This window comes from Stegodyphus dumicola, chromosome X2 (assembly GCF_044657685.1).
Source record: "Stegodyphus dumicola isolate Sdum_Otavi_A_Nest chromosome X2, ASM4465768v1".
NCBI classification, from domain to species: domain Eukaryota; kingdom Metazoa; phylum Arthropoda; class Arachnida; order Araneae; family Eresidae; genus Stegodyphus; species Stegodyphus dumicola.
The window spans coordinates 102,522,288-103,099,003 of NC_140781.1; the positions used below are offsets into that span (position 1 = coordinate 102,522,288).

Consider the following 576,716-nt stretch of genomic DNA (forward strand, 5'->3'; position numbering starts at 1 on the left):
CTGCCCTGGCAGTGAAGTCAGCGAATGTCAACCACGCAATTAAACGACTACAAAGTGTCATTCCGATGATTTAGAACTGGGCAAAATGTGGAAAGTCTCCATAAATACCTCAAAATCGCAACTTCTCAACATACGACGCCATAAGAGAAACCGCCCCATAAAAAAAGACCTTATCCTATTTAATGAACGAGTCCCTATCGTGAAGGAAGCTAAATATCTTGGGATTGTCCTTAACTCCAAGCTAACCTGGACCAGTCATATCAACAGCGTCCGAAATAAGTCTCTAAAAGTCATGAAATGTCTCTTCCCAATTATCGGGAAGTACTCCAAACTCGATCTGACCAAAATGAAACTCATTTATACCCATCATGTGCTACGCATCACCAGCCTGGGCAGCTTCCAAAAACTCAGATGTCCAGAAATTGTAAATCATTCAAAACTAGTATTTACGCATTATCACGAATGCATATTGTTTTGTGCGAAACGATCTTTTACATCATGATTTAAAACTGGATACTATAAAGGACTTCCTGCCCAGGCTGAACAGGAACTTTTCCGCTGGTGCATTCGATTGTGAATATTTGCAACACTTCAATTTATTCCACTACAAAATCCTCAATGAGGATGAGTTTTTACGTCCTTATGCTGCCTATTTTATCACTCAGAATGTTGGAAATCACAATTTCCCAACTTAATACTGTGCGGATCATCAGTTACTTAAACTGAGTATGCTCTTTACGTTTTTCCAAGCAGCATCCTCCAGGGTCTGAAGTTAAGAGGGTGACCACCACACGTGACCCCCTCCGAACTGTATCTGCTAATCTTGGTGCGGAATTCTTGTACAATTATATATATATATCTGACTATTTTCGTACCATTTTATGTGTTACTGCAATGTATTAACTCTGTACCCGCATGAAGCTTTTGAGTTTTTTCTGATCACGAGACCTGTACATATTAAGTTACCTGTCTATATTATTTGTACATAATGCTTTTACTGATGAGACATCTGCACCATCTTCATGCTTCCACAATATTATTTTGATATTACATGCCATTTTGTTGGTAATTTTGCATGTAAAAGTTTATTTTAGATACTTCGTCTTGGACAGCCAACCCGATGCCTTGCCGAGTCACATATGACTATTGATCACGCCCCTTCCACCTCACTTTCCGCCCTAGTTTGTCCTCCGACCCACCCTGATCATTCAACTCCCTGCATCGCTCGTAGTAGCACCTTATGTGACAACAGACGGAACAAAGCGAGCAAATTTGCAAGCTACTCGCGGCTTAACATCAGAACTAGAACTGGAACTGGCAGTGGTTAGCTGAAACGGATTTCCTTCTGGAAAGCTGATAGGAGTCTAATTATTGGCATAGACTCCGAATATTGAGAAGACTGTGCTACATCATATGCAAGCTACTTCAAGTTCCAATCTCTCTGCAGCATCTGGAAGATTCTCGAATTACTTTTTCACAATGGTCTATGCAATAGTGTGCTACAATATTACACACTATTGCCCCTTTGCCTGCTGTGTTGTTCAGCCATGAGTCGCGCTTCATAAGGAAAGGAGCCTTTAAACCACGTAACCCCCTGAGATACAAAGTCGTGAAGCATACAGACATTTTTCGGTACACATTTGAGTTGGCAGTCTGCGGATCACTTTATAGAATCTTGTTGCTTTTTGTCTAACCGGTAGCAACTACTTGATATTTCTGGAGCATGTGTTGCCACAACTTATGGATGACGAAGACTTTTCTGCACTGATGCGACTTTCATTAGAGATTCAGCTTGATGTGTCTCTGTCCCTTTCAGACTAGAGTTCTTAATTACTTCCCCAACAGTAGATCGGGTGGGGTGCAATGGCCTAATCGATCACCAGGCCTAACATGCCTTGATTACTTGTACTAAACGCATATGAAAACATTGGTGTGCGACATCCTTAATGACCTCGCAGAGAAACTGGTTACAATAACTGATAGGGAAGTTTGACACATGCCCGGAATTTTCCGGAATATCCCATGTCATGTGTAACGTATGGCCAATTTTCCTTTTTAAAAGCAAGTTTTTACAATTTAAGAGCAAATTTCCCTTATAAAAAACTCCGAAGGCATCGAAGATCATATGCTTTGTTATAGCTTCAGAGCGCGAAACGCTCTTTTATTATGTTTCATATGTAGGCATATCAGGAACTAGAGTTCGTTGGTGAGCTGTTCGAGACTGGTGATTGAGTTTTGAATTGAGGTGGGCCGTTCTTCAATCGGCGAGGCGGTGGTGGCAGGGCCACACTAGTTTAGCAGCGAAGTGTGAGCTAATTTAGTATTTTTGTTGAGTGGTAGCAGTAGTGACGGTATCCGTATTAATGCCTGCGTTAAGCGGCAAGTATATGTGCTGGATACCTGTGTTTTTCAACAGGGATTGGAGTGTATCGAAGGCTTGAAATTTCTGGGTTATGACTGAACTGATTGAAAGAAGTTGGTGAAAAGCAGGCGTATATATTCTGAAATGGTATTGATTTTGAGATCAGTGTGAATGGTGTTATTTGGAATGAACCATGGTGCATTTATCATCTCACGAAGCATTTTATTTCGGAGAATTTGTAGTTTTTTAATGTGCATTTTTGCCGCTTGTCCCCAGATAGGGCAGGCATAGAGAAGAGCAGGTCTGAGTATCATTTTGTAAAGTATGATTTTGTTGTGTATTGAGAGTACACTGCATCTGCCTAAGAGTGGCCGCTGTCATTTAAAATTTTTCCGTGACGGCACCGAAGTGTTGCCTAAAGGTGAGTTTACTATCCAGAGTGATCCCAAGGTATTTCACCTCGGAGACCCATTCAATATCATCATCAAAAATTTGGGAAGGTGCTGGGGTGTAATTGGAGGTACCTTTGCGAAAGATAATTGCTTTTGATTTATTAGTATTTATGGCAATTCTCCAAAGCGTGAACCAGTGCTCGAGTGCTATTAGGTAATGCTGTAATTGAAGTCGAATGTGATTTGTATGTATTGTTCTCGTGAGAATGGCCGTATCGTCAGCGAAGAGTGCCAGTGTAATAGTGGCATCTTTGGGTATGTCATATGTAAAAATATTATAAAGTAGGGGGGAAAGAACTGCGCCCTGGGGGGCTTCAGCTGTGATGGGTCGCGTGGAGGAGTGCGTATTGCGAATTTTGATAGTAAATGTGCGATTCCTAAGATAGGAAGCTATTAGTCGAATAAGATGATCAGGAAAGTCCAATTTGATAAGTTTGTAAATGAGACCTTTGTGCCATACTCTGTCAAAGGCTTTTGACACGTCTAAGAAAATTGCACCAGTGGGAATTTGGCATTGAAACCATCTGTAATATAATTCATGACTCTTAGAAGTTGATGCTTAGTACTGTGTGAGTGACGAAAACCAAACTGTTCTGAGGGTGTATAATGGCTGACTGGAATGTTTTTGTGAATATAATACAAAATAATTTTTTCCGTGATTTTGGATAGACTGCTTAGCAGGCTTATTGGCCTGTAGTTTTGTGGAAATGTATTATTTTGCTTGGGTTTTGGGAAAACTATGATAGAAGCTTTTTTCCAAGCTGGTGGGAAATACGAGTATTTAATAATAGCATTGATAAGCTTAGTAAGGTAAGTAATCCCATTTATGGGGAGATTTTTTAATGCTTTGTTTGGTATGCTGTCTTGGCCAGAAGCCTTTTTATTTTTAAGTGCACTGATGAATTGAGCAACAAGTGTTGGTGTGGCAAGAAAGGTGAAATTAAGTGGAGCCGGAAATGCCAAGGTAGTTATCAACCACTGAGTTGACGTGTGCAATATGATCATTGTCATAAGGGGCTGGATTTGGAGTAAATGAGTCTTGAATGCCATCTGCAATTGTGTTGGCCTTGTCTAGGTCAGAGTAGGCCATTCCAAACGGTCCATGTAAGGGGGGGATTTGCTTATAGGAGTTTTTGATTTTGCGAGAGATGTCATACAGTGAGTTATCTTCAGTGGCTAATGTATTTAAAAATTTGTCCATTTGCTGATTCTATACTCCTTGATTGCTCTTTTGATGCTATTTTGAAGTGAGTTGAGTCTGCGTTTGGCCTGAGGGTCTCGGGTGTTTTGCCAATGTTTGCGTACTCTGTTTTTTATGATTATCTGCTCCCTTATGTTACGTGGAAGGGGTTGGAAATCCGAAGACATCACTTCTCTTAGATACCCTTATATGCTTTTCTGTAATCAAATAAACCAAACCAACCAGGTACCGGAGATTTGAGACCTACATTCCAAGCTCGTAGAGTACACTTCTACTACTTTCTTCAACTTATATTATTTGTGAATTTACATTCATTATTAAATCCCCTATTTACTAACATAATGTCTTTTTATTTCTGATATTTTCTTTCTACACTATCACATGCACGTGCCGAAGTTATATTGTATTTTTTTCCGATCGTAAATTGCTATTTTCACAAATTCGAGAATATTTGCGGTTATTGCAGTGTTCTGGTTGCGCAGTTACTGCACAACTCTGACTAGAAACGTTCTGTAGTTTTTGAACGCTTAATTTCAGCCGCAGACTGAATTTACTCGATGCTAACACACGCTGTGCGTGATGGAAAATCGAAACAACGATGAAGTGTGCATCTTAGTAGATATGTTGAGAGGTAATTTTAAGTAAATCTGAAAGATTCAAAGTAGAAACTTTCCTTCCTATTCTGGACACTTTAATTTTTAAACTGACAAAACGTGAAAAGGTTTATTGGCAGACTAGAAATCTGTTTTCTTTTTTCACTGAATTAAAAACAATTACTTCTGATCTACTAAAGAAGAAGTATAAAGATCTGGCTAATATGCATTAGGAAGATCTTTTAAATGAATGTGAGCATCTCAAGCACTATATTGCTCTTGATGAAGATTGTAAAACTCTCCCTGCATTCTATAGAAAATTAATTTCAGGCAATTTGAAATATATTTTCTCGAATGTGGAAATTGTACTCAGTGTTGATATGCATGATGGCGACCAACCGTACAGGAGATTGCTCATTTTCTAGATTGAAAAGTATAAAAAATGTGCTTCATAGCTCATTGGGGACAGACGTTTGAGCCGGCTTTCACTCACATGCACTGAAATGACATCTTGAAGACCATCCACTTTAAACCAATAATAAAGCAATTCTATGAGGAAAAAAAAAAAAAAAAAAAAAAAAAATGCCGCAAATGCTTGTTATAAGAAATCCGAGGAAATTTCATACTGTGCCATCTAAATCTGTGTTTATGTGCTAACATTTTTTCCTTAAAGTAAAAATAAAATACATATATATTCAATATTATCCGCCATTTAGAATTTCACTTCTCCAAAATGGTAGACCCACGGGCCTATACTAGTGTTAAGAAGGCACCGAGTCCAGGTTCTCTTTTTGATTTCGAGAAAGTATTAGAAAATTCTCGCGCATTTTAAAAGCTTATATAAGCGGCATGTAAACCTCTCAGTTGTTGTTATTGTTGCTATTTATTTGTTGTTACTTTAAGAGTTTGTTTAGAAAACTGCTCTTGTTGACTGTAGCGAATTCGCGGATTAGCTTTCTTTAGCTGTTTTGAATTGAGTTCTTTTGAACGTTTGAGTAGTTAAAAGATAACTACTGTGAGATATTGTAATACTGCACGAATATCCGAGGAAATTTAAGCATTTTTGTTGTGATAATAATAAATTTTGCTCATTTTTCATCGGACTTGTGCATTCATTTCATAACGAACCCGTACGCACGCAACAATATTTTCTGGATCGAAACATTTATGTTTTCTCAAACTATCATTAAATTCACTACACTTCCTGGAGAAAAAGGTTTTGATATGTGGATAGGATCATTTCTTTCCTCAAATGTTTCAACCTATCTGCAAAGGCATGCATCAGAAGTTAGAATCGATTTTTGAGGTTAATTCATTAAATTTTACGAGATCACAAGAATATTGTGTTGAAATTGTGGTTCAGATTTTTGAAAGAAGTGCCAGAGCCTTTCATATTTAGGGCTCCATTACGCTCTGGCTAGTATTGCGATTCATCTCAAAAACTGAAACATACTGAAGCCGGACTTCAGCGCAATTTAAATTGTCGCATAACTACTGTAAGTGGTCTGTCAGACAGCTTCTGCTAAAAACAAAATAAGATATTGTTTTACTTTTCTTATTTGAATAAATGTTATTTAATTTCATATATTTAACATTTTCATGAAGATATAAAGCAATTTTTATGCTTAAATCAGTTCATTAGAATAAAATATATGTAAACCTCTCAGTTGTTATTGTTGCTATTTATTTGTAAACCTCTCACCTGATAATAATTCCTTCGCTTACGTGTCTGGATGGAAGAAGTAAATTTTAAAATTCAACATTTTTATTTTACATTAAAATTTGCGATAAGAATGCTTTAATAAGAATATAGAAAATTAATTTTTACTTTAAAAATTGTAATTCGAGCTGCATTTTATACATACTTTTCTACTGCATTGTAGACACACTGAATCTTTGCATTCTATACATTTGTAAGCTGTTTTCCTTTTTTTTTTTTTTTTTTTTTTTTGGGGGGGGCTCGGTGAACAAATATAGCACGTTCTTCTTTTTTTTTTTTTTATCTAATTTATCGTCTTCGATCGCAATGTTTCCTTTATCATCACTAATTCCGAAAACTCTTCTTATTGTAAGTTTGAGTTCTTTAGGTAAAAATGATGAAGTTATCCTCCGTTTTACATGAGACTGCACCAACTGAATTGCTAGTGAAATCTTTTCACTTCATTTTCGGAGCCAATGGTATAAGATTCAATTAATACGAATGCATTCATTGCACATACACTGGTGTGCAAAAATTAAGGACGAGACGGTTTTTTTCAATATAACTTTGTACAAAAGCTTTCCAAATCAACACATTTAATATCGTAAGATCCCCAATACCGTAAGGACATTTAATACATTAATACCGTAAGGACATGAGTAATGTAAGCAACACTTACTAAAAGAGAAATCAGAGGGATAAAAAGAAGCTTTATTGAAAAAGTAGCATGGAGCTTTATTGAAAAAGTAGCATGCGACTGAAGGCCGAAACATCCCTGTGATGGGTGTCCAGCAAGAAACATCCGGTCTTTAATAGGGGATATGATCTCCCCTGACTGCTAGGCAAGTTTCACAGCGTCTGCCCATGCTGAGAATGAGGGTGTCAATGAGTTGTTGAGGCATTGCTGCCCATTCGTCTTGCAGCGCCAATCGAAGCTCCGGAATCGTTACTGGTGGTAAGGTACGAGCTGCCAAGCGTCTGCCTAGAAAATCCCATACATGCTCGATGGGATTGAGATCTGGAGATCATGCCGGCCAATCCATACGTTCAAGATCCTCACTCTCTAAGAGCTGTTCGGCAGCTACTGTGCGATGACATGGTGCATTGTCGTCCATGAAAAGGAACTGCGGACACATAGCGCCTCTAAAAAGACGCACATATGGAAGAAGAATCTCGTTACAATAACGGGTCCCGTTGAATGAACCTGCGTCGAAGATGTGAAGGTTTGTATAACTACCAAGCATGATGCCTCCCCAAACGAGAACACCGCCACCTCCATACCTTTCCCTTTCAATGATGTCCGAGGGATGATTGCGGCTTCCCCGCTCTCTCCAGATGAGTATGCGATGAGAATCGCTACTCAGACTGAATCTGCACTCATCTGTAAAGAGTACTCGTATCCATTCATTGTCTCTCCAATTCCGGTGTTCCCGTTACCACAGAGAACGCCTTCTCCGATGGGCAGGCGTTAGAGGTACACACCGTACAGGGCGTCGTGCAAACATACCACCACCGTGCAGTCTTCTGGCCACGGTAAAACGCGATATCGGTCGTCTAGTCGCCTGCGTCGTGTGTCTAGCGATTTCTCCCGCTGTCTGCCGTCTGTTTCTTCTGGCCTGTAAGGCAATATACTGGTCATCTGCGGGTGTGGTTCCTCGTGGACGACCACTACTAACCCCCCGGATAGCTGTTCCTGTAGTTTGAAATTGTCTCCAAAGTCGTGAAACGATGCTGTGAGCAATTCCGAACTCTGCAGCCACACTTGTCACACTGCGGCCTTCCTCCAACTTCCCAATGATTCGACCTCGGGTAAAAGCATCCAGATGTCGTCTAACAAATTGATTATTCGCCATTTCTCGCTGAGGCAGCAACTCGGTGTGATTTTAACTGCTATACGGCGTGCAATCTCTTTGCCAGAAATACTGATCTTACACCGACAACATGCTTTATACTACTCAGACACTCCCCCATTACGTCTACCTGCATATCTGCGCATGTGCTACCGTACATCACCTTACTTAATCTCCTAATTAGTCTTTCTGTCAGCTCTGCCTCTTCGTTCAGCTGATATGCTAATTTTTCGACTTCGTCCTTAACTTTTTGCACACCAGTATATATCCATGCTTGTGAAGAATACTGCCATAGGCCAACGTCGGGTTCTACGAGCAATTGTATAGATTGAACGAAGAATAATATTGTGACTACGAGTTCAAACACCCTTGTTGGGCACTTGAATAGACTATTTGAATTCATTTTTTACAATAAAAAAATCTCTTGCAGAAGAACATGGATTTTCATTTCCATCGGCATATATTTCTGAATTTGTGTCGTGGTCGCTCTCAATAATTTCATCATGGGAACTTTCATCAGAGAACTCTAAATTAGACCAATTTCGAACTATTTATTAAAATTGGTCTTGGGTAAGATATATAGAACGTTTCTTGCACGCATTTGAAGCAATTTCAAGAATATTTATAAAGAAGTGAAATATGTAACAACGAAAAATTAACTTTATCGGCCGAAATTTGAATCGTATCTGCTGTGATCGGTCCCACAGACCGCTGAGTGGGGGAAATTAAAAAAAAAAAATAAAAGAAATAGAGCTAGCCAAACGCAACATGGTATGTGACCTTGGACAACTGTTTTAGGAAGGTACTAAGAATGGCAGTACCCATTATTTATTCTAAGAGGTGGAAGCATTTAATAGAAAATGTCGCGCGGTCTGACAGACCGCTCACAGCAGTTAAAAGTTAAGTCACAGTAGTTAAAGGTTAAGCTCAGACTCTTAAACCGCTATCATTTTGATACCCCATGTCCTATTTTCAATTAACTATTCCGTATAAGATTTCCCCTCTCGAGGCTAGTTTATTGGTAAATCGCATTCTCTCTATTTTTATTCAATGTATTCAATTTGCATTTTTGTATTAGCACTTCACACATTTTATTTTCCCTTGCATTTATTATTTGAAACGTATTTGGAGCAGATTCTTTGTTAAGCTACCTCAAACAGGTGGCAAGTGTTCTCGCCCTCCAGAAGTTTTTCAAACAGGTGATTTCAGTTTATTTCTGTTATTGACATTCCAGCTCATTATACTTATATCTACTGCTGATGTGATTGATCATTTGAAATCCGGGTTTTTTGTTCGCCTACCTTCTCCTTCGTTCCTTCAGTGTCCCTTTTTGAAACCGCGGTCAAGACTCATTTTTGTGAGATGCCCCTGGGCCTTTACAAGGTAAGTGAGCCGGACTACTATGGATTCTTATTGGAATGTAGGTTTCTTTTGAAAAATAATATTGTAATACTTCCCCTAGCTTATCGATGATTACTTCTCATTTATATTCCTGTAACCATGTTCTTCGCAAATTAAATTACTCGCATAATTTTCTCCTCACGATTTTCGCAAGATAAAATTAGTTAAAAAAATAGGGCATAAAATGCGAGAAATTACGGTATTATGCCGTGCATAAGTACATTTTCTTCCGTCTCTTGTTTACCGTGCAGAGCCATTTGGAACATCTGGATTTCTCTCTTGGTCTACACAGATTGTATAGATCCAGTCTTGGGAAAATTTACTTCTGCTAAAGTATTGTTTAATTACAAAATCTCAGATTGCACATATTTAATTATGTTGAAAATTGATCGTAGTATTATGATAAAGTAATTTTAAAAACAACTATGCTTAAAAAAATTATGGATGTTTTGAAGTGCATCAACACGATGTTATAAATTAACTTATTTGAACAAATGCTTATTTAACAGATTAATATAGAAATACCAGAACACAGACGTCAGAGTTTCGAATTATTCTAGTTTGCAAAATTATAATGGAATCTCAGAAAAAAATTATTTATTTTATGAATCCCATCACACTGCTCCTAATACTAATAACATGTTATATTAGAGTTTCAGGAGGCAGCATACAAATATTACAATTTTCTTTGCAAATACAAAAATTAAATATTAGTTTCCCATCAAAAAATAATTTTATGATCAATGCGTATGAAATATGCTCAACTTACAGTTTTAATAGAGCTTCTCTTGTTTAAAAAGCTAGAGAAGTTAGGCTTCTCTTGTTTAAAAATATTCCATGTGATTTTAAGAAATTTTATTGGATTTAAGGTGGAATAATATATTACACGAAAGCAATAAAAATACCCATAACCAACATAAAGCTGCAAAAACATTTATTTATATATTAATATTTAATCTCGCAGACAATTTCATAAGAGAAAGAAGAAAGCAAATTCCCTTATTTCAAGCATTTATTTTTATTTATACGATAATATCAGCACCAATAGCTACATTATTTTACTTTATTTTACAAAACATTTGTACAGAAGCATACCAAAGACGAATGTCACAGTAATATTTATATCTCAAAAGAAAATCAATATGCTCTCCATTTTTATAATTACTTTTAAATTATATATTTTATAAAATATAAAATTTCATTAACAACATAAATTTTACATTTCCAATTCTGAATCACTGAGAACCGAAACGTTTTTCTTCTCATGGATATACTTCTCATATGGAAACTATAGCAATAAATTAGTGAAACTCATGAACAATAAATCTGAATTTACAACCAATAAATAAAATATCTACACCATCAAGTGTCCAGAGAATGATCAGGGATGCATTCACTTTCAACAATTAATTCCAATAAATAAAAATCCCACGAAATTCCGTCACAGATTTCACATTATCCTAATTTAAAGTTTCTAACTGTCTCAGTAATACTCATAAATACTATGCATTCTAACAAAAGATTAAATAACATGTTTATAATTTAAGTGAATCACCATAAACTTTCTCTAGAACACTAATGAATATCTTTCATTGTGTGCTGAATATCAGGAACTTAAAATATATATAACAATGTAGATAATATATGTTCCATATGAAATGAAAAAAAGATATTCTTTAATGACCAATGAGTATAGAATGAATTTAAAACACAGATATTTATCTATCTTTTTTATATTACATATATCATTTAAATATAACATGTCACAAAAAGGACAGTGACAATTTTTCAACATTTAAATATATTGCCCAAAAATAAAACTTTAGGAGATGGAACTAGTGTCAAAAATATTTTTTTCTCTCTCAGGATCCTCTGAAGTGTTGATCTTAGTATATATTAGATATAGTACCCGATTTTAAAAAATTATCGATTTAATTAAATATGATACAAGATACTTCAATATTAATAAGCCAAATAAATGCTTCAAATAGTATTTATTTCCTATAAAAAGGATATAGAGTATTATAATGCTATTAATGCAATCAACACTTCTTTTGAAGCCAGAGCTCAGAGAAAATGTTCATCAAAGTAAATGTGTATAGTTCTCTCATAATTACAAGAAGCTACATTAAGAAAAACATTGCACATAAATTACGACCTAGAAATATCGACCCAGTAAATAACACGTCAACCCTTACCATTAAGCTAACATATATATAAAAATTAGTGCATATAGACTAGTTGCTCAGTAAATATGGGCCATATTAAGGCACGGCCATTTTACAAACATAAGTACTTTTCTTCAAACGCAGTGAAATTGGTCATACAAATGGAAAATATGTTTATAGTATGATATGTACAATGCACAAAGACTGAATTCAAAAACACATTTCAAATTATATAATGATAAAGAAAAACATTTTGTAAACTAGCTTTTATCTTTATTATTAAAAGATAACCAATGTAAAAGTACAGCAATTACATAAAGCAAAAATGCATTAATCTTTTACTTTTAAGGGAGAGGCTGATATGTTACACTTCCAGACATTTTTACAATGGAGTTATACAAATTTTTGTACCTTGCTTAGGATTGTTTTTTCAATAACTTAATATCATGAAATTAACATGAATGCACTTATGTTCAAAAAATTAAAATTAGACATATTTTGAATTTTCCCATGTGGTATAAGAGAAATGCTAGTTAGTGGTTTTAAAAATTAATTTTATGTAGTATGAATACTGTTTAAAATTTTAATACTGTTAGAATATTCAATTTTGAAATCTGAACTGAAGGTCTGTTGGAAATTTTTCAAAAATGTGTAGATATGTTCTTTGAACTTTATATGAAGTTAGAAAGCTGTGTTAAAAATAAAATTTTGACAGTATGCAAATGATAAGAAGTCCATGAAGTTTTAGAAGTATCTGACAGGATGAGTTTGGCACTCCATCTAACTACTTCAATATCAGCAAAAAGATAGTTAATTTATGAAGATTACTTTATATCACAACCCCGATTGCAATAATTCAGTGCAAATAAAACACTTTATATAACATACTATATAATTTACTAGAAACTCTAAAACGACTAAAAATTAATATATCTCCCTTTGGTTATTAAAGTTTTTAGACATCATCAATTAATTCGTCATGCTTTAAAATATGTAATGTTTTAGATTCACATCACGTAAATATTAAAGCAAAAATACAGTTTTGTAGTGAATGTTGTGAAAACTACATAACTTTATTAAGAGATGCTGTAGTAGTTTAACATGCTGTTGAAATTACTATTATAAGTTAGTAATATTGTCACATTTAAACTTCTACCAATCTAATTTATTAAATATAAATTACAGCCTTTTCCTTTTCCACATTCAGTTTTATTCCTTTACTGAACTGGAATTTAAAGAAACTTGCTATTATGCTAAAATTCAATTAGTCTCTTTATCAGCTCATTTATTAAAACATTTATCTTGTTACCACTTGATTCACTTGTAAATATATGCACACAAAATTATTATTCTAGTTGAGTTTCTGTTATTAAAATATCTAAATATCCATCCATCTTTAAAAAGTTGTGTATAAGAATATTACTTTCTGTACAAACCTGGCTATTAAACTTAAAAATTTAGTGATTTTAACTAATGAAAATTATATTTAACTTTTGACAAATAATCAAATTCTAGCAGCTAGTATTCTAACTGAAAATTCAATATTCAAAAATTCTTAATGGTTTTTCACGTTTCACAAAATTTATTCATATGAAACTGAATTTTATCCAACAGTTCAACATTATGCTTTAAATAATTAAACTGAGTTAATCCTGAAATATTGATCATTTGTAAAATATTATTTCATACACTGTAAAAATTAATAATGAAGTTATTTAAATTTTTCTGCATTATAAAAACCGACTGCGTTAGTCTGAAATGTAACGAAATAAACCAACATGTTTACTATTTTTCAATAGAACAGAATTGGTTTTAAAACACAAATGCACTGATGAAGGCAAAAAAGCCACTTCAGTATGTTACTGAATGAATTTATCAAAAATACATTACATTACTTAACTAAGAAACAACACTCTTAAAAGAATTTGGCGACAAGTTAGAATAGTCAGCAGAGTTCTGTTTCTGAAGCCTTGTCCACACAAATGCATTAGGTACAATGAGACAAAATACATTTTTCTCATAAATTTAAAGATGGGAGAACAGGTGAAAGAAAAAGCAGGCTCTGGCTGTAGTGGATGATACAGGAGACAAAAATTATCAGAAAAGGACAGCAATCCACTTATTCATAAGCATGGAGGACTGGCTATGCTTCAGAACACTCCATTTTCCTAAAAAGCAATGCAAGAATGAGAATTAAGTATCAAGACCTTAGTTACAAAATTTACTCAGTTTGAAACTTTTATGTAAAAAGAAATACACAAAGTTTTTTTATTTATTTAAATATCTAATGTTGGCACCACAACATCATTGTACAACCTATTAAATTATACACACTTTTTGCTGCACTTCATTTACATTTTTCTTGAACTATTTTAACTTAATTAACGGATTGCTCACAGTAAGTTGAAAATGACATCAAAAATTGCAAAGTTTGAAATTAAATATCCAGGTTAATTTTTGTTGCACTGTAGTCAAACTTATAACTACTCATTTTTTTCATAACAAATATGAAACTTTTCGAGACATAAGTATAGGAACCAGGAGACAGCATTAAAAGGTAGATTTTGTTGTTTGTTGAAAATTTATTTTAAATTTGGTATTGCCCCAACATGAATATTTTCATCATAATAAAACACTTCTGAAAGTGGAATAATGTGATTATGACCAACGATTGCAAAAATAAAAGCTGGGGAAGGACTTTTTAAGACGAGTAAGCATGTGGGTGTGTGGGTGTGTGTGTGTAATAAATATACAAGGAGAAGAACTTGAAAAAAATCAATTTTGAATCCATTTTACAATCTGTTTTGGAAAAGTCCTTCATTCTGACTGTACATACTGATGTCATGCAAAAGAAATCGTTCCAGTGGATTAGGGAAAATGGGTATTTCGGTTGAAATATAACACCGGAAATTCTTCGCAATTATATTTCCTTTACTTCGGACAAGGAAGTAAAAATGAAACTCAAAATACTATTTCACTGAATCTGAAAACCTTAATAAGTTGTTAAAGGGCAAATAAATTTTGGGGAGGAAACAGTTGTAAGTTAATGTAATAATAATGTGAAGAATATGATTATGCAGGCGGTTAAGAGGAAGGTAGCTGCAGAATACATTTTCTTAACTATATATTTCACACAGGTACTAATATAATAATTCATGAAATTTTCAACAAATCCATGAAATTTCCGAAGTATCAACACATTGTTTAATAATGCTCTATAGAGTATTTAAACGGCTTATGCTTTATAGATATTTTTATATATATACTTTAATTACCTTATTTCTTGTTTAAATGCATTTTACACATTTTATTTTAATTACTCACCATTTTATGAATTTTAACATTATACATCTGAAAATTAAATATATTACTTAAAATTCTCTTTTCGTATGAAAAATTTGAAAACAGAGATCTACACACAGTCCTACGTTACATTCCTTGCACTCGTAATAACTCATTTGCCGTTTTGGAGGATTTTTCCGGGAATGTGAACAAACGAAGCATCGTCGTCTCATTTTCTTATCAGTCTCTTCTGAACAAAGTTTTGGAAAATGTCTTTCAGTTAATCTTTCAGAATCAATATCAGAATATCAGAATTTCAGAATCAATATCTGAAATATTTTGCATCATTTCTGCTATTTCATGCTCTGTTAAACATTTTCAATGCTTCGACATTGCAACGGTAAAAACAAAGAATTCACGTCTAACAAGATCTAATTATTTTCTTAAAACTGAACTGCAAACCGAAATACCCAACGCTTTAGAGCAAATAAAACTTCTCTACTTACAGTAAACAACTACCACGTGCAAATAAAGTGCGATTTAAAGAGACGTCATAAATCACGCCATTCGGAAACATTTATTTTCCCGTTTGTTTATATAATCAAAAACACGTGTATGTGAGTCATGCTTCTCTCATTTCGAGTAGAAGGTCTAATTTACATGTATCTGAAACCATATGGACATACAGTGCCATCTTGTGGCAGAAATTATAGTTTGAAAAACGTTTTAAAGTACTGGCACAAATACATGACAGTCGGTAGAGAACGGAACAATCCTCTGGCATGCCTGCGTGTCGGCCGGTAGAAAAGTGTGTTCGTTGCTGGCACGTATACATGACAGTCGGCGAGAAGGGGTTAAGAGGAAACACTTTAAAAATTTCAGTGCCCTCACTTGTATTTACACCTTTTTTTTTCCTTCATGCTTCTTCTCTTACTCTTTGTTTAGCACCATACATTTCATGTTTAAAGTAGCAGTAAGAAATTTTGTAGAGCCCCTTATCCTGAATACCTAAGACATTTCTGTGGTGCCCCCTTTCCTTGGTGCCCTAGTATATGCTTATTTTGCTTAAAGGTTAATCTACTTCTGCACAACATTATTTGTTCTGAACTTTATAAACATGATATTATGGGCAGCAGAATTAAGGAGCAGAAAAATTATTTGAATTTAGAAAAGTATTGAGAAAGAAAATTTAAGGTAGGCCAAATTTATAGAGTTTAGGGAGGCCCTGAGCAGTAGTGTTTAGGACTCGCAAAAATTGCGCTCAGCAGAAAAATGCCTAGCACCAGCCATATCAAATATTTTACAAACATTATTACTAATTCAAGAATTTCCACAACTGACAAGCATTTTATTCTACATAACCTTAACTTTAAAGAACTGGTACTTATCGGTTATCCGAGCTCACATTTTCTTGGCAATAATATTTTGCTGCCAACAATTCGGCAGCAAAGCATTAGTAACGAGATTTTGGTAACCCTTGACCGTTTATCACCAGCTAGCCGTCCACGGCGAATTTTTTAAGCTGTTGCTCATAATATTAATTTTTCAGCTGCTGAAATTTGAAAAAATTAGCAAGTGAAATTGTTATACTGATCAGTGGAAAAATGCAAATGACTGTCATGTGGGGATAGTCCTTTTTTTAGACAAAAATATTATTAATAAGAAGCAGATAAGTTTTACTCAAATGTTACTGATGATGTTTTGTCGCCAAAATATACGTTCGAGCCAAAAAATGATCTAGACAAAAATGTTAGACGGGATAACCAATAAGTATACCAATGAATTTTATACATGGCTGCATTTAAACATTAGTAATACTTCTCAAGTTTCTTTTTGAGCTTATGCTCCTCATTAAAAATAACTCATTGATTTTAAAAAGAAGATATTAAAATTAGTGATAGGGTTAATGACTTAATATCAATAAACTATATTTTGAATAATGTCAGAATACTATATTTTGAAAAAGACATGAATGCTGGGAAGTAATAAATTACAAAACTAATAGTTTGATTTACATTCAACCTTTGTTTAAATCATTTCTAAACACTTACCGGAATGTATGTGAACTTCCTCAGGGCAATGTTGCTACCTTCCTTTGGCTAAAAAAATAGGAAAAAAATCAAGACATTCCATCTAAATATATAGGCATGCAATTTACAATTTATATAAAACGTTTTTAAGGGTTCTGAACATACCCACATATTAATGAATTACATGAACTACCAGAAGAATTAGTTAAGTACTCAAAGCATGTAAAATATAGACACAGAATCTTTATTTTATTTTGATGCACAGACAATACTTGTAATGCATAAATTTGATTTTCTCTAAATATTTCTAAAAAATATATTGACTGGCAAGTAAAACGGAAATCATGGTATGAAAAATGTATTATATCTTATCAGTAATATCTGAATAAATTATATGACTAATGCATCTAAAACCTCCCTGAAGTAACAGTTATTTAAGCTGAGACTAGGAAATAGACATCTTCAAGCTGCAAAACAATCAACCATGCTTAAAATTATGAACAGTTTAGATATTTCAAACTGAAGAACTTATAAGAACAAGCTGAAATTAACAGCATCTCACTGACAAAACGTGAGCAGTGTGTGCAGGTTTGAGCTACAGAGCCTACAGATTATTTAAAAACTTTGAGAAAGGGAGGGTATGTTCAAACCATCTTGCAATGTTTTTAACTATTGATGCAGTTACAATGAGTCCACTAATATTTATAAATATGGGTTAGTTTCCCATAAAAAAAAGTATCTTTTTGAAATAGCATCTTCATGAAAGCATCTTTTTCCACTGGCAGATGCTACATTCTTTACCTCAAGTAATTAAGACTAGATTAACAGAACCATATTTACAGAAAGGTTTAACCTGGTTTAAACTCTTTCTAAAAAGATGCTGAGTTTTTTTTTTTTTTTTTTGTCATTTTTATTGTTTGTTTGTTCTTATCTTTAAAGAATGATGTACAGAATATGCAAATATGGATGGCGTGTGTAACTCAGTACTAATTTTCAAATGCTCGAGAAATACTTTTAGCAAGCATTTCTACAGGTAAAATATTTTTTTTTAGTTCCACAAAAGCTGTGCGGGATTGCATACAAGACTTCGTACCCGATTTTATTCATAGATGTATCTAATCCAGACAGGGTCATAATATTAAGATGTTCAGATGATAACAGCTGGAAGAAGAATTTGCTATATTTAGTGGTCAATAAGTTCACCTAGGTGAAATTATGTCGAATACTCTGGAGATAATATAATATTTATTCTTATTCAACATCCATTTCATAACATAAATTTTCTAATTTTGCTATTTCTTTTCGGTCACATGCTAAGATCCTGCTTATTACAGTGTACAAAGTTTGTTTAAAATTCATGCTAAAAGTTTCAGAACTTGCATTTTCACTGCATTATATTTTTAAAGCATTTTCATGTACCAGTGTTAGACAAAATTGTATTATAATTTTATGCCATTTTTTAAAAAATATCAGTAAAGATACTACATATTTAAAAAGAACATTTCTTGTGAAATTTCAGGAGCATTTGAAACACATGGCTCCAGATGATTAAAAAGTCTGTAATGCAAGTAAAATAACTTTTTGAATTATTTAACTAATATGGCCACAAACATTCTTTCTCCTAATAGTTTTTAATTTTATAGAAATGAAATAAGAAGATATTTCAGGTTCACATATAACTTCCTAACACGTTAAGCATCATGTCAGTCACTGACGGCTGACAGTATACTTTTCAGCTTGGCAGCATCAGTCAATATTAACTGATGATATACTATGTAAAAAATCACATTCTTCTATTAAATTTTATACAGATCTTGGGCTACCAGCATGTGGACAAAATTGGTTATTGTGGGTAAACGAAAAAAAAAAAAACACAAAACGGGCTTGGCACTTAACATGGTTAAAAACTAACAGCTGTAGTTACTTGCATTTTGATTTCTTTTTATACAAGTTTTACTTACCATCAATAACTTCTACAACTTCTGTTGACATCTCAGATGTACTGGAATCATTCTGCCTTGAAGACTATAAAGTTCAAAATATATTAATATAATTCTTTGATAGCTTTCTCATATAAATATTCATATGCATAATGCAAATGCACAGTGTTAATGTTTTCAAACATATACCTACACAGTTACGACATTTCATAAAATAAAGCCCATAATTGAAAAAAAAAAAAAAAAAAATCTGTGGTTATTTCAGTACTTAAGGAGGGCTTTAAAAATTTAATTTTCAAATGGCTCACAATAGAGCCAAGTAATATTTTCAAACATTCCATTTGGTAAAATTTTAACTTTCATATATTAATTAACCCTTTGCGGTCGGATTAAATTTGGAGATGGGTATCATACTGGTCGAAATTAATTTCCGTCGATAGAGCAGGGATAGTCTCCTCTATACTAGTTGTCTAGCTCCCCTATACGTGAAGGTTTAATTTTTGAATTAAAAAAGTGGTTTTCATGACGTCATAGAGCAGTACCAGACGTCTTCATTAGCTCAGATAAATCCTAGTGTTACGGTTACAGAAGCTCTATGCACTCAGCTTTCCCGAACACAGGAAATTCCGATTGCTTATTACCAAGCCACCCACACTAATTCAGGAGACCAGCAGATTGACACCAGTCAGGAGAACTACTAGATGCTTCCCCTTTAGCTGAAGCAGAGGCCAAAGCAGTGTGTTGGAGAGAGAGAGAGAGAGAGTATCTCGCCCTTCAACTACCAGAACCCTCCTTTCCAGCCTTACTGGTCTGCATGTACAGTTAACGAGTAGACAGTTTTCTCGACATTCCAGCCTAGAGACAAGAGATGGAACAACTTCTCATGACAAAGCCCAGCCTCTGAAGAGGAAAACCTTAAGGGAAAAAATAAAAGCTATGAGGAAGGGGAAAGGGAAAATGGAAAGATCACCAAGGCTCTGGGATTGTGAAGCTCGTCTTATCAAGTAAACTATCCCTTGAAGGGCTAGAGTACCTCCGGATTGCCATAGCCTTACTTAAAAAGAATTAACCTCGGAGGGCAGGAATAACCGACAGTCTTTAGGGAAGGTCTGTCCAAATTAATCAGGATCATTGATCTCACATGTAAGAAACTTAGAATAATGTGGCTTCAGTATAGACCTTCCTTACCGATTAATTTAAGGGCATTCTAAAGTATTTTTTAGTAATTTTATGTAGACAATAATTATTTTCTAAATATAAATTCTGCCAAAGTTTTTAATAAATAATAATTATGAATAATATGTACATACTGATGAACTAGGAAATGTTTGTGTGCCCACATTACGACTCCTTTTGCTGGGCATATCACTCAAAATGGCTTGCAAATGTTGTAATTGAGATAAAAGAGACCTGTAAGAAATTTAAATATGTTCTTTAATATTTCAAAAGTGATTAAAAACTAAAGAAACTTATACAGCAAAAATATTATATTAACCAAATTTACAAGCATTAAATTTAGCATATCTTACTTATTGCTCCCTTCCAATGAATCTAATTTCTTTTTATATTCGTTGTTTTCACTAGAGAGGATTTCGACTCTAGAAGAAATATTGAAAAATCCAAAATGTAAACAAAAAAGTAAATCGGGAAAATACTAGATTTACCAAAGCTGTATCTTAAAAATTAAGCTTCTGCTATAACCCTAGGCAGAAAACTATCTAAAAATGCCGTAAAAAATGTATATCTAGCAGAAACCTTGTGCTTACTTTTTTTCTAGGGCATCCATATATTCCTTTTTCTTTCTTCTACTTTCCTGAGCAGATATCTAGGTACAAAAATTCTAAATTCAAAATTTGCATGCTGATAAAAAACTGCTTATTGGTTCATATAAACTTTAATATTATTTGATGGCATTAAAGAATTTAAAAAGAAAGCATATCTTAATTCAAAGCAAATAGTAAATAATTCTTTGACTACAGCATTAGTTTCAATACTAAATGCTTAAATTACATACCAAGACTTTGTGTGTTAAATATTGAAGCTCAGAAATAAAAATTAATTATATTTTAGTTCTTTTGAGATTTTTTTTTTCAATGCATACATCCTCCAAAACAATAGTTTTACAGAAAATAAAGTACTATTTAAAATTTTACTTCCGCATTTTGATTTGTTTCCATAGTAAAAGAATACTCTGTTTTGAGTTTATTTAGAAAGGAAAATAAAAGTTACATGCGTTATAACCTTATTTTTAATTTTTCTCCTTATCTTCTTCAATGACCGCTCTTCAGCTTTTGTGAGTGGTAACCGTTGAGGAATGGGATAGCCTTCGGCGAGCAAAGTTCTTTTTTCTTCATCGGTAAGAAGCAAAACTCCAGTTGCTCCTTTCTAAAATTTAAAAAAGAAAAACTTGCATAAGTAAATAAATATGTATTTTAATTCGCTTTCTCAAGATCATCGAATTCGCTAAATATCCAATATAACAAGAACAGTAGTATATGTTTCTAAAATTTGCAAGCAAATTTGCTTCAAACTCACTGGCTGACTGCTGATGAGAGCTGCTTGGCTGTTGCTAGAATGCTTGGACGTTGTTGATGTTATGGGCAAAACAACCTTGGCATGGGACTTGCGTCCCACATGTCCGGTGGACTGGGTCGTTGATGTCGATGAAGTTGAAGGTGGTGAAGAGCAGAGAAGAGCTGGGGGTGATGAAGGGAGGTGAGAGGAGCCTCCATGAACAGGAGACAAACTCCCATCAGAATCGCTACCATTACAGGAAGGTGGTGTGGGTGGAAGTGGAAAACCGCTTGCTGCAAATAACAGTCATAGGAGAAATTAGAGATATTTTATACATATTTAAGAGAAACACTGATAAAAAGAGTACAAAAAGGGAGATACCCCCTCTTACTCTGCATACAAGATAGTAAAATGTTCAAACAAACCTAAATTAATTGTGGAAGATTACTTAAAATAAGTTAAAAAATTTAAGGATTTTTTTTTTCATCTTAATAGAGTTAAATGCGAATGTTAACTTTTTAACTTAAATCAAGTACCTTTTCAATGGCAATATGCTAGAAAGCTTAGATTAATTTTTCAGTACCTCTGAAGACTGATGTAAGATAAAACACACCAGGGTCTATGAGTCCACCAGGGTCACTATGAGCACGAGGATCGCACCACAGTCGGCGCAAGTGCTGCATCGAGCAACAAAATCTATATAATTTAGGAAGGCACTAGACAGCAAAAGGGTTAACGCTGACCATAATGACTTTTCTTGAAAGTTGATAATAGGATATGCAATACAAACAAATTATAGCAACACTTATCGTAAAGGCTGAAATTTAAGAAAACTGCTACGCCAAAACACAGAATCATTTTGAAGGCAATAGGTATCTGTTGCCGAAAGACATTTCTTCCATTTTTTTTAGCAGATGTTTTATCTACTTCAAAAAATTCGTATGTGACAACTATTTCCTTTCTGCCTAAGGAAAACTAAGTTAAACTGCAGTATATATATTGTAAATATGCATACACACAAACAGCAGAGCCCGTTTAAAAAAGTCTGAAAAGGCCCAAATAAAAAAAATTCAAATGGGAACATTTTTCCAAAACTGTAATCATTCACAAAACAGCTTACTACTGCAATATTAATCTTATAACCAATGCTCTGAAATTAAAATCCACTTATTTTCTTTTTTAATTGAATTTAAATAAATTAATATAACATTTCATTTTCTATTAAATTACCGTTTTAAATTTTAATTATTTAAATTACTTTCAACTAAACTATATTAAAATTTATTTCTTAAATGTTATTTAAATATGCAAAATGGAACTGCCTACCGGCAATTTTTATATATTTTTAGCAAGTTTTTCATCAAATTTTTCATTATTTAAAACTTTTATTCAATAACTCCTATTGTAAAAATTATGCATAGCTAACTGTTTCCTCCTCTTTTCAATAAATTGGTAATGATAGCATTCCAGATGTCTTAAAATTTTCTTTGATTTCTATGAAATGGCGAAATATTTTTATAGTGTTTATTTTCTCTACATAAGAAGGGATATTTCCTGGTTCTTTAATTTCGCTTTCACTTTCAAATTTTCGATATCTTGACGACATTCATCTTCCAGTAATAAAATTTCGCACGACATAACGCCATTGTCCACATTTATTAACTTGGTAGAACTGAACTGAAACTCATTCGATTTTGTAATGGTTTTCAGTCAGTTTCTTAAACGTCAAGGTCGTATTCCCCTTCAATCGGCAGCAGAAAATCCAGCTTTATAAATAAGTTTGAGATGACATTTGACGTAATCGATTCCCATGCATCCACCGCAAAATGCACAGCCTCTAACATATTAAGCTTGAATGTTTTTTCACGGGTTTTTATTTTGTTGCAAAAACATTTGGGAAAATACCACTTAAACTAGCTGATGATTTTTTAATCTATGACATGTAACCGGGAAACAGAATTAGTGGCAAGAAAATGATTTTCACGTTTTCAAAGGGAGGCTTTGAAAGTACTGCAAAACTATCCATAAAGAGCAAACTTTTTGCGTTCTTTTTAAAATTTTTTGTTCCGTTTAACTTAATATTCTTCATAAAATTTATTGTCATTACCGCTTTCTTTTTTAATTTATAATTACGCAGTAATGTTTCAACACTTGAAATATTAATAGATTTTTCTTTCTTTGGGGACTTTTCTACCATCAATAAAGGCAATTTTTCTGTGCCATTTATGTTGCTCTTTAACAAAAATTTTGAAAAATCTAGCTAGACTTTCCACCATGCATTTTTACCTTTTATATGCAGCATATTCTTAGACGTCCGTATACGTTTAGAGTCGCAGTGGTGGGTCGTAGATCAGTTTTATCAAAAAGTCAGAAAATCTAATTTTTTATACGTTCCTCCGGACTGTACACTTGTGTTTAGGAAAATTTCGCACTCTTTATAAAAAATAAAACACCAAACGTTTGACTCTTGTACAACAAAATCTGACCGTGATATTTGTTAATCGAGAATCATATTCAGGGATCGTACACAAGCTGACGAGCGAAACGTTTGCATCTGTGCATAACTAAAAATAAGATATTGCTTAGGAAAAGATTTCATCTTAAGAGGTTACGTGCCGAGCATTTGTATGCAGATTATTGTGAAAAATATTGATGAGCATAATTCCCCCCCCCCTCGAAAAGGATATCTTATAGAATTCGTATTCTAGAATATACTGGGAGGCTGAAGTTTTGGCACATAGCCAACTCGTAACATTATTTGCCTTAATTAAAAATTTGTATTTTAATTAATTTTTTACTTTTATCGGCTTTATGATCGTAAACTGATATTCATGAAAGTGAATTTTAATAAATAAAATTTCATTCAAAAAATTTCATGAAAAAGTATACAGAATTTTAAAATTTACAAATTACTTGTGTGAAAATTCTTTCGGCATTACGAATGCAACAACATTATAAATAAAGACACTAGTAAATCACAAAAGAATATCATGGAATGGCATTTAAGTGGGAAAAAAGTGAACCTCAAATTGTCTTAATTTATTTATTTACCGACCCTTTAATGCAAATTCAAAATGACGTCAAATATCACCTCATTATATACCTTGGTCAATTTTTGGTCATAGAAGATTTTCTTAAGTATATTGACAGAAGGAAGGTGTAAAATTTAGATTTCGCATTTTACATATAATTGATTTCTTTAAATTTCAAAATACTAAATGAATGTTTGCATCATTTAAATCATTTTTGTAACCGGAAGTATATGTCTACGAAAATAAATGCCCGATTAGAACTTTTGTGGAAGTGGTGCATATGTTTTATCACAGAGCGTACTGAAAAATAGTTCACATTCATCTATTTTAAACACTGAGAGTTTTTCATTTATTTGTTTCGTTGGCATCTTCACATTTGCGTTCGCTGTTTATGGGCACAGACTAAACCAACCCGTTTTTCAGCCAGCAACGTTCCATCCATTCGATGGGGTAAATTAAAATTCCGAATTTCTTTGAGATTTTATAAACTTGTCCATGCAAAATCTTTTAATCCGAATGTTCGAGAAAAATCGCTTGGACTACAAATAACGCCGCATTTAGCAACAATCCATTTAAAATAGCGACTGCTTAATCCAGGATAAATGGCAGTTTCCATTTGCTGCTTTTAAAATTTCGCGTTTTTACTGAATAATCAAATCTTTTTTTAACGCTTTTTGGAGCATTAAAAAACATTTTGAGGGTAAAATGTATACTGAAGTATTATATATTAGAAAATGTAGACCAGCGATGCCTCCCTCCCTTGATCTTGTTAAACATTATGATGATGACAAGTAGCTTTCCAAGGGGGGGTCACTGAGAAAAATAGAGAGACAAAAGAACACAACTACCTTAAAAAATAAGACAGACCTTTCATTTTTATCTGAAAGGGGGGGGACATATATTCGATAACTTCTTTTAAAAGAAAAGAGAATAAAAAATCTATTTTCAGAAGGAAACGTTTCTGAAGAGAATTGTTGTGAACTTCTTAAAGTCTAACAGAACGGGCGCGTTCGATTGACTACAGTGATAATAGTGCCCTCTAGCAATATATATCATACTTCTACTAAATTTATATTAGGAGATAATATAATCAATATTTCTTTAGTAAATATAATATATATATAAATCTCAATCTATAATGAAGTGAAATAGAAAAAAAAAAAAAAAAAAAAAAGAGTCAATTGCAAAGTTATACAACATTTCCTAATTATCACAAAGCAACATTTAAAAGTAAACTAACTCGCAATACTCTCTAGTTGCATGCTATCGGATCTAAATCGATTACAAGATTTGATTGATCAAAAAAAGATTTGATTATTCAGTAAAAACGCGAAATTTTAAAAGCAGCAAATGGAAACTGCCATTTATACAAGAACGATTATAGAGGGATTTCTGCCATATTTAATTGCATTTCTGTCAAATGCGATGAACAGAATGTTTGTTTAAAATTTTGCACACGTGTTAAGGTTTCATTAAACGTGTCTCGCTCATCGCCTACTTACTCAGTTTTGGAATGGCAGAGGTATATTCCCAAAAAGAGCATCTGAAGACACTTGGATAACTAAACGTCTCTAGGCCTGCCAGACAGATGTTGATAGTCAACTGTGCGATAAAGTGAAACAAATCAACTCAAAGCTTTTGATGGTGTGTTGCTTATCCAACACTACAGTGAGTGTTTGTAAATATACTGTTCAGGGTATGCTGTCCAGTTTGGTAAACATTCAACTGGCAAAGACATTCTCAGCATATTTCGCGGCAAAATATTATCCGTATAAATGACATCCCTGCAGTTAAGGAATCACGTTCCTACTCTACTGTAGCATAACCCCGTCAGTTTGGGAGGTCTAGATGTTACGATATTCGAGTGAATCCCAAGCAAGGCCAATTAAGTCAATCTGAGAGCCTATGGACAACGTCGTTGAGGAGCCCCAAATTCCCAGATTGGTTATAGGGGGGAAATAATTACGATTGATTATATATAAGGTGGTTTTCTGGCTCTCCTAATGATGTCCTTAGGTGCGTGTGCACTGTGGGCTAGGCGATAATGAGTCTGCTTCGGAGCCTCTGCCTTTATCGTCAAAGTCTGAAAGCTTTTCTACATGAACATTGAACATAACTTGAGCCGTTATACGGATAACATCACATCATTATAAGCATTTTGCTATATAGTAACTGATTATCTAATTAATCATAATCTAGTTCTAAATCATATCGATAAATTTATATATGATGTCAGTGAATCTTTGTAGGTAGAGGATGAGTACACTTACTCGATAGAGAGGGTTCCACTTTGACGTTGACTTTAGGGAACATCATTTGGTGGTCTCTAGACGATGAAGACGCAGAATGTAAAGGTGAAGGCCGAGCGGCAAGGACGATGGTCGGCTGCTTCAGAAGAGATTGAGGATGCAAAGAAGATATGGAAGATGCAGAGGAAAGTGGCGGAGATGGTGCATTTAAAAGAGAAGATATTGTTGATAAACTGTGAGCGCGAGGCGATGTAGCAGGGGGAGGAGAAGCCGGCTCCTGTTTGATAAGAACATTTTCTGGAAAATCTGGTTCTCCTGTTGCAGACGTCATGGACACTGCTGGAAAGCATTCAGTTTCCATATCTGTAATAAAAGAAACATTCGATTAAATTCAGGTGTCGTTGAAAACAAAAATAATAATGATTTTAACAAGATTAGAGCGACTTTAAATTTCAGCTATGATAAATAAAAAAGAAAGGATGATTAAACTAATGTTTCATGGCATTTATCTGCGATATTTTTATCACGCAACACGTGTCATAATTTTGACCACGTAATGACATAGCTGAGATTTTAGAATCTTACGAAAGTTTAAGCGAAAACCTACGTCACTAAAAACCGTACCATGTTTTATACGTTAAAAGAAATTAAATTTTACAAAGAAAAACAGGCTTGTACATTTTCGCATTTTTATTAGTTAAATTTTGAGCTATTTTTTCCTGAAAATAAGAAAAGTGATTATATGGATTAAATAAGTTTTCAAATCAAGAATTCTTTGACTTTGAATAATAATTTCCAAGGCCGAATTGATATTTTGGGGTGAAACTGTTGAGCCATATAATTAAAATTAATAACGTTGTTCAGTGTTACGCTCAGATTTACCACAGAGTAGCACCTAGCAAAGGTTTACGAAAATTATCATTTCCGATTTAAGATCAAATAAAAAGTGACAAAATGCATCTATGGCAAAACATACTAGAGCTATCAACTCATGGGAAGTAATATCTCAGTGAAGGATTTTCTAATCAGCCATTGGTAACACAGCCCCAAATGAACTCCCAGTGTTTTGCAGCTTAGACACTTAAAGGGGGAATCCAGCTTTTATAATTAAAATTCGAAAATGTATAAGAATATATATTTTATCAGTTGTTTTCGATGCGAGTTATAAGAATTATGTCGCATATTTCATTCGTATATTAGTATTTGTATACTGCAGCGTCATTTTTCGCTAACGCTACTTTCTTCTCTGTTATAATAAAATAATGCTGGTTGTCATTTATTTCACCGAGTCAAACATCTAAATAAATTTCAATTGAAACTGAATAAACTTAGCTCAAAAGCTGAAACATACAAATCTCCACCACCCCCTCGGAAGACGAACTAAGCAAATCATACGACTTCCTTTATTGAAAAGCCGCTTTGTAAACTACAGTGAGTGTAGAAATTATTCGTATAAGATTGGTTTCGCGAAAAAAACTATTGTTTTAGCTCGCTAATTCTATCGAAATTTCTTCAAAGAGCAATAACTAATAAAACATTTTACCAAATACGAGTGAAAAAAAAATTCGAAAAAGATATTGAATTAGCTTTTGAATATACAGGAAATTAAAATTAGGGATTTATTGGCGTGTTTGAACATTCAAACAAATGCAAAATTTTGGTAGCATTTTCTAATTTAGCCAGTTTTTCATTGATAACTGATGTCATTTATCTGGCGGATTATATAAAATGACCGGATGTAACATTAAATGTGATAAGAAACGTAAAATTTTAATTATGAGTCTTAAAGGTAAAGAAATGAGTGTTTCGAAAGAGAATTAATCTTAAAACTTCGTAAAGGTGGTAAACTAAAATTTCAGTTTTAGTTGACAGACCACGTTCAAATTTGCAGTCGGTTACTCAAAAGTTTATTGCGTGCAAAAGTTACAGTGCAAAATAGTGCTCGTTCAGGATGATTATATCTACTTGCATTAGTTGACAAACGATTTCTGGCACTTCGTTGAAGAGAGATCAGAAAGTAAGTGCTTCTAAGCTTATAACAGAACTGAGAAACATGGGAAGAGCAGTATAAGTAAGTACAATTCTAAATACATGCAAAAAAACACGGGTTCCATGGCCGTGTTGCGAGACGAAAATTCTTTGCGAGTGAGAAATTGGAGGTTACGAAACTGACGATTATTCTTCGCCAAAAAATACGTCAATAAAAGTCCAGAGTTCTGCAAGAAAACTATTTTTTCAGATGAAAGTAAATTCAATATTTTTGGATCGGACAGGAGGCGAAAGGTATGGAGGCGGATATTTGTGTATCGGACAAGAGGCGAAATACAGAAATGCATTCAAGGAATTCTCTTGGCAACAGTGAAACATGGAGGTGGAAGCTCGTTGGTTTGTGTGCTTCCGAGGTCTTTGATTTAGTCATCACTAATGGCATTATGAACCATATGAGTTATGGGCGTTTAAAATACGATATTACTTGGGATTTTTTAAGGTTCGTTTTTAGGTTCCAGAAATTTCGTAATGAATCAATCCTTCTTGAAGAAGGATCTTTTCTAAACATTCGTACTTCATATTTTCAAAGCATTTCCTTTCAAAGGATTTCCCGATTAACGACTCCAGATTAATTTAACGCTACATTAGTGTCACATAAAATTATATCAGTAATTTTTCTAACAGTTTACATAAAAGTGTTGCTTTATCTAGCAAATTTAAAGAAATATCGTACCTCGGAAAGAAAATACTTCACATTCAATATTTAGTTAGAAATAATTTCCTTACTAAAGCATAAAGTAAGACCCTTAAATACTTCTCCAAACTTTTGAATGGCAAGCTTATAAAGAATATCTCAATGTATTGACTCGAATTAGACTTATGGAGTAAATATTGCATATGCAATGAATTATTAGTTATGCTAGGTTACTCAGCAGTTAAGAGTTTATCTGTTTTAGATGTGTACCGCCCTGCACAAGACATTATGCGGTCTCATGCTGCGAAAAATTGTCTTTTTTTAAATAAATAGTGATTCGAGGAAAATGTAGCAATTGTTAATTTCAGATTCTTTGCTGAATCGTTTATCTGCAGTCTACTTTCGTAAAGTTTGCAATATCAGTATGGATATATGTCTTTGGTAAACGAAAGGGCAACATTCACAATCAGAGAGTGCAACACTTGATCGCTAAAAATCTAACTGAAATTTAAAACACCCGACTTCCTTAGTATAAAGTATGCGAAATTTCAGTTTGTCATATGAACAGTCTAGAGGAAATAAAGTGCAAGATAGTAGTGCTGTAAGACTATGAAAGGTATCTACAAATTTTCATTGCTTTCTACAATAAATTTTGGCTTTTACATAACGTCGAACGGATGATGCTATTGATGCATATAATTCATACCATGCAATGTATAAGAAAAACGTTACACGAACAATATATCTAGAGCTCCTTGTGTCATAATGATTTCCAAATTATACATAATTGTGTAATTCAGGTTATTTATTAATCAGTGAACTGCAAATAATTGAAAAATAAACTGTCTTCGTTCCATACTTCTCCCTCAAAATGATTGATAAAATAAATTCAAAGCACAGCAGACCATGTTTGGGGAAGAAGTTAAAGATTCCATTTAGAATGCATGATTGCATAAACAATAGAAAGGTGGCGAAACAGAAATATTGCATAGAAAAGTGGAGCAATATCTTATCAAAAACTTCGGAAATTTACTTTATTTTTTTAGAGATTTTTCAAAATACCTTTAGCTAAAAATTTAAAAATTAGATCTTGAATGAAGGTCCCATATTACAATACTTCGGCAATTGTATCAAGCCTCTTAAAATATGTTAATTGAACCGGGACGGGAATTAAAACTATTTGAACTCTTCATTCTTGTCTTCATTTTAGTGACAAAATATCTTTCCCTATTTCATTCTATTAAAACGGAAGCTGATATAACGTGATTAAGAATTACGCCTGAAAAGCTTACGACTTCCTCAAAAATATGCCATAAATTAAAGTTAAAAATAATTCTTACATAATAAATGAAGAAATTTTTTGTATTTAAAAAAAAAAAAAAATCAAGTAACAAATTTTAACTTCCTGTATAAAAAGTTTAGGTTTTCAACTTTGACTAAAATAAATAAATAAATTTTCACTTTTAATATTACATCATAAATATGACTAGCACCTTTTTCCTGATATAACATAAATCTATTACTTTTGAACTCAGTCTTTTATATATATAAAATTGGTAAATAGCGCAGCGCACCTCTACCAGTTTGCAACTTGCTCCGCTTGCCATATTTTATTTAATTAATAATTATAGAAATATCACATGACAACTATATGTCTAAGAGGAGGGATGCTTACGTGAAGGGTTTTAAAGGAAACTGGCTTGGTTTACCAGTGGCCGAGCGGTAAAGCCGCTGAACACTGGTAGTTCCGACCTGATTTCGATTCCAGGCAAACGGGCTGGCTGTATGGGCATTTTCGTCGTGTTTTCTCCAATGTGTAACGTGTATACAAGCCAGTTTCCCTTAGAAAGTCCTGCACGAAGGCATCCCTTCTCTTAAGCAGATAGCAACAACAAAATCTCTTTAGCATAGTTATATACCATTTCATCAGCAAAAGTGGTTTTATCTTAATTATATATGATTAATCAGTGTAACCTGACAAAAGGTAATTCAAGAATGATGCGTCATTAGGTGTTCTGTACGAGACATTCCCTTAAAAATTAATATATCTTGTTAAATAAAATCAATAAAATCTATGAAATTAATACACACTCAGGAAACTGTGCCTTTGGCTGCAGATAAAGTAACCGCTTTTATTTCATTTTTCTTTTCAGTTTACTTTGCATAACAGCTGCATATCCTGAAGGACACATTACTAAACAAAGTGCGGTCATCGCACTAAGTCTTCAGGCAAGACGCGCAGCAAGACCTTGCAGAGGCCACATCGCATACCATTGCCATTCCTAACGACAGGGTATCCTCTGCTTCTGCTATTTGTTTTATTTTTTCCAGGGTGGTCTTGATGAGGAATGCTTACAAAATATTAGAGGGAATGTAAGGTTCTTTCTCCTCTTCTAAATACTAGTTTTAAGATGTAGACGCTCATGTGCTATTTTTATTGCTCAAAGTTCTCAAGTTTGCGTCATTCTGTCCATTATAATAAACGATAATTTTAGCTCTTTTTATCAACACTGTTATGACGCTTTAAAACATTATGAGCTTTCAATTTTTTTCAAGCTAGTAAATTTAGACTTTGCTATATTAAAATGCGTAGCATATGCTAGTAACTTGAATGAACATCTTTTGTAAAAATACTACTTTGGTTAGACTATGCCATCACACTAATTTGAAGGGAGCAATGATCTCAGGCCTTTAGGATAAAACTACGGGATTATTATCATCAGGGAGGAAAAAAATGGATCTATATAGGGCACTTTCGATGAATTAATAACCGGTTAAAATTTACTATTATTTCCGTGTTTACGACAAAAATGGATTTTTCTGATGAACTGCACTAAGAGCTTACAAGTTTTAGTTTCTTGACCTAAAAGAATTTTTAGAATTATAAATTAGCCCACCAGCGGCCGAGCGGTAAAGTCGCTGAACAATGGTAGTTCGGTCCGAGGTTCGAATCCCGCGAACGGGCTGGCTGCATGGGCGTTTTCATGGTTTTCCTCATGTGTAACGTGTATACGAGCCAGTTTCCCTTAGAAAGTCCTCCACGAAGGAATCCCTCCCCTTAGGCAGATAGCCCTCGAGGCTTTGCCATAATCATACACACACACAGAATTATAAATTACGGTGAAACATGTGAAAACTCTTAGCGCAGAAAAACTGTAATTTTAAGCTACAGTGATGAGAATTCGATTTACCTCTCACTATTAATTTCAACATATCTGCCAAATACAGTTTACAGGGAAAAATATGTATACAAAAACAATATACAGAACTTATATTTTCAGCCATCAACAGACATTTATATGCAAGCAAGTCGATGACTGTTGACATTCAATTAATTTATCACATTATACTGAGCATTTTTTTCGACAGTCTAAGCTTATATATACTTTGAAGAATTTACAAACATATTGAAATCTAAACATTTTATTTTGTTCCAGAACTGGAAGAAAAAATATCGAATTTCCAAAACGCCCCGATTTATTTAGCAATAGATTAATAATTGCCCTCTTGTAGCTTATTTAGTTACACTAAAATTTCAACATACATGCAATAATAAAAAATGCAATCTTTTAAGGAAAAATTTTCGTGGGAAGGAAAAAAACATTATCCTTCCCTATTTGTATATGAGATGCTCGATTCTCTACGATGTGATTCAAATTCCTTGTTTCTAAAACATTTCGTACTCAATAAAACAGCTTACAGTGCATTTCACGATAATCACCCCTAGACATCTTTCAATCAAAAATATTTGATCAGCTTTCCCCATTTCCTTTAACATAGCTGAGTTTTCCCATTTCCTTTAACAAAGCCCTGACGGACAAAAACACAGAGTATTTTTTGATAGGTGTAAGGGAAACATTGTAATTTCTGATATACGCTCGCTCAGTAATTTCAAACTTTTGCTTGTGGAAGAAAACTTTCATGGATATGCATAACCTTTATTTACCAAGTCAAATAATAAGCCTGAATCTTTCAAAGAATCCTTGTTTTTTTGCTGTATTAATGAATCCTATCACTGCCTCTTCATAGTTAATCATAGTAGCCAATCAAGTACAGAAACCTCAAGTTCTTCCTTTTAACCTTCACTCTGATTTCTACAAATATGAGCATTCTCTGTTGTTCTATTTCCAAAATGGACTTCAGTACACTATTCAAGTTTCAAATATTTTTTTAAAATTCCGGTGAAGGATTTATGATTACATATGCCGTTACTGTTAAAACATGGTAACTAATGGTAAAGGAGTGGGCCGCAAAACAATCAATAGTTTTCTCTCGGTTCTTTTTAGTTTATTCTATTATTAAAAACTAACTTGCTTTATTTTGGCACAATAAATGTAATAAATGTATTTATCACGGACTTTCCTATTGTACGGTAAACGTTATTTACTCTTTTGATGTTTTCAGCTTTGTCGCGGAATGTTCTCGATAACTTGTCTCGATAAAATAAATCAGTTGGCTATTTTCTAAAACGCAGAATGGTGCATTTGTCTTTAACCTAAAAACGCACCGATACTCAAGTTTTTAAAGCATGCTTGCACTGTACTCTACTTCCAAAGCATGCCTGTATTGTACACTGCTTTCAAAATACTTTGATATTAAAGAAGTTTGGCGTTTGAAATAAAAATGCATTAGAACCCTCACGAAGCACTGACAGACAGCAAAGCTTAATGAAAGAACGCAACACTTCTACCCATAGAACCACAATTTTATGAATAAAGATTGGAATGGATTGGATTATTTAATTATGGCAAAGCACACGAAGGCTATCTGCCTAAAGGGAGGGATGCCTTCGTGGAGGACTTTCTAATGAAAACTGGCTCGTATGCACGTTACACATACGGAAAACCACGAAAACGCCCATGCAGCCAGCCCGTTCGCTGGATTCGAGCTTCGAACCGAACTTTCAGTGTTCAGCGTCTTTACCGCTCTGCCGCTGGTGGGCCTTTATGAATAAAGAATAGTACGGATAAAAAATTACATGTGTCCATAATAACGCATTTTGCAACAGTATATTGCTGTGAATATTTAACAGCTATATCAACAATAAAGCGAACTGAAATGACAACTCCACATAATGCGACTTTTGGGGTCTAGTTGTGGGACATTAGGACGAAATTGCCTAAAATAATCGAACAATTAGCTAGATTCGGGTTTATTCTTAAAACTTCTATCAGCTTAAAAGAATTTTGCTTCCAGTGAAGTCATTCTCATTAGATCTAATACGTGTTTAGTTCTTTGTGATCCAAAACTTGTATTCTAGTGTACTAATCTTAAAGAAGTACACTGTTCTCTCCATACAGCTGGAACACATTTTGCATCTCTTTAAATCTTCATCTTATCACCTCTGCAAGAGGGAAAAGAGATCCTGGTTGCCCTTGCGTAAACGCACTGTGAATAAAATACCCAGCGAAAAAGAGATTTAAGATTAGATTAAACTGACGCTTAAAAAATGCGGCGGGGTAAGAGAAAGAAGTCTCATAAATATCCAAACCTAAGATACTGTTTGCAGGGTTGCTGTAATCGTAGAGGCAGTCAAAAATCTTACAAAGCCTGCATGTAAAAATATTCCAGCATCAAGATCGACGTGACTTTAGTTGCGAAAAGTTACAACCATTTCAAGAATTGAAATTTATCCCTCGAAAAGTGGTACGAGAGATATTTCCCACCAAGCTCTTAAATGAAGCATATCGATGATGATAGCGGGAGAAAAAGGAAAATAAATGAACCGCAACATTATAACCCTATTTTAAACTCGACGTTTGTAAAATTTTGTCCGTTTCGCCATTTTCCACACAAAAGAGTAGCCTTGATTCACGGCATCAGTGCCAAAATTTTCATGGATGATGGCCTTTTCCGGGGATAGACGTCAAAGCAACAGTAAAATGGCATCTTCCAGAGCATAACATTCCCGTTCATTTTCTCTTTTATTATTGTCTCAAAACACGGATTATTCCAAGCTCCGCACATTCCGATTTACCTGTCTAGACGCAAACTGCTGCTTTTTACAAATGCCACACGTGGGTTTCACGCTGATTTTAAGCTAAATTAAGAGTGCTTCATTTTGAAGTAACTCTTATTAATTGATTTAGCGTATTTGAATTAGCTATTAACTAAAGACTTGAGAAGTTCTCAATTCCGGGTTTATATTCCTGCACGCCTTTAGCGGTACTCCAGTGCTACCCATATGGCTTCAACTACTTTCCGAGTTAAGATAATCAGTGTAGAGTAAAGTATATCTAAGAAACGACTCATAGTTTTAAGCAATTTTTATCGTGTGCAGTGCAAAAGAAATACTTTGTTGTTAAGAAGCCTAAATAATTTAGTCTGTTAATTGATTATGAGAAAATGCAAGAGTATCTGCAAACAATATAGTCTGATATCGAAATTTTTAAAAAGGCCATGGTGCTTGTAAAAGATCATCATTTCTATTAAATTCCTATCATCTGAATACATTAGGGTATTGAAATATGCCTAGCAGAAAAAATGACAACTTCGGAAATGATTTGCGCAGAAAACAAAGTTATGTAGGACACTTTTATATATAATTTACTGTTAAGACTGTTTTAAGTGAGTTAATAATTTACGCATTTGGAGAAAATCCAGTTACAAAAACAAACCCAAAAATAATTTGACAGTAGTAATCAAATGTTCACAAGTAACATAAATAACTGTTTCACCGTCTTACTTTTATACGTAACAAAAAATAAAGAATGAATTTCATTGTTTGAGAGAAAACGTGAAATCTGAAGAGTTTCTTATTAAATCACGTCCAAGTGGATCCTCCAACTATATCACGCCCAGTTTGTTTTTTATGCTTATGCAGATCAAGGCTCTTTTCCAAAGCTGCTTAGATTATAGTTCAGTTATACCCTCTGGTGATAGTAAAGTGTTTAAAAAAGACGGAAACAAAACAGTTTACTACGAACATAGAAACCAGGGGGGATGGAGTTGGTCTAATCATTGCGGCCGACTTGCATAAAGGTGTTGATACCTTTCGACAAGACACATGGGATAAAGACACTGGGATACTGGCCCACTTGTGAAATGCATTTCTGTGAGGGAAGTAACCTGCATCAAGGCTGCAAGGAGGCACATGTGAAGGTGATAATCCTGGCGAACAGTCGCCAACTTTCACAAAGGTGCCAGCACATTTTTCAAGTTGACTCTCGATTTCCAAGGCACAAGATTGCCCTAACAAAGGCACAAAGGACCGGCATCTTTATGAAGTTCCGCATTAAAACATTCAAAGTTTAATACAGTTACCATTAATGTACTTTTTTTTTTAGTGTCATTAATCTTTTTCTTCCTATGGGTTAAACGTTCCTTCCTGGGATGAATTCTACAACTATGATTGTTTCCTTCTTTTTTTAATTATCAGGAACACATCTTTTTCATCGATATCATGAAAAAACAAAGCAGCGTCACAAGTACCGGCGCCTTGGAAAATTTCCAATAGCTCCATCTGTCTGTAATGAAAACAATATAAATCTAAACACAGTATTTCTCAGATACAGGATTATTAGAAACCTGTTACAAATATTTGTTTAACGTTTATAATACTAATGCTTGGAGGCACGGGGGAAAAGCTTATTAAATTTTTAATGCCGAATTGCATTACTTAATTGTCTGTAACAATACTTCAGCTACAAAAAAGTTTCCCTGCGTCTACTCCGTTTAAATTCTATGTGCAAATTCGAATTTATGCTCCTGTTAAACGAGCCAGAAAACTCAACGAATTATTAATTGAAAATATTTTAGAAGAAATAACATTCAAAACTTTCCCAAATTAAAAATGCTATACTATGATACAGCGCGTCCACTTTTCCTTATTTTTAAAAGTTAATATTACTATAAGAATTGCTTATCCACTAAATATCTATACAATTTATCTTTGTACTTCCCAAAGGCGCACTTATCAAAGCAAATAGTAATCTATTATCATTGATTATACTTTGTTGTAATATAACTTTTACTTAGTCGCTTCCTTTCAAAATTGCCCTGAACTATTAGTCATTGGAGCGCTAATCATCCATATTTCGAAAGGCGCAAAAAAGAAATATGAGGACATCAGCTATTATAGCCAATAAAAAGCTGAAAAGAATCACATCCTTTTATTTCTAAATTTAAACTCATTGAACAGATTTGTCACTTGTATCTACATCTGTGAACAATTTCTGCGCCTATTTTCTATAAAAAAAAAAAAAAAAAAAAAAAAAAAAAAAATATATATATATATATATATATATATATATATATATATATATATAAGTGCCAGGGCACGTGAAGCCTTCTTGCAAATAGGTGTGGAAGAATAGGCCACACAGTTTACTTTTCCTGAACCCACAAATTAAACGCAACCCCATTACGGAATAAAAATAAGGGCACGAATTCATTAAGTGGACAATGGATTTTAATTCATTGGAAAGAAAATCAAAGACTAGAATCTGTTACTATTTAAAAAGGGTAGTATCTATTTGAACTGCCTTTTATAGAGTGCATTATGTAGCAGAAAGAATGGTCACTATAAAGCAGGTAAATTGTCAAGACTGACACACAACAGAAATTTTAGCATTCTTCTTCATAAAATCCCTCCCATTAAAAACACCATTCCTGTTTTATTCTATTTGCTGTATGAAGTAATCCCCCCCCCAAAGGCTAATAAGGCCTTTTTTAAAAAATTCAAGTGAGGTTAATGATTGCCAGTCAAGAAAACGAATTTTGAAACCCAGGAAGTATAATACTGTATCCATTGCAGTTTATTAATACAATTTAACATCAGTCGCATTTTACATTTACATTTAACAAAAACTCGATCCGTTTAAACCACTATAAAAGTTTAAAACCTACAAAGTAGAACCTAACAGAACACTGACACCAGCAGAAATGAAAAATCAACAAACTAATATACCTATAAGAGAGTAATTAAACTATTATGAAAACAAAATTTATTTAAATATAACAGGCCAACAATTAAAACATTTTTTGCTAAGTTTTTAATTTAAATAATTACAAGTAGTCTTTAATAACACAACGACCTGATTTTAATAATAATTTTAACACCCTTCATAGCCATATACACTTCTGTATGCAACAGCACACATTTTTAAAATCCATTCCAGCCATGTACACCAACGTTTCCAATTGCAACACCTTAGCAATTTCCTCATCAGGAAATCAGTTATACTCCAGCATAATAGCGATGTGTGATGACCACCATTGTTAGGAAATGAAATCTGATAATATAAAACACTGACATTTTCGAATGTACCTTTTACGATTTTAAATATGTGAGGCAGCTAATTTTTCCCCAAAGCAAAGGCAGATTTATGGGGTCACGCAAGTCACAGTCAGTCTCGTGTTCCAAGGTATTCCCAAATCCTTAATTAAAATGAGCAGCAAGTATACCTTCAGAAGAGGGCTTCAATAGTTTAGGTAATGTAGTTCCCCTGTTTCATAAGCCCGTCACAGTTTGCAAGATGCTCCGAATCAATGAAATGAAAACAGTTCAGTTGCATTTTAAGCAAACAGCAATAAAGAGACATCAGTTGAAGAACAGAGATTCAAATTTTTAAACAAAAATTGTCATCCGACTAGGTATCAAAGACATAGGAATACAATGCAAAGCGTTAAATAAAATCACTGTGTTGAAATATATTCAGTGACTTACATGTGAATTTATACCAACTTTGAAAACAATCAAAAAAATATTCAGGATTATTTCTATTTTGCAAGCTTAATATTAATGTGGAGGTGAACAACAAATATGATTTATAAAATTGATAAATATTGTTAATAAAATGTAAATTTACTTGAAAGAAATTACGTACAGGAATTTTGAACTCATTATAAATGCAAACTAACATAAAAAGAGTGTATTTGTTTCAGATTGTTAATTAAATACCCAAACCTTCTTAACTATACAACCATCCTTAAGGAAACGTAAAAACAACATTGAATAACTCAGACAACTCGTATAGCTTTCTCAATATAAGCGTAAAATTTGAATACTAACGGAGTTTACATTGAAGCATAACGTCGAAAACAATGGGCACGTTTTCTCGATTTCCAAATGCTTCCTTTCGCACAGCAATTTAACAATTACGTATTCATTTATTCAGAGTAAATGTAACGAGCTCGGTATATAATTTCCAAAGAGAACTTCGCATCAATTATACGCCGTCTCAACAACTTAATTCAAAACAAGCGATAAATATTTAATGCAAGATTAAATCAAAAGGGATTGATTATTGAAACCAATGTTTTCCAAACGAAGTGTCAATCGCCGACAAGTTCCTTACTGCCGTATTTGAAAAAAAGAATAGTAGCGTAATCGGTGTATTTTTAATATTTCACGAGGTCACACGGGTTAGGTTACTTGGATATGGCAAAGCACACCAGGGTTACCTGCCTAAAGAAAGGGATGCCTTCGTGAAGAACTTTTTAAGATAAACTTACACATGGGGAAACTGCGCGTGTGTTCGAACCCGGAAATGAGCTACCAGTATTCAATAGTTTTTATCACTCGGCCACTGGTGGGGAGGAGCCGACGTCAGACGAGACATTCGCGATCTATTAAATTTTTATTTTAACATCTTTACTTCTTACAATGTTCAGCGACTCTACCCGTCTCGGTCTCTAATGGGCCTATTTTAGACCTAAGAACAGTTTAGAATTTAAATAAACCAGCCAGATACTAATTTCCTTACACCCAACCATCTCGGACCCACCAGCGGCCGAGCGGTAAAGTCGCTAAACGCTGGTAGTTTGACCTGGGTTCGATTCCAGGGCGAACGAGTTGTCTGCATGGGCATTTTCTGGTTTCGATCATATGTAACGAGGATACCAGAAAGTTTCCGTAAGAAAGTTTTTCACAGAGGCATCCCTCCCCTCGGGCAGATAGCCATCGAGTGCTTTGCTCCAATCAGATAAACTGAACCATCTGAAACATCAGCGATATTCAATTAGGTTATAATTACAGCACACTGAACAAACCAGAATAAATCAAAGACTCGAACGCATTTTTGAATTGAAAGAAAGCAGCATAAGCTTCTAGATTAAAAAACCAACCTCTCCTCCTCTAAAAAAAAAAAAAAAAAAAAAGACATCTGTAAAGACGAGAAATCTTGGAAGGGAAACAAGGAAGCTCACAAAGACAATTCTTCCAGTTACAAGCGTCCGCTACTGGCGAAATGGATATGACCGCTAAAATGCTGGTAGTTCCACCCGGGTGCAAATTCCAGCGCACATGCTAGCTGCATGGGTTTTCCATCGTGTATAACGGCTCCACGAGCCAGTTTCCAACAGAAAATGTTTCGAAGACATTTCTTTCGTTTTTGAAAGACTTGCGCGTTTTGCTTAAAATACTTTGATTAACTAGTTATGCAGAATACTCAAATGCTTCTCGTTAAAAACAACAACAACAAAAAAAAAAAAAAAAAAAAAAAAAAAAAAAAAAAAAAATACTATTACATAAATCAGCATGACGAACTTGTTATATTAGCTTAAACAGGTATGGTGGAACGTATTTCGTGAAAGGAAAGATCAAAGAATGAGAAGCAAATCGGAAAAAATAGATACCGCATACGCAACTAAGATACTAAACCGGCTGTTTAAAGATCTATATAAAATAATGCGTGTATTTTGTCAATTTTAAGTACATGTTGAAATGTAAATCTCAGGTATGCATGCCTATGTGCTCAAGTTTTGCTGCTTGAGTTTCAAGAAAAACTGAAGTAGAACTCAAGTATAAAACTATTTGTGAAAGAGAAATCTGATGCACGAAACCTACTAGCCAAGATGCGAGATATATTGTGTGACAATAAATTTAATTCTGAAGAATTTAATTTTGTCTTCTTTCAAACAGATTTCTGATACGACTGAAGTGTATCTGTGAGTGTTACTTCACAGTCGGGCGAGTTTAAGGTATGGCAGTAACATTCATCGTTCAATCCATCTAAATCGCTCTAAATCTTACTTCAATAACGGAACGAAACGAAGGGGAAAAATAAACGAGTTGACACACAAAATCAACAAAAAACATATACATCGGATTTCTTTCAAATGATTATAACACACTGGATCATATCAAAGACAGAATCATAGAAAGGTCTTGGTATATAGTAAAACTAAGATATTTACTTCCAATTTTCATTTGCAACAGCAACTATTCGGAAAAATTCAGAGACCCTGACTTTTATATTAAGAGAATGTAGCTTCGTCTTGCAGCAATGACTGCAATTTGTGTTTGGTATTGGTTGCAGGTAATACTCATCTAACTTTCATGCAGTTAATCTACTGCAAAAGTTCTGAAATTCAAAGCCTGCCGCTCATCATTCCTCAATGACACCACAAGTATTATTTTCCACTATGACAAGCGATAATCACAATTACAATATCCAAAACTTACAACCTAAATTAACAATTCAAACGTTAATTATGGAAACCTCCAGAAAAATAAGAAGAATATCTTAGATTGCAGTATTGTTACTGCAACAAGCAGAAAATTGTTTATTAGGTTGTAAAGCCTATCTCGACAAGAAATCAATAAAATTTGTCACCGAAAGAACAGGATTTTCTCCACTGCTTAGCGGCAGAGAAGACCTAAAAGATCTGATCGGACCTTTATAAGGCCGCACTGCCTGAGTGTTATGCTACCGAATTAGATAGTTGACCACTTTTAAAACAATGGAAAAACATTTGACCTTTACATGATACCTACTGAACATTATGAATGAATAAATTTAGTGCTTCGTTAATGCTTCATATACGTAGTAACAGTAAAATAATAATACGAAATCTTTTTAATGTTCGGTTATGCTGAATATTAAAATGTGCAATATTTGAGAACATTTAATAGCTCATTAGCGAAAGTAAAACAGTCATTGCGATCTTAAAAAAAAAAAAAAAAAAATGGCAGGCATTTTAAAAGCTTTTAGAAAAATACACTTTAACGCAAAGGTAATTATTTATTCAACAAATCTTGTAGAGCGAACCAGGGGCATTGAACTGACTACAAAACTTTTGCTTCATTAAACGTACTTTTTTGAAAGAAAAAAAAATGTAGAATGAAGGAAAAATATGCAACACTTCCCTATATTTTTTCTTCGTGCGTTCTTTTCGCATGAGCCAAGCGAATAGAAAATTTGACCTATATTGATGCAGTTTTTACAATCCTTTTCCTTCTGCGTAATACGAAGATTAAAAAAACTAAAACTTCTCTAATTATTGGTTTACACAAAAGCTTTCGAGTAAGACCATGAGAAATTTAATTTGAATTCCCCCCCTCCCTTTCTCACCCGGTAACAAATTTATTCAGAAGAAATTCAGCTTTTCGCAATGCGAGTACTTAAACAAAAGAGTAGTTTAATAATTACTGACAAAACACAATGCAATTTTTTCCTCAAATACATACATTTTTTGATCAAATGCAGTCATTAATGTTTGGATTTATTAGGTTAGGGCAAACCACACTAGAGAGTTATCTACCGCAGCATCATATGAGGCTACATTCGGTTAGGTTAATTAAAGGAAAACATGCAACGGTCATCTACTCAGTGAGAGGAATGCCTTCGCGTACTTGTAGTATTGATGCTAGACATGTAGAAAACGACATATAGACAGCCTGTCTAGCCGCTGGGAACCAACCGAGAAGAAACTACCAGAGCTTAAAAACTGAAAAGGTTACCCTTCCAGAATATTACCAGCTTTGCTTTAAATATTAAACTAGACATTTCCTTAGATGCGTATTGTGGCTTTCAAATTTTTTATTTCACAGGGGGGATATTATAAGAGGATGCTGTAGAAGTACTTATACTATTGGTTTTGAAATGTATTTTTATTGTTAAGACCGTATTAAATCACTGTAATTGAAATCCGCCATTTGTCTGATTTAATCACTAAATAGATTAGGTACTATTCTTTTACGTTTGCCTTAATATACACATTTAAGGTAAATGTATTTTTTATCTTATGATAAAAAGATTTGTATAGATATATTAATAATCGAGGAATGATTTATATTAATTTCAACAAAATACTCAAAATGGTTCAGTTGCCTAGAATCAGTATCTGAAAGTACCTTTGCTGATTTTTCTTCCCAGTTATGATTTCAAATATGCAGTATGCAGACTTACCACATCACGAGATACGCCTTCAACGTAAATGATCAAACTCGGTATATTATTGCACAGCAAAGCATGGCGAAGTTAACTCTGGTTGTCAAGCTTTAAAGACATGCAGCAAACCACTATGTACGAGGAGTATAAAAGAGAATTACTGACTAATTAATTAATTTTTTTCCTCTAACTAAACCTTGCTAGTTAATTATTTGTTCAAAGATTTAACTATTACCGTTGATCAATCAATAATGTTAATCACCCCCGGAAGGCTAATAATATGCATGATGGCAATGCTAATGATGAGCGTACACATATACTGCTACAGCTTGAAGCTGATATAAAGAAGGGTTAGTTACGTTTAAATACAATTCAATGACTGACGAAAAGGCAGAGGTATAAGTCATAACGCATAAACGGAACAGATGTTACAGGCACGCTCATTAACTATTCAGTTTTTAGGCATTTAGTGCTTTAGTGGATTTCACTGTTGTAGTAACTTCGGAATATCATAGGGAAATTCAATTACTCGTGGTGTAGTGGCCGAAACAGCTACGCAAATCCTGGGTTACGACACAGGGTTGAAATGAACTTCAAACTCAAGTTTTAACAATAACATGAACTTTAATAAGATGAAAAGCTTAACAGTTGCATATCTTGACAATATGGGACTTGGGTATATTTAGTCCCGTAATTTCAGAATTTTGTTTTAGGAAAAATGCTCTAACGCATTATGCACGAGGAATGATCGTTCTTAGCAGGCAAACATGCCCATAGACCTAAACAGAAAAGTTTTTCTCTTCTCAGAAAACCACCTTATATATCTCCTTGTGTTTACTTGAGTCTCCTTGTGTCTCCTTGTGTTACTGAGCTCCCGGGGGGGGATTCTTTCACTTATACCTAACAAAATGTCCATCTCCTGATCCTGATGAAAAGACTTCTTTTACCTCCACTGAAGCGACCTTCGAGGCTGCAACCGGAATCGTTAACAAAGGCACAGGATTTCACCACTGATATCAAACTATTGCACTTTGAAATCACTCACCCTCGACAAAAAAACCTTTATGCCACTTTATCACATACTACATTATTCAGGTACTGTCTCGAATTGCAATGAATGATTATTGAGTAAAGAAGGAAATTTAAATCGTAAAACTGCCATCCTCTGATTGGAATTTTGCAGCCTGGTACCAAGTCTATCGTCGTTCCAGATAGAATATACATACTTCCTTTGGTTCTAAACAGACAGAGCTCCAGAATTTAGATACTAAACTTCTAATATTCAGTTTATTTAATAACTTATTTTTGAATTTTTTATTTTATTTACACAGCGTCTCACAGGTGCAGAGAAGTTCCTCTTCCTGAACATCACAGTGTTCAGTTAAAGAATACACTGCTGTAACTGTTTTGATGGCTACGAAAATTAATGTGTATTGAAATTAATTAAAATTTACTTGGCATGCTTATAAACTATACGCGTAAAATCATTACAGAAGTGTCCCCTTTTTTAAATCAATGAAATTAAATGGTAACCGAGTTCCAAAATGAAATACGAAATTATATTTCATTTTAGGCGAAACAAGCTGATATGGAAGAATGTTAAATTTTATGAATAAGGCCAACAGGATGCGCATAAATATTGGCTTTTATCATGTACTGATTGTAGCAAAATAATGTAGACTTGAAACATTTTTAGAAATACAACAATTTCCACAGCTTCAAAATGTATAAACAATATATCGAAATGTATAACAGCAGGCAAAATTTTATGAAATACATGTCGAAGGTGGCAATACAACTTCGCTATAGCTGTCGTTAAATTCACTACCTGTACTACTCATTCATTTCAAAATTATTGTCGAATCGGTAAATTCATATCAAATGAAAAGCTATTATCTAATTCCATAACAAGCACAAATGAAATAAACATTGCCGCAAAACAACACCACACTGCTTAATAACTAACCACTATAATAAATCACACACAAATTAGCAATTCAACTAATTTTCCAAACAAGAACAGAATCTTTACTGTTCATGACATCCAAGCTGGGTTTTAATGTTGGGCCATGATATCCAATTTAGTTGGGATACCCGGCAACAACACGCTGGCGATAATGGGTTTGACTGAATATAGCAAAGTACGTGAGGGCTATGTCCGTAGGGAAAAAGAAGCTTTCGTGGAGGACTTTTAAGGAAAGCTGGCTCATATTCAATGTTACAAAGAGGAGAAACTACGAAAACGTCCACACAGTTAATCCCTTCTACAAGAATAGAATCTAAGTCAAACTACCAGTGATTCACATCTTATCTACTTGGCCTCTAATGAGCCCATGTGCGTGATAAAAAGGAAAAGATGCCTTAGCGTGTGCAGTTGACATGCATGAGCAGTCAAGAGTTGAGAACGTCCAGAGGGAGGTATCTATTTAAGCTCCATTCCATTTGTGATTCAAAGCATATGGGGTCATAAAATCCAAGAGAATATTAATTCTTCTACCATCGCCTATCACAAGGTCCTTCAAATCAACACATACAAGGATCCTACAAGCAAAGGAGCTATAATATAAACGCTCAGCCTTACCTGGGATTTGAACTCGAGCCCATCGATCCATTGTATCCGGCATCGGATGGCGATAAACGGTTGGCACCATAAGCATTATTATTGTTTTCCCTATACATAACGTGAATACGAGGCTTTTTTTAAGAAAGTCATCCATAAAGGCATCTATACTCTTAGGCGGATAGCCTTAGCATGCTTTACCATAATTTAATAACCGAATCCAGTCTATGTAGGTGTTCCCAGCCTTCGCTAAACACCATAAGGATAAGGAAGGCAATATTCAATAATAACCGATATGAAAATCGGAATGCTTTAACTAGATGATAAAAATTCCTGTCTTATGACAGCATGCTTTTGCAAACTAACTCAGAAATTACTTCATGATTCATTTTTGTCAACTAAAATCGATCAGCTTTGTGGCACTAATCCTATTCATATTTTTTTTTTCAATATTCATATTTTTTAAGTATAAAAATTAAGGAAGATACAGAATTGGAGAACTCGAATTTCTGTTTTAAATTCCTTCAGATGATAACTATAAGCTTATGGTACAAAAAAAAATAAACATATTTTGGTTAGTTATAGTAATTTTAGCATATAAATGAAATGACTTTCTTTTTCCCGTCACGATAAAGTGTAAAACTCGAACGGCTGGGAACTGAACCACCAAATCTGTACTACGGTTCCATTTAAAAAAGGAAATAAAAAGGAAATAAATTTTAAAAAAAGTATGATGATAGAAGAGATTGCTACGAGAATGTAAGACGCACATCAGAAACCCGTATCAAACACACATGCAAGGCCAGGGCCTTGACCTTTCGTAAAATGGTAGAAAAGCAATTTTTCGCTTCATCAGAAACCTTACAATTCGCAATTTAAAATAACTTCAAGAACGGGATTCAGGAATGCTAAAATTGTATGTCAGGTAGAGTTCCATTAAATAATAAAACTCGTTTTCTTTTCATTCGTTTTATCGCACTTTCTTAAGTATTTACTCGGTTGACCCGAAAATCCTACATATGCAACCGGTCAAACAGAATAAGAATGAAAAAGCTATTTTTCGACAGCAGCTTCACACGATATTCCATCGCCTAGTTCAGGAACTACAGCTACAGAATCGTAGACAATAAAGCTGTTGAAGATGTATTACTCCTGTCGCCAAAGAGTTGTTTTTCCCGAATCCTCTTTGCACAACAGACGGAGAAAGCTTAACACTCTACACTATACAAATAGATTTATGCACTATAGATTCTAGTTTTGTCATCGGGATTTATATTTATAGATTGATGAAAATTGTTTAGAAGTTCAGATTTTAAGATTCTTTCGAATATTTTTTTTTTTTTTTTTTTTTTTTACAAACTGCTATTAGGAGATATTATTTAACATCTCAACATATACATTTCTTTATGTTGAATGCATACAATCAAATACACCTTTTTTATTATCTCCCCTTTATCATTACTCAAAAATTTCGCACTTGAGGTAAAGATTAAATTTTACATTTGAGAAAGGTTAAGATATTTGATTAACTGATGTTGTACTTGATTAACTGTTGCCTAATGACCTAATGGTCAACGGCCAGGCATAAATAAATTAACTGATGATTAGCAAAACGTGAGATGTCTATCTGTCTAGGAAAGGGTGTTTTAATGGAAGACTGTCTAAAAGAAACTGGCTCATATTCACATTAGAAAATGAAAAAACGCAGGAAAATGCTTATAGAATCAGGCCGTTTGCCTGGAACCGAACCCGAAATGAACTAATAGTCTTCTTCGGCGGTCATATCAACTCGACCTCTGTTAGATCTATATTTGAGATAGGATGCAAACGCCTGAATCAATACGAAATTTTGCAGCAAGCAGGGCTTATGCTGAAATAAAATGTGGACCCCCAGCAAGGTAAATACATAAAAATTTTAACCAACAGAGAATTTACAAATCTAAAAGCAAGCTACTCTATTAACCGAATTTCATACAAACATAAGAATGATTCGAACCAAACGCGAGAAAGTCCTGGCAGTTCGGCCTGACTTCAATTTCCGACGAATAACAAGCTGCAGACGCGTTTTAGTGGTTTTCTCGACATGTAAAGTGAGTACGTGCCAGTTTTACTTAAAAATTTCCGTATGAAGACATACATACCCTTAATTAGTAATAGTAACGCAGAGGCAAATAGCCCCCTGCGTTACCATTACTAATTAAGCATGAAAAAACTAGCTGTATGTTTTAATGAACAAATACAACCCATTTCCCTAAAACTGCCTATTCAAAAGTGACCCTTCACCGACGTAATTCGCCAGGTCTTATATTTACACCAAGCATAAAATGTCTAAGACGAGGATTATGCGTAATTTAAATTCAGCCGTAGGACACACTGGAAGATTTTTCAAATATATATTTATTATATTCTTTTAATATTCGGCATTATTTCCTAAATGCAAACTTTTGAAGTATAACAAATAAATCAAAGCAAATAGAAAAATGTAGAAACTGGAAAGTAACAGATATTTATCTGTTAACAAGTTTTGTCGACTAAAATCATCATATGCCAAAGACTTCATTTACAAAATTGAGGAAGTTAGGAAATCGGCTTCCGATACCAAGACTGAGACAAAGTTAATTCAAATAACAATGACTCCCCACTGCCATTACTAAGACAAGTAACTAACTGCTTTGAGATAGAGTACCACACCTGTTATATCACAAACGCCTTCTCAACCTACCACCTCGTCAAGGAAATTCAGAAAATTTACTTCCGTTCGTTTCTTGCGTTATCAGTTGAATATTATCAGCGTCGCATGCAGTAACTGTGGCGTGGATCAAGCCGCACTAATTAAAAAAAATAGTAGTCGGAAAAAAGCGGTGGCACGCTGTTATTCCTTCCGCGTCTTGCATTCATTGGGCCATTCAACTATCGTACTGTGATCCATTCACACACTCTGCGAGTGTTATTGTATGCGGCCACTGTTGTACAAGATGGAGCGGCAGTTTTGCAGTTTATAGAGTGGTCATACAGCATTCTTGGCTGTGCGTTCAACTCTTACTAGAGCTGCGCAAATCAACCTTCAGAACGCGGCACGGCTTCATTTAAACCGCGGCGTCTTTTCATCACGCACATCGTGAGAGCGCAGATGATGTAAGCCCGTTAGTGATGTTCGCTAATAAATAATTCCTGATTTTCCAAACCGCTTGAAGGACCCACATGGTGTTCGTTTGCCATTAGTGTATTTTGAATTCTCCATTACATTTTAAACACATCAGCATGAGGAAGGCAGAAAATGGACGCTTCAAGAAATACATATTATATTAAAATAGAAGTAGATTGCTTTTGATTTCATGCGAAGATTTATCTTCTAGAAGAATACATAAAAAGGTTAAAAATCTATTATCAGGGTGAAGTGACTATATACTGAGTGAAGAGAAAAGGTTACGTCCACTACAATTTTTCTTTTTTGTATTATAGGGTTTTCCTACTTTTGCACGCAAGTTGCAACAAATATAAAAGCATTCCTTAAAAACGTTACTGCGTGTAACAAGAATATAAATAGGAAATAACTAGAAATTAGGTTCAATGCAAATACCTATGGACAAAAATACCACATCCAGTACTTACTAAGTCAACAATGGGCAGGGCGATAGCGCTTATTATTGGAGGGATTAAAAGACAAGAATATATTAGATGACTAGCTGATAGATATTTCATGTATTCTGACAATGATAAAACGCACAATAATTATTTATATTAAAGTACATATGAGGTATGCCTTCAGCTCACTATTAAGACATTATTATGGTCTATTAAGACAGCTGGACATTGGCAGCTAGACCCGGGTTTGAGTCCCGCAGAAAGGCTGGTTGCATTGAATCTTTCCATGTATAAAGTAAAGGAAACACAAGCCAATTTTCCATTGAAAGTCCTGCACAAAGGTATCCTTTTTAAGCAGATAATCCTCCACGCTTTGCCACACTCTTTTAAAAAGCAGCAGAAGGTAGATTTTAAAGGGACATTTGATATTGTAAATGTATGCACAGTGTAATGTATTCGCAAATTAAAAATTATAAACAATTTTTTGGTTGTTTATGCATCACAAAAAAAGACGTTTAGAAGAATTAAGAATGGAATATTCAATTAAAAATTTTATCTGTATTAAGAATCGCATCTTCTCAATTTCTATAAATATACGGAAAGTCTACACAATACATCTCCAGTTATGTATCTTATGGTAACTGCATTAATACACTATAAAATATTTTTAGCATATGAATCGAAATTTTTATACAACTTTTATAACGTGGTGTAACAATTTTTATATTGCACGTTATTTTTTAGCTAAATCACTTTTGAGATATCTTTTGAGGAAATTATCATGTTTCAGCAGCTGCTGGTAACACTCGAGGTATTTCTTCAGCAGAAACTATCATGCTTCACCTTCACGCACGAAAAGACATAATTACAACACACTCTTGCAAAACACGAGATTGTAGAACGAAAACTTGCAACAGCGGGTGAATATTCCACAATGATTTTACGTCGATACTTCGTTCACAATATTGCAATAAGAACTTTGAAAATTTGTGGTGCTATGTATTACACCTTAAGTAATTCAGGAAACACCTTTTAATAACCTAATACAAATAGAATATACAATAATTTTACATTTTATTGAGTGATTTTTATATTAAGATTTCTTAGACAATGAACGCTAAAACTAAGCATCATACAGTACTCGTATGATTGCTAATGAAAGGTTTTTCGAATTTTTCAGTATTAATTGTGTAATGAAAATTTTAATTTAGTTTCTGTGAAAGTCTGATCATCAATGCTTATACTTTTTGGAAAATGCTAACAAAAGACCTGCAGTGAAAGATAAAACCGCAGTTCTGATCTTCTACTTCTGTCATCTTTGACTTAAATAGTACGGAGTATTCAATTTATGGCTTATACAGAATACTTACAACTACTCAGATTAGATTTTAAGACAGCATAACATTAAATAATCGCTGGGAGTTTTTGTTTAATTCAAAGTTTAATGAAATCTGATACAGTTACGTTGCATTTTGTCACTCTACATTTCGCTATATCGTAAGTATCAAAGAAAATACAGAAAAACTCTCATGGCGACTATTTCAGCAAATAACCAATATTTCTTGGTAGGTACGTAAACAGCAGTACCTAACAGCATATGTCTGACGCAACTATCTCCTCTGAAGATCAAATCGTATGGCATCAGGGGGTGATCGTCATGGAAAGTTTCCCGGGAAGTTTATTTGAGCTCTCCTTCCCCAGCAGTAGTCTTCAGTGGAGGCCAGTATAAAAGATCTTACTCTTAATACTATTCTTTTTAATGTTCCCCCCCCCATGGCAGATTGTGAACAATTGCAAATGTAACCCAGTCCATTAATCTATACAAGGCCAGATGTGGTGGTCTCTTTATTATAGAGGCAACTAATAGGTGGGCCACCATCGCTTTTCCTATGAAGGGAACGTACAGTTACAACCATGCCTTCTCCGAGATTCAAACCCAGGCCCTTCGGCATCCCAGCCAGCTTCCTTGACCACTATACCGACTAGGCGGCTTCTTTTTAATGCATTATTAGTTTTACTCACAATACGTGGATAGGTACATTTTCTACAAATGAAGCTTATGAGGACTGCTTGTGTCGACAGGAATGTCATAAAAGAATAAGGATAAACAACTGAGTATTATGATGCATATCAATAAAATCATGAAAACTGAGGAAGCCAATCCCATTCGCTATTAAAAATCAAACCGTAACGTAATTATCAGCGTTCACCGACTTCAGTTAGACACCGATTACCTCATAACTAACTGGCCTGCTACTGAATCAAGGCAAAACACTCAAAGTATCTGTAAGAAAGGCACGTTTTCTTAGGTAACTTGCTACTCATTTTCACGTTACATACGGAGAAAAGCGCGAAAACCTCAAAGCACCCACACATTCAGTTCAAAATTCATGAGAACAAAACACGGATCCATCTAGCAATTTTCTATGTGTTTTAGCTCTCGGAAAAGGGTAGGCCTAAATTCTGTAATTACAAGTCGCTACAGAACACTATAGATAAAGTCAGATCACTACAGACAAATCACTACAAATAAGTAATATATAAGAGCACCAGTAAAACAGTTACATGGAAATTGAATGACTGAGAAGGAGGACTTATATTTAAAGCCAATGAAATGGCAGGACGTATAACCAAAACATGCCATTTCTATCAGATCTTCAAAGATTTATACCGCTTTTAAGAGAAATTGCCTTTTCATTTGACGTTTCTACAAAGGTAAGAACACTGTTCGAAACTTTAAGAGGTTATGTATTTTACACATGGCATATCACAGTAAATTAAAAGATCTATTTGAATCACTTAAGTTTTGTAACTGAAGTCTTCTTCACCGTCAAGGATGTTGCTATTTTTCTAATATTTACTACACAACTGATCATTTCTCAAAACTTCATCAATACTAAAATTTTCTCAGATCTTGTTCACGAGCACATAACTCTTATCACGTTGCGTTTTGAGCTCATCGTGAAGGAAACAGAATTTTTATTGTAAGACGGATAACTAACTCTTCTGATTTTCATCTCTATTGCATTAATCCGTTGAAAATAGTTTTAGAAGAACTAGCAGCTAGCTTTGTGCAAGGGGGAAGACGATAAATTGTGATCCGGATTAAATTCGCATTATTTTTAAATTTAATATGTGCTTAATTTACGGCTAATGATCATTTTTATAAATTACAGAAATTTATTTAAAAGAAACTATTTCATTGACATATAATTTAACTCAAATCATTGCGCCAACTTACACGATTGTCGAAGATATCCGCGTACCAGAAGTTTACAAACAGGATTTTAGAAGACACTGCCAGGAAGAAATATCATCTTTCAAATCAAAGTATATGTAGAGAGTAAGATTCTTTCTTCAGTTACAACAAAAATCTTTTAAATTCTAATATTCCTTTGATAAAAGAAATTTATCTACAAATCGAAAATCCGACAATTTCGAAAATGGGCTGGTCAAAATACCGATTTCAGGCAATGAAAACTTTTTATCAGTTCATTACAGTTTATCAAGATTTTATGTTAGCTAATTTCTAATTTACCTCGCGGAAATTTAGTTTAATGAACAGAATATGTGAACCATCAGGAGAATTGTGTCAAATCGGAAATTACATACTCAATTTATTGTAGTATATCTGCTTCGGAAACGTGCTTTTAAAACTCCCGACCAACTAAGAATTAAAAATTACAGCTTGAAAAATGACTTAAAAATCCTCTATAACAGCAATCGTAACTCAAGGATATCATTTTGAAGTTCGCCCAGACGAGGTTCCTTTTTAAGTTGTTGGATTATAGGCTTACACATGCACACACCCAAAGTTACCAATACTGAGCGTCCAAAGATTTCAATTTGGTACATTGATATATAACCAAAGTTTGCATGAAACGGTTAAATCAGACTGAGATTTACTCTCTGAAGTATGCAACTATCATGGATACCCAGAGCTGCATTAACCAACGAACAAAATAAGCACGTACTTAGGGCATCAAGGAAAAGGGCACCACAAAAAGGTCATTAAAAAGGGATCACCACAAAAATTTCCCATTGCCGGTTTTACTGAAAATGTAGGATGCAGCTAAATGACGATCGAGGGAACGAATGAGGGAGAAACTGGCGTAAATCTATGCGAGGGCACCAAAAAAAAAAAAAAAAAAAAAAAAGTCTCAGAGCCTCTAAAAGGCCAATTCAGATTTCTGGACATCCATTAAACTATGCTGCTTGGGACTGCAAAGGCAGTTGACTAGGCTACTGTAGTTAGGGTTTTAAGAGTCCGCAAGGTCATCTAAAGAACTTTTAAGAAATCAAATTGGAACTATTAACTAGTTATATGATATGAAAAATTCTAGTTAATAGTTCCAATTTGATTCCTTAGCAAGCAGATTAGACAGAAGCAGCTGATTTAGAAGGAAGTGAATCACTGAATTTTGCTGGTCAGAATTCATTACTGACCATTCGATGCTCAACAACTAATTTAGGAACGAAATTGCAAGCTAAGGCTAGCCAAATTTGTAATTTACTTTGGAAAATATTACAGAAATCTGAAACAGCAATGTTCAACAGGATTTCTTTGCTTTTCGTAAATCTCTAACGTTACAAAATGCGGTTACAGTTGGATGACGAATATTCTGTGACCAAAAGCGTGCAAAACAAACGTCAAAACAATCCACACAGTGAATTATCTTTTTCCCGGTGGTGGGTCTGTCTCCCCTAGTTTTACTCTTCTTTTATTCTTTCCCTCCCCACAAAAGCGCACGGCAGAGGTCGTTCCCATCAAGTTGAAGGGTTGCCACATAATATGAGAAAACCCATTTATGGTCACAAGGCCACAGAAAATAGTCGCCAAATATGCATACAGAGAGCACTAAACTCGCAGATCCTTCAATAATGGCCTCCCCTTTCAAATTAGTTCTCCATTAATCACAGCACATTCCGTACTCAGGGCAATAGGTGTCAAACAACCATGTTTTTAAAAAACACAATCAATTATGGTTATTTGCTTCTCAACTGTTTTTGTTTATTTTTTAACGAGGATGCTCTCCAATCGATTACAACAAGGAAAATGACGCCCCCTAACGTTTAAATATGCGAATGCGATTTAATTTAGCGCATGGTAGAAACTGAAACGACAATAAACGTGTTGCGTCGTTTTTCAAGCTGGAATTTATAATTCTTAGTTGGTCGGGAATTCTAACACGAAACGACAATAAACGAGTAAAATAAGTTGTTTTAATTTAAACGCAAAATTTTTTTATGTTTGAAGGCAATGATAAGATAATTTTGGCGTTTGTAAAAAAAAAAAAAAAAAAAAAAAACCTCTGAAGCAATTTTAAAATTTCAAGCAATTAACACTCTTGTTTTCCTCCAGTTGCTCACATATTACAGCGGAAACACCAAAACAGCTTAGCTTAAGTTAATTAAAGCACAGCATACGAGGGTTATCTGTCTGAAAAGGAGGATGCCTTCGTAGAGGTCTTACGAAGGAAAACTAGCTCATATTCACGTTACAGATTGAGGAAATTTCAGAATTCTCATGCAGCCACCCCGCTCTGTGGGACTCTAACTAACAGTGAGGCAATACTGAAACACACCCCCAAGGTCGCGAACGACGTTTGCCTTTTCTAAAGGCGTTTGTAAACGTCTTTAGAAATAGTTTGTAAACAAAAAATATTGATGATATTCAATGTGAATGTTTGTTTTTGAGAAATAATCTCCATTTTTGAGGTGGTTTGTCATGAGAGGTTTCACTGCAATAATTAACGAAATGTACGTTGGGTTGCTGCTATTGTTCCAAGAAGAAGAGTTTTGTTAACGATACGAATTTGAAGTAATATGATTGTTCTGCTCACGGAAAAATCTTCCTGCTCTTCGCTCAGTTTGTTTCATATAGACAACTGTAATTATTCGATGATTTCGTACGGTCCCAAATACGTTTCATTGAATAATTTACCAAGCAACTACTTTACGTTAAAATATTTTCTTTCGGAGGTTAAGCTTTTCGTTGTGTGTTTTACACTCTACAAGCACTTTCAAAACGTGATCGTTTTAAAATTCTTCGAATAATTTAATTTCACTGTCCATTCCCCAAGCACGAAAGCATTTGGAATAGAAATCCAGAAAATTCTTTCCCAAATCAGTCCCCCCCCCGGAATTTCGTAAATTCTTCGAAACATATATCCAGAGACAATTGTTTATTAAATGTACTTCTGCTCCTACAAAAACATCTTCATGAACGGAGCGGCACTAACAAAATTCGTAAAAGCTGCATTTACAAAATCCGGGAAAAATTACAAAATGAGGGACATTTTCCGGGAAAGATCCTGAAAGCAGGATACTACTTTGGAGTGATGGTCTTTATTCTTTACAATTCAAGACATCTTAGAACCGGTTTCGATACTCGGAGAACGGGTTGGCTGCATGATGTTTTTCCACATGTTATGTAAACATATTACAAGCCTGTTTCCTTTAGACAGTTCTCCAAGTTTTGCTATAATCAGTTAACGAAACCACTACCCTAGACTTGAAATTACCCTGAATATAAAACTACCATGGCTGGCTAATTTATTGAGATTACGGCAAAGCATACTAGGGCTATCTGCCTAGAGGAAGGGATGCCTTCGTGGACGACTTTCCAAGGGAAACTGGCTCGTTTACACATTACACACGGGGAAAACCGCAAGAACGCCCATGCAGCCAGCCCGTTCGTAGGATTCGAACCTCGGACCGAACTACCAGTGTTCAGCGACTTTACCGCTTAGCCGCTGGTGGGTCGGTTGAATAACTGATAATAGTAAAATATTAAATATATCTATTTACCTTAGAAAGTACGCCTTCGTAGACGACATTCTAAGAGAAACTGGTTTATAGTCACGATTTCACATGAGAGAATCTTGAAAGCCCCATGAAACCAGCTGGTTGGATCACAGAGAACCAACATGAAGCCGTTCAGTGTCTTATCAATTCTACCGCCGGTGGGCAGTTTAAGGTAGGTTCTTACTTTAAACCTGATTTTAGAGAACAGAAAACATATTCCGCAGGTACTCAGTCTGGCGAGTAACTGTTAGGTTGGTTTATTTGATTATAGCAAAGCACTGTAGGGCTATGCGAGTAAGGGAAGGGATGTCTTCGTGGAGGACTTTCTTAGGAAAACTGGATCGTATTCACATTAAACATGGCAAACAAAACCCCGAAATCTACCATGCAGGTCAGCCTGTAAGCCTAGAATCTAACGCCGGCTGAGCTAGCAGTGTTCAGCGACTTCACCATTCGGCTGCTGGTGGGTGGAAGGTAACGGGAATGTCTGAGAAGTTATAATTTTTTTTTTTTTTTTTTTTTTTTTTTTTTATGACAGTAGCTCCATTGGAAGAAGAAAACTTGTTTCGTGTTTTTCAGTCTTCTAATTAGTAACAGCTGCATACAATAAAATGAAACAAATTCTTACAGTGTTTCTTTCCTAGAAGTGGAGCTCGATGCAGGCTTTACTCGTGGTTTTATCTATGCGAAAGGTAAATACAAGCTATTTCTTTTAGAAAGCCCTCCCGAAAGAGCTTCTTCGCATAGGCAGATAATCCTTGAATGCTTTGCTTTTTTAGCTGTATAGGAGTTTGAATGGAAATATTGAATCAAACACCTTATAAAACTGCTACTATAGTTTTCTAAATAGCATGAAAACAACAAACCTGCGGTCAAATTTATTTTGAATTAAAAATGCATTGCGTCGCTAAAGTTACTTATTTAAAACAATTGTTGCTTTCAAAATTAGAAATGCCCACTAAATATGCATGCCACGAGAAAGCAATTGTTTTGATATTTCCAATAGACCGGGAAATGAATATTTGGATGAGAAAACTTCCAGACTTGAAGTTATTCAAAAATCAATTCGTTTCTTTTTTTTAAACAAGCTTTCCATTGTCTTCGGAATAGGTGGCTTCATTGTGAAAGAAAGGATGTGAATTGTTTCACAATAGAAGGCCTTCATAGACTAATTTCATTCTACTTGCTGCATGCTGTTGAAATTTTCTCAATTTCAAGATGCGATCAACATACAATTGAAAAATCTTATGTGATGTAAAATAATAAATGAAGCACAAACTAAAATTCTTGGATCTTTGAATCGCTGGGTGCTTCAAGCTTTTCGACCTTTTCCAAGCTTCAGTTTACACTAGTTTATAAAGATTTAAAATAAAGTATGAAATAAAATACAGTAGAAATTTAAGTAATCTGCAATTCAAAGTGAAAGGTACGTCAAACCGAATGTTTTCCTCAGATGAAATGTGTTAAAGAACTAAATTAATTTTTATCAAGAAATCGAACTATTTCTTTCACTAAAAAAATTCTGTTAGTAACCTTCCCGGGAGTAATATTAAAAATTATTTTCGGTATCTTTCTTTCTTGATAAGCTGTACACGATTCACAAACCAGGGAGATCATTCCTAAAGCTTCTTTCGTAGAATCCTTAAATGCGAAGAAATTTGCAATCCTGTCTTTTTTTAAACCATTCATTCATTTTCAAGTCAAGCACTCTCACAATCAATAAACAGTAAAGATCTAAAAACGTATATAATCCGTTATGCAATCTACATTTTCATTAGAAATGAAGCAAAAACTAAAGTTTCAAAGTTGAAAGGGCAACGATTAGATACTATCATCTTTACTGGGATAAACATTGCTTAAATTTTTTTAAAGTGTTCCATTACGATATTCAATAACTTTATAGCTGATGGTAAAAATGTGTAGCGGCTAAAAATGATAAAATGGTTATTTTGTAGGAAATAGATTTAGAATGATTATTTTGTAGGAAATAGATTTAAAATAATTTACTGTTAACATTTTTTTGTCCAAAATAAATCCCAGGAACCGTCCTAAGTAACCTTGATGACTTTCGCTTTGATAGCTGATGGTAAAAATGTGTAGCGGCTAAAAATGATAAAATGGTTATTTTGTAGGAAATAGATTTAGAATGATTATTTTGTAGGAAATAGATTTAAAATAATTTACTGTTAACATTTTTTTGTCCAAAATAAATCCCAGGAACCGTCCTAAGTAACCTTGATGACTTTCGCTTTGATAGAATAAAAAAATTGTTTCCTATATTTAAATTTAAAAGTTCTAAATTCTGCGAATCATGTAATTCAAGGACATAAACTTTCGACTGAAAGATTTCACAGAATCGAATCAAGGTAATTCTGTGGTCTGGATTTACCTTGTTCGTATTCTAAAGCTGTTGAAATAAAGCTATGCAAGAAAAAACTACGAGCTGTTTTGAAGTAAACGAGTGACGAAAGTAACACAAATGATTGTGCACAAATGTTTTCTGTTTTGTTTTGCTTCTTTTTGGTGGAACGGGACTATGAAGTATTTAAGTCAGTATTCTATACTCGACTATATTTTGCCATCAGGTACAGCTTTGTAATCCATGCAGAAGCTTAAAAACCATTGAAATGTTGTGATGGAGATTTAGTAAGGTTCAACTGTCTGAAATAGATGTATTTTTTAAAACTAATTTTGCTTTGCATATTTTCTTCCGTATCACAAAATGGAAAAGATATTTTTGAATTACATTACATATGTACGTATATTGACGCCTGAAACAGTTTTAGTAAAGTAATTCCACTTTTTCCTACGAGCGTTACGATTTGTGGACAAAGTTGCTGCTGGGGTAGAAGACCTGTACCGTGTCTTCCAAATTATAATGAAACATCGCATATCAGTATAACTATGCGAACTATTTAAAAATAGTACTCTGACTGGTAGTAGTAAAATTAATAGAATAGCTATTTGAATCATGATTGAAATGCAGTGATTTTAGTGTTACTTAAAAAAATGTCAATATAATGTCATCGATAAATATTTTAAAATATGTGTATATAATATAGATATCAAATTAATCATTTTGTTATAAGCATTTAGACCATTACTGAAATTAGAAAAATACTTTTCTAGCAATTACATCGGCTAACTGCTAAACATCGGCTGATAAATTTCCTAAATTAACGTTTACATGTCGCCTGGTAATGATTCTTAGGCTAATACACGTTTAACAAAAATTTTATATTCAGGTATACATATCCATTAAGAACATCAGCTAATGTAGTATCTAAATCATTGCCACACATAATGAGGCTAAAGACGCGGATATGAAAATTGCTGTCCAGCTATACCCTCGTCCAATTTGAATAATTTCCATCAGTAGAAATCTTAAGACTGTACGGAATGGAAATGTAGGAATAATCATTGTAGACAAAGAAGTTCATTACAAGCATGAGTGTAACCTTTAACTACTTCACGCAATAACTTCTTAGCATTTTTTAATGCTTTAATTTTTTTGTGTGTGCATCTGAGCGCAGTGGAAATGCTTCCTCCTCTGTTAAAATCCTTACAATCAAAGTACCGATCATTCTAATCAATACTTTGATTCTAATCAAAGTACCGATCCTTCTAATCGGTTTCAAAACTCTTCGAATGGTAGGATTTTCTGTTCCACTGCTATGTTCCCACTCCTCTGCACGTTCTGCAAATTTTTCAGAAGACTCTAGATTCATTCTGTATTAGCAATAAGCATAATGTACATAATATTTCATACACTGTTTCACATTTTATACCACTTATAAAATTTTATAATCTTTCGTAACTCAGCTTCATTCAAAAGCTGCTACGAAGTTTAAAGAAATAAAAATTAAGAGTTGGTACCAATTTTACACATACTGCCATTCAATCATCAATAAAAGTCGCGCTTTCGAGCAATGAAAATAAAAAATTTCGTCAATCAGCGCAATAGAACTGTCTCTCCTTTTTTTTTTTTTTTTTTTTTTTTTTTTGTGCGCAAGATGTACATATGATTTCTGAATAAAAAAAAAAACTATAGCTAGTTAAAACGTTAATCGTACAAACTATACTTTTTACAGACGGTTCATAATTTACTACTTAAATCGCAGTAATCATGAATTTGAATATATTTATAGAGATTGCCTTTGTTTAGCTGGTTAATATCCCCGATACAGCCATACACTTCCTAGCGACTAATTTAAGTTTCTTTCAAACTCCAGAAATTCAACCGTTTCATCAACGTATTCACATGACTGCTCATCCAATGCATGACAACAAAGCAGCCTTCTTAGTGTATTACGTACCAGAGACATGTTTTCTCTTTTTCCTTACTTTGCTTTAAAATAGACTACTCCATGAGTTAGAAATAAGTACCAACTACCAGATATTTTTGCGAAGTTTAAACGGTTCACAAATTAAAATACAGGTGTCTCAGAAATTCCCGTTCTCATAAATTAACGTAATGAAAGACTTTAATTTTTGACATATATTTTTAAAACTCTCACTAAAAAATGCAAACACAGTACAACCTACGATCGAAAGTTTAATTTCCTGCGGTTAACACGTTAGATCTTTCACCTCGTGGGTTTTATACATACTGACCCTGTTCCACTAAATCTCTATTAGTGGACAAATAGCATTCTTCACAGGTACCAGGAATATCTGGATAATATTCCGTCAAACCTTTATACAACGATGGTGGATTTCCTGTGGGATTATGCTTCTGAGTTTCTGAAGACCTTCAGCCATTCTCCAGGTTAAGTTTGGTTTGGCTTATTTGATTACGAAAAAGCACTCGAGAGCTATCTGTATAAGGAAAAGGATGCCATCGCGGAGGACTTTCTAAGAGTCATCCTCTAGAAGGCCGTGAGTTAAAGTGTTGCTACCACAAATTCCACATAGCATCTACATGCATGCCAAAATAATGAAGGGTTAAAAAGCTCCCTTGAGTAGAAAAATAATCCATATAATGACAACTCAAACCTGATGTACGAGAACTTTTGAGGCACTTTCAGTTAATGTAAATTTTTCTAGACAGTTCAACTGAATGTGAAAAGAAAATAAATTTCCGATCCAATACCAGGTCGTATATTCTAATATTAAACTTGAGATATCAAAATAAAGTGGAACATATTTGTTTCCGGTAAGCAAACTTGTCACAGTAAAAAAACTAATGCTGGTAGATACTGATCCCAAATTTTAAGAGAAACTATGGCAGCATATCACGAATTCGTTCATTCATGGCTCAAGTGGATGTAGAGGTTTCCGTGTTTTCCTCTGGCACAATGCAAAATCTAGTGAATTTCCTTTAAAAAAAGTTTTCCATAAAAATATCCCTCTTCTTAAGCAGATGTCCGTTCAGTGTTTTGCTATCATTAATTGGCCTGCCAAGTCATATTTTGAGCCGGATATGGAAACCAAAAATCTATCAGACCCCGTTATTACCAACAATTGACTCTGGATATTGTTTGTAGTGCCAAAATGAGGAGGCTGAATGAGACTTTTCTCCAGTGTTAATATAAAACAGAGTTTTGCATGAAGGTATCCCGTCTCAAGCTGATTCCTTTGGAATATTTGTTTTTATAACCAAAAAATAAGACAAAATGTTTGGAAAGTGGAATATTTGTACGCTTTTTCAACGTGTAACGAATAGCGAACAGTAAAAATGCACTCAAATCCGCTTCAGATATTTCCTACGGATAAACGGGTTTGCTTAGGAGGGTAAACTTAAGTTTCAGTTTGTAAGAAGTAGAAAAAAGGCTACCAGCCTAAGAAAGAAGGATGTCTTTGTAGAAAATTTTAAGGGATGTTGACTAGTAAGGCTTGCGCCTCTTCCGGGAATCGAACACCAGTCGAAATACCAATATTCAGCGTTCTTCTCTACCATGTCACTAGTGGGTGTTCCAAGTTTCTGCGCGCGATAGATTATATTTTAGAAAAGGATACGAAAATATAAATGTTTTATAGGAGAATTTTCTTAATTTGGAATTAAATGGGCTTCAACAATAATTAAACAATATTTTTAAATGCATAATGAAAACAAGATTTAGGATGTATTATCTTGTTTAAATTACGCTTAAAACAACACTAGTAATGGCACATGTTGCTTTTAGTACAAATGTCACTTTTTCATTACCAACGTAAAAATTTGTCTTTTTAAAACCAGTTGAGAAATTAATAAACTTTTACCTCGTATTTAAATGTGAAATACTCATATGATGTACGAAGTATTTGCTCCAGTACGCATAGTTAATAGTTCGTGCTATTTTTATCATAAATAGCGCACTTTGCGTTTGGGACATCAATTAAAAATTTTTTGATTTCTCGGATTTTACAATTTTGCTTCACTGTTCAAAGTGGACTTTTGGAACTTAACAGAAGCAGAATAATTCAAAAACTTCTACACAGAAAATGTGATAGTAAAACGTAGCAAATGTTAAGCAATCAATACAATCTTCGCTGAATGATGTCGTATAATAGATATCGCAATATCTGCAGTAATCTTTTCGATAAAGCCGATAAAAGATGCATCTCGCCTAAGCGATAAAACTAATTCAAGCCATCATTCGTAATCACGCTTTTCTAACACTCGTATAGCTATTTATAAAACCTAAAACAGTAGAGAAACGGACATACAAGGCCAAATCTTTAGGCAGCATTTCCACAGATAAATGACGTAACAATTGATTCATAAGATAAATAATGAAAGAGATTCTCGAAAAAACATGTAACATACAGAAGCAGTTTAGCTATTTCAAGACGAAAATTCAATTTAATATATCGTCTTTATGTTGAGATAAAAATCTTCTCAACTGTTTTTACACGGAATTTTTTTAATGATTTTAATTCGTTTTAGGAAAAAGATGTCGAACTCTATTTTTGCATGATCTGTTTTGATCTCAAACGGCTTAACAGCGTACCTTCTTAAAACTTCAGTCTAATATAAATATCATTAAATACTCCATCCCAAGATGAAATTTCCGAATTTACGTTTCATAACAAAAGCTGTCATTTAAAATGAATTTTCAAAATAATTTTGAAGTTGAAAATACAATAATCTATTGCGTTTAACAAAACTTTGCTCAGCTATTCGCTTTAGTATATTATTTAGAAAAACAAATTGTTGACAAAAGAAGAAATTTAGGAAATTTGTGTCGTTAATATTAAAATACGGTCAGGAAAAAATGCAGGAAAATTCATTCTAAATAAAAAGCACATATACCAAATGTTTGTCTAAAGAGTATGCTACAAAAAACTTCGCTGAAAATTATTTCTATTGCGTTTTCACATCTGAAAGTGATCTTCCGTTTTTTCATGTGCAATGCTAAGTCTCCCTGTCTTGGAATTATTTTGTTTCGGACTGTTTTCCTTCTTGGAAATCTATCTACCGTGTATTGCGTGTGTAGGCTTTTACAGGCCATCAATAGATCAAGAGCAGATGCCATTGTGTACTCACTGAGTGAGTAAAATCCCGCTGTTACTTTGTAAGATTAGACTGAATTTGCGGCAATGTATAAAAAGATTTTCCTATAGCAGAAATATATACATTTCAATTGGGCACTTCACTAATTACCCCGAGTAAAAACATTGTTTAGATGGCAAAATACGCGAGAACTATATGCCTAAGGTAAGAAATGACTTCATAGAGGTCTTCCTTAGGAAAACTAACTAGTATTCAAGTAACATCTAGGAAGAAAACACAAAAATTATCTACAGCAGCTCGTTCAGTGGAACAGAATAAGAAGGTTTTATGGTTTACACTAATTTTTCACTGTGTAATAAAAACCTTCAGGCAGTTACAGAACTGAATTTATGAAAATTATTAGCACAGAAGAGTTTTAATTATAATTATCCTAACTCAGTGAAGCCACAATAAATTTGTCTAATTATTCTCTTTCTTGGAGAATCAATTTCCGTGCTTCAAAACTGAATATTTCAAGCAAAACCCATTTTGTTGTCGAACATTGCCTTATTTATCTCAAACAGAGACTTACTGTTAAGAATTGAATACTTTATTTTCATACCATATTCTTCAGTAAATAACGCACTCTGTCTTTTCTTAAACCGTCGATCACTGTCAATTTAAATCAAAATTATTTTGTTTTACCATAATGAGGAATAATATATTCACAAAATGGGTTTGTTTTTTCACGCCAAAGAAATGAAGCATATTCAGGAAAACAAACAGGTCTGGAAGAAGAAAGACGGGACCAGAGCAGATTAAGTGAATACAGAAATAGTAATTACAAGAAACATTAAAGATCCCCGAATAAAATTATCATACACAAGGGCAAGAAATAATATCAAAAAATTATTAGAAAATTTCGAAGAATTTCGCTTCAACACCTGTGTCTTATTTTAAGACTTTACGGGCAGTCTTCACCAACACCGATCCAAAAGAGTTTTAACATGTTCGAACAACCGAATTTTGGGATAATCAGGGCTACAGTGATATATGCTTCACTGTGACATTATATAACTATTTTAGAATAATAAAGACCACTTAAATATAAGAGGAACATGATAGAAATTTCAACACCATAACAAATTAGGTACTTTGATGTACAGTGACTCGGTTCACTAAACGTTTCGACAAACATACCAATATGTGACGAACGTACTAGAAACGCTGAAAGAAGGCGTAAAAATTTGTGCCCGATTTAAACCCTAAATGGTGGCGCATTTGAACTGCAAATTTATCAGATGCAACATGTTGTCAACTGAGGACTAGTTATACGTGAATGCATTTTTAATAAATTGGTGAGTAGGTAAATAAGAAATAATTAGATTAATAAACTACAATAAATTTTAAGTTTCTATAAATTAAATTTAATTAAACTTGTCTTTGATTTTCATGAAATGCACTACGAACGATCTGAGATATCTATCTACCGTGTATGTGCATTGAATATTCTGAATATTTTGAAGGTCCCAGATATTCTACCGATTACCCCTTATAAAGTACCACTTCGTGCTCGATTAGTAGTAATGAGCATTTATATCCTTCTACTTTTAAAATTATATTTAATCATATATTTGTAATAAACAGTTGCATAGAAGCAACCATTAAAAACTGTCGTCCTTGTTACATTTTCATTTAAATATGTATTAAATTAGTTAACGCTTATAATTTAAAAAAATATATTAATTTCTTAATAATCTATCCTCTTATCGTTATGTTCAGTCTGACCAATAAAAGAAAAACTATCGATCTTTAGGTAATATTTTAGATCCACCCACTCAGAAAAGTCAAGATTATTTTTCCCTTTTACTTTTTAGCTCAGTGACTGTTAAGACTTGTTAGTATTTTAATGATTACTTTTTGCCATCAATATATTCTAAAGATTATGATTATAATAAGAATCTTTAGAATATGTTGATGGCAAAAAATTATCATGCTTAGAGCGATGTTTCCATATATGTATACACAGCTAAAGCACAGTGGCGTAGCTAGGGTGGGGCAAGGGGGAACATTTGTCCCCGGGCGCAGCATTCAAGGGGCGCCAAATTGATGTTACGGTTACGAAATTTTAGAATGAAATGCTTTCCGTTCTTGGCACAGAGAAAGGGGCGCAAAATCTTCAGTTGTCCCCGGGCGCTGAAAACCCTAGCTACGCCTCTGCTAAAGCAAGTCACAGAAGTGCGCTTTAATCGTTTGCTATTCAAGACTCCAAAATAAAATACCATTTAATATTTAAAAAAAGTGTTAAAAAAAGGTCCAAGCATTGAGGAAAGCTTTTGAACTGAAAACTTTGCATCCAATATGCACGTAGCCTCACGAGAAAGCCTTACCTCATCTTTCATTTAAATTGATGATCCAGGAAATGAAATTTAGAAATAATCAGATCATCGGTGTCATTTATAAAATATTAACATATGCGAATTCATAATTGCATGCAGGTACGCATACATTTTCTCTGGTGTATCGAAAACGACAAGTGAACGCTAAGATAGTCTCATTAAGGCTCATTCGAAGTCACGAAATTTCGGTCTAAACTATATTTTCTTTATGATAAATAGAAATAATCATTCTGCACATTTCGAGGAAGTAATAACTAACCCATTTCGTTAAACAACGCCAACAAAATCAGAAAGAGTGAACTCGAGTGTACACTAAAAAACAAAATTGACCTATTGAGTCAGCTGAAATATGCGTTTTTCGCACCGATGAAATGTAACAAGTTAACAATCGGAGATAAAAAGGATGCATAATAAGAGGATTAGGCAAATTCAGGTTGTGTAGCGGGGAGGTAGATTGGAGCAACTATAGGCGCTAAACAGATGGTGCAACCAGTTTCAGCAACCTTCGCTATTTTTATATTAGACCACTTCCAAATGGAGGTAGCGTGAAATATGTTGAATAGCCATTACCTCTAGCAGGGCATTTTACCGCTGAAGACCCTAGTCATTGGTTCAGTCCGCTCTTGTCAAATGGATAAAACATAGGGGGTTTTCTCCTCATTAAAACATCAAACATAGAATCAGATGCTTAATTTACATATACGGAGAAAGATTTATTATCAACAGTGATAATGATTTTGGTAACAAATAAATTAGTTCATTCGTGTAATGCAGTAGATGTTAAAAATTCAACAACATGAATCAAAATATTAAATAACGGGGCCATTCATACAGTGCTACTCAGTGAAATGTTGGAAGGCGGATGATAAATAAAACTGCTTTAAAAAGCCACCCGCGCTATACTGAAAAGTAATTGCTTTAGTTTATGTGATTATGGCAAAGCCTCAATCTGTCTAAGAGGAGGGATGTCTTCGTGGAGGGCTCGTATTCACATTACACATAGGAAAAACCACGAAAACTCCCATGCAACCAGTTCGCTAGCGGGATTCAAACTTTAGACTGAACTACCAGTGTTTAGCGACTTTACCGCTCGGCCGCTGGTGGGCCCCATGGACACCAGTGTAGCATTTTTTACAGGAAAGTTATGTATCAGAGACGAATATCTCACAAATGATTGTTTAAATGATTATAGTAAAGCACGTGAGGATATTTGCATTGGAAAGGATACCTTCCTAAAACTTTCTAAAAGCACATGGCTCGCATTCGCGTAATGCATGGCGAACATTACGAAAATTTATGCAGTTAAGCCCATCCCACCGAGGTTTGATAGTTTCTTGAGATTCAAAGCACACTAGGGCTAGCTACCTACCGGAAGGAATTCCTTCGTGGAGGACTTTCAAAGGAAAACTGCCTCTTGTACCTGTTACACATGGGGAAAACTAAGAAAACGTCCATGCAGCCAGCCCGTTCGGCTGGAATCGAACCCAGGTAAAAACTACCAATACTAAGTGACATAACCGCTCCCGCCGGGGTTTGAACCCAAGATGAACAACTAGTTGTCAACGGTTTTATGCATTCAGTCACGGTGGACCACTCAGGGGAAGAAAATATGATTTGAGGTCTGAAACCACGAAAAGTTAACTTATGGACTTAGATAAGTATTTTCAGCAGCCATGGAATCTGAAATCATTAGCGATTTTATTTTCAATCAGATTTTAATAAAAAAATCCAAAAAGCAAAAGAAAATATTTGAATACGAGAAATTCACTTTAAAACATAGTTCTATAAGATGCATTAAAAATTTACTGCTTTTTACTTACTTAGTTTTACAGAATTTAAGGCAACAATGTTTCTACTGGGGTAGCTATTAACTCAGTATAGGGCATCACTTTATAAAGCGTTGCACATAAGGCAACCCGCAGATGTGAAATTTTGTTTTTTTTGGAAATTATAGAAAATTTTAGGGAGCTCTTAATCAAGTTTTCATGATGCTATGAAGATTTATGTACAAATAGGAACTGAGGTAGCCTTAGTTTTCGCTAATTATCGCTATTTCTATGATTCTAAGATGCAGTTTTTATCGCCATATTAGTCTCGCTAAAAACGAATGCATTTTTGAATCAATGGCGTCTTAGAATTTTTTTTTTTTTTTTTTCTATTACTCATTCGAAAAAAAAGTTATCCAAATTACTGATTTAATTTTAAATTATATTCTTAAATTGGCTCTTTAAAATTATTTGCTGCGTATATTTTAGAGCTATATCTCCTCAATTTTATTTTTCTAAAATCAAAAAAAAAAATTTCTATCGATGGTACAGAAATTAATAACAACGGCTTGAAACCGAAGAAATACGACGCATAAATATATGTACAGTCAAAATAAAAAATTAAAAATATTAAAATATATGTAATCAATGCTTAAATATTATATACTGGGATACAAATAATTATGAACTCTAGAATATAGCTACTTTTAATGTTATCAAAAAAAAAAGCACGAATCTATCAAGAATGCTTCGTGGTTAACCTAAAGCTGAAAAAAGGACTAGAAAGAAAAGAGATGTTTGTAAAGAAACTGTCCCCAGAAAAGAAAACATATGACCCGGACATTCGGATTTGGTCGGGTTTTTTTTTTTTTTTTTTTTTTTTTTGTGAGGAAAGTAGGTCAGAAATCTCGAGACATACTTTAACTGCAAATGGGGTTCTGATGCGCAAGATAGAGTCATCTGAATTTCAGTCAACAGCGTGGTCCCGCAACATAAACACTGTCTCGCCATATTATGCCTATGGCCTGAGGACAACATATTTTCAACACTTACAAGTTTACCGCGAAAAGATATTTTAATAAAAGTGAACACTTAAACAGTTTTTCTTTCTAAGCATTTCACATGAAGAATTTGATCTCTCGTCTATGAAATTTAAAGTGACATTTTATTTTTACTAGGGCACAATGGAAGGAAACTGAAATTTGTTACAAGTTGACCGCGAAAAGATATTTTAATAAAAGTGAACACTTAAACAGTTTTTCTTTCTAAGCATTTCACATGAAGAAATTGATCTCTCGTCTATGAAATTTAAAGTGACATTTTATTTTTACTAAAGCACAATGGAAGGAAACTGAAATTTTGCCAGCTTGCACTTCCAGTAAATATGCTGCATTTCTTGAGTTCATTGCAAGTTCGATAAATATGATATATAATAATAAATATTAGTAATATTTTAATGCAAGTAATATTTTAATGACGTAAAATTAGGCAAAACAACAAACTTGTATTTGACGTAGATTTAATTGAAATTATCGATTTCGAGGGGTTCATTTGGCTAATTATAAGTTTTACTTTGGTGTGTTTCTCTTCTTGAACATTTTAATGAATAAAACTATCTTTTTACCCTTTCTATGAAACGGATGGAAACAAAATTTATAAAAGTTACTACCACTGAACACTTAATTGCATTGGTACAACCAGTTACAAAATCTGTATAATAAGTAACACTTTTCAAATGGAACATTCTTGTAATTTGGAGGTTATTCAAATATAATTGTACTATTAAAATATTACAGGAAGGTATGCTGAAAAGTTTTAACACAGAAAATTAACTTTTCGCGTTCTACAGACTGAAAAGCGAAAAACAAATTACAAAAATTAGACCCGTCGTACAAGTTACTCGTTAAAATATAAGATCGCGATAATTTTTTTATTAAAAATGGAATACGAGAATTTACGTATTAAAATAAAATAATGAGAATTTGCGGTAGGCATTAACTAGAATTAAGGTTTAGAATTTATGAAAGACGAAAGCTATTATTTACCTTTTTTAGCTGCGCAAAAAGTTTATTATTAGAACAGCAAAAAACACAAGACCTCATCTTAAAATTATATCACATTTTGAGCTGAACTTCGAGAATACATTAGTTTTATTTATGACCTAAAATTTAAGTGATATTTCAGATGGTGTGCTAAGACTCGAAAATGAGTTTTTCACTTTACAAAGAAAACGTATGTTAAATTTTAAAATTTTGACTTTTTTAGCTGTAAGAGTTGTTAAGAAATTGTTTTTATAACCGTAATTAAACACTGTGCTCAAATAGTAATTTACAAGCTGTTTTACTAAACTAACAGTTACCAAATTTCTTCGAATCTCAGACACGTATGTTAATTTCAGTATCATCACAAAGAGGAAGGTTAGGTTACGTAATTTGAATGTGGCAAAACTCGCAAGGGCTATCTAACTAATCGGATATGCTTTTGTGGAGTATTTTCTATGGGAAATTGGTTCGTATTCTCGTTAAACATGGGAAAACCACGAAACCTAACCACACAGCCAACATATTCGCCTGCCATCGAATTCAGGTCGAACTATCAGCATTCAGCGGTTTTAATCTCTCAGCTACTGGTAGGGCTGGGGTGGGGTGGGGTGGTGTTTCAAATAACATCCGCAGAAATTCAATCATTCAAACAAGAAGACTTTAAAAAAAGAAACTGAATTGTAAATGAGTGAATAGTATAGCCAACAGCGATGCGCTGTTTGTAGTTTTATTTCAAGAAATGAGTAATTGCGTCAAGAAACAGAGAAGAATGAAGAAAGTTATATAAATTCTGAGAAGGATTTACCTATTTTTTTAAATTTTGAATCGGATAGTGAGTATGAAAAAAATAATTATTCATAAAATACTAAGAAGAAATCTTTAGAATATGAAAGAGTTTATATTTCTTCTATGATTAGAATAATATACAAGGACTGTGAAACACTATTTCCTTTGAAGGGGAAAAATCGATTTCTAATTACAGATGCAATCAAAATAGAACGCAAAAAGCTCTTAGAGCAAAAATAATACAATTTTTACATTAATAAATAAAATTTGTTAATGTAAAACAAATAACCGCTTCTTTTCCTACACAAAATTTTGCATTTAGCGAGGAAATATCAAATTTAAATCTTTTTTTCTAATTTCTCTTTCAAATTCCTTGAACTTAATCATGCTTTGAGCAATCCTAAGAATGACGTCATACCGATGTTCGAGAGCTGTGGTATTGTATATCGGTAAAGTTCACAGATGATCCGCTCACTTGGTTTCGTACTATGCGTATATGAGTAATTATTTACATCAATAAATCTTGAAACAAACAGGGAGTATTTTTCTTTCGTTGGCTACTTTTTACAAAGGAGTTAAAAAACATTCCTTTTTGAAAAGTAATCAATCGGAGGATTCATTCACTTATTCCAACCTTCTTGTCAATTTGCTAGCCTAAGAGAGGGAAAAGAATTGGAGCGTTGCTGACATAATGGTTAAATCGATACGGTAAGAAAGCAGTCTAGATTTGAAATCCATACCGAAACAAATAGCAAAAAAGTCGAAAAGGAAATATTCAACATCAAACATAGTTATAGAATCAAAGCTAAAAATGGTGCACGCAATCTGTGATGGCAATCCATTGCTCGCCCTCATTTCGAAAGGAATCTCAGCTCTGTCAACTTACATGCACGTAGGTCTACTAAGATTATAATGCGAGATAACATCAATCAAAATTCAGCTCACACAGATTATTCAGCAACTTCACTATTTCCTTGTATCTGATATATCTTGTTACCACGCGGCGTTACAACAAACTACGCATCATTTGGTAGATCTATGCACAGCTTCATTCCACTGCATGAAGCACAGTTCAAGTCGCACGCACTGCAATTGGATTCAACAAGTGAAGAACACTGAACTCTGTGAACAAAGCAGATGAACACGACTGCATACATTTTTCATATGAAGCCAGGTATTAAGAATTTTGTAAAAAATGTTAACTAAACCAGTATTGACTAAAATGGAATAGTAAAAAAAAAGCAGCAAGAAATTAAAAATGTTTTATTGCAAATATTTAGAAAGTCACGAAAAGTTTACTTGCAGTTTCTTCTTCGATGCGTTCCGTAACCACTTGCTTGCAAAGAAGAAATGATTTCGTTGGCTGAAACTTGGATTTGGATCAAATATTACAAAATAAACTTTGAAAACAAACGCTTAAGTCTGCAATTTGAATAACACACAATGATCTTCCTTCAATGAATTAGATTATTTAATTTTGGTAAACTACAGGAAACCTCTCAGTTTTGATTCCATTCCAGTTTTAATCGAAACCAACCGAGAGATCTTATTTCAATGATATCCATCTTCTGTATTTCGGATATGATGATCCAATGCACTCTTCAGTACTACAGTGATATAAATTAAAATTATATATTAAAGCCATTATTTCTATAAATTATAAGATGATTTAATTTCTTTAGTAGTTTATCTTTCAAAATCTCGCTTTTCATTCTGATTTTAGTGCGGCTGCTTTAGAAGCGTTTTTCCTTAATGACAAAAATATGCCATTATATAGACAGATGTTTCATATAAAGGAAATAACTACGCCATTCTTTTCATAAACAGTAAAAAAACATTGAATTCTTTCTTTGCAGTTTACTTAATGTACTTAGCAAGTTACAACATTTATGTGTTTGATAAAAACCAACATCTTGAGTCCTCAGAACTTGGTACATTTCACTACATAAAATGCTTGGTCTATAATAATTCTCCAATCCTTTCTGCTGACAGCAAACTCAAGAGGACGTAGACTAGTTCCAGTTCAAAGAAAGGTTTACAAGGAAATATTTCACAATAGAAAAAGATATAGCAATGCTTAATTTTCAGGTTTTCCAACTCGCTTTCAAGTTCTTCCACTACTGATTTTTCTTCCTTAAGAATGTGCGTATTCCATTTCTATATATGTATAGTAAGTATAAAAGTACTTCATTTCCTTCAGACGTTGAAAAGCTAGTCTTCATTTCTCAAAAATCCTTTAAGAAGTCTCGGGCCTCTTATGCAGCAATGCACTTTCTTATTGCTGGTTTATTCTAAGAAGTGTGCATAAATCCCCACTCCATCTCCTTCAGAAGTCAAAATCTTGTCATACACTCAAAATTTCTTTCCGCAGCTTTGTGCACACTAAACCTGTAAAAGAGGATAATTTATGATTTTTTAAAGATGCAAGAAATAACTGATAAATATTACATACATGATTACAATAATTAAAAATTCACAAAATACTCAGGTTTCCTACCTTTGGCAATTTGTTTTAGCTAATGTTAAACATTTTAAATAAAATATAATTTAAACAATAAATTTCAGTGTCTTCTACGCAGGAAAAGATTTTAAATCATCATAAATAAAATTTTTAATAATCATTTTTTAATCATGACTCGCATGATTCAGTCGCATGATTTTCCTCTATAAAGGCACAGTAACATAAAATTAAATATTGCCAAAGGCATTTCTGCACAAAAGATGAATTTAGATGGATGTTGCGCTTAATGTATGACTAGGAGGAAAAAAATAAGGATTCCAGGATAGGAGGAAAGCGCCGTAGCACAAATAATCCACTTACTGTTCAAAGTCAAGATCATAATAAAGTGCAGAATTCTGAGAAATATGTAATCAAACACCTTTTACATAAGTTTAATCAAGAAATAATGCAGGATTTGCGTATTTAGCTATGTAAAAGGAGTTTATTAAACACACTGCTCATTAATATCGAAAACCAATTTCAATGAAAAATAATTACCTTTCGCTGGCAGTTGCGACGAGCCTCATATGTCTCCTTGAAGAGTGATGATGGTGACAGAAAGATTATTCCCTTCACGGTGATCTGCAATTTACTAGGAATACGCTGATATTCATAAATTAGATATAAAGGGACAATTTGAAACAAGTTTTAGGCGGAAATATGAATTTGACACGTCATAAGGAGCAATGAGTGCTAAATGGAAATAATTTCAAATAAATACACTACAGATAGTTAATTAAAAGAAAATTTTGTAGCTGCTACTGACATTTTGAGTTTGTTAGATTCGTTCGGAATTTTTGCAGTAAAGTTTGAAATTGTAAACATAGGAGGTAAACTTGATGAACGTAGTTTTCAAAGGTATCTTAAAATGGTATGACATATTGGTTAATGAGATAGTAAACGTTTGGATAGCCTATTCAGATCAAAAAAGAAATAATTTATTTCCAGAAGAGTCTTGCCCGAACTGAAGCGAGTTTTGAAATTTGTTGAACTTTTTAACAAATGCTTAATACGCTCCCAGTAATAAATATTAGCGGTCAGTTATCGAGGTGTGGTAAAGAATTTTATGAAAATGTAATTTTCAAACACTATATTTTAAATCAAAACATTCTAGCCGCCACCTGTCATTCACTACAACAGAATAAGCCCATCAATACATTAAAAGTATACATTTAAGAAGCAATCCTGAAACCTGATCGAAGAGTTCAACAGAGATAGATTAATTGGAATGATTATTAATGAATTATGGTAAGACCGACGAGGGCTGTAACTCTTCTATTAAGAAAAATTTAAGGTATGATCAGAAAATTTAAAAAAAAAAAAAAAAAAAAAAAAAAAGGTGCTCTTTTTTTCTAAACCCAGAATTAGCACAACTTTTGCAGTAATGCTTTTATTGGGTGCTAAAGTTATTTGTAATGATGCATTGGAAGAAATGAAATGACCCTTAAAGGAAAACCAGAAATTCGCTAGCATAAATTTGGAGACGGCCAAACAAACTAAACCTTTTCCAGTGTTCGAGCAAAACACAAGCAGCTTTTCGAAGAGCTCTAAAGGAAGTTTTGTGTTTGCTATTGTCCTTTTCGGGCCAACGACACGCTTTGCTAAGCCAGGAAGTTGCGGTTCACTTAATTTGACCCTGGAGCTTGTGCTACCTCAACTACTGGAAACATATCCAATCCACTATATAGAAGATTTCTTCACTGATAAAGCACTTGGAGGTATTTCTATTATTGACCGATGCAACAGAACTAAAGCGCATGTCTTATTGCTGACGAAAAGTTCTGAAACCGATATGGAAAGAATCATACGTGCTGTGCGGTTTTGAAGTTGGCATAGTTATTTTTGCTACATACACTTATTAAATATTGAGTAGTCTTATTTTACATAGTATAAGCATCTCTTTAAAATAATTATGGTTTAATTTCTTGTAAAAACAGAAATTTTAAAATACAGAATTTAAAAGCACTTATTTGATTTATCGAATTATTAGAGTTTAGCCATTAATCTTGCGAAATTTGAAGTTTAAGAAACTTATTATAGGGTACCCATAATAAAACAAATACGTGGATAATAACTGTACATAAAGGTGAAAACAATTATACCTAGATTACAACTGAAGTTAAAAATCTTGCCTCCAGAACTTAGTTCTCATTGTTGTTACAGATTTATGCACGCGTCTCACTTCCCAATGATACTGCTTTAACAAAACTTATTCACTTTGTTATCATGCAGCTAAACCAGTTAGATTTTTAATAAATTTTAAGAAATGCGATGAGCCAAGGTTTTCGATTAGTTCATTGTAGTCATTAGAGCTCTAACTCCTAGCGGGAAAATGCTTCGTGAAAAAAATTAAGTAAAATGTTACATGCTAGGGAAGGCTTCTGTAGTTCTTTCCGTTAGGAAATGGATTCAGAAATGAATTATCGATGATCCGTTGCTTTATTAATTTGATTAACTGTATGTTAACACAGAATAAAACGTTATGAGGAAATTTTGGAAATCTGTGCAACATCTGAATAACTGGTAAAACTGGTAGAAAAAGTGTACGAAATAATGCTAATCAATCGCATGCTTCTTAGCCTCGTATAATTAAAACGTATGGTATTTTTGCTTTCTCAAGCGACTTACTGCAGGATGTGAATATTATAGAGTCGAGGATGTATGACATGGATTAGGTTTAAATCATTTCCGTAAATAAGTCGTTTCGAACATGAGATACCAACGAAATAAGTTAAGAATGAAATTTTGATTTTACTCTTTCTTTATTTAAAACTTATTTTAATTCGAATTTTACATGAAAAAGAGGAACGTAAATGCATATCCTGAAGAACTTTCTACTTAAAGTTTTCTACGAAAAACATTTTTCCCTCTAAGGCTTAGAGCTCTAATGAGCCTTACTACAACTAACTAATCGAAGACCTTAGCTATAGGAATTAAAACAACTATTTCATCTTCTAGACATAAAAAAAAAAATTGCGATACGTATAACATTTGAACCGAGATTATTTAACTGAATCTTTAAACTAGAGAAAGGGAATATAGACAAATATGCGAGATTTTAGAGAAGAATAAAATTTGAAAGAAATATTCATAGAAAAACAGACGAAAATGCGATTAATAAAACGATAACGTTGTGTGCTGTGCTGAGGTTCACAAAAGCGACAAAACAATCTCGGTTTTAAGCACTGATATGGGTATATGATTGTTTTATTAAAATATTCCCTTTGAAATGATAAAAATATAAAGACCAAACAAAATCATAAATCAATTTTTTCTATACTGAGTAATTATATAAATTAAACATTTATTAAAACAATTACTTCTTTGAAATTATTTACGAATAACGAATTTGCAACATGAAATAAATTTCACAGCAACAAGAATGATGAGAATGAATGATGTTTGAAGAAAGATTCGAGTCACTTACCGATATTAATTGCCATGAAAGGAACAATAAAAAATATAACGTAGCATCATTATAGCTTTAAAAATGGCAATAGAGCAAATTGCTTTGTGTATAATTAAAATAGTAACCCAAACTCCCATGAAATTTTGAAAACTTGTTGGGTCTTGTTATGCACTTATAAAAATATTTACAAACGCGATCTTAAAGTTGTATTTGGAATTTATGTTCACCGAATCAGATTACTGGATTCATCAGTTCAAAATGGGGAAAAAAAAAAAAAAAAAAAAAAAAAAAAAAAAAAAAAAATATGCTTGCTGTTTCACGTAATTCAGCACAAAAGAATTTTCTATTCGTTGTGAAAGGAAATATTTAAACAAATAAGCTGCATAACAAAGCCCAGACATCTTACCTTTTCCTTGGTCCCAAGACTTAACAAAGACTCAGAATATACTTTAGCTACACAGCTGCTAAACACCCGTTTGTTGGGAATTCAAATTGAATACATTTTTATTTTCTTTCTATTTGACTGCAAAAAAAGCTGTCGGAAATAAATTACATTCAACTGAAATAAAATGTCAGTTAATCCTAACTAATACGAACAAAAGTAATAAATTTTGTGAAATTATTACTTAGAGTTAACATTCAATTGCGAAGTGGACACCGTCAAACCAAAATTCAAAACAGAATTCAGAAATTTAAGTATATGTATATTAAATGTTTAGTATGAAATAGGCTTCATATTAAACCATTTCAGTTTTAAGTTTAAAAAAATAAATATCTTCTACATAATTTTTTGATTTTTCTACGCGAATATATTCTAACCGGCTTACTTAATACTTCAGATGCATAGTTTGGGTAAGGATAAGTTTTCAGTAAAAGTATTTGCAAGCCAAAAGCTTAGTAAAAGATTATAATTATGAACAAAGCTCAGACATCAAATACATTTAAAGAGCTAAATCTCCGTACTGGAGAATATTTAAGGAAAAGTAGATTTTAAAAAAAAAAAACTCGTTAAAAATCAAACATTTCCAACTCTGAAAAAAGTTAAGTACATTTTGTCATAATTTCGTTCAATCACTGAATCTTTGATTTAAACATTCAAGATGATTCATTTATGTATGGCAGCCCACCAGCGGCTGAGCGGTAAAGACGCTGAACACTGGTAGTTCGGTCCGAGGTTCGAATCCCACGAACGGGCTGGCTGCATGGGCGTTTTCGTGGTTTTCCCCATGTGTAACGTGTATACGAGCCAGTTTTCCTTAGAAAGTCCTCCACGAAGGCATCCCTCCCTTTAGGCAGATAGCCCTCGTGTGCTTTGCCGTAATTAAATAATCCAATCATTTATGTATGGCAATTTAACTAGACATTATGCGAGTTCTACGTAGAATGAATGTTTTATTTAGAGTAATTTTGGGAAGAACTTGAATGAAAGGTTGACGTATGGTGTTATGTTGTAATAGATATCTTTTGGATACACAAATATATTTTGTTCTTTCATAACTATGGTATCGAAGAGTATGCATTAATGAAAATAAATGATTCAGATATTCCCTTTGCAAGTATTATACACAACAGTATGAGATTATGAGGAGAAAAAGCTAACTATTCATTTAAAAAATAATTATATAGGTATTAGAATGTCTACCTCAACTATCGAATTATTCGACTAATTAAATGTATAGAACAGAAATAATATGGATATTTGGGGGGATATGACAGCGGCATTGCTAATATATATATTGTGAAAAGTGTGTTATAATATATCTTAGCAATTAAAGCATAAGTTCGCGTTAATAATCCGAATAAGTTTGTTAGACCTAAATTGTTAATGAATACATTCGCTTTGAAAGAAATTATTCAGTTCAATTGCAGAATTTAGTCAAGGGTAATGCACATTAATATAACTGGGAGTACACATCTAAATTTATCGAAGATGGAGACAAATAGCGATCTTATCAGATAAAATCAAAGCCAGCCTCATTCCTTCGATCTTATTCTTTAATAAAGAGCGATGACCTAAAGGTGAACTACAACACCAGCGAATTAAATTCATAGCAAATAAGCAAATTCCATTCTCAGATCTAATTGCACATAACAGCGCGGTAGACATAATTTAACATCTATTGACCACATTTTCAAAATTGACCGAAGAATCCGGTTTTGAAGAACCAGGAAACGCGAAAAGGATGCGGTTGATCAAGGTCAGGGAATCCTTTTAAGTGGTGGAATTCTAGAGCTCAAAAGAAAATGGCATCCTAGCATACCATTAGATTTTGAGACTAAAATGACCGTTAAGTAGGTGATGGCCCGAAAGTGAAGGAAAAGACTGAATCCTTTGCTTCGCATGCAAAACGGACCGGCACTCGAAAGAGCTCATGCGATCCAGATTCCATTTTATTCAATTTTTTCCCCATTGTGCAACAGGTACCACTTGGCGTGCATCGTGGTTACTCGTGATCTTATTCAGTGATTTGATTTGCTTGTTTTTTGGCTTCGCGGAGAATATAATGGCCTATATAGGGTCTCCAACAGGCGGGATTGTGCCTGAAGACCTGTCTCGGTCTGTGAAAGCAGGTGTCGGCTTGACCCGAGGGTCAGGCGGGAAGGACTATGGTGCGACAAGGCACGGAATGGCACGGCTTCGTTTTCATTTGAATTAGCCGACAACTAACGTGACAAATTAGTAGTAATTGGAGTATACAGTTTAGAGGACAACAACAACAAAAAAAGTAAACGAAAACTGAATTAATGACGTCAAATGAGAGCACTAGTCCATATTTTCCATGGCTTTGTAGTTGATATATGTGTGGGAATGCTTTAAATCATTTAAGCATCTTTACATAACTTTAACATGTTTATTTGTGGAACTTTTAACGACTGAAATAAACTAATGACAGCACCATCCCTCTTTTTTTTCTGCCAGTTTCTTAATGGAATCATGGGCAATAATTCATTTATAAAATATTCAGACTTGAATGATTCATTTGAAATTAAACAATTTCGGGAAGTAGTTAGCTTAAAGCATGGGCAACTTTTGTAAAGGACTACTTTATCTTCAGAGATAAAGAAAAAAAAAAAAAAAAAAAAAAAAAACCAAGAATACTACATAACTTCTCTGTCTTTTAACATGAAAAAAAAAAAAAAAAAAAAAAAAAAAAAAAAAAATTAACAGAGGTTTAGAAAAACGCCAGTTACAACAATATGATAGATTAGATAGGGTTGGCTTATTCTGTTATTGTATGTTTATGCTTTTTAAGTTATCGCTAACAAGACTGAATGTATTTGAAAAACATCCGAGGCAGTGTGCTGAATGTCAAGTAATTTATATGAAAGGCAAAACGCGTACATTAAAGTTATCGCTGCTTTGATATGAATGCTTTTTTCTGGCACTCAGTTTTGGCTTTTTTATATAGCACAGATTTTTTTTTTTTTTTTTTTTGTGTGCTACATAAATAAGAATGCGTGTATCACAGGTTAATAATAATATGAGCGTAATTACGTAAATTAGGATTGTCGGGATAAGAACTTAGGACGTAACCAATGCGTCCGTAACCAATACACTAGACAACAGCATTTTTGTCTAGTGTACAATAATTTTTCTTAAGTTTTGGGAACCTAAAAATTAATTTGGTAGCACAATGATTAAATTCTGGTCATTCAGTCCAAAAAGGAGCTATTAAGTGAATGTGGATTCCCTAAAATATACAACTTATGCAAAGTACTATGAAAAACACTTTTCAGATTAGAATGAAACATTTTCAAATATAAAATCTTCGCGAATTTTAAACTTCTGATTTGTAAAGTCAGACCGTACTTAACAATAATATATAGACCTTCAAACTGTTCTAACGTATTTCTAATTAGAGAAAATGTGTTACTAAAATGAGGTCTAAGCAACAAGGTAAAAACTTATTTCAAGGTTTGAAATTCTAGAGAAATGTAAATCTATCTCTTTTTATCAGTTCGTAATAAAACATTTATTCTTAAACAAAGGTTAACTAAGATTCAGCAGAGTTGCAACCTATTGCTACTTCAAACAGTCACTTAGTTCTGTCTAGAACCTCTGAGTTTAACATACATGAATTCTTTAGCCATCTTAAATATTACATCAAACAATTTCTCCCGAAAGGAATTTTCTTTCTCAACTTATCAGTTTATTGTACTTCCTGTTATTAACATCGCGGACTGTTCTCATTGCCTAATAATATACGATCCGTAATGCAACAAACATGAAGTCCTAACCCAAAAAGCATAATTCAAAGAAACTTCCTAAAATACGTCATGATCTCTGAATATTTATTTCTAAAAGTTTTGCTAATGAAGCACAATCTGTCTGCGGTATTAATGTGTTTTCTCATAATATATTTCCTGTTTATGCGTTATTCACATTATTATCAGTTTCAGAAAATGCCAAAATTTAACCCTTTCATTTTGTCTAATTATATTTCTACAAGCAAATGCGAAATATTTTACTACAAGCATATCGCAGATTAAAAGAGTGGCAGATATGTAAGAAAATCGAATTTAATACTCTGCCACCAACTCACTCTAAAGTATATAGCTGATGAAATGAAAGAAAGAAAGAAACAGAAATTAGAAAGACTAAGCATTGAAGAATTTAATCAGATAAATTTTGGACACTTAAAATATATACCATGTCCACAAAAGTCTTTATCCAGATTCTTGCAAAACACCTTCTTACAAAAATGTTTCAAATGAAGTAAAGATTAATGTATTCGCATTTTCAAAATAAAAAATTAATTTAAACTTTTTAGACATTCAAGTGGTGCCTATAGTTATATTTAGGAAAATTTTGTATTCTCTTATAAAAGAACAAAACACGAAAGATTTGACGCCCGTACGACAAAAATTGAGCGAGTGGGGGTATTGTGTGGGTATTAAATTCTGCTGCACCCAAACTGAACAGCGAAATGTTTGCATCTGTACCTGACTAAAAGTAAAATATAAGTTTTTTTTAAAAAAAAAAAAGGTTTCCGAAGTTCAGACAGTAAGTGAGGGGCATTTCTATGCAGATTATTGTGAAAAGTATTGACCATCCTTCCCCCTCCAAATGGCGATCTTATTCACGTAATCTTTTAGAGTTCGTGTTCTACAGCAGGCTCCAGTATTAGTACGCAACCAACTAGTAATACCTTTTGCAGTAATTAAAGATTAAAAATATTTGGAGTTTGCTGAAATTTTTATGCGATTACCAGATTACGATTCTGAAGTAATAAAACTTCCAGGGACTATTAATAACCTATTTTTACACTTTGAAAACTTACAAATTACTCATGTGAAAATTCTTTCAGCTTACTAAATGTAATAAAATTATAAATTAAATACAACAAAGTCGCTGAATGTCATTTAAGAGGAAATATCAACCTCGAATGATTCCAATTTACTTCATAAAGCATTTCTCCCGCCTTAGCATACCTTCGTGGTGTAGCGGTCAGCACACTCGCCGTGTATTCGAGAGGTCCGTGGTTCCAGTCCTGGCAAGGACATTGCTCATTTTTTCACGTCTCCTGCTTCAAAATATCCTAATGTATCTACAGTGGCGCCCGAACTGAATAAGGTGGATGATGCTTCTCCACCATCAGAATTTGGCGATTGGTACTTTAATTCTAAGTCATCCTTTAAAAGAAGGGTATGTAAGGTTTTTCTCCCGCCTTATTAGCATGTCTTCGTACTCAGCACACTCGGCGAGTATTCAAGAGGTCCGAGGTTCGAGTCACGGCGAGGGCATTGCTTCTTTATTCAACTTCCTGACATCCCAAATAACCTAATGACTCGACCTTTTTTTTACCGAACACTCATTGCAAATTCAGTATGACGCAGAAACTCGCAAATTTTGAATTTAATTCTCTCAGTCAATTTTTCCTGTATGAGCATCAAGCTTTTTGTTTTTTTATTTTATATAACGAGTACAATATATATATATATATATATATATTAATATAAAATATAAAAGGATGAATCATCATTTTAAACAGTTTTGTAACTGGAAGTGTGTGTCTACTATCAACGGTTGCGAAAATAAAGGCCGGGTAAGAACTATTGTAGACTGTGTATACAGCTTCCTAAAACGTTTTATCAGCCTGCAGCTAAAATCCAATTCAGGCTTAGTCTACTGCTTGCCGAAAAATATTCATTATGCAATCAACTTCCTTTTAAACAGTTTGAAAGAGCAGCATTAAATGAAAACGCAGAAATATCAGTTTCTAAGTCTTTCAATAATGTATATCAAATCGTAAGTAAAGGTATAAAAAGACAGAGCATAATTAAATTACAAAAGGTAATAATGTATTATTCTCATGCTGCATAAAGCAAGTAAAAATACAGATGGAGTAATTAAACAGCATTCATCATGCCGTAAGTGAAAAAATATATCAAATTTTCAAAAGCCTAATTATGATATTATATTACCATTGTTATGGAGATGGAGGTAAGTTACGGAATTTTGTGTTTCATTTAAACATTTACGTATGTCTTACTAGGCCGTCACCAATTAAGACAAAATAGCAAGGAAGGAAATTTGCATGAAATTTTAAATACAATGCGGTTTATGCAGTGACATGAAGACTCTCTCAAGGCAATTTTGATTCTGTCATGCCTATCTCATTTCAGTTTTAAATAATTCTAAGCAATGACTCACAGAATAGCTCTTAAACATACATATTCCTTACAGTATTATTTTCTCTCGTGAGACTTGGAAAATTCATTTCACCACAACGTTTTCCAAAACCAACAAAATGGAGAAAGACTATCAAATTACCAGAAATAAGAATTGTTAATAAAGTAAACGGAGCGCTGTTCTGTTAGAGTGCTAAATTCGGAGATGTCTATTTCTTGCAGTTTCTAAAAATCGAATCAGTAATATTTCATGACATATTCTTCAATAATCTAAAAACAACAACAACAAAAAAATCATTTTTATGTTTTAGTTATTCCATCTGTTTTTCTTTATGAAACAAGAAACCGTGTTATGAAATTCAAGATTCGAAGCTCATGTTTCGCAAATTTTAGTCATTAAATGAAGGGCAAACTATTCCTAAATGAACGTAAGGACAGTTAAAAGTAGAAATCCTTTCGTCACTCAGACATCTTACAGCAATATAAACTAATTTAAGACTAATAAAATAAAGTTTGGTATTTAGGCATTATGCTGTCGATCGTGCAACTGTCGCCAAGCAGAGCGATTTAGCGCAATTATGGATAAGCGTGAACCGACAGCACCCTTACATAACATCTGTGTTTTAGTATTATTCAATCTCGATAAGCCACCTTTTGTTTTTATAGATATTGTTGCGTTTTTTGCTTTTGACACCAGTTTCTTCCTTCACGTTCGTACGGGGTTAGTGTGGATTTGGATGGAATATCGTAACACACTTTATTGGCCAGTATTGTCAGGACAGCTCCAAAACACGTTTTTACAGTCGTCGATGAACTACTATAAACACGCTGACATGATCAGCGACACAGCCTCCAGGTTATCAGGCTATCACTGTGGAGACAGCTTCACGGCAAAGCACTAGAGTACAGCCCCCGATTCTGCTTGGTCGTTCTCGGAACTCCACGTACGCTCGAGACTCTCCATGCTACAACTCGCGATGCACTTGACGGCACACAGAGCACAGCTCCCGACTTTTCGGTTCAGTCGTTCCCGGAGCTCAGCATGCTCTCTCGACGATGCACTAACCGCGATACATTACGAGACTCTTTCGAGCACTCGACGACCCACTCGGCACTCGCTGCCCGGCTGTCAACTCGATCGACTCTGCAGGGATTGACTCGCTAGACGAGACACCAACTCGATACTAACTAGATGAGACACACTAACTCGCACTCTACGAGGCACTCTGACTCGCACTCTCGACGAAACACACACTAACTGACTGCGAACCAGCAGGGTTTATATAGCTTTCGGCTTGTGTTCGAGAACATTTTGGGCTAAACCGGTAAGAATTCGTTCATGAAGATTCTCCATCCGTCCATGGCATGTCGCCAAATATCGACAAATGTGCGATTTCTCCCCAAATGTGGCAATACTGCCTCCCCTTGCCATTTTATGGCAACCCTAAAACTCCTTTGCGAGGAAGCTATCTCACTGCGCCTGTACTTTTCGTAACAATATTAAATTAACAGTTATTGCTGAAAAAATAGAATCACATTTGTTATTGCACACGGGTTCATTTACAGCTTCATGCAAAGTTAACACATGTTGGATGACGAAGGAAACAGCTGCATATGTTTCACAAAACAGTCATTGATCGAAGAATTACTTGTTGGAAGATTTTACTCATAGTGTTGTTCTAAACAGGTAACATTCGAGGTCCTAACAAAACAACAGAAATCGACAAAAGCCTTTTTACAAAGCTCAGAAATGAAGTGGGTGGAATATTTCAGCAGCAGTGGCTGTTTGGCAGATTGCGCAGAAAGACTAACGAATATTTTTTTTTTAAGAATTACAAGACAGAAGCGCGGCTCAGAATTCCGCAGCGAGATCTCCGCCGATTTCATAGTTCTACTGTAGCGAAAGTTTGCAGTCGACGGGATAATACATAAGTACTTAAAATTTTAATTCGTTTCAATTCATGTGAGAGGTAAAATATGAAAGTTTGCCTACAAGCGTCAGAAGAAATTTAACTAGCTTGGTGTTGACCGAGCTTTTAAGAGAAGTAGAAATGCCTACCTTTACCATAATCTTCCAGTTTGATGTTATTTCCGAAAGGTGATTGTGGCATTTCATCATTGAGGGTGAGGGAGTAACTGTGCTCTGATTGGATGTGAGGTGACTGGACGGCATCTGTCATCATTCGGTCGTTTAAAACTATGGGTTGATTATCAAGAATCTGGGTCCAGTCCGCGTCTGTGTCTAGATTCATATCTTCGGCGAGATGCTGCAAGAAAAAATATGATTAGAATAATCTTCTACATAACTTAGGCATTATGAATGAGAATGCATCAGAACTTATTGAGAAAACTATCAAGTTTAATCAGGGTACTAAAGTTCGCTCAGGCATAAGACTTTGCAGTGAGCACAATAAAACATAAAAAACTCTTCAGAGATACTGACACAAATAGATATGCTTATTTTTTTTCTAATAAAATGATACTTCATTACTTATAAGAGGCCTCGCATATACTTTGGCGATTGACGAATATTAAAAAACGCTATGGCAACCTCCAAAAAATAATACGTGAAAATAAATAACTTTTATTTACCAATTAGTAACATTTATTTACATTTAATCTGAAATACTATTTACTTACCTTTAGTAAAATAACATTTATTCATATTTATGGTCATATAATTTTGCAACTGCTGCTATATAAAAAACAAATATTTTGTCTGATTTTACATAACTACCGCCAGATATGTTATTATAAATATGAATCCAAACGTTGGCAAACCGTTAGTCTTTGCTTGTTTTGTTACTGCATTTGGCAGTATTTCCCTACAAATAATTTCATTTGGCGGCCATTTCTAGACTTTTGCTATATACAAAATTAGGCGTTTTTGTATGAAAATTAATGCTTGGTCTATTGATAGCAAATTACATATAGTAAACATTTTAGAGGTAAAAATTAATAATGAAGAATTCGATACAATAAACGATATCTAATTCTTATTTTCAACTTTACGGAAAGTCAAAAATTGCCAGCATTTAAAAAGAAAATATTACTGTAGAAGTCATGTGGTCAAAACTGAGTGCTAATTAAAAAGTAAGGCACATTACAAATATCACAAAAATTATAGCTTCTTTTGCAATTCATTATAAGTTAAAATGCTAAACATTATAGAGAAAAATAAAAAAAAAAAAAAAAAAAAAAAAAAAGCATTAATGAAACGATGGTATCACAATCGAAACAGTCTGAAAATCAAATCCTCAGGTTAAAAACCTAGAAATTATGTTTACCAAGCTATGGCGACTAATCTTCCGATTTTAGCGATTGATCGAGGTGGTAGCTTTAATCCTGAAGTATCAATAAAATTATTATAAGTGAAAAAAAATCAAAATCTTTTAGAGAATATTCACTTCAGAATCTCAATAACGATAATAAAACTCTCGTCCTATAGTAGCACGGATAATATTTTACCTAATAATCACTGCTTTATTCTTGGAATCGGACTAGACAGTCCGTCCATGTTACTATCTTAAAAAAAAAAAGGGAAACTTTGAAAACCCTCCAAGATGATATGACAAAAAATGCGTTAAGACAAGGTTTCTACATTTTCAAGAAATGTAAAGAATCAATATGCTTTGAATGAAAGAAATATTTTCGTAACTGGCCATTAACGTTGAGCGACTACAAATGTGTATACCGTTTCTTTCTGACTTATTTTATTTAGTTTTTTCTCATTTCTGTTTCTGGCTGAATGAATTGTTGCCAATATGAAATCAACGAAACGTAATCAAACAAAAACATTTTTGGCACTTTAAAAATTTCATCCTTGAAGACAAAGTTTAATTAAAAATTAAATTAAACATTTTGGCACTTTAAAAAATTCATTCCTGAAGACAAAGTTAAATTAAAACAAAGAAAGATTACATTTTAATTTACATTTTAACATTCCGTACTTAATGCAACAAAAATAAATTCTTTACCTAAAACATCTAAAATAATATAAAAAGAAAGAAATTCCAGTTATGTTTACAAGACATTAAACACAAATTTACATAACAAGAAAAATGTCTAAAATAAAAATTCAGCTAAACTGGAAGGGCAATTGAGCAATAAAATTTTGAAAAGATTAATTTGTAGCAATTTCACAAGTAGCAAATAAAGTTGAAAAAAATTTTGGGAGGAAAATAAAAAGCAATAAATCTCTTAACAGAATTATTTAGAGTTCATTATTTTATATTGTTTTCACAATTATTTTTAAAATAAACTTTGAAAACACACGTCGCCGAATTTCAAGTATTAGGGGATGCTTAGAAAGCTTCCATTCCAGCAGAGCCGATTTTATATCAAATTCACGCGCTTGCGTCATAGTACCTTTCAATAGGCAATACTGTTAATCAGATTAAGAAACAAAACTGCATTTCCGAAAAGAATTTATACCCTGGATTATTCCCAAAATTAAATTTAACCAACCCCTCACACTACACGATCAATAAATAGTCTAGTTTTAATCCATGGGAACAAAGAACGTCTGAATTTCAAAGACAAGAAGTTAAGAATTATTTTCCAAGGAAGATATTTTCTTTGACAAAAGCCGCCGCTTGTGAGAGAAGAAAAAAGGGTTGATTTTTCATTTCTTTCTTTCCGAGGCAAACTACAGGAGTTCAGAGGTTATAACGCTACGCTTGGTTTAATGTGAAGTCAGGACTTGTGCATAGCAGCCTTAGGCAAGTTCATCAATGTGTTCCAAGGTAAAGAATGTAGTGTCATTCAACTTGATTCTTAAGGACGTTAGGCAGGCGGAAATTATGGAGTAAAACGTTAATAACTTGCATTGCATGAACGCGTTAAGAAGAGCAGGAATTAATGCGCTGCGTTAATGCTTACGCTTTCCAGCCGTAAGCTTTAACAAAATACTACATAAGTATTTTGGAAGTTTACAGGAATTTTTTTTTTTCTTTTTCTCCTAGCTGATGTTTTAGAAAACTATCCTTACTTGCACGCCCAGAAATCAGGTAAATTTCAGTTTTACCTTGCTTAGCACTAGAGGTACTATTAGTCTTGATTCTCACTTTTTTTTGTTCGTAATGTTTTAGTGTCTATCACTTTTTGCCCGTGTCCGTTTTTAAGTAAAAGGATGTTGCCCTGTGCGAAGAAAATGATGTATAATAAATAAAGTTAAAAAGACAGAAGTTAATAATTAAAAGACCAAAAAATTCCGTAAGCTATCTTTCTAAGAAAACTGAACATTTATATAATCAACTGGGTAAACAATATAAAAAAGTTAATAGCAACTTTTAACACTACAGTACCGTGAACTCAAAATATATTCCGCTTTAAAAAATTTTGCGATTTTGCTGTTGAATTTTATGCGGCGCAAGTAGGGAAAAGTAATAATAAAGAATAATAAAGTATAGCGGGAGTGACTCCAAGAGCAGATTTGTAATCTGCGAGCTTAACGAACGCATTAAAAACCGTAACAAACTCTCTGGTGCTATCAAAGTGAATCATTTTGATATAATTTCATATAAGATTTTTTTTTATTCTTTTAGTATCAATAATTAATAGCTTACCGAAGTTTTGATGCGATTTCATCTTTTAGGGCATTCTATGACAAGCACATAGGGTAAACCTATGTATGATTAGACTGATAGCTTGTGTTAGATACAAAGCAGTTCCCGGATACGCAGTCATATACCAATGTTCATAGGCTACTAGCCGAAAGACACAGTAATTTAATTTAGATCCATAAGTAGGACTATAAGTATTTCTCTCACTTACAGTCCTCGAAATCAGTAAGAAATACTCAAAAATGAAATTTTAAATCCACCGTTTTATGTCTGCTGCGCACAAAACTTTGGAAATAACTACGAAACTCAATTTTATTATCATTCTAAGACCGCACCAAGATGTTGTTGTTGGACAGGCCGCGTAAATGAGACCACATGCTTCACAGAATCAGCATATTCAATATATATATAATGAAACTACAATCATGTCTGTATTTGACACATTCAAAACTCTGAAAAACAGCTGTTTAATCGTAAAAAACATTTTGCATTATTTAAATGTAATTTCTTTCTCAACCCATCACCCATAAAAGTGCATTTAGGTGTTTAATGCTATTAGAAATGATTAGATACCGCAACTACAGTTCGCGAATATTAAGGAATACTGATTTTTATTTATGAAAAATAAGTTTTTAAAACGCTTATGCCAAACAAATATAGGCTATGATGTTTTAAAATGATGGATTGCGGCTTAACTCATTTATCAAATATTCTCGCGCGTTCAAGGAACCTGAAAGACTGCTGTGATGACCTGTTAGTCAAGGCCTCAATAATCCGAGTTAGTGATGTCAAAAACAAGTACTTAACGTAGTATTTAAAGTTATCCGATTTTAAAGCTGGAAAAGTAACAGTACTTGACGGTATAATGTAAATTATAAAGTTCCGCAAAATTATATAACTATATATGGTACAGTATACCATCAACATAGAGAAGCATTAAATAATGACATATCGATCAATGCTTTAAATATTTGAAATAAGGGAATTAAGCAAGCTCGGGCATATTTGGTTTTTTTCCCCCCTTTCTTTTCGGGCAGTCCAGAAGCCAAAATAGTCAAATCGGACTTGCCTTTGCTTTCTCACGCTCAAGACAAAAAATGCCCTAAAAAAGTCGGAGTATTGAATTAGGGCGTTTTGTTACTCTATTATTACACTCGATAGATCGCATGCGGAGGCTGGCAGTTTTACTGATAAACTCAACAAGAGCCTTTTCGCAGTTTTCTTAGCCGATTTTTGTACATCATGTCATGAAATAAATAAGTACAATTTTTTTTTCTATAAAATACAAATAGCCTCGGTATAAATCTTATTTGGACAGAAAATATGAGGTTAACTTTTCAGAAAAATTTTTGTTCCGATTTGAAAAAGTGCAATGAAGTTTCATTTTCCTACTCAAAAATTTGAATCATACCCAAGATTGTTCACAGCAGCCGCTCTCTGCTAGTTAACTCACCATTCAACAGACGAAATATACACAGCAGAATGGATTTGGACTTTCTGGCTTGTGGTAAAACATACTAGGGTTATCTATCTAAACGGAGTGAAGCTTTAATGGAGGATTTTCTAAGGGAAAATAACTCCTATTCATGCTATACATGTGATACCGCACAAAGAAAAAAATAATATCTTAGAATTTCAAATTCATATCCTCTATACTACGTGCTGTAAAACTACAATAAAAAATGTCTTTTCTGCTTTGTATCGTGCTGTTTATTCAAGCAAAAAGGATGGTGAAGGGGCTTAGCTTTCATTCCATACTTTGCTAGGAAACTAATTTTAAACATCAGAAAAGCGAATATATGATGACGAAACGGTCTAAATCTAGGAAACGACTATTGAATTTATTTTCTAATAACTTAAGTGTGAGAAATTACATATTGAAAAGTCCTTTTTTTTCCTTCTCTAAAGGCACACGTATGCTAATACGGGAATTCTTAATATTGGATGATTGAATGATAGCATTCAAAAATTCAACCATCTTTACACTCCCATAACCAGAATCGGACGAACATTTTTTCAACTTACTGGCAAAGTGCAAGCCTTCACATTAAATAAATGAGTTGCTGTTCAATACAAGTAACTTTTCTCTCAACTGTATGTATACACATATATAATAAAAGAATGCCGAAATTCTACATCTGTTTTTCCCAAGAGCCGAATTAAAGGCTTTTCTGAAAAACGAGGTTTATATGGTTTAGTAAGTTTTATAAAGTTCATAACTCAAAATAATTCATGAAATAAGTTAATTGCATAAGCACAAATATTCGTAAATTTGGTCTTTGTTTTTTCTAAATAATCCCGAAAACATTATATGGAGCGAAAGCAATTTACCTAAATTCCTACATTACAATCTTCGTTGGCTTTTTAATACACTTATTCTAAACCACAGCTTCACTATAATTATTAAATGCGTTCTGAAATTCCCTATTTATGTTAAAGTGCCACATATCGACTGGTTCTCTTTCACGTTTTCAAACAAATCTTTCCTCTAGTATATCATTAAAACTATCTACAATGTAGATTCTACATACTAAATCTGAAAGCTGGGTAATTTATTTATAAGGGCAGAACACTTGAAGATTATCTGCAAGGATGCCTTCTGGATGATTTCTTAAGTCTGGTTAGTTGATTATTACAAAGCAAGGTGAAGATTGTAAACTCAGAGCAGATACTTTCCTCGAGGTCTTTTTAAAAGACTATAGTTCATAGACCTTACACTTGGGTGAAACAAAGAAACCCAATTAAGAACCCGCCCAGAAACTGAAACTGAGAACTACTAAATTATTTAACTGTTTTGTCCACTCGGTGACAGGTGTACTGTCGGATTTCTAAGGGAAACTAAACTGCCATGAGTTCCCGTTCCAAAGGGAAGGGATGCCTTCGTGGAGGACTTTCTAAGGAAAACTGGCTCTTATACACATTGGGAAAACCACGAAAACGCCCAGGTACCCAGTCCGTTCGCTGGGATTCAAACACCGAACCGAAATACCAGTGTGCAGCGACTTGGCCGCTTGTAAGCCCCGAATTCAGAATGAAATGCTGATGTTAAAAGTGCATAAATTTACAACACTAGGTAGAATGCAGATTAAAACTAATGCACTAAGTTTTATTATCTGAACCACATTTCAATCCTTTTTTTTTTAATATACACTAGGTGAAAAACTATTATTAGCTTAGCATCATAGTGTCAATTAAAATGATTTAATAAACTGACATTATTTAAGCGCTTAAGAAAAAATTAGCTGAATTAATTTCAAGCTGCTTTTCGACTTATTAACAATGACAGTGATAGTTGTAAGCAATGGATAAGTTAAATAGCAAACTAACATAAACATACTTCATAACTCTATAACAGTTATTTCTAAAAATAACTTTCAGCGGGCATGCTACTCTGAAAATTAATTTACCAGACAATTACTTCTAAATCATAATTAACTTTCAGCTGCTATGGTACGAATCCCAAGGACATGAGGGCCACGTTTTACCTAAAGCGCGGTTTAGCTTACCTAGAAAGTAACATACGTACCGTGGCACCTTTATCTTTTTTTAAATGAAGACATTGAGCTTATTTTATCTTAAAATTAAATTGTTAATAATTCTATTGTGTAATTGTACGCGAAATGTGTCTTATTACGTATCCTTAGAACCTACAATACAGGTTCGCAAAAAAATGTCCCGGTATCAATTGAAAGTTAAGCCTTTTTTTTTCTTTTAATTTTTTTCACAGCTTATTTAAGAAAGATATATTAAAAGTTAATATTAACTGGAAATGTAATACAACACACTTAGATTCGTTGATAATTTTTTTACGGGAGGGAAATATCCCTCACACAAAAAGCTGATTATGCTAATATATACTGGCGGATGTATGTACGATAGATGGCATACTTTAGATTAAATAAATACTTGCAAGCACAACTCAAATCATATGCGAAACTAATCCTAATTTTTCAATTCCAAATATGAGGGAGGGGGAATTTATTTTAACTACACTGTGTCATTGTAGCGATGTAACTTTCTGCAACCAAACTCGTGCCGACTTTTATAAAAGATAACCAACCATTGTGGCAAATGAGGAATAAAAATACATTAAGAAATTCCAATGTTTGTTTGCTGTACTACGAGAGTTTTGTGAGATATCTTTGCCCGGGTTACTTTCCCAGGTAAACAGCAAAAGCCGAGAAAGCAAAGTCGCCCCAGGTCTCGCCCAAATCTCTGTACACTGAACTTTCAAGACCGCCTCGAGGAAGTTGAATTCCATCGCGTTCAAGTTCGTGCCTCCTCTACTGGAGGTATCATGCTCGTTTCAAAACTTCCACCAGGTCAATCGGGTATTTAATCTTTTTTTCTTCCCCCAACTCTTAAATGATTTAAAGCAAAGATAATGTTTTTATTAGTCTTTCAGTCTTAAAAATAATAATTCGAGGAAAAATAATGGGTGCAGCTTTATTTAAAACACATCGAAATAAGGGAAAAGTTTCAGAGCTGCGGAGAATTCTCTTCGAGGAAGGAAACCAAGCGAGGAGTGAACTCCAACGGCTACATAGAAATATCTCGCGGAGGTCAAGGGCAGTTGATGTCCTGGTGTTTGTTCACTCATCTTTTTATCCTTCAGGGGTTTCACGTGCTTCATGTAATTTATTGTGGTTGAAAGATGTCCTATATTTCATAAAATATTTCCCCCAAAACATCACAGAAAGAACACTCATATCCTTAAAGCAGCTAACTTTATCATTAGCTTTTTCTATGACCAGCCACAAGTGCGGTTAGCAAACACTTGGTAAAAGCAGCCATAGACGATTAATTACCTACTAAGCCAGAGGCAGCTCTTTCCAACGTAAATGCACGATTGAAATCCATTAAAATAAAACATATAGAACTTTTTATCCAGTAACTAAAATATTACGTTGATTAAAAATTTCCGGTTTGGTTTATTTTATTTAACGATGGCAAAGGACTCGAGGGCTATCTGTCTAAGGGGATGGATGCCTTCGTGGAGGACTTTCTAAGTGAAACTGGCTCGTATACATGTTACATACGGGGAAGACAATGCAAACGCCCATGCAGTCAGCCCGTTTGACGGGATTCGAACCCGGCACCGAATTACGAGTGTTCAGTTACTTTACCCACTCGACCGCTGGTAAGGGCTAAAAATTTTCTATAAAATTTTGTGGCAAAAATTGTCCACAGTTGTTCAAATGATAGTTAACACTTAAATTAAGAAATGAGAAAATAATAGTCAGTAACGCTTCATGATCAGCTTATCGGTTCTTTAATCGCTAAATTAGCAGCATTAAACAAATGTCACTGACATCAAATGCTATTCATCCAATAATTTTTAAATTGAAAATGTTCATAATCTAAAAGTGCTAGGACAAAATTTTGCTCTTTCATTTAGCTTAAAAAAAGTGAAACAATAATTTGAAAAATACGTTTTTGATGAAGCATATGCTTCACCTCACAACTACATCGAAACGAGAAAATGTTTACAACAGAAACATTGTTTCGAAACCATTTTTTTCAGTTCAGAAGCAAAAACACTGCGCCCAAAAATAACTATTTGCACAGTTTATAATAGAAAGAAACTTTATTTACGTCTCTACGTGTCGTCAAATATTGTAGGCATTCAGAATTACAGTGAATAAAATAAATCTGTTTGTAAAAGCTTTCCATAGCAGTTAAAAAGCACATAAAATTCAGGATACTTCGCATTGAAATGTGAAAGCTTTCCTCTTAAGGGAGACGGGAGAATAAACTGCATTCGGAAACCAGAGTTAGCATGAAAGAACGGACACTGGTTTCAAAATGATTGCTAACTCAGTTTTACCTTAAACAAAATTTAAAAAGAAATTGGAGTCTCAATTATCATCCACGACATATTTAATTTTTTCCTCTCTAATCTTCGTGTACTAATAAATAAAGCTTACTAGCAATATAAAACGCATATTTGGGTTCAAGAAGTCAGTGTTAAAGCGAATTCATGAAAATATATTGATAGCGCGGCAGGCTCCTTTTATATATCGTAATTATGTAATTACTATTTCTCACATAAAAGACGTCAGAGACGAGTGTGGATTATGGCTTAACTTTCGAGTTCATTGTTTCAGAAACGAAATGAACCATACCTTACTTACGATGAATTCATGCAGTTTATGTAACTTAACCCTTTGACTGCTAACTGTTCTAAGTTGAAGCCCTTCGCGTGAGCGGCGTGGGGCCGCAGAATGACTAATCAAATAGATGAGATTTCAGTTTTTCTCGTTGCTAGGCGACGAATGAGGTACGAGGTTTTTGCGAGTGTTGGACATATATGATGGAAATAATTTCCAAACATACACATGAGACAGCAGTTAAACAGCCAAAGCCTTCGCCGAGCCCTCATTTGCGTCCATAGTCTACATTGATAGCTTGCGTCGGACGCACATATGTGGCCATACCAATGTTTTTTGCTTGACGCATATATGCGTCCATAGCAGTCAAAGGTTTAAATACCGTCGCGAGAACGTGATTAAACGGTTTGTATTCCAATTATCGCAAACTTCTCTTTTACATCATAAAACTAATATCTTTTCCACGGGTTATGTGGTTTATATTTACGTGTTGGTTAGTTAACAATTCAACATTGATGAAAATATGGCAAGGCCAGCTTGCGAATATTAATTACATACTTTTGAACCAATTTCAGTCTATGTAAAGACATCGAAACAAATTTTAAATGCTTGGCTTTAGGCAATCTGAAATGAAAATTTAGTAAACATTATGCAGAAAACTTCGTGGTTTCTTAGTTTAAAATTTTGAATTACTGTTTGTGTGTCTGGTATATCACAAATATGTTTAAATACAAGCTGTGATACTCCAAACAGGAGCACTTTCATCTCTTAAATTCAAGTGTTTTATAATGACTAAATTTTGAGCATTTCTACACAAAGTAGACGTCTGTCCATTTCTTTTTAAACAAGCTGCGGATAATTAACGTTATAACACAATACGCGATAAAGAATTTTGTTTGGAAACATATACGAACCAAACGTTTTCCACTAGTTTTTTCATTTCTTATAACAGTATTATGAATAAAAGGTTTTAAGTGTGGTTTTATGTGCAAATAGTACAGTTGGACTAACACTACCTATGGTCAACCACTGGGGGCCTCTTCAAACTGACCTATCTTTATGTATTCTTTGTTTATTAAAATAATTAAGTTAACACGTTGATTGCCAAATAGGCGATAACTCGTAGCAGCATTCCTGGCCCTGGGAGCCCAATACGAATATATTCGTATTTGTCCGCTCGATTTATATTGCTAACTACCGATGTTGTAGAAGAAAATGCCTGTTAATTATACTTACTAGATGCTTGGCGTAAGAACAGTAAATATATTTTGGAAGAGAAAAATAATGAATAAAAAAATCTTTTATTTATAAAATAATAGAAATCAATAATTTTCACGAAAACTAATCTTATTCCATAGAAATAAACTAAAAATGCATTACAATTTCCGTCAATATCCGAATTTCCTGGTAGGAAAGCATCCCACTCTGAATCAGTCACTTATATTTGCGTATTCTTCTGACTCTTTCACGTGACATAATCATCGGGGTAATAAACATGTAGATTATTTGATACTAAGTCATTTTCTGTCACATTCGACAATATTTCAGTCTAAGCACACAAGAACAATGTGCGCCCGTATTAGCGGTACGTGGAAAAGAGTGGTATGAGATAATTCGTATAAGGCGTCTGGGGTTAAAACGCACGTACGTCTAATGGCAGTCAAAGCATTAAGAGAGATACTTTTTACGTTTAATAAAACTTTTACCCCAGTCGAAATGATCGGATGATACAAAAATTTGTTTTGAAGGAAATATCAGGTTGGTGCGTTTCTACCGAAAACTGTTTGTGGCACGTGTTTCTCCTACGAAAATATTCCAGCTTTGTACTTTCAAGCAAAGTGTTGTTACATAATTGGAGAGAAACTAAACAACCGTTTAAACATGGTATAAACTGTTGTTAACATTTACTTTTTAAACTAAAATAAACAGAAATATTGGTAAATAAAAGTAACATATTCGCAAAATTATGCTTACCATTTAAACAGAAACAAAAATGAAGAAAATTAGCAATATTTAAATCTTTCAGAAAAACGATGGCATGGTAAACTGTTAAACTTCCATGCAGAGCTTAATAAGGATTTATTTGGGCGAACCGGCTTAAAGAATATTAGAAAGTTTATAATTCAACTTAAAGGAAGCCTAATGTAAAAATCAGAGATACTTAAAATAGTCACTTAATTTTTTTTTTAAACTCATAAAACTATCTTCTACAACGCACCTACTAGTTTAGTAGTAGTAATTACTAGTTTTCACCATTTCCTACTGCTGTTTATTAGTTATTACAAACACATCAGATTAAAGTTTTCCAACCGATTTTTAGCTGCATTTAATTGTTACATTTTTCAATGCACACTACAACTGACTTAAAAAGCTCTGCATCCTTTAGAGATAAGGATATAGCTTCAATATTTTAATGCCAGTAGATACAGCCAAATTAGTAAATATTTATATGCAAATCACAAAGAAAAAATATATCTCCAGAAGAAAACTTCTGGCTGCCTCTCAGTGAGGAAGAGATAAATAAGAACTTAGGTGTTCCTAAGAGCTCTTGCAGTAATAGCATATAGCGGGTGGCCCAAGATAAACAAAACCTGAAAAGCAAGTAAAATCTCCCATGTTCAGTTTATCTTGAACCACCTGATATCTAGAGATTCAAATATTTAGACGCATATTATTTACTTTGTAAAGGATGCAAAAGCAGACACGCTGTTGGACAACAGACTATGTCACCTTGCAACAATTTTAATGTCATTTAGCGGAATTCGAACCGCTACATGCAATTTACCAACATTATGGGCATTAACCGGAATCGAAAACCTGCGCTTTAATGACCTATATGGGGAAATACTTCAACCGCTTAACTGACGAGATCATTCTGCGATAAATTCAGGGTCGTAATGGATACAGATAGCTTTAATGTAAATGAAACCGGCTTCAAAAGATCCCATCGAAATGACAAGAATTATAATTAGAAGTTTTAATACTGTTCTTTCGGAAAAAAAGAATCAGCTCTTCTTGGTTTAGTCGATTTTACAAAAGTATCACATTTCCTAAGTACTTCAGATACCTTCCCAAAACTATGAAGACAATAAAGATTATTAATTATTAAAACAAAGAAAATGCCATAAGGTTCTGCTTCCAAAGGACAAAGAAAAATATAAAAATCTGTGAAGAAAATTATTTACTTTCAGTTTAACTATAAAAATGTTTTAAGGCTTCTTCTTACTAGATGTTACGCTTCATAGAACAATGCTCTAAGAAGAACTTAATTATCATTAGTGCAGAATCTCAGTCCAAGATGGCGCTAGTTTCTGACAAGTTTATTTCAGCTTTAATTACTAAACAGAGTTTTGAGGTAAATTAATAGAAAGTGAGCAGCATATTTAGCTTTTAGATAACTAACCCTTGCGTGCTTTGTCATATTAAAGAACAAATTACCAGTGTCTTATCAATTCCTAAAATCAAAATGGCATCTGTGCAATTTTGGGAAATACTTATTTTGGTGAAAATATTTTTCCGCTATTTAAAGAGAACTACTCAACTTGTTCAAGACAGATGAAATTTACTTCTTATGTCAAAAATGATGACGCTGAACTTAATCCGAAGGTAAATTTTAGAAAAACATCGCTTTTTCTTTCTTCTTTTAGAGTTTTACTTTCTGTGAAAATTAATCATTTTTTCTAACAAGAAAAGTACCGACTTCATTACTCTTTATTTGAGAACGGGAAGCTACAGAGGATTATCCAAGACATTTTTCTTGCACTGTAAATAAATGAAAAAGCAGTAAACTAAGTTTGGGTCCATTCGACCCACTTTTGCTGACAAATGAATAAATTTAGGCTTAATTATTGCTGATACGTTCTGACCGATGCGCAGTTCAAAAAGTATGCTAAGATAAAATATTCAATTGCTTTTATTACTAATTTGAAATTTGAGATCTGTTGAAGCAAACTGACTTTATTTAAACACAATCCACGCAAAAACTAAAACAAAATAAATAAAATAAAGGTACAGGTATTAATACCCCAACTTTTGCACACAAAACACGGGACGCTCACCTTCCGTATAATAGTAAGCTCAATCGAACATGGGAAAATAACTCTCTGTTGCTGATGGAACAAATCCAAGAGTTCTGTTTACAAAAGCTTACATTTTCAGCCGTCTAGAAAACAGATGCTGTCACAAACAGAAAGAAGGTTAGATATTTTACCCTCCCTGCTATCGTTTCAAAAGAGAAGGCATTTGGAGTTCTTCTCAAGAAGAGTTTATCTTATCTTTTGTGTAATATATATTAAGCACGAAGTACATCCACAATACTTCAGAATTACCTCCTCTCACACATACCTAAAAGGTCATTCTTATATTACTGTTGAGAATACCATTGAATTAAGATATAAATTTATTTTATTTCAGGCTGTTATTTAACATCTCAGCAAGGGTCATTATCTAAAAGTAGCTACTTTAACAAAGGAGAAAAAGAGAACTTTTTTTTTCCTAGGCTTAGAACATGCAATCCTTCGTTAAATTTCAAGCTCCGTTCTATCAAGGATATTACAAAAGTCGCAAGTAACGCGGATTAAATCCTTAGATTCGTGTAAGGTTTAAAAAAAGTTTATAATTTCATTTCTTCGTTAACTTAAAACATATTAGGTAATACTGTCTTTATAAGGAGTGCATTTAAGGCGTAAATCTGATGTATTGATGTCTTAAGCACGCCAGTTACATTTAATCCTCTTAACTACATCCAAATAGCAATCCACTAGTGCTATTTGCCACCAGTTTTTTCCTCCTATTAAATATTCACCATCAAAGATGTCAAGTTTCAGAGTGCTAATGATGATCAAGAACTGGTTAAAGGCTTACACAAGGTTCTTTTTTTTCTTTTATTTAAACACCGCTTCACAGGATATTGATGAGAAACAGGCAATGGGTGGTTAAACTTAACTTCACGCTAGCATCCTCATAATTTCCCTATCGGCAAAAAATTATTTGTTTTCAAAAGTTAACAATTGATAGACTTTCTTTTGAAATAAATATACAGAATTCCATATATCAAAAGACACGGCAAAATTATTAATGGACACTGATCATTGTGGATCGACTCAAATGTCTTCTTTTGTTTAATAGAGCACGAGAGGGTTATGCTCATCGGAGGAGAGACATGTTCGTGGAAGATTTAACATGAATATAAGAAACTGGCTCATATTCACCTTACACATAACATGTCGTCAGCCCGTTCACCAAGAACCAAACTAGAGGCAAATTATCAATTATAAAGGAGTCGCGTACATTTTCAGCCACTGTTGGGCTCAAATAAGGCCGAGTCTGAATTCCGTTATCTGGGTGTAAAGTGTAACTTCTAAACTGACTTAGTTTGATGTTGACTTTTGCTAACGTGTTCTGTAAGGGGGTAAAAAGCAGATTAGTTCATGATTTTATTACTAAAAGTGGACCGCTTCCATCAGTGCCCACAGCCAGAATTAAAATTTTTGGGGCGAGAAGGATAGATCTTTTACGGCTTGAAAACTGAACTTCATTTTAAATTGCTTTATAGAATTTGAAGGGATATGCTTAAATCACTATCGCCATCAGCGATTAAGTTCTTCTGATACATAAAGGACAAATTTCAGTTGTTAGTAAGGATTTCAAATAATCAGTTGCTGAATAATATATAAATATGTATTACCATTGCATCTTTTGAGTTTTTGCTAACGCAATCATGAGTTTTTGCTGACGCAATCATCGCTCAGATGCAAGTCTTTTAAATATCAGTCTGGGATTAGTCATCTGATACTAAGTTTTAATTGCAAAGAATACAATGATGCCCAGTCAAAGCAAAAGTAATGCTATCTTACGAAACAAAACGCAAAACATTCCTATAATACACTTAAAAATGTACCTTAAATTATGGAGCGTCTACGTATTCTTTTTTTGGAAAATAATTTGCAACTTTCATAAAGGAACCACAGAAAGGAATTAAAAGTTATCTATCAAATAGTCCGAATCAAAGAAAGTTGCATAACAAAATATTCACAAAGTCAAGATAAAAGTTAAAGAAGACGAGATCTGAAGCCACAAACTAAATGTGTCTGGCACAGCTGAGCATCATTTTGAATTTCAGTTCAATATTCAATCAAAGAAACTTCTAGTCTTAGTTCTAAAAAAAATTTATTGCTTTACCAGAGAAGCGAAATAAGATATTGGCTTATGCAGAGTTTCAAGATCGTATCTGAGAATAAAAAAGTGTAGTTCTTCAATGTCTAAAAGTGAAACCAAACTAAAAGCTGAATTTTTACTTTTCCGCAAACCAAGAATGAAAAATCTAACCAGGACTATTCTTCAAACAATCTTTCTAAAGAGAAAATTTGTATGAAGAAGGAAGACAAGATCGTTGACCGGTCAAGAAATTTCAATTTTTAAAGTTATGATTAGGGCAATACCAAAGAAATTTCAGAGATATAGAGACTAGTACATACAAGAGTTTCGATTTGGAATTTTAGTTTAATATGTGTTATTCATCAACTTTATAGCCGCACATCAGAAAATGGCGCTTTTTAAGAGAATTTGCCTTGTTTGAAAATTATTTGATAGTAATTAAAAAGAGGCTGTAAAGGTCGTACTAAGAAAGTGGTGTGAAAACTAGTGTTTAAAGATTGTTTTAACTTCTGCTCTGGACACAAAAAATTGTACGATTTATGTACAACATTAATAATTATTCTTTTTTGCGCTTAGGACAAAGGATAGACTTATTCCTATGACATATTTATAAAACAAACAATAAACAAACAAAATTTAAAAATTTAACAAAATAAACAAAATTTAAAAAAAAGGAGCAAGGAGGAATTACTGCTTACTTAAGAGTTTTGTTGCAATAAAAATTAAAGTCCTATGCATGTAAAAGAATATCATGCATCACAGTTACACGGAAAAGTTAAACAGATAAATTTTTTATTCTTGTTTGAAGTACATATCGTAGATGATTGTTACAATAATTAGCTGAATAAATTTCAAAAGTGATTATAGCTTTGCCATCAAATATTACGATGATTTAATAAAGTGTTTACGATTTTGATGAAATTTACTCGATAAAATATATTTCAATATCATTCGCAAGATTTCAGGAAGGCCTTCCAAAAAAGAGAGACTTTGATAAAGGTGGTCTAAATTATCTAGAATTGCTCATTCTCTGTATTTATTTGGCATTCTAAAGTTATCAGATCATGAGTGTTCCAAAACTGCGACTTCATAAATCAATGAGGATACCTTTTTTTCATTCTTTTGTTTTAACGTTTGTTTTAACTTCAAATTTCCAGTAACAAACGTTAATAATTACAAATACAGGAAAATACATATAATGATTTTACCTGGCATTCTTCCATCTCCGTATCGTGGTTTATGGAATCGTCAGACGAAAACATTGTATCTTCTGGATCACAACTTTTAATGAATTCAATATCGGTGTACACGCATAGCAGCTCGCTGCGATACTCCTCAGAGGAGCGTACCATGAGAAATAAAAAAATATATACTTAACACCACAACAACGTATTTTACCCGGCCGGTTACCACTGGTACGGAGAAAAAGAAAATTGAGAATAGTTTTCAACCACCGACAGTGCGCCTGGAAACTACCTCATCAGCGGTTGGCGGTTTCGCCACTGAAAAGTTTCTCGTTGGATTGACCTAAGCTGAGCTATTTACTGCGTGACGTCAGAATGACGTATAACACGTTCCAAACTTGATTCGCTTGACAAACTCGCATTCAGGGAACATCCCTAAAGCGGGGGGAATAAAAAAAATACCTGCGACAGGTGTAGTATATTTTATCAAGCAATTAAGAGTGCATGACTCGCTTAAATCCGTCTAATAGGTTGCTGAAAGAATTGCTGAACAAAATATGAAGGGTATCACTGGAGATTTCACAGACGGAATTTCAGCATCTATTTATTCGTCACAGCTCTCGTAAACTGGATAATTTATGTAACAACTACATTTTCCCCCCTTCATAAGCCAAAAAAAAAAAAATGAAGTTGCATTAAATATGGATTGTAATGTTAAGACAAAAATAAGACCCAGGTAAATTTGAAATCTCTAAGATTAAATTATTATAGGATCATGTTTCTGGCAGTCGAGTTAATGATACGCTTAACATTTAACCTGTGTGATGCATAAAAAGTAGATAAGAAATAAGAAAGAATAAAAGGAAATACATAAAATTCATAACACGAAATTGCTTTTTGGGAACTGAATCAGTTTTATTCTAAGATTTTGTTGAATAAAGCAAGCATTAGAGAGCAGTTTCTTCTTTCTTTCTTTTAAAAACATAGCCATTAAATACGCTATGTCTGTTTTAATGGAAACATTCCAAATAGAGGTAACAAACTTATTTAACCTTCTTCTACTGCACCATTTCAGCAATAGTCAACATTAGAAGAACATGTCCAACAACAAAAAGTTATAGCAATAGACAAAGGGAAATATATTTAATGATCTAACCAGAGAGGACCTCAAAGAACTTACAATCTCTACGGTCTGAGCCTTAGTTATATTAGAACCTAGTCCAACAGGCATGATGACTATCTGTCATATGATTTGGACGGCTAATCGCCATACGAACCTGGGGAACTAAGATTATGAGATATATATGACGATGATATGAACCACATGGAAAGGTACAATGAGACTTTTTGACATGGAATTCGGTGCAGTCGCGCTGCGTGTTAGTCAAAAGATTAAAGGAGAGATCATATAAAAGAATTCTCTTCTTAAGACAGAAATTGTAGAAATAATTAGATTGATATTAAATTTACAATCCTTTTATACATATATCTGTAAGTTTTTAGTTTTTATAATCAAGTCAAATACATAAAACATGTTTTTGTCGTTTAAATTGGTTTCATACTTCCGCATCATTTGAAAAACGAAAAAATAGTTAATTTACCAGCCTTTTTACTTATATCTATATTCGGGTGTCGATATACATTACTATTTATGCGAACATATATTTTATAGTATTGTCAATTTGATTCTCTTAGCCCAACAGCAGCCGAAAGGACAAGACCGCTCACCATTCGTAGCGAATTTAACTCAGGTTCGAATCCCAATGAAGATTAGGTTAGGTTACTAGAATATGGCAAAGCACATGAGATCTATCTGCCAGCCCAGTGAAGGTGATGCCTTCTTAGGCGTATGCGTTATCCTCAATGAAGACTTCCCTCCCTTTAGTTAGACAACTTTTGTGATTTGCAGAACTCACTTCGACAAACAAAAATAATTCAGTTACGCACGAGCTTTGTTCTGCACAGCTATGTTATTTACAATTATTATTGTTAATTATATGTATAGCTTCAGATCAGTTTGATCTAAAGTCTTCGAGAGCTTTAGAAATATTTTTGTCACTAAGCCGTAATAATTGTGCTGTTCTTCTACATTAATGCATTAAAACGACTGTCAAGCGAAAAACATGTCATTATCACAGTCAGGTGGAGTATGTTTTGAATTAACAAAATAAATAAATAAAGGACATTGCAGATATTATCCGACGTGTAAGAAAACAACAAAAAAAAAAAAAAAAATAGTTTTGAATGAGTGGCAACCATACGAAATCCAGAAAATATTTTTTTCGATAGCCCTGAGGCAAGTGAAAGTGTATATTTCGATTGCCTCTAGGTTGGAATGAGATAATATCACTCAAAGATTCTATGTATTTTTACGATTCGTTTTATTCTCTGTAACTGGAGTTTCATATTTTTTCTTGCTTTCCCTCCCAAGAAATAATTTTCTGATTTACTCTATACTTATCGGATAAAGATTATGGTCATCGTGAGATTTATTTTCTACATTGGAACTGACTATAGGGAAACGAAATAATTAATATAAGTTTAATAACCGCCACACTCTCACTTGGATACTTGAAATAAAATTGCCCCTTCAGTGTATAACATTAAAACATTCTCAAGATCTCTCATGTTTAATGAAATCGAGGCAAAGGTAAACACAAAATCGGCAAATTTAATTGCATCTCTCACCGATCACTATACATACTCATGCATAAATCAAAATCCCCGTAACGACGAAGCAGGAGGAACGGTCACAAATAAAATACCAAAACGATGAATTTCTATCGAGTTCAGAACAATGGGAGATACTACAAACGTGCTGGAATCACGGTTATTTTAGATCTCAAAGGGATGCGGAGTAATAATGGTTCCACTGGCCTAAATATTCTAAAACCGACTCCCATTATCTTTCCCCTTTCCCTTTAAAACTGATGCCGGCCTTTTCCCAGTGAGTTCTGAATGTGGACTGCGCTGATAATGCGACAGACAGCATTATGATTTGAATCACGTTGTGAGATTTACGACTAAACGCCTCGTAATTTTTTGACGTCGAATGCGTTGCCCGAAAAGCCGGCTGTGAAAGGTGAATCTAGCATTCCAAGAAGAAAATTTTAATAGAAAAGTTGGGCTATAAAAGAAGGGATCGAATCTCTTTGAATATAAGGGGGGAAAGAGATGAACAATGGATGTCTCATCCTGGTCGAAAATGAGTCTAAAAAGTAGATCGATTCCCAGACAAAGTGTTTATTTTTTTCCTCATCCCCAAAAGAATGTCACACTCTGAGTAGTTTACTCAAAGAAATTCTTCTAAACTTACGTACTGTATGATACTGAATGAGTTACTAAAAAAATAGTGAAAGCGTTTGTTTGTTGTTTAATAGAAGAGGATAACGAAACTAAAAGAGGACGAACTTAGCAAACCAAGCACTGACATTTTCCCAACTAGTTTAGTAATTTGTTCCGCAACGCAGTGTAGTTTCACTTGCTTTCCCAAATAATTTCTCATCATTTGAGACCTTATATGCTACTTTTATTTATTTATTTTTCCCAAATAAAAATTTCAGTTTACAGCAACAAAGTAGCACCACAACAAGAGAGAATCCGATTATTTCATTGATGTAGAGTACGTGACAGAGAATTCAACTGCATTTGTCAACATTCTAAGACCACCACCTTCTCGCTAAACAAGAATTTAAGAAATACAGTCTTCAAGAGTTAATTTCAATGGGACATATTTCTCAAAATAAGCAAATATGTTCATCATTAAAGAAATAGGTTCAAAGACCTATTTCCCTAATGATTTCTTTGCCGTTTTCTGACTACATTATTCTTTTCAACTAAGGAAAGTTTTTACTTAAGATTCCACTGCAAAAGCCAAATTTTAAAAATGTCACCAAATCCAAGTGTCCTAAAATGCAAGAAGTTTTAGCCAGGCATCATATATAGATGCAGTTATTATCAATGCTAATTTTACATAAACTGCGCAAGAACAGCAATAATAAATTGAAGAATATAAGAAAATTATTTTATATACATACTGAGAGGAATATTATCGAATGAAATAAAACTTAAAAAAAATACTTGTGAACAAGTAATACACAAGAGTCCACAACTAGTACCTCAAAAGGTTCCCGTCTTTATTATCAGTTAATAAATGTTCCAAGTCCTAACATTTTATAGCAATTTGTTTCGATATTAAATCCCAATTAAAAAACTATTATATTACAGAAAATTAATTGAGGGAAAGTTTAAATAAATATGACTTCAGCCTAAACATATCAAAGAATTTAAAAGGAAATAAAAGTGGAAATAGAAAAGTTCTTGAAGAGTAGGACCAAATTAAAATTTCGCATAGTGTCTTGGGTTCTCAAGTTTCGTAAGGAAACTTTGCGCAGTGACCTCGCCACTTTTCCATAGTAATACGTTTCAGGATTCTAATCATACCGTAATGATAATTTTACATACGATACCAAATAATCTGCACAGTTTACCGAAAAATCTTCATGCAATATCGCCATACAGTGCCCCATGAATGGTTTTGATAAGTCATAATATGAGCATATTTTAGATCGTTTCTAAACTTTTTGAACCAATTTTTTACCAAAGAAACATTAACGTTTTCGGCATTCCTCAATTAGAATATGATATAGCTTCCCTGAACGTTCTCCAAGAAGACACATCCCTTCAAGAAGACAGAGCGTGTTAAACGCATTCAACCAAAAAGCAAAGTGGCTAAACATTCTTGATTAAAACTAAACAAAACGGAAAGTTGTGAAATACTATTAGGAATACAAGTATCAAGTGTTAAAAACGTATCCTTCTATATATAATTTAACAATATTTGAAGCACGCAGTTTTTAAAAAATTGCATTTTAGAAGTAAAAGTTTTCAGAAAAAAAGTTAAATAATTATTATTAAATGACTAAAAAAATGCAATAAATATTTAAGGGAAGGAAACTAGTTATTTTTAGAAAATGGCTTTCTCAGAGACATATTTGTTATTAGATAACAAGTTTCTACCATGCCAAATAAGAAAGAGTCTTATGCTTAATGTAATGTATACTTGGGATCCAATATAACTGATTATATTACATAGAACTCGTACTAACCATTAAACAATTCCTGATAATAAATAACAAAGCAAGGAGAAAAGGAGGCTTTTATGAAGGTTTTTCCAGAGGATACAGGTTCATATTTAAGTTTCGCTTCGGGGAAAACACTCGGACAGTCAGCCTGACATCGTCAAAAATCGAACGCAGGTCGTTATCTACCAATCTTAAAGAGACTGTCTGCCAAAAGGACAGGACTGTTTAAAGGAAAACAGATATCAACCCTAAAAGAAAAAGGTAAAACAGGCAGATTTTTGGCACTGTCAAGTGAAAGACCACAATGAAACTATTACAGCTAAGAACTCCGCTCTGTTAGTAATTTTGTTGAAGGTAAAGCAAAACATTTAGTTAACCGAAAAAAATGCCTAAAAACCTTTATCTATATAATAAACACATGTCGTGTAAACACTGAAAGAAACATTTCCAGCAAATAGTATGATTCTCTATGAGAAAAACCACATATAATATTTTATGTGGCATATACGTAATATATGCGTCACATCCTAATGAATATATATGTTATGAGGTTTTTCTCCAAGTATGCTCAGCTATGCCTGAATGAATTGTTTTTGTGTCCTTATAGTATCATTGTCAGCCTACACTGTTGATAAAACCTACCCAAGCCAACGCTTCTGAAGGGTCAGTTCAAAACAGGAGTCGAGCTCAGAAGACGAGTCATACTATCCAAAAGGTGTCGAGTCCTTAGCTGGGTTAGATCCGCCTAAACTGAAAGTCGTGGGAAGCGCGTAAGAAATGAAAACGAGTTGAACGGACTCTCTTTTAAGCATAAGAGCGAATGAATCTCGGCGTTCAATGTCAAGGGCAGGTAGCCAAAGTGAAGGTAGCGGAGAGGGTAGGAGAGACACCATGAAAAGAGATCTTGAGGAGGGGGACAAGCAGAGACAACGGCCGGCGTTCTGTTCCCAAGGTCACAGATATTGAGAAAAAAGAGCTTTGCCGCTCCGTGCTGCTTCGAAGCTGTTACGCAATTTCGTTAGTGGCTTTATATTTTATTTTATCAAAGTATTGTTTGTGACACTTTTTCTGTTGCTTTTCCTGGCTGTCAGGCGGAGGTGCTACGTTTTCTTAAATGTTCTTTGCACGCAGTTCGGCTCCGAAGCAATTCAGCGTTTGAAAGACGACTAGACGAAATTTGTATGCAAAACACCATAAAAAAAGATTTCTTTAAAAAAATTATTAAGAACTCTGCTTTGTATATTACTATGGAAAAAATATTAGAAATAAAAAAAATCTTTAATGAGAAAAGTTGGTCAAAAGATTAGTTTCTCAGCAAAACTTCAGTTACATGCAGTGAAACGCACGAGAAATAATTTTTAAACATTCTTACTTTTCTTCATAATTATCTCAATTTGTCCTTTAATAATATACAAGTATAGTCAGATTTTTTTTCTATTTTACCTAATGTTTTGTAGTGCTCTAATGTCAACTGGTATGGTATAAGAATTTTTTTTTTTTTTTAAATATGGATGCTTTTTATAAATCAAATTTGGTAATAGTTTAACAGGAAGTTCTAGACTATTTGCATACTTTGTTTTCTAGAATTAGTTTCTGTATCCATAGTCTTTAAGATTTTAGGCTTAGCCAGTTATTTGGAAACTCAAGAGACTACAGCATTCGCCATTATGACTTTCCGAAAACTGATAATTATTATCTTTATATGACTACTAGCCACAGCATGTTATTTTACGCAGCGCACAATTATTATTAGTTGCTAATGATAAATATATGATATACACGTTTTCTTTCATCTTCTGAAATAAAAACTTACAAAAGTAATATTGCCCATACTCAGATGGTCCATCATTTCGAATTATTGATTTAAAAAAATAGCGATTAATGCGGTATTTTCGGGTTTGATTACTGGGTTTTACAGCTAGGCACTTTAAGGCTATCTGCATAAGGGAAGGAATGCTTCCGTGGTGGAATCTCCAAGGAAGTTCAATTCGGATTTGCATTACAAATGAAGAAAAATATCAATGCAGCCAGCTCCTTGCGCCTCCTGACATGTAAATTTAAATCCTTGCCGTCAAGTTCTATGTAAATGTTTGGGTAAATCCCGAAAAACTAACAGTATTTCCAAAGACTGAGCTGCTTTCTGTCCAAAATATTCAGCTTAATTTTCTGAATAACAAACATTTCGAATTACAGTTATTTTAATTATAATTTTCACAAATAAATTTTACCTAGGATGTTGACAGACGCACTGAAGCAGGTGCAGATTTTTACTAGTGTAAAACAAATAACAGTTTCAACTACTGGATTTCGTAAGGGCATCTTCAGCTATAGGATAGTAAGATTCTAGGATAATTTTGAATTTTGAATTCATTTTGCAACATCAAACATCATTTAAACTTTTCAAAAGCAATACCGCAAAATCTTAAATATTGCACCTTACCAGACCTTATCATGACATTCGCTATTAATATTATCTGCGCTGCGATGTGTAGTTCAAATTCACGTTACTAGTCTCTTAACCACGAGGTTGTCTGCCATTCATAAACAATTTTGCTCAGCTAACTTGTCTGTCATTCATAAACAACGTCGTATTATGAAATGCATTTTTCGTCTGACAAAATTTATGCGGCTGTGTTCTCTTATCTTCAGATAAGGATTCAAGAGAGAAGGTTGAAGATTAAGATTTGGAGTCTGATTCTCCTGCCATCCCCATTTTCTTGTAGCAAGTAAAATGATAAACAATCTGCATTAAGTTTCTTAAGACCTCACTGGAGTCAGTGACATCATAGTTCCATACCCATTCGTGCACGTTGTAACTCTTTACTACTTAGTGTTTGTGTATTTAATGGTATTCATAAAATACAGTACAAGTCGGTCCTCCTGATTTTCTTCGCAAATAAAATGTAACAAACAGTTTCTTAATCTCTCACTGAAGTAAAATAGCTAAGACACCACAACTCCATAATCATTTGTACACGCTGTAATTATTTATTATTTAGTATTGTGCTGTATTCATAAAATACAACACAGTCCAGTTTATCTGACATAAACTAACCTGGATGATGGCCGGCTATCGAAGATCTGTAATTAAAGTAGAGCGTTGAATAAACAATATTTTATTACCAGTTTAGAGCAATATAAGACAAACATAATTACTTCGCATTGAAATCTGTTTTTCATCTCCTTGTAACTACAATAGTAATATTATTTTATTAGGAGATAAAGATCGGTGCATTACGATATACAGTGTGGTATATATAATTTGTACGATAGGAAAATAATGTAAGAGAACATGTCCTGAAAGACGTGACAATATGCAGCTCTGCAAAGTTCAACAAGTTGCTTTGAGAAGATGTTAGATAGCGTTATGGCGTGGGTAATAGTCAAGGATAATTACTATCAAAGCTGTGATTCACATAGAAACAATCATGAACAATATATCTTGACTGAAGCACACATTATTGTAATGATAATAGTGTTTTTATCATTACAGTAATATTATTACAATGTTAATAATAATAAAAAAATCATCAATAAAATTTGGAACTCTTCTATAATCGGGGTTCAACTGTAATAAGACTTTTAGTGGAATTAGCAGAAACGTAGATGACTTACGGTTTTGTAATTGGAACACTGACGGTGATACCTTGCAATTTTTGCCTTTTATACAATTGAATTTCAGAAACTAATTAAAACATGGTCATTTGAAAGGCAAAACACTCGGGAGCTATTCGCCTAAGGGGAGGGATGTCTTCTAAGAGAAACAGCCTCGTATTCGCATTACGCTTGGGGAAAACCAGAAAAATCAAATATGCAGCCAGCCTGTTTGTCTGAGTTCGATGAAACTACCAGCATTCAACAGTCTTTAACCGCTCGGCCATAGGAAGGAGCAAAATATCAAATTTTTAGGTAAATTTTAATCTGTTTTATTAATAAGGCAAATAGTTTGCTTTATGTGGCCTAAACTACTTGAGTTAAATACTAAAAATAAAGTAAAAACGAAGATGAGAAAGTGAAAAAGATTTCCTTTATTAATCTGAAGGTCTGGACAATGTATGGGTGGGTACTTCTTAATGGCTATCACGTTGAGGGATATTTCGACTGGAGTTAATTTCAACGCTTCTAGTGATTTTTATTATGCTTAATTTTTATCTAATTAACCTCAGTCATTAAATTAATTTTATTCCACCTTTTATTGTTAAGTTACTCATCTTAATAATTTCCTTTCTGCTAAGAGGACAATTTGAAAAAATAATGCTTAAAACGGGAATCATAAAAGATATTAATCATTGATATATATATGAGGAAAAATAAGGATAACTTGTTTTATTTATTCAGTTCCTTATACTGACTACAGGACAAGATGGCTCAGTATTATTAACGTTAAACACATTACACATAATTTTAAAAGTACAGACTGGTTTCCAGTTTGCCCAAACACAGTTTAGAAATAATTGTTTCTTAATATATTACTATAAATCTTAAATAAAATTTAAAATAGTTTATTAAGTACACAGTTTGATGTTGAATAAATTTCTTTTATCAATAGGCCATTTCTGGCTAATTAACCAGAAAATTCCAGACAGAGATAAGGAAGAAATTATTACTGAAAGCAGTGCTGTAAGCCAAATTTTAATGATCGGAAAAAGAGAAAGTGCCAATTTTTTTAACGAGATTAATTTATTAAAAATCCGCTTTTATTTCGGGAATCAGAATTACTCAGCTTAATGGTTTTATTCAATGAATTATTCCCTTGTCATATTTCTTTCACATTATAACTTATTCTTAATAATTCACTCCATGTAAACAACTGCAACTTTAACATTCCTCCAAAAAAATATACCCCCATAACCTCATATAAGACAGGACTGTCTCAGAAGCAAGCCAGCGAAAGCAATAAATTTTAAATGATAGTTAACCTAATATGTTTGTTATTTTTCTCCAGCGATATCATTAAGGTTTCATTTGTATGTATCGGGGGTCGCCCAGTCTAATTCTTCACCCAGAAGTGAAATGTGTTTGTTCTGGCAGAAACAGGATTTTTACCTTGACCTACTTGTTGCTGCTCAACTCCAGTGGACTTCCAGTAGGGGGAGCCAATTTGGCTTGCAGTTTTCTATAACTATTCAGGGAATTATGCTTTCTGAAGAGTTATTATTCATGAAGTTCTTGGAGTTATTATTCATGAATTCCAATGTGCCGCAAAATTTTTGATAAATACTTTCCACAATAACGAAAGAAATCTGACACTTTGTTTTATTTAAATTTTTGTTAATTCTCATTAAAAGCATCAGTTGCTGTAACAGGGGCTTCAGCTATGAAGCTGCCCTTTTACAGGCTAAGTTGCTGTAAAAGGGCAGCTTCATATTACGTGAGACAGGAAATACGAAAAATTTGCCGAATGAACTTGAAAAGGACACAGGCATCTTTTACTGTCTTATTCACACGCCCACAAAAATTTAATATAGTCTGAAATGTGAATATTGTGTATTAAGTAAACCACATTTTATGACCGATCAGAGCAAAACAGTATTTAGATATATCGGGAGATCTTAGCATAAAATGATATAAAAGACTAGTCTATGACAAATATGCAATACGTAAATTTTGCATTCCCTTAAATCTTGAACAGGCTTACGTGTTCGTAAGCTATAGTCTTAATTTTATAGCATAGTATACTAGAATAGCGTACAAGTTACAGCACACAAGAACAGTATAATAGCATTCAGATGATGATCAAGGAAACAATATTTCAGTTTGATTTTTATAACTAGGTCAAATTTAACCTTTGAATGACAATGGCTTTAGAAAAAGGTCATGTAATATTTTTCGGAGAAATCTAACACAGGCCTTTCCTTGAAGAGCATAGACGAAACAGAGTACTTAAAATCAGCATCAGTCTAAGACTGAATTTTGCTTTAAATATTATTAAGGTCGTTTAAAATGCATATGGCTTATTTTTATAAAAATCGTCGTCAACTTAAGAATGAATTTTGCGTTATTTTAAAATATTGTCAGAGACCATCGAAATGCACAGAATGTTTTTTTTTTAATTCTTAATTTATATAAAGCCGGCGTTAAAGTAAGACTGAATTTTGCCCCATTTTAAAGTGTTATCAGATGCCCTCAAAATGTATAAAGTGTATTTTTGAAAAAAATGGGGGGCCAAGATAAGACTGAATTTTGCTTCATTTTAAAACACTGTCAGAGTTCCCCTTGAAATGTACAGTTTTCCAGAGACTGGACGAAATCTTAATTTTTTCTCGAATCTTTCAAATCTCAAATCTTTCGAATTCTCCGTATAAAAATGAAGAGAATATTCTTAATATTAAATGCTTTTAGTTTTAAAAAAGTGCGAAAACTAAGGTTAAAATAAATAAATAAATAAACATAATAAACGGTTTTTAAAAATACATCTATAGTTATAGAAAAGATACATAAGAAATTTAGTAAGTGAAATAATTAAATAAAACGCTTGAATACCTAGGTTTACTTCTTCAGTATAATATAATATAATACATATCTACTAACTTTACATTAGGAGATAATATAATCAATACTACTTTAGTAAATAAATTATATATATATTATATTAATGAGGAAAGAACCGAGGTTTAATTAATCTGTATAAGGTATTTCTCCCGCCTTCTTAGCATGCCTTCGCGGTGTAGTGGTCAGCCCACTCGACGCGTATTCGAGAGGTCCGTGGTTCGATTCTCGGTGAGGGCATTGCTCATTTCTCATTTTCTACTTCCAAAATACCTAATAAATCTACAGTGGCACCCGAACTAAAAAAAAAAAAAAATCATGGATCATGGTTCTCCACCACCAGGATTTGGCGACTAGGTCCCCTAATCCCCAATCGCCCTTTAAAAGTGGAAGTATCTAAGGTAGTATTTCTCCCACCTTCTTAGCCTGCCTTCGTGCTGTTGTGGTCAGCACGCTCGACGCGTATTAGAGAGGTCCCTAGTTCGAGTCCTGGCGAGGTCATTGCTGACTTTTCCCCCAGCTTCGAAATAACCTAATGTCTCTACACAAAGTATTTCATTTATACACGCACATATATGTATGTATATAAGATTGAAATGAAAAGGATAGTTAAAATTAGCTAACGCTTTAAAGTACATTTGATGCAGCTAATTCCAAAGTTTACAAGTAATACCAAGTAAAAACAATTACACTAGACGAAAGCAGTAAAATTTTACGCGAAAAAAACCTAATGAAATTACTACAAAATTTTAAAAAAAACCTATACAACAAAATTAATTGAACAGCAGTTCAGATTTTATTCAATTTTCCTGCTCATATTTGGATGAAAGCAAGTATAGGGAAGTTTCCTTCATGAGTTACAATGAAATGAAAAAAAAAAAAAAAAATAAATAAATAAATAAAAAAAAATAAAAATATGTCTATTTTAAGAATTCAGAAAAGCACTCTTTTTAATGTGGTTGCACTAAAGTTTCAAAAATCGAGTTCTTTTTCAGTGAATGCTTTCACTGAACTAAATTTCAGCTAGTCTTTCTGAAGTTTTAAGGGTCCCACTAGTGGTCGAGGGGTTAAGACCACTGAATACTGGTAGTTTAACCTGCTTTGCGTTCGATCTCAGGCGAACGGGCTAGCTGCATGTCGGTTTACGTGGCTGATCCCTTGTGTAATGAGCTAGTTCATCTCAGAGTCCTCCACGAAAGCATTCCTCCTCTTAAACAGATAGCCCTCGTGGTTTTCCCATATTCAAAAACCCTAAACCAACCTAACCTGAAGTTTTAAGATAAAACGTTTAAAGGCTTTCGGATCTCGAAATCTTTTTCAAGAATTGCTCAATTCCAAGATTTGAAAGTAAGTCATAACCTTAGGGGTCTCCTTTTTTAAACGTTTTGAAGATTATGTATATTTATGATTCAATATCTGAAATTTTGTCCTCTCAAAATATCAGAACATAAGGTTATGCCTGGGAAACTGAGACAAGAATAATAAGAATCTGGAAGCAGCCTTTGACACTGCGCTGAACATATGAATTTTAATTTACTTTCCACGCGCTTAGCGGATTATCAAACAGCATTGCCATTCAATACAGTATAAGATCTTTATTTTTGAAAATTAATCGGTTTGTTACTGATTAACAACCGATTTGTTGAAAAACAACAAATGTGCTTCTTAATAGTTTAAATATCTAGTCTACTTTTTAAATAATGTTCTAAACTGAAATCAATTAAAATACATTTAATTTACAAGATAAATTCATAATTTCTATGAACTTTCATGCCTTTAGAAATTAATAAATGATGTTTCTAATATCCTATTGTACAAAATAATTAGTCTTTTTAATTTTTTCATATTCAGTTTTAAAATTTTTAATGGTAGACCGTTTTTTCGGGATATTAAAATGTAATCTAAAATCTTCTGATTCTAATTCTCTTATCCCCTTCCTCTTTTACCAAAACCAATGACTTTTGCTTTTCATTTAATTCTTATTTATTTATTTATTTACTTTTTTTTTTTTTTCCTTCAAATGACTCTACCTAACTTTTGTGCTGTCTGAAGTTCTCACGTTGCAACTGAGGCTGAAAATTACGATGGTAGGAAAATAATCAAAACCTACGCTAATTACAATTATAAAAAGAAAACGCAGCATCCCTATAAAAGTAAATAAGCAATGAATAGTGTAATTTTCAAAATGGAAGTCGGAAGACAACTAAGTTGCCAAACTAGTCAAACGAATACGATTAATTATTTAGCATATCAAGGAAGTGGAAAATAACCATGATAAAAAAATGTGCAGTTGCTTATCATTAAAGGTTTGCCATCGAAGATCTTACAGGCATTAAGTGAGTAAGTGACGCAAATTAATTCCATTTGAGGAACTCTATGATAAAAAGAAATTTCCCCGTTAAAAAACAGTTCCCTTCACAATGCAAATGCCCATTATTCCTTAACTGCATCAATTAAAAAATTGACTTGTCAAATGAGACGAAAATAAAAGGCAAGACGCTATATCTGGTATAGAGTCTTGTATCAAATATATCAAGACTTATACCTGATTTTATACATATGTAAGCAGCCTATACAAATTTTACATAAACAATAATATTTGCTTAGAAAAACAACGAATTTTATGGAAAACTTTGCGAGTAGGTTGTTGATTGTGAAATGTGCTCTAATATCTAACACATAATTATACAGAAGTATAAGAAACAGTTCTATTCTTAATCTTCGGGTTGGTTTTAATAAGATACTTCCAACTGTATTCAGTTTGGCTAATTAATTTGGCTTTCTTTTTTTCCCTTTCTCTGCCTTCCCTTTTTTTTTTCTTTCTGTACATACATTAGAAAGAACTGTAAACAAGCACAAAAGCATTATGTTACAGAAAATATTTTAGTTCAGTCATAAAATTTTTTATAAAACAAAACGTAAAGTTAGACCCCCCTTTTGCTCACCTAATACACAAAGTTTTGTAGAAAAATTACGAAAGCACACCTCTCACCAAATGTACAGAATTCCATTTCCTATCTTGCGAGGATTTTTAAATCCACCAGCGTGAAATTTCAAAGCGAATTTAGAAGAATCAGCATTCAGGCCAGCTAATTTAAAGAAAAGAAAAAGGAAAAAAAAAAAAAAAAACCGCAAGCCATTATTTAAAGAAGAGTAAAATAGTTCCGACAAAATGATTAGATAACAGCCCTTCATCAAGGAAATGTCGTGCTAAGAGAACATTGTTCTGATAAACGGAAATACTAAGAAGGATGAACATTAAAAAAGTTTCTTCTAAACCAGACAACAGATTAATGCGCGATTAATGCCTAAACTATGGGGACTCTGAACACGAAATATGTAACGTGACCATGGAGCGTAACAGGTTATTTCTAAAATTGTAAGAGGTCGTTCTACACCAAGATAGAGACTTTTTCCCGCTAAGATATGAACTAAAGAAGCTGAAAATATTTAAGAAAAATTCCGATGCAATATTCAGATGAGATCAGAGGCTAGCATTTTGTAATTCAAGGTGGGAGCAGGCGTTCCTTGCAGATATGTTACTGAGTTTTAAACTAACCACGAAAATAACAGTATATCATAAACATTTCCCGTTTAACACAATGTTTGTAACATAATGTATGCAAACATAATGTTTGTAATAAGAAATCATTAGTTTTTGTTTCAAATTAATCTGCACGAATTTCACAACCCTATGATACTGTACCGGACAGGAAAAAAACAGGAAAAAAAAAAGGGAGCATAAAATTACGAATCCTGTTTCATGGGGTAGACAGGCAGAAAAAAGCAATAAAACTTGTAAATAAAATTGTTGATATAATTTACTTTTTCAAGGTGGGAGCAGGCGTTCCTTGCAGGTATGACACTGAGTTTTAAAACTAACCACGAAAATAACAGTATATCATAAACATTTCCCGTTTAACATAATGTTTGTAACATAATGTATGCAAACATAATGTTTGTAATAAGAAATCATTAGTTTTTGTTTCAAATTAATCTGCACAAACGTCATGAAAATATAAGCGAGTATCTTCAGTTACGAGCTGGAACTCTTCGTTACCAGCAAACAACATTCGGTGGGAGGTTTTCAGAGTATACGGCATACAGTCCAGATCTCAATCCTAGTGATTATCATACTTCCATAAAATTAAGGAAATTGCCGAGTAGAAAACGCTTTCCCGAAAACGAAGAGCTTCAGCAAAGTAAATGCATTTCTCAATGGTCTGGCGGCAAATATGTAAGCGGAGTATATAAAAATTTGTCTCGCAGTATGACGAATACATCAGTACCTAAGCAAAATGGCTCAAAATATAATGTAACAGCCCAAGGAATGTATTTTCAAAACAAAATGTTTTTTTTTTTTGAGCTAATTCTTTCCTTATTTCATTACCCAAACAATTTTTATTTTCTAAACGTGTTACGAAACAAAATAGGTTTTTAATCATATTCGGCGGAAAATAATCTAATAATTAATTTTATTTATTATTTGTGAGGCCAAATATTATTTACTGTAAGGCACTCGGATGAATTTTCGACAACCCAACAATTTTATTGGATTTTATTCCAAAATACAATAGCTATATATTTATAAATATGTTCATTTCCATGAAATAAAATGCACTGTCTTCGATCAAATAAAACAATGAAATTAGTTTTTGTTTCTCTAAATGAAAAGGCTGGGCAGCTTAAGCCGCAAATTCCTTGCGTGAAGAGGGAATTGACATAACGTAATCACATTTGCTCAGACTACTTTTACAACAGGGAAAACTTTCTGTGGCTAAACAGTAATTCGTGAAGTAGAGGAGGAAAGACTGGGGTGGCAGCAGATTATATGCAATACATAAATGCTTACACTCTAAATATTTGCCGAACACACTGCGTCCCCTGCTAGTCGTACATGAGTAGCATGAAAATGACAGTTCTGCATCAGGAGGAGCTGAGGAGCTGAGGGCGTGGTCAAAGACATCACAGAGGGCGGGGCCAAAGGCAACGTCATCACACTAGTAGGCGTGGTCACGAGTGGAGTTGAGTTGTTCGTAGACTACTGATTGAGTTGTAGACCTCCTGCTTTTCATTTAAAGTTAGTTTTTTTATATTGGCAACGGGAAATATTTTCTGCATCTTAATTTTGATGATATAGCGATGCTGCCCTCTATTAATGAAAAAGTGAATTATGTGTTTTAGAAATATATTTTTTAAGTCTGGTGTTAAAATTATTCAATGCGCGACTCTGAAAACAATGTAAAAGAAACAAATATAAAAAAAGACTTTCCTTTAATGAAACTACAAGATAATTTTTTTTATTACTCAATTTTATTCTGATACTTTTATTCTTTCTAGTTTTCCATGAAACTTTAACTTATTTCTCAGGTTTTCTGTTCATAATAACATATTCATTTACTGTCATATTTTTTAATACTTAACGTTTCTAATTTGTAATATTTTATTTAATTTCAACATACTATTTTTTTTTCATACCTTTCATACCATTTCACCATACCCTGATTTTTAACTTGTATGTTATATTTCACAAACGTTCCCGCACATGCTGTTTATTTGTTACATTACTTAATTTTAGATGCAATTTAACACTTTTTTAACGTTATAATGTTCGATATATTCTGAATTTTAACTTCATTAACTTTTTTTAAACCATTCTAGTATTCTATACACACTTTAACTTAGTGGTATGAAATTGTATTTAAAAAGAAACGTTTATTTTTCGTGATCTTAGTTCTTTTACTAAATTTTCTACAGAATTTCTAATTTCTTTCACGTGTTTAACAATATCTTCCTTACATTACCGAATATTTTTTAAAAAAAACTTAAGTCTATAACTGTTAATTGCTTTTCTTACGTTCATGATTTCCCTTCTGTGTTTATATTTCTTAATTCTAGCTTAACTTATTTATTATAATGTTTTTATTTCTGTCTCATCACTCGTAATTCCAACATTTTATCCCTTTTTATTCATTTTAACGATATGGATTGTTTTCATTTACTCCATATTCAAATATTTCCTTACAATTTTTATAATACTTGTTTTATTCCTAGATCATAATAGATCATCTACAGGTTTTACTCAGAAATTCCATTCACAACTTTACAGTTTAACACCATTTATATCTAAATGTATTTCTTTCTCATATAGTTTTATGGTCTTCAAAGTTTCTAACATCATGTTTAGTTTTAAATCCCGATTACCTTTAAGTGTGTTGATAATTTTCATTTCTAATTTTACAACCACGTTCAGTGTTTCATCCACACATACCAAAATATTTCTTACATTTTCTGATATTTAGTCCATGTCATATTTCAGTACTTCAAATGAATTTAAACTGCTCACACTATTATTTTTTCATGTTTTAGAGACACTAATTATACTAATTTTACAATTTTTCCTGCACTAATTACATCTATGTCAGCACTCATGATAAACTAGCAATTGTTTTGCATCACATGCATAAAGAAATTCTTAAAACCAACTTTTTCAATATCGTACTCAAATTACTGTTTTCCAGATGGGAATTACCAGTATTCTTTGGTTTTACTCTGTTACATCTTTTTAAATTTTAACATCTTACTTTTAATTCTAACATACATCTTTTAAACAGTTTTTTCTTTTAATGATAGCCTTACCTTATTTGTTCAAATTAATTCTTTCATTCACCTTCTTTACTACCTTTCAGTACCTTCATAATTCACTATGCAAACGCAATGTCTTTCACTGACATTCTGTTTAATAATACCACAAGTTTCCTTAATTGACAAAAAGCGAATTATTTCTCATTTCAAAATAGAACTACTATATTTTTGCACAAACATTACCTTTATCCATTCAAGCCACCCCTTAACCTGTAACTGACGTAGCGATAGGAAAGGAGATTCTTATCATATGCTCTTTCGACATTTGAGGTTTCTAGAACTTCTTTGACAAGTATATCAATACCATCAGAAAATATACTTAACACTTTTACCCAGTTTAAAGGCAACATACTGTTATAAGAATGGTTTTAGTTAAATTTATAGCACAAATAAACGCATTTTGTGCTAAATAGGCATAAACATTTAGATTCAGAATATTTCTTTTTAATCCGATGTAAGACTTGAATTTCATTCATGATACGGATTGTCTCTTGATTTTTTTTTTTTTGTTTACCTTACACTAATAGAAAATTTTTATTTTACAAGTTCAGCTTTTAATGAAATAGAAATAAAAACTACGATACACCTGCTGTTTTTAAGAAAAGGAACTTTGATATATTTCTGGAAATGTAAATGCTTTTAGAGTTTTCTTTCAATAACGTTGATTTTCATTACTTTACTAACTTCAATAATTCTCTTATTAGCTAATATGAATGAAAGATTGTCAAAAATGTGACACAGTATAATTCTTACGAACATACGTACCTTTACCAGCATACAGATATTACCGATTGAAATGAAGAAAGATACAGATATTTTACTCCAATCTACATTAAATTAAATTTAAACTTTCATACATTCCAAAGAATAAACGAAAACTCAATAGATATTGTCATGTTTGTATATATGAGATAAAAGTTTTATGAATGGTATTTAAAGTAATGCTTAGAACTTCATAAAAGCGAACATTCACTATGTTAATACACATATCATCAGTTATTTACATTAATCAATGTAATATTAATCATTACATGTACTATATGCATATATATTTAAAGTTTAATTGTCTTACAATTGAATAATTAACTATTGAGAGAAAGAGGTTCATATCTTACACTATTTAATTCACATGGAACAAATTTTTCCATCAACCACATTGAACCACGTTTATTAAATTCGCCAAAGCTCTTTTATTTCTGCATTTTCACACTCACGACACATTTTAAATGTAACTATTGATTACCATTTCAAACACCGATATCATAACTCAGTGTAAAACTACATCATAACTCATTTTTTCCCTACTAACTACAATTTTATATATTCAAGAAGTACATCTAAGACATGATCATTTTCTATGTTCTAGCAAATCGATTCAATTGCGAACATACTATTAAGACTTGCGATTTTAGAAGACTTGCATGTATTAACGATGTCAACGTTTCTTCGTTTTTGTAAGATTCGTATCAAACCATGTCGCATTCGAATGTGGTGTAAGAGATCACTTTTTCTTTTAAACACTTGTAAACAATGGATGCAATTTATAAGAAGAGAAGTATCATGCTGTTTCAAAACATCAAAATGTCCGAACATTTAATACGATGTAAAGATTCATATTGTTTTAAATTCTTATGCTCACTAAATATTTTTTTATCACGATTTACTCTTAAAAGTAACTTTATAAGTTTTCATATCCTTTTTACATGAAAAGAACTTGTGATTATTCACTACAAAATTCTAAGACGAGAAGCTTCGCGACTTTTCAAACTACAAACAGATGTAGTGTATGTCCTAAGAAATTTTTCTTAGGACATACACTACATCTGATGTTTCTTTCATGAGATTTCAAATATCTCTTCAGATTACTCGTATTCAAGAAACCTTACAAATATATCACATGAGTTCAGCGAATAATCGCTTCATAAACTCTTAAATTTTCAACACGAGTGAATCACTTGAAGCATATACTGCACTGTAAACATACAATACTTAAAAAAATTGTTATAAAAAATAAAAATACATTCATTTCACCAAGAAGCTTTTCTATTTAAATACATTTATTTATTTCCAAAGAACAAGTTTCTGCATTATACATAAAATATACTTAGAATTTTCTTTCATTAGTTAATATCAAATTAACAACAATATCCATTTATTGATACTATTTGATATACATGTTTGCTTTAAAATTAAAACTAAAATTTCAATATATTTCTATTAAAAACAAAACATAAGGAAAAAAAATACTCATAACATCAACCAAAGACAGAAATTTAAATAGAATAGCTGTACTTATATTAGTGCATTTTTATAATCTTCATAACATTTCGATTCAAAAAACCTATTACAAAATAAATGAAACATTTTTTTCTGCCTTAAAGAATCTCTTATATTTTTAAAATTAATACATAAAAATATATCTTCCCCAATATATTTAATTCTATCCTCAACACTTATTATAATGCAATCATGTCTTGTTTGTGAAGTATGATTTACAATACAACCTTCGCATTTAAATAGTTTTTTAATCACTGAATTTAATTCAGTTTTGATAGAGTTTATGAATTCTTTAAAAAATTCATCATCATCACTTACCATATCCGAACAATTGTTTTTACATTTGATTTGCAACGGTAAAATAATTTCAAAAATACTTTTATATAAAGTATTAGATACATCAGGAATAATTTCTTTCAATTTTTTTAAAATATCACAGTTTACTTTTAGGTATGTAGGTTTTAGTTTAAAAGAATTTTCATCTTGTTTAAAAACTTGTTGAAAAATACACTCACCTTCTTTGTTGAAAACTACCAACTCATTATTGCAAATGATGCTGGCAGTCGTATAGACAAGATTAAATTCATATATTTTTGAGGAAAATTCTTGCCATGTTGCAGGAGTTATAACAACACCGCGTGTAGTAGGGTATAATATTTTATTTTGTTCCACACATTCACGTAGATGAATGTTCATTCTGTTTTCAAACTGATTTATGGACACAAAATATCCCCAACCAAGAGTCCACTGTGCAATCAACTTCGAACTTTCTTTTTTCTGTTCTCGATTATTCGGCATGAAGATATTTTCAGGAACAGACTTCATATAGTGGGCAAACCAGTCATCCTCTGGAAGTTCATCCTCATTATCTTCCAAGCGTCGTTTTTTAATTTTCGAAATTTTTATGTTTCGGAATGTGATACTAATTCTAGGATCTTTAACGTCAGGTTGAGAGGGTATTCCGTGCATCCAAAATTGATTCGTTGGGGGTTTCATTACAAGGAGAGTTCCATGAGTTAAGTCCACGCTTCGAGATGTGAAATTTCGCCTGGTAAATACCATTTGACGTTTTGCACCTAAACTGATGATAGGTATATCACTTTCAGGTTCGAGACAAGTTTCATTGTCTTTATGCGTTGAAATTTTCGCCACTCCGTCAGGATAATAGTTCAATAAAGCAAAATTATATTTTTTGCCAGTTATCGTTTCAACATAATCTTTTACATTTAGAAGAGTTTGAGTCCATGGTTCTGCACAAATGCTTGTTCCAGAGAATTCGTAACTAAGTCCTTCATCACCAAAACCGAGTACTTTTCTTCGTGGAACATACTGAGTCCCATTAATTTCAAAACTAATATTTTTAAAATCATAATTTGATAGTTCATCTAGCAAAATATCAGCTTCATTTCGTGAATAAAATTCTTCGTATAATTCCACATTTAACTCTGTATCACATATATTCCTCATATTCGCTTCTGAATCTAACGACAATTCTGAATGATATAGAAATACGTAGCATTCTTAAATAGCAAAAATTATCTAAAACATACATTAACGAAATGATTTCATCAACACTTATCGTAATACATTCTTGTCATGTCTTGTTTGTGAAGCCAGTCTTTCCGGCGTCATATGTATAAAAATAATCATGATAGGATAGTGGGAAAGAGTTATAGTGTCCTAATGTTGTTATTCTGAACCTCGATATTACATATATGCATAAGGAGAATCTTAAAAGCATCATCCACTTATCATGATAGAGTAACGGAAAATTTCTAAAACTCTGATAATCGTACGCGAAAGAATGTATTATCTTAAGGTTATTGTTGCTATTCCAAATTTGACAGTACATACAGAAGTGAAGGAAGACCCTTGATAAGCGCTGTAGACTTCACGTTATCTAGATGAACTATCAAATTATGATTTTAAAAATATTAGTTTTGAAATTAATGGGACTCAGTATGTTCCACGAAGAAAAGTACTCGGTTTTGGTGATGAAGGACTTAGTTACGAATTCTCTGGAACAAGCATTTGTGCAGAACCATGGACTCAAACTCTTCTAAATGTAAAAGATTATGTTGAAACGATAACTGGCAAAAAATATAATTTTGCTTTATTGAACTATTATCCTGACGAAGTGGCGAAAATTTCAACGCATAAAGACAATGAAACTTGTCTCGAACCTGAAAGTGATATACCTATCATCAGTTTAGGTGCAAAACGTCAAATGGTATTTACCAGGCGAAATTTCACATCTCGAAGCGTGGACTTAACTCATGGAACTCTCCTTGTAATGAAACCCCCAACGAATCAATTTTGGATGCACGGAATACCCTCTCAACCTGACGTTAAAGATCCTAGAATTAGTATCACATTCCGAAACATAAAAATTTCGAAAATTAAAAAACGACGCTTGGAAGATAATGAGGATGAACTTCCAGAGGATGACTGGTTTGCCCACTATATGAAGTCTGTTCCTGAAAATATCTTCATGCCGAATAATCGAGAACAGAAAAAAGAAAGTTCGAAGTTGATTGCACAGTGGACTCTTGGTTGGGGATATTTTGTGTCCATAAATCAGTTTGAAAACAGAATGAACATTCATCTACGTGAATGTGTGGAACAAAATAAAATATTATACCCTACTACACGCGGTGTTGTTATAACTCCTGCAACATGGCAAGAATTTTCCTCAAAAATATATGAATTTAATCTTGTCTATACGACTGCCAGCATCATTTGCAATAATGAGTTGGTAGTTTTCAACAAAGAAGGTGAGTGTATTTTTCAACAAGTTTTTAAACAAGATGAAAATTCTTTTAAACTAAAACCTACATACCTAAAAGTAAACTGTGATATTTTAAAAAAATTGAAAGAAATTATTCCTGATGTATCTAATACTTTATATAAAAGTATTTTTGAAATTATTTTACCGTTGCAAATCAAATGTAAAAACAATTGTTCGGATATGGTAAGTGATGATGATGAATTTTTTAAAGAATTCATAAACTCTATCAAAACTGAATTAAATTCAGTGATTAAAAAACTATTTAAATGCGAAGGTTGTATTGTAAATCATACTTCACAAACAAGACATGATTGCATTATAATAAGTGTTGAGGATAGAATTAAATATATTGGGGAAGATATATTTTTATGTATTAATTTTAAAAATATAAGAGATTCTTTAAGGCAGAAAAAAATGTTTCATTTATTTTGTAATAGGTTTTTTGAATCGAAATGTTATGAAGATTATAAAAATGCACTAATATAAGTACAGCTATTCTATTTAAATTTCTGTCTTTGGTTGATGTTATGAGTATTTTTTTTCCTTATGTTTTGTTTTTAATAGAAATATATTGAAATTTTAGTTTTAATTTTAAAGCAAACATGTATATCAAATAGTATCAATAAATGGATATTGTTGTTAATTTGATATTAACTAATGAAAGAAAATTCTAAGTATATTTTATGTATAATGCAGAAACTTGTTCTTTGGAAATAAATAAATGTATTTAAATAGAAAAGCTTCTTGGTGAAATGAATGTATTTTTATTTTTTATAACAATTTTTTTAAGTATTGTATGTTTACAGTGCAGTATATGCTTCAAGTGATTCACTCGTGTTGAAAATTTAAGAGTTTATGAAGCGATTATTCGCTGAACTCATGTGATATATTTGTAAGGTTTCTTGAATACGAGTAATCTGAAGAGATATTTGAAATCTCATGAAAGAAACATCAGATGTAGTGTATGTCCTAAGAAAAATTTCTTAGGACATACACTACATCTGTTTGTAGTTTGAAAAGTCGCGAAGCTTCTCGTCTTAGAATTTTGTAGTGAATAATCACAAGTTCTTTTCATGTAAAAAGGATATGAAAACTTATAAAGTTACTTTTAAGAGTAAATCGTGATAAAAAAATATTTAGTGAGCATAAGAATTTAAAACAATATGAATCTTTACATCGTATTAAATGTTCGGACATTTTGATGTTTTGAAACAGCATGATACTTCTCTTCTTATAAATTGCATCCATTGTTTACAAGTGTTTAAAAGAAAAAGTGATCTCTTACACCACATTCGAATGCGACATGGTTTGATACGAATCTTACAAAAACGAAGAAACGTTGACATCGTTAATACATGCAAGTCTTCTAAAATCGCAAGTCTTAATAGTATGTTCGCAATTGAATCGATTTGCTAGAACATAGAAAATGATCATGTCTTAGATGTACTTCTTGAATATATAAAATTGTAGTTAGTAGGGAAAAAATGAGTTATGATGTAGTTTTACACTGAGTTATGATATCGGTGTTTGAAATGGTAATCAATAGTTACATTTAAAATGTGTCGTGAGTGTGAAAATGCAGAAATAAAAGAGCTTTGGCGAATTTAATAAACGTGGTTCAATGTGGTTGATGGAAAAATTTGTTCCATGTGAATTAAATAGTGTAAGATATGAACCTCTTTCTCTCAATAGTTAATTATTCAATTGTAAGACAATTAAACTTTAAATATATATGCATATAGTACATGTAATGATTAATATTACATTGATTAATGTAAATAACTGATGATATGTGTATTAACATAGTGAATGTTCGCTTTTATGAAGTTCTAAGCATTACTTTAAATACCATTCATAAAACTTTTATCTCATATATACAAACATGACAATATCTATTGAGTTTTCGTTTATTCTTTGGAATGTATGAAAGTTTAAATTTAATTTAATGTAGATTGGAGTAAAATATCTGTATCTTTCTTCATTTCAATCGGTAATATCTGTATGCTGGTAAAGGTACGTATGTTCGTAAGAATTATACTGTGTCACATTTTTGACAATCTTTCATTCATATTAGCTAATAAGAGAATTATTGAAGTTAGTAAAGTAATGAAAATCAACGTTATTGAAAGAAAACTCTAAAAGCATTTACATTTCCAGAAATATATCAAAGTTCCTTTTCTTAAAAACAGCAGGTGTATCGTAGTTTTTATTTCTATTTCATTAAAAGCTGAACTTGTAAAATAAAAATTTTCTATTAGTGTAAGGTAAACAAAAAAAAAAAAAATCAAGAGACAATCCGTATCATGAATGAAATTCAAGTCTTACATCGGATTAAAAAGAAATATTCTGAATCTAAATGTTTATGCCTATTTAGCACAAAATGCGTTTATTTGTGCTATAAATTTAACTAAAACCATTCTTATAACAGTATGTTGCCTTTAAACTGGGTAAAAGTGTTAAGTATATTTTCTGATGGTATTGATATACTTGTCAAAGAAGTTCTAGAAACCTCAAATGTCGAAAGAGCATATGATAAGAATCTCCTTTCCTATCGCTACGTCAGTTACAGGTTAAGGGGTGGCTTGAATGGATAAAGGTAATGTTTGTGCAAAAATATAGTAGTTCTATTTTGAAATGAGAAATAATTCGCTTTTTGTCAATTAAGGAAACTTGTGGTATTATTAAACAGAATGTCAGTGAAAGACATTGCGTTTGCATAGTGAATTATGAAGGTACTGAAAGGTAGTAAAGAAGGTGAATGAAAGAATTAATTTGAACAAATAAGGTAAGGCTATCATTAAAAGAAAAAACTGTTTAAAAGATGTATGTTAGAATTAAAAGTAAGATGTTAAAATTTAAAAAGATGTAACAGAGTAAAACCAAAGAATACTGGTAATTCCCATCTGGAAAACAGTAATTTGAGTACGATATTGAAAAAGTTGGTTTTAAGAATTTCTTTATGCATGTGATGCAAAACAATTGCTAGTTTATCATGAGTGCTGACATAGATGTAATTAGTGCAGGAAAAATTGTAAAATTAGTATAATTAGTGTCTCTAAAACATGAAAAAATAATAGTGTGAGCAGTTTAAATTCATTTGAAGTACTGAAATATGACATGGACTAAATATCAGAAAATGTAAGAAATATTTTGGTATGTGTGGATGAAACACTGAACGTGGTTGTAAAATTAGAAATGAAAATTATCAACACACTTAAAGGTAATCGGGATTTAAAACTAAACATGATGTTAGAAACTTTGAAGACCATAAAACTATATGAGAAAGAAATACATTTAGATATAAATGGTGTTAAACTGTAAAGTTGTGAATGGAATTTCTGAGTAAAACCTGTAGATGATCTATTATGATCTAGGAATAAAACAAGTATTATAAAAATTGTAAGGAAATATTTGAATATGGAGTAAATGAAAACAATCCATATCGTTAAAATGAATAAAAAGGGATAAAATGTTGGAATTACGAGTGATGAGACAGAAATAAAAACATTATAATAAATAAGTTAAGCTAGAATTAAGAAATATAAACACAGAAGGGAAATCATGAACGTAAGAAAAGCAATTAACAGTTATAGACTTAAGTTTTTTTTAAAAAATATTCGGTAATGTAAGGAAGATATTGTTAAACACGTGAAAGAAATTAGAAATTCTGTAGAAAATTTAGTAAAAGAACTAAGATCACGAAAAATAAACGTTTCTTTTTAAATACAATTTCATACCACTAAGTTAAAGTGTGTATAGAATACTAGAATGGTTTAAAAAAAGTTAATGAAGTTAAAATTCAGAATATATCGAACATTATAACGTTAAAAAAGTGTTAAATTGCATCTAAAATTAAGTAATGTAACAAATAAACAGCATGTGCGGGAACGTTTGTGAAATATAACATACAAGTTAAAAATCAGGGTATGGTGAAATGGTATGAAAGGTATGAAAAAAAAATAGTATGTTGAAATTAAATAAAATATTACAAATTAGAAACGTTAAGTATTAAAAAATATGACAGTAAATGAATATGTTATTATGAACAGAAAACCTGAGAAATAAGTTAAAGTTTCATGGAAAACTAGAAAGAATAAAAGTATCAGAATAAAATTGAGTAATAAAAAAAATTATCTTGTAGTTTCATTAAAGGAAAGTCTTTTTTTATATTTGTTTCTTTTACATTGTTTTCAGAGTCGCGCATTGAATAATTTTAACACCAGACTTAAAAAATATATTTCTAAAACACATAATTCACTTTTTCATTAATAGAGGGCAGCATCGCTATATCATCAAAATTAAGATGCAGAAAATATTTCCCGTTGCCAATATAAAAAAACTAACTTTAAATGAAAAGCAGGAGGTCTACAACTCAATCAGTAGTCTACGAACAACTCAACTCCACTCGAAACCACGCCTCCTAGTGTGATGACGTTGCCTTTGGCCCCGCCCTCTGTGATGTCATTGACCACGCCCTCAGCTCCTCAGCTCCTCCTGATGCAGAACTGTCATTTTCATGCTACTTACATGCAACTAAATTAATCTAACTTCTTAAAAATACGTTTCATACTAAGCAAAATTTTGAGGTTATCTGTAATAAAGAAAAAAAAAGCATTTAAATAAACTGATATAAGGGTACACCTAAATAAACTGGTAATGCATGATAACTGTTTTGGTAAAAACATAGAAATTAAAAATTTTTATGGGACTACATAAAAAGTTCTTTTTTATTCTACTGAACGTATTACACGGGGAAATAAAACGGTCCGTAATATGAAAAATTAGCCTTGGAATTGTCAAATTTCTGTACTTAAAACGTCCCACATACGCATACTACATCAAGCCTTTTATTGACTATGGAAAACTGTCTTCCTTTTGTACCTCAATAACATCAGTGACTACAGTGAATCATTCAAAGCCATCTGTGCAATAGAATCATTATTTACACTGTGTGTGTGTGTGATTATGGCAAAGCCTCGAGCGCTATCTGCCTAAGAGGAGGGATGCCTTCGTGGAGGGCTTTCTAAGGGAAACTGGCTCGTATACACGTTACACATGGGGAAAACCACGAAAACGCCCATGCAGCCAGCCCGTTCGCGGGATTCGAACCTCGGACCGAACTACCAGTGTTCAGCGACTTTACCGATCGGCCGCTGGTGGGCTTATTTACAGTGACTGAATCACCAAATTCAAAACTGCTAGCTGACTATCCTTCCTGAAACTGCTTTTCCAGAACCGGATCTATCCGCGCAGGCTATTAATAAATAAATCCTAAATTTTCTACTCGAAAGGTCTTCCAAATATTTCCCAAAATCCGATTCCATTTATATTTTTAACCTTTGCAAGCTGTAACAAATAAAAACATTATTCCTTTCGACATGAACAGGTTCACATTTAGGTAATCTAAAATACATTCCATTTTCCAGGATTACTTGAAGATTTTCGCTAGACACTATTTCTCTTTTTTCAGCATCATCATAACTTTAATGTGTCTATCCCTCTATGTAAAAGATCTCTTTGAATGCTATTTTATATACAAAACAGTATAAACTATAAATACGAAACAGTACAGACAGCCTTTATGGCCCGATTTGTGATTTTCCAATTTCATCATGATAAGAAAGCGCTATGCATTCAATGGAAAAGCAATTTTGAGTTTGGATAAGTTCCTGTGCTGGCAATACGTGGAATTTCGCTAACAATATGTTTAGTGAACACGAGTAAGGACATTCGCGAGCAGATAATTAGATGTTTCTGCTTGATGATTGAAAAATGCATAACGAAAAGAAAGAACAATGTGTATAGTCCATAAGTTGATATCTTTTTAAAAAGGGTTATGCCTAATGAATCACGAACCAGGTGTCGATATCCTAATATTTTCTACTAATTACTGAAAGCTTTACCATAAAACAATGAAATTAATGATCATATTTTATGTGAAACTCTTGCCATTCAAAGAAATTTAAATTAACATTTGAATCCCACCAACGTTCTTCTGGAAGTGCATTTTAACGCCGTATGTACCCTGCATATACGGAAGAGACATACGCCACTACAAAACATAAATTTAGCAAAAACAAAAACAAATTTTTTATAAGAACTACGCCAATTTAACTTTTTTGATATAGTTTTGCTTCCAGTATCTAAAAAATAATTACTATTTTGCTTTCAGTAACATACTCACCAAATATTATACGAGTGAAACACTCAAAACGTCATTGTAAAAAAAAAAAATTACGCTTAAATTATTTTTCTCAGCCGTTCACCTAAAAGTAATTTTATGAGCACATTTTAAGATATGGTAAGCTAAGTTATTCTATTTTGTGGGTTATAGACGCATTTCCACATTTAGGATGTATAGGTATCAGATCTCCAGCGTAAGTCAAGGAACACAGGTAAGTCTCCTGAGAGATGTTTTGAGAACTCATTTTGTAATAAAAACAAGCGCAATCTACACATAACTTGGATGCCATACCTTACATTTTTAATCAACAAGAAATATGCTTTTCGTATAAAGCCCTAATACTTTCATAAGACTAGCTTGAAGCTATGATAAATTCCATAGCGTGCTTGTAACAGTTTCACCACCAGTTTAATTATTTCATCTGCGTCACAAACTGGTCTTAACCGCAACAACAGTTTTTTCTTCATTCCTCCGCAGAGAAACTAGAAGGGAACACCTTCAACGAGCCGATCTGTGACTTCCGACATGAAATACAGCTCAAGAAAGGTGGGGAAAAAAAAGTGAAATTTGCATCGGCTTAACAGCTTAAAAACTAGATACCATTGTTCCGCTGAGAGCAGATAGGACGTGTATGCGACAAGTCAGCAATAAATTCTCTTTTTTTCAAAAGAAATGCTATACACACTGAATAGTTGAAGACTCAAGATGTCGTTACGGAACGTGCACATGATTATTCAGACGGTGCGTTTGGCTGCTTTTTGGAAAATGGAATGACAATGTTATCTATATGACAGTGTACTAAAACTATTTGTATTCGTGAAGCATCGATTAAGCAAACCGAAGAAAAAGTAGGCAGTAAAAAAATATTAGACAAAAAGTGGCAACCAAATTACACACAAAACGCTAGGATAAAATAAACAGAAACACACAGAAGGAAACTGCTAAACACGTATTAAAACTTCGTAACAGAATGCGGTGAAGTATGAAGGGCTTTATTTTTTTACATTAAAGAATAGTTTCTGCAATGGAATCTAATTCATGAACTAGCCTTTTATATTCTAACAGAAGTCAACCTAATTCTAGAAATGTAACTGAGAAGCTTTATGGCTATTATTTATTGTTTAGATTAGATCTAAAACGGGAAAAAAATTACACAATTTAGAAAAAAAAAAAAAAAAAAAATGATGAGGAAAATTAAATTCATATCATCTTTTCCATAGCTAAGTGCTTTTAAACGTAGTGATTTGACCTAGTTGTACTAAAAAATATATTGAGTAGATTGCAAAACGAATTATAATGGTATGGGTTGACCTGCTTAAGAGAAGAGAAAATGTTTCTGAGGAGGAATCCCTGATAAATGTAGGCTCTTATTCAAGCTATTCAGAGTTACACAAACATTCCGTAACCAGCAAACCGTGGATTGAACCATGGCCAACTAAATTCCCGAAGGTCACCATTGAACCTGGGACCAGCATCCTTATGCGGTGGCACTAGTTCGGTGACTGGTGGCTCAGAAGATCAACGATTTTCTAGAATCATTAAACCATAGAAGGAACTACTATTGAGCAACGCTGAATTAGAAATATTAAATGATATATATATAGCGATTAAAGGCTAATTTTATAACTCAAATACCTCAAGCAAACTATTACAAAAGGAAGAAGTCTTTAGTTTAGTTAGAAAAGGTTTCGTCTATTGACAAAGTGGAATATTAATGCATATTATGATATATTTATGAGCTACAAATTAATATTCTATTCAATCAGTTTAAATCAATTTCTTAAAAATTCAGGAATTTTTGGAGAAATATCTTGTTTAGGATATTTAAAATGAAGATAGTTATTATTATCTGCATTAAAATCTATGACATTAGTTCCAGGTTCTTTCGAAACCCACCAGCGGCCGAGAGGCAAAGTCACTTAACCTTAGTAGTTCGAGTTGGGTTAGATTCCAGGTCAACGTGCTGGCAGCATGGGGAATTTTCGTGCTTTTCCCTATATGTAACATGGATACGAGCCAAATTCCTTTAAAAAGTCCTTCATAAAGGCAAACCTCAGCTTTGGCAGACAGCCGCAACTGGCTTGGCCACAATCAAATAAACCAAACCAACCTTTCGAAATGAAGAAATTCAACACATCTTCCATTCAAACTATTTGGAAATGATATGTTACATGACTAAACGAGTATTCTAACAAGACGAGTATTTAAATATGATTATGTGAATAATTTGCATAAAAATTGCGTGTAAGTCTCAATTTTCTTCTCCTGATTTCAGAGACTTTGGGTATTGAAATATATTTTTAATTTTCAAACACTAATTCATGAAGCGAATTATTATAAAGTTATAAAAGAATATACTTACAGAAAATCGTTGATGCGGAACTGAGTACCATGATACTCATTATGCGCACATAAATGACAAGAGAGGGGAAAAGCAGTATTCCGAATTCAAAACTATTACTAGTGTTTCCGATGAAACAAAAATGATAAGCAATGAATGCATTAAAAGTTTCGAAATGTGAAGAGAAAAAAACAAATTTCCAGAATGTGAAAGCACAGACAAAATGGCTAAAGAAAAAAGTAACACTGGAAAAACGTCTAAAACTGAGCTTTCTGGAATTTAAGGATTCGACTAATTTAGTTTAAACTAATTGTATGTGTATAGCATTAGCTCAAAATCTTTGGCAAAGACGAATAAAATCGTGTATCTCACTTTTCATGTCAAAAATCAGCGTTCCAGTTGACCACACTTGATGCAGAACAGACAGAGGGAAAAAAAGTAACAGAACTAATATGAATACCCGCATGGCTGCTAGTAACTGCGGTATGTCTTAAAGGTGAATGAATTCTCTTGCTTATCAGAGTGAACAGTTTGATCAAAACGCATGCAACTATTGCTCGGTGTATGTTTCACAGAATTCAACGCAACAAATTACATATTAAAGATTTTTAAATGTGCCTCGAAAAATGTTTTTCTTTGTTAAGTCATACGAATGCGATTTTAATGTAAACGAAACACTTATAAGATTCTGGTGCTGCCTTCTCAAAACATCAGTCTGTCTAAATAAGAGATATCATGAATATAAACTATTGAGTAATTTATTATAACAAAACAAGTGCAATATCTGAATTATGAAGACTTGCATTATTAGACCATGGCAAAACACTCAGATGCCGTATACCTAAGGGAAGGTATGCCTATGTGAAGACCTTTCTAATGGAAACTGGCTCGTATTCATGTTACACATGGGGAAACCACGAAAAGGCTTAGCTAGCCTGTTCACCTGAAATAGAACTACCAGTGTTTAACGACTTTACCGCTCACTCGCTGGTAGGCATGCCTAAGAAAGGAATGCCTCTCTTCCGAGGGGATTTAATTGTCTCGTATTCATGTTGTAAATGGGATAGAAATGGATTATGGCAAAGGATAGATGGGTAATCTGCCTAAGAGAAGAGAAGCCTTCATGAACGTCTTTTATAGGAAAACTGGCTCGTATTCCCGTTATAATAAGGAAAACAATGAAAACTCCCGTGCAGCCAGCTCATTCGCCGGGATTTGAAAATTCAGATCGAATTACCAATGCTCAGCGATCTTACCGCTCGGTTTTCGGTGGGCTGCACGTTAAACTTGATAAGAAGCATAAAAATACCTTAGAAAACGACACGTTTGCCGATATTCGCAAAGGTGTCTGGATATGAATCATTAATCCGACCAAAATTCTCATTAAATTTTCAACACAGTATCATTTTTAAAATACTTTTGCATAAGCAGTTTTGTGGTAGCTATTAAATTCGGATAACAAGCAATATTTATATATTTGATCTCTCAAAATCTATGCGCAGCGAAAGTACAGAAAATCCATCAGTTTGGGTGCTATCTAGTACGATTAGCGGGGGGAGGGAGAAAAGAATGGACGATTCTCGGATGTCCTCCGTAGGATGTTCTGGATGAAAATTGGGATGGCGTTTAGGGCAAAGACGTTTGCTGCTATAAAAGCTAGCATGTGATTTAGTATGATATGCCCAAAGATGGCTTATAGACCCAACCCAAGATGATGGCTTATAGACTTGAAATTCGCGAAAGATAAATTAGTTTGACGAATCTTGGATAACGGTACAATCGAACGATGCAGCACGACACGTATTTTGAATATTATAGTTTTTTTAAAGCTTCTGAATCTTTTTCAAGTAGATTCAATAAATCTCAGCAAAACCAGTAGCAGTAACATGCAAAAGACATATCTTGCGTTTTTAACTAACTAGGAAGCAAAACAAACCAATTCATGCATTTTAACATCTGTGGCAATGCACTGGTAGCTTCGTAAACAAACTTGACGTAAATACATCATTCTTTTTTTAGTGTAAGAAAAAGAAAATTTACCAAAAACTAAACGCATAAACAATGGATAACTACCGCGAAGTCTGACATTAAGCTGGTGAGATTGAAATGGTTAAAATGTAAACACTAAAATGACACCGTTTCAACAAACAATGAAATACCAGAAGTTACAGCCCGGTTCGTGAGCATAAATTAGAAGATGGAAGAAACCAAGAATAAACACGTTTCGAACGATTAACGCAATAGTAGTTTCACCGTAAGAGGAAGCAAGCAATTGCCAGTAGACGTAAAATAATTTCTAAACGGATTTTCATTTCCTCAGTGTTAGAAGAATGATCAAAACGGAAGTGCATCACATGACAGATCAACTTTGTATTACAAAACTGGAAAAGCTGTATATACGAGGGCTATCCAGAAAGTAGATTACGTTTTGGAATAAAAAAATAAACAAAGTATAGGAAACAAATTTTATTATATACAGATGAAAGCCACACTCAAATACTACTTTTCTACATAGTCACCATACAAATTAAGGCATTTATCGTAGCGATGTACGAGCTTGGAAATTCCTTCGTCGAAAAATTCGGCCGCCTGCGCCTTCAACCACTTCGTTACCTCTTCTTGCAGCTGTGCGTCGTCATCAAAACGCTGCATAGCCAGCCACTTCTTCATTGCTGGGAATAGGTGGAAGTCGCTCGGTGCCAGGTCGGGACTGTACGGCGGATGAGGAAACAACTCCCACTTAAAAGATTCAAGAACTTTACGAGTGACATTTGCCGTGTGGGGCCGGGCGTTGTCGTGAATCAACAAGATCTTAGAGCTCAACATTCCTCTGCGCTTGTTTTGAATTGCTCTTCTGAGTTTTTGGAGAGTTTGGCAATACCTTTGAGAGTTTATTGTAGTGCCTGTTTCCAGGAAGTCCACCAAAATTACACCTTTTCTGTCCCAAAAAACAGTCGCCATCATCTTCCTTGCCGACATTGTTTGCATGCATTTCTTGGGTTTTTGGGGAGAACTTGTGTGCCCCCACTGCATTGATTGCAATTTCGTTTCACAGTTCACATGTTTCACCCATGTTTCGTCACCAGTAACGATGCGATCGAGTAAAGAGTCACCATCCTTATGGTAAGCGTCCAAAAAGTTCAACGCTGCAGCCATTCGCTGATTTTTGTGGTCCTCTGTCAAGATTTTTGGAATCCATCTTGCACAAAACTTGTGGTAACCAAGCTTTTCGCTGATGATTTCGTGCAACAAACTTCGCGAAATCTGTGGAAAACTCAAAGAAAGTTCCGTTATTGTGAAATTTCGATTTTCACGGACTTTAGCATCGACTTTTTCGAGAAGTTCGGCGGTCACTATGCTGGGTCTCCCACTTCGATCTTCGTCGTGAACATTGGTTCGGCCATTTTGAAATCTTATGACCCACTGACGCACTCCACCTTCAGTGATAATGTTGTCCCCATACACTTCACGAAGCTGCCGATAGATTTCTATCGGTTTACAGTTTTTTGCAGTCAGAAACCTTATTACTGAGCGCACCTCGCAGCTCGCGGGATTTTCAATTAACGCAGACATTTCAAACCGTCACAGTATCTGAACGGAGCACAGCACGAACCTCTCACTAGCACGGCTAGATGCAGACTGAGCTGCGCAACGCTCTGACCCCAAGATGGCCGCGCTAGCCCCGCCCCTAGCGGACACAGACGGAAACGTAATCTACTTCCTGGATGGCCCTCGTATAACTAATGTTGCAATACATTTACCATTACGCAATTTTATGGAAACCTCAGTATACAGTGCTACATAGGTTGTGTATAGCATAGTGGTTTTCACCATTTTTTACCCCATGGAAACCTTTGACTATTATTACAAGACGATCATTCCTCCTTCCCTTTTCCAAAATTCGAAAAATGCATATACATTTATTTAATTTAGATTATTTTTAATGTACCTTATAAATTCAACAAGAAAAAACATAAAAAACGTTGATAAATACAAAAGCTTGAATAAAAGTAGCATTTTGTATTCATAATCTAAAACTAAATACTTCCGGTGTAAATAAAAGGCTAACCGCATTTCCCCCCAAAACTGTGAAATTCCTCCCCCCGGGAAGGAATTCCATTGTTAAGAACCCTTGGTATAATACTAAGCTAGTTTTTTACAGTTTTGATAATTAACCATGTGGAGCTCAAATGGTATGCGCACTAATTTACATATTGTTTCGTTTACATCAATTTGGCATACACAGAAATACTATTTAAATGACATTTGTTACGTTACCTATTGTACAATTGCAATCAAATACTAAAGGGAAAAGTATTGATTACTGTGGCATCTGGAAAACTTTAGTTAATATGTAAATTTGCTATATGTAAGGCCTTAAAGTGGCCGAGTGGTTAACGCAGCTGAATGCTGGGAGTTAGACTTGGGTTCGATACGTGCTGGCTGCGTGTTCATTTCTCACCATATGTAATGAGAATGCGAGAAAGTTCCCTTTAGCAACCCCTCCATGAACGCATCCTTTCCCTTAAGCAGACAGCCACTGCGAACGTTTTCCTATTTCAATAAACTAACATTTAAAAAAAAAATATTCTGTGGGTGTGCCCAAAGTGTCACACTGATTGAGTAGAGCTTCGAAAAGAGTGCTGAAACGAGCATTGTTGTTAATGAACAGACGGAGGAGATGCGGAGAAACAAAGAATACAGACTCTCAGTTGTCCTAGATTATCGGTGAGCCCGGTCTGGGCACACCTAGGGTTCGCCGTTTGATTTTAGGCAAGATTTCAAGGTAAAAATTTAAAACTAATATAGAATAAGGAGATTAACATACAGCCAAAAAAATAACATAGAAATTTCTTTTCAAACGATTCCTTTTATACCCTAAAAAAAAATCTGGAAGATTTCTTTGAAAAATGAGGGTCTTAAAAAACTAAACATGGCTAAAATATATGGACTGGTTTGTGTTGAGCTGCCATCGACTATAAATAAAGAAGGTTCAGAGTAACCTATAAATCCTTTTTCATTCAGTTTTTCTGTGCGTACAAAAGGAAATTTTAGGTGTGACCAGACCGGACACACTGTGCCGCAAAGGGTTAATACTACTCATGCGAAGTCCTACTGCATTAGAAAATCCTGAATAAATAGCGGGTAATCCAAAATCGCCAACATATATTTGACAAATTTATTTAAAAACTGTGCAAATCAAGTTGTCGAATACCAGAATAAATCAAAATAATGAAGCTAAACATTTCTTACGTTACATGTTCACACCCACGCGTGTGAGCAAATATATGTGTGGCAAGTTTTTATACAGTATGTGTCTCTCATGCTTTCAAGAAGCATACAGTTTAATGTACTCCTCGTTCTGTTTCCGGTGACCCACAAACTAATCCCTTGTCAGTATGTTCAACGGCAGAACGCATCTAATTAGATTGATATCTGGCAGATGATGAATGATGCTGTTTCTTTGCGCAATTAAGTTATCAGGATGATCCCAATAAGCTTTGTCTTTCAGAAATTTCCAGAAGCAGAAATCACAGGGGGGGGTGAGACCAGGTGAACAAGAGGCCCCTCATACCGATGGGAAACGCACGGTTGATTACTCTGGCTTCCGTGAAATGTTCTCGAAGAAATTCTAGTGCGGACAGACTGATTTACTCAGGTTTAAGTGGATAGGGAGAAGCGCTTCTTCCTGCTTGAAAATGACTGAATTCATTCATTGACACAGCTCGCCCCTCTACCCAAAAAAGATGTTTATCATACAGCTATATCTTCGGATAATAACCGAGCAGGTCGCAAGCTCCGACTGATTGTGTTCTCCAAGAAGATTGGTTCAACAAACGCGAAGTTGTGAAACCGCACCAGACAGTAAATTTAGATGAATGCAACAGAGCGCAGTTCGACTGTATTTGATTTTTGTTGCTCATTACCTGCGACTGAGGAATTCAAAGTGTAGTTCACATGAAACTCATCTCGGGACGAGATGTTCCAGGTCCGTTAGAGGAAAAAATGTTAAAGCCACTGTTGCAGGATTGGCTTCAACACTCTTGCCCGAATTAAGTTAAATAGGTAGAAATGCAATTTCTTTCCAAAGAACTAATTTTCCAGACAGTTGTTACAGCTCATGTGTTTGCCTTGACAAAATACGCCTGCAAAAATGAATGCTGTTTATCAAACCTTACTCCACAATGTGGTGATTCGCTTAGTTTTCTATCACTGCCAGGTCTAATTCCAAACGACTCTGTTTCTTCAAAATATGTAATCCTTCAGCTCATAGTATACAAAGTTCGTGGACTCGTCGACAGAACTTTCAACAGGCAAATTAGGTCGAGTGCAGCTGCTTAGTACCGTGTCTTTAAGGCATTTGCTATTTATACAGATGGCTCATAGACGGAAAAAAGCACAGGCTGCGCCTACTGTGTACTCCAAGAAGGAGAAGTGGTTAAAACTTGGGAAAGACGACTGGCAGACAAAAATACCGTCTTTCAGGCAGAGCTTCTTGCATTAAAAGCAGCCATCAATTTGGCAAAATATCAATTAGGATTAAAGGTCAGCATATATAGCGACTCTGCCTCAAGTTTGGAGTCCATCCGCACAAGACAAGGAGTCCTTTGGTGCAAGATATTCAGAAAATTCTTCTAAGTATCCCACCAGATGACAGACTTATCCTGATCTGGGTTCCAGCTCATGTGGGTATTACTGGCAATGAAGCGGCGGACCTGCTTGCGAAATCTGCTGCCAATGACTCCAGTAGATTGGAAAACGCAGTAAGAGTTCCGCAGTCCTATTTAAAAAAAATCACGCTCAATAGCCTTTTTCAAGAATGGCAGAAAAGATGGGAAAGGGAAAGCACAAGGAGGAGAACCTACAAGTTCTTTCCAAAAGTCACGTGTTCAGTTAATACATACAGCGGAGCACAAACTCAATTCTACACTGGCCATGGTCCCTTCCCACATTACCTTAAGAGATTCGGCATACGAGCATCAGATTTGTGTGAATGTGGTGCGGTAGGTGATGCAGATCACTTCCTCTTCAACTGCCCACAAACCGATAAACTGCATTTAAAAATGCCAAGCAGTGAATACTGGCCGCAATGGGCGGAGAATACCCGCGGCAACAAGCAGACGAAAACTAAAATAGAGGAGGTAATCAGGCTTTGCTCAGCAAGATACTAAGAAATTCTCCCCCTCTCTTGAGAATTGTATCTTCGCAGCATAATTTTAATAGCAATTCAAAATACTATAACTGAATATCAACACTAGGAAAATAGCTCACCCCGTAGAATAATAACAGGACTGTAAGAGCAAAACTATTGTAATGTAAGCATATTACTATCCAGTTTATATGTACTTGATAAAAATAATATTGTAAAGCAGTTTAAATGATATTGAAAATCCAGTCAATGTGTAAATGAATTACAAGTTTAATTTTGATTATCTCAGTAAAAGTATTGTAAATATGAATTCATATAATGTCTAAATGTACACATAGCTGTCATGATTTTATGTATCTATCATATGTAACTTGTACAAGACAATGATTGTAATCAACATATCTATGCTTATACACAGGCCTTGTATGCCCATGTAATATTTATATGTATATTTTTACACGGAGGAAATTTTCCCTTCTGCCAGGATGACTACTAACACTGTAAGACTTTTACAACAAAGTCAGGTCAGTGGTTATCTCAGGCGGCGCTCAGTACCGTGTCTTTAAATTCAGAGTTTCGAAAGGAAAACACAACGGAAAGAAGTTATAGCATAGACAACAGGGGAAGAAATAATATGTTTTCAAATCCTCTTAGCTTCATGTTTTCAAATCCTCTTAGCAATTCTCAATTTGCACAATGTCCATAACTTTGCTGTATATAACTTTATGGCGGTGAGTTTAAAACTATTCTTAATAGACAGCACTAGTATATGACGTACCAAATGTTTTTGAAATGTTTCTTCAAATTTCTATCGCTGAAGGCGCTCTGCAAATTCTTAAACAGAAACACTTACTTATGGCAATTATCTTTATGTGTGTGAATACGTCGGAAGGGTATATGCATCGAAAACGAACAAAAAAAAAAAAAAAAAAAAAAAAAAAAAAAACATAAATAAATAAATAAATATAAGAAAAGTTACAACCACAGTGCAGCTTTTCAATTTGAAGATTCTAGAGAAAAACTGCAAGATATTACCACGTGAGGTAATGCTGAAACAAAACATTTTCAAACTTTCTTTTGAAACGGAATCTGTCGTATTGCGTTTTTTTCTCTCTTTACTTTTCCCTCTCTCTCATGATCACTCTATCTCACGCCTCCGCAGAAAAAGAGTTTTAACTCCCAAACCCAGTCAGCATTGAGTAATGAAGTATACCACCTTAAATGTGGGAACAGGCATCATCAATCTTTTAAAAGCTGCACCCGTTTCACTTAGCCCCGAAACAATCTTATAACACGATTTCAGAACAGGAGAATTTTTACGGGGTATTTAAATGTCAGTATGCATTTCAAATCCACGCGCACGCAAAAGAGATGCACAAGTCTTACAAATACGCATATTTTATTTCGCTCATGCCTTTATCATTGACTAGGACATGAAAAAAATTGTCAATGCTTTATTTATTATTTGCTTATTATTATTGCTCCTGACTGGTTTTGAAAGTCAAAAAACATTTAATAACCTTAAAGAAAATGAGTCTATCTGAGTAAAATATCTAATGCTTCGAAAAGATTTTACTTCTTTCTTTACTAAGGAGAAAGAGAGAGAAAAAATACTCGCTACCTCTGTACCAGGAAGTTAGTTCTTATCTGCATGAAATAAATTTTTTCCTGAGTAAATTGTTAAAAGAGAATTCCCTTTCTTTAATCTCATTGTTTTAAATCTTGATAACTGTGGTGTTTATGCTATGAAATTATCACATAATGCGGCAAATAATATGCTTAAAAATAGTGCGTAAAAGAATATAAAAAATTAAAATCGCATATATGTATAACAAAACGGTACTGGATGTCTAAAGAAATTTGGTTTTAATAGCATTAAGCTGACCGCAAAAAAAGTAATTATATAAATTCATGCATTTATCAGAAAAACAATTTAAAAGGCTTTCTGACGTAATAATTAAGAAATGAATGCAAATGTTTCCAAAATATGAGTTGCAACTTTCTGTATAACAAGTGATTAGTAAAAATTCTATACCAACTTTCGAAATTGGTCGTCTTCTTAAATGCAATTATGAGTAATGAAAGATATTTCCAGCAGTACTTTTACTATACAATGTTATCACTGAAGACAGCAAAATTTATTTATTATTGAAAATATTATATACATATAAAATCATAAGAATGAAAAAGGAATACTATTAAAATTTCAATAAATTAAAAATTAAGAAAGCCAAAAAAGTAACTAAAAATGTCAATTCGAAGTCTACAAAAATTCCAGCTTACAAAGTCGTAATAGGTAAGGGTAGATCGAAAGATTAAAATCGAAGTTAAATTAATAGGAATGCGTTTATATAAATTACAATATTCTAATCTCTCAAACATATGAAGAACAATGCATTGAGAGATAAGATTTGTTACATGAAAGAATATACTTTCGTTAGAATTATGATTTGCATTAATTATAATAGCAAGTCTGCGGTTCTTCATAAATATATTTCATCTGAACTTGGTGTACAACAGCTACAAAAGCCACTGGTAATTGAATGGATAAAATCATTACAAGAATTCTGTTACGGGTATGATTTTTGGTGGTAAAACAGGATTAGTTGATTTCAGGATTTTCACTATTTCTTTCACATATATTAACCCATTTCATTCAGAAATTCCTTTAATAAAGCACAGAACTCTTAAGTGCTTTCCCATAAATAATTACTTATGCACCTATCGTGTACTCTTGGTGATTAACCATTCGACTTAAAGATGTGAACAGAAAAATGAAAATTTTCCAGCCATAGTATATATCCATATTTTTTCACATTGAAAACGCTTTCATACGTCTGAAGTGATATCTCCCATATCACAAATAACAGTTTCTCATCTGACAAATTTTACGCGTTCGCATATTGGAGAGTATTTTGTCGATCGAATTTTCCCCCTCCTCTATACTGGACTTGAACTCTTATCTTAAATTCAGCATACGTTGCTTTCATGTAAAACATCAAATTGTGCAGATATAAATGATTAATTGGAAACATTAGATCACGCTGCCAACTCTAATCAAACGTTTTCCCTGGCTCACGGCGAAAAAAAAAAAAAAAAAAAAAAAAAAAAAAAAACTCGCAGAACTTTAGAAATTAATCTTAACTCATAGGAGTAGAAGGATAATACAAAACCATTAGTCAAAAAAATTCTAAGGTCAGCAAACCGTATACATTACATTTCGATGGCGTGCGGGCTATGCAATGAAGAGTTAGCTTGCAGTGATAATTTCCTGAGTGTGATCACACGCCTCTCAAAAGATGCGATGCCTAGGTTGCGCGACGGTATTCGTAGCACGGGGAAAATGTGGTCTTGCGAGTTTTTTCGTTTCTGTTCTGGATGAAACTAAATTTCTAGAGATTAACCCGTTCACAGAAAGTATAATGTTGAAACTCGATGAGATAACATGAAATTACATAATCAAACCACTTGCTCACAGCCGAGATAACACATGATAGGCAATTACTGTAAGAAAGAGTCGGGCCAATTTAAAACAGCTAAATAAATTTAAGTAGTCATCTGTAATATCTATGTACCACGGAAAATGTGAGACCAATTTATAAAAAATAACAGAGATAGCAAAACGTTCAAAAGTGACTTCTTGCGAGCAGAATTTCGCCGTTGTTGAACGCAAGAAGCTTGGAAGGCCGAAACTAAATGCATTAATCTTAGATGAACTGCTATCGGAATTCGGAACACGTAACGAATTCCACTGATGAAATCAGTAATGCTCAAGCGAAGCGAACTCTTTAATGATAACTCACTGTTTACGATGAACACATGAAAAAAAAATGTGTGAAAAATTGTTAGATAATTCTGACGAGAGTTATTACTCTTTCTTGAACTAGATTTAATTTTTTTTCGATTACTAGAAACTCACAATGAATCTAATTTTAACTTAGATTGCTGTTAGTGTATCAATGTAACACCAGCATCCGACAATGCTCGAGTAAGAATTCGGGGAATTCTCCAGTTACTTAAAATGCGTGACTACTGTTAATGTAAAATGTGAAAAAGATATTCAGATTAATAGCTGGAATTGTATCTTGTGCATTTACTAGAAATAATGAAGCTATCTAACAAAGTTAAAATAATCATTCATTAAATAAGCTCATTTATAGAAAGAAATAAACACGTTGAGATTTATTCAGTTGTTTGATACGACTTTTGTTTATTTCCATTTATTAAATTTTATGCTTTGGCAGTGTTTTACCTAAGGTTTCAATAGAATATTTTATGTCAAAAAAAGAATCGTGTTTTTCCTCGTATAAGGGCAGCGTATTAAAAGCATATACGATATTCTTTATGAAAGCGATTCAGTGCTGAAAATCTTTAATACGGCATCAGAAATGCTTACAAATTTCCCATTGAATTTAATTATTAAATGTCCAAGAATGTTGAAATATTTGTATTGGGATAATCATTTAACTGGGTACGATGAGTATATCACCGTAGGTCAGATGTTATTCAATATGGGCCGTCTGGATTAAAAACAGCTTCATTAAGCTTGCAATGCAGGAAAAATAAAGTGACTTGAATTATCGCTTTAGGTTCAATTTTGACTCACAAAGACTAATTTTATCAAGATGAACAGATTAAAAAAGATACCAAAACATTTTGACTGCAAGGAATCAAATCTATCATCTCTTAACTAGTTAACTAATTACCCGAATATCAAGTTAATTTAAAATACAAGAAAACCTCTTACAGTTTTTGCTTTTATTTATAATATTTACGGTTACCCTCAACTATATGAACGAAAGAAATATTTTTTTATGTAAATGCAGTTAGAATGTACGTGACGTGTTTTAAATACAATTCTTTCATAAGGATTTTGTTTAGTTTAAAAATTATTATATACAAAATTTGACGCAGTTCTATCAAATTTATCTTGGATTTATTGTTCTCGAACATAATTTTCTAAATGTGTATAGATTGCTTTTTTTTTTTTTTTTTTTTTTGTTGTTGTTGCTGTTGTTTTTTTATCATAATAATGATCACAAGAAACTCAATGACCGTTTTCTCTTTCTAAGAAAAGCTCTGTCGGTGGTTGAGGGATTAAGATTGCTGAATAGTGGTAGTTCGACCCGAGTTCCATCACAGGCAAACGTAATGGCTGCATCGTTGATTTTCCTCCATGTATAACGTGAATACCAACCAGTTTTCCGTTCGAATTTCCTTCACGAAGGCCTATCTCACCTCTGGCATATAGCCCTTAGGTAAATTCCTTCGGTCGAATCTTCATTGTTTTTTTTTTTTTTTTTTTTTTTTAATAGTAATTTCAGAATGAACCAATTCTCTCAGAAATTTCTTCAAACAAACACAAACAAACATGCTAAATGTAGATATAGGGGGTTTAAATTTATATCTACTATTTGAAATTGCATTGTTTTAAAATTTTTGTAAGGACTATACACAAAAAAATGTAACTTTTATTTGGGGTGATGTTCATGCAGATGGATTACTAATTCATCAAAAATTTAATTACTTAAAAATATTTCAACTCCGATGAATTGCAAATCCGGCAGTATTATTGTCCTAAATTTAAAAATAAATAAATAAATAAAATCTACATATGCCTGTTAGTGTCCAATATCTTAAGTTACTTTTCCAGACAATTTTTTACCAAAGTTTTTGCAGTCAAGGTCTGAAATTTTTGACGTCAGTTGAGTGACCAAATAGTGCAAGGCTCACTACCGAAAATCTGTGCAGTAAAGAATAAAGAAACCCGGCGCTGATCCTGTGGCTTACCGGTTAGGATGTCCTACCTTGAGCACGGAAATTCCTAAGTTTTCGACCTCGGGCAGCGGGACACTTGACATAAAACTACGAATTCAAATATAGTCCTCGCTACTGAAATACCGCAGAAAAGGAAAGGATAGACACCGCTTATCTGAGAAGGAGTCGAATGGTATTTAATTATATGCGGCCTTGTAAGAATTAATATGCATGGAAGGATAGTTTCAAGGCAGACAAATCGCTGTGGCGAGAATGAAAATCAAAAAGATCTGTTCTCTGCTCTCAATACGGCATACTTTAGTTTGAAAGACGAAGATAGCTATCAACTGCTACTGACGAAGGAGACATGACATTTCAATTAAAAATGAGCCTTAAAATAAAACAATAGTTTTGTCTGACCATCCAATTATCGTCAGGCGTAGACAAAACTCCTTGTTTTGCAACAAAGGTTGGCTTCCTTGACGGACTTTGGAATACCTTGAGTTTCTGATTGTCTTTAGCTGGGTACGATGAAGAACAATCTTTCGGCAGGAATTTTCATAGCACAAAGATAGGTAACAGACGAGAGAAAACAAAGTACTCTTGATACTCAGATGATTCTCAGTTTCCGTTGAAGTTTTCCCATCGTCTTTAGTCTGCTTTTTTGTTCACCAGGTTGCTTGGTTCAGTGGCCTCAGATTGATTTGCTTATTATAGATAGCTAGAGCAAGAGGAAGTGCAGGAGGCTCGATGGCAACAGATTCGCTACATCGGAGTTGGAAATGAACAAAAACTCGGCAGAAAAGTTTTTTTTTTCTTTGTTTTTTCTTTTTTCGCCACTTTATGGGTGGAATTACTCGAGAATTGATACAATCTCGGCATCAAAATTGCGATACGCGTAGTCATATCAGATAGATTTCTGTATTTATGTGATTGATAAGATATTCGTGTTATTGAAATTCAGACAGCACTTGCAATATCTGATTTCTTAAAAAAAAAAAAAAAAAAAAAAAAAAAAAAAGACAATGACATTGTTCTTGAATTTGTGTTTTTCTGACTATTTTGTTAAGCTTGAAAATGCTTCTCACGACAGATGACACGTTTTTATTGATTATTGCTATAAAGTGGTTCTAAAAATCTCTGAAGCTTAAATATTTGCTACCGCAATTTATACTTATCATTAGAAATATTAAACGTACGCCATGCCAAATAAAATAAGCGATAGAATAATCACTGGTAAAATGACAATACCTTAAAAATCGATAATATATTTCCTTTTTAAAGCATTTACGAAATTTTGTTTAAAATGACTTTAATAAGCTTAGACTGACAGATTAAAAAAGAGACATGTAAAGTAAAATGTGTCATTCAGAATGAATTTAACATATGTAATTTTGTTAAATATACATTACTCGTATTATCACTGAACACATAAGTTCACTGATAACAAATAGTAAAAGTAGAAAACAAAACTCTCTATCTTCTAATCGCTTTGTTCCTAATGTGAATGTAGAACACATTTACCCTCACCCTATTAGAAGTGAAGTAATACTGAAGATCGCTGTCAATCCTGTTATCTCAACATTCCTTTTTAAGGAATCTCTCGCCTAAATCACATATATAATTTATAAAGAAAAACAAGGAAAAAACTTTAAAATTAATGAATTTTCAAATTTATTCAAAAAGAGCTTAAAAAGTAAAATCCTGCGCTATTACTGAAAAGAATAAAACTATTCAATGCAGAATAAATAAACGAAAAATTATTTCCTATGAAATGTAAAGGGAAATTAGCTAATAAATGTGTACAACTGTGGAATGCGCTAATCCAGGATGGCTTTGCTATTTCATTGAACCATTTTATGTTATGCACATATTGTTCTTACATTTTTGCGGTTCTGTTTCAGTTTTTATATTATTTGCTTAAATTATATCTGTTTACATACTAATTACATCTGTTTGTATTATTATTCGTTTACAAAATTTCCTTGCTTGATGTCTCAAAATTATTTGTAAATGAAACCAAATGTGCATGCTAAAACAAGACAGGGAAACTACCTTCACAGCAAAATATTATGAATTAAATAAACAATTAAGAAAGACTTAATATGAGCAGGGACTCTCTGGACTTTACATATTTAATATAGTCCTTCTAACCACGAGGCTACAGATAAAAGATATATATATATACCTCAAATCAGAACCATCTAGCTACTGATAAAAGACAGATGCCTCTATCCAGTAGTTTAGTAAAATTAAAATACAGAAGAGGATGCATCTTAATTTTTCTGAGTTCGCGAGGAAGTAGTATTTTTTATACCTTGCACCTGATATCTTCAGATTACTAAAGTAAGGTTAATCGTGAAGTAAGGTTTCACTGTACTTATACCTTCGTAGAATTCTTGCAATAAAACATTCAGCTTAGCTTTGAGAGGTAAATATATATTAGGTTATTTGTACAATGTATCAATTCTTTGTAGAAATTTAAGCGGTTAAAGGAACCAGAAACATAATTATATGCATTAAAAAACGCTTTCATAGGGAAGAAACACACAAGAAACAGTAATTTCAACACATTGAAATCTTGTTTCAAATCTGTTTAGCTTTAACACAGTTCAGTGCCCTTGTTAGGCGACTAAACGCCCCGAAAACTGCGTTCGGCAGGTCAAAGCGAAGAAGCGAAGGAAAACACGTTTAAGGTGGGGAGTGGCCCTCACAAAACAGAGCTCGAAAAAATAGTTTGAAACCTAGCAACACCTCCTCCTCGAAGTTATGTGGAAGTTCTATTTCTTTTATTAATTTTTCGTCCTATTCTTTTTTTACTACCTCGAACTCTCGAGATTATGTATAAGAGCATTTTCCTCTTTCTTACTTACCATTAGAATATGATTTTTAGGCGATCTGACTCTTTCGTTAAAGCAGGTTGGAGTGAGGGTGGTTATTGAAAAATGTGAGTGGAATGTATAGTTTAAATACTGCATTTCGTCAATAGATGGTTCATAGAAGATTTGATTCCCATATAGTTAGCACTGTGGGATGGTACAGGTAGGTTACATTCACGTATTTTCGACTATGTGGGAAGCCATAATTTTGATTCAAAGGTTAAGTCCATGCGTAGGCTCAAACCGCCCATTTTAACATAACGTAATCCAGATTTGAGGAAGTTACAGCAATAATTTTATTTTATCTTTCTGAGTTTTTGAAAAGGGCGGGGGCTTCACACCCCATCTTCTGAGTAAGTACAAGCTTTAGTCATGAACCAACGGTATTTCCAACACCCTCTAAGAGTTTCAAAATGCTAGTTTTGACTTCGGAATTCTGTTAAAATATTCCTGCAAATACTAAGTTTTAAAAACTTCAAAGAGACTGAATTTGAAACTTTGAATCTTAAAAAATTCATTTGTCAAGGTGTTTTTCTATCCTCAGTTTAGGACCAAATGCATTAGCTGTAACATAAAAACACATAAGAGGATAATTGAACAAACGCTTCTCAAATGAAGAAAAACTTGAAGGACTCATTATTAAAGAGGAATACCAGAGTAAAAGGGGGTAAGTTTAACGGCAGAGTACTTGTACTGAATTGAATCGGTCAGAAAAGTAAAAATAAAGCTAAGTCATGCATCCTCTTTGTAAAAAAAACTTTCAAAATTATGAGAATTACTTCAGAATTCCATATAACAGTGCTTTTGTTGTGCACCGATGCTTCGTTTTTCAGAAATTAAGGCTCTTTTCAACTTGAGAAAATGAATGAACGTTGAATCGTCAGGCTGTTCACCTATGAATGACTAGTCGTCAGACTGTTCAACAAGACATGGTAAACAACGATGTGATTTAATAAACCACTGGAACAGAAGCAAAACTTCTTAGATTGAAGAGAAAAATTCTTATATTATACTTTGTGTCTTTTGAAACTAAATTACATTTATTGGAAATGCGAAAAAATTAATGTGTTCTTCCAATGAACTTCAAAGGGGAAATCGATTAAAATTTATAATTTCAAACTCATTTAATCGTTTTTATTAATAGTCAGTATGATTTCAAACCATTTCACATTAAATGAGTGTAGGAAAACAATCCAATTAAAACAATATATTAGAGCGTAATATGAATTAAGAAGTTAAATTTTATTTTAATACCTAAAAAGTGCTATTATTCGAAAAAATGAAATAAATTAGCATTCTTATGCTTACGTAAAGGCAGTATCAGAAGTAATGATAAAAATGAAATAGCCATAATGGTTCGATTTCTCATTTATCAGAGTAAAATACGAACGAAAATAAGAACTTTATTTCGTTTTTTTTTTTTTTTTTTTTTTTTTTTTTTTTTGCAATTTACAATGCAGTTTTGCAATAATGCAATTTACAATACATCTAACTGATAATTTTACACATTTAAATCATTTTTGTAATTAATAAAAGATACTTCTGACGGCATATAATATATACATCGGTACAGAATAATCATTTGCGCAACGACTAACAACGAGCCTTTTTATATAAATACCTCCCCCCTTTCCCTTGTATGAGCATATGTATAAAATTTTAAAATGACTAAACTTCCATGAAGAACGTACTGCAAAAATGAAGGTGATTGGAATTGCATTTGATAACAGTAATAGTTATCAAGCGTTTTTCGTTAAATTATTTGTTCTGTACACTCTGAATTTCTTCCGAAAATTATTTGACCGATTCCAAATGCCTAATGGATTTGTTATCAGCCAAATGAAGTATATATTCATTCCTATAAACTTTAAACCAGTAACTCACATAATATCACTGGCATTGTAAAATTAAATGAATAAACTCTGCTTTGGTTTATTAAATTACGCAAAGCATAGGAGGGCTTATCTGCCTAAGGGGTAGGGTGCATTTGTTGAGGGCTTTCTTAGTGAAACTGGCTCGTATCCACGTGACACGCGGGGAAAACCACGAAAACGCCCACGCAGCCAGCCCATTTGCCGGGATTCAAACCCTGGATCGAACTGCCAGTGTTTAGCGACTTTACCGCTTGGTCGCTGGTGGGCTAAATGAATAAAGAAAGGAGCCTGAAATTTCCTCACAATTTATATATAAAGTTGAGATGAATATAAACTCTACGCCAAGCTACTATTTTTTAAGCCTAATATTACATTGGCCAATTCTCTTCCACTGGCAATGCTATAACCAAAATATACATTGTGAAGTACGGAATTCATATATTATTTATAAATCTTGTAATTAATGTACATGGTGTTTTAAAAAATATCTAAAATAATAACGTTCTCAATGTCATTGGAGTATCTGGGAACCAAATCTTAGCATGATTTTATACATGTATTTTTCACAGAATTTTTACAAAATCAGTACAATTATAACAAAAAATTCCCGTAAATCAAACATAATTAAAATTTACTCCGTGTTCACTGGAAAAAATAAATAAATAAAATTACAAAATTAATTCTCCTATTTATGTGTTAACTTTGATAATTAATCCACATGCCTTTTTAAAAAGTATGTAAAATCATAACGCGTTCAACAAATTTAACGATTTTGTGCTTAAATTTTTAGTTTTATAACATTATTTTTTTTTTACTAAAATTCTTAAAATCAAAGTCTACACAATAGAAATGCGTCATATGCGAAACCTAACATCATACAAAAGTGTATATTAATTCTCAGAAAGCACAGGAAACCATATTGCATAAATATTTCATTCCAACCAAACACTAACCTATTTTCTGAATCCTATCCTGAGCATCTATAGCAGAGGTGGCCAAACTTCATGTTAGTAGAAATAGCTTGCTGGAATTCAGAAATGTTTGAGAGCTACAACTAGATTTACTAAAAGCCACAAGTTCATATTTATATCATTTTCAAGTGGTGAAACAAGTTTCAAACAAAAGGAAACGTCTAATTCTAAACAATCATTCGATGAAAGTTTGCCTTACTTTCTACTGAACATTGAAAAGTTTTAGTTTACCATATTTCATACATATATTTTATTCGCATAAGAGCCAAACTACTCGCCGCGCTATGACGCCCCCCCCCCTCTGATTAATAGCTATAATACTGCTTTTTTTGCAGTCAACAACGTATAGTTTCATAAATTTTCTACTTAGTTTGTCAAAGCAAAATTAAACTTTCCTGAGCTGAAGTCGCAAATCTTTCCTAATTTCGAGGTCCAGGTTTTACGAAGCTTGAATAGCATATTTTCAAATGTAATATGCATACTTAAATGGAACTACACGAATATTTTTTAAAAATGCTTTTGAGTCGGGGAAAGAAGCGGGTGGATGATGAGAATTCCCCGTCTGATAGATAGTGCGGCAGACCAAGGTCGGTCAGGTGTATGCGGTCACAAGGCAACATCTTAGCAAATAAAAATCAGTTGCTTTCTTGTGCTATCTTTCCCCTTTTCCCTCATACTCTCGTCACGAAATAATAGAGTCAAGAATGTGTGACGTCACACACAGAGGACTCACAATAGAAGACGGAAGTGTAGAACTTCCGAACAAAAAAGTACAAAATGATTTCCGAAACCTGTTTCGAACACAGGGCGGAGTACCTCTTCGTTCGAAAGAGAGCTGCGTCTTTTATAAATGCAGTTTTTAGTTTTGTTTAAAATGCGCGCAGGTATTTCAAGCAGTCAAAAATTAAAAACTAGATATATTAATTAACCTACTACTAACGTATTTGGGACATGTTCAATAACTCGGCTTCTTTAATTTCTTTAAGAGAGAAACCATTACCATAGGGGACAGACAATAATTTCTATATTTTTCAACGCGATAAATAATTTTGATTCGCATTATTTCAATTAATCAGGGTAATTAATACAATTTTAATAACTATTAATTTTAATAATACATCAAAACAACTTAATAATACACTTCATGACTATTAAGTCCCTTACTTAAAATATTCAATTTACTTATCAATAATAAATAGACCAGGAGTGGTCGAATGGATGAGACTGCTGAACACAACACTCTCAATTCGATCCTGGTTCGAAACCCGGGTCTGGCTGCATAAATGTTAACGAAATTTTCCTAATGTGCAGAACAAATAATATGATCCTAATTTCCATTAAAAATTCAACCGCTTTTAGATAGCTCTCGCGTGCATTAAATCATTCAACAAATTAAGCATGCTCATTGTAAAATTCAGATGTAACTAAGCCATTGCTAAAGCCTTCAAGATAAAATAGGAATAAGAAATTATTTTAATCTTCCTAATTTGTACGTGATCTACATAGAAAAGAACTTTTTTAAAGTAGCTGTGTGTTTTACGGCTTCAATAGAAGCAGGAAAAAAAACTCCGCAAAATGAGTTTTTGCATATAAAAGTGCTTCATTTACAACGGGTTGCTACCGATTAGAACTTGGATTATTCCTTTAGCTATTAACGTCTGAGGTTTTCTGACAGTTTATCATCTTGAATATTGATAAAATTCCATTCAGAATTACCGATTTTCAGATTATTTCAGTGATACAAAATAGCCGCTGGAGCTTAAAATATTAAAAACCAATGCACACATTAACAACCTTACAGCAACGTCCCTAAACAATACAAGAACATGAACGACATCAGAGTAGCTTGCCGTTTAAAAGCAGTAATAATTTTCAGAGTAGTATCAAGTATAATTTATAGAACAGTAAGATAAAAAATTGAAAGAAACAAGCGTAATTTTTCATTACCTTCTGTTTGAAGAAGTTTCACTTTCAATTTCTAACTTTTGACGTTATTTTTTAGGGCAACTTGTTTTAACTATTTACATTGCAAGATAAACATGCTTTAATCTTTTATCCAAGAGTGCATCTCCGTCCGTCTTAAATTTGGAATGAACTATTTGGATTTAATGGGTTATGGCATAGAACAACTCTGCCTACGGAATAGAAGAAAATTAAGGCACGGTACCAATGATTGATTTCTGAACGGAAATTCCGAACCAGAAATCTGCACTAGTGAATTATTACGGTATATATCCAGACGGTTTCCGGGACATCCCCCATGAAAACCCTATCTGAAAAAAAATAATGTGAAGCTTCTTTAAATGCCACGCATATCATCCATTTAAAACAAACCCTGTTAAAAAGGTAACCTAAATAAAGACCTTTACGTTCAATTCTATTAGCGTTTCGTGCAACTAAAATGAGAAGCAACAATTCAGATCCTGGTTCTACTACAATTTCGTGATCATAATGATGTGAACCATGCTTTATGAAATCTCTAAGAATCTTCATCTTTATGCGAGAGTCTTTTCTTCTGATACATTTGCGCAAGGAATTTGAAAAGCTGTTTCCTTTAATTCATCCCAATTTTAAATCCATCCGACACTAACACCCAGGTTACTAAATTTCAAGAAGTGTTAGCTTTAGCTGGTTAATATTACAAATGCTCTATATGTCCCTCATATGGACAAATCTCTTATAAAGAATAGAAAAACTCATAATAAAATTGCTTGGAATATTTACAGTAGATATATCATATCGAAAGGAAAGTGAACGGAACTTATTTTAATTAGCATTGTTGGGCAAATGCCTTAAACGATAATAAGCAGTAGTCATCCGGCTCTTCTGAAATTTATTTTAAAATACTAATTTAACTTTCATAAATATACTACAATGCGCTTATATATAGTTCGTTCCAGAGTTGGCTTGGGCGCACCAGCGGCCTAGCAGTAAAGCCGCTGAAGACTGATAGTTAGACCTGGGATAGAAACTACGCGAACAAAAAATCCTCCTCGAAGGCATCCCTTTCCATACGCAGATAATGTTCGAGTTGGCTTTGTCTTAACCCTTTCCGGCACGCTTCCTTTTAAAGGCGGAATTTTGATTAAAAAAAAAAAAAGGTAGGCAGTCTAATTAGGCCTAGAGGAGTACACAAGTAAAATTTTGTGAACTTATCATTTTAATCTGTGGGTGTGCCCAAAGTGGCACACTGATTGAATAGAGCTTCGAAAAGAATGCTGAAACGAGCATTGTTGTTAATGAACAGACGGAGGAGATGCGGAGAAACAAAGAATACAGACTCTCAGTTGTCCTAGATTATCGGTGAGCCCGCTCTGGGCACACCTAGGGTTAGCCGTTTGATTTTAGGCAAGATTTCAAGGTAAAAATTTAAAACAAATATAAAATAAGAAGATTAGCATACAGCGAAAAATATAACATAGAAATTTCTCTTCAAACAATTCTTTTTATACCCTAAAAAAAAAAAAAAAAAAAAAAAAAAAAAAAAATCTGGAAGATTTCTTTCAAAAATGAGGGTTTTATGAAACTGAACATTGCTAAAATATATGGACTGGTTTATGTTGATCTGCCATCTACTATAAATAATGAAGGTTCAGAGTAACCTATAGTAACCTATAAATCCTTTTTTCATTCAATTTTTCTGTACGTACAGAAGGAAATTTTTAGGTCTGTCCAGACCGGACACACTGTGCCGAAAATTGTTAAAACAATTAACTTAACCTAGCTCTGGTTTCCAAAGAATTATGGGTTTTTCTTGCTTGAAATGTGAATACTAGCCAATTTCCTTAGAAAGTCCTCCGCGAAGGCATCCCTCACCTTAGGCAGATAGCCCTCGAGGCTTTGCCACAATCACATAAAGGGCGGCATTCAGAGGGCGGCATTGCAAAATTTTATGTCTCCTGCTTCGAGAAATCTAAAGGGCAGTTCAGACTGGGGTTTATCTGAGCTAACGGGGTCAGTTCCATGTGTCGACTAGCTCCGCTATGCGGTGCAGTGCAGATTTTTCATCTTGCTGCGCTATGGGGGAAAAACTGGTTTTGGAGATGGGTCGGCTAAGTCAGTTGTCTCCGTTACTCATATAAACTAAAGTCTGAACGGCTCTTAAGGGCTCTACATCATGTAAATACAATCCATTCTCTTTCAAAAACACCTTTATAAAGGGCATCCTTTTTTAGCAGTATTTACGGCCAAACAGGCAGCTTAACGTAAATACTCAACTATTTGAACTTCCACACAAGAATTTCAACCAAGGAGTATAGGATGCAATTTTTTTCCAAGCTAATTATTTATTAACAGAAATAATAATTCTTCTAGAATTATTTCTAGTAACAAATAATTTAATTACTAAAATTTAAAATAAAATTTTATTACCAGAAATAATTTTTCGGTCAAATTATTTATAATCAGAAGTAATTCTAGAAAAAGCTTCGAATTATTTGATTGTAATGGGCGAAATCAATTCTTGTAATGTCTTTCCGTTTCATAGCAGAAAACAGTTCGCTTAGGGTATGAAATACAGATGCACATATGTTTGCGCAGTTCTGAAAGTTTTTTTTTTTTTTTAACTTTTTCCCATCCATGAAACGCAAAGCCACCTCGTTAACATTCAAAGTTTGCTTCTGCTGTTCCTCAGTCAGAAAACTTGGTTGCGTTTCAAAGATAAAGATATGAATCTCAAACTCCAGTGTCAAAGAAGGAGGATAAGAAAGAAATTTTATCATTCTAACATGCAATTCCTTAAGAATCTTTGGAGATGACTGGCGCCTAGTATAAGGTAATGTCCATGCGTTACTTCCTTAACATTCTACTTTCATAAGCATATCTCAAAATAATTAGCATTCCTAAAGCAAAATCTTTGCCGAATTGGGAAATCTTATGCATCTGTGTGCTACATATTTTCTGTCACATTAGGAAACAATGTATGCTACAAGCTTTAAAATGCACACTGTTAACTTTAATTGCAATCCATCTTTAAGGAGCAGGCAAGATTAGTACAATAGGAATTGTCTCTGCAGGATTTTATGAGATTTTAGAGAAAACGTAAAAGACCACACACACATACACAGTATTTTCTCATTTGTTTTATGTTTAACATTCGACAATGAGATCATATAAGCCTGAACTTACGAAACTTTCTCTTAATTTAGAATCTTTTTGTGAGATAATATGGGTATTTTCAAATGAAGATAAATTCTAACTTTAAAATGTTTATTCTAGTGTTTATACTCGTCGTCGCTTTTTCAAAACTGCCTATTAAGCTCATTCTTTCAAAACTGTATTAAAACTTATAAGTCTCTTCATTAACTTTACATTAAAACACTCCTTTGAAAATGTACATTCAATTATTACATTAAGAACTGCAAAATATGGCAAGGCATTCAGCAGAAATTTGATTCTGGTAGTCAGCTTGAATGAAAATTAGATTATGGTAGAAGATACTACTATTGTACATATGAACTAAATTAATGTATTTAGTCGACTGAACATTTATCATTTAAATGATACTCAAATATTCTTCCAGATGAGCTTTTCGAAAAACGTAATGCGAATATGAAACAGTTTACCTCAGAAAGTTCTCCGTGAAGGTCTTTCTCCCATCCTTTAAGCAGATTGTTGCTATATTTAACTAATCAGCCAATCTTTGCCCAAAGTATATTTATGTGTTGCAGACTCATCATTTTAGATGTTCCTTTCTGTTTTGTCTACTAGAGGCCGAGCGGCAAAGTCGCTGAACACTGGTAGTTCGGTCCGAGGTTCGAATCCCGCGAACGAGCTGGCTGCATGGGCGTTTTCGTGGTTTTCCTCATGTATAACGTGTATACGAGTCAGTTTCCCTTAGAAAGTCCTCCACGAAGACATCTCTTCCTTCAGGCCGATAGCCCTCGAGGCTTTGCTGTAATCGCATAAACCAAACCAAAACCTTTGTTTTATTTAAGCAATTTCCTATCTTAATTCAGAAATTTTTTTCAGAAACACAAACTGTCTTCAAAAATTTTGTGATCGGATTTCGTGCTTTTAATCCGGCGCTGATTAACAAAAAATTCCAGGAATTCTTAAAATTAGAGTTAGCTTGTTTTGAAACCAGTTAATACTTATTCGCACCTACGTATCATATAACACTTAGGTAAAGACTGTAGGTTTTAAGGTGTTTAATTTTAGATGCGGATTCCATGCCATTTCATTGATAAGAACTGTACTAAATTAATTAAGATTAATTGAGCAAGACAAAACACAGCGCTATAGTACTTAGTTTGTTTTCTCTTGTTTTGTTTTACATCCATCTCCATATATGCTCAAGGAGATGGATGTCTTTTTAAAGGAAAATGGCTCGTATCCACGTTACATGTGGAGGAACAACGAAAACTTCTATACAGCCTTCTTTTCGCCAGAATTTAAGTCCGGATCGAATTACCAGGGTTCAGCGACTCTACCGCTCGACTGCTAATGCGCCCCTAAATTCATTAAATTAAACTTATTTAGGTTAGTTTTAATTGACTATAGCAAAGCAAACTAGGGCTGTCTGCCTAAGGGAAAGATGCCTGCGTGGATGACTTTCTTAGGGAAACTCATATGTATGTTACGCATGGGGAAATCCACGAAAATGCCAGCTCGTTCACTTAGAATTGATCCGAGGTCGGAACTACCACTGTTCAGCGATCGTATCGCTCGGTGGTTGGTGGGACTTTAACTCATTCCAGTATTAAAGAGACAAATATGGTACTTGTTAATGAGAATTCGTTGAATGATAAAGATCATGCTAATAATGCTTGAGTTAATGCTTCTTCATGCGATTTCTGACATCTTTCTAGGACTTCCAACTGGTAGTAAATAATAAAAAAGATTATCCCGAGAAAAAACTACAGAGAAAGGGGGCTAGAACTGGAGCTTTTTATGGCTTTTATGCAACTTGGTATTCGCTCGAATCGAATCTTGAAAGGCCGGAAGGGCGTCATCGAACTGAGAGTGCGTAGGGGTGGGACAATAGAAACCCGGCTAGACAGTTCATCACACGGCAAGTGTCAACCCGTTACGCTCGCATCGGACGCGACAATACTGCGCGCCAAGCGGTGCGCGTCATACGACTAATATAGCATTCAAAGAATTCAGTTTTCATTCAAATGTTCATTCCCTTATCTTTTTTCTTTTCTGCGCTTTTATCTTGGCTCTGAAGGGTACCGTTGGACCAATGGATGCCATGTGACAAATATATAGTATAATCACGAGTTATTGTGACTCGAGTTTCAAAATCAGCTATAGTTAGGTTACGAGTCACATCCTAAAGAGGACACTTATTTGCATGGAGGAGCTTTGACATTTCGAAATCTTTTCCAGTTTCTTACACAAGAAAGTTGGGATTTCTGGGGAAAAGTAGTGAGTTAGTCAAAATGGAGGATCCTATTTCAGGAAGGTGAAAAAGAGGAGTCTCAAATTTGCCAAAACAGGAAAACAGGGAAATAATTCGCATCTAATGGGCTGTTGCGAAAGGTGTTTCTAAAGCGGATGCTCGTGGATTTGACGCAGTTTAACATTTCGAATTTATGCCGCTCAAAGAAGCATCAATGTCAGCTTTTCCGAGTTGCCTGTAATTTGATATCGGTAGGTGTTTCTCTTTAGTTGTTAGTACTTTGGAAAATACTACATGGAATATTAATTAGATGTTCAAAAACATAAATTGCATTCTTCTAACACCAGGAAAGAATAATGCAGATAAAATAATTTTTTCTTCAAAGACAAAAACTTAGATTTTTAATGCCGCAGAAGAAAACAAAGCCATCCTCTATTTGAACTTAGAAATATTTTTCCTATGGACAGAATCACTTAATTAAAGCAAAGCTAAATATGACTATTTAAGATCAATTTAAGTTTTGAGAGATATCACACCAGGGATGGAGTTCGAAGCTCTCTTCCCTTCCCCCCCCATATCTGCAACTTTTAGAGACTTTCCAATTAACAAATTTTAAGTGGCCCCATTTCTCAAAGATACACTCGGAAAAGTTCTGTTTTTTCTGATATTCGAAAACAAGCCTAACAGTGTAGAATCAGCCTTCTCTAACTACCCCACCGTATGAAAAGACCTCTTTATTCTAAATTTAAGCTTAAAAATGCGTTATTGTATAAAGTTTAAAGCACTATTTTATTTCTAAATGATTATTACCATATCAAAGTAAGAATAAAGAATACCTTAACAGTAAGTTTCAAATATATATAAACGCATACGTAAATATCTCTTGCACACGTAAAATGAAGTCTGATATCATAAACAAGGCCAGCGTTTAAGATTTCACGAAAGAGAAACGTTATGAAGAATTTTTTTTTTTTTTAACAAAATGGTATAACTCTTGGTAACTCTTTCATGATGCTCTCTTTATCTGCTAAATACATACTTATTAAAAGCTCATTTTAGAATCGTTTATTGAAAACTAATTATTTCTACAGCTACTCTTTCTACGATAATAATTAATATTCCTTTTGAAAGAAAAATATGCATTATTTCGATTTCCAAATTTTAATAAGCAGGATTAATAAGTTTTTTCTTTAAAGGAATTTTTCTGCGAAGTCGTTATTCCTATCTGGTATTATAATACGATCTTTCAGGTGATAACATATATTAAAAATCACAGACTCGGCGAATTTCGTTCAACTCCCTAGATAAAGTTTAAATTCTGAACAGAAATTAGAGACGTGATCCTTATCATAGCAGACAGACACTGAATAAGCGATCATTTCATAAAATCGGGTTAAATTCCCCGATATAAAATCATTACCACTTCATATTTATCAATTTATAGTCAAATATTGCTTTAGGCAGGGTAAAATGAAACGACTGTCGGGAAAGATGGCGAATCTAGCAGCAGACTGAGCCGAGGCCAAGGCAGGAGCCGAGATTGCTGTAATCAATGATAATCTTTCATTTAGATGACGGTAAATTTAACATATAATAAACATATTACTAACATTTCTTTTGATGAACAAACATAACATGAACTTACTAAATGCAACATGAAATCTGTGGTGTACTGGATTTGGTTTACTCATACTTACGAATGTAGAAATTCACAGGTTTCAAGACAAAAGCAAAATTATAAAAAAAAGAGGAGCTTGTATTTCTAAACCAGCAATTAGACATCCGACTTAAATGCGAAATCCCGAACTTTGAAAAAGCATCAGAACACTGAATGACTACAGAAAATAATAAGATTATCAATTTAGAAATATCATATTTGAAAGATAAAACAGAATTTTGATAACAAAAAAGCATGGCAACGGGTTTATCTAGTAGATTGTGTCAGATACTGTAATTGCCGTTCAAACAAAATAAATTAGATTCCTAGAAGGAAAGAGTGCCATAGATTTCAGATTTCTGCGATGGAAATCATTGCTAGAGAAATAACTTAAGCATCCCATGTCCCAATTATTTATCCCAGAAAAGCACACGAGGCCGAATTACCTTGGAAGACATGTGATCATGGAAGACTTTCTAAAGCAAACTACCTCGCATTCTTGTAACACATGGAGAAATGCTATACAACCAGAGAGTTCAGCAGCTGGGTTCAGGACTCTGGAAAACTGTTTACTGGAGAACTGTCTACCTTAAAATGGATTCCTCCATGAAGAACTTCTTAAAGAAAAATGGCTCACATTCACCTTACATCTGCTAAAAATTCCATATAGTGATCCTTTTTGCTCAGGAACTGTTTTCTAGACAAATTGCCACTGTTCAATGGTCTTAATTAACTGGACTAATACTGAGCAAACTCAAGCTAAATTTTCACTAAGCGCTAATAGTCACTAATGGTCTTATCTACTATGCCACTAGTGGGCCAAATAAGGCATCTTAGATGAATTACAGATCTACGCACTAATTGCGGTAATATAGCCAAGAAAAGCTTGTTGCTTGGTATTTTTTAATGTTATGAATTGCAAGGCAAAAATACCTTGATTCGATTTATGCAAGACAAGAACGCCAATTTGAAATTTAAAGTTAAGCAGCATTCAGCCGTATTTTGACTTCACGGGAAATTGTACATTTCTAAGACCTGGTATCATACTCTTTCGAGTTGCATAAAAGTCTCCGATTTCCAGTTCCAGTCTAATTTTTGAGGCTGAATTTTATCAAAATACTTACGTATTGTGAAGGATAAAGTCTGCAGTAATGATAACACTTGACTTTAGATTTCGTTTTTTTTTTCTTCTTAATTTTGATATTAATCTTCCCTCTCTCTAACGGCAGATACTTGTTCATAGCATAAATAATTAAAATGCAATTTTATAGCCTGGAGTTTAATAACATTTTTATCAGAATTAAGCGCCCATGTCCACAGATTGTTTTTAGTGTGATGATGCTACTGTATGCTGATTTTCAAAACTGGAATTATTTGTTTAATATTATGGATTACAAACTGCTGTCTAATATACTTCCAGTCTACGGCATAGAAACACATGCGTGAGTTATATTGGAAAAAGGAACACGAGAATTGCATAGCTTTAAATTTTGAACATTTTTAATAGAAAATATGGAATAACTTTTTTTTTAAAGTCTGTAGCGAGATACACAGTAACATATGGTGTTAGAAATATCTTTATTGATGTTATGAAGGTTCATAATAGTTATCAATTGGATACATTATAAATTAAATATTTGTTAAATTACATCATTTTGGGATGTTGATAGAAAATAAAATAGAAATTTCAATTATTCATATAAGAATTCATTGCTCTTAAATCACCTACCTTAAGTAATAAAGTTTTGATTTGAGAAAAAAATGTTAAATCTCATCTTGTTGCAAGAAAATTTGGAAAACCGACTATTACTCAGGCCGCGTGGAAGACCTCATGTCAGAAACAAAACTTGCCAGGTCACACGGCTGTTAAAAGGCATACAAACCTAATGTAAAATAATGTAAAAGACCCAAAATTTCTAAAGACTCCAATAAAAACGCTTCCAGTGGTTATTTTTTTTTTTTTTTATTTATTTATTTTTTTTTTTTTTTTAAACGCAGATTCACTTCCCAGCTACCTTTCACCACCGGCACAAAGCGTTCTTCCTATTGTGCCAGATATTCTCTACAGTGCCCATTTAAAACAAGTCTGCTTATGTTTCTCTCCCAGATGGCATATGTTGCTTTTTCTTTGCTTTTTCTTTGGTCTTTCTTTTTTTTAATTTTCAAATCATTCCAAAATTTTGAATCCTTATACAGCATTCAAGAACACAAAACCATTTTGTCCTTTTCCTACACAAACATTACAAGCACACACTTATGCATCAATCTCTTCAGTGAACAAACAATAAATAAATATACACGCAAGAAAATTAATTCCCTTAGCAAATACCCAGAAGCAAACGCATACAAACATTATCTTCCAGCCACAGATTCCCATTTACGAAGCAAGAGAATACAAGGAGCACACATAAGGATTTCTTTTTTCCGTATACATCCGGTACACAGAAATATAAAGACTTTTTTTTTTTCTTGTTCAGCAACAAACTCTCAGCTACACTTACGAATTCGTTTCATAGCATAGTGAGAAAAATACGCAAGATCGTTTTCTTTTAATCATTGAAATATTTACCGCATTTTATAAAGAATTTTCTATACAACCAGCTTTGCCATTCCCTCCCGTTACCCAATATAAAATCTTTTTCAGAAGCTTTAAACTTTTCTTTGGATATTTATATGATGGAAACTATTTTGTCATCCAAAACTCCTGCCACTCTTTGGTAAATGTGTTTGCGTGTGTGTGGGGGGAGGGGGGGCAAGTATCTGCTATTTCATTAATAACCTCTCGGCCCACTAGAGCAGTGGTCTTCAAACTTTGTTGATACACGGAAACCGAAACCCTTAGAGCTGTGAGGTATTTTCGGGGAGCTCCATCCTACCTTTATAAATGTATCTTTAAATAATATTTAAGGTAGATCAGTACTTTATGTAAAAACAATTAAAAAAAGTAATGTAGCTTTATTAAAATATTTTAATATAAAATTAATGTAATTTACTTATTAACCTTGCGCTCACCTACCCTGGCATTTAATGACTGGGATGTATTTGCATTTTTTTATATAAATTGTCGAGGTTTAGCTCTATCGATGTTATCTGCAGTCGCATTTCATATTCTGCCTTTGATTTGTTTCGATATTTTGTTTTTACTACCACATACTTTCAAAAAGACTTTTTTTTTTTTTTTACTTAAATACGTTGTTCCGAATGCCATTAAAATGTTGACAGCTGTGCACGTAAATTCTGGATATTTTAATTAAATATAGGAATTGCTCTTACGCAACTTAAGAGTTAACGTCGAATTTGTGAATATGCTCATAAGTTATTACCTTTCCTTCCTTGGCAAGCCTTCCGATTTTATTTTAGTGCTCGAACGGATTTTTTTAGTTTTAAACACTAGTCAACTTAGTGTGAGTGCTTTATAATTTTCTTCTCGTATTTTTGTTTTGAATCTCGGAACCACGAGGCTCCGGGAACCACAATTTGAAGACCACTGCACAAGACTGAACCTCTTTCTTCCCTCGAAAACACATCCCCATCCCAGAAAATAACCTGAAGAAAATCCCTCTCTAGTCGCCCGATGAGGGAAAGATGCCGCAAAAAACCCTGTGAGTACGGCTTTTCCAGAGCCAAATAAACAAACAGAAATGAAAATATTCCGAGTTTTGGAAAGTTTTTCACGCGAAACAGGATAGTCATGACTAACTGTGCGTGACATTTCTGGCAGCTACTCCTCTCCTGTCATCCGGTGTTGAGTGTGGTGTCCCCCTTTCAACCGAGTGTGTATAGAGGTAAGTTAGTACGCTTCTTTTACACCCCCCCCTCGCCTTACCATCTTACTTCACGAAACTTACCTTCATGCTTCGGCCACTTACGAGCAAATTACTTCAGTTTAGTAAATGGTAGAATCTGCCGTCTCGGTGTTTTTCCCAGCTGATTAAAATTAAGTAAATGTGAATAACCCTAGAAATGTTTTCTGTAGGGTATTGCTCTATATTTCATGTACAGGTAAAATACGATTAAAGATGAATTCTTTTTTTTTATGTGCGTGTGGGGTATTCCCTTTCTTTTCTTCGGTAAATTACCTTTAAAAGTAATATACATGTGTACATTTATTTATGTATGGTAAGTATTATTTGATAATCTTTACTTAAACAATGGTAAATTTTATATGATAATCTTTATTTATGCATGGCAAACCGAAAACAATACGCACATGCGAATTTTTATGCATGGTAGTTTTCTAAATTTACAGTTAAACGCACGTGGCATGCGCTTAAACCGTTAATACGCCAAAAAATTAACATTTTTATCACCCACAAAGCATGGATGTATACGTTAAAAATCAAAAATAAATAAATAAATAAATAATTTTCAGGCTTTTCCTTCAGCTTATAGTCCAATACCTGAAAGTAATTTAATTCCTGTTAGATAATAGTATAGTGAGGCGGTATCTTTAAGAACTCGCCAAGTAAATGTATAAACTAAGCGATGAATATAAAATCAATGTATTCTGCGGATTCCCAGCAGAAATTTTTATAAATCCTTACACTGTTACTATGAAATATAAAAAGAACGTTAATACGAACCAATTCCCTCCAGAAAGCTTTTACGAAGGCGTTCTCTTCTGAGGTAGGTAGCTCTGGCTGACTTTGTCATATTCAGTTAAAGAAACGCAACTGCAGAAAATTCTAACATCTTACAACTGCGAATCTAGACTACAAAGAGTTTAACTTTTCTATCTTCATATATTCTTATTTGTTAACTTCATCTATTCTAAGCTCCACTTTTCCACTGTATGTATCACTTCTGTGGAGACTAGAAGAGGCCAGGAGCAAGGAACCGTTGAAAAAGGAAACGACCATGCTCTGCCCACGAGTTGAAGTCGGGATGTTCGAACATTGATTGTTAACACCAGAACACGAGAAGAATGCTTTAATTAGTTACACAATGTCATATAGTTGTCTGATAATCTATTATAATAAAACATGTACGGGGCAATTGCCTACGGGAAGAGATGTCTTCGTGGAGGGTTCTCCAGCGGAAACTGTCTGGTATTTATTTTGCACATAAGAAAACCATGAGAACGAATACACAGCCAACCCATTCGCCAGGACTTGGGTCGAACTACAAATAAACATATTCGCTCGGCATCTAGTGGTCTGTCTTTATACTGTGTTCCAAAATAAAACGCTTATAATGCTTTTGAAATTCTTAAATGGCTTTTAAAAATTGAAATGACAAGTGTCATTTCAGTTTTTTAAGGTAATTTTAGATTTATATCACTTAAAGCTATTTTCTGATAACTGTATTGAAAAGAAATATCCGTCGAAAAACAAAGAAAAAGACCAATAAAATGTAAAATGCCAGACAACTGTCACAGGATTCTAATTTATCTGAGGAATGCCTTTCAGAAGCAGTCTCATCTATCATCGTGTATCTCGGTTAAACAGGAAGTTCTATGTTATTTGCCAATAAATTTGACTATTTTCCCTCTTACTTCTTTGAAAATGTGAAAATAATCGTGGAAAAACTCGAATACATGTCATTTTAAGTCAGAGAAACATTATTTCGAAAATAATTGATTTCATGCGTGCACTTTTTTTTATCGAGTCTTATGGCAACTGCAAACCTCAATATGAAATTTTACATTTCAAAGGGAATTTTTTTTTCGTTTGCGATACATTAATTTTCTCAGGAAAATTAGGCAATTAACAGGAGCAGCTATACCGCGTACGAGAGTTTTACTTCTCTGTAAAGAATCACAATAATATCTAATTTAAGTCCACAAATTTCAATCAAGTAACATTTAATTTTACTTTATTTATAGTTTTTGTTATAGTATTTGATTATTGCACTGTAGCAAATGTACACTTAGGCTTTCTGCGTGTGGAAAGGGATGCCTTAGTGGAGGGCATTCTGCCCAAGTTTATATCCAAATAAATAGAAGACAAACGTATGCAATCAATATACCATTGTGGTTTAAAATTCTTAACGTTTTACTTCAGTTCAGAAGGAATTAAAAAAAATAAACAATTGTTAACAACAGAATTTGTGGTTAAAAAGTTCTAAGGATTGAGATACGAATCTACGCAGAAGTATAAAGGAGTCCCTTCCCTTTACCACTTAGGCTTGTAGTAAAAAACAAATCTCTGAATTGAGACAGTTTTTTATACAGGGTGTTTCAGAAAATCGGTTACAAACTTTCAGAAGAGATATAGTACACCCAGACTATGGAAAAACACATAGCAATGCATAGTCGGAAATGCTTTCCTTGCGCGGTAGTGACGACATAAAACACAAGAAAGTAAGGACACAAACAAGGTGAGAATATACATTTATTAAGCTTAGTGCAGTGGAAACCAAGAAATAATAACAAAAACAGACGATCGTCAACCAAGGTGTTCGGAAATTACGTTCGAAACATATCCTCAACATGGGATCGGCAGGGGTGGTCCAGTGCATTGGCCAGCAACGTCCCCAGACATCATTTGCATTGACTACTTCATCTGGGAGGTACGTCAAGACATTAGTGTTCGGAACCCCCGTTAGAAATGCTGAGGAACTTGTTGCACGCATCGTGGCAGCTGTTGGGAGTTCGGGACATGCCTAGTACTTTCCAGAACATCAGATCTTTCATATGTAGGAGATGTGAGGCCTGCATCAGGGTCCGGAGTCGTAATTTCGAACACCTTCTTTGATGACGATCGTTGTCTATTTTTGTCCTCATTTCTTGATTTCTGCTACACCAAGTATAATAAACATGTTTCCTCACCCTGTTCATGCTCTTCTTTTTTTGTGTTTTTTATCGTCTACGTGTACTCTATCTCTCCTGAAAGTCTGTAACCGCTGTATAGCGCAAGTTCATTTTCAACAGCCTATACAGCTCTAACATCAAAATACCAGTTAATAAAGAAATTATAAAACGAACAAATACAGAAGTATGTTTGTTCATTGCTCTTATCTAAGTATTTTTTGATTGACTACATTTGACTAGAGCTTTTCTTTTAAATTAAATAATTACGCAATACATTACACTTTACGAATCACAGTTTTTACACTTTTCCCAGAAATTACAAGTTAACTTTGCTCAAAGCAGCCTGTTTTACCATTTGCTGTCATAAAAGACAGAGCAACGTTTATTTTTTAATAAGTATAAAATATCTACTTATTTTTTTATCATAGATGATAATATACTCAGACACAAATAAATGGATAATTCAGTTTGAAAATTTAGGGTACAAGCTTAAGAATCGGTAAATACAGTTACAGCAACCTAAGCTAATTTTTGTAATATATAATTTTCTTTTAACATCATCATCTTCTCTCGAGCTTGCTTTATTGTAAGAGTATAGCATGTAAGAACATGGCATACAAAATATATGCAAGTGTTTATTTTATTGTAATGTTTCCGATCAACAGCAGATTATTTACACCCTCTCTAGGGGGTCAATACAAGGATTTTCAGCACTGCGGGGGTCTGGTGCCCTTAGTACCCGCATTGTTCTTTTAAGTTAAAAACACAGACGCGGAGGAAATATGATAAACAGGTCAGAGCTGTTTCTTAGCAGTCAATTGCCTTGCATTTTTATCAACTGCTTTCAGTAATTCATTGCTAATGCCGTTATAAAATCTTTAACGTCTGTAATCTGAAGCCTTTAATTATTGAGAACAAATGTATGATATTTGACAAATAAAACACATTTAAGAAATTTTTTTACAGATTCTAGAAAGAAATTTGCTATGGCATTGCTAAAACTAAGTTATCTCCTTCAAACTAAACTAAAAGAAATTTTTTTAGTACAACTGTATATTCATTTGCCAGAAGAGACTGTGTCAGATTACAAAATTATATTCTCAATTTTAAGAAGTCTTCTATCTATAAAGTATCCGGCTTTAGAACTGAAAAATCACTAATTTTTCAGCTCTATGCGCAAAGACGAGGAATAAGAATCACGGGTATATTCTAGTTTAATGTTTATGATAGGGATTATGTAGAATTTCCGTGAGTAAATTTTTTTAGAAGATGCTTTTCATACTTGCCTTTGTAAGTCATATTATAAAAGTGGTTAGCTACTCTTACGTTTCAGAGTGGTAACCGTGCTTAAAAAGTAAATGAATATTACCACAAAAATGAAACTTTTGTTTTCATATAAATGCAAAACAGAAACACTCAGTTCAGTATCTATAAGCACTGATAAAAATTAATTTATTAACTAAATGGATAAATTAGGATAAAAATTAACATTCTCTCCCCTGCTCCAATTTTTTTTAAAAATTCAGTTAATGCTTCTGTAAACGAAATATTAATATTCTCCTTCTTTATACTATTTTCTTTCAGACTTATTGGGATTTCAGATATCATATATTTTGACAAAACAATCATAATTTTCAGCAAACATCTATCAGGAAGAAATGAGGCACTGTCTTTTCTAATTTTAAACGGGAAGAGCTCGGTTACTTTGAAGTAACTCACAAAATACTGATAAGTTATTAACACATTGTGTACTTAAATATAAAAAAAGATCAGTTATGCGAATCAGGAAAGAAAAAAGCCCTTATAGTTAGTTACTTTATTTCTTAACGTACGAAAATTTAAGAGCTTGGAAAAAAGTGCCTTCACAAATTTTCGTAATTTATAATCAAAATATGGAGTATGTTGGTGTAATTGTTACTACTCCTCTTGAGCGGAACCTGCTGTCACATTAGGTCCATGAATTTTATAGTGGCCAAGAGGCAGAGGTTGCTCCTGTTATTGCCTTCGGCACCTTAGGCTTAGCTAAGACAAAGACTTTGTGGTCATAAGAGGCATAAGCCAAGCTTCGTAACTGTAAACTTCTCAATTTACTTTTAAACTGGCTTTTTTACGTCACAAAATCTGGTACACAGATTTTGCCTAAATGTTCTAACTTTTCGACTTTATGTCAACTTGGTATAACAAATGAGCAGTCACAACTAAGCAAACGCGAATTGAAGTTCGGTCGATGGTTTCGCTGAGTCATTTACACTTTTACTCGTGTGAAACTTCTCTGACTTAAATCCTGTTCTGTAGATGTGAACGGACTTTATGGCTTTTAAGACTTAAGCCTATGACAATACTGAAAACTAAACCATCGTGTGAACGGTCCTCTATAGATGACAACACGAGTTTGCACAGCTCCATCCCAGTTTTGGAGGAAAAAATTCCCCGAGGAAGGGATCCAAGGGACTACCTTTCTTTCCCCCACCAACATCTTCAGAAGACTTTCGGCATTCTCCCGTGCCGCACATGGTTACATTGATAGGATCGACACAATAAAATAGAATATTTAATAATAATGAGCAAGAAAATTAACATATATCTACCACTTTTCACAAAGTTGTCACCAAGCATATTATCGACACTGCGGGTGACCATCGGCATATCAAGTATAAGGCCTAAGAACGACATCAACATGCAAGAGAGTCAACGAAACGGCTATAATGTAGCCAAAGAACTATTATTAACAACAGCACATAATCAAGAGCGAAAGATTTGATTAAATTATTATTTTTAAGGGTATTCCCCCATAGGATCGACACTGGCATAGAGTCGCAACCGGTTTCTGAGCTACCATGTTTAATTCCTGTGCCGGCAGTGAGGTTGTCGGTTCTATGCAACGAAGGTCCAGTGTCGTATTTGCGCCGCGAAGACAATACCCACTTACAAAGACCTTACAAAAACACTCCGAACCAAACCCCATACTTAGAGCACTGGCTCCCCTACCATCATGACAACAAGGCAGTGAATGTTGAATATTACCATGATTACCCCAAAAACTGCCCTGAAAATCAAGCAATTGGCCAATCTACCACTCCGGAATTTAAAATAGCGCACAGATTGATAAAAATCGCATAATCTGTAAAATAAAATAAAATAATAATAAAAAAAAACTTTCGAAATACTTATAATAGGGAATTAAAAAAAACTGCTACAGTTAATGAAAAAAATTACCCTTCAATCTGATCGACATTTGCTCGACCTTCAGAAAGCAATCCAAAGATCACTAGATAAATGAAATATGAAATTCGACCTATAAATAGCAGATTAGAGTAGTACTGCTAAATAAGTAAATAAAAAGAGATGAAGTTAGCACGCTCCACTAATCTGAACGATTGGGTCTTCTCTTAAATATGAGGGGAATTAATCGAACCTGTCGAGATGGCCGAGTTGGACAAATTCCAAATAAGAGCGCGGAGAGCGCGAAGAAACAGTTAATTTTTTCTGCTCGCGCTCGTACCTGACCGCATCCTCGCGCATGAGCAAAACAATAATAGTCGAGAATTGGAAAAAGAAGAGTAATTACTAGTTTCGTATAGCACCCTCATTACATGACGGAAACGATAGATATGCTTAGCAATTAAATTGGAAAAAGAACAGGTTTCTCTCGCTCTCTCAATACTGAGTATCAAAAGTGTCGACAAACTGGAGCAATTCTTCAGTTCTTTCACCGTCGTCCGTTCGTTTCCAGGAAGTTATGGAGGCCCACTTGTTTTTTTAGGCACGAAGATAATTTTAAACAGTAAATAATAAGGTAAAGAAACTATTGAGTGGATGTCTAGAAGCGTATTTTTGGCTCACTAACGCGTCCGTAACGTACGTCTGCTGGACTTCGGAATCATTAAATGTTACTCGCTTGCACAGCATTCGGAAAAACACGCAAAGCAATATAAAAAGAAGTTCGAAAGTTTGACACAGTTCTACTTGTTCAACAACTCTCTGAAACAACACATTTAGTATCAGAACACTTTTAAGGTCACTGGCACTTGACGAATGTAAGCGAAGCGAAAGATGAGTGACGTATAATAGCTGAAGGCACGACTGCCAGACTTGAACCATTTCGTTTCCAGACTGCGATAAACTGCCGATGGTGACTGAAAATAGGAAGAAACCTTAAATTTTAAAAGGGACCTATAATGACGTTCCGCGTTAAGTTTGCGCGAAGTCCTAAAACCGATATAATTTTTATTTAAAAATAAATTATGTGATGACTACTAAATCAAGTTAGATTATCCGAATATAGAAAAACACACAAGGGCCATCTGCCTAAGAGGAATGCCTTCGTGAAGGACATTCCAAGGGAAAATGGCTCGTATTCACGTTACACATAGGGAAAAATCAACCATGCAGCGAGCCCGTTCGATTGGGTTTGAATCCGGGTAATACTATATAAATATTCAACGTTCTTATAACCTTGGTCACTGGTGCGGCCCACTTTAAACCTTATAAAGTCCTAAACAAAGCATCTATCCTCCTAGGCAGATAACTCTCGAGGCGTTGCCGTAATCACATAAACCAAACCATACCTTTTCTCATTTACGTAGGAAGATAAGAAAGATATGATTTTTAACTAAATATTCTTTACTCGGCTCAAATATTAAGGAGGAAAACTTTGAATGTCAATATTTTTCTTTCATACAAAAGGTACCTAATGAGAAAACTAATTTAATATCCTCACTCAACCCTCAAAAAGAATATCGAGCAATACACACACGTCAATGTCTCCTTAAAATAAAATTTTTATAAAGAGGGAAAAAAGGCTGAGCTATAATGAGCAAAAACAAAGTAATTAGACAACTCAGAATGATTGACAAGTGAAAGGGAAGTAGGAAAATAAATTTTTAAAAAATACACTTCGTTCAAACTTGCGGATACTCTTTCATTGACAATTTTTTTAGTAGAGGTGATTACGGTTTGGTTTATTTGATTATGGCAAAGCACTCATGGGCTATCTGCCTAAAGGGAAGGATGCCGTCGTGGAGGACTTTCTAAGGGAATCTGACTTGGACATCCCTTACACATGGGAAGAAACACAAAACCCCCAATGCAACCAGCCCGTTCGAGGGAGGTTAAAATATCATTTAATAGATTAAGAAAATCTGACAATTATTCTTTTCATCTACATGATTTCTTTGCATAATACACTGAAAATAAAATATGAACTATCATACGATATGCTCTCAATCGTTTTCGTTCATATTTCAGTTACTCCTCCGCCCAATGAAGAAAGAAAAGGCCAAAAGGCTATTTAAATTCTCTATTCAAATAATTTCTTTGTCACATGTTGAAAATAATAAGATAATTTTATCTGTATTTAAGCGCTGATTTAAAATAACAGTGATACTAATTTTAAGAAAAAGCATATATTTTATTGAGCCGGACATAAAAAAAAATATCGCTTTATTAATATTAGAACACTTTTGTTCCACTATCCTTTGAAATGAAGTAATCCATAATGGAAAAAAATGAAAGTTTCCAGATTTTATATTACGCCCAAAGGAGCCTTTTTTAACATTTTGTGTGTTACCTTTATTTATTAAATATTTGGTACTATTAAAGAATTATACTCATGTTTAAAAAATAAACTGGCAGTGAAAAGTTTAACCCTCCGAAAGCAACGTGTTTACGTTTTATTCTGGGTACAAGCGAGGAACGTTCTTATAGTGTCGGCAGAAACTGGGATTTCAGTTACTATCGGATTCGCCGGAAGAAGAAAGGTATTTTTTAACGCTTTTATTAACTTTGTATCCGTGGTCAGAGGGTTAATAATTGCTCGACGGAAGTTTTACCATCGAAGAGGAGTGTATTTAAAAAACATACTGTGGTGGCGAAAAACTTTCAAAAAATGTTTAACTGATCTACGGGAAAATAAATAATTTTTAAGTATTTGCCAACATATGAAAGTAGAGGCTTTAGTCGATAATTTCAACTTCTTTCTAATAACGTTTTTGCATTTTCTGTGTTATGATTAAAATGGTATCTTTATCTGGCTGGTAGAACACTTAAAAAATAAACTATCTAGCAACAGAGTTCAAGATTTACAAACGGAACTAGAAATACCTATTTACTTAAAATTCTTCCTTGAAATTATATTTCCTTTCCAAGTATTCCGCGCTGGCATGATACCTAAGTCTGATTTAAAAATTTTTAAGGTATATTTTTATGTTGCCAGTGGTATCAGTTGCACTGTCAATAACTATCTTCACTAAACCTCGAAGTTAACAAATTTGATTTGCTTGAGAAACATGTGCTCGGTGTAAAGTTTAATTCTGCAAATACTCTTTACCCACGTGTGGCCGGGAGGTCAAAATTGCTGAACATAGGTAATTCGACTCTGGATTGAATCTCGACGAAAAAGTTGGGTCATGGCTGTTTTCATGGTTTTCCCATATGTAACTTAAATACCAGCCAGCTTTATTTACGGAAGTCCTCCAAGACGGTTACGGTTCCTCCAAAAAGGCCTCCCTTCATTTAGGTAGGACTCTTTTTGCATTTTGCAGTATTAACATAATTAATCGTAAAAATTTGTATTTTATTAAATAAGCTTCAGAAACAGCAATAATTACAGAGTCTTAAGAAACAGAAATTGTCTCTTCAGGAACAGCAATAATTACAGAGATAAGAAGTTTAAGCATACACAGGATTGATAATAAAATGTTATGAAATTAGAAAATTATGGACAATAGTTTTACTTTTCGTACGAAAACTTTTGTATAATTTAGTTAGGCTATTTTTATCCTTCATGCGAGTCTCTAAAGAAGCTTCAAATCAGAAAACTACTTGAGTCCCCCCCTAACTTGAAAGAAAAATTTAAACATTGGATGCCACTTAATAAAAGATTTCAAGCAGTCATTTAGCTTTTGTAGAAATTACAGAACTCAGACGGCTTTGAAACGTAAAAAAAAGTTAAATGAAATTGAAAATTTTAATTTTTGTAGTAAATGATAAAAACTGTAAGCAAATACATAAATAAAATGTTTGAAAATTTTTTCACTAAAGCAGTTTATTTTTTGCCCTGTAAAATTCATTATTTTTTCTGTTTACATATTCTTCTTTGCATCATATTTGTTATTCTAATAAGAAGTTAAGTAACCATTACCTATTAAAATATACTACATATTTACGCTGCTTTTCTTTTAAACACTTTATATCTTGATACCTTTTGTACAACAAATTTTACTTTTAAAGTCTAGCACTACAACGTTAGGAAAGAGAAAAAGCGATGTTCATTAATGCTTTTGATGCAAGAAAATTCCAACATAAACTTTTTGCCGAAAAAATGAAAGACAACTATAAAATGCACCAATTAAAATTAAAAATATTCAAATCTGAATTCTCTTAAATAAATATACACGTTACAAACACATCAGAAATCTAAACAACCCGATATAATCTCAACAATAATTAACATTCTCAACATAATCATGAGAATCTGAATTACACAATTTGCAACTGTTGTCTAGAAAAGGAAGGATGTACGTAAGTGCACAAAAACCATTCGCACGGAAATGTGGAAACCTGATGTGTGAATTAACTTGCAAAAAAGCGTTCGCTCTAATTCCAAGCGGATCTGAATGCTGCGGAAACCAGACCAACTTACATCTCAAGGCAACAATGGGCATAATGATCCATTATCATTTTCTCATTAACAAAATAAAGTTCACTTGCAATAAAATAAATGACATTTGGATGCGACATAACAACGCAGAAGCAGAAATCTATACGTAGTTTGCGTTTAGGTGGTCATTTACATATTATTGGACAAAGCGATAATGCTTGCTGAACAAACACATTAAAAAATAAAATGCGGAAAATCCAACAATGAAATGCACATACACGAACACTCACACAAACAAGTGCATAACATAATCACCGAAACTGCTGATGTATTTTCAGAAGGATAACGTTGCGTTTTTGCCTCAAAAACAGCGGCACATTGGTATGTTTATAAATATATTATTGCATAAAACTAAGACATAAATTCTCTGTAAAATATTTTTGTGCTACGTGCTAATGTAAAAGATGTAAGCATTTATTTGAAAAGTAGTTGCATCTATATTGAGTTGCATTAAAAAATTTCTCCAAATTACAGAAGTCTAATAATTACATTTAAAATATACGATAATATTCTCCAACTATGTTCATAGTCGTTTAATCTCCAGACTACAAAATTTCATTTTTATTACTCAAACTTATTAAATTTACATACTAAAAATTAAACTAATGTTTTCCAATCAACTTATGGTTTATAAGTTTAAATATTAAACAGCTATTAAAAAACCCTTAAGAATATATATATTTGTATATATTCTGTTTATTCATTAGATAAATAATACACGTATTATTTATCTAATGAATAAAATTACTTAGGAACTTATTTAGGAAAAATAAATAAAAGCAATTTATTTAAAATATTAATGATCTATAATCAGAAATGTCGTCATCCCCTCCTTCAAGTCATCGAGCGAATAATAGCGCCGAGTACTGGTATTTTTTTAAAGGGATTTGATTCCAGGCAGATGCGTTGGCTGCGTGTTGGGAGTTGTATAGTGATTTCAGTAGTGTGCCATGGATGCGAGTCAGTTTTCCTTAGAAAGTGCTTCCCGAAAGCGCCCCATCCTTAGAGTGCTAAAGTTAGAATATCACTTTGCCATGCCCGATTAAACAATAATAACTTTAATATACAAACAACTTTAATATATAAACAGTAGTACTGTTTTATATATTAAAGTTATTTACATTTTTCTAGGACCAAATAACAATATAACAAATTTCTAGGACCTTATGTAATCAACTTTCATAAGAGCAAAATTTAATAAACCATTAGAGTCAGCGCCAAGCAACAATTTCAACAGAAGTTTTAGTGATATTCAGCAAGTGCCATAAAAATGATCCTGCGGTGGTTTCAATATAAAAGTGCAGTGCGTGTCACGAAATCTTCAGTCACTAATAATAATAACAATAAATTTTATTAAAACGCCGGGTCACTAGTAGACCGCATTTACTTTTCATAATAAACAAAGCGAAGAGTAAACAACATGTTTAGCATTCAGATTCCGATACAATTTATTCACACATGAATGCTAATTATTGCAGTAACTTTATTGCGAGGGGGAAAAGGACAAAATAGGCGAAGTTGTTGCAAATTAAGCTTAAAAACTCGCGCAAATTTCACGGCATTGGATTTATACTAAAAATTTCGAGATCGTGGTTTCACACTGGCATTAGGGAAGGGGCTTAGGAGAAACGAATCAACGAGCTAAAGGTTATACTTTTTTTTTAACTAAAAGTTATACTTTTTTAACTAAAATTTATAAACCAATCAAATTCTCAAAAATATATTCATCAGCGATATTATAAATCCTGATTACCATTTAATTGAATAGTTTTATGTATTATACTGCATATACGCAACTTTTCTTCACTAATTAGCGATTTTTTAACAATAATTAAGCATCAAATCTGTTTGGAAGCTAGGTTTGTTGATTAAGGCACATCAACTCGAGGGCTATCTGCGTATGGAAAGGGATGCCTTTGTGAAGTACTTTCTAAATGAAACTGGCTCGTATCTGCATTCCAAATGGCGAAAGTCACGAAAATGACAATGTAGCCAGCCCGTTCGCCCGGTAGAACTACCTGTTTTTGCCTACTTCACCGCTCATCCGCTGGTGAGCTGTTATCTGTTTCTCGCCACTTAAGGACAGTGGAAGGCGACATTAATGGAACTTCGAGAAACTACTTTCTCCTATATAGCAGGAGTGCAGTGGGCGCATCGTTAAGTGACTAAAACTGCAGTTTTTTGTTTAAGTTTCTGCTTCGAAAATGTGACAAAAATCTAACACAAGGAATAGGTTTGAAGTCTAGGAGAGAAAGCAGAACATCAGCATCACTTATCGTTATATGTTCAGCTTCCGTGTATGAAAGGAAGTTCTCGATTCCTGGGGATGTTAAACTTAATAATACGCTGTTCGGAAAAGAAATTAATTCTAATTTAAATAAGAAACATATAAAATAAAAATAATAAACAGTGCAGTACCTTCTAAATCTAGGAACCTAAGGTAAGAAAGTATGTGACTCATTGAGTTATAACCGTGATGGCGGGCCATTAGAAAGAGCTCTAAGTTTGTGTAATGTAAAACAATTTTGATATGCTTAGCTTGATATCAGAGCATTCGTAAAATTTTGATTGAAACTTCCTTTAAAAAAACACCAAATAAGAGAAAACAATTTTATTATCAAGCAAAAATTCCTTTCCCTAATATCAACACTAAAATTTTTATTCGGGTTCACCCTTTACATACTGATCCTTTTGAAATTCATAACATTATGTTCGCTTATAAACCAAAAAAGAAATCTTCACACACACACACACACACACACACACACAAAAAAAAAAAAAAAAATGCAAGCTGCTCTATTTCTGCAGGCTGTTCAAGCTCTGGAAGAACTTGTTGCGAAGACTGCGCACAGCTCTGTTGTAGAGGAACCATAATGACTGATTTACACAGCCACACTTCCCAATAATTTTCGAATCTAAATAAATATTGAAAACAGGTATAAATAACTGCGGCTTCAGGATGGAATAGTAATGTGAAAAACAAGTTATACTGCTCTAAATTCGATATGAAAATGGCATAATTCAGTTGCAATGAATTTTGATATTAAAGTTCATCAATGACTACTTTAAGGTTATAAGGTTATACCGAATTATCATATTCCTTTGAGCGTATTATTGTTGTTTGAGTTGTTAGCACACTTAGCTAATAAATTAGAATATCCGTGGTTGGAGTTTCAAGGATGGCATGGCTGATGTTTCACGTTTCTTGCGCTGGATAACAAAAGTATTTGAACAGAAATGCGATCCAAGCATTATTAAAGTATATCAGGCTAATTGATGTATTAGGTAGTCGATGCCCACTACCGGCCGAGCGGTAAAGTCGTTCAACACTGGTAGGTCTAACCTGGGTTCGATTCCAGTCGCCCGGACAGGCTGCATGAGCGTTTTCGCGTCTTTTCCCATATGTAAAAAACGTGTATACGAGCCAGTCTTCTACGAAGGCATCCCTCTCCTTAGGCAGATAGCGCTAGTGTGTTTTGCCGTAATCTCAATAAACCAAACTAAAACTAAGTGGTCGATGAATTAAGTACGGAAAAGCTTTTGAAGGCTATCTGCCTAAGGGAAGGGATGACCTCAAGAAGGATTTTCTAAGGAACGTCTCTATTATTTGCTTTTACGCATGGGTTAAAACATTTTACAAACGGAATAAGAATCACAGACTTGGGTTGGTAGAACTATTTTTCGAATACTTAAGGAAAAAAAGTCAGTATATCATGCGTTCACTAAGTTCTTCACTTATCGGTTAAATTTAGATTTTATTTGAAGGAAAGCACACAGAACTCATTTACGAGTCGACAAGGTTTCGTAGAAAATTTCATAAGATTAGATTATTTGGGCTACGGTAAAGCACACCCTGCTATTTGCTTAAGGAAAGGAAAGTTCGTGGAGGATTTTCTAAAGCAAACTGGTTCGTATCGACGTGTTACATATGTGGAAAACCCCAGAATTTCCATACAGCCAGCACGTTTGTAGGAATCTGAAACAATTTTACCCCTTTATCGCTTGTTGGGGCAAAGATTTTGTGAAAGCAGTAAAAAGTGTTGCTTAAGCAAGGACAAAAATAAAAAAATTATAATTAGCTGAGTAAGAACGGTAATGAAACTATCAATATTCAAAAATCTTATCCTCTCGACTGGTGTCTGTCCGTTTAGTCAATTACGGGAACGTACTATGAGAGGACTACATTCCTAAAAGAAGGGATTCTTTCATGGAGAATTTTTTAAGGGAAATTGAGTCGTATTGATGTTAGGCTGGGGAAAAACCACGAAACGCCAAGTATTAAATTCCATACAACAAAAGTACATCAGGCTTGTTACTATAAGAAGCTCTCATCGTATTCTTTCTTAAGGAGAATAAACTGTATAAAAAGTTTTATGATATTTAATTTTATTAAATAATACGCTACTTCTTCAAGCCCCATGACATTCTTTTTTCGCTCTTAGACGCGAGTCTCAATCTTAATCTTATCGAACTGTACGTTTCCCTCTTTTAATGTAACAATTCCATTTTTTCTAATCCGAGTTCATTAAAAAAAAATCACAGATAATTGAATACATAGATAAGCGAATTCAAGACTTAAGGCTGATTGGTTGTTTAATTAATTATGGCAAAAAAACATCTATCTGAAGGATTAGATGCCTTCAAGGCCTTTTCTAAGGAGGAATGGAATTTATTCTACTACATACGGGGAAAGCAAAGTAAAAGACAGCAACCAGGAACCGAGCTCTAAACTAACTGCCAGTGTCCCAGCGTCAGTCTCATAATTGTAACACTACAACTTGGGGATTACTTCCCCTGTATTTTAGATTTACCTTTACGAAACAACTTTTTAAATTTTCAGTCATAAAGATTTTAAGAATCACGGGAAAATGTCATGGTAGAATAAAGCTTGGTTACAGATAGTGTCGTTGTTCGTATGATTCTGTTAAACGTGTTGAGTTCCAATTCAGAATCTCCGGATTGAAAATATTTAATTTTCGGTGAGATTTCTATGTACGATTCATAAAAATTATAACCACCAACAAATATTTTATTCTAGATTCTTAATGTTTTCATCGAAAGTGAATCATAACTAGAATACTCCCAAAACCAGGGCAGCCGTACCTGACACAGCAAAAGACCAAGGACTGGAAACGGCGTGAGGTGACGAAACGTCTCGAAACAAAAATTTAAATAAGGCGTGGCAATGCCACATTTTAACCTTCATCTTTGGATAATTTTTATATTTGCATGAAGCTCGTGTGTTAATAAAATAGCTACTGAATAATCTAAACGCCAGTGGGTCCTCTGGCATAGATAGTATCAGGCATCAAAATTATAAACCAAGACTCGAACTATCAAGATCGGTGGATGTTAATTAAGACTAACGAGAAAATTCTCGTGTTTCTCTCAAATAACACATATTGTGTTCAGAATTTAAATTTTTAAAATCAAAACTTAGAAAAGAATGTAAGTAAGGATTTTGGGAAATGCTGATGTCAAAATTTCTTCAGTTTCAACATGATAAGCAACATCAATTTGAAACTTGCAGTTAAGGGTTTTTACTTTTATTTTTAATTAATTAATTATTTTTTGTGCTATAAGAACTATTAAAATCTTAGTTTTAAAACTTTAACACATAAAATAGTTATGTTAAATATTCATAAAACAGAAATGCCAATGATTATAAATTACGAAGTGCCTATAGTTCAAAAAGAAAATAGAAAGTAAACCCACTATGATGTTTCGCTTCATCTTTAAAATTCTTTCCTATTTGGTGACAATTCCTACGTTTAACTTAGCGTAAAAGCAATCCTAATGATTGGACATCTCAGTGGCCAAGAGGGTAAATACATAAAACATTATGGCATTAGCTTCTCACGACTGAACAGAATGACTTCTGTGATTTCTGAATGTATAACCCAGAAACTTTACCTCACCAACGGCCGAATAGATAAGACATCGACTAGTGGTTGTTCGATTCATGCTCGATATTAAGTGAAGATAGGAGCTAGTTACGTGCTCTAGTTTCGTGCTCTCCCGATGGGTAACGGAAATAAAGTTGCCAACCAGCGGCCGCACGGGTAAGACAGCTGAATTCTGTTCGTTCGATCTGGGAACTGCGGCTGCATGGGCGTTTCGCATGTGTAATATTTTCAATAATTTGAGTTTTAATATTTTATTAAAATTGATTTAATTAGAGTTATTCATAATAATTCGAGTCAATTTATCGCAGGAAGTCTGGCACGAAGGTATCCCCTCTCATATGTCTGGCATCATCAAACGAACAAACCTAAACGTGATAACTGTACAGTAATTTTCCATTATGATTAATAAATCTAAGAACTGAAATATTAAGTAGTAGTTATTACGTCATCTTACCCTTTTTACAGTTTTATGTTTCTAACATACACCAAACATATTTAAAAACTATAAAGCTGTCGAAAATGTATAAAATTTCAGAGAAAAATCGTCAGTTAAAACTCTTTAATGAAAGAAGTTTCCGTGAAGCTTAGATGGTTTTCCAGAAACAAAAAAATAAGTGAAATTTAATACGATAATAATTAAGCAAGCAATCAAATTTAGAATGCTTTCAAATACAAAAATCCAAAAATGCATCGATTTCGTCACGGCTATATAAGATCTACATTGAGAGCTTGTTTTCTGAATCCAAACAGAAATCTTTTGCTATTGCTCTTAAAGTAAAGAACGAAGAATCCGAGTTTGATTTCTGCGTATTACGATCCAATGTTTACTCTGAGCTGCCCATGATTGTGCATGGTAATAATAAAACTACGCGCTGATCGTAAAGGAGAGAAAATAATAGCTATAAAAAAGAAGAAAAAGAAAATAAAAAGAATAAAATACAAGGAATGCCGGACGAGCGTCCCATTGGCCCAGAGAGTAGTTGAATGGCCTTCAGTGTAACCTGGGGCGCCGCCAAATATGAAGTCTTGGCAACTATTTTTTTCCCTTAACATTTCAGGGTCGATTGCTGCGTTTGCCTAATTGAAACTATTTTTTGTGGGGGATGTGATGATATGAAAATTGTATAGACTTCGTTAAATATTAAATACAACTACCTGAAATACACTTTGCTTTGTAAAATTACTCTTTACTCTTTGTAAATTATTCTTTGCGAAAGCGCACCTACTAGCTGTGTTTCAAAATGAAATCCATTATTAGATTTTAAAATATAATAGAGAGAAATTTTTGTTCAAATTAGCATTCGAAATGCAGTTTATTTTTTGTTAATTTGACAAAGTGGTTAACGAGCAGTTAGCTAATATTTCGAGAAATGTTTTACTCATAGATATTTTTAAAACTAGATATATTTATAAAAACTAGATATTTTTAAATTACTTTACAGCGGATATTAACTCATGTATTACCTAATATGTAGCCTTTTGAAGAAATGTGAAATAAATACTAGCATACTAATGGATAAATATAATAAAAATGAAGACCACAAAAAAGTTTATTGCAAGATCGTATTATTATTGAAAAGATTCTTCTCGACTAATTATGGAACTAGGGCTTTCTTAGTTGCACCAGCAAGGGCATCACCACTGCCCCTCTGAAGGTCTCTGGCCACTCTTTCTTAATTTCTAGCACACCAGCGGCGGAGCGGTAAAGTCGCTGAGCACTAGTAGTTCGGTCCGTGGTTCGAATCCCGCAGACGGGCTGGCTGCATGGGAGCTTTCTTGGTTTTCCCCATGTGTAACGTGTATACGAGCTAGTTTCACTTAGAAAGCCCTCCACGAAGGCAGCCCGCCCCTAGGCAGATAGCCCTCGAGTGCTTTGTCGTAATCAAATAAACCAATAAACCTTTCTTAATTTCTGTGTGAAATTCGTCGATCTTACACTTGTCAGGACTGCTGTTCCTTCTAAATTGCCTTTGGAATCCTGAATGGGAGAAGGGAGCTTACTCAAAGTATGCTCGTATGTATAGAAGATGCAACACGACTGAGAAGGGTTAACTTTACCCTTTATTTTTCAAAGCGTACAGCAACTCCCACACTTCGGGATACAGAGACCAGCTCTTATGGTCTAAAACATAAAAAATAAGAAATATACTAAGTTAAGGGGACTCATACACCTTAAACCCCTTATGATCTTCGAATATGTGACTGTTGCAAGAATTGGGATATTTTATTTATTTTAAAAGCAATTACTTTCAACTTTTTACAGCTGACTACATAATATAGCTGCTTTGGAAAATAGTAACCAGAAAGTTTGTGTTGCCACAAATATTTTTGTAATTTAATCCTCTTTGTGACAAAATATTTCGCCATGTTTCCATCTTGCGCGCATAATATTTTAAAAATGGCTAATGGTACATACTTGAAATTTGATGGAATTCTTTATATGGGCACTATTTTGTAACTGAACCAACAATCTGATGAATATTTTAATATTGAAAAATTTTATGGACGAAAAAATTAAAAATTTTGTTAATAAAATACATTTTATAAACTGAACTCAAAATAAAATAAAAATTTAACATGAAATTGATAGAATTTTAGGTTCACAGTAGTTTCCAAATGTTATAAAAGCTATATATTAAATATGGAATTAAATTATGAAACAGAATGTTTTAAACTGTGCGCGCAAGTTGGAAATAACGACGAAAAATGTTGTCACAAAGCGGATTAAATTATAAAAATATTTGTGGCAACACAAACTTTCTGATTACTATTTCAGAAAGCAGCTATATTATGTAGTCAGCTGTAAAATGTTGGTAGTAATTGCTTTTAAAATAAATAAGTTATCCCAATTCTTGCAACAGTCACCTATTCGAACATCTTATGGGTTTTAAGGTGTACGAGTCCCCTTAACTAAACAAGAACTAACCTTAGATATTTTACAGCGATTAGTAACGCGAAGGTTGGCCTTTTGACACTACGTATGTAGTGAGCGAAATGCAAAATTACAGTTACGTCTTCAAATATTAGCGAGAACCAAGTTCTGGTTTTAAAGGAAACCATGAACAGACTGAAAAGCACGCGCGTGGTAAGGTAGCAAGAAGTCTCTTTTTTGGCTAAAAGCCACTTCCTAAATACCTATACAATTTGCAACCTCATTAACATAAGCAATTCTACTCGCGCTTATTCTGGCCGGAAATGCTTTCGGTTTATTAGATTACGGCAAAGCACAAGAGGGCTATCTGCCTTAAGGGAGGGATGCCTTCGTGAGGAAGGGAAACTGGCTCGTATACACGTTACACATGGGGAAAACCACGAAAACGCCCATGCAGCCAGCCCGTTCGCGGGATTCGAACCTCGGACCGAACTACCAGTGTTCAGCGACTTTACCGCTCGGCCGCTGGTGGGCCTGGCCGGAAATGGAAAATAAGAGAGGATAGCAAAGTTTCAAAATAAAATAAACGTTAGTAAAACTTAAAATCCTTACACGCTGTTAGTTTGTCAGCTGCATATATGCAGAGGCTTCAGAAAGGAAGTTCGTGATTTTTCCCTTAAACTTACCTCCACAGACGCATTTCCCTTTAGACAAATACCGTCGTGAACTTTATCATATTCAAATAGGCAAATACATCTGCCTTCGTCACCAGTAGAACTGCCCAAGATGAGTAGCTTTTTGATACTTTGGGTGGTATAGTGGTGTTCAGAAGGGATGATTTTTCCTGCTTTTACCTGTTCACCGAAGGAGTCTTATAAACGGCCTGAATTTTGAAGAAAACCCGAAGGAAATTATCTATGTGAGAAGAAACATAGTCGAAAAAAGAAGAGAAAGCATTTTGCTTTCGGAGGGTATGAGTAGCTCATGCATAGAATAAGGTTCATATACGAAGAATTTACTCTTTTTGCACGCGCCCGGAAAAAAATCTCTCTTCACATCAAATCGACAACTGGTAAAGCCATTAACATCTTTACCGGACTGAAGCCTCTCCTGCTCAAGAAACTTAAAATTTGCCTGAGTAAAATTCATCGTAACCTCACTCGTGCTCCGTAGTCCTTTTTGCGCAAGGACTGAATGTTGAACGCATGCATTTGTTCCTTCAGAGCCTGAATAACAAGTTCTTTGAAAATTCCAGGAAGTTTTTATAATGTGAACTATGTTGTGGTTCTTCCCTGAAGATTATGCTTTTCATTCTTATCCAACTCACATTCTCAAGGACCAATTCTTAGTATAATTCCGGTTACAAGAAAAAATGCCATTTCGCGGCGTTAGTTCTTATTTAAAACATCATTACAGCAGCATCGCGGAATAAATAGGCGAATCGAAGCTTATGTTTTTGTCTGGATACTGCAAAGCAATATCTGACAAAGTATAAATAGCATAAGTACGGAATATATCATTAACTGAAAACTTATTCAAGATTGAAAAGCGAGGAGACAGCGCAAATTTAACGGAAAACTTCATCTAAATTAATTATCACGATTAGTTGAGAAATCACAGGAAGTGCATGAGGGAAAGGCAATGTGACATCCAAATGGTGCCAACAGTTTCGAGTAAGGTCGCACAGACTTAACTGATGCGGATGAGTGAGAAATGCCGTCAACGTCGATCACAAAAGGCATTGTGCTGCAAGCTGAAATGCTGTACAGCAGAGGAGTGATCTCAGAAATTGCTCAGATGATGTTATCTGGGTGGACATGAATTTGCCAGTGATGATCAGGTACAACTTTGCTTCTACGAAGGCTCTTAAACAAGACACGGTTTTCTGTCGTCAGAAAATCGAATTTTTTTGTCAAATGCTAGACAAGCATTTACACAAACTAGGTGACAAGTTGAAAAATATAACCTACAAATACTAGGCGATTATACTAGAGCAACCGATATTTATCAATTCTAAACACAGATTTAAATTATTAAACATAGATTTATAAAGCTCAACCGATATTTTCGTGTAAAGAATTCTAACGTTTCCTGTGAATATAAATCTGCGAAAAAAGTAATGGTTTCATAGGAAAACTAATAACCCGCAAGCATTAAACTGAAGAAAACTCATATGTTTAGCCCAGTAAATCTGTAAGAATGATAAATTTCAAGTTATATGAAGCAAACGCTTTTAGCCGATTATTACACATCGGAGCTTCAAAAGTAAGTAACACTTCAAATTCAGTTGTTCTATCCAAGAAGAATAGTTACGTAAATTCGCGTATTGGTATACCAAAGAATTTCATTACTTAAAAACTACACGCTCTGAAATTGTACTTCACAGTGGAATTCGATACGTAGTAGACTAGAGAAGATCATTCCGTTTCAGAACACTCTTCACTTTATTTGTAAAACATTTGATACCGAAGATACGGTTGGTTTGGTTTGGTTTATTAGATTACGGCAAAGCACTTGAGGGCTATCTGCCTTAAGGGAGGGATGCCTTCGTGGAGGACGTTTTAAGGGAAACTTGCTCGTATACACGTTACACATGGGGAAAACCACGAAAACACTCATGCAGCCAGCCCGTTCGCGGGATTCGAACCTCGGACCGAACTACCAATGTTGAGCGACGTTGACGTTACCGCCCGAAGATACGGAAAAGAGCATCTTTGAAGGAAGACTTTCGTGTATGAATTTCTAAAGAAATCTGTCTCATATTTACGCTCCACCGAAGCTTAAATATATTTGCTTAAGCATATTTGCTTAAAATATGAGTCCCTAGAGAAATTATGTAGAGTTTAGCATTTTCTTTTCGCAAATCCTTGAAACCTTTAGTAAAATATCAGCATAAAATTATATATTTGCACCTATCTAATAAAGCAAAATATAGGCATGAGAAAACAACAGGCATTCATTTAACAGTTTTGTGAGGAAATACGAAATTTTTACAATTACGGATTGCTAAGGACGAAGAAATACATTAAATAATTTATTTACAGTTTCTTGAAATGACGCTGAGATTCTAATAGGCTTCAGGGAACTAGCTTACCCATGTTTTACTATGCTTAGTCGTTGGATTACTATGTTATATAACACACCTGTTTTGTTATTACGAACGTAAATCATAACATGAGGTGGAAATTCATTACACATATTCAGTTAACGGATTGTCATTATAAAATGAATTGCGCCAACAAACAAGGAGAAGATAGCCAATGGAAAGAGATTTTGATGAATAAATATGTTAACATGATCCAATAGACGTAGGTAGATCTGAGGTCTTCTGGTAAAAGACAAAATAATAATATCAGGTATACTACGTCAAGGGAATGAATTACTTCCCGAAGCAGTTTGCAGATTTTATTTCCTATGCACTGACGTTATTAACATTTTAAAGTGCGCAATGGACCATATAACGACTAATGTATCTTCCAACAAGTTTTAGTCAGTATATTGGAAGAATTATAAACATCGTTTCCCGAAGCCCTTCAATTGTTAATTAAACAAATGTTCCGGCAACTTTGACTTGTTTATTAACAATTGCACCGCTAAAGGAAACGATACTTTCTTGAAATAAGAATAATCAAACAATAAAGCGTTGTGCAATAAAAAAAAAAGTATCTAACTTGCTAATTGATGCCTAATATCCCAGCAAGTAAAGCATTATAAATAGTTTTACGTAACATCCGAACCACCAATACGAATTTCTGTGGATTATTTCGTAAATTTTTGGATGGCCCCTCAAACAATGTCTCACGAGCTTCAACTTAACGAGTGAATGAATTGTTTGCGAAGTCAATGACTTTTCGTTGGAATGAAAGATGGGCTTGAAGAGCCTCTTTTCTTTCGTTCTCTCGTCATTTTGTTCGTTCATTCATCAGACTGGATAAAATACATTCGTCCCTACACTAAGCGTACTAGTATTATGCGATGCACGAAAAGACCTTTTATGCACATTCTTTCATTGGTCGCAATTAATCTTTAACATAATTTTTTCCCGGGAGGAATAACTCAGCATTCCTCCGCTATATCCCTCCCTTTAATTACTTAAATTTTATATTCCTCCGAATTCTGCAGGTGTGCTTACCGGGTTTCAAATGTAAAGATACTCTAGAAGGTCACTGCTTAGCATTACTGCTGGAAGTGCTGTATTTGCTTCGAGGAATGTATGCAGTCATTGACGGATGCATGAATGGAAAAACTAGCTTCTAGAGCAGCGGTTCTCAACCTGTTTTGCACCATGCACGCTTTCCAGCATTGCTGGAAGATCATTTCCTCCTCCTTTCCAAAACTCGAAATACAGATATGCATATATTTAGATTTAGTTTGTTCTGTAATGTATTCTTATAAATTAAATAAATAACGCAAAAATATCGAAAATGTTGATAAATACAAAAACTTGAATAAAAGTAGTTTTTTACATTCGTAAACCAAAATTAACAGCTAAATAAAAGGCTGACCACATCCCCCTAAACATAAATCCCCCTTAGGGGGAATTCCTGTTCGAGAGGTTTATGACCTAGAAGTGAATATGTTCGTGAGTCCTTATTTCAAGACTACAGTTTATGCGAGAGGAAATATCATTGAGCCGAATAAATACTACTGTCTAATTTTATTGAAAATCAACTTTTTCTTTCTTTCTTCCATCCATTCTTTAAGGTGAACTATTTTGTATTTAATTAGTGTGGTATGTGTAGCAAACATCTGAGAAGTACATTTTACCTAATCACATGATTAATGAACATAAAGATTATTAATTTTTATGCTTAAAAACACAAGTTTTTCCAATTAGGTTTATTCTCAGACGTTTCATTCATTATTTATTTTAAATAAATAGATGTTTTTTCATGCATGAAGAATTTAGTTTCAATATTAATTACAACAAATTATGTAATGTAGTTTACATAACTAAATTTGTATTTGTTCAGCAATATAAACAGATAAAAAATAAAACTAGACACAAATATCCATTGTTTCTGATACTTTTAAATTACGAACGACACTTCTCTTTCTGTTTGGCTCCGCTTTTTTAAAAATTAGAATTTTAAAATCTTATACCATCATAGAAACAATACTTTTGCTTTCACATTCTGTAATTAGCAACAGGACTCCCCGAAACCCCATTTCAGTATGAGAGCTAGGTTATATGAGTATAAAGCCCACAGGAGCTATCTGCCAAAGGAAAAGGATGCCTTCTTGGACAACCTTCTAAGGGAAACTAAGCCCGTAGTCCCATTACACATGGAGAAATTAACCTATTCAGCCAGCCCCATTCGTCTGGATTCAAACTTGTGTCAAACTACCAGTATTCATAGGTTTTTAATCAGTTGCCACTGCAGGACAAAGACTATAAGAAAAATGAAAAAAAAAAAAAAAAAAAAAAAGATGAAACCGTTCTGGAATAAGACAGATGGAAGAAAAACATGCAAGTGAATACAGAAATCGTAATTACAAGACACATTAGGGAATTAAGGACTAAATATTAACGAGTACTAGGCTAAATCTGAACAGAAGATTTTGAAAAACGCCGCTCTTTACAGCCGTAGCTTTTTCCCAGAAATTCTCCAGAATTTTCGCCAATATCTGTTCAAACAAATTAAACCGAGTTCGCGTAGCCGTTCATTCGCATAATCGAGACTGGGTATCAATCAAAACTCTACTGTATACAACATGCATACCTCGTGCTTTTTTTCATTTTGAGTTAAAACATTCAGCGTGTTTTATCGTAACATTAATGAACATTTTCATGAATAACTGACCAAAGCATATTTGACAGATGTCCGTAAAAGTATTTCACCATACTCATAAGATTTGTAAAAGAAATTAAATGTTATTTCCGTGTATTGTATGTAGAAAAAGTAAATTGTGTAATTTCATATATTTTTTAATATTTATGAATTTAGAATGCAATACTGTTAATTTTTCTCACATATTATTTTCAACTTTGCCAATTTAATAGTTTTAATCACAACTAAAAATTTTATTTATTAAATTTTTCACAACTAAAAAATTAACCCTTTGTTGACCTATATAAACCAAGGGAAGTCCCTAATGTCTGGTTTAGTTATCTTGAGCCACTTGATATTTTCCTTATGTAAGTTAAGAAATTTAAAATAAAAATCTAAAATTTCGCAAAAAATGCACCGGAAGTTTTAAGTTATCTTTATTTTGTGTAAAGATGTGTCATCTTCAAATTGGGAGGGGATCTGGAAAATCAATTTGAAACTCAATTTCAGTGCCAATTTCAGATATGGTTGATGATGCCTAGCGAAATAGCAGTTTTTAAAATCAAATCTTCTCAATACTAAAGAAATCACCCTTTTTTTTCCTCTTGTCGCTTATAGAACTAATATTCCAAATACAAAAACTAATTAATGTAACAAAGTAATTTCAGTTAATCGAGATGAAATAATTCCGAATTCAGCGAATTCAAAGTCATGGGCGTTTGCATTTAACTTTGTTACTTCCGAACATTTGAGGTCACAGTGTCAAAAGAATTACGAAAACCTATTAGAGAAAAGTGCCAATGAGAATACTGAATTGAACGTGCTATGATGATTGCTCGCATCCATGACTCGAGTGATACGGCCCAATTTATATAGCGTAGTCCTGATTTTGAAGTTCACGTTCTTCTTTAACCTGGTAAAATAGGTGGGGCACCAAAGCTTTGATATTTAACTTTCACGGAAAACTGTTCCAACTAACAACACGCCTTTATTATAACAAGCTTTCAGCCAGACAAAAAGTACTTAAGCAGAATCTGTCACATAATGTTTCAGTTATGGTAGATAAAAAATAAGCAACTCCATTATTTTATCCTATGGGAGGGAAGTTAAACGATACTGTGTGAACTTTTAACAAATATTTTAAAAATTACAAAAGGAAAACGCAAAGTTAATTAACATTACTGAAAAAAAGGGATACATGGTGAATAAACCACGTGTTTCTTGGATAAGGTGCGAGTAAAGATATACCAACTCTCATAACTCTCTTTTGTAGGTTAACTGACAGAGTTCAACGGTCTAATCCATTCGGCAATGACGGCCTTTGACATTATATTTTAATAGCAAATAAGATCTAATTTTGCCGCCCAGCTGGTATAGTGGCCCGGGTTCGAATATCGGAGGAGGCATAGTTGTAACTGTCCGTCCTTTCATAGGAGACAACAGCCACCTATTAGGTGCTTCCATAATGAAATGGCCTTGTAGTGGCTCTTATAGTAGCCTCATTCCGGCCCTTGTAGTGGCGAAAGGCCATTGGCTATTAAATAAAGCGCCAGGGCATTAAAAAAAAGACCTAATTTAACGAAAAGACTAATTCCTTTTATCAATTTAAATTTGTGTCACATATTTAGTACCAAAATGTAAAATAAATTATAAAATTTACAATTTTAAAATTAAAATATGAATTTAAATCCAATATTTTAAGATGAAAAGTAGAAAGCGAATCATTAAGCGTTCTTTTGATTTTAGTACTTATAATTCGGATGCTTAGCCAACTGTTCCAAAGCTTTAATAACAGACAGGAAGTACAATCGGGATCTAATTGTCTGGATTTCAAATACCTGAAAGTTTGATTATCTGGATTGTTTGTTGCGAAAAAAAATTCAGCTTTATGCTAATTTACATACTTGTTTCAAATTCTTCTTTAACTTAAATAATAAAAAAAGGTAATGCAATACAATGCATACTTTTTAAGAAGCAAAAGAAATACTTATACTATTATCTAATTAAATTTAGGCAAATGTATGCACTATATGATATACAAGTTACACAGGTCTATAATTCTCGGCAAGTACCTAACTTGTACACTTTAGCGGATATAAATAATTTAACTTTTAAAAAGAATTTACCTGAAAGGTACTGTTATTTAAACAATAAAAAATTTCATTGCTCAGCTTTTTTCGATTTTTTTCTTTAGTTGGACAATTTCTGTTGAAGTAAAATAAGGCAAAAAGATGGAATTACCTTACTTGCTTTGCGAAAAACTCTCATTTGGCTCGCAGTACAAAAGACAGCCCAACTATCCGACTTGTTCGAATAACTGGATAAGCCGTAGCACAGTTAATCCCAAGATATACCATATAACTTCACAGAATAATAAGAAAAAAAAAAAAAGAAATTTCGAACTTAGTCTTAATAATATTAAACAACTATCATTCTAATTTTCGCTAATAGAAATTTCCCCAAATTACTGTTGATGTCATTTGAAGTATTATTGATTACGTCCACAAAAAAATCCCTTAAATATAACTCAAAAGATGAATAAGAGAGAGAACAGGGAGATAAAATGATTTTATCCCCAGAATTCTTTCGTAAGAGGGAGGCAAACATTAAACCTTAGTTTATGTAGGTGAAAAGAAATAATGACAAATGTAAACTGGATAAAATGCAGTAAAGGAAACTTTAATGAAGGGACAGATCAAACACCTCACGAGAAACTAATCAATAGACTGCCTGAAGTTCCAGAACCGAAACTCAAAATAGCGTGCAGAATTATTTGCCATTTCTTATCTCGTTATATTCTGTAGCCAAACACAAATTTCTGCTTATTTGTGTTAGTGACATTAATTTAGCAATGCTTTTTCTATTTAAATAATTTATTACTGTTACAAAACATCGTCTCCCATGTTTTCTTGTAATATGTTGCTTACATTGATTTTTTAGAATAGTGAGCAGACACAATCACTCACATTAGCTTATAATAAATTAGAAATTTAAATGTTAATCGGCATTCATGGCTCTTTGGGAAAAATAATTTTAGAAAATTCAACATATGATTGATTCTGCTGTCGGCCAGATGAAAAAGGCCCGCTCTACTTTAAGTAAAGTAATATTTTAACCCTTGAAGATAATAAAAAAAAACTTAATTATATTATAAAGAAGCTATAAACTAAATTATGTGTGTAAGCAACTAGTTTTCTTCAAAATTTACAAAAACTAAATAAAGGGTTTACTAAAAAACTAAAAAAGGGACAAAGAGTTAAACATATTTTTCTCAGATAAGACGCAAATAACTGCATTAGAAAGCAAGAAATGCGATTTGGTAAATATACAGGCTTGTTTAATCGAATATGAGGACCATACGTTTAAGAGAAAGGATGCCTTCGTGAAGTCCTTTTCTAAGGAAAATTGGTTAAACTCGTATTCATGTTTCGCATGTCAAAAGCGAAAGTTTCTATACTAAGAATATTTCCTTAAAAGGCACTTGGTTTACTGTTGTGTGACGTCACTAACTCATTAAGTCTGCTCAAAAGCAACCACTCCTTCAACGGCTTCTTTCTCCCAATACTGTAAGTCACCACAACACCGGGAGAAGCCTAACCTTGTTCACTAATTTTGGGAAAAACCACGAAACTACCCGTACGGCCAGTCCGTTTGTCGGGATCTGACCGAGCGACTAGTGTTTAGCGATTTCATCCGCTCGGTCACTTGTCGGCATAGTTATTTGAAATCTCAAAGAAAAGTCTTCACGGAAATATTTTTTAACTTTATGCCAAAAAAAACTTTAAAACCCTCGATAATTTGATATTTATATGATGAACAAGATTAAATTATCGCCCTTTTCAATTTATTCATGGGATTCTGTATCAAAAAACCCGGACTCAACTATAAGTTAAATTCAGTAATGACAACTATAGTTCTTTTCAACTCATGTGTTTCTGATGGTTCATCAAGAGATTATTTTTATGGATGTGGTAAACAGCTATTTTTATCGTTATTTATTATTTTTACAGTATTAAAAATACAATAAGCAGTTATTACTGTAGTTTGGGGTAATGAAAATTCACGAAGGGAGAAAAATTGTCAGTAGGAGTAGAAAGCATTCAAGAAAAGAATTCTGTAACAATACTTTAAAGGAACGCAGTATCGCGTAATAATTTTTAAGCGAATTCGAAACAAAATTTCCCTAGTATCGGTCTAATTGAATGCAGTACAAGAGTGCTATCTCCCTAAGAAGAGGGAGATAACTTAAGAGGGTTTGGTTTATTTAATTACGGCAAAGCACTTTGACTCGGGCTATCTGCGTAAAGGGAAAGATGCCTCCGTGGAAGACTTTCTAAAGGAAACTGGCTCGTATACACGTTACAGCAGCCAGCCCGTTCGCCTGAATTCCAACCCCGGACCAAAAGCTACCAATGTAGAGCGACTTTTTTCGCTCGGCCGCTGGTGGGGCCGCCTTCTTTAGAGGGCTTTCTGAGGGAAACCGTTTCATGTTCACGATAGTCATGGAGAAAATTGCGTAATGTCCTTGCAGCCAGACCATTCTAGTCAACTCGTATAGCTACAGGAACGTGCTCTACATCGCAACCAGTGGATAAAAATAAATAGTTACCCAGATCTGCTTTTTTGCCTGGAAAGTTTTATGTTTCCGGATTAATTAAGGAGTATTATTACTAACTGCTTGTGTTAGCTATCATATTATCGCTGGAAATTATGCACTCTCAGATGGAGCAAAGAATGTAAATGTCAAACTGAATCCATGCTCATTAAACATTATTTAAACTCGACCTTAGCAATGGGAAGCAAAGAAGCTCGGATTTCTTTTCTTATTGAGAAACGCAAGCCCCTTTTACTTCACGATACTTTATTCGGAAAGTAGCTGCGGCTTCTCTTGCAAAACATTCATTAGTAACTGATACAGACATTGTTAGGAAACTAATATATAGTTACATTGTTAATTTAATAAGGACCATTTTCCCCAAAATATCGCAATATTATAACTGTCTTGCTAAGGAGAGACCTAACTCGAGTTACAAATTAAAGTAAAATCTCAGATAACAATTATTCCTCTCCAGATATCGCACTGCTAAAAAGCCATAAATTATTTTATGTCACACCCACGTGCCCCTAATATGCAGCAGAAAAATAAAAGAACAAGTTATAGGCTATTTGCATATATGAATTTGACGAACATTTTGTTTTACAATGCAGCAAATTTTTAAGGGGGGGATGAGAAAACTAGGCTATTTTTATACGATTAGATTCTTCCTGGTCTCTTGTTTGGCTAAATGATAAACAGAAAGTACGCATGCAAGGATTATCTGCTTAAAGAAAGAGTCTCCATGGAAACTTTTTTTTTTAATGAAAAACTAACTCATATTCACTTTCCATACAGAAAAAACAGCGATAAACTTCTACAGCGAGCCCTTTTGCTCAACACCGAATTTAAGTCAAATTAGTAGTCTTACGTACCAGGGTACATGGGTAGACTGTCTAAATCCAGTATAAAATAATTTTAAAACAATTACCTGAGTAGGAAGGATTTACTGAGTATACTCAACTACCCTCTCGATTTTTGTGCACTAGAAATTATCCTTAAAAGTGCATGCAAAATGTCGAAGTTTTCATGGCAAAAGATTTCGGTCAAAATATGAAGAAATACTAATTAAAAATAAGATTATGCTTTAGAATGTAATGTAACAAATGTTAATCCACTGGAAAAAAATACTAACTAACAATAGCACAATGTATTCTCAATACGGATTAGTTAACTACAAATCGAAATATCAGTTAAAATTCAGATATTCTCTTAGCGTAAGCAATGTTTAAATTTATAGCCAATCAACAGCCAAGTGGAGGGACTGATACACACTGAAAATTTAACGCGTGTTCGGTCCCTAACGCATGGGCTGGCTGTGTGAACGATTTTGGTGTTTTCGATCGTGTAACATGAATACCAATCTGTTTCTGTAGGAATTTCTTTTACAAAAGCTTGACTTGGCTTGTATTAGATTATTTCATTGTGGCGAAACATACAAGCGGCTGAGGAAATGAGCGTTTTCGTTGAGAACATTTTAATGAAAAATGCCCCGTATTCATGTTACAAATGGGGAAATTACAAATACTCTCATGTAGTGAGTCACTTAGCAGATTAGGTTATTCGGATACGGCAAAGAAAGCAAAGGTTGTCTGCCGAAGGGGAGGAATGCCTTCGTGGAGGACTGTTTAAGTGAACTTCGTTTGTATTCACGTTACACATGAAGAAAACGAACCATGTAGCCAGGCCTGGGATTACGTGGTATCAAACTCAGATCGAATGCCCATGATTCAGCAATCTTAACCATTTAGCCACAAGTGGAGGACACCCTTTTGTAGAATTTGAAGCCATATACAACTACTGATGTTCAGTAGGCTTACCATTCAACCAATGGTATGCCCCACTCTACGAGAAATTTCCACGTTTTAGGCAAATAGCCCTCCAGTTCGTAGCTGAAAAATAAAAGAGCTGTATGTAGCAACTGTTCGTAGCTCAAAAACAAAGAGCTGTATTGATGACACAATTGATCAAACAACGTTTAAAGTCATTGGCTAACTGACGTATAATCATACGCTGAGTCTTTACCACGGAGAAATAAGATTTTCACGAAGAACTTTCGAACAGTCATATTTATACTGAACGTCAGAAACATTAAGTAATCATGCGGAATCAGTTTGACAGTAATTGCAAGAAAATTCAATATTAATATTTAATCTATTTGAATGTTTAAATAAATAATTAGTCATTACTGTAATTAATACCTTATATTTTAACGAAACTCTCGCTGATTTACAGATCATACGTGTTTTATGGCATTTGAAAATGCTATTAAAATGAAATGTGAAAAGGATATATATTTTATACATGTCCAAAAAAATTATGTTCTACTACCACCTTTGACGAAGAACTGGATACTTTAATGCATGAACACGTTTGATAACCAAGCAATTGCGCAATATAGAACAACGGAAATGCAATTTAGAAAGCCCCTTCACGAGACTTGTAGCCTTACAGTACATTTTATGCATGGATCCGGTCTTGCTTCTAGCGCCGACTATGGGCTAAAACCCTGACCCTACACCGAATCTCAAAAAGAATTTTCCGGCCATCAAATTCGTTTAATACTTATTTTACGCTTGGTAAGATCTGAATAGAAACGTGTCAATTTTCGAAGCAAACTAACTCTACTAGTTTGCTCCAAAACGCCTTTTGCTTGAAAATTAAACTAAACTTCAATGCAATAACCAGTTTTTAGATAGCGAAATCAAATTCTTCATTCTTCCGACTTTTTATTTTATTCCCACGCCACTGACATTAATTTGACCCATAAACGGACTTGTTTGGTAGCTACAAAAATGAATTTGAAATCATGAAGACTATACCCCTCCCACGCCACAGGTTATAAGGCGTGGTATTTCCCCCCCCTTTTTTTTTCCTTTAATTATTCTCCGCTATGATTCTAGGTGTTTCTTCTTTTACATGTTATTGGATACAATAAGATAGTCGGTAGTTCTTTTTCAACCATGGTAGTTAACATCTTCTCGAAATTCGAATTTAGAAAGTTTTTTTATTGCACTTTAAACAAAGAAAATCAGCATTCATCATACACCACAGTTTGTAAATATACCACAGATATTCTACTAATCTATAAAAAAATAATGTAGTTTACTATATAAAAAAAATAATGTAGTTTACTATATTTTCTTTCTGATTATAGCATACGAAACGGTATTCGATTCATTCCATTGTTGCTTAGCTATAAAATGTCAAGACTATTTATTTTATTGTTAAATAGCACTTGACATAGGTATAGCAGGTTAGGTTAAGCTATTTGAAAATGACAATACTAGGGATGCCTTAACGGGGGACTTTCTAAGGGAAACTGCCTCATATTCACCTTACAGAGTAAAACGAACATGTAATGAGCCTGTTCGTCCAGGATCGAACCAGGGTCGAAATCCTAGTACTCAGCGGTCTTCACCGCTCAGATACTAATGGAGCTCACATTGGTATAGGAAAGTTCATACTCAATTACATAGATTAGACTTCAGATATGTCGTAAAATCGCCTAAGTTCAGATGATTTTAAAATAGCACTTTTAAGTAAATGAAATAAATAAATAAATAACAGTTGTTTTCAATTAAATTTATATGGACAATATTCTGCATTTCGTTTTAATGTTGTCTCAGCAATGGAAAACAGTTAAAAATAATGCAATTATATATAAAGAGAGATGCAGGACCGAATTAAGACCTTCAGAGGCCCTTAAGCACTTAAGAGATTTATCGCTGCCCCAACATATGTTTTTTTCTTCATTCCTTCTTTCTCAGTTTTGGTTCAGCTGCGCCATGCATTTCCATGATAAAACTGAAAACGGGAAATTTTGTGGCATCCCCGAAAGAGATTTCGCCTCAAAGTCCACTATTTTCCCTCTCGGATAACATTCCATTGACTAAAAGGACACCAAACCTCCTAAATACGTAAGGAACGTTTTGCACTGCTCACTTTCCTCGATGCCCCTAAGTACGTGTTTAAATTGCTTAATGTTTAATTCAGTCTTGTACAAACGGTTTAATTCATTAGAATAACATGCTACTAGTTTCTTTCTATACATATCTAATTTTCCAAATGAATGTTCATTAAAAACCACTGGCCTTTTCTAACGATCCAACAGAAATATTAAAAGCGCTAAGTCCGGTAAGATCCATAAGCTGGTCTCAGATTCCAAGCTAGGCCCACCAGCGGCCGAGCGGTAAAGTCGCTGAACACTGGTAGTTCGGTTCGAGGTTCGAATCCCGCGAACGGGCTGGCTGCATGGGCTATTTCGTGGTTTTCCCCATGTGTAACGTGTATACGAGCCAGTTTCCCTTAGAAAGTCCTCCACGAAGGCATCCCTTCCCTTAGGCAGATAACCCTAGTGTGCTTTGCCATAATTAAATACACCACCACACCACCACCAGATTCCAAGCTAAAAAGAAAAGGCTTCTGAATGCATGTTATATTTTGTTTCATGTATCATATCGTAGTGATCGGAATGACTTCATTTAACCTACTTAAAAAAGATTAAGGCATTAAATTCGGTTTGTTTAAACTTAAATCAGATTTCCGCGCTTTCATTTGTAACTGTGGTCAAAGAGGTTAAAGGGATTCAAACGATATCTTCGAGGGTAATATTATCCTCTTTGGAATACTTGTTCAAGTCAACAACAATTGCTCACTTTCCTTCAGTTTCAGTTCCCGCGCTTGTGACCTCTCGATGACCTTTAAATAAACCACCCACTACTGCCCCTACTCCGTTTCCTGATGGGTTCCATCTAACCTCTAAACAAAAAAATTTTAGACAACAGGTCAGAGTTTCCAAACAAACTAGGGCATCGTATTCACATACAACAAGCATAATATTCGAATGCAGTTTTTACTTCGATTAAATGATAAAGTCAGTTACAATTAATGAAGGTTTATTAATGGCTATGAGGCATCGCAATAAAAGATGAGTTTCAAAAGAAGATGTATTATCTTTTCAAGGAGTTTTAAGAAGGTTAACGGGAAAAAGAAGGCTTTTACATTTGAAATTTCATTCTTATCGACGAGAAGATCTCTGCTTTCAATGTTACGTCTTACCTGTTGATATTAGGTTTATTGCATTATGGCAAAGCATTTTAGAGTTATTTGACGAAGAGCTGGGAATGCCTTCCTCGAGAACTTTGAGGGAAACAGGTTCATAGTCTCGTTACGCATGTGGAAAACCATGAAAAGACACACGGAGTCGACCCATTTGGAGGATTTAAACTCTGGTCAAATTATCAGAGTTTAGCGGTCCTCGGTCGCTGGTGAACGAATTATCAATACTTGAATGATACTAATAATGAATTTAGTGCCATTAAGAAAACATTTAAAAAAAAGGTTCTCCGATATGTAACGAGGATTGAAGTACAATAAAAATGAAAATATGAGCTACTAGATTAATAAGTACAAAAGATTTGGTGTGCAATATCTTATTTACAATAACATAACTCCGATCTTTTGAATTTCAGACATTTGACAGTCTTTGCCAAATGTATGGTTTCATATATTGCACAACGTTTCTTCTTCGTCCATCTGTAAAGAAACAAATTTTCTCCTTCAAAACAGAAAACGTAAAAATGCTTCTTTGTCACAAGAAAATACAATATAATTCTTCCTGAAAAATCTCTCATTTAGACATCCGTATCTCTACCAGTTAAGTAACATATTATATTTCACAACAGTATTTTCTATTTATTCATCGATAGTTCTATTTATTATAACCCTCAAATGGACTGCGATTTTAGAGCTTTCCATTGTGTTTGACTCGTATATGTATGATTTTATTTAGTAAACTTCCAAAAAGAATGCATAAACTGACGTAACGGTAACTAATGCAACGGTATTAAGTAACTAATATAACGGTATTAATAAAACAAACGGTGGCGTAATGTGCAGTCATGTCCAATCTACTTACACTGCAAACTCACATTTGCTTTCACAGATTTTTCCAAAGAAAAAATTCTATGACTTTTTTGGGGGGGAAGGGTTGTTGTTGATGTAATACAGAGTTGAATGTTAAATTCAGTTAAACGAAAATATGAAAATATAATAAAACTACTCGATTATTTTATTTCACAAAAAAAAAAAAAAAAAAAAAAAAAAAAATGAAAATTATAATATTGCCATTTCGTAAAATCAACCCTTGATCTGAAGCTTTCCTCCCCTATATAAATATGTCAAAAGAATAATATATAATTAATTTTAAGGCTAGAATGATACCATGCTTTCTTCTAGTATTCAAGTATTGCGACTGAGAGAATTATTTATTGTGTTCATATCTAAATTCCCCGGAGCGGATGATTTCTCTTTAAGCGGATGATTTTTCTTTTAAAGCGGTGGTTACAATGTTGATATTTCTAGCCTTTGCCATTACAATATTTTTATTAACTTTCAAATGCAAATTCAGAAACTGAGATAAAACATAGCATTCCTGGCAGATTGTTAGGTGTAATAATAACATGTGAAATATATGGAAATTATAACTGATAACACAACAGTTCAAGAAAAATTGCATTAACTGCGAAAAGCTTTTTCCACCTAAATCACCATGTTTATTACATCTACCGATGTCAAACTGAATGCATCTGGAGGAACGGAGGAGGACTGGTAAAAGTGGAGTTTGATTACCTTACTATCAAAAAAAAACAATTATCTTGATAGAGGTGACTTAATAGATCCACTCACCTGCTAAATAAAGCGGGTGTGCAATTGTTAATCTGAAATGCAATTACCCGCATGGATTTCTATGTTTTCCCAGTACTCAACTAAGTCAACTCCGAGATTAGCATCTGTATCGTACAAGTTTGAGTGGGAAAGCTTTAAAAATACGAGTAAATTATTTATAAATATATGCACACATTTCTCAGTCTTTAAAAACGTTTGCAATGAAACTTATATTTATATCTTGATAATAAAGAACAAAAAAAGGAGATTTTAATACTGTTCGCAAAAAATTGGTTAATTAGATAATGAAAAATATAAATTTTTGACTCAAATTCAATATACCTGTTACTATTACATTGAACATGAAAAACTGAAGTACGAATTCTGTACGCATTGGAAATACAGTACGCCAGCAATTTCAAAATAAGCTGTCGATAAAAAGTAGAAAATGAAACAAATTATCGGCTCGGAAATACGATATTAATTAGTTGATTTTAGAAATCTTCAATAGATAAAAGGATAGAGGTAGTCGATAAAACGGTGGCTACATAAAAAAATTATTTAAAAGTAAATGACACTTTTTAAAAAATTCTAACTTCATTATGACGTTAATTTGATCTCAGGAACTTGCATTTTAAACAGACGGTCTGGAAGCATTCTAAAACTGTCTGATGCAATAGAATTTTAACGAATCAAACACACATTCTCATTCTCCACTCTCCCTATATATCACTTACTATGTTCAATTTTTCAAATTCCTTTCACATACAGTACGAGCTGATGAACTTGATAAAAGCTTAAATGGATTTAATCTGAGGCCTTTATTATGATGCCATATCTGAAGAAAACATTAGCAACAAATGAATGTAACGATGAATAAGTAAAATAAATACAGCCCTGCATTAAGGATGAAACCTAGATCATTTAAATACTCATGAAACGTGTATTATATCTGTACGCATTTTGACAGGAATATAACTAAAATTGAAAGCAACAAAAAAGCAAATATAAAGTTTATAGGACAAGGGAAAATCACTGTAGTGAAATTTGCTATGTATTTTAAAATGTATAACGTAAATTTCTTAAACGGCGTAAGTTTTCAAAACAGATTTTTAATTACACATAAGCCAACGAATTCGAATTTTCGAAAGCTGTTTTATTTTCTTTTAGAACAACTACTACTACATGAAAAGCGTTTTATTTTACCTCCACAATCGGAAGATATAGCAAAGATTGCCACATTGCTGTATACAATGCATGCGAAGATTCTTGTCGTCCGAGCAAAGCAAAATGTCTTTTGGACTTAAAAAAAAAAATGCTACGACACAGTTCCTTAGCCAGCAAAATTTCAAATTATTAACAGTTCACAGTGGAATTCGTTCACAGATTTAAAATAAATAACCGTAATAAAAATAAATAATTATAATAAAGTAAAGTAATGGCTTTGCCCCAGACGTATGCTATCAAACTGACCCTTATTAAAAGCATTCAGGAATGTGCTCTTTTCTCGATTTTAGGCAAAGCCCTATGTTCACTTTTATCTTTCTTTGAGGACTATTAATCAGGCACAAGGAGTCCTCCCAAGTGTATCGCATTTCTATTGTGGATTAGTTTTCCCATTATTATTATCATTGCTCCATCCTTTTATCGATCAAAATCAGCGGTCCAAATAAAAGTTCCGGTCAGGGCCGAGGGATGAAGCAGGTATCCCAGTGTGCGAATGAACAAAACTGGCTGGCCTATTTGAGTGGATGAGACGTTTATCAGTTTGCGAAACCCTTTGCTCAGTTTACTACGGAGCTACGCGGGAGTTGACCTTCTAAGTAGAGAATACGTAGGTTAAGCTCTCTCACAGACTTGGCGAGATAATTCGAATCGGTCAGGTGCAAGCGGAAATTCAATTAATTCAAAATTTTTTATGATTCATATAAAACACTTAAGTTTTGAGACGGATTCTATTTTCCCTGTGGCGTCTTGCGCATTATGCTTAGTCAGTAATATTAGATTGGGTTATTTGGATTATGGATTTTTAGTTTATGTGATTACGGTAAAGCATCGAAGGTACTCGAGTTTCTGCTAGTTTTCAGTTTTCAAATATTTCATTTCCCTAAATGAAAATTTACGCAGCTGTTAAAAAAGATTGCGTGTTAAAAGAACTTCTCCAAGACGTGCAGAATACACCAAGGAAGCAAATTAGAAATTATACAGGAGGAAATGTTCGGTAGTAAACTTCGAAGTTGAAAACACTCGAAGAACTCTGATGTAACTATGGTTCTGCATCAAACTCGATCAGCAATGCTAACTCTCATATTTTAACAACATGCATGCATTTGCGTAATTTTACCCTTCAAGTACCACGAATAACAAGCCTAAATAAGACCGTCATGGTACATAAGGTAATAAGCAGAAAAGACATAATTAAAAATATTTTGACTTTTCAGAGTGTAACTGGATTAACAATATTTATAAATGATTTTGCGAACGTAAATGAAGTAAAAAAAAATCCATTTTAAGGGAAAAAATATATAATTTACTTCTCGAATGCAGCGAGATGAGTATGCATAGGAGATTTTGATTACGTCTGCTCTAAGAATATGTATTAGTTTACTCTATAAATTGTCAGCTTTAGTTTAAGATTATTTACCAGTAGAGGTATGATTCAACTTGAAGCTTCTTAGTGTTAATTAAAAGCCAAATGGAAAACCTAATTGTACATTTGCACGCTTTGTTTGGCAAGAAGCTGCGCAAGACTTAATCGCGATGAGCAAAACCTATTTTAGATCAACAAAAGTTTCGTAAAGGCGGGACATCGTTTCGTTTAATGCACTGATGAAACTACTTAAATAACCTGTTAAATGAACAATCAGATTATGGCAACGTAATGGTTGAATACACTGCAAACGGAAATGCTCGATTGGAGACTGCGTATAGAGGCTTCCTAAGTATCACCTGAAGGCTTTATTAAATATTCAAATGCTTGTAGATACATAGATACTCATTCAACAGCTTGGCTTACATACATAATCACATAGAATTCGTCAGATTTATATGAATGATTATCAGTTTTTTTAAATCTATATGAATTTCGATGGAGAGTCCACCTAGAACCTTCGATACATATTTACGCGCACTAGAATATTACGGTTGGGCTCTTTTGATTATGGCAGAGCACAAGATTGTCTGTGTAAGGGAATGTATGCCTCCGTGGAGAGCGTTTTAAGGGAAATCGTCTTGTATTAACGCTATACATGAAGAATAATACGAAAACGTCAATGCGTTTAGACTGTTTGTCAATATTTGAATGCAAGATATGATCTGATAAGTGTCCAGCTATCTTACTGTTCGACCGCTGGTGGCTCACCATCCGAACAAATATTTGACAGTTTTTTTTCCCCTTTTACGAACCCGTTTTCTTTCGCTTGCATAAAAGGGAACAGTCAAATCATATTCAGCCTAATACTATTCTTCTTTCACACTTCAAAATTCACTTCTATTATCCATCAAAATCAAATAAGATATCAAATTCCAGTTTCTAACTAAAATAGAAAATCCGAAATTTTTTTAAACCCCTTTATTGCACGTGGCATGTAAAGCTTGCAGAATTACTTATGCAACTCTACACATTTTCTACGTGAAATTTTAAAATCTAGAAAGCTAAATAGGTGGTATTAAATTCGGATAGGGATGGCCAGCTGTTTGCTGTTAACTATTTACATAAAAAAAAATAATCGCGAGCTACCTCCTACTACCTATAAACTACTCTCCAGCAACCTATAACTTTTACATAAAATATTATTACGATTATTACCGTAAGCTATCTTTGCGCATAAAGAACACAACACATTCAAGTTCAATCCTTGAGTCTGACGATGATGTAGAATGGGAGATATGAAGCATAAAACAAAAAAAATTATGTACACAAAATTTCTTGCATTTCTGTAATAAGTATATGATACCTTTTTTAAAAGCATAAAAATATTTGAATGGATAAAATTCAATGTTTTAAAACAGCACAAAAACGAACACTCTCACGCACATATAACTACGGTTATCCCATATCGACCGTCACCAGATTATTGAGTTTAAAAAACCATATTTATATAGTACCTCAGACCTGAGCAGGCAGACAAATTGTTTGTGCAGTATAATCTACAAAATACATTACGTGGCAACCTCGATCAATTTAAAATTGATTAATCTATGAAATCTATGTATTATTAGAGTATTCTTGAGATCATACAATTGAAATTTCGCTCTCATTCAAGCTCAAAAGCAGAACCTTGAAAAATGAGACCGCGCCTGAGCATGAGAACTTTTCAAGCATAAAGCTGATTCTGCCAAGCTGAAATCGTAAAATAAATAAAATACGCTCACTACCGTCTTCAGTATGTCTTTCGCACACGTTTCTAAAACCAGATATTTGTATACAGAGCTATTTCCATATCTTTAAGATAACTCGCGCGTTTCCTTCGTACGAATTCCCTTTTCGCTCAGTTCGTGAAGTGCATTTTTATTTCATTTCCTGCGCTTTCCTACCACTTTGTTTTCATAAACCATGCAACGAGTAGTACCGAACTTTTGGAACAAATCTATGAATAACAATCAAGCTAAGTCAAGTAATTGCTTAAAAGATATGCTTCAGTGAGAGCAAATACGGCTGAGGAATTATGTAAGATGGCACATGGAAAAGCTAACATGCGAGTTCTTAGAAGGCAAGATCCAAATTCGCCTCTTAATTTAGGCCCCTAAACCATATAATGTGTTCTGTTTTAGAGGAAAATTGCAGGCCTACTATAACTCACCAATGGAGAGATGTTTGACACACAGCAGAGAAGATACGATCTTTTATGCGTTTCATTTTTCCCATCAGCAAACACAAGAATGCAATTACACCGGAAATCCATTTTAGGATTTCGAAATATTTACACGTTTCGATGCGTCGAAGGTAGGCACATCAATTCAAAATCTGTCAAACCTGTCTTTAAAGTAGTAGTTTGCTAAATCTTCCTTCGCTTAATACCTAGCAGCTTGTACAGAGCGATCGATTACTACAAAATTCAAGTAAATAGAGATAATGAATTTAAAAACAAACCTAAAGCTATAAAGCTCTAAACCGGAAATGAGGGCATCATTGCTTAAATATAATTTAAATAGTTTTGCTAAAATTAAGACAAACAACTCATTTTTATTTGATTTTGCACTTTATTAGAAGTTCCACTAAATAAACATGAATATTGTTGTTTCAGTATTATACAACCGTTAATAAAATACGTTGAATTTAAAATCTGCGCCAGTAGAATACGTATTTTTAAATTGAAAAACTAAGTAAATAAATAAAATACAGCCAATAAAAGAACTGAATGTACTTTTCACACCTTAAAGAGCTGTAGGATAAAGAAGTACAGAAAACACTATAAATCCCGTAAAAATGAATGAAATTGGGGGAAATCTACAATTGTAGAAGTAATCAAAAAGAAATTATCATCATTTTATAATGTACATTCTAGCCATTGACGGCCAGTCATTAAAATGGGAAACACCCACTTGATTTGCAATATCCGAAAATAAACTTCAAACGGATAACAAAATGCAAGATGACAATAAATGCATAAAATCACACGGACGCTGTAGAAACCTAAAACTAACTTCAGCAGCTCAGTATAATGAGAAAAAGTAAGCGAAGACAAGCGTGAAGACAATTGCATTAGTAGTGCAACAAATTTTCAGGACTAATACTAAAATCAATTGCAAACAAACTAAATCCCAATAAGATGTGGAAATCAAAAGAAGTAATCACATGAAGATGTAATTAGAAGTTTAATCAAATGAAAGTAGTTCATATTCCCATCATAGATGAGAAAAACCACGAAAACTGTCTTACGGCTAGTCCATTTGCAGAACTGAACCTAAGTCGAAGTAACAGTTCTTAATTGTCGTTTACTCTCGGCAGTGTTGCGATGGTAAATAAAGAAGTATGCAGGTAATGCTATAACTAGGTTTTTAAATAGCAGCCAAATGAATCATTAATGAAGAGTGCAGAATTAAAAACATTTTCCGTAATGATATAAAATTTGCAGAAACCGTTCGGAGTAAAAGAAATGAAAAGTGTGCAACGCCTTTGTAAGCCCTGCGCATTCGAACTCTGGACTTCCCAACTGCTAGCCGGACACCACGAAATAGACAACGAAGGCACCTTGCATGTTAAACATATGCAGATTCCAAATATACCACGAAGGCACCTTACAAGCATATGAAGGTTGTTAAACCCAGTGAATGTTTGAAACAGAACTGAAAATGCATGAATTGCAAATAGGTACTGCTGAACCTTACTCGTAATACATGTTAAATTTTAAATTCATGTTTAATTTTACAAAGCGTACTAATGAAATAAAAGCTTTTTTTATGCTGTTGTTTGAATTGTTCTAGTATTATATAAAACTGAATCTGAATTCAGTTTTTTTTTCAACCCACTAATCATACTTCTAAGAAGGATTAGATAAAAAACATGCCTAAGCAATGCTTTGTAGTGACTGGCAAGAATATTATCCAGATTTTAAATAAATGATCCAGACCACCTTTAAAGTGCTCTATTTGAGTTCTAAAGTGGTTTACAAATTAGATTACATAGGGTTTTCGAACATACTGAGAGCAACTTTTATCTTTTGAGCTATTTAAACTTGCTCACAATTCCTACAAATAAGGCATGGATATTTGGTTTAAGACAAAATACCCGGTTTACGAAAAAATTGGTCCCTACAAAATACCCGAGCAGGAAGACTGTCCCACAATCGAGAATTAATTTCAGGACGAAATTATCAGAGTTGTACACCTGCTTTAAAATAAATCACATCTTACAAAATGGCTTACTTTGACTGGAAGAAAATTCCTTCTGTTGTGATAATGAATTACTTACCATTATTAGGCCACACAAACAGCGAAATGAGCAAGTTGAAGCACTCTGTTTCATGGCAAATGATGCGTTACTTTGACAATGATATATTTCCGTTGTCGTAATTAGTTATAAGGGAATAAACAGGAAAGTTGAAATTAAAGGTATGTTGTTCTGACACTTAGAAATATGTTAAACATAAACAAATACAAGAATCGTGATTGAATAGAAAAACACAATAAAATATTAAGCTACTTAAACTGGCTATAATTTTGATTACATGAGAATCTTTCTGCTGGGAAAGAAAGATCATGACGCGTTTCTCAAAAGGCTAAAGTGATAAACATATGATGATGAACAGTGGCCTAAACAAGCATTGAATTTTGTTTTTAACTAATTTTAGCTGATCACAAGCTATGATTTATCAAATTTGGGAAAAATAAAAAAACTCATATTGCATCAGTGTACTGTAGTACGTTATGTAACCTATTCAGAATAATTTAGATTGATCATATTGTTCAATGATCACAGCTAAACACACGAAGGCAATCTTCTTAAGAGAAGGGTTACCTTCGTGGAAGACGTTTTAAGGCAAACTGGCTCATATTCACGTCACCCACGAAGAAGCCTATATAGAGCTTCCCCGAAGTTAGTCCAAGCCCTTAACCATTTGCGCTAAAATGACGTGCCACGCACGTCGAGATGCTTTTGCCTCAAACCGCAAGCGACGTGAACACCACGTCGATAGGAATTTATCGCAAAAATGAAAATAACGTGGTACACACGTCGCCTAACAACAGAGATTGTTTATTTCTCGAGTTACAGCTCTGGATTGCACTCGCAGACGTGGAGCGGCGTAAATGAGACACTTTACCGCTTGTTATATTGTAGCGCACGGCAGCGCAACTGTGAAGTTTAGTCGTATCGCAAGTGGTTAACTAAGTCTCACATCCACTCGATTTCAGTTTCATTAAAGATTTGTAACAAATCCCGATTACAGAAGTGAGAAAAGGCAAGCTATGCGGAAAACTGCAGATGAATACTGTTGGACAAAAAGCGTCGGACAACATACCAGTAAATTTTTCGAGCTTATGTAAAGTCAGTGTCAAAGATGCTTAAATGTACAGCGCTGAAACCGATGTCGGTAGAAAAGGCTCTTCCCAGCGCTGACGTCACTTACTTACACAAAGGGAATAGTAGCTTCTGAGCAGACTAGGATTTGGTGGCATCACACATCAGCAAAATTTGGCTGTATCAAGGGTAGGGCAATCGTCTGGATATCGTATGGATTCATAGAGAACTTTTTGAGGAAAATAAATTTTCTTATATTCATGCCACGCATAGGATAGACTAAAAAAGAATCCAAGCAAGAGGGGGGGGGGGAGGCCTGCTAGAATTTGAACTCTACCCGAATTATCAGTTTTTCAGCCGTCTTGTCCACTATGTCGCTGATGCATTTGATTTCAAATAAGATACGAGTTTATTTTCTTTTTAAGTAACTGCACAATTTTTAGGCGTCTGGTTAGATTATTTTAACAAGGCAAAGCTAACTTCAACGATTTTATCGCTCGGCTACTATTAGGCTTTTAGTAGACTGAATTTCAGTGTTAAATGTACGAAATTTATAAAAGTAAATGTAGTATTCTGGGAAAGAAAGGTGTGAATTCATGGGATTAGCAATTTTAATAACTATAAAATTAAAAATAGCACTTTTTAAAAGAATTAAAAATAATAAATATAGTATTAGCCGCAGAATATTTAGTGGCATGATTTCAGTGCAATAGTAAAGGAAAAATTTAGAAATATTGAGAGAATGCGATACCGAGGCGCGAAGTGGGCAAATTCCGTTACAAAATGGTGGAGGCCGATTGCATTTTTCTGAGAGCTTTCTATCTTAAAAAAATAATAATAATATCAGCTAAACGCAATAAGGCGAAGTATGCATGCAGACATTAAATTAACATTTATATAGGCTACTTAACAGCGCTGATGTGCCTCTTCACTGTAGCTTTACAAATAAAACGGTTTCTTCAAACCTGATGATTAAAATAAGAGCAATTTTGCGGTACTACCGTTGACAGGATTTAAGCATTATCATCGCTGAGTACATTCTTGAACGCTTATCAAAACAATCGTATAAGGACGTAATTAATTTCTTCCTGTTTAAAAAAATGCAAACCACCACACGCTCGCTTAATCTAACGACTTCCGCTGTGCTCTACTTTTCGTATCAGATGGCAATGCCGGACACTTAGAGCACAAACGCAAAAAGAAATATGAATGAAGGCTCATTCAAAGAAAGATGATGATTTAGACGCAGTATTTCAACAAGAAAAACTTTCAAACACTAAACGCTGAAAAGGGATTTAAAGAAATGCGATTGCTGAAACTAACTAATTAAACTATCGTGTTGGAAGTTAATGAAAAAAAAAAAGCAGGATATTCATAGAAATTCAGTTTGCAAAGTATCATATAAAGAAATAATGGGTATCTAATAAAGGCGGAGAAATAATAATAAAAAACTTAAGTTTCTTTTTAACTAGATGCACAGAATTTTAATTGCTAAGCTTACGGAAGAAATGGGTTGACCAATAGTGCAGTGGATAAACCCGCTGTACAGTGGTAGTTTTACTAGATTTCTAAACAGGCTGGCTGCATAAAATTTTCAAGGTTTTAAGCAGTCAGTCAGTTAGTAGACAACCTGGTCAAGGAAAGCCAAGAGCAGCAATACAATACGAAGACCGTTTCTTGTCATTGTAGGCTCGAAGAAAACGCGAATCAGTGACAAGGCTTGTTTTGGTTTATTTGATTATGGCAAAGCGATCGAGGGCTATCTGCCTAAGAGGAGGGCATTCTAACGCAATGTGGCTCGTATGCACGTTATACAAGGGGAAAATCACGAAACGCTCATGCAGACAGCCGGTTCGCCGGGATTCGAACCTCGAATCAGTCACAAGACAGATGATTTCAACATTCGGTCTTTCTTCAGCCCGAAGGCTTCTCGAGGTTGGATTTTATGCAAAGAAACCAGTGGTTTATGTCTCACTTACTTCATCTGCCATAAGGGTTTCGGTTTCAGGCGCTACGTAGTCATGGTCAAAACAGGCACAAAGAGCTGAGACCGTCATTTATCGCTTACTGATGAGTCTAGATATAGCCAGAACTAGACAAATTTTGACCCGGAGGGGAGAGAAACACGCAACTTGCTCGCACATCTTCAAGAAATATCCGGTTTCCACAGAATCGATTTCATAATTTTGAGTGCAATCACCAAGCTATATATCTTTGTTGAAGGTTCGTAACTCATTGCAGAGCTTTAAGAATTGCTGTTGGCCCATATATCGATGAATGACAATGTTCATCCGCTTGACAGTCACTGCTGTCAAAATTCTCGGAAATAGAAGATATCACTCGAAATGCATTCGCCAGCGTACTCACAGATTTAAAACCTGACAAAGCATATATGATTGAGTAGCCGAAATGAGAAACGTAAATACCTCCGCGGAACTCTCCAGGATGCGGAAAGTCGCATGCACTTGCATAAGATTCAATCAAAACTTTGGTAAATGCTGTGAAATCAAGATGTGCTTTTCGCATTTTTTGTCAGAAGTGACAACACACAGTATCAAACAGGTATTTGTTCAGTTCAGAAAACGATGAATGGCGACACATAGTCTTTAAGAAAGAATAGTTTCAAAACAGGGAAGATCACTTTTAAATTTCCCTAAATTGGACTTTAAATTCAATATTTTGAGATTAATCAATTGTCGAAATTATTAATTTAAGTGAAATAACGCTTTTGTATATCTTTCAGTCAATTCCCAATAACTTAGAATTGAGTTTTATTTCTGTCGATATTTTAATTTTGGGGCCCACCAGCGGCCGAGCGGTAAAGTCGCTGAACACTGGTAGTTCGACTCCCGCGAACGGGCTGACTCCATGGGCGTTTTGGTGATTTTCCCCATGTGTAACGTGTATACGAGCCAGTTTCCCTTAGAAAGTCCTCTACGAAGGCATTCCTCTCCTTAGGCAGATAGCCCCCGAGGCTTTGCCATAATCACACACCCTATCTTAATTTTGACAAGCAATGTAAACACAAAGCCAGTTTTGCTTACAGAACTGGCATATCAGTGGCCGAGAAGTAAGAGTGCTAAACACCCTGAGTTCAAATGTAGGCGCCTGGGCTGCCTGTACAGGATGTTTCGTTATTCTTTTCTTGTGTAAGGTAAATACAAGCTAGTTTTACTTTACTTAGGCAAAGAGCTCTCACGTGCTTTGCCGCAAATCAACTCTTTTGTATGAATGCCTTCTTTCCTATACGCAGATATCCCCTAATGCTTTTGACATTAATCAAATAGTCCAGCTTTTATCGACAAAAGAGATTACATTTAAATCAAAAATTAAGATTTTTATTATATTAAAATTTCATATACGACGCAAATTTACAGAAAAGCTCTTTTGGTTTCGTTATATATTTATGTCTGTTATTATCTTATTTATAAATAAACCATGAATTAAAAGAACGTAAAGTTTGTGTGATAAAAATAGATAATAGTCTCCTCCTATAACCTACCACAGAATATTGAAAAGAAGTTTAAATCTTTTGTCACCGAAGATATAAACAAAATAACCTTTATGTTTAGTCAATTACAGGAAAGCACATGACCCTTGCATCTGAGTCAAAAAGATTTAAGAAACACTTTTTGTGCAATTAGTAAAAACGGTGATCACAGAGAATACTTTTTATAAAGACAGCATATGAAATGCGCACATAGACGTGAATATATCATGTGCAGTATAATAGTAAGGCGTTTTCCCATTAAAATAAATCACTTTTACTTAGATGTTAAATACATGCAAATTTTATTACTTTAGCAGACTAAAGTAATAAAAATAATTCTGTTTACTAAGAATTTTTTTTTATAAAGTAAATATAGCGGGTAATCCAAAAGCAAGTGAAGTCTATCATGTCCAGTTTGGTTTATCTTCGGCCACATAGTCTTGAAGTTCATTTTTGTGTTCATTTGCTCTGAGTTCGATTTTCTTGGGCCATTCTGTCATACCTTAACTGAGGAAAAAATAAGCAGAATTTTTATTTTAATACATTTCCTACAAATTTACTTAAGTTACACTTTTTTCAATATCGATTAAAATTTTCATACATTTTACAAAGAATACCTATTGATCTTATTTCACTCATAAATATTTGATATATCACCATACAGATCATAGTGATTTATTTGCACAAGATTTTTCCCATGGGTAAAATACAATCCTGTGAAATTTGTTAACCTGTCATCTAGTAAGTAATCTTACGTAATTTATCTATGGAAACAAAAACTATCAACGAAGACTCATACTAAATGTATCGCTCTAGATTTCCTACGTGATACGTTTTTTTCCTGTTGAAAATTTGCACATTCCATTGTGCAGTTTTTCCCCAAGAAAATGCACGATTCCAATCTTTAAAACGGAAATTTAACAGCCACGGAAAAACTGGGAAAACAACGGCTAACATATTACAACACCGAAAACGGGTTTAGGCATAAATAAAACGAAATAAATTCAAGCTGACCCAGATTTTACCCTCTCGTGATCTCAGCTTGTCTTCGATGGCTGGATAAACCCGCAGATTTTTGTGAATATTTTCAGCTTGTGAGGGTTTTTAAAGACTTCGTCCGACCTTCGTCGGCCGACACTCTGCATAACCGATTGACTGGTTAATCTGGCTTTCTTCGAGCAAAAAATAATAATCATGGTTCACCGAGTATAATAAGTTTATTAACAGTTCAAAGGACTTGGTCTTTATGGAAGGTATTTAGTAATTGTTTTAAGAAAAGTGTCAATGACAACAAAGAATCAAGTTTTCTAAACACAATAGTAATAATTGTTATATGTTGGAGAATTTTTTTATTTATTCTTGCACCTTAGAACAAAAGATGCAAATAACAATCACACCAACAAAATAATTGACTTAGAACACAAGTAATTAAAATTACATTGCTTAATAATAACCTAGTTGTGAAATAAATTTTCATGTGAAGCCAAATCTCCCATGCAGAAATGTTACTATACACTAACAAACACTCAAGCTTTCTACGGGATTCCAGTCCGTTCGTATTCTACAAAAAATCACTGTTTTCAAGATATTAATGTAATGATTTTTCCAATTTAACTTTCTTCTGGGGCTCAAATAATGCAAAAAGGACACAGTCACAAATACTCCAAATGATGAGATAATAGGGGATTAAAACAGTTGTCTAGCTGCTTATTACACATTTTGATTAATTAAAAAAAATTTTCAATAGAACTGCGTAGATCCTCAACACTGCATATATTTTCAGAGTTAATATTATTTTTGATTTCCGTATCGAGCAAACTCATACTTAAATAAGAGTTACTGGAATTTTAAGTTGTAATTCTTAGACTATAAATTTCGCAATAAAATTATAAGATATTTCCGTGGCAGTTTACCGCAGAGAAGATTTTACCTCTATTTTTTTAATCCTACAAAGATTATCCTTTGTATGTGTATGTGTGTGTGTGTGATTATGGCAAAGCCTCGAGGGCTATCTGCCTAAGAGGAGGGATGCCTTCGTGGAGGACTTTCTAAGGGAAACTGGCTCGTATACACGTTACACATGGGGAAAACCACGAAAACGCCCATGCAGCCAGCCCGTTCGCGGGACTCGAACCTCGGACCGAACTACTAGTGTTCAGCGACTTTACCGCTCGGCCGCTGGTGAGCCCTATCCTTTTTTATGATTTGTTAAACACCAACAGCAAAAAAGATTTTCCTTAAAAATACGTGAGTTATCATTTTACATGAATTCTCCCCTCCCCCAACTCGCTTTAACAACAGCAATAAAAATATTGTAAATAGCTTTCGATTAATGACATCATTTTAAGTTTAATATTTTGCTTTATTTTTTAATACGCGCGAAATTATACTCAAATATTATTCGAAAACAACACCTCCTCAAATCAAAGAGCCCCTTTACATTTTAGAATAAATTTTTAAAAATAAAAATGTAGATGAATATTTGAAGAGAACAAACACCTTTTTTTTGATTAGAATCCATTCGTTTCTGATTAGAATGAAAGATAAATAAAATAATGTATGCCTTTATGATTAGAATTTATTTGTTCCTGATTAGAATGAATTTATTTGTTTATTATAATTAAGGGTACTTATGCAGTTTATACAATCCATACTTGTAATACCATGCTACGTTGGCAGTAGTTACATCAACGCCTAATCCTTTAGCGACAGTTATGCAGTTGATACATAATTACCCGAATGGTTTATTTAGCATTCAAACAGTGCAAATGTTCTATACGATAATTACACTGTTAATAGGAAAATTGAGCTCCTTTCTCTTAGTCTGAAGTTTCATTTATTAAAAGTACTCAGTTGTAAAACCTTATCAAATTTTAAAATAAAATTTTAGCAAGGCAGGGGATCTTATTTTCGAGTAAATACAAAATGCTCGAATTTCATATTAAAGTATAGCTTTCAGTTTAATATGAAGAAATGCATTTTGAAGTTATCTGCATATTTCAAAAATCTTCAGAGCCGATTTTCACTCTTAAAAAATATAATGTCCAAAGGCTTCGCACAAAGATATCAATACGGCACTGTGTCTTTTATCAACTTGGTTCAGAGAAAAAGATTACATTTCGATATTTCATTCGCGAAACATGCACCTAGAGGCTTAGGAATTCCATATGCTGTTTCAAAAAGAACCGAAATTTTAAAATCCAGAACGATTTGGGTTTACTAGATTATAAAAAATCACCCTAGGGTTATTTCAATGAAGAGATGATTTCACTGAGGAGCTTTTAAGTGCAATTATCTCATATTTATTTTGCATACTGGGAAAACAAATGAAAATGCACATGGAGCAAACTCGTTAGTGGATTAAAATTAAGAACTACTCTATTTTATATATATATATATATATGTATATATATATGTTATGAAACGGATAATTCAATGATCATACTGAAACCAAAATTAGCAATTACATTATTGACACGAAATCCAACAGTGCAATAAAATATTAAACGTAAAGGAAAGAAAGGACGGGGGGTAGGAAATATCCTTGTTGACCTTTCAATCCAAAAAATTCTACTTTTGGTTCAGCTGTATTTAGTTCCAATGACTTTCAAATCCGGAAGATTTTTTTTTTAATGAAAACAAGCCAGTAATTGTATTACTAATCAGAGGAAGCTTGTTACTATTTTTGCAAGAATAATTCGTTAGAATGCATAATTAGCTATAGATTAATTTCGGTCGAGATGAAGGAAAACGAAAAAAAAAAAATCACCAAAACAGCGACAAGGAAAAAAAAATCGACAATTAGATTAGAAACATTCGCGTTTAGCGCATAACGGCCACTACGGCAAATAAGTCAAGCTTTCGATTTTTTTTTTTTTTAAGTCGTAGAGAGCATAACCGGACAAAACCGCGTGAAAAGTGGTGGTTGGTCATGCATTAACTTTAAGCGGCTTAGCCAGCCATAAAATAAACTGAGAGCCACTGGTAAACTATCTAGTTACATACACTCATCGAGAGGATCGCAACAAATGAATTTCGGGAACTAAATATAATGCTTGATATAAGAAGATAAAAGAAGCGTGCTTTGTTGTAGTTATTTTTTCGATATTTCCCTTTCAGCTATAAAAAGCCATTACTAAAAATCAGCTTCAAAGTGCTTCTGATATCGACGACTGATAAAAGATGTACAGTTCTTAAGTTCAAAATTACGCATGTCCAGTTCCAGCAAACAGTGCTAACCATTCAAGCATCCATAATATCAGCTTCAGAGTATAAGGTCTTGATAAATTTTACAAGATTTCAGTTGGAAGCAAAAATTAAAAAACTTTTCCAAGAACGAAAAAATAATTTATCAATAATTAATTCATTTGCTTTACCCCCCCAGAGGAATCAGTAATAATCACACACATTCATATATTTATATATTGAAAATGTAATTTACATATATGCATGTAATGTGTTAGTTTGTGTGTAATCTCATTTTCAAATGAAAAACTATGGTTTTTATAGAAAAAAATTGGAAGTCTTAAATCACCGCACAAAAATTTAACTTAAAGCTGTTCGTTGTACAAGTGGTTTGGCTCATTTGATTACGGCAAAGCAAATGAGGGCTATCTACCTAAAGGGAGGACAGCTTCACGTAGGATTTCCTAAGGAAACCTAGCTCGTATACACGTTACACATGGGGAAAACCACGAAAACGCCCATGCAGCCAGCCCGTTCGCCGGGGTTCGAGCCCTGGACCAAACTACCAGTTTTCAACAACTTTACCGCTCAGCCGCTGGTGAGCCCGTTATACAAATGGAAGAATTAGCATTTTGCTGTACACATTAAGCTTTTATGCCGTTTTTAATTGTAATGGCATAAAATCAAGTTTTATTTTTAAATCCACAAACACAAGCAGAATTTCCCACTTTCTTTTTTGTTTGTTTTTTTGAATTTCACACTTCCTTTTTTATTTGTTTTTTTTTTTTAATTTCACACTTCCTTTTTTTTTGTTTTTTTGAATTTCACACTTCCTTTTTTATTTGTTTTTTTGAATTTCACACTTCCTTTTTTATTTGTTTTTTTTTTTAATTTCACACTTCCTTTTTTTTTTTGTTTTTTTGAATTTCACACTTCCTTTTTTATTTGTTTTTTTGAATTTCACACTTCCTTTTTTATTTGTTTTTTTGAATTTCACACTTCCTTTTTTATTTGTTTTTTTGAATTTCACACTTCCTTTTTTATTTGTTTTTTTGAATTTCACACTTCCTTTTTCTAACAAATTTTTGTCAAATTCCACTTTTCTCAATGTTCGACAAGCTTTAAATTGGGAGATTATTGGGTAAATGCAGTAGTTTGGAGCAGCGTTTCTTAAACTGCGGGTCGCAAAAATTTAATTCAGATACAACTGTTTAAAGAAATTACATCAATGAGAATTTAAAAGAGGTTAAATTAATTTACATTAACGAGATTAATAATCTATCATATAAAGCCAAAAAAAGGATTTTATTGAGCCATCGAGTGACTCAAAACTCCAAAGTTCTTGAGTTCCCCAAAGTTCTTGACTGAATTCTGGGTAGGAACCGAACCTGCATTTCTCACAGTTTCTTGAAATCGCATTAAATATTCTTTCTCCATTCAATACTTAGTACTTATTTTTAGCTTTATCGCTTCTTAAATCCAAATATCGTCCAATGTTAAAAAACGTTGAAGATGCTTTACGTCTGGCATAGTCAAGTATTGCAGCAATATTTAATTTACTCTGCAGCAAAAGAGCAGCCTTTTCATTAAAACACCATTTTCGTTTATTATTTTTTGTATATTTGTAACAAATCCTAAAACTACATCTTTTCATATATACATTGCTTACCAATAAATAAATAAAAATGAGTAACATGTTTAATATTTTTTCTATATTTAATATAAAAAAATTGGGTGGTTGGGAAAACTTACAGTGATAAAAAAGGGTCATGAACGAAATAATTTTTTAAGAAGCGCTTGATTTGGAGCAAACATTCTCTCCAGGTGTGGAACTGCACCCTTGTTAGGTAGGTTGTTCGAATATGGCAAAGCATATGACTAATATCTGCCTCAGAGAAGTGAAGGACCTTTTTAAAGGACACTGACTCGTATTCACGGTACATATGGAGAAAACCACGAATACTAGCCGTGCAGCCAGACCGAACTACCAGTATCCAGCGGTCTTAACCACTGGTGGAATTTACTTCCCTCCTTGAACGACCTCAGATTGGCAGAGTTGAACTGTAGTGAAAAGCATGCGAAAAAGAACGTTTACTGTGCATGGAAAGTGAAGTCTGAGAAAAATCTGATAACTGTTACTTATTTAAATGAGAAGTTTGAGAAAATGAGAGTTTTGTTTAATCTGTACCAAACTATGGTTACTTCTTGCCTAATTTAAAAGTAAAGATATAGATAAACTCTCATTACCTAAATGAGCTGAACGAAGCAAAACATGCATCAAGTAAGTGAAGTTGTTCAATAAATGATGGTGATTTTCATGGCATATAATAATTACATTAAATCTAAGATTTTTATGTACCTTTGTAGCATACCGAAATAAAAATTTTCAGATTTACGTAGTGCATCAGTTGGTATTAAACTGGTCTTAAGGGCAGTGGTCTGAAACTCGCGACGCAATGTTCGCATGCTCCCCCTCAGAAGCAATTTTAATTTCCCCTCAAGAAAGCTCTCCATGCTCCCCCTCAGAAGCCCGGGAACACATTTCAATTATGTATTTGCTGCAAAGGTTTTAAGAGTTCAGCTATTTTAAATCCAAGTTTACATTATTTTCATTATTATTAAAAACAAACCCGATTAAACAACCCAAAAATCTACAAATTAAGCTAATTAATTGACAATGCGATATAAATCTTATTAAAAAATTTGAAGATATATTTAATTAACTTTTATTTGTACTTGTCAAAAAATAAATGCGCTCAGTTACAAATCTTTGCATTAAGAATAATAGCTTTGTTTCGGAATACATTTGTGAATGTGCAACTATTTTTCACTGTTGAAAATTAATAAGAAAAGAACCCGTTTGACAGATGAACGTCACACAGCCCGTGATGAAGATATTTTGCAGTAATTTGTTTTCCAGTGCATGAACATTACGCAAACAAGTTAATAAAAATTTCTAATTGTTTAAAAAACTTGCGTCTTTTAATTGATGTGGCGAAAAATTTAATAAGTAAGAAAAAGAGACTATGTTCCATTATTTATTCTCAATTTTGTCCCTCTTGGAAAGTTTATACAATTTATTCATCTTTAGTTTAAAATAAATCATTTAATGATTAATTAAACACATTAGAATTTTTCGAAATAAATGTTTAAATGAGCTATCAATATGCTTGAATTGCAAAGTATAGCCAATAAAAATTTCTTGCAGATACCAAACATTAGATTTCGGATAGAAAATAAACATAAATTTAAAGTTTTTCCATCTGCGTTATGATTATTATTAACATTGTTTATGTGTGTTTTAATAAACATTTAAACCGCGAAGTTTAAAATTTAGCTAATTTTTTTTGTTTATAAATATATTTCATTTTTTTATTAAAAAAATTCTTATAATATCATTTGTTTCCAGGTCATGTATTCGTTTCGTATGCAGTTTAAATTTTAGGTTTGGTTTATTTAATTCTGGTTAAGCACTCGAGAGCTATCTGCTTAAGGAGAAGGACACTTTCCTGTAGGATTTTCTAAGAATTTGCGTTTCAGACCGCTGATTTGAAGGAATTAATAACAATAAAACTCGGGATGAAATTCTAACATGAGGTGAGAAGAGGGGAGAAAACATGGACGAGAACCAGTAGTTTAAAGGCGTTGAAAACGAATCACTCTTTCAGAAACTGTGAGCTGTTATATCTGGAATCACTGCCATACTGAAAGACTCTGACTGAATTCCCTCATCCCTTTGCTTAAATTTGATTTTAGTACTTTTAAATAACCCAAACGACCCATTTTAATGCACAAAGATGCATTTCTACTTGTATCAAATAAAACGTTGAGAGTGATAGTAATAAGAAACTTTACGCTTATCATGATTATTCATATAATAACTCTCATTAACGGCAAATTCAAACGACATCTCTTAATAATACTGTTAATAAAACTAGCATTTAACGAGACCTAAATGAACATAAAAATTCAGCTTCGTTTGAAAACTACAGATAAGCAAGAGAATTGGCTCCAGAACTAACTTCTGGAATGTGAGAGAATCTTATATAGTTACTTCTAACCCGAAGTGCCCTGCTAAAATAAATGCAGCCAAGTTCCAGAAGACAATTTTAGGTGCCTCACAAGAGAAGCGATTTCCGATCAAACATTTCTATGGATTCCACACCCAACAGGAAATGCAAACGGTCTGAAAAGAAGCCATGTGTAAAAAAGATATCGCCTTCTTGGAATATACACGCTCGCTGACTAGGTTTGCGTGTATAACTGGCACATCCAAAATACTGTGTTCGGGACGATCTTTCTGTGTTATAGAATAGCTATTAATTTTGCGCACCGTAAATTAAAGTGAAGCTGAGTGAAAAGATCTGTTCAAAAAGGTATATATGCTTATTAAATTAAATTACGTGTATAGCAGAGTAATGTTTTCCAAATGAATTTTATTGCGAAAATCTGTCATGTTTAATAGGGAAGGTGTAGAACTTAATTAAAAATTTTTAAAAGATATAAATATAGACTTATTTCGAAAACCAAAAATTGTACAAAATTACTAAGAAGCTATTTCAACATTCAAAAAACCCATTTTATAAACTAAATTAACTGCTTAGAGTTAGTAGAAAAACCCCTCCCTGCCCCACCAAAGATTTTTCAAAATGTAGTATGCCGAGGCATCTAATAATAAATAAAAGGAATCAGCGTAAAATGACCCGCTTTGTAGGACTATTGCTCCAAAAGTAATATAGAACTTTCTTTTTACGCTGCGAAAGTGAAACTGACGGAAAAGAAATGTATGCTTACTTGGGATCATCGTTCTTACTTTCACAGTTGAGGAATGATTATCTGTTTAGCCTTCGAAGCTATACTCTGGTAAATTAATGTTTACTACGCCAAATTTTGTTAATTATTATTTGCATTAGTATTTAGCCCTTCTTTTTTGTTACACATAGTTAATAGTTTGAAAATTAATTCGCGTATTAGAAAACTTTATTCTGTCAGTTATAACATTTAATTGTCTTTATATACGCAGTAAATTTACTTTCGCAAAGCTCTACAAAAGCAATACTGCCTTAGCAAATGCGCGTATCTTCGTTTCAGACATACGAGCAAATTCGTCTTTAAAAGGTAGCCTAAAACTTGAAAAAATTTACCTAAGCCTGCCAATTTAATGAGTAATCAGAATGTCAGACTCTTTGTTAGTATTCACGATTTTTCTTTCATGTTGAATGGAATGGAAACCCGGAACTACCTGCATAATTTATTGAAGGGTAATGCTAACTCTTAAAATATTGTCTCAAATTTACTGTGAAGTAAAGATCGCACTTAAATCTTCCATAAACTAATTTAGAGTTAGGAAAAGTGCCAATTACATTACAATCCTGTTGATACTACATTACCATACATTATAATCCTATTAATTATAATCCATTATAATCCTGTTAATACTGAATCTTGATAGCAGTGTAATAGTTATCTTACTATCGAGGGCCAACCACTGTTGAACAAGGGTAGTTTGATCCTATTCAATACCCTGGCGAACGGGCTGGCTGGGCATTTTATCCATGTGCCACGTGGGCCCGAGCCAGTTTCTTTAGAAGGTTCCTGCACAAAAGCATCCTTCCCTTTAGGCAAATAGCCGTCGTATATTTCACCATAATGAAATAAACTTTACAACAAGTTTACTGCTTAGAATTAAGATCAGTAAAATCATGCACTTAAATTGAGGATACTAGTAAGTACATTCAAAACGACGCAAAAAAGTTAAAAAAAAAAAAAAAAAAAAAAAGTAGTTATACGACATGCCAATGTAGTAACAACATTAATAACACTAAACTAAGTCGAAATTCCTTATTAATTATTGAACTAATTCCAAATATCAAATGTAATAACGATAACGCTTAATGATTGTGCTACGTAACGATTAATAAAAGTCTGATGAGGACGCCACATGATTTTCTCGTATAACCTATTAAATTATACACATTTTTTCACTGCAATTCATTTGAACTTACTTCCTCGAATTTTTCTAACTCAATTATCCGATCCCTCAAGACAGGTTGATAACGGCACCAAAATTGCAAATTTTGAAATTAGATATCCCGGTCAATATTTGTCGCACTGGAGTCAAACTTCTTATGATTTATTTTTTTCATAACGAGTATAAAACTTTCCCAATTCTAAATTTGACATTGCCCAAACATGAATATTTTCGTCATTTAAAATAGTTCTCTAAATAGAAGTATAGGACTATGGCCAATGATTGCGAAAGTAAAGGCCGGGTACGGATTTCTAAGTGGGGTAAAGGATGTGTTTATATATACACGTTTGGTACTGCAGCTTGCAATAAAAAAAGAAAGGTGCACAAATAGATGTTATAGCAGTATTTTGTATCTAATCATTTTTGAGTTATGGGAGACACATGCATGCATACGTACGTACAGACGTCACAAAAAAATCTACTTTTAATCCATTTTACTAACCGTTTTTGGGGGAAAAAAAGGAGTCCTTTATTCTGTCCACAAGTGCAGACATCAAGCAAAACAATCGTCCAAATAGATTCGGGAATGGTCAAAACGCATATTTCCGTTGGAATATGATACCCGAAATTTTCGCCATTACACTTCCTTTATTTCGTACAAAGAGGTAAATTTAAGGCTTCCCTCCACTAGTACTGCCGCATCCTAGCCAAATCTAAGATTTTCATTCCCTGCGTTGTACTAACTGCTTAGATTTTTTTTGGTATGGCCCCTAAGGGACACCCTCTCTGCGGAGGGGACATGTAATAATTAAAATGCCACATTCTCGCAAACTGACCAAAGGGTTTTTAAGATTTTAATTACTATACGTTCCCTCTGTAGAAGTAACAGGCTGAGACAGGCACTTTTATTTTTGCATTTTGTTACATTTTTTTCTTTTTTCCTCTTTATTACGCGTCTGAGAGGGGAAAATACAAAAGGAAAGAAATGTTTGAATCGCTCTAATAGCGGCGATCAATGCAATGTATTATAAGGAAAAGGAATATCACAGTGAATCGCAAACGTGCAGTTAATGCCTCAGATTTATCTTTAGACAGCTTAGAGATCCTATATCCGTAACTTACTGGACGAGCGCTTCTTTCTTTCTTTCTTCTTCGGCCTTTTTCTTTCTTCTCATCCTACAACAGCAGATGTCATTAACACACATTGAGATTTAGTCTCTACGAAGTCTAATACAAACTGCAACTTTCTACAAGATCCCTTAATTTGTTAAAATAATTCCATTTACGCCTACTTATTTATCTTAGACTCGACTTGTCAGATATAACGAAGACATTTATTACTCTTTTATAGACTCACTTTGTTTCTTGACTTTTTACAAAATAACAAATAATAGCTAAATTTAAATTGCATTTTGCACTAGCTTAAATCTGGCACACAATATAGGTATTTTTCCAAGTTATATACTTAACGTATTTCTTATTTGTATTTCAGAAGTATATGCTCATTTGTTTTGCTCTGCGTCGCATTTAATTTTATATGGGATGTTAAATATTAATATTCGCATACCTAAGATAAACTGATTTTACTTTCTTATAGTCATTTAATTTTATACAGCCTTTATTAATAATCCCAAGGTGTTATATGCTATCGGTAAAGACCTCAGTAATTCTACTTCATTTTTGATATTTTATGTAATACTCGTCAAGTATTAACTGCTTAGTAATGCTCGACTCCTTCATTGATAATTTAATAGTTTATATGAGTGTACAATTCACACATTGAAATATTAAAGATGAGGGTAAATGCGCTTGTTAATTCTTTCAAGATGATCATATTAATATTAGATCAAGCAGACATAATCAACCTTTAAGATTTTTTAATTTTTATTTATTTAACATTCAATCACCATTACATAAGCAAGACAGTTTCACGTAAAAATATTCTTCACATTTTAGATTACAGAATTGTGTTATTGTTTACTTAAATTGCAATTGAATACTTCTGCTTACAAAAATTATTTGTACACGGCATTAAACTTTGGTTTATGTAATTACGGCAAAGCCTCGAGGGCTATCTGCATAAGGGAAGGGATGCCTTCGTGGAGAACTTTCTAAGGGAAATTGGCTCGTATACATGTTAAATATCGGAAAAACCACGAAAACGCTTTGCAGCCGGATCGTTTACGATATTCGAACCTCGGACCGAATTACCAGTGTTAAGCGAATTTACCACTCGGCTACTGGTGGGCTACACGGAATTAAGATCACGAAAATAAAAGACTATAACCAAGTGCTTTATTGATAGTTGATATCTAATGGTTTCATAGAGATTAAATGTTGTTGTTGTTGTCTTGTCCATATCACATGGAACAATGGTTGCCAGAGCCAACTCCAAAGAGAAGTTGGACTTCTATTTTCCACCCCAATTTTGAGAAAGAGCAGCGCGGGGGTAGATCCGGGGGTCTCCCACCCTTTCCCCTTCCACCAATCCACAAGACAGGACTTTCGGCTCACCGCACATTTAGAGTGCCGCCATGCCGCACCGACACTATAGATTTACAAACATCCACGTCTTCTCCAGGATTCGAACTCGGGCCCTTCGGTACGTAATAGGCTCCAAAAACCACTATGCAGTCTAGGCATCTGGAGATTAATTTACAAATTAATTGAAATATTGGCAATGAATTGTATAAAGACTTCCTTCTACGCAACCGCAGAATAAATTTCTAAATGATTCGGAGCGCTAATTACGACAATGCATTTCATAATTATCTGCCTGAAATGAGAAAGCCTTAAAAGGAAGGACTTAAAGGAAATCTGGCTAATGTTCCAATAAACACTACCGGGTTATTTTCTTTCAGCATAGTCCATCACTATTAATTTTGCTTTAAGCGATTTGGAAATCATATGAATCATTGCCATAGAAATGTAAGTCTCACTTTTACTACAAGAAAAAATTTCGAGTCCTTTCACATTAGAAATAAATCCTTTTCTAAAATTAGATCTTATGTACTCCTTTAAAAGCAAAAAATCAGGATTTTTTTTTTCTTTCATTTTGGATAAATTTTCAAGCATTTTTTTTTTTTTTTTTTTTTTTTTTTTTTTTTTTTTTTTTGTGGGCAAAAGGCTTAGTAGCATATAAAAGTGTTTTTACCGTGTATGTTTAAATCTGTCCAAAATGTCATCGTGGTAATTGAGGATTCACTCCCTACCAAGTTGGATAAAAAAATTGAAGTAATTTCCATGCTGCATTCCATGAGAATGCACATAGGTTAAGTTTGGTTTATGTGGTTACGGCAAAGCTATCGAGGGCTATCTGCTTAAGGGGAGGGATGCCTTCGTGGAGAACTTTCTAAAGGAACCGACTCGTATGCGCGTTTTACATAAGGAAACGACGGAAACGCCCATGCAGCCAGCGCGGGATTTCGAACCTCGGACCGAACTAACAGTGTTCAGCTATTTTACCGCTCGGCCGCTGATGGGCCCTTGAATTCACATAGGAAACTACGATAAAGTCCGTTAAAAATTAAAATAAGTTCTAAGGCAGAAATACTTTTTCTTTTTTAAAATTTAGATCAGCATTGTTAGGCACATGTAATTTTTGTAGGAAAACAAATGTAAAAAAATTAATGCCATTGAATTAGGTACATCAATGATTAGGAAATCTGAGTGTGGCTGAATTGGAAATGACTGTAACACCAGCCGTAGTTACATCAGTCTTTTTGTTTGAACAGTTATCTCACAAATAATAATTAATTAACGACCATTACCCAAATTATGATTTTCGGTGTCATTGAACTCAAAACTGCTACTCCCTTGCAAGTTTGTCAAAAATATGTCATGACCACACCCTTAAAAAAAGTCCATCCTGGAAAAATGATCGAAATAAAAATAAATATCTTACACAACTAGCCCTTGTAAGACAAAAGATCAATTAGGCCACGAAGATCGGATAAGAAACCGGATTAACCATTGCTTACTACAGCAAGATACTGACCACAGAGAATCGAAATAACTTGTGAGGTCCATTATCTACACTTAATGAGCAAGATGGATTGATTAATAAACAATCATTCAGCTTTGGAAGAAGAATTTAATAGGAAAATCATGATTAGGCCAATAATATTTTTAGAATTCGGTGATATAATATGATTATGAACTCTGAGATAATCGGTGATTTTTGGTATTATACACAATAATATCTGCAAAATGTGAAATATATGTAAAGTTTCCAAAATTCAGACTTCTGAGATCTGAAAACATAGGGCCTAAGTTTCAAATCAGTCCTTTGAGAAATTACATACAACTAAGTTTTTTAACTTGAATTCATATTTCATTTACTTGAATTCGTGTTTACTTGTTTACATTCAATGCTTGTTAATTTACTCGAGTTCATGTTTCTCTTTAATCCCCTAAACTCGCAGAAAATAGTACTACTAAAATCTCTGGATAAAAAAACCATCTCGGCTGCTTTAGTGCTACAGTAATATGCATGTGTTAGCAAACTGTGTCTCTTGTGTAGTTTAAATTCCCCATATTTTTTTTTCTTTGAACAAAATTTTATCCTCATTAATGTTTAAATTTTTAGCATCTTTTACACACTAATTTAGCTGCATTTATACTCTTTATGAGCGTACTCAAAAGTTAAAAACAAAAATTGTCTGTTTCAATTCTCGTCTCACAATTACTTATAATTATCTTAAATAATTTTACTTCTTAAATAAATTTTTCCATCACCCACGTATTTTACACTAATTCACAACTCTGAAAAATCACGTTTTTAATACTAAATGGGAGAATAAAGAAAACGCTTAAAAGGCATTAAAAAAAAAAAAAAAGAAAAGAAAAGAAAAGAAAAGAAAAAGGGTAGACAGATGACAATCAAATAAACCTTAACAGCACAATCATAAGCAGTGGATTTGATATGCTCGCCATACACATAAAAGAGAGCAAAAAAATCTTGGTAAAGGAATATTAGAATTCTGAGAAAGATCCAGTAATCTTGAAACTTACAGGAACGTAACAAGGTTAATGCTGATTTAACCATTTTAATTTTTGATTGTTAAACTCTAACATCATCTGCTGTGGATATAAAAATTCATAAATCAGTTCCAAGTCAGATAGATCAGCGTAAAGATAACAGACATTTTACGTTTGTTGTATAACAGTTATATTAGTTCAGCAGTGATGCTGAATGTTATGGCTGGTTTATTTAATTAGGGCAAAGCAATCTAGTGCTGTCTGCCTAAGGAGAGGGATGTCTTCGTGGAGGCACTTTCAAAGGGAAACCGGATAGCATACATGTTACACATGGGGAAAACCACAAAAAACGCCCATGCAGCCAGTCCGTTCGCCGGGATTCGAACCCGGATCGAAATACCAGTGTTCAGCGACTTTGCCGCTCAGTCGCTGATGGGCTTCGCTGAATGTTATGAAATTAACCTTTCTTTCATTTTTCTTACTATCTTCAGGGGGACCAGTGACCAAGTGGAAAAGCCATACAACACTAGTAATTCAATGAAACTTCTATGGCTTCTCGAAAATTAATGAAAATACAACCCACATTTTTCCTTAAAAAGTCTTTTATAAAGGTATTTCCTTTAAAGGTATATACCTTATATGTACTTAGCGAAAATTAATGAACCAACCGTTCAGCTTATTATCTTTATATACACACCCACATCCGTTATGTGCACATAATAAATGTATGAGAAAATTTATGATGATATGTTAATATAAATTTTTGGGCTGAAAAAAAGATTTTAAATTACTCGCATTCACACACGCAGATTTAATTTACCATGGCCATAATATGTACGTATTTCTCTCCCCGGCGTTCAATATAACCAAATTCTATTGTGTATAAATCATATAATGAAAATTAAATAAAAGAAGAGAAATTTAATTTCATATTCTTATGCTGTAAACCTGAATACTAATTTCAGAGTAAGTTAAATGGGCAACATCAGAATTGTAACTCCTTTGTCTCACTGAAATAGCTATCTGATCAAAAATGCAAAATGTATACTTTTGATTGACACCAAATGGATTTAGACACGCCTTCACCTAAATCGTGCAAGGAAGGTGGAGTTTTTTCTGGAGATTCTACGAATATATCAATGCACATCTAGAGTATTAGTGATAAAAAGCGAAGCAAATGGATGCCAAAGATTCCAGACCTTTTCAAAAAATTTCCTCCAGGTACTAGACGTTCACCTCCACGATAATTGGACCGTGAAGATAATAACTGCTAATTCGGGAGCTGCGACTTCATGATAGAACTGAAACGTTGCCGCATTCAAATCTTCCTTCCCATCCACGCGCATGAACTATTCAGCGTTTGACGCCCGAAGCTCTTTAAGAAATCGTAACAGTTAGGTAGTAAAAGAAACAATGGAAACTTTACGGCAAGGGCAATTAAACTTTTTGTTTCTGATTCTGATCTATCTCGTCTCGTCTTAAGTGAAACTCGGAAACTATTAAGTACTGGATGCCAAGTTTGCCTAATGCCGGATATTGAACCCAGGTCTTCGACACTCCAGCGCGGATGTTCTACTGTTAACAATTTCTAAAGCATTGTTTCCTTAAATTCTTCGCTTTATTTCCCTCTATTCAAACATTACTACAGTGTTTTAAATAAAAATTTTTACTTTGCATGTTTGGATAGTTAGGAATTTCCTTTGAGAAATTAACAACAGGTTTTTTTTTTTGCCTGCACAGCTAATAGAACTAAAACAGAAAACTGTAGGTCTTCGGACTTGAGTTAAACTTGAGAAATCCGGGAATGAAAATTTTAGACTGCACGTTCTTTCGATCCGTTTTAAAATGTTCTGATATGATTGGTCTGTTAGTTAACTAGTAAGAAAAGTGAGAGCTGTCTCCCTTAGAGGGAATGTCTCCATGGAGGACTTTCTGACAGAAAAATGGGCCACATTTAAGTTACACGCGTAAAATATTACGAAAATTCTATACAGCAAATTTTATGAGTTGACGGTTTTATATCCGACTCTCGGTTTATGCTCTTGTTTTAGCTAAGTAAAAAATATGTTTCAGATTGATTATGGAAAAACTAAATCTGTTTTAGGAGCTACATTCGTGGAAGAGTTTCTAATAAAATCGACTCGGATTTATTTGCCTACTGTGAAACCACAATACCTTATGCTGCAAGCTAGCCTTGCTAGAAGGGGAACCTCAAATGAAACTACTAGGATTCAATTTATTTAATCCTCTTGATTACAGCTTAGCGTTGTAGATTAGGATATAAAGAAAAAGTACGCGTAATTGTAAAGGAAATAAAAGAATCTACCAATCGTTAATTGTGTCTCTTACTTATCCATGAAATCTAATGAAATTAAATTGAAATTTTGAGAAATTCTGCTCATTAAGTATTAGTTTCATTACATTAGAAACATAGTACCTCTTAAGAATTTAACAGCTATGCTTAATTTTGACACTATGTTTTGACACTATGTACTTAAAAATTTTTTAACAAGACAACAACAAAATTTGTTTTAACTCTTTCCACATAAAAGTACTGCCATGCGAGTTTATAGAAAAATCTCCATCAGGCCATGGGAGCTGCTGTATTCCAACTGTTACCTAATTGTATCGTAGGAGTTTAGAACCCCTAGAAACAAAACGTTTTGAGATTATGTTTCGATCTTTCCACAAGATCGAAATATATAAGAAAGCGTGCGAGATTCGAAAATTATTTTTTTCCCTCTAATGACGAATGGTTAAAACTTTTTTTCTGGTAAAATTGTTGCCCTAATTTTTTGGAATGTCAGAAATAAAAATGGATGACTTATTTTAGAGTGACTCGTATAGTACTGAAGGAGAAACATGTTACATGGCTTACAAAAATTCCGACAGTTGCGATGAGGAACAGCCGAGATTTAGAATTACATCGTCAGATTCCCATTCAGATACTGATAAAAACAGTGATAGGTTTGGCTTATTTAATTATGGCAAAGTACGCAAGGGCTTAAGGGGAAGGATGTCTTCGTAGAGGACTTTCTAAGGAAAACTGGCTCATGCTCATACACACGTTAAACATGAGGAAAACCACCAAAATGTTCTTGCAGCTAGCCCGTTCGCCTGGAATAGATCACAGGTCGGGGGAACTACCAGTGTTCAGCGACTTTGCCGCTCGGCTCTAAAGGAAGTGATAGTGAATGTGGTGTAGCCATTTTGCAGAAAATGGTTGATAATGAAGAAAATAAAAATGTATGCCAAAGAAAGTGCAATTCAGTTTAGTGAATGGCATGAATTTAGCTGTTGGCAACAATTTTCTTTTCTTATATCATTCAGCCGCCATGTTACTAAATTACTGTTTGAAAACTTAAGTTTTGTAACGGGAATAAAATATACGTTTGTTAAGTGGTAATGATGAATCTTTATTAACTTTAAGAAGAAACTTATATTTAATTACTGTTATAAAACTTAAGTTTTCAAACAGTAATTAAAAATAAGTGTCTCCTTAAAGTTAATAACGATTAGTCATCACCAGTTACCCAATTTCAGTAAAGCAACTACAACTCAAATCAAAACTTTCATTTAAACCACTTTAAATAAAAATGGTACTATTCCGTTTTGAGGATCGCAAAAAATCGCCAAACTAGTGTTGATGCCAGTGCTGCCAAAAATAATTGGGGTAACCCTAACGTAAGAAAGGAAGTATAATAGTAAATAACTATCTGAAGATTATTGTTTTAATTTATATGAAAGGTTAATTTCATATAATGCTTTTTTATTATTACAATTTATATAAAAAAAGGCTAAACATAACTGAATGGATTCCTGCATCGCTATTTCGTTACCGAGTTATCGCTAAAGCATAATTTCATCGTGTTGGTTGTTCAAACATAATTTTCTATAATAAATTATGCCTTTTCTTTAAAAAAATTCTATTGCCGACTTTTCGTCATGGACAATTCCCAAATTGTTAAAACCATACGATATCAAAAAAGGATTTAAAAATTAAACTAGTATTTCAATGGCGTCTTAAAAAATATAGAACTATCTAAACTTTACGCAATTTGAAATCAGCGCGCACGCTAGATTTGGCGCGCTGTTAAACAGGCTTGTTTGCTAGATTTGGCGCTTTTGCACATACATTTTCGTTGCAACATTTTACGATCCTCAAAACGGAATAGTACCATAAAAACTAATATAAATTAAATTAGCCAGCAGTTACACAACAATATTACATTAAAAAAAGAAATTCAAAAACAAGCGCCGGATGATCCTTTTTGGGGTTTTGTATCAATCTTATCCAAAAGAAAAAAAAAGATTCTTTTTTTAAGTTGGCAAAACAAGTTTTATTTGTTGCTTTTCCTGAAAAGATGCGAAATACTCGCATGATTTTTATATACTTTTTTTAATTAAAAAATATCATTATGGCTAATTTTTCAACAGGCTATCAAAAATTTTCCGCCCGCAAATAAATTTTAAAAAAGGGGGAGTTAAGTAGCGCGTGCGTGTCGCCAACAACTAGAATAGGACTTTTCATGCTCAAGTCGTTAATAAGAGGAAAAGCATTTCCGACAGAAACACACCACTTGAGAATATACACTTTATATTGAGGCCCTCTCAGGGAAATATCTTGAAGTTATAGCAGACATACACAAATAGCGCAAAAAATGAAGCGTTCTAAGACAGAAAGGATTAAAGTTGCTATAAAACAATCCAGAAGCCTTATAAAAACTTGTTTCTTCACCCCCTCTTAATATGCGTTTTGGATCTCAGCCTCTATTTTTTTCTCCCCTTCATTTCATTCTTGCATTTCTTTTTTCCTTCTTGGAGCTCTGCCGACGTCTAAGCGTCAAAGTGAGAGGAGGGGCGGGGATACAAAGGAGGGCAACCTAATAAGATCAAGTGGAGAGTCCGTCTGGGAAAACATGTGACCTTTTTCCTTAGTTCCAGAGCGGGATCAACAGACGTCCAATTTACATAAGCGGTTAATTATAAATTACATATATGTAATTAAACCTTGCACAAAAGTCACTGTTGATTTCATTTCAGTTTCAAAAAGAACACGCTAAAGATATACTTGATCCGTTTTCTAGAGGTAGTTTTTAATTTTATTTCCTTGGGCGTTTTGGGTATCTACGACCGATACATTAGTTTCAACAAAAATCCTATCTTGTACTTTCAGAGAAAAAATTATTTACTTTGTTTACTAAATTATTGTATAGACAATCGGAGATTTTTCGTTCGGGGTCTCTAAAAGCGAATCGTATTTAGTGAATAACAGCCACTCAAACGGAGTTCAGAAATCATTCCCCCCCAGATGGCAACATGCTAGACGCGCACACTTGTTGATTAGCTACGGTTTGTATTCATTGTTTAATTTATAACTTTCAAAAAGGGGAAAATGTTTTTTTTTTCACATGTGTCGATGCTATAGCAACAAATGCCTGGAATAATTCTAGAATCAGTTAAAATAGTAAGAGGAAGGAAGATAGCATAGTACGACGGCTTTTCTTATTACACCATAAAAATTTTAAATATCGCTCCCCGGTTATCTGCGCTAAGTACACAGAAGCATCGATACAAATGCATAGCCTTCAAAACCTTGGATCCAAATAGGTCCAAATATTAAGGTCTAAAATCAAAATTAATTACAAGGCTATCAAGTTCAATTTTACTTGCATTGTTTGCATTTACAATTATTCTCTCATTTGGATAGTAATTTCATTTGAAAAGTAAAGCTCTTAAAAAATTCGATTAATGAAAATAAATATTTATGCTATAAGAAAAGACCTCATATCTGAGGCAGGTAAAGAAATTTAATATTTCTAAGTACTCAGTCGCAAGGTGCAAATTTCTGATATTTCCAGCTTTGCTACGGTGTGAAACAACACTTAATTAACTTCTCAAAGTAGCCACAATATAATTTTAACAAATGATATTTTCAAAGCAACAAATTAAAAAATAATCCCAAAGTAAACAGAAGTGAAAGAAATTTTCAAAATTAAAATCAAGTGGGAGTTTTAAAGTCAAAATGAAACTGTACAGTTGTCAATTAGACGCCTCAACATGGCCTCTTCTACACACTCCAGTGTTTAAACTGCAGTGCAAAGTATGTTTTATATAATCACTCTTTCATTACAGGGGTATACAAAAATTAATTGATGGCTCCTTAATATATTATTAAACTATTAATTGGAAAATGACTATGATGTTCATTTCATAAGCACCTATTCAAAATCACTTTAAACTTGTAAGGCAACTTTTAGCCAAACAGTGGTTGAGTAACTAGAAACACAATACAAAGAAATTAAAGAAATGCGACTTGAAAGAATATACAGTTGTACCTGAGCTCTGAGCAACGAGTGCAGTGTAATGTTTGTTTAATTTGACAAATAATTTCGCTCTGAAAATACATTTTTATTAATACGTGATGTGTGTACATTTGATAACTAATAGACGTAATTAACGGGCCTTTCAAAAATTATATTCCGAAGTTTCTATTTGAAGAGAACCCTCTTCAAACTGTCTCGAATGCTCTCCTACTTATGCCAAGAGGCTCTCAAATACTATCTTATTGGGCTTTAGCACGATCTTTTGTCTCAAACTAACATCTGCATATCTGACATACACATAGAAAAAGAGAAAAAACATAAGGCCTCGAATGATGAATGTTTACTTGGAGGACTCAAGCAACAGTACACTGATGGACGTTGATTGCTTGATTACACGGTCGGGCAATAAGCAAGAATTGCAATTCCTGTCAATGTTTCTTGGAACCTTTACCAAGTTCCAGTTTTTCAAAGATTTTTCCACGCGTATTGTCATTTATGTGTCTACTAAGTCTTCAATAGTGAAACTAACAGAATAATTTCTTAATGGAATTTTAAGCGAAGATAAATTCTGACGAGTAAGAGATTAATACAATTTACACGACTCCCTGTTGTTATAAAAATTAATTTCATTTTTATTAATAGTTCATTAAGGAAATTATTATAAAATATCGAATAATTAATAATTATTGCTGAATTAGTACTAACAATTACAAAACTATATGCCACTCTGTTGGCATGGTAGTAGGCGATCCAGATAGGTCACCTTGGAGTCAGGTTCGGCCCTGGAGAAGCCATGAGTGTTTGTAACTGTATAGTGTCTTTGCAGCAGGGATGCACTAAAAATAATGTTAGGCCGAAAGTCCTTTCGAAAGATTGGAGGTAAAGAGAAGAGTCTCCATGAAAACTGTAGCGTAATCACCTATAAGGTACCCAGCGGATTCGTAGACAGATGCAATCCTTTCTTTCATGGCCACGAAGTGTGGCCTAATGGTTAAAAACGCTGATTACTGGTAGATCCGAGTATGAAACCCAGAAGAACGGGCTGGCTGCATGGTTGATTACCCTCATATGTATAGCGAATACGAGCCAGCTTCTCTTAGAAAGTCCGCAACGAAGCCATCCCTCCCCTTACAGAAATCGCCTTCACGTGCTTTGCCACACTCATGTAGCCTAACCTATGCAACTAATGTCGGACCTTATCCTCAATAAGACTAATCCCTCCCCTCCATTAAGTCGTCTATGCTGCATTTTGTGGCATTAAGCATTTTGATAAAATAATTGTTTTGCTGTAAGTTCGTCTGTTCCCAGTTTTATTGCCATCATAAGTGTACTGTTTAAGTTCTCTCTCTCTCTCCCTTCAATTCACATTATAATAAAAATCTATTATTAAAATATTACATAAGCTTTATTTTTTAATAAATTTTAGCAAACCAGTTTTAAAATATTACATAAAACTTACTTTTTAATAATTCTTAGCATACAGTTTTATACTACACCAAGAAATAAGGTGCGCTCTTTCAATACAAAAATTTTCCGCTTTAAATTGCTCAACACAATACTTTGCTTAAATTATTTCCTATTTGAACATACCAGTTAAATCATATTCAACATACCAAGTAAAACTCAACATTAATTTAGTAAATCAGGTTAAATTTTAAGATTTCTTTTTTTAACACAGATTACGATTTTCACCTAATTATTAGTTACGCTCTTTATGTTAATTATTTAATTATGTTGTGCTACAGCTTTTCGGTACCGAACCTTGTTTTTAGAGCTGTTGAAGCAACTTGATCTTTCAATTCCACCTTTTTCCTAACTGACAACAAAGGCCACTGTTGAATTAAAATCCATATTTCCACTTCCTTTGAAATTTTTTATTTATAAATTCTTTTCAAGACAGTTTTTTAACTTTTTTTTTTTACTTTTTAAATTTAAAACTTGCTTGATCAAAAGCAGTTTGAAATTTTACCTTCATTGCTGCCCTTCGATTTTCGAAATTTGAAAAACTTTTTAAGTATTAACAATTTTTCCATTTTCATTCTGAACTGCTTGTATGCAAGTTCGCGTTACGGTAACTCCATAAAACACGTCCTTGATCTTTGAAACGAATGTTTGTAAATATCGAGAGCGTTCCATGATTAATGATAACCCTCAAGCAGAGAAAAAGGTCGCCCTTAAAAAAAACTAATGGTATTTATTAATTTAACTTTCAATCAACTCTTTATCTACTGTGATATTCTAATAATATATCACAAAACTGCATTTTTAATATGCTTTGCATTTCGTTATCTAATCACTGTTTTTTTTAATCAGTTAATAAAAGTAACAAGTTGACTTCATGGGATATACAGGGAAGAAAAAAAAAGTTTCAAAGAGCTTGACATTAATTAAAAAATATTCTGAAAACGTTTGGCATGTACCATGTCGCACTTGTGATTTAGTAACCGTAATTAGTAAAGTTTAAAACTGTTACCGACATGTGAGGTAACACCGCGAGAGATAGGGGACCAAAATACCAAAAGTCAGTAATAAATTCACTCAGTCGTACGATACTAAACTAAAAAAAACCATTTTCACTAAATTAACATTTTAAACAAAAGTCAAAACGTAGGTTTGTATACTTACAGTATCCTTTTGTTGTTAGTACCACAAATAATTGGTTTATAAATAATCTACTGGCAATTAATCGTTCTCCCAAAAGAGCAAACGTTCAACTCATCAAGAAGGCGGATATTCTTACACTTTGTGAAAGCTCACTAGATGGCGCTTTATTACTGCACCTGCTTGTCTAATTTCCGGACCGAACAAATTCGAAGAAATAACTCCAAAAACTACTGCCGTATAAAATAAAACGTCGGAAAAATAAATACCAGCAGAGGCCAATATAAATAATTTTCGTTTTTAAACATTTTATCGGTAGTAATTTGAATGCTGTTATGTTAGATATAATTTTTATTGTCCTTCAATGTTTCACGCCAACTGCTTTTATCGGCTGGCAAAGTTTGGCGGGATTTTAATATTTCAAACATACATGTGCTTTTTCACATGTCTACTGTTATTTTAATGTTAATTACATAATATCTCATTTTGTTATTTTAGTTAAATAGTAATTGGTTATGCGTTTTGTTTTAAGAGATTAAAATTATTTTCTTAATTATTCGTCGAATAGCAAAAAATAAAAATATCATTATCATAGCTGCCAACCGTGAGATATGAGAAACCGGAAAATTCTTGCATCCTAAGCTGGGAATTTTCGGGAGGTCTTAGCGCTGCGCAGTGCCACTATTTCTAAAGAATTCTAAACTGAATTAATTTCTCTTTACAGCATATGATTCAGCTAATTTTACTATTTATAATATTATTTTGTTATAAAATATATTAGTATTTAGTTAGGTATTCTGATTTCATATTCTTTAACTTTTCCTCTCATATTTTTCTTACACTTCTTATTTAATTTCTTAGTTAAATTTCCATTAGAATTTCTAAACATTTCTTATTTAAATTTCCTCTCATATATTTCTTACACTTTTACACTGAGAAATTTTTGAGTAGGGAAGAAAAGCTTTTATTTAACAAAGCGCTTTTAAACGCGATGAAAATAAAATTAATAATTAATGTACAAACCGTTGTGCAGATAAACGTAGCAGTGTAACATTTGTTGATGTAAAACAAAATTAAATACAAATATTTACTGATTAACCATTGGCTGAATTTCCACCAGAAGTCTACAGTAAGATTAAAGGAATTCATATCAAATAAATTTGATACGGAAAGTTATGTTGAAAATCACCGAGAGTGGACGAAAGAAATTTGCACATCTTTTAATTTAATTTATTCAATAAATTTCAATCATCGCAGGGAAACCTTTTCTATAGTTTAAAAACTAAAATTTGATAACCAGGATATGGGAAGAAAACCAGGAAAGTTGTTAGTTATGCATTATTTTTTTAATTTTTTTTTTTTTAAGTTTTAGTGTGTATATAAATAAAACTAATTTTGATGGCTTTATTTTAATCGAAATAGGTATGGGTAAGCAAATAAAAATTGCCGAATAGATCAATTTTCATAAAAAAGGCTGTTTTATTTTACGAAAATTTTTTTATGTGTAAACTCTACTGACATGAAACACGGCAAAGCGAAAAAATAAAATCCCTTTCAGTTGTATGTCTCATTAAATACGTATTTGGGTTATATGGGAGAAAGACAAACTAATTACCGGATGCGCTTTTTTTGGTTGTCCAAGCTAGTTTGGATAGTTAAAATTCTTCTGTATTTAATGCAGTTCTTTTTTTTTTTTATTTATTTTTTTTGGGTTGCTTATATTTATAAGTAAATCATTGATCTTACATGAAAGAATTTATAAAACTGAACGCTTTTCTCATCATTCTAGACTACAACTGAATGAATAAAACTAGTTTTATTAATTTGTTATTTTGTATCTGTTAAATTTTCAAAAACGTACATTTAGAATCTGCTTTCACCCTTCGGTGGTTCTGAGATTAAGCTATTCTCTGTTTCCAAATATGCACGGATAGCTGTCAGTTGTAAATCAGTAATGTGAACTGTGTTCGTTTGCGCCCACTGCGGTGCGTAACTGTAATGCAAGCTGCGCTCATTCATGACCGTCAAAAGGTTAATTTTTTTTTTTTCGCCTAAGCTGCCTAGATCGAATCTATATATTAAAGGTCTTCTAAACAGTTGATTAAAAATTTCTTTTGGGCCAGGGAAATTTGAAACTGTATTACTTCTCGTGATCTTGACAAAAGGAATACGGTGTGGTGTATTTAATTATGGCAAAGCACACTAGGGCTATCTGCCTAAGAGGAGGGATGCCTTTCGTGGAGGACTTTTTAACAAAAGGAATACGAAATTTAAAGATTCATCGGTTTTTTTTTTTCCAGTCTTTTGGATTATCTAAAAGAATGTCTTAAGAATTTTTTCCCACCGATTTATCCTCCCTTTCAACAACGTCGAAATTAATATCATACTATGTCCTTTGACAAGAAGTGTTACGTAGGCATAAATGGGAATGAAATAATCACTCGCTCGTGCGAAATAACTTGTAGATACTTCCAAACATTTCCCCGTTTACGAATGTCAACGATCTTGTTCCTGTACTTGCGCCCTATTATGTAATTCACCTCGCAGTTTTATTACTTTCTAGCAAAACTAGATCTAGAATTATATAAATACCAAAGATAGCTCAATAGCTAACAGTAATAAATGACTGGGTTTAATGTGCACATGGATGGTTATATTTTAAGTTCCAGGCAGAACACCTAAAATAATCTGGGGTCATTCAAACCTAAACGTTGAAAAACATAATTATGTGGATTTTATTACAGAAAATCCACCAAAACAGCAAGTTGAACTTGGAATTCCTACAATATTAATGTTCTCAAATCGAATTAGTATGTGTTACTCACACAGAATACTCCAATCTGCAAATATGTTCACATTTCTATCAGCAGAAAAGAAATTTCTTACCTGCAAAAGAGAAGAAAAAAATATTACTTTATTATATATTATAATAAAAAACAAATGTTTAACTAATACAGAAATTAAATAAACTATTTCATTAGAAAGATTGTTTCACGTTTTACTCATAAGTATGAATAAAAAAAACCTATAAAGGAAAATACCATTCCTTTCCAAAGTACTATATAAATCAAAGACACACTAACATTAATTACCTTGTAGCTTAGCCAAAGAATACTTTTCAGGTATTTAAGTAAAATAATAAATCACTGTGTTATTTGTATAAAAAAATAAGCGTTCACAAATTGCTTAATGTCATTAGTAATATTTTCACTGAATACTTACTAACAATTTAAAATCACCAGTTAAGTGTTTCCTAAAAATAGTATTCAGAAGGAATTAAGTTCGATAAAAGGAACAAAGTAGATTATCTAAAACAAATAACTAAAAAAAAAAAAAAAAAAAAAAAAAACAGAACTAATGAAAATTTAGATTTGTTACATATTACCATCAAAACAACCTGACATCCTTCATGACTTTATTACACTTCTCTTGCTATCAAAATGATATACAAGTAAGTAAACTCTTGCTAGAAGAATGACAACTATGGAATTTGAAGCTTCTTGCAAATAAAGTAGATATGATTATCATAGTTAAATAATCTAACTCTTCAAATGTCCGCACAACAGGACATGGTTTTTTTTTCTATCTTACTTCGTATCAAAGCAGCAAGATTTTGTTTTATTTTTCTATCTAATTACAAAGCTAGCGGTTAAATACCAATAGGTACTAATACCGATAGTAACCAATAGTTTGTACCAGTATCAACCAAGTACTGTTACAAACTATCGGTTAACTACCAATTTATGCATGCGACTGTAAAAAAAAAGGGGGGGGACGTATTTCAATATTATGACACTGCGAATGGGGACGAAAGTGGGAATCGTGGTTTTTCGGGCACGCTTAATGAATATTACCTAAAGTACACTTCTGTTTAACATAATCCATTTGTCATTAAATTCTTAGACAGAATTCAAATTAGTTTCATTTGTAATGTCAGTGTTATTCGTTATTACTAATTGTAGCGTTTACAGCATAACTTATTGTTATTGTTTGCGAACAAACTGCATGCTCCTAAAATGTTGTTTTAGGAGCAAGGCATCTAAGGACTAGTTGAAATATTTTGAGACTATCACTGTTTCTCTTCCCAGATATTAGAAGCTGAAATCTTATATAGAGTTTTGTAAAAGTTTAGTTTGCTTATTTCAGCTTGCTGTTGGTACTGCCATAACTTTCAGCATTTGGTCAAACAAGAGAGGAAGCGCCTCTAGTCCGTTTCGTCGAGGGCAGTTTGAAGATCTCTGTATGACTATGCTACAAAGAACTGATTAGATTTTGCGTTTAACTTGGAAAAAGCCATTACAAGACACATGTTACTCTATGCATATGCTGGTGAAATAGTTAACCCTGAATCAAAATTTCAGTGATGGAGGCACTTCAGCATGTGTTCAACAAAACACGTTTTAGAAAGTTACTCAGTGTTGTTACGTAGTCTACATTTCAAACACATGAGCAGACAATGAGCAGTGACTACCATATAAATGTCTTGAAAACCATTCGCGTGGAGTCATGAGAAACTAATAAAAAGGATTTGTTCAAGAAACGGTTATTTTGCTTCAGGGAAATATTCGGCTGTATGCTGATACTATGGGCGATGTTTTATCGTCATTAGACTCCATCATGAGAAGGTCAGTAGAAGAGCTAAAGAATCAAAGACTTCATCTAATAGTGAAAACCAACTTTAATGTTTAAAATAGGAAATCAGCTCTTGCAAAAGGCACATTTAACATTAACACACACGAGCCGACGCCAGATATCTTGAATGAACAGGCAAAATAAGGTGAAAAGTAAGTAGTTGGTATCGGCGAATTTGTTTAAGTTTTTATCCTCGAGCTTGGCGAGCCCATGTGCATATTGCGGCAAAGATGAACGTTGCCACTCACTGCAATCGGGATTTCCGCCACAATACAATGGCATTAGTAGCATTGTCCGAAATCGAACAGTTAGCGCTAAAATCCTCTGCGTATACCCCAATGGCGTGTGATTTCTAGACCTGAAAATCATATATCACTAAATATCTCTTAATGACATATGATTTTTGGACGTTCTCAACTTTGTAAAGATAATCCTGCGGGAAGAGGTTCTGTTCCAATGAGTAAGTGAACAACCAAGCGTTCTAATACCAGAAAAGATGTCATAAAGCAGTCTACGCCGCGTTTCTGAATCATTGGTAAATATGCTGTGAAAAGTGTAATTCAGTGTAAAGTATTCAGATATGGAGGGGTAAAAAATAGAGACCGCAGTGTCATTTGATTTTGAACACGAGAATTAGTGTTAAACCTTCCAATTAGCCTACGTACCAAACTAAGCTATTTAAATCGTAAAATGCCTGTTGCATAATTATACATCCGCAACTGTCTAGTATATATTATATATACACCGTGACTACAGAACCCTTATCAGTCGTTACAAGGGCTTTATTTTCGCAATCTTCGGTCGTAGTTACAAAAACCTCGAGTTACAAAAATGTTTTCAATGACGCAAATACTCACGTTTTGGCATTTTTAAATCTAAAAAAAATAATGTAATAAAAATTACGAAACCTGACTATTTATATGGTTCTTCGGATACCATACATATATTAAAAAATTCTAGGCTGTTTATACAATAAATCTACGTATGAACACATCTACAACAGAATGAAACAAAATAAAAATTTAAATACTACCATTATTTCTACCCAAGTAGAAAAGGAAACTTGAAGTAATAACTGACAGAAGTATTCACGAGCAAAAACGGAAAACACTCTAAAAATTGAAACTAAGGAAGAACCGTACCTAAAATGTCTAAGAAAATCTTTAAAACTTTTGTACTAAGAATTCATTGTAAATTATGATTTTAGTAATACTTTATTGAACATTTACGATGTGAGATATTATCATTCTTATCATCTAAAACCACTATATTTTAAAGTGTTGCGGTGTTAGTGATCCTAATATTTATATGTTATCTATTTTACTACTGTGTTATTGTACTTCTTCCTTGTTTTAACAACCTAAGAAGAAATTAATCGAAGTAATGATGCTTCTGAAATTTCACTTCTTTGATATTTTTACTTCTTGGTGATTATCTCAGATACTTGAAACGTTGCTACTGGTTCAAATCGAGTTCATATTTAATACTTTCTTTAAAAAATACATGCCCTTATAAAAAATGGAGCCATAATCGCCTATAATTTGCATAAATGAGATATATAAATAACCAGAATTTTGGAACAGAAAAAAAGGTTTATCAGTCATGATGATAACAAGAACGTTAAATTTTAGTGAGTGCTAAATCCCTTCCTTGAAGATATAAAGGCCACAGCAATGAATGGCTGGAGAATAACATCACATTACCTTGCAACACAATTAGAGGAGATCAGCTTCTGAATCGATGGCTTCCCAAGCTATCACATTAAGTGTAACTGTTGCTTGCCGTTTGAGAACAAATACAGGATTGGAAAGCTGGTCATACTGTTCCACATATAAACACAGCGGTCATCAGCACTAAAAGAGAAGCAGATTTCGTCGCTAAATGCAACATGCTTCCATGCAAACATTGCCATGGGTGACCAAAATTGGCTCCAACCTTTATGTTGGAAATAAGTAATCTCCTTAATGGTCATCGAGAACTTAACTTTCGCCAATCATCTTTTAGACTACAAGATACATTGAGGATGGGATTAGGCTTATTTAGATTATGGCAAAGTACTCGAAAGCTACCTGCCTTTGCAGGGGCGTAGCTAGAGTTTCCAGCGCCCGGGGACAACTGAAGAATTTGCGCCCCTTTCTGTGTGCCAAGAATGGAAAACATTTCATTAAACATTTTCGTAGCATCAATTTGGCGCCCCTTGGATGCTGCGCCCGGGGACAGATGTCCCCCCTTTGCCCCACCCTAGCTACGCCACTGTGCCTTTGGGAATGGATGCCCTCGGGAAGGAGTTTGGAACATGGACAACGTAAAATGCCTTCAAATAGATGACAGCGATGCCGCTGGTTCAAATGTGATTTTCCCCTGATTGCACATCCTCTTGAGGCTGGCTGCATGGGCGTTTTCGTGGTTTTCCCCATGTGTAACGTGTATACGAGCCAGTTTCCCTTAGAAAGTCCTCCACGAAAGGCATCCCTCCTCTTAGGCAGATAGCCCTAGTGTGCTTTGCCATAATTAAATACACCACACCGCACATCCTCTTGAACATCTGTGGATGCAGAACATTTTTATAGCTTCTTCAATTTCATGTGCTTTCTTTTACCTGCTCTTACAGCAGATCATAGACGAATATCAAAAGGTTAAGTTATTTGAACATGACAAAAAACACAAGATCTAACTTCCTAGAATAAGAAAGATTGCCCTTTCTCGTTTAAGCGTTTAACCACTTGCGCTAAAAAGACGTGCTACGCACGTCGAGATGCTTTTGTCTCAAACCGCGAGCGACGTGAACACCACGTCGATAGCATTTATCGAAAAAATGAAAATAACGTGGTGCACACGTCGGCTAACAACGAGATTGTTTATTTTTCGAGTTACAGCTCTGGATTGCACTCGCAGACGCGGAGGGGCGTAAATGAGACACTTTACCGCTTGTTATATTGTAGCGCACGGCACCGCAACCGTGAAGTTTAGTCGTAGCGCAAGTGGCCCTTTTTCGTTTTATAAAATATCCGTTAAATCGTTAGCAAATAAAATCCTGGTTGCAGAAAAAGGAAGGTTAGTTAAAAAGCTGGTGATATTGATGTTAAATAGGTAATGCTCTGAAAAGACTGAAGAATTGCCGTTTTTGCTGTGAAAAATTGACTTTCATCGTTTGAAAGGTTGACGGCAAACTCACCATAATTCAGAATATTTTGGATTTCTCTAAAGTCCGAGTTCTTCATATCGCGAAAGAAATCTGAAGCATGAGTGAGTCTATTCTTGCCAACAATTAGCTACTAATGTATCGCTACGAGCAAGATGGTAACTGATGTGTCTATTGTACAAATCTCCTAGTCTGAAGCAGAGACTTACTTAAAATGCGGCTTTCCTATACACTAGACAAGTGCTTGTAGCACAGTCAAGCACGCCTCAGATGCCCTTTTGGACGCAACATTTTAATCTTTTACGCTTCTTTAAAAACAAAACAGAAAATCTAGAAAAAATGCTCGTGAATAAGAACAATAGTCTTTTAAATGTACCCACCAACGGTCTAGTGGATCACCGAGCGCTTTTAGTTCGATTCCGTTTTAAATTTAATCGAACGGGCTAGCTACATGGGATTTTCGAAGTTTTTCTCCACGTGTGGTGCGAGTAAAAACCAATTTTCTTTACAAAGTTCTTCATGAAGGCATTCTTTCCTTTTGTGCAGGTATTTCTTGCATACTTTGCCTTAATCAATTAAACAACTTTCTAAATACTTCTTAATACACTTTTCTACTTTGCTTTAAATTGGAGCAAAAATAATAAAGATTTGCATGAATAGTTTCTAAGGGTTAAGTCAGTTTTTCTACAAAAGAATTTTTATTTATTTGTTCATAATGTATTTTTAATGAACAACTTAATCTCGTGTTTTCTCCAGGCCTTTGACTCAATACTGATATTCGCAGATTTGGTATATCTCACACAGGTTTAATCTTGCATTTCTGTTATTCAGTAATACTTAAATTTCGTGTAACAAAAATCTAGGATTGAAAAATTAGACTAACGAATTAACTATGTGTTTTATTTTTTAACCAGCAGGTCAAGGGAGGAAATACAATCTGAAAATGAGCTACATACTTTAACCACCTTTTACTAGATTCACTTGATCCTTTTCAGCAAAGGTTTCCGCGATAACAGTTCGGATAACTTGATCGAACTGAAGAATGTGCAGGATGTTTACGTGTTTATTTTGGAAACTGTGAGAATTAGTCACGGGGCAGGGAACTAAAGACAGGAAAACGTAAGCGTTCCAATGTCCAGTGTGATAAATCTAAACGGAATGCGTTTAATCGAAACAAGAGAGTTCCCGTAAGAAAATTTGTCTTCTTTGACAAACTTTCAAAATGTGCCGAGAAGCCCTTGATAAACTTTCAGAATGACGTGAACATTGCACTCGAGATTGCAAAGTGAAGAAATGTGTAAAAGAGACGGGAAAAGGCTATTAACAGGAAAGCTCACACAGCGTCATAGAAGTGACTCATATTTCGGTATATGTGAAAAAATTTCAATGACTAGTGGAAAATCTATTTCTCAATGTAATGATAGATTTAATTAAAAGCAATTTAATAAGATTTCATACCTCTCTGCGACATGTAGCGGATTTCTTTTCTAGAAAGAAAGTTTTTTTTTTTTTCTTTAATTTGCTATGCACTTACCCTTTTTAGCTGAATTCTGCTCTTCTCATATAATAGCTTAAAATAATGCTTATACAGAAACATTCTGGTAGGAGTAATAGGAGGTTTTTTTATCGCACTATTTTAGAGATTATTTATATCTAACAAATGAATTTCGGTACTTCTTTGTTACAGCGGCCCCCGATATTGAATCGCCAATCAACAGAGATATCTCGCCAAAATCTGGCTGCGCGTTCTTGCACCTCGCCACGTAATCGTATATTAGCACCGTGTTCTTATATTATCCATTTTTGATGAGGTTTTTCGAGCTCGCATTGTTTATTTAAATATGTATTCATCGCTTTTTATGTGCGAATATGACGATAACAATCTTTACTTTATAAATTAATGAGTGGATGTTATATCATTTTAAAAAAAAGTCTTTTACCTGACAAACGAGTATGAAAAAATGGCCACAACATGAATCTTTATGTTAACGAGGAAACCATTTGAGGTGCAGTGTTAAAAACTGCAAAAAGAAGAAGGCCTCCGTGTTGGAAATTGGTTCAGCGGTTCTAGAATATCGTTCATCACGCTATTAGATTTATGTATTCTCAGGCAGAGGAACTGACGTCCATGAAATGGTGTAACAAACAGCTTAATATGTGTGGAAGTGCTGCAGTTGACTGACAATTACATACCATAAAATAATAAGGCTAAGGATTCTTAAAAATATGCTTAGGAAAAGACACGGGAGTGTTTATTGTTATCATTATATATTGTGTTGTTTATTTTTACATTCGTGCTTCAAGAGTTTGGCAAAATTATAGTTAAGATCTTAATTACATATTTAATGCGAATTTGAATTTACATAATATATAATTATATAAATTCACTAATACTTAAAACTAACTTGAAACATTAAATACTTAAAACATTTCACAAAAATTTTTCGACTATAGCTATCTTTTTTACATCATTGCACGATAGTTTCAGAAGAGTCCAAATGATTGTGAAAAATGCAAAAATGTCCTTTTTTTTTTGACATTAATTACTGGATTAGCATATGCAGAAGGTTAAAAGGAAATTCCTTTTTGAAAGCTTTTCCGAAATATTAATCCATAAACGCTTATGCATTCTTATTTATTTACTTTTCCGTTTCCAAGTTTTCTATGTAAGCAGAGTAACGATAGTTCTCAGCAGTTCTGGCAGAAGATGACATCTCCTATCTCTAGCAGTCGGGCAGGGGGAAGAAAAAAGAAAGCCTGCCTTCATAAATACTATACCCAGTGGGCCTCTGAGACTGGTTTGCTTTCTACACATAATGAGTGCGGTCAAGTGGCTTGAATAACAGAAAAGTTTCAGCAGAGGATGGCAAGCGCGGATTTCGATGAAAAGGCAAGAATAAATATACTTGTATTTCAACAAGACTTAAAAGAAATCATTCTGGCATTTGACTAGCTCTGAGATGGAAAACAAAGATCAGTAAATTAAATTATAATAAATATAATAAAAGCTCAACTAATGTGCAATAATGTGTCTGGAAAATGGAAGAAAAGCTATTGCGGTTATTTTACCTATTCCCCGTGCGTCCCCAACTTGCAAAGAGTTTGTAATTAATTTTTTTACATTTTAAAACAATTAGCATACACTTAGTTTACAAAATATGCTTTGAAACTTTATATTTTTAGCAATAGAAATTCTAATCAAAAAGTTTGGCCGTTTCTTAGGTATTAAATGTTGTTACTGACAGAACGAAACTAAAAGGCCTATTATAAGCTTCTGCAACCACAAAACGATATAGGAAAGACGTCATTATAAGAACATAAAACAATACTTCACTACAACTGAAAAGAAAGCAAAACTAAATGTGAGAAATTTTTAAAATTAAATACGTTTAGGTGATAATTATGACAAAGCCAAAAAAGCAAAAGTTTATAAATCGAATAATATTAATGTTATTACTTACAGCATTACCACTTTCATTATATAATAAAATATGTACAAAAATGTTTTTTTTTCTACTTATACGTATAAAAATGTTTTTTCTACTTATACGTATAAAAATGTTTTTTCTACTTATACGTATAAAAATGTTTTTTCTACTTATACGTATAAAAATGTTTTTTCTACTTATACGTATAAAAATGTTTTTTCTACTTATACCTATAAAAATGTTTTTCTACTTATACGTATAAAAATGTTTTTTCTACTTATACCTATAAAAATGTTTTTCTACTTATACGTATAAAAATGTTTTTTCTACTTATACGTATAAAAATGTTTTTTCTAATTATGTTTCATCTTCATGACGAAAATAAAATTACTGCAAAGTGTAACTTATCCCCATTTTTTGGAATTCCACCTTTCAAAATCAAGTGCAATGTGGAATTTTTCAGCTTAACTATATTAGTGAAGACAAAATATAAATAACGGACATAATGCTGGAATCAGTAATGTTTGATGCAAATAAAGTTTTTATGTACTTATAACACACCACCTAGATTTAAATTCTATTAATATCAGTTCTTCCTTAGCTGTTTATTACAAAGTACCTGAACTGAACTTTTTAGGCGGGCAGTATTACTCAAAGTATAACTTTAGAAGTAATATTACTGTATCGTGTCGGTAGTTCAAAGATAATTTTCTGAAATGTTTATTCTGTGTACCGAATTTTTATTTTAAGATATACAGGGTGATCATAAAAAAACTTCTTCCATATATGAAACCCAAATGGTTTATTCGATCTACCAATCGAAATGAAATTTTACATATTGTTATTCGAAAGTATGGTCTCGGGATTGTGATGATTTAAAACAATAGAGCTCTCATAGTTTCGGTCACAGTGAAAAATTTCAAAATTTTCGAATGACAACGCTTACGTTTTTCATACACAAACTGATCAGTGCATTGAAAACCATAAACAGCGTTGGAATGATACACGTTTGAAGAAAATTGACGGCGTAAAACATTTAAGAGCTTTATAAAGGATGAATGACAGCACAAGAGAGGAGAGTGGGGGGAAAATATAATAGAATTACAAGTTTTCAACGTTTCAAGGTAGCGTCATCTCTCGTAACGTTACAGTTTCGTGGCCATCGCAATCCCATTAGCCTACTCCGATGGATTTTTTTTTCTGGATTTTTCGTTGAGCCCTATATTATAGCAATCATATCCGAAATCTACGGGTACATGTCAAATCCACAGGATTTGCCAGAATTGAAAGATGCGATAAAACATTCATTGCAAATTGAAAAATGCGATAAGTTATACAGATTCCTTGAGCGATGTTACGTTCGTCATTGCTATCAACAATCTCCCGCATGCAATGCGTTATCGTCTACGAAGGCTACGTTAAAAACTTGTCATTCCAAATAAAAGTTCATTTCCCTCCCCTCTCACGTGTAATGCTCTTCTTTGCAAATGTCTTACTCCAAACGTTTTCGTCATACGTGTCAAACGCCATTTATGGTTTTTCAGTGAGCTGATCGATTTGTGTAGAAAAAAAGTGACTGTTACCGCTCGAAAATTTTGAAATGTTTTCAATGAAATCGTAACCGTGAGAGTTCTATAGTTTCAAATCATCGGAATCTCGAATGCATACCTTCAAACAACAATATCTGAAATTTCATTTTGATTGGTTGAGCGGATAGGCCGGTAGGGGCTCAAATATCGGAAATTTTTCTTACAACCACTCTGTATTTAATATGATTTATTTAATAAAATGTAGTTTAATAAAGCACCAAATTAACGTACAAAGTGCAAGATGATTTGATTGTACAACACGATACCAAACACCGACTTCACAGCATCAAAGCCTATCAAGGAACGCAACCAGATGAGCATTAATAATTTGACACGTGCTCAAATTCTTACGAAAAGGCCGACTACATGCGGTTTTTCTCATTTGTAACTAAAATATGAGCCAACTTTCCTTAGAAAATCCTTCAAAAAAGGCATCCTTTACATAAGCAAATATACCTCGTCTGCTTTGCTTTATTTAGTTACACAAACAGATAAACCATGAGCATCAACAGTTACCGAAATTTATTGCAAGGTATGAAGGTATAAGTTGAATTGTTGAATTTGTAACTGATAATGAGCAAATGAAAACTAGAAACTATCTTCTTGAGCTACTTGTATTTTAAATGCAGAGTGACGCATAAATTAAAAAAGGAAAGAAAAAAAAGAAAAGAAACAAGGGAAGAAAGCTGAAAGATTTTTTTTAGTTTAGTTTTAAAATGCATTTAAATAAATGCTCAGGTGGAGAAGGACAAATATTAGATAAAACGCGTGACGATTATCTTAATTTGTGATAAAGAGAAAGAGGACAAAAAAAGTAGGTACGCACTGGTAGATAGTTACAAGTTGATAATAATCGCAGGCAAAAGTAGCATGTGGTTCTTGGAACATATGATTTTGTTTGTTACAGATGGTGACGAAGGTTGCTTTGTACTCTAAGAAATTTTAATAGTTACTAAAATAGGTATGTAATCTGCAATGGCTTACAATGATCACTAACCATTGCGGGAATAATATTCGAGGATGATTTTGTAAGGTTTTCGGTTCGTATATATGTCAAAAATAGGATAACACACCTGAAATAGCCCTGTCCATATAGAACACTGACTAACTGGGAGTCCGACATGATCCGAAACAAATTTATTGGTGTATTGGTAATTTATTGGTGAATGCTATTTTTTATCATTCCTAAAAACTTTGCTATGAGTGTTACATTAAAAGCTCAGATAACCCACATGAAATTTCTAATATGAACAATTTAAAAGCTAAAGAATTTGTACATTAAAGAGCAGGAGGATCCTACACCGGTAGCCATTTTGGGGCCAAGTCTCTTAAGTTTTATTTTAGCCAGTACGTTATTTTTATATTAATTCCTTTCTGTACTTTCTACTTCTTCCGCGGCCGTCACCCGAATATAAGTTAGTTTGAGTTTAAATAGCGAGCAAATATGTAGTTTAGAGTGTATGTCCGATACAGAGTATGAACTTCAGAAGACGACTTAGCCAACCTGTGGCCTAGGGAGTGAATTTTGTATCTGTTAGCTTGTAGGATTTGAATCTCCTGTGTCGGAGCCAAATTCTATGGTGAAAATTCGATTTTGTAGTATACAGCTTTAAATATTTAAGTTCCTACACCCCGCAAGTAGCAATGGGAGTAATCTTTAACTTTTAGTTTCACTACAAGACGTAAGATTAATAAGTTCTTTAGTTAAATTTTACCTCTTGTTTGTGTTAACTGAAATGTAGTTAAGACTTCTGTTTTGTTCAAAGAAGAAAATTCGACAGAAGGTCAAACAAGTGCAATTAGTTAATTAGGTTTCACCTTACAAAGTGGACTGTGGAAATTATTTAATTAAAGATTAAGATCTGCTTCCAAAGAAAAATCTTGTAAGACATTTTTAAGAAAGATTTAAAAGACAAAATATATTACACAATCATTCGCTTTTATAAATTTTATCATTCTATTTTAAGGTTCGATATGGGAGACAAATCATTCATATCAGAAAATAACCCCAGTAACACGTAGAAACTTTTATTCCTAGAAACTGTTATACATATTACGTGCATGATAACGCTAGTAACCAAAGACTACGAAACCTTGTCCGACCCGGTTCAAATCTCGGCGAATGGGCTGACAGTATGGGTTTCCAAGGATAACGTGAAAATGTGTCTGTTTCCCTTAGATAGCCCTCCAAGAAGGCATAAGTTTTTTAGTAGATAGCTATCGCATGTTTTTCTTCATTTTAAATCAGCCAGCCCTTTTGCAAATTACGAAAACCGGCTTTATGTTACAACGTACATAGTATTAGACGTATTTTTTTCGAATTTGAATCGTAACGGTTGAAATTTCAGGAAAATCTGAAATCAGTGGTTAAAGAGAAAAGAAATTCAATAGTATATGCTTTAAAAATGCAGCTATATAGTATTTATTTAAAAAGGCACAAATAAAATTTAATAATATGGGCGTACGATGAAAATTCTTTAATCTCTTGTGGTTCATTTTTCCAATATAATTTTACAAAATTCAATTTCTCAGAAAAATTTTTTTTTAAAGCAAAGCAAATTCTTTCCTACAGTAAAATCAGAAAAGATTCTTCCCCCTCGCTTTTTAAGAGAATTTCGCGTTATACTTTTGCCAAATATTTTTACTGTCAAGAAATCAGTATCTTGTTTCAGTCTGAAGCGTACTTTAAAAAAGTGAAAACAAATAATGTAAAATAAGATTCCAAGATTCTTCTCCGTTACTAGGTTTCAGAACTCCATTGTCGCACACGAAAAGGAAGGAGGGGAGGGCTGAAATTCCTGTTCTGGAATCGCAAAAATCCTTTTTTCCCCCTTACGGCCAACAACGAATTACAACAATTCAGGAGTCTTCTTTCAATGGTATTGCGTGAGCATTTATCGTTACGTGATTTTTTTTTCTCTTTTTCTTTACTTGTTGGCTTTATCACGAAGAACAACAGATTATCACTTGTCTTTTCGCACGGACACAAACGTCGTCGCACAATTTGAGGCAACAGATGTTCGAATAACGTCTATTCAAGAAAATAAATGGGGACTGAAACTTCCTTCAACGGCGTAAAACACTGCGTTATCTCAGAATTTGATAGCAAAGAATAAGAAATCGGTTTTACTTTTTATTATGCACTCTTCTTTTGAGATCTGAAACAAAAGGTTACAATATACGAGATAAAAAATCAAGATAGGAGTTTTTAATACAAACGTTTGCAATTTATTACTTTTCAAGGTAACGTAATAACAACGATTAACAATTAGGAAAATAATTAATGGCGAAGTTCACCGCAAATATTGCTTTATATACCGCATTTCCTGTGTTAAACGGTTGAAGGTTAGGTTGGGTTATTTGAGAATAGCAAAGCACGCGAGGGCTAACTGTCTAAGGGAAGAGATGTCTTAGTGTAGAACTTTCTAAAGGAAACCAGCTCTCACACATGCGGAAAACCACAAAAACACCAGTGCAGTCAACCCATTTTCCAGGATTAGAGCCCTAGTCCAATTACCAGTATTCAGTGACTTGGACCGCTGAGTATTGGAAGCTGGACTTTCTAACGAAAACTGGCTCAAATTGAAGTCGCGCATGGAAAAAAAAAAAAAAAAAAAACCTAAGTAAGAAAAAAACCTGGGCACGAATCTAAGTCGAACTACCGATATTCAGTAGTCTTTAACCACTCAGCTACTGATGTGATGTTAAATAGTGAAGAATGATTGTTTAGGAGGTTGGTGATCGTTAAAGGTAGCATTTAACCCAACAAGCTAATTAACAATCAATTCAGAGAATAAAAAATAAGGTAGACTACGGGGGGAGGGGTGATTACTATTTACTTTATACAACGAATTAAAAATACGACTGCACTTTAGAGTCAACAGCCTAGTCGCTCCTAATCCCAAATGAAGGGAAACTAACTACCAGTGTTCCTTAGTCACTCGTTTTCCGGATTGCTTCTTTCGCCAATGTTAAATGGTTACTCAAACCTGCTTTGCTAAATTAAAGTGCAGCATTTAAAAGAACGCTTTTAGAATATTTCGCCATTTGTAATCAGCAATTACGATGTGCCGATAAAAAGAAGAAGCTTGGCTACACACTTAATTGCGGCAAAACACGCAAGTATGATCTGGAAAGAAATATTTGCCTTAGGAATCCTTTTACGGGAAGTTTTTTGTATTTAAGATATGCACATTAGAAACTAGAAAATATGCAGGTAGCAAGATTACTTCGCAGTTAATTAGAATTTGGAGAGCAATTTAGTAGTTTTAACCATCGGACGCTAGCAGATCGAAGCTTATTTTTGGGTGCTTCAGAGAGATTGCACGACTAAATGATTCTATATCGGTTGGTCATAGAGCGATGTTTAAGAATTGAAACAATTAAGACAGGCTTTCGGATTACAATAAAACCTCTGGACATCTGATAGTTTTTATAAAAATAAAGAAGTTAAAGTTTTTTTATAGGTGAGCAATACGCAGGAAGATCGAATGAAAAAGTTCTTTCTTAGCCTACTAAAGATTCCTTAAAAAAAAAAAAAAAAAAAAAAAAGATTTGGAATGTACAATATCTGACCTGGAATGGTTATCAGATCTTTATATCTTAAAACGCTCCACCGCAGTCGCAGAATAGATGAGATAGCTGAATAACAACAGTTCGAGACGGATTCGAACCCAGGTCAAGGGGCTAGTTGCATGGATGTTTCTCGCGTCACGTTAAACATGGGGAACAAGCTTCCCTCAGTGTAGGTCCTCCATGGAGGTACTTTTTTCCTTAGGCAAAGAGCCCACGTGTGTTTCATCATATTTACATAGACTAACCTAAACATAAAACTTCCACTCGAAGAAAAAACACACCGAACAGAACCGAAACCTTGTAAAAATGAATTCCATTACACGCAAAACTTCATATGTTTGAATTCTTAAAAATATTCTTAAAAATATATCAGCAATTCTAAACTTGCAACCCCATTCTCAATTAATAAATTTCTAACTCCAAATAAGTCTTTTGGTTATTAAAATTTGGCTATGAGTAGACGCTACAGCAATACATGTGTATGGCTTCTAAAATTTTTAATATATTTTTATGATATTTTGTGTAATTTTGTACACATGGCAATGTTTGTTTTCCTTGTTAAAATAATCTGTAGGAAATACGAGAAAATTTGCGGGGTTTATATAAAATTTAATCTTGGCATATTTTTGCTAAAAAAATTTATGCGTGAAAGTTTGTCTTAATCTAAAGGCTTATTTATTTGATTTTTCCCCCTTAAAATGCAGTCATGGGTCCTTTAGAAGACATTTTTGTTGTATAATCCATTTAAAATATTTTATGTACTATGGAAATAATAAGCTAATGGACATGCAATATGTTACAATGCATAAAAGTTTCTAAAAAAATATGCTATTTAGTTATTAAAATTCTGAACAAAAGTCTTCTCATAATTCTATGATTACGTATTCAGTTTCTTAAAAAAATAATGAAAAAAATGTTCATAAGATCTTTTTTTTTTTCAATTAATCTATGAACTTATAAATTTTGTTCAAGATGACAGGATTTTCAAAATTTCTCTAGAAAAATCCTACGAGCGGTGAAGTTTATTGTTTGGTTTGGGTTATTTAATTACGGTAAAGCGTGGATAGCTATCTGCTTAAGGTAAAGGATGGCTTCGTAGAGGACTTTCTAAGGGAAACTAGCTCGTATACACGTTACACAAGGAGAAAAATCACGAAAACGCCCATGCAGCCATCCCGTTCGCGAGATTCGAACCTCGAACAGAACTACTAGTGTTCAGCTACTTTTACCGCTCAGCCGCTGGTGGGCGAAGGTATTGAAGGTTGCTTTAGAATAACTCCCTACCTATTGTGGGGTTAGTGAATAAGGCTATGGTGTTCCTCGATGTAAGCAGAGGCAAGAATATCTCTTGATCTTAAAAATTGTCTTGTAAGATTCCTAAAAGTGTACCAGATCTTCATATAGTGGCCCTCGAGCTACTTTTAGTCAGAATTGGCATGAAGCACTGGTGAAACATACTATTACCTCGGATGTCCTAACTATGTGATGAACGACAGATGCATTCAGCTCCTCCCACTGTTGATTTTCACGAATTTTTCCAAGGATTTTTTCAAACGGACTAATAACTTTCCTCAGCATAACGTAAATACAGGCCAGACTCCTTTACGCAGGCCTTACATTTCAATGTTCCTCGTGTGTTTTGTTACAATCAAATAATCCATAAATATGGGATTAGAGAAAGAGCTTAACAAAAAGCAGAGCAGTATTTAATCCACTCAAGCCTTGGTAACGAGATTTATTACGTAACATTTCTCCTCATAAATCAACAAATGGCCTTCCCATTTTTTCTTAAAATTTCAAATTTCGGATTCATTAATATTCATTGTGTAGTTTGCACAACTTAGTTTTAAAGAAACTCAGAATATTTACAGATTTGGCCAAGTATGTGAATCAGAGTTTTTGTCGATTTAATTACCTGTTTTCCAATTTAAATTACACTTACTATATGTATATTAAATTTTATTCTTTCTACTTAGTTTTATAAACTAAAATGCATTAATAATTTTTTTAGTTTTCCTATAAAAATTTCATTTTTTGGCTAATTAGGTAAAAAAAGCTTTCGGAGTTATACAAAGCTAATCGAAGTGTTGAAATAGTATGAAAGATAGTTGCCATAATAAAATACTAGAAATTTTAAATTGTTATACCGAGAGGAAACACAATGGTGATTCCTCTCGATTAAAAACACATTTCTAAAATTTCTGTTTTAAGCACAAATAATAAGTTTCCGTTGCGTTAGACATAATACTAAAATCTCCTTTAGTAATATATGCACAAATCTATTTTTTAATTATATTTATGCTAGACACTGAATTCCTTTAAGTTCACATTACTATCAAAGTTTTTAAACCTGAGCTCATGGGTTTACTTAATGAGTAAACAGTTTTTAATATATAATACTGATAAAAGTAATCACTTCAAAACACAAAATAGTATTCATTCAGATTCGTATAAGAATACTGGCAGTGGGAGAACTTCCTCAAGTAAACGTTTAACTGCATAGCATTTTATTTTTTAGTACCAAAGTGAACTTACCTTAACTTTTGATAACTTAATTTGAGAATTTTAGGTTAATTAACTGTAGATCAAGTAAAAGTTTAACAGCAAACATACACCGTAAAGATGCAAAGTTAGGTTTTACTCGTTTAATCCTTTGCTTATGATGACTACCACGCAAATGAACGACGACGATGCAACTACAATACTGCGGTTTGATGACAGACAACCATCTGTCACCAACTGCTCCATGAATGTATATTCACTACATATTTTTTCTACAAGCTTTACTAAATGGTAGTTGTATTATTTATTATACCTTGAACAACGTCATGGCAAAACCAAGGGTAGGACTCAGGAAAGAGGCCTTATTTTTTTAACGCAGTTAATTTCGTCTTGTTTTTTACAATGCTGTTTTATTCATTTGCTAAATAACTGCATATAATGTCTCGTTACTAGTAGATTTGAATGTAGATATATTTGAGGTAAAATTAATTTTGAAGATCGGTTAAAAGATAACGTACCCAGTGGAGTAGCGAGCACAACTGGTGCTCGGGGCAAAATACCTTTTTTGGCCCCCCCTCGGAAAAAACACAGTGATATGATGAAAATCTTGTTTGGAGACCATTTGGCGCCGCTCATCATACACCTCTTGCCCCCCCCCCTCGCTACGCCACTGAACGTACCTAGGGCTCTTTGCCTTCGAAGAAATGATTTCACGGAGGAATTTATAAAGGAAACAACAACCTTGTTTTTTTTGTTAACTACGAGGGAAACTACGAAAGCCTAACACAGATATTGAACCCGTTCAGCTACCAGTAATCGAAGCTGGGTTCGATTATTTGGAACATGGCAAAGCACGCAAGAACTGTCTGTCTAAAAAGATGGATGCCTTCGTGGTCAACATTGTAAGGGCGGATTGGATTAGATTATTTAATTATGGCAAAGCACACAAGGGCTATCTGCCTAAAGGGAGGGATGCCTTTGTGGAGGACTTTTTAAGGGAAACTGGCTCGTATACACGTTACACATGGGGAAAACCACGAAAACGCCCATGCAGCCAGCCCGTTCGCGCGATTCGAACCTCAGCATTTTAAGGGCAAAAGCTGCAAGAAAATAGCAGGTTCAATGTTTTATCCATTCGGCTAAGAGCAGTTTGTAATAAATTAGAGTCTATGGAAGGCGATTATGCATCAGGAGCAAGCACTGATGGGAATGCAACTGAACCCTGTAGTGGCGAGGAGTAGTATGACGCAGCTGAACTATCAGAAACGTTGAAAAAAAGCGATTATATGTACATAGACCATGAATAATGCAAAGATATGTATTAAAATATGTCGCAGTTTGCGCCTGAGTCTGCCGTCACAAAGTCGTGAACAAGTCATTAAGCAATGTGCTGTTTTATTTATTTATTTATTTATTTATTTATTTATTTTTGAAAATTTTCCATAAATGCACAGTAAGAAGCAATAGAACGTGGTATAAAAATAAGCGAACCGTCAGTTGCCTTTTTCAATAAGTTTTATAGTCTCGCGCAGCATGCTTTATTATTCTTTAAATAACAGAAACAATGACAAAGATACTTTCTTTGGAAATGAGCGATAAAACAGGTGGAAGTTGTGGATTTCAGCGTTCGGTGTGGACATCTTCTAATGACATGTAACACGAGTGATTTATAAAATTGCAGTAAAGCACAAAGCAAGTTATTTATCTTGGAGAGATTTTTTTTTTTTTCTTTACGGAAAACGTTTTAAGAAACTTGTTTCACTCCTCACATATGTAGAAACCCATGAAATATTTCACGCAGTCAGCTCGTTGTTGGATAAGAAAACACAGTACACAAATACCTGTTTGGCTTGCTGTTCTGAAAATCATTGAAAATATACTTCATCGAAAGGATCTTGGGTTAAGTAAAAAATAAACACCTTTATAAAGTACTCTGCAGTAATTCAAATTAGTCATAAATCATATACTACCGAGCCCACCAGCGGCCGAGCAGTAAAGTCGCTGAACACTGGTAGTTCGGTCCGAGGTTCGAATCCCGCGAACGGGTTGGCTGCATGGGTGTTTTCGTGGTTTTCCCCATGTGTAACGTGTATACGAGCCAGTTTCCCTTAGAAAGTCCTCCACGAAGGCATCCCTCCTCTTAGGCAGATAGCCCTAGTGTGCTTTGCCATAATTAAATACACCACCATATACTACCGAAGAATTATAAGCTTATCTGAAGTACATTTAATATCAAAGTGCTGAGAGAAATTACTGAATACAAACTGCTATTATTCCTAGCTCATCAAGGGACCAGCGGAGAAGACTGCCGAGCACTGGCAATTCGTACCAAGATCAGGTAGAAAAATTTTTTAATGGAAGTAAAATAAAATCTTAGAATTCGTCAAATTATGACAAAGTGTGGAAAGGCTCTCTACCTAAGAGACTACTATTTTTAGGAAACTGGCTCGTATTTATCGTAATAAAATTAGTACAGACACGAATGAACTTTTAACAAAATGCTGATATTTAACTTATTATAACAAAACTGAAAATAAACTTGGGTAGGGGAGAAAGAGAGCAGGAGATTAAAATATGCATGTAATCTCTCAGATAAGATGGCAGCAAAAGAGCGTTAACAGGTGTTTTATTTTCTATTTTATACGAAGCTGTAACAGAAAATTTTGCTTAAAGATTTCACGAAGAGTTAAAAATAGTGAATAAAGGCAGAATAAAGATTTAAGTATTTTAAACTGCATTTTAATAAAAAAAATCGGGAATATTAACCCGATAACAAATCACTTAAATAGAGTATTTAATTATTCGCAGCATAAAAACATTTTCTACCTCTGTTCAAAGAAATTTGGTGTTGCAAATGTATTTAACTAAATACGCCGCTATAACTTAAATAATAATTCCGAAACATTTCAGTTTAATTTAAATAATAAGGAACTTTTTTCTAGAATTCCAAGCAATTTCTAGGCTTTCTGCCAATATTTACAAATAAAAAAATTTTTATTAAACGTTCTTATGTTTTTGAACTTTACTCCAGTACAACGCGCGCGTCAACAAATGCTTATGTAATAAATGAGAAAATAATTTAATACTATTACTAATAAAGCTGATAAAAATAATATAAAAAACCGTAATCAGAATTTTTTATTCAACCAATTCTTCAAGCGGTTACGTTTCTCAAGATAATTTCTAACGTGACATTTACGATGCAAGGAAGTAGATTTGTAACTTTCTAGAGCTAAGGAACTTCTAGTGCACCAGGAAATTTTAACAAAGGAGGCCTTAAGTATAAAGCTTTCTAAGAGACTCACTGCTTCAAAGGAAACTGAATCACGGCTTTAAGACGAATTGACTCAGGGCCGTAAGGGAAATCTGCCAGACGAAAGCTGTATGAAAATTATAGACTAAAGCTCTGATGAAAGCTAAGATGATGAACTCTGAATGAACTTGGCTTTCATTACTTAGCAGGTTGAGAAATAATTATAAGTGTTCACCACTTTTATCTGCTCGGCATTAACAAGGCTGTATTTTTAACAGAATCCAAAATGTATTGTTATAACAGTTACCATAAAGTCCGCAATATTGGTCACTAATATGCAACACAAAATTACATATAAAAATGTTAATCTTCTAGATGTTTAATCTGTTATGGTAAAGTACGCGAAAGCTATCAGCCAACAGGAGAGATGTCTTCGTGATGCATCTTTTAGGCATCAGGTTAGTTGGTTGAGGCAAAGCACACGAGGGTATTTTGCTTAGGGGAAATGATGCCTTCAAGAAGGATTTTTAAGGTAAATTGGATCATATTTATTTTACACATGGGGTTATGTTAGGTTACTGGAATATGGAAAAATACACAAGGGCTTATCTGCCTGGGGAGAGATGCCTTCATGGAAGTCTTCCTAAGAAGAACTGGCTCGTATTCACGTTACGCACAGGAAAAATCACGAAAATCAATCCTGAAGCCAGCGCGTACACCTGGGATCAAACCCAGGTCGAACTCCCAGGGCCTTTACACATGAAGAAAAACACGAAATATCTATGTAATCGGCCTGCTCGTAGGAAATTAGAACCCGGATAACTACTGATGTTCAGCGGTCATATCCTTTAGGCCATTGGCAGACAACTTTCTAAGAAAAATTTAACTCGTTATCAATTTACACATGAGGAAATAAGTTATTCGTTTAGAAACTTCTCACCATCAGCAGAGTAAACAATAACACCTAATGCTGGTACTTCGTACCAAGTTCAGTTACCCGTGGACGAAAGGAGTGATTGAGTGGATTTTTTAATTGTTTTCTGTCATGCATGGAGTTATCTTTCGAAAGTCATCTATAAAAGTATTTAAGGCTGACAACACTTGGAATGATTTTCAGCAAAAAATTACCGACTTGACTCCTAGAAACTCCAAAGCAAAATGGTATGATTCATGGTTAAACATTAAAGGAGGGTTATAAACTCATTCTCTTAGAATTGCAATATTAATTAAAATTATACATCTTATGCTAGAATATTTCAGTTAATTATCTCAAGATGTGTAGGTGCACTATCATGTTGAAAGGCTAATAAAACAAACACATTCATTAGAATTTCGTTTTAATGACTTGAGTAAAATTTGTAATAAGTTTTCAAATAGATCAGATTTAAGGATAATTCCCGATAAAACAGTATCCCAGGAAAGAAAGTTGCTATATAACAACGCATAAAGTCAACCCTTAAGTCAATACAGCTGATTCGCAAGTTGTTAGAGCCCTAGAAATCAAACGCCACTCTCTGCAAGAAAGGCTCCTTTTTTGGATAATATTTTCGTTTTTCTAAATAAGCACCTGTTTCACTAGTAAATAAGGTAAATCTCTAAATCCCCGGGCACATGTTTACAAAAGACCAGGCCTGCAAGTCTCCTCTTAGCAAACCTGCAAATCATTCTTTCCGCGTAAATGGGAAACTTTATAGGTATAGTATCTATGGGATTAAAAAGTTACTTCTTAAATTTAAAAGATTTGCAGAATCAACAAGTTTCTGTAGGATTTACATGCTTTCGGTGCACGCAATTGAGGAAATAATTTCCAACAGGGCACGAAATGCTAAAAATTAGTGCGTGTCCGTAAATCCTCCTTTTACCCCCAGAATCAAACATATTCATTTCAAGTCCCTCGGTTCTTCTTGATCAAAACTCAGATAGAATGTAGATAGTCTTCGTGTAGTTTGCTTAAAGTAAGTAATCAACACTAGTACTAATTTATTTCAATCTATGGATTTTCTAACAAGTGCATTAAGTCTTTTCTGTGAGCATAATTCAAAACAATGTAACTGAGGTATATTAGATTCTGAGTTAAAGATTAAAATTTCGCTGATGACTTTAATAAGACATACCGCACGCATAATTATTGCAAAACGTTTTTCAGTCGAAATAAAATGCCCTCATAATATTGAAAATTAATCTTACTCGGATTCGGTTCCTGGCAACGAATGGACTAGCTGCACGCTGATTTGCTAATGGGTAACCCAGGTATAGGCGAGTTCTTCTTAGAAAGTATTAAACGAAAGTGCGCCTCTTAGGCAGATTGCTGTCGCTTATTTTGCCTTTGCAAATTAAAGAATGGTAAATTTTATCAATGGCCGAGTGGATACAGCCGGTCAATACTATAACTGAATCCTAGCGAATAGGTTAGTTGAGTGGGTGTTTGCGTGGTTTGCCTTGTGCGTAACGTGATCAAGAGTTACTTTCTTTTAAAAAGTCCTGCACAAAATATCCCCCCCCCTTGATAGATACTCTTCATGTACTTTTCCTTAGTTTTTTTTTAAAGTCCTGCACAAAAATATCTACCCCCATACTATAGATACCCTTCATATACTTTGCCTTAATTGGTTAAACAAATTATCAAAAAGTTGCGTTTTAATTAAAAAATATCACTCATATAAGTTAATACTCATAAACGTAAGCTTCATACACGTACATCCTTTCGTTAAATTTAGAATGCACTACCCGCTTCTTAAAATTATTATTTAAAAATCCTCAAATCTCAGAAGATCTTGGTTACTTGTTGCATAATCTACTACTGGTTACATACATTCGACATTATACATTCGGTTAAGCTATTTAAACACATATTCCACCCGCAAAGTAATGAAGCCGAAACTTTCAGCATAGGAAAAAATAATGAAAAGCAAAGCGTGACCTTTTCTGTTGTTGTATTGAAAAGGAAAGGAAACTGCAAATTTCTGTTTTTTTCCCCCGCTGAATCAAGAATGGGGATAAATAGGGACTATCTTAATACTAGCAAGAGACGATTTAATGTTGAAAACTTGAAGCAGGGAAATGTTAGCTATTGACACGTTACACCTGTTATTGATTGATATTGGTTGGAAGAGTGAATAATAAAGATCTGGTACCACTTGTGCACCCTTCTGGCTCTTTCTGAACGTCATATTTACACTGAGGGACCATGTACATAACTTGCTTTGGAAGCAATTAAGTAGCAGTGATGAATGTTTACAAAAAGTAGCAAATTTTTATTACATATTGCGTATTATAATTCACTCGCAAATGTTTTAAAAACATCTAACTTAAGTAATCATTTGAATTCTTTAGCATGTTAAAAAAATAACGACTACTATGGGAAAATATGTACATGCAACAAACCACATAAGCTCAGCAACCGCCACTTTTTCCCATGATAAAAAATCTCTGTACGTTGTTACTTGGACTCGGATTGAAATCTCGATGAACGGATTGGTTGCATAAGCACTTTTGTGATTTTCCAATATGTATCATGAAGTCAGTTTCCTTTAAAAAGTTTTCCATTAATTCATCCGTCGCTCTAAATCGAAAGGTATAGCTAACAAATACTAACTGAAGATGGAAAGCCTTCAGAACTATGACTAGCAGTGACTACTATGACTACTTTACTCTTTCAATAAAAAGTAATATATCTTTAAGTATAATAGTGTAGTGCTTCGAATATTTTTCTTGATTTGATAAAGGAAATTTGATCTGAGGAAAAAAAAAAAAAAAGTTTGGCCAAAAATAGGGATGTTTGACCAAGACCGGATAAAAGGGAGTCTACGTGGGTAATTTTTTAAGTGAGGTTCATTTGTGAATAAATACCATTTGAAGTTTCGTACGTACAGTGCGAGTGAGGGCAGACTCCCGGCATTCTTTACGCAGAAAATGACGCCACTTCACGGCGGCGTCCGTCTGTACCATAGTGAGGCTAAATGTCGAAGAAAATCGAGCGCCTTGGCCGGCTGTGAAATACGGTTAGTCATAGTGGCATAGCTAAGGGGAGTCTGTCCACCCTAGGTGATACCTTTTTAAGGGGGCATTTTCTGTGCGAAACATTGTTTTATAAAGATTCGTTAAGCGGATCGTCAAGGTAGGTTAAGTATATACAGATTCTAAATTACCATATGGAGTTAAATTAAGGAAAAAAAAAAACTTTTTACTTTAGATTTGAAATCATTACGTGTTTTCAAGAGCTAAGTACTTTTGCTACACAGTTTTTTATTCCGTCGAAACTTTTGAATGCATGTTACAAATATTAACTAAATCATGGTCAGGGTGATAATTCATAAGAAAGAATTCTTCGTTTTAAAAAAAAAAAAAAAAAAAAAAAAAAAGTATTTCGAGTTTTACTTCCGTTGTTGCCAAGGAAAACGAAACTGGAATTTGGAAAAGCAGTCCTTTGTATTTTAGAATAAACTGCAAAAATTCAAATTTCCAGAACATAGTTCCAATTATTGTTAAACTAGTTCGAACTTCCTTCTCAGCTGTTGTAGGTATTGTTAGCTGTCAGAAGCGTTTTCAAAATAAAAATCATTTAATAAGTATTTAAGACCTACAAACGTATATTTGCATTTAAGAAATCCTTCCCTACGGTCTACATAACAGCAAGAGAAATCAAATAGAACTCTACAATGTCATGAACAAAATAACAAACAAAAAGGTAAGCAAAAGAATAATATAATTTTAAAATGTTGGAATTAAAGTTCTTCTTCAGAAATAAACATAGGGTTTTAATTTATTTTCCTACATGTGGTTTTTGACATTTTTCATAGATATTTGTTTGTATAGCAAGACGGACAGCAGGTTCAGGGACCGCCCCGCGCGGTAAAAGTTCTAGCTACGTCAGTGGTTAGTTATTCGGTTATTAACAGTAAGAAACATGAAAACTGTGGATATTCAACGCCAGATATGCGAAGTGTACGGTCACAGTAAAGGGTAAAAATTGGCGAGATTGTTCAAGCGAGGTCAAGGCACTAATGGAGAATTGAAAACTCCCGTGAATTAATGGATATCATCTCTGCAGTTACGTTCTACGATGAGAGCATCCACAAATTAGTTGTTTAGAATACACGTGTTAAAAAAGATAATAATTGTGTGTAAATTCAGAAAACAAATGTATATCGGGAATACATTTATTTGTTTGGTTTTTATAGCAAAATGAACTAAAAATTAACCCCCATAAAACTGCTAGCAATTTGCTTGCATAAATGATTTTTTTTTCGCCTTTAGGGATCTAAATTCATTTTATCAATTTATTTTTAAAATCGCCAAGCAAAGTTGCTCTTAATTTTATGGAAAAATAGCTTTGTATACAAATAAGCATCAAAACTTTTATGCATTGCACTCTTCCTTTCAACTAATGTCCATCCATTGTTTCCTCGAAATTTTCTCATCGTACGGGAGGTTTGTTTGTGTTCTCAGATGGTGAAAAAGAATGAGATTTACAAACTTTTTTGTTTTGCTCATTAGTTATGGGAAAGTGCTCATTCTTTTCAGGAGTTTCCCACAAAGCACTTTATATTTTCATGGCAATTTCTTTGAAAATACCGATTAAAACACTTGCTTTTATTTCTCTGTTTTTTCCAGGAACTACGCTATTGGTATAAACGTTACATCCGTGAGTAAACAAAACAATAAAAAAAAATAAACTCTTCAATGTGGGAATTTAATCTCTTTATTTAAAAAAGAAGTACTGATTGAAATAACTTTCGCATTCTAATTCCAAAACAAAGCTGTTGAAAGCGGGACTATTTCCCACTTGTCGCCTTTCCAAACATTTGCCGACCTAATACGTCATCTGTAATTATCAATTCGTACAGTTTTATAAGACTTTTTGAAGAGCAAGACAGAGCTCATAATGGCAGCCTTAAGAACTGGCAAAACAGATCGAAACAAAGACAACGGACAGATTAAGCTGCTTTGTTGTCAATACTTCCGTGGAACGAACAAAAAATTAATAAAAAAAATTTATTTTAGCACCGAGACATACATATAAATATAAAAACCATTGTGATTTTGAATTCATTTTTTCTTTATCTAGAACATTTGCTACCATTACCTACGATGCAGCTAATTAGTTAACGATTTTATACAATAAATTATGATCACAAATATGATTAATGACTAGGTTATTCGAATATGGCAAAGCATACGAAAGCTATCTGCCTGGGGGGAGGGATGTCTTTGTGAAGAACTTCCTCAGGGAATGCCGTTCCTATGTACGCTATATCTCAGCCTGCTAAATCTGGGAAAACCAACCATGCAGCCACCGGATTATTAATCAGTTGAGGAATTTCTTAGTTTCAGGGGGGATGCAGTTAGCCTTTTATTTAGCTGCTTAGTATTTAATTTTAAAAAAGTACTTTTATTCAAGCTTTAGTATTTAGCAACATTTCCTACATCTTTTTCTTGTTTAATTTATAAAACACATTAAAAAATAATCTAATTTTAAATAAATGTATGCGTATTTTTTTCGAGTTGGGAAAAGAGTGGGGGGGGGAATGATCGTCTAGCAATGGTAAAAGGGGTGCATTCCGAAAAAATGTCTAGAACTACTGAGCTATCCTGTTCACTTGATATCAAACGCAGGTCGAACTCCCAGCATTCAGTGTTCTTAACTACTCAACCACTGGTGGGGCGATTATTGACTACGAATGGCGAAGGAATGATGTGATGTGTATCGGTAGTTCTGGGAGCCTCCAAATGATGGAAAATGTAATTGTAAGATATTAGAAATAAATATTTTGCCATTATGTGCTATAGGCATACAGAATTTTAACGACTCCTCTTTTCGGAGTATATTTCCAAAGAGTACTGATATATTCCCAAGAGTACCGCTACTAATACGGATTAGTAGCGGTTGACTACAAAGTAGGACTACATAGACTGGGAGTAAAATGAAACTGAAAACTGGTGATGAACACCGGCGTCAGCAACTCAGAAGATCATTCTAGGCTAAAAGATCGATAGGGTCCCAAATATGGAAAGCAGGGATTTTGTCATATATGCACTTTTGTTAGCATATATATGTAAACAGACTTTTAAGCCAGAGGGTTGCCAAATTTCCAAAATTAAAATTAGCTTCATGTATATGTATGCAGAAATATCTTATCAAATTATTAATGTATATGTACACAGAAATATCTTATCAAGATATTTTGGTTACCATTAACTTAAAATAGAACACTGAGGAAATTACTATTAAAGGGGGAATTTTTACATGAAATTCCGGATGGGGAAAATGAAGATTTCAATATTTAAACGCTTTCATCGCTGTCACCTTTAACGAAATTTAAAAAGCATTAATCGGGGGGGGGGGCAAATGATTTAATAAAACACAAAAATATTAAGCTCATGACTGGTAACCAAATCCTCATAACAGGTTGTTTACTACTTGTAAAGTATATTTATTTGTTTAACAGTGGTACACAATCATAGATGCACATAAACAGAAACTATGAAATTGCATTATAACTAGAAATATACCTTTACATTGGTATTTATATTTAAAATAAATGCTTATATGTTATACAAAGACGAAACATTTGTTCAATACCAAGGAGCAGTAGATAGCACTAAATTTTCATAACTAGAAGCTAAATTACTCCAAAAAATGGAGTATATGAGATTTCTATTTGTTATCGTGCCTTTTATCGAGGCACAGGAACACTGCGCAACATTGCATAAAATGTAATGTGATGCGCAAAACCTTGGCCTAGATGACGATATACATCTTGGATTAATGTTAATAACAACTGGGTTTATTCGTTTTCAAGAAAACAGTTTCATTAGCCTTAAAAACTGTATGTAAAGAGATAAAGGCGGATAATACCAGCGGCCGAGTGGTTAAGACCGCTGAATGCTAGGATTTCGATTTGGGCTCGATCCCAGGTAAACGAGCGGGTTGCATGGTTTAAAAATTTTCTTGGTTTCCCCATATTTAACGTGAATACGCGCCGGTTTCCTTTAAAAGTCCTCCACAAAGGCGTTCGCCTCAAAGGTAGAGAGCTCTCATGTTCTTTTCCGTATTGATATAATTTAACCTAAGAAGATATATATATGATGACTTTTAAAGCAATTGATTAGAATTAGCCGTTATGTCAAGTTTGAGATGAGATATTATGCGAAAGATCCTCGTAATTTAGATATCAGTTCCTCTTAGATTTACAATATGTTCAGGTTCATGGGCCAGAGGATATCACCCTGAAGCACAAATGAATGTTGAATATAATAATGTATGCACAAATGAAATTGAATGTTCAATTGAATACAGAAATTGAATATTTACAGTAAATTATCCGGATCTTTATTCCCTTCCAATGATTTATATTAATATAAATTAATTTTCCCGCAACTGCATTGACCCTTCTATTAGTTTACAGTTTTATTAATTATTACAAATTTTTAAACAAATCAAATATTTTATAAAAATTAAATAAGAATACTCATGAATCAAAATATTAAAAAACAGAAACTTACGAGCTTGTGAAATCTGAAAATCTGATACGGATAGGATTACAGCAAAGCAGGCGAGAGCTGTCTGCTTAAAGGATGGTTTACCTTCGTAAAGTACTTTTTAAAGGAAATTGGCTCGTATTCTCGTAACAAATGGAGAAATCACAAAAACTCTCATGCAACAACCCCTTTCGCCAGGATCTGAAAATCGGGTAGAACTACCAGTGTTTAGCGATCTTACCGATCCACCAGTTTGATGCGGAATAGGTTGTTATTACGATTATGTTTATCGACAGAAATAAAATGTTACTATTATGAGCAAATTAAAATGAAACAGTATTCGTCAATGATGCGATTAAGATTTAAATATTATAAACAATTAGATAATAAAATTATTTAGACAACAAGAAAATCTTATTGCTCTGTACGCATTAAAAGACGTTGGGTGGCATTATATAAATTAATTTCGATAAAAATTTGCTCCCAGCTGAACTAATTAGGAGAAACAGATTATACTTTACGTTACATTCAGCGTGAAATATAAGCGAGAAGCCATATTCAAGCATATCGCCGTCACGGAAATTGAAGTTTTATTACTGTTATTATGTAACAATTTGAATTATTGCGACAGTTAAGGAGTCAGATGCATTAAAATGGATTCCGGATTATTAACAGTCATGTCTTGAACGGAACTCGAGCGTAGTTTTTATTGAAAGTAGAGGTCAAAATGTCACTCACTGTATGTGATGTGACCTAGAACGCGACTGAATAACAGGTGTGTGTGTGGGGGGGAGGGGGATGGCAGTAAAAATAAAATACTGCAAATGTTTTAAAATAGTATATTTCGTTCATTATTCATTAGGAGGTCTGTTCGAAAAGCTGTTTTTTTATTTAAGTGATTCTTTCTTGACCATTAATGTAGCCAAGTGAAAAATGTGCGAATATGTTAAAAAAAAAGTTAAGATGCTCCCAGAAGATGAAGTGTCAAAAATAGGAAACAAGTCGATGAAAGGAAAAAATTCCGAGAAAGGGTAGGAAGCACTATTTTTTTTTTTTTTTTTTTTTTTTCCAGTTTCCCTATGCAATATCTCACCGATGAATACGGTATTAGAGAAATACTATAAAGAAGGAAATAGATGCCAATCACGAAAGAAAAAGAAAACACGGAAATGTGGCGCATTTTTGATAAGGGATCTCTCTGCAAACGGAATGATGAATTGCATTTTCTCTTCGCTTGATCGGCATTGTTGGGAAAGGAATTCTCTTCTGCCACCACCTGTTTCGATTCTGCAATTATGTGAAAAAAAAACTTAGTTTCTTTTCAGGGAATTTATATATTAAAAATTAAACACGTATAACTTGAAGTTAAGGAGCAAACTTTCGCTTTTGATATGAAAATAAAAAGCCAATAGGAAATTATGTTTGTTGAGAGTCTGCAGAGTAAATGTTTAAAATTCCGATATTTGTAATTTTGAAAACTAATCGTCAGGCGGCGCTCAAACGACTACTCTTTGCAGCCTAACGTATACATAATTTGGTTTATGAATGTGTTTTACGCATTACGATAATAATGCGAATGCTTGTAAAAATCTTCAGACAGATATTTTGAAAATTATATGAATAAGACGTATTATAAATTACATCAGTTACAGATGTTATGACAAAAAGGGGAAATTAAAAGTGTAATAATGAGTTCGTATACTATTTTTTAAACCCCTGAATCTGTTATGCACAGTTTTATTTTGAATGCTAAAGATCTTAAATCATGCCGATATGTAACTTGAATACCAGCCAGTTTCCCTTAAAATGTCCTCCACGATGGCATCTTCCCTTAGACAGATAGCCCTCGAATGCTTTGCCATAGCCTAAATAATCCAATCCTTAAATCATATGAAGCTGCAACATCTTTGAGAACCAGCTATTTACGACATCACGCAAATGAATATTCAGATTTTGGGCCGCTTGAATGGCAAGACCGCATAATTCATATATTCATTACTAAGGTAATGTGACGAAATAAATAATTAATATAACGAAATTAAAAAAACCCAAAGAATAAACCATAAATATTTATCCCGCCAAAAAATAAATACTCGATCACATTAACCAGTATATTACTTAATTTACTGGCGAACTGCTATTGAAAGGGAACAAGTAAGCTATGAATAACCATTTCCTGACGAGTTTTAAGTTTCAAATCGATCGTTCCCCGAAACTGGATGTTTACCGAAGAACTGACTGCACAGTTTTATAAAAATAATGTCTAAAGATGGAAAAGTCCTTGATCAAAGATACAATTTTTGCTATAAACTGTTTCTCTTGAATTGGTTTCTCCTGTTCTCATTAAAGCTGAACACAGCTCTACTCGCACCTTCACCAGACATTTACACTCGAGTACATTTGTGAAATAATATTTCAATACCAAGAGAGAAAAAAACTAAAAACTTTTCTAATTGCGCTATAGGAGAGGAAATAAATTGCATTGTCCGCATTTTTAATAAAATATCTATTTAAGAATAACAGAAAAAGAACAAGAAATAAGCTGACAAAAACAAAAATGGGGCTACAAATGGATCATGTTGTTTTCACATGAAGTGCGAGCAATGAAGTGTTAAACGAACTAAGAATTTACACCGTTACTAATTTTTAAAAGCGAAGAAATTAAATTTTTTTTTTTTTTTTTTTAAAGGGTAAAAAATCTCTGAAGATTCCTAGGCCGTTAAATGACACCAGTTAATTAACAGATAGGAAGAAAAGTCATTTTTTACTCCCCAAATGTATGTACACTTTTTTTGATTTAAGAAGCTATATAATCCTTATTTTAATTTTTCGGAAACTTAAAGATCTAGTAATCAACACATCTAGTATATCGTAGTCATAGCCATTTATTATCGCTTGCTTTATTAAATACATCCACGAAGTAATCATTCAGAATAATTATTTTATTGATCATATAATTAAAATACACTATTAATAACAAACTTATTCGCTGTTTTTTTTAATGAATACAGAGAAAAATTTATTATTTTACTTGCTTATTTATTAAGTGAGGCCCGGTGGCACAGTGGCTAGCGCATCGAGCAGCAACACCACAGGTCCGGGGTTCGAACACCGGGCTGGGCAAGGTCGACGCAGCCTTTCATTCCTTGATTTCCATCCCTTGGGTCGATAAAATGAGTACCAAGTTCGCTTGGGGACTAAACACTGGGTGTCCTGCGACAAGCTGACCACTTGTTTAGGGCGTATGCCCAAGGCACCCTTGGGCCCACGGTAAAGAAAGCAGATTTCGGTTTACTGCAGGCCTTGGCCCATTAGGGCTGTTTGCGCCACTGAGTTTTTTTATTTATTTATTAAGTAATTGCATCACAAAATACGGTATCCGGTATGCTGACTTTCCATAAACGCATAACTATATCAACAACTTTGCTTCGAAAATATAACGACTAAATTAAATTTCACATATGTTGTCAATATGTAAAGTTGATTTTAAACATGCTATTAATTCTATACTGCCTTCTGTGAAAAAAGAGTTATGCATGTACAGTTGACTCTGAACAATTAACCAATTATAGAATACCTAGATTAGTACGGGAAAGTGTATACGAGCCATTTTCCCTTAAAATATCTCCACGAAGGCATCCATCCTCTTAGGCAGATACTCATTCTGTGCTTTGCCGCTCTCAACCAAACCAAGCTGAATTGCAATATAATTCAGGATGCGATAGGAATTCTTAAAAAAAAGACTGTGATAAAGATGAGTTTTATTATATTCAAAATAAGCTGAGATTTTACATTAATTTTTGTTTAGTAAATAATAAATAGATGTACTGAGGCTGAAATTTGAAGCAAATTTAAATGCTTCTCCTAGCACGTGCGTTTCTTTTCTTTTTTCTTTTCTTTTTCTTTTTCTTTTTTTTTTTAAAGACTAACAAAAGGCAAATGATAGGTTAACACAGTCTCAAACCCGCAATATTTATTTGTTAATAAAACGTGTTCGGAATATAAAAAGGAGGTCTGAGTGTTTATTGATGAGGTAGTAGATTATGGAAATCATAAATGTTTCTATGCGAGTGCCATAGCAATAGAAACTACATCGAAAATATGTTCGAATGTCGACCTAGCTGGCAGAGTAAATACTTGCAATTTTGCAGAGGCTCTTTCTTCAGATGGATAATATTCTAAATCTTTTTAGCGCAAATCGCCATTTTTTAAGAAACATACAAACAAACAAAATGATTAAAATCTAAGCTTCATGGAGGCCAAAGAACGCGCTTCTAAGCATGCGCCATTAGCAACACAGCACAGATCTCAGCGTAGTTCGATCTATAACAGAGGCCAGGGTCAAAATTTGCAATTACTGAAGTGATTCTTTCCAATCAGGTGAACAAGATTCTAAATAATTACCCCATAAATCGACCATTTTTACACAATTCTAAAAGAAGAAATCTACTGACGTTCAAGCTAAAGGAATTTTGTTCAAGCCATTGGAAAATAGATATTTAATATGTTCTGCACATAATTGCAAAATGAATATGACGTCCCCGACTCTTTCTGTGCTCAAAACAGCTACCGCCTTTGTATTTTCACTTCTCTAAGTAAGTGACGTCAGTGTTGGAGGAGCCCTAACCTTGTTTGTCTACTGACATTGGTTAGTACATTGCAAATTTTGGAGTTGCTTTATCCTGGTGAAAGATTATGTGGCCCTATTCCTCCTTGTTTTTGAATTGAACAAAGAAAAGTGTTATCTAGATACACTTGCCATTAGCAATAGCAACAAATACCATATCAAATATCGTGGATCATAAAAGCAGCAGTCGCTTCTTATGCGAGTGTATCACAGCTGCAGTTCGTAACTGCGATTTCTCCAATAATTTATACGCATCAAAATATTTTTTATTATTGTTTCGCAGGAAATAATTTCATTTCATGCGTTTCAGTTTTTATTCTGCAGATAATTTGCACTAATAGCCTTGTAATATATCCACTTTATCAACTGAATTTTATGTGAACCGGAACTTCTGTGGCTGAAACCATAGACTGAACATTAAACATCTACAGATAGAAGTTTAGGATATTGAGATGCATTGACGCTATCAGTGCAAATTATACGTCCGTTACTTTCAGAGAGGGTGTTTTCTTGTTTTGTTATCTTCGCAAAGAGCGAGAGTGCGCGCTTAAGTGAGTTCATTTTTTCACCTGTTTCATTCACAAAATAGTCTGATAAGGACAAAGACTGAAATGATTCCAATATTACTCAAAGAAAATGAAAAATGCCATGTGTTATTTCACTTTCTCGAGCGCTCAGGAAAGCGGCCGTTATGCAGATAATTTCGTTATCCTGCGTTACTTTTGCAAACGTTGGAAGGAAGTTATTTATGGCATTTCTGTTATCATAATTTTAAAAAATAACTAAATAAATAAAATTAAAAAATCGGAGCTAATATTTTCTTTCCTTTTATTGCAATATATTTTTATATATGGAGGCTACTAATAACTGAGAATGACAGAATAAAATAATAACATAGATTTATTAGTAAACATATATTTTTATATGCTAACAGTTATAACTGATTGGATTTATTAATCAATTCTAGATCGATAGTAAGCTAGAGTATATAGATTTAATATTGTAGAAACATTGATTACATACATGTTGATTCATAATGAAAACTTGGCAGCCGAGACAGATTAAATATTCATTTTTATTTCAATCGATTTTCTACAGTTCACTTGGCACTCTAATCGTTCTGATTCAAAACATTTATATTTTTAATAGCTTTGCGGTAAGAAGAGAAGCAGCAAGCAGCCGTTCAGCTATGTCGAGGTGCAGAAAGCAAGTGCGTAGTTATCCAGTATGGAAGCTTATGAACAGTTAGCTATCCAATACGGAAGCTTATTTTGTGTTTAATTTCCGAATTAGCTATGTCATGATAATGTAAAAGTTATATGATATGGATTAATCTATAAGTGACGTAGTCCATAAAAAGATATTAAGCAATTGCTATTTTTAGAATAGACAAGGGCGAATACCCAAATTAAAATGAAGAATTAAGGGGCTATTGCTGATTTATGTTATAATTTTGATTTACATATTTTTTATCTTATCTATTGCAGATGTATATATAATTGAACGTAATAGTTTTAAAACATCTGTATTTCTTTTATTTAAATCATAATCAACACGTAATATTCATTCCACAATACACCGACCAGACTGCAGGAAATAAACCAGCAATGTAACACACATAGTAGTCCCTATTTGAGGGTTTTATACTAGCAATAAAAGTACAGTTAAATAAATAGTTAAGTAATGACATTTAAATAATTAAAGATATAATATTTCTTTCTTAGCAGATAGCCCTCGTGTACTTAACCCTGATTAAAATCTACCACCTAAGCAACAAGCAGGTTAAGGTAATAAATAACCTTTCATCAAGAATAACAGTTTCGGAGGTTTTAAAAGTTCGAAACGGGAAATATTAAGTCGTAGGTACATTTTTTAACCGTCTCAATCCCTCAACTCCAAACTTAGATCATAAAACGTTTTTTTATTACTTCATGATCGTAAGTAGTTTATTTGAAAACCAGGGTAAAAATTTTGCATTTTTATGGCTGACCGAGGATTTCCACAAGAAACGAGAAGTGATTGTGACTTCATTTTCATGATGTTTAAAGTAGTTTTTATTTATTTATTTATTGTTATTACTATTATTATTATCATTTTCGGTTTTAGCCCAATTGTTGGATGTATGAAAACTTTCTTATAGCTCAGCTACCTTTAGATGCCATTTCATCATTACGCACAAGCTCATACTCAAAATAGATTAAACTCATACTCAAAACAGATTAAAATGATATCTAATTCTAATCAGTTTCACATTATTGAGCACAAAATATTGTAATGTTTCGGTTTTTATTTCATTCTGAGCGTGAAAAGAGAGCATTCGCGTGAAGAAGAATTAATAAACACTTTATGCATTTTTATCTGTTGAACTTACGGTCCAAGTTGTAAGATTTTTTCCCCCGATAAAGTTTAATTTATACAAAAATGATTCCAAAACTTCAAAGGAAACTGCCAAACGCTTTAGAGAAAGGCATACGCATTTTAAATCGTTTTAAGGCATCTTCAGAAAACTGCCACCTGAATGTATTACAGTTTTAAGTACCGGATTCCTTTCTATAATTAAACATTACTGGAATTCGAAAATATTTACATGCTAGGTTTAATTGGAGCCAAATTATTGAGATTCGGGTACAATTTTTACGAATACCTATTTCATAAATTTTAAGCCATAATAATATATTTTATGTTAATAAACCTGTCTTGTAAACTTCGTACCGATTATGTAATTACAACACATAGCTAGGAGCGCTTTACTAAGTGTCGTCTACCTTTATAAGTATGAACACTGAAAATTTTTAATTCAGTTTTTGTCAGTTATGTATTTTTCGTTTCTAATAATATAACTAAAATCTTTTTCTTTCTTTCTATAAGTGAGCATAATTTCTTTTATAAAATTGTGAAATTCCAAAATATCGCAACATATGCTATAAAAACGCTATCTGCCTGAGAAGGGGATTCCTTCGAGGAGAATTTTCGAAGCAAAACTAACTCGTATGCAGTCTAAACATTCAGAGAACAAAGAAAACCTCATGCCACCATCTATTGGACTTTGGAATCTAGTTTGGCTCGAACTACTAGATTTCAGCAATCATATGAAAGAATGCACTTAAATAAACTTAGACATTTAATAATAAATAATGATAATTCTTAATGTAGACTTATTATTCTAGTAATCCTCAGAACGAAACATCTTGCCTAACTACCACCTTCTCACGTTTCTTTGAAAACAATGCATAATAAATGCGGAAAAGCGATAATAAGCCAACGATAACTCATATAATGAATGTCCTTTAACATTATGGTTCAGTATAGTTTAAATATAAATTACTAGTCGCAGTTTGACACTCTAAAATGTCTCGCTCTTAATATGACAATTACTATTTCTCATCTCCATTAACATCTGTGTTGCATCTCCATTAAACATGATTTATCAGCCTTCGCATAACACGTGCATTGTCAACCTTCGTATTCATACCATGAAAGGCATAGTGCATAGTTTTCACTAAAGGCTTTAACAGGGAAATGTAAAAGAGTGAGTATGAGCGACAGGGTTTAACTAACGTTTTTAAAGTTTCATTGTGATGTGAAGGACACACAGATGGAGTGTTGACTGCAGCTGTTATTCCTTATAAAAATAATTTTTTACTTCCTTAATGCGCTAAGCACGAATCTGGTTTTAGTAGAATGTCATAGGTGAAGAATGTACGAAAATACTGTACCCGCTCAAATAATATATTGTTTAGTTTGCTCAGCATTCACGTAAGTAACATGGAGATCAACTGAATGAACCAGCGAAAGTTGATTAAAATAATTTATTAACGCGGTTTTAGAGATCCATTAATGTGAGTCGTATATGAATGAATACGATTTGTTTCAGTATGGGTAAATAAAACGTATAATGCTTTATCTAAACCAACACTCATTCCTTTCGTATTTAAATATTACAACTTCACTGAATCTTTAATGTTTTCAAAAATTACTTGAAAATTTTATTTTAATAATTTCCTTTTGAAATTTCTGACCAATCAGTGTGAATATTATATGCAAATTATATGCAATTTTTTTTTAAATGTGAACTAAAATATAAGATTTTTACCGTTATTGATTTTATTATAGCTAGTAAAAAGAAAACTATTAACATTAAAAATTAAACCCCAACAACAACCAAAAAAAAAGTCACAGAAATCGCATCTTAAAAGTTATCAAACTTAAATCTAAGATTTTTGCTGAGAAAGAAAACTATGCTAATATATTATTTATTTTATACCCCCTTCTCAAAATAGTAATCAAACAATAAGCAAACAACGAAAGAAATGAAAATTCCACGCATAGCAGTAGCTGCTTAGCTTCGATTATTACAAACACTTCGTCTTTTACAATTCAAGGTCATAAACGAGTAAAGCTGCTGCCACTCTTTGGAGAGGTGAAAAAATAAATCCAATGACCAGATTAATGGCTTCAGAAGTAAACAATTGCTCCCAAAGCAGACCTTGAAGAAAATTTTTTTGCTCTTACAGATTTGATGAAAACAGCACCTCTAACTCATCTTGAACTCAATTTTTAAAGGCCGGTGGCTCGGCATATTTATCAATACCGATAGTTTACTCCTCAAGAAAGGTCTAGTGTAAAAGTACTCGTATTTTACTGAAACAAAAAGTTAACTTCTCAAACAGTTACATTCTCAAAACAACCTCAGGACTATAAAAGGCAGAAAATATTTTTTTCCCTCTCTATAATCCAAAAGTACCGTATCTGCCGGCTATACGCCGGCACCTTTTTTTCATTGAAAATAGGTCTGAAAAACGGGGTGCGTCTTATCCGTCGATACTGCATCTTATACGTAGAAAAACAGAAAGAAAAGGCCTAGCATTTCGCAAGTTTGTGAATGGATCAAAGCTTCATGGGATGCTGTGAAAACAGAGACAGTGGTTAAATCATTTAAAAAGTGTGACATTAGTGATGCACTGATGGTACAGAGGACAATTTGGATCTTAAAAGTTATCAAACATGAGTAAGTCAGACTAAAGTTATTTACAGAGGACTTTATATTTAAAACACTGTAAATCCATTATGATGATCAGTAACAAAGTTTTATCCTTCAAAAATGTGTATAAAAAAGGAGGTGCGTCTTATACGCCGGCAAATACGGTAATTTCCATTTCGATAATGCCTTCGTGAAAGAAATTATAAAGGAAAGTAGTTTATATTTCCGTTACATAATGGGAAATCTACACAAACATCCATGCAGCCAACCCTTTCGCAGACTTTGAACTAGTGTTTGAAAGTACCAGTGTTCTGCAGTCTTACCGCTCGGCTGCTAGTGGGATCGAAATAGTGAAAATATTTTGTTCTAGGCGTAGTTAAAATGACTGACAATTCAGATAGTATAAGAGAACTCCCCCCTACGCATCTTAATGGTCTAGCGAAGAATCTCTCTGGCGGTCAACCTCAGCGCGATGGAGGGGCTGCTACGTTTCCCATGCAGATAAGAAAGCTTCCTACCTCCATGCGTTTTCCTGAGGGAAAGCGGCGAACGGCCCCTGAGCCAAATGCGGCCGGTTTTCCAATATTTTGAAGGGGGGGCAGAACAGATCTTGGTACATTTTAACAGCAGACACGCAATGACGCTCCTCGGTAGTGAGGACGCCTGCTTTATATCGTCATATTATTCGACTAGCTCAGTAACAGTAGGCGGCTAGCTCAGTTTCTCTCTAATTCTGATTGACTTTATAAGTTCTTTTAATGTTACCTTCGGGTACCACTCTGGGTTAAAATGTCTTTTTTTCAGGACTATGCAAACGGATGGTGAATTAAGTGAAGTTGATTTGGAGTTTTCTGCGAGATCGTTACCTATCCCAAATAAAAGCAGCGAATTCCCGAAAAGTCAGAAGACATACAAGAAAGGAAAAGGGAAAAAGGCAGAGATTGCAGATTCCAAGTCTGAAAAACAGAATACTCCTAAAGCCAGGGCAGATCCTGATGACCCAGAGAAAAGAAAAATGGAAGAATTGATGAGTATAAATCAAAGAACAAGGCGTTGAAAATTTCATAAAATCTTTGAGAGCCAAAGAAAATTCCACATCCCAACCCATCGAGAAGCTTGAGGTCTGCCAGCCCGGCACCGCAGATCCGAGTCTAATGGAAAACCAAGGTTGGATTTCTCCTAGGAAAACCTCCAAACTAGTTAGAGTAAATGAAGTAATGGAAATTGAACAAGAAAATAGACTATTGACTTACTCATGTTTTTTCTTCGGGTGCGGTGTATTTTTAAATACGTCTTTTATTTCTATACACTACTGGCCTATGGCATAAATTTTATTTACTGGTAAAAACTCTTAGTAGTTGATGCCAGAAGTATAGTTACGATTCAAGATCCAACGCCTGCTTTGGCTTGACTATGAACCGTGATGTTGTCGTTGAATGAGCCGGTCGGCGTGAGTCACACATATTGGCACTAGACTTGCCACCCGGTGCAATCAACTGCGACTCAGATATTTTGCCATCGATGCTCCCTAAATTTAAAAAAAAAAAAAAAAAAAAAAAAAAAAAAAAAAAAAAAAAATTGTCACCCCCAAAATTCGCTGCTTGGTGCGGCCACACCTGTTGCATCGGCGCTGCAACCGGCCCTGCAAATCGATGATAGGCAATGCAGTAGCTTGGGACCGTAAAATTCCAACTTATTATCTAACGAAGACACCTCGAATTGATGTGAAAGGCACGGATACAATTTCCAGTAAAAATGACGTATTATTAGAAGCTGAAAAAATATTTAGTCTTTAAGATGGTTAAACATATGAACTAAGATTTGGACGAGAGTAGAAAAGATTCATTCATTTAACGATCAGGCGCGAATAAGTGTATGGAAACTAACAAAGCAGTGGCGAATTAATGAAGTAGGGGCCCACCTGACTTAACATCTGGAGGCGCCTCATTTTTAGACAGGGAATATTCATTACTTTTTAAATTAATCAATAATTTAGGGATCCGTTTGAAGGTAGGATGCCATAAATCCGCCCCCGTAGTAGAGCTAATTTTCAGTCTAAGAAGTTTCGTACCACATAGGGAGGGTGTCTAGGTGGGATGAATATTATCATACTCGCAGCCAGTAATGTAAAATTACACATTTTGCCAGTTGGTGGTTTCAGCCGATGAAAGTTACTGCCTCGGGGCTTGTTTTTAAATAGGCGGGTAGGAAAGTTCTTCGGGAATGATAGACTAGGCTCTCAAATTCTTTTTTGGAGGATATATCAGCGCAAAGCTATAAAAGACGAAAAAAATTAATTAAATCCATAAAACTCAGCAATATGATTCGTAGAAAAAGAGATTAAACTTGATGCGTCTGCATATTTTATGAAGTGGCCTTTTATAGGGGTGGCGAACATTTTACTCGCTGGCAGACCATGAAAAACTGACTGTTAAAAAACATGAATTTTCATTTTTTTTTGGATAAAACTAAGCTTTATCAAGGATTAAAATATTGAAGCTCTGAACATTCTTCTTAACATTGCACATTTTCTAGATCAAGAGAATTTTTAGGCAAAAGCGAGCGACAATGCAAATTTCTGCTGTAATAATAAAGTGAAACCCAACAAAAATTGCACACATTTTTCCTGCATGAACTACTTAATATGATTTTAGGAGAGTAGGAGAATTTTCAGAAAGTTTGCTTAACCCACCCTCCCGATAAACTACTGATAACAGATTTTTATTTGTTTAATTCACTTTCTTCAAGATTCATTCCCGAGGAGCTTGAATTTGCTCTCTTATAATTTTTTTCCCGTTTGTTTATACATAAAAATTTAGCAAGTAAGGTGTATATATATGTGTATATTCTGTTGCATTTTATTAGCTTTATTTTTGAATTTTACGCATTAGAAAATTCAAGCTGAACAGTTTGCTACATTTAATTACATTCAGATTATTTATATAAATTTAATTGATTAAGGTAACGCAACTCAAGGGCTATCTGCTTATGGGAAGAGACGCCTTCTTGGAGAACTTTTTAAGGAAAACTGGCTCGTATGCACGTTACACATGGAGAAAACCTCGAAAATCAACCATGCAGCCAGCCCATTCGCTGCGATTCGTTCTTAGTCGAACTACCAGTGTTCAGCTACTTTACCACTCGACCCTCTATTTATGAATTTCAGAAAGCTTTGTTCATTTTCCTACATTCTTTTTTTTAAGCTTTCCTTGTTTATATTAGTACATAAAAGGATATACATATTTATGCGTATACAACCACATTTATGCATATACACATTCCCTTCTGGCTAGTGTTTGTAGACTTATAAACTTAATTTATGAATACAGCTTATACTCTGCCATACTGAGGTCTATAGATACCGCAGTTCTTTTATTGTATACTTATATTGAAAAGAATAAAAAAAAAGTATTTTTAATTTTAAGTTATAAAATATTTTTACTTCATTTTTTGCAGCGGAAAAGATAAATCTTTTAAAACTATAAGTGATATGGTAAAAAGTTATACGTTAAGTGGTATAGTCAAAAGCAACCGATCCGTAAATAAAATTCCTTAACCTCCCGAATGCTTTTCACATATGAAATCAGTTCTGCATAGAAATTATTAATAATTTTTTATCAAGATAAAATACGCCGATTCACTGAAATTAATGAAAAAATGACGAAAGTAGCGTCACTGAGGTTTCAAAATAATGAAGGTTTCATTATTAAGGATGTTGAAGGTACAAAGATACGCATAATACTCTTCAATTAAGTCGAAAGTGAGGGGGCAAAAACATAACCGTCAGGATTTTGAGCTCTGTACCAATTTATACTTTAGAAATAAATACGTCATTCTTATCGGTATACTATATGCATAGTAGAAGTAAATAATTATATAATTAAAAAAAAGTCTCAAAGGTTTCAGATTTTAACGGACGCCCAAAAGGGTTTTGTTATTTTACACTCTCGTTGAGTTCGCAGTCTACTACTCTGCTATTACAGTCACTCCTACTAAACCATTTTCTGCTTTTATTTTTTAGCTCTATTATTAAGTATAATTTTCTTCACACTTAACGCCATATGCAACAAAATTACAAATTTTTAAAAACTGCACAGCAGTATACGTTTAGAATTCTCGATGCAGCGTTAAAATGTTGGCATACATTTTTCTTTTCTTTTTTTTCCAGTCTATTCTCAGTTTATCATAATATAGTTCAGTTTTCTTACTAAGATGGCTTAACAAAACTTTGTCTTTTTATTATTAACGATTTGTGCGTTTACTTTGTTTGTTAAATATACCGTTCTAGGTGCTTATGCCCCATAAAATTCGATTCAAATCACAAAATATTTAAAGACAGCATATCTTTTAGAATTTACGACAGACAGTCTCGCGAGGTCAAAAATTTGAAAAGTGATATGCCGTTCATAGAGATTCAACGCAAAGTGCAGTTTCGAGACTAATATTACATTCGGGACTAACGTCTCTTTTGGACTAATAAGAATAATAATATAGAATTCAAAAATGATAACTAGAAGGAGCGAATCCTACAAGGTTCACGAATCTTATATCCTACATATAAGAATATGAAGAAAAAAGAACTTTACTTAGTACTAAAAGTTTTATATTAAGCCAAAAAATGTAATCAGTATTTAATGAAAAACAAATTTATAATTTATATATATCATTCATTATATAATTTTTATAAATACGTTCATGTTCATTTATGAGGTAATTTACACGCGAGATACGTAATTGAAATTCTTAAATATTGAAATTTAATTTCATAACGTAATTTTAAAGAAAATTAGTTTTTTTTTAAACATTTTCTTGTCAGAGAATTTTTTAAATCAAGGCAAGTATACAGCGGGCTATTATTTCAAGAGTTACCATCGATAAACACTGAATATGGAACATTAAATTCTTCTCAGAAAATAAAATTAAAAAAAAAAAAAAAAGATTGCTTTCTCTGAGAGTTCCAGGCATTCAGCCTCTCCCCATGAGGTGATGTGGTCTGTAATCCAAATATCAGAAAATGTAATTGTGTCAGTTTTAGTTTAAAGGCGTTAGCCCAGAAGGGCTATTAATTTCGGTCTGGCATTTTGCGTCGAATCATTTTTTAAACTGTTGCCACCAAATATTACAGCCCTGTATTATATTTAATTTCTTTAAATAATGAATAAACTGCATAAATGTATGTATGTTTCTCGCATGGTGATAAAACAACCGTAACTAGAGCCATGAAATTTTGAAAAACGTAATCCTCCACCGAATATGGGCATCTGGAAGCCCGAATTTGGAATTTGTTTTATTATCTATTTCATTTTTTATTATTTTGCCATACATTAAAGAATTTTCGATTAAGAAACCCAATGATTTCAAAGCGGGAAATGGCAACACTGTGCCCCCCCAAAAAAAACATTTTTTTTAATTTTCAGCGCAAAAGACTGTATTGGAAATTCTAAAGATATGCTCATTTAAAAATTATTTTGCGATATTGCTGTTGAATTAAATTTTATGGTTTAACTGCAAAATACATGATAGCTAATAAATAAAGGTAACACACAAAATGATTTAAAAAAACGCCCCTCTGGGCGTAATGTAAAATCTGAAAGCTTTTTTTTTTTTTTTTTTTAAAGGAAGACATTCTACATTCTAGTGGATTTCAAATTAAACTAATCTTTCTCAATGTTTCCAGTTAAGAAACTTACCTGTTTCTTTCTTAGGCTGTAACTTTAGATTTTTGAATCTTTAATCTTTTTCATGAATTATGAGATTCGAGGGCTCGAATGTTCTATTTCTAGTAAAAACAATGACATTTATTATATATTTTTGAAAATTAATAACTTTCCTTACTTTCTTTGAGAAGGCTATAAAATTGATTATTATAATTTTGGTTAACAATATTTCCCATTTTATTGGTCCTACAGTATTTCAGCTATTGAGAGAGTTCCACTTATTCTGTCTCCGAATCAGAAACAATATCTCGATTTGACGATATGTGTTTATGCAGGAGAATACGTAATAAGTGGCTATCAAAATCCCATTCGAATGCAGACTGGCCAAAGTGGGAGGCATTCCGAACGATACAGGAAAGGGAGGAAGGTAGGCGAAGTGAGGTATGATTCCATAAAACCTGTTACTACTTCCGTTGTTTTTGGTTCAATAACCGAACGCGAGTGATTTCTATCGGCGATATTCACTCATTTGTACACAGAAGTTCCGAAAAACGCCTGTACACGATACCGAAGAAAAGATACCAGGCTTTTAGGGATTTGTTGTGGGAAGTAAGGAAAACACTGTAAATGAGTAACACTATTAAATAATAACTATAAATAAATAAATTAGAAATAAACAAAATAAAAATGAATTTTTTTTTTAAAAAAAGGTAATGATGTTTTTTGGTGTTTAATTATTAGCTGAATTTAACAAATTATTTTTTATTACAACAGGCATAAATAGGATAAATGAAGTTCCTAGTGAATCTTTATGTTGGCACTGCTTTTTTAAACTGTCCTGTGATTTGTCATAATGTCATAAATTAATCTTCTTCATGAGGTTAATCACACCGAGACCTACTGTTCAAAGTAACTTTCAAGTACATCGCTTGTTAATATACAGTTAAACAAAACAGGAAGTAAACCTGAGGGAAGGGGTGTGGGAGAAAAGATCTCTCAGATGAAGGTGAGAACAAAGAAATACTAAAAGTGAATTTAATCTGATAAAGGTGCTTTTTTGGTTACTGCATTTAATGGTTAGTAAATTACCAGGACTAAAATAATTCTTTTCATTTTTTAAAATAATTTATATGTATGAAATAGGACTTAAAACATTAAAAACTAATTAATTAAAACTTAAATTAAAAATTAAACTAACTAATTAAACGAAAATAAATTCAGCTTATCGAGTAAATTAAATACCAACAATAAAATATTAACTAGACTTCGTACTTGATTTTAAAAATCTTACTATGCAAAAATGAGTTTGCTGTGTATAGATTATATGGGTAATTTTACTAATTCAATTAAATTCATTATCGGATTTACTTCTTTTGTCTAAAGAGGAAAAAAAAAATCCTCCCAAGATTCCATCACATAATGTGTGTGTATTTAATTATGGCAAAGCACACGAGGGCTACCCATCACATAAAGGCATGTCTATACTAAAAAGCACTGTAATGAATATAGTATTAAATTTTTACTTACTCACTGTAAATTAATTAGTGGTATCTAAGAAACTGTAAAGTCCTTTTAATTCTATTCAACAAGAAAGCCATACTGAACACAGCATGCAGTTGCTGAGCTTGACAGAATTTATTCTAGTTCACCTTAGACGTTTTTCAATTGAAGTATGGCAAACTTATCATGAAATTCAAATTTCGTCTGAATAACAACCGTAACAGATATAATTCGAATTTTAAATTTTACGCTGATCCAATTTTTATATGATATAAATTGAATTTATTTAAAGCTATACGCAGCGCCATATGGGAGCGTTGTATCTGCAAATACTCCAGTGTGCTACGCTTGAATATGAAGCATCATCAGCAATGGATTAAAGCAAAAATCATAGTCAATCTTATATACATGGAGCAAGATACAATCGTGAGTGCCCCGCTTTTCAAGGAGCACCTCGAACACTTTCCTGGTTCATAGGAGCCCACCAGCGGCCGAGCGGTAAAGTCGCTGAACACTGGTAGTTCGGTTTGAGGTTCGAACGGGCTGGCTGCATGGGCGTTTTCGTGGTTTTCCCCATGTGTAACGTGTATACGAGCCAGTTTCCCTTAGAAAGTCATCCACAAAGGCATCCCTCCCCTTAGGCAGATAGCCCTCGAGGTTTTGCCATAATCACACACACACCCAGGTTCATAGGAAAACAGCGCTAAGGTGCGAAAAATAGTAACTATAAAGCCTGTATCTTAAGGTGAAAGGCTACCAAAAGTTTAGGTGAGGTGAGCTCTCCCTTGATCACAGAGAACCCTGGTGAAAATATTTTAAACACATTAATAATATTAGACAAAAATGTGAGAAGTTTTGGTAATAGCTTTGTAAGTAACTTACGGTGGTAAATAATAGGTTGTTATCTATATGCAGGTTGTTATAGAATTTATGGTCTAAATTGAAATGGAGATAAAACATGGCGAAAATAACAATTTTCGTCATTCAACATGTAGTAAAATGTAAACGCGAAACCACAGTAAGTATGAAGAGCATAGAGAACAGAAAGTCCTCTTAATCACGAATATTTATAAAAAGTATAATATTTACAAAAAAATTTCAAATGAAAGATTAGAAACTGCAATACATCCATAACAATGACAACGGTTAGGTTACTGGAATATGGGAAACACACGCGGGCTATCTGCATAGGGGGATAGATGCTTTAGTGGGGAACTTCTTACTGGAAACTGGTTCTATTAGTGTTACAGATGAGGGAAACTAAGTAAAATACCCACGGAAGCAACTCGTTTGCTTGCATTTGAATTAATAGTAGAGGTTTTAATTTCTGAGCTACTAACTGGGTCCACAACGACGGCGGATTTCGTTTACTAGACCTATTGACTCTGTGGAAGACTTAGTCGCTCGCATTAGCGCCGCTACTGCAAAAGTAAGTCACAGGAGAAGCACCTTCCAAAGTTTATACCAATCACTTCGTATTCGTCTCTGTAGGTGATCGTTCGTTTTAACAATTATTCTAAATACCAAACATTATTTCTTGTAAATATCAGTGATTAAAAATGACTCTTCCTTCCGCTTATTCTTAGTATTCATTGTACTTCCGTGTTCCCATTTCGTATTCTACTGCACGCTGTAGTACAAAAAATTGCTACCATAAGTTGTGATTATCAGTTCTCTTATACCGCACGTATTGTACGACTTCATGGAATAACAATCACTTGATCATTTAATTTTTTTTTGGTCTCGTCTACATGACTTGCGTTCTTGCTAGAGTCCAAGTCAAAAAAAAATCAGTCAATAAATAAACAAGTAGAATTTGCGAAAATGTCATCTCTGCAAACTGTTGCAAATCACCAAGTGATATTTCCAATATATTTGTTAGTTTAAAAAAGAATTGCGTCGAAAGTGACATGACTCGCTAATTGCTTAGGATAGACTATATATATATCGTTTTTCTCAAAGAGGTATAAACATATTCGTTGATATCCAAAGTTCACAGCATAATCAAATAAACGCTCAAACTATAAACAACAACAATACGAGACGGCGGAATAATCAAATTCTCACTCAGCGTTTGCAAAGATGCTTTTTTTTCCAGACATTTTTTTCTCTTTCGTCTTTATTCGCGTTGTGACCCCAATAGGTCATGAATGGATCTGGTTTTTCCCTTCATCCTATCAGCGACAAGCGAGTGAGGGGTAGACGATTTGCAACCACGTTCAGTTGACAGATATGGCCTGCCTTACGCGATGCATCGTCTGTCCGCAACAAGAGAGATCAATTTTTAATTCCATCTCCTCCCCTCCCAAGAAGCAAAAAACTGCGTGTCGCTTCGTCATAATAACAAGAGGGGGGGGAGAGGGAATTTGAACATATGGAAAAATGCAAGATGAGGTTCTTGGCAAAACAGCTTTTTTTTGGCTCTCAGCTTTCCGTTTTAGTAAATCGAGCATCATTAAAAAACACGTACTGAACTTCTTTTTTTCCCCCTGCCTTTTAACGCCCTCAGCTTCTCAGGCAACAGGTTGTAAGAAGTTGATACAGGGATATGATAAGTATTCACTAGACGAAACCTAATTAATGTGTTTAAATGCTTAAAATTAAGGGGCGTAAGTATGATAAGACAGATTTTTATAATTGAATAGTGGTACAAAAGCCGGCTACCATAGCCTTGGCCCCATGTTAGAATTCCGGAAAAGGGCATAGATGTCTTTGTGGCACAGAGGCACTTAAAATACTGACCAGCCGAAAGTGCCTTTGAGAGGCTGCTGGTAAAGGAAAAAAGATCCAGTTGAATACTCAAAACAAACAAACAGTCTCGGTTAGTTGATGCTGAAAGCTGCATGGCAATTTATGTTAAGTAGGAATAAAACAGATTAAATTTTTGAGTTCTGAAGGATTTAACTTCATATATTATCAAGAAAGAAAAATGTAAATTTTCTACTTTTTAACTCCGGAGGAGAAGAGGAGGTAAGGTGATGCTTTCTTTCCGGTTTATAGAAAAATGAGTGATTGAAATCTATCCAATAAATCGCTTTTGTAAACCGATATAATAATTTCGCTTTCAAATCAGTCGGTACCATATATATGTCTTGAATTCACTTAAATTTAAGCTTTTCTTTAACGATAGCAAAGCCCATAAAAAATAAACAAGAAAGATAATAAATATTTCTTGGAAAAATGTGGAAATCTATAATCAGATTTTTCGCATAAAGAAGTAAAGAGATGAAGGTACATAAATATTTTTCAAAACGTTTGGAAATTCTTCTTTCAAATGCAAACTATTAAACAGCTATCATCAACTAACTTCATTCAATTTACACTCACTTATCTGCGTAGAAAATATTCATTCAAAAGCAAAACAGCCTATGGAGAGGGTGTAAGCAGAGGAATTTACTTTTACCCAGTAATTTCAGGTACAATTTTCACACACACACAGGAAAAAAAAAATCGCTTAAACAAGGGATTCCAAACCATTTTCTTGCATCGACCCCTTTTAAAGGAATGGTTTTTTTCCCATCGACCTCTTACATATTTGCCTGTAATATATAGTAAAGAACATAATCACCGAAGATTTTTAATTGCACAGACGTTTGATTTTAATTAACGCGATGGCTGTGCTTGATGCAATCTGTTTAATGTTTGGAATAAAATTGCTTCATTTAACTTGGTTCTAAAATTTGAACAAAATTTGAGTTCCAAAATTTCCAAAATTTGAACCTGTTCTTAGACCCAAAATTTGAACCTGTAACAAACAATTAAATATAAATTTTATTAATATTTTTTAATAATCGATGGAATCCTGATTATGCCAATCAATCACCGTTTCATATTGGGATGTCGACCCCAATCGACCTCTCGATCAAACATTGAGCCCCTTTAAAATTGCATCGACACACAGAAGAATCAAATACTGATCAGTTTGGGAAACCCTGGTTTAAAATGTTTATATGAATCAGCCGATCAGTGGCTGAGAGCCTAAAGCCACTTAACCCTTTAGTGCCGAGCAAAAGTATTCTACTTATACGAAGAATACCGAGCCAGTTTGACGGATTTGCTATGTTTTGGGAAAGACCTCATAAAACCAAACCAAGAAAGATATTTACAAAATCCAAAAAGCAGCATATTACGAAATAAAGGAAGAATACAATTCAATATTTCAGTAGTTGTTGAAAATCGTAGGAATAACATCAATAGAAAATATTATGGAAACCCAAAATGAATTTTTCTGATTCTTTGCAATGAAATTATACACCCCTAATAACAAATTTATTTTGGGATAGGGTTCTCTCGTAAAGTGAATTGTAAGGCGCTATCCGATACGCAACGATATATCGTCGTCGGCAACTTTTCGCAAGTGTTGGCAGTAAAAGGTTAATGCTGGTTATTCATCCAAGGTATACTGTTTCTTTTCCTTACCTGCTTATTTTAGGAGACATTTTCACTACAAGTTTAATTGCTTTTTTTTTTTTTTTTTTCATATTTTAACCATTTTATAGACTGACTTTCAGTTCTACATAATTTCGTGATGTTACTATTTATGAAATGATTTTAGATTGTTTTTTGTACTGTCGTTTTAAATTAATTTCGACTTACTGAATTTACCTATTTTGCTATAGTTTTTAAAGTGGTCTGCACTTACAATGTCTGTTATATTTTTAATCACAGTTGTCCCCTGTTCTGTTTATGTATCGGATAAAATTCTTCTGTAGGTTTGTGTAAATTATATTCTTGTATATAATTAGTCTGGACTGGCCAATGACTGGCGCAACGCAATTATATCAGATTTTGTGCTACAGCGCATTAGGATTATTTAAACTATGGTCTTGGTTTATTTTATTATGGCAAAGCACACTAGGGTTATCTGCCTAAGGGGAGGGATGCGTTCTTGGAAGACTTTCTAAGGGAAACTTGCTCGTATACACGTTACACATAGGGAAAATAACAAAAACGCTCACGCACCCAAACAGTTCGCGGAATTCGAACCTCGGACCGAAGTACCAGTGTTCAGCGATTTTACCGCTCGGCCGCTGGTGAGTACGGTTATTTAGAGTATGGAAAGCATGCGAGGGCTATCTGCCTAAAGGGGATGCTTTCGTGAAGGCTTAAGGGAAACTGGTTCGTATTCACGTTAGGAACAGATAAAACCAAGAAAACATCCGTACAGCTAGTCCGGTCCCTGTGATTTGGAGACTGGGTCAAATTAGCAGTTTAGTGATTAGCAAATTAGCAGTTAGTTTAGTGATTTAATCGCTCTGCAGCTGATGGTTTTTCTCGTAAATAGCGTGAATATGTAAACAATTTCTTTTAAAATGCCTTCCACGAAGGGTGTTTCTTTCATTGGTAAGGTTTAACTACTAAATTAACTAATGTCTTGAAGACGGTTAGACGATTTATCGCCTCGTCTGTGAAAGTAACTAATGTCTTGAAGACTGGTTAGACGATTTATCGCCTCGTCTGTGAAAGTAACTATAGATGCAGAAGAAGAGTTAAAGAAGCCTTTTATTTAAACTTTAACTTAACAAATTCACTGCTTGGGCTTACAATTTAATATTTCACAGCTTGCGAGATTTCAGATAACATGGTTAAATTGGAGTTCAAAATAAAATCAACCGATGGAGATTCATAGAGCATAAACTTAACAAGCGTTGGCTCAATTTTAACTAAATGCGAGAGTGACTCGGCCTGCAAAAAGTTCATAAAGTCTGAGAATTGAACAAGAGATTAGGAGAATGGTCAGTTTCAAGAACTCTTTTGTTATATACACGTACCTTGATTTACATCCTGGTGACAACTAAAAGGGGGAATCGATAGCACAGTTCAAAATAAAAGATGTGTTAATTAATATAAATACCCTACACTCTGGCAGACAATTAATTCAAATCAACGTTTCTACGAACGTTAATTTCTATATTGTGGACTAGGAGATAAGACTGATATTGGCAGTTCTTTCACTGGCAAACTCGCTGGTTACATAAGTTTATGTTTTTCCCATGTGTAATGTAAAAATGAAACAGTTCCCTTCAAAAGTTCTCTCCTGAGGTAGATAGCTTTGTCAGTTTTGCCTTAATCAATTAAATATTTAAGGTATGGATTTTAATAACGGCTAGGAGCTCACGTATTTAACACTAAAAGTTTGTACAAAACCAAACTTATATAAGGTCCAAATTAGATCGCAAATTTTACTTAAATAGTCTTAATCAAGGCCAAAGGGCTAAGACCAAAGAATAATTAATTAATAACTCGCCCAGAATCAGATTCATTGAGCCTGGAAAAAAATTGGCTCCTTATGTTTTCGTGGTTTTGCCCAATAAGCTAATATGGATACGAGTCCTATTTTCCTTAGAGAGCTCTTAAGAAAAATATTTCATTTGAGACTAATAACCCGCTGTGGTGTTTACGGCAATAAATAATCAAATTAACTTTACTCAAAGGAGCTGTTATCGGAAGATATGAGTTTAATTATTTTACATTGTGCTCTTAAACATTAATATTGTGGAAAAGTAAGAAATTAACTAACCTCCTTAATCAAACGAAACACTTTGCTAAATTGCCTTGGTTTCCTTTAAACGAAGAAATGACGAAGAAAAGTGAAACAGCGTTATTAGGTAATGTACTTCTGCATTTAAACGAAGACTTGACTAAGAAACTTGAAACAGTGTTCTTAGGCAATGTTTCTGCATTTGTGCACGACTTGAATATTTAAAAAGCCATGCGAATCGGTTCCAGTGATGTAAACTGAATGACAGCGTGAAACGACAGAGACACTAGAAATGACCCCGAATACATTTTTTGTAGCTCTGTAGCACTGAATCTAATCTGACTGGATGAGTTACTTCAGAAAACCTGTTCTCGTTACAAAATAATGCGACACTCTATAAAGAACAACTCTGAGCAAGCAGAATATAACGGCTTAAGAAATTTATTAGTACAACGCTATTGTTTAACACGTAAATAGAATTCCAATGAGTTTCTTCAGCAAGCGAATAATCGAATAAGTTAAAGGTTTTTGCTGAAACTTTACTTTGTAGTTCTTTGCACTAGAAAAAAAAAAAAAAAAAAAAGAGGTTACTGCCACAACATTCCAGCAAATTTTTATTCATTATGATGTTTTAAGTGAGGACAAAACAGGTCACAGAACTTCTTAGTGAAGTTTGGATTGTATAATTAAATCTAATGGGGGGGGTATGCATGAAACATAAATAAAGTTTCAGATTTTCAGTTCCCCCCCCCTGAGCACACAATTAAAATAGACCTTTTTGCATTGGGATTCACACGCCACTGTAAACTCGATGATATTAAAAAAAAAAAAAAAACCTTGCAAGATTCTCACTAGTGTACTTCTCAGTTACTGTAGAAAGTGATGAATCTTAAGAAATAGGTAGCGAATAATCGCTTAAGTTCATGTAACAAGAAACAACAAGATGGAAGGGTAACTAACCCTTTATTATTCCAATAAGATTTAACAAAACTCCATCTTGGAGTGTACAAACAAAGCCGACACTTGGGCTTGAACTTAAGAGACTAAAAATTAAACTAAAAACTAAGATTAATTAAAGAAATATAGCCGAAACTATCAAGATTCTAAACGAGTTGGCCCCTTAACTCTATTTGACTACGAAGCTTATCAAGAGCTTGAGTACGGCCGAGCGTAATAGCAGCTTGAGAGAGAGAGAGTAGTCAAAAGGCAGACGCACTTAAATCAGAAATTCTGATTCTCTTTAACTCTGCAAGTTAACTTCGTGGTTTAAATACCGCTCCTCCTCATTAAGTATTCAGAATGATTCCAAAACTACGTTCTGGCCGGAAGTAGTAAGTTGAAGTTAAGAATTTGACAGGAAAGGAACTTAAAATTTAACTGTTAATAAAATTAACATAATCCTTACAAACTAATTCATAGTTAACTTGTATTAATGAATTGTCCATGTGATTTTAGTTGAAGGAAGTGAATTAAATGATTCATAAAATAATTCTAGTCAATAACTTTTGTATTTCAACACTTGGGAGCCTACCAACGGCCGAGCGCTAAAGTCGCTGAACACTGGTAGTTCGGTCCGAGGTTCGAATCCCGCGAACGGGCTGGCTGCATGGGTGTTTTCGTGGTTTTCCCCATGTGTAACGTGTATACGAGCCAGTTTCCCTTAGGAAGTCCTCCACGAAGGCATCTTTTCCCTTAGGCAGATAGCACCAGTGTGCTTTGTGCTTTGCCATAATTAAAATACACGAACACCAACTCTTGGGATTCAAAAATTCAATTTAAAATGTGCAACTATTATTTGGTTCGACGACTTTTAGTGCTAATGTATAATGCATTTTAAAATACTTTCATTTTCAATAATGTAGTAAGTTCCGTTCATCATCAGGTCTGATAAGTGCTCAAAGAGATAAAAACGACTGAACGCTGGTAGTTCCGGTATTGGACTGAGAAAATTAACACATCTTAATATGAACTCTTTTTGCATAGTGCTTGTGTCTGATTTTGTCCTAGATGGCAAAGCCTTGTCTGATTTTGTCCTAGATGGCAAAGCCTTCCCCTAGTGTCCGACAAATAAAGTTGCTGAGCAGTGCTAGTTCGACTCGCGTTCCATTCCCGACGAACGAACTGGGTGTATGGAAGTTTTCGTGGTTTACCCATATAATAACGTGGGTACGAGGAGAGCACATGAGTTAAGATTATATAATTTCTCATATACTCTTAGTTCAGTGAAACTGTCATGCACTTGGTAGAAAGGCAACAAAATTTTCCTTTACTGTATGGATTATGGCTTGTCATAATTCATTTCAATCAAGTTCACCAAGCACGCAAAGGATATGTGCAAAAGGTGAGCGACGGATGCTTAAAGGGGAATTAACTCACATTACATGGGCTCCCATGCAACCAGCCTGTTCGCCGGTATTTGAACCGGAGTCGAACTACCAGAGTTAATCAGTTTTACAGTTTTTCCGCTAATAGGCTGTTTATGATGAAAAAAAAAGGATAGCCATCTAATTTCTTCAGTTCCCCCCCCCTTAGTACAGAAATGATTGAGATTTCTTTATTTATCGGTCGCAATAATACTGCAAAGAGAACTCAGTTTTCCCTCTGCAATTTATATGAAAGATATTTGTACCTTTGTAAGATTTGGTTTTGGGCAACAGGTATTCACTGCTAAATGTAGTAAGGGACTAAAATCTCAAGTTTATCAAAACTAGGAGAGTATCTTTTGTCTATTTCATGTTATTTTAAAAGTCTTATAATTTTACATAATCTAAATAGCATTCGAAAATCCTCTAAACTTAAGCATTTACTACCAAGAATAGTTCGATTAATATTGTGCAACTTGTAAAGGGAATTTATAAGGTATTTTCTCCTTCCTTTCCGTATGCTTTCGTGGTGTAACGGTAGCACACTCGCCCCGTATTCCAGAGGTCCAGGTTCGAGCGAGGGCATTGCACATTTTTCACGCCTCCTACTTCAAAATTAACTAATGTCTCTACACGCTAACAGAATGCTTGAGCAAAACATCAGAAGTGTCTAGTACATTATTGCTTAATGCTTCATTGCAGATTTAATTCACAGAACTTCATTAAAATATCTCTATGAAGCATAATCAAACCGATTCGCTTATATTCAAATTATGCAAGCATAAAATAATAACACTACAGATAATGGAGGTTCAGATAATAGAGGTTGCTAATGAAACTTAGTAAAGACGCCATGATTTACGGATAGGAAAAACATCTGTCTGTAAATAACAGAGTTAGTGAAAATACCCGGTTCAATATCCTACCTGTAAAAATTCTCAAAACTACCTAAACTATTTTTTTCCCCATTTTGCCACCATTTTTATGTATTATATAATTATTCGTAAAGACGCTTCTTAACTCCTGGCAACGTTACACAAACGCAAATAAATAACTTCAAATCCATCGTAAAAATTGTGCTTTGAATTCAAGAGTGTGCAATTTGTCAACTGTTCCGTGACGAAGATAGAGCTGCTACACATTTTTTTCCCCTTAAATTTGCATTTCATCTCAAATCACAGATCCTGTTACACATTTGTAAGTTCTGATTCTTCTGTCCTCATTCTAAACGCCCCCTCAGAAACTGCTTCATAACCTTTTTTTTTTTTTTTCATTTTTTTCATTAATCCCAGATGATGTGTATGTAGACTACCACAGAGAAAAAGCTGAAGGCAAAACATAAGCTATATACAGCATTAAAATAATCTTCATCTTAAAACTATTATAAGGCAATTATTGCATGTAGAAGTACAAACAATATTTTAAAATTTACCTACCTTTGATGAAAATGCTGTCTGAAGTATCTTTTCCCGCAGAAGTTTCACAGTTAAAGGGAAATCCTAAGAAATGTTTTAATCTGATACTGACATCTCTTATCTGAAAATATTCCTCATTGTTCCTTATCTCGCAGTATTGCAGCTCTGAATGGCGTATTTGAAGAGTTTGCTAGTTGTATGAAATACAGTTGCTTCCTATTGTCTCAAACTTATCCTATATTTTTCTCACATTATTGTGAAGTTTTACTTTCCCGAATATCTTTGGTGCCCTCTTATCACTTGCGTACCCTTTTTTTTTCTTTTAAGTCAAAACGATTTCTAGGGATTTAATTTTAAATTTAACCACACATTTCTACACGTTAAGCACCGTTCTGTCTTTTTGCACTATAGCATTTCAAAGTACATATGAGTATCCCTTTTTACGTTGGTAACTTAAATAACAAAGCTCTGGCTGTCAGATGGGCGGTGTGGGGGGAGGGAAAACCATTCACATTGAAAAACTAAAAATTTCAATTGTTCGTCTGTATTCCAAATTAAGTCTTAATAAGCTTCGTATAGCAAAAGTATCTACTTGTCTTTTTGCTAAAAATTCCAACATATTGTTTGCATTCTGACATCACATCGTACATTCCGGTTAGATTTAATAATTTATGAAACCTTTCAGGTGACAAATTTCGACATCAAACCTAATGTGTCAGTTCACTGAAAGACTCACTTCTCAGGACAATTAAAGGATATAATCTATAACCGTTTGTATTTCGTTCTAATGTTAATGATCTTATGCCCCCAAACACTTGTGATACTCCTACTGCTATGTATTTGTAATCAGGAGAGCTAGTCTACAAATTATAAAATCTTACATAAAATTCATTATCACCTTTATTTTCCTTAAATAGGAAGCATTTTAGCAAGCAGTGGAGCATCGATTTTCAGAATTTGTTACACATTAATGCAACATCTGGAAATCTTTCTATAGTTTAAGACCTTAAAATCATAGGTCAGACTTGCGAAACCCATAGGCTCTTTATTTCCATTTTACACATAAAAACACTTTTGTTTTAGGTATTGTCCAAAATCATAATTGTTTGCTCAATGTGTACAGATTATTAAGTTTTCCGAGAGAGAATGTGATAATTTCTGACATTTGTTCAAATTTAAGAGCAATATTGGAACACGAGATCCGATCCGCCAAATCTAGATAGTGACACATATCTCTATCACATTTTAGTTCGGAGACCACTTAACAGACTATTAGACAGACTTTTCGAAAGGGAGAAATAGAAAGAAAAAGAAACGTGAAACCAACTGTGTCCTCGCCGAGATACTAACCACAGATCTTCCAACTGCTAGCCAAACGTGCCACTTACATCACGAGAGCACTCACAAGAGAATGTGATGTGTTCTAAGGGAAGAGATGCCTCCGTAGAGGACTTCCTAAGAGAAACTGACTTACATTCACTTAATGCATCAGATAAATAGAAATAAAACCTTTTGGTAAGTCAACGTGTATCAACGTTGTGTCAGGGACACAACTAGTGATAATGAAATCAAGAGAAAATTTCAAGTGTTATGCGAAATTTATGGACAAAGGCTTCTTCAAAGCCACTTCATAACATTTTCAAATATCAATTCTTAATCACAGTTACATGTTCTCCCATAAATTTAGTACGCAATTAGTACACAAGAATGACCATCAACATTTTTTTAACAAATTTAGATTGCCCCATTTTGAGTAACAAAGAAGAATTCAAGAAAGCCAATTGCATACCAAATAGCAATTCGTGACTCAGAGATCTTTTTTATCTATGTAAATATATTCAAGTATATACCCTATCTAATTTTTTCTCCCCCACTATTCTATACGTACGTCTTTCAGAGCGAGCATTCGATTTGTCAGCCATTTAATGGAAAAACACTTTCGAAATTTACTTCTTTTTATCCACTGAATATGAATCGCAACAGCTTTTCTTTCAGGTCTATCAGAGGAGTTCTTAAATGGAGATTTCGATCTGAAATTCGGGCTACTCTTCAGCAGTCTACGATAGATAAAAGCTTATTAAAATCATCCGTATAAAATGTTTACTGTGTTGTGTTAAGCATCACAAAAAAAAAAGCTCGTAATTTCTTGGGTAATGTGCAATAAATGCGATATTTTTGAATAATTTCTATCAAAATCTTTGTTTAAAAAACAACCTATCAATTAAAGATTATAAGTAGAAAATTTCGGTTTCTAAATTTTTATACTACATTTCGTTTTCAAATCGAATCGATGGAAGCTTTCGAAAATTATCAGTTTAAAGCGACAGAAAAAATCTCTTCTTCTAAGAGTTATTTTATTAATCAACCTGAGATGCAAATCACACAGTAACGGCTTCTTGGAAGAGATGGCATTTCTTCAGTAGGATATCGTCCATTTTACTAACTCTTCGATACTACCATTCAAGGAGAAGGTATCGTAATAATAATTCTGCAAACTATCTGATCTATCTATTTTTCTCCCTTTAATGAATTACCTAATGATTACTGACTGGTAGATGGATGCAATCTTAAATCATTCAGAAAGTTTCGAAACCAGTGATAACGGGAACTTGACGATGACCTTAAAATAGTCATTCAAGGTGAAGAACGCCGAAGGGGGTCAAAGAAAGATCTAGCCAAGATTTCCCAATCTTATCTAGCATGGTTCGCAATTTCTTGGAAAAGACGGCATTTTCTTTCCAGTTTATCGACAATCCTACTAGCAATTTGATATCATTGCAAAATACAAGGATCTTTGCAATGATTCTCCAAAGGTCTGATATTTAGTTTAGGAAAGTTTCATTTCGTTTCATTTAAAGATTGCATTATGCAATCGAGGCAAAAGCATAGATGGCTGCCTATTTAATGTTCATCATTTGGCAAAGAATGTCCCACGTTTCTTAATGAACTAGTTACTGGTGTAAAAGGTTTCGTATTGTGTTCGTCCAAAACAAGTTCTGATATGCAAATTAAGATAAAGATACAGTAAAGTTATCCAATCAGAAGAGTTTCTTCCTTTTTATATTTAATACGGAAAATTAATATAAGTAAATTTAGAAAGTTACCAGTAAAGGAGGAAATTTCTTACTTTATAAATAAATGCTTGAATAAAATCTTAAAAATACTTACTGAAGTCAAGCTATATGAAAAAATTTGTATTTAAGAAATACATGCTATATGAAAACATTTGTATGCAAGAAGGTATTGTCATGATTTGATGATTCAATATCCAAGGTTTCAGTTATTCATGGTTTATGGCAGGCATTTTTGAAAAGTATAGAATTAAGTTTTTGTAAGTTTTTTATAAGCTCTTGAAAGGTATTATTTGGTGGATAGAAAGGCATTACTGTACACTGTAGAAACTGCTTTCCTTCATTTTTCATTTCTTTTTAGATGGTTAAACTAAACTATCAAAGTTCTCTTTTTTTATATGTACGAGAACGACAGAGTATAATGTAATATAAGTATATTTTATGTTATTTTTTTAATATTTAGTACAATCCGTAACTTAGTATGCATACACTAGTGGGCAAAATTAAGAGAATTTGCAAATTATGTCTATTTTTACGAAAAGTATTGAACCAAAGGTACTAATTATATCGCCGAAGATCCAGATATTCAGAGTCCAATACGTAAGCATGCACATGACTGCCTGCAGAGCTGTGATTGTGGAGGGAATGTAAGCGCATAAGGGATTTTCGGTGATTTGTGAGCTCGTACCCCTTTACACAATTTGCCGTGTTTCTTGCAAGAGTTGGGTAAATTTTCTAAGGTATCAGGTAACATGAGCAGCCACGAAAGTATGGATGATAGAATCAGATGAAGAATTGTCGGTAGATTGGAGGCACGTGGCTAAAGAGCTAAATGTAACGCCCAGTGTAGTTTGTAATTTGTGTAAAAGTTTCAGAACACTGGATCCATAGCGAGAAGACTTGGAAAGGGTAGACCAAGATCCACAATAACGAATGAGGATCGTTTTTTTGGCACTTTTTGTGCAGTGACACAGGACTTCTACAGCTTCACCTCTCTAACGTCAGCTGTATACCAAAATTTGAACCCGAGTTTCATGGTCGGCAGTGGTCTGAAGACTTTATGAGCTACGGCGGTAAACCAGAAGACTCGCTGTTTGCGACCCACTCATTGCAACACACAAGACAGCGCATTTAGATTGGTGCAAAAAACATGCGCCTTAGACCAGACTTCAGTGGAGAACCATGCTTTTTACAAATGAGTCAAGATTCAGTCTGAACACTGATCCTCGGTGTATCTGTATGTGGAGAGAGCATGGGACACGATACCATCCCTCCCTCATCTGGGAAAAGGATCATTACGGTGGTGGAGGTGTGATGGCTTGGACAGGCATTATTTTGGACGACCCTTGCATGTGTTTGACAAAGCTCCTTGACTGCTAAGAGGCATAGAGAGGAGATCTTAGAGTTCTATTTAGTACCTTTCAGGGTAGCAGTTGGTCTTGGGTTCCTGATAACGGGTGACAACGCTCGTCCACATAGGGCTCAACTTTACTAATAATCATGCTTGCATAAAATGACTTCTGAATAGTACATCTCTTTTTCTGTTATAAATGTATATTCATACCAAATTTCCTTAAAATCTGTCCATTAGTTTTTCAGAAATTTGACATAATGGGAAAATTCTCTTAATTTTGCACACAAGTATAGTAAAGTAGCCAAAAAAACACTTTATTAGAGGCTGATAATGTCATATTTTAAATAATTTACCAAATAAATTTGATTTTATGGACGTATAATAATGGAAAATCCTGTTTTATTTAGCGCTTGCTATTATCTGCGATAAGTTACGTAACCTATTATCTGTAGACACTAGGGTCTATGTAAGAAGTCTTCTGCGCAGCATAATGCATTTTTCATCATAAGTTTTTTTCGATTTCTATCGGAAGAGCTAGAGCTAACACAGTTATATACTTTTTGCATTTGATAAAAACATTGAGAAACAAAAGTAATTTGCAACATTAATTTTTATTCTGCATTGAAAATAATTTATAATATCATACAGGTTGATTTCAGATTATGACAAAGCACATGAGGACTGTCTGCTTAAGGGAAGGAATTTCCTCTTTGAGAACTTTATAACGCGGAATGACTTTTATATTTACGTTACACATAGGGAAACCAGCCATAAGTCTAACCAGTCTGCCTAGATTCGAAACAAAGGTAAACTACCAGTCTTAACTAAACAGCCACTGGTGGGGCCGTAATAACCTATAAGCAAATAAAATATGTGTTAGAATTTTCGGATAACACGAAAAGAATATTTTAAAAGAACGGCTCATGTAAAGTCACAAAATCTTAATTATTTCCAACCATTTCTGTTAAAATAGTAATGATACCGCTTGTTTATTGTTTTAAACACGCGTAATGATATAAATAATTTTTTTCATAAAATATTAGACACAACAGAAATTATTAAAGGAAATATCACTTAATTCATAAAACTATGGATCTATTTAATAAACAATATAAAAGCGACAAAACATAAGTATAAATTATTATTTTAATTTAGTATAAGTTAAATGTCATTAGGAATTTCTTTGAAATTCTTTTAAATATTATACAAGGCACCCGAAATCTCCTGAAGTTGCTTTACAGTTTTCTTATCAAAATTCGAAAAAGTGAACAAAATATTAAAATTATAAAACGACTGCAATAAGACAAATTTTATTTAAGTAATAAAACCTCTAAAATTTAGTATATCTAAGTTTAAATAATCTAAAACAAAAATGTGAATCGTAAATTTAAAAGAAGAGTATATTTTGGAATCATACAGTTAGAAAATGATGAATAAAACCGAAACATCCTAATGCTGGAACGGATGAATATTCACTTAACTATTCTGCGAATCTGATACATGATCCTAAAAGTGTAGGTTTTTGTGAAATCAAGTATCATGACCGAATTTCTAAGCAAAATGATTTCTTGCCTTAAAATGGAAATAACGCGTTGTTTTCAAAACAGAGAGCTAATAACTAAACTGAAGATGAAAAATAAATAAGTTTATTACAAACTATTTAAATGTCACGTAAAAATGCCATGACTATCAATCAAGCTTAATCATAATCTATGGAGAAGCATGGGAAAATTTCTTAATGTTTACCTCAATTGGATAAGGAATAAAAGGGTAGGCTGAAAAAAGTTGAACTTTGTTTGTGCTTAAGAAAGCTGCTTAAAAATGAGACTATAATTAAGATCCTCGATTGTTTTTAACATGTAAGAGCTTTAAAAATTGCGTGATAAATATATAACTATAGCTAAATTAGAAACTGAGCTAAAAAGAATCAAAGTATAATAAAATGAAGGTCAATCAAAATCGTCAAGGTCTGGGATTTCTTGGCACAATTTTCACATATTCATGCGAAATGTTTTTGCTGGAACTCAAATTGGTATATTCCAATTTTTCTTGCAGAACTAAATGAAAAGTTGCAAAAGGTTAATAGCAATAACATCACAGAAATATAAAAATTAATTCCTGAAACTACGAACAAGTACTTAAAATATGAAACAAAATATCAGCATCTAGTGCTAAAATTCACAGAACATTTAAAAATCTTTTTAAAAAGAATTAAAATTTTAGTGACTTGCCAAAAATTACAATGAACATCATGAGGATTAAATAATTAAATTTTTGCTTTTCATTACAATAGCTATTTCATATGCATGAAATGATTTGATGTATACATGTTGATATATACTGTTACTTTAAGTTCTCCAAAATCAAAAATAGTCAAAGAACAAGTGTTATTTTGCCGACACTCAAAACAAAATAATCAACTTATTAAAATGATATTATGGTTAACGAAAGGAATATAGATATGCCCCAAAACGCCTTGAAGATAGAAAATTTTCTCGTCCTGTTAAACGTACTATCTGACATGAAAGTACTATACTGATCTGTAATAAATTATTAAAACGAATTTTTTTAAAAAAATAAATGTAATGTAGAGGTTTTTCACATCAGTGGTAATAACAAACGAGTTAAATACACCTAACCACAGCAGTCGTATTTAATACAACAATGAAGCCCTTTTAACATCTGGAAATTAAAAGCTCATCTGTCTAATTGCCTGTCCGATAAATTACGAAACAGATTTTCTTCCTGGCATATCATCATGATCAGGAATCAATAACTGTGATAAAATTAGGAATACAATTCTCAGATTTATCTGGGTGTCATGGACCGGTTGTGCAAGAAGATTCAGCGGGTTCGTCGGAACGATGGAAGCGAGGAACTTTTTCTTGCTGCATGAAAATGCACCACGCACACGACTGGAGTTACGGTGCAATTTCTAGAGAAAAGCGTATGCCAGTTCTGAATCTCTGAATCACCCTCCATATTCACCCGATCTGTGCCGAGTGACTTAATGGTGGGTTACATGATAGGTCAATGCTATAACGACGTAAACGACATTCAAGCCACATTGACACGAATAACATCCCAAACAAAGACTTTTCTGACAATGTCATAATGTTGTATGAAATTTCAAGTGTGGGGGGGGGACATTATGCAGAACACTTGAAGAATTAATACCTTTATCTTATGTTTTCTGTAGTTTTTATTAATACAGTCTCGAAGCTTTTTGTATAGACATTGTACTAATAAATCTGCTCTTCTGTTTTAAAGGAAGGACTGAAAAATAACAAAATAACGTGTATTATATTTTAGGGAAACTTAAAATGTTTAACAAAGCCACAGAAGAAAATTTATATCTAGTAAAACTACAACAGTTATTTTTCAAAATAGGAATCGAAATACTCGAGGACGTCTTTCATAATAGTATTATGATCAGCACAGACTGACATATCTACCACGCAACTGGGTCTGGGTTAAATCCCGAATGAGGCACAGATGTTTGTGACTATGGTTTCTTTATAACAGAGGGATACCTAAAATCTCTTAAGTCGAGTTCTTTTGAAAGGCTGGTTGATAACAGAGGGGTACGAGTCCCTTTTTGGACCTTTGGAAGACTAATTAGACTTTACTTGACAAATGAATTGTTCTCCACCTAAACTACAGGTAAACAAAAGCGTTGCATTTAAAAGTGTTATCAACAAATGAAGTTTGAGGCTCCTATTTATATTCTGTTTTCTGTGGGTTAAATGGAAAACTTCAGGTGAAATTCATCTGTTTGATGCTACGAAAGGATTCGTGGGTGGTCATATTCTCGTACTGGCTGAAAAGATTTAACTGATCACCTACATTTGGCTCTTCGACCAGAAAACTGACTTTGATAAACAAAGTTAACTAGAACTGGAGCCATGTTCGAAGAAATGTCTCGCAATTAATAGCTTACATTTTGCATTCTCCCCTACGTGTACTTCTAATTTTATTCTTACCTTCTATTGTATATACGTTTCAGTTTCATATCTTTTGAGAAAAAGAAAAGCGAGTGCAAATATTTTGCTTCACTGGTATCTGTGAAAAAGTAGGAAAACAAATTATACCGTATTAGACATCCATAACTTCAACTCAAGGTGCAGTGCCGCTAGTTTAGCATCATACAACATAACAGCAGTTTTTATCCTTCTACCGTTTACAATGTTTTGAGAAGAAAAGCACATTAATATGAAGCGGCATCTCATACACTCCCCTGCATCTAACAATATACAACTTCCAGGAAGTTAGAAAGTCCTCCACGAAGGAATCGCTCCCCTTAGGCAGATAGCCCTCGTGCGCTTTGCCGTAATCAAATAATTTAACCTAATATAGTTTGGCTTATTGAAATAACACACAACAATAAGTGATTGACAGTATTTATAGATTATTTAGACTATCAACGAGGGTAATTATGAAAATTAAGGCAGACCAAGAGGCGGAACTGGAGAGCTTCCATATTGTGTCACGTTCTTTGTGACCAGTCGGGAATAAAATAAAATAAAATTATTTTTCTTTTACTTAAACTCCAATTACGTACAGCGCCATGCTTGAATATGTTGCATTTAGCAGCTGCAAAATTTCCATTCAAATGGGTTCATACATGAAAAAGGCCGAACTACTAAAATAAAAAGTGTAACTGAATTTTTTTTCTTTTCTTGCATCCGTATTGTTGTGGGACTCACGGATCGCATTCTTGAAGTTTTCGCTTTTGTCGGGGCTTAATGTAATACGTCAATGACCTGCTGTGTCCTCTTCAAATTTAGTTCGAGCACGTTATACGCCACACGGGAACCTCTACGTGAACAGCGTTAAAAAGAAATACACGAGAAAAGAAAAGTCGGGGAAAAGACAAAACATTAAATCTTTTAGCAAATATTTCTCTGAGAACACTGGTCGTAATTCGAGAATAAAACGTAAGTTGAAGGGAAAATTTACAGAAACAATAGCAGTCAAACATAATTAAAAGAACCAAATTACACGCTTGCGAAATGCTGTTAAAGGGCTGTGATATCAAGGTCGAGGTTATACAAGGTCTCCAGAATTTAAAGATGGATCTGGCGTTTTACTCAACAAAGGTACGTTACTAGGAAATTCATCGTTTGAAGGCGTTTCTCCTTTCAGAAAGGAAAAAAAAATTCCATTAGAAATTACTTACGTAAATGATACTTTTGCAATCAGATAAAAAGTGCGAGAGGAAAGTGATGATAACATGGCTTTAAATGCCAAACCACACTGCCGAATATCAGTGCTTGTATAAGCACTAAACTGATATACAACTGACGTTCTTCATAACAACCTTCGCGTTCTGAAGAAAAAGGACGTTATAACGAGTGATTGCAACAGCAAAAATGAACTTTAGATACCCTACATCAGTTGAAAACTTTTTACACCACCCGCTGTAATGGAACAGGTTTCTATAACGAGTAGTCGTTATAAAAAAGCGCCGAATGGCTTTAACACTTGTGAATTGGAATCTGTCATTTAGATATAACAAAATACACAAGAGAAAGGAAAGATGCCTTCACGCAGGACTTTCTGATTATTAAGATTAATCTGGATTATGGCAAAGCACGAGGGTTGTATGCCCTGGAAAAAGTCTTTCTGAGGGAAACGGCTCGCAACTAGACCTTTCATCTAGATTTGAATCTGGGTCGAACTACCAGTGTTCAGCGGTCTTATCTACTTGAACGCACTTAAAATGGAAGGAGATTCATGCTATTTAAAGAATCTGTTTGCATCAAGACCTAAATAATATATATAAATAAGTTATCTGTTTAGAAGTCAAACGCATAATAACAAAAGTACTAATTTTATCACTAGGAAAAAGACCGAAATTTTTTTTTGGGGGGGGGGGGAGGGGGAATAACGAACAGCGCGAAATTTTTTGAGATTCCCATTAAAAATATTGAGGAAGAGACTTCATCATTTCAAAGAAGAAAATTGCGTTTCAGATACGAAGCAATAACCCAAATGGAAATAAAATAAAATAAGCATAACATCTTTAAATTTGAAACCTGCATTTCGTCAGCACCAAGTTCACTTGCATTTTATGTAAAATACTTTCAAAAGTTTTGGAACTCGTTTGGTTTAGATGAAAAATTGAGTTATTTCTACATATTCTCATATCTACATGTCACAGAATATACATCTGTTTTTTAGCATAATATACACGTGTCAACATACACGTAAATATTAAAAAAAAGTGCAAGTTAATGATTTTGGAGTAATGCGACAATTAATAAACAGGTCAGATCCTGGCAACTTAACATAACAAGCCAATTTTCTCGTTTTGCACAATTTATTAGTTTTGCTCTTGACTGGAAAATAAAATAAATTAACAATCTAAGAAATATGAGTAAAAATTCCAAATCAGAAAGCGAGAGGAAACTTTTATCTTCTTTGTAAATAACCAGTTTTATAGCTAAGTAAAACAAATTTTTCAAATTGAAAGTTATCAGCGGTTTTAAAATACTAGACACAAAGCTAGAAAGTCACTTTTTCCATCAACCGAATCAAATCTTGGACGAAATAATCAGAGCTCATTGATATTTTTATCGACTCAGCTGATGATGTTCTTATTTTAACAGAAATATTTTCATACATCTCTACGAAGGAGTCTTTTAACATAAGCTTACATACATTTTTGGCCACTTCAGGTAAATGTCAGACCGCCACATCTATGCGTAACCGCGCAACAGTACTTAAGAACTGTTTATTAATTTCTTCATAGGCCAATAGGTTGAGAAATGCTAAAATAGACATATCGGGAAATGAGAATTAACAGATTTCTGAGCAGAGCCATAAATCCATTATAATGTTTGGTTTATTTAACTACAGCAAAGAACACTAGGGCTATCTGCCTAAGTGGAGGGATGCCTTTGTGGAGGACTTTCTAAAGGAAACTGGCTCGTATACCATTATAATGAATTTCTAGCCAAAGCTTCCATTAGTTCATCTCACAGGAACAGTTCGGCTTCAATTAACAGAGATGCGAGACCTATCTAAAGTTCATACTAATTTTCATTATCCTTTAAATTTACATACTACCACGTCTGAAACACATAGACTTTTCCTTGCTCCTCATTACGTGAATAAAACTTGTTAGAGATTGATTTGGTTTGATATATTTCATTACGGCGAAGTACGCTAGGGCTATCTGCCTAAGAAGAGGGATATCTTCGTGGAGGACTTTCTAAGGCAAACTGGCTCGTATCCACGATACACATAGGGAAAACTACAAAAACGCTCATACAGCCAAGCCGTTCACTTGCAGCCGAACCCAGGTCGAACTACCAGTGTTGACAGATTTTACCGCTCGGTCGCTGGTAGGCGTTGTTAGACACTAGAGTCTAATATTATCAAAAAGTTCCAAGAGAGCTTTGAAGTTACGCAAAAACCAGAAAGGATTTTAATATTCTGTTTTAATTTTCTGTCGAGCGATATGTTAACGAATTAAAGACTATGTATCACGACTTCCTTTCTTTTCGCAATCAGTAGAACAGTGTGCTAGCTGGGTTGATGCTCCTCAGCCTGTTGGATCCCGTCGATGAGTTAAAAAAATATTTGTAAATATAAAAAATAAATTTAAAAAAATAGAGCTTAGTACCACGTAAAGTAAGGGGCACTTAAAAAAGGATCAAATCTAAGTGCACGCTGTTGAGGTTAAGTGAAAAATGCCTATGAATTAATTAAATACTTTAAAATGAAATATATCTGCAGACTGATTTACGGAACCATATATTACGACCAACGTTTTCTCAGGTGGCAGAATTCCATTTCCAGGAAAGCGAAATAATTGGTAAAAAAAAATGTAAAGAAACGTATGTTTATGCTAAAAAAATGAAATAAAATAAAAGTAAACATAAATAAATTGTCAAGACTTATTGATCCATGATGCAGACGGAGTTAAAACTGGTTGAGTTTACTGTTGTCGTTTTCACAAAATACTTCAACCGTGATGAAATTAATTAAGATAAATGGACATTTATTTTCGTAAAAATTACACTAACGTCCTCGTATGTTTATTTACGTTGTGTGTAACCAAGAGAATCTTATGATAAGCAAAAATAAAACAGTCAAGCAAGAAAAAGAAAATATTATCGCTTTGCCATAAATGTTCAAATGCTTTAATAAAAGTCTTTAGATGATGAACAACATCGAGCAAGGGGAAAAAATAACATTAAAAATTAAAAAGAAGAGACCACTCATAGGGGGAAGGCGTCAAGTCGCTTCAAAGTCGGATTATCAACGCGTGGCCATTATGCTCAAAATAAACAAGCACAATATCGCAACATGAATTAAGTAGCGTTAAGCGCAGAAATTGTTAAGAAATAACATGTATTCTGTAGAAAGAACGATTTTCAATCTACGACGAGGAGTGAAATCATCTCTAAAATACATATATCTGGCGATTTTCTTTGGTTGAAACCATAATATCGCGTAGGCAAAGATGTTTTCTTCCCCCACCCGCCAAAAAAATAAAATAAAATTTAACTACAAAAACTAATGCTTCTATTAATATACATCAGTTATATGGAAACGAACACGATTTAATTTTCTATTAACAGAATTTTTTGTTATAGTAGAAACTAATAGAATATTAAAACGTAATCTTATTCACATTCCCTAGCAAAGTTCTCCGCAAAACATTTTAAACTTTAAATTCAGAAAATATAATGCATTATGAGAAGTACTGAGTCATCAAAATTTGTTACTATTTATCAAGAGGCAGGATGTTCATCAGTGGCCGAGCGGATAACATGGCTGAATGTCAGTAGCTCGTCACAGGCTCGAATCCTGCCAAACTACTCAGCTGAATAATTTTTTTTCGTATTTTTCCTATTTGTATCACACAAATATGAGCCAAATTTCCTTGAAGTATCCTCCATGTAGGTATTACCTCATGTTTCACATAAATATGAGCCGAATCCAGGCTATCTATATGAGCGTTTACATGTGTAACGTATATACGAGCTAATTTCCCTTAGAATGTCCCCCCCACGAAGGCATCCTTTCCCCTTAAGCAGATAGCCCTAGGGTGATTTGTCGCAATAAACCAAGCCACAAATATGAAGCGAATTTCCTTGAAGTATCCCCCACAAAGGTATCCTACAATTAAATAGATATCCTCATCAGAATTTCCCTTAATGTTTTAAAAAAATCAGTTATCAACCATGAAATACGAAATGAGCAAAATCAGAACTAATAAGAATTCTCGACTAATCAAAATGTTTGAAAAGGACCGGATTATTCCATTATAGTAAAGCATAAGACAGCTATATGTCTGCGTGCTATCACATTTATGATCGAAAGCATCTAGGAATTCCAAGGTGCTAGTATTTCTTCAAGATGCAGAAGTCATAAACATCTATGTTTTTTCAGGGATTCGAGTTCGAGCCGTGGTAACTAGCTTTTATTACGTACCACTTTGCGACATGTTTCAGGAGGAGAAATGCTGGTGAGCCTGATTGGCTTAATATCATCAGTATTTGGATCAATGGAACAATCAAAGAATCCATTTCTTTTTCTTCACAGATACGCAATAAAAATCGCATTTGTAGGAGTTTTTTCACAAGATTCTAAAAGGATGAGAGTGTTTAAAAAGATTTAATTAAGTTTAACAGGTTTCCCAAAATATAGCTTTTCGAAATGCTTAAGTAATTTTCAGGCAATTGTAGAGTTTCCTCAGATCTACTAAACAGAGAGTGATTTTGCATTTTAACTTGATTTTAATTAACTTTAATGAGAAAGAGATACAAAGTCAGCGAAATTTAAAACAATTTGTATTTCAGCGAATTAAGAACGCTTAATCACGTATTTAGCACAGAAATTCATAGCATTCGAAGTTTTTTTTTTCAAAGACTATTACTATGAATTTAATATGAAGTTTTTAAAATTATGTCTGGTAGCTCTGGTTAAATAAAGTTATATCTGATAGATAACGCTTCATCCATAAAAGAATTCCAAATACTTCGCAGTAGCTTCTGAATATCATAGCTATCATTACCAAGCCTTCCCTGAAACCAAAGTAGAGCACATGGGCAACAAGAATTGCAATATAAACCAAAAATTATTCTGTCAGTTCATAGAGTTGAAAAGTTAGTTTTGCATTACTCTTCATAATTTCGCAAAAATAATTTTGAAGGGAACTTCCATACACGACCAACTCTAAAAGTGACCAATACTTTTGAGAATATAAGCAAACACAAGATTTGAAAATCCCATCTCTAAGACAATCACCTCCACCCGCCCACCACACACACACACACACACACACACACACACACACACACCCAAAAAAAAAAAAAAAAAAAAAAAAAAAAAAAAAAAAAAAAAAAAAAATCCGCCAGTTAGAGATTCATTTATATAACGTTATAAGAGAGAATTATATGCATCTCTTAATGTACATTATTAATAAGAATTCTCTCTTAAAACTAGAATATGTAAGAATCTGCACTCATCTGCTCTCTAGAATTGATTTAATGTAATGAAAAAAACTTTAATTTTATTTGAGAAAGTATTGCTCTGCAGCTAGCTGTTTCACGTGACTTAATGGTTTTAAAGGCAATCACTTACTTGATGCTACTTTCTGATCACTTACTTGATACTTTGGTTGCATATTCTGGCTTACAGCGGGAATTAATACCGCTCTTACCACAGCTTATCATGGAATCCCACGAGGGGCCTCACCCATAAGGGCTCATCAAATTGTTCCACCATAAAGGTGGATACAGTAAGATAAAATACAATAAAAATAACAATAAGAAAACACTGAGAGACATTGTCTCTGAAATTTCACTGGCGGGTGAGGATACGATGACAGAAGACTAGCATTGCCCAATCAGTGATCACTTACTTTAAAATAGACATCAAATTTGTTGAAAGTCGTAACACTTAATTGAACGAACGTACTCCAAGGTTTCAAAAACAAGATCACACTAATTTAATCTAAGCTGCATACCGTTTGAATTATTCAAGAACTATACATCCTGTTGTACATCTAGGAGGGATGCTGCACGAGAAGAGGGAATGAATATCAAGGACTTAAATAGTTTCATTGATTGAAGTGTTCTAACGAGGTAGCAAATCACACACTACGTGTGTTTTCTCTTCAAATTCTAATTGCACCTGAAACATAGCAAGACCACATACGAAAAGGATGTCACAAAAATAATTGCAAGTATGCTTTTTTCAGATTTATGTCCTTATTATAGGTGCTGTTTGTGGAAAAAGTTGATTTAATCTGAAACCATTCGTTATCTCACACGCTTTTTCTGATTAGAAAGCCTAATTTAGCCTTCAACCATCCAGCTTATTTCAAGGTTGTATGACGAAAATAACAGTAAACGTCATTAAAAGATAGTTCAGACGTTGGATATTAAATAAATGGGTACGTAAAATAAAGCAAGAGATTTTATCACACACCCCTTATCCAAGTTACTTTCGTTAAGATCTGAAATTTCTCTCACGTTTCGAAGAGTCCAAAATATTTAAGCTGTTTCGTCCGACACGTTGATATCAATGGAGATACTATTGGATTAAATACGTTCAAAAGATAACATTTCTTATTAATATTCTTAAAAGTATACTCGATTCAAAATAGCGATAGCATAAAATTATTTTGAATGATGTTTAGCAACGGCTCTCGAATAATTACATTGGTCTCTCGAACTGGAAAATCATTGTGATAAAAAATACACTTTGAACGACAAATATTCGTTAATCTTTAAAATAATATCCTAAGTTTAGTGTAACAATGGACAAAAGAAAAAGTGTTAAATGCATCGGAAAAAATTCCAAGCAAATGACTAAAATATATTTAAGTTTGCTGGAGTAAGGAAATATCCCACACTTAATACATTTAAAAGTCTTTCCATAACTTAAAATCTTGAAGCATTTAAACAAATGACGCTTCTTAACTTCTAAGCATAACTAAAGATGCTACATATAGCAAAAAATATTAGGCTATGAAAGCAAATATTGCTGAAATAATTTTAAGGAACTGACGCAAATCTGGAAAGAAATTGAGCAAATATTAAACGAGTTGAACAAACTAGCCATAAAATAAACCTGCGCTGCAGCGCTTAAAAAATTGGCTACTGCGAAGAAGTCAACATTTAAAGTTTACTCAGATTGTTGTTTTATTTATTTTTGCTAAAAAGAAAACAAGGCCAGACAAATAGCCAACAGAGTAACATGACTGAACAAGAACATCAATAAAAACGGAGCTAAGAAGCTTTAAATTTATGTATAAAAGAAACACCTATTCAAAAAGGATATTCATTCAGAAGCGTGCAAATTCGAAATTTCAAATAACGTCTTTCTTATTTGTGAGACTTCCTGTCGTCTTCAGATTCTCTCGGCTGTTACACGAGATTAAATGCTAAAAGATTAAGCTAAAAGTAATCCGCTCATAGAAGGGTAAGTCGTTCACTTTCAAATGAGTTTCTTATTCGAGAATTCTGATTCTCAATAGAGCATGAATTATTTTCTCTATTCCCCAAATCATTTATTCCCATATTACTGAATAGGGTTTCAGAGATTTTATGTATAAAGTATTTGTGTGTCTAATTAAATTAACAAAATTTATTGCTTTTATTAAGTTCAAACTCTTATATTTTTAAAGTTAGAAAACATTAATAGCTTAGTCTTTCCATTTTTTGTATACAGTTTTTTTACGTTATGCTATAAGGCCATTTGTCATCCATGCTTCCTACCATATTGTCAGTTTTCTTAGAAATGTTGCCATTCGCTTCGAGTAAGAACTTTATGCATTACGCACTTCAGCGATGTTAACCGTTTGCCGTGGCTGCCAACATCGTCTTTGGTACATTCCTCGGCGCTGCAGTTCATTTCGCTTCGTAAATTTCATTTAACGGTTTCAGCCAAGTTTCAACTACTTATTTTTAAATTAAATGGAACAATTTTTTGGTTAAGTAAATGGAAGGAAAGAAAAATAGTGCATAGAATTATAAATTAATAACCTGTCAGCATTAATAAATTAATAATCGTCCATTTGTACACTAAAACATTGAAAAATACATCACTTATTGTGATCAACAAATCGGTAAGTGCTATCAAAATATAACGGAATTAAATTTTTAAACTAAAATAAAATTGCCAAATAAAAGATAAAATCGCGAAATAAGATCAAAATAGAATGTAGAAATTGACAAATGATAGGAACGTGGCGCCAAGTAAGGGATTAAGTTGCCATGGAGCTTGATTTGAGGCAAAGATGAGACCACGAAAACACCCATGCAGACGTCCCATGTTCACGGGATTCGAACCTCGGACCGAAGTCTTTTCTTTGTTCCTGATGAAGAGGACCAGTTTGTCCTCGAAATCGATTGTGATTTTTTTGTTTAAATCTACGCCAAATACAAGGTGTTTCTATGCTAATTTTAAGTTTCACTCTGGAGTGTTTCTCTTCCGATCCTTCTTCTTATTGACAACTGCGAGCTCATAACGTAAATGTCGCTCTTAATGTGATCAAGAGAAAATTAGAGCGATGAAAGAGCATAATCGCCGTAAAATGAGTGTTACAGTCCTTTATAGCACAGACAATATTGGCGTAAGTGCAAGATAACTAGCTTTCTTGTGTGTGTGAGTGTTTATGACAAAGCCTCGAGAGCTATCTGCCTAAGGGGAGGGATGCCTTCATGGAGGTCTTTCTAAGGGAAACTGGCTCGTATACACGTTACACATGGGGTAAACCACGAAAACGTCCATGCAGCCAGCCCGTTCGCGAGATTCGAGCCTCGGACCGAACTACCAGTGTTCAGCGACTTTACCGCTCGACCGCTGGTGGACCTAGCTTTCTTGATGCTCTGCATTTGCTGAACATGCCTTGAAATCTTGTCTTAGAAAAGAGAATAAAGAACTGTTTTAAGCCTATCAACATTTTGAAGAATGATGAAATAGCATGCCAACATCTTAATAAATGATGAAACACAATAAATTGAAAAACTAAAACAACATCTTCAACTAACACGAACTGCGAGAAATTTAGCTTTTGAGTTTATATTGGGGAAAAGAAGAAAGAAAGAATGGGAAAAAATGACGAGATCAATAATGTCCCACGAGTATTAAGATTTGGGGGTACAACATTGATTAAATAACTTCCAGAAACAATATAAAGAATTTATAAATGAACTTTTGCGTAATGAATTTTTCCCTAATTAATATGCCGGAAAAGAATTTTTTTTTATTTCAAATAGCATTTATATTAAATTCCACATATTTTGAAGGATATTGTCCCCATTGTTTAATGTTATCATTTGGTTAATATTGTTAGAATAGTCATGGACAAACGTCATTACATTAAGCAGCGCGTTCTGTAGTTAAGATCGTCACTCACACATATTGCCAAGTTCAAGACATACTGCTAGTCGAAATGCAAACACAAAATACGTGAGGATTTGATAATGAATGGAGATGGCTGTGATTAATTATAATATTCAAAGTTTAATACGTTTTGTATTGTAATGGACGCATTTAACGAACTCGTATGAAATGAAGAAACGTTTCCTGAATTTTATGCCTGCAATATTTCGTCGCTTTTTTGCTTTTCCATTATACTTAAGTTTTTGCTGTGACTCTTGTCTCAAAATCTTCAGTTAACACTTGATTCAATAAAAAATTTAAAGGTAATATTTTGATCCCCCAAATAAGATAAGCTTTATGTAGGAAGAAAAAAAATTGTTGGATCTTTTTATAAAGGAGAGTAGCAGAATTTTATTGTTAGATACAGGAAATCAGGGCCAACGGTTCCACAGGAAGAAATTCGGGTGATGTTCTATAAGATGATGACATGACTGTATTTGAATAAATATAAATTTTTGTATATAAATATCTGAATATATGTAGATTTTTGTACGTGAATAAATGTAAGTTTTTATTGCCAAAAAATAAAATGAAAAACTAAGACATGCCTTGAAAAGAAGCCTTCATGCGTCTTTTCGAGCAAAAATTAGTGCATTATCATGTCTTATTTTCGAGAAAATACAATACTAAGTGTTAATAATCTGTTGACAGTTTCATTTAAATGAATGAAAAAGGTTAATAATATTGAATGAATTAAAATATTAAAAGATCATATATTCTGTATAATCAAATAAATTACATATTTAAAATTCAAATTGAATGTGCACAATATTCAGTAAATGGATACCCAAATATTAATCATTCAAGAAAGAACTGATTTTCTTGGTTGAAAATGTTTGGCTGATCAATTTAATAGAAGGAAATTCTTTTAGAGTAGATTTCAAGCATTCCTCAAAGATTTCATGCATGATAAACGTTTTCAAACGTTAAGAGTAAACGCTGAATTACGATCCTTCTTCCTTTCTAAACTTACAGCTGTTTCAGTTACATAAAGTTCATTCAGATATATCCTTAAATTTTAATGTAAACACGGTGGAAGAGACAGGACGAATGACACTTGATAGATTGAATTGCCTTTGATTTTCATAGCATCTCAGCAAGCCAGATGAGACGACGTATCTGTCAAGATTACTTTACACGATGACTTTTGTTTGTTTTGATTCATGACAAGAAGACAAAAGAGTGTGAGTCACCCAGTTTTATTTTCCGTTTTGAAATGGTAAACGTCTCACTTGGTGAGCATCACTATTTTGTATTTATTTCCGGGTTGATGTGGTCTAATTGCAGTAGAGGGCGGAGAAAAATCTTCAAAGAATTCAAGAAAATAACATTTTAGACTCCACCGGAAATTAGCGGCAACATTTGTCATTTCCTGTTGAGGCCCCTGACAGACGAATCATTCTTACTTCCTATGTTACCCAGGAACAGCTAAAGGAAATCAATATTCCATGCTGATGGTCAGTTTGGGTCATTTATGTCTACCACCCTCTCGCTCCACAGCAGCTCTATAGTTAGCGGGAAAATTCAAATACGATGCTAAGAAACAAATGGGTAGTATTTTGTATGCACGGCATTGTTTAGAATAATATCTTTGAAATATTTGAATACCGTATATTTAGGATATAATTTATAACTGCAAAGGTCATTCGAGTATACATACAAGATATTATAGGTAGCTAATTATAAAAAAACACGCGACTGTTCCTTGCATGGAGAGGAACATTTTCGAAAGGAAATTAGATAATATTTAACTAATATAGTTCGAAAACATCCGGAACATCATAATGGAAAGTATTTTGTGGTTCTTTGCATTGGAAATGGGTAACTTTCGTGGAGAATTCTCCGAAGAAAATTGGCTTGACTTTGATTTCGTTTATTTGATTATGGCAAAGCACTCGAGAGCTATCTGCCTAAGGGGGAGGGATGCTTCCGTGGAGGGACTTTCTGAAGGAAACTGGTTCCTATACAAGTTACACATGGGATTATCCAGAAAAAAGACCATGCAGCCAGCCGGGATTCAAACCCCTGACAGAACTACCAGTGTTCAGCGACTTTACCGCTCGGCCGCTGGCGATCTGGCTGGGATTTGTTGCATATTTGACATGGGGAAATTAGAAAATCTCATGTAGCAAGACCATTCCATCTATGGGTATCAAATCGCTGTTTGTAGTGGAATCGAAATTCACTATATATATGCAATGAAAATAGAAAAACCACAGAAATATCAAATAAAACCAATTAATTTTTTAAACAGGCTATTTTTATTATTCCTACTGCATATAGAACTATCGGTTTTCATGATTTATGAGTTTTGCGTTAACAGTAACTGTAGTGTAAGTTCTTGGGTGCTTTCCAAAGTAAGTCGTTTTGCTTTTGTCAAATGTTATCCGAGATAGTAATATCAATTCCTGTAAATTCGTTTAACTACACTGTGTGAGATTTAAGCCCTATAGCTTTTCAAATTTCAGTGCAAAATTACGAAAGCTCAACCTAAATTCAGATAGCCTTGAGCAATACTGCAGGAGCTGAATATCATTCCCTTAACGAGAAACAGCGCGTCATAAGACTACGCATCCTACAAACATAAGGCTGGAGCTATCACAGCTGGTTAAAGAAATTGGATGCTTGAAACGTGTGTCCCGATTTACGTAAAAGGCGAACTCAAGATACCAACAGGTGCGCAAACCTAACATTTCCGCATATACCTTTGCACGAGAGAACAGTATATATTGCAATTTTGAACATGGAGACAGCTTTGATTTTTCTTAAATTTCGCAAGCCCTAGCGAAATTTAATTGTTATCATAGCGTACGAGTATATTTCAATCCCAGCATTCAATATCAAGCAACAGAAATCACTTAAATAACATTCTTCTTCTTTTTTTGCTTAACGATGTGCAATTTAATTTGCTTTTTGCGTTTTAGTTTTAAAGCAAAATAATTCTTTCGGTTTTCCCATTCGGTAAACTATTTTACTTTTTTTTATTTCACTGAATTCTTTTCAAAGCAGTAATAATTTCTTTTTTAAATTATGATGATAAATATTTTCTTTGAAACACTATCGAACCATGTTAAAGTACTTACTATAGTACTAAAGTACTTAACTTCAGAAAACCATTTCAAAGAAATGAACATTTCGATGTAAAATAAAGCGTTGAAAAATTCCATCGTGAAATCAATACTTCAGAGCTACTTTTCAGAGTATTCGGACGGAGACGGTAATTTTATTACAACAAAACACTTGAGCTGCGCTTCATTCACGTTGCACATGAAGAACATTTCACGCAGCCAGCCCTTTCAGCAGACTAGTATGATTTCAATAAATCACACGTTTTGCACGTGTTTGTCTGGTGAGGTATGATTTGCAAACTATTCTAACTTACAATGAAGTTTCAATCTAAATAACGTATTCGGGATATTATAACCCGCATTCAGGATATTAAAACATTTATTTCTTTTTTCAGCAATGCAAACCTTTAGCAGCTTGAAATAATTGGCTGCTCGAAATTTTCTCTGTACTCTAAATGCAAAATGAGAGACAAAATAAGCTGAGATGCTTCGGAAAAGGCAAAAGGGGCCTTCGGCAAAGTAATTTAAGATGTTGCGGAAAGCACAATGTGTTAATGGAAGTTTAAAAAAACGTCCTAGTAAATTTACAATGACATGTTTAATTTTGTAAAAAGAGTTTGCCGAATAAGGGCAGCTTAATTCAAGAAATTGTTCTTCAAAAGAAGGCTTTGCGATTTAGTTGCCGTCGCCTAGGTCTGCGTTTTGAAAAGATAGATGATTTTTAAAATGTGAAAACGTATTTTCGGTATAAAAAGCAATGAAATGAAATGAAAGGTTAAACAGAAATAAAACAAAACGGACCTTGAAGGCAAGTTTCCATAAGGGCAAGCAAAAGACAGCGTTTTCAATGCGTTTCAGTGAAAGCGGCAATTTAGTAGCTGCATGAATAGAAACCTCATTGGAAAGTCTGAAGTGCCAGTTACTCTTCCAACACCGGTTTGGTTAAGATAGTTAGATTATCTAAATAAGATTAGGATATTTAAAAGGAAATACTTAACTGAGTAAGACATTTATAAATATGTCAATGTACACCACGGCTATTTACCTTAAGATGGGCTTCTGCGCAGAGAATTTCCTAATGATTAGATTAAGTTACGTATTACCGCAAAGCAGTCACAGACCATCTACATTAAGATGGTTGCATTTATCGATGATTTGGTAAGGAAAATAATTCATATTCAAATTTATATCGGCAAAAAACACGAAAACGCCTTGCAGCAATCTCCTACGCTAAGACTGCACTGAATTATTTGAGTATGCCAAAGTCAACGAAGACCTTCTGCCTAATCGTGGAGGAGTTCATTCACGTTACATATGGAGAAAACCATGAAAATTCCTACTCAGCTCAGTCCGTTCGCCGAGATTTGAACCCGGGTCGAGTTACCGTTGTTCAGCGGTTTTATCCAATACAGTCACCTGTGGGCTTTGTAAACAGAGAATCAAAGACGTAAGAGTTTCCAGTGTTCATTAGTTTTATCCCCTCGGTTTCTACAGCTTCGCTCGCGAAGCAAAATTGCTTCGTTTTACTTTAGCCCAGAGGAAAAATAATACAGCCAGCTGATGCAGCCAAGAATGGAATCCAAAATGAAATACATGTACTAAGCGGATCTAAGACAAAATGTAACAATCTGTACCGAATGCTTTTTTAATTACATAGCCAGTGGTGGATTAGTTGCAGTTTTTGGAAGTGTAAGGAAAACAAAGAGAATTCTTTTCCCTTGCATATTCATACTAAATCGTTCAATCACAGAACGGCATATTTATAGAAGAATTCACAATAAGACATGAAATTATTCTATAAATATGAAAGTAAATTACTAAAATAACTCCGTCCTTAATTTCTTTTCATCCTTCCAAAACAATGAAACTGTGGCCTTTTCATAATACTATCACAGCATCTGCTTCTAAGGCAAGTGGGCGGAATTCCCCGTTAAGGGAATTTCTTTAATAGGATCGCCGCAACTAACTAAGAGCTTGATTCCACATTCTATTTAGTACAGTTTTTATATAGTTACGTCTTTTGAATAAAGAGGATTTTTATTTAGTTAGCTGTGTAATCGTGTAAAACTATTTCAGAGAGAAATGAAAGGGTAGGATATTCGCAATAGGCATTTATTTATTCAATAAGTGTTATATTTACTTACCAAGATTCAATAAAGTGTAATATATATATGTGCATTATATATTACGTGTATTTTAGTGTTATAAGTATTTATTTCAGAATAAAAGTTTAACAACTCGTTTCGTAAAAAAAATGCCGCTCAATTAATTGTTGATTTCAGTGTCATAAGCATTTTTAGATGATATGGTTATGATGATAATATGGTTAAGTAAAAAAAGTAAGCAAAAACTGCACTGTGATTTATCATAAGCACACAAAACTCATAAAATAATATTGCAGTAATTATATGGTATATGTTTAAATATTCTTTGCAGTATGTTTTGAAATATGTATGTAAAACCTTTTATTTATTTATTTTGCATATGAAAATTAATTATGATTATGATTTGAAGAAATAATCCTTTAAGAATTAAAAGTAATTCAAAAATACTTTTTAATCATTAAAAGCATAAAGAATAAGTATTTTAAAAGTCTTAGCAAACTTTTCTTAGCAGATATTAAAATGCCTTTTCGAAGATTTTTCTTCAGAATGACATGTTTCTTGCACAGGAAGTCTCCAATTTTAACAGAAAGAGAACATTTTGAAAATTACACAGTATAAATCAAGATATCTCTTATAAATATTAAAGTACATAAAACATTTTTTATAACTGAGATCAGTTCAAGCAGCTATAAATCGAAAACATTCCTTGATTTCGTTGACGCTGTTAAAATTCACACTTTAAAATCTCACACACAGCTAGTCCTTAATACCTACAATACAGAACCAAATATGAAAAATCTTTTTCGCGATAAACATATGTTGAATCTACAATCTATGAAAACTACAGAAGAAGAAATTATTTAAATTTTAAACATCAAGAAAGTTATACATCATAAAACTGAGCATGTGAAAATGGTATAAATATAGAAGAAATTAAGGATGTCTTCGAGATTGAAAGAAGGCTAGATTACATGATAGCTGACTGCGCATACGTTTGTAGAGAACTTTCTAAGAGAAAATATCTCGTATCAAAATTGAAAAAGAACGCAATTAGTAAAATGTTAAAGAGAAAATTAAAAACAGTAGGAACTTATAAAATAGTAACCCAGCCAAATTAAAGTCGCCATAAAATACACTGAGTAAGCAATCTATATCGTTAAAATACCATTAAATAACATTAACCAAATATCAGTACAATGTAGTTATAACAAAAGTTACAACAAAAGTAATAAAAATGACAGTAATATTTAGAAGGCTCATCGTTAAAATGAGGCTTGAAGTAAAAAGTTGTGGTTTATTAATTACAATAGATCCCTGACACAAACTGAAATACCTGCATTGAAACTAAATTTGAGAAGAAAAAAGAACAGTGCAATGAACATTGCAGCTAGTTCATGAGGCAAAGAAATGAAGGCAAAAAGAGCTTCATAAAGTGCCTAACAATTCGCTAAGGAGGAAAAGGTCCATGAGATTGTCAGCAACTTTATACTGCCAATCAAAGGTAGAGAGGAAAATCGCAGTGATGAAAAAAAGAACAGATAGTGACAACAGCACTACTAGGTACCTACCAATACTAATGAGGAATGTGTGGATGGTGCCTAACTACTGACCGAATACTATCGGTAACAAAAAATGAAAACTGAAGCGGAAAAAAACTCATGACTATAAAAATAAAAACTGAAAAGCTAAAAATGGAAGTGAATTCGGTAGAGCTTGTTGGAGCTTCCCAAATATAAAAACTGCAAGCGGTAAAAAGATGTATGGAGAAAGCAAAATGAATCATTATTATTTTAGATTTCAAGAGACAATATGGCGATTATCTCCTTAAAGGCATCGAGTCATTTCCTTTGAAATCTGATTTTTTCTCAAATGCACTGAAATGTTAAACTTACAGGTTTGAAATTAAAGTTTGCCAGGTTTCCTTGCAATTATTAGATAGTAGTAGTTCAATTATTAGATAATAGTAGAAAAAAAGGTGATGCGATAACGTAATAATATCTCCAGCACCACGCCCAGAGCACGAATCTGTGAAATCGTTGTCTCAACTAAGTGGCTATTAAAGGCTTGGCATGCGTTTGTTTTGAGAAAATAATTCTTCTGTACGCATCTCAGAAAATGTACATAATCTTTTATCGAAGCCCCACTAGCGCCGAGAGGTTAAGGCCGTTGACTATTGAAGTTCGACCTGGATTCAATTCCCGACGAACGGGCTGGTTACATGATTGGTTTTCCCTATTTGTAACATGAATACAAGCCAGTTCAGTTTCTCTTGGAAAGTCCTCCACGAAGGCATCTCTTTTCTTAGGCAAATAACCTTTGTGTGCTTTGCCATATTCAGGTAACCTGAGTTCTCCTTCACAGAAAAAAATTTAAAATACTGTACATTTAAGCGCACATTTATAAAAAGATATTATGTAAGAATGTGATACAGACGGACGATGTTTGCATTAAAATCCAACATAATACAATAATTTTATCTATAGTATGTACAATGTAGTATCATTCTTTCCCATTTCTGTAGAGATGGTCTGCGCTAAGAATCTTCTCACGCCAGCATACATATGAACAGCATACATATTCTTGGCTTGTAATGTACATACGTTTGACATTACAAGCCAAGAATGAAATTTTCAAAATTGTTATTCTGTACGAGATGATCAGTTTTAATAGATCTATGCTCGACAAACTTGCTCTGAATGAGAAATTCATTTATACGAAAGGCACAGCTAGGGGTAAGATACGTCAAATTTGGTAACTGCCGTCTTAATATCGCCTCTGGTTATTTATAACCACGGAAAGATTGGTTGAAAATCTAACGAGAGCGAAACACCCACGACAGTCTTTGACGTCACAGTAGTCAGCCAGTGATGTCACAGGGTCTCATGACCGCCTCGCCGCTCCACACAAGGGATATTTTTTCTTTCTCTCTGCGGCCCTGTGTTCCAAACGCCAACGCAAAAAACCCCTAAAAGAATATTACTTCTGAAACACTCCCGGAAATTTGTCTCAATGGATTGGGAAATTCAGAGGGCCAGAGGACTAGGATGTAACTAGGAGTGGGGGTTTCAAGGATAAATAGTTGACGGGATGGATAACACAAAAACAGGAACAAATTCTACTTCTCATAAAAGGGAAGTTATCAGGAAGGAACTTGTTTACAAACGTAAATCAAAACCATATTAGTAGTTAACGACTAAGGATATAAATAGTTGTAGTCCTTTTTTTCCCCTCTTTCCAAACTACACAAAAGAGATTTTCAGTAAAATTCGCCGAAGCAATTCATCTCAGGATATTGCACAAGTGCTTAAAATGTACGAAACAAACAGATGCATGCAGAAAAATAGTTGAAGCGGAAGAGGAAGAGAGATTTTTAAAATCATTTTTAGGTAACGTAAATAAATTCTTGCTTTTAGTGCTGTGTTTTAAGGGTGAACAGGAAGAAACATTAAGAAAATAAATCATGGAAAAGTTTGTATTTTTATCGCGAGCAAAGCTAACACTTAATTCCGCAGCATTGAGAAACAGTCTCTAAAATTTTTAATTGAAAAACACCCTTAACAGATTACTTGAAAATTCATTATCAAATAGAGTTCTTTAGATAAAATGTAATTATTCTTCAAATATAATGCAGATTATGCGCTATCATCTTGCGGACATCACAGTAATGTTTATTGCATGAATAAAAAATGACAGAAACAGATGTTGGGGTCTCTCATGACATGTTGAATAGACCTTCACAGATAATGAAGTATTAAAATTCATAAGAAAAATTCCCACCAAGTGTTTGTTTTACTTAGAGAATAACGACCTTCCTAACTATGATTCCTGTGATATACAACTGATTTCTTTCTAACTACTGTATTAGTAGGAAGGGGCCAAGGTCATGATGAGACGTTGCTCCTAAACAACGTTTAAGAAAATATGTCAATTTTGAGGGGGGGGGTTGAATTTGAAACTCCAGCACTCTGGTTAGCTGACAGTCAACGGGCAGATATTTAATTATACGTTGCTTTAAATTCGCATCTGAAAAGACAACCATGACTGGCAGAAAATAAACAGATATTTTTTTATTTCACTTAGATAAACTCTACTCTTTTTGACTCTGAGAAAAATGAAAGAAAATTGGATTATATTTAAGCATACTGATTTACGCTACAGTCAAAACAATTTCCATATTTCTGGCATGTATTAAAAATTTGAAAATAATGTATGGGCGTTTGAAATTATGTTAATGAAGATAAAGAATTGAAGTTTAAATTGTTCATTAAAAAAGAAAGCAATATTATTACATTTAAGTTAAATACAGATAGAATATTTCTAAATCTGAAGAGTTAAGGCTAGAATCAAATCACTAATTGTCTTCAGAAGATTGCAAATGATACAAGAGATATTAATGAACAACAACCTCCTGCTTTTGTCGTAGCAATTTCCAATGCGGCTTATTATTTCGACGACTTTTGTCATTGTCACGATTGTTTCAAGTCCCAAGATGATAATATCTTCTTTACGTTGGGCAGGAACAAAAAAGGTAGACTGCTGTCACGTTATGTATTTGTCTTCAGCGAAGCACATCATTCATTTTTACAATAAAATAAATTAAAAACTTATGCATTATTATATGAATTCTTGATTACAAAGATAAGTTTTCAATTAGTGGAAATTACAATTTTGTATTTGTTTTTGTAGTAAAAATAAAGTCAATCATTTTCTTAACATACCTTATCTTACTGATTTCAGGTTAGTAATTTATATTTTGAGATCAAATTTACAATAGAACTTTACAGTAAAGTTTGGAAACATTAACTGTTTAAGTGCTAATATTGGTTTGGAATTCGTAAGAACTTCAAGGAGTTTCAAATAAAGGTCCGTAACTTTTTATTTTTAGGGCAAACTACTCTGATATTTCAAAAATTTAATAATAAAAATGTAATTTAATTTAATAAATTTATAATTCTGATATAATTTGTACTAATTGAAGCACTTCGATGCAGCATTTTACCGTCTTGCTGTTGCATAACCCTCAACTTATAAGCACTGGAGAATATCACGCCACACTATATAAGGCATTTGCTCCTTCCTTCTAGCATGCCTTCGTAACGGTAGCACACTCGGCGCGTATTCGAGAGGTCCAGGCTCCAGTACCGGCGAGGGCATTGTACATTTTTCACGTCTCCCAGAATAATGCACAAAACGCACAATAAGTCAAAAACTAAGAGTGATACCCATATGCATTACGAAAATGCAAAACAATAATTAAATTTAAAAATCTAGAAACAAAATCATAATTGGTATAACAATTAAACCTCCGCTTTGCAGCATATTTCTAAAATCGTTTCTTCGTCAACCACTTTTTGGTACTTTGAATTAAATATACATCTATAAAAATATTTAAATATTTTGCCCGCTGTTTCTTTTAGATACAGATGCATCCTGTGCACGGAAAATTATGGCTTTGAAATAAAACATATCATAAATAGATAAAATATGGGCCACGAGTTGTGTCAAGAGACGCTTCCCTTCTTTTGGCTGTCTCTTTGAAAAGCACAGTTCTGGCCAAACAATAGACAGAAAGTGCAGGAAGTAGAATAAAAGCGACAACCATAAATTAAAAGAATTATGTATTCGCAAAAGGCCAAAGACATAAAATTTTCCGCTACACTTCCAGCGGTAGAACGGTTTTTAATTCCGAGAGCAGGACAGTGGAAAATTATTCCGTTTAATTGCCAGATTATTTACGTTGATTATGGCATCATTTGTCACCGAATGGAACAGAATTAACATTCGAGTAAACATCGATTAGCTGCATGTGCTTTTGAGCTTAATCGATCTTAATTTTCTTAGTTTTGAAATGTGGTAAGAAAATTAAGCCAAGGCAATTATTACGCGTTTTAAGCGTAAGGGTAATTCGTATGGGCAACGCTCGGAGCTTTATTGTAAACAGAAATAAGGCAGGAAGAGAGAGATAAATAACTTGTTTTTACACCGCATCCAAGTTAAATTTTTCATTTCTTAATTTTAAATAGCAAACTGAATAAATTTTGTTTAATACATCTTTTAGCACGAAATTGAGATTTTGATACTTATTTAACAAGTACCGAGATCTAAATGTATGTACATTTTAATGGCGCTATATTGCTGCCGTACGCAAGGCTTCACTGCAATTCCTAACCTGGGAAAACATTTTCTCACATTAGTAAATAATAGGTGGCTAAAGTTGGTAACCAAAGGATCCTGTCAGCCACTTTTTATCAAGCTATATTATTTTATGTATCATTATCTATATAATGGCATTTGTTTATACTTTATTTTCGAACCCAGATCTAACTCCCAGTGTTAGTGGGCTACTAGTGGGATGCAAAATTTCACGATTTTCTTGCAAATTCACCACTCTACAACTGACATTACGGCCACTGGAATACAGATATATATGGTGACAGATTTAACTTTATCGGGAATGTTAACCTTAGAAATCTAGTTAAAAATCCAAATTAAAAAAAAAATATTTAGTATAAAAAATATATTAGTTAGTTAGATAAAAAATATATTAGTTTTAAAAAAATATTAGTTAGATAACAACTTTAATTTAAAGCCCATGGTACATAATATGTAATATATTAACATAAAAAAATTATTACCATTTTGATATTTAATTTTGACATGTATTATTTATTACTATGAATCTTCCTCGTGAACATTATAAAAATATCTCGCAACTCTTCAAGGGGGGGATAATGCAATTACAATTATTCTCCGTCGTATGCTAAAAAGGTGCATTAATACATTATTCACTTACATTACTACAAATTCTTAATCATTCTAGGTACCCTATTTTATAAAAAGCCAACTGTTCTGTTCCGAGCTCAGAGGGCTTCAGAAATATAACCTTGAGATAAAATAGTTATGTAATTACAGAAATACCTTTTATTAATTCCAATTTTGATGCAAATGTTAAAAAAATATCAGTTGGATAGATTGTCAGTTGAATATATTTTAAATTATAACGGTTAGACCTAACTTTTAAAATTACATACAAAGATTCTAATTGTTAAGAAGTGAGTAGTTTACTTAATTCTTAAGAATAAACTCTTCTTAATTCTAAATTCCTCAGTTCAATAAACAATACAGTTATAATTTGGAAGTTAAACTATAGATCTAATGTCATGCTAAATGATAGCACTCTGGAAACTGGTTATTTGCCAGGCCAGGTGAAAAATAAATTAAGATCTTATTTCTCATGTAATGGCAACACTTGCAAAGCCAGCTGGATGATAGATGGTATGGGATCATAACGTAACGTCAAATCACCCCCCCCAAAAAAAAATTGGGAACTGGTTACAAAAGACGAATATGAAATTTTAATGTCTAGTTACTGGATTTCTAACGCCAGAATTAGTGGAGTTTATTTAAATATCAGCCCAAGTATCTTATAAACTAAACTCAGTGGCATAACAGCCCAACTGGGCCAAAGCCTGCAGTGCCCAAAATCTGCTTTCTTGACCGTGGGCCCCGGGTAAGCATATGCCCTGAACAAGTGGTCAGCTTGTCGCAGGACCCCCCAGTGTTTAGTACCCAAGCGAAATTGGTACTCATTTTATCGACCCAAGTGATGAAAATCAAGGGATGGAAGCTAAGTATCTTATAGCAACGTTAAATATCATATATACTGTACTCCTGAAAAAAATTAAACTAAAAGAGGAAGTTCACAAAAAATTGCACTTTAAAATGTTTAAGATAACAGATTAGTTCTAATAATAATCAAATTCTAATAACTTAACTACGCGTTACAAAATACTTTGGTTTTCTTCCATAGCAGTAACAAGAATCCAAAGGAGGCCTAGATGAAGTAAGCAGAGGTATCACCGTTTACACCTGTTTACAGCTAGCAGTATAAACTTCCTGTTATGTTCTTTTGCGTTTCATTTTCCACTTTTTTTAAAGAAATTTATTTCAATTTCATTGTACAGTCTTGTCACATTCATCCATTTATCATGTGCACTGAGGCAAGAGATGGATCGCGTCTATATATAACATAATGTGGCCTTTTTTTCTAACTTTTATAATAAGAATTCTATGTTTGAGAATAGAAAAATGAAAACCGTGCGCATACTGAAATCTGAATATCAGATGAGAACAAACAAGCTTTAAAATTTTAAACTGAAATGAAATCAATCAAAACTGAGCGATTATAGAGTATATCCCACAAAACATTTGTGAAGGTTCGTAAAAAGTAATCATCATCCAAAACTGGAAATTTATCACATTTTCAGATCTATCTCTGAAAATGAAGAATCATTCGTTTTAATGTAATGAATCACAACGGAAGAGGCAATCGCATTCAATGTAGGCAACCTTGGAATTATTTTTCTTCCTTTATATATTGTCATCGATAAAGCCAAATCTTACCTACAGCTAAGTTCTCGCGGAATTACACGAACACTTTTCTAGGATTTACTAATAAAGCTGATGCAAGAATTCCGCGTTACAGTAAGAAATTATATTTCGCATTTTGCAAATGTTGGGAAAAAGCAGACAGTAGTAAAATTATTGTCATAGAATTTTTGAGATTTTCAGTTTAATAAAAAGAAAAAGGAAATTTCATTAGTATTCACTGCAAATGAGATTTCTGATCAGCAATATCCTGCCAGCCGAACGACAAAATACTGAAATAATCATAATAAGCATATTATTTGTTTGACAGAGGAAATTCCGCAAGAATTAATATAAAGAGCTCTATTTTAGATAATCAAATGTCGCAGAAACGCTGAAGCATACAATTTAATTACTCACTTGCATACTTTTCAACTTGATTGTTTGGTTAAATGATAATTACCATGCAACGGCTACCTGCTTTCAAGGGGAATGCCTTCGGGAAGGATTCATATGAAGCGTAGATATGGGAATAACACGAAACAGCTCTTTAGCCAAATTCCTTGGACGAATCACCAGCGTTCAGCTATCTTCTTCACCAATCCACTGGCCGGCATTATGTATTTATTTAATAAAATGCAACAGCTTATTACAGCAACTTATTCTTCGACGTTAAAAAAAGAGTATGAGAGGACCGACTTTTTATTCTTATATCAAATTTCGGAAAGTTCAGAGTTCCTTTAATTCACCATTAAAGATAACAAGGAGTGAAAATTATTATGAATTTAAATAATTCTAGAATTGAGGTAACAAAAATTAAATGCCCTTCTGAACTTTTAGTCAACAACTTTTAAAGCGTATGCGTGCCCCAGAAACTGAGCAAAGAAAAAAACAAATTGGTTTGAAACGCACTTGATGCTTCATCGATTGCGAAGAGCGATAATACATGGGCTGATAATAAAATAATTGATGGCATACGCCCGACTGAATTCAAGAAACAAATGATAAAACTAAACAGAACTGAGCTAAATATAACGACTTTAAAAAGCGATACATTATGCTTCCTTTCTCGGTTTGTTGAACTAGCTAATTTAAATTGGAAAGATAAAATATGAATCATTAGCTTTGGCAACAAGCAGCAGCCAAAAGCGTCAATTTGAAAGAAAACTATAACAATAACCTCAGTGTGAAAATTTCCACTCATTCTTTAATTTTTAAATCTAAGTTATATTTGTGTAAGAAATGTATAAATCATAATCCATTCGTCAACGTCATAAATAAACACAAGGGCTATAAATTATCACCAGGCATCACTTTCAAATCTATAAACGTATGCTGAGCCGCGCTATGAAATCAAACAGGAGATTGGGGTATTTGTTAACAGTAGTAAACAGATAGCCCTTGCGTATTTCTACACAATCTATTAAATAAATGCATTAAGAGATGATATTTTTTACACTTCTAAGAAGCTTGGGATATTCATCAGAAATAGCTGCTAAGGGAACGGTTCACGTATAATCATTATTCGTTAATTTCCCCAAGCTCTTGAAATATTGCTAAATGTCATATAACATTACCGTAAATATATCACTTATCGTAATTTGCAATAAATAAAAATACTCCGCATGAATTTTATTTTTAATATATTTATATCATCACAGATAAGCGTCTTTAAAATTTAACACGCATATACGTTATTCACACCTGTACAATGAATTAGTTTCGGGAATTGTATTCTGGAATTTAAATGAGATAGGAAGCTAATAAATATTCACATGAAAATGAAATCTTAAGAAAACAAACAAAAGTATGGAGCCCTTTCTTTTTCTTCCTTAGCTTCGACTTCTCTTACGCATTCAGACCTCGAAGTTGTACAGCGAGACGGTCAGCTGAAAGTCCTTGGCCGTTGGGTCACTTACTAGGCTACGGGTTTCGTCCTTAGCGTAAATCGCAGACTCGCTCTAAGAATTCAAAAGAGAATTAATTATGCAAATAAAATTTTACCACGTTTCTATCTCATGGCTTTAAGTCGCAGGTTAGAAACACAGCAGGAAAACTTTTACTTGTTTGATTTTTTTAATACTTACTGTCCTTTTGGCGACTTCTCTTAAAAGGGAACCTTTTGCGCACTTATTTCCTTTCCCACGGATGAGTTACTGGTTTCTGAATATTTCTAAGCAGTAAGAAGAACAATAACATATATTTTATTCCTAAATTATATCGTATGTATTAAGTCTCGCTTCGAAAGCTTCTTCAGTATCATTAAGTTAAGATATTACAACATGATATCTTAAAAATCTTCCATGCTCATCGTACAATATTTTTAAGCAATCTTGCAGCATCATTATTTTGTCATGATGCTGTACTTTGAACAAAATATTTTTGCAGAGTTCCTAGAGAAGAGTTTATTAACTAGGGCTCCCTGAAACCCTAGTGTTCCACAAGAAATAGTAATGACTAAGCTTATCATAAATAAATATATTTTAATAGTTAATTTCATATTCGTAATTTTATTAATTTACCTTGACTTACTAAATTTTACGGTTTGTCTTAAATTTTCTAAATTTACCTTGATTTACCATATACCTTTCCAACACTATCGACAAAAAGTTAAGTTATCGCAGCAGTTACGTGCTTTAATTCTGTTAGAATACCATTGGTATTTTTATAGGGGAAGCACCAGTATCTGAGTGGTTAAGATTGCTGGAACTAGCAGTTCTACCAGTTGGCTGTATGGTTGGTTTTCGTGGTTTCCCAGATGTGTAACATGGATTTGAGCGAGTTTCCTTTAAAAAGTCCTCCACGAAGGCATCCCTCCCCTTATTAGTAAACTATACTACACTTTCCTTATTAATATAACAGAAAAGAAATACATTAGTCACTGAGACATAATTATTTAGGAATTCTTTAAAGCATGAATATTATGTCAAGGGTTCCGCAAGGATACACAGGCTGACAAACATAATGGCAGATAATAAAATAATCATTTTTAGACATGAAGCATACAGTTCAGGTTTCTTTCTATAATTTTGTAAATTTGCAGACTCTATTACAGATATTTTTCAAAATTTTAGTTACGTTTTACTTTCGTCCACCATTGGAAAATATTTTAATTCAAATGAAAACTTTAGAAAAGTTAATAAGGTGAAGACCATTTGACTGTATTATAAAAAAGATTATTTTTATATTATTCACGTGAAACTCTGCAGTATGTTTACTGAAATCAATGTGGATAAGCTGGAATACCTTTTCGCTAGCACCGAAGATGGGGCAGAAAAGGGCATTAACTTTCTCAATCACATGCTACGCATATATACGCTGAAAAGTTTCAGATGTTATTTTGTAGTATATTTATACTAAAATGGTTTTTTACTTAGACATTTTTATATAAACTTTTTCATATATGAATCTGACTTTGTCAATCAACAAAATTAGCTTTGATGCTTGTATAAAATGTATTAATTGCATATAATAAATTAGGCTGCTCTTAATTTGTAAGATATTCGTGCATCTGTTGCAATATTACGTTGTCATATTTATCTGCTACTATTCGTACATCACTTTTCCAAATAAAACCTTGGGGCAGTTTCCAGTATTGAGAAAATTGAATTATGAACACCCGCCAGCGTTGTCTAACAGTACCATTACTTAATATATCCTCCATTTTCTGGAAAGAAAAGAATTTAACGAGCAAGACTGGAATTTAGTGAAGCATAAGACCAGCAGCTTCTCATAAAATGTGAAATGCAATCTAATTAATAATACCCGTGTCTTCGCGGGCAGTGACCTCTCATTATGCAGTTCGAAAGTAACAGGTCGTTACATTATGGTTCATAACTTGAAAAAACACGAATACAAATCCGATTAAACGGTCATTTTCTCTGAACGTTTCTTTAGATAGCTGCATATTAGGATGTAACTTTTTCTTCCGCTTTATCCTTGGTAATAATAACTCAAATTCATTAAAAAATAGTATATGCCTTCTCAGGCATTGCAGAATTACTCTTAAGGCCATCTGTAAACTAAATTGTTTACAGAGAGTAGAAACTTAATATTCTACCAAAATGTGTGCCATAGATTACTGACATAAGAATATGTCATATTGCTGAACTGTATATTCAGATGTTAATTATGCTTTCCACAATAAAAAATATTGATTGAATATCAAGAATTCCAAGTTTATAATTACTAATAACAATTAGATAGCATATATATTTCTTCAGATTTATCTGCCTATATACATTTTTTGACAACAGAAAAGAATCAGTGCACCATTAAGGGCAGTTTTGCATGTCCAATGTACTCGAACATGAATAAAAATAGCTTTGCAGTTCAAATGAGTTGGACTATTTCTTCGTACGAAACAGCAAAGAGTGTGGAATACCTGAATCAGATGCAAGCATTACCTGCATGTTATAGACGCATACACATGTACTTTCTTGTGGTACTATAATGGGCCAGATATGGATCAAATAGTTGTCCAGTTCATAGATAGTTAAGCACTGGAACAGGCGAAGATGACTCCTATTATCGCCAAGCATTTTTGTTGAGTTAGAGGTCAAGAGATCGAATTAATCATATAAGGTCACAAGGCAGTTTTTGTAGAACTATACATGTGTGGTTGAAAATTTTCTCCAAACTCGAAGTAACTTTTGCTGTTCACACTGTTTTATAACCGCTTGCTCATTACTTTCTATTGTTACCACAGCTGTCCATTGGACATGTGCCTATGAAATTCTTGACTTTCAGGAATCTAAGTCAACATCGGTGGATCCGATGAAATGCTGTACAATACGTCAACTAGACCGTCTGCCTCTATAAAGTCCAACGATGCTGCCTCTGTGAACCTCGCTCAAACAAACACTCGCACTTACCATTTTCTGCTCATATGTTGAGTGCAGCATGATTATTATTATTTAATGTCTTGCAATTGGTAATGTCGAGCACAGATCGACATAAACTTATTCTCTTGCAACTGGTAAGCCAAGCACAGATCGATCATCCCAAACAGATCTGTTAGTTTATTTATAGTACTGTATAGGTTATTGACGAGATATTGCAAAGAAATGTTAAAAATCATTGTCATCAACAAACGGTTAAATCCAATAAGCAAGTAAGACTGTCTTTTCTTCATCTTCTATGTATTCAAATTGATCTGGTTATCACAGTTTAAGTATTCCAATTCTTATCTGCTTTTGGATAGCTATTCGTTTATTTTATTGTTCCTTAAAAAAGTTTGAAAATTTGTAACAATTCTACGAGATTATGACCTTGCGAATGCATGCAATAATGAGATAATTTTTGCCGTTGCATCATCTGCAATAATTGATCCAATAAGCAGACAAGTAATGCCGCTTATTAAGCGGTCCACAGAGTTTCATAAGGAAATTTGTGATTTGTAATTGATGATTTCAATTCTTCTCTCTAACAAAAATTCTTGAAAATTCAGTTAGGTAGGTAGCTTATTACTGCAAAATACATGAATGCTGTTTGCCTATGGAAGGATTAATTCATGAATGATTTCCCAAGGGAGAGAGGTGCATAACTTATGCTGCATGCTTCCAAGGAAAACCATGAACCTAGGACATAACCCAGTCCATTCCGCCGCTGGGAACCTGGGACGCCAACTACGTCTTTTCAGAGATTTTGCTAACCTCGGACATTACAGATGAAGGAAAATTCTGAGAATTATAATATTGGATCTCCTACATAAAAATATTGAATGTTATAACCTCAAAGACACTACATTTTATCTTACTTCTTATATAAGTTTCTTAGAAAGATCCTAGCTTAAATTGAAAAATAAAAGTAATCAAAAAAGTATTGGATATGTTTACGGATATTACGTTTCGAGCAATTTGATAGGAATTAAGCCAAAGAACTTACAGAAAAATATAATCGACATTATTGATTCGGAACTAATTCCAGACTGGTTAAAAATAGATTCACACTGAAAATCACAATAAACTCTCTGTGTTACGTGTTGTTTGCTAATTTTGAGATGGCATTTACACATAGTGAGAGAAAAATCGAAATACAAGTCAACATAAAAACGTTTTTTTTTCTTTGTGTTTGCACTATTGTTTACTCATTATTTAGGCAAACTATGTTTGATGTTAAAATTTTGTACTACAGTAATTATACAAAAGTTATTTGACGTTATAAAATAAATGAGTACAATTGAATAATTTACATATATTGAAAGGATACACTTAAATAATACCTACTTCATTTATAATGAAACTAATAATAGATGAAGCAGAATTAAATGCATGCTTTCAGAGAGAAACATCCAGCAAGATAATTTGATTATTATAATTATTACGCTCAAATATTGAAAGTTTATTTAAATTTTAAATATTTTTGTCACTCAAAGAACTAGAATAATTACACTTTAAACAAATTACATTAAAAATTTTAAAAGCCACGAGAGATGTAATTATCTACCGAAATAATTCAAGTTCGTTTAAGTCAGGAATTGTTAAAACAAACTCTGCTTGGATAATTAAAAAAAATTAAGTTTGACACATATCAGGGTTATTTTGTTCTTAAATTTAAAAGCTTTATTTTTGTAGGTTTTTCAGATAAGAAAGATATTTATTGTCAGAATTGAAATGAGAACAGTAGATGAACAGACTAAACAAAAGGAAATCATTCATTCAAATGAAGAAAAAATTGGAAACAACTTAAAACTTTGATGAAAGTGTTTTTCATTCTTTTATTTGCAAAATTCTCTAACGTTAACTGTCGACTGAGGGATGAGAGAGAAGTATAAAGAAATTGTTATAGATCTGGAAAGAGAAAGAGCGGATACGATTACTACATTTACCAAAATTTGGAAAAAGTTTCAAGGAAGTGAAAACCGAAAATATATTTTATCTCTCTTCCGGATCAAAATTTTGTTTCTGTGAGCTACTAATGATAAAGCGACTTGTTTCCTTTAAATATTATCAAAGATGGGTATTTAATTTGTCAAAGCGGAACAAAAAACCAATTGGAAAAGCCTGGCTTTCTTACAAAAAAGTAAAAACATACATACATTGGAACTAATTAAATTCTAAATAACTATTTATCAGAAAGAGACAACCTGTAGGCATTGTAAATAATCGGCATCTCCTACAGAACAACATTTATTAAAAACATCAAAAATGAATCATTTCTATGAAAGGTAAAAACAAAATTGAATGCTTAGGAGTAGATGATATGTATTATGACACACAAACCTTAATTAGGAAATCTTACGACTGATCGCAAAATTTCAAGTTACTTAGCAGAAACTAAAAATGAAGAAATGTTGAAGAATGGAGAAGGCTAAAATTTGATAAATTAATTTTATTTTTGAATAATCATAAATGTTTCGGTTAATCGATTTATTCTATTTTCTCATGCCCACTTATATTTTGCTTTTAATAACACACTACTAGTTATTAAAAATTGAAATTTCAGCACGGACAAAAGATAACTACTAAATTTATTTTACAGATTGCTAACAATTTAAAAATGAAATCACCAAAATTTCAAGCATGTCGGATAAATAAAATATGCTGTGACCAGCACCGTATACGGCCAACATACGCAACAATGAACGCTGCTATATTGTAAGGCATAAGTTGACAAGACTTTGAGGTGCTGCAATCTAGGCAGTATAAGATTGCTAGGTTTTATCTGTTGAAACAGCTAGTAGACTTTTGTTGTACCATTGTGTATTATATAATAGACTAGTTATGTTCAGTCAGCAAAGATTTGATGAGCGCGCTAGCCGTGGCAGAACCCTAATTTATTGGGTGTCAGAAATAGTAAAATATTGAGTGCAACATGTAACTGCGCATTGTCCTGTTGGAAGGTGATGCTACACTGCTACTGAAGATATGAGACAGCCACAGGCCTTTAATAGTCTATAGCGTGATGGTGAGTAATCACAGTGCCAGACATGAGTATCCAAATCGCACGCTATACCATAACCCTAGGATCTGCTTATTTCGAGTACACCAGGGTCGAATGGATGCACCTTTCTAGTGTTGCAACTTTAATGACCGGCAGTGTATTTTCTTTTTTATTTTGACTATCGGAGTTGGTTGGGTTGGATAACTTATTGCAACAAAGAACATAAGGGCTATAGTATTCAGGGTAAAGGTGATTTCGTGGAGGACCATATAATGGAAAAAGGATCGCATGCACGTTCCACATGGGAAAAAAAATTGCAGCCTGCTCATTCGTTTGGAGGTTGAAATAAAAGTGTTCAGCTGTCTTTTCTCTAGCTACTAAGGGAAATTCGAAAAGGATACCATAACAAAGCACAGGCAATAGGAGACTTTCACGGATGCTTACGGATTTTCACTACACTTTCATTTTAAAAGATTAAGAAAATTAAAGTGAATAGCGGCTTAGAAGCTCTTTTGGTAGCATGTTAAATGTAAGGCAAAGTAAAATTACTGACACAGTAATGCTTTGTAAACATAAAAAAAAAAAAAAATAATAATAAATAAAATAAAATAAACGCACGAGGATTGTTTTACACATTATAATGTTCATTCACATATATGCGCCTGCGTGAATGCAAATAATAGTTGAAAAGCAAAACTAAATCTTAAAACTTTCAATTCCAACTATGTTTATTTTTAGGAAACGGAAATCATTATTTTTGCTTAGGTTATTGATATACTGTCTTAGAAGCCATTTAAAGAGCTGTATGTTATCCATAAGTGCAAAAAAGATGTTTATGATGTCCAAGTGATTGCCACGAACCTTTATCGAGTGGCAAACGACTTTGCAAAATCTTCCTATGTTAAACGATATGAGTTCTACCTCCAGATTTGAATCAATGCTCGCTCAATCAGTCTTAAACAGTACCAATTAACAGAAATATGTTTGTCTTTCATGCATTCCAAGGCTGCCATTGAAAACTGTTAACGATGCTTAGCTGCTGATTTGATCTTTATGTCCGGGTCATGCTCGATGACACAAATGCAATGAAGATGACTTCCTGACAGACTGTAGAAGAGATTGTAAAGCATTTAGATGGGAATACGCTATATTGGTTGACATTCCGTGCTCGTCGCTTCGAAATGCAGACGTACGTGTTTCATTGTTTGTCTACAATCAAATTCCATTCCTTACTTTATTTTCTCCTTCCTGGTGACGCCAAACACGCAACGAAACACATGCGTATCATTAAAAATAAACAGCACACGCTTCTACTACGACCGTATTTCGGAGGAAATTTCAGATTTTCTGTATAGTGCAGAAACAAATCTAAGTAAATAATGCAGGTACATCTCCCTAGTTTTGGATGGACATAAATTGGACTAGGCACTCGTTATATCTCAAATCCGAGTCTCATACTATAGTGTATTTAACTTATCGTTAAATAGCCATTTTTGTATCAAGATTAATTATGACAAAAATATAATGTTAGCAAAAAGACCTGATTCCACCCTCCGTATGTTGTACATGTTTCGATTACACTTAACAACGCAGTCTTTAAGGTGCAAACACATCCTTAAAAATTAATTTGATGCTGAATTCTAATAATCCTTTTACCAAAAACAGTCATCTATTTAAATTAATGTAATAAATAATTCGTACGATTCAAGGAAAAAAGTGTACCAGACTAACCAAATTATTTGCTGAAAAACTTTCTTTTTTCTGTAGATGGGTTATTTCAAGGTTTATCAGATTTTTTAAAGTTTCCAATGTAATTTAAATTATAATGAACTGTAAGCAAACTTATTAAATGAAGTAAGGCTTATCGAATAATCTTTTCCCCGCCTCTTTTATGACTAGACACCTTATTGCGAGAATTTTGCTCAAGTATTCAGTAACACTTTAAAGAAGCATTTAACCTTTTTTTTTAAAGCTTGCATAGTTTTTCTCAGCGAAAGATTACGGAGTACACAGGAAGAATGATCAGCATTCAAAGCGTTTTCTAGATCTTCGAACTGAAATGGTTGACTGGTTTAAATTAAAGTGCACAAAGGCTATTTGCCAAGGAAAGAAATACCTTTGTGATGGATTTCTCAAGAGAAACTATTCCGTCATCACGCTACTCACAGAGAGAAAATGACTACGCAGCTAATTCTTCTGACTAAATCCGAAACAAGAGTCCAGTACCGGTGTTCAGCAAGCAGTCCCATCCGATCGGCAGCTGGTGGGACAAATAGATTGGCTATGGATTGTTTAGTTTAAGCAAAACACAGAGGGCAGTCTACCTAGCCTCCATCGCGATTTTGACCAATAATTTCTGCGGTTATAAATTCCAGGTCTCGGCCCTCTTATCTTATGTACCAATTTCTCAAAAGAAATTTAAATCAACAGGTTTTAATGCCTCACGTATACTACGACCACGAACGCCCATTCCTTATCTCGAATTCGAGCCTGGATCCAATGTACTGACCAATTTTCAGACGAAAAGCTCATTTACAGTTTAGATTTATCAGGATGCGAGTGTACTAAATGTTTGCTTATTTTATAGGATATTAGAAAAGTTGATAAATAAAGGGATATTCTACGAAATACACTGAGTATTATGAGAAAAGACTCAAACGAAATATTACAAGTAACATCGATTACAACCATTAATAAAACTTGCTCTTCAAAGCAGCCGAAAGATAAAGAATGTGATTCCTTATTCAGGAAGTAACACCCAAGCTACTCTCTTCAACACCTGACTAATTCATTCCCACAGAGACCAAATCATTTACAGATTGAGGTTCTTTTATAATTTATAAGTCTATAAAAAATACGCGAACCTTACGGATTTCAAACTAGCACATACAGTAACAAAAGCCGTAAGAATATTTACTGGGCTACCAATAAGTAAAAGAAAAGGACTTCTTTATTTTGAGTTAAAAGTTCAGATTTCAAGAAAATTTACGTCTGCAGTGACAGGGATTAAAGCTTGAAAAGTAATCAAAACTTTAATGAAGTTTATGAAAACATAATAAAATCACAAGTAATTAGTTGGACATGCTGAAGACTTTTTAAAAAAAAATGGCGGCCTTTAATATTATTTAAAAAACAACCTAGCGTTTTTATCAGAAAGATTTATATTTCCTTTTAGGGAGCAAGAATTCTAGTAAAATTATTTTTTATTAGGAAGATGTAAATCGAATATCTCAGGAAATTACATTTTTAATCACTATTAGTAAGAATAAATGAGAAAACATTCATTTTGCCTGTGGGACTAAAAGGTCATTTACCAGCAAAAGAAAAGCAATTTAACAATTGGGCTCAAACTAATTTATCAATACAGTTGTTATATGCAGTAATTCAGCTTTCTTGCCAGATTCTGAAACCAAGACCACCGAGTAAGGGTCAGCTATTTTGATATTGTCTTCAAGGCAATGTGAACTTATTCGTTTTTAACTGCTTATTTCTGCGTTAAGCAAGTTTGGCAAGTTTGAAATCTTGATGATTCGTCCTTAACGGGTTTCCATCATCTTTTTAACCGCATAAATTCTAATCCGCTTGAAAAAAGCATGATTTTCTGTTGCGTTCATGAATAATAGCAGCATGATTTTGAAACTTGCTGAACGTGTTGGTCGTCTAATGTAGGATAAACTGGGGGAACGTTATCATTCATGAAAATGGTGAAAGAAGATTTGAAGGTCATCTATCAAATTTCTATCGAACATTTACAGTCAAATTCCCGTTACTCCTTCAAAAACCTTCCGGACTTTAATAAAACAAAATTTCCACTTTTTTAAAACCAATAAGATTAAAAAAATGTAAAATTTCAAGGATTGGAAAATTTTATTAAATTGAAAACTAAATAAATAAATACGTTTTTGAGACTTTTTTTGAAAAACAACTTCCATTTCTTTTTCGTCGGCAATTTCCTTGGCAAATACGTTTTTGATACTTTTCTTGAAAAATAAATACGTTTTTGAGACTTTTTCTTGAAAAACGCATTTTAATTAATTTAAACTATCCGCATAAATCTATTTGAAACGTATCTGCGTTTTAAGTTTGATGAATATTGCAGCATTTAAATAACGGAAACTAAGAGTCACACTTGGAAATTACGCTTGTACAAGTGGAAGTGGGAACGAATTTATTTACATCGAAATCCTCCGATAAAACCTTAACCTCCATCCTTGCGTGCGAGTCTTGTTCTTCCTCAAGCTAAGCATTCACATAGAACGCTTCAATTGCGGTAAAGCTGCATACTTGTTTTATTCAGAAAAATGAAGCTTTTTGCTTACAAATATCCTCAATCGTTTCGCACCAGTAACGTCGACTTATTTCACCACTCAAAAAACTAGATGCAGGGAATCTACCATTAAAAGTTGGTTGATGCAAAAATACGTTCCACGCCATTTCCAGCAAGTAATCTTTACAAGAAATAAGGTCAGATCTCAATAATTACGCTTTGATTTCCTAGATATATATACCCTTAATCTATTTCCATGAAGGTTAAGATCCTTCCACGGTCAAGAAACTGTGTCCCACCCAAAATGACTTTTTTCGCCGATCTTTTGTATACGGCCCGGATACTCGATATATCGTATTTATGATGCCTTTTGTACACTCATGCCAAAAGGCTTTCACACACACATTTTTGTGCTTCTGGCAGCAGGTCTGATGACTTAGGTTCTTTGCTTTACTTAATCGGAGGTTTATGTAATCACATAAAATTTCAAGAATGAAAGTGTTATGCTCCGAGAATCGTTATAATAATCGCTGTGGTCGTAATTTATCATTGGTACTTGGTAAACTGCATAAATTTTACCAAGCTTCGTCATAACGATATTTATTTAAACAAGAGCAGACCAATGTTGTTAATATGCGCCTGCTGTTGCTTAAGTATAATGGTAGACGATCATCTTTTACATTTTAGTTATGAACAAGATCGGCCCAGAGCCAATTGTAATACGTATGTTCCGTTCAGCAAGCGAAGAGTTCTTAGCGGATGCTTGTGCTTTAAATGCACTACTTATGTTTTAAGAAACAACCGGAAATAAAATACCAATCACAAAATAATTCAACAAAATAATTTTTTGCTTCCCTGGCACAGTTTGCAGATGAAGAAATTCATGCTCATTTAAAAATATATTTAGCCGAATAGAGGTTGGTAAGAAAAAGCATACAAGCAAAAAATAACCTTTGCGATTGATGACAAAAGCATATAAAACTTTTCGATCGCAAATAGTTTTAAGAAAAATTAGAAAAGTAATGTTTTAAACACGGGGGAAATGTTTAAAAAATTGGCTATAAGCTAAATTGAAAGATTATAAACTTATTTTAAAATTATAATTGAATTACCAAATTTCTTCTACAAATTTCATACTACACTTTCTCGGGAAGCCATGTTGGCTAAATGTCTTCATACAGACTGATGCCGTACAAATGGTACATCGCCGATTTACACTGAACCTTGTTTGTTCACTAAAGATTTATTTCGAATATTTCAGTTGCACTTATCTATGTTCAACTAAAATGAGCTCTAGGATCCAATCCCAAGACCCTCTACCAGAGTTCAATGGTTTTAACCGCTCACTCGCTGGTGGTTTCCAAACTAGGAAAAAAGATGCACGCGTCTACTTCGGATTAATGAGTTACTTTTCTTAGCCTTCTGATTTTGCTTCGTATGATATATTTGGTTATGGCGCACACACACGAAGGCTAACTACCTAAAAGAGGGATACCTTCATGGTGGACTTTCTCAGGTAGAGAAACTGGCTCATTTTCATATCACACATTCAAAAAATATTCAGAAACTCAAACCAACCTATCCATTTACTAGGAATAAATAAGGGATGGACTAGCAGAAGCCACTTGGTTTTTGAATATCTTGATTCTGTTTCTGCTGCATTTAATTTTTTTGCAAGATGCTCGCGCATCTTCAGTCTGTTTTTACTGCATTTAAGTCACTTGAGAAATCTTCATACATTTATACGGTTTACCTTCTGCATACAGCTTCATATAAATAAAATATCCGCATTTAGAATATACATACGGAGCACTTTTGTCAACTGGTAAAATATGTTACTTTTCTGCTGTTCCAATTTTATTTCTGCTATTATATATATGTTCAGTTTTATTTCTGCTTGTAAAAGTACCATACTTTGTTTTGCACACAAAAGCTCACTATAATGACTTGCCTGCAGAAATTTCAATACTAATGAGTTCAAGAGTATCAAAACTAATTAGTCGGTCATTTAGAATAATTAGAAAAGTAGGTTTGTTAATTTAAGTGAAACACTTGTTCCCTCGTCCTCCTAAATCTGCTATGGGAATACCACAGACTAGCGAATTTGTTTAGCGTCAGACAAACGCGGAAAAACCAGAAGGCCTTTTAAAATCAACCTCAGCAGCAGTTGACAATTTATCTTCTAACTACGACTACAAGAATAACAAAACAAAAACTTCCGCCACAGAGAAGCATTTATCGCTCTTGATTTTCGCATGTCCGCGCCAAGTCCGCGAGATTTGAGAGCTAACTTTGCCGGCTCTTAACGAACACGTTGGATCGAAAGACCTGATATCACAATGTATCAGCTGTTGAGTCTTTTTAACAAGTGCATCTGCACATGATGTACGGAATTTTTCAACTCTTTTAATAGAACTCATTATATGAACACTTTTTATGCAATATTATGCTTATGCACTGTTAAGTCTTTAAAATAAGTGCTTCTGCATTTGCATATGATGCGCTGTTTTAATGGAAATCATTAAATGTACACTTCCTTAATGCAGTATTAAGCTTATGCACTGTTAAGACTTTAGCAAGTGTATTTGCATATTGTGCAAAGGCGATGGATAATCTTTTAATGGAAATCATTATATGTGCTCAATTTCTTATGCAATATTATGCTTCAGTGCAATATTTTCAACTTTTGGCCGTAAAATATATGATTAACTTTTCTTTCATTTCAGATTAAAGTATTTAAAAAAGTTTTGAGTCTAACAGTTACAAGAAAAACCCAAAAAGAATTCTTTGGAAATTAATGCTAATTCGAAAAGATTTAACCAAATCCTATACAAGATGAGAGCCCGGAGCTTTTGCCTAAAGGAAATATTAAATTCAACATGCGTCTAAAAATAATTAAAAATATTTCAACATATATATATTTTTGTTATATTTTGCTCAGTTTTTCTCTATGTTATTTAAAATAAAAAGAGCATAATTTTTAAGGAGTGTCTTCAGCTCGGGGCTTGGAAATACTCGCACACTAGCTGGTACTAAAGAATTTAATATCGGAGATGAGCATTAAACTGGAATAGCTTTCGGTTAAGTTACTAGAGATGATTTAACTAGACTAGCTTTCGACTAAGTATTAATACTTAAATTAGGAAGGTGAATAAGCTTAAGAACTGTAAAAACAATATCTCTACTGCTTTTTTCTTACTTGAAAAGTTAAACAATTAACTGCATTCGCGTAGTATTTCTACGCAATAGGATTTGGCGCATGCAGAATTAATCAGCGATGTAGCGTATGCAATTGTGATTACAATCATAGTTGAATCTGATCATTTGTAAGTTAATATCTTACGATTTCCGAGATTAGCGCAGCTGTGTGAAAATGTTAAGCTTTCGCAACAGTGTTCTCATATCTTATTAAATTACCTAATAATCTCTCCTCTTCGCTAACTATAATTTATCGATCCAACTAGGGTATTAAACTAATGTAAATATTGCTAAATTTTTTTATGATTATTTTAATGTTAGAACATAAAAATAGTTAAAAATCTGCATTAAAGAAACAATACATGAAAATATTAATTGTCATCTTTGGTCCTGGCGATAAAGAATTACATATATATGCATTACGAAACAGAATAACTTAATATACAGCATTAAAAAAGCGGAATTTTATAGTAAGAAATTTGAGGGGTGTTCGAACCCAAAAATCTTCAAAAAATGGTGATTTCGGGTTTTTGCATTTCAATTTCTCTACACTTTTATCTTTCTAAAAATACGTTCTTTAATCTCTATGAAAATTAGCACTGTAAAAAATCTAGTTTTAATTTGTCATCGAATGCTTTGATAAATGAGGATTTTTACATAAAAACGCGTTTTTCTCCAAACGTGAATTTTTTATACTCGATGTACCTTTTCTCAGGAACTACTGCTCACTGGTACCTAAAATTTTTATGGCTTATTTATTAGGTTTCCTAATATTTATTGAAATGAGCCTTTTGTGATAAACTAAGAAAAAAAAATTTAAAAACTTTTTGTTTGAGAAAAGTGCGAAATTTTACTATGCCTAACAAAATATTCTGTAAATTACTCTACAATTCAAAATGTTTCACAGGCTCATTTCAGTGTAATCAAATAGATAGACGTTAATTACACAAAAAATTTCCAGCGTGTATCTATCGCAAATTTTGAGAAAAGATACATCGAAAATGGCCAATTAAACATTGTCGGTATAGAGTCTCTGATACCCCGTAACTTCATGATAAATTTCCTATGTATAACGCTTATAGAAAAACGTACTGGATTATTACTATACGCACCAAAATAAAATACACGTTAGATTTTATGTTACTAATGAATTCAATTCAGTTATCGAAATTTATAAGAATCTGAAATCAAAATTCAGACTTTATGAATTAGAGGTATCTCAGTGAACTTTCGATTCCTATTCTGAAACAAAATTACAAATATTTCTCTACACAAACAACTGAATTTTTTTTAACTCGTAAACCATAAGAGTTTACAGTCCGCTAAATTTCAAATCTTAGTCAAGGAAATTAGTTGTAGCGTACATCAGAGGTATTCAATATCGATTATTTATGAATTTCTCTAGTTTCGACTACATAAACTAAAATATATCATCCATTTTACCCTCTATTTCTTATTTTTAACTGAACGCACGGCTTTTCGCAAGAGTCATGCGAAAATAACCTTTGAAATAAATAACAAAAGTGCACAGATTCATAAAAAATAAGTTTTTTTTTTTTTTTTTTTTTGTGTGTGCGTGCATAGCAAAGTGCCTGGCAGTTTTAATGAAACGCTAATGAATGCACATCGCATAACTTCAAAGACAACATTTCCTTAACGTCATATTAAGAATTAGATGTATATTATTAAGGCAAAAATTTCAAAATCTATCTGCCTCGTTGCATCCTAATTTCAATTGCAGTTCAGAAGGGATGGAATATGAGGATTGCCGCCAGCCTCTTAAAAGGACTTTAAGATCGACAAAGTTCAAATGCCTTCAATCGGGGGGGGGGGGGAGTCAGCCTCTATTAACCATCATACTGACGGGAAGGCAATATTTTATGAGATTCTGGCAAATAAGGATACTGAATTTCCTAGAACTAAGAAATGCAGATAATGCGAAAGTTTTATAATTTTGTAGAGAAAAAGAAATTTGCATTAATTTTTTTGGAAATTAATTCTAGGAATAAACATTTGCACAAAAAAAGTAAAACGGTTAAACCCATCCTGAAAAACATTTCTATTGAAGGCTATTTTGCTTCCAATACAGGCTGAAAATGCATGAGTTAAAGCGTACATTGTGATGAGCATACTAAGGGAACTAACTCATTTTCACACACCGCATACAACAGAAAAAAAAAAAAAAAAAAAAAAAAAAAAAAAAAAAAAAAACACCATCAAATCATCATTTAGCCAATCAAGTTCTAAATGACATTAGCACTTTTAGTGATTCCATTCTATTAATCTTCTTCCTCAACAATTCCTCCCTTCCTAATACTCTCGATACACACGCGAGCTAAAAAATTCCACATAATCGTAGATACTACATTAAATGAATCATAAGAATGAAAAATTCGTGTTCAAGGGTAAATATTAGAGAATGGTTATTATCTCCGTTAATTTTTTAAGACGACCTTCCAGTGAGTGGGGAAAAGTTAAACTAACAAAGCTCAAAAGTCCAAAACACTAGACAATGCATTTAGTACAATTCATCCAGGAACAGGATTTCGACAGGGTACAAACTCGAGTTTTTGTGGACTGTGTAACACCTTGTGTTAACTACTGAGTCACCAAAATAGGCTGTCACGATATGTCCCACTAAACAAAAACATGCTCTTATCACACATACCTTGGCACTTAGAGTACCTTCATAGAGATCCAGTGGACGAGTAGATAAGACAACTAAATACTGGTAGCTCATGCCGGTACCGGTTCCTAACAGACTAGCTGCATGCAGTTTTCAAGGAATTTTTTCCATGTTAAATGAGAGAATAAACTAGACTCATTTAGAAAATTCTTCACGAAATTCTAAGGCAGATAGATATCGAGTGCATTGTCGTAAGTAGTAATTTAACTATTGATATTCCGTTTCATCGAATGAGATTTTGTTGTATTAATTTACCCCACATATAGGATACGCATTCGGAAAATAGAAAGTTTTAATTGCTGTGAAATGAAACCATTAATAGCAAACAAATTAGTCTATTAAAACTAAAGCAGATTGCTAAAATTTGCTGGCCAAGCCTAAATTTATGTTATCAGTAATTTTCCTCAAAGGAAGTTAGCAATATTAGTTGTATCTGAAGAAGTATGTGATGACATTTTAAAATAAATTACCTTAACTGTTATTCATTTAACAAACTGGAGAATTCAATATTTGAAAATATCCTAACAGGAATTTATTGCTCTCATCTTTATGCGTGGTGTAGCAAAAAATCATGTAATTTAGTAGTTTTCAAATAAGAAGTATTATTTTTTAAAATTTACTTTTAATTTCTTATCGCCTTGTCTTTTCCATACATTCGACTTTATTAATGCTGAACCTTCATTTCACGCAATATGTAAAAGTTTCTACATTAGAACGAATTAATCTGATTCAGTAAAAGCATTTTTTTACGTTTATTTAATTTTAATATTAAATTTTTGCTCTAGAACACTTCTCTCCTAAATTGCATAGTTGAATTAAATTTGATAAACACATAACATATAAGTGCAACATGAAAAACTTAAAATTCGGTGTAAAATTAAAGCGTCACTTTTTGTATTGAAATTAGCCAGTGGTAATTAATGTCAGATAATTTGTATAAAATTCGATTTCACAATGCTTTAGTATAGTAACAAAAATCTTAACTTCTAGCGCCGCGATTAGAATGCGGATGAACTTGGACCGAAAATTCAGTAAGAAAGGTTATCTGTATCATGCTTGATTTATTAATGTTTTTTAGTGGATCTTCATAATGCTTAGAAATAAAATACAGTATTAAATCTGGATTAGCAAAAGAGCTGAGCTACAAATCTAAGAGATCTGACGAAATACCTTTAAAATAAACGCTCTTCTGGAAATAACAAAATTATTTGAAACTGAAGACACCTTTCTCAAAGATCAATATGCTTATGAGAAAAGTATGAAAATTGGCTGTTTTTAAATATCCCTCCTTATTTGCTTATTCAGTTAACATAAGAAAAGAAATAAACAGGGGTCACACAAGAATGAATTTAGTGCAACGGAACATTATTAGTAACACTTTTTTTTTTTTTTTTTTTTTTTTTTTGCTTTCAAATATGCAGCTTCTAGAGCTACATATGTATTCTCAATGCGATGAGGTTTTTAACGCTGTTACAAAATAATGAAGAATCTGTATGTATATATAATATATGTATTCTCGCATTGCGGAAAAACGGCGGCACCTAGATTTTGAACTCGCATAGTCCTTCACCCGATCATGTGCACATTTTGAATTTCAGAATTTCCTTTTTATTTAATGGAATTAATTTTTAATTAATAATAATTAATTTTATTATAGGACTTTAATGACACTTGTTAAATAAACTCCATGATTTAAAAGCAATGTGTAGCCATTCGGCAAAACATTAACTCAACTTTAGCTTGGATTTAATCAGATAACGCAGCGGTTTAAAAATGTAAGATTCGGCAGATATTTATATTTCAAATCTAATTAGAGAACTCAGCGGTTTAAAAGAAATGTGTTGCCACTACGCGAAAAAAATATTTTTATTTTCCATAAACTAGCGTACTGCCGTTTGGCAAAAGCGCAATATATTTCTTTCTTTTCCCCCTTGTTCAAATTAATTTGTCTGTTATTTATTAAAAAATTAAGCCATTTAGAAGTATTAAACGCGGTTCTTCTAATTTATTATCATTAATCACTAACTGGACATTATTGTTAAACTAGTAGAAATAATTAAATCATTATATATACATATATATTTCTTTCTATTTTTATAATAACTATTTATGCGACTGGCGGCGCAAGCCAAAATTTTTCACAATATTTCAATTATAGAAACACTGAAATCAAAAAAGACATTTTTTAGAATGTTTAGAATTTGTAACTAGATTATCGAAACTGTTTTAACTGTTACTTATCGGAAGACAAATAATAATCGAAATTTTAGTGTTTGTTTTTCCCATCAAATACCGTTGATGCCTAAAACAAATGTTTACTATTCTGTGCGTCGGATAGCGAGATGCAATACAGATGTAAACATGGATAAAAATAAATTCAACTTTTTTCTTTCTTAAATCTTGGCTTTCGGTAGAGCATCGAAGAACTGTAAGCTATTTAACAAACAGAGTGTAAATAAACATATTTTAAATGCATTAAAATATTTTCAATGAGTAAACCGAAACTAAATATTCACCAATCTTTCTACAGGAGTTCTAGATCAAGATAAGAGTAAAACTATGTAAATAATTAAAAAAATTTGGTTATTGTTTTCATTAGTAACATCGCTGGGTGAAAGAGCTCGATTTCACAATATCCGTGAAAATTTCGAAACGAAAGCAAACGAAAACATGAAACACATGGCATGGGAAGCAAGCCGGTTGTGAAGAAAAGAACCGGCTTCTTCATCGCATTCGTTACACCTCGTACAACTTTTCCGGTTTTCTAACTCGGATATTTCATTCACGTTATTTTCTAATATTTTAAGTAATCTGAAACTGGATACATTATATTTCAGGATTCATCGTAGTGAACTTATCCACTCTTTTTCGACTTTTAACTTTCACTTTGAAAAGTTGCGAATTGCGCCCGTATGTTTAAATAACAATGTTGCTAAATCTAATATTATTAAAAAGATAAAATAGTCTAAAAACTCACCGAATCAAATGATTCTTGATCCCAAATATCCTTGAATTCACTGTCATCGATGCAGTAGTTGACTGGTTCCAGCACATCCATTATCGAGTCCAGTTCCGAAGCCGGGGTCGGTAGTCCAATCGGTCTTACTCTAAGTTAAGTGATTCCTACTTGCTTTGCCTTCTACTTGAACTGTGAATCTACAGCCTGCGCCAGCACGTGAGCTTTCGGGAAGGTTTGCAATATCGCGCTGATTGGCGCCAAGTCGAGCGATTTGGCGACGATCAACAGGTGTCTCTTCTACACGCTGATATGAAATGTTTTTCGGATTAGAGTAAGACCGTTAAAAAACACTTTGTACTTAACTGTAGAAGTGAACTATGAAATTGCCGTTAGGTGAAGTAGGGAGGATTCCTTTAAAAAGTGTTTTATATAAAACAATAATTTTTATTTATTTATATTTGACGCCTTTTCTGAAAAAGAAATCTAAAAATTACTCCAAATATTGAGACGCCGGTCTGAAACAATTTGATTTATATAATTTGCTATAAGCATCAAAAGCAGTAAAATATAATAAAAGTATAATATATTTCGAAATGCTTTTGTATAGTTCAGTAGGACTGGCGGAAGCTACCCTCCAAGGCGTGCACCGCAGGCGGCCGCCATTCGACGGATTATAATCATATCAATTTTTATTAATAATTTTGAAGCTTTGGAGAAATAATTAAAAAAATTAAAACAGAAAAGATGCAATTATTCAAAGCATACTAAACACAAATATTTTCACTATGAAATCGAGCTTCGCTGTCCATCAAGTGTAGTAGGAATCAGAAGTTCAGAATGTGGTAGATTTTGTACTACTATGTTTACACCACTCTGCATCGATATGCATTGGCGGGTGTTTATTTCTTGATTTTAAAATTTCATCATATGCCTCTTCTTTCGATCTTGAAATAAAGTGTTTAGAGCGTAGTTGAGAAATTACAGCGAGCGAGTTAAATATCTCTATAATTTTAATAGTTTATGTGATTTGTAGTATTATTATTCTGTTTTACAATATAAATACGAAAAATCTACGAATATTCAATAGTTTTATGTTGCTGAAAGAAAATACGTTAGCAACCAAAAATAATAAATATAACAGTAAAATTCGTAAATGGAGTAAATAATAAAAACTAAGATTCCGCATGGTATCTACTGCATTTCCTCGTGTATCTTGCCCCCCCTTTTTTTTTACCAATTTTGTCGTCCGAAAACCAAGAGGTTAGAATTACGCGAATGATTTAATTTTCGAGTGGCGCGGTTACAGTAAGACCATAACAAATGAAAAGTAATATGGATAAACTACAGGTAACTATCACAATATTATTTCTTTAAAAGAAACCTACATTCCATTTAGAATATACGGTAATATTAGCATTAACAATATAGAATAAAATCTTCATTTCTACTTCTGTGTAATTTGAATCTTATCCATTTTTGTTGTTGTCATTGCTACTCCATAGGTCTCAAATCATTCGTAAATAATTAGAGAAAGTGAATGCGTAGCAGAATCATCGAAATCATAGACCGAATGTCGGTCCGTTTGTGCTTCGTTATGATTGGTCGATTCTTGTATTAGGTTGGTGCAAAGTTCCACAGTTAAAAGGGAAAGGTTCGGCATGACATGATCTTCTTTAGTAGTATTTTGCACGGGTTCGTCTTTCTAGTGAGAAGAAAACAATCACAACATGGACAAATCTATTTTAAAACTTGGAGAGAGGATTCTTTAAACCCACCGAAACAGGATAAAATTACGCGAATTTATTAAAAACTTTGAAAACCCGGTGCTAAGAAGCTAGTGGGCAATACGCTAGGAAATGCGATATTTGCTTATTACTTTGCATTTTTCCTCTGACGATCGAGCATTTACTTGCTTGGGAAGCAGCATTTTAAAATTTTGGAAAAATCACAAAATACGATTTTTAAATATTTTAACAGCTTATCTGTACTGTTTTAGCAGGTACTTGTTTTATCACTACGTATTTTAGATGAGCATTAACTGTACACTTCAGATACACTTTTTTACAAAAATATTATGAGTCAGGGTTTAAAAAACTTCTTTCTGTGCTTCATTTTGCGTGCGCTGCTGCTCACTGACTTATGTGAACTTGCATGAGGTTTACTTTCCGTGCAGATTGCAGAATGCAACGTATAAAGTATGATGATAGTCCGAATAATGTACTGCATTAATACTGCCTTTCTGATCTACGCAAGTAAATTTCTACAGCACATATTTCTGCTCTGCGCACCTATGAGAAAATTTTGAGGAAACACCAACCAGAATATTTAGAATTTAAAATATGCTTTGTAGGTAATGAGCAATAAATTATTTGTGAGATTTAGTTTTAAATATCCTTAGCAATAAATTACAATAATGCTGTGCATGTACATATTAACGCAAATAAGAACTATGGATACTTACGTGTTAACACAAGGCCCACCAACGGCCGACGTCGTTGAACACTGGTAGTTCAGTCCTAGGTTCGAATCCCATGCACGAGCTGGCTGCATGGGCGTTTTCGTTGTTTTCTCCATGTGTATACCAGCCAGTTTCCCTTAGAATGTCCTCCACGACGGCATTCCTCCCCTTAGGCAGACAGCCCTCGCGGGTTTGCCGTTATCATATAAAACCAAACTAAAAACGTGTTAGCACAACCACCTTAGTAGAAGTTCGGAAAATTTTCAAAATGTGTCCAACTATGGTAATCATGCGTATAACCATTCTTTAGGTAACCATGCTCGTAACCATCCTTCAGACCAGCGACGTAGTCATTTTTGTATGCATTCTTTTTATTGCATTTAATATTTCAAAGGTCTTTATGAGGAAATCGAGATATGTTTTCCTGTAAACTTAATGTAATATGTGTTTGGAGAATTTGCCAGCAGTGGAAGAAACTACAGAGAAGGTTTCAGCGATGCCAAGTCTGCAAGTTTCTGAATTTTTCTTTTTTTTATGTGAAAATAGACCGTACTGTACTTGAGAAGATGAATAGGTAAAATATATATATATATCCTTGAACATAAAGAATTTGCAAAGAATGCCATTAAACTACTACATACATTTAAGAATACTACTTTATGGAATCTGATTAAAGTAATGGATCAACATTTTCAATGTTTACAAATCATTAAAGACCTAATTATTGACTTCTGCAATTTTAAACTAAAAAATAGCAATTTTTTTCACAAAAAACTGTTTTGTATGGTACAATTCAAACAACCTTCTTACGATCAACTTAAAATACCTAGCATTTTTAAAAAATATCAACACTTGCTTCCTGACCAACAACTACAAATTAAGCCCTGCTTTAAATTTGAAAAGAAATTAGGTCAACTCGTTATCAACCACCACGAGATACAAGAAAATAGCATGTGTAATTGCCGACTACCTCTTTACCAAAAATATGTCGATCCTTTCCACCAACATGTTTTTTCTCCTTTCCACCAACTTTCCACCAAGAGATCTTAATATCATTGAAGACTTAGAATTGCGAGCCCTTTTACCACTTGGAACCAAATTTCGTCCTACTTTCAGTATCAATAAACATTTATGCCCCAAACAATTCAATCAAGATCTTGATAAATTTATCATCTTAGTTAGTAATAAATCCAATTTACCTACTACTACTTTTCTTGAATGGAAAGCTGCACTGATCAAAGAATTTCAACATTTACTATTCAAGACACCTTCTTTCAAGTCTTTACACAATAAGAAAAGACTCTATGATCTAATCAAAAAACAACAAGATAATTTTATCATTACAAAAATTGACAAAGCTAGCAACAATTTTAGTGTTATTTGAAAAAAGTTTTACTTCGACCTTTTGCTCAAAGAACTAAATAGTAATGGCACTTACCAAAAAATTACTACCAACACCAAAATTCTTATCAATAAATTTAACGCACTACATAAAAGACTTAAGATACATCCCCGGAACCTATAATAACAGATTTGCTAATCTCTATGCGCTTCCAAAATTTCATAAGTCTCCTATTAAATTCAGGTTTATAGCAAATAGTACCAAAAGTTATCTTGAAGAAATAGATTATCTTTTTGCAAAAAAACTTCGTTTAATAAGTGGCTTGATTAATGACTATGATTTTCAGGATCTGCATTGCAACTGGATGATTACAAGTAACAAACTCGTGATTAAGACAATTAAGTCACTCCAAATAGACCATATACAATGCTACGATTTCGAGAACCTTTATACTACCTTACCACTTGAAGAAATTTATACCAGCTTACTTGCTCTACCAGATATAATTCCACAGATTTCGACAATAATTGATAACGAAAAATGGCAACTTTATCTTTCGAGCGTGCTTTTCAATAATTTTATTCTTTTTAACAATAGCATCTTCAAACAAATTCAAGGAATCCCAATGGGGGGGGGCATTTTTCGAGCGCTGTGTGTGAATTATTCCTTTTCACCAAAGAATTGACCTTTGTCCGTTCACTAAACAAAGCAGAACATAAATTTTACCAACACATATATCGTTACATTGATGATATAATAGCCTTTAACAACCATAACAAAATAGAAGCTGCTAATATCTACCCAACTTGCTTAAAACTAAATAATACAAATACGGTGCAAAATAATGTAGTATACCTTGACCTAAATATTATTGATTACAATTTTATTAAAGTCTACGACAAGAGGAGAGAATTCACTTTTTCTACACTAAAGTTAACCAACTGGAATTCTAATATTTCCAAAAGAATCATCATTAACACAATTTTTTCACAGCTACTTAGAATAAAAAGAATATGTAATACTACAGTACACTTACAAGAAGAAATACTTTACTTCGTCACAATCTTGAAAAATAATCAAATTCCTCATAAAATAATTAAAAATACCTTAAAAAAAGCTGGCATTAGCCTTGCCAATTTTTAGATAATTTGTTTTGGATAATGAAATTTTATACTTAAAGCCCAATGGGACGGTATAAAGTGGATGGCTGATTCAGATAATCTAATGTAAAAATTGTGTAAATGTACAGATTTTTCTCCTAAATACATTTTCTTTCCTCCAAAGATTTTGGCACTACTTTAATACTATTAATTAATAGTTTTAAATTACTTAGAAGGCCAGACTCTACTATTATTAACAAATCGGGCCTTTTCATTTATCATAGTAGCTTGACAGCCCTCTAGCTTGAAGAATGACGTCTTTTATTAACAAATGACTTTTTTCCAATTTACTCTTTCTTTTGTGGCCAAAAATAAGTAATTTTAGCTGAATTAGCCATTTTCACTTATTTTTAGCAGTTTTGTTCTTCTAACAACTTGACTGACGCCATTTTGAGTTCTTTCCGTGTCTTTTCTCGTTTGTCACACTCTCTATAAAAAAAGGGGGGACAGGAATTCCCGCCAAACTACAATCTCAGCCCATTGGCCTATGTAATTTTTATTGTTTCCCCCACCTACGTCACACGACGAAAAGGAAGGTTGGTTATGCTCGGAGGGGTTTTGCACCCTTTTGTAAAAATTTTTCGGATGCAAAGGACGGCACTTCTCAGGTCAGTTTTTTCGTTTCTATTATCTGTGTTTTTTTGGTCCTAATAAGACCCTACGACGTTTGTTTTCTCACAAATTTAATTGCATTTTATTTGATTACAGCACCATTCTCTTTATAAAAGTTACATCTTCTTTAAGCTATACAGGACCAGCCCGTAATTTTTTGACTAATTTGTAATTTTTTGACTAATAGCAGACCGCTATTTATTTTATTTTAATTTAATTTTACATTGCTCGGAGTTGCAATATCTTTTAACACCCTGATGTGTTTTTCGGCGGACGCGTCGGGAAAAAGGAACAGAGCAGTGAAACTCCAAAAAAGATTTATTCGGGAATATTCATGTTTTTTATTAAAAAAAATTTTCGCATTAAACAAGAGCTTCAATGGTCTGTTTCGGCGAAACGCGTAATGGTATTTAGCCTAGTTCGACACTCATTTTTTTTTCCCTTGAAAAGCCAATTGAGGGTACGAGTGGGTTAATTTACCATTTTCCGCTATGTAATTATTGTATTTTTGTATTGTTGCAAACTATGTTTTCATTTTAATTTTTGCATTTTATGTATTAGCATTTTTTCAGTCCATATATTTTTTATATGTTTTACTTTTCATATATATTTATATATTTTTTTCCGTCAATCTATTTTTTATGTAAGTTAACTTTTCACATATCACAACAGTCAGATTAATTTTTTCATGCATCAGCATGTCTTCCAACATTAATTTTGGCAGTCTTTTTCGGGAGTTTACAATTTTTTCCAGTTTTACCAGACAAAAATTTCTTCTTAGTTTATATTTTAGTAATACAGCGTTGAAATATTTCGTGGAGCTACAGCTCTTGGTAACTTTTTAGCAAGATCGCTGCAATGTTTCTACCTACTGCTATTATTTCATATCTTTTTGCAGCATTATGCGTAAAATTTTTTAAGACCAAATAGGTCTTACGTCTAATTACAAGTTAGCTTAACAATTTCTTTTTCAATCTTTATATATATATATATATATATATATATAAAGATTTTGAAAAGCATGTAAGTGTTTTATTTTTTTAAATGTATTACGTATTCTTATTTTGTAGAGACATTAAGCTATTTCGAAGCAGGAGAGATGAAAAATGAGCAATGCCCTCGCCGGGACTCGAACTACGGACCTCTCGAATACGCCCCGAGCGTGCTGACCATTACTCCACGAAGGCATGCTAAGAAGGCGGAAGAAATATCTTATAATTTAATAATCAAAATATGCATTTTAATTTGCTAAAGTATTACGTATAATTTTATATGTTGTTCATGTTTACCGACTTTAATATGTCGGTATTAAATTATCGGTATTTACCGTTGGTAAATACCGATAATTTGGGTACCTTTCCAACAACAACAACAACAAAAAAAAAAAAAAAAAAAAAATTCGTTAAACCCACCAACTTCCACCCGATAAGTAAGTAACTTTTACTAAAAAATCACAAATTGCGCCAAGGTTTTTGCGTTAACGTTTAAATTCCTTTGTATAGATTTAATTTACTTCTTTAAGATTCCGGAAATAGTTATATATATATATATATATATATATATATATATATTTTCTTTTTTTTTTTTTTTTTTGTCGGTACTTTTCCGTTTCGCCGTCGCAAATCTCACCAAGCAGACTTTGTTGGCGACAACATACAGTACACACATAAAAAATGCTAACGAATGTTAGTTCTAAGAATTTTTTTATTTTGAAGGCATAAACATTTTACTATGGTTTAAAATTTTGTAAAATGCCAATAAATAAAGAGAATAAATTTGTAAAAAGCCATTAGTTTAAGAATTTACTATGTTTTCATGGTTCAACATCCTGATTCGCCGTTTTGTATCACGTGACCCCAAGTGATCTTAACTCACGTAATATACGCTACAAAAATCTAATTCTCTCAGTAATTATCTACATTAATTTCACTTTAAATTTTAATATGGAATACAAGTTTAAATGCAATAATTATTTCAGTTCGTACGAGTAGCTTACTCAGAAATTATGTAAAACCGTAGTGCTTTACTTCGCTAGTGCATTCTCATTAGAATGGATGAATTTAACTCTTGATTTCGCCTTTTCTTTATTTTCGCCTTCGGGTGAGCGGTGTGATTGCATTCTAATTGACTTAATTACCGCGAATCGTCTTAGGGCATAAAATTTAACTATCTTGAAAAAATTCTATGTAATTGTATTGAAAGAAACAATTAATCTGATAAGAAATGGTTGCGACTTGTTTTGAAAATGAGGCGTAAAAGGTTACCAGCGAAAATATTCCGCTTGGCATCAGGTGTACCATTATTGGCGCTTCATCGTTTGCGCAGGCAAAACGGAAAAGTACCTTTTTTTCTAACTTGGAAACTACGTTAAATCGCAGTTATCCTTTTTGCTTGTAAGAAATTTGTAAAAATACAGTGAACCTTCTCTATTCGATCAACTTCCTAAGATGGCCATTTCTATGAATTCTAAAATGATCACCATTTCTAAAACAACATAAACACTTCTACTGAACATCATCTCTTTAACACAACCATCTCAAAAAACCAAAATCACCTGGAATAGTGGATGGTTGTTTTAGAGAGCATTTATTGTGTTAAAATCTACCGATATTGATTATATTATAATCAGTGCTTTTATACATAGCTTCATGAAAGTACAAGTTTGTTAGTTTGTTGCACAATTTTTAAATCTTAGGATAAAGTTAGAAAAATAGACCAAATTTTCCTATTTTGAACATGAACCTAGGAAAAGGGGGGAAAATTAATCAAATAGCTTGGATGATTGTTTGACGGTTGATTGGATGATTGGTTGAGGAAAAGCACACCAGGGCTGCCTGAGAAAGGAATGCCTTCGTGTACGATCTGGGTCTACCAACAGTTGAGCGTTAAAATCGCTTAACACTGGTAGTTCGGACAGGGATTCGAATCCTGCGAACGGGCGTCTTCGCCGTGGCGTTTTCGTGGTTTTCCCCATGTGAAACATGTATACGAACCAATTTCCCTGAGAAAGTCCTCCACGAAGACATCCCTCACCTTAGGCAGAGAGTCATGGCTTTGCCGTAATCACTTAAATCAAATCAAATCTGGTAAGTAAAATAAAAATTGTTACTACTTCAATTAGCGTAAACAGAGCTTAAATTGCGGAGCCCACCGGAGGCGAGCTCCGATACTTCTTAGTTTTTAGGATAAATTATGCTTCTAGCCGGAGCGCACCGGAGACCTAAATAAGAAAGCTTCGGTACTTCTTTTATGGAATTAAACAACAATGTCAGTAGAAATTTGATCTCGAAAATTTTATTTTTAACAATAAAATTATATTAAAAATTACTTATTAGATTTATTAAAGATAAATTAAAAAAAAAAATCTGAAAGGTTTCAGATTTTAAATTACGTCCAAAGAGGCGTTTTTTTAACATTTCGTGTGTTACCTTATTAAATATCCTGTTCTTTGCACTTAAACCATAAAATTCAGTTCAAGATCAATATCGCAAAATAATTTTAAATTGAGCATATCTTTAGTATTTCCGATACACAGTCTCAGGCGCTGGAGATAAAAATGTTTTTTTCTGTATAACGTTGCCATGGCTCGTTTTGAAATCGTAGAGTTTGTTAATCAAAAATTCGTTAAAGTTTTACAAAATATGAAATCTATAATGAAACAAATTTCAAATTTGGGCTTTCAAATGCCCATTTTCGCAGTAGGATTACGTCATTCAAAATCGGAGTGCTCTAGGTACCGTCGTTTTATCACAATGCGAAAAACATACATACATTTATGCAGATTCTTCAAATATAATACAGGGTGATAGTATTTGGTGGCAACAGTTTGAAAAGTGAAACGGACATTCAGAGTGATTCGACGCAAAATCGCAAAACGAAAACAATAGTCCCTCAAGGACAAAGCGCCTTTGGACTAATAATCTAATATATAAAATATTCAATCTAATAATTTTTTATTAGATTAAATTATCTTTAAAATCACTAAAGAAATAAATTTTAATATATTTCTTTAATTATTAATCACTTTAATCATAACTTATTTTAATGATAATGATTTTATTTATTTATTTCTTCTTTTTCTTATTTCCTGAGGGTCTACGGTAGGGCTCTGGCTCTTCTAATTTTAGAAATTAATCCCTGAGCGTAACTAAGTCACTTCGGAAATTTTTTCACCCATTTATTTAAATCCACACTTATATAAGCTAATATAATATTTTATACTTAGCAGTGAATAAAAAAGTACACTCTAAATTATCAAAATCATTTAACAAAGAGATGATTTTAAAGATGTAGTATTTCAGTCTTTTAGATTGTTCATAATAAGATTATTTCTATTGTCTGTTTAACAAGCACGTTCGATTTCCATTCTTTGATATATTTTTAAACAGATGTCGTCGAAGGAATAAATTGCGTTACTTTTTAACAAAATGTAATTAATAAGCGCAATGATTTTTCTGTCTTGCATGATGCTTTCGTTTTAGATTAAAGCTTTATACTTTGATTTGGTTATTTTAGAAAACCATATTAATTGTTGTTGATAAAAATTAAAATGTATTTACTCTAAACGATTAGTAATTATAAATCTTAAGGGTTTATTCGAAAATATATTGTCTTGTTAACCAATTCATTCTCAACGTTTTTCATAACTGTTAAGTAAATAATTTAATCATTAATTAATGCAGTTAAAATATTTTGTATCGTAATTGAATTGCAAATTGATAACTTTTCTTACTACAGTGGCTTTCAAAAATGTATCACTGTTTTTATAAAAATGATATCAAATTAAAATTTCATTGTAGTAGAAATTTAAATTTCAAGTTTTATGCTGAATAAGTTAAGCATAACGTTTAAAAACATTAAGCATTTTAATTAGTAATGATTATTAAAATTCAATGAATTAATAATTATAATTTAGTATTATTGTTAACACTTTTAAATTATTATGAAAATAAGAAAAATGTAAACACTGAATGAAATAATTTTGCATATTGGGATAGAAAATGATATAAATATTGTGCGCTTGAGCATCAATATCGAAAATATTAAAAGATGTAAATTCCAATACTGTTATAACGATATAAAAATATTAATGATTTAAAAAATTGAATCATTATAATAAAATTTATTGTGGGTGATGTAAAAAGTAAAATGTTTAGAAAAAAATTTAATTTGAAATTAAACATTATTATGTAAGTATAGAGTATTAGTTAATCAGAAGAGTGTATTATACATCAGAATAAATTTCCCTTTTGCTCTGTGATACAAAAAAAGTTGAATGCTACTTTTCTTTAGAGCGAATGTAAAAATTTTTTAGAATTATTTATTGGTAGTATTATCACTGTGAATCTTTTTAATGCAGTCCTCAATGCATAATGAACGGAAATCTTTTAACTCAAATAACTGTCTGAGCAACCCTTAACCATTTGGTGCTGTAACACATGAACGAGTTAAAGAGGATATGCCTTATTTTAAACGGCAATGTTTGTTTTTAGAGAATTGAAGATCCTCCATTTTGTAGAAAATTAGGAATTGAAGTGAGAAATAAACAAGAATGAAACCCTAATTTCAGAAAGACATTGCAATATTTATAAGAGGTAAATTATAAGTATGAAAACAAGAATGCTTTAAATTTGTATTTTTTTTCCCAATGGATCAAGAAAAATAATGGTTATGTAAAAAGCTTTTTATTTGTGGTATTCTGTGAGGAAATCAGGAACCATGAAGAATCCAGGAACGAACACTTTTGCAAATTGTTCTAAAATTTTGATAGCAATCTAAAAATTCTGTTTATTCAAAAAAAAAAAAAAAAAAAAAAAAAAAAAAAAGATAATGCTAATAATTTTTTCTATACTCTTGTAATATCCTAGCTAAATTAGAACTCCTTGTAAGCTAGAATACTTAAGAACTGTGTAGCGACTATTCGCTGAGTTCTTGTAAGTAACAAGTCCACAGAAGGGTTAAATTACCCTTTATTCTAACTCAAAATAGATGAACAGATGGCTCCTTCTCGGGCGTACGACAAGCCATCACTTGGGCTTTAACTCAAGATAAAAAATATAAAACTAATCTAATGCTAAATAAAAATAACGAGCCGAAGCTGCATAGAAACAAGTAACAGAGTTGGCCCTTTTTTAAAGGATTACCGGCGTATACTAGCAGGCATGCATAAGTACGGTAGTATAACAGTAAGCTTAGCGTAGCACCAAACTCTCTAAGGCCGAAAGGCAGAATAAGCTTCTCCTACTGAAGTTGAAACTTTGATACTTGATACTGGCATGCAGCGGGAGATGCATTACTCTTGCTCTTTCCGTATTCCTGAATGAGTCCCCTAAGGATTCTGACGTATGTAAAAGTCCAAAGATGAAGCTTCTCCAGTTGAGATAGCTTTGTAAAAGAAAAAGAGAAGTGAAGCACTGTTCTTCGGTGATCAGCAAGCCATGTGTGGGGCAGCTGCAGAAGGACAGGGAGGTGAGAAAAGGTGGCCGGAAACACGTGAAGAAGTTCCTACTGAGGTGACCCAAACTTCAGCTTAAATATCCGTTTCTACCTCATTTGCATAAATCGTAATCCTGAAAACTAATTCTGGTAGGTAAACGTAGGTAGGAAATGAGAATGCATAGGAGGGACTTGTTCCAAAATAAAAATTACTGTTAGAAAATTAAAGTAAACCCTACATAACCAAGTCTTTTTTTCTCTTTAAAGAGGAGGGAAGACATGTAAGACATCAAATGCGTAAATCAAAATTCTAATATTAATTTGCAGTAGTCTTTTAACCGTCCAGTTTAATTTAGCGGTTTTCCCTTTCTTCTCTAAAATAGTAACTGCTTGTAATAAATCGGTTTAAATTGCTTCATTTCAAAATTACCGTATTTGACGGCATATAAGACGCACTTTTTTCCTAAATTTGGTCTCAAAAAAGTTACCTGCGTCTTATACGTGAAGGACAGAGGTTAATTTTCAATACTGAATGCTATTTTTAGCCCGAATAAAGGTCTAGACACACATAACGTTTTCTACATCTGCCATAATTATTTTGCTCATGCGTGAAATATCTGTCGCCAAAAAGCGTCAAAGCTCAAAGCTGATGTCGAAGTTCGAACAGGTTCGACGGTCACATTACGTCTATGGAGCCTTTCCTTCTTTACATAGACGTTCTTTGACTCAGCCGACACACGTGTCGGTATCGGTGCTACTCTGTATAAACGTGTCGGCATCGGTGTTACTCTGTATAAATGTGTCGGCATCGGTGCTTAAGACTATTTGTTTAAAAAAAATACCCTGGAAAATATGACTACAGGAAACAAAAGATTAAGCTATATAATTCAGTATAAACTAGGAGTGTTAAACTACGCCAAAGTGCATGGAAACAGCAGCAGCAAGGCATTTCGGTCCACCACGTACCGAAAAAATGATACGTACTTGGCGACTGCAGGAAGATAAACAGAAAACTACTAAAAAACAAAAACATAACCTTCGATGCCCAGCTCCATCTTGGCCTGAACTTGAAAATGCCGTAAAAATGTGGGTGATAGATAAGAGGAAATCTAGGATAAGTGTTTCAACTAAAATGATAATCAATGAGGCCAAAGGATTTGCAGAAAAACGTGGGAATCGGAACTTTTTAGGGTCTGAAGGCTGGTGCTACAGGTTCATGAAAAGGCAAGGCTTATCAATGCGCACAAAAACAACTATTGCACAGAAAATACCAGCAGATAATGAAGAAAAAATACTAGCATTTCATAGGTTTGTTATAAATGCACGCAAGAAAACTTCTTCTGAGCTCCGTCAAATAGGAAATATGGATGAAAGAGAAAGAAACCACATACTGCGCTGTCGCGCGGACTATTGAAACTTTTTTTCCTTGTGTGTGGCCTTCTAAATAAGGGTGCGTCTTATATGCCAGTGCGTCTTATATGCCGTCAAATACGGTAATCCACGTCATATGATTCTTACATAACTCTAATGACGCAGGCATGTACATAATGCTTCATCCAGCAGTAATTCTAAGTTTGGAGATCGAAACTTGAAATTAGCTAATGTAGAGAAATCTTCACCGAAACTAAATCATTCTGCACCAAAATTTCTTCTTAAACACGTCGCTTGGCTGCTGTCTTGCCAAAATGTCGCCGCTTATTTTTTTTTTCCTAAGCTTTAATGATATAATGATGTAAGAAGTGCACATACGTGATCAAGAACGGATGCGCAGGCTGCGCAATTAGCACTGTGCAATTCAAGTTAAGAATGTGCTTCCGAGAATTATTTTGTTTAAAAATAAATTGCACATGCATTATTATATGATTTGTATAATGCATACATATTAGCATTAAAACTTTGAATTGGCCTATCAGGCAAAACAACTGGCTTCTTCTAACTTCATCACTGACTCCGCTTGTGGAGGGATTTTTTAGAGAAAACTAATTAATGATACTTTTATTGGTTTTTCAGTGTGTAACGGAGATAAAAATTACTGAAAGAGTTTCTTCCATAAACAGGCAGCTCTCTCGCGTTTCACCCTAATTAATTACTTGGTTTATCAGCTAATTAAAGAAACCAGAAATTGTAGTACCAAAACTCTTTTAATAATTTATAATAAAATAAAACTATTAATGAGGCTAAATAAAAAATCATGAACTAAATTATGAAAGTAAAAGATTTTTAATAGTTTTAATAAAACGAAAATATTAATGAGGCTAAATAAGTAATGAGGCTTCAAAATTACAGAAAAAGACACTCAAATTTATTTGAATTGAGAAAGAAAATATCAATTTTAATTCCACTTTATTCTCCGTTATTATAAAGAAAGTCGGTGGTTATTATTATCATTATTAGCAGAATTGTTTCTTTGAACTTATACGTACTTTTTATCCAAATGTGAAGATACTGAAAAATATATAATTTATAACTTAGTATATATGCATTTTTAGCAAAAGTTCTATTTTCACACTTTTAACAGACTGGCTACTCATGCTAATAAAATTTTAAATAAGTTTACATTAGACATGTTTAAATAATTTAGACATTAGACTTTAACCTAAATAAGAATGAATCCTATATAGTTAGGAAAGAAGCATTTGGTCATTTTTAAGTGACAACATTAACATCTTTGAATATCAATACTGCTTCAAACAGTTGGTAAGGCGAAACCGTTAGATTTTATCACGAAGCGTTGGCCGTTGCGCAGCCAATTTGCTGTAAAATGGGTCTATTACGGCTACTCAGCAGATTTTCAGCAGCGTTGAATGGATCCAATGCAACATTGCGATTCTTCAGGGAAGGCTGAAATTTCCAGACAATATTAGCATTATGGGTTGGCAGTACTGCTTCAAATAGTTGCTACGAGGAAACGGTTAGAATTTGCTTTGTCAGGAAGCGTTGGTCGGTGAGCAACCAATTTGCTGTAGTCCTGTATGTTCGAAAATGCGTATATTACAGCTACTCAGCACATTTTCGACATCGCTTAGTGAATGCAAATGCAACATCGCGATTCTTCAGGGACGGCTGAAATTTCGAGAAGATAGCTCTGTAAGTGAAACTAGCCCATTAGGTAGTCCTAGAGCTGTTAGCACAGAGGAAGCGGCATCTGTCATCTCCAAAATTGCGTCGTAGCTTATAGGTAGTGCAGGCTAGAAACATAACTGTTTTCAGGTGCTTCAATAGATATCCAATGTTTTAAAATTTGGCAAAAAAGCAAATTTGATTTGATATAGATTTCAAAATCTATGTCAAATTAATGTTGCTATTTTTTCTAGTTTTAGATTTTGATTGACATATTTGTCTTCCAGTTTGAAATATCCAAGGATTTCAGCATAAAGCTTTGATTCAACAATAGTGGCGTCAGGTAATGTAATTTTTATGTCTTATACTTGGTATAAGAAGCACTGCTACAGGACTATCCTGTAATAAATGCATTGATTCTTCATACGAATGGGTTAGTATTCTTCAAGGCAGATCATTCAATCATTTATTTTCAGTTATTCTTATAGTGTTATTCTTAAAATTAAATTCATTATTAATTTTTGTATAAAATATTGCTTTCTGTTCTTTTTCAAAGGAATAAAAATATTTTATGCTTTTTTATTATGCATTAAAAAAAATAAAATACAGTGAATGAGTAAATAATATTACTCATTCACTGTATATTTCTTCGCTTATATAGCAGCAAATCGTATTCAGTTTGCAGAAAAAAGGTAAACACATTGCTTGGATTTTTCGAATTCTCGGATAAGTTGTAAGGTATTTCCTTTCTTTTTACCGCGTGCCTTCGCGGTATAATTGGAAGTAGGTCATGATAGCAGGTCTGTCTGGTAGTTGAAAGATCCAGAGTTCGAATACTGACTAGGGCATTGCTCAATTTCTCCTGTTTCATGATTTCAAAACTTTCTAAGAATGACACTACAGTGGCGCCCGAGCTAAAAAAGATGATGGACGATAATTCATCTCCACCAGGATTTGACGATTGAGCCCCTCCTGCCCAGCCGCCTTTCAAGTACTTTCCTCTTCTTCGCTCTTCTTACAGCATTAACCTTCTTACCGAACTCTTACAGAGTTCTTAACTTCTTACCGAGCTCTTAAACTTCTTACCGAAGTTACTTCGCTCTTCTTACCGCATTCCTTCATGGTGTAACTGGAAAGCATGTCCGCCTAATAATCGGAAGGTCCGGAGTTGAAATCCTGGTGAAGGCACTGCTCAGTTTCTCCTGTTTCCTTACCGCCCACCAGCGGTTGAGCGGCAGTCCATGAACTCTAATCGTTTGACCTGGATTCCATTCCATATGAAGGCAGTGGGTCCATGTGCACTTCCGTGATTTTCTCCATGCGTAACGTGGGTACGAACCAGTTTCCCTTAAAAAGTCCTTCATGAAAGTATCCCTCTTCTTGCCAGATAGCTCTATCGTGCTTTGCGATAAACAAATAAAGTAAACCTCATTCATGACTTCAAAAAATTTTAGGGAACATTTTAGTTTGTTTTACTTATACCCTACAAACTAAAGTTCCAGTTATTGGGAATGTCTGTATTTCTGAGTATTTTATGCTAATTTTTTTCCTCAGTTTTAGATTATCCCATCATTCGATTTTAAGCAATCGGATAGTTCACGACTTTTTCTTCTTCTTGGTATCCATAAAATATATATGTATAGGCTACGGCTACGCAATAATGTATAGGCTACAACAATCTTTTAACAACAAAAAATTGCGTATGTGGATAAAAAAAGAGTAAATTATAAGCATTATTTCGTTATAATAATTGCAGATATTAATGATATAACAGAGCATCAAGCAGGCTGCTGATACCTGGCACAATAGATAAACAAATGCTATGTAAACCTGAAGTACATTATTACAGGGTTTGGCTTGCTCATTATCCGAAAATGTTCTCATATTACGATGAGCCTTATAAATGAATTTTCGCTTTTTTAAATTAGACCAAAAATACCTTCCTATAATTTGTTCCGTCATTCAGTTTAAAGTGTCATGCTATGTGTGAGTAAGTACAAGTATGAGAGTAAAGTAGCAGTGTGCTTGTGTTTTTATAGAAAAATTCTTATAAATGGACTTTTTAAACTTTGCAAAATAAAACTTCAGGCGGGAAAAAAAATTGACATTCAAATAGTATCAAAAATATTAAAATTTCAGCATAATACTTGTTTCAGGTGCATATTAAGACAAGCTATACTTCTGCCTAAAAGTGTTTATAAAGCAGTGATGTTATGCAAATTATTTACAAGTCTCTGGTGGTTTGCTCACAACGGAATAGACTGAAGAACAGATGATAACGTGGGATGAGAATAAGATAAGCAAAGTTGTTTACAAATTACCTCTAAGCTTAAGTGTGAAGTTTACAAAAAATTACCTCTTCTTTTAGAAAGATTAATCGCTGTTTTAGAGCACAGGAAACATAAAAATTCAAGTTATGATCAGCACTTTTTTATTTGAAGAGTACGGCCAAAAGTATGACTCAATATTTCCTAACTAAGGATAGCATTCGCTGTTGGTAAATGTGCAGCGAACTCTAGAATAAAAAATTCCAAATCTAATTCGATTTGGAATTTTTACCAACTATATAGCATCGAAATGTCAAGGGAGGGAATGCACTGTTTGGACGTTTGCTAGGATTAGACTCATTAGGAAGACTTTTAATGACGTCAGAAGGATTATTACATTTTATCTATTTCTGTTTTATAGTAAGCTCTTGGTTGATCTCCAGTGCTTAGACTCATGACACTGTGGAAGAGATTACAGACAACCATTTAAAAATAATAGGATTTCCTCACCCTGTTTCGAAATCGAAGGAAACAGATTAGATTCTGAGGAAATTCTGGATATTTTAGATGCAGCTGAAATACTGGAAGTGATAAATGTGACAGACAATTTTTTTTTGCACGTGTTAGTATCAATCAAAAAACAAATAACGAATGTAGCAAATTATGAAATTACTGTTGGAAATGAGGAAAACTGTTAAATAATAACAAAATGATTTTAAAACAGACCAATGGAGATTAAAGACGAACGCAAACGTAAAAGTGTATTTTGGGTTATTCAACAGTACGTTGTAAGTCGTGAAAATACGTTAACGAAAAATGCTTCGTCTTTTAAGCCGCTTTGCTATGAAATAAATTTTAAACTCTAAAAGAACTAATATTAAATTATTTTACAAATAGTTTCACTTTTATAAATTTATATTATGATGATTACAGTCAGTCACATTTTCTTAATTGTTTTGTTCAATTTAATCGCAATTTTATTAATTTTTCATTATTCGAAACGACTCGTTTAAAATTTTTATTTAACATGCTATTGATATCATTTAACATTTTTAATGACACCGTTTATTATTTTAATTGACATTTTAATATTAATTTATGCCATTAACATTTTAACATTAATCTATGACATTTTTAATAATACTATACACTAAGTATTCACCGAACAAACTGCATGAAACCTTGAACTTGTGACCTTCAAGCGAGTTTCACGCAGAAACATGAAGACATACATGCTTGAACATCATTTTGATTTCACAGGAGCCAGTGTTAAAGAAACACCAAGGGTCATGTATACTTCTGAAACTTAGGAATGGTGTGAGGGAATTGAAGTTCTGAAAAGTGAAAAACGAACACTGATACAAGATTTCAGTAGACGGATCCTCATAATCAATCTGGCATCCAGGTTACCCATTTCTCAACAGCTATATTGACCGAACTGCTAAGTCTCTACTTTTGCATTCGCGAAAACGTTTTATTTAAGAGTGAATATTAATTCCTGCAACCGAAAGTACGAAACAAAGAGAACGTTGAAAATACTGTAATACAGTTATGGAAATATGAGAAATTTGGAATTCGTTATTTGGGTATAATTTCCTCGTAGTCGAACTCAGTACTTTAGAATTGCCAGATCTAATGCTTTGACTAATACTTCACAACAATACAAGAAGAATACATTTTAGTTCCTTACACGTTTGCTATACTAAAACGAAGCCAAAGATTATGTATTTAATATACGTTACAGAGTGAGTGAGGGAGAGATTTTTGGTTTCTTTCAGAACTCAAATTTCAACTACCTCGAATATTTTTTCTATTCCTTGGACTTCTATACATCGAGCGTTTACTAGATTTTGATTGATACTATGCAGGTTTTCTGAGACTGCTATACAAATTTGGAATTTCTTCTTTAAAAGAACCGAAAAAGAATTTGATGGATTTTAGTTTTTTCAGTCATTCTTTTGCAATGATATGATACAAAGTTTTACATCTGTGATTCGAAATTCGTTTCGAAAATACAACGAAGAAATCCTTATGTATGAATTAAAAGTAAAAGCATTGAAAAAGTGTCATGGACGCGTTGTACGGGGTCTGTAAAAAAATGTGTGCTCATTTTAACAGATGGTGTCTGCATATTGGTTTCGAAGTTCAGTTGCATTATCTTTACAATATACAATATGATGTTTGCTGAACACATGTCGGTACTCTCATGACTGTAATATCTGGCGTATGATAGAAAATCAAAATGGCCTTGAAAGACATTGAAGGACGCCGTGTCGCGCATGAAATTGGCAATACTGGAGGTCATTTGTCAAGAAATTACAGCGACATGTGCAGCAATCCTCGTGGACACATTAACCAACGTTGTTCAAGCAACTGTTCGCCTTTGTGTAATGCGTCTGGTTGTTAATGACCATTACTCTGAGTATTTAAAGTAAACTGTAAGGTTCCCCCCTCCGTCCTCACCGTGTGCTTTCGTGGTGTAATTGGAAACACGTTCGGCTAACAGTTGGAAGGTTGGAGTTCGAGTTCTAGCACTGGAATTTTTCATTTTCCATGTTTCCTACTTCGATAAGCCTAATGACTCTACAACTGTACAGTTACAAGTGCAGGAATATTGTAATAAAACTAGCATAACCTATGATACGTATGATTGTATTAACCTATAATTAAGACTGGTGCTAGAGAACAATAAGTAATACCTTTCGTTAAAGTATGTACACGTGTTTCTAACGGACGCTGTATTTGTGATAGTTATCACGTGCCTTCATTCTTAATAATATCCATGAAGTTAACTGCTTTAATGCTTAACTTCAGAACGAAAGATCCGTGTTAGTTTTGCAAGGTTGTAGGGTTTATATTTATTTTAACTAACATTTATTTTAAGTTTAAACTATCTTTCCTGTCAAGCCTTACTTTCCCCTGGAACTGCCAATGCCAGAATATGTAAATTTTGAGTAGAACGCGCAAGGATTCAAATTATCAGCGGAAGTATTCTGATTTAAATAGAAGGAAACAAGTTCGGTGAGAGAGATTCTCTTACTTAGCGAGCGCGGAGGTAGTTAGCGAGAATTGAAGAACCCCGCGTTGCGGCCTATGTGCTTGGCGGGAAGTAGTGGTCATCGTTCCAGTGAGCTTCAAGTCTGCTGAATTAGCAGCGGTATTGTAAAACGCGGTGAGTTAGTTATTTTAGAGAGCCTCGTAGTTAGAATCTTGTCTTTATTTTCTTTTCAGGTTATTATTTTTATTTGACTGCCAAGTTGGCACCGTCTGTAAGCGTCAAGAGAACGCAATTGTAATTTATTACGTTGAATAAAAAGGGACTTAAACCCTTCACAAGCTTCTATCTTTTATACAAGTTTTCACAGTCACCTCTTGGTTGCGTGCAAGTTGGAGGCGCGCAACGTTATATTGGCGCCCGAACACTTATCGAACTGAAATGGCCGAAAACTGGATGGAAGCCGCTGGACAACGCAGTTAGAAGGATTTGGATACCTGGTCCAGACTTTGAGAGCATCAATCAAGCCAAACGTCTATTTCGACGGAAAAAATTCGGTGTCCGTATTTTTAGAAGGTATAGAAAACCACTTTCAGCTCTACCCTGTGCCTGAAAGACAAAAAGTTGCCATCGCCACATCAGCACTAAGAGGACAGGCCGCGCTATGGTGGAAAAATATAGGCAAATTTCTTCTAGGTGAATTTGGAAGCCCGACGTATACATTTGAAAATTTCAAAAAATCGTTAGTAAAGGCCTTCCCCATAGTGAAAGATCGCGCACGGCTGGAAGCCGAGCAATATAGTTTCTATCAACGAGATACAGCAGATTTGACGGACTTTATTTTACGAAAAATCAAGCTAACGGATATGCTGTATGGGAAAAAACCCGATGCGGAGATTATTGAAATAATATTACCAAGATTGTTACCCGCTGTCCAAGACTACTTTGAAATTAGAAACCCAAACACATTGCAGGAACTTTTCGAATTGGTGGTGAAGTTTCAAAATCGCAGAATAGCGGAAAAAGCGAGAGGGGAAACATATTCTCAACATACCCGAAGGAAGGAGGAAACCAGAAATGGAAATCGCTCATATGGGGGAAAGAACTATCAAGCTAACGCATCGAAACTCGAAGGTCAAGGCCCCAAAAGAAAATTTGAAAATAAGCATCCGCGTACCCAGAAGGCACAGATTGAAAGGAAAGCTTTAAACGACTAGAGGGGCCTGTGAAAGGGAGGGTCCAGACCCCGGAAGTTTTAAAAAAAACCTCAAATAGACATTTAAATACAGTCATCGTAAAAAACTCACAGCTACCAATTATACAAGTCCTGGTTGGCGATGTACCAGTAGAAGCCCTCATCGATACAGGAGCAGAAGGAAATTTCATGAGTGAAAAGTTCTTCAAAAAGAATTTTTATAGGATACGACTATTTAAAACCAGAAATACGGAAATTATAGCGGCGCAAGGAAAAACATGTCACTGCATCGGGAAAGTATCATTAAACGTACAGGTAAAAGAGGAAAATCTCAAAGTATTAATTTTTGTGGTAAAACACCTGCAACACTCTCTTATTTTAGGTATGGACTTTTTAAGGGCCGCGAGGGCCAAATTAAATTTTCAAGATAGTTCCGTGGTGCTGGAGATGGACCAGAGGGTGGTGGAACCTGTGGAGACACCTGAATTGGACCTTAGCCATTTGAATGACCAGGAAAGTAAAGCAATACAGCAAGTGGTGAGTAATTTTTCTCATTTGTTTTCAGAAAAACCAGGAAACTGTCAAATCGTGACTCACAAGATTCAATTAAATGCCGAAAAACCTTGTAGGACTAAACCGTATCGCTATGATAAACAAAAAGACTTAATCATCGAAGAACATATTCAGGAGATGTTAAAGAATAAAATAATAACGCCCATAAATAGTGAGTACGCGAGTCCAGTCGTACTATGTAGGAAAAAGAACGAGTTTCCTCCTGCAGATAAAAGGGCTTGGAGGTTTGCTATCGATTATAGAAAACTAAATAGTATCACTAAATTTCCAGTTTACCCTTTGCCGGTTATAGACGAGATCATTAGACAGATCAAATCGACAAGATATATGTCTACTTTGGACTTAACGTCTGGCTACTATCAAATAGCTATGAGACCCGAAGATATACACAAAACCGCGTTTATAACAAAATCGGGCACTTATGCATTTTTACGCATGCCCTTTGGGTTGTGTGGGGCCCCATCAACATTCCAGAGAGCTATGGACATTGTTCTAAAGCCTGTCGTAGGAAAATCAACTTTAATTTATCTAGATGATATAATTATAACGAGTAGTACGTTGGAACAACACATTAATGACCTCGAACAAGTTTTTAAATTATTAAAAGAGGCCGGTCTTACAATTAACGCCTCAAAATGCAAGTTCGCAACTAAAGAACTTAAATATCTCGGTTATAAAATTTCGCAAAAGGGTATAGAAACGCAAGATTCAAAAATAAAAGCTATTAAGAATTTCCCACCGCCCAACACCGCCAAGAAACTTTCATCCTTCCTTGGGTTATGTTCTTACTATCGATCTTTCATAAAAGATTTCGCTAATATTGTTGAACCACTCTTAGTAATCAAAAGAAAAAGGGCTAAATTTACGTGGACAGCGGAAGCTAACACAGCTTTTGAAAGATTAAAAGAAGCGCTTATTAATGCCCCTGTTTTAAAATTCCCTGAGGGGGACGAAAACCTGGAAATTGCAGCAGATGCGTCAGACTATGCGGTGGGTGCGATTCTTATGCAAAATAACCATCCGCTGGCATTTTTTAGTAAAACATTGAATCAGACACAAAGGAATTATACAGCTACAGAAAGAGAAACATTAGCCATATTAATGGCTGTACACAAATTTCGAGTTTATTTCGGCAAATCGCCAGTAACAGTCTTTTCGGATCAGGCGGCTGTTGGTAGACTTTACTCGGGGAAAAACCTAACGCCCAGGTTAATAAGATGGGCTTTAAAACTCCAAGAATATAATATCACAATAAAATATAAACCGGGTAAGGAAAACAATGTAGCTGACGCACTTTCTCGTATAAAACTGGACGATGAAGGAAATGAACTTAAATGCGCTGTGTTGACTTCAAAAATTTTAGATTCTAGAGATACGGTTATTACTGAACTGAAAGCTGATCCTGAATTTGGAAATATCTATGCTTATTTGAAAGACCCCGAAAGCTTCGAGCACACAGATATCGATGCGATAAGAAATAGAGCAAAAAACTATGAAATAATAGATAATTTATTATTCTATACGAAAACAACAAACGAAAATCTTGAGTATAAGCCAGTCATCCCAGCCTCGCTTCGATTAAGCATTTTGAAGGAGTTGCACGAAGAAAAACAGCGGGCCACCTCGGGGTCAGAAAGACTATAAAAAGGGTACGCGAGGCGGTATATTTCCCGCAGTTATACAAAATAGTAACGGCGTATGTCAGGTCCTGCAATCAATGTCAGTTAATAAATGATATTAATTACAGCCCGGCCGGGTACTTAAATAGCATTCGCGCTACATTTCCGAATGAAATTTTAGGCATAGATCTCCTTGGTACCTTCCCCCAGAGCGAGTTAAATAAAAATCGTTTTCTTTTAGTAATAGTAGATCATTTTTCAAAATGGATAGAAATTGTTCCACTTAAACGCGCGTCAGCCAAAACAGTCGCAGATGCATTCTTACACAGATACATTTTAAAATACGGTGCACCGATAAAAGTCATTAGCGATAACGGAAAACAATTCATTAGTCAAATATTTGAAAACATATGCAATGGACTTGGCATACGCCATATCAAAATGGTTCCGTATAGACCACAGGCTAACATAGCAGAAAGAGTTAATAAAAACATAGTAAAAATAATTCGCAGTTACGTGAGCACACATCACAAGCGCTGGGATGGCTACATAAATGAATTAGCTTATGCTTTAAGAACGGCACATCATGATACTACGGGAAAAACTCCAGCAGAATTATTTTTAGGCAGAAAGTTAATTACGCCTTTAGATAAATTATTCTTGGTGCAACAAAGAGAGCAGGAGTTTAAACAACAAGATGTGCAAAAGTTGATTGATCAGGCGCTTAAAACCTCGGATACGGCAAGAAATAGACAAAAGTTATATTATGATAGAAAACGCCGTGAAGCAGATTTTAAAGTTGGGGATAAAGTATTGAAGCGGAAATTTTCCTTATCAAGTGCCCCAGACAATTTTATGGCAAAGCTAGCTCCAAAGTTTGAAGGCCCCTATGTAATTCAGGAAATCAAAGGGGTAGTATTATATCTTAAGAACGACAGAGGGGAAATCTGTAAAGCAAGTCCCGACCAGGTGAAAAAATACTATAATCCAAATGATTTTGAAATCCTTAAAAGTTTCTTGCAGGACTCAAGTCTAAACGAAATAGAAGGGCCAGAGACTGCAACAACTATTCCACCACCCAAGAAACGGAGAACTGAAGAGAGACCTAGCACTTCTACAACCCGGACGTCGGTATCAAAAAGAAAAAATGATTTTCAAACTCCGGCGTTTAAGAAAAACAAAAATACAGATGAACCGGGTAAAGAAACCGTGGTAAAGACGAAAACACCACCTACAAAGGATGGCAGGAGAAATTACACATCAAGGAGAACGCGCACACGGCCACAGAGTCAGGTGCCAGCAAGGCCGCCGTTCCGGAAACTGAAACGCCAGCAGGAGGCACAAAAATACGAGGAACAGAAGAAATTCAAGAAGGACTCCAGACCGGAGGACGTCAAGACCAGCCGTCCCATGCAGAAACGCAAAGGCCAACAACCAGACGATTACTCCGTCAAGAGGCCAGCATGTAGAGGACGCAAAAGAAAGAGCAACGTGGACGACACTCGGAGATCAATAAGGAGAAGATTGACATCCATGAAACCTCTAACTTGGGATCAATTTTGCCAAAAACGGATGACGGAGTTTCAAGCATCGAAAACTCAAAGATAAGTTAAAACCTTCTATAATTTTTTTTCTCTTTTGTTCCGAAATGTTATGCATAAGTAAGAAGTTCTATGTTTTGACGAAAGTCAATATGTCTCGGTTGAGACTTAGTTTTGTTTTACTTTATTTAGCTAAGGCAAAAGTATTATTTTCTTTAAGTGTAAAAGCTAAAAACAAGCATTTTCTGTTGGTCGAAAGACTAATTCTGTTATGTTAAAGCCAAAATTTGGCCGAAGATAAAAATAACTTCGTATTCTTGTATTAATAAGAATTTTAGTTTCAGTGCCGCCAGCTTGGCGAAGAATGAGTAAAGTAAAAATTTATTTTCTCTTATTCATTTTATGGTAAATTGTAAAAAGCATATGTATTAAAATTTTGTAAATGTATGTAAATACTTGAAGGTTATGTAAAAGTAGAATTTAGTCTAGAAGCATAAAATTGTAGATGCTAAAAGTGAATGCTTAAAAGCAATGAAGTCAAAATTTAAGTAGTAAATTGTAGATAAAGTCATGCTTTAGAGCGAAAGCCTGCATGTTTAAAGATGAATGAGGGGGAAGTTAGAATGAATGTGTTTTGTAGGGTTCTCCACCTACATTTGAATTTTTAAGAATATTAAAGTAGCTCATTGAGTTGTAGAATGTCGAGTAAGGTGTGTCTATTTGGTCGTTGAATTCTAACAAATCATGGTGGTTAGGGGAAGTGTTGTAAGACTAAAACACGAATATTCCCGTTTGACACCACACACGGTGGAGAGCCAGGGTAAAGTTAAATTAATGCTTGAAAAATTGAATGAATGTGAAGTAAGCAATAACTAAGAAAAACGAATCGTTAAAAACAAAAATTTATTGTGTCAAGAAAGTGTAAATTATAATGTATGTAGAAAGATACTGATACGTATTCCTTCCAGATGCTGGAAGGAAAGACCAAGATTGATTGATGAAGTCCAGGAAAAGTTGCTGTAAGAAGAAAGCTTTGTAACGAGTAACAGAATTTTAATATATAATTGTTACATAAGATTTTTTTTTGTGTAAACGAGGTTCTCGCCAGTTAGTTCAGAATTAGATAAACTTACAACAGGTCGTTTGTAGGACCTGCTTCCAAGTTTTCCAAATTCTGGCAGCGGCAAATGTAGGGTTTATATTTATTTTAACTAACATTTATTTTAAGTTTAAACTATCTTTCCTGTCAAGCCTTACTTTCCCCTGGAACTGCCAATGCCAGAATATGTAAATTTTGAGTAGAACGCGCAAGGATTCAAATTATCAGCGGAAGTATTCTGATTTAAATAGAAGGAAACAAGTTCGGTGAGAGAGATTCTCTTACTTAGCGAGCGCGGAGGTAGTTAGCGAGAATTGAAGAACCCCGCGTTGCGGCCTATGTGCTTGGCGGAAAGTAGTGGTCATCGTTCCAGTGAGCTTCAAGTCTGCTGAATTAGCAGCGGTATTGTAAAACGCGGTGAGTTAGTTATTTTAGAGAGCCTCGTAGTTAGAATCTTGTCTTTATTTTCTTTTCAGGTTATTATTTTTATTTGACTGCCAAGTTGGCACCGTCTGTAAGCGTCAAGAGAACGCAATTGTAATTTATTACGTTGAATAAAAAGGGACTTAAACCCTTCACAAGCTTCTATCTTTTATACAAGTTTTCACAGTCACCTCTTGGTTGCGTGCAAGTTGGAGGCGCGCAACGTTATAAGGTTAAAGGGAAAAAAGGAAAAGAAATGGGAGCAGAATTTATAATTTCCTTACTCTTCCACCATGGTGGAAGAGTAAGGAAGTCTGAATGAAAATAGATGCGTAATAAGAGAAACAACTTTAGACAAGGAAGGATCAAACAGTTTTATTTTAGGCTTTTTTAAACGAGTATATTCTCATATATCGGTATTTAACATGACATTTGAAGTTAAAAAGTAGTTGAAATATAATATAATGCATGGTATTTCGACAGAAATCGTGATGATTTTGTATATGTGTGCAGAATAATAAAAAATAAGTTTATATAGCAGGGCTATACGGTATTCAGTCACTTCGAAATAGACCTCTCAAGATAATATCTTTCCCTACTGTTGTGAAGATATTTTGATAATTTTCGGTGGTTTAATTTTACTCTTCCATTGCGGCAGAAATCATACTTTAAGTTACCTCTTCTTCACTTGAATCAAGCTACTTACGAAATTACTACTACGAAATTAAAGTTCAAATGAACTACTGTTAAAGCAATTAAGAATCTAATTCCCTAGAATTGGCAATGAAGAATGTAGCAAAATAAGTCTATTGAAGATATTTTGATGCAGATTATATGCTTGAAAAACATTCAAGACTGTTATATTTGAGCTAGTATTTCATTTAGCACAATACTATTATACTGAACTATCATTAATTATTTCATGATGCAGATTAGTTAAATAAAGAGTATCAATAACCGAGTTGTAAGTGAATTAATATATTATGGAAAGTGATTTTATCATTAAACAGATAAATGATAAAAATTAAAGTTTTAATAAGTATTTTCAGCGAAAATTAAAAACACTGATACTTTAAATGAAACACATGAAGGAATGCAAGCGGAAACCAAGACTATTAGAACAATGAGAAAAGAAAAGTAGTATACATTATTTAGCTTTCCAGCAACTTTCAATTTCAAATAAATTTTATGTCACAATTTTAGCGATTATCAAGTGATATTTGTCATTATCTCTGCTCACGAAACAAATTACAAATATACAATACTATGTGATGATAAACTAACAAAAAGGGAAAGGGGGAATTAAAGTGATAAGGCAGGTCAGATAGCAGTCTAAAAAGACCAGGCTTGAAAAACTGATCATATCAGAGAGCAGTGACAAAAGTGTAAATAATATTGGAAATGTGTTTATTTAAAACCGTAAATATTTATAAAGATCTCAAATCTGTCTTAAAATATAGTATTATTGATCAAGGACATTTCGGCATTATTTTACGTGCCGGTATGAGTTTGATTTTGGAATCCAAGTACAGCAGTTATAGCTTTGCTTTCTTTCATATATTCCCCTAACTTTCAACTAACCATCGATAGCCCACATTCATAAATTGTTTGTAACTGATCTAGTTACTCGTTTCAAAGTTATGTATCATAACTGTAAATAATGTTCTAATAATGCAATTTAAAAGCAGTGTAGTAACATAAAATAATAAACACCCTTGGCTTATTTATTATATAGGGCAACTTGAAAGATTTTAGATAAACTTTTAAGATAATCAGATCTGCAAAAATATACCATTTTTACATAGGAACTATCACCCGTGTGGTGATCGGATGTGAAAGAATAGGCCTAATGTAGCTAATACATGTCGTAAAAGGCCACTAAAATGGGTATCCAGCGTCTGGGGGTATAGCCGGGCACTCTGCCCCTGGGGATTATATCAGGGGACTGGTCCTACAGGTTGGACCCCACCCCGTAAAAAACCTTATTGTTAAGAAATCGAAAGATAGAATTAGCCGGATTACTTCTACTGGAAAACGACTTGGAAATGGCCTAAGGACTTTTCGTTTTGGAACCTGGAATGTCCGAACACTGTACTACAGCAGGGGACTGCAATTTCTTATAGAAGAATTTGACAAATATAATATGGATCTACTTGCCATTCAGGAAATGCAATGGCTTGGGGAAGGTACCATTGAGTAAAGAAACCACACGGTTTACTATAGCTGTGATGTGAAAAACATGTTTTTGGTACTGGTTTCTTATTGAATAAAAGTTTAAAACACTTAGTGATTGATTTTGTTCCTAAATCACCCTGACTATGCAAAATTCGGCTAAGGGGAAAGCTTTTTAATTATAGTATTATCAATGGACATGCACCTACAGAGGACAAGGAAGAGGAAGGAAGGACATTTTTTATGAGGAACTTTCTATGTTATACAGATCTTGTCACAAGCGTGACATTAAAATTGTTATGGGAGATATGAATGCTAAATTGGGTAAAGAGGATAAATTTAGACCAACAATTGGAAATCATGGCTTGCATGATAGTACTAATGACAATGGACAACGACTAGTACCTTTTGCTGCTGAACGCAACATGATAATTTCAAGCACTGTGTTCAGCCATAAGAGAATACATAAGATGACTTGGCGCTCACCTGATGGAGAAACCTGGAAACAAATTGATCACGTACTCATCGATTCTAGGCATTATTCAGATTATTGAGTTATTGATATGAGATACTTCAGATTATTGAGGATGTTAGAACTTATTGAGGCGCCACCTGTGATTCCGACCACTTTTTGGTTATTGCTAAACTAATTGCTAAAATTTCAAATGCTCGAAAGATACAAGGAGAGAGGCAAAAAAAGTTTGAATTGTAAAAAGCTGAAAAATGAGGCAATTGAACGAAATTTCCAGTCCTCACTCAGGGAAGAACTAAGATCTAAAAACATGGCCGAACTGGAAACCGTGGAAAATAAGTGGAGTTTGCTCAAAGACTCGATCATACGCTCAGCTGACAACACAATGGGATATATGGAAAAACCCAAACCAAAGGATTGGTTTGATAATGAATGCTTCCTTGTAACACAGGCAAAAAGAGCTGCTTATAAAAACATGGTCCAAAAGCGACATTCAAGACTCTCTGTTGAGGAATATAAGAGATCTAGAAAACATGAGAAGATTCATCGGCTTAAGAGAAGTCTTTTTCACGACGACCTCTTTAAGGATGTTGAACATCTGAGGGAGTCCAATGAAATCCGTGCTTTCTATCGTGAAATTAATCTTGGCCACAAAGATTTTAAGCCTATAACTACTGCCTGTAGAGACAAAAACATCATCCTAAATGATAGAAAAGAGGTACTCCACAGGTGGAATGAGCACTTTAGTAACTTGTTGAATGAACATACACGGGATGGGTCTTCAGCTTACCAATTACTTCTGTAAACACCGATAGTATCCCACCACCATCTTTGGCAGAAGTTAGAGAATGAATTAAAAAACTCAAAAATAATAAGGCCCCAGGCCCTGACTCAGTTACTTCAGAACTTGATTTTCTTCTTGTTCTGAACTTGAACTTTAGAACCTCAAAACATTGAGGAAATACACCACCTCATCGAATCAGTTTGGAACCAAGAAGTTTTAGCCGAAGACTGGAAACTGAACATTATGTGTCCTATACACAAAAAAGTAGACATTTTGGAATGTACCAAATACAGGGGAATCAGTCTCCTTTGTGTTTTCTACAAATTATTTTCCAATATACTTTTTAGTAGACTAGTAAGCTATACAGAAAATATTGTAGGTGATTACCAGTGTGGTTTCCGCAAAGGAAGATCTGCAGCAGAAAAAATCTTTAACATTAGGCAAAATTTGAAAAAAAAAAAAAAAAAAAAACCTAATGAATATGGCATTGCAACGCACCACCTTTTTGTTGATTTTAAGACTGCCTAGAATTTAGTAAACAGAAAATATTTAATTAAAGCTATGAAAGAATTTGCAATACCTGAAAAACTTATAAATTTGGTCACAATTACTCTTACTGAGACAAAACTTAGGGTTAAAATCCAGAATAATCTTTCTGAGCTTATTGTTGTTTCAAATGGGCTCAGACAGGGTGATGCACTGGCCTGCTTGCTTTTTAACCTTGCCCTCCAAAAAATCATAAAAGACTCCAATATTAATACTCGTGGAACTATTTTTAACAAGTATGTTCAGATTTTTGCGTTTGCTGACGATATTGACATAGTCGCACGCACTCCCGAGTCACTTAGAGAGGCTTTTACATCTCTAGAGGCTGCATCAAGCACAATGCATCTAGCAATCAACCAAAATAAAACTAAATACATGCCATGCGGTAATAACCACAGTCCTTAATTTGAAATTGGGAATTACAAATTTGAAACTGTTAGCAAATTTAAATATTTAGGATAAGAAGTTAATACTCTCAATATATAAGGATTCAGAGAATTAAATGGACAAGACATTTGTGTAGAATGGATGAAAATCGAGTAACTAAGAAGATCTTCTAGGCCAGACCATTCGGCATCCGAAAAAGAGGGAGACTTAAACTTAGGTAGCTCAACTGTTTGGAAACAGACTTAAGAATTTTAAAAATAACCAAGTGGATGTCCATCGCCAGGAAAAGAAGAGCTTGGAATTCGATTCTGATGAAGTCCTGGGCTTGAAGAAGAAGAAGAAGACATAGGAACGTATAGGTGGAAATGCAATTTGTCTAGGCTAGAATGCGTTATTTTCCAAGCAACTTCTTTAAGCATCGCTAATTTAGACATTTCGAGGTGTTTGATATTTGCGATAAGATGCATTGTTATATTCGAGGTTACTGTAGTACAAGATTTGCTCTTCCCGAGCAGAATTCCTTGAGTGTGTGACATCATTGACTAGGAGTCTGCTCAAAACAAGCTGTTACCTACTCCCTTTTTGTCGTTGTTTCTCCTTCTTCCATAAGCTAAGTGACGTCATTGAACTCAGGCGTGAGTATAAGCTTCTTTGTTTACTGACGTTGTTTATAGTAATACTAATATGGCTAATATGCGCTTTGTTTATAGCACAGCGAACGGGAGCAGAAGAGCCAATGCAATGGTTTCATGAACGTTTTCAAACAGATGCATACCCCATCAGCGAATTGTTTGCACGTTTGTGTCTCGGTGTGCATCACATCGGATTCTTCACCATAAACTGCTATATTGATTGAAATCGAAAACTCGCGAACCTATCATGAAAGAACCGCTCGGACACCAAACTGAAACTAATATTAAATTCCAATATAGAAACACCAATATAGAAACAGGATAGGATTTTTGTATAATGTATCGAAACAGTATTGTATATTAGGATTTTCGGAGCAAGAAACATAAAAAACCGATTGTGCTCTCGTCGGGATTCAAACCACTTAACTTTTAACTGCCAGCTGGATGTTCTACGCATGTGGAAACACATGGGAAGATGGGGTAATTTCTAATATTTTTCCACACTTAAAGGACGACTGCAGAGAATCACGAGATCCAGTTGACCAAATGTAGATAGCCACAAATTATCGTTGACTGCGTTAGGTCGGGTGCCATTGTTGAGAAATTCGGAGCGAGAAAGGTCAAAATTCGACTATGTCCTCACCCAGGGTTCCGAACAATGATCTTCCATTTTCCAACTGAAATTATTACCACTTAAACAACAACAGAACTTACAAGGTAAGTAGTAAGTAGTAGTAATTTCTTATCAATGAATTAGATTTTTGTTCCTTAATTTTTTAAAGTTGGAAAAAATAATGCGCATTTACGAAACACAGAAAATATGTTTTTTATACACAACATATATTCAGTCAGAACTTGAGTATATTCTTAGATTCGCAATTATTTTGAAGTTGTGTTCCATTGATACAAGACATAATCTTAAAATAGAAACTACATTCTGCTTTAAGATGCTATTTATTTTTAAGAAAGATAAAAATAAAACCGAAATCTCTTTCAAGCTTTCATATTTATAAATTGTAACAAAGGTCTTCCAAAAATGAATAAGAAGCTTTTTTTGTAAATTTAGCTTTTAAAGTAATGCCACTCGAAAGTTCGATCAACTTCTCTTTTTCGTGACTAATAATATGGCGACATGGAGGTACATATCAAAGGAATTTGCAGTTTAGTTTTTTAGTCTCGGAAGTATATTTTTTTAAAGTATGACCTTAGCCATTTCAAATCTTCAGTTATTTTCTCTGATTTCTTCGAAAACATATATTTTTAAGACAGTTATCGAACTGTTTTGCAAACCCACATTTAAGCTGCTTATTTTCAGAAAAATATATGGTTATTATGCAATATCTTGACGTTACTGACAGTCGTATTACTTGAAGAAAGTTGAAAAGAACAGTATTCAAGATCCCTCCAAAAACTAGATATCATGTTTCGAACTGCTGATAACAGTGTTCGTTCAGCAAAAAATATTGCCTGTGAGCATCCAGCTTTTTTCGACAGCATAAAATGTGCAACAGATAATACCATCTACATGGGTGGGAAAACAAACACGTCAATTTCACAAAAGTCTGCTAAGGCCACGAATGTGGGCAACTTAGAACAAGAACTTCGCGCCGTTTAAATGCTTCACCACTAGGCAGTCACGTTATTTCTGGAAGACTTATCATGACTTCACACAGTACTTTGAAAATCTGCGGGTTTCTGAAATTTATAAAAATAGCGATTGGAAGATCCATCAACGGCAACTTTAATGCACCAGGAGTGGTTTTATGTTTGGTTTAGTTTATTGTGGCAAAGCGGTCTAGGGCTATCTGCCTAAGGAGAGGGACGCCTTCGTGGAGGACATTTTAACGGAAACTTGCTCGTATACACATTACACATGAAGAAAACAACGAAAGCACCAATGCAGCCAGCCCATTCGCCTGGATTCGAACCCAGATTGGAACTACGAATGTTCAGCGATTTTACAGCTCGGCCATCTGACTATGGAAAGTGCTTTCGTGGAAGATTTATTCTGGAAAACTGAGTTTTATTCAAATAACATAATCAGGAAAATCATGTTAACATCCATGCAGCTAACTCGTTCGCTGGAATTCGGATCCGGACTGAACTCTAGGTGGGCTTCTAGAAAGTAGCTGTGAAGGCTAGAGTAAAACGCTGAAATAGATTTGGCAGTATCAGCGCTTAGTTCGCAACGATCTTTAAAACTAATGTTATTTTCCTAAAACCAAAAATCATAAGCGTTAAATATCTTCATCTCTTTTGTTTTTTTACAAAGAAAAATAAAGTTTTTTTCCCCCCCTTCAACTTCTTTTCAAATACTTTGCAAAACAGAGAACAAACCAACAGCTGCGGTTTTGCCAACTTGAACAGCAGAGAATTTTATTACTTTTCATTCCAACTATTATTGTCCCCTGAACATAGCCAGATATGCCCTAAATTCTTTGACATATCGCACTGCATGGAAGATGACTAATGTTTGTCTTTCTTATTGTTTCTTCTTCAAGTGTACAAAGAACACTGCATTTAAAAGAAAAATTAAATTATCGATTATAGTACAAGTCTTACAAAGTCAAATAATACGATAACTAAAATGACAAGAAACACCAAGCGTATTTTCTTTGCCAGCTGACAAAACAAGAATGACGTCATATTCTGGATTTTCTCTAGGTGAGGAAAAGTATAACGTTCCTTGTTTGTGAAATTAATAGGCTTTGGTTACAAAATCCGTAAGAAGTTTCGGGCTACTATTTACTATAACTTTGTCTTACAACTGTATATTGGATCTTGGATAGTCCTTAACAAGGTCAGCGGATAAGGTTAGGCTTTTTCTAAAGCTCGAGTTTAATGACGACACTTGGACGTATGAAAGTGGGAGGAAACGAAAACATAACGGGTGTAGGAAATATTTGTTTTTCAGCAGACTATGAGTCAATGACGTGTTCAGTGATGTCACGGAAGAGCAAACCTTGTAGCATAGTAATCTTGGTCCTTATCTCCTACATACAAATATCTTTACCTCATATGTTCATTACGGTGTTGTAATTCCTTTTTAACCTGTTTGGAAATGTGATGTTTCTGGTCCCTATCTTTTCGCATTAAAGTGTTTATCAATCCCGAGAAATTCTCGGTGATTGATCAATAGTGACATCCTGTTCTTGCTTTTGACCTGAGACTATTTTCAGCTACTCACCCATACCTAATAATTAACAAATTGAAGTATTATTTTAAAGCCTAACAAAGAGTACAGAAGGTAGAGAACTCCCTCAACGAAATAAGGTATACAAAATGAGTCGAGATACTCTTTCGTATATCCATTCCGTGAGAACAGCAGTCAAATAAGCCAAGGCTGGCGTATAATACGTTTCACGGTCTATTTGCGTAATTATGAATGGCATCCAGGCACTTCTTAGGTTAAAAACAAACTAGTGAATGAGTAGATAAAATAGCTCAACAAGGTTTTAAACAATAAGGGTTTCCGACAAACGGGCTGTGCATTTTCGTGATTTTTTCCACGTATAACGTGAATATAACAAGTTTTTCAGTTTCTTTTAAAAAAGTTGTCCGTGAAACTATCTTTTCCCTGAGATATATAACGTACGTATGCTTTGCTTTAATTAAATAGACTTAACTCCAAAATTAGGGTTTCATTACAGTTAAAGATTTTGGGGGTCTGAGGAGTACCAAATATTCCATTTTCGAGGTAAAAACATTTACTAACATAACTGAAAAACAACTTTCTAAGAAAGCATTATAAAACCAAACTACGTATAACTTTCATAAAAATATTATTATTATGTAAAAGAGTAGGTTAGCTTAAAATAAATAAGCGAAAAATTTTGTATCACAAACTAAACTGGAAAAAAGCATTTCTGGAACTTAGTTTTTAAATAGTAGTGCTGCTATCGTGTTCAACATATTCCTTACGAATGAACTTGCTATTACACTATTAGAAAAACAAAGTTAGGAAGAGAATTTTTCTCGACAATAGCGCTAGAATTACCGATAGTTAACGTTGAAATTATTCTTGCGTACCCCTAAATGACCTGACTCTTACCTTTGACAACATGCCTCAAGGACACCTGGAAAGCCAGAGTTTGGCCACCACTGCCTTAATGTTAAAAAAAAATTCGGCTACTCTTACCGGTATATTGGTTAGTGCTATTGACTGCCATATTGTTGGGCTCGAGTTAGTCTCACGAATTGCTTAGATGCTTATAAATGTATAATGTCTGTGCTATATGGGACGACTTAAAATACTGGCAAGCGGAAAGTACTTTCGAGAGGCTTGGTGGTAGGTAAAAAGAGATAAGAGATCCCCGGAGATAAGATAAAAAAGAGATAAGGGATCCGTCTCCCGGGTTATTTCTCCATCAAACCTGGAACATAAATTGTCTGCTGTTATCTGTGTAAATCTCTCACCTTTCGTGGCGTACCTTGGGCAATGTTCTTCGTGATGAGATGGTAAAATGACTATGGGTATTTGCTATTGCTGGGGAACAGATTAAGTTGCAAGTGCTGGGTGATTTGAATAGCGACAACACATAACAATTTAAGAAATGCGTTTAAAAAGCACAGAAGTTTTAACTTTTAGTGTTAATTTTAATTTTTAGTGAGCTTTATGTGATGAATATGAATACGGAAAGAATGAAGCAGCATATTTGCTTATCATATTTAGGGCTCTAAGCTAAAAAAATAAACTACATTTTATGTGGCAAGTCATTAACTACTCCTATGTAATTAGAAAATCATTCGGCATTAATTTCAAGCTAGTGGAGAAATCTAAAAGGCATAAACTTTTAAGCAGTGTTGATTTCATGAACAGAGCGCACAGATACGGTAGCAATTTGTTTATTCCCTTATAAAAGTGCTGTTCAGTACTACCAGACTATAAGAAATAATAGCGCATGCATTATTTTTACCAAGATTTAATACTTATTAGAACATATTATATATTATAAGGTTATTATAAGGTATTTTCTCCCTCCTTGCACCATGCCTTCGTGGTGTAATGGCAGCACACCTGTCGCGTATTCGAGAGGTTCAGGTTCAAGTCCCGGTGAGGGCATTGCACATTTTTCACATTTCGTGCTTTAAAAAATCGTAATGACTCTACACAATTAATAAAAGAATTAATTTAGTAATAGCTTAAGAAACTAATTCTCTATCTCTTTTGCAACGTTTTCTCCAATTTTGCTCCCCCCTTTTCGCTTTATAAAATATATTTTAGAAAACAATGAATGGATAGCAAGAGATCGATGCAGAATTTAAATAGTCTTAAGCAAAATCAATTGGAGAACTTGTAGAGGCCAGGTGGGTTAATTTCTATCTGTATACCGAAGTAGCAGGAAACTACACAGGAGAAGGGTTCAAGTACCCTTTATTAAATCTTTAAAATTTACAATGCGTCAACTCGACGCTAACAAACTTCGCCTCTACTTGTGCTGTAACTGAAAGTCAGATAATTGAAACTAAAAGTTGAAATGTTAATAAGTGATGAAACTAGCCTACCGGGCTCAGCGATATCCCTAACTTAAACCCCTTTTGAAGCTAGTGGCAGCAGATAAATGCAATTAAGCTCCACTTGAACCAGCAATAATAAAACATACCTCCGGCAGACACGGCAGCTAGAGCCTAACTCTCTCTTTTTCTCCTACTGAAACTCGGCTTTTAACTACTTCCTTCAAAATAGAAAATTTGCATTCGTTCACGCGCGCTACAACATTTAACTATTCTGGCACTGACAATTAGGGGAATGAAGGCTTATAGGAAAGTTTCAAATAAAACTTTAAATTATTAGTTAAAATAAATATAAATCCCTACAAACTATTCATTCTTAAATATTTTTAATCTCCATAAACTGAGCTTTTAATTAAAAAGTTGAGTAGGTTTAAAACTAGAATTAGTTTCTGAGAACGTAAATAATCTCCTTAATCAGCCTAAGCATATTCTGTGTATTCGTCTAGCTATCTAAGGGATACTTATTTTTTCTTGAACCAGGCATAATTTTATTTTTATACTTTTAAGTAGCCATTGATAGTTAATAAAATATTTTTCTATTCATAAAACGTATTTGATATGCTTTATTTGTTCATATGCAGGCAAAACATAATCGATATACTGTACTATCTCTCTCTCTCTTTTTTTTTTTTTTTTTTTTTTTTTTAGAAACTTGCTAATTTTAGCACAATTTATCTTATTTGGGATGATTATGCGTGACATTAAATGCAACACTAGTGACATCTGACACACCGTGTGTCAAATAAATAAGACCTATGTTCACTTTTAAATCTATAAATTTGTGTTTCAGTTTATTTTTATATAATGACGATGGATATTCTCAGTTGCAAACTACATTTCCATGAAGTTACACAATTAATTTGTTACATCCAGGTTTCTTTATCTTGACAGATACAGAGCACTCCTGTGAATCTTTTCGAAGCCGAAATAACATAAAGAGCAGGAAAAGTTATCATTAATTTACAAGGAGAAACTTTGTAGAGTTCCGAGGAAAACAGAAACAAGACTAAACTAACTAAAAGCAGCTAAAACTAAAAATAAATAAATAAATAAATAAAAGAAGGTACGATATGATAAATAATCGGCCCAAAATAAATAACATACTGTTGCGTTTTTTTTCTTCTGACACCAGTTGTTCGCTATTTTCTGCTATCACGTTCGTGCGGGGTTCGTGTCGATTTCGAATGAATAACGACGACACTAACTGATGCAGTATCGAAACACACTTTATTGGCCCCTATTAATCAGGACAGCTCCAAAACACTTTTACAGCCGTCTAAGATCTACTATAAATACGCTGGAACGATCAGCGACCCAGCCTTCACACTGTCAGACTATCATGGCAAAGCTTCACTGCAAAGCACCAGAGTACAGCTTCCGACTCTGCTCGGTCGTTCTCGGAACTCCACGTACTCTCGAGACCCTCCACGTTACAACTCGCGATGCGCTCGACGACACACAAGAGTATAGCTCTCGACTCTGCTTGGTCGTTCTCGGAGCTTAACACTCTGTCGACGATGCACTAACCGCGATACACTAAGAGACTCTTCGATGCACTCGACGACCCACTCGGCACTTGCTGCCCAGCTGTCAACTCGATCGACCCGGCAGGGATTGACTCGATACACCAACTCGACAAGACACCAACTCGATACTAACTCACTCTCCGCGTATCAGCAGGGTTTATATAGCTTTTGGCTTGTGTTCAAGAACATGCTGGGCTAAACCGGTAAGAATTCCGGCGATTTCTTGCTAAAGGTGGCAACCCTGCTTTCCATTGGCATTTTATGGCAATCCTAAACCTCCTTTGCGGGGAAGCGTATCTTACCGCGAATGTACGTTTCGTAACAATACGTAATGCACTTTCATTTTCCAAAAAAAAATTATGTGGACACCACATGACTTCCTTGGATGGCCTATTAAGTTCTACACATTTTGTGCGCACTTCATTTGAACTTGTTTCCTTGAATTAATCTAACTTAATTAACCGATTTGTCAATGCAAGTTGAAAATGATATCAAAAATTACAAATTCTGAAATTAAATATCCCGGTCAATTTTTGTCGTACATCACTCAAACTTCTTGTAATTTTATTTTTTCATAGCGAGTATAAAACTTCCACAAATTTCAATTTTTCAACTTTCATTTGATTTGTTTTTGCAAAGATAGCATTGTTATGTTTCTTATTTTTCTCATGTTTATTTAAATTACTTTGAGTTCTCTTTCATAATTCCTATTAGATTACTACTGTTTATTATGTTTATTTTTATAAAAAATAGTCTTGAATTAACATGCATAAAAGCGAAGGTGTCAGGGGACATTTACTCAAGTATTTTGTAAATTTTACTACATAAATTGGCTTTTTACTCAAAATTTCTAAAAAATCTTGTATTAGCGAAAATGCTTCATTCAGAATGAGTTCTTTAGTACTCTACATTGATTATAAATCCTATCACTTCACGGAACTACAATTTTGGCCTAACTTAATTTGCCACGTTGGCATCATCATTCTTACTTGAGTAAAAGAAGAAACACCTTCGCATTCATTAATTATTGTTCATTGAACGGGAGTTTGTTTGTTCCCCTTGAAAAGTCAACTAATTTCCGATCAATAGCGATAATTACTTGTTTTTTTATTTTTAATTTCTTTTTCAAAGTATGAAATTTTGTTATTCGTGATTTAATTTCAAGTTCCCTTGAAACTTTTTTTCATGATTTACATTCAAGCTACTTTAAAACACAATTTTCGAAATTAAACTTCCTACTTATGTGTTCACTCTTTTTTGATACATTCTACTAAATTTATATTAGGAGATAATATAATCAATATTTCTTTAGTAAATAAATTATTATTATCTTACTTCGCAGCTATTGCGCAAGTATTAGAAAAAACTTATTTTCGAACTCAGTGAATTTTAGATCATTCAATATATATATATATATATATATATATATATATACTTTTGATTCTGCCAATTGCAATAAAAAAAAAAGGTGCAGAGCTAGACATTATAACAGACCCAAATACAAAATTTCAATATTCTACAGCTAATCGTTTTTGAGTTATGCGAAATAAATACATACACAACCAATTCACAAAGAAACACGTCCAGACGTCACGAAAAGAATCTCTTTTGAGTCCATTTTAAAATTCGTTCTGGAAAACTGAGTCCTTTATCCTGTTCATACGTAGAGATGTCATGCAAAAATATAGTCCAAATGGATTCGAGAACGATCCAAATGGATATTCTTGTTGAAATATGATATCCGATTATAATACTTCCTTTACTTCGTACAAGGAAGTAAAAATGGGAAGACAGAGTGAAAAATGGAAGCATAGCATTAATGATACTGTTCAATCTTCGCAGATTAAGTAATGGGATATTATGGAGATACAGGAGTAGCAGAAAGAGGATCGTCGATTACAGTTGTCAGATCATTACTTCCATATTTCTCTGTCTGTTTTCTCCAACATCGAAGGTCCGGGTTTGTAATCTGTTCTGGCTGCAACGAAAGTCTTTGAAACAGGGAAAGGTATACTTGACAGCATAGACTGACACTTTTTCTTATTGTGCATTTCTTCGTAAGCAAACAAGACATCATAAAAATCTGCTTTACACTTTAGTACTCTATTATAATTAAAATATCACTTCAATTATTAAGTAAAACAAAAGCTGAACGACGTTTTCAGTTTTTCATTTCTTTTCGTTAAAAAAAAAAAAAAAAAAAAAAAAAATCCGCTAAATAAGATTACATTCGTAAGCCGGAAAAGTATTAAGAAAGATCGCTCGTAAGCATAGTGGCGTAAAACAAATTTTCACCAAACGGAAGGCATTGCATTTCAGTCTTCTTACTTAATTATTTGAATTAACTGAATTTTTAGCTATTATTATATTGAAATGCTGGAGATAATTTTTTGCTTATGGAAAGCTACTTATTTGATTCGTGCAACTTTATATGAATTTTTAAAGTAGCTATTATTATACTGAAATGCTGGAGATAATTTTTTGATTATGGAGACCTACTTAAATTTGATTCGTGCAACTTTATATGAATTAATGAAACGTTCAAAGCTGCTAAAGGTACGGTAAAGCAAGGATGATGTTTTTGTTCTTATTAATCAGGGTTAAACAAATGGGTATAAAATACATGTTGTTTACGTCTTATCTGAAATGTAACTTGACTCATTCTTTGGTTTTTGTAATCTGGGGAATAAATATCTTATTAACACATGTAAGGTGTAGCTTACTTCCCACGCTAGATATAATTAACGGAATTTTTTTAATTACTTGAAAGAGATGAAATATTTCTTGTAAATACTGCATAAACACCAGGGTCGGTTTTAAGCACTTTGCTGTTCTATGTAATTCTACGGCTCTTAAATTCCGCTGGCCATCTCTAAATTCTAGACATTTTGTCATCCCTAAATTCTGCCGCTCGATACTACCGCATCGGCTCAGGCGCCATCCCTGATAAACACTATATATCTGGCCAGAATCATAAGCAACACAGTATGAAACGGTAACTAGACTTGCAAAAATAATCGAATAAAGATACAGAACTGCTAATAAGAATTCTAGGAAATTTCAGTGCATTTATTTGCACATATAAACTTTCACTAAGGTTTTACTCAATGATCTACCCATATGATAGTTTGGGAAGTTACGTGCAAAGAGCAAAACTAATTTGAAAGCAATGGAAAGGATATACGTTTCATATATCTGCCAAGTGATGTACTTCTAAATTCAGGGATAGAAAAGAAATACAAAATCGTCCGGAAGAAGACTGAATTCCTTTAATTAGGAGCCTTTGCATTCAAGACTGCCGAATTTTTCTGAGAATGAACAAATATAAATTCTGAATTGTGGGTAATGGGATGCTATGCCATTTTTTCATGCAGAGTTTGCTTAAATTCCTGCAAAGCTGTTTGAAGCTGATAATGAGCAGGAACCTCCTTTTGCGAAACTTATCACAAGGACTGTATAATACTGATATGGGAAATGAGGAGGTCATGGAAGATGGAATATCTCCTCAATATGCTCAAAAGCTCACGAATGGAAGATAATAGTATGTAGGGAATTGAGATCTTATTTTCTTGATCAATGGCATCTCTTATAGGAAACAATATTTGCATCATAGAACGGACCTGCATCATAAGGAGGAAGGCTTTTCATCATGGGATATTTGCATCATAGGATGCATAAAGTTCTTATGTAGACCTTGTCAGCGGTATTATTTTGCACGTTATTATTATACTTGAAATAGTATCATGATACGGCTGCCCAACTTAGGTTCATAGTTCCTTAGGCAACACGGATCGGAAGCTTGAGTTAGTATTTTGGACACATAAATCAAGCGTTCACACTGGAAACAGTATGGGGCCGATTCCACCCGACAGATGAGAGTCTTCCATAGATCAGCAATGCAAGTTTTAGGAATATCGCATCGCACTCTTTGCATTTCAAAAATCGGTGGATGGAGAATTCAGTTTAACCATAAATTCCATAGCTGTTCAATTCTCTTCTGTTTGTTTTTATTCTTTCAGGGCCTTGAATACATGTTATTGTCAACAGTTACTTTTTTTTAAATTAAATTTATTTATTTATTTTATTTGGTTTTTTTTTATTTTCTGTCGAAATCTTCTGAAATTTTCTTCGTTCTCTGTTATTTCATGAACATTTTTGCCAGTGCTGGTCAGTGTTTATTGGATAATTTTTTTCCAGAAACACTGTATCATGTCAAAAGTATTACCTCAGTATATACTAGATAAATTTGCTGTCTTTTGTCATCGAAGCGAATGTCATCTTTGTCATACGGGTTCCAAAATTTTCTCTCTTTAAAGCTTTATAAGCTCGCACATAATTCACTTACAACTGCAGAGGGTCGATGTCTAAAATGCAGCTGTATCTTCCTATTCGTTCGACAGGTTTCTTACCACGCAAGAGCTATAAACAACTACGGCATTCCCCATTTTCCAACAGAAAATATTTCTATTCTATGTTCTATGTTTCGTTTTAGCGGGTATTATTATGTTTTTCTCTAATCACTGCACATTTTAAAAGAATAGGTTTAGTCATTAGAGTTCATTTAAAAAACTGTTAATGAATAAAAGCAGGGCATACATAAATCATTAACTATTATTTTTATTTATTTTTAAAAGAAGTTTTTACTAAATAAATTTTTACGTTAGAAATGAACGCATTAATACAATTCTTTCATTGGTTTTTAACTAATTTAGAGGCTTAGTCGCTGTAGAAGAACTTACAAAATGCACTTTTCCTTTTTTTTTTGGAGCAAATTCTATCTTTGACTTGCACTTGAGAACTTTTACTATTAAACCAGTGCTGATAATTTTCTAAGCAATTTTACTTTTCGAATCCCTCTTAAGCTGAAGCAGAATTTCAAACCTAAAAACTAATATGAGACGTCAACTGCATACGTTTGTCTTCCATCTATAGATACTTGAAGAAAAGGCAAGCAGTCGTAAAATGCTAAAACAAAGCAGACGAGACATCGTTTGTGCTAAACAAGCACAAAGAAATACACGAAAAGAAGAGTAATGCTGTGGCTCCAGTTTTCCTAGTGTTCTCAAGTCATCTTTGCTGCAATTATAGGTGTTTCAGAATGGCTGTTGGGTCTCATTCATCTTATAATGGTGTTCTGTCAGACCTAGTTTGCATAACAAATTACTGTGTGTATTTTTTACAAATGTTCATAAAGTATCTAATTAATAAAAACTATCTAATTAACAAACATAAGCTATCTAACTAACAAACAACTTATGAATAGATGTCAGCAAATCTCCATGTTTGAAATCCTTTGATTAATATGTGAATTCCTTGCTTTTGGCCTTACTGGCTTGGAATTTAGATTTTACAAATGTTTAAGGTATTATAAGGTTATATTCTAGTAAAAGATGGAGCCATTTCTTCCATTTTTCATAGAATTCTCCAAGCTATATAAAACCGCTGGAAACTGGCAGTTCGATACGAATTCCAGTCCCAACGAAGGGGTACAGAATGTATGAATATTTTTCAGGTTTTCCCCAAGTTAATGTAAATACGAGCAATTTCCCTTAGAAAGCCGTCTACGAAAACATCATTCTCTTGGTAGAGAGTCTTCGTTTGTTCTGCTATAATTAGATCAAACAACCAATTAATCCTAATCCCTAAAATGTAAGAACAGAAATTAGTTCCCGTATTTTGAGTTAGCAGCTGTAAACAGCGTAATTACATCTCGCGACAAAAGAAGGCACTAGATTTAATAATAATTCCATGCTACGCAATTGTATTACATCATCTTAGAAAAAGGTGTGTATTGAGAATACGGCAAAGCACACTAGGGCTATCTGCCTAAGGGAAGGGATGCCTTCGTGGAGGACTTTCTTAGAAAAAGGAAAAAAACCAAAGGTTGAAACTGAAAAGTTAGTTATCAGTCAAACTCGAAATAACAATTTTATGAAAACTGGCAAGACTAATATAAGATTCATCACAAATTTTCTAAAAAAAAATTTAAGATATCTATGTATACTATTTTATACATAGGTGTTTGGCATATATACGTGTGTGCGTTTGTATGTATAATAAGTTAGATTTTGTTGCTGCAGAGGAGAACATGTTTACAAAGTGACAACGCTGGGTGCAACACTCATAACACATTGAATGTCCTTTTTTTTTTTTTTTTTTTTTTTTTTTAAGTTGACATCACATTTTTTTACGCAAAAGCAGATAAATTGATGCTAAATGCGCGCGTTCTTTAATAATTTTTCACTTTTTTTTAAGTAAGCAAGAAAAGCAGCAATAGGAAGTTGGCAAGGAAGAGAAGCAAACATGGAATAGGTCATTACGCTTCGAAAGTTAGGCTAAGAATGACTGAGTTTTGGTTCGGTTTCATTCTGATTAGATAATTTTAAGGTTTAATTTGCATATTCTAATAATGTAATTGAATGAAGCGCTATGTAAGCATCGCGTAATAAATCTTTTGCAAAAGTCATGTGAGAAGTATGAATATAGGTGAAGAATGATTCGAAGGTAAAAAACTCTTCCTGTTTCTATATACACATATATGCATAATACGCTTGCACAAAGTATACATATACACAAATATGCATATACACAAATTATTAAAAGAGTAGTTAAATAATAAAACTTCAGAAACAAAAAATGTTAAATAATAAAACTTAAGAAACATAAAATGTTTCATAAAAATATTTAATAATTGGAAAAATAAAAAATATATATAGTTAAAACAAAATTCCTAGTTCGTACGTTAAAGAGTTGCTTAAATACTGTGGTTCCGTGAAAATATTAACATAAGCAAAATAAGGTTTTACTTTAATTAGTTATATGTATATATATGTATATATATATATATATAACTAATTAAAGTAATATATATATATATTACTAATAGTAATATATATATATAGTTCTATCTATGCCAATCGTCGAAAAATAATATGAATGGATGAACTGTACAATTTATTTTAGAATCCAAGTTTTTAATAATATGAAATTTTACTTGCTTCAGCCCCTCGTTTACATAATTTAATTTATGTTTTGCAATGGAATTCTTGCTATTATTCTCATCATTTTGCCTGCTGTAGATTTTTCCGCTGAAATGTATACTACAGATTTCTTCCAGATCATTCATCATTATGTGCATTTTCCAACAAAATGCTAAAATTATTCCTTTTTTACTAGTTTAGCTCCTGAAAGTAATTCTACCCAATACTTAACTTTTATTAAAAGGTTACTTGCTAAAATATATGTTAAAAGCTCTCCCAAAGATAAAAGGTTTTATTTCTTAAAACCATATTACGTTGAAAGCATTTTCTTGGGCACAATAGCTTCATTCTTAAGCAAATGATGTGTAAACCTATCTACTTGCAATAACAAAAACTTTCTTACACATATACATATGCCACAAGTCTTGTGCTATGCATTAGCATGTAGCGTGATGGAATTTATTTTCAAATTGAACACGTTTACACATTATTTGAAACAAAAAATACGCATTTATGTACGTAAGCTATGATATTGTTGTACATCTATACGTTGTTGTACACTATTAATGTATAGCTGTGTAGGCACCAAGCGTATGCATCCGGCATGTTCAGTAAAGTGTTCTCGAGGTAAGGATGTTATAAATAAATGACCTATAACCATGCGTTAGTACAAATATAAATATAGTTTTTCAAAAGTAATAAATTATTTCCATTCAGTTATAAGGTATTTCTCCCGCCTTCCTAGCGTGCCTTCGTGGTGTAGTGTTTCTGCACGCTGGCCCGGTATTTCAGACTTCCGTGGTTCGATTCCCGGCGAAGACGAATAATCATTTTTCATCTTGCCTGCTTCTAAAAAATACCTAATATCTCTACATAATCAAATATCTATTTCAAGAGTTTCAAAATGGATGTTTTTCGAATTGCTCATAAAAGAGAACTAAAATAATTTCTTACCAAATGTGTATTTCTAAACTGATTTAATTCTGTGACAAAATCAGATGCACTTTCATCCTTGTTTATAGGAATGAAATAAAATTGTGCTACTTCTTTATAAAATTTAACTAAAAGTAAGAAAATGGTATGAATTGCTTGTTTATTACTACATAGAGATGCAAATTTATTTATCACGAACACGTGAATCCGATTCGTGATTAAAAAACACGTAGCAATACGCCGACTGCAGATATTTACATGCCTATACACCAGCGTTTCTTAAACTTTTTCTTTTTTTCTTTCATGACTCCTTTTTATTATAAAGACCTTTTTCGGAATCCCAGATATTTAATATAAAATAAAAAAATAACAATAAATATTTGTCCATGAATCATTTATTTCAATCTCTCTCTCTCTATATATATATATAGAAAGAAATAATTTTAAGATTTTTTAAATTATGCAAAAACTAATGAAGGAAAAGTACATTTTAATGAAACGGATGTGCTGCATTTTTGCTGCTGTATAACAAAGTAAATCTTGATGAAATATTTGATACTGCTAATGCTGAAAATGCTAGACGTACAACGTTTTTGTCGTTGAGCGAAATTTGGAGATTTAATAAGCGTTAAAACTGAATAAGCCGTTTGAAATAAGAATGCGATGCTGAATGGAGGAAGAATATTTAATGCCAATTCAAGAAATTGTGGGAAATTTCTAACCCTAGTCAAGAATTCAGTAAATGTTTTATGTGGAACTCAAGTTTTGAGTCACTCCATATCTGAATAAATTTTATTTGGACTTTATATAGCAGGTGATTAATTTCATCAGTGTTACTCAAAAATGACTTTTGAATCCAAGATAACATTTTGAAATCAAAATTCGATATAAAGTATTTACAAAACTGTGTTTCTAGTGTTTTTAAGTGTTGTATAATATTTTTCGCCGTTAGAGTTTAACAATGATATTTTTCGATGATAAAACTGTTGATAGTCGAAAACATTTCGAATGAATCATTTTGCACTTCAAATGTTAATTAAAAAATTCTTCAATTTTTTTCAGCTTTCAATTTGAACATACAAGTTAATATCATTTAATTTCTCAAAAGTATCTGAAAAATATCATAGCTTTGATAACTGTTGTAAATTTTGAAAAAGAGCAGCAATATCATTCTTTCTTTGGTTAAAAATACAATAATTTCGTCTTTTAATAACAATAATATTCGTAAACGTTGATCTGTTGAAATCTAATTTACCTTTGCATGCAGTAATCAATTTTTGTATTCAGCGGTACTGTAATAATCCGCTGTTAAGGGTACGGCTTTTAATAAAGTTTATAAGTTTGACAGCATCCTGAAGCTCATCAGTCAATTTCATTGCTAATTATTTTGTTGCATGGATGAGCCTGCGAAGTATCTCTGCCATTTTAAAAGTCACACGATCATTAAAATGGCAACTTTGACAAGTGATGTAAAACCAATATTTTCTCCCGTCATCTCTTTTGCATCATCTGTGTTATATATGTATATCTTCCTCTTTTGTATATTCTTTCAAACGATGACAAAGTAACAATTCTCCATCGATGTTTCCTTCATAAATGTATCTGACACATTCTAAAAACTAGGCGTTTTTTCAAATATGAGTCATTTCGTCAAGTGAATTGTAAATTTTGAGCTTTCGATAAGTATAGTAACAAGTTTTCGAAACTGTGGTTGCTGATTTCAAAAATTCTCTTCGCGATGGTGTCCTTTGGCAAAGGATTTTCCGAAATTCATCGCCATATTTACTTCTGCGAAGTATCTCTGCCATTTTAATTACAGCGGGCAATGCAAGATCTTCTCCGATGGTGCAAGGCTTTTTATTTATTATTTTTTTTTTAGCAAACAGGTACAAAACTTCGCATAACGGTAATAAATATTTTTCTCTAACAGTCATAAATTTCTCAAAATATTGTTAACCTTTAGTTGAAGGTTTTAACAGTCGTTTGAAATATTCTTTTGCTTTATTTAGGGACGAAGGATGTTTGTATTGAAGATCCCTTTTCAATTTTGATGGTTTCATACTTTCCACAGCTAAAATCTTATTGCAAACTAAACAAAGAGGTGTTTTATTACCATCGCAGTTATTGAAAATAAAGCCAAATAGGGGAATTTCTTAGACACATTTTTTTAATATTTAGATCCTGCTTAAAGAAACTCCGTAGTATTGCCATCTGCGTCATACCTTTGTTACTGAAGTTCAACCATTTATTTATGTGCAAAAAATACTTTTATCCTAAAATATGAATAAAATAATATCTTTCACAATAATTATTTAAATAAATAGCAACCTTAGTCAAGAAAAAGAGTAAAACTCAATATTGTATTTTCTTGTAATGGATAAGCTTGAAAGAAGCAAAAACAACTTCCTATACTATAAAAGCATTCTTTTGCTATCCTAGTCGCAGCGGTGCCGATCTGATTTTCAGTACGCCAATGGCGCAGGATGTTATATACTGCGCGTTTGTGGCATATTTTAATTCTGAAATGACTCGTATAGTAAAACTGGAATGCGACCCAACCATTATGATAAGCTTAGTGGTATTTTTTAATATACATATATATATTTGACCAGTATTATAATTTTATAACTGCCTTCTGTAGAAAATGTGACAAATTAAAGATGATGAAGGGACTGAGACTAATCTTTCTTGAAATGTTTTGCATCTGAATTAAACTTCCGAGAACTCACCATTTCGCTCTGCGATCCCATCTGGAGTCACAACCCACAGTTTAAGAAATGCAACTATAGACGATGCTAAGAGCCAAATCGAAACAGATAAGCATTCTACATTTCTGCAATTTAGATACCGTAAGAAGTTTGGAGCCCTCCTGAAAATGGAGATCTGAGGCACGTACCCGTTCGCTTCTGCGGATATCAGGCCTGCCTGTTTGCTGTTGATTTACATCGTCATGAACAATTTAAGCTATACTGAGATTACCCAGGAAACGAACTGCGAAATATTGGCTTAAATTATCATCATGATCGGAGGTTTACGTTGTGACCTGCCGAGGTTATGTTTAGTTTCTTCAGTGAAGAAAAGATTTGGACAAATATGTCACTGCCACTGAAAGATTTTACTATAATTTTTCAACAATAACAACAGCAACAGGTGCTTATTTTACAATCAAGCAGTAGCAGGTCACAAGCGCCATCTAGCGACCAATTTCACGAATCCCATTGAAAGTCGGAAAGATCTTCTGGGATAATGGTAGACCGAAAATTCACACATTCTGACTCACGGAGGTAGGAATCACGAATCCCCTTGAAAGTCGGAAAGATCTGGGATAATGGTAGACTGAAAATTCACGCATTCTGACCCACCGGAGGTAGGAATCACTTCTCAGTAGTCCTCTTTTCTTCGTTAATGGTCTGACAGGAATTGAAGGAACCCAGCGTGACTGCCACTTGAAGTGATTTAATTACATTTCACTATCTAAAACTACCCGCGAAGGCCATGTTAGGGTATAAGGATTTCTTGGAATGCTTTGAAAAATAGAAAAGATGTTACTGAGGCCCTTTTTTGTTTGTTTGTTTCGGTTTTACTTAGAGATCGATCGAAAATTAGTTTGAAAATATTAAAATTTGCAATAATAATTAACATGAGAAATGGGACATTTTATTTAAGTTCAGGATTATCTTGATTCTTTCTTTTATGCCTCATTTTGTCACGTACTCCTCAGTCTAGAGGGTTATGTAGATTTTAAGTCAAGCTGCATAGTTTAAATTGAAAAGAAGAAACGTAACCGGCATGATTTGGAGTAGAGACTTTCCACTGCCGCTTGCCTGAGGGAAAGAAAGCTTGGCACGGTCTCATCAGCAGTGAAGGAATAAAGTTTTAAGTTAAGAAGAGCATTTTATGAGGTATATTGCGTTAACAGTTAGATTAAGCAAAGGGTATAATACGCCGTAACACATTCAACTACTAAGAGTGAACAGTTAGCAAAAATGTTGATTAGGTAGTTTTTAAATAACTATAAATTATTGCTGGGAAATACTGTTTCATAAATTTGAGAACATTCCGCATTAGAGTTTCATATAGTCGAGAGGTCCTTTCTCTTAAATTCTGTGTCTTAGTTTCCTCAACATCTTTGTTTTTGTTGATTGTTTAATCTTGGACATTAAAACATAGTTCTCTGCATTTCTCGAAAGCATTAAACTCGCCTAAAATTTATTTTTTATACACTGGAGCAGTAACTCCTAATGAATCTGAAAAGAATACCTTATTTCATATTTTTAATTGTGTCAAATAAACCGATTGTTTTTCTATTTCCATTGCTTATAAAACAACTGGTGCGATAATAAATTTTTAATTTAAATTGAAAATGAGAATGAGAATAATTTTAAATACGTGTAGTTTAATTTTTTATTCAATTGTTTTATTACGTTTCATGATTTTAAATTATGATTGCTATAAATCATGGAAGTAGGTTTTTGGAGAAAATCAGGCTTTGTAGCAGTAATTTTCTATTAGTTTTCTTATAGTTTGAATTACTTAGTTTCGGTCTTACTGACCCTCAGAGAAACATGAGCTGTTTTTCGCTATACTGCAATTAATTACTTTCTTTTATTCATAATCCACTTTATTGCATCATAGTTAGCTAGCGAGGGCTAGCTTCAGAGCCGGTGCATCCTGTATTACGGCACCCGGCGGCAGATTTAAGGGTGACAATGTTTTCGAATTTAGGGAGGTAACGGGCAGCAAAATTTAGAACCCGCGACGATTGCAGCGGGCGACACATTGCTTATCGCCGGCCCTTTAATCAATCGCTCGTTTTGTTAGGCAGTCTGTAGATTAAAGTCTGCATCTACGAATGTAACCATGGAAGATGAAAATGTTAGTTCGAATAAGAGCAAAACTGCTGAAGATAGTAAAGCTTGCAGATAAAGAAGGAAGGTAACGTTATTAAAAAAATAAATAAATTAATCAAAAGTCTTTCAGTTTTTTTTCTTTGTTTACCGCCTACCTAAGCATTTAAAATGTGGCGCATTGGTTTTAAATTAGACTGATACGTCTTTTTTCCCATGATGATAAAGAAATATGCTTGAGATCACTTTTCCATCTTCTTTATCTTTACTTTCGATACACTGTTTTGTTTTTGCTTGCCATCTGTGTTCGTGTTTTATCGTTGGCAGACTTTTATTTGCATATATTATTTTTGATTCACTGACAAATTTGTTTAAAATTTGTTTATAAGTATTTTGTCGATTACCTATACATATATGTACAGCTATAGTCCCCTTACAAGGAGGATTACTCGCATTTTACATGATTACAAAGCAACTAAAATTAATCCAAGAAATACATTTTGTAATATTAATTTCTTTTAACATTGAACTATGTTAGTGAATTAATGAAAATGAAACTTTTTTTAGATCTTTTTAAATGCCACATATTTTTTGTTTTAAATGGTATCCCTCATTAGTGAGTTGGCTATCTAAAGTACTGTCTACCCACGTTTAGCCGATCCTCACGATACTTCTGCGCTTGGGCGGTTTATTTCATGTTTTAGTAAGATCTGGCTGTAGGCTCTCGTTATTTAAATATTACATAGAACACAAGCACCCAGAAAGCACACAGGAATACAGGTCAGTGTGTTTCCAATAAATAATAAAGAAAAATAGCAGCGTTTACATGGGAGAGGAAACCTTAGAAACATGGTTTTCTTCCCTAAAGTGGAAATCGAACTTACCTGGAACTTTTTCAACAAGATGTCCCCCATCGATGGTTGGAATGTATTATCAGAATTATTAACAAATTCAGGCTTTTTGTTTTTCATATACGTAGCAATAGACTAAAAGTGATCAGTCCTTTATAAATTGTAAGTCCCACAAACGGCCTAGTGGTAAAATCGCTAAACACAGGTAGCTCGGTCCAGGGTTTGAATCCCCGTGAATGGGCTGGCTGCATAGGGGTTTCGTTTCACAATGCGTAACGTGTATACGAGATAGCTTTCCTTAAAAAGCCTTCTATGATGACATCTCTTCCCTTAGGCAGATAGCTCTCGAGTGCTTTGCTATACTCAAATAAACCAATCGTATATTGCGGTATAGTATATTTCTAAAAATACGCTTTTCTAAAGCAGGGTTGTCTTAACGCGTGGACCCGCTGAGCACTAAGCCAACGAGCATAGGGGTCCCTTTCTAACTGAAGCTGTGCTTCAACGCATTCGGTTGTGAAGTGAACTGAATTGAAGTGCTTCAACGAGCTGAAAGATCTCTCGATACTGTTTGTCTGCTGTTTTCTACATATTTTGTTTATGTGACGTTACATGACTAAGTATAACCAGAGAAAGTTATTTACCTTGACTACTCAGAAGACACAGTGTGTCGGACTTACGTAGGCAAAACTGCGAAAAACTTGATGCAGCTAGTTGTTTTGTTGGGAAATTGCAGTCCACATGAAAGTTTCAGTATTAATCTAGCCGTACGCACTTACTTGTTACCTGTTTCTTCGTTAAGCAGCTTGTTGAAGGGATGAGGAATATTAGCAAAGAGATAAGTCACAAGCAATTCATATGTTCAGTAACAGGAGAAGGATTGATTATTAAAATATTGAAGCTAGTAATTCATCTGTTGAGATAAAGATCTGAATATGTGAATTACTGTCTTCTACATTTTACTGGAGTAGAAATATTGTTAATTAGTAGATTGTATAAACTACCAAAAGTGAGATGTGAAAGCTTTAAAGGGAGTGCACCAGAAATTTTCTCTTGTATATGTTGTTCTATTATGTTCCTGATATCATAAAACTTAAAGAATTTCACCGTCTTTACTAAATTTCCAGAATGATACAATACAATTTTTACAATAATAATAATAATGTTATTGAAAAAAGTAATGATTTGAACACCATATTATATAAAACGACACAAACAGCAATTTTTTTTCCGTTTCTTGTTGAATCTTAAGAAATTTAACTAGCGTCTAATGGTATATTATAACTGATTTTGTACCTGCCCTCCAAACGTGTATAATGTATACTATATGCACAAGATACATATGGTATGTCTGTATCTAAGATGTACACTTCCACAAACATGTATAAGAAATATCACAAATAATGATTAAAACCACTGTGTAAAATACTCTACCAATCAAATACAAGAAAATAAAAAATGATTTACATATCCCAGCGTATGTTCTTTAGGGGCTTGGTACACTGAGAAATACAAAAGAATAGCCTGTTTCCGAACCAACTAAGTTTAATATATAAATTAAAATAAAATCATAAATTTACAAATTCATAACAAATACTAGATTTAATATAAAGCATAAAATTTGCAAACAATTAAGAAATGAGTATTTTCGTGGCCTGTGATTTATATTAAAAGAATAATATCGTTATCGAATATTGGTATACTGGTGAGGATGTATACCAAAAACGAAGCAATAACACGAATAACTAACATGTAACTAACTTAAACTTATGTTCTACATTTTGAATTGAAATTTATATTTATAAATGAATCCAGTTCTGGAAATGTGTTCAATACTATTATTTTGGAATAAGATTGCCCTTTTATTGGATGGTATTTCATATAATATGTTTTATAATATGTACTGATTTTATACACTATGCATTTATTTTAAAAAGTTGCACCTTTATAAAAATAAGTATTCTTCGGCATCGAAATTATTGGTAGTTGTTGATAGGCAAAAGAATGAGACTTTATGTAACTTCGGAAAACATTTTATTTTTTTCTCAGATGTTCAGAAAATTTAAGGAAAGTTAAATCTCCTAATTTGGATTTTGGAACATGATCATTTTTCGGAGTATATTTGTGGAAAAGCCGCCCAGACGAGAAATTGGTTCGTGACTAGTGACTCCAGGAGACGGTATGGATGCCAACTCTTCCTTCATCAAAGTCAACGATGGTTTACCTATTAGGTGCCTCCATAATAAATATAACACCGGTTTCGGCCTTGGTAGTGGCCAACACTTATAATGGCTAGTTCTCGTCAGTGACGGGGGGGGGATATTTGTGGAAAATTTAACAAAAAAATAACACAGCCAAAAAAATTAAATGAAACTAATAATTATAAAAGAACAGAAAATCTGAAATTCGTGAATTCGGCATTTTCGGAAAAACTTTTATATTCGCGAATATTTAGGTAATCCCATAAATTTTGCAAAAATAATCATGAGAATTTTGGGCATGATAAAGTTGCTGTCCTAATCATAAGTATCTAATACCTTTATGTGAAGCAGAGGCATATTACAAACTACATTATTGAACGAACAATTATCTACAGTGCTTAAAAGACGCGTGGAACAGAAAAGAATAAATATATATTTTTATATACTGATTGCTACAAACAACTATGTTGAGGAATACTTTCTTTTTAATTTAGTTTGCTCTCTTTTAGAAGGCAAATGCTATGAAAAACTGGGTTTGCTGCCGTAAGGTTTGGAACAATTCATTGTATAAATACATGAAACTTCAAGAAAAAAGAATAGCTATTTGCTTATGACTAACATATATAAGGATAAATTTTTTATAATGTAAGTATGTTAGAAATTACTTTAAACTCGTGGAAAACGAAATTCCTATGCAGATGAAATAAAAACAACAAATACTGCATTTTAATTTTAAACCTAGGCCTGAAGATTGGAAAGGCTGTGTTTGAATTTAACATCTGCTGCTCTTCAGGCAAATGGTATTGCAACTGTTCACATATAGAACTGTCACATCAGACTGAGATTTCTTTAATCAAATCTGATGTAAAAAGTCCAGGAAAATGGTCTAATTAAACATAAATGTCAAGCATTTTTCACAGATATGAATTTAAATATTATTAACAGCCTTCTTAACTTCTTTCATTTTCTGCGAAGAAACGCGTTTCCTACTAATTTTACTTACTTAGTTAGTTATTTTATTTGTCGGAATGCAAATGAGCATTTATATGCTTTATCTTGCTAAATGCATTTCAAGTTTTCACCAATGATATGCTTCAGATTTTTTTCGCATTAAAGTGATTGAGTAACTTGAGATTAGTGACAGCAATATATAATAATGCATACAACTATTTTTAGACCCTAAAATAATTTTTTATTTTAGTGTTAATGCTTTAAAAATTAACCTCATTTACCAGAATTAAAAAATTAAAAATTAACCTCATTTACCTCATTTACCAGAATTACTGTGTTGAAAACCAGAATTTAATTTTAGAAATTCAGTTATAATTTGAGAAACTTCTGCTATTGTATATGGGTTCATGAAGTTATTGCATCATTCCGTGAGTACTCTCGTGGTTAAGTTGATTAACCTGTAGAGCTATTAGGTTATTTGGAAGCAAGATACTTGAAAAATGAGCCACGCCTTGGCCGGGAATCGAACCACGGACTTCTGGAATATGCGCCCAGTGTGCAGACCACCACACTACGAAGGCAAGCTAAGAAGGCAGGAGAAATATTTTATATACTTCCCCTTTTAAAGTGCGACTGGGGTTTTTAGGGGACCCAATCGCTAAATCCTGGGTGTGGAGAATCATCATCCATCACCCTTTTAGTTCGGGCGCCACTGTAGAGGTATTAGGTTATTTTTTTGAAAGCCGGAAAGATGAAAAATGATCAACGCTTTCGCCGGAAATCGAACCACGGACATCTGGAATACGCGCCCAGCATGCAGATCACTACACCACGAAGGCATGCTAAGAAGGCGAGAGAAATACCTTATAAATCTTTCCAGCGATCACTGAAAGTTGAGTTCGAATCGAAAGGCATGAGTTCGAATCTCGGTGAGGGTACAATAGATTTATCTCATGTTTCTCAGTTCTGAAAATCTAATATACTATACAAATAAGAACGAAAAAATTCTGAAAAGCAGAACAGCTACAGTCCCACAACTTAAGAGAAATGTATTGGTAAATGAGGATTTCAAAATTAGTTAGTTTACTTGAGGGGGAAATAAAAGCAGTCCGGGAGAAATTATGTTATCTCTTGTATAATGATTTACATTTCTAATTACTAAGTTTATAAGTTATTTCTTCCGCCTTCTAAGCATGCCTTCGTAGTGTAGTAGTCAGCATACTGGGCGCGTACTCCAGAGGTCCGTGGTTCGATTCCCGGCTAGGGCGTTGCTCATTTTTCATCTCTCCTGGTTCGAAATGGCCTAATGTCTCTACAAGTTATGAATTTATTAAGTTGATTTTTAAAATATGTTTTCTTTTAATAATAAACGTAAATGTTCTGCAGCTACTTGTAAAGTAGACTAAGTTTCTGCAAAATAATCAAGTTGTTAGTTTACATAGAATTTGATAGGCCTAAAATCGCTAAATGAACTGATTGTCTAGAAATATGTCTTCCGTGAAGGGCAGGTGATAAGTTCTCAGACTATGCAGTTTTAATAAACATTTGAAATTCCTGAATCACTAATCTCAGCTCTATATTTAAATATTCTCTTATCCTTAAAATTTCAGTACAAATCTTAGAATGTTGTCTGGTTGCTTGAGTACGGCAAAGCTCACGAAAGCTATTTGCTTAAAGCACGGGTTCTCAGCTAAGTGTTTTTATCCCCCCCCCGTAAGGGGGAATTTCATAGTGTCAATGAGGAATGCGGTCAGCCTTTTACTTACCTGTTAAGTATTTCTTTTAGTTTTCATAAGTATAAAAAATTACTTATTTTAAGCTTAGGCATTTATCAACATTTATACACTTTCTATTGTTTAGTTTATACAACACATTAAAAAATAATCTAGACTTCAATAAATGTATATGTATTTTTGGAGTTTTAAAATGGAGGTGGGGGTCATCGTCTAGCAATGGTGAAAGGGATGCATGAGACAAATGTTGAAAACCAGTGCCCTAAAGGAAAAATGCTTTCGTGGAGGACTCAAAATTAAGGCTACACATGGGTAAACTCTGAAAACGACTCATGCAGCCATTTCTTTCGCTTAGGCTCGACCTCAAGATCAAACTAGCAATAGATGTTAAAAATTTTAAAAATATTAGAAATACATGATATGTACAGGTTGAAGGATTAACAAGTTTAAGTATAATCATAATTTTAGGTCAAAAGAATTGCTAGTAGTGACTATCTAAACCAAAATATCTGTTCCTAGCGAGGGACCATCCTAATCTCCCATTCATCTTTTCGCTGGTTACTGACTGCTTAGCATGGCGCTTGTAATTTTCTCTGTGTGTAACGAAAAATACTAACTAGTTTTCCCTGGCAAGTTTTCCACGAAAACATTTCTTTCCTTCGGCTGATAGACCTTGCCTAGTTTAACCTTGTGTAATAGACCAATCAAAATCAACCATTAAATAGACCAATCAAATCCGACTATAAAATTATTGGAATTTAGTAAGCAGCATTTATGCTCGGAAATTAAGATAACATTGACAAAAAATATTTTATATTCGCTTGACACCTTGAATGAATGGTATTCTACAGTCTAAAAGATACTTGTTTTTAAAATTTTTTGTAGCCTCAGTAGATAACATACTTCTCAGTCATTTTTCATTTAAGCAGCAAAAGACTTACAGAAATCACTTAACTTATGATAGCCCTCTAGTCAAAGAAACGAAGCACCTGTAGCAGATAGAGATGCCTTTATCTATCTCAATATAACCTGAAAGTAGAAAACAGTAGACCTTGGAGTAATGGCAGGGACCATCCTAATATTGCGTGAAATTTAGACACCGAAATATTTTCTTGTACACGCTTGGAAAGAATTCTTTGTATTATTTTTAAATAAAAATCTAACTTTATTAACAAAGACAATTAAAAACATAAATGGTGTACTTACTGTCTTACTAGGACATGGAATTATCATCATTCGAGGATTGTTTAATTTCATTCGCAAAGGATCAATAAAGAAATAAATAAATAGAGATATCTCTCTGAAATTTAATCAAGTATCTTTTCAAGATTACTTTATATTTGATATTTTCTTGAGGGAGAAAGTTTACAGTCTTTCTGTTTCAAAATTTTCAGGCTTTTGGCAGATTTACTTCATATAAACCATTTTATTGTGAACTGAATATTAATTTAAAAGCGGAAAAGCTCAGCTTAAAATGTGGCAATTTAAGTAGGGAAAAAGTATTACTCAGATAATAAGGCGAACTGTTTTATTCTAGACTACCTACTAATTAATTTGTTTTCAGTCGAGATTTTTATGCGGCATTTTTTTGTCATAAATAAAGTTACAAAAAGTCATTGCCACATTGTTTATATACTATGGTTACATTATGAAAGCAACCATACTGTGTCTTAAAGTGGTAAGCTTCAAATGTAAAATAAGCAACATCATGCACATTCATGTGCTTATTAGCTTCGGCGATTGCCATCATGCGTAAATCTCAGATTGCAATGAAAAAGAAATTTCTCGAGGATTTTGCTTACTCTATCAACTTTAGAGAAGAATTATTGATAGGCTGAAAGCAAGTCAGACATAGCTGTTGGTTGTAGAGGCCATTGGAATGTCACGAAGTGTAGTTCTTGAATTGTGGATTCGGTTCAGTGATATAACAAATGCTAGAGGAAAGCACTATCAGTACAAGAACAGCTACGTCAAATGATCAGTATCATCCTTTATCAATAGCCTGTCGAAACAGACGACAAGATGCTAATCAGTTCCAGGGAGAGGTACCCCTGACAACAGGATGTGAGGTGTCGACTCAAACTGTCTACAGTCTTTTGGGCTCACTTAGCGTGAGTGATTCATTCCTTTTCCTGATTAGCAAGGCTCGGTCTCCTAGAAGAGGGTACAGCTAAGCTTTTTCCTAACCTAAATCCAGCTAAAGCTCTACTGGGAGGGGGCGTTTACCAGAAGCATTTTAGCAAAGTGGGTATTTCCACTCACGTTTCCTTTCATTAGCCCTGTCGGGAGCTATATAGCAAAGATTCCAGTTTGCTTGGTAAACGAAGAAATTGTTTGAAAAATATATAGATTTCATGCTTTGTCGAGAACAGCACTCACTTGGCCGTTCGAGGGGACCAGGAGCCATTAGGACTAAGTTACCATCTCAGAATATTGTTTCCCCTTATAAATATTCAGATTGTTATACAACAAATCTATCTTTATCTTCACTGTTATCTAATGATAAGTTTTATCTTCACTGTTTTTATTCATAATTAAAAAAAAACTCGATTCAAATTGTTTTATGTTTTAATTGTTTAACCATTGTTAAAATTTTCATCTTTTAAATTAGGTTTAGCAAGTCTTAAATCGCATTGTGTTGTAAATCGTACAATCTACCTTACGAGCATTTTAAATCCAGAAAATGGTTTCACGTATGCTTCATGCTAATATTTTTTCGACATTTTCTTTCGCCCGGTATTTTCAGCTTGACTTTGTCATTTTTATGTCTGATTTAGCTTGTTTCACTAATTTTATATCCACTTACTAGCGAAATAGGACTATAGAAATTATCATCATTTGTGATAAGGGTTTTTAGATTTTGGGATTTCTTAAATGGAAAACAAAGCTCATAGCGTTTCACACAAGAGGGATATGCCAAAATTTATAGAGCTTTCTCAGAACCTTTGTAGTTCTGTGCAACACTAGGCACCCTGCTCGTGGTGCTCCCGAAAAATATGTTAGCATTTTCTTCCTAAGTTACAGAGCTCTAAATTTAATTATTTATACTTTATACCAAAAGTAATATCGAGAAAACATTTCATTGCTGTAACAAGTTTTTACTGGTGGTGCTGGCTCAAAGAATAGCAATGCAATAACAGAATTAAATAAAAAATCACCGCCTTTTTATAATCTTAGGTAACAAACATCTAAGTGGCAAAATTTATTTTTGTAGCATACAAATAGGATAAATACGACTTCGTAACTATCTAACGTGCTGTAAACTGAAAACGCTGAACTATTTCCATTATTAATATTCCTTTTGTCTAAGTATTCTTTGAAAAATGTAATATGATAAATGTAATTGAAAAATGTATGATAGAAATGTAAGAGAATGAAGTAACTTGATATTAGCTACAAATACTTAGCTTCATTCATGATTAATTTGTAAGCAGTTATCACTCGTAACTTCCCAATTTTCGAAGGGTGTTGGTATATATATATATGTATACCAACACCCTTCGAACCTACCTGACACATTTATCAAACGCATTTTTTATCCCTAATATAATTCCTACGAAAATTTTGATCTGTTATGTTTCCCTATTTCAAAATGATCCGACATATAACTGATTTAAGTCACAACTCTTTGAATATATCTCTCATCTGATTAGGCGCAAATGATACGAAAGTCTCTTCTTATCCTGAGATAACAAATCGACATGAAAATTTTTTACCGTCTGTTAGAACATGTTATTATGACTCACGTATTCAAGAAGAAAAAAAAAATGGAAGCTCTGCATACCGTTCCGCTTCATTTCCGTTGGGCATTACAAGAGGCTATTTTGGTATCAACGGAAGAATTGTTTAGGGACATTTTTACATTTATCAAAAGAATTACTATATTTTCCTCTGACAAGCAAGAATAAACCGCAATTGTGCTTATTTATTGATACAGATCTGGTTAAAGATAACTGATAGCAAACTTTTCTATTGTTTAATTATTGTACAGAAGAGTTATAAGGCTTGAAATTCTTTCTTGAACAGAAAACTCCTAAATACAGTGTATCTCGCTCTCTCATATATATATATACATATTTGCAATCTACTTATGTCTGTTACATGTTCTATGATAAAGAATTGCAGCACACTTTTTTAAAGTAAACACCATATTTTGTGCTGATTGCTTGAATCTGCATTCATAATTTTCAGATGCGTGAACGTATGAGTTCTAGAGTTTCGTTACATAGAATAATAATATGCTGTGATATAATATGTGCTACTGTGTTTTTAAATGAATAAACGTCAACACTTTCTAGCCTTCAGTTATAAAGCATTGCTATACTGGATTAATCTAAGAAATTTCTTTAATTTTCAATCTCAGTATTATCATACATTCAGTTTTTCTTATAATAATATTTCTCCTTATTGGAGAGATTATACGGAAAGCGTTAGCACAATGCATTCCATAGCGAAGCAGCAAAGACTAGAATAATTAATTCTCTATAGTGAAAAAAAAGGTAGCTTTTTCCTAAAACGAAATTATATTCTTCATTTCAAAATAAATGTATTCAATTTATTATTTTTCTGATAAAGTAAAATTAGAAGAATCCTTCATATTCTTATGATGATCATAAGACAGCATATTTTAAAATTTAGTAAATTATACGTTTGTAGATCCTTGTGTAGGTGTAGGCTATTATATTTAATGTCGCATTCTAGAACTTCCTTTGAAGATCTTGGTTTATTTGCAAAGTCTCACCTTCTTTGGGAAGATATATTGGTGAACTCTAGGAAGACTGCAGAGGAATAATCCTCTTGTCTTAAACTACAGACAGGCAAAGTCAGAAGAAGGGTGTAAATAGGCCTTTTATTAGAACACAAGAATTAACAATAAACGAACTTAGATTTACACGAGCCCAGCGCTTCTGGCTTAACAGAAATACGTAATGTTGAACTAAATTAAATGTGATAGATTAGCCTAATGGCTCACAGAATAATTAAACGCACAGGAAAGCCTCTGGTTTGTAAAAACCGGCAGGACAAGCTAAATGGCTTGAAGCACTCAACGCCACGGAATCAAATCGCTAATAATCACGCCACAACGTGGCTTGGAATAATAATCACGCCACAACACGGCTTGGAATAGGCAGAAAGGCTCTAACACTAACTTCCAAGATGGTTGCTTAAATAGCACTTCTTTCTACATCAATCTGAATAAAAGCTCGCTATCTTATTTACAGTCTGGTGTGAAAAGAGTGTGGGGGGGGAAGGGTGACAGGAAAGGCTTGAAACTTAAAATTAACTACTAGTTAAAATAAATAGATAAACCTCACAATTTAACCAAACTTTTAAAAAGTTTAATATGAGGGGAAAATATATTTTTGTCGACAAGCGAAATATGAGAAAACTGAGTCAACAATATTAATAATATTTAATTATTTCATATATATTATATTTAAGGGCCCACCAGCGGCCGAGCGGTAAAGTCGCTGAACACTGGTAGTTCGGTCCGAGGTTCAAATCCCGCGAACGGGCTGGCTTCATGGGTGTTTTCGTGGTTTTCCCCATGTGTAACATGTATACGAGCCAGTTTCCCTTAGGAAGTCCTCCTCGAAGGCATCCCTTTCCTTAGGCAGATAACCCTCGAGGCTTTGCCGTAATTAAATAACCTAACCTAACCATACATTATATTTATCAATAACAATACAGGGTGCTTCAAATATGATTATAATCAGATCGAAATTCAGTCCATCGTTGCTTTTATTAGTATATATATAACATGGATGTATATGCAACTTATTGCATTGTGGCATCGTGGCACAACGAAAAAAGGAATGCCCCAACAAAATAAACATATACAATATCACATTAGCATGCTCTTTGGTTTTTGAACACCCTGTATCTACATAATATTTAAGTAACTCTGTAGTTTTTCTCATTTTAATTGTATCTTTGCATATATTAATTAATTTCATTGAAGGAATTCATTTCATTGAATTCATTTTATTGAATGCTATTTTAACACAAAGGAAGTTATTAACTTCTTATTGATCGAAAAGTTACATTGAGGGGAAGTTTGCATTTGTAAGAGGCTTGCGAAAATTGTGTTTCTTCTGCTTCATATGCCCTGAAAGTAAAAAGAAAAAAACATCAGGAGCAAAGCAGTGAGTAAGATACTGATTGGGACATTAATAAATTTGTATTAGTTAACTGGTTAGAAATTGATCCAGATTGTAAAGCATTTGTATTTTAAAGTGAGGTCACAAATGAGCAAAGCATAACTGAGTTCATTTGTATTAAGCATTTAATGCCAATTTGTAACATTACGTATTCTTCATTGCTTCTATATTCTTCTTCTTTATTATTCGTATATACTGTTGTATCTGGAGACAAGTTTTCCAGCTCAGTAATTTTTCTCAATCTAAACTTTTTTGCACATTCTTATAAAAAACTCATACGTCAGGTTCTTTTTAAATATTAGATTTCAGATTAAATAGTATTTTACCTTTCAAGGTTTTTTGAAAACATCAACAGCGGCTGTGAAGTATTTTTATTTATAGGATACAATAAAGCAATGATAAATCATTCCCCTCAGTACGTTTCATCAAAACTGACGTAGAGCTTCCGTACACAGCTCTCTCTTGTGTACCTTTCCTTAAGTGAATAACCCAATCCTATTCAACCGTAAACAAATAAATAATAAATGAAAATGAGATTTTCTTCCTCTTTTCTTAAATGATTTTCTGATGTGTCGAATGCAGTTATTTCATAAGCATAAAAAATTCATCTGCATAAAAACACGCAAAATTTTAAAATTCCTTTGTTGTTAGGTATTAACTTTTAAAGACTAGAAAGAACCTCGGGCTACGCAACCTGTCTAACGAAAGAGGTTTTTGACTTTTATGACTGTTATATAATGAATAATTTAAAATCTGTAATCCCGATCACATAAAAGTCTATTATTTGATACTAATTACAGCATCTTAGGGTGTAAGAATCCTAATGAGTTAATCAATGTCAGTATTACCCTGTGTGTTTTTAAACTGAGAATTTTCAATCTTAAGATTAGAGCTTCTGGCAACCTCGTGTTTTGTTAATACTTTCTTCTTGAAAATTATCTTCCGGTTTTAGCATTTCGCTCTCGCTAAGCGATGTTTTAAATTAAGCGCCAGTTAAGTATTCTGAGGCAGCTCATTTTAGTATATTTAATGTAGTCTTAGACTACGTTATAAATGTTTGAAAGTAATTGTCTGTTATGCTAATTGATATATTCGCAAATAGTGGAAGTTTCGGCTGTAGCACAAGTTGTTCCTTTATGTTCAATTTAGAACTACATACAAAGGTTACTTAAAACTTCTTCAATATTTTGTGAGCTGTCTGAGACGTAGCGATAACTCCATATTCGTCTAGTAGGGTCTTCAGCACTTTAGCTTCCAGTTACAACAGAAATCCTACAACTGTACTGTGCGTCTGAATGAACTTCTGATTGAACCTTTCGGTGAAAAATGTAGCTATCCTGGCAATAAAAATCTTTCATTATTAAAACAAATCTCTGCGATTAGTGAACGATACAATAATTTCTGTTATACTAATAATAAGTATATCATAAACATAATTATTATTTTCTTTTATTATTTTTTATAATTATTGTTAATCAATAATTATATTTATCAATATTACTATTATTATATAAGTCTCTAATTCGCTTGAGAAGAACTCAACACTGACAAGGTTATATATTCACAATCTAAAGACCATTTTTATCGACCACACATTGACCTTGACCTCGTGATTTGACTGATGCTGGAACTCTAATGACATAATCTGATGAAGTATCCATTCACACGTACTGTCTCTCTGTCAAAACTGTAAAAATATTTGTACGTTCGTCTTCATCAGTTATGTCCACTATCTTATTTTATATAAATCCACAAATTTTCGTAGGAATAATTTTTTAATATTTGCAAAAAGGACTAAACTTCCAAATTTTTAAAAATATTTTCTTATTAATAGGTTTCTTAACAGAAATTTTAAATCCTCATTTCCGAGCTCTTAATGGTGTATGCGAGAAAAGATGTAATAGGTAAGAATAGGAGGTCTTGGGTTCTAATCACAGATCTTTATACGCGTACAGCAATAAAATAAAACTGCGCTGTTCTGCTTAAAAAATTTCAATAGTGTAAAGAAAATAACCATAAATTTATGCAGTCTATAGACAAGGATTATTTTTAAATCAAACAATGAAGAGGTAGAAAGTTAAAAGATTTATTAGTTCATAAAACTAAAATTTACTTTTTGAAAAGAAAGATGAAGTATTATTACTAGAAATGACGGGTATCGAATATTTCATAAGTCAGAAAAGACTTTATATAGGCTGGATGAGTGGTACTTCAATAAAAAGGGCCGAAAATTCCCATAAACCAAACTACTAATTTAAAAATTAAATTACCTACCGGTGATTTAAAAGCTTAAAAGAAAACAGTGGCAATATTTAAGGCAAAACATTCCTAAACAGGATAATACGAAAATCTTAAAATCATTCTTGATGAAATCTGAAATGCAATCCAGAAAATATTTCAGTTTTGAATTTACTTTCACACAGTTAAACATTATTAAATTTTTAAATCGGTTGCGAAGTTTCCAATTAAATTATTAGCACTAGAATGCCCACAGGAGTTACGTAAAACCTCAAAGATTCTGAATTTGGAGCTTATTTTATTGTTCGAGGGTTAGTCGAAATAGCATTTTTATATCGTTCAAATTTTTTTTTATAATACCTAAATTATGATTAATTGTGGGGAGCTGAATGCCTCATGTATTGACTTTTATATGACATGTATGACTGAATGTCAAAACACTGTATCCACTCTACGATTAATATTATTATTAATGCTAATACTAAGATTTCAAAAATATATCAACTTTTAAAAATCCTAATTACCATTTCACACTTCGGATTTTTTTAAACAATTTTTCTTTTCATTTTTAAAGCACTCATGAGACTTCGTTCCCAACAATTCATTAGTCTTTGAATATAGTACTAGACCAGCATGTTTCTTGAACCTTGAGAGCTTCAGTTTTATCAACCACTTACCTGAATAGTTTCTTCTATTGGAAAATTCATCCATTTATACCAAGAAATGTGAACAAGTATAAAAGTCTACGCTGAGACTTAAAAACTGTTCAGGGCCTATTCATAATTTCTGGTTGGCATCGTAAAGATTTCGAAATCCACTTTAAAAAGTAAGCCTTAAGTCTCACGGACGTCCTGCGCAAAAACTGACTGTCCACCTACGTTTTAAAATCAAACGGCGTAGAAATCCAGCTCGTTCGCGGACCGAGCTACCAGTGTTCAAGGTCTTTACTGCTCGGCCGCTGGTGGGAGCGGAAAGGATTTGTGGCTGTTATTACTCTTGCATCATTGCAGTCCATACATCTCAGATAAAATATATGGCTACGTATTTAGTAGAAGTGGGGATTTCTCACTAGGCTGAAAAAACAGCATTGTCAGTACATCTAACAGGTTCGTGCGATAAGAGCATCGGAGTATTTACTCTTACCCTTAGCTGTACCAATTAAATCAGGGAATTGGGAGAAGTTATATTCATAGTACACTCTTCCAATTAAAGCAGGGGATCTAGAGGGGTCATATTAACAGCGCAAACTAATTCCTCTTGCCCCAAGAGTCTCAATTCTCCCTACTACGAATTAAGATAGATCCATTACGTAATTACAAAAAATGTTTTAATGGCATTTTAAAAGTATGTAGGAAACTAAATGCTGAAAGAATCGACTTTTGCTTTGGTTTAACTCTCTAAATTCGTTATAGAATGTTTTAAGCATAAATCATAAAGGATGAGGTATTTTCTTACAGGCTATATTTAATATATTTTCTCCATTTCATCTAATAGTAAAGTGGAAAAATAATAAACTTTCCTTTCCTAGATATGCACAGCCGAAACATTATCCTTAAATTTTAAATTGAAAGAACGAGTATATTTTTAGCGTTTCCTGAAGAGAGGATCATTTAATTAACTTTCTTATTGAACACTTCAACATATGAAGCTCAGATATGTGAGACTGTCTTACATGAACGAGTCTTTTTTGCATCTAAAATGCATCGAAATACAATATCGTTTTATATGTGAAGCCATCATTTACTCGAGTCGATACGGTACATGTGAAATCGTCTCACACTCGAGCCTGTATGGTATTTTCGTTAGAAAACATTTTAGTTTCTATCTTAAATATGCATTCAATAACCTCATGAAATTTAAATGATTCTACTGAAGAATGTTATCAGAAATTTAGGTTGTTCCTTCCAAATGCTGTCCTGGTTCACACTGGTCACGATGACGCACCTAGCCTATCTACCTAATGATTCAGCTTTCGAAGACGGGTAAGAACACAGTTTATTTTCTAATATTTTTTGCTTTTAAATTGCAAAGCTTGAGAGGGTTTTCTAACTAAATAAAATGCTTGTACCAAATATTCACTCATCAAACATTACCTTGAAACTGACGTGCGAGTTATAACTTAAAGCTCAAACTGACTGTGAATGAAACAAATAGGAATATTAAAATCTTAAATTGAATCGATTATTGTTGAAAAGGCACGTGTGCATTTTTGCAAATTTTACACCAGGCAATAAAAAACCTTCTAAGATTTTTCCAGAATAAAGTTACCACGTATTTTGATCCTCAAATAAAAAGAGGTAGTCAAAACAACATTGTAGGCATTTTTTCACAATATTAACTCCTAGTTTAAAATTTCTAGGCATTTTTTAATCTTGTGGACATGTGTTCTTTCAACAATAAAGAGGCAAAAAGGGATAATATATATGGATTTTTTCTTTGAACAACTTACTTTATTTTAACAAAAAAGGCATTTTGAAGCAATTGAAATATGAAACATGTTTCAAAATAAAATAAAACGGCTTATACGTTGTTCGTCCATTCAAACTGACATTCACTCATCCAGAAATGTATTATTTTTTGTCATAAATCTTTAATACTGAACATAATATTGAAACAATATTTAAAACCCAAATATAGTCAAACAATTTTAACCAACGACATTAAACTTAAGAGTTGTCTTCGCTCTCGGAAAGTGCAATTGTTGTAGAGGTTGACCATAATGTGATTGTGTCGTAAAAATCCTTATATACTTCTGGTATGTAGTGAATAACTTTTTTGATATCGTCTATTTTCTTGATGGTAATGGCATTCATCCCAGAAAAGAATGGTGCAGAGGGAAAAACTATTTATACCTCCGGTCTCTTCAATTTTAGAGTTTTTTAAATCAAACCATTTAACGAGTTATAGGCAAATAAAACCCCCTCCTTTATCTCGAAGAAATAACAATCGGATATTTTAAAAGTTTGCTTTGCTCCTCTGCATCATCTTTGTGCAATGTCCTCCAAAGGCACATCTTGTTTTTTGAAGTACCTTGGCCTGTTTCTCAAAAATATAGCTGAAATTTTACCATCAGAAACTGCTTTCAGAGATGAGGTTCCTATACTGGACTGGTGTGTATACTCGATCCATTTTTCCAGTGTGGTGTTTAATAACACCGAAAGTCCTATCACAGGGCAGGAAACTATGTCTCCTTACAGAAAAGTATTGCTTGACAATCAAATTTTTTCTGGTCACAGAAAGAGCTAAGAGGAACCTTAAAAAGATATGATTTCGGTTTTGACCCGCGCAACCATCCGAAAATCTGAATTTCTTTTGCTGATTCCGGAATATGTTGTCTTATATAGTCATATAAGAATGAAAAAAACCTCGTTAGCCCCTTTCTTCGCCAACCCCTCGAGATAAGTGTATACAGTACTTTTCTTTGTTTTGAGATCGTAAATACAAAGACAATTTACCCACAACTGTCGATAATAAAATGTCTCCTGAACTGGAATGTGGGAAAGTGGAAGGTTCTGTATGTAATCCATTACAAAACCGTGTATGTTTTCCTTCTGATCACACTTATCACTCACCTCTTTCAAAGCTGAGTAAAATGTTTTGGATTTTCGAATATGCACATTTTTTCAGCAGTTTCCATTCTTTTCGCAGTGTCATTCAAGCAGGTACTTTTAATTTTGGTTGTTAGCTGTTCACATGCTCCACAAACATCTTTTTGGGATCTCTTGAAGCGATAGTCGAATTGTTCTTTAAAAAAGCGTGTAGTAAAAGTTGTATTTTACTTTTGAAGAGGGATGTTTTTTCATGAGCAAGCAGTACATGGCTTTTATATTCAGGCCAGCAGGTCGCATTTGATCGTTGAACTGCTGTAATGATATGTTTTCAGTGGAAAACTAACAACATGATCTCTTATGACTTCACAAATCTCATTGGAAATAGCATGTATTTTTCGGTTATGTCCCCGCAGGTCTTTTGGAAATTTTTCTAAGGCCAGGAGGGATCATATTCTTCTAAGTCATTTAGCACTTATTGAAAATAATGCTATAAGTGATTTTTTGCAAACTGAGATGGGGCGTCCACGAGAGGAAATACTATAATAAACGAGGAAACGTTTACTTTTTGGCTTCACGTTGATATTTTCTCCGTTTGAGGTTTTCTTCCGTTGAATGTTTTTTTATTTCCATTAAGCCTTGCAGGTAAACATTTTGTTGATCTTTCGATGGAAAAGCATAAAATTCTATGAAAACATCTTCTTTGGCCTCCTGTGGCAGCTTTGACAAGCAATTTTTGTGACACCTGCAATCATTAAAAAAAAGTCTCAGATTTATAAAGGCGACAAAAATAAAATAACTTTTTGAAGGCTGGAGTTGAAAATATCGGGTTACTTTTCAGTATATGCTAAAAGAGTAAGCAGTTCATGTGTGCAGCAGTTGTTAATGCTAAATAAACTAAAAATGTTTTCATCAACAAAACACGGACAAAAGTAGATGAGGTTTTACTTACCCGCAATTTGTACTCATAATTTGTCGGGAGGCATCTCTGTCACTGTAGTTCTTATAAGCCTGCCCAGTAACACTGGATTTCTTAATAATATTCCGCTTGTAACTATCGTCATTCCGAACATCACATTTTCTTAGGCACGTTCGTGAAACACTCATATAAGGACGCACTGCTTGTATTGGACATGTTATCTGAATAAAACCAGAAAACGAACCGAACAGAGACACATCACTAAGCAAAAGGATGATGTAATATTTACAAAGACTGCGCGATAAGAGAGAATAATAGGTTTCAACAACAACCAGAGGTTTCACCTACGACGCCGGCACTAAGCCCCACGCTGTGTTAAGTGGCGAAAGGGTTCACAGGCTGCGAAATGGCAGACCGCACATTGAGTTGAACAGTGTTAAATGAATGTCGCATACTGCGCATGCTCAGAAAAAAATTTGGCGTAATTACTATGTTGGCGAGATTTGAAAAGAAGATAAATACGGTATATGGTAGATGTACCGCCATCTGATTGTAAACAAATCTGGCATTTAAATCTTCGAGAGTGTAATCTAAATGTATAATGTTTTACTGCGTAAAATGCGATTTTTTTGCTGTACAGCTCCAACAACTGGAAACCTGAATGATACGATCAAGTATAAATTCGACTGAAGAGTGCAAAAAACGGGTAAAGGAAGTCAGCGTAAATACAAATGCCCCAATGGATAGCGCAAGAGCTTAAAACCAAATGCTATTGCAAGATTGCTTTCAGGTATGTATATATTTTCCCATTTCAGTAAATTTGATATCTTATTTATAAGTATGTTTATGTATTATGTCACAGTATCATCTTTCTTAACACACATACAGTTCATTAACTTTTTTTTAACATTTCCTAAATTTCTATATAATGTAACATTAAGAAAAAAGTTTTAAGGAATGATTTGTTTCCTTACTGTTCTAATTCTTTCGAAAAGAAACATCATTTTCAAGAAACTTCAAAAAGAAAACTATCAGTATCAGTAATGTTTTGGTTGAAGTTAATATGATATAAAATAATGTAATGAACTCGCAGTGTAATGAATTGTGATATAACTGTAAAGAATTGGTAAAAATAAAATATGATTGGTTTAAATTTACTTAACTCGTTATATTATCAAATATCTATTCAATAGGAAAACCTGATGAAATATTAAATGTAACAAGTTCTATTTTTAAAAGGCAGATGATTGTACAGCATGTAGGAGTTGATGATAATTTTTAATAATTCTAAAGTAATATTAAAGTCAACAATAAAGTATATTTTGATTTATGTAATTTTTCGTCAATGATTACATAACATTGCACTTAAATATTACAAAGTATGTTTGGATTGTTTTCATGCGCGCTATATATTATTGCAAATTAGTTTTTCATAAAATTGTATATTTCTGCAGTGAAAAGTCTGTATGCCATCATGAAAGTTATAAGAAAACATGTACATGTACTGCACATGTAGCAGGAAGGCAAGATAACAATTATGACTGTCAATCATCATTTGCTTGTATCTGTCAAGCTAACTATACAGACTATAGTAGCCAAAGATAATTTGAGGAAAGTGTGTACCAGAGATGAATATATGAATTACTGTTAGTAGATAATCATTCTTAGTAAAATTTAAATACAATAACGTCTTATTTCATTTTTTATAAATTTTCTTATTATTATGATGTGATTTCACAACCATTGACACTCTCGTGTTGTTAAATAATTCAGTCAGCACTGAACAACATATCATTTCATTGGTATAAAAATAATAATATATTTTGTGTGTATGACCAAGTTATGATCTAAGATTTTTCAGTACTTGAATCATTATTTTAATTTTAGGCATTGGCACAAAGAATGGCAGCTGAAAAATTTTGACCGTTGTTTCTGGAAGTGGAATGTTAAGATGTAAGTAAATGTCTGAGATGTAAGTAAATGTTAATAATACAGTGAAGCACTTAATTGTATGCTTTGCTAATGAATATGTACCAGGCAATTGGGGTTATTATGAAAGAGGTGAAATTTCAAATACAATTGTTTCAATTACAATTATTACAGATATTATTTAATTTTGTAATAATGCTAATTAAATTAAGAAAATGCAAAAATTAGTGCATAAGCATACTAAGGCTGCTATCACATGTCGGTTTGTTTCGAAAGAACAACTGTTTGAAACAATTTTTCTGCTTTATCACAACATCCAATCACCACAGCTCGCTTTGGGGTTAACACAGGGGAAACTGGTTCTCCATTACAAACAAGCTAACATCATTCGGCGCTAATAGCTGATTGGTTGAAAACGAACAACTTGCAACTTTTTTCGAAAGGAAGGAAAAAGTCGCACGTCTTTCTTTCAATAGTAAAGCAGGCAGAAAAATTGTCCGAAACAGTTGTTCGTGTGAAACAAAAGCTGTGTGATATGGGCCTAAGTAGTTCAGAGTAAGATTTATGCTTAATTTATAGTAGACACTCATTCACACATACGATCACTTGAACATCACTCGACAGCCATGGAGATCACGAATAAGCTAGCGTAGGGTTGCTTAGTCGCCAATATTTCTTCCCGCGCCAAAGCATGCGCAGTAAGCATGCGCATCAAGCATGCGCAGTAAGCGAAATTCGCTTAACACTGTTCAACTCAATGTGCGGTCTGCCATTACGCTCACAGGCTGGACATGTTCCCTTTCAACAATAAACACCATCTTCGATCGCTTGCCAGTACATACAAAGTTGAATTAGAGATGTGCCGCTTCAACTCTAAATGCGTCTATATTTGTTGAAAAACCTCAAAATCGTCAAAATATGGACATGTGCCCTTTCAACAATAATCGATTCAATTAGCTTTATTTTACCACATGTGTATGAGAGAAGTTATAAATTGTTATTTCAGTTTATCTTTATTAAGATACCCTTGTAATAATATACTTTTGATAGATGATTCACTTAGATCAGGTGTATGACAAAAATAATAAAATATAATAAAAATACTGTAATATTTGTAGTAACAACAATCTCATTAGCAACTACTCATTTTTACATCCCAAGATAAAATGCCGTTTGATTGATAGAAGGATGTACAAAAGTTTTGAAATACATAAAATAGTGATGAAGGCGTACCGTGGGGAGGTTAGAAAATTGTGTCATCTTGCGCTAGATGAGCTATTTTCGAGTGAAGATGAAGATTATGTGTCTGTGACCGGATTAAGTGCAATTTGTAAGCTTCGATGGGATTTCAAGCCGATTTTGTTATCTGACCGAAACTAAGTGCTTTGTGATACTATAATAACAGGATATAAAGTGATTAGATAATTGAGCGGCTCAAATACAATAACTGTAATTTATGCAGCGGATCCTAAACTGTTATCGTGAGTGCTTAAACGCATTTTTTTAGATTTCTTAATATAGCAAATGAAATTATAATATTTTTTCAGAAACGAATTTTATAAATTTATATACATACAAAAATTTTATCTATTTTGAATTTAAATGCTGTTTCTTTATTCTAATTTTATGTTAAAAAAGTGAAGTTATCGAGACAGAAGAAGTCTTTGTGACATTTCATTGTAGTTTAACTAACAATCAAAATGTTTATTTTACATCATTTCGTTATGCCTCGTTTCGGTACGTACCCGCTCACTTCAGAGGTTTATGCAGATTCGATTGGCTAGCGACGTAGTTTAAACTGTAAGAAATAATTGTAACTGCATTAGAGAGAGACGTTTGGCTGTTGCTTTGATGACTGATCTTGCCTCGTATCAGAAAACCGCATATCAGAAAGCAGAGTGAGAAAGCCGAGTAAGAATATTTCCGGATTTTATTCCAGGCTGATAAATGAGTTTTAATTTATATTAGGTTGTTCGACCCAAATGCGTTGGAGCCTTGAGTTGAAACTCTGGTATTTTTGAAAGTTGAATAGTACCTCTTTCTGTGATCTGTAAGCAGATTATCAATCTAATGAGGATTGTTCATTTTCAAAATCAGGCTGTAAAGATTAGTATATCTATAATAAACCAAGTGTGCATTTTATAGCTAATAAATCAAGCATAATGTAAGGAATTTTCTTCTTCCTTAATGCGTGCCTTCATAGTGTAATTGGAAGCACATCCGGATAGCAATCGGAAGGTCCGGAGTTCGAATCCCAAGGAAGGCATTGCTAGGTTTCTCACTTTTATATCTCAAAAAAAAAAAAAAAAAAAAAAAAAAAAAATTAATAGACTCTACAATAAAACTCATCGCTAATAAATTACACATGGGATTTTTGAAGGCGTTTTATGTGTCAGTGAATTATAATTATAAACCTACATGAGTGCTCCAGAATACTGCATGATTGAATATCTCTTAAACTATTGATGATATACGCATTTTTAAAATTTAAGAAATGAATCGAGTAAAGTAACACTTCAAATTATGTCAATTTTGGTTGCGTGATATCTTGAAGCAAAACATACTCTATTTAGATCTGAAAATAGCTACATTTTCTCATTCTGAGTTCTGAATCGGCAAATCGTGTACTACCGATGTTCTCAAACATTTAAATTTTGTATCACACAAATAAGAATAAAAAATGTATGTTACATCATAAAAATATTTTCCTATTAAAAAGCAATGCACATAAAGTTAAAATTTATATTAATCAGTTATACTCGTAGATGAAATTTAAACATTATAATATAATATAAATATACTGAATACTGTAGTAAATAGTGGATGCTAATATGTAACAGCAAATATCTGGCATATCATCTTTAATTTTGGAGCACACACACTTACACATTTTTTCCAATTTATTTTACGGACAGTGCTAAACTCATTAATTTTCTTAAACTTCTCATCCGCTATGGTATAATCTGAAATAGCCTCACAGAATAATAATTCTTCATCTCTGATTTGTTCTCTCTTAAATCGAATATAAGCCATGAACTGTGCAAAATTAGTTACGTCTGTACTTTCACAGTATTGAAACGCAAAATATTTGTTTTTTTACCTTTACATTTTCGATTAATGTTTGTTTAACTTGACCTGCAATTGCGCATATTCGTCACGAAACCGTGACATTTGATAAAGAAACAACATTCCAGCTGGCTGCTTGCTTGAGTAGGGCCTAGTAAAGACATCGCAATATCTTTGGCTGCATGTAAATTATTACACGCAGCCAAAGATATGTGGTATTAGCATATTAAATATTCTCCAACAGTATGTGGTTTTTCACTTTAAGCAAGTCTCAAATTAATCAAATATGATGTTTCCAACTGCTTTTTTGTTTATTGTAGTGAAGGAATGAAGTGAATGCATGTTTTAGTTTTCACTTTAATTCAGTTTACAGTTCTAGGGTTAATAATGAACGAAATTGCGTATAAAGAGTGTGACCGCCTCCACAGGCACAGGTTTGTGGAAAGAGGATGCCAAAAACGAAGCAAAATTATATAACTGAATAATAAAGATTAAAACAAAATGTTAAAAGAGACGCCATATACATTCATTTTAAATATCCATTTAAATCATTTGTTTAAAAACTGTACAATCAAAAGTAATGTAAGATACCATTAATGGTACGCTCACCATAATTTGAGAAACTATGGTGTGTGAGACATAAAAAGAAACTTTACAACTGGCAAGGGCATATTATGGTCTAAATGACGAATGGTTGTGATGTTCCAAATAAATTTAAATATATAACTCAGTTTGCATACTTCATAGCACGTTGCTCAGCGAAATACAAATTTTACTTCGAATAACTGTTACTTAAATAAATTTTCACTGCAATACAATTTGTATTTGGAAAATGTGCTGAAAATTGCTGCTGATAGTTCAGTTTTGCGCACCAGTGTACACCTTGCATAAAAAAGGGGGGCAGTTCTACTGGGTCATTTGACGAAATTAATTGGCATTTTACATGTCTAGAAAGCGCAACTTAGGTATATATTAGATTTATACATAGCATTTCTCTAGCATAGGTATTTTGACATAAAATCCAACTTTTTCTGAAATGACACACTTATTTTCGTTTATCCATATTTCGATTTTACGACTCAAATTATGCCAAAATGCTAAGTTTTGCAAAAATCGCAAGAGCAGTTTTAAAAAAATTAGCTATCAAAATTTTAGCTCCTCAGTGTTAGTTGAATATGGTATATATTTATTAATACCTCTTTTTTATTAAACTTGCTGGATTCGTTGTTTCAAATTTCAAAATTTAGGTTCAATGCAAATAAAATTTGCAGCTATTTTAGGATTTGTTTTAAAATTTATATTTTTTAGTAATATTTATAAATTTTTCGAAAAATATTAAGAATTATAAACTAAAATATTTTTGCCATCATTTTAAAGCAGATATATTTCTAGGTATATCTGCAAAAAATTAGAATTTGTTATTAAAAATTTCCGAAGATATGCGTGAATTTATATATTAGCGCGTTTTGAAATTTGGCATATTTGTTATAAGCGATAATAAAGCCAAATATGGTTTACATATTTTTTTAAAATTTATTTGAAGGAAAGAACGATGCACCTTTTATTCTTCTCGCGCACAGTCAAAGGAAAAGAAAAATTGCTTACCAGAAATTAAAAATTTCGCCAAATGAATTATTCTTGCCTTAAACTGAAAAAAATTGCGCCACGATATATTTTGAAATTTCTCTTTAAGTTTTTCATCAAATTTTAGAAAATTTCATAATTCGAGGCGTAGAATCGAAATCTGGAAAAAATAATTATGTCATTTCCGAAAAACTCCCATTTTGTGTCCATATACCTACAGGTATGTTTTCCCGCTTCATCTCTTCACCTTTTTACTTTTTGAGCAAAATATTCCGCCTTTTTGTTTTAACAGGACTTCGCTCAGCATATTTTTCTTAGCAAAAGGTTTTTATTGCAATCCAACGGGCCTGCCCGTAATTTTATATTTAAATACGACTTTCAGGTTTATTTTTCATTTCAGAAAATCCCTGAATACTTGGATTGTACATTAGCCTTACTAGACAACTTTGTATTTGATGTTTTCTTTTATCATGTTTAATTCTTAATTTTAATTTTAGTGTTCATGTATTACTTAGTTTGTGGATTAATATTTTTAATTTTTACTCCAAATGTATTAAGACGCTCAAACATGTCGGGAAAAGGGGCAAATCTAAATTACGATTATTGTTAGTTTTAATTTGAAAAGAAAATAGATTGCGATTAATACCGTTTCGAGTCTCAATGTATTTGCTCTACGAAACGTGTTTGCATGCTCTTAATTAATTAACTTGGTTGAAAGCTTCAAGCACTTTTCCCTTGATAAGTTCTCGTTGAAGCTTGAAGGAAGATTGACTTTGTTTTTTCTGTGTGCGCGTTTTCCATCTTTATGCAGATTAGATAGGATTTATCGCAATTTTTAAATTTGATATGCCACTATTTCACATGGTTTTTCTGGAATTTTGATAGGATATACAAATATATTTACGACCTTTGCTAGGTTTCATACCTCCTTTCGTATTAAAATCAATTTTTAAAAATCTGCAGCTATTAGCGCTATTTTTGACCTACTAGGTCACTCGATTTTTAATTACCTTTTCCGACATTTTACTATTAGAACAAATATATATACTCTTAGACCCCCCCCAAAAAAAAATATAAAGCAAATTGGACACAAATTGATATGCATACAGGTTTCGACAGAAAATGCAAAATTTCACATTTTGGCTGCCAATGAATGAACGGTTGTCGCTACAACGCATCTGATCTGCGCAGCTGGCAGGATATTTAAGAGGATAATTTAAGAGGATTCCAGGTCATAAATTCTTCACGAATTTTATTCCGTGTACTCATGTAGACAGTAAGTATGCCTCGCATACAGGTGCGCGAACGATATGCGCAGATGTCAGAATTTGAGAGAGGTCGTGTAGTTGGGCTCAAAGAAGCCGGTTGGTCTTATCGGCGAATAGCTCGACATTTGAGCAGGAGCGATGCCACTATTTGACGATGTTGACAGGAATGGGTGAACCATGGCCGCACATAGCGTCAAGAAGGAAGCGGTAGGCTTAGAGAAACGACAGAACGTGAAGACCGAACAATCGTCAGAGCGGCACTCACAGCCCCAGATGCATCATTATAATCGATTGAACGTGCAACTAGTGCTTCAGTCACCGCAAGGACCATTCATACACGGCTCAAAGAAAGGGGGCTCAAGTCACGGCGCCCCTTGTGCCTGCTACCATTGACCTCTGTACATCGCCAAGCCAATTTGCAGTGGTGTCGGGATCATTCGCACTGGAATGTCACTGACTGGAGTAGAATAGTCTTCAGTGATGACTATTCTACTCCAGTAAGTCTAGAGGAGACTATTCTACTCCAGTCACGCCAGAATAGTCTTCAGTGATGAAGTATTGTAAAATGTATCAAATGTGTCATGTGCTGTAAAAAGTCTCCAATGTTCTAAAATTTACCATGTGTTTCTGAAATATTAGCATGTAAAAGTATAAAGTTAGTCTGATGTGTTATGCATGTCATGTCGAGAAGTATGATTATGACCAAAACAGAACAATGTAACTCATAACTCTGTAAAGAAAAACGGCTCTGTATGCCCATGTGAATTTTTTTTTTTTTCGATTTAGTACAAATAAATATTCTGAGGTCTGGGCTTTAATCTGTGTAAGCCAGTCCCACGACTGTTAGGCAACGGATCCCAGTCACTCTGGCCTTCAGTCTTCAACGATGTGTCCCGCTTTGAACTGAGCCCCGATGACCAGCGAAGGCGAGTCTCTGGAGACGCCCCGGACAGCGGACAGGAGTGTGTTGCGGCAGATAGGCCGACAGCCAGAAGTGATGGTATGGGGTGCTATTTCATTTCATAGTAGGACCCCTTTGGTTGTCATCCGTTGCAACCTTACAGCACAGCGGTACGTCGACGAAGTTCTAAGGCCCGTTGTGTTGCTTCATATCACGCCACTCTGGGCTTACATTTCAGCAAGATAATGCCCGCCCCCACACTGCACATGTTTCTTCTGCTTGCCTTAGTGCTTGGCCGAACATTACCTAGGCCAGCAAGGTCGCCGGATCTCTCTCCTATTGAGCACTTTGTTTGGAGCATTATGGGCAGGGCCCTCGAACTAGCTCGGGATGTTGACGATCTAACGCGCCAGTTGGACAAAATTTGGCACGATACCCGTCAGGAGGACATCCGCAACCTCTATCAATCGATGCCAAGTCGAATAACTGCTTGCATAAGAGCCAGAGGTGGACAAACGCGTTACTGACTTTTTCACTTTGTGAAGCTCTATTACTTCAATAAATCATTCAGTTTCTCTCACACTGTAATCATTTGTTTTTCTGTACATGTACATCACGTCTACCGATTTTCGTCACATTCGAATAACTCCGTCTTGGTGCGTCGTTTTTTTTTTTTTTTTTGGTCTAAGAGTGTATATAAATCTAATACATATCCTAAATCGCGCTTTCGAAGCATGAAAAACGCAAATTAAATTTCGTCAATCGGTTCATTAGGACGGGAGATATAGAACTGTAAATTTTTTTGTGCAAGGTGTACATGAACATATTAGGTTATGTAATAAGAAAGTAGTAAACTTGATGAGTTTGGGTTTAGAAACTGTTGCAAATTCTCTGTTGCATGAATAGATACTTATCTTCCTAATCTTATTATGTTTACGAAAATTAAAGGAAGATTTTTTTCAGGAACGCTTTAACTAGAAAGCGTCTGAAGTGTAAAAAACAGGACTTCAATTTACGATTTCCCAAAATGAAAAAAATTCAGTATTATTTATTAGTATGAGAAGAAACGAGAAAAATCCATGATACCTACCATATATATTAAATGAATTAATAATATATGTCCTAATTATGGGACCTACAATTATCTCTCCTTTCGTTTTACCCCACATACCTTAAAAATTGAATTCCTATTATAAATTATTTTTATTATTTCAAATTCAGGCGAACGAGATGGCTGTATGGGAGTTTTGTGTAAATTTGTTCATGCGCAACGTGAACACGAGATAATTTTCCTTAAACAGAGGTACTTCTTTCCTAGGAAGACCCCCCCCCCAGAGGCCGACGGGATTCAGTGTTCTTGCCTGAAACACCGCTGAATATTGGGAACTCGGCCTGGGTTCGATCCCAGACGAACAGACTGGCTGCATGGTTGGTTTTCGTAGTTTTTTGCATCTGTAACGTAAATGCGAGCCAGTTTCCTTCAGAAAGTTTTCCTCTCCTTAAGCATATAGTTCTTGTGTGCTTTGCCGTATTTAAACAGCCTAACTATAAACCTATTTAGAGAGGTAGCTGTCGGGTGCTTTACCATAATCGTAATCAAATAATAATAATTATTAGTATTACTTCAATTTTTGTTCATTCAAGATATATTGACCATATTAGTTCCAAGTGAGTCGCAGTTCTACACTAATGTTTGTGAAAAATGCAACACCATGAAGGAATAATCGAAAATGAACGAAATTTCTTCCACATATTACTGATAGTAGTATAAATAAACGGTCATATTTACAAAGATAAAAAACAAAGGAAACATCGAAAATCAGTACTTTCCGTGACCACCACAATGAGCGATGAGAACCTGTACACGTCGTGGTATTGAATCATACATGCTTTAAATGTAATCTTGGGGAATGGAATTCCATATGATCGACTTGACGCCAGAGGTCAGTCTTAGCGCGTGCCCCACCAGCTGTGCGAGCGAGTAGTCGACCGATGAGATCTCAGACATGCTCAATGGGTGACATACCTGGGGAATACGCTTGTGGAGTCTGAAAAACATATGCATGGGCATTATCCTGCGGAAATACAGCGCCCGGAATGCGTCGAAGAATGGGAAGGATCTCTGTCTCTCCAACTTCCCTTATGTAGCGATCACTGTTGAGGTTGGTCACAATCTGCATTAGATGAGACCGACAATTATATCCAATAGCTTCCCACATTATGATGCGAGGTGTTTGGAAAGTATGACGCTGGATAACACAATGTGGGAGCAGACGCTCCGCTCTGTAACGTCTGACTCGTACTCTTCCATCATTGTACTCCAGGTTATAGAGATATTCGTCGGAGAAAACAACTTGTTGCTACAGGGCACTCCACGCACTGTTTTGTGCCCCTTGGAGTCGGAGACGTCTGTGATTCAGCGACAGGGGATTCCTGCGTAGAGGAACCCTTGCACACAGTTCATCCTGCAGCAGATGGCGATGAACCGAGGGAGCTAGACAACACGAAACCTGTAGCCGTGCTCCAACGTTGTGCTAACAAACAAGAGGACGCTGTACGATTCGTCACAGCCATGCGGATGAGGTGTCTGTCGTCCAATGTCGTTGTGTAATTGCGTGCTTTCACTGCCAGGATTTCATTTTGTTTGGTTATCCTTTATCCATTTCTTCCAACCTCGCATCCTGTTGTGGCATTACGCTGCGTGCAGGTTGCGATTGCTCAATACGAAAGCCCACCCTCTTGCATACAGACTGTGCGGCCTCGTTCGAACATCGTTAGTTCGAAAGAGGTATGGCACCCTCCCCTATTAACGAGACATGTTGACTGCTAATTAAACGTTCACCGCAGGCAGAGGACGATAAACAGATTTCAGCGCTACTTTACAGTCCTTTATTTACGTGGAACAAGCCGCCTTTTCTCATTCCACTCATGGCGCTATCGCTTTGTAATTCATTTGCATGTTTTACCTCACTTTACATTTCATGTAAGTTTGGTTCAATTTGCATAACTAATTCATGGTGCTGCAATTTTCACAAACATTAGTGTATTAAAATTTAATCTGCCTATTGTTATCACACCTTAACTTCGCCAATAACATTATATGGCTTTCCCATAAATTAGCTTTTTAAAATTAACGAAGTACGTATTATAATTTCCTTTAACATCCATTACAGTGTATTTTTCCCTTTTTAAATAGCTTTTATACAGTGCTCTGTGTATTATAATAGACATACATTTCTTCCGTAATACTTTTATTATTGCATTGTAACAGGCACGTTAGGCACTAATTTCAACGATTTAGTAATTATGTGAATTTTTCTTTGCACTAAATTTCTAATAAAATATTCAGTTGCTCTGTTTTAGTAATCGACCTCTGAATAACGTTTTCAAGTATCACATTAAAGCTGGAAATAAATATAAAAGTATTCTTAATATGTTAATCTTCAAAAATGTTTTTTTTTTTTTTCCTGAAACAGTTATCATCACTACTTTGTACTGGAATTATTAATAAAATTTTAATTTTATTCATCAAAGTGATCAAATGAGTGTATGACATAGATTTTTGTTGTAATCCGTAAAGAATAAAATTTCTAAACGTTTAAAAAATGCGGCTTCATAAACGTCCCTGAGGATGAACAAAATGTGTATATACATAAATTAGTAAACAGCTGAATACTTCCGTAAATAAAATTTTCTTTCGCGTAAGTGGCTAAGATATTTAATTCGAATTGAGGAATTAAGTTTCAACTAGCTGCGATAGTGTCATTAGAAGTTCGGTTCTTATGTATTATTCCATCGACTGTGAAGTCGTCACCAAGCAGTGCGATTTGGAGATAATTAATGGATAAGCATGCTGTAACTACTCATTTGTTACATTTGTGCTTGATGTAACGCGATTGATTCTCACTAAGCCACCTTTTGTTTTTGTGAACAAGGATATGAATTAACTATTACTGCTGTATTTGTCCTTGCATTTTCAGAAAAATGATTAAAATTTTGGATTTGCCTTCTGAAAAACAGCAAGCAGTTCATCATTTTCAAAGTTATGGGATACTTCCGTCAAAAAATCGTGTATGTTAATAGACATGATATGATCAGCTGAATATGGCTGACAAAAATGGTTTTTTGAACAATCCTGCTTTGATCCAGCTTTCCTCTGATGTAACCTCGACTGATTCTTCATAAGCCACCCTTTGTTTTCCTGACCAAGGATATAAATTTACTGTTATTGCTCTATTTTTCTTAAATTTAGGGGGGAAAGTAGTTTGAGAGCTGTAGAATCGCATTTATGACTGAGAGAATAAACATGTCTTGCACAGGAAAAGGATAGCTGAATATGACCGACAAAATATCAGAAGATCGGAACAATCTCTTGGCAGAAAGTGTACACTTATAGCGTTCTAAACTGAGCTTTCAGTTAAATCCAAGTCAAATACTGACTATTAATCAAATTGTAGAGACATTAGGTATTTTTTTTTTTGGAAGCAGGAATGATGAAAAATGAACAATGCCTTTCCCGGGAATTGAACGGCGGACCTCTGGAATACGCGCCAGCATGCAGACCACTACACCACTAAGGCACGCTAAGAAGGCGGGAGAAATACCTTATATACTCAGCTTTTTAAAGGGCGACTGGGGTTTTAGGGGACCCAATCGCCAAATCCTGAGTTTGGAGAATCATTATCCACCACTCTTTTAGTTCGGGCGCCACTGCAGAAACATTAGGCATTTTTAGAAGCAGGAGACTTGAAAAATGAGCAACGCCTTCCCCGGGAATCGAGCCACGGACCTCTAGAATACGCGTCCAGAGTGCAGACCACCACACTACGAAGGCATGCTAAGAAGGCGAGGAGAGAAATACCTTATATGCTCCCCCTTTTAAAGGGCGACTGGGGTTTTAGGGGACCCAGTCGCCAAATCTTGAGTGTGGAGAATCATCATCCACCACCCTTTTAGTTCGGGCGCCGCTGTAGAGACATTAGTTTATTTCGGAAGCAGGGAGATGAAAAATGAGCAACGCCTTCCCCGGGAATCGAACCACGGACCTCCGGAATACGGGCCCAGCGTGCAGACCACCACACCACAAAGGCACGCTAAGAAGGCGGGAGAAATACCTTATAAAATAAATAGGCAGACTCCTTCGGAATTCCGTAGAGGAGATTAGCGCAACTTTGGAGGGATCTGTGTTAACTTTCATAGTTCGATGGCAGTCAACTTTCGCGGTCGATGGGATAATAATCAAGTATAAAAAATTCTTTTACGACTTCTTAATTTTGGTGACATAATTTTCTAATATAGGAGACAAAGGTGATGTTCATATAACATCGCTGTCACGTACCTTCTTAGAAACATTAGTCAGAAAACAAATTTTTCAGTTTTGCACCTATGTTATTTTAATCATAATTACACTTTTATAGCAATAGTTCGTTCTTTGTGCAAACAATAATGTACTTCAGTGTCCCAAATTTAAATTAAAAAGGATTACTTTATTTTCCCCCATTCATAAATCAAAGACGTCAACAGAATACGATCTCAACGTACATTTCATGTTGTGCTTTTCTTTTTCAAAATAATTTGTGGATTAAACAGGAAGCGTGATAAGATCAAAGATTAGTCTACTCATCAGGAGATGGCGAGATAAATTTATGTGCCAGCCCATTATAAAAGGCTGACCACTTCTAAAATCTTTGATTACTAATCGCGTTTAAATTGGACTTTAAGCAAACACGATTCGGGACTTGTATGTCACGCACCTAAACTCATTTTTCTAGGGACATACAGTATTTGGAAATAACTAGTCAGGAAATCAGGCCGTTTCACATCAACAATTTTTTTGACGGAGATATAAAAGATAAATATAATTTTTCCAAAAATATTTACAGATGTATAGGTTCTGATTCAAAGACACGCTATTTTCAAAAAATTCCGTTGCTAGCTACTATGAAATGTGAGCAATTCGTATGCATAAGCAATTTATCTCTAACACACTTGCGTAAAATTTTCTATCTCATGCATTAAACAGGCTCATGAACTATATCTTCTTCAGCTCAGAATTGGCAAAAAGCACTTAAGATATCAGATTCAAGCAAAACTTTAGTTTCCCCTCGGCTTTTCTTATATGTAAATGAAACAGGTCTACTTGCCTCAGGCTCACAATCAAGATAAACCTCAAGTACGATGAAAATAAATTTACGGTGATTCTTATCTTCTTGATAATTTCCCGCCTTTCAAGTTTAAATGACAAAAATAATTAAGGAATTTGATTTTAATGGGTTGCACATAGGCTATATTATACTTAATTGTATCACTCGGATCTTGTTATTGAAGAATTTTATCCTTGAACAGTTATCTTTGATAACCGAAACGCGAGTAAAACATTTGTTTCTAACTAGTTGCAATTTTCTGTTACAGTTTAAGTGCATAATAAAATAAAAAAATATTAACGTACTGAGAATGATTAACTGGAACATTTAGGATAAAAACTTTCTAACTCTTATGAAAATGTAAAAATTTTACTGAAGGTTATTTTCACTTTCAAATGCTTGCTTTTATTTTGCCTTTTATTAATATTAAAGCATTTTTATGTTAGCTAAATTCTTTTTCACTTAAGCAACCTATTTTGAATGTAGATAGTCTTCTGATCTTCATATGGCCAGGTAAATAAGTGTAATCAAGTATTATGCCTTATAATAATTTCAAAGTTAATTCGAAAATAGCAAAATTACTCAGTGTGAAATTTATTAGTGTAGTACTTTTTTTTACACTTTAGTTTTCTTACGTCTTTCATTTCTTTTTCATCTAACATTTTCACTAAAACAAAATGTATTGCTGTAGAATAATCAATAATTGATTATAAAAGGAAATAAAATTTATGTGCATTATCAGTATTTATAGGTATAGACAACTTCTAGCAGTAATATTACAGAAAAAAAAAAAAAAAAAAGCGTAGAACTAGAGATGTAGCTGTAAAAGGTTTATAGGGATAAATTATCTTTCATAGCTATATCTTCGCAGGTGACTTGACCAATAGAGATATGCGTAATTAGCCATATTTCTCTGTAAATACTGAAAAATGCGTTCTGGTTATACCTTTCTTTAAACACTCAAAAAAACTATTATTATTATAGTAAATTTATCGCAGCATGCGGTTTACACGGTTATTTTTGCGAATTTTATGGGATTTTTCTAACGTTTTGCGAATATTTATTTGATTCCTTCGTGAATGTCGAATAAATTCGCAAATTTTGGAATTCTTCGTATTGTTTTTTAATTTCTACTATAGTTATTAAATTATAATGCTATAACTATTGAAAATAATTTAATAATTACTTTTATATTTGCTTAATTTTTAAAACGACTTTGCATTAGAATTTAAGCAAAAATGCGTAACGAAATGATCATTTCCGAAAACCATATTATAGGATAGAATCGTAAGTCACCCTAAATTTTGCGAGACGTCTGAAATAGAAGAAAATATCTTTTCCCGAAGTTATAAGAAATTGTCTTTTACCTTACCTTTCAGTACCGACGAATAGTTTCGAAGGTTTCGTGTAGTTAATTATGGCAAAGCTACTAGGGCTATCTGCCTAAGGGGAGGGATGCCTTCGTGGAGGACTTTCTAAGGGTGTTTGGTGTATTTAATTATGGCAAAGCACACGAGGACTATCTGCCTAAGCTGAGGGATGCCTTCGTGGAGGACTTTCTAAGGGAAACTGGCTCGTATACACGTTACACATGGGGAAAACCACGAAAACGCCCACGCAGCCAGCCCGTTCGCGGGCTTCGAACCTCGGACCGAGCTACCAGTGTTCAGTGACTTTACCGCTCGGCCGCTGGTGGGCGGACTTTCTAAGGGAAACTGGCTCGTATACACGTTACACGTGGGGAAAACCACGAAAACGCCCATGCAGTCAGCCCGTTCGCAGGATTCGAACTTCGAACCGAACTATCAGTGTTCAGCGACTTTACCGCTCGGTCGCTGGTGGGCGTTTCGGAGGCTGTGATTCTTTTAAAAAAATATCTTCAACTTAATTAAGAAATTTGTTTTTGTGTAAAAGCATCATTTAAGTATAAATAATTTTGGACAGTAATGAATATATTTCCAGTATATGATTGGTTTATAAATATGAATTTCATTGAAAATGTATAATTTTTATTTTGTTACATATTAGTTATTCGTTTCAAATTACTCGTAGTTATTTCTATTCTTTAAGTTCTAATGGAAAGTAGCTCTTGCCATTTCTGATATACTTCATCCCTCTCTTGAAAATGTTCATGTGAATCTTTGGCTTCGAATTTTATTTCGAAATTGCTAGTATAAAATTCAGGTCGCGAAATCCATATTTTTTTTTCGAAATTTTCAGTATCCCCTTCCCAGCGACTGCCCCTCGAATTTTGCCAGTTTTTCCGAGATTATTGCCCTAGTTATTATTCCAAATGTCTTCGGGCATTCTTCATCTGCAGCCAAGCCGTTCGCCGAGATTCGAACCCCAAATCGAACTACCAGAGTTCAGCAACTTTATCGCCCGGCTGCTGGTGGGCCTGATTACAGTGTATATACATAGCGAAAAAAAGGGGGGGGGTGACAGCTATATATCTCTCTTATTACTGGGCCGATTGACGAAATTCAACTTGCGTTTTTCATGTCTCGAAATACAGGTATTCTGACACAAAATCGGACTTTTTCTGAAATAACATACCAATTTTTTCCATATTTCGATTCGACGACTCAAATTACGCCAAACTACCAAGTTTTGTAAAAATCGCACGAGTAGTTTTTAAAAAATTAGTTCTCAAGATTTTAGCTCCTCAATGTTAATTGAGTTTGGTATATATTTATTAATCTCTCTTTTTTATTAAACTTATTTGATTTTTCCTTTCACATTTCGAAATTCAGGTTCATTCCAAATAAATTTCGCTCATTTTTTATGATTTATTTTTAAAATTTGTATTTTTAAATAATTTTTATAAAATTTTCAAAAAAAATTTAAATTATAATCTATAAAAATTTTATGGTCACCTTAAAGTAGACGTATTTCTAAGCATACCTGCAAAAAATTGCTGTTTTTTATTCAGAATTTTCGAATATATACGTCAATTTATATATTGACGCGTTTTAAAATTTGGCATATTTGTTGAAAGCGATAAAACATTAAATGTGGCTTAGACACTTTGCTAAATTTATTTGAAAGTTAGAACCAGTTGACCTTTTTCCAGCTCATGCATAATGTAAAGATGTAGGAACAAGGTCTCCTTTTTTCTGCTCCGACATAATGGAAGGGAAAGAAAATTGGTTGCCATGTATTAAGAAGTTCGCCAAATGAATTATTCTTGGCGCAAACTGAAAAAATTGTGCCAAGATAAATTTTTGAATTTCTCCGTAAATTTCACACCAAATTTTACAAAATTTAATATCTAATCATATTTTGAGTCGTAGAGTCGAAATATGGAAAAAAATGGTATGTTATTTCAGAAAAGTCGGAGTTTCTGTCAAAATGCCTGTATTAGAACAATGCCATATATAAATCTAGTAATTATCTTAAATCGCGTTTTCGAGACATGAAAAACGCAATCTGAATTTTTTCAATTGGCCCAGTAGAACGGGAGATATAGAACTGTCCCCCCCTTTTTTTCGCAAAGTACATATTTATGTTACACAAATCGCTTCAGATTGATTTTTGAGAAGAGGGACTATTAGATACCCTCCGATACCCCTCGTATGCCATTTAAATGTAAGAGAAAACTTTCCACGATTTTTAATAATTCATGTATTTGTGAGCTGTCTAGAAGATAATGGTACTACAGTTCTAGAAGGCACTGCGAAATTTTAATTTTTAATGCCTAATATTTTTGAAATATTCAAAATATAATAGTTATCCTTCGGATTTAGAGTTATATATAGTGTCGGGTTCACACCTGAAGGCAATTACTAAAATTAATGCTTGCGGAATGGCAACACATTTGGGACACAGCAATAGTACAGAAGAAGTTAGCGGGACACCAGAACTTTACTAATGGTCGTACAGGTATAGTCCCATCGCCCTAAGTGTACAGCCCCAGTTCTGATAAATAAAACTCCGGGGTATGAAGCCAGGGGTGTTCCACCCTGCTTCCACTAAACCACTCGAGAGGAGTTTTTTGTTCAGATGCTCTCATGTCGAACAGACACACTACACTTACAAACATATAAGACTTGTCAGTTATACGAACGCATGTCCAACGATGCTGCAGACAGCATCACTATCGATCGAGGCGGAGAAAGCAACAGGTGCAGGTAAAAGCAAGGATAGCACTCTCTACCACAGATGATTGGGTATTGCTGAAGCTTCCTCTCCAATTTTGAGGGAGAGCATTCTGGGGGGACGGTCCGGGAGTCTCTCATCTCTCTGTTCGCTACCACTAACCACTCGAGAGGAGTTTTGGCTTTCCGTGTATTTTGAGTGGCCCTTCTGCTGGATTCAAACCTGTGGTAAGGCATGGATGTTTGCAGAACTGTTCAAAGAGTGCACAACTTCTTTTCGACGGCATCTACTCCTTTAAAGAATAATATACCCGAATTCGCTCAGTTTCTAACAGGCCATGGGTTACCATCACTGCTTCAGTTTAAAAATGTATGACCAGTCTCAATGTAGGAAGGTAGAAGATATCGACCATTACCTTTTCGACTGAAGAGTAAATATCTATAACATCTTAGAAAACGGTTGTCAATTAACCTTGCACTCATGGGTCAGAAACACGCGTAAAATCAATAATGTGCTCTGTATGATTAAAGTGTACGCTTACATGCCATCAAATACACCTATCTAGCCTAGAATGAATAGCCCCCTGGTGCCCATGAAAACATAACATTTCGCCAGCCATACTGCCCTCTTCGAGCTGCAAGAACAGTACATTTTCTCAGCGCATGTGTCAAAAAAATCTAAGTTGCACTGTTTTGTTATAATAAATGGAACAAACTGAAGTACAGTACGTAAAGTATTATAAGGTACCTTGTGTTTAATATGTTACAGATATCATTAATTTGTATAACATTTTGATGTAAAACTCTAAAAATGCCTGGAAGCCAAGCTCTTTGTTCGCGGTATCTGCGATGTTTTAAGTTGTCATTGAATACTGACTTGCATGCATAGAAATTCCAGTATATATATATATATATATATATATATATATATATATATATATATATATACATAAAATTATAAAACAATTTTTTAAAAACAAAAGTATAAACATGCCTAGTATTTTCGCGCATTAAGCTGCTGAAAAATTATCATTAAAGACACAAAGTAAGAAATTTAGAACTAATTTTTCACAAAGACCATAAATTGAATTCATAATTAATAAATTGCAAATAATCCAATAAATGCAACAAAGAATTTAAAAATATGATTAAAAATTTTTCAAACAAGTAAAACCCCCATTTAAAAAAAATTAATGAAATTTAAAGAAAAATATACACAACAGAAGAGGAGTTCAATCAACTTCAATGCCACTTTGTCAGGGGGAGGAACACTGAAGCCAAATGAAAGCTCTCTTCCACAAAAATCCCTGCTTGTCTGTATCCAGAATTAGCCGATGAATCATTTCAATGTATTTTAATTATAATAGTTCATCTGAAAATCCTGGCTCTTCCCCTAAGCAAGGAAAAAACAAATTAAATTTTAATTAGTATTTTATTATTTCACTTTAGTTTTCAATTTTTTAAATAAAATAGAATTCGCTTTATTTAAGGTACAAGATTCTAATTATAATTTACTTTTTTTTTTCCTTGCTAAAGGGAAGGACCAGAATTTTCGGGTGAACCATTATAATTAAAATGGTTCATCGGCCAATTCTGGATACAGAAAAGCAGGGATTTTTGTGGATGGCTTCAATGTTACCCCCCCCCTTGACGAAGTGGCATTGAAGTTGATTGAATTTTTCTTCTGTTTTGTTAATTTTTCTTTAAATTTTTTGAAATAGGGTTTTGCTTGTTTGAAAAGTTTGTTTTCACATTTTTAAATTCTTTGTTGCATTTATTAGATTATTTGAAATTTTTTAATTATGAACTTCAGTTTTTGGTCTTTATGGAAAATTAGTTCTAAATTTCTTACTTTATGTCTTTAGTATATGCCTTCAGATAAGACGAGGTATAAATTTTCCTCAAAGTTTCAGCATATATCTGTCCTATAACATAAATTACCAAACTATCACAGCCTATAAATTTTTAGATCTGCGATCATCATCTGGAACAAATTCTATTTTTTTACATCTTCAGCACTGCTTATAGAAGCATGTGTCGAGTCACAAACTCATATGTACCTCTAACAAGTTTCTTTATAGGTTGTGTTTTCAAACAGCTTATACTTTAAGTGTAATCAGCGTGAAATTTGTAAAATGCGGGCCTAATCATGGGACCAACGAAAAGAAGGAAATATGAAGAAAGCACCAAGTTAAAAGTCATAAAATAGGCTAAAGACTCGAATAACTACTGTGCGACAGTAAGGGCTTTCGATAAAACAGAGAAGATGGTGAGGGACTAGAGAGAAAAATGAAGATGTTATTAAAGAAATACCAGCGAAAAAGTGTTCTATGAGTAGAGGAATTGCTTGCTGGCCAGATTTAGAAAATAACGGCTTATGCATTGAAGTAGGAACATGCTAATCCAGAACAAAGCAAAGCATTTTAAAGCAACAGTACTTGGTGCAATTGTTTCATGAATAGAAAAGATTATAGTTATACGAAAGAGCGCAGAAATTGCCACAAGATGTTTACCAAAAATCAAGAGTTTTCACAAGTTTGTTATTGACATGAGACACAAATACAGCTTTTCATTATCTAATCTTGGAAATATGGATGAAACGCCGATGAACTTCCACTTGGTAAGCAAAATAATTGTGGAAACAAAAGGCGTAAAAACTGTTCAAGTTGGAAGCACAAGCCATGAAAAGAACAAATTTACAACAGTATTAACATGCATGGCAGGTCAAACAAAACCCATGGTGATTTTCAAGAGGAAAACTATTCCTAAACTAAAATTCCCGCTAGGCATTTTCGTATATTTTCATGAAAAGGGATGGATGGACGAGAATGGTGCAAAACTGTGGTAGAAAATGTGTGGCAAAAGCGACCGGGTGCTCTACGAAATCATAGCTTGTTGGTGTGGGACATGCTTCGTAGTCACGTAACTGAGAATACTAGAAATCGCTTAGCATGGAACAATACTAAGATTGCTGCTATACCGGATACTACATGCTACATCCGGCATAACTACATGCTACGTCCTGTAGACGTCTCTTTGAATAAATCATTCAAAGATCACATGCGTGAACAATGGAATAACTGTATGATGAGCGGTGGAAAGTCGTATACGAAAGGTGGAGCTATGCGGAATGTGTCACTTGATGTGCTGTGCGACTTTTATCAAATCATGGGAAAAAGTGAAAGTGGAAACAGCGATCAAATGCGTCAAAAAGTGTGGGGATTTCTAATGCTAATGGATGGCACTGAGGACGACTTGTGATGCTGCTGATGATGGACGATTGAGACGTTGATGATGAAACGGAAACCGACTCGCTAGGTACAAAATGGAGCCCGTATGACTAGCTTCTCAACAACGAAAGTGAGGATGTACTTGAGAAGCTACTTGCCTTAGATGATGAATGTGAAGATTTAGTAGGATTTTAAATACATTGGTGAGAGATTTATTTTATAATGATTTTAATTTATTTACATTTCAATCTAAATTTTTTATATCTGTTCTATGAGACGACGCCGGATTTCGGGGCATTTTTATATTATTTAACTGTCTTATCTGCAGAAATACACGGTATATATATATATGCATTCTTCCATTCAAGGAAAATAGATTCCATATAGAAAATTTCCAGAGTAAGCCTTTTAATAACATTAAGCATATCAACTTCAGTTCTGTGTACGTATAAGTTGTAAAACTATGCAAAGACATGGTTACCTCCAAAAATGTAATTTAGTAACTCTCTCGACTGAAACATTTTTGTTGTTGAAAAGCAATTCTTCCTTAGCGCAGCATCTCAAAATCACATTGCATCCGAATGCGCAATCTGAAAACTGCTGACTGGCCAGAATTATTTTATTTTCCTTTTCATTTCCTTAAATGATGAAAATTTTTTAATAACAAAATAAAGAAATTTTTAAATAAATTTCAAATTTTGCTTATTAAATTTTATCAAAATATCCATAAACAATAATAATAATATTGAAAAGGAAATCGATTCAAATTTATATTTATTTCTCATCTGAATTGTAAAGTATGGTACCTGCAAGATGTTTTTGTAGCTTACACAACGGACTGACTGCCAAATATTAGATTTTTCAGATTGACAGTTATATAAAATAATTTAAACATGCTTAATTAATCATTAAATAACTTGCTTTAATTTAAACTAAAACAAATTTTGAGAAACTTACTATGTTTTCAGAGAACATTTTCCAAGTAGGACAAAACTTTAGAGTAAATAATGGCAACCTAGTCTCTTCCTCTTATTTATTAAATTTTTGTTCGGCGCATACTTAAAAATATATAACTTTGTATATAAATAATTATAAACTTCTTTACTTCTTGCTACAACATGATATTTGATGGCTTTTCGATTCTGATAAAGTTCATAAACTTGAAGAGAAATGACTCGAAATTATCTTCATCACGGATTGTAGATGCTCATCAGTCAATCGGATTTTCTTATTAATATGCAATTGTGAAAAAGAGCTGTTAACATATAAATTAATGTATTCCAAAACAAAGCGCTTATTCTTAGTGCAAAAATTATGAGCTTATTTATTTTTTGACATTTCGAATAAAAGTTTATATAATCTCTATCATCAAATCTTTGTGATACTGTAAATTAATTAGTTCCATTTATATATTTTCTGATGGTGATTCATGTTCGTTTTTAATTTTAACGAAAATAATGTAAACTCTGATTTCAAACAACTAAAATCTTTGTAACACCATATTTTCAACAAATATACAATTAAAATGTACAATTGAAATGTCACATAAAATTGCTTCGGAGCCACATGCAGTCTCCAGCCCTCCAGTCTGAGACCACCGAGCTAGGTGACTAGCTGTCCAATCGACAGGAAAAACAAGTCAAGTGGTTATAACTAGGGATCTATTAAGGTTGGCTAGTTATAACTGAGAAAATTCTGAAATTTAAAAATGATATCCGTTAAAGCTGTAGGTGTATTATGGATCTTTTAATATGAGATCCGTTCACGTAAAATATTTATGTTATAATTCATAAGCTCATATTATAGCATTTTTAAAAGCCTTAAGGATATACGTTCCTTGACTGATAAGGGTTACGCTTCGCTAAGCCTCAGTTAAGAAACACTGATTTAGCAGAGCACTGATTTAGCTGCTGATATTATTAAAATTCTACATTCCACTGAAGCTTTTGGAAGAAAGTGATTATATTTCAAAGTTCCATCTTCTACAGAGACAAGTTCAAGATCTAAAAGCAAGGGTTCGGCGCACTCATCCGAAGTTAGTGAGAAACTTACTTATTTCTCTGATACAGAGATTACAAGGCCTTGACTCCATGCTTTTGCAGTCATTAAAGTGTAACCCATTATTGTTTCTTAATGTTCCCTTTAATCATTTCCCCCTCAGCAGTCCTTCGCAATGAATTTTAAAAGAAGAAATCAAGTATATGACTTCAAAAATATTTTTTTTTTCGATTTATGGAAGATACGGAGGTTATATTTAAATATCTTATTAAGTGTAAATCTTCATGCGCTCTTCTAGCATAATATTGCATTCTGCATGTTTCCTTTGTCTCTTATTGAGACTTATGTTAGTAAACGTCATTTTATTATGTTAATTTGTTTTAAACCTTACCTGAAATTCTACGTAGAAGTTTTTACCCCTTTTTCTAGTGATTTTTTCCTTACATTCATGCAATGGAATATCATAATGGAATATTTCTCAACTTAATTATTCAAACCTTTATAAAGTATTTTGATATGCAAGGATAGCGTAGCACCATTCTTTGCATTCTTCTGAGATATTTAATTTTTTTTAAATAGGATATACGTATAAATCTTTAAGATCAAAATAGGCTGTAGTAAAAGGGATGGCATTGAAGAAAATATTTAAATTTATGTTAACATAATATTAAGCTGTTCAATGAAATTTATTATTAATGCTGTATTTAAAGTACAGTATTTTTTTACAAGATATACTTTTGTTCCATCATGAGATAAAATAAATTTTAAGTAACTTCGAGAAAATATTTGGTTAAATGATACCAAGTTTTTTTTTTTTTTTTTACAAAAAAACGCAATTTGTGACTAAAGGAATTTAATACAGTAAGGATAAAAGTACTAAAGAAAAAAGGAAAATACTTTGCGAATCTAGCTCGAGTTACATAGCAAAACTTTCTAAAATCTTTGAGAGCTCCATTTACTCCTTTAAACAAAAAGCACAGTTTGAAAGGTTTTTCAAAATTCATTTTATACTTAAAATAGAAATTTAATGGCTTGGTGAAGAAATTTATGACAGTAATCTATTTCATGATGTAAAAAATCTTCGTTTATAATCAAGTCAAATGATCTTTTCCCTTGTAGAGACATTAGGTATTTTTTTGGAAGCAGGCTCTGGAATACCGGCCCAGCATGCAGAAACACTAAACCGCGAAGGCACGCTAGGAAGGCCGGAGAAATACCTTATATACTCTTCCTTTTAAAGCGCGACTGGGGGTTTTAGGAGACCCAATCGCCAAATCCTGGGTGAGGAGAATCATCATCCAACACCCTTTTAGTTCGGGCGCCACTGTAGAGACATTAGATACTTTGGAAGTAGGCAAGAGAAAAAAAAAATTAACAAAGCCTTCGCCGGGAATCGAACCGCGGACCTCTGGAATACCGGCCCAGTGTGCAGACCACCACACCACTAAGGCACGCCAAGAAGGCGGGAGAAATACCTTATACTCTCATCAAAATAATTGCAGAAATCTACACCAGAGGCCGCTTTATTTGTAATTTCGGTATCGTAAATGTAATTGCTATAAGAGAGAATCATTTGACTGAAAAACACTAGGCAATAACCCATCAGGAATATAACTTCCTTAATTTTGGGATTATTTAAACTACAAATATTTCACGCTGATTAAAATTAATTTTTAGGTATATTAAATTTGCAATAATATACAATATGGAAAATGTAGAAAAAATGTTTGTACTGTTTTTTCAGGTATATATGGCAAAGGAATGTGGCAGTTTTTTCACTGTTACCAAGCAATAGAGTAGAAAACAGGAGAAGTATTAGAAATAGCTACAGGGTTTATTGTAGTAATTTTTTAGGATATGTGCATGTCTTAGGAATTGCACGAAGAAAGATAATTTACATTGTAATTAGCGCATTATTGCAATCGTGAGAGAAAATACCGCATAAAGCGCTGTAATACAACAACATCAAATTCAACATGATGTATTTCCTGGATATAGGAGGGTTGTGCAGCATACATTTTAGATCTGACATAATTTGCAAGCAGAAATCTGGTATCTATTATGTCCAAAACTTGAGATCAATTGGACGGAAACATTTCTGCTTATATAGCGTATTTCATTCTTATATAGCGTAAGCAGTCTGCTTACTCTTGTATAGCGTAAGCAGATCAAAAACCAAAAGTTGACATCCGGCTTGTCATTATGTTGTATCTGCATATGCGGAATTTTTATGCAAGAGGTAAACTTTGCATTAATTATAATGCAAACCACCTTTCTACAGAACTCCTGCGTATTTCTAACAAGGTTCGTGCTGATTTCTACCTCATTCCTTCATAATGTTTTATGAAAACCGCCAAATCCTTTTGCCTCACCATATAATGGTCATTCAAAAATACATAATTTTACAATTTCTTCAGCATACATAATGTTAAATTACAAAATATCAGATAGCAGCTGAAATTTCAAAAAAAGTAAAAACGGTAGATCTACGTATTTTAAGTATTTGTTTTAAATGAGATCGTATATTTCAAGAAACTTTAATTTAACCAGGATTTAATGAATCGCATCTCGATGAAGAGCTTCGTGATTTCGATCTATTTCACAACTATTGTTTATGAACCACTTATGAGCATTATTCTCATTTCAAGTAAAGCTTCGAGACATAAAGATAAGTAATGAATTCATATAGTGCAAATATTTTCTACGTGTGTTATCGCTAAATTCAGTTTTCGCATTTACTAAGGTAGAAATTGAAAACGGATTTCCGAACATTCATTATTTCTAAAATCTAAGGATAGTAAAGAATGCAGAAAAAAATAATTCACTGTTTCCCCTGAATTACTTGTAAAGTAAAATGTACAGCTTAGATTAAACATAAAAGTTACAATAACGTAGAAATTTTAGAATTAAGCTAGGTAACGACACGCTAGTGTTGGTTGACATAATGCAGTGTAACATAATGAATGTAACGATACGCGAAAAGTATTAAAAACCGACTACCGAGACTTCTGTAGCCTACCATACATTTCATTATCTGAGATTAGTAAAGCAATCTTTAACGAATAAGCATCCAGACAATTATTCTGCACAAGTGATGAAGCAAATCACCAATAGAAATACGGAAGTCACGAAAACATATTAATTTCAACACCTCGTTCCGTGAAAAATCTACAAGATTTACGTTCAAGGTAAACTAAGAATTTCTTCAAGTTTTTAAATGTTTATTTCTATTTTATTTCAGTGCGATATAGAATTCACAGGAAACGATTATACTTCTAATAAATAAGTAAATTAATTAAATAGAATCATGTAATTAACATTTTATCATTTGTAAAAATATTATTAAGCCATTCTCAGTTTCGTCGCTGAGAATCTGTATTTTTTCCTTAAACCCTGCCATTTTCAATTAATATTTTAGTTACTTTTTTCACATATCAAGCAATTTTATGGTCAAATACCTGATATCTAGGCCATTTCATCATTTCTGGTTAAGAATGATTGCAATCTCTGTTAAGCTACGAATGATTCCCCGGATTTCATTCAACAGTTATTCAGTTTACGTGATTCTCAGTAGTTATGTGTTTTGAATGTGAACTGAATGGGCCATGAATGTGTCAATATGGCCAACTAAAACTTTAGCAACCGATAAAATGGCCTAAATTTGCTTCTAATGAAATAATTAACAAAGGATTCTTGTTACACGAACAACACTCATGCACCTGACTGGAATATGTTATGTGATGGTCTATTAAGCCAGATTTCAAATGGGACAGAATGACAGTTCAAGAAGCAAGCACGTACAAAATTGCACTTTATATTGCTCCTTTTATTGTAAAAGGAAGAATACTATCATATTCCCCACATTACTTTGAGGTTTCACAACATGAATTTTTCTAGAATCTCCAAATGGAAAAAATCTGAGATGAACGTCATTATCAACCAGCTATATCTGGATGCAAACAGCTATTTTATAATCAGCTATTTATCTAACAATTTATTTTTATGCAGCCTCTTCTAAAATCATGTACATTCCTATGTTTCTTTTCTGTCTCATGCTAGCTGTGTGAAGAATGATTTCCAAGGCCGTAGAGTAGTGCTTCACAAATTTTGTTTTCCTTCAGACCACGTAAATTAAGGAACAGTCTGGAAAGTACTCACTCAAATAACATTTTAATTTTATTATTCTATTCCTAAAATTTAGTCTTTACTTTCTGTCTTTCACATGCTTTATACTTTTCGGTAAGGTTTCAAACTTTTCTTCGCTTAATTGCCATATATAAGTTGATTTTTTAATTTTAATAAATTATCGAATGCTCAGGTCAACCTAAGAAGAAAATGCTAAGATGACAAATGTTTAGAGTTATGATATTATAAGTAAATACTAGTCGTAATTAAAGAAATCTTAGTCTTTTAGTAATCAATGATATATTGTATCACCTCTTAATTAATTATACTTACTTATGTGAATATCATTTTTCTACCCTTTGAAAGATTAAAAAAAAAAAAAAAAAAAAAAAAACAGTAATTTTAAAAGTTGTATGAATTAGTTGGGGGGGGAGAGGATAGAGTAAAACCTTCCTCGAGTAATTATATAAGTTTAACAGATACTTGATCTTATGGAAAGTTAGTAATACCTTGCTAAATTAGGAGTATGGAAATTCAGGATTATACATATATTGAATCATTTTTCTAAATCGCTATTTATAATTACATTTGCAAGTTCTCGCAAGTAATTTTGAGAGATGTATTCTTTAATAAGTGTCCTTACCGTGATTTATTTTAATAAAATTATGTTTCAAACAGTGGATGTGAGAAATATAATGGAATCATAACTTGACAATTTCGATTAAAAGCAAAGAAATTTTTAAAACAATCTTGCATTATCGAGAGATTCTAGGAAAATTCCCTGAAACATTTCTTAAGTAGCAGAAGCTTGCATTACTCTGTGTGTAGCTCAGCCATTCAAATTCATTGATTTCTAGATTTAAAATGTCAGGAGAAATGTGCTGAGGTCTTTGGAAATAAAGTTCTGAAGTATATTGCTTGTTCACTTAGCCAGTATGTATGTACTGATTCCTAAATTCATAATGCACAGGGAAACATTTTGTATCTTATGAAAAGTGATCTATGCATGCCACTTTATGCATCACTTCATCATCTTGGAGTTCTAATATTTAATAATTATGTCGTTAAAATGCATAAAACTCTCACTCTGTTACCCTTACTTTACAGGTACTAATAAAGAGTCTTTCGCACTGATAGAACTATCACTTTATGCATCACTTCATGAGGTTTTATTTAATTTTAACAAACAGCTAATTTTACTTTAGAAAGCAAAATTTTCCTATAATCTCTCGTTTCAACCCACGCTTTCTTGCCAGAATGAGATTTTATTTTCGTGCATTATGCAAAAATAGAGTAGAAAGACGCTATTTAAATTGCTGGCTTGAGTTGCATCAGACAGAACCTTCTTTACGCCGCGGATTTCCCTAAGTTTCAAGGTACTGGGAACTCAATTCTAGCCTGATACGTAGATGATACTGCTTTGGCAGTGAAATCAACTAACATTAACAAAGTCGTGAAATATCTACAAGACTTCATGCGAAAAATTTAACAGTGGTGCAGTTATTGGAATATCTCAGTTAATGCATAGAAGTTCCAGCTGCTTCTCAACAGAAGACGCAAACGTAATCACTAACTCAAGAATAATTTGTGTTTATTTTTTACTGAGGTTTCCCATGCGAAATATTTTGGCGTTATTCTTAAAGACAGATTGACTTGCAATCATCATATCGATCACGTTCATGATAAAGCCACTACTGTTATAAGATGCCTGTTGCCTATTGTAAGGAAGTACTCAAAGTTTGATCTTATCAAAAAGCTTCTATCTATATTTCAATAGTCAGACCAATTAGACCTGCGCATTCCCTGCCTAGGCTGCAGCCTCAGCTAATGACATATAAAAACTACAAGTAGTACCAAATCGGTTCGCGAGAATCATTATGAATGCTCACTATTTTGTGAAAAATAATATCTTCTTCATGCAGACCTCAAGACTGACACTCATGAAAAAATTTCTTAGGAATACTAACAGAAATTTTTTTGATAACGCCAGATTTTTTGATAACGCTAGAAAATTTTTTGATAACGCCAGAAAAGTTTTTGATAACGCCATATTTTGTGATTTTATGAATAATTTCCGACTTTTCCACTATGACAATCTTAGTGAAGACAGACATTTATGACTTTTTGCAGCCTTCCTACTGAATGAAAAATAAAGATTTCCCAACCTGACTTTATGCCTTTATTTTATATTTCAACATATATTTTTAGAATTCATGAGTTATTGTGTTTAGATATTTATTTCACAGTTCTTCCTCCACCTGAAAGATATCCTCCTGGACCCACCGTTCAAGCATTCATTTCACTTCAAGCGCTCTAGAAACAACATACCTCATGTCAGCCGGAAAACAGCTTGCTCAGTGCAAGCTAATCGCGGCGGCCAGCGTTAGTCGGAGTCGGAGACTTCAGATAAAGCGTGTTCTGTCGTTCGGCTACGTTGTTTCTCTGCTAAATAAGCTTGCAATTTTACGACCATGCATATTAATTTCCAGTTAGTCTACGCCTGTGGTAGCCAAGAGCCAACTACGCGTTAAATATCTCTGTGCTGCTTCGGCTGATTTATTCAACTTAGGATTAGTTTTATGTATTCTATTTTGAATTGCTGCCAAAAGTATTGGCGAGGCCCTGTATGCACCAGGAGTGTCATCAGTTCATATCATTGCTGAATTGAAATAAAATGGTCTATTTTACCCTTCTTCTCCCCCCCGGGGATCGACGTAGAGAACTCTGTGAAGCTACCGACTAGGATCTGTACCTAGGCAATCTCGGCCAGGGCGCTTTACAAATCCTGAACCTAGTGGATCTGGAGGCTCCAGAAATGTCACTTTATTGGCTGGCCCGGGGGTCTGGTATGTCCTAGAGCAGATGACTCTAGTAACCCGGGGTGGCGTTCCGGGGACGCTGCGTAATGTCCTTTGCGACGGGCAGCCCGAGCGTCTGGCAGCTAGCAAATCATAGTCAACGACTAGTGTCGCAGAAGCGATACGTCCTTCTCTCCAAGATGTGAGGGCAGAGGTTGAACCTCAGTGCCTGGTTCTAAGGGATGAGGGGTCTCACATTGCGGTTTAGTCTCGTGGAGGGAGAAATGCCTTCTTATGTGTTGTTCCTGAAACAAGTTTAACTTAGCGAATAGTCGTTTGACAGTTCAAGTTAAAATCTAGCCTCCAAATAAATTTAATTTAACTACAATCTTATAACTTCATTTTCTCGCAATTTTAATATTCAGTGATCATGCCTGTAACTTGTATAAAACTCTCAATCTGTTACAACTAGACATTAATAACGAGACTTTTACTCTGACAAAACTGTAAACGTTTCCTTTACTATACTGATTCAAAAAATTGTCATTAAAATATATTTCATTTCTTACTAAACTGAAGATTATACGCAACTGAATAATCTTCAGAATTAATTCACTATTAGTAGTTAATCCGAATTAACTCGCTATTAGTAGTGACAATGGATTTATGTTTTAAAGCAAATATAATCTCGTCTAGACGTTGACATAACTAGCCAGCGAATGCATGAACCAAGAAGCTTGTTTATTATTAATGAAGATTTCAAATTATAAGTTCAGAATGTAAGATTTACAAATATTTGTAATTTATTAAAAGGTAAACAAATACAGCTTAGAATTAACGTGTATCGTAATTTAACATGTTAAGAGGAATATTTCCTGATTCCGCATTTCCCCCTCTACTTAACCTCGTTATATTTCGTATCATACTAAGGAATCATTTGAAAGATTTTACTATACTTAAGAGAACTGTTTAAAAGATTTTGTTTTAATTAAAATATGTAGACGGCTAGTTTCCTGAGAAATACAATATTTAAATACTAATAGTTATATCTTCGATTTTATACTCGCGCAAAATTGACTGGTTATAAATGATTTTTCTCAAACTAATCGTAAATATTGTTCATTTTACTTTTGCAGTGGCTTCATTAAACAACATTAGTCAATAACAGTAGCCATAGCAGTACCTTGTAATTAGAACACATGCATCTGCTAAGTTTTAAGACTAGAGTTTTCTCTTCACTCCCAGGGCAGCTGACGAAAGGTAACTAGAAGCAATGAACTCTAACCCATTCAGTTTTCTTTCTCTAAAATATTGCCATCTTGCGAAAAGAAATGTTAAAATGAAAAATATAAATTTAAATAAAAGTCTCTTGTTTGATTTTCATACCGTAGATATCGGTTACAGGCGAAAACGTTGCAGAGAAAAACCATAAAAAAAAAAAAAAAAAAAAACCAAGGCAAATTTATTGTAGTATAAAACATCGGGGAAGAAAAAGAAAGCAAGGAAAAACAGCGCAGTTCTAAAACTATGTCGTCGGAAAATAAAGCGACTCAGAATCATCGAAGTTTTAAAACATCATTTTTGCTAAAAGAATATCAGATTAAAAAAGGTAAAAAAATAATTTTATAGTTTGCTGATTAATTAAACAATTTTAATGCAGGTAACCTAATACAGTTCCTCACCTTCTCTTTTCTAACGTTTTTAGACTAAGTTTTTCATCCAAAACTGTCATTACAACTTTATAAATGAGATTAATTAAATATTAATCCTTAATAGTTAAGTCCATAATTTAAAATTCTATTAAGTACTAAACGTAGCATTAATTTTCTACTCATTTTCAGATTTTGAATGCTTAAGGTTTCTTCTTACTTTTTCGGCAAAAAACGTTATTATTTAATCCAAAAATATGAAATATAGAGGTAAAAATATTCTTTATTCTTATTTCATTATACAAATCATTATGCGAAGATGCATTTGCAACTTTCAAAGTCTGTAATGGATGCGATGTTATCGTCATCCGATGATTTGTAGGGATTGTTGATTTGTAGGGATTGGGGCACGATTGTGCTTTACTTTTTAACATTATCTTTTAGAACTGCAATGTTTTTTTTCCTTGCTTTCATTTTTCTTACTATGTTTTGTACGACGATATTTTCTCCTTGCGTCGTTTTCTGTCCGACGTTTTCGTCCGCTATTTTTTTGGCAGGATGTTTTCAGCGGACACCGTAATACCTACTGCTATGGCTTATTCTTCGTCCCGTGAAATTTAAATTTTTATCAAATGGTTTAATACCGTAAAATAAATAAATAAATAAAATAATGAACCATTATTATTCTCAATCAGCCCCTTACTCTATAGATTAAGATATGCAGGCTATTTTTTGAGTAAAAGCTTACTTAAAAGGATCATGTTTTGAAAATATTTCACAAATTCAGAAAAAAGTAACAAAGAGGTTGTAGGGTTTATATTTATTTTAACTAACATTTATTTTAAGTTTAAGCTATCTTTCCTGTCAAGCCTTTACTTTCCCCTAGAATTGCCAATGCCAGAGTATGTAAATCATAGTAGAACGCGCAGAGTATTCAAATTTTTAGCAGAAGTAATTGAGTTTAAATAGAAGGGAAACGAGATTTGTAAGTGTGCTTCTTGAATCACGAGCGTGAAGGTTGCTTGGTAGAAAGTTTAAGAACCGCGCGTTTCGGCCTGTGTGCCTATTTCGAGAGTTAGTTGAATCTTTCAAATTCTTAATCAGAAAGTTTGCTGAATCTCAGCTGTATCTTAGAACGCGGTTAAGATAGTTACGATTATAGAGCCTCGTAGATAGTGACTTCGTAAGTTATTCATCCTGTCATTTATTTTTAGTTGTACTTTTCTATTTTTGTTTAAACGCCGGGTCGGCGTAGTTTGTGAGCGTCAAGTGAACGCAACTGTAATTTCTAAAGTGAAATAAAAAGGGAGTTAAACCCTTCTTAAGAGTCTGTGTAATTTCCAGTTCATAGCAGTCACTACTACTATTACTGACAAGTTGGGGCCTCCCAATATCACAAGGTTATAGAGTATTTTAATAGTCTAGTTCTAACAAAACAGTCAGCCTATGTGCATGTCAAGAAGGTACTTGAACAACCATAAATATTTTCCCTATCAAATTTCAGTTCTTATGACTTCAGTATAGTTACTTTATAAGGTATTTCTCCCGCCTTCTTAGCATGCCTTCTTGGTGTAGTGGTTAGTACGCTCGGCGCGAATTCGACATGTCCGTGGTTCGAGTCCCAGCGAGGTCACTGCTCATTTTTCATCTCTCCCGCTTCAAAAGTACCTAATGTCTCTACAATTTTTCTCATTCATTGCATATAATAAAAATTGACTTTAAAATTTTAATTTATGTCATTTGAAGGGTAAGTCTGAATAAAATTTTCGAATTTGTATCTTCTCTTGAGATTATGAATACTGACATAAAATTCAAAACCTTTCACCCCTCACCTTAAAAGCAAACTATGTCAAATATTTAATAATCATAATCAACAAGGAAAAAACATGTCGCAACATCACAGGACTGATGTCCACGAACGATTTTTCATTTAAAAACTACAAATTGAAAATGAATCATTTATCGCCTTCTTACTATTTCTGCTGAGTAATTCATACACACTCGCATGCGAGCCGTTTACTTTTTTTCTTTTGCTCGACTGTAATTTGTAGTTTCAATAATAATTGGCGCTACCTGTTTTTGTGTTGCTCTGTTTTTATAGAAAATACGCTTTTATACTCATCCTACCTATACTTTTTTTGCACATCTGCATATTATACACTAATTCAAGTTAGCAACCAGTTTACTTAGTTTGACATTTTCCTGTTCCTTCTGATTTCAGATACACAAACGCTGAATTCATAAGATTCGATAAAGTAATTCAGCTAAAAATAGATTATGCCTTAACTGTAACTGAAACAGTAGATCGAGTTTAGCTGAGTAAGTGATACCTTAACCTTATCTCTTTGACTTTTGTGGTTAATGCCATATAAAAGAAATCGCTAGCTGGCACTGTTTAATTATATTTTGTAAGTGCGTCTTTTCTGGGAAAACTAATTGGAGGCTGTTCCTAGGTTCTCATAGTTACACCATATTCAGTTGCAAGCAGCTCCAAAAATCTCAAGAAATTCTTTGTGGATTGAGTTTTGTACTACCAACAGCAATTTTCGTTTTTTTTTTTTTTTTTTTTTTTTTTTTTTTTTTTTTTTGGCTTAGTTTTAATTAATAATTTGTTTTAACTATATATCTATATTATTTTGTTTGTATAGTAAAGATGCGACAACTAATAAATCACCAGAATCAATACGACAGCATTTATTTGTTTGTCCGTTGGATGAGAAATGCAGACGTTTGATATGTACGAAATACAATTGTTCACAATGCAGACTGGATTACTTCTGTGACTAGTCCCACTCCACATGTGGTCATGTCTATCAGTGTCTCCTAAACAGAAACATAACTCATCACTGTAAACGACATGGAGCCTTTCTGTTCACTAGAATATTATTTTTCTACATCTTTGCGGGCATTCTTAACATGTCTCAACATCAATACTTCAATATTAAAAATCAATGAAGAGACAATGAGCATTCACGTTTACTTTAAATAATCGATGCCGAAGAGTGATGGCAAATATGGAAATAAACAGAATAAATGTCAGCATTTAAAATATGCCGGCCTGCTGCAATTATGCTCGTGTAACTAGTCGTTACTTTACTGCTGTCTTCTTTTCTTTTCTTATCTTACAATTATCTTCTTCTCTCTTCTATCTTATAAATTTTTTTCCTTTGCTTCTGTTTTTACCTGACGTGTTTGTAAAAAGACTTCTGTTTGCTATTGTAACTAGCATCTTGCATTAGCAACCTTAATGGCGCAATTTCTCGTGTCTACATTCCTACCTTCCTATTTTAGAAAAGCGGGTTCTTTAGGATTCCTACGGCCTGATTCAGGGCAGTGTTTGACAACGCAGAAGCTTCCTCAACTCATTGACTATAATTGCCTTCATTCTGAGAATTTCTTTTGTCACAGATTAAAGCCCTTTTAAATTCTTAATTACTTAGCAAAAGCTCATTAATCAATTACTTGCAAAAGCAGACGAAAGCCCTGATTTTGTAAGTAATAATTCCAGCTGAAAATTACTTAAACAACAAAATGCAATCCACGTCTGTTATAAGTTTTAGTAACTTTGTAGAGACATTAGGTTATTTCAAAGCAGGAAATATGAAAAATGAGCAATGCCCTCGCCGGGACTCGAACCATGGACCTCTCGAATACGCGCCGAGTGTGCTGACCCTTACACCACGAAAGCATGCTAAGGAGGCGGGAGAAATACCTTATATACTTCCCCTTTTTAAAAGGCGACTGGGGTTTCAGGGGACCCAACTGCCAAATCATCTGTTTAGTTGTTATATTTAAATTTTATTTCTTAAAAGTTAAATGTATAGGAATTTTTTAAATGGCATTGTCTATTTCAAATACGAGTCTTTTGATGAACTTTAAATTATTCTTTCTTTTACCCTTGTTCCTTTCCTTATATGTATAATTGGATAGCATTCATATACTTGTAGTTTCCTGTGCTATTTCTTTACATGTTGCCCTCCTAAATTCAAAGGCAATATTTTCTGGTCGATTTTAAGTATCATATTTTCTTCATTTTTCGAAAACCATTTTAACTTTTATTATAATTCATCCTTATTTTTACCCAGTTCTGCAAAGAGATCTTATTTTCATCTTTTCTATTCCTACTCTCCATCCTCTACTACTATTCCTACTCTAAATTTTGAGTTTTACATTAGCAGATGGACTTACTTTTTCTTTCCCAGTTTAGGTTTCTTTTTATTAATTGCTGGCGATCGCTCGTTATGTTTACAGTAACTACTAATCCACATAGGAAGAGCGACAGAAATGGCTTAATTTAAAATACGGCGGACAGCTGCAGCTCTGTCTTGAGTAACTACTCGCAAGTACACTCGAACCTTCATTCTGCTTTGGCGTTTTCTGCTGTCACACTGTCACCAGCAATTGCCAGCAATTTCGTGCTTTATGACTTACTCGGACCTCATTTGTCAGGACGACGGATCTGTTTCTGCCGTTCTAGTAGTACAAGCTATTTTAAAATTTTATGAGAGTTATGTACGATTGCTTCAGTCAAGTTTATTAATTTTTATCGTAAAATCATATACATAATGATATAAAAGAAGAACGATCCACAGCAAATTGTTGTGTGAAGAAAATCGTGTAATTTCTTAAAAAATGGAACGATTTAAAGGCAATTCTTAGCATTTTATTTACTTATTTTACTCTAAACAATATATTACAAGCAATTTTGTTTTATGTACAGTTTCATACTCTATACAATTTCGTTTAATATAGCAAGTTCGATAAATCTTAATATATTTAACCCTTTGCACTCGAGGCCTTTTTTTGCTCGAGTAACCCAGCAATTCGAGACGATTTTTTTCAAATTTGGTGAAACTCTTACAGGTGATTTAAAATTATTTCACACACAATTTTAAAAAATAGCGTTTTATTTAATTAATGAAGATGCCTGCGCTCCTGCGGCTTTTTTGCTGCATACAAACGGTATTCTTTAAAGTATTTGTTTGGATTCTGCGCAAGTTATCCATTCTGGAATTACCGTATCTTCAGCGGAATCACTGTCGATTTCACATTCACTATCTTATTATCCCGATTTTTAGCCCTCTTACATCATCGCTATCTTCATCCTTGTTTTCCTCCTCTCCATCGTCAAGTAGTCTATACATAGACGTAATCTCGTTCTTCATCAACGAAGAATCGATCTCATCTTCACTTGAACTGATTCTTTCATTGTATTCCACGCTTATTGGGGTCCGTAACTTTGAACATACTATTAATAATATTCCTGTTGCCACAACTGTCGAGTTCAAACAAATGTCGAACTAAACACAAGACAAAGCCTCGAAAACTACCTGGGAAGGTCACGTGGAACCATTCCCTTCTAACTAGTTAATTTTATGCCAGTCTTAAACAAAAACCGACCAATCACAGTGAAGTAAACGCAATTCAATTCAATGCAATGAACTGAACCAAACTCATTGGCATTCAATCTACGATTTCGCGGAGTCTGCTATATATTCACCTTATCTAATTATTTATGAAGGATGTTAGGCCTAAAGAGTAGCAGAGACAACAATAAGAACGGGCGAGATGCAAAATACATGGAAATAGAAATGAAAATATCTTATTGGATATTGTAAAGTTAATATTACTATGTATTTTTATAAGGATGTAGAATTCTTTTAAAGAAATAATATTATAATACTAGTTACTTATGTTGTAACCATGATTAGTTTTCATCTCTTATGTTCTTACTGTATTCGCATCCTTCAGAAATTAAATTATTTGCATAATTTTCCCTTCTAAATTTTAGGACGATAAAATTAGTCAACTTAAGAGGGAAAATGTGCGAGGAAATAACGGTATATATATTCTGTTAGCATGTTTATTACTCATTGTGTTCATTTTTGCTATATATTCTGTAAGCCCAAATACTCTAAAGAAAGCATAACTTAATAACGGTTAGCCCAACAGCGGCCGAGCGGTAAAGTGGACACTGGTAGTTCGGTTCGAGGTTCGAATCCTGCGCACGGGCTGGCTGCAATGGCGTTTTCATGGTTTTCTTCCATGTGTAACGTGTATATGAGCCAGTTTCGATGGCATCCATCTCCTTAGGCAGATAGCCTTCGACGCTTTACCGTAATCACATAAATTAAAACTAAACCTTAATAACGGTTGTGTTATTCTTATTACTGTATTTAGTCGCGTAATAATCGCAATTTTTCATTGTGAAAGTCTAGGTGTGACTATTATGCGGGGAAATTGTACACTTTTAACGATTTTTTCTACTTCAAAATGGGGGGTGCGACTATTACGAGAGTAAATACGGTATTATGAGCCACGTAAGAATAATTATACGCCAGCTACCAACAAGTATTTGGACCCCTGTGATAGAAAAGAGAAACGAAATTTATTCATATGCAATAGTTGGTAAAGCCTCTACGAACGGCAGTTACAGTCTCAACCCTCCTGGGCATGCTTTCCACAAGACTTTTATGACGGCTTTTTGGTATTTTGTTCCACTTGGCTTGGAGAAGATACGTAAGCTGCTTCACCGATGTTGAACTGTTATTTGCACGTCTTAATTCGGCAATAAAATTCGTTCCAGCGGTTCTCGATAGGTTTCAGGTCTGGGCTGTGGCAAGACCAGTCCATTCAGTTAAATATATTGTCACCGTACTAATCCATGGTGAATCTCGCAATATTGCAGTTGGCGCTGCCGTCCTGAAAGTAACATGGGTCCAACCTGCAAGACTGTCGCAACGTAGGAAACCCACTGCGGAACTACGGAACACTGTCGACGTGCTTTGCACCACATTAACCGAGCAGCGCGGCTGGACCTTATGATGAAAGGCTTATGAGCGGCATCACGACCTTGAAAATCAAGCAGACGGGCTTCCTAACGGATGGTATTCATCCAAACAACACTCCCGAATACCTGTTGAACCTCCTGGAGTAGTATGTGTGTGCGCAACCGATGTGGGCCATTGGTTGGGTGCGGTTTTTCCGAATGTTTCTTGACAGCATTGGTCTCTATCTCCCAGTTTCATGGATCTGACGACTCGGAGCACATTCCGACAATCACCGCTCACTTTTCACTTCTTAATCACATAGGCCACTGTCGATTTTGGGTAATTCAGCTCGCTAAATATGCCCCTTAAGGATCTGCCATTTCTATGCTACCCGATGATTACACGCTTCTAGAAAATTAGATAACTCTGCGCATTGTGGCATCTTGCATGCGACTAATGCCAATGTTGTTTCCCACACGATATTTAACAGCGGAGGGCGTGACGTATATCAGGACCTCAGATATCGGCATTTGCATGGGTGTCCAAATACCTTATTGGTAGATAGTGTATTATCGTTACTATTATTAATACCATAAATAACTTGTTCGTCAAGAATCCTATCAGAGTTACATATAAATCTGACCTAAAGGCGTTTTCAGAAAGGCATTGCATCCGTAATTCACAAGCCATGTGTTTCTAATAATTTACTAACCAATATGCAGAACAGTATTGGAGAGGATTCCATTTCCGATTGTCTCAAATTCTCTAGAAAACGCAAATAATGTTTAAAAATCATAATATTTTAATGACTTCACTTTAACTTAATATCAATTTATTAATAAGTATATAAAGTTTGGATGCTTAGGAATTATTCAATAGTGACCAAACTTTTGGTAGACGTTAAGCGAATTATTGCTAAATCTAAAATAAGAACTGAAACTTTTGTAAAAGACCATTTTAGTTAAAACTAAGAAGAACAGAAACCACACCTGGTGCTTACAAGCTCAGCCAGCACTTACGGTGAGATAACTTAAGGTAAAAATCAGTTCAAATGTACGTTAAATAAGCTAGTAGCCTTAGGCTACACAAGTCAATTAATTTAATACGAAGTTGTTTCACTTATGTAACCGGCGCGAAGATTCAATATCGGCAATTATAATGCAAGGTCGAAAACTAAAAATCTTATCTGACCTTGCAACCTAATAAAGTAGCCTCTAGAGGCCGAATCCACTTTGTCTAACAGCCTGAAAACTTCACTATAAATAATAGCAAACCAATTTGCCTTCTCGCGGGAAAAGGGAATTGAGAAGTGACAGTAAAGCTCCAAAGCATAAAATTACTGGCTAATTTACATAAAGAAAGGTTCTTATAAAGGTTGTTATCAAAACATAATGAAAGAGTCCTGCTCTAAAGAATTTACGCAAGGTAAATAGGCTTTCCATCACTGATAAAAAAAAAAAAGAGGCATGCACAAAAATACTGAGATAAAATTCTTTTGCTTTGCATCCAAAGTTAGGTAAGAAGGAGAAATTTAAAATTAACGCAGAAGAAATTTAAAATTTGACGTAGGAAGAAATCATGCAACTTTTAGAAATGGGCGATAAGTAGGTAAAAAAAATAACTAAATAAACAAGCGCGTTAAACAAAGAAAAACTTTGCATCAAATTCCTTATACCATAATTAATTTATTTAAGCAAAATAGTTCAGAGAACTCCAGGAATTGCCTGTAGATGTCGAGATAAAAATTCGCAAATAAAATGCGAGGAAATGAATCCAATGACTCAGTTTCATAAGAAGAAGAGTTTGTTTTCGAAAACGGCGAAGAACCAGTCAATTAAAATGGATTCTAAACGCCGTCGTTAAAACTTTTTAGCAGCTGAAGGAAATATTTGCTATTGTTTTAATATAATTTGAAATTTTATCAATCTAAGTTTACTTCTTCTGAACCGGGAACCAAGTAAATAGTTTGATTAGCTGGTATCGATTCATTGTACGAATTGGTACCACAACCCAAAATGCAGTCAAAAGTGCGTTGAAAGAAGAGTCTGCACAGTTAAAGAAGTCTTAAACGTATTTTTAGTTCATTGTGACCTTACAGGAACCCAGCTTAAGAAATATGCATGCTGGAACACTATATTTTTGTGCACAGCCGCCCAGACGGTACAGTGGTTCGGGAAGCCTATTGCGGTACCGAAAAGCCCGGGTTCGAATCCAGGGGGAAGGCATGGTTGTAACTGTCCGTACCTTTAGAGAAGGCAACTGTGGCCGCCTATTAGGTGCCTCTACAATAAATATTAGATGCCTCTACAATAAATATTAGGTGCCTCTACAATAAATATTAGCTGCCTCTACAATAAATATTAGATGCCTCCACAATAAAATGCCCACTACTTCTGGCCTTAGGAGTGGCCAATGCTTAATAGGCAATGCCGCCATTGGATAAAAAAAATATTTTCGTGCACTATGAAAACTTTAGAACAGAGATTCCCAATCTTTTTCCTCCATGGACGAATTTAAAGGAATGGTTTTCTTAATCGATCCCTTATATTTTTCTTTGTAATATACAGTATACAATATAATCATAATACAAATAACTGCATATAAATAATTTGAAGATAACAATGAGATTAAGAATATAAACACAAGTTTTGAAAAAAATGTTTGATTATATTTATGTTTGTTTTTAATTTTACAAATATAAACATGAATCCAGATACAGAATCAGATTCTAATTACACAAAATTTCGATTTTAATTAATGTAATGGCTTCTTTTGATATATTGATGCAATTTTTTTTGGGTTGGCATAAAATTGCTTAATTTAATTTTTAAATCACCTCCTTCAAAAATACTTCCCCATTTTTTTGTTTACATTTCAATTTTGCGATTTTCGTGCTTTTGTGATTGTGTTTTCTTGCATGTGGTGAACGAGCTGGTTTTCCGTGGGAGTTGTACTGGTTTTCCCCATGTATTCCCTTTTACTACGAGCATATTAACCTTAAAATGTCCTCCAAAAAGACATCCACCCATCAGGAGACAGCTTTCTTGTACTTTGTCATAAGCGGAATAACCTAGCGATATTAATAATAAAAAGACTATCAACATCAATTATGCTGTAAATTAAAAAGAAAATATAAAGAATGGATTTTATAGGCATTGTTAGTGTACATCACTTAACTTTAGGGAAAAATTCAGATTTTAATAACATTTATAGCGTTACAAAATATAAATTTAATGATATAAGATTCTAAATAATTTTATATCTCCAAATAAGAGCATTCAAGCTAACATTCAGAAAGTGATTCAGTTTATTCTGCAGTAATAGAAACACATTTCTCTTGCACTAATTTTGCTTCATTGTGTATTGACGAATGTTATCTTTATATATTTCTAAAGCAATTGTACAATTTATTATACTTTATATATTTCTAAAGCAATTATAGAGTTTTGTTGAAAAGAATTTTAACGGCTGTTGACTTTCCACCTGAACAAATAGCGAAATATTCACGATGTTACTTTTAATAAGCGTAGTAGTAAATCTGTTTATTATCACTCTAGAAACCAGCTTTCTCAGTAGACAACTGAACTTTTTGCAGCCATAAATCCTGAATTTTAGTTACAATTATGAAAGGAATATTACCATGTTAGTATTATTACTAAATGCATAAGCATTTAGATTGGATTCACTTTGTTTTGTGATATTTCCTGTAACAGTAGTTAAGGTTTAATTGCGTTACTCTCTTTAACAGAAGACTTGTCGTTAATGTTTTCTGTAACTCTCAGTTATGATTTAGAAAATATCAATGGGAACTATTAATAGTTTATGTAAGTCTGTGGTCAGGACAGTCATTTACACTGGGAAGTTGAACATTCAATCCTCGATCGATATGAGCTTAACATATTGCTCTCATGATTTAGTGTCCCTTTATATTTATTATAAGAAACTATTTCGAAAAATCATTCTCCGGTAGAAAAGTGGATTAATTTGTATATCAAAATATATTTGCTATGCAATTGCTTTGCAGCAAGGAAATGAAAGCCCGAAATGAAACTCCCACTTTCAATAAAGATGATACTTTCAGAGCAATGGGGAAGAATTTGAAGCATATTAGAATAACAATTAAGCCAATTTGTTTCTTGCTCTCAAATAAAAAATTTGCTTCATTTAGAAATAGTGTTAAACTTAATTTATACTGTTATTTAATGCTGTTATTTGCTCTGTATTAATTAGGCTGGGTATCAACAAAATTACGACAACATGTGTACTACATAATAAATTTCTAGCATGCAAACTTGGTGAAATTTAATGGAATAAGGCCTAATTTAAACCACAATATGGTAATTTTTTAAATATTTTTTTTTTAGTTTTGCGACACAGCATCTATTTCAAGCTAAAATTATGCCCTTACAATTTAAGCTTCATTTTACATAGATTTACAAAGAAATTGGCTGAAAATGGCTATCAGAGAGATAGTATTGGAGGATGTACGCATTAGGCATACTTCAGCTTTTAATTGCATGACTACTGTAATGTTTTTTATAGTTCAAGTATGCGTTCTCACAGCATATTAAAAATTGCTTGCAAGAACATTAAACATAAGATCTTTGACGTAAATTTTTCAAGTGCAGCCAAAAAGCGAGTGTATTAATACGCATTCTTCTCAATCGAATGCACTAATCCTGAGATGCATTAGATTTTGCAATCACTTGTTATTTCTCAGGAGCCAGGACGTGATTTCAATTAATTTTCTGCAACAATAATTTTAATTTTAGATACGCATTAGTAGTTACCGAACGTGTACTTGTAGAAGAGAATATAATTTCACGTTTCGTTTCCTTTGCATTTGTTCCTGAATCATAGAATAATTTACATATGTATATTTAATAGAAAAATGGATGCAATAAGGTCGAATAAACCAGTAGCTTTTTATACAGTGATTGTGCTCACTTGTTTGTTCATTTTGCCGTTTCGGTTAAATGTGAATTAAAATTTACTACTTTTTATAAATTTTATATACATATCTTTATATATAAATAACAACTTTATATACAAATCTTGGACTAAACAACGTGCTGGAAGCAGCATTAAGATTAGTAACAATAATATGAAGGTTGTTTTTAAGTAAGATTCATTTTGTAATTTAAAAAAATTAAAAATTTTATGCAAACACATTAATTCTCTGGATTTATATACAGCTCTCTTTTTCTTTTTTATAACCTCCTCATAGAAGTCTGCCGCCTATGACAGCTAGTTAGTTATTCACGGTCGTTTCAACATTTCCATCAGTGTTCTGACCCTTTCTGAACAATCTCCTGCAGTTTTGTACTTTACTGTTAATCAATGAATTATCACCGTGCACTCCACATACCTGGTGGAAAATATCTACAGCTGTCCTGTTCCTTGGTCTTCAGAATAGGATGACTCACTGTATTTCGCAGTCGGCAAATCGCTAGATTTTCTTAAATATTTTAATCTCATACTATGAAGCGTACAGACAGACGCCGTAAATGTAAGTGGTGTAGGATTCTTAAAAAATGTCGAGTACTGGCGCGTGCACTCATTCTTACGCACAACTTAAATTTTAAACCATGTTCACAAATCGACCTTTCTCAAAAGGTAAACTATGTACAATAAATAAAGTTTATGTAATGTTCTTTGAACGCAATTTGAAGCTTCAAAATAAAAAAAGAAAATCGAAAAAGGAATAAAATATATTAAAGCGGGTGAGAAAATAGAATAAATAAAAGTATTTCAAATAGGTCAATAAAATAAGGGGGGTTACATAAATCATGACATCTCTTCAAATGGTTGATGCTGTCAGGTAATGTAAAAGGACAAACCCCCCGTCCCCCCCCAAAAAAAAAGAGGACAAAGCCATTTTGCTTTCTATCTCTCTCTATATATAAGTAGATATAAAGTGGGGGTTCGGCAATAAAATTAGAGGATTAGGCGTGGCCAATGACGTTATTGGAAGGTAGGCTACGTCATCCATCTTTTGAAACTGGTAGTAAAATTTGTACTCAATTATTAGCGTGCGACTTTTGAAATTCATTTTGTGTGATACTCAGGTAAGACCGGAGTCCTATGTCAATAATAGTTTTAATTCCATGTCCTTTCCTTTCTAACTTTGGCTTACTTGCTATTTGTACCTTTTTTATGAATTATGAGCGCAGATGTTTTTTTTCTGAGAATAAAGCTTGACTTAGTTACAGCGACTATAGATAAGCTCACGTACTTCTTTGAAAGGTTCTTTCAATTCGTCTTTTGGCTTCCCTTTGATTATGAACTGGGTAGAAAATAACTGAGGTCTGAGTAGGCCATTTTTGATTGTGGATGTTGTTGAAAGTTATGTCCCACAAACTAGGTCCAGCACATAAAATTCGTGTACAACCTTTGTTCTGTGTTCTACTGATGTGTCATGCATTATTAGGTTTTGTAATTAGGCTCAGGTAATTTTCTTATTTGAAATAAATGTTCTTGGGTTATTTTGTATTTCACAAAGCATGCATAATGGCAGGACACCAAAAATGAGTTGAATGCACTTCTGAGGTCGTAAAAGTACTGCGTGTTGTCCGTTTAACTTGTTGGTTAGAATACTGTCTTTTAGACCCGTGAGGGCGTGGGTTGTTGAATTTCGGCTAGGAAGCCATACTGTCTGTGACTCAAATATTGTGACAGTGAGACTTACTTGTGTAGAGGCTGAGATAATCTATTTGCTATTAATATTTCATAAATATTTTCCAACGCAAGTAAAGGGCAGATTGGACGGTAGGAGTCAAAACTTTGTGGATATTTATTATGTTTAAGATTTAGAACACCTTGTTCTATTTTAACGATATCGGGGAAGATATATTGCAGTAAACGGCAACTACACAGAAAAACATTGACGCTGTGCATAATATGATCATGAATGATCGTCGAATGACTGTGAAAAACAATGTATGGTCGTTTGGGGATCTCGACCAAACGTGTGCTCTCATCATTCATGAAAAATTAATAAGTGTCGGCTCGATTGCTTCGCAGAAGCTTTACTTCAGAGCAAAATGTTTGAGAAAAGGGAATTTTGACTGATTTTGTGATGAAAGGCTCCACTACCAACAAGAGATATCTCGCCAATTGGATACACAGACTTAGAGATTGTACGACAAAAGAAGACGCTAGCCGGAACTGAAAAAGGAGTCATCCAGTATCAAAAAGACGCTCCTTTCTTAACGTGCCGGAATTGCACCAGCTGCTTTGTTCAGCTGTGGCTTCACTTCACATTCCCAGCTACCCTATTCACCCGTTCTAACTGTGTAAGATTTTCATTTGTTTTCGTTTATTTCGTTTGTGCACGAAATGGCCGTGTAAGATTTTCGTTTTGTCTGTTTCCTGCAATGAGGAATTCACTTCAAGGATGTCACTTCAATACTGACGCTGATTTAATTGAGCCAATCGTTTAGTGGTGTGAGACTCAGGGCAAATAATTCTTTAAGAGGACTGTAAACGAACTGAAGCACACAGGATGCATAAGTGGATTGATTTAAGGTATGGTTATATAGAGAAGTCATAACGAGAAAATGTAGCTCAAACATCCGTTTCACTCGTAAGTTCAAAACTTTTCACCTTCCCTCGTATACAGCGAAAGAAAGATTTGAAATTCTAAATTAAAAATTATGCTCCTCATTGCCCTACCGAAAACCTTCTTGAAAGGAAACGAGTGGCAGAAGAAATTATTTTGAGATATTCTGCAGCCTAAATTTATAAAGTCATAATGCAAAAAGGGATTATTTAAGAAAAGGAATTATTCCCCACAAAAAATGAAAGATCAAAAGAAATTATTTATTAAATTCTAATCTTTAATCAATATATTCGCTTTTTATTTAATTTATTTCCAAAATAGCGCAAGATAATTTCATCACAATGAATTTCTGCGTTCTGTTTTAAGATATACGTTTAATGAATTTTGTAAAATATTAATTTTTGTGTTTTAAATTTAGTAAGTGGAAAAGGTTTTTATTTTTGAATAGGTGAATGATTGATTAGGAAAACCCATAGGTGCATGAAATTACATTATGGCATTTTATCAAATTTTATTTAAGTTTAGCATACTCAGATTTAGATTAAATCCGATTTTACAACAGAAAACGTTTATGCATTTTAGAGAGATCTGCGCAATATCATTTTCAATTTTCAGTCCATTTACTAGCAAAAACATGCTGAAAAATCATTATGGTTTGGTTTGGCTTATTTAATTGTGGCAAAGCACTCGAGGGCTGTCTGGCTAAGGTGAGAGATGCCTTTGTGGAGGACTTTCTAAAGAAGACTGTCTCGTATACACGTTTCATATAAGGAAAAAGACAAAGGCGCCCATGCAGCCAGCCTGTTCGCCGGAATTCGAAACCCGGACCGAATTACCAGTGTTTAACGACTTTACCGTTCGGTTGATGGTGGACCCGAAAAATCATTATGAAATAACATAATACATAGTTTAGTGATAATACATAGTTTTTAATTTTTTCGCTTTGTTTTAATTTAAAGCAAGTAATAAGAATCACAGTGTACATTACTCTTATGAATACTATAGAGAAAAAATTTATAAACAAGATGATAATTTTGACAAAGTCATTTTCAACAGAAATATTTATTATAGCTTGAAATAGCTCAAAATTTCTCACTCTAAGACATGCTTCAGAGAAGTGGCTTTAATTCTTAATTTTCTTCCCAGTTTCTGGTGCTTTTTTTTTTTTTTTTTTTTAGATATGTGCCATAAAACTAAACGTTTTGAACCTAAATGACCTAGAAACGAGAACCTAGATGTTTAGCAAAAAGAAAATCAGACGGAATTCAGGTTTTACAGAAGTCTACACAGCAGTAAACATGGGAAAATTTAGAATTTCACATTCGTAAAATGCAGGGTGTTTAAAAAAAATCACTCGATTTGGAATTGGGGATTTCAGATCTGATAATCTGTGAAACCTGATAATTTTATATTACATGTATAACTGCAAACCAAGTTAAAAGGTGCTCAAAATATCTACCTTCAGATGCGCGGCATATGTCTATACGGTAGTCAAATTCTTCCAAACCATTGACAGCATTACCTGTATGTAGCCACTGCTTCCACTTCTATCGTCAGTTCCGCTAATGTTGCAGAAAACTGAGGCACATAAACTGAGTCTTTTACAAACCCTCATAAGAAAAAATGGAGCACTGAGAAATCTCACGATCTATGGAGACCAGTGTGTTTAACTGAATCGTTAGGTCCCGAAAGGCCGATCCATCGTTGAGGAAAGTGATTCTTCAAAAATTCTCGAACTTCCATGCTCCAGTGTGGTAATACCCCGTCCTGCTGCAAAACGAAGTCATCCGAATCGGTTTCTAGCTGTGAGAAAAGCCAGCTTTCAAGCACATCGAGATATGCGATTCCCTTAACAGTGGCCTTTGTGAAAATAAAAGGAACTTTGCACCTTTTCCGAGAAACAGCGCTATAACATTAACTTTTGGCGAGTATTTCTCATGCTGTATAATTTGATGTGGCTGCTTTATATCCCATATTCTAGCATTGTGGTGATTGACTTTGTCACTTAGATGAAAAGTAGCCTCGTCACTAAACACGAATTGTATTAAAACATTGTTATATTGAGACACATTCTGAAGAATGAATTCACAAAACTTCACATGTAGTTCTTTGTCAACTGTATGAAGAGTCTTCAGCAACTGAATCCTGTACGGTCAGAATAACAAACTTTGCTGCAAAACACGACAGACAGATGTTGCAGAAACGTCAATTTCCCTATCAGAACCATGGAGGTAAGAAAGGAAGGAGTAGCCAAATCGGCACTAGAAGTGAAGCACTGCTTCGAATCTTCGGTCACTAGATGGGGTGTTTTCTGTTTACACTCAGAAGCTCACTTGACAGTGCTCTGATAGTATTTCGACACACGACAATTCCATACAAATCGAAAAACGGGACACTTTCGCATGAAAGAAAAATTTATAGAGTGATGGATAATAGCAATTTGTATAGTTTAGTGACATTTACGCAAAAATCGCATCTTGGTTATTTTCTATAAATAACAACAGCGATTTTGATTATGAATTTGTTTTATAAAATTCTAAGCTATTGAACTACAAAAATACAGATGTTAGCAAAAATGTGATGCTTAAAGAATGAAAAATACCTTACCGTACCTTTAAAATTGTTTACATCTTTCGATACCCTTGATAGAGTTATTCGCTACTTTTATTTTATGTTCCAAACGCCAAAATGTTTTAAATAAAATAAATTTTTTTCACATCCACATATTATCGTAACATGTACTTTTAAAATTTTTTAGAGGAGAGGCTTTACTGTTGCTCATTTTAAACTCATAATTTTATTTTTATATGTCTGAAAAATAGTCACTTTGGGCAAACACGTTTTACTTAGTTATTATTATTTATTATATTATCAGAGAATTATTAAACTGTTTGAAATCGATAAAAGAGGTATTGAGAGCTCTGTCAAAATACATTTACTAGAAGATTTGAATTTAATGATGAATGTATCCTAAAACGTGTTTTAAGTCAAAAGTTTGAAACTTGATGACTAAATGTAATTATAAAATTATGCATGTTAAAATATTTGTAATTAGGCACATAGGTCAGGTTAAGTTTTTATTAAATAGAGTAAGGCATGCAGGGGCTATCTTCTTAAAGGAAGAGATGCCATCATGGAGGAATTTTGAAGAAAAACTTACTTTTGAGTGGGTATTAAAATAATGCATATAATTTTCATTCAAATTATATTTATACATATTTCCTATGTAAAACTTTCGGATATATGTTAAATTAGTGTAAATTACTTTACTTGAAAAATATAGTGAATGCGCAGAAATTAAAGATTTGCACATGCCTGAAATGAAAAATATGAAATATGTATGTATACTTATGCATGTACTTGCAAAATGCATGTATCTGCCTTTAACAAAATATGTAAATATTTATTAAATTATTTATAAATATATTTGAAATGAACGATTTATTCATTCCTAAACAAGTGAAAGTTACTGTGAAGAAATCTAATGATTAAAAATGTATCTAAATTTATAATGATTATAAATATTATCTAAATATATAATAAACTTAGCAAAACTTTTTTTAAAAAAATCCTTATTTTATTCCTTTCAGACATATTCAGAGAAAGTTAAGTACTATTTAAAGTATTTTTCTATTAAGGTATTCTACAAGGTGATCTAATTTGAAATGGACCGAATAGATCATTAATTTTATATTGACTTATATTTTTCGATACCTAAAAAATCATGTCATATTTGAGAAAGTATTTTAGGAAGAAGCTCAATAACTAGAAAAGAAATAATGCATAATTTTAATATTAATAATACAATAAACTTTGATCTTAATTTTTTTAATCCTTAACCGAATAAAATCGAATTACCTTAAATTTTTTTCTAATGTAATTAACGAAAACTTTTAAAAATATTTCATTCAAATTAAACCATTCTGAGCAAACTGTTTTCTGAAAAGTATAGCATTTAATTCCCTTCAGAATGAAATGTTGTTTAAAAATGTATTCTTTTCATATACTTAGGACTCTGAAGTACTGTAGAAAAAGAAAATATACATATTTAATATGTATATTTACGACATAATTACAAAATATTTACATCCAATAGTGTCAAAAACCCATTGAACTTAATGGTAATCTACCCAATTGTTTCGTCACCACGTAGGGATCGCCAGTGTTTCAGAGCGGGTTATACGGGAAATCGGTTAGAGCCACTCCATTTTACTTCCTGCCTCCATCATCGGAACGGAGGGTGGATTTCTGCGGACTACGTGCGAAATTCTCTCGGATGCGTTCCACATTTTCGTTTGACATATGGGGGTGGTAAGGTGGTTTCCTTTTACACAGACAACGGGTGTCTTGGAATTGTTTATACTATCGCCTCATTCTCTGAGCCGTAGGTTGTTGAATACGAGGGTATTATTATTTATTATGTGCTCTAGCCTTAGCCATTACACGAAAAAGGAGGGAGCCCGTGGAGAACTTTTTAAGGAATATTGGCTCGCATCCACGTTACGCATGGGAAAAACACGGACACTCATATGCAACCAGTCTTTTCGAACCTCGGACTGAACTACCAATGTTCAGCCGCTGGTAGGCCAACACCAGGGTATTCTTGAAAGAAATCACGCTAAAAAGTTGTTACAAACTCCCACTTCGCAAAGCGTAGAATACAAAATGATTTCTGTTCTGCATTCGCCATCTAGACAAACACTGAAGTAGCTGGCAAAAGTTAGCCTTACTTGTCCGGTACTGCATAAAACTCGAGATTTTGCTTTTCTGCCTACACCACTTTCGGGATAAAAAAAAGATTAAAAGCTGAATAATTTTGATGTTTTTAAATTGGATTATTCTTTTTGAAACACCCTGTATAAAAGAAAGTGTCATATAAAAAAAAACTGATTCAGCTCTCAAAATATGTCATGTTAAAAGGAATACGATTTAAAATAAATACCATGTCGTATGCTAACGATAATGCAAAACGTATGAAACAAGAAAACTGCGCTCACAACTGATTTCCTTTTCCAATTTTATTTTCTAAAAAAAGGTTACATGTGTTTTGATATTTCTGACCGCATATAAAACATATCACCATGACGAAAGGGATTTTGCTGTGTATATTTAAGTTTCAAGCTCGTTTGCTATCCAGTTTTCTTTCAGAATTAAACTTACCGTTTCAGGTGTGAATGTTGCATAAAGACTGCTGAATTGGAAGATTGAGTAACGCACAGGAAAAAGCTAACACAGTTACGACTTTATTTAAAGGTTTACGGAACCTACTTTCGTGAGTAGAGTCTATTCAGTCTCTTGAAGTAGCTACTGCATCATTCTCCTGAAAGATCTGCGAAATATCACAAGTCAATACGTAGTTATACGTAAAAGTGATTTTGCACACATAGCAGACCGGTGAAGTTGTAATGACAAACAGAAAGAAGTCACAAGAGAAATATTCTAAAAGGGAAGGCCGAATTATTGATCTCTAATTTATCCAAAGAAAAAATTCATAAACTCGATTGCACAAATTCATAATTTATGCTTGTCCATTAAACTAATTGCACACTCTAACTTATAATTCAGACATCCATGGGTAGTTATTTGGGGCACACAATGTTTTCACTGCTGGATATAATTCTTATTTAAAAACTGAGTCATTAAATAATTATGATTATTATAAGCAAAGAGTTTCAAGCACCATCTTGCGCTTTAAAATTCTGTATACCTGTAATCTTCCGAGGAAAACCTTAATTTGCAAACTTAAGTATTTGAAGTACTTGTACTTGACTGACAAAATATCACTTATTGCTTATAATTAGCCTCGGCATTAGACTAATTGTCTTTGTTACATTTATAATACTTTTCTGTAAGTTATAGCTGATGATTATGGTATTTATTGCTCTTAAATAGACATGTGAAATCTGCAGCTTTTCACTATTTATGGAAAATGATTTACCTTTACCTCGAGGTGTTGAACTTCTGCCTATTGGTTCGCGGGAGATATTTTATTTCCCTTCTGTCACCCACTGGAAATCCAGTGGAGGCCTTCCCTATCCGACAGGAATGCGCTATCTAGGGGTTTCAGGCTCCAAAGAAAGTTTAGAGAGCAGATTATTCAACAAATCGGCCTGGAACATTACAGGTATACCATTCTACAGGAGTCACCCAAACGGTATAATGGTTAGGGGAGCCTACTGCAGTACCAAAGGGTCTGGGATCGAATCCAGTAGAAGGCAAGGATGTTTGTAAATTTATAGTGTCTTTATGGCATGGGAATACTCTAAATGTATGGCGAGTAGAAAGGCATCTGAAGAGGTTGATGGTAGGAAATGAGATGAGGGATGAGATGGTTGATAGATGGGAGGCCCTCAGCCTGTCCCACTGGGGCATTCTTCATCAACATTGGGGGCGGAACTAAGTGAAGTCGTACTGTCACCTGTGTGGTCCTTGCCAACGACAGGCGCAATCTTGCTTTCCTTGCCACGAGTAATTCGTGCGCTTGTTCTGATGTTACTGTTGGAAAAATGTGATAAGTCACAACAAAACAATATTCTACAGGAGCCAACTTTACCATCTTTACTACCTCAAAACATTACAAGTGCTATTAATCTTCTTGAACAATGCTCCAAAAAAGAGCCAGCTATCAATATCAAAGCTAAAGGAATCAGGGTCATAGAATCTTACTCAGAGAATGGCTGTGTTTTCGTTTTCACAGATGGATTTTTCAGACGAGACTCATTAACACTGGAGCTAGAATAAATTTTATTTTGCCAGACGGCAGCATAAAATCACACAAGATTTGGAGCAGGAAAAATTTCTTCAAATTACACCTGCGAGGTCTTTGCCATACAAGAGACTCTAATTATATACAAGCTCTAAAATTCTGAGAAGGCCAAAGGAATAATAATCAAGAGTGATTCCAGGTCTGTCCTTCACGCAATCCAGCAGGGAGTCTCAATACAGACCCACGAAATACATAGTGCCCTGGCTCACAACGATCAACTAAATAAACACTGCATAATGCAATGGCTACCAGCCTACGTCGGTATAGACGGCAGTGAAGCTGAGGACGCTTTGGTCAAGGAATCGAGACAACTAAATAAAAGATCTCATCATCCCACTTCCCTTAATAACATAAATTCTCCTGCTAAGTCAAAACTAAGAAATCCCGACAATCAGGCAGAAACTTCAGCCAACAGAATTATTTCCAAAATTTTGGCAAGATTTAGAACGCCCTTTCAGAGGTATGCAAAACAGACCAGACAAAAATCTACAGTGTCTGCAAAATCTGCTCTGGAATCGAATTTGGACCAGGCCATATCTTCTCCTACCCCACCATCTTGGTTGCCACGCAGCAAAGCTAGTGATTTTCCCCAGGAAGAACTGTATGAAGAAAATTGCCTAGAGATAGCTAAGGCAGTCTGCACCGCCCATGATATAATCTAACTGACTTCATGGACGCGACAACAAAAAAACAATCTACAGCTTCATGTGAGACATACTGTCTTTATCAATTAGCAAGACTTCTCGGTCTATTACTCAAATATTAGAAATAGGGTATCCATGAATTCTCTGAACAATTTTAGCAGCTTGTATCTTAAAACTAGAGCAACCTATACGTTTGGTATTAGTCACACTTTCACAAGGAAGGTTCAAAGCTTTTGAGACAAGTGACATAACCTCGACATACGATAAAATGACCATCGATTGACGGTTATCCAGTTTTAGGCAGATGTAATTAATCAATGCATCGAGGTAAACTCTGGCTGTCACTGTTTGCTCTTTGAAAGAAAAATGGTTCCAAAATCTTGTTATGCAACATCTCGCTCCAAACATTCCCTTTCGGTGCTGCCTCGCTTCTTCTCTCTTGTGACATGCGGAATTTCGAATCCTTTTTAATATACATTATATTAACTTTGATATACATTAATTCCCTTTGATATACATTATATTAACTTTGATATGCATTAATTCCCTTTGATATACATTATATTAACTTTGATATACATTAATTCCCTTTGATATACATTATTTGTATATTAAACCAAATCAAAATTCTTGTTGAAAAACATTAGTATATATCATAAAGTCGTTAGTTTTTTTTTTTTTTTTTTTTTTTTTTTTTTTTTTAAGTTTAAAGGGGCTTTGTCCCTGAAGGACTATTGTTTTCGTTTTGCGATTTTTCGTTGAATCACTATAAATGCCCGTTTCGCGTTTCAAACTGTTTCCACCAAATGTTAGAGTCTTGCATTACATTTGAAGAAATTAAATAATGAAACATCTGCATAAATGTATGTCTGTTTCTCGCATTGTGATAAAACAGCGGTACATAGAGCAATCGAATTTTGAATGACGTAATCCTCCTACGAATATGGACATGTGGAAGACCAAATTTGAAATTTGGAATTTGTTTTATTATTCATTTCATATTTTGTAAACCTTTAACGAATTTTTGAGTAACAAACTCAACGATTTAAAAGCGAGCAATGGCAACACTCTACGGCGGGGGGAAAAAACCTTTTTATCTCCGGGCGCGGAACTGTGTATCAGAAATTCTAAAGATATGCTCATTTTAAAATTATTTTGTGACATTGCTACTGAACTGAATTTTATGGTTTAAGTGCAGAGAACATGATATTTAATAGATAAAGGTAACAGACAAAACGTTAAAAAAATCCCCCCTTTAGACGTAATTTAAAATCTGAAACCTTTCAGATCTTTTTTTTTGGGGTGGGCTTGTATTTGTTTTTTTTTTCCTTTGAAGAAGAAGATTTGAAAAATGTGCAGTGCCCTCTCTGGGACTCGAACGCTGGATTTCTCGATTACGCGCCAAATGCACTTCCAGTTACACCACGAAGGCATGCGGAAAGGAGGGAGAAAATGCCTTCTAATGTGTAATAATACCGCAAAAATTTCCAGCAGTAGCTTTTAGAGAGTGCTCGCAATAATAAGGTAAATTTGCTCAGGGACTCTACGGACAACCTTCATATTATTTTCTAATATATATTTTTCAGTGCAGTAAGATGTTTAAGTTAGCATACTATACTTTCTTGAGCAAAATGAAATTATCATGTATGAATATATATAAATTCTAAACGGTTAACAGTATAGTAGTTGAGTAGATGAATAAAACCGTCGGATTAATGAAAGAAATAGAAATTATAAGGTGTGTTCTGCGTTTCAGTACGCGGTAGAAGCTTGCATTTTTGTATTTCCAATGAAAAGTGATTCTTATAAAGATTGTAGTTACTTTCAAGTAAGCAATAATAAGACTTCAACTAGAAGAATACCGATTTTAACCGATATTAAATAACAAGAATGTCATTTTTTTTATGAGAAGGATAAAATAAATTAGCAACAATCTGTGTTCTTATAGCACTTCTATGCAATATAAGCTTAGAATTTTAATTTCTTATAATGCATTTTACCATTAGATCCAATTTATAAAATAGCGTATCGGAAACTTCAAGCATTACGCCTTTCCTTACTATGACATCGCGCCCTTTTTAAGATAGACGTTTTTCTTTGCGTAGGCTGTTCAGTGACACTCCATTTATAGACCAGCTGCAGCTAATTGCTGGGTTGGGATAAACACAGTCAAGCAGTTAGTGTTTACTCACGTCTAATCAAGTTTTAGAAGTTACAATTAATCGTGCTGTTAATTTTATGGTTAAATTTAATTTACTCACTTTCTGTGCCTTTAACAGATCAACTCACGAAGGGTGCAGACAATACGGAATATATCTAGTCTGAAATTAAAAAAAATGAAGTTATTTTGACACTTACGTCGTGTCTGTTTTAAACCTGAAATAATAGTTTCACAAGAGTAATTTAAAGACCTGTGGAAATATATATATATATACTTTTGGAAACTACATAAACTGACCATGGGCATTAGATCCAACAGTATTTCCAACAGCGACTGAAAACTTTTTTTTTTATCAAATTTATGACATAAAACGGCCCAACATTAGTCGAGAGGTAAAACTGCTGAAAAATGGTAATTTGATCCTGGCTCAAATTCCAGCAAACAAATTAGCTGCATGGGCATTTTTTTTCTTTCCCAATGAGTAACGTGAATGCAAGCCAGTTTCCCTTAAAAAGCCTCTATAAAGGCTTTCTTTCTTAGGCAGATAACTCTCGAGTAGCTTTGGCATACTTTAAATAATCCAAACTGTAAATTGATGCAGAAGAATAGCAATAAAAAGGAACTGTATCAAGGGGGATAATTTTTTACTTTCTTATATCACATCTTTGGCTTACACTTCCAAAGTCTATATGCTCCTGAATTTCCCCTTAATTTGCTATGATTTAGAGGAAGAATGTTTTTACGAAAATTCGCAATATTGCAATGAACATCATTAATTTGGTTGTAACGAAAGTTTTCCCCTCAAAACGTTCTTAGTAAAGGTTAGAAAAAAAACATGAAAACAGTATCTTTAGTTCTGGTAGTAATCACCACCCAAATGTATGATTTTCTGAAGACGTTTTGGTAGTTTTTCGAAGCTTTCGGCCCAGAAACATAGTGACCGTGAGTCCAAAAACAGATCAACCGTATTTCGAACATCGTGTGCAGAATGAAAGATAGCACCAGCAAGATGTAGCTTCAGGTGTAAAAGAGATAGAAGTCTGAAGGAGTGATGTCGGGGCTATATGGTGGGTGTGGCAAAAGATCCCATTCGAGTCTGCACAGAATCCTTCCGGTGAATCGAGACACATATAGTCTTGCATTATGGAACATTAGCAGTTGGTGCCGGAATTCAGTTCGACGATTTTCCTTGATAACAGCGTCAACAGAGACTAGCATCTCGCTGTACCTTACTTCCGAGAGTTTTACGTTTTTCCAGTTAATGTCTGTGGATAATACCGCAGCAATCCCACCAGATACAAAGCATGATCTTTTTGTTAGTCAAATAGCGCTTTGCGACGCTGCCGACGGGCACACCGGACGCAGATCAATTACCCTTTTCGCCCGTTTTGTTGAAGTAAATCCACTTTTCATCACAAGTGACGATCCGGTCCAGAATTTTGTCATTGCGTTGATATTCGAGCAGATTAGTGCAGGCCCAAACACCTCTGTCTTTATCTATTTCAGTCAGCTCATGCGGCACCCAGAGATTGAATTTGTACGTCAAGTTTATGCGATGCATAGCGCGACTAATAGAGTGGCACAAACGCCTAACTCCTTAGGAAGTTCTCGAGTGGTTACATACTGATTTCTTCCACAAGTTCTCGCAGGCTGGCCTCATAAATATCAGAAGGCCGGCCAGAGCGTTTTGCTTCTTAAATGTCATAGTCCTTATTCTTGAGCTTTCGGTACCAAACCTTCATAGTGTGATATGCTACACATTAATCTGTTGCAACAGAAACTGGAAGTAAATGATTGTTCTAATCTGGTAGCGTAGTAGTTCCATTTCAGATACCTTGCACTTCATGATAACGGTATATTTTTACAAATTTCACAACACACTGCTCTAAAGCAAGTCTCTTTCTTTCAAATGCCCAAAATCTTTTGACAAAATATGTTTAAACAGGCCAACGCGAATTGTTTGCCCAGACGATATTTGCGGTCGCGTGAAACTTTGGCTAAAACACGATATTTTAAAATTTCTTACATCCCATTTTTGGCTTTGTTTACATATCTTTTCACAAATAAATTTAAACATTCTTAGATCACATCTTTGGTTTATACTTCCAACTTCTACATGCACGTAAACTTCCCCTTGTTTTGACATTATTTAGAATACACAAGTCTTTACGAAAATAAATAAACAATAATGTAATAAAAATTTTAAATACGCAATAAATTTCATTTCTTTCATCAAATGAAAATAATACCTAGGGAGAGATAAAACTAAGATTTATCAGACTGGTAATAAAATAATAGCTTTACAAGTCCTTCGTTGGAGGTAAATAAACCGGTTCTTACTCGTAGATAACATTACATAAATCTGATCAAATCTGAAGTAATTAGGGAAATGAATTCCTTTCTGATTTCTTAAACGCCCGAAAATTTATCTTCAGCATCTAGTTGCAATCAAAAATTAATTCAGAATAATGTTGCGGAAATTAACGTTGGATGTAGACATGCAAAACAGATCAATCAGTTAAAAAATAACTTCAGTTTATGCAACAACTATTCACAAGACAAAATGCTCACTGTTTTCAGAAACCGCTTTTGATGCTTGACTTCGTAAGCACTAATAAGGAGTGATTACGAACTTACTGACGTAAAATTCAATAATCTACTTTCAAATATGTTTCATTAATATATTTTATTGCAAATATATCAGAAAATGATTCTCGGGGAGGGGGGAGGGAGAAGCAGAAAAACTGTTCACCAATACTTTTGACGAATTCCGATCATCTCTTTATGTTTAATAAAGGACAGATTAGCTTTAGGAACAAGTTTATCGATACGCGCAATTATATATAATTTATACTGATTCGAAAATCTGAATAATTCGGAAAGAATTTAAAAAATCTATAGCCTTGCAGTAAGCATATCACCGGGAGCGCAGTTACTTCCAGTTATTCAGGGCCAATGGACTTTGATTTGATATAACAGGTTTGTGCCAACCTGCTTAAGGAAAACATGGAACCCCAAAAGATCCTTGCTACACTTAAGCACGATTTTTCCTTTTTTTTTTTTTTTTTAATTCTTTTTCTTAGTATTATGTTCTTCTTTAATATCATGCGGTACCTTGAATACTTCAAAGATGTTTTTAGATGCTTTCCCTCTTTCTTGACCTCACATCTCTCGGCACTTCCAGCTCAGCTGTTATGTTGACCTGATCATTCTTTATAACAATAACATAGGGAAAAGCACTGAAGCTCTAGTCTTATATTTGTTCACGCTAATACTTGTTGCGGTTGGTAAGAAATAATGACGAGTCTTCTTTTCCCGCAAGAATACTGATGTTAGCGACGGAAAGAACTACAAAGTATTTAGAATTCCTACCTAAATATTGCGCTGCTTTGGCTTTTTGTTGAGGTTTTATTCAAAGAATTTTTAAATAAAAGAGGCCTTTCTTTAATAAAAAATATGCGGTTTTACCACGTTTGTTCTGTGAAACGTAAACTGAATTTTGTTAAAAGAGTACATTGCAGCGAAAAATATAAAATTATTACGAAACTGTTAAAGGATTCAGACAAGAATTTTATAATATTTTTTAACTAAAATGCTACGGAAAGTTATGTTTTTTATGTTAGCTTGATTAAATCTTTAACAACTCATTTTAAAGAATTATCGGCTTCCCCTCTTGCCTGCTATCAGGGTGTAACTTTTAAGCACATCCAGCTAGCAGTAGGAGTAATATATATTGTACCCATACTGATGTATGAATATTTATCTCTAGAATTGCTTTATACAATAATAAAATTATGTTGAATTCTGCTGCGTCTTCTTGCATGTGTCATTCTTCTAACTACGCAGTAAAGCCTTGCCTAGTTACATCTGAGCGAAAAACCATCTCCAGTCCTATATATACACACACACACACATATATATATATATCAACACAAAATGTTTTCATTTAAAAACATAATTATTCCAAGTATTTTCGCGCAATATGCTGCTGAAAATTTATCAGTATAGACAAAAACTAAGAAGTTTAAAACATATTTTACACAAAGACCCAAACGTTGTCACATATTAGCATCCGTTTTCCTGTGTAATAATGATGGATTAAAAACTAGAATATTGTATTTTAAAGCACTCTAATTTCTTTAAATATGTTTCTCTTAGTCACCCATGAAAAGCCTTAAAAATTACTGAGAACACAGATTTTAATTTTGTGATTTAATAACGACATAAAATAAACGTAATTCATTCTTCTAAGCTAATCTTTCTTAAACCTTTCTGTCTGAATTTTTTTTATTTGCCTTTAGCAATATCTTCGTTCTTGACAACAATGTATAAATATAATCTGTTTTGCAAGCTTCCATACTTTTGGATAACTTCCAACATAAGTAAATTGTGTCTCTTAGGTTTTTCATACTTATAAAATTTGATTAAACAGAAAATTCTCCAATATTTGCCTTCATGGAATTCAGGTTGAAGTAACTATGTAGAGGCATTAGGTTATTTTTTTGGAAGCAGAAGTGAAAAATGAGCAACGCCTTCGCCGGCGATCGAACCACGGACCTCTGGAATACGCGCCCAGCGTACTGTCTACTACACTACGAAGGCATGCTAAGAATGCCGGAGAAATACCTTATAAGTAAAGATCGTAATTAGTACACTATTACTATTAGGACATAGTACAAAAAGATAAAGACTTTTGAAGCGGGAAAAAAGGTGCTCAAAGAAAGAAAAAAATCGTTTATAAGGAAAACCATTTTTAACACAATATAATTTTCAAATTATTTCATGAAGGCTGAAAAGTTAAACTAACGAAAATATGGCCAATGCAACATAATAGGTTTGTTTCACTATGAATATGATATTAATTTCAATGAGAAAGCTATTGATAATCTTAGACTGAATTTTACCTAATTTTAAAGTCTGCGTGCTTCTTTTTCTATATAAATGTTCTATTTCAGATGCTTCCCCATGTACAATAATTAAATCATTAACTTGCATATATAAAGAAAGACAAAACATGTGCGGATCAAAGTTACCGTGAATGTTGATTTCTGGATGCATAAAGACTGCCGTCGTCTTTAACTTCTAAGTAAAATAACTCCAGCTCAAGAAGAAAGTTTAAAATAAACCTTTTCATTGAATATCCAGCCTGGAGGTTAATCAACATGTGTATTAACAGAAAGCAATCTCCACAGCTTGCGAAAAACTAGAAAGAAAGTTCAAGTAAAATTCATGTATTCAAATTTACATGGCAAAGTGTGAATAAAAGTTTTGTAGGTGCGTCCTCAATCGTGACTTCTGGAAGGAGTTACGGTCAGCAAAGCTAGAACCAGTTCAAATAATTAAGATGCTGGGAGACATAGTTTGAGTTGTTTGGTTACGGTAAAACACGTGGGAGGGCTCTCTGCCTAAGGGAGGGATGCTTTTCTAAGAGAACTTTCGGGGAGTACTTTCTAAGGAAAAGTGCCTCATATCCACGTTAAAGATGGAAAAAAAACCACGAAAATGCCCATTCAGCCAGTTGATTAACCGAGCTTTGAGCCCAAGTCGAACTACCAGAGTTTAGCGACTTTACAGCTCCCCAATTGGTTAGCTCTGAGAGAACAGTAGTGACACAATCAGCGATAACTGCTAAAAACTCTCTCTCGAATTCAAGAACATTGTGCTTAAAAAATTCCTTAACTGAAGAACTTTGCACTTAAATTTCTTAACTCAAGAACTTTGTGCTTAAATTCCTTAACTCAAGAACTTTGTGCTTAAATTCCTTAACTCAAGAACTTTGTGCTTAAATTCCTTAACTAACTGGCATTTTGTAGCGAGCAGATGAAAGTAGAAGTGAAGTAAAAGCAAAAATAATGAGATAACAGTTAAACTCTTCAGAGGTTAGTTTATGATACATTATTAGAAAATTACTTAATGGAATGGATGTAAATTGTAATCTGTTTGGAGGGCAAGTAAAAGGCTGGAAGGTAGAGCAAGTAGAAGCGAGCAGAAACTTGGTTAGTTGGTTAAAGTTCAAAAAATGATCAATGGATTACAAATTAAATTTTGCAAGACGATAAAAATAATAGATCACAAGGTAAGAAATTTTCTTAACTTATATTCTAGTACTTGAAGCGCAAGCAGTAGATTGAAATTTATTTCGCAAAGGCTCACAACAGCAAAGTTTCAACTTTCTTCAGTTCCTTAATATTTATTTACACTTCTTGTTTTTAATTCAAGGCTTATAATTTAATTACTTTCTTTCTAAATGCCAAAGGTATCTAATTTGGGATGGAGTGTTTTTCTCAGTTTCAGTTATTTTTCGCTAAAAAATAAACTAACCATTCCACCGCTCGGCTTTTAATTAATTTTCTCCTGGGCTTCCGTGCTAGGTACATGTATGCCAATAAATTCGGGTACTAATATATTTCCCTAACTTCTGGTCATAAGCACTGTGTAAAAGTATTATAAGAAAGTTAGTTTTTCCATTTCTTGCGAATTAGGTAAAGAGTAATTCAAAACATATATCATTTTTGGTCAACTATTTCATTGAAATACAGTGGCATAATTTCTGTAGGAGTATCCGCAGCTCAAAATAGTCGAAATATCGCTGCTTTACGGAGAAATCAGTTTCCTTTTAGTCATAGATTTCAATCCTTTTGGACACTGAAGAGATTATTTTTACGGAAGTTTATCTTCGATATATTTTGCAAACCTATTTTCTTTGTTTCGAGTATGAATTTTTTTCAGATAATTTTTAATTTCTCAAGCTTTTGATGTATAGAATGTTCGATCAAAGAGCTTCTTGTGAGTGGAGTTGTATGCTATTAATACGTTTTATGAGTACATATGCCCCTAAGCCGATGCACGTTAGTATGGTTTGATGATCTTATGTTTTTCGTGGTTGGCCAACTTGTAAGGTTTTATTTTAATTAACCAGTTATTACGATTTTAATGTTTATTTTAACGTCTTCCTTTTGCAGTCCTCACCAGAATGCAAATTAGTTATTGCATATTTAAGCCGGGGGTTTGAATGTTTGGAGTCGGAGCTTCTGACAGCCTCGTCTCTCTATCACTTACTGTAGCCAGCTCTGCTAAAATTTGTTTGAGGCTTCATATCTTGCTAGGCGACGTTTAAAAACACTCCACTAATATCTTGAGGCAGATTAAGTTGTCTACTGTAGTCTCAGACTGCTTTATTTACACTGGAATTTAGCTTATATTAATTTAAATACCCGCAAGTAGCAGAGGTTCGCCTGTCTCACAAGTAGTGCCTTCTAAGATAAGAAAAAAAAATATACTTTAAACTTCCTAAAACGTATCATTGCGACTGAAGCAATTACTCACTTCCAGTCTAGTAGGGTCTGCAAGACCTTAACACAAGGTATAGACGTAGCAACACCCTATCAACTCACCTAAACATAGGTCGCTGGGTTGTAAAACCAGTGCGTTCTCTTCTTGAGCTTCCTGGAATTTTCTTACAAAAATATGTTAAGAAGCTCCTTCTTTGAATGTGTGTAATTAACAACTTTGATTTTTGATACAAGCGTCTAGAACAAGCTGCAAAGTTATTGTGACTAGTTAACAGAGTTATGCTACTTACAAAATTAAGAAGTAGCTTAGCTCGTGTGAAGTTATTTTGTAGAGTCATTAGGATTTTTTGCAAGTCAGCGAGATGAAAAATGAGCAACCGCCTTCGCCGGGAAACGAACCACGGACCTCTGGAATACCGGCCCAGCGTGCTATCATTACACCACGAAGGACGCTAGGAAAGTGGTAGAAATACCTTATATACTCCCCTTTTTAAAGGGCGACTAGGGTTTTAGGGGACCTAGTCGCCAAATCCTGGGTGCGGAGAATCATCATCCACAACCCTTTTAGTTCGGGCGCCACTTGTAGAGTCATTAGGATTTTTTGCAAGCCAGCGAGATGAAAAATGAGCAACCGCCTTCGCCGGGAATCGAACCACGGATCTCCGGAATACCGGCCCAGCCTGCTACCATTACACCACGAAGGACGCTAGGAAAGTGGGAGAAATACCTTATAATTTGAATAGGAAAAAGACAGTAGTGCTATCTGCCTAAGGCGAGGGAGACCTTCGAAGAGGACTTTCTTACAGAAGCTAGACCGTATTGATGTTACACATGGGAAAAACAACGAAAATCGACCTTCCAGCAGCCAGCCCGCTATTCAGGGTATGAACCTGAGTCGAACAATCAGCATTCACGGTCTAAATAGGGAAGCAAACTACGAAAGATTACTGTAGGTCCACACTATGGATTGAAGAAAAGAATAGAATTTATATGTGCATAGATTGCATACGGCATAGGTTGAGTTAATAGGATCAATACGTTTTGATTAATGGGAAACTGCATAATTAAGGGATAATCTTTGATTACTCTTTTTAGGCTCCTTACTGATTATTAACCACCATTTTTTTATTATACTTCTATTTATTAGGTTGAATACTACTTTTTTGCAGTTTTCATTAATTTTCTATAATATTAGCACTGTTATATCTATTCTAAAAATCTAAAAAAGGCCACCCACCAAGAACAATACACTACTAATTGCGGATTTCTTAGTGTCTCCTGTTTCAAGAAATACTAATGACAGTTAACATATTTAAATAAAAGAGAGTTTTTAACAAATTAAACCTATATTAGTATTATAATGTTTAAAACCATGTTTGAATCATAATGCTATGATAGGTTTCCATTCCCTGGATTATTTAAGAGGTAATAGCATTTAGGCCTCTTCTAAACTCCCCCCAAATTCTCCTGCCATCACTTTTCGACAATGATGACAGAATTATTAGATTATTTGTTAATTTGATTTCACGTTATTCTGAATTACAGCTAGTTATTAGCGCAAATAAGATAACAAATAACAATATGTAGGTCTATAAGGTATTGAAATAATATGATTAACCAAAATTGAACTATACTGTGCAGCTAAAAGTCACTACGTTGAGCAAATACCTTTGCTCTCTTAGTGCAAGGTGATTTTGTTACGCCAAAGGCATTAACATCTGTGGAGAATATAAGTGTCTCTTTATTTGGAGTACGTTTGCCTTGTAAGCCGCTTAGCCGGTTGATGTGTATCGGGAAGAACTTGGGTTCAGAAACAATTTGCCGGATGTTATCGGTTCCATTATCTCCAAATTGCATCTTGTGTAGGAAGTGTCACTAGGGAGTGACCATTCTCAAAACTGGGTGAGTATTTTTAGTTGCCTTACTCTTCCCACCATAGGTATAAGTATATCATTCCATGAATAAACAATCGGGGCAAGTAGTCATTCATGATAGCAAACAGTGATAAATGATTTTGTGGATTGACCGTTAAGGTTGTTTCCTTTTTAATACCTACTTTTTACTCCGTTAATTCTTTTTTCCTTTTTAAATGGCAGCATAAAAAAGCATTAATGCGATTACTTCGTTTAGTAACACCGTGTGGAAAAGGACTAGTGTTTTTCTAAATTTTATTAGAGAAGAAATTTTGCGTAAAAGCTGAAATAGTACTAACATAATTTAAAATGATTTTTTGAAAATCCCCTTGCGGTCGTGTATGACGTGAATATCAAAATAGTTTGGCTTGAAATCAAAATACTGAGATCTGGAAATAAGAAGCAAAAGATAATAGAGTTTTGAAAGTTTATTTTTTGAAAAAGGTATAAATTTATTCTATCAGTATTTTTTTTTTTTCATTTGTTACATGCTCAGCCATTAGGCACTGCATGGAAAGGGAGCTATGCTCCGTGGAGGATTTATTATGGGAAACTGACTTGTATCCGCGTTACACATGGGGAAAACCATGAAAATATTTATGCCAACAGCCTTTTATATTCATTATACATGAATATTTCTGCAACTTTTAAATGTATCTGATTTCGGTTTGGATGTATATTGGAAGAAAAGGAATCAAGGTACAAACTGAGAGAGTCATTTTTTAATTAAAATCAAGAAAATACCACTTATTCATGACATTTTGAGGAACTTTGAAATTTCAGGGCTAAACTCGTAACGCTCGGAGGGTTAACACCAATCAACTAGATGTAGTACCTAATACACAGCAGTCTGCCGAATTACTAGCACTAGATAATATTTTTTGTGATGTAACAGGGGAACGGTTTTGGATTGAAACTCACTAAGCACTTTCGTTATTAAACATAAACTGATGCATTGGCCAGTTTCAACCCATAAGTTATGAATATGAATTTAAGATTTCTAAAAATTATGTCAAATATAAACTTAATATTCTAAGTCTAAATGTATTGAAAGTGTAGACAAAACTGAATGATTTTTCTTAATTAGTTTATCCACAATTATCTATAATTAGAAATATCTATTCAGAAACAGTATTTATTAGGACATAATGAATTACAAGATTTACAAACATACAAAGATGTCAAAAATAATTTTCTACTTCTTCGCATAGTCTTACCCCCTGCGAAGTTTTTTTTAGCCCAAACGAGAGCTATTAGTCTTAAAATGGCATTTTGCGTCGTTTCACTATAACCTTTTTTAATTGTTGCCACCAAATATTATCGCTCGGTATTATATTTAAAGGAAATAAATAATGACGAATCGGCATGAATGTAAATATGTTTCTCGCACTGTGAACAAAACGACGGTACCTAAAGCCATCAAATTTTCAGTATCGTAATCCTCACCCGAACATGGGCACCTGGAAGCCCGAATTTTGAATTTCGAATATGTCTTAGTGTCTGTTTCATATTTTGTAGAACTTTAAAGAATGGTTAGCAAACTCATTAATTTCAAAGCGAGCAACGGCAACACTGTACTAGAAAAAAAAAATTATCTCTGTCGCGCTAGGCTGTTTATCGGAAATTCTGAAGATATACTATTTTTTAAATATTTTTAGCCTAAAGGCACATTAGCCCAAATGATCTCGAGACTGTATGGAGTAAATGGAAAAAAAAAAAAAAAAAAAGCGCACCCTTTGGCGATAATATAAAATCTGAAATCTTTCAGAATTTTAAACTAATTTTATCGTCTGAAAATCAACAGAGGAATATTATGCGGTTTTCCGGAGGACGCGGTTGAGCAACAACATAACAATGAAAAGTAGTCGTAAGTAAACTACAAGTAACTAACTATCTTAATGCAATTTCTTTAAAAAAGAAACATAGTACTTTCCAGCAAGAATATATAATGTTACAAATTTTGCACATACACGGATAATTGTAGTGTAATTACATGCGAAATTGTTGCATTTTTCTGTATAATGTAACATGAAAATCTAGAGGGAGGATGCTCTGCCGGAAAAAAAAATACAGAAGAAAGTTTATTTAACATTGAGTAAATAGCTGTCTCGCTAAATTGGCGAGAAATCCTAAGCTGGCAATGATTTTGGCGACTGATTCTAGTCGCCAAACTTGGCTACCATTTGGCAACACTGAGGGCCGGTCCTTGTCTCTCCGTAATAGGCATTGTAATTGAATAAATATAACTGCTCGCTATATTAGATTTAATCGTATCTGGCCCTCGTATGCCTTCCAGTAATTTCGAGATGCAGAAAGTACTATAAATATCTTGGCGACCGAGTGAAAACTAGTATATAAGGCCGGAGAGAGCATCTGCCATCAATTGCTGTTGAGGGTTATTAGTTCAGAGCGACTTCGGAGCATTAAGAGCTTCGCCATTTAGATGCGTTCTGCAATGCATTGTGTTTAATGTTCTTAGTAGTTTGAAGTGTAACTACTGATTGTTTTCTGTGATAATGTGAACACCTGTACGAGTATTTCTGTGGAAAGTTCCAGAACTCCGAAGTGTTTCTTTTGACAAAATAAAGTTTATCAGCCTATCATCGGACCTGTGTGCATTCAAACTATTACGAATCCGTACGCATGCAACAATAGTAATATTAACATTACATTATCTAACAAGATACTTCTACTTCCTTGTAACTTTAATAATGCCCATTTCTCTTGTTGTCTTGCTGCTCCAGGTTTGATCGCGTATCGTTTAAATAAAAATAATAGAGTTTTGAAAATAAAAAAAAAATCTAAAAGAAAAAGATATAGAAATGAAAGATAATATAATTAGGCTCTTGAAAATTTCAGCAGTTAGAAGGGAACCGGTATAGTGGTTAGAGCCACTGACTGCCATACCGACAAACGCGGGTTCGAATCCTGGAGAAGGCATGCATGTTTGAATCCTGTGAGGGAGGAAATTTTTGTTTAATGTTTAATTGCTATGTTCATTTAATTTCAGTATGACCGAAGATAAATATACTGATGTGTCACAGTTGAAAGAAATATGATTTATTATAAATTAGCTTTATACATGAGTTTAAATTTCTTGAGTACCTTTTTAAAAAAGATTAATAACTGTGAGGTGTTTCACTATGATTTTGTATGAATTGAATAACGTTAAAAATGAGATGGCTATGAAAAAAAAAACTATCAGTAACTTAAAAAAAAATGGTTTGTAGGGGTAGTCTGGCCAGCTATTTTTAAATTATTATATTTGGAATATTTAATAAATGTGTTTATTGATTTAATTATTGTACGTTTCTTTTGAGTTTTAATTGTGGTCTACTGTAAGTCACCCATGTGTTCCTTACGGAAACATGATTTTACTCTAATTCGAACTTGGGTAGTAGAAAATCATTTTTAAGTGTTTGTGACTATACGATCGGCTTACTTAATTTATTTGGAATTGATGAGTTGACTTCTTAGGTGCGAGATTTATCTCTCTCTGGTGTTTTGAAGAGTTCTGTGTTGCATTTTAAATGTGTTTTAGGGCTATCTCTAGAGTTGTATCGATATTTATGTGTTTTCAGGTTGGAGGTCTGATTTAGTTCTATTTTAGTAAGAGATAGCGTGTTAATGATTTTGTTGCGGAAGTACATTTAACATTTTGTTTTGACAGATAATTTTTGATTCTAACAAAACACCAGGAGGGATTTTTCTTTTTTTTTCTTTGATTTTAAAGTGTTAAGGATGAATCTTTCACTTTCATTGATATAAAGTATTAAGAGTTTGATTATGAGAGTACGTAGTTAATTTTAGTTTGAAGTTTTTTTTTTTTTTTTTTTTTTTTGTCACTGTACCAAGAAGTAGTCAGTTTAAAAGTTAAAATGTAAAAGTAATCTTAATTTAAATATTTTTTTCCTACGTAACACTTGCATCTTCCTCAGTTTTAGAGATTATTTTCATGCTTGCCAAAACTAGCTGTTCAAATATTTTGTAAAAATGAATGAAAGGCTCTCAAAATGTTTGTCATTTTGCGCACTGCATTAAAACAGTTTATATTTTGATATCAGAATTTTATAGACTTACTGTAATTAGTTAATTTCTCGAAATCGATCTGAAATTGCATTAAATTAAACTGTTATATCAGTGGACTTCCTTGAAGTTATTCTGACATTGTGAGTGTCAAACTGTTCCATCTCATTTTCCAAAAATACTCGTATAACTTTAAAGGATTTTTGAAATCCAAAATATAACCGTTTATGATGAAAAATTGCCCTATAAAAGCACTTCAGAAACATTCACCGTCTAATAACAAAATACGAAAAAAGCTACTCTGCTTATTATGCGAGTCTGGCTTGCACAAGAAGTATTGCACATATCACTGGAGAAATAAAAGTCCAGATGATTATTTTTTAACAATATAAGTAATTGACGGGGCCATAAAAAAGAACTGGCTAAATTACGCAGGTGGCAGGTATTACAAAACGAAGACAGCATTTCAGGTGCGCATTTGGGAAAACTAACTGATTTCTATTCAGCTCACTTACTTTACTTGCCTGTATTCGACAGCGGTTTTGTAAAATATCTTCAGTGCTTCCGGTCATAAAAAGTAAATAAACGAAATACGCCATGCTTTCGTTTGAACTCGCAGTAACCTCACAGTTTTTCTGGTGAATTCTTTACGGAATCAATCATATTCGAAAGGTGTCAGGCAAGAATGGGATGGAAGTAAACATAACTACTTCAAGCCAAATGCCTGAGGCAAGATTCTTTAATTGTTTACCTATTTATGTTATTATCATTTGTAAGCGTTCGATGTTCTAAATATAATGAACAAAGTGTTTCATTTCGTGATACCGTATTTCCTCGCGTTATTTCACCCTAGCCGTTTAAGGCTAGGTTATGAAAATTTAAAAAATACATGCATAGTTTCGACATTTCCTTATTCTACAGACCCACCAACGGTCGAGCTTTAAAATCTCTGAACATTGGTAGTTCCGACTTGGATTCGAATCCAGGCAAACGGGATAGCTGCATGGACTTTTGTACATGTGTAACATGTATACGTGCCAATTTCCCTGAGAAAGTTCTCCACAAAGGCTATCCCTCCGCTTAGGTAGTATGTGCTCCTACTGTGCTTCGCCATAATCAACTAAACCAAATACCTATTGTATATATTTTTTTCCCTCTGATAAGTAGTTTATTGGTAAATTGTATTCCCTTGATTATTTTTTTCAATGTATTTAGTTTTTATTTATATTTTTGCATTAGCATTTAAACCGTTTTATTTTGTCTTGCATTTATTGTTTGAAATGTATTTATGCATATTCTTAGTTAAGCTACCCGAACGTCGGAGGTGTTCTCACACTTAACTTTCTAAACATATAATTTCCCCTTACTTCTATTTTTTACGTTCCAGTTCATTGTACCCTTATCTGCTACTGACGCTTTCGATCTTTCGAAATCCAGATCTTTTTCTCGTCCTCCTTCTCCTTTCTTCTTCCGAAGTTCTTCTTGAGAACTGCGGTGAAGACTTCACACGAATGTATGAAGTGCCCCTGGCTCAATAACTATCAGATAGTCTAATGTTAATATTCTATGTATTCTTATTAGAATGCAGGTTTCTTTTGAAGAAAGAATATTGTGATAGTTACCTGTAGTTTATAAAAACTTCTTTACATTTCTTACATTCTTAATGTAACCACGTTCTTCGGAAAGAAAACTACGTGCATTATTTTATCCCCTCGATTTTCGGATAATAAAATTAGTTAAAAAGAGGGAATACGCGAGGTATATCCCAAGTATGTTACGAATTGTATGCAAGTTTGCAAAATGCAAAGATTATTTAAAATACCTACATTACTAGAAGCCAGTGGTTTTAATTCTAGAGCTTTTTTTTTTTTTTTTTTTTTTTTTTTTTTTTTTTTTTTAACAAAAGAAGCATTCAAGTTCTTTTTTTCAAATCTTTTAGTTGAAAATAAAAATGATCAAATTTAAGTCAGCCTGTTAGGTTGAAGTTTCCGATTTCTCTGGTTCTCTGAAAAGAAACAGGAAAAAAATTAAAAAGAAGCAATGCATTTAATTAAACAAATTAATTGCCGCCCAAACGCAATAGTGGTTAGTGGCTCTAACTGCCTTACCGAAGCGCTCGATACGAATCCTGGAGAAAGCATGGATGTTAGTAAATGTATAGTGTTTCTGCGGAATGGCGCAGCCTAAATATCTGGCGAGTTGAAAGTCCTTGCATGTGATTTTAATTTTGCGAGCTTGATCTCGTGTAGGGAAGAGGCGAGGCTGACCTTCGGACCGCCCTATCTCGGGCTTCTCCTCAAAATTGGAGTGGAAGTAAAAGTGTAGCCTGAGGCTTTGGCAACCATTCTTCCGTGAAATATGGACTTGACAACAAGCAAATAAATTAATTGTCCTTGACGTCAATGTATTTCTGTCAACTTATTCTGAGATCGTTCATGTCAATTTTTAAAAACTCTACTTTTGCTGTGTCCAAAAGTCTTTAACCAGTTAATGAAAAGCTGAAGTTTTTACTAAAATTTTCTCTTAGAAAAGAAACTATGCCTGGACGTTAGAAGACACAGTAATCAGCTGCCGAAAGATCCGAAGAGTAAGTAGTATATGGAAGAGTCGTATCCTACTTACCTATGTCTCATATGCTTGTACTCATAGACTTCTAAACAGAGTTTTCGATAAAATGGGAGTGCCTAACAAATTAGTAGAAATCGACAAAAGTATTTTCACGAAGCGCAGAAAAGAAAGTATATCGAATACTGATTATTTAGTAAATAAAGAGGTGTCAATTCCTTCAGAATTCCGCAAGGATTATTGGCGCAACTTTGGAGGGATATCTGTCAATTTCAAGGTTCGTTGATAGCTAATTCTCACTGCCGACGGGATAACTCATAAGTACCTATATTTTAAATGAGTACCGCATTAGTATCTGTTAGATTCTTTATTTTCTGGCATACACTGGCTGTATACTGACACTCTTTAGTTTGCTCCAGACGACTTTACTGATGTAAAGGATCTCAGAACAGACTTGTTAGAATTTTATTGTAAATACTGACAGTGTACACTTCAACAACAATTTTGTTTTAACTAATTTTACCCTGCGTAAGTAGGTATAAAAACAATCACTGAATTATTTTCCTACTGTGCTTCAAAAACTACAGCTTTCAAACTATCAATATTAAAACTCCATCGTACAGGAAAAGTTTTGTGGTTTTTCCAACAGCCAACATTGTAAAAAGTTTATAACGAAACTCTTGCAACATCTCAGAAATTTGACGATCTAGAAAGTTTAATCACCTTACCAAGCTGTTGCTATTGACCGTTTTACAGCGGTCTGAAATTAGGATCATAAAAATAGGTTCTATTTTCAAACTTAAATAAATATAGCCTATTTTGGGGAAATTGTTCACTTTCTTTTGGGCTTTGATTAATACCATAGCTTTGAAAAATTTATCCTTTTATAATTTTGTATTACATGACCCAATGTGGTAACATTGTTAATAAAACTTAATTTCTTGTCTTTAGTTTCTTTTAATTTTCTTTGAGCCATGAACTTCCAGCATAGTTCAATGTAATGGTAAAAAAAAGACAATAAAGCAATTTGATAACAATAGTTATTAAATACGGCTAATTTTATACCATTTTATAATAATTATTTTTAACAGGATTCTTATGAAGCATTTTAGCAATGCTTACTCTTAAATTCAACAATCAAGCGTGATTCCTGCATTTCAAAACCAAGGTAAACTTTAAACATGTTTTACTAAAAACTTCATTTTTCGAACTATGCTTTTATTGCAGTACTATTAAACCCCCCCGGTTCTCTAAGGAATCGAATAAGCGAATACGTGAAACTCGTTACGGTAGGAATTGCATGGGAATGAGAATGGCATAATTAGAAAGTACAGAATAAAATTAATTTTGTTCAAAGTTGTAGAAAACATTTGAGATCTGGTGATCTCAAAAGGCTGTTTGAATTTTGAATCTCGACTTGGTATTCTTACCGCCAAAGCTAGCATCACGCCAGTGTAGGTTTCTTCTGCTAGATTAAATTAATTTGTGCAGTCTTGAATTATTAGCTTGTCTTTAAATTTAATTTGTTGGCATTTTCTTTAACTTCCTCACCAAAAGTGGATCGTGAAATTGTTACCACTTAAGACCATGCCGTCTGTAAATAATTGAGTTCAATAAAAGGATCTTTTACACACTTAACTTGTATTCATCTTCTAGTTTCAGCTGTAAGTCGCTACACAAACTTTCAACTAGTTCCAGTAACAATGCATGTTAGCCAAAAGTTACAGTTTTACAACATAGCTCAAACTTTACGTTACAATGAGCAGTAAAGTTAACAAAATAAATAAAATAACGAAATTAATCAAAAAATTCTCTTTGCACAATATTTGGGTAAAAATATTGCTAAACTTTGTTAAATTTTAATATACGTATAATACACATGTACAGCATTTTAAAGTAAATGCAAACTTCGGAGAAGAGAACTCTCCATTGTTTGAACTAAAATGTAATAATAAATTGCGACACAATCGAAAGTGAGAGCTAAATGCTCATTTTTCCCGGTGCATGCGATAGAAAGACCGCAAGCAGATAGGGAAAAATTTGTCCATGCTGCTCAGGAAAGGAGGAAAAAGGAGAACTTTGCTCAGCAGAAAAAGTGCACCCAGCCCACACACACATTTTTTTTTCTCCTCGTCTTTTCTAATTAAGGTATAGGTTAGGTTAGGTGTGCAGAGGCCACCTATTATTTACCCTGAGTAAGTAGGTATAAGCTCCTTACAATATTAAGTATATCGTATCTATCAGTAGATCCACCAGTCGCTAGACAGGTGGCATGGATCAAAACGGAGCTATTATTCTTTACGGAGGAGCGAGCTGGCGGAAGGTGTTTTATGTTGAATGGTTAAAAAAGAAAGCAAACCTGTGAAAGCTGTAATTACTTTATTTTCATAACTCAAATTTACAATGAAACAATAGTTACAAATTTTCTCTGGACGTTCTATGTGTGCACCTTCGGTGACACGGCAGATACCTCTGTGGTATTTCAGTTCGTGCTATATTCGTGATAGAATATCTTTTGCTAATGATTAGAGCACTTCAGTTATCCGGAGCTTCAGTTGCTGTAAGTTCTGGAGAAATGGAGGCACGAACACTTTGTTTTTTACAAAACCCGACAGAAAAAAAAAATCACAAGGGAAAAGATCTGAGGATACCGGCGGCCTACAAGGCAAAAACATATTGTTTTACGCAGCACGGCCAATCCAGTCATGGGTTAGACTATCGTTCTAATACTGGTGTACGTTTTTATACCGATGTTGTGGAGCACCATTTTGATGCAGAATGAAGCCGGGAACTGCTTCCTCCAACTGAGCGAACAACCAATCTGATGGCATATTTTGGTAAATGCATCCGTTAATCGATATTCCCACGAAGAAAACAGAATAAAAATACAGTTGTTTGAAATGGCGGAGAAAACGTTCACCTTTGGAGAATCACGCATAGTTCCATTATAGCATGGGGAATTTCCGTGTCCCAAAATGTTAAATTATAGCGATTAACTTTGCCAGAAACGTGAAAAAGTGTCTTCATCTGTAAACAGTCTGTTCGCGAAACTACTTACCACCAGTTTATCATGCAAATTCTCACAGAAAGTTTTACGCAACGGTTTGTCGGAAAGTTTTAACGCCTGCAACATCTGAAAGGTGTATGGCCGAATTGTAGACCTTTCCATAAGATATGCCACACAGTTACATGAGGCACATCGAGTTCGGAACTCAAACGACGCTAAGCGCTGAAGAGGCAGGCTGCTTAGATGTTTTTGCGGTTTTCCCCATGTGTGGCGTGGGTAGGAATCAGTTACTCTTCGAAAATCCTCCACGAAGGCATCCCATAGCCCTAGCATGCTTTGTCATAATCAAACCAATGCTTTGTTTAAATGAAAAGCTTTTTACATTATTATTAAATTTCTAATTCCAGATTTAAATTAATTTGCTGTTACAATCAGAAAGGAAAAAGCTCAGTTTTCTATTTTAAAAAAAGTTCAGGATATCGTAGAAAAGATTAAAATTTGCATACTGTAACACCATACTTCCTTCCATACAGGGAAGAAAACAAGAGTTATGTTTATAAATAATTAAATTTATGAAAACCCCGAAACTCATCCTACCTGAAATATTAAAAAAATTTTTAGAAAAATTCAATTTTAAAATGCTATAAATGTCTGATTGAAGCTTTTTTACTGAGTGATGTTTATTCCCTCCCCTTCGATCAAAATGATAATCTACTTCCTGCTCCGCACAGTCGTAGATGACTAGATTTCTGCAAAAGCGGAAATGAAATGTTAGAAACAATTTACCAGGATTTAGTTATGCTAATCCATTTTCTAGATTTGGTGTTTTTGTAGAATATTACAGATTCTTAGCTCCATCGATATATTCAATTCTCACATTTTCCGTCTGCTTCATGTTATTATACAGCTTCTTCATGTTGTACATACGTACATGTTGTTCATAAAGCTATGGTAAAAAGAAAACAATTAGAAACACCTTTATTTATTTATTTTTGTAAATTTAAGAATAATGGCTCTTTAAGCTTTTCTAATGTGTAGCTAACGTGTACTGTTTGCAATCCAGGACTATAATTTATTGATCCTGTAAATATCATCGTCGATTATTGGAGTATTTTCGCATCGTAATGTTTTCCGCTTAACTATTCCAAAAATGCTTTTCAAAAACGATACAAACTTTACAAAGAAATAACATTTACTCCTTTAAAAAAATTTATAAAATATATCTGTCTTTCTGGTTTCATTTTGAAATGTCTCAAAAAATTGCTTTCCTGGGATAGTACAGAGAAAAAAAATTATATGAAAAGAACCCCAACATTGGTAATGATACTTTTAGAAACAATAAATTATATTACTCCAAACACAACCTATTAACTATGAAGTAAAAGCGTTAAAGAATCATTATAAAATGTTCTTTTATGTTTTTAGCCATAGCTGTAATTAAACCAAAGGTAGACTTAACTCTCTATAAATGTACCATTTTTGTCAGTTTAGTCAATTTATCTGATTTGTAAGCCTGTTTTACAAAGCAATATATAACATTGTGCTTCTCATATTATTTCACTTCCATTTAATTTGCATAATATGTAACACAATAAAAATTTTACCTTGCTCGTGAATAGCGATATTATCAATGTGAAACGACATTATCATTCAAAATATCATCAAAATGATTTAATACTGTTGTAAAGATGTGAAGAGTATTAGGTTTATCGCAGCATGGAATATCTAAAATGTACGGTGCCTTTACCGAGAATCCAAGTCCGCTCTCCGATTGCTAGTCAGACGTGGTTTCCAGTTACATAACGAAGGCACGTGGTAAGGACAAAGAATCTCTAAGAAAAATGAAAGCTTCCATAGACGCAATGTAAACCTGTTTCGCCTCTGCGCCGCTGTACCGAAGAGCCACGGCTATGCAGTGAAACACCAGCGCAGGGTGAAATTTAAACAGCGCAGTTCGAGGAGATAGTAAATTTTTTACTTTGAAATAACTCAAAATGTTTTATTTTCATACATTTCTGGAGTTTTATGAGCAAAAGGATGTTAGTTGGAATTTTGGGGCGAATTATAGAAATCCTATCCAATTTTTACTTTCAATTTAAACAGCGAGCCGTACGAAGACAAAATTTAAATGAAATAAATTTCTTAATTCTTTTCTTCTGTAAACTTAAAAAGGGGGGAAAACACATGCCGTACAAAACGTTATAAATTTTTATGCATCAATAGTTAAAATTTTACAGTGAAATTTTAAAAGCAAAATTTGCAATAACTAACTGAAACAGAAAAAAATATTTAAAGACAATTAAAGGCACCCCTAAATAAATTGAAAACACTGAAATACATTATAATTATCCGACAACAACTTTAAAAACAAATTACCATGAAAACGTTTAGACAATTATTTGGAATGACCATTGTGAAAACCAAGAGCAAAGTTTTCACCCAATAGCCAAAACCATTTCACTTACAGCATTACATTTAAAAAGTCTTTAAAAGAATTTCACATAGCTAAAACCAAGTACCTCTGACTACAACAACAAAGAACGTTTTCTAACAACGTGGTAAAAGATTGCTAACATGGCCGACGGCATGCTGCATTCTTTGATGCTGCTTTGTTGCCTCCTGATGTTATTTCGCACATGCGCAGTGAGGTACGGAGAGTGGATAGCTTTGGAATGGTTTGCCCCTTTAAAGTAAGCTTCAGGGATATACATAATGTGTCTCTTCGGTCTGACGGAGCCATATTTGCCCCGGGGAACCTTTACTTCTTCTCCTTAGAGATTCTTTGGTAAGGAGGCCAGAAAAATTGCCTTCCTCCACTTAAAGGGTTGCTGGGAAGGAGGAGATCCAGTCACCTGGTGACGAATTATAGTCCATATCTTTTAGTTCGGGTGTCACTTGTAAAGTCATTAGGTTGGTCGAAGCAAAAAACATGAAAAAGTGCAGTTCTTTCCCCGGGACTCGAACTCCGGACTTTCCAGTACAAGTCAAACATGCTTTTCAATTAATCCACAAGGGAACACGATAAGGAGGAGAGAAACACTTTAGAGACGCTATTAGTACATAGCGTACTAATCGCGCGATAGTACAGTAGCGATATGTACTAAATTAATATTAGTACATATCGCTACTGTAAAAAATATATCATAAATAGTGGTGTTACTACATCACCCACTGACTTACGTATCATGTGTCGTACATTCTTATATATCATCTTACACTATAAAATATGTTATTACATCCCCCCATCGTTATCATGCATCATATGAAGCTTCATCTTACGTACCGCGTGTCCTAGAAAGTTTGTATAGCATTTACATTGCAAATCCAACAAAAGGGAACATAACATCAACAATTTACAATAGATAATTTTACCTGCAACAATGTAATATATTGCATATATAATTACAATATACCAATCAGATATGTATGTGAATATATATATTAACATGCGTTTCTCGAATTACTATTTGGAATCGGAATTAGCATACAGATCTTTTTTTTTTTTTTCAATTGATAACCAGCTGAAGTACTGAAGTACTAAGCAATTATTTAAAAGTTACCTGTTCCGTTTCAGCTATTGCACTTAAATTAATCACTTTTCTGAAATATAAGAAAATAGCCCTTGCAACGTTGCTAAAATATTGTAGCGAAAATCGCTCTTTTCGACCGAGCTCCTCATAGCTTAGCGGAGAAGGCGCAGGACTCGAAACCTGAAAGTACCGGGTTCGAAACCCATCAACGGCAAGATGCCCGATAATTGGTTTTTATGTAAATATCCTTGTTGTTAATGTTATCTTATTTATGTAAATTTCCTTCTTATTCTTCCAGAACATTCCAAGTCTGGAATGTTTCAGCATGTTCACCAGCTGTATATAAGTAGCTCTTCATTCGGTTCTAGTTAATAAAAAGTCTTGAGTTTAGACTTGTACTTGCCTGTTCATTAGTAGGACCCCCTCATCTACGCGACAGTCTGGTGGAGGCGCCGGGTATTTCTCAGTTACTACGGCAGTATTACGCCGAAGCCTGCGGATTCGAGGACTTCCTCCTGAGTTTGGGCTCTTACAGGATTCACGTAAAAGATCGAGAAAGATGGTGGATGAGAAGGAATCCGAGCAGAATTCTCCAGCAGCCAGTTCCGCTTCAAGTAATATCGCACCAATACCGATCCTGACGTACCAACTACCCAGAAGCCCGTGTATATTCAGCGGGGATAGCCAAGAAGACACTAAGAGATGGCACAAGGACTTTGATCGAATCGCCAACTATAACCACTGGGATGATCAAATGTGTCTGGTGAACGTCATTTTTTACCTTGGCGGAACCGCTCGACAGTGGTTCGATAATAATGAAGATACATTTACCAGTTGGACTGTTTTCAAGACTGCTCTTAAAAACACCTTTTTCCGAGCAGCTGATGTAAAGCGCCAAGCTGAACGAGTACTACTGACACGTGCTCAGCAAATCGATGAGACGTCTGAAGCATACATTCAAGATGTTCTCGCTCTCTGCCGGAAAGTAAAGCCATCTATGTCTGACGACGAAAATGTGGCCCACCTCATGAAAGGTATTGCTGAAGATTTGTACCAGGTCCTGTCGTCCCAGGACTATGACAACGTCGATGCCTTCGTGAAACGCTGCCGTCACATAGAAAGCCTTCGACGAAGACGTATCGCCCGATCACGATTCCAGAGGCTGCCTAATGTCTCCGCGGTCTCGGCCGATGCGGACGCCAGTAAACTAAAGTCTATAGTGCGCACCATCGTCAGAGAAGAGCTTCAGAAGGTCCTTACGCAAGTTCAGGGCTACACGGAAATAGAACCCGTAGCACCGAATGACATAGCATCTGTGGTCCGGGAAGAGGTTATAGAGGCGCTGGCACCACTCACAGGAGCAGGGAGAAGCAAAAGCACTACCCAATGTTCACTTCCAGTTAGGTCGCAACCAAGACGTGAAGCCAGCCAGAGAACTGCTCCACAACGTAGGACAGATCTGTGGAGGACTGACGATAATGTACCTCTCTGTTTTCATTGCGGACGCCCAGGACATGTTCTGAGGTACTGTAGGGAAAGACGCCAGATATTTGAAAATGCAAGAGCCGCAAAGACGTCCAACCCTCGACGGGACAGGGACACTGAATCTACATACAGCTTCGACGACGAATAGGCACAACCTAGTTCTTCCCGAGTAAGGAGCAGTTCACCTTATCCGCGACGCTCTCTCAACCGCCGACAATCGCAGTCACCAGTACGCCAGTCCAGCCGTTCCCCACGCCGAACCAATGAGGAAAACTAGCTCAAGCGACCTGTACAGGAGGTGAGGCCGCAGTTGAAGAAAATCCTCCGACGTACACCACAGCCAAGTTGGAAAAGAATAACACTTTTATCACCGTGAACGGACAGTGCGTGAAAGCCCTTGTTGACTCGGGTGCCGATTATTCTGTCATATCTGAACAGTTACGTCGACAGCTAAATGCTCCTATGTTTGCTGAGAATGGACCTGTATTGAAAACTGCCTGTGGTAAAACTGTAGCTGCCTCGGGACGCTGTGTATTGAAAGTTGATTTGAATGGGACTAAAAAGCCGTTTGAATTCCTTGTGTTTCCCGAATGTAGTCATCAAATGATACTTGGATGGAATTTTTTCCGTGCCACCGATGCCGTTATCGATTGTGGAAATCAAGAACTTACACTTGCAGAAATCCTTCCAAACATTGAATATTTAAATAAGTCACAGCTCTCCTTGTTTGCCACAACCGATTATGTAATTGAAGCAAACACCGCAAAGCGAATATGTGCCTTGAATTCAGAGCTACGGGAAGCAGATGAAGCTATGATTGTTGGAAATAGAGTTCTTATGTGCGAAAAAGGACTATCGATACCAGCCTCAATTGTCACTATAGAGGATGGTTGTGGTAAATTATGGGTAACTAATTGTTCTCGACGAACCCAACTGATACCGAAAGGGATGAATGTCGGCTATTTAACGACTATAAAAAGCGACGCTATTTGCTCCCTCAGTGATCAGGCTCCAGCAGGTTCCAAGGGACATAGGTCCAGGTAAAGGTTATCTCAAGAAAACTTAAAAGAGTTTTTTGATACTGATTTGACCAATGCTGAGGAAGACGAGCTATTGAGTCTACTAGATGAATTTAGTGATATTTTTGACTTTAACAGTATTGCGAAAAAATCCCGATGCAATTCGGTGAAGCACAAGATTGATACAAGTGACAGTGCACCAATCAAACAAAGGCCATACCGTGTGTCAGCCACTGAGAGGCGTGTGATTGCAGACGAAGTGCAACGAATGCTAAAAGAAGATGTGATACAACCATCAGATAGTCCATGGTCATCTCCAGTCGTGCTTGTGAAGAAGAAAAATGGTGAATGGCGTTTTTGTGTAGATTACAGAAAATTGAACAAGGTAACTAAAAAGGACGTCTATCCGTTACCTCGCATCGATGATGCTTTGGACTGCCTGGCTGGTGCAAAACTTTTCTCTATGATGGATCTGAAGTCAGGCTACTGGCAAATAGATGTTGATGATAAAGACAGAGAAAAGACAGCTTTTGTGACTCCAGATGGTCTCTATGAATTTAAAGTCATGCCGTTCGGATTATGCAATGCTCCAGCCACATTTGAACGGATGATGGACACGGTACTAAGAGGTCTCAAATGGAATATTTGTCTTTGCTACCTCGACGACATAATCGTGTACGCACCTAATTTCGAAGAATATCAAAAGCGTTTGAGGGAAATATTGAAATGTATCCAAAGAGCAGGACTGACGCTAAATTCCAAGAAATGTTCATTCGGCAAAAAGAAACTGACTATACTGGGACACTTAGTCGATCAACATGGGATATATCCCGATCCACAAAAGGTAGAGGCTGTAGCAAAGTTCCCTATTCCGAAAAATATCGCCGATGTCCGAAGTTTTCTGGGCTTGTGTTCCTACTACCAACGATTTATCCAAAATTTCGCAGATATCGCAAAGCCCCTACAGGACTTGTTGAAGAAAGATGCAAAATTTTCTTGGAACGCGTTACAGATTGAATCTTTCGCAACGCTCAAAAGGCTGCTGACCAGTGGCACTGTTTTGGGACATTTTATTCCAGACGCAGAAACCAGGATACATTCTGACGCTAGCGGCTATGGTATCGGTGCAGTACTGGTTCAGATCCAGGATGGCAAAGAAAGACCGATAGCCTATGCATCCAGGTCCCTTAGTGCAGCTGAAAGGAATTATTCCACCACCGAAAAAGAATGCTTTGCCGTCATCTGGGCAATTAGTAAATTCAGGCCATACCTCTACGGAAAACCCTTCACGGTAGTCACAGATCACCACTCTGTATGTTGGCTGGCCAATGTTAAGGATCCATCCGGAAGACTTGCACGGTGGGCTCTAAGGTTGCAGGAGTACGACATAAATATCGTCTACAAGAGCGGTCGGAAGCACTCCGATGCAGATTCACTATCGAGGAAGCCTCTTATAGAACCAATAATTGAGAACAATGAAGACATCCCTTTCTTTGCCGCAATCATAAATTACGGAAAAGAGCAGCAGAAGGATAAACGATTAAAATCCATCATTACAACTCTCAAGAGAGGTGACGCATATCAAAATTATCAAATAAAAAATGGTTTACTGTACAAAAGAAGCTATGACCCTATGGGACAGAAGTGGCTCTTGGTGGTACCAAAGCAACTTCGTAGCGAGGTTCTAAGAAGTCTTCATGATGCTCCAACCGCTGGCCATCTCGGATTTGCCAAAACGTACGACCGAATAAGGAGGAAGTACCATTGGCCAGGGCTATATGGAAGCACACGGCGGTATGTATCACACTGCCGAGAATGCCAAAGACGGAAATCACCGCCGCAACGTCCACCAGGACAGCTTCATCCGATAAAACCTCCTGACACACCGTTTACAAAAATTGGAATAGATTTGGGAATGGGAACCGGTGGATTATAGTTTGCACAGATTACCTTACCAGATTTGCAGTCACAAAGGCAATACCGACAGCTGAGGGCACCGAAATTGCCAAGTTTATAGTTGAAGAAATTGTACTGAAGCATGGTGCTTCCAAAGAAATGATAAGTGACCGAGGACGCAACTTCCTATCCAATGTTGTTAAAGAAGTAATTCATCTATGCAAGACGTCTCATCTGCTGACGACTGCTTACCACCCTCAGACCAAACTGAAAGATTCAATAAAACATTGGCAGACATGTTGTCCATGTACGTAGACGTTGAACAGAAAAATTGGGATACTATTCTACCATTTGTAACCTATAATTCAGCCAAACAAGACACAACGGGATTCAGCCCATTCTTTCTCATTTATGGCAGAGATATCCAGACTCCTCTCGACGTAATTTTCCCATACAGTATCGAAGATCCCGAAGATAGTTATGCGCAGCATCTGATCACTAGAGCTGAAGAAGCTAGACAGCTTGCAAAACTCCATATTCTTAAAGCGCAAACCACAGACAAGCGCCGATACGACGAGAGACATCGACCTGTCAGCTACAACATCGGAGACTTTGTCTGGGCCTTCACTCCAGTACGAAAGGTTGGGTTATCCGAAAAGCTTCTAAGACGTTACTTTGGACCGTATCGAATAACACGACAGCTCTCTGACGTGACGTACGAAGTAGAAAGTATGGAACAAAATAAGAAACGACGGAATTCAAAAGACATCGTTCACGTGTTGAGGTTGAAGCCCTATCTTGATCCGAAAGTACAACTAGACGATGAAAGCCCAATATTTCCAGGAGACCTGTTACAAGAAGCCAAACCAGAACGCAGCGGAACGCTGCTTCTTCCTAAGAAGGGGATAATGTAGCGAAAATCGCTCTTTTCGACCGAGCTCCTCATAGCTTAGCGGAGAAGGCGCAGGACTCGAAACCTGAAAGTACCGGGTTCGAAATCCATCAACGGCAAGATGCCCGATAATTGGTTTTTATGTAAATATCCTTGTTGTTAATGTTATCTTATTTATGTAAATTTCCTTCTTATTCTTCCAGAACATTCCAAGTCTGGAATGTTTCAGCATGTTCACCAGCTGTATATAAGTAGCTCTTCATTCGGTTCTAGTTAATAAAAAGTCTTGAGTTTAGACTTGTACTTGCCTGTTCATTAGTAGGACCCCCTCATCTACGCGACAGTCTGGTGGAGGCGCCGGGTATTTCTCAGTTACTACGGCAGTATTACGCCGAAGCCTGCGGATTCGAGGACTTCCTCCTGAGTTTGGGCTCTTACAGGATTCACGTAAAAGATCGAGAAAGATGGTGGATGAGAAGGAATCCGAGCAGAATTCTCCAGCAGCCAGTTCCGCTTCAAGTAATATCGCACCAATACCGATCCTGACGTACCAACTACCCAGAAGCCCGTGTATATTCAGCGGGGATAGCCAAGAAGACACTAAGAGATGGCACAAGGACTTTGATCGAATCGCCAACTATAACCACTGGGATGATCAAATGTGTCTGGTGAACGTCATTTTTTACCTTGGCGGAACCGCTCGACAGTGGTTCGATAATAATGAAGATACATTTACCAGTTGGACTGTTTTCAAGACTGCTCTTAAAAACACCTTTTTCCGAGCAGCTGATGTAAAGCGCCAAGCTGAACGAGTACTACTGACACGTGCTCAGCAAATCGATGAGACGTCTGAAGCATACATTCAAGATGTTCTCGCTCTCTGCCGGAAAGTAAAGCCATCTATGTCTGACGACGAAAATGTGGCCCACCTCATGAAAGGTATTGCTGAAGATTTGTACCAGGTCCTGTCGTCCCAGGACTATGACAACGTCGATGCCTTCGTGAAACGCTGCCGTCACATAGAAAGCCTTCGACGAAGACGTATCGCCCGATCACGATTCCAGAGGCTGCCTAATGTCTCCGCGGTCTCGGCCGATGCGGACGCCAGTAAACTAAAGTCTATAGTGCGCACCATCGTCAGAGAAGAGCTTCAGAAGGTCCTTACGCAAGTTCAGGGCTACACGGAAATAGAACCCGTAGCACCGAATGACATAGCATCTGTGGTCCGGGAAGAGGTTATAGAGGCGCTGGCACCACTCACAGGAGCAGGGAGAAGCAAAAGCACTACCCAATGTTCACTTCCAGTTAGGTCGCAACCAAGACGTGAAGCCAGCCAGAGAACTGCTCCACAACGTAGGACAGATCTGTGGAGGACTGACGATAATGTACCTCTCTGTTTTCATTGCGGACGCCCAGGACATGTTCTGAGGTACTGTAGGGAAAGACGCCAGATATTTGAAAATGCAAGAGCCGCAAAGACGTCCAACCCTCGACGGGACAGGGACACTGAATCTACATACAGCTTCGACGACGAATATGCACAACCTAGTTCTTCCCGAGTAAGGAGCAGTTCACCTTATCCGCGACGCTCTCTCAACCGCCGACAATCGCAGTCACCAGTATGCCAGTCCAGCCGTTCCCCACGCCGAACCAATGAGGAAAACTAGCTCAAGCGACCTGTACAGGAGGTGAGGCCGCAGTTGAAGAAAATCCTCCGACGTACACCACAGCCAAGTTGGAAAAGAATAACACTTTTATCACCGTGAACGGACAGTGCGTGAAAGCCCTTGTTGACTCGGGTGCCGATTATTCTGTCATATCTGAACAGTTACGTCGACAGCTAAATGCTCCTATGTTTGCTGAGAATGGACCTGTATTGAAAACTGCCTGTGGTAAAACTGTAGCTGCCTCGGGACGCTGTGTATTGAAAGTTGATTTGAATGGGACTAAAAAGCCGTTTGAATTCCTTGTGTTTCCCGAATGTAGTCATCAAATGATACTTGGATGGAATTTTTTCCGTGCCACCGATGCCGTTATCGATTGTGGAAATCAAGAACTTACACTTGCAGAAATCCTTCCAAACATTGAATATTTAAATAAGTCACAGCTCTCCTTGTTTGCCACAACCGATTATGTAATTGAAGCAAACACCGCAAAGCGAATATGTGCCTTGAATTCAGAGCTACGGGAAGCAGATGAAGCTATGATTGTTGGAAATAGAGTTCTTATGTGCGAAAAAGGACTATCGATACCAGCCTCAATTGTCACTATAGAGGATGGTTGTGGTAAATTATGGGTAACTAATTGTTCTCGACGAACCCAACTGATACCGAAAGGGATGAATGTCGGCTATTTAACGACCATAAAAAGCGACGCTATTTGCTCCCTCAGTGATCAGGCTCCAGCAGGTTCCAAGGGACATAGGTCCAAGTAAAGGTTATCTCAAGAAAACTTAAAAGAGTTTTTTGATACTGATTTGACCAATGCTGAGGAAGACGAGCTATTGAGTCTACTAGATGAATTTAGTGATATTTTTGACTTTAACAGTATTGCGAAAAAATCCCGATGCAATTCGGTGAAGCACAAGATTGATACAAGTGACAGTGCACCAATCAAACAAAGGCCATACCGTGTGTCAGCCACTGAGAGGCGTGTGATTGCAGACGAAGTGCAACGAATGCTAAAAGAAGATGTGATACAACCATCAGATAGTCCATGGTCATCTCCAGTCGTGCTTGTGAAGAAGAAAAATGGTGAATGGCGTTTTTGTGTAGATTACAGAAAATTGAACAAGGTAACTAAAAAGGACGTCTATCCGTTACCTCGCATCGATGATGCTTTGGACTGCCTGGCTGGTGCAAAACTTTTCTCTATGATGGATCTGAAGTCAGGCTACTGGCAAATAGATGTTGATGATAAAGACAGAGAAAAGACAGCTTTTGTGACTCCAGATGGTCTCTATGAATTTAAAGTCATGCCGTTCGGATTATGCAATGCTCCAGCCACATTTGAACGGATGATGGACACGGTACTAAGAGGTCTCAAATGGAATATTTGTCTTTGCTACCTCGACGACATAATCGTGTACGCACCTAATTTCGAAGAACATCAAAAGCGTTTGAGGGAAATATTGAAATGTATCCAAAGAGCAGGACTGACGCTTAATTCCAAGAAATGTTCATTCGGCAAAAAGAAACTGACTATACTAGGACACTTAGTCGATCAACATGGGATATATCCCGATCCACAAAAGGTAGAGGCTGTAGCAAAGTTCCCTATTCCGAAAAATATCGCCGATGTCCGAAGTTTTCTGGGCTTGTGTTCCTACTACCAACGATTTATCCAAAATTTCGCAGATATCGCAAAGCCCCTACAGGACTTGTTGAAGAAAGATGCAAAATTTTCTTGGAACGCGTTACAGATTGAATCTTTCGCAACGCTCAAAAAGCTGCTGACCAGTGGCACTGTTTGGGACATTTTATTCCAGACGCAGAAACCAGGATACATTCTGACGCTAGCGGCTATGGTATCGGTGCAGTACTGGTTCAGATCCAGGATGGCAAAGAAAGACCGATAGCCTATGCATCCAGGTCCCTTAGTGCAGCTGAAAGGAATTATTCCACCACCGAAAAAGAATGCCTTGCCGTCATCTGGGCAATTAGTAAATTCAGGCCATACCTCTACGGAAAACCCTTCACGGTAGTCACAGATCACCACTCTGTATGTTGGCTGGCCAATGTTAAGGATCCATCCGGAAGACTTGCACGGTGGGCTCTCAGGTTGCAGGAGTACGACATAAATATCGTCTACAAGAGCGATCGGAAGCACTCCGATGCAGATTCACTATCGAGGAAGCCTCTTATAGAACCAATAATTGAGAACAATGAAGACATCCCTTTCTTTGCCGCAATCATAGATTACGGAAAAGAGCAGCAGAAGGATAAACGATTAAAATCCATCATTACAACTCTCAAGAGAGGTGACGCATATCAAAATTATCAAATAAAAAATGGTATACTGTACAAAAGAAGCTATGACCCTATGGGACAGAAGTGGCTCTTGGTGGTACCAAAGCAACTTCGTAGCGAGGTTCTAAGAAGTCTTCATGATGCTCCAACCGCTGGCCATCTCGGATTTGCCAAAACGTACGACCGAATAAGGAGGAAGTACCATTGGCCAGGGCTATATGGAAGCACACGGCGGTATGTATCACACTGCCGAGAATGCCAAAGACGGAAATCACCGCCGCAACGTCCACCAGGACAGCTTCATCCGATAAAACCTCCTGACACACCGTTTACAAAAATTGGAATAGATTTACTTGGACGCTTTCCTGTTACTCGAAATGGGAACCGGTGGATTATAGTTTGCACAGATTACCTTACCAGATTTGCAGTCACAAAGGCAATACCGACAGCTGAGGGCACCGAAATTGCCAAGTTTATAGTTGAAGAAATTGTACTGAAGCATGGTGCCCCCAAAGAAATGATAAGTGACCGAGGACGCAACTTCCTATCCAATGTTGTTAAAGAAGTAATTCATCTATGCAAGACGTCTCATCTGCTGACGACTGCTTACCACCCTCAGACCAAACTGAAACATTCAATAAAACATTGGCAGACATGTTGTCCATGTACGTAGACGTTGAACAGAAAAATTGGGATACTATTCTACCATTTGTAACCTATAATTCAGCCAAACAAGACACAACGGGATTCAGCCCATTCTTTCTCATTTATGGCAGAGATATCCAGACTCCTCTCGACGTAATTTTCCCATACAGTATCGAAGATCCCGAAGGTAGTTATGCGCAGCATCTGATCACTAGAGCTGAAGAAGCTAGACAGCTTGCAAAACTCCATATTCTTAAAGCGCAAACCACAGACAAGCGCCGATACGACGAGAGACATCGACCTGTCAGCTACAACATCGGAGACTTTGTCTGGGCCTTCACTCCAGTACGAAAGGTTGGGTTATCCGAAAAGCTTCTAAGACGTTACTTTGGACCGTATCGAATAACACGACAGCTCTCTGACGTGACGTACGAAGTAGAAAGTATGGAACAAAATAAGAAACGACGGAATTCAAAAGACATCGTTCACGTGTTGAGGTTGAAGCCCTATCTTGATCCGAAAGTACAACTAGACGATGAAAGCCCAATATTTCCAGGAGACCTGTTACAAGAAGCCAAACCAGAACGCAGCGGAACGCTGCTTCTTCCTAACAAGGGGATAATGTAGCGAAAATCGCTCTTTTCGACCGAGCTCCTCATAGCTTAGCGGAGAAGGCGCAGGACTCGAAACCTGAAAGTACCGGGTTCGAAATCCATCAACGGCAAGATGCCCGATAATTGGTTTTTATGTAAATATCCTTGTTGTTAATGTTATCTTATTTATGTAAATTTCCTTCTTATTCTTCCAGAACATTCCAAGTCTGGAATGTTTCAGCATGTTCACCAGCTGTATATAAGTAGCTCTTCATTCGGTTCTAGTTAATAAAAAGTCTTGAGTTTAGACTTGTACTTGCCTGTTCATTAGTAGGACCCCCTCATCTACGCGACAGTCTGGTGGAGGCGTCGGGTATTTCTCAGTTACTACGGCAGTATTACGCCGAAGCCTGCGGATTCGAGGACTTCCTCCTGAGTTTGGGCTCTTACAGGATTCACGTAAAAGATCGAGAAAGATGGTGGATGAGAAGGAATCCGAGCAGAATTCTCCAGCAGCCAGTTCCGCTTCAAGTAATATCGCACCAATACCGATCCTGACGTACCAACTACCCAGAAGCCCGTGTATATTCAGCGGGGATAGCCAAGAAGACACTAAGAGATGGCACAAGGACTTTGATCGAATCGCCAACTATAACCACTGGGATGATCAAATGTGTCTGGTGAACGTCATTTTTTACCTTGGCGGAACCGCTCGACAGTGGTTCGATAATAATGAAGATACATTTACCAGTTGGACTGTTTTCAAGACTGCTCTTAAAAACACCTTTTTCCGAGCAGCTGATGTAAAGCGCCAAGCTGAACGAGTACTACTGACACGTGCTCAGCAAATCGATGAGACGTCTGAAGCATACATTCAAGATGTTCTCGCTCTCTGCCGGAAAGTAAAGCCATCTATGTCTGACGACGAAAATGTGGCCCACCTCATGAAAGGTATTGCTGAAGATTTGTACCAGGTCCTGTCGTCCCAGGACTATGACAACGTCGATGCCTTCGTGAAACGCTGCCGTCACATAGAAAGCCTTCGACGAAGACGTATCGCCCGATCACGATTCCAGAGGCTGCCTAATGTCTCCGCGGTCTCGGCCGATGCGGACGCCAGTAAACTAAAGTCTATAGTGCGCACCATCGTCAGAGAAGAGCTTCAGAAGGTCCTTACGCAAGTTCAGGGCTACACGGAAATAGAACCCGTAGCACCGAATGACATAGCATCTGTGGTCCGGGAAGAGGTTATAGAGGCGCTGGCACCACTCACAGGAGCAGGGAGAAGCAAAAGCACTACCCAATGTTCACTTCCAGTTAGGTCGCAACCAAGACGTGAAGCCAGCCAGAGAACTGCTCCACAACGTAGGACAGATCTGTTGAGGACTGACGATAATGTACCTCTCTGTTTTCATTGCGGACGCCCAGGACATGTTCTGAGGTACTGTAGGGAAAGACGCCAGATATTTGAAAATGCAAGAGCCGCAAAGACGTCCAACCCTCGACGGGACAGGGACACTGAATCTACATACAGCTTCGACGACGAATATGCACAACCTAGTTCTTCCCGAGTAAGGAGCAGTTCACCTTATCCGCGACGCTCTCTCAACCGCCGACAATCGCAGTCACCAGTCCGCCAGTCCAGCCGTTCCCCACGCCGAACCAATGAGGAAAACTAGCTCAAGCGACCTGTACGGGAGGTGAGGCCGCAGTTGAAGAAAATCCTCCGACGTACACCACAGCCAAGTTGGAAAAGAATAACACTTTTATCACCGTGAACGGACAGTGCGTGAAAGCCCTTGTTGACTCGGGTGCCGATTATTCTGTCATATCTGAACAGTTACGTCGACAGCTAAATGCTCCTATGTTTGCTGAGAATGGACCTGTATTGAAAACTGCCTGTGGTAAAACTGTAGCTGCTTCGGGACGCTGTGTATTGAAAGTTGATTTGAATGGGACTAAAAAGCCGTTTGAATTCCTTGTGTTTCCCGAATGTAGTCATCAAATGATACTTGGATGGAATTTTTTCCGTGCCACCGATGCCGTTATCGATTGTGGAAATCAAGAACTTACACTTGCAGAAATCTTTCCAAACATTGAATATTTAAATAAGTCACAGCTCTCCTTGTTTGCCACAACCGATTATGTAATTGAAGCAAACACCGCAAAGCGAATATGTGCCTTGAATTCAGAGCTACGGGAAGCAGATGAAGCTATGATTGTTGGAAATAGAGTTGTTATGTGCGAAAAAGGACTATCGATACCAGCCTCAATTGTCACTATAGAGGATGGTTGTGGTAAATTATGGGTAACTAATTGTTCTCGACGAACCCAACTGATACCGAAAGGGATGAATGTCGGCTATTTAACGACCATAAAAAGCGACGCTATTTGCTCCCTCAGTGATCAGGCTCCAGCAGGTTCCAAGGGACATAGGTCCAGGTAAAGGTTATCTCAAGAAAACTTAAAAGAGTTTTTTGATACTGATTTGACCAATGCTGAGGAAGACGAGCTATTGAGTCTACTAGATGAATTTAGTGATATTTTTGACTTTAACAGTATTGCGAAAAAATCCCGATGCAATTCGGTGAAGCACAAGATTGATACAAGTGACAGTGCACCAATCAAACAAAGGCCATACCGTGTGTCAGCCACTGAGAGGCGTGTGATTGCAGACGAAGTGCAACGAATGCTAAATGAAGATGTGATACAACCATCAGATAGTCCATGGTCATCTCCAGTCGTGCTTGTGAAGAAGAAAAATGGTGAATGGCGTTTTTGTGTAGATTACAGAAAATTGAACAAGGTAACTAAAAAGGACGTCTATCCGTTACCTCGCATCGATGATGCTTTGGACTGCCTGGCTGGTGCAAAACTTTTCTCTATGATGGATCTGAAGTCAGGCTACTGGCAAATAGATGTTGATGATAAAGACAGAGAAAAGACAGCTTTTGTGACTCCAGATGGTCTCTATGAATTTAAAGTCATGCCGTTCGGATTATGCAATGCTCCAGCCACATTTGAACGGATGATGGACACGGTACTAAGAGGTCTCAAATGGAATATTTGTCTTTGCTACCTCGACGACATAATCGTGTACGCACCTAATTTCGAAGAACATCAAAAGCGTTTGAGGGAAATATTGAAATGTATCCAAAGAGCAGGACTGACGCTTAATTCCAAGAAATGTTCATTCGGCAAAAAGAAACTGACTATACTGGGACACTTAGTCGATCAACATGGGATATATCCCGATCCACAAAAGGTAGAGGCTGTAGCAAAGTTCCCTATTCCGAAAAATATCGCCGATGTCCGAAGTTTTCTGGGCTTGTGTTCCTACTACCAACGATTTATCCAAAATTTCGCAGATATCGCCAAGCCCCTACAGGACTTGTTGAAGAAAGATGCAAAATTTTCTTGGAACGCGTTACAGATTGAATCTTTCGCAACGCTCAAAAAGCTGCTGACCAGTGGCACTGTTTTGGGACATTTTATTCCAGACGCAGAAACCAGGATACATTCTGACGCTAGCGGCTATGGTATCGGTGCAGTACTGGTTCAGATCCAGGATGGCAAAGAAAGACCGATAGCCTATGCATCCAGGTCCCTTAGTGCAGCTGAAAGGAATTATTCCACCACCGAAAAAGAATGCCTTGCCGTCATCTGGGCAATTAGTAAATTCAGGCCATACCTCTACGGAAAACCCTTCACGGTAGTCACAGATCACCACTCTGTATGTTGGCTGGCCAATGTTAAGGATCCATCCGGAAGACTTGCACGGTGGGCTCTCAGGTTGCAGGAGTACGACATAAATATCGTCTACAAGAGCGATCGGAAGCACTCCGATGCAGATTCACTATCGAGGAAGCCTCTTATAGAACCAATAATTGAGAACAATGAAGACATCCCTTTCTTTGCCGCAATCATAGATTACGGAAAAGAGCAGCAGAAGGATAAACGATTAAAATCCATCATTACAACTCTCAAGAGAGGTGACGCATATCAAAATTATCAAATAAAAAATGGTATACTGTACAAAAGAAGCTATGACCCTATGGGACAGAAGTGGCTCTTGGTGGTACCAAATCAACTTGGTAGCGAGGTTCTAAGAAGTCTTCATGATGCTCCAACCGCTGGCCATCTCGGATTTGCCAAAACGTACGACCGAATAAGGAGGAAGTACCATTGGCCAGGGCTATATGGAAGCACACGGCGGTATGTATCACACTGCCGAGAATGCCAAAGACGGAAATCACCGCCGCAACGTCCACCAGGACAGCTTCATCCGATAAAACCTCCTGACACACCGTTTACAAAAATTGGAATAGATTTACTTGGACGCTTTCCTGTTACTCGAAATGGGAACTGGTGGATTATAGTTTGCACAGATTACCTTACCAGATTTGCAGTCACAAAGGCAATACCGACAGCTGAGGGCACCGAAATTGCCAAGTTTATAGTTGAAGAAATTGTACTGAAGCATGGTGCCCCCAAAGAAATGATAAGTGACCGAGGACGCAACTTCCTATCCAATGTTGTTAAAGAAGTAATTCATCTATGCAAGACGTCTCATCTGCTGACGACTGCTTACCACCCTCAGACCAAACTGAAACATTCAATAAAACATTGGCAGACATGTTGTCCATGTACGTAGACGTTGAACAGAAAAATTGGGATACTATTCTACCATTTGTAACCTATAATTCAGCCAAACAAGACACAACGGGATTCAGCCCATTCTTTCTCATTTATGGCAGAGATATCCAGACTCCTCTCGACGTAATTTTCCCATACAGTATCGAAGATCCCGAAGATAGTTATGCGCAGCATCTGATCACTAGAGCTGAAGAAGCTAGACAGCTTGCAAATCTCCATATTCTTAAAGCGCAAACCACAGACAAGCGCCGATACGACGAGAGACATCGACCTGTCAGCTACAACATCGGAGACTTTGTCTGGGCCTTCACTCCAGTACGAAAGGTTGGGTTATCCGAAAAGCTTCTAAGACGTTACTTTGGACCGTATCGAATAACACGACAGCTCTCTGACGTGACGTACGAAGTAGAAAGTATGGAACAAAATAAGAAACGACGGAATTCAAAAGACATCGTTCACGTGTTGAGGTTGAAGCCCTATCTTGATCCGAAAGTACAACTAGACGATGAAAGCCCAATATTTCCAGGAGACCTGTTACAAGAAGCCAAACCAGAACGCAGCGGAACGCTGCTTCTTCCTAAGAAGGGGATAATGTAGCGAAAATCGCTCTTTTCGACCGAGCTCCTCATAGCTTAGCGGAGAAGGCGCAGGACTCGAAACCTGAAAGTACCGGGTTCGAAATCCATCAACGGCAAGATGCCCGATAATTGGTTTTTATGTAAATATCCTTGTTGTTAATGTTATCTTATTTATGTAAATTTCCTTCTTATTCTTCCAGACATTCCAAGTCTGGAATGTTTCAGCATGTTCACCAGCTGTATATAAGTAGCTCTTCATTCGGTTCTAGTTAATAAAAAGTCTTGAGTTTAGACTTGTACTTGCCTGTTCATTAGTAGGACCCCCTCATCTACGCGACAGTCTGGTGGAGGCGCCGGGTATTTCTCAGTTACTACGGCAGTATTACGCCGAAGCCTGCGGATTCGAGGACTTCCTCCTGAGTTTGGGCTCTTACAGGATTCACGTAAAAGATCGAGAAAGATGGTGGATGAGAAGGAATCCGAGCAGAATTCTCCAGCAGCCAGTTCCGCTTCAAGTAATATCGCACCAATACCGATCCTGACGTACCAACTACCCAGAAGCCCGTGTATATTCAGCGGGGATAGCCAAGAAGACACTAAGAGATGGCACAAGGACTTTGATCGAATCGCCAACTATAACCACTGGGATGATCAAATGTGTCTGGTGAACGTCATTTTTTACCTTGGCGGAACCGCTCGACAGTGGTTCGATAATAATGAAGATACATTTACCAGTTGGACTGTTTTCAAGACTGCTCTTAAAAACACCTTTTTCCGAGCAGCTGATGTAAAGCGCCAAGCTGAACGAGTACTACTGACACGTGCTCAGCAAATCGATGAGACGTCTGAAGCATACATTCAAGATGTTCTCGCTCTCTGCCGGAAAGTAAAGCCATCTATGTCTGACGACGAAAATGTGGCCCACCTCATGAAAGGTATTGCTGAAGATTTGTACCAGGTCCTGTCGTCCCAGGACTATGACAACGTCGATGCCTTCGTGAAACGCTGCCGTCACATAGAAAGCCTTCGACGAAGACGTATCGCCCGATCACGATTCCAGAGGCTGCCTAATGTCTCCGCGGTCTCGGCCGATGCGGACGCCAGTAAACTAAAGTCTATAGTGCGCACCATCGTCAGAGAAGAGCTTCAGAAGGTCCTTACGCAAGTTCAGGGCTACACGGAAATAGAACCCGTAGCACCGAATGACATAGCATCTGTGGTCCGGGAAGAGGTTATAGAGGCGCTGGCACCACTCACAGGAGCAGGGAGAAGCAAAAGCACTACCCAATGTTCACTTCCAGTTAGGTCGCAACCAAGACGTGAAGCCAGCCAGAGAACTGCTCCACAACGTAGGACAGATCTGTGGAGGACTGACGATAATGTACCTCTCTGTTTTCATTGCGGACGCCCAGGACATGTTCTGAGGTACTGTAGGGAAAGACGCCAGATATTTGAAAATGCAAGAGCCGCAAAGACGTCCAACCCTCGACGGGACAGGGACACTGAATCTACATACAGCTTCGACGACGAATATGCACAACCTAGTTCTTCCCGAGTAAGGAGCAGTTCACCTTATCCGCGACGCTCTCTCAACCGCCGACAATCGCAGTCACCAGTCCGCCAGTCCAGCCGTTCCCCACGCCGAACCAATGAGGAAAACTAGCTCAAGCGACCTGTACGGGAGGTGAGGCCGCAGTTGAAGAAAATCCTCCGACGTACACCACAGCCAAGTTGGAAAAGAATAACACTTTTATCACCGTGAACGGACAGTGCGTGAAAGCCCTTGTTGACTCGGGTGCCGATTATTCTGTCATATCTGAACAGTTACGTCGACAGCTAAATGCTCCTATGTTTGCTGAGAATGGACCTGTATTGAAAACTGCCTGTGGTAAAACTGTAGCTGCCTCGGGACGCTGTGTATTGAAAGTTGATTTGAATGGGACTAAAAAGCCGTTTGAATTCCTTGTGTTTCCCGAATGTAGTCATCAAATGATACTTGGATGGAATTTTTTCCGTGCCACCGATGCCGTTATCGATTGTGGAAATCAAGAACTTACACTTGCAGAAATCCTTCCAAACATTGAATATTTAAATAAGTCACAGCTCTCCTTGTTTGCCACAACCGATTATGTAATTGAAGCAAACACCGCAAAGCGAATATGTGCCTTGAATTCAGAGCTACGGGAAGCAGATGAAGCTATGATTGTTGGAAATAGAGTTCTTATGTGCGAAAAAGGACTATCGATACCAGCCTCAATTGTCACTATAGAGGATGGTTGCGGTAAATTATGGGTAACTAATTGTTCTCGACGAACCCAACTGATACCGAAAGGGATGAATGTCGGCTATTTAACGACCATAAAAAGCGACGCTATTTGCTCCCTCAGTGATCAGGCTCCAGCAGGTTCCAAGGGACATAGGTCCAGGTAAAGGTTATCTCAAGAAAACTTAAAAGAGTTTTTTGATACTGATTTGACCAATGCTGAGGAAGACGAGCTATTGAGTCTACTAGATGAATTTAGTGATATTTTTGACTTTAACAGTATTGCGAAAAAATCCCGATGCAATTCGGTGAAGCACAAGATTGATACAAGTGACAGTGCACCAATCAAACAAAGGCCATACCGTGTGTCAGCCACTGAGAGGCGTGTGATTGCAGACGAAGTGCAACGAATGCTAAAAGAAGATGTGATACAACCATCAGATAGTCCATGGTCATCTCCAGTCGTGCTTGTGAAGAAGAAAAATGGTGAATGGCGTTTTTGTGTAGATTACAGAAAATTGAACAAGGTAACTAAAAAGGACGTCTATCCGTTACCTCGCATCGATGATGCTTTGGACTGCCTGGCTGGTGCAAAACTTTTCTCTATGATGGATCTGAAGTCAGGCTACTGGCAAATAGATGTTGATGATAAAGACAGAGAAAAGACAGCTTTTGTGACTCCAGATGGTCTCTATGAATTTAAAGTCATGCCGTTCGGATTATGCAATGCTCCAGCCACATTTGAACGGATGATGGACACGGTACTAAGAGGTCTCAAATGGAATATTTGTCTTTGCTACCTCGACGACATAATCGTGTACGCACCTAATTTCGAAGAACATCAAAAGCGTTTGAGGGAAATATTGAAATGTATCCAAAGAGCAGGACTGACGCTAAATTCCAAGAAATGTTCATTCGGCAAAAAGAAACTGACTATACTGGGACACTTAGTCGATCAACATGGGATATATCCCGATCCACAAAAGGTAGAGGCTGTAGCAAAGTTCCCTATTCCGAAAAATATCGCCGATGTCCGAAGTTTTCTGGGCTTGTGTTCCTACTACCAACGATTTATCCAAAATTTCGCAGATATCGCAAAGCCCCTACAGGACTTGTTGAAGAAAGATGCAAAATTTTCTTGGAACGCGTTACAGATTGAATCTTTCGCAACGCTCAAAAGGCTGCTGACCAGTGGCACTGTTTTGGGACATTTCATTCCAGACGCAGAAACCAGGATACAATCTGACGCTAGCGGCTATGGTATCGGTGCAGTACTGGTTCAGATCCAGGATGGCAAAGAAAGACCGATAGCCTATGCATCCAGGTCCCTTAGTGCAGCTGAAAGGAATTATTCCACCACCGAAAAAGAATGCCTTGCCGTCATCTGGGCAATTAGTAAATTCAGGCCATACCTCTACGGAAAACCCTTCACGGTAGTCACAGATCACCACTCTGTATGTTGGCTGGCCAATGTTAAGGATCCATCCGGAAGACTTGCACGGTGGGCTCTCAGGTTGCAGGAGTACGACATAAATATCGTCTACAAGAGCGATCGGAAGCACTCCGATGCAGATTCACTTTAGAGGAAGCCTCTTATAGAACCAAAAATTGAGAACAATGAAGACATCCCTTTCTTTGCCGCAATCATAGATTACGGAAAAGAGCAGAAGAAGGATAAACGATTAAAATCCATCATTACAACTCTCAAGAGAGGTGACGCATATCAAAATTATCAAATAAAAAATGGTATACTGTACAAAAGAAGCTATGACCCTATGGGACAGAAGTGGCTCTTGGTGGTACCAAATCAACTTCGTAGCGAGCTTCTAAGAAGTCTTCATGATGCTCCAACCGCTGGCCATCTCGGATTTGCCAAAACGTACGACCGAATAAGGAGGAAGTACCATTGGCCAGGGCTATATGGAAGCACACGGCGGTATGTATCACACTGCCGAGAATGCCAAAGACGGAAATCACCGCCGCAACGTCCACCAGGACAGCTTCATCCGATAAAACCTCCTGACACACCGTTTACATAAATTGGAATAGATTTACTTGGACGCTTTCCTGTTACTCGAAATGGGAACCGGTGGATTATAGTTTGCACAGATTACCTTACCAGATTTGCAGTCACAAAGGCAATACCGACAGCTGAGGGCACCGAAATTGCCAAGTTTATAGTTGAAGAAATTGTACTGAAGCATGGTGCCCCCAAAGAAATGATAAGTGACCGAGGACGCAACTTCCTATCCAATGTTGTTAAAGAAGTAATTCATCTATGCAAGACGTCTCATCTGCTGACGACTGCTTACCACCCTCAGACCAAACTGAAAGATTCAATAAAACATTGGCAGACATGTTGTCCATGTACGTAGACGTTGAACAGGAAAATTGGGATACTATTCTACCATTTGTAACCTATAATTCAGCCAAACAAGACACAACGGGATGCAGCCCATTCTTTCTCATTTATGGCAGAGATATCCAGACTCCTCTCGACGTAATTTTCCCATACAGTATCGAAGATCCCGAAGATAGTTATGCGCAGCATCTGATCACTAGAGCTGAAGAAGCTAGACAGCTTGCAAAACTCCATATTCTTAAAGCGCAAACCACAGACAAGCGCCGATACGACGAGAGACATCGACCTGTCAGCTACAACATCGGAGACTTTGTCTGGGCCTTCACTCCAGTACGAAAGGTTGGGTTATCCGAAAAGCTTCTAAGACGTTACTTTGGATCGTATCGAATAACACGACAGCTCTCTGACGTGACGTACGAAGTAGAAAGTATGGAACAAAATAAGAAACGACGGAATTCAAAAGACATCGTTCACGTGTTGAGGTTGAAGCCCTATCTTGATCCGAAAGTACAACTAAACGATGAAAGCCCAATATTTCCAGGAGATCTGTTACAAGAAGCCAAACCAGAACGCAGCGGAACGCTGCTTCTTCCTAAGAAGGGGATAATGTAGCGAAAATCGCTCTTTTCGACCGAGCTCCTCATAGCTTAGCGGAGAAGGCGCAGGACTCGAAACCTGAAAGTACCGGGTTCGAAATCCATCAACGGCAAGATGCCCGATAATTGGTTTTTATGTAAATATCCTTGTTGTTAATGTTATCTTATTTATGTAAATTTCCTTCTTATTCTTCCAGACATTCCAAGTCTGGAATGTTTCAGCATGTTCACCAGCTGTATATAAGTAGCTCTTCATTCGGTTCTAGTTAATAAAAAGTCTTGAGTTTAGACTTGTACTTGCCTGTTCATTAGTAGGACCCCCTCATCTACGCGACAGTCTGGTGGAGGCGCCGGGTATTTCTCAGTTACTACGGCAGTATTACGCCGAAGCCTGCGGATTCGAGGACTTCCTCCTGAGTTTGGGCTCTTACAGGATTCACGTAAAAGATCGAGAAAGATGGTGGATGAGAAGGAATCCGAGCAGAATTCTCCAGCAGCCAGTTCCGCTTCAAGTAATATCGCACCAATACCGATCCTGACGTACCAACTACCCAGAAGCCCGTGTATATTCAGCGGGGATAGCCAAGAAGACACTAAGAGATGGCACAAGGACTTTGATCGAATCGCCAACTATAACCACTGGGATGATCAAATGTGTCTGGTGAACGTCATTTTTTACCTTGGCGGAACCGCTCGACAGTGGTTCGATAATAATGAAGATACATTTACCAGTTGGACTGTTTTCAAGACTGCTCTTAAAAACACCTTTTTCCGAGCAGCTGATGTAAAGCGCCAAGCTGAACGAGTACTACTGACACGTGCTCAGCAAATCGATGAGACGTCTGAAGCATACATTCAAGATGTTCTCGCTCTCTGCCGGAAAGTAAAGCCATCTATGTCTGACGACGAAAATGTGGCCCACCTCATGAAAGGTATTGCTGAAGATTTGTACCAGGTCCTGTCGTCCCAGGACTATGACAACGTCGATGCCTTCGTGAAACGCTGCCGTCACATAGAAAGCCTTCGACGAAGACGTATCGCCCGATCACGATTCCAGAGGCTGCCTAATGTCTCCGCGGTCTCGGCCGATGCGGACGCCAGTAAACTAAAGTCTATAGTGCGCACCATCGTCAGAGAAGAGCTTCAGAAGGTCCTTACGCAAGTTCAGGGCTACACGGAAATAGAACCCGTAGCACCGAATGACATAGCATCTGTGGTCCGGGAAGAGGTTATAGAGGCGCTGGCACCACTCACAGGAGCAGGGAGAAGCAAAAGCACTACCCAATGTTCACTTCCAGTTAGGTCGCAACCAAGACGTGAAGCCAGCCAGAGAACTGCTCCACAACGTAGGACAGATCTGTGGAGGACTGACGATAATGTACCTCTCTGTTTTCATTGCGGACGCCCAGGACATGTTCTGAGGTACTGTAGGGAAAGACGCCAGATATTTGAAAATGCAAGAGCCGCAAAGACGTCCAACCCTCGACGGGACAGGGACACTGAATCTACATACAGCTTCGACGACGAATATGCACAACCTAGTTCTTCCCGAGTAAGGAGCAGTTCACCTTATCCGCGACGCTCTCTCAACCGCCGACAATCGCAGTCACCAGTCCGCCAGTCCAGCCGTTCCCCACGCCGAACCAATGAGGAAAACTAGCTCAAGCGACCTGTACGGGAGGTGAGGCCGCAGTTGAAGAAAATCCTCCGACGTACACCACAGCCAAGTTAGAAAAGAATAACACTTTTATCACCGTGAACGGACAGTGCGTGAAAGCCCTTGTTGACTCGGGTGCCGATTATTCTGTCATATCTGAACAGTTACGTCGACAGCTAAATGCTCCTATGTTTGCTGAGAATGGACCTGTATTGAAAACTGCCTGTGGTAAAACTGTAGCTGCCTCGGGACGCTGTGTATTGAAAGTTGATTTGAATGGGACTAAAAAGCCGTTTGAATTCCTTGTGTTTCCCGAATGTAGTCATCAAATGATACTTGGATGGAATTTTTTCCGTGCCACCGATGCCGTTATCGATTGTGGAAATCAAGAACTTACACTTGCAGAAATCCTTCCAAACATTGAATATTTAAATAAGTCACAGCTCTCCTTGTTTGCCACAACCGATTATGTAATTGAAGCAAACACCGCAAAGCGAATATGTGCCTTGAATTCAGAGCTACGGGAAGCAGATGAAGCTATGATTGTTGGAAATAGAGTTGTTATGTGCGAAAAAGGACTATCGATACCAGCCTCAATTGTCACTATAGAGGATGGTTGCGGTAAATTATGGGTAACTAATTGTTCTCGACGAACCCAACTGATACCGAAAGGGATGAATGTCGGCTATTTAACGACCATAAAAAGCGACGCTATTTGCTCCCTCAGTGATCAGGCTCCAGCAGGTTCCAAGGGACATAGGTCCAGGTAAAGGTTATCTCAAGAAAACTTAAAAGAGTTTTTTGATACTGATTTGACCAATGCTGAGGAAGACGAGCTATTGAGTCTACTAGATGAATTTAGTGATATTTTTGACTTTAACAGTATTGCGAAAAAATCCCGATGCAATTCGGTGAAGCACAAGATTGATACAAGTGACAGTGCACCAATCAAACAAAGGCCATACCGTGTGTCAGCCACTGAGAGGCGTGTGATTGCAGACGAAGTGCAACGAATGCTAAAAGAAGATGTGATACAACCATCAGATAGTCCATGGTCATCTCCAGTCGTGCTTGTGAAGAAGAAAAATGGTGAATGGCGTTTTTGTGTAGATTACAGAAAATTGAACAAGGTAACTAAAAAGGACGTCTATCCGTTACCTCGCATCGATGATGCTTTGGACTGCCTGGCTGGTGCAAAACTTTTCTCTATGATGGATCTGAAGTCAGGCTACTGGCAAATAGATGTTGATGATAAAGACAGAGAAAAGACAGCTTTTGTGACTCCAGATGGTCTCTATGAATTTAAAGTCATGCCGTTCGGATTATGCAATGCTCCAGCCACATTTGAACGGATGATGGACACGGTACTAAGAGGTCTCAAATGGAATATTTGTCTTTGCTACCTCGACGACATAATCGTGTACGCACCTAATTTCGAAGAACATCAAAAGCGTTTGAGGGAAATATTGAAATGTATCCAAAGAGCAGGACTGACGCTAAATTCCAAGAAATGTTCATTCGGCAAAAAGAAACTGACTATACTGGGACACTTAGTCGATCAACATGGGATATATCCCGATCCACAAAAGGTAGAGGCTGTAGCAAAGTTCCCTATTCCGAAAAATATCGCCGATGTCCGAAGTTTTCTGGGCTTGTGTTCCTACTACCAACGATTTATCCAAAATTTCGCAGATATCGCAAAGCCCCTACAGGACTTGTTGAAGAAAGATGCAAAATTTTCTTGGAACGCGTTACAGATTGAATCTTTCGCAACGCTCAAAAGGCTGCTGACCAGTGGCACTGTTTTGGGACATTTCATTCCAGACGCAGAAACCAGGATACAATCTGACGCTAGCGGCTATGGTATCGGTGCAGTACTGGTTCAGATCCAGGATGGCAAAGAAAGACCGATAGCCTATGCATCCAGGTCCCTTAGTGCAGCTGAAAGGAATTATTCCACCACCGAAAAAGAATGCCTTGCCGTCATCTGGGCAATTAGTAAATTCAGGCCATACCTCTACGGAAAACCCTTCACGGTAGTCACAGATCACCACTCTGTATGTTGGCTGGCCAATGTTAAGGATCCATCCGGAAGACTTGCACGGTGGGCTCTCAGGTTGCAGGAGTACGACATAAATATCGTCTACAAGAGCGATCGGAAGCACTCCGATGCAGATTCACTTTAGAGGAAGCCTCTTATAGAACCAAAAATTGAGAACAATGAAGACATCCCTTTCTTTGCCGCAATCATAGATTACGGAAAAGAGCAGAAGAAGGATAAACGATTAAAATCCATCATTACAACTCTCAAGAGAGGTGACGCATATCAAAATTATCAAATAAAAAATGGTATACTGTACAAAAGAAGCTATGACCCTATGGGACAGAAGTGGCTCTTGGTGGTACCAAATCAACTTCGTAGCGAGCTTCTAAGAAGTCTTCATGATGCTCCAACCGCTGGCCATCTCGGATTTGCCAAAACGTACGACCGAATAAGGAGGAAGTACCATTGGCCAGGGCTATATGGAAGCACACGGCGGTATGTATCACACTGCCGAGAATGCCAAAGACGGAAATCACCGCCGCAACGTCCACCAGGACAGCTTCATCCGATAAAACCTCCTGACACACCGTTTACATAAATTGGAATAGATTTACTTGGACGCTTTCCTGTTACTCGAAATGGGAACCGGTGGATTATAGTTTGCACAGATTACCTTACCAGATTTGCAGTCACAAAGGCAATACCGACAGCTGAGGGCACCGAAATTGCCAAGTTTATAGTTGAAGAAATTGTACTGAAGCATGGTGCCCCCAAAGAAATGATAAGTGACCGAGGACGCAACTTCCTATCCAATGTTGTTAAAGAAGTAATTCATCTATGCAAGACGTCTCATCTGCTGACGACTGCTTACCACCCTCAGACCAAACTGAAAGATTCAATAAAACATTGGCAGACATGTTGTCCATGTACGTAGACGTTGAACAGGAAAATTGGGATACTATTCTACCATTTGTAACCTATAATTCAGCCAAACAAGACACAACGGGATGCAGCCCATTCTTTCTCATTTATGGCAGAGATATCCAGACTCCTCTCGACGTAATTTTCCCATACAGTATCGAAGATCCCGAAGATAGTTATGCGCAGCATCTGATCACTAGAGCTGAAGAAGCTAGACAGCTTGCAAAACTCCATATTCTTAAAGCGCAAACCACAGACAAGCGCCGATACGACGAGAGACATCGACCTGTCAGCTACAACATCGGAGACTTTGTCTGGGCCTTCACTCCAGTACGAAAGGTTGGGTTATCCGAAAAGCTTCTAAGACGTTACTTTGGATCGTATCGAATAACACGACAGCTCTCTGACGTGACGTACGAAGTAGAAAGTATGGAACAAAATAAGAAACGACGGAATTCAAAAGACATCGTTCACGTGTTGAGGTTGAAGCCCTATCTTGATCTGAAAGTACAACTAGACGATGAAAGCCCAATATTTCCAGGAGATCTGTTACAAGAAGCCAAACCAGAACGCAGCGGAACGCTGCTTCTTCCTAAGAAGGGGATAATGTAGCGAAAATCGCTCTTTTCGACCGAGCTCCTCATAGCTTAGCGGAGAAGGCGCAGGACTCGAAACCTGAAAGTACCGGGTTCGAAATCCATCAACGGCAAGATGCCCGATAATTGGTTTTTATGTAAATATCCTTGTTGTTAATGTTATCTTATTTATGTAAATTTCCTTCTTATTCTTCCAGACATTCCAAGTCTGGAATGTTTCAGCATGTTCACCAGCTGTATATAAGTAGCTCTTCATTCGGTTCTAGTTAATAAAAAGTCTTGAGTTTAGACTTGTACTTGCCTGTTCATTAGTAGGACCCCCTCATCTACGCGACAGTCTGGTGGAGGCGCCGGGTATTTCTCAGTTACTACGGCAGTATTACGCCGAAGCCTGCGGATTCGAGGACTTCCTCCTGAGTTTGGGCTCTTACAGGATTCACGTAAAAGATCGAGAAAGATGGTGGATGAGAAGGAATCCGAGCAGAATTCTCCAGCAGCCAGTTCCGCTTCAAGTAATATCGCACCAATACCGATCCTGACGTACCAACTACCCAGAAGCCCGTGTATATTCAGCGGGGATAGCCAAGAAGACACTAAGAGATGGCACAAGGACTTTGATCGAATCGCCAACTATAACCACTGGGATGATCAAATGTGTCTGGTGAACGTCATTTTTTACCTTGGCGGAACCGCTCGACAGTGGTTCGATAATAATGAAGATACATTTACCAGTTGGACTGTTTTCAAGACTGCTCTTAAAAACACCTTTTTCCGAGCAGCTGATGTAAAGCGCCAAACTGAACGAGTACTACTGACACGTGCTCAGCAAATCGATGAGACGTCTGAAGCATACATTCAAGATGTTCTCGCTCTCTGCCGGAAAGTAAAGCCATCTATGTCTGACGACGAAAATGTGGCCCACCTCATGAAAGGTATTGCTGAAGATTTGTACCAGGTCCTGTCGTCCCAGGACTATGACAACGTCGATGCCTTCGTGAAACGCTGCCGTCACATAGAAAGCCTTCGACGAAGACGTATCGCCCGATCACGATTCCAGAGGCTGCCTAATGTCTCCGCGGTCTCGGCCGATGCGGACGCCAGTAAACTAAAGTCTATAGTGCGCACCATCGTCAGAGAAGAGCTTCAGAAGGTCCTTACGCAAGTTCAGGGCTACACGGAAATAGAACCCGTAGCACCGAATGACATAGCATCTGTGGTCCGGGAAGAGGTTATAGAGGCGCTGGCACCACTCACAGGAGCAGGGAGAAGCAAAAGCACTACCCAATGTTCACTTCCAGTTAGGTCGCAACCAAGACGTGAAGCCAGCCAGAGAACTGCTCCACAACGTAGGACAGATCTGTGGAGGACTGACGATAATGTACCTCTCTGTTTTCATTGCGGACGCCCAGGACATGTTCTGAGGTACTGTAGGGAAAGACGCCAGATATTTGAAAATGCAAGAGCCGCAAAGACGTCCAACCCTCGACGGGACAGGGACACTGAATCTACATACAGCTTCGACGACGAATATGCACAACCTAGTTCTTCCCGAGTAAGGAGCAGTTCACCTTATCCGCGACGCTCTCTCAACCGCCGACAATCGCAGTCACCAGTCCGCCAGTCCAGCCGTTCCCCACGCCGAACCAATGAGGAAAACTAGCTCAAGCGACCTGTACGGGAGGTGAGGCCGCAGTTGAAGAAAATCCTCCGACGTACACCACAGCCAAGTTAGAAAAGAATAACACTTTTATCACCGTGAACGGACAGTGCGTGAAAGCCCTTGTTGACTCGGGTGCCGATTATTCTGTCATATCTGAACAGTTACGTCGACAGCTAAATGCTCCTATGTTTGCTGAGAATGGACCTGTATTGAAAACTGCCTGTGGTAAAACTGTAGCTGCCTCGGGACGCTGTGTATTGAAAGTTGATTTGAATGGGACTAAAAAGCCGTTTGAATTCCTTGTGTTTCCCGAATGTAGTCATCAAATGATACTTGGATGGAATTTTTTCCGTGCCACCGATGCCGTTATCGATTGTGGAAATCAAGAACTTACACTTGCAGAAATCCTTCCAAACATTGAATATTTAAATAAGTCACAGCTCTCCTTGTTTGCCACAACCGATTATGTAATTGAAGCAAACACCGCAAAGCGAATATGTGCCTTGAATTCAGAGCTACGGGAAGCAGATGAAGCTATGATTGTTGGAAATAGAGTTGTTATGTGCGAAAAAGGACTATCGATACCAGCCTCAATTGTCACTATAGAGGATGGTTGCGGTAAATTATGGGTAACTAATTGTTCTCGACGAACCCAACTGATACCGAAAGGGATGAATGTCGGCTATTTAACGACCATAAAAAGCGACGCTATTTGCTCCCTCAGTGATCAGGCTCCAGCAGGTTCCAAGGGACATAGGTCCAGGTAAAGGTTATCTCAAGAAAACTTAAAAGAGTTTTTTGATACTGATTTGACCAATGCTGAGGAAGACGAGCTATTGAGTCTACTAGATGAATTTAGTGATATTTTTGACTTTAACAGTATTGCGAAAAAATCCCGATGCAATTCGGTGAAGCACAAGATTGATACAAGTGACAGTGCACCAATCAAACAAAGGCCATACCGTGTGTCAGCCACTGAGAGGCGTGTGATTGCAGACGAAGTGCAACGAATGCTAAAAGAAGATGTGATACAACCATCAGATAGTCCATGGTCATCTCCAGTCGTGCTTGTGAAGAAGAAAAATGGTGAATGGCGTTTTTGTGTAGATTACAGAAAATTGAACAAGGTAACTAAAAAGGACGTCTATCCGTTACCTCGCATCGATGATGCTTTGGACTGCCTGGCTGGTGCAAAACTTTTCTCTATGATGGATCTGAAGTCAGGCTACTGGCAAATAGATGTTGATGATAAAGACAGAGAAAAGACAGCTTTTGTGACTCCAGATGGTCTCTATGAATTTAAAGTCATGCCGTTCGGATTATGCAATGCTCCAGCCACATTTGAACGGATGATGGACACGGTACTAAGAGGTCTCAAATGGAATATTTGTCTTTGCTACCTCGACGACATAATCGTGTACGCACCTAATTTCGAAGAACATCAAAAGCGTTTGAGGGAAATATTGAAATGTATCCAAAGAGCAGGACTGACGCTAAATTCCAAGAAATGTTCATTCGGCAAAAAGAAACTGACTATACTGGGACACTTAGTCGATCAACATGGGATATATCCCGATCCACAAAAGGTAGAGGCTGTAGCAAAGTTCCCTATTCCGAAAAATATCGCCGATGTCCGAAGTTTTCTGGGCTTGTGTTCCTACTACCAACGATTTATCCAAAATTTCGCAGATATCGCAAAGCCCCTACAGGACTTGTTGAAGAAAGATGCAAAATTTTCTTGGAACGCGTTACAGATTGAATCTTTCGCAACGCTCAAAAGGCTGCTGACCAGTGGCACTGTTTTGGGACATTTCATTCCAGACGCAGAAACCAGGATACAATCTGACGCTAGCGGCTATGGTATCGGTGCAGTACTGGTTCAGATCCAGGATGGCAAAGAAAGACCGATAGCCTATGCATCCAGGTCCCTTAGTGCAGCTGAAAGGAATTATTCCACCACCGAAAAAGAATGCCTTGCCGTCATCTGGGCAATTAGTAAATTCAGGCCATACCTCTACGGAAAACCCTTCACGGTAGTCACAGATCACCACTCTGTATGTTGGCTGGCCAATGTTAAGGATCCATCCGGAAGACTTGCACGGTGGGCTCTCAGGTTGCAGGAGTACGACATAAATATCGTCTACAAGAGCGATCGGAAGCACTCCGATGCAGATTCACTATCGAGGAAGCCTCTTATAGAACCAAAAATTGAGAACAATGAAGACATCCCTTTCTTTGCCGCAATCATAGATTACGGAAAAGAGCAGAAGAAGGATAAACGATTAAAATCCATCATTACAACTCTCAAGAGAGGTGACGCATATCAAAATTATCAAATAAAAAATGGTATACTGTACAAAAGAAGCTATGACCCTATGGGACAGAAGTGGCTCTTGGTGGTACCAAATCAACTTCGTAGCGAGCTTCTAAGAAGTCTTCATGATGCTCCAACCGCTGGCCATCTCGGATTTGCCAAAACGTACGACCGAATAAGGAGGAAGTACCATTGGCCAGGGCTATATGGAAGCACACGGCGGTATGTATCACACTGCCGAGAATGCCAAAGACGGAAATCACCGCCGCAACGTCCACCAGGACAGCTTCATCCGATAAAACCTCCTGACACACCGTTTACATAAATTGGAATAGATTTACTTGGACGCTTTCCTGTTACTCGAAATGGGAACCGGTGGATTATAGTTTGCACAGATTACCTTACCAGATTTGCAGTCACAAAGGCAATACCGACAGCTGAGGGCACCGAAATTGCCAAGTTTATAGTTGAAGAAATTGTACTGAAGCATGGTGCCCCCAAAGAAATGATAAGTGACCGAGGACGCAACTTCCTATCCAATGTTGTTAAAGAAGTAATTCATCTATGCAAGACGTCTCATCTGCTGACGACTGCTTACCACCCTCAGACCAAACTGAAAGATTCAATAAAACATTGGCAGACATGTTGTCCATGTACGTAGACGTTGAACAGGAAAATTGGGATACTATTCTACCATTTGTAACCTATAATTCAGCCAAACAAGACACAACGGGATGCAGCCCATTCTTTCTCATTTATGGCAGAGATATCCAGACTCCTCTCGACGTAATTTTCCCATACAGTATCGAAGATCCCGAAGATAGTTATGCGCAGCATCTGATCACTAGAGCTGAAGAAGCTAGACAGCTTGCAAAACTCCATATTCTTAAAGCGCAAACCACAGACAAGCGCCGATACGACGAGAGACATCGACCTGTCAGCTACAACATCGGAGACTTTGTCTGGGCCTTCACTCCAGTACGAAAGGTTGGGTTATCCGAAAAGCTTCTAAGACGTTACTTTGGATCGTATCGAATAACACGACAGCTCTCTGACGTGACGTACGAAGTAGAAAGTATGGAACAAAATAAGAAACGACGGAATTCAAAAGACATCGTTCACGTGTTGAGGTTGAAGCCCTATCTTGATCCGAAAGTACAACTAGACGATGAAAGCCCAATATTTCCAGGAGATCTGTTACAAGAAGCCAAACCAGAACGCAGCGGAACGCTGCTTCTTCCTAAGAAGGGGATAATGTAGCGAAAATCGCTCTTTTCGACCGAGCTCCTCATAGCTTAGCGGAGAAGGCGCAGGACTCGAAACCTGAAAGTACCGGGTTCGAAATCCATCAACGGCAAGATGCCCGATAATTGGTTTTTATGTAAATATCCTTGTTGTTAATGTTATCTTATTTATGTAAATTTCCTTCTTATTCTTCCAGACATTCCAAGTCTGGAATGTTTCAGCATGTTCACCAGCTGTATATAAGTAGCTCTTCATTCGGTTCTAGTTAATAAAAAGTCTTGAGTTTAGACTTGTACTTGCCTGTTCATTAGTAGGACCCCCTCATCTACGCGACAGTCTGGTGGAGGCGCCGGGTATTTCTCAGTTACTACGGCAGTATTACGCCGAAGCCTGCGGATTCGAGGACTTCCTCCTGAGTTTGGGCTCTTACAGGATTCACGTAAAAGATCGAGAAAGATGGTGGATGAGAAGGAATCCGAGCAGAATTCTCCAGCAGCCAGTTCCGCTTCAAGTAATATCGCACCAATACCGATCCTGACGTACCAACTACCCAGAAGCCCGTGTATATTCAGCGGGGATAGCCAAGAAGACACTAAGAGATGGCACAAGGACTTTGATCGAATCGCCAACTATAACCACTGGGATGATCAAATGTGTCTGGTGAACGTCATTTTTTACCTTGGCGGAACCGCTCGACAGTGGTTCGATAATAATGAAGATACATTTACCAGTTGGACTGTTTTCAAGACTGCTCTTAAAAACACCTTTTTCCGAGCAGCTGATGTAAAGCGCCAAGCTGAACGAGTACTACTGACACGTGCTCAGCAAATCGATGAGACGTCTGAAGCATACATTCAAGATGTTCTCGCTCTCTGCCGGAAAGTAAAGCCATCTATGTCTGACGACGAAAATGTGGCCCACCTCATGAAAGGTATTGCTGAAGATTTGTACCAGGTCCTGTCGTCCCAGGACTATGACAACGTCGATGCCTTCGTGAAACGCTGCCGTCACATAGAAAGCCTTCGACGAAGACGTATCGCCCGATCACGATTCCAGAGGCTGCCTAATGTCTCCGCGGTCTCGGCCGATGCGGACGCCAGTAAACTAAAGTCTATAGTGCGCACCATCGTCAGAGAAGAGCTTCAGAAGGTCCTTACGCAAGTTCAGGGCTACACGGAAATAGAACCCGTAGCACCGAATGACATAGCATCTGTGGTCCGGGAAGAGGTTATAGAGGCGCTGGCACCACTCACAGGAGCAGGGAGAAGCAAAAGCACTACCCAATGTTCACTTCCAGTTAGGTCGCAACCAAGACGTGAAGCCAGCCAGAGAACTGCTCCACAACGTAGGACAGATCTGTGGAGGACTGACGATAATGTACCTCTCTGTTTTCATTGCGGACGCCCAGGACATGTTCTGAGGTACTGTAGGGAAAGACGCCAGATATTTGAAAATGCAAGAGCCGCAAAGACGTCCAACCCTCGACGGGACAGGGACACTGAATCTACATACAGCTTCGACGACGAATATGCACAACCTAGTTCTTCCCGAGTAAGGAGCAGTTCACCTTATCCGCGACGCTCTCTCAACCGCCGACAATCGCAGTCACCAGTCCGCCAGTCCAGCCGTTCCCCACGCCGAACCAATGAGGAAAACTAGCTCAAGCGACCTGTACGGGAGGTGAGGCCGCAGTTGAAGAAAATCCTCCGACGTACACCACAGCCAAGTTAGAAAAGAATAACACTTTTATCACCGTGAACGGACAGTGCGTGAAAGCCCTTGTTGACTCGGGTGCCGATTATTCTGTCATATCTGAACAGTTACGTCGACAGCTAAATGCTCCTATGTTTGCTGAGAATGGACCTGTATTGAAAACTGCCTGTGGTAAAACTGTAGCTGCCTCGGGACGCTGTGTATTGAAAGTTGATTTGAATGGGACTAAAAAGCCGTTTGAATTCCTTGTGTTTCCCGAATGTAGTCATCAAATGATACTTGGATGGAATTTTTTCCGTGCCACCGATGCCGTTATCGATTGTGGAAATCAAGAACTTACACTTGCAGAAATCCTTCCAAACATTGAATATTTAAATAAGTCACAGCTCTCCTTGTTTGCCACAACCGATTATGTAATTGAAGCAAACACCGCAAAGCGAATATGTGCCTTGAATTCAGAGCTACGGGAAGCAGATGAAGCTATGATTGTTGGAAATAGAGTTCTTATGTGCGAAAAAGGACTATCGATACCAGCCTCAATTGTCACTATAGAGGATGGTTGCGGTAAATTATGGGTAACTAATTGTTCTCGACGAACCCAACTGATACCGAAAGGGATGAATGTCGGCTATTTAACGACCATAAAAAGCGACGCTATTTGCTCCCTCAGTGATCAGGCTCCAGCAGGTTCCAAGGGACATAGGTCCAGGTAAAGGTTATCTCAAGAAAACTTAAAAGAGTTTTTTGATACTGATTTGACCAATGCTGAGGAAGACGAGCTATTGAGTCTACTAGATGAATTTAGTGATATTTTTGACTTTAACAGTATTGCGAAAAAATCCCGATGCAATTCGGTGAAGCACAAGATTGATACAAGTGACAGTGCACCAATCAAACAAAGGCCATACCGTGTGTCAGCCACTGAGAGGCGTGTGATTGCAGACGAAGTGCAACGAATGCTAAAAGAAGATGTGATACAACCATCAGATAGTCCATGGTCATCTCCAGTCGTGCTTGTGAAGAAGAAAAATGGTGAATGGCGTTTTTGTGTAGATTACAGAAAATTGAACAAGGTAACTAAAAAGGACGTCTATCCGTTACCTCGCATCGATGATGCTTTGGACTGCCTGGCTGGTGCAAAACTTTTCTCTATGATGGATCTGAAGTCAGGCTACTGGCAAATAGATGTTGATGATAAAGACAGAGAAAAGACAGCTTTTGTGACTCCAGATGGTCTCTATGAATTTAAAGTCATGCCGTTCGGATTATGCAATGCTCCAGCCACATTTGAACGGATGATGGACACGGTACTAAGAGGTCTCAAATGGAATATTTGTCTTTGCTACCTCGACGACATAATCGTGTACGCACCTAATTTCGAAGAACATCAAAAGCGTTTGAGGGAAATATTGAAATGTATCCAAAGAGCAGGACTGACGCTAAATTCCAAGAAATGTTCATTCGGCAAAAAGAAACTGACTATACTGGGACACTTAGTCGATCAACATGGGATATATCCCGATCCACAAAAGGTAGAGGCTGTAGCAAAGTTCCCTATTCCGAAAAATATCGCCGATGTCCGAAGTTTTCTGGGCTTGTGTTCCTACTACCAACGATTTATCCAAAATTTCGCAGATATCGCAAAGCCCCTACAGGACTTGTTGAAGAAAGATGCAAAATTTTCTTGGAACGCGTTACAGATTGAATCTTTCGCAACGCTCAAAAGGCTGCTGACCAGTGGCACTGTTTTGGGACATTTCATTCCAGACGCAGAAACCAGGATACAATCTGACGCTAGCGGCTATGGTATCGGTGCAGTACTGGTTCAGATCCAGGATGGCAAAGAAAGACCGATAGCCTATGCATCCAGGTCCCTTAGTGCAGCTGAAAGGAATTATTCCACCACCGAAAAAGAATGCCTTGCCGTCATCTGGGCAATTAGTAAATTCAGGCCATACCTCTACGGAAAACCCTTCACGGTAGTCACAGATCACCACTCTGTATGTTGGCTGGCCAATGTTAAGGATCCATCCGGAAGACTTGCACGGTGGGCTCTCAGGTTGCAGGAGTACGACATAAATATCGTCTACAAGAGCGATCGGAAGCACTCCGATGCAGATTCACTATCGAGGAAGCCTCTTATAGAACCAAAAATTGAGAACAATGAAGACATCCCTTTCTTTGCCGCAATCATAGATTACGGAAAAGAGCAGAAGAAGGATAAACGATTAAAATCCATCATTACAACTCTCAAGAGAGGTGACGCATATCAAAATTATCAAATAAAAAATGGTATACTGTACAAAAGAAGCTATGACCCTATGGGACAGAAGTGGCTCTTGGTGGTACCAAATCAACTTCGTAGCGAGCTTCTAAGAAGTCTTCATGATGCTCCAACCGCTGGCCATCTCGGATTTGCCAAAACGTACGACCGAATAAGGAGGAAGTACCATTGGCCAGGGCTATATGGAAGCACACGGCGGTATGTATCACACTGCCGAGAATGCCAAAGACGGAAATCACCGCCGCAACGTCCACCAGGACAGCTTCATCCGATAAAACCTCCTGACACACCGTTTACATAAATTGGAATAGATTTACTTGGACGCTTTCCTGTTACTCGAAATGGGAACCGGTGGATTATAGTTTGCACAGATTACCTTACCAGATTTGCAGTCACAAAGGCAATACCGACAGCTGAGGGCACCGAAATTGCCAAGTTTATAGTTGAAGAAATTGTACTGAAGCATGGTGCCCCCAAAGAAATGATAAGTGACCGAGGACGCAACTTCCTATCCAATGTTGTTAAAGAAGTAATTCATCTATGCAAGACGTCTCATCTGCTGACGACTGCTTACCACCCTCAGACCAAACTGAAAGATTCAATAAAACATTGGCAGACATGTTGTCCATGTACGTAGACGTTGAACAGGAAAATTGGGATACTATTCTACCATTTGTAACCTATAATTCAGCCAAACAAGACACAACGGGATGCAGCCCATTCTTTCTCATTTATGGCAGAGATATCCAGACTCCTCTCGACGTAATTTTCCCATACAGTATCGAAGATCCCGAAGATAGTTATGCGCAGCATCTGATCACTAGAGCTGAAGAAGCTAGACAGCTTGCAAAACTCCATATTCTTAAAGCGCAAACCACAGACAAGCGCCGATACGACGAGAGACATCGACCTGTCAGCTACAACATCGGAGACTTTGTCTGGGCCTTCACTCCAGTACGAAAGGTTGGGTTATCCGAAAAGCTTCTAAGACGTTACTTTGGATCGTATCGAATAACACGACAGCTCTCTGACGTGACGTACGAAGTAGAAAGTATGGAACAAAATAAGAAACGACGGAATTCAAAAGACATCGTTCACGTGTTGAGGTTGAAGCCCTATCTTGATCCGAAAGTACAACTAGACGATGAAAGCCCAATATTTCCAGGAGATCTGTTACAAGAAGCCAAACCAGAACGCAGCGGAACGCTGCTTCTTCCTAAGAAGGGGATAATGTAGCGAAAATCGCTCTTTTCGACCGAGCTCCTCATAGCTTAGCGGAGAAGGCGCAGGACTCGAAACCTGAAAGTACCGGGTTCGAAATCCATCAACGGCAAGATGCCCGATAATTGGTTTTTATGTAAATATCCTTGTTGTTAATGTTATCTTATTTATGTAAATTTCCTTCTTATTCTTCCAGACATTCCAAGTCTGGAATGTTTCAGCATGTTCACCAGCTGTATATAAGTAGCTCTTCATTCGGTTCTAGTTAATAAAAAGTCTTGAGTTTAGACTTGTACTTGCCTGTTCATTAGTAGGACCCCCTCATCTACGCGACAGTCTGGTGGAGGCGCCGGGTATTTCTCAGTTACTACGGCAGTATTACGCCGAAGCCTGCGGATTCGAGGACTTCCTCCTGAGTTTGGGCTCTTACAGGATTCACGTAAAAGATCGAGAAAGATGGTGGATGAGAAGGAATCCGAGCAGAATTCTCCAGCAGCCAGTTCCGCTTCAAGTAATATCGCACCAATACCGATCCTGACGTACCAACTACCCAGAAGCCCGTGTATATTCAGCGGGGATAGCCAAGAAGACACTAAGAGATGGCACAAGGACTTTGATCGAATCGCCAACTATAACCACTGGGATGATCAAATGTGTCTGGTGAACGTCATTTTTTACCTTGGCGGAACCGCTCGACAGTGGTTCGATAATAATGAAGATACATTTACCAGTTGGACTGTTTTCAAGACTGCTCTTAAAAACACCTTTTTCCGAGCAGCTGATGTAAAGCGCCAAGCTGAACGAGTACTACTGACACGTGCTCAGCAAATCGATGAGACGTCTGAAGCATACATTCAAGATGTTCTCGCTCTCTGCCGGAAAGTAAAGCCATCTATGTCTGACGACGAAAATGTGGCCCACCTCATGAAAGGTATTGCTGAAGATTTGTACCAGGTCCTGTCGTCCCAGGACTATGACAACGTCGATGCCTTCGTGAAACGCTGCCGTCACATAGAAAGCCTTCGACGAAGACGTATCGCCCGATCACGATTCCAGAGGCTGCCTAATGTCTCCGCGGTCTCGGCCGATGCGGACGCCAGTAAACTAAAGTCTATAGTGCGCACCATCGTCAGAGAAGAGCTTCAGAAGGTCCTTACGCAAGTTCAGGGCTACACGGAAATAGAACCCGTAGCACCGAATGACATAGCATCTGTGGTCCGGGAAGAGGTTATAGAGGCGCTGGCACCACTCACAGGAGCAGGGAGAAGCAAAAGCACTACCCAATGTTCACTTCCAGTTAGGTCGCAACCAAGACGTGAAGCCAGCCAGAGAACTGCTCCACAACGTAGGACAGATCTGTGGAGGACTGACGATAATGTACCTCTCTGTTTTCATTGCGGACGCCCAGGACATGTTCTGAGGTACTGTAGGGAAAGACGCCAGATATTTGAAAATGCAAGAGCCGCAAAGACGTCCAACCCTCGACGGGACAGGGACACTGAATCTACATACAGCTTCGACGACGAATATGCACAACCTAGTTCTTCCCGAGTAAGGAGCAGTTCACCTTATCCGCGACGCTCTCTCAACCGCCGACAATCGCAGTCACCAGTCCGCCAGTCCAGCCGTTCCCCACGCCGAACCAATGAGGAAAACTAGCTCAAGCGACCTGTACGGGAGGTGAGGCCGCAGTTGAAGAAAATCCTCCGACGTACACCACAGCCAAGTTAGAAAAGAATAACACTTTTATCACCGTGAACGGACAGTGCGTGAAAGCCCTTGTTGACTCGGGTGCCGATTATTCTGTCATATCTGAACAGTTACGTCGACAGCTAAATGCTCCTATGTTTGCTGAGAATGGACCTGTATTGAAAACTGCCTGTGGTAAAACTGTAGCTGCCTCGGGACGCTGTGTATTGAAAGTTGATTTGAATGGGACTAAAAAGCCGTTTGAATTCCTTGTGTTTCCCGAATGTAGTCATCAAATGATACTTGGATGGAATTTTTTCCGTGCCACCGATGCCGTTATCGATTGTGGAAATCAAGAACTTACACTTGCAGAAATCCTTCCAAACATTGAATATTTAAATAAGTCACAGCTCTCCTTGTTTGCCACAACCGATTATGTAATTGAAGCAAACACCGCAAAGCGAATATGTGCCTTGAATTCAGAGCTACGGGAAGCAGATGAAGCTATGATTGTTGGAAATAGAGTTCTTATGTGCGAAAAAGGACTATCGATACCAGCCTCAATTGTCACTATAGAGGATGGTTGCGGTAAATTATGGGTAACTAATTGTTCTCGACGAACCCAACTGATACCGAAAGGGATGAATGTCGGCTATTTAACGACCATAAAAAGCGACGCTATTTGCTCCCTCAGTGATCAGGCTCCAGCAGGTTCCAAGGGACATAGGTCCAGGTAAAGGTTATCTCAAGAAAACTTAAAAGAGTTTTTTGATACTGATTTGACCAATGCTGAGGAAGACGAGCTATTGAGTCTACTAGATGAATTTAGTGATATTTTTGACTTTAACAGTATTGCGAAAAAATCCCGATGCAATTCGGTGAAGCACAAGATTGATACAAGTGACAGTGCACCAATCAAACAAAGGCCATACCGTGTGTCAGCCACTGAGAGGCGTGTGATTGCAGACGAAGTGCAACGAATGCTAAAAGAAGATGTGATACAACCATCAGATAGTCCATGGTCATCTCCAGTCGTGCTTGTGAAGAAGAAAAATGGTGAATGGCGTTTTTGTGTAGATTACAGAAAATTGAACAAGGTAACTAAAAAGGACGTCTATCCGTTACCTCGCATCGATGATGCTTTGGACTGCCTGGCTGGTGCAAAACTTTTCTCTATGATGGATCTGAACTCAGGCTACTGGCAAATAGATGTTGATGATAAAGACAGAGAAAAGACAGCTTTTGTGACTCCAGATGGTCTCTATGAATTTAAAGTCATGCCGTTCGGATTATGCAATGCTCCAGCCACATTTGAACGGATGATGGACACGGTAGTAAGAGGTCTCAAATGGAATATTTGTCTTTGCTACCTCGACGACATAATCGTGTACGCACCTAATTTCGAAGAACATCAAAAGCGTTTGAGGGAAATATTGAAATGTATCCAAAGAGCAGGACTGACGCTAAATTCCAAGAAATGTTCATTCGGCAAAAAGAAACTGACTATACTGGGACACTTAGTCGATCAACATGGGATATATCCCGATCCACAAAAGGTAGAGGCTGTAGCAAAGTTCCCTATTCCGAAAAATATCGCCGATGTCCGAAGTTTTCTGGGCTTGTGTTCCTACTACCAACGATTTATCCAAAATTTCGCAGATATCGCAAAGCCCCTACAGGACTTGTTGAAGAAAGATGCAAAATTTTCTTGGAACGCGTTACAGATTGAATCTTTCGCAACGCTCAAAAGGCTGCTGACCAGTGGCACTGTTTTGGGACATTTCATTCCAGACGCAGAAACCAGGATACAATCTGACGCTAGCGGCTATGGTATCGGTGCAGTACTGGTTCAGATCCAGGATGGCAAAGAAAGACCGATAGCCTATGCATCCAGGTCCCTTAGTGCAGCTGAAAGGAATTATTCCACCACCGAAAAAGAATGCCTTGCCGTCATCTGGGCAATTAGTAAATTCAGGCCATACCTCTACGGAAAACCCTTCACGGTAGTCACAGATCACCACTCTGTATGTTGGCTGGCCAATGTTAAGGATCCATCCGGAAGACTTGCACGGTGGGCTCTCAGGTTGCAGGAGTACGACATAAATATCGTCTACAAGAGCGATCGGAAGCACTCCGATGCAGATTCACTATCGAGGAAGCCTCTTATAGAACCAAAAATTGAGAACAATGAAGACATCCCTTTCTTTGCCGCAATCATAGATTACGGAAAAGAGCAGAAGAAGGATAAACGATTAAAATCCATCATTACAACTCTCAAGAGAGGTGACGCATATCAAAATTATCAAATAAAAAATGGTATACTGTACAAAAGAAGCTATGACCCTATGGGACAGAAGTGGCTCTTGGTGGTACCAAATCAACTTCGTAGCGAGCTTCTAAGAAGTCTTCATGATGCTCCAACCGCTGGCCATCTCGGATTTGCCAAAACGTACGACCGAATAAGGAGGAAGTACCATTGGCCAGGGCTATATGGAAGCACACGGCGGTATGTATCACACTGCCGAGAATGCCAAAGACGGAAATCACCGCCGCAACGTCCACCAGGACAGCTTCATCCGATAAAACCTCCTGACACACCGTTTACATAAATTGGAATAGATTTACTTGGACGCTTTCCTGTTACTCGAAATGGGAACCGGTGGATTATAGTTTGCACAGATTACCTTACCAGATTTGCAGTCACAAAGGCAATACCGACAGCTGAGGGCACCGAAATTGCCAAGTTTATAGTTGAAGAAATTGTACTGAAGCATGGTGCCCCCAAAGAAATGATAAGTGACCGAGGACGCAACTTCCTATCCAATGTTGTTAAAGAAGTAATTCATCTATGCAAGACGTCTCATCTGCTGACGACTGCTTACCACCCTCAGACCAAACTGAAAGATTCAATAAAACATTGGCAGACATGTTGTCCATGTACGTAGACGTTGAACAGGAAAATTGGGATACTATTCTACCATTTGTAACCTATAATTCAGCCAAACAAGACACAACGGGATGCAGCCCATTCTTTCTCATTTATGGCAGAGATATCCAGACTCCTCTCGACGTAATTTTCCCATACAGTATCGAAGATCCCGAAGATAGTTATGCGCAGCATCTGATCACTAGAGCTGAAGAAGCTAGACAGCTTGCAAAACTCCATATTCTTAAAGCGCAAACCACAGACAAGCGCCGATACGACGAGAGACATCGACCTGTCAGCTACAACATCGGAGACTTTGTCTGGGCCTTCACTCCAGTACGAAAGGTTGGGTTATCCGAAAAGCTTCTAAGACGTTACTTTGGATCGTATCGAATAACACGACAGCTCTCTGACGTGACGTACGAAGTAGAAAGTATGGAACAAAATAAGAAACGACGGAATTCAAAAGACATCGTTCACGTGTTGAGGTTGAAGCCCTATCTTGATCCGAAAGTACAACTAGACGATGAAAGCCCAATATTTCCAGGAGATCTGTTACAAGAAGCCAAACCAGAACGCAGCGGAACGCTGCTTCTTCCTAAGAAGGGGATAATGTAGCGAAAATCGCTCTTTTCGACCGAGCTCCTCATAGCTTAGCGGAGAAGGCGCAGGACTCGAAACCTGAAAGTACCGGGTTCGAAATCCATCAACGGCAAGATGCCCGATAATTGGTTTTTATGTAAATATCCTTGTTGTTAATGTTATCTTATTTATGTAAATTTCCTTCTTATTCTTCCAGACATTCCAAGTCTGGAATGTTTCAGCATGTTCACCAGCTGTATATAAGTAGCTCTTCATTCGGTTCTAGTTAATAAAAAGTCTTGAGTTTAGACTTGTACTTGCCTGTTCATTAGTAGGACCCCCTCATCTACGCGACAGTCTGGTGGAGGCGCCGGGTATTTCTCAGTTACTACGGCAGTATTACGCCGAAGCCTGCGGATTCGAGGACTTCCTCCTGAGTTTGGGCTCTTACAGGATTCACGTAAAAGATCGAGAAAGATGGTGGATGAGAAGGAATCCGAGCAGAATTCTCCAGCAGCCAGTTCCGCTTCAAGTAATATCGCACCAATACCGATCCTGACGTACCAACTACCCAGAAGCCCGTGTATATTCAGCGGGGATAGCCAAGAAGACACTAAGAGATGGCACAAGGACTTTGATCGAATCGCCAACTATAACCACTGGGATGATCAAATGTGTCTGGTGAACGTCATTTTTTACCTTGGCGGAACCGCTCGACAGTGGTTCGATAATAATGAAGATACATTTACCAGTTGGACTGTTTTCAAGACTGCTCTTAAAAACACCTTTTTCCGAGCAGCTGATGTAAAGCGCCAAGCTGAACGAGTACTACTGACACGTGCTCAGCAAATCGATGAGACGTCTGAAGCATACATTCAAGATGTTCTCGCTCTCTGCCGGAAAGTAAAGCCATCTATGTCTGACGACGAAAATGTGGCCCACCTCATGAAAGGTATTGCTGAAGATTTGTACCAGGTCCTGTCGTCCCAGGACTATGACAACGTCGATGCCTTCGTGAAACGCTGCCGTCACATAGAAAGCCTTCGACGAAGACGTATCGCCCGATCACGATTCCAGAGGCTGCCTAATGTCTCCGCGTGAAGCCAGTCAGAGAACTGCTCCACAACGTAGGACAGATCTGTGGAGGACTGACGATAATGTACCTCTCTGTTTTCATTGCGGACGCCCAGGACATGTTCTGAGGTACTGTAGGGAAAGACGCCAGATATTTGAAAATGCAAGAGCCGCAAAGACGTCCAACCCTCGACGGGACAGGGACACTGAATCTACATACAGCTTCGACGACGAATATGCACAACCTAGTTCTTCCCGAGTAAGGAGCAGTTCACCTTATCCGCGACGCTCTCTCAACCGCCGACAATCGCAGTCACCAGTACGCCAGTCCAGCCGTTCCCCACGCCGAACCAATGAGGAAAACTAGCTCAAGCGACCTGTACGGGAGGTGAGGCCGCAGTTGAAGAAAATCCTCCGACGTACACCACAGCCAAGTTGGAAAAGAATAACACTTTTATCACCGTGAACGGACAGTGCGTGAAAGCCCTTGTTGACTCGGGTGCCGATTATTCTGTCATATCTGAACAGTTACGTCGACAGCTAAATGCTCCTATGTTTGCTGAGAATGGACCTGTATTGAAAACTGCCTGTGGTAAAACTGTAGCTGCCTCGGGACGCTGTGTATTGAAAGTTGATTTGAATGGGACTAAAAAGCCGTTTGAATTCCTTGTGTTTCCCGAATGTAGTCATCAAATGATACTTGGATGGAATTTTTTCCGTGCCACCGATGCCGTTATCGATTGTGGAAATCAAGAACTTACACTTGCAGAAATCCTTCCAAACATTGAATATTTAAATAAGTCACAGCTCTCCTTGTTTGCCACAACCGATTATGTAATTGAAGCAAACACCGCAAAGCGAATATGTGCCTTGAATTCAGAGCTACGGGAAGCAGATGAAGCTATGATTGTTGGAAATAGAGTTCTTATGTGCGAAAAAGGACTATCGATACCAGCCTCAATTGTCACTATAGAGGATGGTTGTGGTAAATTATGGGTAACTAATTGTTCTCGACGAACCCAACTGATACCGAAAGGGATGAATGTCGGCTATTTAACGACCATAAAAAGCGACGCTATTTGCTCCCTCAGTGATCAGGCTCCAGCAGGTTCCAAGGGACATAGGTCCAGGTAAAGGTTATCTCAAGAAAACTTAAAAGAGTTTTTTGATACTGATTTGACCAATGCTGAGGAAGACGAGCTATTGAGTCTACTAGATGAATTTAGTGATATTTTTGACTTTAACAGTATTGCGAAAAAATCCCGATGCAATTCGGTGAAGCACAAGATTGATACAAGTGACAGTGCACCAATCAAACAAAGGCCATACCGTGTGTCAGCCACTGAGAGGCGTGTGATTGCAGACGAAGTGCAACGAATGCTAAAAGAAGATGTGATACAACCATCAGATAGTCCATGGTCATCTCCAGTCGTGCTTGTGAAGAAGAAAAATGGTGAATGGCGTTTTTGTGTAGATTACAGAAAATTGAACAAGGTAACTAAAAAGGACGTCTATCCGTTACCTCGCATCGATGATGCTTTGGACTGCCTGGCTGGTGCAAAACTTTTCTCTATGATGGATCTGAAGTCAGGCTACTGGCAAATAGATGTTGATGATAAAGACAGAGAAAAGACAGCTTTTGTGACTCCAGATGGTCTCTATGAATTTAAAGTCATGCCGTTCGGATTATGCAATGCTCCAGCCACATTTGAACGGATGATGGACACGGTACTAAGAGGTCTCAAATGGAATATTTGTCTTTGCTACCTCGACGACATAATCGTGTACGCACCTAATTTCGAAGAACATCAAAAGCGTTTGAGGGAAATATTGAAATGTATCCAAAGAGCAGGACTGACGCTAAATTCCAAGAAATGTTCATTCGGCAAAAAGAAACTGACTATACTGGGACACTTAGTCGATCAACATGGGATATATCCCGATCCACAAAAGGTAGAGGCTGTAGCAAAGTTCCCTATTCCGAAAAATATCGCCGATGTCCGAAGTTTTCTGGGCTTGTGTTCCTACTACCAACGATTTATCCAAAATTTCGCAGATATCGCAAAGCCCCTACAGGACTTGTTGAAGAAAGATGCAAAATTTTCTTGGAACGCGTTACAGATTGAATCTTTCGCAACGCTCAAAAGGCTGCTGACCAGTGGCACTGTTTTGGGACATTTTATTCCAGACGCAGAAACCAGGATACATTCTGACGCTAGCGGCTATGGTATCGGTGCAGTACTGGTTCAGATCCAGGATGGCAAAGAAAGACCGATAGCCTATGCATCCAGGTCCCTTAGTGCAGCTGAAAGGAATTATTCCACCACCGAAAAAGAATGCCTTGCCGTCATCTGGGCAATTAGTAAATTCAGGCCATACCTCTACGGAAAACCCTTCACGGTAGTCACAGATCACCACTCTGTATGTTGGCTGGCCAATGTTAAGGATCCATCCGGAAGACTTGCACGGTGGGCTCTCAGGTTGCAGGAGTACGTACGACATAAATATCGTCTACAAGAGCGATCGGAAGCACTCCGATGCAGATTCACTATCGAGGAAGCCTCTTATAGAACCAATAATTGAGAACAATGAAGACATCCCTTTCTTTGCCGCAATCATAGATTACGGAAAAGAGCAGCAGAAGGATAAACGATTAAAATCCATCATTACAACTCTCAAGAGAGGTGACGCATATCAAAATTATCAAATAAAAAATGGTATACTGTACAAAAGAAGCTATGACCCTATGGGACAGAAGTGGCTCTTGGTGGTACCAAAGCAACTTCGTAGCGAGGTTCTAAGAAGTCTTCATGATGCTCCAACCGCTGGCCATCTCGGATTTGCCAAAACGTACGACCGAATAAGGAGGAAGTACCATTGGCCAGGGCTATATGGAAGCACACGGCGGTATGTATCACACTGCCGAGAATGCCAAAGACGGAAATCACCGCCGCAACGTCCACCAGGACAGCTTCATCCGATAAAACCTCCTGACACACCGTTTACAAAAATTGGAATAGATTTACTTGGACGCTTTCCTGTTACTCGAAATGGGAACCGGTGGATTATAGTTTGCACAGATTACCTTACCAGATTTGCAGTCACAAAGGCAATACCGACAGCTGAGGGCACCGAAATTGCCAAGTTTATAGTTGAAGAAATTGTACTGAAGCATGGTGCCCCCAAAGAAATGATAAGTGACCGAGGACGCAACTTCCTATCCAATGTTGTTAAAGAAGTAATTCATCTATGCAAGACGTCTCATCTGCTGACGACTGCTTACCACCCTCAGACCAAACTGAAAGATTCAACAAAACATTGGCAGACATGTTGTCCATGTACGTAGACGTTGAACAGAAAAATTGGGATACTATTCTACCATTTGTAACCTATAATTCAGCCAAACAAGACACAACGGGATTCAGCCCATTCTTTCTCATTTATGGCAGAGATATCCAGACTCCTCTCGACGTAATTTTCCCATACAGTATCGAAGATCCCGAAGATAGTTATGCGCAGCATCTGATCACTAGAGCTGAAGAAGCTAGACAGCTTGCAAAACTCCATATTCTTAAAGCGCAAACCACAGACAAGCGCCGATACGACGAGAGACATCGACCTGTCAGCTACAACATCGGAGACTTTGTCTGGGCCTTCACTCCAGTACGAAAGGTTGGGTTATCCGAAAAGCTTCTAAGACGTTACTTTGGACCGTATCGAATAACACGACAGCTCTCTGACGTGACGTACGAAGTAGAAAGTATGGAACAAAATAAGAAACGACGGAATTCAAAAGACATCGTTCACGTGTTGAGGTTGAAGCCCTATCTTGATCCGAAAGTACAACTAGACGATGAAAGCCCAATATTTCCAGGAGACCTGTTACAAGAAGCCAAACCAGAACGCAGCGGAACGCTGCTTCTTCCTAAGAAGGGGATAATGTAGCGAAAATCGCTCTTTTCGACCGAGCTCCTCATAGCTTAGCGGAGAAGGCGCAGGACTCGAAACCTGAAAGTACCGGGTTCGAAATCCATCAACGGCAAGATGCCCGATAATTGGGTTTTATGTAAATATCCTTGTTGTTAATGTTATCTTATTTATGTAAATTTCCTTCTTATTCTTCCAGAACATTCCAAGTCTGGAATGTTTCAGCATGTTCACCAGCTGTATATAAGTAGCTCTTCATTCGGTTCTAGTTAATAAAAAGTCTTGAGTTTAGACTTGTACTTGCCTGTTCATTAGTAGGACCCCCTCATCTACGCGACAGTCTGGTGGAGGCGCCGGGTATTTCTCAGTTACTACGGCAGTATTACGCCGAAGCCTGCGGATTCGAGGACTTCCTCCTGAGTTTGGGCTCTTACAGCATTCACGTAAAAGATCGAGAAAGATGGTGGATGAGAAGGAATCCGAGCAGAATTCTCCAGCAGCAAGTTCCGCTTCAAGTAATATCGCACCAATACCGATCCTGACGTACCAACTACCCAGAAGCCCGTGTATATTCAGCGGGGATAGCCAAGAAGACACTAAGAGATGGCACAAGGACTTTGATCGAATCGCCAACTATAACCACTGGGATGATCAAATGTGTCTGGTGAACGTCATTTTTTACCTTGGCGGAACCGCTCGACAGTGGTTCGATAATAATGAAGATACATTTACCAGTTGGACTGTTTTCAAGACTGCTCTTAAAAACACCTTTTTCCGAGCAGCTGATGTAAAGCGCCAAGCTGAACGAGTACTACTGACACGTGCTCAGCAAATCGATGAGACGTCTGAAGCATACATTCAAGATGTTCTCGCTCTCTGCCGGAAAGTAAAGCCATCTATGTCTGACGACGAAAATGTGGCCCACCTCATGAAAGGTATTGCTGAAGATTTGTACCAGGTCCTGTCGTCCCAGGACTATGACAACGTCGATGCCTTCGTGAAACGCTGCCGTCACATAGAAAGCCTTCGACGAAGACGTATCGCCCGATCACGATTCCAGAGGCTGCCTAATGTCTCCGCGTGAAGCCAGTCAGAGAACTGCTCCACAACGTAGGACAGATCTGTGGAGGACTGACGATAATGTACCTCTCTGTTTTCATTGCGGACGCCCAGGACATGTTCTGAGGTACTGTAGGGAAAGACGCCAGATATTTGAAAATGCAAGAGCCGCAAAGACGTCCAACCCTCGACGGGACAGGGACACTGAATCTACATACAGCTTCGACGACGAATATGCACAACCTAGTTCTTCCCGAGTAAGGAGCAGTTCACCTTATCCGCGACGCTCTCTCAACCGCCGACAATCGCAGTCACCAGTACGCCAGTCCAGCCGTTCCCCACGCCGAACCAATGAGGAAAACTAGCTCAAGCGACCTGTACAGGAGGTGAGGCCGCAGTTGAAGAAAATCCTCCGACGTACACCACAGCCAAGTTGGAAAAGAATAACACTTTTATCACCGTGAACGGACAGTGCGTGAAAGCCCTTGTTGACTCGGGTGCCGATTATTCTGTCATATCTGAACAGTTACGTCGACAGCTAAATGCTCCTATGTTTGCTGAGAATGGACCTGTATTGAAAACTGCCTGTGGTAAACCTGTAGCTGCCTCGGGACGCTGTGTATTGAAAGTTGATTTGAATGGGACTAAAAAGCCGTTTGAATTCCTTGTGTTTCCCGAATGTAGTCATCAAATGATACTTGGATGGAATTTTTTCCGTGCCACCGATGCCGTTATCGATTGTGGAAATCAAGAACTTACACTTGCAGAAATCCTTCCAAACATTGAATATTTAAATAAGTCACAGCTCTCCTTGTTTGCCACAACCGATTATGTAATTGAAGCAAACACCGCAAAGCGAATATGTGCCTTGAATTCAGAGCTACGGGAAGCAGATGAAGCTATGATTGTTGGAAATAGAGTTCTTATGTGCGAAAAAGGACTATCGATACCAGCCTCAATTGTCACTATAGAGGATGGTTGTGGTAAATTATGGGTAACTAATTGTTCTCGACGAACCCAACTGATACCGAAAGGGATGAATGTCGGCTATTTAACGACCATAAAAAGCGACGCTATTTGCTCCCTCAGTGATCAGGCTCCAGCAGGTTCCAAGGGACATAGGTCCAGGTAAAGGTTATCTCAAGAAAACTTAAAAGAGTTTTTTGATACTGATTTGACCAATGCTGAGGAAGACGAGCTATTGAGTCTACTAGATGAATTTAGTGATATTTTTGACTTTAACAGTATTGCGAAAAAATCCCGATGCAATTCGGTGAAGCACAAGATTGATACAAGTGACAGTGCACCAATCAAACAAAGGCCATACCGTGTGTCAGCCACTGAGAGGCGTGTGATTGCAGACGAAGTGCAACGAATGCTGAAAGAAGATGTGATACAACCATCAGATAGTCCATGGTCATCTCCAGTCGTGCTTGTGAAGAAGAAAAATGGTGAATGGCGTTTTTGTGTAGATTACAGAAAATTGAACAAGGTAACTAAAAAGGACGTCTATCCGTTACCTCGCATCGATGATGCTTTGGACTGCCTGGCTGGTGCAAAACTTTTCTCTATGATGGATCTGAAGTCAGGCTACTGGCAAATAGATGTTGATGATAAAGACAGAGAAAAGACAGCTTTTGTGACTCCAGATGGTCTCTATGAATTTAAAGTCATGCCGTTCGGATTATGCAATGCTCCAGCCACATTTGAACGGATGATGGACACGGTACTAAGAGGTCTCAAATGGAATATTTGTCTTTGCTACCTCGACGACATAATCGTGTACGCACCTAATTTCGAAGAACATCAAAAGCGTTTGAGGGAAATATTGAAATGTATCCAAAGAGCAGGACTGACGCTAAATTCCAAGAAATGTTCATTCGGCAAAAAGAAACTGACTATACTGGGACACTTAGTCGATCAACATGGGATATATCCCGATCCACAAAAGGTAGAGGCTGTAGCAAATTTCCCTATTCCGAAAAATATCGCCGATGTCCGAAGTTTTCTGGGCTTGTGTTCCTACTACCAACGATTTATCCAAAATTTCGCAGATATCGCAAAGCCCCTACAGGACTTGTTGAAGAAAGATGCAAAATTTTCTTGGAACGCGTTACAGATTGAATCTTTCGCAACGCTCAAAAGGCTGCTGACCAGTGGCACTGTTTTGGGACATTTTATTCCAGACGCAGAAACCAGGATACATTCTGACGCTAGCGGCTATGGTATCGGTGCAGTACTGGTTCAGATCCAGGATGGCAAAGAAAGACCGATAGCCTATGCATCCAGGTCCCTTAGTGCAGCTGAAAGGAATTATTCCACCACCGAAAAAGAATGCCTTGCCGTCATCTGGGCAATTAGTAAATTCAGGCCATACCTCTACGGAAAACCCTTCACGGTAGTCACAGATCACCACTCTGTATGTTGGCTGGCCAATGTTAAGGATCCATCCGGAAGACTTGCACGGTGGGCTCTCAGGTTGCAGGAGTACGTACGACATAAATATCGTCTACAAGAGCGATCGGAAGCACTCCGATGCAGATTCACTATCGAGGAAGCCTCTTATAGAACCAATAATTGAGAACAATGAAGACATCCCTTTCTTTGCCGCAATCATAGATTACGGAAAAGAGCAGCAGAAGGATAAACGATTAACATCCATCATTACAACTCTCAAGAGAGGTGACGCATATCAAAATTATCAAATAAAAAATGGTATACTGTACAAAAGAAGCTATGACCCTATGGGACAGAAGTGGCTCTTGGTGGTACCAAAGCAACTTCGTAGCGAGGTTCTAAGAAGTCTTCATGATGCTCCAACCGCTGGCCATCTCGGATTTGCCAAAACGTACGACCGAATAAGGAGGAAGTACCATTGGCCAGGGCTATATGGAAGCACACGGCGGTATGTATCACACTGCCGAGAATGCCAAAGACGGAAATCACCGCCGCAACGTCCACCAGGACAGCTTCATCCGATAAAACCTCCTGACACACCGTTTACAAAAATTGGAATAGATTTACTTGGACGCTTTCCTGTTACTCGAAATGGGAACCGGTGGATTATAGTTTGCACAGATTACCTTACCAGATTTGCAGTCACAAAGGCAATACCGACAGCTGAGGGCACCGAAATTGCCAAGTTTATAGTTGAAGAAATTGTACTGAAGCATGGTGCCCCCAAAGAAATGATAAGTGACCGAGGACGCAACTTCCTATCCAATGTTGTTAAAGAAGTAATTCATCTATGCAAGACGTCTCATCTGCTGACGACTGCTTACCACCCTCAGACCAAACTGAAAGATTCAATAAAACATTGGCAGACATGTTGTCCATGTACGTAGACGTTGAACAGAAAAATTGGGATACTATTCTACCATTTGTAACCTATAATTCAGCCAAACAAGACACAACGAGATTCAGCCCATTCTTTCTCATTTATGGCAGAGATATCCAGACTCCTCTCGACGTAATTTTCCCATACAGTATCGAAGATCCCGAAGATAGTTATGCGCAGCATCTGATCACTAGAGCTGAAGAAGCTAGACAGCTTGCAAAACTCCATATTCTTAAAGCGCAAACCACAGACAAGCGCCGATACGACGAGAGACATCGACCTGTCAGCTACAACATCGGAGACTTTGTCTGGGCCTTCACTCCAGTACGAAAGGTTGGGTTATCCGAAAAGCTTCTAAGACGTTACTTTGGACCGTATCGAATAACACGACAGCTCTCTGACGTGACGTACGAAGTAGAAAGTATGGAACAAAATAAGAAACGACGGAATTCAAAAGACATCGTTCACGTGTTGAGGTTGAAGCCCTATCTTGATCCGAAAGTACAACTAGACGATGAAAGCCCAATATTTCCAGGAGACCTGTTACAAGAAGCCAAACCAGAACGCCGCGGAACGCTGCTTCTTCCTAAGAAGGGGATAATGTAGCGAAAATCGTTCTTTTCGACCGAGCTCCTCATAGCTTAGCGGAGAAGGCGCAGGACTCGAAACCTGAAAGTACCGGGTTCGAAATCCATCAACGGCAAGATGCCCGATAATTGGTTTTTATGTAAATATCCTTGTTGTTAATGTTATCTTATTTATGTAAATTTCCTTCTTATTCTTCCAGAACATTCCAAGTCTGGAATGTTTCAGCATGTTCACCAGCTGTATATAAGTAGCTCTTCATTCGGTTCTAGTTAATAAAAAGTCTTGAGTTTAGACTTGTACTTGCCTGTTCATTAGTAGGACCCCCTCATCTACGCGACAGTCTGGTGGAGGCGCCGGGTATTTCTCAGTTACTACGGCAGTATTACGCCGAAGCCTGCGGATTCGAGGACTTCCTCCTGAGTTTGGGCTCTTACAGCATTCACGTAAAAGATCGAGAAAGATGGTGGATGAGAAGGAATCCGAGCAGAATTCTCCAGCAGCCAGTTCCGCTTCAAGTAATATCGCACCAATACCGATCCTGACGTACCAACTACCCAGAAGCCCGTGTATATTCAGCGGGGATAGCCAAGAAGACACTAAGAGATGGCCAAGGACTTTGATCGAATCGCCAACTATAACCACTGGGATGATCAAATGTGTCTGGTGAACGTCATTTTTTACCTTGGCGGAACCGCTTGACAGTGGTTCGATAATAATGAAGATACATTTACCAGTTGGACTGTTTTCAAGACTGCTCTTAAAAACACCTTTTTCCGAGCAGCTGATGTAAAGCGCCAAGCTGAACGAGTACTACTGACACGTGCTCAGCAAATCGATGAGACGTCTGAAGCATACATTCAAGATGTTCTCGCTCTCTGCCGGAAAGTAAAGCCATCTATGTCTGACGACGAAAATGTGGCCCACCTCATGAAAGGTATTGCTGAAGATTTGTACCAGGTCCTGTCGTCCCAGGACTATGACAACGTCGATGCCTTCGTGAAACGCTGCCGTCACATAGAAAGCCTTCGACGAAGACGTATCGCCCGATCACGATTCCAGAGGCTGCCTAATGTCTCCGCGGTCTCGGCCGATGCGGACGCCAGTAAACTAAAGTCTATAGTGCGCACCATCGTCAGAGAAGAGCTTCAGAAGGTCCTTACGCAAGTTCAGGGCTACACGGAAATAGAACCCGTAGCACCGAATGACATAGCATCTGTGGTCCGGGAAGAGGTTATAGAGGCGCTGGCACCACTCAAATGAGCAGGGAGAAGCAAAAGCACTACCCAATGTTCACTTCCAGTTAGGTCGCAACCAAGACGTGAAGCCAGCCAGAGAACTGCTCCACAACGTAGGACAGATCTGTGGAGGACTGACGATAATGTACCTCTCTGTTTTCATTGCGGACGCCCAGGACATGTTCTGAGGTACTGTAGGGAAAGACGCCAGATATTTGAAAATGCAAGAGCCGCAAAGACGTCCAACCCTCGACGGGACAGGGACACTGAATCTACATACAGCTTCGACGACGAATATGCACAACCTAGTTCTTCCCGAGTAAGGAGCAGTTCACCTTATCCGCGACGCTCTCTCAACCGCCGACAATCGCAGTCACCAGTACGCCAGTCCAGCCGTTCCCCACGCCGAACCAATGAGGAAAACTAGCTCAAGCGACCTGTACGGGAGGTGAGGCCGCAGTTGAAGAAAATCCTCCGACGTACACCACAGCCAAGTTGGAAAAGAATAACACTTTTATCACCGTGAACGGACAGTGCGTGAAAGCCCTTGTTGACTCGGGTGCCGATTATTCTGTCATATCTGAACAGTTACGTCGACAGTTAAATGCTCCTATGTTTGCTGAGAATGGACCTGTATTGAAAACTGCCTGTGGTAAAACTGTAGCTGCCTCGGGACGCTGTGTATTGAAAGTTGATTTGAATGGGACTAAAAAGCCGTTTGAATTCCTTGTGTTTCCCGAATGTAGTCATCAAATGATACTTGGATGGAATTTTTTCCGTGCCACCGATGCCGTTATCGATTGTGGAAATCAAGAACTTACACTTGCAGAAATCCTTCCAAACATTGAATATTTAAATAAGTCACAGCTCTCCTTGTTTGCCACAACCGATTATGTAATTGAAGCAAACACCGCAAAGCGAATATGTGCCTTGAATTCAGAGCTAGGGGAAGCAGATGAAGCTATGATTGTTGGAAATAGAGTTCTTATGTGCGAAAAAGGACTATCGATACCAGCCTCAATTGTCACTATAGAGGATGGTTGTGGTAAATTATGGGTAACTAATTGTTCTCGACGAACCCAACTGATACCGAAAGGGATGAATGTCGGCTATTTAACGACCATAAAAAGCGACGCTATTTGCTCCCTCAGTGATCAGGCTCCAGCAGGTTCCAAGGGACATAGGTCCAGGTAAAGGTTATCTCAAGAAAACTTAAAAGAGTTTTTTGATACTGATTTGACCAATGCTGAGGAAGACGAGCTATTGAGTCTACTAGATGAATTTAGTGATATTTTTGACTTTAACAGTATTGCGAAAAAATCCCGATGCAATTCGGTGAAGCACAAGATTGATACAAGTGACAGTGCACCAATCAAACAAAGGCCATACCGTGTGTCAGCCACTGAGAGGCGTGTGATTGCAGACGAAGTGCAACGAATGCTAAAAGAAGATGTGATACAACCATCAGATAGTCCATGGTCATCTCCAGTCGTGCTTGTGAAGAAGAAAAATGGTGAATGGCGTTTTTGTGTAGATTACAGAAAATTGAACAAGGTAACTAAAAAGGACGTCTATCCGTTACCTCGCATCGATGGTGCTTTGGACTGCCTGGCTGGTGCAAAACTTTTCTCTATGATGGATCTGAAGTCAGGCTACTGGCAAATAGATGTTGATGATAAAGACAGAGAAAAGACAGCTTTTGTGACTCCAGATGGTCTCTATGAATTTAAAGTCATGCCGTTCGGATTATGCAATGCTCCAGCCACATTTGAACGGATGATGGACACGGTACTAAGAGGTCTCAAATGGAATATTTGTCTTTGCTACCTCGACGACATAATCGTGTACGCACCTAATTTCGAAGAATATCAAAAGCGTTTGAGGGAAATATTGAAATGTATCCAAAGAGCAGGACTGACGCTAAATTCCAAGAAATGTTCATTCGGCAAAAAGAAACTGACTATACTGGGACACTTAGTCGATCAACATGGGATATATCCCGATCCACAAAAGGTAGAGGCTGTAGCAAAGTTCCCTATTCCGAAAAATATCGCCGATGTCCGAAGTTTTCTGGGCTTGTGTTCCTACTACCAACGATTTATCCAAAATTTCGCAGATATCGCAAAGCCCCTACAGGACTTGTTGAAGAAAGATGCAAAATTTTCTTGGAACGCGTTACAGATTGAATCTTTCGCAACGCTCAAAAGGCTGCTGACCAGTGGCACTGTTTTGGGACATTTTATTCCAGACGCAGAAACCAGGATACATTCTGACGCTAGCGGCTATGGTATCGGTGCAGTACTGGTTCAGATCCAGGATGGCAAAGAAAGACCGATAGCCTATGCATCCAGGTCCCTTAGTGCAGCTGAAAGGAATTATTCCACCACCGAAAAAGAATGCCTTGCCGTCATCTGGGCAATTAGTAAATTCAGGCCATACCTCTACGGAAAACCCTTCACGGTAGTCACAGATCACCACTCTGTATGTTGGCTGGCCAATGTTAAGGATCCATCCGGAAGACTTGCACGGTGGGCTCTCAGGTTGCAGGAGTACGACATAAATATCGTCTACAAGAGCGGTCGGAAGCACTCCGATGCAGATTCACTATCGAGGAAACCTCTTATAGAACCAATAATTGAGAACAATGAAGACATCCCTTTCTTTGCCGCAATCATAGATTACGGAAAAGAGCAGCAGAAGGATAAACGATTAAAATCCATCATTACAACTCTCAAGAGAGGTGACGCATATCAAAATTATCAAATAAAAAATGGTATACTGTACAAAAGAAGCTATGACCCTATGGGACAGAAGTGGCTCTTGGTGGTACCAAAGCAACTTCGTAGCGAGGTTCTAAGAAGTCTTCATGATGCTCCAACCGCTGGCCATCTCGGATTTGCCAAAACGTACGACCGAATAAGGAGGAAGTACCATTGGCCAGGGCTATATGGAAGCACACGGCGGTATGTATCACACTGCCGAGAATGCCAAAGACGGAAATCACCGCCGCAACGTCCACCAGGACAGCTTCATCCGATAAAACCTCCTGACACACCGTTTACAAAAATTGGAATAGATTTACTTGGACGCTTTCCTGTTACTCGAAATGGGAACCGGTGGATTATAGTTTGCACAGATTACCTTACCAGATTTGCAGTCACAAAGGCAATACCGACAGCTGAGGGCACCGAAATTGCCAAGTTTATAGTTGAAGAAATTGTACTGAAGCATGGTGCCCCCAAAGAAATGATAAGTGACCGAGGACGCAACTTCCTATCCAATGTTGTTAAAGAAGTAATTCATCTATGCAAGACGTCTCATCTGCTGACGACTGCTTACCACCCTCAGACCAAACTGAAAGATTCAATAAAACATTGGCAGACATGTTGTCCATGTACGTAGACGTTGAACAGAAAAATTGGGATACTATTCTACCATTTGTAACCTATAATTCAGCCAAACAAGACACAACGGGATTCAGCCCATTCTTTCTCATTTATGGCAGAGATATCCAGACTCCTCTCGACGTAATTTTCCCATACAGTATCGAAGATCCCGAAGATAGTTATGCGCAGCATCTGATCACTAGAGCTGAAGAAGCTAGACAGCTTGCAAAACTCCATATTCTTAAAGCGCAAACCACAGACAAGCGCCGATACGACGAGAGACATCGACCTGTCAGCTACAACATCGGAGACTTTGTCTGGGCCTTCACTCCAGTACGAAAGGTTGGGTTATCCGAAAAGCTTCTAAGACGTTACTTTGGACCGTATCGAATAACACGACAGCTCTCTGACGTGACGTACGAAGTAGAAAGTATGGAACAAAATAAGAAACGACGGAATTCAAAAGACATCGTTCACGTGTTGAGGTTGAAGCCCTATCTTGATCCGAAAGTACAACTAGACGATGAAAGCCCAATATTTCCAGGAGACCTGTTACAAGAAGCCAAACCAGAACGCAGCGGAACGCTGCTTCTTCCTAAGAAGGGGATAATGTAGCGAAAATCGCTCTTTTCGACCGAGCTCCTCATAGCTTAGCGGAGAAGGCGCAGAACTCGAAACCTGAAAGTACCGGGTTCGAAATCCATCAACGGCAAGATGCCCGATAATTGGGTTTTATGTAAATATCCTTGTTGTTAATGTTATCTTATTTATGTAAATTTCCTTCTTATTCTTCCAGAACATTCCAAGTCTGGAATGTTTCAGCATGTTCACCAGCTGTATATAAGTAGCTCTTCATTCGGTTCTAGTTAATAAAAAGTCTTGAGTTTAGACTTGTACTTGCCTGTTCATTAGTAGGACCCCCTCATCTACGCGACAGTCTGGTGGAGGCGCCGGGTATTTCTCAGTTACTACGGCAGTATTACGCCGAAGCCTGCGGATTCGAGGACTTCCTCCTGAGTTTGGGCTCTTACAGCATTCACGTAAAAGATCGAGAAAGATGGTGGATGAGAAGGAATCCGAGCAGAATTCTCCAGCAGCCAGTTCCGTTTCAAGTAATATCGCACCAATACCGATCCTGACGTACCAACTACCCAGAAGCCCGTGTATATTCAGCGGGGATAGCCAAGAAGACACTAAGAGATGGCACAAGGACTTTGATCGAATCGCCAACTATAACCACTGGGATGATCAAATGTGTCTGGTGAACGTCATTTTTTACCTTGGCGGAACCGCTCGACAGTGGTTCGATAATAATGAAGATACATTTACCAGTTGGACTGTTTTCAAGACTGCTCTTAAAAACACCTTTTTCCGAGCAGCTGATGTAAAGCGCCAAGCTGAACGAGTACTACTGACACGTGCTCAGCAAATCGATGAGACGTCTGAAGCATACATTCAAGATGTTCTCGCTCTCTGCCGGAAAGTAAAGCCATCTATGTCTGACGACGAAAATGTGGCCCACCTCATGAAAGGTATTGCTGAAGATTTGTACCAGGTCCTGTCGTCCCAGGACTATGACAACGTCGATGCCTTCGTGAAACGCTGCCGTCACATAGAAAGCCTTCGACGAAGACGTATCGCCCGATCACGATTCCAGAGGCTGCCTAATGTCTCCGCGGTCTCGGCCGATGCGGACGCCAGTAAACTAAAGTCTATAGTGCGCACCATCGTCAGAGAAGAGCTTCAGAAGGTCCTTACGCAAGTTCAGGGCTACACGGAAATAGAACCCGTAGCACCGAATGACATAGCATCTGTGGTCCGGGAAGAGGTTATAGAGGCGCTGGCACCACTCACAGGAGCAGGGAGAAGCAAAAGCACTACCCAATGTTCACTTCCAGTTAGGTCGCAACCAAGACGTGAAGCCAGCCAGAGAACTGCTCCACAACGTAGGACAGATCTGTGGAGGACTGACGATAATGTACCTCTCTGTTTTCATTGCGGACGCCCAGGACATGTTCTGAGGTACTGTAGGGAAAGACGCCAGATATTTGAAAATGCAAGAGCCGCAAAGACGTCCAACCCTCGACGGGACAGGGACACTGAATCTACATACAGCTTCGACGACGAATATGCACAACCTAGTTCTTCCCGAGTAAGGAGCAGTTCACCTTATCCGCGACGCTCTCTCAACCGCCGACAATCGCAGTCACCAGTCCGCCAGTCCAGCCGTTCCCCACGCCGAACCAATGAGGAAAACTAGCTCAAGCGACCTGTACGGGAGGTGAGGCCGCAGTTGAAGAAAATCCTCCGACGTACACCACAGCCAAGTTGGAAAAGAATAACACTTTTATCACCGTGAACGGACAGTGCGTGAAAGCCCTTGTTGACTCGGGTGCCGATTATTCTGTCATATCTGAACAGTTACGTCGACAGTTAAATGCTCCTATGTTTGCTGAGAATGGACCTGTATTGAAAACTGCCTGTGGTAAAACTGTAGCTGCCTCGGGACGCTGTGTATTGAAAGTTGATTTGAATGGGACTAAAAAGCCGTTTGAATTCCTTGTGTTTCCCGAATGTAGTCATCAAATGATACTTGGATGGAATTTTTTCCGTGCCACCGATGCCGTTATCGATTGTGGAAATCAAGAACTTACACTTGCAGAAATCCTTCCAAACATTGAATATTTAAATAAGTCACAGCTCTCCTTGTTTGCCACAACCGATTATGTAATTGAAGCAAACACCGCAAAGCGAATATGTGCCTTGAATTCAGAGCTAGGGGAAGCAGAGGAAGCTATGATTGTTGGAAATAGAGTTCTTATGTGCGAAAAAGGACTATCGATACCAGCCTCAATTGTCACTATAGAGGATGGTTGTGGTAAATTATGGGTAACTAATTGTTCTCGACGAACCCAACTGATACCGAAAGGGATGAATGTTGGCTATTTAACGACCATAAAAAGCGACGCTATTTGCTCCCTCAGTGATCAGGCTCCAGCAGGTTCCAAGGGACATAGGTCCAGGTAAAGGTTATCTCAAGAAAACTTAAAAGAGTTTTTTGATACTGATTTGACCAATGCTGAGGAAGACGAGCTATTGAGTCTACTAGATGAATTTAGTGATATTTTTGACTTTAACAGTATTGCGAAAAAATCCCGATGTAATTCGGTGAAGCACAAGATTGATACAAGTGACAGTGCACCAATCAAACAAAGGCCATACCGTGTGTCAGCCACTGAGAGGCGTGTGATTGCAGACGAAGTGCAACGAATGCTAAAAGAAGATGTGATACAACCATCAGATAGTCCATGGTCATCTCCAGTCGTGCTTGTGAAGAAGAAAAATGGTGAATGGCGTTTTTGTGTAGATTACAGAAAATTGAACAAGGTAACTAAAAAGGACGTCTATCCGTTACCTCGCATCGATGATGCTTTGGACTGCCTGGTTGGTGCAAAACTTTTCTCTATGATGGATCTGAAGTCAGGCTACTGGCAAATAGATGTTGATGATAAAGACAGAGAAAAGACAGCTTTTGTGACTCCAGATGGTCTCTATGAATTTAAAGTCATGCCGTTCGGATTATGCAATGCTCCAGCCACATTTGAACGGATGATGGACACGGTACTAAGAGGTCTCAAATGGAATATTTGTCTTTGCTACCTCGACGACATAATCGTGTACGCACCTAATTTCGAAGAACATCAAAAGCGTTTGAGGGAAATATTGAAATGTATCCAAAGAGCAGGACTGACGCTAAATTCCAAGAAATGTTCATTCGGCAAAAAGAAACTGACTATACTGGGACACTTAGTCGATCAACATGGGATATATCCCGATCCACAAAAGGTAGAGGCTGTAGGAAAATTCCCTATTCCGAAAAATATCGCCGATGTCCGAAGTTTTCTGGGCTTGTGTTCCTACTACCAACGATTTATCCAAAATTTCGCAGATATCGCAAAGCCCCTACAGGACTTGTTGAAGAAAGATGCAAAATTTTCTTGGAACGCGTTACAGATTGAATCTTTCGCAACGCTCAAAAGGCTGCTGACTAGTGGCACTGTTTTGGGACATTTTATTCCAGACGCAGAAACCAGGATACATTCTGACGCTAGCGGCTATGGTATCGGTGCAGTACTGGTTCAGATCCAGGATGGCAAAGAAAGACCGATAGCCTATGCATCCAGGTCCCTTAGTGCAGCTGAAAGGAATTATTCCACCACCGAAAAAGAATGCCTTGCCGTCATCTGGGCAATTAGTAAATTCAGGCCATACCTCTACGGAAAACCCTTCACGGTAGTCACAGATCACCACTCTGTATGTTGGCTGGCCAATGTTAAGGATCCATCCGGAAGACTTGCACGGTGGGCTCTCAGGTTGCAGGAGTACGACATAAATATCGTCTACAAGAGCGGTCGGAAGCACTCCGATGCAGATTCACTATCGAGGAAGCCTTTTATAGAACCAATAATTGAGAACAATGAAGACATCCCTTTCTTTGCCGCAATCATAGATTACGGAAAAGAGCAGCAGAAGGATAAACGATTAAAATCCATCATTACAACCTTCAAGAGAGGTGACGCATATCAAAATTATCAAATAAAAAATGGTATACTGTACAAAAGAAGCTATGACCCTATGGGACAGAAGTGGCTCTTGGTGGTACCAAAGCAACTTCGTAGCGAGGTTCTAAGAAGTCTTCATGATGCTCCAACCGCTGGCCATCTCGGATTTGCCAAAACGTACTACCGAATAAGGAGGAAATACCATTGGCCAGGGCTATATGGAAGCACACGGCGGTGTGTATCACACTGCCGAGAATGCCAAAGACGGAAATCACCGCCGCAACGTCCACCAGGACAGCTTCATCCGATAAAACCTCCTGACACACCGTTTACAAAAATTGGAATAGATTTACTTGGACGCTTTCCTGTTACTCGAAATGGGAACCGGTGGATTATAGTTTGCACAGATTACCTTACCAGATTTGCAGTCACAAAGGCAATACCGACAGCTGAGGGCACCGAAATTGCCAAGTTTATAGTTGAAGAAATTGTACTGAAGCATGGTGCCCCCAAAGAAATGATAAGTGACCGAGGACGCAACTTCCTATCCAATGTTGTTAAAGAAGTAATTCATCTATGCAAGACGTCTCATCTGCTGACGACTGCTTACCACCCTCAGACCAAACTGAAAGATTCAATAAAACATTGGCAGACATGTTGTCCATGTACGTAGACGTTGAACAGAAAAATTGGGATACTATTCTACCATTTGTAACCTATAATTCAGCCAAACAAGACACAACGGGATTCAGCCCATTCTTTCTCATTTATGGCAGAGATATCCAGACTCCTCTCGACGTAATTTTCCCATACAGTATCGAAGATCCCGAAGATAGTTATGCGCAGCATCTGATCACTAGAGCTGAAGAAGCTAGACAGCTTGCAAAACTCCATATTCTTAAAGCGCAAACCACAGACAAGCGCCGATACGACGAGAGACATCGACCTGTCAGCTACAACATCGGAGACTTTGTCTGGGCCTTCACTCCAGTACGAAAGGTTGGGTTATCCGAAAAGCTTCTAAGACGTTACTTTGGACCGTATCGAATAACACGACAGCTCTCTGACGTGACGTACGAAGTAGAAAGTATGGAACAAAATAAGAAACGACGGAATTCAAAAGACATCGTTCACGTGTTGAGGTTGAAGCCCTATCTTGATCCGAAAGTACAACTAGACGATGAAAGCCCAATATTTCCAGGAGACCTGTTACAAGAAGCCAAACCAGAACGCAGCGGAACGCTGCTTCTTCCTAAGAAGGGGATAATGTAGCGAAAATCGCTCTTTTCGACCGAGCTCCTCATAGCTTAGCGGAGAAGGCGCAGGACTCGAAACCTGAAAGTACCGGGTTCGAAATCCATCAACGGCAAGATGCCCGATAATTGGTTTTTATGTAAATATCCTTGTTGTTAATGTTATCTTATTTATGTAAATTTCCTTCTTATTCTTCCAGAACATTCCAAGTCTGGAATGTTTCAGCATGTTCACCAGCTGTATATAAGTAGCTCTTCATTCGGTTCTAGTTAATAAAAAGTCTTGAGTTTAGACTTGTACTTGCCTGTTCATTAGTAGGACCCCCTCATCTACGCGACAGTCTGGTGGAGGCGCCGGGTATTTCTCAGTTACTACGGCAGTATTACGCCGAAGCCTGCGGATTCGAGGACTTCCTCCTGAGTTTGGGCTCTTACAGCATTCACGTAAAAGATCGAGAAAGATGGTGGATGAGAAGGAATCCGAGCAGAATTCTCCAGCAGCCAGTTCCGCTTCAAGTAATATCGCACCAATACCGATCCTGACGTACCAACTACCCAGAAGCCCGTGTATATTCAGCGGGGATAGCCAAGAAGACACTAAGAGATGGCACAAGGACTTTGATCGAATCGCCAACTATAACCACTGGGATGATCAAATGTGTCTGGTGAACGTCATTTTTTACCTTGGCGGAACCGCTCGACAGTGGTTCGATAATAATGAAGATACATTTACCAGTTGGACTGTTTTCAAGACTGCTCTTAAAAACACCTTTTTCCGAGCAGCTGATGTAAAGCGCCAAGCTGAACGAGTACTACTGACACGTGCTCAGCAAATCGATGAGACGTCTGAAGCATACATTCAAGATGTTCTCGCTCTCTGCCGGAAAGTAAAGCCATCTATGTCTGACGACGAAAATGTGGCCCACCTCATGAAAGGTATTGCTGAAGATTTGTACCAGGTCCTGTCGTCCCAGGACTATGACAACGTCGATGCCTTCGTGAAACGCTGCCGTCACATAGAAAGCCTTCGACGAAGACGTATCGCCCGATTACGATTCCAGAGGCTGCCTAATGTCTCCGCGGTCTCGGCCGATGCGGATGCCAGTAAACTAAAGTCTATAGTGCGCACCATCGTCAGAGAAGAGCTTCAGAAGGTCCTTACGCAAGTTCAGGGCTACACGGAAATAGAACCCGTAGCACCGAATGACATAGCATCTGTGGTCCGGGGAGAGGTTATAGAGGCGCTGGCACCACTCACAGGAGCAGGGAGAAGCAAAAGCACTACCCAATGTTCACTTCCAGTTAGGTCGCAACCAAGACGTGAAGCCAGCCAGAGAACTGCTCCACAACGTAAGACAGATCTGTGGAGGACTGACGATAATGTACCTCTCTGTTTTCATTGCGGACGCCCAGGACATGTTCTGAGGTACTGTAGGGAAAGACGCCAGATATTTGAAAATGCAAAAGCCGCAAAGACGTCCAACCCTCGACGGGACAGGGACACTGAATCTACATACAGCTTCGACGACGAATATGCACAACCTAGTTCTTCCCGAGTAAGGAGCAGTTCACCTTATCCGCGACGCTCTCTCAACCGCCGACAATCGCAATCACCAGTACGCCAGTCCAGCCGTTCCCCACGCCGAACCAATGAGGAAAACTAGCTCAAGCGACCTGTACAGGAGGTGAGGCCGCAGTTGAAGAAAATCCTCCGACGTACACCACAGCCAAGTTGGAAAAGAATAACACTTTTATCACCGTGAACGGACAGTGCGTGAAAGCCCTTGTTGACTCGGGTGCCGATTATTCTGTCATATCTGAACAGTTACGTCGACAGCTAAATGCTCCTATGTTTGCTGAGAATGGACCTGTATTGAAAACTGCCTGTGGTAAAACTGTAGCTGCCTCGGGACGCTGTGTATTGAAAGTTGATTTGAATGGGACTAAAAAGCCGTTTGAATTCCTTGTGTTTCCCGAATGTAGTCATCAAATGATACTTGGATGGAATTTTTTCCGTGCCACCGATGCCGTTATCGATTGTGGAAATCAAGAACTTACACTTGCAGAAATCCTTCCAAACATTGAATATTTAAATAAGTCACAGCTCTCCTTGTTTGCCACAACCGATTATGTAATTGAAGCAAACACCGCAAAGCGAATATGTGCCTTGAATTCAGAGCTACGGGAAGCAGATGAAGCTATGATTGTTGGAAATAGAGTTCTTATGTGCGAAAAAGGACTATCGATACCAGCCTCAATTGTCACTATAGAGGATGGTTGTGGTAAATTATGGGTAACTAATTGTTCTCGACGAACCCAACTGATACCGAAAGGGATGAATGTTGGCTATTTAACGACCATAAAAAGCGACGCTATTTGCTCCCTCAGTGATCAGGCTCCAGCAGGTTCCAAGGGACATAGGTCCAGGTAAAGGTTATCTCAAGAAAACTTAAAAGAGTTTTTTGATACTGATTTGACCAATGCTGAGGAAGACGAGCTATTGAGTCTACTAGATGAATTTAGTGATATTTTTGACTTTAACAGTATTGCGAAAAAATCCCGATGCAATTCGGTGAAGCACAAGATTGATACAAGTGACAGTGCACCAATCAAACAAAGGCCATACCGTGTGTCAGCCACTGAGAGGCGTGTGATTGCAGACGAAGTGCAACGAATGCTAAAAGAAGATGTGATACAACCATCAGATAGTCCATGGTCATCTCCAGTCGTGCTTGTGAAGAAGAAAAATGGTGAATGGCGTTTTTGTGTAGATTACAGAAAATTGAACAAGGTAACTAAAAAGGACGTCTATCCGTTACCTCGCATCGATGATGCTTTGGACTGCCTGGCTGGTGCAAAACTTTTCTCTATGATGGATCTGAAGTCAGGCTACTGGCAAATAGATGTTGATGATAAAGACAGAGAAAAGACAGCTTTTGTGACTCCAGATGGTCTCTATGAATTTAAAGTCATGCCGTTCGGATTATGCAATGCTCCAGCCACATTTGAACGGATGATGGACACGGTACTAAGAGGTCTCAAATGGAATATTTGTCTTTGCTACCTCGACGACATAATCGTGTACGCACCTAATTTCGAAGAACATCAAAAGCGTTTGAGGGAAATATTGAAATGTATCCAAAGAGCAGGACTGACGCTAAATTCCAAGAAATGTTCATTCGGCAAAAAGAAACTGACTATACTGGGACACTTAGTCGATCAACATGGGATATATCCCGATCCACAAAAGGTAGAGGCTGTAGGAAAATTCCCTATTCCGAAAAATATCGCCGATGTCCGAAGTTTTCTGGGCTTGTGTTCCTACTACCAACGATTTATCCAAAATTTCGCAGATATCGCAAAGCCCCTACAGGACTTGTTGAAGAAAGATGCAAAATTTTCTTGGAACGCGTTACAGATTGAATCTTTCGCAACGCTCAAAAGGCTGCTGACTAGTGGCACTGTTTTGGGACATTTTATTCCAGACGCAGAAACCAGGATACATTCTGACGCTAGCGGCTATGGTATCGGTGCAGTACTGGTTCAGATCCAGGATGGCAAAGAAAGACCGATAGCCTATGCATCCAGGTCCCTTAGTGCAGCTGAAAGGAATTATTCCACCACCGAAAAAGAATGCCTTGCCGTCATCTGGGCAATTAGTAAATTCAGGCCATACCTCTACGGAAAACCCTTCACGGTAGTCACAGATCACCACTCTGTATGTTGGCTGGCCAATGTTAAGGATCCATCCGGAAGACTTGCACGGTGGGCTCTCAGGTTGCAGGAGTACGACATAAATATCGTCTACAAGAGCGGTCGGAAGCACTCCGATGCAGATTCACTATCGAGGAAGCCTTTTATAGAACCAATAATTGAGAACAATGAAGACATCCCTTTCTTTGCCGCAATCATAGATTACGGAAAAGAGCAGCAGAAGGATAAACGATTAAAATCCATCATTACAACCTTCAAGAGAGGTGACGCATATCAAAATTATCAAATAAAAAATGGTATACTGTACAAAAGAAGCTATGATCCTATGGGACAGAAGTGGCTCTTGGTGGTACCAAAGCAACTTCGTAGCGAGGTTCTAAGAAGTCTTCATGATGCTCCAACCGCTGGCCATCTCGGATTTGCCAAAACGTACTACCGAATAAGGAGGAAGTACCATTGGCCAGGGCTATATGGAAGCACACGGCGGTATGTATCACACTGCCGAGAATGCCAAAGACGGAAATCACCGCCGCAACGTCCACCAGGACAGCTTCATCCGATAAAACCTCCTGACACACCGTTTACAAAAATTGGAATAGATTTACTTGGACGCTTTCCTGTTACTCGAAATGGGAACCGGTGGATTATAGTTTGCACAGATTACCTTACCAGATTTGCAGTCACAAAGGCAATACCGACAGCTGAGGGCACCGAAATTGCCAAGTTTATAGTTGAAGAAATTGTACTGAAGCATGGTGCCCCCAAAGAAATGATAAGTGACCGAGGACGCAACTTCCTATCCAATGTTGTTAAAGAAGTAATTCATCTATGCAAGACGTCTCATCTGCTGACGACTGCTTACCACCCTCAGACCAAACTGAAAGATTCAATAAAACATTGGCAGACATGTTGTCCATGTACGTAGACGTTGAACAGAAAAATTGGGATACTATTCTACCATTTGTAACCTATAATTCAGCCAAACAAGACACAACGGGATTCAGCCCATTCTTTCTCATTTATGGCAGAGATATCCAGACTCCTCTCGACGTAATTTTCCCATACAGTATCGAAGATCCCGAAGATAGTTATGCGCAGCATCTGATCACTAGAGCTGAAGAAGCTAGACAGCTTGCAAAACTCCATATTCTTAAAGCGCAAACCACAGACAAGCGCCGATACGACGAGAGACATCGACCTGTCAGCTACAACATCGGAGACTTTGTCTGGGCCTTCACTCCAGTACGAAAGGTTGGGTTATCCGAAAAGCTTCTAAGACGTTACTTTGGACCGTATCGAATAACACGACAGCTCTCTGACGTGACGTACGAAGTAGAAAGTATGGAACAAAATAAGAAACGACGGAATTCAAAAGACATCGTTCACGTGTTGAGGTTGAAGCCCTATCTTGATCCGAAAGTACAACTAGACGATGAAAGCCCAATATTTCCAGGAGACCTGTTACAAGAAGCCAAACCAGAACGCAGCGGAACGCTGCTTCTTCCTAAGAAGGGGATAATGTAGCGAAAATCGCTCTTTTCGACCGAGCTCCTCATAGCTTAGCGGAGAAGGCGCAGGACTCGAAACCTGAAAGTACCGGGTTCGAAATCCATCAACGGCAAGATGCCCGATAATTGGGTTTTATGTAAATATCCTTGTTGTTAATGTTATCTTATTTATGTAAATTTCCTTCTTATTCTTCCAGAACATTCCAAGTCTGGAATGTTTCAGCATGTTCACCAGCTGTATATAAGTAGCTCTTCATTCGGTTCTAGTTAATAAAAAGTCTTGAGTTTTAGACTTGTACTTGCCTGTTCATTAGTAGGATCCTCTAATCTACGCGACAATATTTATGAAATTACTATTTTCAAGATAAATCTGATTTTGTATTTTTTTGCAACGAATATAAACAATTTTATATCTTCATCACAATTTTCTGAACTATAAAATACGCATGTGAGACTTTAGATATTAATAATTTGTAGCTACTTTGGAAAAGCTGCAATTTCATGTCTAACTATGCTATATTGGCTGTAACTGAGACTATTTCATAACATTGAGACGCTTACCTTTTTTTTTTTTACTTTCGCCAAGATTTAAATTGTTAAGACTTTTTCCTCTGACACTTTTGAGCCCACCAGCGGCCGAGCGGTAAAATCGCTGAGCACTGGTAATTCGGTCCGAGGTTCGAAACCCGCGAACGGGCTGGCTGCATGGGCGTTTTCGTGGTTATCCCCATGTGCAACCTGTATACGAGCCAGTTTTCCTTGGAAAGTCCTCCACGAAGGCAGATAGCCCTAGTGTGCTTTGCCGTATTCACAATACACCATACTCTGACACTTCAGTTGTTCCAACTACTGTTATGATCTTTTGTTTCTGCCCAGTTTGATTACGATTTGGAGGTTGACTAGTATTGAAATAAAATTTTTATTAAATTATATTTTATTACATTAAGTTATAAAAATTATAGGCTTATTTTAAACAAAAAAACAATATTTTGGAATAATGATATTTTTCAAATCGTATAAAATATTAGTCATAGCTGGAAGAAAAGTGTTGGTATTTTGTCGAAATCTAATCTGATATTTTGATTATTTCTTATAATGCGGAATCTTTAAGCTCTTTTCATTCCACACTGGGATTATCTTTTTCGAAAAAAAAAAAAAAAAAAAAAAAAAAACCTAGAACCCCGAACAGATACACCTGAACTTTTCAAACAAGATTTAATATTCTACTGCAATTCAGCTTACTTTTTTATCTCTGTTTTCAATCCTTGAATTGAAATTGTGGATGTCTAAAATTTAAGCTCTGGTGTTATTTTTGGGTCAAATTATGACTACCCGCGCATGTTCCAAAGGTAATCCCTTCTTTGTTAGACTTGAGACGGATTTTGAAATTTTTTAATGCTTCGGAAGAAAGAGAAAAATAACTTGAACAGTATTTTTCAAAAATTAATATCAAAATTTATTCCTAGAAATTAAATTTTGTTTCGGAAATTAATGTTTTCCAAAAATTAATTCGAAAGTTTAGAATTATTACTAACTTTTCTTTAAACTTGATTCGCCACGGATTATCTTGTTGTTTTATTAGCTTTTAGAACCTTACTAGCATCCTTTAATAATTATTTTGTTGTTTTAATAACTTTCAGTGACTTACTTAGCTTTTAAAACAATCTCTTATTACAGAGTAAGGCTGCTAATTCAATGACTCTTTTCATGCTTATAAAACTATTTTCCAAAAGCAATTTTAACTCATCATTACGCTTTTTCAAAATATATTATGACAAATTAAAGCATTGCCATCTTCAAATACTAAATTAAATCCTTTTCAACTGTACAGTATTTTAAACACTTTCCTATAAGCCTTCATTCCCCTAATTGTCAGTGCCAGAATATTTAAATTTTGTAGCGAGCGTTAAGAAATGCAAATTTCTACTTTGCGGGAAGTATTTAAAAGCCGAGTTTCGGTAGGTGAAAGAGAGAGTTAGGCCCTAGAAAACATCTCTGCCGTAGATAGGTTTGCTTATTGATGGTTCAAATGGCTTAATTGCATTTATTTGCTGCCACTAGTTTCGAAGGGGGTTTAAGTTACGGGATCTCACTGAGCCATGTAGTTAAGTGCTATAATTTGTTAATATTCTCAAATTTTAGTTTCGTTATTTGATTTTCAGTTACCGCCCAAGCGGAGGCAGAGTTTGTTAGCGTCGAGTTGACGCATTGTAAATATTAAAGAGCCAGTAAAGGGTACTTTAACCCTTCTCTTGTGTAGTCTCCTGCTACTTTAGTTTTCATATCGAAGTTTATCTATTGGACTCTACAAGGTTTTTCGTTTTGTTTTTATGTGATTATGGCAAAGCACTCGAGAACTATCTGTCTAAGGAAAGGGATGCGTTCGTGGAGGACTTTCTAAGGGAAACTGGCTCGTATACACGTTAGACATGAGAAAAACCCTGAACCCTTGGCGCCCTGACTATCTATTCTTGTTCAGTCCTGTTCATGAGAAGAAAACAATATTTTACTGTTTTCTTCCGGACTTTTTGCATTCATTATCGATTGTCATAGACAGCATATTAGAATTTAGTATGAGGCCTAAATAACGGGAACAGTTAGAAAAAATATATTTTTTTACAAGGTGAAAATGCATCCAATTACTCTTGCAGATGATCTTATACCTCAAAAAATAAAGGACAGCTTACTGATTCATTCCCATTAAAGCCTTTTTGGTTCTTCTTAGTCCACGTAGATTTCTGCTTCTAACCTCAGAATTTCGAATAGTTTCTTTCAACAGCATCTGGCAATACCGTAAAACTGAGCATTGTAAAAATTAATAAATAAATAAAAATATAAAAATTTGAAAGCTTTCAGATTCTACATTACGCCCAAAGGGGCTTTTTTTAACGTTTTGTGTGTTACCTTTATTTATTAAATATCATGTTCTTCGCACTTAAACCATAAAATTCAGTTCAACAGCAGTATCGCAAAATAATTTTAAAATGAACATATCCTTAGAATTTCCGATACAGTCTGGAGCACTAGAGCACTGGAGATAAAAATGTTTGTTTCCCGTTCATTGTTGCAATTGCTCGCTTTTAAATCGTTTATTTTGCTAATCAAAAATTCGTTAAAGTTTTACAAAACAGATAATAAAACAAATACCAAATTAGCGCTTTCAGATGTCCATATTCGGTGGAGGATTACGTTATTATAAATTTGATAGCGTTAGTTACCATTGTTTTATCACAATGCGAGAAACATACCTACATTTATGCAGACTCTTCATTATTTAATTTCATTAAATATAATACAGGGCTCTAATATTTGGTGGCAAAACCTTAAAAAGTGAACCGATATTTCAACGCAAAAATGCCAAAAACGAAATTAATAGTCCTTCTGGCCAAATTGTCCCTTTGGACTAAAAAATTCTGAAACATTTCAGATTTTTAATGTCGCACCAGAGGATCTCTTGAAGTTTTTATGCTCTCGTCGAGCTCGCAGTTTACCTTTCTGCTCTCGGACTTACTCCTGCTCACAAAACGTTTTTCGAATTCGCTTTTGTTGTCTATTTTATTTTTCAAATAACTAGCCAAAAACAGTTACTATGAATAAGGAAAAGCATACATGTATATACAAAGCTTTCGATAAATTCAACTAGTGTCAATTTACGAGTCCAGTTGGTAAACAGTAAAAGAAATAAAGAACTGTGTTTATTGCTTTTAAATCGCTTAGTTTTGTCAATAAGTAACAGTTAGATTAAATTTAAAAGAAAATTTAAATATCTTACTGTTCGTCAAATGGTAATAAAGATGCGTTGGGAGTTAAAAATATACATCAGATATCTTAGGAATTCTCTATTAAACTGTTAACTTTTTGCGGAACAGTGTGTCCGGTCTGGACACACTTAAAAATTTCCTTCTGTACGCACAGAAAAATTGAATGAAAAAGGATTTATAGGTTACTATAGGTTACTCTGAACCTTCTTTATTCATAGTAGATGGTAGCTCAACACAAACCAGTGCATATATTTTAGCCATGTTTAGTTTTTAAGATCCTCATTTTTCAAAGAAATCTTCCATGTTTTTTAGGGTATAAAAGGAATTGTTTAAAAAGATATTTCTATGTTATTTTTTGGCTGTATGCTAATCTCCTTATTCTATATTAGTGTTAAATTTTTACCTTGAAATCTTGCCTAAAATCAAACGGCGAACCCTAGGTGTGCCCAGACCGTGCTCACCGATAATCTAGGACAACTGTCTATATATAGGAGTCTATATTCTTTGTTTCTCCGCATCTCATCGGTCAGTTCATTGACAACATTGCTCGTTTCAGCACTCTTTTCGAAGCTCTATTCAATCAGTGTGCCACTTTGGGCACACCCACAGAATTAAAACGATAAGTGCTATCTTCACAAAATTTTACTTGTGTACTCCTATAGGCCTAATTAGACTGCCTACCTTTTTTTTTTTAATCAAAACTCCGACTTTAAAAGGTAGCGTGCCGGAAAGGGTTAAATGTTGCTATCTTTTTTTTCTCACATTCGCTGTATTATTTCTTTAAAATAATACATAGGGATAACATTCGGAGGCAGCATCCTTTCATTTGTATTGCCATATTTTTTTTAATATTCTCTATATTATTTCTCTAAAATAATGCATGACTATAACATTTGGTGGCATTATTTGAAAAGTGATACTTACAAAAAGTGAGGTTTGAGACTAACAGCACCTGTTGTGCTAATAAAAATGGAGAATTATTTTTATCGTGTAGAACTAATTGAAATATATTTTTCTAAATAACAGCCTTTTTTCCTGAAATTCTTTTGTAGAAATTAATTAAATAATAGTTCACTAAGTCAACGCCGAGTTCAATATATTTTTACTCTGCAATTCGACGTAACAAAATTTTTCTACGCCAATGATTTCCAAAGTGTGAGGCCCGCCAAAACTCGAGAGGTAAAATCAGTGAACACTGTACGACCTACCGAAAGGGCTGACAGCATGGGCGTTTTCGTGTTTTTTTCCCCAAGGTAACATGCCTCTTTACTGGACGAGTGGTTAAGAGAGCTGAATACTAGTAGCGTGATGGGGCTTGGGTTCGATCCCAGATAAACGGGCTGGTTCCATGACTGGTTTTCGTGTTTTTCTCCATGTGTAACACGAATGGATCACAAAACGTTTGAGGCGTTATGTAATTACGTATATAGTTATCAACATAAATTATAATTATCTAACAATTTAATAATCATTTATTTACACTGCTGGTCATTAAAATTGCAAGACCATGAAGGAAAACAAATGCCAAGGAAATATTTATTGCACGTAAACAGTATGGCATGAAGACAAAATGATTAAATTTTTAAGCAGTTTGGAGGTTTACAGGGGGGCGAAATTAGTAGAAACAGCTGCCACTCCTGGCAGCTAAAACGACCCTTACTCGGTTAGGCATCGAGTCGAACTGGGCTTGGATGACAGAAACGGGCAACTCATTCCATGTTGCTTCAATTCTATGCCACACTTCATCAACCGTCTTAGCTGGAGAGGAGTGACGGGCCAGTCTCTCAGCGACTCACGACCAGATGTTTACAGTGGGCGACAGATCTGGAGATCGTGCAGGCCAGGGCAAGCAATTGAATATCCTGTGTATCAAGGAAGGTTAGGTCACGGCGTGCAAAATGTGATCTCGCATTATCTTATTAGAAGATGTCGTTTGGCGAGCCTCGAAGCTAGGGCACAACCACTCGGTGTAAGATGTCAGAAATATACCAATCTGCGTTCAAATTACTGTCAGTCCGAAATAGAGATGTACGTGTCGTGTACCGAATGGCTGCCCAAACCATCAAACCAGGTGCAGGGCCTCTATGCCGGTAACGAATGCAAGCAGGCGACGTGCGGTTTCCTCGGAGCCTCTAGGCACGCATACGACTATCAGAATACTGCGCACAGAATCGGGATTCGTCTGAAAAGACGACGTTGTGCCACTCCTGTATCTAGCTTTGTCGAGCGGCGCACCAAAGTCGCCGTATCTCTCTATGTTGTGTTGTCAATGGAAACCGAAGTAATAGATGCCGTGCTGATTGACCACGCTACATCAAACATCAACGCACAGTACGAGCGGGTACTGGGGGTGCTGCAAACATGCCCATTTCCTGAATAATGGTCCGTGATGTGGTTGTACACTTTTGGAGGACTGACTTCACAATACGTCTGTCTCCTAGGGCGTTATTTATGGGAGGGCGTTGAGATCCTACATGCCGTTCCGTATGACCCTCAGCAACCCATTGATTCCATATTCGCATGGCAGTGGTTGGATATCGACCTATGCTATGAGCGATATCAGGGAACGATAATTTACACTCTCGATAGGCAACGATCCTTCCTTTATCAAATTCCAACACTTACTGGTAAACATTTCTTATTATTATTCGAGGCATAACACGGGTATTCTGGGCGAACTCTGCCTTACAAAGCGCTTTCCGAATAAGAAATCTACTACACAACTTTTCGTTTATACAATGCTTCAGATGTCGTTACTCCCTCCTATGTCGTCTAAATGCGCTGGAATACTAATCATTTGCATATCCCAACCTCTTCTTCCTTTCATGTGATTTTGACGTTCGTCAGATCATTTCTTCCTGGTGCTGCAATTTTAATGCCCAGCAGTATATTATTGTGTCATTAGATGACGCATTTTACATTATTATCTTCTTGGCATCTCTTTTACAAGAGCAACTATATGCAGCATCTGAGTAGCAAAATTAGAACATTTAGGGGAAAAAATCTAGACCGTTAAGTACATAGAACTTATACAGTCGTCAAGAACTCGTTTTCGGTGGGGTATCGAAAGCAAATAAACTATGTAAAAACTAATATTTTTGCGACAGTGACGCTAACGTAAGAATATCAAGAAATTTAAAAACTAATGTCACAAAATGATGAAGATGATAAAAGTAATAAAATAACTTGAATTCAGTACCATCGTAAGAGAGGAAGAGTACCTTATTCCAAAATAAACAACAACAAAAACAAATTCAAAGAGAAAGTCAAAATAAAGTCAGCAAGTTTGATTGAATTATAATAACATAAGAACATCAAAAATTTAAAAAACGTTTTATATCAGACAGTGATGAACGTGATAAAAGTGATAAAACTTTAGTTCAGTACCATCGTAGTAGAGGAATAAGTTTACATTATTCTGAGTAAAAACAATTCGAAGAAGAAGTCAAGATAAATGAAGTCTGCAACTTTGATAAAATTTAATAACATAAGAATATCAAGAAATTTAAAAACTCTTTGTATCGCAAAGTGATGAAGGTGATTAAAGTGATAAAATAACACGAGTGCAGTGCCCGCGTAAAAGAGGAATAAAGTTATCTTATTCAGAATAATCAAGAAAAATTTCGAAAGGAAAATCAATATATATGAGTCGGAAACTTTAATAAAATTGTAAAGAAGACAAGTAACAAATATTAAGACTTCCAAGCTCTCGTTAATTTCGAGATCCTTTCCAAACTCCTTCACTTCTTAATATACTATTACTTAGGTTTTATGGTTATCAACTCTATTGTATAAATTAAAAATGTTTGGTTTTATTCTTATAACGATAGACATTTTACATAACATTCATCCGTTTTAGGTGCTGTGATATATTATTTCATGAGATACAAAGATACTCTTCTATAGTTCGGCTGAGGATTTTCTTTAAAGTGACTCGTATTTATACTCTGTGCAAAGGAAAACAGCAGACTTCCATGTATCCAAGCAATTTTTCTGGAAACCTTATTCGGAATGAAACGTTAGGATTTTAAAGGTTTTACTTGTTAAATCAGTTATGAATCCTAGTTAATGGAGTTAGAAAAATCATACGCTGCTGAAGCAACATTTCTTTCAAATTCCTTTTAGAAATGAAAAAAAAGAAGAAAAAATTCTTGTGTTCCAATATGTATGAAAGTTTTATAGTAGCTGGAATAATATGTATGAAATACGTATAAAATGTATGATATACTATATGAATAATTCATATAATATCCTACACATTACGAAATATGTTGAAATAATTCTTGTGTATTTCGAAATGTATGAAACTTTTAACGTAGCTGAAATAATTGTGAATATGTATAAAAGAATAACATGTGTGAAATAATTATATGAATATGTCATATAATATCATACATATTATGAAATAATAGTTTGTTTTGATACGTACGAAAATTTTACCGTAGCTGAAATAATATGTGTGAAATATGTATACAATAATGTGTACGAAATATGACTATGTTATAGAATATCGGGCACATTATGAAATATGTATGAAATAATCCTTGTGTGTTTCGATATAATAATGATTTTATGGAAGTTGGAATATATGTATGAAATAATTATATGAGTATGTTATATAATATTATACATTTTATATAAAATAATTCTTGTACGTGAGAATTACGATATGCGTGAAAATTGTTATATAGTTGGGATATATGATATGTGTATAAAATAGTAGTATATACGACAACATGTATCAAAATTTTAAGAGTAGCTGGTAAAAGCGTACGCAGTTAAGGCAATATTTTTTCTCCGAATCCCTCATAAAAATGTTTAAAATCCTTCCTATTTCAATTAATATGAAAATTTCTCGATTTTCACATTTTAAGAGAGAATCTATTTAATTAATGTTTTTCCATGCTATCAGGATTTACAACAATAATTATTTTTTCATAAGATACGACAGCAGTCAATTTTAACAGTAATGTTTTCACTATTCCTCAACTGTTATATAAGGCTACTTTTGCACGCAAAAGCTTGTTGAATAATTATGCATTTTGAACTCGCATAACTCTGTACACTTTTGTTCTAGTTTTAACAAATTTTGATAAAGAGAGGAAAAAGCACTTAAATCACGTTAGCATCAGAAATTGTGGCAGCTGAAATTGAAACAATCTTCTTCAAAATACTTTTGCTTTCATTTTTCTGTCTTCTTTGTTAGCATTAATGGAAATTAATAAAAAGAAGAATGAATTTCACATACATATTTGAGAACCATTCGGTTTTATAATGCAAAAGGAATGTGCGTCATCATGACCTTCGTAGATCACGATCTTCTTCGTTTTTGAAGTTTGGAATACAAATTACAGTAAATGAACTCTTTATTGCGAAACAGGGAAACATAACTGAAGCAATTACTCACGTTTACCTCAGACATTTTCAGGTGAGCTAAGTAGGTTTTCCATAGGAATTAATTAGAGTTATTAAATCGCAGATCTCTACACTTTAAGTTTCATTTCACCATCTTTTAAAAATTACTTCAACTCTTGAGTTCCATTCAAAATTCCTTGGGAAAATGACATTTTTTTTCTACTAACATTCAGGTGGAATTTTTTACACCGCTTTACATAATTATTTCAATTTTTGGAATCTGAAAATGCATGCATTATTTTTACCAAAAAACGACAGCTATATAAAAGATTCGTCATAATTTTTAATATCTTAAATGTTTTAAATAAATAACTGATGATTGGTTTCATGCTCTTCTATAGTTACTTTCATGTTCTTCTACAGTTACGGTATATTTGAAATAAATAAATCGTATACTTAAGCTTCAGGAAATTAAGCCGCAGTTTCATTAGCACAAAATCACGAAATTAAAACGCGATTTCAGATTTACTTATTAAAAATGATATATCGTGCTACTTCCAAAGTATAACATTTCCTTCATTTTTCGACATACTATACATGAATCTATAATGTAAACAATTATTTTTAGTTTGATATTTAAAAATATATCACAAAGTATAGAATCCCGGAAGTCGTAAATTTAATATCGGAATATTTTAATAGGAATGAAGCCATATTTTCTCGAACATTTCTCCATTCAACTCTTCTTAAACCAGACACAACTTGATTGCTTATTGTATCGGAGTGCAAGTGTATTTTTAGAACAGCCGTTATTTAAGTAATCGCTTATTTTTTTCCTTAACGTCTCTCGCATTATTCTCCTGTTTCTCCGGTTTTCTTTCAGAGCTTCATAGTGTTCACCTCCCACGCAGTTTCTGTTCCAGACTTCTGTTATTTTTAGATACTGTACTAAGAACTAAGTTGAAGATACCATATATTACTTTCAAATATATGAGGAGAATTAGTAAGCTCTCGTAATTGCCTAAACATGGCTGCCCACTTTTAAAATATGTAAACATTTAAAGAAAGTTTCTTTGTTCAGTAAAAGGATGTGGAGTGAACATAAAGAGCTAACAAAAGGCCGTAATGGATAAAATCTTATTTAAGAATACATGAAAGAGATAGTTCAGTTTAAAAAAACATAGCAGTGATAGAAAGGAAGATAAAACTTTAAAAGCTAACACAAAATGACTATTGGGGCATAATTATTTCTCAGAAACCATTACTTCCTGAACTAGGTAAATTAAACTTACTTTTAAT

The 576,716-nt window shown here is 35.0% G+C and overlaps 3 protein-coding genes and 1 long non-coding RNA gene across 8 annotated transcripts; 2 read left to right on the plus strand and 2 right to left on the minus strand.

Annotated features, from left to right (window-relative positions):
- Positions 1-10,475: 10,475 nt before the first annotated feature.
- On the minus strand, positions 10,476-349,858 carry LOC118187672 (cyclic AMP response element-binding protein A-like). Of its 5 annotated transcripts, none has more exons than XM_085809268.1 (11): positions 349,675-349,858; positions 85,531-85,738; positions 26,795-27,136; positions 21,514-21,785; positions 21,220-21,363; positions 20,745-20,803; positions 20,508-20,576; positions 20,289-20,388; positions 19,000-19,063; positions 17,060-17,107; positions 10,476-13,894 (listed from the first exon to the last, which is right to left on the minus strand). In XM_085809268.1, exons 1-10 carry the CDS (start codon positions 349,753-349,755, stop codon positions 17,094-17,096), a joined length of 1,353 nt encoding a protein of 450 aa, XP_085665394.1. In that variant the 5' UTR covers positions 349,756-349,858; the 3' UTR covers positions 10,476-13,894; positions 17,060-17,093. The 5 variants fall into 5 exon arrangements, with proteins under 5 accessions (XP_085665394.1, XP_085665395.1, XP_085665396.1 ...); XM_085809269.1 differs by lacking the exon at positions 349,675-349,858 and adding an exon at positions 257,564-257,705; XM_085809270.1 differs by lacking the exon at positions 349,675-349,858 and adding an exon at positions 237,687-237,711.
- Positions 213,655-296,645, minus strand: LOC118188614 (uncharacterized). Its single transcript, XR_015038990.1, has 2 exons — positions 296,310-296,645; positions 213,655-214,106 (listed from the first exon to the last, which is right to left on the minus strand). It is a non-coding gene; the product is annotated as an uncharacterized LOC118188614 (long non-coding RNA).
- A 149,554-nt stretch (positions 349,859-499,412) lies between the features above and the next one.
- LOC146992848 (uncharacterized) lies at positions 499,413-500,486 on the plus strand. The gene has a single exon (XM_085808815.1). The coding sequence runs from the start codon at positions 499,413-499,415 to the stop codon at positions 500,484-500,486; it is 1,074 nt and encodes a 357-aa protein (XP_085664941.1).
- A 4,123-nt stretch (positions 500,487-504,609) lies between these two features.
- On the plus strand, positions 504,610-505,812 carry LOC146992849 (uncharacterized). The gene has a single exon (XM_085808816.1). The coding sequence runs from the start codon at positions 504,610-504,612 to the stop codon at positions 505,810-505,812; it is 1,203 nt and encodes a 400-aa protein (XP_085664942.1).
- Positions 505,813-576,716: the final 70,904 nt, after the last annotated feature.

Excerpts from the sequence above, each read along its gene's own strand:
- LOC118187672 (XM_035357939.2), bottom strand. The coding sequence starts at position 102,653 with ATGGTACGCTCCTCTGAGGAGTATCGCAGCGAGCTGCTATGCGTGTAC. Across the intron at positions 21,364-21,513 it reads CTCTCATCAGCAGTCAGCCA|AAAGGAGCAACTGGAGTTTT; the intron begins GTGAGTTTGAAG and ends TTTAAATTTTAG. Across the intron at positions 20,577-20,744 it reads ATGGATGCCCTAGAAAAAAA|AGTCGAAATCCTCTCTAGTG; the intron begins GTAAGCACAAGG and ends TATTTCTTCTAG.
- LOC146992848 (XM_085808815.1), top strand. The coding sequence starts at position 499,413 with ATGGTGGATGAGAAGGAATCCGAGCAGAATTCTCCAGCAGCCAGTTCC.
- LOC146992849 (XM_085808816.1), top strand. The coding sequence starts at position 504,610 with ATGGTGGATGAGAAGGAATCCGAGCAGAATTCTCCAGCAGCCAGTTCC.